Genomic DNA, 523386 nt, shown 5'->3' on the forward strand with positions numbered 1-523386 from the left:
TTTCGACGCAAATTCGGCGCAAAACTAACGCCATATTTATACTTTGGCGTTAGACGCGTCTAGCACCAAAGTATGAGGAATGAGCGTCATTTTTTTGCGTGAATGCCTTCCTTGCGTTAATGAGATGCAAGGTAGGCGTTCCCGTCTAGAAAATTGACTGCGAAGCAAATGCGTAGTATTTATACTCCCGGGCAAAAATCACGCCCGGGAGTGGGCGGGGCAAAAAACCCCGCATTTGCGCCTCTTTTTAACGCCTGGGTCAGGGCAGGCGTTAAGGGACCTGTGGGCTCAAAATGAGCCCACAGCTGCCCTCCCATGCCCCCAGGGACCCCCCCTGCCACCCTTGCCCACCCCAGGAGGACACCCAAGGATGGAGGGACCCATCCCAGGGACATTCAGGTAAGTTCAGGTAGGTATATATATTTTTTTTAATAATTTTTTTTGGCATAGGGGGGCCTGATTTGTGCCCCCCTACATGCCACAATGCCCAATGACCATGCCCAGGGGACAGAAGTCCCCTGGGCATGGCCATTGGGCAAGGGGGCATGACTCCTGTCTTTACTAAGACAGGAGTCATGTTAATGGGGGATGGGCGTCGTAAAAAAATGGCGCAAATCAGGTTAAGTCGATTTTTTGACTCAACCTGACTTGCCCCATTTTAAGACGCCCATACGCCATTTTCCCCAACGCCGGCGCTGCCTGGTGTACGTGGTTTTTTTCCACGCACACCAAGCAGCGCCGGTCGGCTAACGCCGGCTAACGTCATTCTATAAATACGGCGCCCCTTCAGAATGGCGTTAGCCGGCGCTAATTTTTTTGACGCAAAACTGCGTTGGCGCAGTTTTGCGTCAAAAAGTATAAATATGGGCCTAAATACACCAAAAAGCAGTTAATAATTTTTGCAAAGGGGTATTCAAATCACTTTAATGTAACTCAGATTAAAAACTGCTGTGGCTCAGATTACGTGGAAATCTACAGAGATTCCATCTTTCATGTAATGGCTTGTAGTGTGGAACAAAATAAAGAGGTAGCATAAACATCTTCATCATGATCATTTTTTTCTATGCAAGAATAAGAAAAAGCCAGTTCTTGTTTACCTTCATTAAACTGTGGCTGTAATTAGGCTACATATCTTGCCCTTCATCCAGGTTGCTGGCAGCAAGCATTGCGACTGATTCTGCAGGAGTTATGCTGCTGGAGGCCTCAGAAGCGTAACACTGACGGACATAGTGCAGGGTGCAGCAGCTGTAGGCAGTGAGTAGCACTTGCGGCTCTGCAGGGGCAATGGCTGGGAATCCATGGCGCTTGCTCTGGTGAGAGGCTAACTTCCTCTGCTCGTACCCACAGGTGGGGAATTAATCACTTGGATTCTGATCCTAAGTCAGGGCTTGACATGCGCAGGTTACCATGGCGTCCTCTCCTCTCAGCAGAACCAGGCAGCGTTCCTTGTTCTTCACCGTGGCCACCTCTGGCATATGGGTCACTGACCTTATTCCAGACACGGGCTACAGCCCAGTCAGCATTGCAATTATTTCCTCATCATGGCAGCCCTCTCTAGCTCACAAGGTCGCCATCTTCTCTCCGCACATGGGCTAAGACCCGATTGGCACAGTAGTCGTGCAGTGTTCATGATGGGCCCCCATCTGGCACACGGTCTCTACTTCACTCCATACATGACTACAGATTGATTAGCACAAAAGTTATGCAGTCTTCATGGCCCAGGGCCACCAACTTTACTCTCTGCACATGGGCAACAGCATGATTGGTGAAACCATGACTTACTTCACAGAGGCCCCCTCTGGCATACAAGGTCTCCCACTTGATTCTGCACATAGGCAATGACCCAATTCTTGCAGCAGTCATATCCTCAAACCTCACTGGGATTCCCCACTGGACCTCGCTATGGAGGAATGCGACTCAAATTGTGTCATTCGTCTGTACACCCGGGGGTGGAGGCAGCCACTACACTGAGATTTTAGAGCCAGAACTGCTACACCGGGGCTCCCACTGTGCTCCAGCAGCCTCTGCAGCATGAGAGGCATACACTGGTGAGTGAGCAAGTTTGCTCTGCTTGTTCCTGCCTGCCACTTGCCCTCTGCTCTGCCTTCCCCCTAACAGAGGAAAGTGGCACATGAAGGGGGATTGTGCTGGTGCCATTGTTGGTGCCAGCGCATGCTTGTGCTCTTCTACTCACTTCTCCATCCTGGCAGCCCCAGCAAGCAGCAGTCAGCAGCCGTACCACAGTCACCCGTAATACACCACATGGGTCAACATTGGATAGCATTTGCCTAACAGTATAACAAGGCCTTAGAGCCGCGACCTTCAGTCAGCAAGCGCAGCAGGTGTCCAGCAGGTGCAGCCTGTGCTTTACTGACACCAGGTCGGCATGCCACACACATTCAAGTGGAACTTACCATGCCCTGCTGCTGGGCAATTTTAGCAGACGTGGTGGTGCAGTAAAGGACAAAGCACGCAGCCAACAGATTAGATGTGGCCTAAGACCTAAGGCCCCCAGTGTGCCTGAAATCCCTGTTGTAGTTTAACAGTCAGGAGTGACGGAGGTGCAGCTAAGCCATCCAGTACAAAATAAAAACAAAAAACAATAGATCCCGGTCTTAGACTCTGATTAAGGCTTCCAATTGCATTCTCTTGCCCATCAACGTCAAGGGAGGAGAGGTGGCGCAGACAAACAATTTGACTAAACTCTCCAACAGAGGTGCAAACAAGCAGACAAGCAACTGGATTAAGCTCTCCAGCAACGGCTCAAGTTTCCAAATGCTTGCTCATGCCCCTCCTTAGTACAGTAGACATAATTAGGAGGAGGTGTGTGGTGGCTACCTAAGGTACTTTCACCTTATACCAGGTCCAAGTATCCCTTATTACTATAGTGTAGGCAGTGTTTAGCTGCCAGGGTCTCCAGCCATAGCTGTGGATGAGTAGCCAAGGCTTATCTAGGCGGCATGCAAAGCTCATGCAATACCATTGTAGTCACACAGCACTTACACAGTTGAGAGAAAACACTCAGGCCCTCATTTTAACAGTGGCAGTAAAAAACGCGTACCACCACGGCAACGGCTGCCAAAACACCGTCGCTGTGGCTACCAGCCGACCGCCATATCATGACCGTAGCCGGAATTCTGGCAGACGGATGGCGGAATTCCAGCGACGGCCATGGCGGTAAGGTGGCGCTGCTGCCAACAGCAGCGCCACGCCAGTAGACCACCGCAGACCGTATCATAACCCATGATATGGCCTGGAGGTGTTCTGCTGGTGGACGCTGCTGCTGGCAGCAGCGCCCAGTCTCGTCTCCTGCCAGAGGACCCCCTGAAATCAGGTAAGTTGGTGCTCCGACAGGGGAGGGGGGGTGTGGTGGTGTGTGTGTGTGGGTGCATGTGTGTATGTTTGTGTGTCCGTGAATGTGGATGTGTATTGCGTGTGGTATGTGTGTGCATGTGTACATGTGAGTGTGTGTGTATGTTGTGTTGTGTGAATGCTTGTATGAATTTAAGTGTGTGTGGATGTGTGTGTAAATGGATGTATGCATGTGTGGGTGAATGTGGGTATGAGTGTGTGTATGCGTGTGTATGATGGTGCATGCAAGTGCTTGTATGTCAGGGGGTTGGGAGGGGGAGGACTCTGGGAGGTGGGAGGGGGGCGGGGAAGAAACCTATCAATGACAGGGAAGGGATTCCCTGTCACTGATAGTGCCTACCGCCATGGTTTTCGTGGAGGTACGGAAGCTACGAAACCATGGAGGTAGGCGGGGTCATAATCCTGCGGGTGAGACAGTGATGGCCGCCTGGCTGGAGACTGTAGTCGCCAGCTCAGTGGCTGTTACCGCCCTGGCGGACGGAGTGGTACATTGGCGGTTTGGCTTGAGCCACACCGCCAATGTCATATTTTGGGGAAAGGTGCCGCTAGCCTGTTGGCAGTACTTTTCTCCCAAATACCGCCGTCTGCCAGGTTCATAATGAGGGCCTCAGTGTTACAAAAATAAAGGTACATTATTATGGTAACACAACACCAAAAATACTATAGAGGCAATACTCCCTTAGGAGGCAAGTAATACACAATGTATGTATACACTAGCAATCAGAGATAGGCATAAGAAACAGTGAGAAAACAGTGTACAGTATCATAAAGAATAATGACCCTAGCCGAAGCCCAAACCAAATCAAATGTGAATGCAGGATCCCCCACCTAGGTAAGTGGATAGTGTAGAGAGGGGCTGGGGCAACCAGAATACCACAAAGGTAAGTACCTTCAATACCCCCCAGCGACCAGGAAAGAAGGAGTAAGTCACTGGATTTTCCCCAAAACCACTCAAAGAATAAAAGAGAAATGCAAAATCCAGAGAAGACTGCAAGAAACCAGCAGTGAATTCCGGAAAAGGAACATCTGTGGAGAGAGGGGACCAAGTCCAGAAGACACAGCAGAGTCCATTGGGGGCAGGAGCCCCTACCCACCACGCTGAGGATACAGATGGTCGACAGTGAAGACAGGATGGTCAGGACTACAGCCCTGGAGTTGGAGTCAAGTTCCTGAGGGATGCAGGTGATGTCCCACACCGGATGGAAGATTGCAGTCGGGTTTGCGTGTCCGGATTCCTCCAACAAGCTTTGGTAAAGGCGATACTCACGGTTGCAGGAAAGTAGAGCTGCTGGGGAACAGCAAGGTCCAAGAGGGGGGGTCACAGGAGGCCCTCAGCAATGTAGAGAGCCCACAGAAGTACAGGCAGCACCCAAGGGAGTCCCACAGGACGAGTACACAGAAGATGCATGAAGGCCCACGCAGCACTGCAGAAGAGAGCTCCCATGCTGCAGGAGAGGCACACAGCGGGCTGTGCGTCGCAGGAAGGAGTGCTGAGGGCCGGAGTTGCTTGTAGCTCAGAGTTTCCTGGGAGATGCCACCAAGCCTTGGCAGCTGCAAGAGACACAGTGCAAGGAGTACTATCCTGCGTGGGAAAGCAAAGGTTTACCTCCACCCAAGTTGGACAGCTGGTAGAGCAGACCAAGGGGACCACTCCAGACCACCACCTGTGATGCAGGATCCACGCAGCTGAGCAGGAGAGGGCAACCATGCAGGCGGTTGTTGTTGCAGTTGGTGTCTGTAGATGCAGGGGAGTGACTCCTTCACCCCAAAGGAGATTCCTTCTGACATCACATGACTTACCACCCGGATGCGCCCAGAGTTCCCTGTCAACCTTGGATTCAAGATGGCAGAACCCAGGGATCCTCTGGAGGAGCTCTGAGCACCATCCCTAGGGTGGTGGACAGGGGAGTGGTCAGTGTCCAGTTTCGCGCAAGGGCAGGGACTGGGGGGGGTCCCTGAACCGATGTAGACTGGCTTATGCACATAGGCACCAAATGTGACCTTCAAAGCATGCTAGTGGCTTGGGGAGGCTACCCCTCCCAAGTCTGTAACACCTATTTCCAAAGGGAGAGGGTGTAATACCCATCTCCCAAAGGAAATCCTTTCTTCTGCCTTCTTGGGCTCGAGGTTTCTCAAGCAGCAGAAGGGCAGAAACCTATCTGAGGGGTGGCAGCAGCTTGAGCTGCCAGGGAAAACCTAGAAGGCTGGCAGGATAGCAGGAGCAATGCTGGGTGTCCTCTAGGGAGTCTCCAGAGTACATGGAATCATACAATCAATACTTGAGAAAGTATTGGGGTATGATTCCAACATGTTTGATACCAAAAGTGTCCAGGTTCGAAGTTACCATTATGTAGCTGGACATAGGTAGTGACCTATGCATGCATGCTGCAGCCCATAGGGATCCCCTGGTACCCCAATGCCCTGGGTACCATTTACTAGGGACTTACATAGGGGCACCAGAGTGCCAAATGTGGGATGAAAAAGGTTCCAGCAACCAAGTTTTAAAGGAGAGAGCATAATCACTGGGGTCTTAGCAGGATCCCAGTAAATACAGTCAAACACATTGACAAACAGGCAAAAAGTGAGGGTAACCATGCTAGAAAGAGGCTACTTTCCTACATGGCAGCGCAGACAATTAACTGGGCCAACCACACAGAATTGAACAGGACTGTACAGAAGGGCAACCTAGCAGAATGATGCCAAAACTGAAATGCCCCACGCTTAGAAACGGGCTGAGGGATAGCTCGACACTGCAACCCACTCATGGGGAGGGGGCACACTCTCCTCTCACCCTGGATGCTTTTGAGGCAACTGACCAGAAGGAGATGTGGCTTCTCACCGCCTTAGTAGTCTCCCCTTCCAAAAACAAGTCAATTAGTCAGTTCCTTTGAAAAACCAAGGAATTGGTTACAGAGTGTGTGCAAGAAGGACCTCATGCAGTGGGTGGCTCAGAAACACGACCAAGATGTCTGGTCAGTAGCTCTCCCAAAGATACACAGCTCTCTGCACCCAACGGTGAAATCACAGGGGAACTTAGAGCACAAAGATCCTTCTCCTGCCCTAGCCCATCAGAAAGCGATTATTTAACTGAGCTAACCAGAGAGCCAACAATACAATTGTGCACGACAACTCCTGTTCCTACTAACAGTGACCACAGCACTTCTACTGATAAAACTAGCATGCACCCTATTCCATCCTCTGCCATCGCTCCCTTATTGTGGCCCAAACCAAGCACTAATGTGATGACTATCACTGCCCAAGTCATTTGAGAAGTGGAGTGGTCCCCAAATTAGGGGTGTAGGAAACTGGCACTTGTTGCAGTTAGCCCCCCCACACACACACACCTTTTGCCTGATATTGATGATGACTTGACTGAGAGTGTGTTGGGATCCGGCTAACCAGGCCCCAGCACCAGTGTTCTTTCCCTAAAAATGTACCATTGTTTACATGATTGACACACCTCTGCTACACACATAAGTCCCTTGTAAAAGGTACCAGTGGTACCAAGGGCCCTGTGACCAGGGAAGGTCCCTAAGGGCTGCAGCATGTGTTGTGCCACCCTAAGGGACCCCTCACCTAACACATGCACACTGCCATTGCAGATTGTGTGTGTTGGTGGGGAGAAAAAAGCTAAGTCAACATGGCATCCCCCTCAGGATGCCATGCACACAAAACACTGCCTGTGGGATAGGTAAGTCACCTCTCTAGCAGTCCTTAAAGCCCTAAGGCAGGGTGCACTATGCCACAGGTGAGGGCATAGCTGCATGAGCAATATGCCCCTACAGTGTCTAAGTCCATTCTTAGACATTGTAAGTACAGTGTGGCCATAATAAGTATATGGTCTGGGAGTTTGTCAAAACGAACTCCACAGTTCCATAATGGCTACACTGAACACCGGGAAGTTTGGTATCAAACTTCTCAGAATAATGAACCCACACTGATGCCAGTGCTGGATTTATTTAAAAATGCACACAGAGGACATCTTAAAGATGCCCCAGTATTTTACCCAATTCTTCAGTGCAGGACTGACTGGTCTCTGCCAGCCTGCCACTAAGAGACGAGTTTCCGACCCCTTGGGGTGAGAGCCTTTGTGCTCTCTGGGGCCAGAAACAAAGCCTGCACAGGGTGGAGGTGCTTCACACCTTCCCCTGAAGGAACTGTAACACCTAGCAGTGAGCCTCAAACGCTTAGGCTTCGTGTTACAATGCTCCAGGGCACTCCAGCTAGTGGAGATGCCCACCCCCCGGACACAGGCCCCACTTTTGGCGGTAAGTCCAGTGAGATAATGAGAAAAACAAGGAGGAGTCACCCCCTCAGCCAGGTCCACCCCTAAGGTGACCAGAGCTGAAGTGACCCCCTACTTGGAAAATCCTCCATCTTGTTTTGGAGGATTTAGCCCAATAGGAATAGGGATGTGCCCCCCTCCCCAAAGGGAGGAGGCACAAGGAGGGTGTAACCACCCTCATGGACAGTAGCCATTGGCTACTACCCTCCAGACCTAACACACCCCTAAATTTAGTATTTAGGGGCGACCCTGAACCCAGGAAATCAGATTCCTAACCTCACAAGAAGGAGAAGGAGTGCTTAGCGGAAACCCCAGCGGAGAAGGAAAGGAGACAACAACTGACTTGGCCCCAGCACTACCGGCCTGTCTCCTGAGCTCCTGATTCAAAGAACCTGCAGAAGAAAAGCGACACGTCCTGCAGGTTCAGCTACCTCTGAAAAACCTCCAGAGGACTGCCTGCATCCCAGAGGATCAAGAACTCCCGTGGAGAGTGGCCCTGTCCAAAGAAGAAAAGAAGAAGAAACCTCTTCTGAAGGACTCCCTCTTCACTCCAGAAGTGTGAGTCCTCGCCACTCTGCACCCGACTCTTCTGGCCCGTGTCCAAAGAAACCAACGATCCAAAGAGGACCCCCAGGCGACTCCAACGATGTGTCCACCCTAGGCTGACCTCTCTGCACCCCCACAACGACGCCTGCAGAGAGAATCCCGAGGAGCCCCCTGACCTTGACTGCCCAGAACAAACAAACCCGATGCCCGGAAGAAGCACTGCACCTGCAGCCCGCAGCCTCCAGGCCCGTGAAGAACCAACCACCGGTGCAGCAGTAATGAGCAGGCGGTCCTCACCCTTGCCCCACTGTGCCCTGCCTGCAGCGTCTGAGTGACCACCCTGGGTCCCTTCATTGATTTCAATACAAAACCTGACACCTACTTTGCACACTGCACCCAGCTGCCCCTGTGCCGCTGAGGGTGTATTTTGTGTGCCTGTTTGGGACCCCCCAGTGCTCTACAAAATCCCCCTGGTCTGCTCCCCGAGGACGCAGGTACTTATCTGCTAGCAGACTGGAACTGGAGCACCCCTAGTCTCCATAGGCGCCTAGGTTATTTGGGCCCCTCTTTGACCTCTGCACCTGACCGGCCCTGTGTTGCTGGTGCTGGGTGTTTGGGGTTGACTTGAACCCCCAACGGTGGGCTGCTTATGCCCCAGAGACTGAACTTGGAAGTGCTTTACTTACCTGCTAAACTAACTTGTACTTACCTCCCCCAGGAACTGTTGAATTTTGCACTGTGTCCACTTTAAAAAAAGCCTATTGCCATTTTATGCCAAACTGTGTACATTACTGTTTTCATTCAAAGTTCTATATTTATCTATGCCAAGTACCTTACAATTTATGTACTTACTTGATATCTGAATCTTGTAGTTCTAAAATAAATTAAGAAAATAATATTTTTCTATTTAAAAACCTACTGGCCTGGAGTTAAGTCTTTCAGTGTGTTTTCTCATTTATTGCCTGTGGGTATACAGCAAATGCTTAACACTACCCTCTGATAAGCCTAACTGCTTGATCACACTACCACAAATAGAGCATTAGTATTATCTATTACTGCCACTATCAACCTCTAAGGGGAACCCTTGGACTCTGTGCACACTATCTCTCACTTTGAGATAGTATATACAGAGCCAACTTCCTACAGGGCTGCTCTGTGGCAACAGGTGATGGTGCCTCCTGGTCCGCCTCTGCTGGCAGTGATAGCTGCACTGCCTCAGCTGGTGGTGAAGGCTGCTCTGTGGCAACAGGTGATGGTGCCTCCTGGCCTGCCTCTTCTGGTGGTGAGGGCTCAGTAACCACAGGTGGTGGCGGTAGTGGTGGTGGTTTCACCCTCCCAGCCTCTGATGGAGTTGAGGGCTTCATTCCCTCCATGGCAGGAGGTGTGGGCACCTTCCCCTTCCTGGCTGTTTGTGTTGTGGGCTCCTTCTAATTCCTGGCTGTTTGTGTTGTGGGCTCCTTCCCCTTACTGGCTGTAGGTGTTGTGGGCTCCTTCCCATTCCTGGCTGCTAGTGTTGTGGGCTCCTTCCCCTTCCTGGCTGTAGGTGTTGTGGGCTCCTTCCCCTTCCTGGCTGTTTGTGTTGTGGGCTCCTTCCCCTTCCTGGCTGTAGGGGTTGTGGGCTCCTTCCCCTTCCTGGCTGTTTGTATTGTGGGCTCCTTCCCCTTCCTGGTTGTAGGTGTTGTGGGCTCCTTCCACTTTTTGGCTGTTGGAGTGGAATCCCTCACAGTCCTGCCTCCACGACTAGGAGGTGCCTCCACTGACCCCGTGGACTGTTTGGCTGAAGTGCTGGGCTGGCTGGTTGGCACCCTGGTTTTATGGGCAGGACGGGGTGGAGGGGGAGGGAAGAGATCAAGTTGTGCACGGAAAAGCTTCTTGGGGACGGTAGGGCGGTAGGAGGGATGGGAGCGGAGGTTGAGGGAGTGGTTGTTGGAGGTGTACGTCTGCTGGACTTGGGTGCAGGTGCATGGGTAGTGTGCGTGTGTGAGGTGGATGGCTGTTGGGTGTCTGAGTGCTTGCGTTTGTCTCCTTTAGGAAGAGGGGGACAGACCCAGTGGGAGAGGACACAGGGAACAAGTGGATGGATGCTGTGGAGGTGTCTGTTAGTGAGGTGTGTGTGCTGCTTGGTGTGGTGATGCTGGTGGTGGATATTAAGGCAGTGCATGCAGGTGTGAGTGTGGACGTAACTAGGAGGGAGGTGGAGGAGGTGGAGGAAGGGGAGACAGTGGAGATAGTGGATGTGGTTGTGTCTGCAACTGTCTGATGTTTGTGTGAATTCTTGTGGGATAAAGTGTGGTGCTTTTGTCTGCCTGTGCCACTCTTGGGTGTTGTCTTGTGTGCATGCTCGTCAGTATGTGTCCCTGGGATGGGTTGGGGTTGAGGAGAATGGGACTAGGAAATGGTAGTTGGAGGGGGGATGGTAGATACAGGGACAATGGCTGCCAACAGGGAAGAGACCAGGACCTGTTGGGCCGCCAATCCACCGTGAATGCCCTCCAGGACTGCATTGCTGCATCTGGCATGCCAGCCCCTGGATGGCATTCACAATGGTCGATTGCCCTACAAAGGTGGATCTCAGGAGGTCAATAGTCTTCTCATACAGGGCAACAGGGCTCACTGGGCCAGGGCCTGAGGTGCCTGGGGCAAAGTAGATGCCCACCGTCCTGGGTGAGCAGGCACGGGCAACTCGCTGAGGGGCTACTGGGAAGGCGGTGCTGGTACGGGGGCGGCGGCTGTACCTGCAGCTGGGGTGGTCACAGAGGTGTCCGCCACCACCAGGGAGCTCCCATCGGAGTAGGTATCTGAGTCTGTGTTGCTTCCTCCTGTCTCTGCTGTGGTGCTCCCCTCGCCCTCCGTTCCACTGGTTCCCTTGGCGTCAGTGGTCTCTGCCTCCTGGGTCTTGTGGGATGCAGCTCCCTCTGTCACTGGTGCCCCAGCTCCTCTGCCAGATGATGCTAATGCACACATGGACAGGATGACAAAACAAGAAAGGGGGAGAGACAAAGGATACAATGACTGCACCAACACCACTATTGGCATGCATATCACCGTCACACATAGGAAACAGCTTAAGCACTATGCATTGCACTACCAGTGATATGGGTAGTTACAAAGGCAAGATGAGGACCACACACTGCGAACTGCAGCACTCCTGGGACCCACGATGCCCTGGCTGAAATGGACTGCTAACAAGCTAGGTTACCTGTATTTGCCATACAACCATTACCCTTCAGTTGACCCACGCTGCAATGTCTGGCCCGGCCTTAAGGGCACCCACTAACACACATCCACCACCCAGATACCACCCCACCAGCCAAAATATGTAATGATACCCACTGTACTCACCCCCTTGTGGCTGCTGTGATTGCCTCAAGCGCTCATCCAGCTCAGGGTAGGCCACCGCCAATATGCGGACCATCAGGGGGGTCAGTGTCCGACGGGCTGAAGCGCTTTGATTACTGTGCCAAGGGCGTTTTCCTCATGTGGACTGAAGCGCTTTAATTGTTGTGCAAGGGCGATTTACTCATGTGAACTGAAGCGCTTTGATTGCCGTGCCAAGGGCGCTTTACTCATGTGGACTGAAGCGCTTTAATTGTTGTGCCAAGAGCACTTTACTCATGTGGACTGAAGCGCTTTAATTGTTGTGCCAAGGGCGCTATACTCATGTGGACTGAAGCAATTTAATTGTTGTGCCAAGGGCACTTTACTCATGTGGACTGAAGCGCTTTAATTGTTGTGCCAAGGCCGCTTTCCTCATCCGGACTGAAGCGCTTTAATTACCGTGCCAAGGCCGCTTTCCTCATGCGGACTGAAGCGTTTTAATTACCGTGCCAAGGCCCCTTTCCTCATGCGGACTGGAGCACTTTAATTACCGTGCCAAGGCCGCTTTCCTCATGCGGACTGAAGCGCTTTAATTACCGTGCCAAGGCCGCTTTCCTCATGCGGACTGAAGCGCTTTAATTACCGTGCCAAAGCCGCTTACTCTGAAAATTGAAAACGCTTTGCTCGTTGTGCTAAGGGGTGCTTTAGCTTTTGGAAATACAACTCTCTTCAAGTTTTGGCTCATCTAGACCTTACCGCTACGAGTACGACCTACACGTATCTGAAATCACCATGGAAACAACGGTACTTCGATTTGCCGTCCATCTGCCATGCAGGAACCCCCATGAGGTCTGACTGCATCGAAGTCTTCAAAATAGTGAGCAACGTACTTGGGTGTGGCTGGGCTTTATAGGCCTGCCACACCCTAAGATGGCTGCTGCCTCTAAAAACATGGGAATTGTAGTCCCTTCATGGAATAGCACCGATAAGTGCATCTTGTCCACCAAAGTCCTGGACCTGCAGCTCTATGAGCTTTGCCACAGGACAGACGACGCTGATGGCCACCTTTGGAACAAGAGGGGATGGCAAGTGGTGCGCATAAAGCGATGCAGAGTCGCACAGCGGAGTTTCGGGCAGGACCTGGACCGCGCATGGCCTTATTCCTGACAGATGGCATGTAGGTATGGGGGGTGATAGGTAGTAAATGTTGACTTGCCAGCCTCCTGTCCTCTGGCTACTCCAGCAAGCCCATCATGATGCAGTAATGCCATTACTTGCTCCTCCCATGCTGTGAGCTGTGGGGGAGGTGGTAGGGCTGCACCGCCAGTCCTCTGTATGGCGAGCTGGTGCCTTGCTGCTATGGAATGTACCTTCCCCCGTAGTTTGTTCCACCTCTTCCTGATGTCGTCCCTTGTTCTTGGTTGCTGTCCCACGGCGTTCACCCTGTCCACGAACCTCTTCCATAGCTCCATCTACCGGGCAATGGAAATCTGCTGTACCTGTGCTCTAAACAGCTGTGGCTCTACCCTGACAATTCCCTCCACCATGACCCTTAACTCCTCCTCAGTGAAACGGGGGTGCCTTTGTGGAGCTGTGGGTGTTGTATGTTGTGTGTTGGTGAGAGTGTGTTGAGTAATGTGGTGGGATGTGTGATGTGGGGTGTGTGAGGGATGTATTAGTGTAAGTGGTGTGTGTGTGTAGTCTCTGTGATGTCGATGGCTAACTCTTGCAGTCTTTTGGTGTTGGCAAAGGGTTGTGGGTAATGTGGGTGTGTGTTTTATAGTGGTGTGGGTGTGTGGGTGTGGTATGTGTATGAATGTCAGGTGTGTGTTTTTAGTATTGGCCAATGTAGTGTTGTTTTGTTTGTGGGTGCCCATTCTGAGCGTGGCGGTATGTACCGCCAATGGTTTAGCACCATTGAATGTCCTCTGTGGTGATTCATGTGTCATAATGTGGTGGGCATTGTTTTGTTGGCGTAACGGTATGGGTGTTGGTACCAACACTTTACCACTGATCTTTGGGCTGGCAGATTTGTGTGTGTGGCAGTATTCTGTCGGATTGCTGTGTGTGTCATAATATGGACAACGGATATCCACCACCGCATCGGTATGTTGGCGGCCGTCAGCGTGGCAGTATTCAGCATTAACCGCCAATGTCATAATGAGGGCCTATATCTTACTTTGATATAGTATATACAGAGCCAGCTTCCTACAAGGGGTGTTCGCCATCCGAAACACAGCACACACATCGAACCAACAGCTATTCACCCAATTCAAAAAGCTTTTTTAACCAACCCAAGAAGGGCTCACTTCACTGACAAGGAATTAGGGATTCTGACGGAACAATTCCTTAACAATATAGAAGCACAGATTGACAAAACATTCAGCCAAACCCCGTCAGTGGGGAAGGAAGCTGCAGAAAAAGGAGCTATCCAGCAACCAGGAGGTCGTCTACATCTGACTCACAAGAGCTGCAGCAATTTGAGCCTCGCAGGACACTATTGCAAGGGATCTCCTTTGGTAGTCAAACAAAATGGAGCTACAACTGGACCTCATACAGTGACTGTCCACCCACTTCGTTGAACTTGGATCTAAGGTAAACCTTTTTGAGGTCCATTTAAAACCAACTGAGAAGGCCAAATAGTGCCCATGTTCCCCAATCACTGAGAAAATAAGCTACTTACCAGAGATGCTGGACGCTTTAGTTGGCGCAGCCAAGGCATCTACAAAGAGATCTGAGCCTCGGAGAGTGACAGCATACTCTCTCCCTCCCTTGTGGCCCACAGCACGATCACCACAGGTACATTTTAGTTAGGAGACAGCCTCCCCTCTCCCTCTCTTGAGGCTCACAGTCCAATCATACAAAGTACAGATAACTCATCAGGCACGCCGCCCCAAGCAACCTGTGCTAGGCAACCACAGCCCCATGCAATACAGGGTGACTGAAGACCACCAACCAAAACACTGAGAGAAAGGAAAGGGGCACCGTGGGGAGAATGCCACATTCACCCTCTAAAGAATCATCAGAAAAAGATGGAGCAAAGGCGGAACCTGGCAACATTCCAACCAAGGCTTCTTAAGTATCAATAACTGGCCTATTCAAAAGGGCAAAAATGAGTATAAAAAAGGAATCCAAGAAGCAGCTACTCTTAAGAAGAACTGTAATAAAGCATAAAGTTTCTAAATATCCAGAAGAGCAGGTGGGCGTAAATCCAATCAAGCTATTTCTAATGTCCCTGTCTCTACTGATGCTAAAAAGTCAGTCCCAAGACCTCAACGCTTTATCATCTTAAGCTTCCTTGATGGGGATAGCAGTTGGTCAAGAGGCTGGTTAAGCCCCCTTACCTGCTACAGTTATCAGGGAAGTAACAACCACAGTGAGGCCCTGTGGACCTCAGAGGGTACTTCTGGACCAAGGGACACAATCTGACTGGAAGTGAAGCTAGTTGACTGCCAGTCGAAATCAGCAACAGCCCCTCCAAATGGCAGGTGCACAACTGTGAATTCAAGTCAATGCAGCACGAGAGCTGTACAGTCTATTGAGACTCTCGGGCGCAGCTTGACACCAGCTGTAGGGAGGTGCGTAGTGGACCTACAACCTGGCCAGAGCACAGTGGCTATACTCGGTCTGCTGAACCAACATACGTTGGGCCACTCAGCAGAGATTCCCTCCCCCGCAGCTGATGCCCCTGCAGACTCCCAGGCAATCACAAAGCAAAGTAGATTGTCATGTCCTTCCCAAACTATTCTTCATCCCTCAATACTCCCCAAAAGGCTCAATGGATACCATAAATAGAGGGTGTTAGACCTGTCAGGTCTTGGCGTGGTTTCCCTGTATTTTTTGCTTCTGACCTCCTGTTTTTGACCCTGTGCTGAAATTGGTTTTTGCTGGTTATAAGACTCTGGGAACTTTACCAATGCTGACCAGTACTAAAGTGTGAGTGCTCTCTGTTCAAATTGGATTGCAGATTGGTTTCTCCATGATTGGAATATTTGGTTAACTTGTACTTCCTTAGTAAAGTGCACTAGTACTAGTGGGCCTGCAGCACTGAATGTGTGTACCCACATAAGTAGTACTGTAAACATGTGTCAGACGTGCCATTGCAGTGTCTGTGTGTGCAGTTTGTGAACTGCCGCTTTGAACTGGCAAGTGTACCTACTTGCCAGGGCCAGCCCTTCGCTTTTCCTACATTTAATTCACCCCTAAGGTAGGCCCGAGGTAGCCTCATGAGCAGGGTGCAGTGTATTTAAAAGGTAGGAAATGTACTGGTGTGCTGTACATGTCCTGATAGTAAAAATGTGCTAAATGTGTTAGTCACTATTTCAAGGCCTATCTCTCCCATAGGATAACCTGGGGATTGCCTTAAAATAGCTTAAAGATTTCATCTACCAGTGCCTGGGCTCAGAGTCCTGCCTTGTCAAGTGGTGCCAATCCAGTTCCTGGGCTCTTGGAAGTGGATGCTGGTAAACTGTGGGAAAAAATGCACACACCGCTGTGTGCAAGCTATACGAATCGACACACCAGCTATCCCACAGCTGAAAATTTGGTGCAGCCCCTGCCTCGCGGCTGGAGAATCAACACAACGCCTGTTCTCAATGCAGACTCTTCGCACAGCACATCAGATGTTTCCATCCACAGGTTCTTGGCGTCAAATCTTCAATATCGTAGCAAGGACCTGAGGCTGCGTGGCCAGAAATTGACGCATCACCTACCGTTCGGGGAAAGAATCGATTCATGGGCTCACTTGACAGTAAGGAATCGATGCATCGCTTGCTTTTCAGACACATCACCTGTCCTGCAGCTTTATTTTTGACGCACACCAGGTACTTTGTGCTGAAACAACGCATCTGGTGATTTCTATAGCATAAGATTCTTAACTTTAACAATTGATATCTCTTTTGTGTATATTGGAATTTTGTCGTTTTTGGTATTGTTTGATTAAATAAATATTGGCTATTTTTCTAACATGGTGTGGAGTCCTTTTGAGGGTTTTTACACTGTTACTGTGTGTATTTGTACAAATACTTTACACATTGCCTCTGAGATAAGCCTGGCTGCTTGTGCCAAGCTACCAAGGGGGTGAACAGGGGTTATCTTACGTGTGTGACTCTATTACCCTGACTAGAGTGAGGGTCCCTTCTTGGACAGGGTGTAAACTGACTGCCAAATAGAGACCCAATTTTAACTGAGGGGACCTACTGCAGCTTTTCAGTCATGTCCCAGCACTAAGACACACAACCTAAGAGGATATGAACTGGGTAAGATTTGAGCCGCCTGTCAGATGCAGTATGGGCAGAAGGAACGGCTTTTATGGAATGATGCATTGACCTTCATATACCTTCGCCAGTAAAATATCCACATGTCCTTTTAACCACCATCCTCAGGGAAACCCCTAAAAGTGTGTTAAAGGGAACAAATAGGGGCAATCGAGGCTGGACTTCGAATCCAGTGGGTTTACAGGTGTTAACTATTGTTTGCACGCGAGAAATACTTTTCACAAATAAGTTTTCCTGGCATGGTAGGGGCAGGTATTCGGGAGGGAGGATAGGGGATTGGTTGGGGATTTCGAATTTGATTTTCTTGTGTGTTTATCCTTTTCTAAAAGATGTCAAAATGCTTCGGCAATTCCCAGCCAGAGGCCGGTCAGTAAGGATGTTAATAAGAGTTGCATGAACATTGCTGACTCCATGATGTATATGTGCGCAGTAAACATTAATAAACAGATTTTTTTTTTAAACCATTGTTTGCACACACAATCAGAGAAGGGTGCATTCCGACATGCAAGAAGTTACCCACATCAAGTGTGGGGGATTCGGTGCCTAACACCCTCGACGGACCTTTTAGACACAATGTAACTCTCTTCTTCCACGAAACCTGGTAGCTTGCACCCTCGGTGTTTCCAGGTTTCTACGAGATTTTTACACCAGCAACACATACAAGCATTTTCAGTCATCCGTCAGGGGGCTTGTCAACTTTTATCAAGCACTCGACTAATTTAAAGGCCTTCTAAATTTCTATTGACAGTAGTATGGCCTAAGCCGTTTCTATTAGAGTTCTAAAACATAATCGAAAAAATATGAATCTGATACTGCTGAACTGCCACATAAACACTGTAAAAAAAAACAAAAAAAAACAAAGTTGGCTATGATCCAGGGCCTGTAGGACAGACTACAATAATTAATTCTTGATCACCCTCTCTATGAAATCATATTGCTGAGTAATTTTAACATCAGCGTCCTAGGTGGAACACTCTGCAGGAAAGAGGGTGGCAAATCACCCAGGACTACTTGACATCTTACGGACTGCTATCCTCACAATGGGAGACGCTGCTAAAAGAGAAGGATTGTTTATTCTACCCCACCATCATAGGAGACTCAGCAATCAACTGTGTTTCTTACAGAGCGCCTGGCCAGGTGGCTGGTGCACTTTGAAATTGCAGAGCGGCCTGAAAGGGATCACAACCATTTAAAATGCATTGGAGATCTTCATGTACAACCCCTTGTGAAGAGCACACCAGTAGGTACCTCAACTGGCGGAGAGTTTAGTTTATTAGTTTTATATAGTGCATGGCTAACAGAAGGCCACCCAGAGCTAAGGCAGACACTGTAGACTGCCGGATACACCTAAACTACATCCTAAACAGACAGGTTTTCAAGGTTTTAGGGAAGGACAGTTCCTGGTCAAGTTGATGAAGCTCCACTGGTAGAGAATTCCAAAGTTTAGCGGCCCTGTAGGTCATACTTCGTCCAGAAACTACACTTAGTCACAAGAATAAAATGGAGACCATAGTGCTCAGCACGTGTAGCAACTTGTCTAAAAAAAACGAGGCCCTGTAATAAATTTGAGGCTGCAGGTCTCGATCCTCAAGCGGTGAGAGATCGTCAAGGGCCTCATATCCCTCCTAAAAGGAGCTGCTTCCCGGCCTTACTCCATTAACCTGGGGAAGTCAGAAGGCCAACACCACAATATGATACAATCATCATTAGAGCAAAAAGGGCCCATGGCAGGGCACAGCAAGCTCACAAACAAAAACCTACAACCAACACTACGGCTGAGAACAAACATAAAAGACAAATTCTCAAGAAAATAACCTGGGAACACAATGTGTCAAGGGATCAAAGAGAATGGGAAATCCTATTGCTATTGCTGAAAGATCCTAGCCTTGTGAGCTTCTGGGAGCATGTGAGTAAATTAAAGAGCTTCAATGAGTCAAGTGAAAATGGGGTCCCAGATGCTAACTGAGTCAGCTATGATACAAATCTATATACCTGTCAGTGTAATAAGATGACAGCCAATCTTACCCCCCGCCCACCTAACCCCACTGAAGTGCTTATTGGGGAAGTAGCAGGATGGACAAAGAACCAATCAACCTCTGGGCTTGAGCTGCCACTGTACACCTAGATCAAGATAATATGTTTGAAAAAAATTCTAAGCACCTAAGGATGGATGGGACTCCTGACCCTAACGGGCTGCCAGCGTCCCTATTTATATGGCCCCACAGCAGATTGTCAAGGGTGCTGACCCCGCTTTATAATACTGCATTTCAAATGGCGAGGGTGCCGAATCTGTGGAGAGGCTCAATCCTCTGCCAAATACACAAAAATGTAATAGCCCTCTTAGGTGTAGAGGCCAAAATGTATGGTTGCATCTTGCTGGAACAATTGGAAGCATAGGGGTCACGAGCAACAGATCCTTCTGTTCTTCCAATCCGGATTTAGACCCAGGGCATCCACAGTAGACAACATCTTAGCACTATAATTTTTGAGACACCAAGCTGTCAAACACAGTTGCCTCCCGATATTCTGTTGCTTTGTAGACTATAGTGCTGCATACAACAGGGTTGACAGAGCAGTCCTATGGAGGAGCTGAACACATGGGGTATAGCCGCAAAGGTCCCAAGTGCTGTAATCTCACGACTCAGAAACAAGGGTCCAAGTGACAATAAGCCCTTTCTCAACCACCCAGAGAATTAAAATGAATAGAGGATTAAAGCAGGAGTGTGCCTTGGCCCCCTTTCTGTTCAACCTTTATACAGCAGACTCAGGGAAAAGTCTAGAGACCAGAGGTTTGGCCCCACCGAAGAGAGGTTCCACCAAGCTTCAAATAATTCAATATGCTGACAATATAGTGACTGTGGGCCATACAAGAGTCGGCTTACAGCGGGCACTCAACGCTCTGAATGCATTCAACATTCCTAACAAGCTCTAAGTGAACCAAGAAAAAAGAAAAGTCCTTATATTCAGACTCCCAAACAAATAAGGCATTGAAGACATTCGAGATGGAGGACCCTACACCACTTGGAAAAAAACAATTATTAGACAACTAAAAGTAATTTTGAGAGCTCAAGACCTATTGACCCTTAATAACTCTTCAGTAGCACAGGCCTTAAACGCCTCATACCTGGTTGGAACTCCACAGCCATGCTTACTGGAAGCCATAAAGGCAGAAACCCGCTGGAAGATCTGCAACATGCAACTCCTAGCTTTGCCAGTGAAAGATTTTGACCATTCTTGGGCTACCAACGGAAACAAGAGTTTTAAGGCTTGGCTCTTTTCAAAACGAATCTTGTTTGCACCTCTTTTGTTGCCACCCCACCTTAGAACACCAGAGAAGACAATAAATGAACCCGGTAGCCTTGGCCCTGGGGTTGAGGTCATGCCTGGAAGCTTTCAAACTTTGCTTTTCACACTGTGCTGCATGGACTCTGGCAAGACGTACAAAATTGGTCCACTTACTCAGCAGCTGCTCTCTTCGACCACAGTGACACATAGTATGGAGAATCACCATGGCATATATCAGATAGTAAGGTAGTTTATCATCTGAGAAGTAACGGGTCACTCGGAATACACTAATCGTCCACACAATTTTCTTTTGTTATAACTAATTTTATTAGGGTTTTTCATCAAATGAGCAGAAACTTGCATGTACATTTAGCACTCCCCATTTCCAGCTCCTCTCACAGTCGCAGAGCTGGTCCCCCCTTCCCACCTCCATACTGCACATTGAACAAGATTGTCCCACCCTCCCCCTGGTCTCCTTCCACATCTAAAGTGTTGACCCCGAACAATTCCACCAGATTTTTTATGTTTACAGGGACAACCTCTGGTCTCGTAGACCAATTTCTTCTGTAGTTTGCACCGGTCCACTCCACAGCACCATTGCACAAGAGTGGGAGGACCAGCTGCCCCCCACTGGGCCGCAATATCCCTCTTGGCCACCAAAAGTGCTGTTTCTAAACATGATCTGTCTGCTCTCGTTCCTCCGATCCCTTCCATCACTCCTAGCAGGATCACAGCAGGGGAACCTCCCACCTTAGCACCCCCATCAGCTCGGCCACCACCATCAACCAGTAATTTTGAATTGGACCGAATTCCCGTACCATGTGATAGAAATCCGCTGGGCCATCGTGGCATCGGGGACAGTCAAGGGTTGTGTGGAGACCTGCACAATAGTCACGCTGGGGAGAGGTATTCGGTATGAAGGTAGTAGAGTAGATTAGTTTTAGGAGCGAGGAAGTAGTAGCCAATCTAGGGTCCATCAAGGCTTCACACCAGTCCTCCTCTACAAGCGGTCCCACCCATTCCTCCCACCGGGATCTAAGGGTCCATGAGGTCTCCCGGGGTGTTTATTATGAGTGTATGGTTGTGAGAAGCTGGCCTGGTTTGTAGTGGGTACCAGAGGTACTTACACCTTATACCAGGTCCAGTGATCCACCTTAGTGAAATATAGGTAGTGTGTAGCAGCTTAGGCTGTCTAGAGGTAGCTGTAACCGAGTCGCCAAGGCTGAACTAGGAGACATGCAAAGCTCTTGCAATACCACTATAGTCACACAGTACTTATACACAATAAAAGACAATACACAGTGTTACCAAAAATAAAGGTACTTTATTGTAGTGACACAAGGCCACAAAATATCTTGGAGGCAATATTCCTTCTGGAGGTAAGTATTATACAGAATATATTCACTAGTAACCAAAATCAGGTAAGTACACAGTCAGAAAATTGTGCAAACAGTGAAAAACACAATAGATTGCAATGGGCCTAGGGTCAACACAAACCATATACTAAAATAGTGGCATGTGAATGTCAGTTTCCCCCCTAGGCAAGTGTAGTGTGTAGAGGGGTGCTTGGAGTGTAAGAAAACACCAAAGGTAAGTAACGTACCCAGGAAAACAGGAGTAAAGTACAGCAAGTTTCCTCAGAACACACTAGGACTCGTGGTGAAGAATTATGCAAAAAACAAGCAAGACTGCAAGAACCCAACAATGGATTCCTGGACCTGAAGATCCGTGGCGAGAGAAGACCAAGTCCAGAAGTAGATGAAGAGTCCAGGAAGAACAGGAGCCCCTGCCATCCTGGATGAAGGTGCAAAAGTGGATTCTCCAGTTATAAGAAAAGTACAGAAATGCACCAAAGAAGACCGCTGCAGGTTGCTGCTTGGTGCAAGAGATGTCCCACGTCGTGTCGTTGGATGCAGGCTGTTTCCGTTGCTGGATTCCGCCAACAAGCCTTGGTTCATGCAAGGGCACATTTAGCATCTAAGAGGTGCTGCCCGGGCCCAGGAGGGAGCTGGGAGTCTCGACTTGAAATGAGGAGACAGAGGGGGCTCTCGGCGTTTCAGAGAGCCCTCAGGGGAGACCAGGCTGTACCCACAGGAGCCCCAGGAGATGGTGACAAAGGAGTTGCAAACTGTGGTCATTGCAGCACTACACAAAGGGATCCCACGCCACTGGAAAACAACTCAGGGAACTGAGCGTCACAGGATAGAGTGCTGGTGACCTGAGCTACGCTGTGCACAAAGAACTTTTGGAAGAAGTGCACAGAAGCCCAAGGAGCTGCAAAAGATGTGGTGCACAGGGGTACTGCCTGGCATGGGGAGGCAAGCTCTTACCTCCACCAAATTTGGACAGCTGGACCTTTGGTCAGGATCACTTCGGTCCACCACCTGTGTTCCAGGGATCACGCTCACCAACAGGAGAGGAGTCCCAGAGTACTAGTTGTCATTGCAGAGAGGTGCCTGCTGAAGCAGGGAAGTGATTCCGTCACTCCACCGGAGAGTCCTTCGGTCCCTCTAGTGCAGAATGAAGACAGGCAGTCCTCAGATTGTGCACAACCTGGAAACTGTTGCAGTTGCTGGCTGGAGCTGAATTTGCAGGGTCACAGTAGCCTTTCTGGATACTTTGTTGCAGCTGCAGCGGTTCCTGGAGCAGTCTGCGGTTGATCCAACGATTAGAAGCTGAAGCAGAGGAGTCCTGGTGGAGTCTTGCAAACCGAATCTGAGGAAACATCTAGAGGAGAGACCCTAAATAGCCCTGAGAGGGGATTGGCTACCTACCCAGGTGTGCATCTATTAGGAGGGGTCTCTAACGTCATCTACTGGCACTGTGCACTCAGATTCTCCCAGAGGGTCCCCACACTTTGGAATCCAAGATGGCTAACTCCAGGGACAGTCTGGAGGAGCTGTGGGCACCATCCCTGGGGTGGTGATGGACAGGGGAGTGGTCACTCCCCTTTCCTTTGTCCAGTTTCATGCCAGAGCTGGGACTGGGGGTCCCTGAACTGGTGTAGATTGGATTATGCAAGAAGGGCTCCGTTTGTGCCCTTTAAAGCATTTCTAGAGGCTCTGGGAGGATAACCCTCCCATGCCTGTAACACCTATTTCCAATGGGAGAGGGTGTAACACCCCTCTCCTAAAGGAAATGTATTTTTCCGCCTTCCTGGGATTGAGCTGCTCAATCCCTAGGAGGGCAGAAACCTGTCAGTGAGGTGGCAGCAGCTGGGGCTGCAGTGGAAACCTCAGAGAGCTGGTTTGGCAGTACTGGGGGCCTATGGTGAAGCCCCCAGGGTGCATGGAATTGCCCCCAATACCAGATTTGGAGTGGGGGTTCAATTTCACAATTTTAGACACCTCAGAAGGCCATATTCGGAGTAACCAGTGTGAAGCTACATATATTTAATGACATATATGTAGTGCATGCTTGTAATGGTGTCCCCGCACTCATGAAGTCCGGGAAACTGGTCCTAGACAATGTGGGGGCACCTTTGCTAGTGCAAGGGTGCCATCACACAGAAACTTTGCAGCTAGCCTTCAGTAACTGAAGGTTAGATATATAGGTGACGTATAAGTTACCAGGTGCAGTGAAAAATGGCTGTGAAATAGAATGTGTGCGTGCACTATTTCACTCAGGCTGCAGTGGCAGTCCTGAAGGAGTGTCTGTATGAGCTCCTTATGGGTGGCAAAAGAAATGCTGCAGCCCATAAGGATCTCTTGGAACCATATACTAAGGACTTATAAGGGGGGGTCCAGTGTGGCAATCTGGATTGGAATATGGAGTCACTAGACTATAGTCACAAATTTGGAAAACAGAGTGAGCATAAGCACTGGAGTTCTGGGTAGCCATAGTTAAGAATACTGACAACACAGTAAAACACATTGACATATAGGCCACAAACTATGAGCACTGGGGTCCTGACTAGCAGGATCCCAGTAAGACAGTAAAAACACACCGACAAGCACTGACAAACAGGTAAAAAATAGGAGTAACCATGCTAGAAGAAAGCCACCTTCCTACAATGGTATATTTGGGATATTTTCCCTTGCCCATGGAGCCCATAAGAAGTTCAGCTTTGAGGGAGGTATCTGGGTGTAGAGGGCGTGACGTAATTGCAGATACTTATAGAACTGTGTATTTGTGAGTGCAAATTCAAGCTTCATTTCCTGGAATGATTTCATTTTTGTACCTGATCAGACATCCCCTACTTGCGTCAGGCCAATTTTGTCCCACTGCACAAAGCCTTGCAGCTGCGCCGTATCACGGAGCGACGTGCCGTGCCAGAGAGGTGTTTATTCTGTAAATTTGTTCAGCCATTGGATGTGGTGCAGAGCTATTCTCCATGCCCGTAGTAGTAGTTTGGTGACTAGAGCAATCCTCTGGGGATCAGGGCACCATAAAGCATGGGTAGAAGTCAAGGAAAGCTCATTACGGACAGTTCTAAGTCACATCCACCGTTGAACCAATCATTAACTACCAGGAGGTGGAATGCCAAGTAGTACAGGTATAGGTTTGCCATGCCCAACCCCACTTCATATGTTGTGCGTTAACACCAGCCAGGAGCGCATTCCCTTGCAAAAGGAGGTCACAAGTCTATCCAGCAAGCAAAACCATTTCTGTGGAATGTCAATTGAAGTATTTTGAAAAACATAAAGGAATCTCTGTAGCACCATCATTTTAAATAGTGCCACTTGGCCCATGACAATTAGCGGCAGTGGCTGCCATTTGACAAGGTCTAATTTGGTTTTCCTAAATACAGGCTCCAGGTTAAGAGTCCATGTGAGTTCTGGAAGTATGGACACCCCATCCCCAAATATTTCACGCTCAGGCGCCGGATAGGGATGTCGGTTTGCCAGGCAAAGCAATCCCGGGAGAGGTCCAGGGGCACCAGTTCTGATTTATAAGGATTCAGCTTAAGTCCCGAAGCTGCTCCGAGGCATTGGAGAAGGTGCCGGCAACGAGGTCTGGAAAGGGCAAGGTTAGCGAAGTACAAAAGGACATTGGTGGTCATTACAACCCTGGCGGACGGTGTTAAAGTGGCGGTAAGACCGCCAACAGGCCGGCGGTAAAAAAATTGAAATTATGACCGTGGCGGAAACCGCCAACAAAGACAGCCACTTTAACACTCCGACCGCCATGGCGGTACAAACAAACAGCGCGGCGGTCACCGCCAACAGACAGGCGGAAGACAATGTACCGCCCACAGTATCACAACCTACCAATCCGCCACCTTTTCCGGGGCGGATTCACCGTGGATAAAAACACGGCGGAAACAGCCATTTCAAAGGGAAAACGCTCACCTCTACACACTCCACGAGGAAGGAGGGCACCATGGAGCCGGAACTCCATATTCTGCCAGTGCTAGTCTTCCTGCTCCTCAACAAGGATCATCAACGCCGGCGGCGAAGACCACGGTGAGTACTGCACCTACGACATGGGGGGGGAGGCAAAAACAGAGGGACACACACAACCAACATCCCAATCCCCACCCCGACCCTCACCCACTACAACACACACACCAATGCATATCTACACATTACAGTAACACCCCCCAACTCCCCCGGAAGAATGCAAAGACAAAAGGAAATGAGTGGAACCATTGTAATATCTCAAAATACAGTAAGCAAATATATACATATATATATATATATATATACACAATAAACAAAATATACACCACGATTAGTAGTGCAGGTATTGCACCATTCGTAGTCCGTGGACCACTGGGCCCAAAATGCATAGGCGAGGCCCACACAAGATACCCGATCCAAACGGAGAGAACACTGCAGGGGCATCAGATCGAAATACAACAGGCATCTCAGGGGGAAGGGAAGGGAGGGCACCTCAGCCGGATGAGTGCACCACGCCAGATCCACAAGGGGGCTCCATGCCCATAGATGTATCCTGGGGAGTGCAAAGCCACAGTCTCTCAAGTCTCATAAGTGGGTGGGTTGCCTACTGCCATATCCTGGGGAGTGCAAAGCCACAGTCTCTCAAGTCTCACAAGTGGGTGGGTTGCCCACTGCTATATCCTGGGGAGTGCAAAGCCACAGTCTCTCAAGTCTCTACAGTGGGTGGGTTGCCCACTGTGCAATCCTGGGGAGTGCAAAGCCACAGTCTCTCAAGTCTCTACAGTGGGTGGTTTGCCCACTGTTCAATCCTGGGGAGTGCAAAGCCACAGTCTCTCAAGTCTCTACAGTGGGTGGGTTGCCCACTGTTCAATCCTGGGGAGTGCAAAGCCACAGTCTCTCAAGTCTATACAGTGGGCGGTTTGCCCACTGTAACATCCTGGGGAGTGCAAAGCCACAGTCTCTCAAGTGGAGGCTGTTCTCCACTGGTTCTGGAGGGGGACTGGTGCCCAGAGTGCTTCATCCTGCCAAGGACAGACGGAGTGGATGCTGTTCTCCACTGGTTCTGGAGGGGGACTGGTGCCCAGAGTGCTTCATCCTGCCAAGGACAGACGGAGTGGATGCTGTTCTCCACTGGTTCTGGAGGGGGACTGGTGCCCAGAGTTCAGCACACACCCCATGACGGTCTCAGTTGCGTCACTGCCCCTGCCGCTAATGGGCTAGCGGTGCTTTCCATGGCGGTCTTTGCCCTGTTCAGCGGTCCTTGGCCTGTTCAGCGGTGCTTGAGTTGCCAGTGTCAGACCTGTTCAGCGGTGCTTTCCATGGCAGTCTTTGCCGTGTTCAGCGGTCCTTGGCCTGTTCAGCGGTGCTTGAGCGGTCCTTGGCCTGTTCAGCGGTGCTTGATTTGCCAGTGTCAGACCTGTTCAGCGGTGCTTTCCATGGCGGTCTTTGCCCTGTTCAGCGGTCCTTGGCCTGTTCAGCGGTGCTTGAGTTGCCAGTGTCAGACCTGTTCAGCAGTGCTTTCCATGGCGGTCTTTGCCCTGTTCAGCAGTCCTTGCCAAAGCGGTCCTTCATTGCCCAGCAGGGCTGTGGCTGGCGGTCCATAATGGGTCAGCTGGGCTGTGTCTTGCGGGGCCCTCCTGACCAGCTGGGCTGTGGCTGGCGGTGGCCTCCTGGGCAGTGACTCTGGCGGTGGCCTCCTGGGCAGTGACTCTGGCGGTGGCCTCCTGGCCAGTGACGATGGGGCTGGCGGTGGCCTCCAGGGCATTGACTCTGGCGGTGGTCTCCTGGGCAGTGACTCTGGCGGTGGCCTCTTGGCCAGTGACTCTGGGGATGGCGGTAGCCTCCTGGGCAGTGACGATGGGACTGGCGGTGGCCTCCTGGGCAGAGACGATGGGGCTGGCGGTGGCCTCCTGGCCAGTGACGACGGGGCTGGCGGTGGCCTCCTGGCCAGTGACGATGGGGCTGGCGCTGGCCTCCTGGGCAGCAGGGATGATGGCGGTCTTCTTCGCCGTGCTGCTCCTCCCAGACTTTGGAGATTTCTTCTGCCCCTTCCCCACCTTGGCAGGAGTCAACACTCCCCCCGGGACCCCTGTGAGCGGCTTTGCTGGCTGGAGTCTTCCCCCTCTCCCGCCGGGCACTGTCCAACTTCTGGTGCTTCACAGGGGGGTGGACTGGGTGTGCTGTGGCTCCGTGCCACACTGGCTGGCCTGGTGGCCGGTGCACTCCACATACCTGTAACAACAGGCACCACAGGTCCCAGAGATTTTTTGGCTGAGGTGCTAGTACGGGACCTATGAGTTGGACGGGGGGCTGCGGGGAAATAGGTTAAGGGTGGACAGGAAAAGTTTTTGGGAGACACTGGGACGGGTAGCTGGAGGGGGTTTGGGAGTGGAGGAAGAGGTGGTGGTTGTAGGAGGTGTAACCTTTGTGGATTTGGGTGCAGGGGCATGGGCTGGAGGCTGTCATGAGGTGGATGGCTGTTGGGTGGGTGTGTGCCTGCGTTTGTGTATCTTCGGAGGGGGCGTCACAGACACACTGGGAGAGGACACAGGGGACGTGGAAATGGTAGTGGGGGTGGTGACCGCACATGAGCGGGGTGTGGTGGTGGGTGTGCTGGTGTGGGACGTAGTGGCTGTAGTGGTAGTGCATGCAGGTGTGAGTGTAGACGAGACTGGGAGGGAGGAGGGAGACGAGGAGGAGGGGGACACAGTGGAGGCAGTGGATGTTGGTGTGTCTGTATGTGTGTGATGCTTGCGTGAGTGCCTGTGGGATGTGTGGTGCTTATGTTTGCCTAAGCTTCCCTTGTGTAGTGAGGTGTGTGCAGGCTGGTCTGATGGTGTGCTTGGGATACGCTGGGGTACAGGGGATTGGGTCTGGGTGGAGGAAGTTGGAGGGGGGAGGCTAGACACAGGGACAATGGCTGCCATCAGTGCTGAGGCCAGAGTTTGCAGGCAGGGTTCGATGAAGGGCAGCCTGACCAGAATGAATGCCCTCCAGGAATGCATTTGTGTGTTGCAACTCCCTTTCTACACCCTGGATGGCATTCAAAATGGTAGACTGCCCAACATTGAGGGACCTGAGGAGGTCAATGGCCTCCTCACTGAGGGCAGCAGAGGTGACGGGGCAGGGGCTGAGGTGCCTGGGGCGAAGGTGATGCCCACCCTCCTGGGTGAGCGGGCACGGGGCGAAGGCTGAGGGGCTGCTGGGAGGGTGGTGCTGATAGGGGGAGTGGCGGCTGTACCTGTAGAAGTGGGGGGCACAGATGTTGCCGCCACCACAAGGGAGCTCCCATCGGAGGACGAGTCCGTGTCGCTGGTTGCAGATCCTGTGACCACCGTGGTGCTCCCCTCACCCTCCGTCCCACTGATGCATTCTGAGTCCGTGGTGTGGCCCTCCATGGCCATATGGGATGCAGCTCCCTCGTGCTCCGGTGCCACTGTAGCTCCGCCTGATGATGCTAATGCACACAAGAACAGGGAGACCACAAAAAGGGGGGGACGACGACAAAAGAAAGACAGGTTGAGTGCATGGCTTACCGCTACTGTTGGCGGACAATACAGACACAGCAGCCCCCTGCACTACATCGCGCTGTTGGGCTCTACAGATGCAATTCCTGGGAAATGGCCTACATGGCTATGCCCGACATCTGCACACATAGATGACACAGGGGCATGAATACCTGTACTTGGCACTCTACAGAGGTGGGGTGCCACATGGCCTGCATTACGGAGGGGCCTAGCCTACGGAACTCGCCCTGGCCTAGGGAAACCCACAGCCCTCCTCCCCCACCCAGACACCTTCACTGCGCGCAAGGTCCTCTGAATGATAGTGTACTCACCCCCTTGTGTCTGCTGTGATGCCCTCAAGCGCCCATCCAACTCAGGGTAGGCCACCGCCAGGATCCGGAACATCAGGGGGGTCATGGTTCGACGGGCACCCCTCCCACGTTGGGAGGACATCCCCAGCTGAGCCTCTGCCGTCTTCTTGCTCCAGCGGTGAAAGTCCTCCTATCTTTTCCGGCAGTGGGTGCTCCGTCTGTGGTGGACCCCCAGGGTCCGGACGTCCTTGGCGATGGCACGCCAAATATCCTTCTTCTGGTGGGCGCTGACCTACATGACATGTACAGGGGAAGAAGAGAAGTCATTACCAACTGCACTGTCAAAGTGAGTGGCCCACATCCCTACCCTTGCCATGTGGCACAAGCATTCACAGTCCTTCATGCATGCAGAACTGTGCCCCCTTCCTTCTTACAACCAGCCCTCTCCACACAGGCATAGCCCATACAACATGCTCCCTGTGTACTTACCTGTTGGTCTGGAGGACCGTAGAGTAGCGTGTACTGGGGGAGGACCCAGTTGACGAGCTTCTCCAACTCCTCTGCAGTGAAGGCAGGGGCCCTTTCCCCAGACGCACGAGCCATCGTCTCTTCCAGACCGAGGTCACAGCAGCATTTGCACTGTAGGTCCTCTCCTGTTGAAGATCAGGTATTGAGTGATTCAACAGATAGAAAATGGCGGTCACGTCCGCAGCGGTGACGTCCGCAGTGGTGCGTACCATCACCGCCGGCGTACATCGTCATTGGCTCCTGGGACCCATAGGGTCCAATGTTAACCAATGCAGCATTGCGCCGCGGTCTTTGACCGCCTACCGCAACGGTGTACAATGCCAGCGCAGTTACCTCACATCCTATTGTCCCAGTTTAGAGGTCAGGCAGCCACCTTTTCAGGGGCCCACATGGCCTAATTACCAACTGCGTCACACATACCTAGGCCTTGTCTCACAACACAAATACAGGCCACATTTTGTGTATGAATGGTGTTCTGTGTAGACTGTGGGTACATACCTCTGAGTTGTTTGACTCTGTGGTCGCTGTTGTCCTTCATAGGCACCGTCCGCTGGGACATGTGAGGAGATGGCGGAATCCTCCGGTGTACCGACCGCTGGTGGACCTGTCGACAATGGAGGAAAGAAGTTTGATCATCACCTACAGGTTTGACCGTGCCACAATCCAGGAACTGTGTACCCAGTTGGAGCCTGACCTGATGTCAGCAATCCGCCATCCCACAGGAATCCCCCCTCAAGTGCAGGTGCTATCAGTGCTTCATTTCCTGGCAAGTGGGTCATTTCAAACAACAGTGGCCATGGCATCAGGGATGTCCCAGCCTATGTTTTCCAACGTGTTGTCCAGAGTGTTGTCTGCCCTTCTGAAACACATGCGGAGCTATATCGTTTTCCCTCAGGTGGAGGACTTGCCTACAGTGAAATGTGACTTCTATGCCCTTGGACATATCCCCAACATCATAGGTGCCATTGATGGGACCCATGTAGCTCTGGTCCCCCCCCACAGGAGTGAACAGGTGTACAGGAACCGGAAGAGTTATGATTCGATGAATGTGCCAGGCTCCCCGTCTAACTGGAAAGGAGGCCGATATGATGCCATTGACCTACACTCTCGCTGTGGGACGTGAGTAGGGGGCCTGAACTAGTCTACAGGATTGGGGGCTCAACCCAACATTGACCAATACTGCCCTCAGGTAACCCCAGTCCACTGTATCAAACACTTTGGTGGGAGGAGGCGTCTGTGGCAAAGAGCCACATGAAGGTGTCTAAGACAGTAGCTCATGCTCCGCCCTGGCATGAAACAGCTCTTGTCTGCTTTATGCCAGGGCGGGATGACACGTCTCAACCTGGAGGCCAGTATGGTGGCGAATATCTTAACTTCACAATTGATGAGAAAGATGAGCCGGTAGGTTGCACACAACTCAGCAGGGGGCTGGGTCTTCGGGATTACCACGATTCTTGCGGCATCCAGTTTGGGCAGGAAAGCGCCGGTGCGGTCTACTTCCTGGTACAAAGCTAGTAATTTAGGGACTAAAATGTCACAGAACGTAGTATAATATTCCTTAGGGAAGCCATCTGGCCTGGGAGTTTTCACAGAATCCATCGCTGCTACGGCCGCAGTGATTTCGTTATCTATAAGGGGCTCATCCAGCAACTGGGTCTCCGAACTGAAGATGCGGGGAAGGGACAACTCCCAAGAAACTGCTCTGAATATTCTGCATCATGTGGGGTCGGAACCGTATAGAGTGTACAGTAGTATTGTGCAAATGCTTGTGCTATTTCAGTGGATGTGTGCACACTGTTGCCCGTGTCATCTATGATTTTGGGTATGATCCTGGACGACTGTTGTTGGGTAACCAGACAATGTAAGAGTTTACTATTTTTGTTGCCTCAGCCATATATATTTGCCTGCGTGGCTCTCCATATGTGTTTGGCTGCCTCGATAGAGAGTCGGCGTATCTAGTCTCTTATTAGGGCCAATGTCTGCTCTGAGTGTCTCCCCACATCACTTGCCATATTAACCTCCATCTGTAGGGCCTGGTCTTCTAAATTGGTAATCTGAGATAGGTGGGCGCGTTCCCGCATTCTTAGATAACCTTTGGCAAAGCCCCTCAGTGTCGCCGTGCCGGCAGCCTAAAGGATGCTGGCATCAGAGACTGAGCCCTAATTATCTTTGAAGTAGTTTTAAATCTCCTTTTCTAGGGCTTGAATATATGTTTTATCCTGTAGATACCAGGCATTAAGACGCCACATTGGACTAATACCTTCCCTGGGAAGCAGGATCGGTGCATGGCCTGAATGCCTCTTGGTAAGATTTGGATGTGGTTTATGCAGCGGCAGTCCTGTGCCGGCATAAAAATCATGTCTATGTGTGAGTGAGTATGGTGGTCTGCTGACATGTGAGTGTACTGGCGCCTTCCAAAGTGCCATGTCCACCACGCATCACTGAAGCCCAAGGAGGTGATCCAGTCTGACAAGTGGCGAGCATTTGTGCGTCGGGACGCAACGGGTGGGCCTGAGGTGTTCAGCTCAGGGTCTAAAACAGTATTAAAGTCACCCCCGATCAGTGTCTGACCAGGTGGGAGGTCAAGTAAATGAAAGGCCAAGTCTCGAAGAAAAGCGTGAAGTGCCACAGACGGGGCATATATACTTGTCAAATTAATAACGCAGCTCTCATGTGTACGTATCAGAGTTAAAAAGCAGCCTTGCGGATCCCCTACTGTTTGGGAGACCACCAGGGAAGGATCTGTGGAGCACTATAACTACCCCTCTAGAGCCCCTAGTGTGTCCAGCGTGAAACACCCAATCAAATCCTCTACGGGCCAAGAAGAGACATCTATTGCCCAGAAGATGCGTCTCCTGTAGCAACAGTACATTTGGGGAGTGACGGTGTACAAAACTAAAAACTCCTGCTCTTTTTTTTCTATCTAGCAGGCCATTAACATTCCATGATAGGACGTGCAAGTGTGTCATATTCCGGTTTGTAATAAGTGGTCACCAAATGCGGGAATAGGTTCCCACCGCGCGTCCCCCAGCATGGGATGTCTATACCTGAGCTGACAGAGGTCATGCAGAGTGCCTTCCTCTGCCAGATTGAGGAGTCAAACCAGTTTATCGAGGTGGGTCTCTTACAGCTTCCAGTGTCATGCATGGTGGAATGATTCAACTTTACAAACAGTCAAACAGTACTGAATCCCTTCCCCCCAACTCCCAACCCTCCCCATACTTCCCCCCCAGAAGCATCTGTCGCCCCCCCAACGGTTAGGAACATTACAGGGCTTCATAATAACCAGTGAACAAAGGGGAACGGTATTCCAAATGGGATCCCAGAAAGAAAGAAAGAAAGAAAAGGAGCGTGATGGTGGACCCCTCCTTCTTGAGGCTCAGTGTAAGCCATTAAATACTACCATTTGTCTTTGTTATGTACGTAGTGTCAGTGCCATGGTTATGATCAAGGGTTGCGTTCGGGTCGGAACACCACCAAGCTGCATGGCTGGTCAGAGTCAGGCCCATCAGGGCGTGAGGCCCAAGAGCCCCCCGGATCATCGGTGGCCAGTGTGTTTACAGCAGCTATTCCTTCTGTCTTGTGTGTTTCAGATGACTATAGATGGGCCTGCTGTGCCCGGGGGACCCGGAGCAGGAGTCCGGGGCCGGCACCCGGCGCCACCTCCCCAAGCGGGTCCTACGACACAATGTCTTTGATCTTCCTCCCATTCCCGCCTGGTCAAGTCGAAATGATTGTCGAACGCAGTCCTCTAGGGGTGCCGATGGGGCCACTCCTCTGTGAGCCATTGCCATGCCATTTCTGCTGTATCAAAGAAATACGTTTTGTTCTCATGGATTACAAGTAATTTAGCTGGAAAAAGAAGGCGATATTGGAGCCCCATGGGCCTCCGTTTCTGCTTGACTTCAGTATATGAGCGTCTCTGTTGCTGGACCTCCCTTGTGTAGTCTGGAAAGACAAGGACCTTGGCGTTCCCACAGAGCAGGTCCGGGCCCGTGCGGATCTCTCAAAGAATCGCATCTGTCACGAAGGTTCAGGATTTGTGCTATAAGTGGCCTAGGTGGGGCTCCCAGGGGAGATCTCATCGCCAGCGCTCGATGTGCGCGTTCAATCGCAAACCAGGGCGAGAGGACGTCCGCGGGCATCCATTTTCTGATCCACGCCTTGAGAAAGTCAGCTACTGGTCGGGTCTCCCCTGCTTCTGGCACTCCTACAACCTGTAAGTTATTGTGCCGAGACGTGTCCTCACCTGCTGCATATGGACACCGAGGGCCACACCCCGCCCCGCACTGTGATCACTCCAAGAGAGGCATTCATTGTGGAAGCGCGGAGAGGGTATATTCTACCAGGTGCCCACAGTGGCAGGTGTCACTACCTCTTCTCTCAACCCCATATCAGTGGGGTCAATCAGACGCAGGCCGGATCTTTGCTCCCCTGGCTGATGATAGAGCATCAACAGCCAGGGGGGAACAGGTGGGCCCATGCCACCGCAGGCCTAAAGCACGCCGCCGCCCCCTCTGGGCTCGCCAGGTCTCCCCTCTCCAAATGGGCCAGTCTTCAGTCTCTGGGGCAGTTTCATGGAGGGAAGTCGGTGCCGGGTGCCGGGCGCCAGGACCTGAGGGGGTGGGGGGATTTCTAGGCCATCATCCCAGGCTGACACCGGGGGACCAGGTAGTCGGCTCTTCCCTATCTGCCTGGGCAGTACACGAATCCTCCTGCCGAGCAGGCGCACCCAGACCCCAACAGCCCCATCCGGGCCCCCAGCCAGCCACCGCCATCTCCGATCTCCTTACTGCTCCTTCGTTTTCTTCCCAATCAGGGTCCCAGGTAGGACGCGACTTCTCCCAGGTCAGTCCAGGTGTAGGAAAGTACCCTCTTTCTTAGCATAGTTACCCCCATTTTTCTCCATGTTGTCAGTGTGTTTGACTGTGTTCACTGGGATCCTGCTAACCAGGATCCCAGTGATTATGCTCTCTCCCTTCTGTTTTCAACCCACATTGGGCATACTGGAACCCTCATGTAATTCCTAAATATATGGTACACAGGTACCCAGGTTATTGGGGTAACGGGGGATCCCTATGGGCTGCACCATGTATTATGCCACCCATAGGGAGCCCATGCAAAGTGGTCTGCACGCTTGCCATTGCAGCCTGCGTGAAAGGGCGCATCATCCCTTTCACAACCAGGTCACTGCACCAGGTCACTAAGTCACCCCTATGGCAGGCCCTCCTAGCCCAGAGGGCAGGGGGCAAGTACCTGTGTGTGAGGGCAATCCTGCACTAGCAGAGGTGCCCCCACGAACTCCAGCTCCATTTTCCTGGCCTTTGTGAGCGAGGTGACACCATTTTATGCGTGCACTGGACATAGGTCACTACCTATGTCCAGCTACATAATAGTAACTCCAAACCTAGGCATGTTAGGTATCAAACATGTCGAAATCATGCACCGATACTGTTGACAGTATTGGAAGTATGATTCCATGCACTCTGGGGGCTCCTTAGAGGACCCCCAGCATTGCTACCACCAGTCTTCCAGGCTTTTACGGGTAGCCCAAGCTGCTGCCACCCCTCAGACAGGATTCTGCCCACCTGCTCATTGAACAGCTCAAGCCCAGGAAGGCAGAACAAAGTATTTCCTTTGGGAGAGGGGGGTAACACCCTCTCCCTTTGGGAATACGGGTGACTGGCTTGGGAGGGGTAGCCTCTCCAAGCCATTGGTTTTCTTTGAAGGGCACATTTGGTGCCTTCCATGCATAAACCAGTCCACACCAGTTCAGTTCAGGGACCCCCAAGTCCCTGCTCTGGTGCAAAACTGGACAACAGAAAGGGGAGTGACCACTCCCCTGTCCATCACCACCACAGGGGTGTTGCTCAGAGCTCCTCCAGAGCGTCCCTGGGTTCTGCCATCTTGATTCCAAGGTTGGCAGGGAACTCTGGGAGAACCTGAGTGGCATCTCCTCCAAGAGATCTTCTGGCTACATGCAGCTCCAGCCCCCAGCACTCCTTCCTGCAAATCCCAGCCTCCTGCGGCATGAGATCCTCTTTTATAGTGCTTCTGGGCTGCAGTGATGTCCTGTTCTTCTTCACCGTTGACCAACTCCTGCAAGTACAGCTGGGAGGGTAGTAGCTCCTACTCCTCCTGGATTCCACTGTAACATTTGGACTTTGTTCCCTCTCTCCACAGGTCTTCTCCCCTACGAATCCAACACTGGTTTCTTGCAGGCTTGTCTGGGTGCCTTCTTTTCTTCCTTTCCTTCCTTTTGGGTGGTTTGGGGAAAATCCAATGATTTACTCCTGCTTTCCTGGTCGCTGGGGGGTGTTATGGTATTTACATCTGTGGTTTTCTGGTAACCCCATCTCCCCACTACACATCCCACTTACCTGAGTGGGAGTCCTACATTCGTATTCCATTTTTTTAGTACGTGGTTTGGTCTCCCCCTAGGGTCACAATTGTTTATATACATTGGCACTGTTTTCTATGCTTTTCTATTACTAATTCTGACTACTAGTGTATATAATTAGTGTATTACTTACCTCCTAATGTAGAATTGCCTCTTTAGTAATTTTTGGTATCATGTCACTAAAGTAAAGTACCATTATTTTTGTAACACTGTGAGGTTTCTTTCATGTGTATAAGTGCTGTGTGACTACAGTGGTATTGCATGAGCTTTGCATGTTTCCTAGATAAGCCTTGGCTGCTCATCCACAGCTACTTTGAGAGAGCCTGACTGCTAGACACTGCCTACACTACACTAATAGGGGATACCTGGACCTCGTATAAGGTGTAAGTACCATAGGTACCCACCACACACCAGGACAGCTTCCTACAGCGGGCTTTCCTCGAGATCCTTGGCCTCCCCAGGGCCCAATGGGGCAGCCCACGGCCCCGCCACCAGCCCCCGGCTCCAAATCAGGCCACCTTCAATTTCTATCTGCTCCTCTGCCGCATTGGCGGCGTCTGTCTCCACTCCTCTCTGGAGGCCCGCAGGGGCCAACCTCTGGCCAGTCACCCCCGGGGTGTCAGGGACCCGTGACAGCCAATTCAAGGGGCCTGACTCCCCGTTGACCCACGATGCCTCGCTGAGCCTCCTCCATCGGCCAGGGCCGCCATTTTGCAGTCTTGTATGGACCCTGCGATTCCACCTCTGCTATGGCCCCTCACCACCGGTAACGGGGACCTCCGCACAGTAGCTGTTTCAGGGGGGTCCCCACTCATGCTTGACGGTAGGGGGGTTCTTTGGCGTTCATTTACGATGACTGACGGAGGAGTCCAGGAGCACTCTTAGAGTGCAACCTCCATCTATGTCCTTGGCTCCGCCAACCCCTTCCACACAATCTTATAAGTGCTTTGCTCAAATTTTTTGTTTTTAATACTGACCTAAAGACTCATTTGCCCGGCAAGTCATCAAGACCTCCTTGTAAAATATATCCTGTAATGTATTGATTGATTGCTGACAAACTTTCTTATTTGTACATGGTCTTACACAGAAGTTTATCAAATAACTGTGTTTCTATTGCTGATTTTCTTCATTGCAATGCCTTTAATGAACTAAACAATAACGTTTACAACAACAACCTCACTCCCTTTAAGCACTCTCCTCTTCTTCACAAGGCGCACTGGTCTTGACAAGCAGACAGGCACTTGTCCTCCAGGCTTCAGGGGAGGTGATCTTGAATTACCCTGGGTGGTGTACCCTCACCCAGCTGGGAGACTGGCAAAACTTTGCCCTCAGGCCTGGTCTCATGCACAAGTGCAGAGAGTCTCCTCCTTGATATACAGCCCAACTGGCTGGTTGAAAGTTGACAATTTCAGGGGCCTTGAGCTCCCATTCTTACAGCCCTTTTCCAGGCACCAAATATGATTTAGGGCCTGAGTCTGAAGTTTGTGTTGGGATTCTGCTTCCTTTTTGAAGTGTCCACTCTTCTGTTCCCTTCCTCCAGAAAATAGAGGGCCACAGCTAGAGCGACTACAAATCAGATAGCCCCACAGCACAGGCCACAGGAGTGACTAGAGTGTCACACTTGGATATCCGCCTCAGTAATATTTGCATTGAAAGGTTACCCCAGAGACCCAGCACTGTTCTTTATGACAGTCTTATCAACCCCATCCTCTTCCTGAAATGTGCCCAGTTCCTTTCCATGACCTCTCCTTAAATCAAAGCACCATTTGAAGTGGCCTAAAGAGCCTCACTTTCCTTCCTCCAGTGTGTGTCTCACCCAGCTCTCAGGAATGCAGCAATCCTCAAATCTTTTCTTGGGTGAGTCCTCTTCCTCATCCTGTTTATTCAGGTGGCCCTTAGTCTCACAAAAAGGTGCCCAGAGTTGTCCATGTATTGAACCATGCACAGGCACACATAATACACACTTGCGACTACACATGCACTGCTCAGCTGTACGTAATAACTTGATGTAGGCCAAGGGTTAGTTAAGCACACAGCAGTGGAAATTCATATGAATGGGCCTGTAGACCTCACTTCAGTTTCAGAAGTAAAAAGACCTGTTCTCTCCTATTGAGCATTACATGGTGTATTGACACCACTGCGCTGGTGCTGCTTAACTCCTGGTGAAAGCAGTAGCCTTTCACCACTATGAGGGTAGCTCTTTGAGCGCCACTCACGGTCCAGCAAGACTGCAGTCTGAGACTGGCCTATGTCATGGCACCCACGCATGATCTGTGTTATACCATGATAACAAAAATCAGCTCTATGAATCCAGGCATCATAGAAGCTGGGACAGTTAGGGTAGGGTGGCACATCTGTCACCCTATGAGTGACTTTTCCATCCCAGCAATATGGTACATTATTTCCTTATTAGAGGTGACTAGAGACTTCACAACTACGCTGTACTAAGGAATTTGGAGCCTAGCTTTTATAATTGGACTTGAGGATTAGATAAAGTTTACATATTTCATCACGACAGTGGGTGAAGCTAGATTTTGTTGAGCCAAAATAAAAGGGTAGCTCAATTGCTGGTTTCTTGGGTGGATTAAGTGTGCAATCCCAACCTATTACAAGGATGTGACTAACCACTCAACCCACCCAAGGCCTTGTCACCCCTGACGTGCACTCTAGGCAATACGTGGTGTTCTCCCTCTATCTGTCCATGTAGGCTACTCTGGAAATGCTCAGCTATCCAGAATATTGATCTCGCACTTTTCAGCAATGGCAGAATTTTTTTTAAATAGCTAACTCTCCAGAGCCCCTCTTCCCATTTTGCACATCTTTCTCTCTTACCCTTAAAATGAAAATGTTCCTACTGCATATGAAAGTTTAAAACACTTCATCTCAGTTTACGTGTAGGGATTTTAATTTATTTCTTTTTTTGTAACATGCTAAATTGTTAGCATCTGATACTTCCGATTATAACAGAAAACGTAGAAATGTGCATGGAAGTTCTACATGTCTGATAAGTGTCAGTCTACTAAGCAATGGCTTGATGTTAAAACCACGCATCCTGTTTTTATGGTTACCCATAGATGATTGTGAACATCGTTTTTATTGTATGACTGCTATTCACAGAAGGAGAATGGGTCCTGCCTAGGTAGTACTGCAGCAATAATAACTCCTAACTCTTTTGTCTCCTGCCAGAAGGAAGTTCACAACATTTCTCATCGGAAAAAGTGCCTGATTTATAGTACCTGTTTGATGGCAACTATGGACTATGACAGCTGTACTTTTTTGATAAAGGGCAACAAATAGCATTCCTAGAAACTCTACTAACCCTTTCGCTGCCAGGCCTTTTCCACCTCCTGCGCTGAGCCTTTTTGGGCTATATGGGGTAGTTTGCGCCTAGGCCCTCATAACTTTTTGTCTACATAAGCTATCCACGCCAAATCTGCGTCCTTTTTTCCCATCATCCTAGGGATTCTAAAGATACCCAGAGTGTGTGGGTACCCCTGGAGGAGACCAAGAAATTAGCCCAAATACTACTAAAATTTGGATTTTTTGGGAAAAACAGGAAAAAAGTGCTGCAGAAGAAAGCATGATTTTTTTCCTGGAAAATGGCATCAACAAAGGGTTTGCAGTGCAAAAATCACCATCTTCCCAGCATTCAGGAACAGGCAGACTTGAATCAGAAAACCACATTTTTCAACACGATTTTGGCATTTTACTGGGACATACCCCATTTTTACTATTTTTGTGCTTTCAGCCTCCTTTCAGTTAGTGACAGAAATGGGTGTGAAACCAATGGTGGATCCCAGACAGCTGAACATTTCTGAAAAGTAGATACAATTCTGAATTCAGAAAGGGCCATTTGTGTAGATCTTTCAAGGTTTTCCTACAAAAAATAACATTGAAAATGAAAAAATATTGAAATTGAGTAAAACAACCATCAGTTTCTGTCCACTCTTTCTTCTTTAACTTTTTCCAGCTCTGGCAGATTTTTTAATGCAATATATCGTTATGTCTGCTGGACTCTTCTGGTTGTGGGGATATATAGGACTTGTAGGTTCATCAAGAACCCAAGGTACCCAGAGCCAATAAATGAGCTGCACCTTGCAATGGGTTTTCATTGTATACCGGGTGTACACCAATTCATTTGGTAAAATATAAAGAGTGAAAAAAGTTATCAAGGAAACCTTTGTATTTTCCAAATGGGCAGAAGATAATGTGTTGAGAAGCAGTGGTTACTTGCACATCTCTGAATTCAGGGGTCCCCATGCTAGCATGTGAATTACAGGACATTTCTCAAATAGACTTCTTTCTTACACACTGTCTTACTTTTGGAAGGAGAAAATGTAGAGAAAGACAATTGGCAATAACACGTGTTCTTCTATTCTGTGATCCCCATGTCTCCCGATAAAAATTATACCTCACTTGTATGGATAGGCCTAGTACTCGTAACAGGAAATGCCCTAAAACACAACGTTGACACATCACATTTTCCCAGAGGAAAAGGACATGTTTTTTGCAAAGTGCCTAGCTGTGGATTTGGGACTCTAACTCAGCCGGCACCTAGGGAAACCTAGCAAACCTATACATTTTTCAAAAACTAGACCTAGGGGAATCCAGAATGGGCTGACTTGTGGAGCTCTCACTAGGGGCCAGATGTACGAAGCATTTTTCAAGTCGCAAATGGCGAATCGGCCCGATTGCGACTTGAAAAATGCTATTTGGTATGTACAAAGCCCAAACTGTGATTAGGTAACTTGTTACGGAATCGCAGTTTGGGTTTTGAGATTCGGTATTAGGAAGGGGCATGACAAAGGCGTCCCTTCCTAATACCAAATCAAGATGGTATGTATGATTGTTTTGTGACCGCGAATGCGGTCGCAAAACAATTGCAGTTAGCACCAGTTTCAAACTGGTGCTAACCCATTCGCAAACGGGAAGGGGTCCACATGGGACCCCTTCCCTTTTGTGAATGGTAGCGAAAATATTTTTTCAGAGCAGGCAGTGGTCACACGCCCACTGGCTGCTCTGAAAAAATGAAAAGAATACTTTTCAATTTTGATTTTGAAATGCATCTCGTTTTCCTTTAAGGAAAACGGGCTGCACTTAAGAAAAAAAATTATTTATTTAAAAGCAGTCACAGACATGGTGGTCTGCTGTCTCCAGCAGGCTATAATCCCTGTGAGAGCGGCCATTCCCAATGGGGTTGCAAATTGCGACCTACCCCATGAATATTTATGAGGTAGGTCATTTGCGACCCCATTGGGAATCGCAAACAGTGTCATTGACACTGTTGTACATCAGGTTTTGCGAGTTGCAAAACCTGATTTTTGTACATGTGGCCCTAGGTTCTGTTACCCAGAATCCTTTGCAAACCATCAAAATTTGGCCCCCAAAAAAACACTTTTTCCTCACATTTCAGTGATGGAAAGTTCTGTAATCTGAGGGGATCCACAAACTTCCTTCTACCCAGCGTTCCCTCAAGTCTCCCGATAAAAATGGTACTTTACTTGTGTGGGTAGGCCTAGTGCCCGCGCCAGGGAAGGGTCCAAAACACAACACGGACACAACAAAATTATATGTTACAAAACTACCTGTTTTTGCAGGGGGAGCAGGCGTTTTGGTCCCGGGTGCGGCAGTCATCAAGGGAAACCTACCAAACCCAGACATTTCTTAAAACTAGGCACCCGGTGGAGTCCAGGGAGGTGTGGCTTGCGTGGACCCCCCAACATTTTCTTACTCAGAATCCCCTGATTAAATTAAACCTCAAATTTAGCTTTAAAAAAATCAAATGTCCCCCACATTTATGTGTGGGAACTTTGCACCGCACACATTTCCTACCACTCAATGCTCCCCTCCATTAAAAAAAATAAAAAAATATAGGCTGATGTCATTATATTGGGGGGGGTGGCAGCGAAAGCGTTTCCTCTGTCATCCCTGACCTCCATGGGCAGGTGCCCGGACGTAATGGTTACGTCTGTTGCACAGCGTGACGTAACCATTAGGTTAAGGATTGAAACTCAGTTGTGGTTGGGTTTTTAAATTTGTTAGCTAGAGTTTTAATACAACTCATGGAAAGGCATTTGTTTCCACAGACAGCTGCATGGATAAAGCTGTGGTGCCTCCGGAAGTTCTAAGAGAGTGCTGCCCATTCTCCCTAAGCTGAGAACAGCCTGAACCACTACTGTCGCTTTGCTAGTCTGCTGTGTTGCTCAACTTATCTGTGTGGAAGGCCAGAACAAAGCTAAGATGTGCAGAGCCCCAAATATAGTGCCTAGAAGCCCTATTTGTACTTCATCAGAAACTAGAGGGTGGTTGCAACAGGATCCACCATCTGCAAGTGAGCCAAGAGACATCTCTGCTTACAGAACACCATCATTACTGCCGCACCTATCATTGTTTTTCTTCCTTTGACCATGCACATCTCGGAGAGCAGTCCAAAAAATGGTAAAGATGGTTCCTAACTTACTGGAGAGCTCCATTAAAGCACTGGAATAGACCTAATATGTGACCTTCATATCAGCTGTCACCAAGAGCCAGAAACCCCCTTTTTGTGAGAAATAGGGTTTCTATTTGGCAGAGGTATGCACCCTGTCCACGTAGGGTCCACAATCCTAGTCAGTTACACTCCCTAAATTGACCTGTGCTCGCCCTCTGGTAGCTTGGTACAGAGTAGTCGGGGTTAACTTGAGGCAATATGTAAAGAATTTGTGAAACACTTTAAATACAGTAACTCAATAAAAAACACCACAGAAACACTCCACACAGGTTTAGAAAAAGAGAGAATATTTATCTGAGTAAAGCAAGACCAAAATGACAAAAATCCAATCCGTAGAAGTAGACATATGAATTTAAAAAAATTAAGGGGGTCATTACAACATTGGCGGTAAAAGCCGCTTACCGCCGTGCAGAAGACCACCAACACACCGCTGCGGCCGCGGACTTCCGCCACAGCTATTATGACACACATCTCGGAATCCGCCAAAATTCAGACACCCACACAACTCCGCCACACCAAAGGTCAGTGATAAACTGGCGAAAACAAAACCTCCACCGTCACGCCAACAGAAACACGCCCATGCAATTACGACCCACGAATCCACGTGGCGGTATTCCATTGGCGGTACACACTGTTGCACTCAAAATACACACACATCTCCAAAACACCGCCACATTGGACAATTCGAAATACACACACCTGATACGCATACAAACTCCAGTCCCACACACCCAATTCAATATAAAACACACACCCACATCACCCACAAACCCCTACGACCGATTAATCTGAAAGAAGGCCAGAGAGAGACAACAGCAATAGACAACCCCACCACACAGAGGCACACAACACCATCACCCATACAACATCCACGCTCAAAACACCCCACACCACCACACATCACCACACTCATCAACACATACACCACCCCACACATCACCTACACCACCCCATGTCACGCCAAAGACACCCCAGGTTTTCCGAGGAGGAGCTCAGGGTTATGGTGGAGGAAATCCTACGGGTAGAGCCACAGCTATTTGGAGCACAGGTGCAGCACACCTCCATAGCCAGGAAGATGGAGCTATGGCGAAGAATCGTCGACAGGGTCAACGCTGTGGGACAGCATCCAAGAAATCGGGAGGACATCCAGAAGAGGTGGAACGACCTACGGGGGAAGGTGAGTTCCGTGATATCCAGGCACAACATCGCGATTCAGCGGACTGGCGGCGGACCCCCACCCCCTCCCCCACAACTAACAACATGGGAGGAGCAGGTCTTGACCATCATGCATCCTGAGGGCCTCGGGGGAGTCGGTGGAGGAATGGACACTGGTAAGTCAAATCTTAACTATCATATCCCCCACCCTACCTGCATGCTATCACACACCCCCACCCTCACCCCCTCCCCTATCACGCCAAATCCTCACTAATGTACTCATAACACAAACCACACATCCCAACACCAAGCCCTGCATGCAACACCAAAGCATGGTCACCCCTCACTAAAGCATGCCCAGAAGCACAAACCCTTAACACCCCCCCAACCATCATCACACAAGCCTTCACACTGGAATGCTAGCACTGGGGTACACGCTCACCCACCCATTGCACACCATGACACACACACATGCAATAATCATGCTTTTATACCCCTGCAGGACCACTACCCAATGTCACCAGACAGGAGGATCCACACATCTCTACCCCACCCACAGAAGAGGCCCACAGTGATGACAGCAGCTCTGGCGAACTGGATCCAGATGACCAGTCCGGACCATTGTGGGCCTCGGGACAGTCGGTTCCCCTTGCACAGGCACAGCCCAACACTGACCTTCCACCCTCTGGTAACACCAGCACAGCACCCACCTAGCGGGCCCATACCTGCGTACCCAGGACACGTCAATCAGCGGTGTGTCCACCACTACAGGGAACCCAGGATAACCCACCACCCCAACAACAACAGGGACCTGGGGGCAGTGGGCACACAGTCCAGTGGACGGAGGCACAGAAACACAGGGGAACTGGGAGGGCTGCTGAGCGACAGGGGGTGGACAGGCCAAGGGAACCCACTCTCCATGAGGCCCTCTCCTCCATCATGGGAGCATACCACCACTCCCAGGAGACGATGGTGACGGTCCTGGCCAAGTTTCAGGAGACACAGCGCCTGCAGGACGAACAGTATTTGGGGTTCAGGGAGGAGCTTAGAACCATCAGCTCCGCCCTGGGCACCATCGTAGGGGTGCTGAAGGACATACAAAACACCATGAGGGACACCGTGGCACTCCAAGAGGCCCCTGACACTAGCATGGACGATGAACTGCCCACCACCTCCGCCGGCGCTAGTGGACAGGACGCCCCGCCACAGGACCACCACACCAGCACCCCACCCCCTGCAGACGCAGAAACACCCCGCAAGCGGTCCCTGAGATCCAGGAACAGGACAGAGCAAGATGGCAAGACCCCGCCAGGAAATGAGACCACCCTGATTGTCCTCCCACTGTCCCACTTTGTTACCCTGTCCAGATTGGAACTGCCCCAGCTCCACTTCCTATGCCCATATGGGCAATGCACCTGTGTGACTAATAGACTGGACTCTGCCATGGACATTCCTCCACCATCACCCATCACCATTTTACCACCCCCTCCAATAATTAGCACTTCAATAAACACCCTTGAACCACAAAACAATCTGGAGTCAGTCTGTGATTTTGAAAATGTGTGTTAACTATGACAATGGCAAAATCTGTTCTAAAATGTAATGTCAACATACCTATGTCACACATCACAAGTCCATGAAGGATGCAAGCAGATGACACACATTGGTAACCACACCTGTGAAACCGTAATTGAAATGTACAACTCAGTTACCATATACTGCTACTAATTGACAGACAGGATAGAGGTAGAAGTGTGAAAGTGAATGTGATAGTAAAAAAAAAAATTCTCACCTGTGTGTCACTGGAAATATTGCTGTATGACTGACTCCCTGTTGTCTATGTCTTCTTCCTCAGCTTCATCCTCATCACTGTCCACAGGCTCCACAGGCTCCACAGCTGCCACAACACTGTCATCTGGACCATCCTCCTGCAGAAAAGGCACCTGGCGTCGCAAAGCAAGATTGTGAAGCATGGAGCAGGCGATGATGATCTGGCACACCTTCCTTGGTGAGTAGAATAGGGAACCACCTGTCATATGGAGGCACCTGAACCTGGCCTTCAGGAGGCCGAAGGTGCGTTCGATCACCCTCCTGGTCCGCCCATGGGCCTCATTGTAGCGTTCCTCTGCCCTGGTCCTGGGATTCCTCACTGGGGTCAATAGCCAGGACAGGTTGGGGTAACCAGAGTCCCCTAATAGCCACACACGGTGCCTCTGGAGTTGACCCATCGCATACGGGATGCTGCTATTCCGCAGGATGTAGGCGTCATGCACTGAGCCAGGGAACATAGCATTCACCTGGGAGATGTACTGGTCTGCCAAACATACCATCTGTACATTCATGGAATGATAACTCTTCCGGTTCCTGTACACCTGTTCACTCCTGCGTGGGGGGACCAGATCTACATGGGTGCCATCAATAGCACCTATGATGTTGGGGATATGTCCCAGGGCATAGATGTCACCCTTCACTGTAGCCAAATCCTCCACCTGAGGGAAAACGATGTAGCTCCTTATGTGTTTCAGCAGGGCAGACAACACTCTGGACAGCACGTTGGAAAACATAGGCTGGGACATCCCTGATGCCATGGCCACTATTGTTTGAAATGATCCACTTGCAAGGAAATGGAGCACTGATAGCACCTGCACGTCAGGGGGTATTCCTGTGGGATGGCGGATTGGTGAGATCAGGTCTGGCTCCAACTGGGTACACAGTTCATGGATTGTGGCACGGTCAAACCTGTAGGTGATGATCAAATGTCGCTCCTCCATTGTTAACAGGTCCACCAGCGGTTGGTACACCGGAGGATTCTGCCATCTCCTCAAAAGTCCCAGCTGACGGTGCCTAAGAAGGACAACAGCGACCATAGAGTCAACAAAATCCCAGGTCTGTACCCACAGCTACACAGAACACGACACCAAATACATACACAGAACACGACACCAAATACAAAACTCATCATGTATATGTACATGTTGAGTGTAGGCCTAGGTATGTGTGACGCAGTAGTAAATGAAGCCATGTGGGCCCCTGAAATGGCGGCTGCCTGACCTCTAAAGTGGGACAATGGGGTGTGAGGTATCTACGCTGGTGTTGTACACCGTTGCGGTAGGCGGTCATAGACCGCGGCGCAATGCTGCATTGGTTAACATTGGACCCTATGGGTCCCAGGAGCCAATGAGGAAGTGCGCCGGCGGTGATGATACGCACCGCTGCGGACGTGACCGTCATTTTCTATCTGTTGAATCACTTGATACCTGATCTTCAACAGGAGAGGACCTATACTGCAAGTGCTGCTGTGACCTCGGTCTGGAAGAGACAATGGCTGCTGCGTCTGGGGAAAGGGCCCCTGCCTTCACTGCTCAGGAGTTGGAGAAGCTAGTCGACGGGGTCCTCCCCCAGTACACGCTACTCTACGGTCCTCCAGACCAACAGGTAAGTACACAGGGAGCACGTTGTATGGGCTATGCTGGGTGGAGAGGGCTGGATGTCAGTAGCAAGGGGGCAGAGTTAAGCGACCATGAAGGACTGTGAATGCATGTGCCACATGGCAAGGGTAGGGATGGGGGCCACTCACTTCGACGGTGCAGTTGGTAATGACTTCTCTTCTTCCCCTGTACATGTCATGTAGGTCAGCGCCCACCAGAAGAAGGACATTTGGCATGCCATCGCCAAGGACGTCCGGAACCTGGGTGTCCACCAGAGACGGGGCACCCACTGCCGTAAAAGATGGGAGGACATTTGCCGCTGGAGCAAGAAGATGGCGGAGGCTCAGCTGGGGATGGCCTCCCAACGTGGGAGGGGTGCCCGTCGCACCATGACCCCCCTGATGTACCGGATCCTGGCGGTGGCCTACCCTGAGTTGGATGGGCGCTTGAGGGCATCCCAAGCAGACACAAGGGGGTGAGTACAACATCATTCTGCTGACTTTGTGCACAGTGGAGGGGTCTGGGTGAGGGTGAGGGAGGAGGCCTGTGGGTTCCCCTAGGCCAGGGCGAGTTAGGTAGGCTAGGCCCCTCCGTAATGCATGCCATGGGGCACTCCACCCCAAGTACAGGTATACATGCCTCTGTGTCATCTATGTGTGCAGATGTCCACCATAGCCATGTAGGCCAGATCCCAGGAATTGCATCTGTAGAGGCCAAGAGCACGGCGTAGTGCAGGGGGCTGCTGCGTCTGTATTGTCCGCCAACGGTAGCGGTAAGCCATGCACTCAACCTGTCTTTCTTCTGTCACCCCCCCCCCCTTTTTGTGCTCTCCCTGTTCTTTTGTGCATCAGCATCATCAGGCGGAGGTACAGTGGCACCGGAGCACGAGGGAGCTGCATCCCACATGGACATGGAGGGCCACACCACAGACTCTGAATACACCAGTGGGACGGAGGGCGAGGGGAGCTTCACGTCAGTCACCGGATCACCAAACAGCGACACGGACTCGTCCGCCGATGGGAGCTCCCTTGTGGTGGTGGCACCATCTGTGCCCCCCACTTCTACAGGTACAGCCACCACTCCCCTACCAGCACCGCCCTCCCAGCAGCCCCTCAGCCTTCGCTCCGTGCCCGCTCACCCAGGAGGGTGGGCATCACCTTCGCCCCAGGCACCTCAGGCCCTGCCCCAGTCACCCCTGCTGCCCTCAGTGAGGAGGCCATTGACCTCCTCAGGTCACTCACTGTTGGGCAGTCTACCATTGTGAATGCCATCCAGGGTGTAGAAATGGAGTTGCAACACGGTAATGCATTCCTGGAGGGCATTCATTCTGGTCAGGCTGCCCTTCATCAAACCCTGCAATCTCTGGCCTCAGCACTGATGGCAGCCATTGTCCCTGTGTCTAGCCTCCCCCCTCCAACTTCCTCCACCCAGACCCAATCTCCTGTACCCCAGCCTATCCCAAGCACACCATCAGACAAGCATGCACACACCCCAACACACAAAAGTAGCTCAGGCAAACATAAGCACCACACATCCCACAGGCACTCACGCAAGCATCACCCACATACAGACACAGCAACATCCACTGCCTCCACTGTGTCCCCCTCCTCGTCATCTCCTTCCTCCCTCCCAGTGTCATCTACACTCTCACCTGCATGCACTACATCTACAGACACTAGGACTCGCACCAGAACACCCAGCACCACACCCCGCTCACCTGCACTCACCACCCCCACTACCATTTACACGTCCCCTGTGTCCACTCCCAGTGTGTCTGTGACGCCCCCTCCCAAAGTACACAAACGCGGGCACCCACACACCCAACATCCATCCACCTCACGACAGCCTCCAGTACCTGCACCTGCACCCAAATCACCTTAAGTGACACCTCCTACAACCACCTCCTCTTCCTCCACTCCCAGACCCCCTCCACCTACCCATCCCAGTGTTCATCATAAACTCTTCCTCAGCGACGTTGAGCTCTTTCCCACCACCCCCATCCCTCGAATTCATAGGTCCCGTAGTAGCACCTCAGCCAAAAAAAGTCTGGTACCAGTGGTGCGTGTTAAAGGTGTGTGGAGTGCACTGGCCACCAGGGCAGCCAGTGTGACACGGAGCCAAAGCACTGCCAGTCCACCCCCTGTAAAGCACCTTAAGTTGGAAAGTGGCCGACGGGAGAGGGTGAAGACTCCTGGTGGAAAAACAGCTCACAAGGGTCCCGGGGGAGTGCTGAGTCTGCTGTGACTCCTCCCAAGGTGTTGAAGGGGCAGAAGAAGTCTCCAAAGTCTGGGAAGAGCAGCACGGCGGAGAAGGCCGCCATCCTCCCCGCTGGCCGGGACACCACCGCCAGCAGTATCGTCACAGGTCCGGAGACCACCGCCGGAGTCAGTGCCCTGGAGGGCACCAGTATCGTCACAGGTCAGGAGACCACCGCTGGAGTCAGTGCCCTGGAGGGCACCAGTATCATCACAGGTCAGGAAACCACCGCCGGAGTCAGTGCCCTGGAGGGCACCAGTATCGTCACAGGTCAGTAGACCACCGCCAGCGTCAGTGACCTGGAGGGCCCCGGCAGCCACAGCCCCGCTGGGCACCGACGGACCGTAATGCCACACACCGCTGCACAGGTCAGAGACAGCAAAGGCAAGCACCGCTGAACAGGGCAAAGACCGCCATGGCAAAGCAACGCTGAACAGGCCAAAGACCGACATGGTGAAGACTGCTGAACAGGGCAAAGCACCGCCAAATCAAGCATTGTTAGCCCATGTGCAGCTGGGACAGTGACGGAACAGGGACCGTCATGGGGAGCGTGATGCACTCCGGGCACCAGTCCCCCTCCAGAACCAGTGGAGGCCTGCATCCACTCTGTCTGTCCTTCACAGGATGAAGCACTCTGGGCACCAGTCCCCCTCCAGAACCAGTGGAGACTGTTATCCACTTGAGAGACTGTGGCTTTGCACTCCCCAGGATGGTACAGTGGGCAACCCACCCACTGTAGAGACTTGAGAGACTGTGGCTTTGCACTCCCCAGGATGGTACAGTGGGCAACCCACCCACTGTAGAGACTTGAGAGACTGTGGCTTTGCACTCCCTAGGATACATCAATGGGCATGGAGCCCCGTCGTGGATCTGGCGTGGTGCTGTAATCCGGCTGAGGTGCCCCCCTTCCCTTCCCCCTGAGGTGCCTGTTGTATTTCTATCTGATGCCCCTGCAGTGTTCTCTCCGTTTGTGGACAGGTATCTAGTGTGGGACTCGCCCATGCATTTTGGGCCCCGTGGTCCACGGACATTGAAATGTGCATACCTGCACTACTAATCGTGATGTATATATTTGGAAAGTGTATATCTATCTGTATATAGTAGGTTACTGTATTTTGATACATTACAATGTTTGAACTGATTTCGTTTTGTCTTTGCATTCTTCCGGGGGGGTTGGGGGTTGTTACTGTGCTGTTTAGAACTGCATTGGTGTGTGTGTCGTAGTGTGCGAGGGTCAGTTTGGGGGTGGGGTTGTTGCATGTGTGTCCCCCTGACTTTTGCCTCCCCCCTCCCCTATGTCGTAGGTGCAGTACTCACCGTTGTCTTCGGCGTCTACGTTGCTGGTGATCGTAGATGAGCAGGAAGACAAGCGCAGGGAGTATTTGTAGTTCGGGCACCATGGTAGCCTCCTTCCTCGTGGAGTGTGTTCAGGTGAGCGTTTTCCCATTGCAAAAGCTGTTTCCGCCGTGATTTTATCCACGGTGAGTCCGCCCCGGAAAAGGTGGCGGATTGGCGGGTTGTGATACTGTGGGCGGTACTTTGTCTTCTGTCTGTCTGTTGGCGGTGACCGCCGCGCTGCTTGTCTGTACCGCTGTGGCGGTCGGAGTGTTAAAGTGGCTGTCTATGTTGGCGGTTTCCGCCACGGTCATAATTCCCTTTTTTTGTCTGCCTGCCTGTTTGCGGTATTACCGCAGCTTTAACACCGTCCGCCAGGGTTGTAATGACCACCTAAATTTGAAATAGTGCTTGGAAGTCACTAGCAGTCAAAAAGTTACATGAGGTTGCAAGGGACCGATGCAAATCTTTTTTTTTTTTTTTTTAATTGTTTATTAAAGAATATAGGGTGGTACAGAGTATATAGAAATATATCTTCAGAGCATTTCTTTACAACAGATAATTTCACAGTAGATATATAGACATATGCAATCTAACAAGTATTGTGAATAATAGGTTGAAGGGTTATGGGTAAATAATTAGGGGAGGGATTGAAAGAGAGAATAGAGAACGAAGAAAAAGGTTGGTCATGGGGAGGGAGGGGAAAAGGGAGATCATATGAACTAAAAGGGGGAAAGGGAGGTTGGGAGAGATAAATAAATGGAGGGGAGGGAAGCCTTGGAGACAGAATGTCAAGGCTGATGAGTGAGTAGTCCGAATATTCCCTGTCTGATGTGGGTTGTCATGTAGGATTAAATAGTATGGTATATGTGCCTAAATGGTTATGATATGAGGTAGAGGTTCCAGTGCTTGGGGAAGGATAGCGCCAGGAAAGGAGCGATCAGGGGATATCCGTGGAAATATATAGGTTAGAATGTTGTTGTTTTTTTGGGGGGCGGATCCATCTTATGTTGTATTAGATGGTCAGACACTGATCGGGTAGGAAGAGAAGGAGGAATATATGTTTAATCGGCCCAGGGTCTAGGACATTTACCCGGGCGGATGGCCTAGGGGGTGAGGGAAAAAGGAAAGAAAGAAGGGGCGGGGGAGATAAAAGGGGGGAGGAGGGGATGGGGGGAGGGTTCTGAGGTGACGACTGCCGTCCGCCAACCGTCCACCAGCTGCCTCATGAAGGGAAGGAAGGGTCTCCAAACTTCAGTGAATAGCGCCGCTTGATCCTGCAAGTTGTAAATTACTCGCTCGTGGGTGGCAGTTTGAAACATGGCTGTCATCCATTCTGTTGGTGTGGGAGCAATACTGGACCTCCAGTGTTGGAGCATGCAGATTTTGGCTGTGGCGATTGCCATAAGGAGTAACCGTTTATGGGCTCGTGATAGGGATGGGTACGGACGCATATCGTGTAAAAGAATGAGTGATGGCGGGGTCGGGTTTGGTATCTGTATAGAGTCTATCAGAGTGTGGCGCACGGCTTCCCATAAGGGTAGTATCGTCGGGCAATGACATAGGATGTGGAGTAAGTCACAATGGGGGTCTGCACATCACCAGCATTTCGCATTTGGCAGCAATCCTGCCCTAAAAAGTTTTATGGGGGTCCAATACCGTCTTGGAGGACTTTAAATAGACAAAATTTCAGGCGGGCTTCGCGGACTCCCCTGTCAAGGGCTTCTATTATGTCCGACCATTCTTCTTCAGTATAGGTGATCTCAAGTCGGTCCTGCCATTTTATGCGCAGTCGTACGAGAAGAGGCTGTGGGTAAAGATGGTTTGTCAGCTCTGCGTATAGACCAGCCATAACGCCTCTGTGTCGGCCCCACTTCTGGAGATAAGTGACAATGGGTGAGGCTTTGAGCGTCTACGGGGGGGTTTCTAGGGCTCTGCGCATGCAATGCTTAAGCTGCATGTATCGCCACTCTTGGTTATTGTGGATGCCGAGCTCTTCCTGAAAGGAGGCGAGCGAAGGCTCGGAAGCTATCACCTTCTATGATTTGAGATATGTTGTGGATACCAGTGTCATTCCATTGGGGCCATCTGAGGAGTTTTCCTCCTATTTTTATACTTTTATTCCCTGCTATAGGGGCCTGAGCGTGCAAGAAAGGGTGTGTGCCAAGTAAGCGGTGGGCTCTGCGCCAGGCTGTGTTTGTGGCCATAAGGATGGGGGTTAGGCAAGTGGGGGTGATCAGTGTATATCCCTCCTATCTCCGTATGCTGACCTCTTGGGAGTTTCTCCGTGGTTACCCATTGCGGGGGTCCGGGGTATCTGGGAGTGTGTACGCTAGTTGTGATAATTGTAAGGCTAATGAATATTGTTCTACTGAGGGTAGGCCTAAGCCTCCATAGGGTCGTCGTGCCAATATTGTTGCAGGTTTCAGCCTCGGGCGTATGGCGCCCCAGACAAAGGTCCTTATTGATGCGTCGATCATGCAGAGCGAGGAGAGAGGTATCGGTAGAGGGAGCATGCTTAGTATGTATGTGTAGCGCAGGAGGGTGACCATCCTAACCGCCTGCGTCCTGCCCCACGTGGATAGGCCCAGTAGTGACTACTTGGCGAAGTCCTGTTTCATTCGGGATATAAGAGGGTCGAGGATGTCCCTGACCATGTGCTACAGGCCTGGATTGATAAACGTTCCTAAATATTTAAGGCAAGTCGGGGTCCATTTAAATGGGAGGCCATGGATTACAGCTCTCGTCATTACACGGGATAGTGGTAGCGCTTCGCTATTATCCCAGTTTACCCAATATCCGGAAAAGGGTGCGAAACCCTCTATGATATATAGTAGTGATGGCAGGGAGCTTTCGAGGTCAGACAAGGTTAATAGGATGTCATCTGCGTAGAGATAGATTTTGGATGAGCCCCCTGTTAAAGGGATACCTTTTATCTGTTGGGAGTTCCATATAGTAGCTGCCAGAGGTTCCATTGCCAGCAGAAATAGGAGCGGTGACAGGGGGCAACCCTGGCGGGTGCCTCTTCCAATGGGGAATGGGTCTGATAGAAAGCCTCCGCAATTAACTTGTGCCGTGGGATGGTCATACAGAAATCGGACTTTGGAAATGAATTGTTCTCCGCGGCCGAAGTGCTTCATGGTAGTAAACAGATAGGCCCATTCGATACGGTCAAATGCTTTCTCCGCATCTAGAGATAGAGCTAGGGCTTCCTCTGGTAGTTGTAGTGATTCCAGTAAGGTATGACAGAGGGTACGCATATGATTTCTGGAGGTGCAACCCGGTACGAACCCCACCTGGGTATTATGAATCAAGGACGGTATCACTTTACGTAGACTTGCTGCTAAGACGCTGGCTAGGAGTTTAACATCTCCGTTCAGGAGGCAGATGGGACGATAACTGCCACAGAATAGGGGGTCCCTCCCTGGCTTAGGTAGAACGACAATCGTGGCCCTGTTGGACAGAGCACCCAAGGAGCCTTCCTGGCATGCTTCCGTAAGTGCCTCGTGCACTGCAGTGATTGCCTTTTCCCCAGCCCATCTATAAAATTCCACTGGGAATCCATCCTCTCCCAGAGATTTATGATAGGGGAGGTTTGCGATAACTTGCGTTATACCTTCCCTGCTTATATCACCTTCTAGGAGAGCTAGGCCTGCCTCCGACAGACAAGGTAGGTTGGCCGCGTTAAGGAATGCCTCCGCCTGTACATGGTCGGTCGCTATTTCAGGGGTATAGAGATGTCGGTAATACTTGGCAAATTCGTTCACAATTTCTTGCAGGCGGGTCAATACCGCTCCTGAGGAGGACGTTATGGCTGGGATAGCAGAGGTAGCCTCTCTCTGTCGGAGCTGTGCTGCTAGGAGGCGTCCTGCTTTCTTGCCTTGTTCATAGTGGCGTCTGCATAATCTTTGCAATGCGTATTCCACCTGTGACGTATAGAGTTCATTATGTGCCATTCAGGCCTGTTCGAGGGAGCGGCGCAGCATGGGGGACGGCTGGGCAGTGTATTGTTTAGTGAGATTCTGGATTGTGGTTTCTAAGGTGCTTTGGCAGGCTACTCTGTCTCTGTTGGCTAATGCTGCATCACGCATCATGTTCCCTCTCAGAGTCGCCTTTGCCACTGCCCATAGAACCCTTTTAGAAGTCACAGTACCCATATTTTCGGCCATATATGTGGATATATGGGCCTCACGTTGCTCCTTCCTTTGAGGGGAGCGGTATCTATGTATAGCGAAGCACCATGGTTTTCGAATGGGGGAGGTTAAACCTACTTGGATCAGGAGTAGGATCGGGGAATGGTCTGAGAGTCCGCTATCTAGGATACTGGTGTCTAGAATTTGGGGGAATTATAGTGTGTGATACAAATAAATAATCCAGGCGTAATTGGGTACCATGGACAGATGATAGAAAAGTATATTCCTTATCTTTTGGGTGTGTTATTCTCCAGCAGTCAACTAAGCCTGCATCCGTGGTTAGGTCCGTCAGTAGTGCCCTGTCATGATTATTGCCTGCATCAATGGGGCCTGTCTTGTCCAGTATGGCATCTCAGACGAGGTTCCAGTCTCCCCCGATTATGTAACGAGTAGTTCCGATTTCAGTCAGGAGACTATTTAGTTGTAGGAAGAAGGGACGCTTTGTGCCAGTTGGTGCGTAAACGGAGCCCACGCATAGAAAGGTGTTTCCTAGTTTTAATTTAGCAAATATATATCTTCCCTCCGTATCGTTCCATGTTTTAATGATTGTAATCGGGAGGGACTTGCGCGTTAGTATCGGTACTCCGCATTTGCGAGGCGTGCCATTCCCGGTCTCCTGGTCTGTTGGGCAGCAGCTAAAGGCAACCTTTCCTACCCAGTCCCGTTTAAGTTTACTTGATTCCAGGTTATCGAGGTGTGTTTCTTGAATCAGGGCAATGTCCGCTCTTTTAGATTGAAGATAGGACAGTATCTTTTTCCGTTTAATATAGCTCGTCATGCCGTGTGCATTACAGGAGAGGATTCGTAGTGGATGTGTCATGGGGGGCGTTCCCTGACATTCTAGGCAGTAGAGTAGGGTCTTGACGGTTCCGAGGACGGTGATAATGGAGGGAGGGGCTACTTCAGCTGTTGGAGTGGGGGTTATGCTTGTTATAGTGTAATGGCTTGGAGAAGGGAGGGGCAGCTGGTGGGGACCAGGTGTTCTCTCTAGAAAAGGAGGGGGGGTGGGGGCAGGAAAGAGTAGGGGAGAAAAGGAAGAGAGGGAGGTAAGAAAAAAGAAGAAAAGGAGATAGAGATAGAGATGGGGGGCCGAGAGGTAATGCAGAGGAGAAAAGAAGGGGTATTAAGGTCGATATGTGGAATAAAGTAAAATAAAATAATAAAAGAAGATGCTGAGAGGGTAAGTAGAAGGGGGAGGGATGGGGAGGCTAGGGGTCCAGCCCCTGAGGATAGATCTGTAAACGGCAGGTCCGATTCCTCTCGGAACTCCCGTGCCGTCGGGGTGATCTCTGCCGGGGAGGCGAGGGGGAGCAGAAGGCAGCCGATGTTGATTTATGACAAGAAATTGCGCGGGTCCCGGGGGGGGAGAGGGTCACGAGTGCGTTGTAAAGGGAGAAACTTGAGGGGGGGTAGTGACCTTGATAATGATGATGACGATGGTCAAGGTTTATCATCCTGGATGAGGATGGGATTGGATGGGAGAGGTGGTTACATTTGGACAGTGGGGAGGGACTTGGTCCACAAAGTATTGTTGACTTACTCGAGGGGTAGCGTTGAGTTAGTATGACGGTGATAGGGGGGGGAGGTTTGTGGTTGTGTATGGGAAAGGGTCTACCCGGCAACGAATAGTAACAAGTGTGATGTCTTGCGCGACTCATGTGTTTACAGTTTTGGGATAAAGGGCAGCCGCCATAAATGGGTAGTGCTGTTGTGTAGAATCCTACGTTGTAGGGGTGATTTGGTAGGGAAGGGGAGGGAAGGGGTTAATGCAAGCAGTGGAGGGTATATTATGGGAGTGGAGGGGGAGAGTGGGGGAGATGGGAGGAGGGAGGTGTGGTTGGGGAGGGGGGGACATGGGGCAATGTAGTACTGGTTTGGGCGAAGGTTGGGAGAGGTACAGGCATAGAACATCTTGAATACTTCTATACACCCATAGTGTCACTTTATCACATAACACAACATTACTGTAACCTGTTAATTCTGATAACATAATATATCATAATTCCTTGTCATACTTTCATATTATCATCTGTTAAACTGTGTGTCAGAAGGCTTATCGTAGAGTAAATAATGATAACTGACGAATCCTGGTCTATGCGTAGGCGGTGTATGTTTCTTACTTCGCTGTATATACCTTGCATCGTATTATTACATGATAATACTATAAAGTAGAGTACATTCAGGTGTTGCCAGTTTGTTAGCTAAACATGTGATACAGTTGTGGTCGGACAGAGCCCTGTCCTGTGTGGGGGTTGCAGATGTCGGCAGTAACTAGTCTGATACAAGTACGTGTGCTCAGTATGGGCTATAAATAATTCATGTTATAATACCGCGGTTTGCAGCATTGCATTATAGAGGGCACACATATGCATTAGGTTTTGTGTCGCAGAGTACAGTTTAGTTTAATTTACTTTGATTTTGGCCCCTGGGTGAGTGATGGGGGTTAACTAGTTCTGGTGTAGGTGTTAACCACATGGATTACGTGTTAGGTCAGGTTTAGCTTGTGTTGTATTGTTTGCTGCTGCAGGGTATTCTGTAGTGCAGTGAGGGCATGTCAGTTTGTTTAATAGGTGTTTGGTAACGCCATTATAAAGCTAGGCCTTGACTCTTATGTAGCCTGTAGGAGTCGGTGAGGTCTAGTCCGGGCGCTAATATGTGTACCCTATCTTATACTAGAAACAATTTACATTATATTGTCACATTATAAGGCCTTATATTGCTTTGTGGAGAACCTGGGTATATTACCCACCTATTATTAACAATGACAACAATGACTATTAACAGCTATGAAAAAGACACAGATATAAGATCCGAATATGTACTCATCCGTCCATGGGGTTGTCGGCGGGTGCGTTTCAGTGTTCTTGCAATTGTCTCCCATATGCACTGTATTGAGTCGCCATCTCAGGGGGATACATTCGCTGGTTTTAAAGGGCAGCGGGATTTGTCTCTTTCCGATAGCTGAGTGTGGACTGCCACGGCTTGTAAGACCTGGCCCCTGTCATTGTGTGATCTAGCTAGTCTCTCCATGTCCCTGCCCCTTTGACAGGTGTCAGCGTCATATAGGGTCGTACTTGCTTTCTCCATTCCTGGGGGGGGAGGTTCATCCCCTGAGGTATCTTGCGGGCGCCTTGTGCTGGTGGAATCCATAGGCTGATGTTGGAAAGAGTCAAGAAAAACTCTCAATTCTTCGGGGTTGTAAAAATCGTTGGATACTCCGTTTTTGGTGACCCACATTCTTGCGGGGTCAAAAAGGCCATATTTCATCTCCAGTTGGCGAAGCCGGGGTCTTAGGGCTAGAAAGGCCTTTCTACGTTCATTAGTCTCTTTGGAATAGTCAGCAGTTATTCGGATGTCATGCTTTTCTATCCGTAAAGGTCCGTGGCTACGCGCCTCTTGGAGTATTTGACCGGTTTGATTATGGCATAGTAGGCATGCGATAATTGGTCGAGGCCTTGAGGATTTGTCGTAGCGTTTCGGGCCTCCTCTGTGTACCCGTTGGAATTCCAACGGCGGATCGAAATCCAGTGAGGTCAGTATAGGAAGGGAAGAGCCCAGGAAGGCCTGTATATCTGTGCCTTCTTCGTTTTACGGAATCCCAAGTAAGCGGATGTTATCTCTTTGGCTTCTGTCCTCCATATCCGTTAGTTTACTCCTGAGGTAGAGGAGATCTTGGTCTCTGGCCTGGGACGCGGCTGCCTGCGTTTCCAGTGATCCCATGCGTTGTTCCAGTCCTGTCACCCTGGATTGGAAGCCTGCAATGTCTGATCGCATGGATTTGGTCTCCAGCGTTAGTGAGGTTATAGCGGCGTCCATTCCCTCTATTCAGCGGCTGACAACGGTGATCTCCTGTAATATCCGTTCCATGGTTGTGGATCGTTCCTTGTCAGACATCGTGATGGGCTCGGTTGGGGGTGGTGATGTGTGAGGGCCTGTCGTTATAGGAGTTGGGCGTTTATGGTGGAGCGCTTCCGAGAATAGTAGTTGCCGCACTGGTTTTCCTAGCGGCTTTATTGCTCGGTTAGCTACCTTGCATCGCCTTAATGGTCTGCAGGGACTACCCAGTTGGAACCCAGGCCTTCCTCGGGGTCCGATGGGGGTAAAGGTTTCCGAGTCAGCCGGTTCCTGTTTCTGGTCCGTCCCCTTTTTTGTTATCTGTTTTCTGTCTGTTTGCTTTTCTCCTCTTTCGTTTTTCCCCCTTTATTTGTACCGACCCAGTGGCTGCTGCGAGGTGTGGCAATCTACCGTTGTCATCAGGCAGGGAGGGAAGTTATAACGATGAAGGCACCGGAGTGGTGGAACAGGTGTGGGGCCTGTTGTAGTCCAGAGTATTTATGAAGCTGTGTCCACTATTTGCCGTCGTTGGAAGAAGTCAATGTGGGGCACTCCTCAATTAAGGTGAGTTGCGGGGGTATTGAGGGAGGGGGTAGGCAAGTCCTTCTTCATGTCTTTTTGCCAGCAGTCCATCGTGGCTGACGGCATGTAATCCTGGACACCCCTCCTGTAGTCGCTAGTGTCCCACTGGTACCTGTGGACTACGGCGGGGGCGTTAGTCCCTGCTCCTGTGCCTGGGCATCCTGGGAGGAAGGGAGGGGGTATATGGTAGTGAAGCCTGCCTCGTTGTTCTTGCTTGAATCTTCTTCCCCTCAATTGGTTTCCTTTTTTGTTTTGTTTGTGTCTTTTCTTCTCTTTTTCCCTTTATTATTGGTCTGTGTTATCGTTATTTATTTGTTATTTCTCTTCGTATTTCCACTTTTCTTTTTTCTGTTTTTTTGACCTCTCCCCTTCCTCGTCTCCGTCCCACTTGTCCTGTGTAGAGAGGGATGCAGGGTGTCTGCCTGTCTCCGGATGCTGGCTGCTTACTATTCCTCCCTCATTTCGCTTTCTTTCTCCTGTCCTTCTTTCCCTCCATTCCTTTCCGTTCTCCCCCCTCCTGTTTCTCCTCCTGTTCTTTGTCTTTGTTTTTTATTTTTTACAAAGGGAGGAGGGGGGGAGAAACGCAATGGCCCAGTGGAGGGGTGCTGGCAGGGTGGCACAGCGTCTCCCGCTAGCGCTGGGGAGCAGGGAGCCGTACCTATGAGGCCAGTTGTTTTTACGTCGGTGAGGTCGCTCAGCCTCGGGTTCCGAGGGCACGGCTCCGCCCCTCCAGCAGGGCCTCTATCCCCGACGCGTGTCGTAGGTCCCCCGGCGCTCCAGTGGGTCCCCCCGCCGGGGACCGGGAATCCAGAGTATCGGAAGGGTCTCCGAGGCTCTCCACATCAATCCTCGCCGCCGCTGGCGAGCTGGCCGCGGCGTCGGAACAACACGACTCCGCCCCCCCCGGGCAGGCCTCTTCCACCGAGGCGAGCCGTGGGTCCACAGGCTTGCGACGGAGGACACTCCTAGCTCGAATCAGGAGCACGGCAGCGGCAGAAGGGGTTGGCTCCAGGTGGTATGGTCGTTCTGGCGGTCTCCGCGCCTCCGTTGCCTCCCCCGGATCGCCGCGGCCCGGAGCTCACTGTTTAGGCGGCCATCTTTCTTCGTGGCCCGGACCGGTGCAAATCTAAAGTTCAGGCCTACAGCGATGGACGGTAGGCTGGCTACAGAACCCATGCAGGGACCACTGAGAAAGTACCTTGTATAGAGCAAAGCACTGACGCCATGTGCACGATGTGTCAGTATTTTCAACGCAGTCAGATCACTGTGTCATCATTGCGCTCCGTAGCGATGGATGCAATGTGCCGGATTTTTCTAAGCACTGTAGGTGATGTCGGTTTTTGCAGAAATCAGTTGCAGAACCCACTTCTGAGGACCAGGACTAGAGGGGGCACCTCAGGTAAGGGAAGGACTCAAAGATGGCAGAGTCCAGGAGCACCTGGAGAGTTGCAAGCAGTCTTTGATGTCCCTGAGACTGCAGAACCGGGGGCAAGCCGCAAAACCATAGGAGATACTCTGGTTCAGCAAGATAGGTCCAGTCCTCCTCAGCAGAGTAGAAATCAGGAGACAGCAGTGCAGCTCAGTAGTGCAGAGAAGCAGTTCCTTGGAACAATCTAGCAGAGAGGTGATCCTTAAAGCACAGCAGTCAACTCCAGCAGAGTTCTTCCCAAATCTAGCAGTAATCTGGTTTGAGGAGGGGGGTCAGAGACCCAGTACCTATATCCCAAAATGCCTTTTAATGTGAGGAATAACTTCAAAATACCTCCTTGCAGTGCACAGGTCCCCTTTTTATCCCACCTCTGGCTCCAGACTATCAGTAATGGGTAATCAACCCTTTGTGTGGAGACGGACACTTCCCTATTGAAGTGTAAGTGTAAGGTCCCCTCCACCCTGCAAGCCCAGGAAGACCCATCAATATGCATATGAATGGAGATGCAGTTGAATTTCCTGTGTTGTGGGTGTCTGGAGGGAATGCGCAAATACAGCTGTCACTCAGTCCAAACCAGACGTATATTGGAGACAGGCTGTCAGGCACATAGAGCACTGAGAGCAGAGAAATGTTCGCTTTCTAAAAGTGGCATTCCTAAAATAGTAATAATAAATCCGACTGTAACCAGTAAAGAGGATTTATCTTTACCATTCCAATGATGTGAAACATGATGTAACTACTCATTTGTGATCAGGAGTTACAGCGTAAATGTATATTAAGGAATTCCCAGTGCTGCCCTATGAGAGAAGTAGGCCCCACAGTAATGAAGAACGACTTTGGGAGTTTTTCATTGCCTTAACATTTAAAACTTAAACGTACATGGTCTGCCTTCTAATTGCAAAGCACCCTGCCCTATGGGCTACCTAGGTCCTTCCTTAGGGGTCACTTATATGTAACAAAAAGGGAGTTTACAGCTTGGCAAGAGGTTTTAAATGCCATGACAAAGTGGTAGTGAAACAGCACACACAGGCTTTGCAGTGGCAATCCTGAGAACATGTTTACAGGGCTACTTAAATGGGTGGCACAATCAATGTGACAGGCCCACTACTACCCTCTAATTTACAGGACCTGGGTATATGGTATACCACATTACAAGGGACTTACAAATACACTACATATTCCAATTGTGGATTCTCCAATGGTATTATGTTTAGGACAGAAGCACATGCACTTTTAGCAATGGTCAGCAGTGGAAAAGTACTCAGACTTCTAAGGCAAACAAAAAATACAGCAAAAAACAGATGTTTAAAGGCAAAAAGTCTGGGTTAAGACCACCCTAAGGATGCCAGGTCTAACACATGTCCCCACAGCTTAAAGTGGGGAAACCTACCCAACCTTATGGGAGTTCTCGTACCTAGGGCGGAAAAACCTAGATAGACCATCAGCTTTGGCGTGGTATACCCCAGGTCTATGTTACACCCTGAAGTCCATACCCTATATGGAAACTGACCACCTCAGCAGTTTTGGATTTTCACCTCTCATTTGAATGAGCCTCCTGAGGGGCCTGGTTAGTCTGAATCAAGAAGTGAGTGCCAAGCAGGTATGGCCTCAACTTCTTGGCCCAAACCACAACAAAGGCTTCTCTTTCCATAGCACTCCACCTCTGTTCCTGGGGAAGCAACCTCCTAGAGATGAAGGCTACAGGCTGGTCCAAGCTTTTTTCATTGAGCTGTGATCAAACTGTCCCCTCCAAGCCAAGTTGTGAGGCATCTTTTTTAATTATAAACTCCTTGGAGCAGTCATGGGCATTGTGCACAGGGGCTGTGCACATGGCTTGCTTCAGGGAGTCAAAAGCTATTTGGCATGCCTCTGTCCAAATCACATTTCTTGGTTGCTTCTTCAAAGTTGACTCTGTCAACGGGGCAACAACGGTGCCATATCCCTTGACAAACCTCCTGTAATACCAATTGAGGCCCAAGAAGTGTCTGGCCTCATTCTGGGTTTTGCCCCCCACCCAGGCCTTGATAGTACCTGTCTTGGGCTAGAGGGGTCTGCACTTTACCCCTGCCCACAAGGTGTCTCAAGTACACCACAGTCCCCTACCCTGTCTAAGACTTACTGGCCTTGATTGTTAGGCCTGCCAGTTGCAGTGCCTGAAGCACTTCCTGGGGTGAAGGAGATATGCATATTCTCATTCATAACAGTATAACTCATCAATAGACTCTTAAATAAAGGCGTCTCTGTGATATCAGATTGAGACCCCTTTTGTGAAAATGAGGGCGAAGCCCCTTCTTTGAATCATGGAACAAGAACAAACTACAACCTCTGAACCAAGAGATGGCAAGAGCTTTGGACTTTGGTCATACTCTGAATATCAATCCTGTAACAACTATGCATTCATAACATAAACGTTTGATCTCAGCCTAGAAATTCTCAAAGACTTAAATTAAATATGTATCTTACATATCATGCTTTCCAAAAAACAAAGAAAACTATAATTTGTTTATCTCCGAAATACTTTCACATTTATCTATCTATCTAGGCCTGAAAGTTTTACTCATTGAACTTGAAACGCTTTGTGCGTTGGGCAGAAGCGCCTTGTTTTGTTGTTCATGAAGCGCTTTTATTATTATACATGAAGCGTTTTGTTCATTATTCCAGAAAGCGCTTTTACTTGTCTTGTCTGAAGCATTACGTTCATTATGCCAAAGGCGTTTTACTTATGTGGACCGAAGCGCTTTGATTGCCGTGCCAAGGGCGCTTTACTCATGTGGACTGAAGCGCTTTGATTGCCATGCCAAGGGTGCTTTACGCATGTGGACTGAAACGCTTTGATTGCCGTGCCAAGGGCGCTTTACATGTGTGGCCTGAAACGCTTTGCTCGTTGTGCTAAGGGGCGCTTTACTCCTGTGCTCCAAAACGCTTTGATCATTGCGCAGAGGCCGCTTTACCTTTAAAACTGAAAACGCTTTGCTCGTTGTGCTAAAGGGCGCTTTACCTTTGGAAGTAACAATTCCCTTCAAGATTGGGCACATCAAGACCTTAGCGCTACAAGTACGACCTACTCGTATCTGAATTCACCATGGAAGCAAGGATACTCCTATTTGCTGTCAATCTGCCATGCAGGAAATCTGCTCTTCTTCAGAGGAACCCCCACAAGGTCTGACTGCATCGAAGTCTTCAAAATAGTGAGCAATGTGCTTGGGTGTGGCTGGGCTTTATAGGCCTGCCACACCCCAAGATGGCCGCTGCCTCTAAAAACCTGGGAATTGTAGTCCCTTAATAGAATAACACTGATAAGTGCATCTTGTCCACCAATGTCCTGACCCTGCAGCTACATGAGCTTTACCACAGGGCAGACGACGCTGGTGACCACTTTTACAACAGGAGGGGATGACAAGTGGTGAACATGAAGCACCGCAAATACGCGCAGCAGCGTTTCGGGCAGGACCTGGACCGCGCACAGCCTTATTCCTGACAGTTTGAGACCAAAGGGCATTAGACGAAACTGGTAATGGGCATCTGGAGTGGAGAAGAATGACCTCACTTTGGCACTGTCTGTTAGGGCTAAACTGCCAGCACCCTGATGTGAGATCAAAGGTACTTAAGGACTGGGCATCTACTAACTGGTCTGTCAGCTCATCAGACTGGGGATGGGATGAGCATCTTGGTCACAGAATTTACCCATCTGTAATCCATACAGAACCTCAGTTCAGGTGTGATGCCCAGTGGGACAGCTTTGAGTAACAGTCCCACAGGCCTGGATCAGAGGCTACTGGAGGATTCTATCAATCCCCCAATCCTAGCATTTTAGAGATGTCTTTCTAAATGTTGGCCCTAGGCAGTCTTTGAGTGTTTCTAATTGGCGGTACACAGATTTGCACCCTGCACCGATGTGTGGCATGTTTAAGACTTGGAAATATTTGGTGGCTGTAATGAGAAAGGTGGCAGCCTTTGAAGGACTACTTGATTTCTTGCTTTTGGAACAACCTTTGGATTGTAGTCATAGAATACATGACTGGCAAGGTCAGATTGGAATGAAAAGTTGGCCCGGGCACCCACAAAAATATGGCCCACATTTGCTGATCGCAACCATTCAGGAATCATTGTGTGGTTAGCATTAGGAGCTTATTTTATGGAGAAATTTCACGTTTCCAAAGTTTCAAAGGCCAGTAACACAATCAGTGTCTTGAAACACCATTATTCCATTACGGATCACCCTCCTGTCTTTTGACACCTTCAGGTCATTAAAGCTCTCAACACTGGATCCCTGAACATGTTCCTCTCTTTTAGATTTCCAAGACCTTGCTCACCATCAGATCTCTTGATTCCTCCTGTCAGGACCTAAAACTCCTGGTCATCCTTAGGGATTCTCGGTCACTGCTAAAGAACATGGCCCCAGAGGTTCACACTCATCCTCAAGTCTTCTGCCGACCTCAAGGACCCATGGGTTCTACGTATCCTAAGGCCCAGAGGTTCCTACTCCCTATCAGTTGGTGGATACTGCCCAGATCTCTGAGGCTCCAGCTCGCTATCAGGTTCCTTTGGATTCTTCTGATCACCTGATTTCCTTGGGAGGACTGGATCAGAAGAACCAGGTTCTTCAGTCATACAATGCGAGTCTTAAAAATTGCACTTGGTACAAGCAACCATTTACCCACTGGATCCAGATGGCAAAATACAATGCAAATATTGTTTATCATGGGACAACCACAGGACGTGTCATGTTTTTCCTTGACTTTCAGTTGCCTGTCATTGAAAGTCTTACTCTTACAGAAGTAGCAGCCTCCACTTCATATGTTCTGGAGGACATAGCAAGGCTGAAAACAACACTTTTCTGACTTCATACCCGAAACACCTAAAAAGGCTCAACCATTTTGTCATTCTAAAGTCTGCTCCAAGCATGGAAAAAGGCTAGAGAGTCTTGTTTACTGTCCCCAGTGCCCATTTCAGCCAGACCTGTATTTTCCTGCTTACCTTATGTTGTATCATACAAAAGTGAAGTACTTTGAAATTGACTGATGTGGAGCTTCCATTAGCTAAATCTTTCAATGGCTGTGTATGGATAACTACCTTCCATTGGCCACTACTTCACCAGGCAAGCAGCCACAGCATTTTAGTTCCACTACTTGAGGAAATCATGGACTTATTTATGGCCTGCTTGACAGCTGTATCTGCCATCAGAACATCGTAGGCTGTGCTGTTTGCTGATTGAGAAGTGCATTATAGTGCCCACACTGCACATAATGGTGGAAGGGACATATGTCATGTTGTCACGGAGTACCCTGTGTGGCAAAACTTTAAAGACTTGACTAGATTTTTAACTGCTTTTTAGGGAACACATGTATAGTAAACAAGGACAAACCTGATTGAGCACAAGAACCAAACTAGGCGTAATAAGTCAAACAAATGTCATGTGGGACTTATTCTCCAACATTTCTACTCGCTTTGAAAATTTGCAAACTGAATTAGTAACTTGTATCTTAACCAATGTTTTTGCAAAAGGGATACAGGACATTATCTTGCATGGTGATGGTTTCACATATTTAGTATAAGCTGTGAACATAAAAATCATGCAAGATATTGGCCCTCATTACAACCCTGGCAGTTGGTGATAAAGCGGCGGTAATACCTCCAACTGGCCGGCGGTAAAAAAAATGGAATTATGACCATGGCAGAAACTGCTCAGACAGACAGCCACTTTAACACACCGACCGCCACGGCGGTATCAAGAAGCCTCACGGCGGTAACCGCCAACAGCCAGGCGGAGGACAATGTACTGCCCACTGTATTACAACAGGCCTATCCGCCACCTTTTCAGGGGCGGTACCAACTACATCAAAAGCACGGCGGAACCAGAACACAGAAGTCAAAGGACTCACCTCTGGAGACTCAGGGAACAACCACAACACCATGGAGCCGGAGTTGCACATATTTCCAATGCTCGTCTACTTTTTCCTGCATTATGAGGAGCAATGCTGGCAAAGACAACCACGGTGAGTACTGCCACCTAGCACACAAGGGAGGGGGGAGGAAAAAGAGAGTGACACACACACACACAACACCCCCACCCCCAACATCATACACACAACCAGATGCACAAATATTACATATCCGCCCGTACCCCTCAGGAATAATACAAGGACAAAATGATTGGAGGAAAGTGAGTGTAATACGATATAATAACATGAATAAGTGCATCAAAATACAAACGTATATACATATCTACAAATGGAGGGACACTGCCCAGTCCTCAATGTCCGTGGGCCACAGGGCCACATCACATAGGCCAAGGCCCCATCTCACTCCTGCTACAACATGGAGAGAACACTGCAGGGGCATCAGGTCGAAAATACACAGGCACCTCAGGGGGAGGGAGAATGGGGGGGCACCTCAGCCGGAAGATGGTACAACGCCACTGGTCCTGGATGGGGCTACATGCCCACTGCTTGGTCCTGAGGAGTGCAAGGCCACAGTCTCTCAAGTGGGTGGTTTGCCCACTGCTTGGTCCTGGAGAGTTCAAGTGGTGGTTTGCCCACTGCTTGGACCTGGGGAGTGCAAGGCCACAGTCTCTCTAGTGGATGGCTTCTCCACTGGTTCTGGAGGGGGCATTGTGCCCTGTGTGCTTCATCCTGGGAAGGATGGGGTGAGTGGATGGCTTCTTCCACTGGTTCTGGAGGGGGCTGCTCAGTGTTGGGAGTGGCGGTGCTGGCAGTGGTGGGGAGAGGCTCCAGCACTTCTCTTGCAGCCTCGAACGGCTGCCCACTGGGGCTGCTGCTGCTGGCAGTGGTGCTGGTGGCGTTGCTGGTAGTGGTGGGGCGAGGCTCCAGCCCTTCCCCTGCAACCTCGGATGGTTTCCCACTGGCGCTGCTGCTGCTGGCAGTGGTGCTGGTGGCAGTGCTGGCAGTGGTGGGGGGAGGCTCCAGCCCTTCCCCTTCAGCCTCGGATGGCTGAACCACCATGGTTGTTGGAGGGGCTCCGAATGAGTCCCAGCACCAGGCCTCCTGTCCTTCCTGCCTGCTGGTGCAGGCCCCTTGCCCCTCCTGTCAGCAGCCAGGGATTTCCCCTTGCCCTTCCCTCCTGCAGCTGGTGGGGCCTCCTTGCCCTTCCTAGACGCTACTGTGGCCGTGGACTGGGTGGCTGAGGTGCTCGCCTGGGTTCTGACCACCCTGGCCCGACGTGAAGGACGGGGGGGTAGTGGTAGGGAAGAGGTCAATGGTGGAGACGAAAAGCTTCTTAGGGACATTGGGGCAGGAAGAGGGTGAAGATTTGGGAGTGGAGGAAGAGGAAGTGGTTGCGGGAGGTGTCTGTCTGCTGTGTTTGGATGCAGGTGCATGGGCTGGATGCTGTTGTGAGGTGGATGGCTGTTGGGTGTCTGAGTGCTTGCTTTTATGTACTTTGGGAGGACAGACACAGTGGGAGAGGACACAGGGGACATGTGCATGGATGTGGGGATGGTGACTGCCAGTGAGGTGCGTGTAGTGATAGGCGTGATGGCGGTAGTGGATGAGGATGTAGTGCATGCAGGTGTGAGTGTAGACGCTACTGAGAGGGAGGTGGATGACAAGAGGAGGGGGACACAATGGAGGCAGTGGATGTTGGTATGTCTGCATCTGGATGGTGTTTGTGTGAGTGCCTGTGGGATGATGTGTGGTGCTTGTGTTTGCCTGTGCCACTCTTGTGTGTTGTCCTGGGTGCATGCTGGTCTGCCTGTGTGCTTGGGATAGGTTGGGGTTGAGGGGAATGGGATTGGGCAGAGGAAGTTGGAGGGGGGAGGCTAGAAACAGGGACAATGGCTGCCATCAGGGTGGAGTCAGAGCCTGGATTAATCTCTGTTGGTCCGCCATGCCAGAGTGAATGCCCTCCAGGATGCATTTGTTTGTTGGAAATGGACTGAAAGCGCCTGGATGGCATTCACAATGGCTGACTGCTCAACAGAGATGAATCGCAGGAGGTCAATAGCCTCCTTACTCAGGGCAGCAGGGCTAACTGGGGCTGGGCCTGAGGTGCCTGGGGCGAAGGAGATGCCCACCCTCCTGGTTGAGCAGGCACGGGAAACACTCTGAGGGGCTGCTGGGAGGGCAGTTCTGGTATGTTCTGGTATGAGGAGTGGCAGCTGTACCTGTAGTTGGGGTGGGCACAGAGGTGTCTGCCACCACCAGGTAGCTTCCATCGGAGGAGGCATCACTGTCACAACTGTCCCCTCCAGTCTCCGTCGTGGTGCTCCACCCGCCCTCCGTCCCACTGGTGCCCTCACTGTCGGTGGATTCGGCCTCCTGGGCCCTGTGGGATGCAGCTCTCCCCTTCGCCGGTGCCTCTGCTCCTCCGCCAGCTGATGCTAATGCACATAAGAACAGTGTGACAAAACAAAAAGGAGGGGAAAGACAAAGGATACCCTTGGTCAATGGCGGCAACAACACCACCGTTGGCGTACACGACACACACACACAGGGAACAGCCCTACGCAATAGGCAATGCACTAACAGTCACAATGGTAGTCACCACCCCATGGACAGGGATCCCTAACGCCAATTGCAGCATACCTGAGACCCACAGACACCTGCCCAGTAGTGGACGCCTACTAGCTTGGTTGGAGGAGGTGTACATCAGACCCTGCCCGACATGGGCCCTACCCTGCAATGTCTGGCCTGGCCTAGGGGCACCCACAGGCCCACATCCCCCACCCAGATGCCACCCCACCACGCGCAAGTATTATATTGGGGCACTGTACTCACCCCCTTGTAGCTGCTGTGATGCCCCCAAGCGCCCATCTAGCTCCGGATAGGCCACCACCAGTATGCGGGCCATCAGGGGGGGGTCAGGGTTCGACCGGCACCCCTTCCTCGTTGGGAGGCCATCCCCAGCTGGGCCTCCGCCGTCTTCCGTGCCCAGCGTCTCAGGTCCTCCCACCATTTGCGACAGTGGGTGCTCCGCCTGCCGTAGACCTCGAGGGTCTGCACGTCCTTGGCGATGACACACCATATACCCTTTTTTTGATGGGCGCTGACCTGCAGAGAAATACACATAGGAAAAGGAATCAGTCAGACCGTCCTGCCTGTTACACTCATGGCCCACCATAGTCCTCACATGCCCTTACCCACAGACGTTGCCCACCATACATGCAGCATAAGACCCTCACACACAGCACTCCATGCATTCATGCCCCATGCATCGTGCTCATCGTGTACTCACCTGTTGGTCTGGAGGCCCATACAGCATTTACTACCTGGGTAGAACCCCATCCACCAGTCTCTCCAACTCCGCAGCGGTGAAGGCAGGGGTCCTTTCCCCAGTGACACGAGCCATGGTCGGTTCCAGACACAGGTCACAGCAGCACTTGCAGTGTAGGTCCTCTCCTGTTGAAGGTCAGGTAGCAAGTGAGTGAACAGATAGAAAATGGCAGTCACATCTGCGGTGGTGCGTACCATCACCGCCGGCGTACATCACCATTGGCCACTGTAACCCTTAGGGCCCAATGGTATTCAATGAGGAGTTGCACAGCGGTTCTCGACCGCTTCCTGCAATGGCACACAACGTCAGCGGAATTACCTCGTTTTCACATGTCCCTCCATACAGGACAGGCGGATGCCATTTCAGAGGGGGCAGGCCATGGCACCTAACTGCGTCACAGTACACATAGGCACCATTTGGGCCTATCCAACAATATACTGTTACAGTCACAACATGCAATGCAGTGTAGTGTTTGGAAATATGGAATACTGACCAGCTGATGACCGTTTGCCCCCTAGATTGCAACCGCTGCGGATGAATAGGTGATGGAGGCATCCCCTGTGTACAGGCCCCTGGTGGCCTTGGCAACAATGGAGGACAGGCACATTATCCTCACCGATAGACTGGACAGGGCCACAATCACAGAGCTGTTTGCCCAATTGGAGCCTGACCTGATATCAGCTATCCGTCACCGCACCCGACATCCCCCCTCTTGTGCAAGTGCTATCAGTGCTCCATTTCCTGGCAACTGGCTCCTTCCAAGTGACAGTGGGCTTGGCAGCAGGAATGTCTCAGCCAATGTTCTCAATAGTCCTGACCAGAGTGTTGTCTGGCCTGATTAAACACATGCGCAGCTACATTGTATTCCCCCAGGTGGAGGATTTGGCCACAGTGAAAGCTGACTTCTATGCAATGGGACATATCCCCAACATATCTGGGGCAACAGATGGTACACATATAGCATTTGTGTCCCCCACCCCCGGAGAAATGAACAGGTGTTCAGAAATCGAAAGAGCTTTCACTTTATGAATGTGCAGATAGTGTGCCTGGCGGACCAGTACATCTCCCATGTCGATGCAAAGAATCCTGGGTCTGTGCATGATGCCTTTATCCTGAGGAATAGCACCATCCCCTATGTGATGGCTCAACTCCAGAGGCACTGGGTGTGGCTAATAGGTAAGCCCTGGTTCCCACCGCCTAGGTGTTGGTGTATGGTGTGGGCCCTAAGGGTTAGTGTGTGTCTAACAGTTGTCCCTCGATATTTGCAGGTGACTCTGGTTACCCCAACCTCTCATGGCTACTGACCCCTGTGAGGAATCCCAGAACAAGGGCAGAGGAACGTTACAACGAGGCACATGGGCGAACAAGAAGAATAATTGAAACGACATTCGGCCTCCTGAAGGCCGGGTTTCGTTGCCTCCATCTAACAGGTGGATCCCTGTACTACTCACCCAGGAAGGTGTGCCAGATCATCGTGGTATGCTGCATGTTGCACAACCTTGCCTTATGCTGCCAGGTGCCTTTTCTGCAGGAGGAGGAGGCTGGAGATGGGCGTGTGGCAGCAGTGGACCCTGTGGACAGTGAAGATGAGGAAGCAGAGGATGAGGATGAGGACAACACTTCCAATGATACACAGGCAAGACTCTGTAATTTCACTTTACATTGACAGTTTTGTGTTTGACATTGTCACTGGCAGGCTAATTTTCCCACTTCTATGGCCACTTACTGTACCCTTTGGCATCTCTATTTCAGATATTTGTGCCCCACAATCGCTCCTGGTGTGTTGGCTGCAGCCAACTACAGGTCATTCCTATGTATACATAGGGGCAGCAATCTTTAAGAAATATGTTTGATGATAAACTGCGAGTTTCACCGACCTCATTGTTAGTAAGCAAGAGGAAACAGGTGTGCAACACAGGGTGCCTTTGAAATGATTCCCAATTAAATGGTGTGTAAGAACTATAAATACCAACATGCTGTGCGAACCATGTGATGGTTGAAACCACTTTGAAGAAGACGGAAGTCGAAACGCGTCAGTGGGACCTGATCTTGCCTCTTTCATGAACAGAATTAAAGTTTCAGTGGTTTCAGTTTCTGGGAGTGCAGTGTTTTGCTTTTTTCTGACATATTAGAGCTTGGTCCTTTGCCCTCACGCAGCACCTGATGTGGCCCTAAATTTGGGGCCCGGAGACTGTTATGGAACATTGTTTTTCTACATGCAGAGGCGCAGCGGCATACATAATAATGAAAAAGTCCACTGGGAATTCCGAGACTGATATTGTTTAACGAACTTGACGTCTATTTTACGTTGTAGAACAAGTATATAAGGCCGATTATTTAATTGGAGGCAGTATGCTTTAAACAACGCAGTTATTTTTACAGTGTGAAGATACATAAACAACTTTGTACGATCGCATTTCAAAAGAGAATTGGTGTTGCACAAGTCTTTTAAAGCTGAAATTGTATCTGGAGGCGGACATTTGAAAACAGACACGTTGATGAACAGTGAAACTCACCTTGTTTATGGGGTAGATGAGCGGCATCTAAGTATCTAAGTATAACGGCAATTTAAACTGCGATGTTCTAGACTGAGTTATTTGACGATCTTTCACCAGGATAAATGTTTCAAAGAACTTAGTGGTTTTTTTCCACGTTGCAGGAGTTGCAAGGAGAGCCTAATTTTTGATCTGGAGGCAGTTATCTTTATTCCATATCTCCAACGTGAAGGCACCATAATACTTGATGTATGTTAATTACTGAATGATCGCATTTTAGAAAATGAGTGATGAAAGCCGTATTTATATCTGAAGGCAGCAATCTTTAAAAAACATGTTTGATGATAAACTGAGAGTTTCACCACCCTCATTGTTAGTAAGCAAAAGGAAACAGGTGTGCAACACAGGGTGCCTTTGAAATGATTCCCAATTAAATGGTGTGTAAGAACTATAAATAACAACATTCTGTGCGAACCATGTGATGGTTGAAACCACTTTGAAGAAGACGGAAGTCGAAACGCGTCAGTGGGACCTGATTTTTCCTCTTTCATGAACAGAATTAAAGTTTCAATGGTTTCAGTTTCCGTGAGTGCAGCGTTTTCCTTTTTTCTGACATATTAGTGCTTAGTCCTTTGCCCTCACGCAGCACCGGCAGTTAGGCACACCGCTGCTTAGGACTGTCTGTTTGGATTATGTATACATTACTGTACAGTTGTATTGCAGTGTTTAAAGCATGTTCAGTCATTTGACAGACTCCATACTTGTATTTATTCAAATGGTGTTTATTTAAGTGCTAATAAGTAGAGGGGGGTGCAATGGGCTGGGGTGATGGTGGAGGAATGTCCAGAATAGAGTCCAGTCTATTTGTATCCCAGGTGCTTTTTTCCAAGGGGGTATAGGAAGTGAAGCAATGGCAGTTCAAGGTGGACAGGGTGACAGAGTGGGTCACAAGGGTGACAATCAGGAGAGTCTTATTTCCTGGTGGGGGTCTTGGCAATAGTCTCTGGCTACTGCCTGGATCGCAGGTGGGGTGCTGGTGGCCTGCTGTTCCTATGGCGGGGCCTCCTGTCCACTAGCGGCAGCGGAGGTGGAAGGCTGTTCATCGTTTTGGCTAGTGTCGGGGGCCCGGTGGTGTGCCACTGCCTCCCTCATGGTGTTGGCCATGTCTGCCAGCACCCCTGCAATGGTGACCAGGGTGGTGTTGATGTCCTTCAAGTCCTCCCTGATCCCCAGGTACTGTCCCTCCTGTAGCCGCTGGGTCTCCTGCAACTTGTCCAGTATCTGGCCCATCGTCTCCTGGGAATGGTGGTATGCTCCCAGGATGTTGGTGAATGCCTCCTGGAGAGTCGGTTCCCTGGGCCTGTCCTCCCCCTTGTGCACAGCAGTCCTCCCAGCTTTCCCGTTGTCCTGTGCCTCTGTCCCCTGAACCCTGTGCCCACTGCCACTGACCCCAGGTCCCTGATCGTCCTTTGTTTGTGGGGTGGCCTGGGGTCCCTGTAGCGGTGGACACACTGCTGATTGACGTGTCCTGGGGACAGAGGTATTGGCTCGCTGGGTGGGTACTGTGTTGGTGTTAACTGATGGGGGAGGCTCTGTGTTGGTATGGGACTGTGCCTGGGTTACCAACTGTCCGGAGATCCCTGATGGGCCAGGATGGTCATCCAGATCCAGGCGTCCAGAGCTGCTGTCATCACTGTGCGCCTCTTCTGGGGGGGGGGGGACTGGATGTTGCTGGCACTCCTCTCCGGTGACGTTGGGTGGGGGACTTGTGGGGATGTAAATGCAGTGTTATTGTTTCAGTGTGTGTCATCTTGTGCATGGGTGTGTTGCCTTCTATGGTTGTTATTGCCCTGTCAGCTTTGCCTTGTGTGCGTAGTTATTTTGTGGGATAGGTGATTCTCTCTAGGGTGCATGATTTAGTGATTGGTGTCCATGCAGGTCTGTGATGGGGGTCCGTGCATTGGTGTTACATGCAGGGCTTGGTATTGGAAGGGGTGGGTTGTGATGGTAGGGTGTGTGTGAGGTGGTGGAGTGATGGGAGTGAGGGTAAGGGTAGGGGTTTGTGATGGCACGCAGGTAGGGGGGGAGTTAGTAATAGAGATGTTAGAGATATGACTTACCAGAGTCCAGTCCTCCTCCTACTCCTGCCAGGCCCTCAGGATGCATGATTGCCAAGACTTGCTCCTCCCATGTTGTTAGTTGTGGGGGAGGAGGTGGGGGTCCACCGCCAGTCTTCTGTATAGCTATTTGGTGTCTTGCTGCTGTGGAACACACCTTCCCCGTAGGTCATTCCACCTCTTCCTGATGTCATTCCTTGTTCTGGGTCCCACGGCATTGACCCTGTCCACGATTCTCCACCATAGCTCCATCTTCCTTGCAATGGATGTCTGCTGCACCTGTGATCTGAATAGCTGTGGCTCTACCCGGATGATTTCCTCCACCATGACGCTTAGCTCCTCCTCTGAGAACCTGAGGTGTTGTTGTGGTGCCATAGGTGTAGTGTGCGTGGTGTGGGTGAGGGTGTGTGGGGTGATGTATTGGGGTGTGTGATGTAAGGTGCATGTATGGTGTATAGGTGATGGTGGTGTGTGTTTGTGGTCTTGTCTGTGGTCTTGCTATCTCCCTTGTGCCAATTGTTTTTAGTCGTAAAGGGTTGTGGGTAATGTGGGTGTGTGTTTTATAGTGGTGTGGGTGTGGTTTGTGTATGGGTGTCAGGCGTGTGTTATTCAAATTGTCCAATGTAGTGTTGTTTTGTATGTGTGTGTATTTTGAGCGCAGCGGTATGTAGCGCCAATGGTTTACCGCCATTGAATGTCCGCTGCAGTCATTCGTGGGTCATAATGCTGTGGGCGTAGTTCTGTTGCCGTTACGGTGTGGCTTTTGCTACCGCCAGTTTATCACTGACCTTTGGGCTGGCGGACTTGTGTGTGTGGCTGTATAGTGACGGATTGCTATGTGTGGGTCATAATATGGGTGGCGGTAAACCGCTGCGGCGGCGGTATGTTGGCGGCAGTCAGCATGGCGGTAAGCGGTACTTACCGCCAATGTCATAATGAGGGCCATTGTGTCCTCTGCCCTTTTTCAATAACATGGTTAGTAATTGAGTTTTCACAGTTTCAAATCAGAAGTAGAAGTATTGGTGTCAGGGAGATGATTTGAAGCATGAACGCTTTAAGGACAGTCGGGCTAAGCCCAAGTTCTTGGGCCTTTCTGTGGCCTCAAGTCACTCTCAATCCACCTGACGTGGCTACAGAAGGGGGTTCCAGCTGTGCAAATTCCCTCCTAGCCACTGCGCCGTGCCTCCCAGCCTCTCTGGCTCAGGGCGCGTTACCAAGAGACCTTGTAGTTCTGGCTGCCAGCAGTCTGTTCTGTGTGCCACCCCCCTGACAGTTGCAGCCTCTAGATCCTTCTAATCTGCCCTCTTAACACCATGGGTATCCAGTTGGTGGTGGGCTCTCTGAATGCCAGGGCAGAGTAACTCAGCAGTCAATGCATACAGGATTGTGAATGTCCTCTCCACCTACAGAGGGGTGCAAGGTCTTTTTCGACAGTAGGGAGAGCCTTGATTGGCCTTCGCCGAGCATGCACAATGTCAGCAGTTTTGCACTCTGGAGTTTGCAAAGCGGCTGTGGCTTAGAGATACTTGTCTTCTCAAGTGGAGCACAGGCCTCCTGTATGCCTTTCCACCCATACCAATCCTGACCAGAGTTCTCAAGAATGACTGGGCCTGAGTCATCATTGTGGCTCCAGGCTGGGCACGGAGAGACTGGTATACTGAGCTACCAAGCATGGCCATCAGACCTCTGATCAAGCTGCCGATTTGGAAGGATCTTCTGTTGCCACAGCCAGTTTCTGCCTCCTTGCACGGAGATTGAGGATGACAGTTGACCAATTTCGACCTTCCTCCCGAAGTCTGCAACGTCATCTTGGGAGCCAGGCGTCCCTCCACCAAGACAGCATAAGCCCGCTATTGTACAAAATTGGTGGCATGGTGTGTAGAAAAATACATTGATGCTCTCTGTGCCCCCCCTTTCTCAAGTCCTCCTCTTCATTCTCTCCCTTGGCCAGCAGGGATCTGCTCTGGGCACTCTTAAAGTCTATCTTTCAGCTCTTTCTGCCACATCCCTTTTCAAGTCCCTTATTGTAAATATGTTTCTAAAAGGTCGTATCAATCTTTTTCCTCCTTCCCAATTCATTATGCCTCAGTGGGACCTTAATCTGGTCTTATTATTCATAATGTGTGCTCCATTCCAGCCTTTCCACAATTGTCCCTTCAGGCTCCCTACAATTAAAACATCTTTTCTTGGGCGATTCCATTTCCCCGAAGAGTGAGTGAGCTGCAGGTCCTGTCATCTAAGCCGCCTTACCTCTTGATCTATCCTTACAAAGTGGTGCTTCGCACAAGAGCCTCCTTTCTCCCGAAACTGGTCACTCTTTTTCACGTAGGCCAATCCATCACACTGTTTACTTTTTACTCTCCTCCACATCTCTCTGAAGAAGAGGAGTGGCTCCATCGTCTGGATCCAAAAATAGCGTTTTGTTCTACCTTGACCGCACACTAGAGTTCCTTGTGGACGACCAACTGTTTGTGGGGTTTGTTGGTGCGAAGAAATGAGGAGCGGTGCAAAAGCGGACCATTTGTAGATGTGTCATGCTGTGTGTTAAGATCTTAAATGCATTGCCCAAAAAGCAACACCTTAAAGCAGGCCTCCAGATATCTACTCGCCCACTCGCGATGGCAAGTGAGAGTTCATCAGGACCAGATATTTTTGGAGCCTACTCACCTGTTCTGGCAAGCAATAAAGATGCCTTTAAATCTTGTTTTTATCTTGTCACATTTGCTCTGCATTCAGAGACCGAGGTCAAAAGTCAGTTTTTCTTGAAACATTTACTTTTCTTTCTCTCACATTGAAGTTAGAGGATTTTTTTAATGTGAACTGTGTGAACATTGTGCTGTGCAATGCGTGTGAAATGAAAGTCTGTAAGTTGTCAGGCTTTTTTTGTAACACAGCATTGAAATAACTAATAAGTGAACCTTACACAGATTTCAAAATATATTTCAGTCTTTATGAAGGATGAAAACAAATCCAAACACTTCGCTTGGTGTTGTGCACATGTTAAATATTGTTTGGAAAATATTTTTGCTGAAACCAAATTTTTGCAAAATTGTTATGCGCTATAAGGTTTTATCAGTAAAACTGCATGTTAGTGGGAAAGTTTGTAGCCATTGTAATGGAAAATGTGCTGTCTGTAAATAACAGTGCATAACCATATCCCGTTTTAGTAAGATATTTATTAAAAGGGAGATTATAATCATGAATTAACAATTATTTCCGCCCCCACCCTGATGTCAATGATGTTAGTGAACTAAGAGGCAAGTCAGGGGTCATGTGTAGCTTAAAGTGGGCTAGATGTTTAATATGCATGGAGCAAGCGTTTAGCCTATTAAATCAAAAATGTTTTTGTAACAGCAGAAATGCAGAACATGCATATTTGAAGGTGTTTGAATATCTGATAATGAAGAAAATGGCAGCTCCATAAAATATTTGTCTAGGATAACACAACTTAACACCAGTGTGAGGGTCAAGTATATTACAGTTACGTCACGTAGATTATTTAGTTTACTAGACCTGTAGGTCTGGTACCATTTTAATGATTTGTTTAGGCCTGTGAAGGTTTACGAGCTCATTCCAACAGATCTAAAGCTGCAACCCATGCATTAGCATGCAGAGTTCTGATACTAGATCTCTGCGAGGCAAAAGCATGGGTTTCTCTACAAAGCTTTACCAAACACTAGTGCCTGGTAGGCCAGGTCTGTAAGGATGAGAATTTTGCACCTTTGGTCCTTCAGGACTTCCTCCTTTGAAATTAGCCTGCAGACAAGCCACTGGGGATGGTATTACTTGGGTATCGATTCCAATGTTAGGAATCTCCGGATAGCATGAGCTTCATCTCCGGTCCTGACAGAGAATATAACATTTCATAGCGTTAGTAACAGAAAGTTTCATTTAAGGACATGAAGGCAAGGATTATCAATACCAGCAGCAAGAAGCTTCTGCCCTCAAGGTGACAAAGGTGATGGAGGATACAATTGTGACTTTCCTATGGTATAAGTTTGCCATTATCAGACGTTTGAAGACTGTATTCGAGATATAAGATGACATTGCAATATCATTTATTTGCTTGCCCTCCACTTGAAAGTCATATTGGTTCTGGATGGAAGAGTTACGAGGTGTATTTTCTCTTCTAGGGAATGACTGTTCCAAACAGGAATGAACATGAAGGAACTGACAGTTTTGATCACACGAAGAAAGAGGAGGCGTAAACAAGGACAATGGACTATGTAATGAAATCCAAGTTTGATTTGTTATGTGGAATACCCCTTCCCTATGTTTTCTGGGAAAGGAAGTTTTTTCTGATTGTTAAGGCTGCTGATTAATAAAGTGGACAAAGGAAATGCATTATCCACACCTCAGGTCCTGACATCGATTCATATTTATTAATTTCAATAAGTATCAAAAGTAAATGTGCTTAGCTAATGTGTCCCTCATTAGTGCTAACCTATTTTAAGTAATTTTTAGAGAAGGCTAACTACCCAACTGCAGCTTCAATACATTTTTTAAACCAATTTGTATTGCATTTTTAATATCACAGTCTTGAATACGTCACATCTATGCAAGTTTCATTATCATTAGTAGAATCAGTAATCCTGCTGCATAGTCATTAATAACATAGTAACACATCAGTATCGGCAGGAGTCCTTGGTTCAGTCCTTACAAACAGGCACAAACAGCAGCATTGGAAAAACAAGTCATGTGGTGGTGTTAACTCACATTATGCTATTACCTGAAGGGCTATATAATCTTCCCATCTCAGGCAATTACTGCAAAGATTTAGAATCAACAGTGACATCCATAGAGCTTTAATGGCCACAAGGAAGCTACATGGGGACATTAGAGGGTATAATAGAAGGGTGTCGTCACTCACCCACACACAGGTTGGAAAGTGTTATGATGGAGGAGTAGGGAATGGGGACAAAAAGGGACTAAGAGGGGTGGATGGGTGGGGGTGGGGCGGCAGTGTCCCCATCAGGGTTGGTATTAGTGTTGGGCTCCCAACTCTTGTTTGTATGTGTGCAAGTCAAGTAATAGTGCTTAGCATTCCACAGCTCTGCGGTATTTGCGCACTTCTCATTTTTCTTCCCTCCTGAGCGCCACTGCCTCTGCCTGTCCCCACTTCCCCACTGTTGCCGCACACCAGTGGGTTATATCTGGCAATACCTAGGCTTTACAATGCATAGCAATTAGTCTGCGCACTATCAGTATGCTTGGTTTATGAATCAGTTAGCAGCTTTATCTGTTTTTGAGCACTTGAACAATCCCAACAGTGCAACTTCCATTGTGAACACATCCATACAACCAGTCACCTCTCTCAGCAAGTTGGACACTGCCGGCCAGAAAGTTACAGCCTCTGAGCAGCTCCAGAACCTGTGCATCATGTCAGCACCTGCATGTTGGTCTGAGAGGGTGCTGATAAGGTGGCCATGGAGCCAAAGATAGCAGACATGGAGTACCTTAGCTCCAGGCTCTGAATGCTGCAATCAACATTAATCCTGCCATAATCAGGTGCCCAGGAGGCTCCCTCACCTATTTCCCCGACACAGCAGAAAATATAGGAGCTGCGGGGCCAAGGAGGCAACCCACCCGCCGACTGATTGAGACTACCCAGCCTACAATAACAACCTGAGCTGGCCTACCACACGTCCCCTTTTCGCACCTATCTACCGAGAGGGGGGGCCTCATTGCAATGATCCACAGAGAGTGGTCAGCCAACTGGGCTGACTACTGTGCTGTACTGATCTGGAAAGCAGAGGTGAGAGATTCTGGTGCTATTGCGGTATGTCCGAAGACGGCCTCACCCTTGTAGGCTATTTTCCCTCTCAGCACCCGACCCCAGTGCAGGGGTCACACAGCTCGACAGGCCCCGTTGGGGGCAGAAGACATCATGAATTGGCAGAAGGACCCAGGCCAGCCCCAGACTGAGAGGTAAGGAGCCCCAGCGCTTCGGTGCAACCCTGAAGTGCAGGCTGCTGGGGACTTAGGGAGGCCTGGGACATGATTAAGTACCCAGATGGTGGACCTGCCCTGGAGTTTTAACTGGTGAGCGGAAATAGTGGCACAGAACTATTGACAGTGGGGTGGAGGGCAGACCTTGAGGTACCCCACCACCACCACTGCGGAGCAACTCCAGAGGGCACCAGCACTGGGGGAGCCATCATGGGGGGGGTACTGCCTGCTCTTCAGAATCACCCTTATTAATGATTTAGCTGTGGGCCCGGATGGCCCTGCTTGGTGACATTGTGTACTTAGAGGTGGTGAGTCAGGAGTCATCCAAGCTGCCCATTGTATAGACAAACTCATCTCACGGCCCCCCTGCTCCTCACAGCCCCCCAAAGGCAGCGTTAAGGAGAGGGCTGGGGCAGAGGGGTGCATAGGAATTAGAATCATCCAGCGCACAGCAGCACAACACCTTCCCTTTGGTCCTAGACAGACTGCCGGGACCTGCCTCAAGGGCAATCAACTTCGGTCCATACTCACCCCAGGGGGTCTTCTCCCCCCCCCCAACCAGGCAGCCTGGAGCTAACGGCAGGGACTAAGACAGTGCTGCATCAGGTTGTCGACTGGGCAGACCCAACCCTGTGTACCATACATGCCCAGCACCGCTTGGGTATGGGGAGTGGTGGGGGGGGAAGAGCCCTGGCTACAAAGCTCACAACTGACACTTCCATATGCTTACCCCATGGACGATGGCTGAAGTCATCCCACATACACTGACCCAGCAACCTATTGGCTGGGCTGATTGGGAACACACCATGGGTAGACATAAATCAACAAAACCGTACCCACATCCACCCTCTCCCACACTCCTTCATGGGGAGGAGCCTGGACACGAGGCAAAGACCTCCAGGTTTTAACAGGACTAGGTGAAAAACTGGGCACCATCCTACTCACAAGTAAATCCATTTGCTCAACAGTAGAAGTGCACCTAGATGAGATACGTATGGAATTTTGTCTCCTTCACAAGGACCTGCGAAAACTGGCTTCCCAGATCACAGACAGAGAACTTCATATCTCAGAGATGGCACCACAGCTAAAGGCCCAAAAACAGACCACCCAAGACCTTCTGGACAAAGTGCAGTGGTTAGTTAGTTGCCAGGCTGAAGAGAAGTAAAGACAAGCCAGTGGAACTCCTGGCCAGGTTGTGACCCTGCCATTGGCAGACTACCTGTAAAATCCAAAGTCCCCCAGGTCTGGGCTACATCCATGCCTTTTTTCAACCATGTAGACAGCTTCTTAACTAATCTGCTCCACACTATCAACAAGGGCTTCCTGAGGTGCCATACCGCAGAATCTCTCAGATCGCCAGCCTAACAGTCTGGCCTTCATGAATCTGTAATAGACTGGAACTCCACCATCACCCCTATTTCTGGATGGGCGTCTCCAGCAAACTTTTGGGCATGAGGCCTCTGATTTCAGGCTCCAGTTGTTGTTACATAATTGTTAATCATTTTGTTGGATATTTTATTTTTCAGGTTGACACCTCCTACACCACCTGCAATCTGGAAAACCCTGGGGGCTTTTACCCAGCCTGCCTTTACCCCATCCCACCATTTGACCTTCTCACATCCCAATGGCCATGCACAATATGGTTCCTGACGCTTAATGGAAGGAGTAGTAATTCAGCCAGCTGTAGGTACACCACCAGCAGCTACCTTGGGCATCACAATGCACATTTGCACTTCTTTCATGAGACCCACCTCACTGAAAGGGAGCTCCAGCGCATCCAATGCCGCTGGAGAGGCAGAGTGATCAGCACCTTCTATTCTGCCTGTGCAAGGGGGCCCTGATCTGGCTCCACCTGGGCACACCATTTGAGCAGCACACCACTGCCTTCGTTCAAGAAGGCAGGTATGTGTTCGCTGAGGGCTCCTAGGCTGCATTTACACACCCTACACAGAACAAGTATCATTCTGGGCTGCCGTTTCCGAGGTACTGGCACAGTGGGTGGGCATCCCATGGATACTAGGAGGTGATTACAACAATGACATAGACGTCTCACTTGATTGATCTCACCCTCCCCTTTTGACTGCCCCAATCCGCTAGCTCTCCCAGTTATTCTCAAATTGAGCCAACCGGTGGGTATTACACGATGCATGGAGGGCCCATAATCCATAACTCTGCCTTTTCTCATATTACTTTGTATCCCCATGACCTATATGTCTGGCTCGACTACTTGCTATGCTCACCAGACTTGCTCCACTGAGTCAACACCAGCGGTTATCTAGGTAGGGTCCTCTCAGACCGCATCACACATTTCCTTGACATAACCTGCAGAGAACCTCGTTCTCCGGTCTCCCTTTAGAGGTTTCCCAAGGAGGTCCTAGACGACAGGCTTTCTATGACTCCTATCTCACTCACATTACCAGATACTTTGAGGAAAATCCCTAGACAGCCATGACTAGTTGGATAGAGTGGGATACTTTTAAAGTAGTAACCAGGGGACAGTGTCTTTAAAACATTACCGGATTGCAATGTGCACTATTGGAGGCTCTCAGAGAAGCCAACATAGAGTTAACTGAGCTAGACAACAGACCCCCTCATGGTGAAATGGCCCGAGATGCCCTGCTGGCTGCGAAAAAGCACTAGGATAATCTATTGGAGCACCTCCGCTACTATAACTTTAGGGAATACTCAGCTCAAATCCACTCATTAGGGGACAAACCTGGCTGACTGCTTGTGTGTCTGACCCGACAAGCGTTGAAGCTCCTAGAATAACAGAAATCCCCCTGCCTACAGGCCAGATACTATGGGGCATATTTAAGTGCCCCTAATGCCAAGGAGCATCACTTTTCATGACGCTCCTGTGGTGCTAAACGCTGTGCTGTATTTACAAGTTGGCATTAAGCCACTTTTTGTCATTACTGATTGTTTATGTGCAGGAAGGGACACCTTCCCGCACATAAACATTCAAATCCCTCAATGCAGACATCCTTGCACGATGGTGCAAGGATGCCTACGTTGGTGCTAGGCAGCTTAATTTTCATCCAGAGCAGGGGTAAACGCAGGGGTGCATCGTAGTCTAATAAATACAAACAAACACAAATACGGCGCATCCCTTTGTTTCTAAGGTGACGCAGTGCGGTGCTGACAACTTTGGCACAGCACCGTGCTGTGCCACTTTTGAGTAAATCTGGCCCTCCGTTCGCAATCCGCCATCCTTCAGTATGTATTGCTCTGACCTATACTGCCAACTGCCAACCCCTATAATATCCGTCACCTATTCTATGTAATGAATCAGGCTTCCCTACTATATCCTCGGTTGGCCTGCCTGATACTCTATGTTGATTCCCTCTCCTGGGAGTACATGTTCACCCTATGATCCATCAGGCTAGGTCCACACCACCTAGCCTACAAGAAACTACTATACATAAACTCCTCTCCAGGGTCCAAGAGGCTCCTGAGGCGGTGTGCCATTGGCTCCATGGTCATGGGGCCAATGGCACACCGCCTCAGGAGGAAAAGCCTCACTTGGGGGATACAGCAGCATGGAGACACGCATGCAGCGTCCCTTTATGCAGATTATGTTCTACTTTACATCCGAGACATGCAAATCAACAGCGCCTGTTTGACAGCTGCATTTCAGGACTTCAAAGTGACAACCGGGCTCCAAGTTAAATTGGGAAAATTAAATACTTTCCTGTTCCGAGGTGAAACCCCACCACCATTGGCCCTACACCCTTAGTTTGGCAGGCCATAGTCCCCTGTTGGCACTCGCAGGAAGACTAATTTGAGGGCAATCTAAAATGGGTCTATTGCACCCTGCGCTCCCAGGTACACCTCTGGCAGCACCCCCTATATCCCCCACTGGGAGGATCGCATTGTTGAAGATCATAACCCTCCTCCAGTTGCTATATTATTTTGTCAACATACCAGTCTTCCCTCCATGCCTCTTCTTCCGCGATCTAGATCACTTGATGGGGGATGTACACTGGAATGATGGAAGACGATGGGTTGTGCTTCAAAAACTACAGTTGACAGTGGTTCAGGGAGGTTTGGGGAGGCCCCTTCTTTCGAATCTTATTGCCTAGTGGCCCAGCTCAAGTGGGTGGATCGCTGGCTGGCGGGCAAAAACACTTTTGAAACTGCCACTGATGATGGCCCGCTCCCCACACATATAATGCGACAACTCTTCAATCCCACTATTAAACTACATTGCACATGGTCCCTACCTGGATCGTTGGCACAGAAACATCTAACCACAATCTTTTGCCTAACAAACAAGACTACTCCCAACGCCCCTAACATCCCAATAAAGGACCTCCCCAGCACACAGGACTCGTTCACAACAGACCAGCTACCAGAGTGGCAGGCACACTGGTTTGACACTGTGGGAGACCTCTTCCGGGATGGCAAGCTTTTGACATTTGGCCAGCTTGACCAGGACTATGCCATCCCCCCAGGCCAATTCCTCACATTGAGATGCCTACTGGCCTCGATGCACTACCTATGGAGAATCCTTACAGAAGAACCGGCTAGACATGAAGTCGTACATATATTAAATTTTATGGGACACGGGCAACATCTTATCACTTGGTTTTATAAAGCCGTCAGAACACACGTCGACCCACCCCTGTCACAACTTAGGAAGTGTTGTGAGGAAAATCATGGGAGGCCTTTTCATGATTCCGAATGGGCTAGAGCCCTGGAATCCCCTAAGACGGTAACCCATAAAGCATGCTTTCAGAAAATCCAATACATACTTCTACATAGGGCCTACCTCACACCTGCCCACCTTGACAGAATATTCACAATGGTATACCTCACCTGCCTGAGATGCTTTGACACAGTGGCAGACCTTCAACACATGCTCTGGTCCTGCTCCACATTGTCACTTTTTTGTGATAAGCTGCATACTACTTTGGCCACAGTCACAGAACTTACCAAACTGAAAACATGGGAAGCCACAGAACTAGGGCTATTCCCTTGATGGAAGGAACATAAAGTACGAGCCTTATTAGCTAATCTGGCTCTTCCATTGGCCAAATACCTACTTTGCATTGGAAGGCCCCGCACTCCCATTGCAGGCCCAATGGCAATTGGCAGTGTCCTGCTAGAGGGAGGCAGAGAGCTCCGCACTGCACTTGGAGGAGACCCACCGTATCCAAGGGTGCCCCATCGCAGTGGCATGGGATGGGATGTTACTACAATATAAGGCCCTTACAGCAGGTAATTCCCCTCAAGGAACCCCTAACCCACTAAACCACAGCATTACCCAACGACTCGAAGTGGAGCCTTCCCCATGCAAACAGGAGGCTGCACCCCAGGACGATGAATGTGTCACAGTTTCATCACTGCTTACCCACACAACACCTCTCAAATCCCCAATCATACAAAAACTTCTCTTGCGATGCCCCTATGTAAGTGTCTGCATCACAAAGGAGAGACCCCACCTTTCTCCTCGTTTCCCCCTCATCCGCTCCTGCTAAAGCAACCCCGATGTCACTCATATGTTTGTGTTGACTGTCACCAGGTGCCTCATAAAATTAAGAGGCCCGAAGGCCAACCGACAAAGGCTACAGTTTCTCTTTCTGCACCCAATTGCAGAGTTCAACTCTTTTCTCTTTTCCAAATAGTTCTTTAAGTTTATTTCCCAATGCAGCTCTTTTTACATTCGAAAATCAGAACTTGGAGTGCTCCCCAGTTCCTTGAATAAAAGCCTTCCACCATAGTTTGCCGCTCTCAAAGTCCATATCACACCAGGCAATTTCCACAACCCCAACCAGACAGCACTCACTTAATCCCCCACCCGCAGTACTGCAACACTCAAGTGACGTTCCCATCCTCACGAGGTTACAAGGTACCTATGTAACTGGTAGGTATTTATTGCATGATGTAATGTGCTGCCTATTTTCCTTTTCTGCTGTATAAACTGTGTCATTTGTTGTTTGTACCTTCACTGGCATAAATCACAAAACCCAATAAAAATTGTCTTAAAAAAAAAAAAGACAGGGTGCTCATCTGGCTCAGTGCCTGCGATGCCCCAGAGTCTTTCCAGGTCGCCCCGCAAGCACCTACATGACAAGAAATGACCTGCTGGAAGCCCATGTTCCTTCTATAAGCAATTATAAGGTAAGAGTGTTCCTTCCTGATACAAAGCGACTAGTGTACTTATGCCTGCCTCTACCCAGGACCCCATGCCCACACCACATAACATTTTGCTGATTGAGGTTATATAGCTCAGATGTATCTCAAGAGATGAATCTGCAGCATGAATTGCAAGCTGTGATTAAAACACTCAGGTGATCAGCAATAATCCATTAACATTGTATGAAAGCCTCGCCTGGGGGAGGAAGGTCTGCTGGACCACACACTGTGCTTGGGCTGCTGTGGGAAATTCAAGTTCTTCTGTGTGATTCTCTGCCAGCCAGCGTGCCGGCCACTGCACCTGTGCCGCCAACTAATAATGTTCAAAATTGGGAACCCCACTCCTCCTTTGTCTATGGGCAACTGTAATTTACGGAGTGCATTGTGGCATCTCCCCTTGTTCCAAATGAAACTCCTTATAGCAGAGTGTAGTGTATGGGATGTGGATCTGGGGACACAGACCAGGAGGTTATGAAAAAAGTAAAGTAGCAGAGGGAGCATTACTATCTCAGATAGGAACACTCTACCTTGCACTGTAAGTGGCAAAGTGCTCCAAAAAGCCATGTGTGGACGCATGGTTGCTATGGCTCTCGTAACGTTGCCATCTATTAGATCCTTTGTCTCGTGATAGATGTTTATGCCAAGGTATCGAAACATGCGGGGCTCCTAACGCAAAGGATTGGAATCCACAAGGAAATGGTGATGGGGACAATCCAGGTGCAGTGGAAACATGCATGATTTGTCCCAGTTCACCCCCAGGCCAGAAGCAATACGAAACTCCTGGAGCATGTCTTGGATATCCGCTATACCCTCCTGTATGTCTCGAATGTAGAATAATATGTTGTCTGCATATAACAAGACTACATGGGTCTCTCCAGACAATGGGATACCCCAGGAATGCCCCTTCTGTCGAAGCCTCTGGGCTAAGGGCTCTATTGTGAGGACAAGGAGCAGTGGGGACAGCTGACAGCCTTGCCACATTCCTGTGCTCATGTAGTGGGGGAGATACGCTGGGTAATTATCACCCGCACTGTGCATTCAATGTATAGGAGTCAAATTAACACATTTAGCCACCCCTTCATGACAAAAGCAGTCAGGTTCCAAAACAGACAACCTCAATCTACAGGATCAAAAGCTTTGTCCAAGTCCAGTACCAAGCATGAGGCAAATGGCCGCTGGACCAGAGAAAGCTTCATTACCCTGTGCATGTGGTTTATATTTAAAGTGGCGGTGGACCTTTCTGTGTGCACCAGATGTCACATGTGTTCGTACAGCCTGCCCGCTATAACCTTGCTCAGGATGTTATAATCAGACCCCAAAATAGATAGCGTGCATTAAGAGGGAAGCTCCATGGGGTCTTTCACAGGCATGGAAAAAGATACTAATAAAGATTTGCAGTGGGTTAGCGGAAGTCAACCCTCCATTTGGACCTCTTGTTAAAGTTTGAGGAGTTTTGGGTCTAAAAGGTGTTCGTAGGCTTTGTATAATTCGTTTGGAAATCGCTCCATTCCCCGTGTTTTATGAGTTTCTGCCTATCTCCTGTGATAACATGGGTGCATTTAGGTCTTTGCTGTCTAGTGTAATAAGGACTACTAAGTTCACAGAGGCAAGAAAGTGACATATGGCAACCTGCCGGTCCATAATGAAGAGTCATATAGGGTTTGATAATGCATAGTAAATGCTTTGTGAATCTGCGTGATTTGTAATGACTACTGGGAAACCCTGATCATTGTGATCCGTGTGGGCAGGTTTGTGCTGCGCAGGAGCCAAGCCAATTAACACCTGCATATATCTTTGCTTGGCACGCACAGAAGTCGAGGTGCTGTAGTTGCTTACTCATTTGAGCATGTCTATCCAGTGCCTCCATCAGTGCACCCACCATTGTACAGTCAGCTTGGGCCGCAGCTTCCAGTGCACCTAGGAGTGTCTAAAGGGAGGCCACGTCCCTGTGTAGGTCAGCCCTCACCCCTACAACCGTACGGATGCAGTGACATCTGAGGACAACTCTCATCGCTTCCCAGTCAATTAACTTGGACATAGACGTTTCCCAGTTGTCATATAGGCTATGGGAGAGTGTCTCATCTGTTGTGTCATGGAATATCTGATCTTCTAGCTTTGTGGGCTGTATCTGCCAAGTGGGAACCTGTGGCCATGTCATGCCCCACTCAAATGGTACCTGCAGGGAATTATGGTTGGAAAAGGTCTTCCCCCAGATATTCTGCCCTTGATGCCAACAGCCGGGTCACAGAGTATCCAACCTAATTGGATATGCAAATCATGAGGGGGAGAATAATAGGAAAAGTCCATAGAGTGTAAGTGCAGCAATCTCCATCAGTCCAAAAAGGTCCAGTGTTGAAGCCACTGAAAAAAGTGTGTTGCAACAGCCACCACCGGGGAGTGTGGGAGTGGCAGGTGTGATTGATCAAGTTGTGGGTCAACTAAACAGTTAAAAGTTAATGATCCAGGGGACGTGGGCACATTTAGTGAGCACTGAGGACATAAGTGAGAAGTAGGCCTGCTTTGCTGAATTGGGGACATAAATGCTTCCTGACAAGACAGCCCTGCCATCTAATTGCCCCTGAATCAGCGTGGGACCGCACTTCAGGTCAATTTTGTTTCCTGTGAGCCTAAAGGGAACCTCTGGCCTAACCCAGATTAAGGCTCCGCAAGCAAAGTCAGAGTATGTGGTACAAAAACATTGCCCTCTCCAGCATTTTTGGAACCGGGCATCCTCCACTCCCATGATATGAGCCTTTTGTTGAAGCGCAGTGTGGGCACCCCTTCACCTACGATACAGATGAACCGCAGATCTCTTCCGCGTGGAGCCCATACAATGGACATTCCACCTGATTATGCTAAGCTTAGACATGTCAGTATCCTAATTAGGGGGTGGGCCCTCTAGCAAATCATAAGCTACATCATCACAGTTATACACCTGAATATGAATGTTGCACTTCCTAAAAAAGAATTCATTAATACACCACATTACTCTACAAACTCTAAAACAGAATCCCCAACTCCCCACCCAGGATAACATTATGATCGCCCAAAAAGTTAAAAAAAAGGCCCATGGATGAAAAGCTCCTGCATGTGTACCAGCATGCATCATGTCTGCCCGTGAACTAGACGAGGGAGGGTAGCCAGCCTGTCTCCAGTTTTCACAGTGTGTAAGCAGTGTGCAGCTCTACTCACTCTGGGTCAGTTGGGAGGACCTGTTACTACATTATGATGCATATAGATCTCAAAGCGGTATTACTTCTGACCTCTGCCTGAGGTTCTTGTTGTCATATAAGCTCATCCAGCGTTTGTGGTTTCACCTACTGCAGAGTTGCAGAGACCATGCTTTGACATCAAATATGTCATCGTCTGAATAGTAAGCAGGGGATGAATGCTGGTCTACCCACAATGTAACCTCCATTGTCCGAGCCTGAGCCTGTTTCTCCTTTGCCTGTTCTGGGGTGGATGGCCCTTGGATTCCAGCACCACCATTTTTGCATGCCTTGTGCTTCTGACGATGTGATGTTTGTGGCTCATGTTGTTGGCTTGGAAGTGAAGGGGAGGCAGACGTCTCATACTGAAGTTGCTCAACCCAGTCCCAGGCATCCATTGGTAAAGAAGTAACTTTTATTTACAACCATGACCTTCAGTTTAACTGGAAAAAGGGAATTTTGGAGGCCATACTGCCTCAATTTGCACTTCTCCCCCCCCCAAAAAAAAGGAAGCCCTGTGGCGCTGCACAGACATAGTATAATCTGGAAAGATGAATACTCTGGCACATTCATAATGGAGTGGCTTGGCTGTTCTAGCTGCCTATAATAGGGCTTCATTATCTCTGGAGTTCAATATGCGGGCCACTACAAGTCGAGAAGGAGCCCTCAACTGCGGCACACATGGTGGGTACGCTATATGAGAAAGTGTGCGGATAGTTGTCCCGGTGCTACCTCTCTCAACAGCCAGGCCTCAAAGCATCCGCTACCTCCGGGCCCTCTGGGAAGTCTACTATGTGGAGATTATTTGCATGTGAGCAGCCCTTTCAATCTTCTGCCCAGGCTTCAGGTTTGCAGACCTTATTGGTAGGAGAGTGAACTTGTCCTTCCAGGTCATGTACAGTCAGACAGATCTCTGTGATCTCCATGTTCACTGTGAGTGATGCAATCCTTTATCCCACTGGTCATCATGGAGCAGTCTCAGTTCAATTGCAACTGCGTCAACCTCAGCGTTCAGATTCTGTCTGGTATCTGTATTGGCCATACGCACCTTGTCCAATTTGATCTATGTGCGTGTTGCTAATGATGTTATATCCACTGGGATGTCCGATTATGAGTGGACCATAGTATTGTCACTCTGCTGCCTCAGATGTCGAGAGCCAGCACCGCCTTTGTGACCCATTATTTTATTGTGCTTGCAGTGCTGCGGGCTCCCACACACAGACCCTTCTGTCCCAGAAAGAGCTACGATGTCAATAAAGCATTGTGCCAAACCCACTTGGCCTCCAAATCTCCTACAGTTTAATCAGTGGGGTGGTGCAACACGTCCTGCATAGGAGTGAGGCCTTGAATATGGTGTAGATCTCCTACAGGGGCAGGCCACATAACCAGCATATTGACCCTAGCCCCGAGCCTGTGCACACCACTCGACCTGCAGTAATCTGCCAGCCCCTGCTGCAATCTCCACCCAGTAATTTTTATTGTAAGACCTGACTCACCTCATGTAGCAGGGGGGCACAAGCAGTCCCAGTGCTGCACTGGCAAATACTCAAGGGTGGTCACTATAGGCCTGGGGGATAAAATATGTGCAAGCCCCCACCCCCTCTCAGCCTGCACTCCTTAATGAAGCCCACAGTGGGGCTGATGGTTGAAGTTCAGGCCCACGGGGTCGCCAACTGGCATCAAGCCGAGTCTGTTCACTGATGTGTGGTGCAGCCTCATATACTATGGCAGTGTTAAGTGAGGTGCTAAGTAAGGTTGCCTATGCCCCGGACTCCCCTGTTATCAGGCCTCCCTGGGGCGAAGAGTAATGAGGTGGCGGGGGGCACAAGAGGGAAACGGTATGCTCGGTCAGTTAGCGTGACATCAGCACACCCTGATCCCCATACGTTCCAGTTCCGGCTTGGGAGTCAACAGTATTCCACAGCAGATGTGGCAAGAATCCCTGACTTTTAGTCTGCACTACCAGCAGAAGGAAGATATGGATAGGTATATGGTGGAGAGGTAATCCAGTGTATAATACCTTTGAAACATGATCTTATAAGCCATTTCCCTGTGGGATAACCTTTCTTAAGTTTTAGGTGTGTAGCACCAAAGGGGTGCCCATTGCTTAGACGAAATGCCCTCTGTAGTATTCTGTCGGAACTGATATGAGTGGGTTTGAGGGGGTGCGGAGTTTTGAATGGTCTGGTATGCATTGGTAATTGGTCCCTTAGACCCGTCATATGCGCTCACCAGTTTTTCAAAGGGAGTATAGGATCTGGTAGCCCCAGAATAATTAGAGGGCTGCAACGCCCAATGACGCAGCTGACAGAAAGGTAGCCTTGTCTTTTCAGGCAGATGATAATCAGCCTTACACTGTTCAAAGTATTTAATGGAGGCTCCAAATGAGAGGTCTCTTAATTTCCAACAGTCCTCAGCCTCCAAGTTAGGAAATGATTGAGGCAGTAGCGCAAGAGTGAAATGAGGGTTGTGTGTGATTGGAGAGTTGGAGGAGGGGAAGGTCGTAAGCCCTCTCCTGATTGCCAATCTGTCTCATATGTCAAGACCGTCCTAATGGGGGTAGCCATATAAATGCTGCACAATCAAACATGCTTGGGTGGCCAGGCTAAAACCCAGAGGGGCCAGCCGGCCACTGACAGATCCATGCAGAACCAGTGTTTCTGACTCTAGCGGACCACACACTCAGACATAAGTGGGTGGCCCAATACAGCACGAGGATATTAGGGAAGGCTGGTCCACCATTTTCTCTAGGCCACATCAGTAAAAACGTAGAGATCCTTGGCTGCTTCAGATTCTTGATAAAGGAGGGAAGGTCCAGCTGTAAGCAAGTGATATCATCTTGTGGGATGGGAGTAGAAAGGAACTGGAAAAGGTACAGAGCCCCTGGGCAAGCATTATTTTTTATGGCATTGATGCGATCCAGCCAAAAAACAATGGCCCTCATTTCAACTTTGGTGGGTGGCAAGTGCCGCCCTCCAAGTTGAAACCGCTGCGTGCCCGCCAATGCGCCCGCACTACCGCGGTGTCTATTTGGAAAAACCCGCTGGGCTGGCGGGCGGAAACCTGGTTTCCGCCCGTCGGCCCAGCAGGGATCTCAGTTGCAACACGGGAGCCGGCGGTGTGCTGCGGTGCGACGGGTGCAGTTGCACCCGTCACGCTTTTCACTGTCTGCTATGCAGACAGTCAAAAGCTCCATGGGGCCGTGGCAGGGGGCCCCCTCGACTCCCCTTTCTGCCAGCTGGCGGGAGGGGGACTCGTAATCCCCTGGGCAGCGCTGCAAGCAGCGCTGCCCTGGAGGATTAAATCCACCGGGACCAATGTGGTGGGAAACCTTCCGCCGCAGTCGTAATGCCCGAGTTTGTACCACCAGCCTGTTGGCGGTACAAACTCCAAAACAGATGCCCTGGCGGTCTTTAACCGCCAAGGTTGTAATGAGGGCCATTGTGGTGTTTCCATCATCTGAGATTTGCTAAGATGGACCTTCGTAGTTGTGGCCAATTAGTCTGCATCCAAGATAGCAGTGTGTGAGTTAAGTTGAGGCCCCAATATCTAGTTGTGTTTAGGGCCCATTGGATTGGCGTTAGGGCTTGCAGAGCAGTGAGGTCCTGCTTGGATATAGTTAAATTGAGCAGTATTCAATGTAGGTGCCTGCGCATGGATGCACCCCCATCTCCCTCATTTGTCCTCATAATTTACTGATGGGTTAGCCACTATTTCCACCATGCCCCTAGTTGAGTGAAACATGTCCAGTGCAGGGTTTCTTGGCAACATAAAAAACTCCAGTTTTCTGCACACAGGATTCATTTTTCCCTCTGATCAGGATACCGCCTGCAACAGATTAGTAGCCCAATAATAAAAACAATTTTCAGGAGACGCAGGCCTTCTGTCTCTGTGTGAGCCTACAGTTTAGTCCTCCGGGTCCTAGGCTTAGTCGACCCCAATACGAATTGTTTAATCATTCTTTCAACACCTATCATTGAAGATTTGGAAATTGCAAGAAGGAGCATACCAAGGACATAATTAAATATTGACGAAATGGTAATTTTAATAATCTTTCCATGCCCCGTTCTTTTTGGTGGGTGGGAGGGGGAGGGGAATCTTGATTTGTCTTTGCCATGTTCTAGTTATAGGGCATCAATAACTCTGCCTAGACATTTGCTGTCAGAGCGTCTATGTAATGTTAGGTGATAGGACTCTTCAGTATTGCAGATTTAGAACTCCATAGGGCTCACAGAATAAGGCTCTGTAATGTACACTGGCAGTCAGACTCCCCAAAGAGACCAAAATAGCCATCTGACACAACATCATGTTGAAAATATTTTATAGATTGGCAAAAATAAATTACGGCATGTTAATGTAGGATGGACATACTATGTATATCTCTACGGACTTCCAAATCTGCTACCTTCGACTGTAATCTGGCAATCTCTGTACCCCAATCAGGAGGTTGACCATAGATGTGATATTTTCCATGTATCCTTTTATTAGGGTAACCTACATGTTGAGGAAAAAAAATTAATTATAATCTCAAGGATTTAATATTGGGTGCCATGTCTAGCATAGTAGTATGAAATGTTGAGATCTTCCTATTTATGGAAGTAACTTCCTTAAGAATTATGGCAAGTGTCTCTGTTTCTGCCCCTGAAGACTGTGGACCACCTTCAGCCATCTTAACCACACCTGTAGTGACGTATGTTAGCCTACAGAAACCTCAGATCTGAAATATAATTTGCTCCACAACAAGTTTAACACAGATTTAACTCAGCACCACACTTCAAACTTCAAAAAGAGCAGGAAATAAAATGTAAAATGATATGGAGTCAACAAATGTTCACCAATAAATTAAGATTAACCCAGAGTCTCAGCATAAATTGCTATGAATACGGTTGACTATCATATTGGGGGATTACCCACAGTCCAACCACCATGAGCGGTGCAAGGGTTTTGGGGGGGGTTAAATACGTGTGACACTCAAAGATGTATTAAAAAAAAGAAAATATGTTTGGGGAAAGCCCACCTCGAACCACACTTTAAACCCCTTGAACTCTAATGGTCTTTCTCACCCACCCGCGGGAAAGATTGGAAGATCTGCTCTGATTATACCTCAAGGGAAAAGAAAGCCTACTGGATGCCAAGGGTGTTGCAAAACAAGCATTAGCAAAATCCATAGAGCTCACATATGTAAACTATATTGGCTTAGAAGGAGTGGAGTGGCATTGTGTTGCATGGCACTGAGTGGAGTGTAGAAGAGTTAAATCGTGTTAAGTGGAGTTATGTTTTGTTGCATGAAGTAGAGTGGCACTGAGTGAAGCGGAGTGCCTTTGTATGGGGTGGAGTGTCATTTTGTGACATGGGGTGTAGTGTATTGGCATTTAGTGGATTTGCATGGTCTGAAGTAGCATTGTGCAACATGGAAAGAGTGGTATTCTGTTGATTGGAGTAGTATGGTATATTGTGGGATGGAGTGGCACTGTGTGGGAGTGGCACTGTGCGGCTTGGAGTGTATTGGAGTGGCATTAAGTGGTGTGGAGTTGCATTTAGAGGAGTGGAGTACAGTGGCATTGTGTAGAGCAGGGGTCTTTAAACTGGGGGGGTGGCTTCTCCTGGGGGCCTCAAATGATCCCTGGAGGTGGGGGGGGGCAGGCTCTGGCCAAGAGAAGCATTATACTGATAACAGGGCTGTGTCTTAAGCTGACAAAAATGAGCAGCAATAAACCGGTCTCCAATGGGCCATCACTAACATGTTTTGTGATTTATATCCAAGCTTGGCAGTGTGTGTCAAATGGGAAGGGACTACAAATACTCTTCAAAAACCCGGCCCCACCCCCACCCCCACTTTTAACAATCACATTGTGGATACCTTTATACATTAGTAAGTCCTGCCTGACCAGAATAGTATGGTTAGCATCATGTATTTGATTGCATTTTCTCAAACAGTAACAGACTGTATCTGCAATGTTTAAAAAAGTCGAGACATATTTAAACATTGCCAATGTAATAGAATGATTGTGTAAAATTTGGAGGGGGCACAGTGTGTGGGGGGAGGTCTGGCATTAAAAAGTTAGAAGATCAATGGTGTAGAGTGTAGTGGCTTTGTGTTGGTAGAGTGGAGTTGGTATTGTGTGGGTTGGTATGGAGAGGGGTGGAATTGTGTGGATAAGGTGGCATTGTGTGGCTTGGAGTGTAGTGGCGTGGAGTGGAGTCATATTATGTGGTGTGAGCTTTGGAGTAGTGTGGAACTGAGTATAGTGAAGTGGCACTTGGTGCCTTGCAGTTGCATTTAGTGTAGTGTAGCCATACTGGAACATGCAGATATACATAAGGATGGAATTAAGAGAAAATCTGGAATAACAATATTCCAGCAATAGACATAGAGGAGTACACCTTGTAAGAAAGAGGACTACACATTGGAATTTGAATAGGATGCTATTACGTCTATGCAATATCAGGAGAAGAACAAAAAACTGCAAACTAAAAGGTGAAGAGTGCGAAAGAAACACACAGACCCACCAGCCAAGACATAACCGACAACAAGCGTCAAGTGACAATGCCAAGGGGCCAAGCTGAGCAATGAAAAGAGAAACTACTGCCACAAAACTGTGCTAGGAGACAGTGGGGAAGAGAAAGGGCCCTGCTAAATAACAAATAACAAGACGTCAATTTGACCAAGGTCACGCAACCAAGGACAAAAAGAGGCCTCCCTCCCTGTGTGAAGACTTTTACATAAATGAAAAGCCAGAAACAGAGGCAGGCTTGGCTAATACTGAAACTCCAACAGGGTAACTGCAAGAAATACATCCCTGAAAGGGTGAGCTACACAATAATGAAATATACTGTAATGCAGTGGGAATGAACTGTCATACAGCAGGAGCATTGATAGTTACAGACAACAGCTCAGCTATATGAGTAACGATAGATGCAAGTGAAACAGCTCCCAGCCATTGCAGGTCTCAAAGGAGTAAATATCTGTTTACTGTGGTAGATAGGAGTGAGGTAGATTATGATAGATTGTAGTAGAGTGGACTGAGGTAGACTGGAATGTGGTAAATTGGGGAAGAGTGGAGTGGGGAATATTACAGTGGGTAGATTGTAAAAGAGTGGGCTACATAGGAGTACAGTGGAGTGGGGTATACTGGCGTAGATTGAAGTGGAGTAGTTTGAAGTAGGTTAGATTAGAGTGGAATAGTGTAGGTTGGAGTGGAGGAGAGTGGGGTACAGTGGAGTGGAGTAGATTGAAGTGAAGTAGATTGTAGTGTAGTATACTGTACTAGACCGGAGAGCCGTAGATTGGGGTGGAGTGGGTTAGATTGCAGTGGAGTGTGATAGATTTTAGTAGGATTGGTGGGGTAGATTGGGGTTGAATGCAGTGTGGTAAAGGGGATTAGAGTGGAGACGGCTAAATTGGTGTGGAGTACAGTGGGGTGGATTGGACTGGAGTAGAGTGGGGGCAGATTAACATGGAGTGGGGTTCACTGGAGTAGAGTAGATTGGGTGAATTACAGTATGGTAGATTGAAATGGAAGGATGGAGTGGAGTCGAACAGATTGTAGTGAAGGGGAGTGGGGTAGATTGGGTTGGGTTGAATTGGAGTGGAGTGGAGTAGGATAGAATGGAGTGGGGTAGAATGGAGTGGAGGGGCTTGGAGTGAAGCAGTGTGTAGTGGAGTGGCGACCCATGTCATAGAAAGTCTTACAGTGGAGTGTCTTGGAGTGGAGTAGCATGGCATAAAGCGAGGATGGCATAGAGTGGAAGGGCATAGAGTGCAGCAGAGTGTTGCAGAGTGAAGTGATGTAGAGTGTTCTGGGGAGAAGTAGTGTAAAGTGGGGTGGTGTAGTGTTGCCCTACGTGGGAAGCTTATGCCCAGATGTTTGCCCCTGTGGTCAATGTGCCACTGAATTCAAGCTACCCGGGCCAATGAGTGGTGATACCCTGATACAGTCCCAGAATGCTTGTTTAAGGTCCAAGGAGGACCTGGCCTGGCAGTTCGGGATGGATTTTTCCCTGAGGAGCAGGGTCAAGACTGCTTTGCATATGGCAGGTTATAAACGGGGGTGACATGGTGGCATGGTTGGCAAAAACATTTATTGGGATGCTGTCCCAGAGATTTCCAGTGGCTCAGATTAATTCAAGCATTCCATCCATCACCTTGTTGTTTTTGCGTCCGGTCCATCAGCAAGAGATGGATACGCTAAAAAACCCAAAAGTTCAACTATATCAATTGCAGAGGCAGCAAATGCGCTGTCGGCAGGGGAGACCTGCAAGTGGGGAGGGGGTGGCCCCTAAGACATCATATGCAAGTACACTCCTAAATCCATCCATTCCTTTGAGCCCCTGTGGCATTCAACATCCCAGAGTGCCAATAAAAACATAATAAAAGAAGAGAGAACATGGTATGTAGACCCCAACCCACTAGCCTTGGTCCAGGGGACCCCTCTGGGACCCCATGAGGGCTGAAAGGTATATGTATGATATATGATAATTATTATATATCTGATTATATATATTATATAACATTTATATATAGTACGTTTTTATCATTATATATTATTATTCTAACTGACAAACAGAAAAGTTATTGTGAACAATATAAATAATACTTTACACCCAGGGATTCGTGAAAATTGAGTTAAAAGGAAAGCTTAATTGAATATTTCCATGTGCGATACTACAATATTACAGTATATACAATGTATACAAATCCATTTAAACATATTGCTTGAAACAGTATTGCTGTACCTCTCCACACATTGCATAGCATAGCATTCGGGGTAGCACCGACAGACGTATGAGCGCAACCATATGGGCAGCACCGGAATTTCTGATCTCACCTCTGACGTAGGGTAGGCTCAGACAGAGCAGCCTCAGGTGCAGAGCAGGCTGGGAGCCGGTGCCTGCCTACAGGACGGAAGAGAAGAGCGGTGCGGCGAGAAGCTGCGCGGAGGCAAGTTTATTTTATTTATTTGTTTTTTAATTAAAATGTCTTTATCTCCCTCCCTGCCCCTTGTAACCCCGGCGAGCCGCTGCTGGGCATGTGTCTGTAGCCAAACGTATGGGTTTGTCTTATTTTTTTGTTTTTAGAGTTCCGAAGGATTAAACATTGTGGAAAGTCAAGTTTCTGGCTTTATTTACCGCTGCACGATAGCATCACCCTCGCTGTTCATCAAGTCCCGCCGTTTATTTTATGTCCTTGTTAACTCTCTCGTCTGCAGGGTAAGTGAGCTTGAATATTAGAGAGAAAATAAAATGTGATTGGACCCTACCCAGAATGATTATAGTATGTTCCAAGTTCAACACAAGAACAGCGTGGGAAATTTTGTCTTTCGATTTACTTGCGATATATTCAGTACAGAGTTCAGCGTAAACGAAGCATGGACAGACTGGGAAGTCGTCCAGTGTGAACGCCTTAAAAAAGCACAATGCAGCAAGCAGTCCGAATCATGGATCTCAGTTATGGTGGGGCAGTAGGTAAGGTCTATAATGTCTTTAGTACGTAAAAATGTGTGGTGTGACTTCCCATATCCCAAGTATTTTGTTAAATTGCCCCCCCCCCCCCCCCCAGGTAAAAATGCGTGATGTTACCATGGCCTGGTCACAATTGCGTTCAGGGCAGTAGGGCCTAATTGCACTTGTGACCTTATAGCCATTGAAAGAGCCTGTGACATTTCAGTGGGTGCCACTAGAGCTGTTGGCATCATAATGGGTGTCAGTAGAGATTGTGATATCACAGTGATTGTCAGTGGAGCTTTGACATAGGAGAGCCTGTGACGACATAACTGCTATGAGTAGAACTTGTGATGTCATAATGGTCATCAGCAATGCTGGTGATGTAATGTATGACCAGGGAGTCAATTAATTAATTATGGTTGCCAGCAATGCTTGTGATACCATAATGGCTATTAGCAGAGCTTGTCACATCATAAGTTTTGTCATGAAAACTTGTGACCAGCACAACAGGTAAGTGGAGGCAGGGGCGTAGGAGAAAATACATTTCTTGGGGGGGGGGGGGGGGGGTGAGGGGACAGGGACAGCATTGGGGACTTTCTAATTTATCCTATACAAATTGCCTGTTTGCGAACTGCAGGCTTCAATAAATGTACACAATCCTATAGTTTGGTCGTGAAATAGGGAGAAAGGAAGGCATTTTGTCACATTTTGAAAATATGTTTATATTGTTAATTACTTTCACAAAGTATTTAGACCAAATATGAAAAAAACATGTTGATTAACCTTGCATCTTCATGCACCCATCAAATACAAATAGGAGGGAGAAAAGGAAGAACATACCCTTTGTGCCCCACACTGATCATGCCCCTCGCCTCATGCAAATTGAAACCACACTGGAGATATCAAAAGCGATCAGGTACAATAATTGTAAACTGTGCTCTGAAACCATAATTCTAATAACACTTCTACTCATCTGTGCGATTAAGCAGCACTGCTCCACATCTGTCAAAACTGGGAGCATTTACACTGTAGAAGCTCCTGGTGTTACAGGCTATTTAATGGATAGGATTCTGTGATCCCTGTACAAACGGCAGTCAGTAATTTCTAGATAATCGTCTACTTCTGATGCATCAGGTCACCGATTATAAATAAAAGATGTCAGAACTCAACTTTTATAAGGTTATTACAGTCGAGTTCTGACTCGCAATCCCTTCTGCCAAAGCCAGCAGCCAAGGTGAAAGGCAGGTCAGGTCACGGAGCATAATTAAAGCAGCTGTTTAAAGCAACAAATCCTTTTCTTCTTTCTGCTCAATTTTAATAGCTTATAGTGACAGAAGCTATACACTAAGGCAGTGGTTCCCAATCATTTGACTCCTGAGGACCCCCATTGAATCACTGCTGTAAGCCGGGGAGCTCCACGCAATTTGTACGATTCAAATTTCTAACAGTAAAACAGTAATTCACAAAAAATACACAAACAAGTCAACACCAAACAAATACTCGAATTACTAAAGATATAATTATTTTATATTGAAAAAATAAGAAACAATCAAAAAATGTAAATGGGAAGGTTGGCGCTGCATCTCAGGCGACTAATTTTTCAATGTTTGGTCTTATTTAGAAAAGCTGAATCCTCAGGTCAGATTCTACATTTCCCAAGTGGTTTCTGTTTTTATTTTTAGGTACATAAGATATAAGAAGGCTTTTTCACATAAATATGTGGTGTGGAAAGGAAGAAAAACCATAAGGGCCTCTCATCTCTCCAAAGCCTTTCTGTCACATGCAATTCATTTGTTTTATAGCAACTCTCATAACAGTGTAGGGTGTCAGAGCACTTTACAGTGGACTACAAGGTGTAGGATTAACATGTCATCCGCACTGGCAGGCATTTTCTAATAGTGCCTGGTCTGTAGAAGCACAAACTCACGATTCAGAACATCACACAGTAGTTAGCATTGACTTTAATAATAAGAAATATTTCTACACAAGTAAACCTTTTTTTAGCAGTATAAGGAAAATGAAAGACTGGGGAAAAAACTGAACTTTCTAATTTGTGCCTTGCAGTCTTTTGACAGAAGTTCATAGCTCACTGTGCTAGATTACAATTGTAACTTATGAACTGCACTGTAACAAAAGAGTCTCTGTGACAGAAGTAGTAAGCCACTGTGCTATGCACATAAAATACTTTCCTTTGCATGATACACTACCTTAGATGAGTCAAAACTGCCACTAGATAAAACTCCAATATCTCTAGCAGTAAATTAATCCAAGTATCAGGTACTGTAGACAGTTATCTTGTTGCTTTTTTTTTTACCAAAAGCTGCTGGATCTACAAGGAACCTTGCAGTGCTTTTAAAACTGCTGCCCAAAGGAAGTAATAAATATAAAAATACACATGATTCTAGAGGCCCCAGCTGGAGAAGTGCCTTCCTGCTGGCCCAGGCCTGTGAATCCCCTGGGAATGTGTCACAGACCCCTGGGGGGCCTCAGACCACAGGTTGGTAACCGCTGCACTAAGGTTTTAAGTGGTTTGTGGGAAAGTTGATGGTGTTCCTATGTATAATATGGGCTGTTGTACCCCCTGGTATAGATGATAAGGGTACCGCAAGTCACCTCGAAGCTCCATACTTTATAAACAAGCATTGGCAAAGCCAATAAGTCTCACCTATGCAGAGCTATTGGCTTTGCCAATGGGTGTTAGCCATGTTGTAAACTAGCATGGCTATAAGTTAAGGACGTAAAGGAGAATGATGTGTCATAGAGTGCTGTCGATTGGTGTGGCATAGAGTGTCGACGAGTGAGTAAAGTGTCATAGAGTGGATTAGTGTCATAGAGTGGAGTACAGTGTCATAGAATGGAGAGGCATAAAGAAGAGTGGAGTGGCATAGAGTGGAGTAAAGTAATGTGTAGGGGTGTAGAGAGTTGAATAGGGAGTCATTGAACATCGTACATTGGCATATAGTGGAGTGGCGTGGAGTGTCGTAGAGTGGAGTAGAGTATCATAGATTGATGTGGCTTAGAATGTCGTGGAGTGGCATAGAGTGGAGTAGTGTGTCATAAAATGGAATGGAGTAAAGTGGCATGGAGTGGCATAGAGTCAGTTGTGTAGAGAGTTACAGAGTTGAGTAAAGTGTCGTAGAGAGGCACAGAGTGGAGTAGATTTTAATGGAGTACATTGGTGTTTAGTAAAGTGGTGTAGAGTGCATTGGTTTAGATTAGTGTACACTACTCTAAACCAATGCACTCTAGTGGTGAAGAGTAGAGGGGCGCAGAGTGGAGTGGTACAGCATAGATTGCAGGGCGCAGGGTACAGTGGTGCAGAGAGCTGTGTTGGAGGGTGATGTGGTGCATGGTAGAGCGGAGTGGTGCAAGATAGAGTGGCCTAGAGTGCAGTGATGCAGAGTAGAGTGGCATAGAGTGCATTGGTGCAGAATGCAGTAGAGTGGCACAGAGTTGAGCGTTGGTGAGTAGAGTGCAGTGGTGCAGAGTAGAGTGGCGCGGAGTTCAGAGGCAAAGTGTGCAGTGTTGCAGAGTAGAGTGTCATAAAGGACAGTGGTGTAGAGTAGAGTGGCATAGAGTGCACTGGCCTAGAGTGCAGTGGCATAGAGTGGTGTAGAGTACAGAGTAGAAAAGAGTGGCGTAATGTGCAGTGTTGCAGAGCAGAGGGCCGTAGAGTGCAGTGGTTTAGAGTGATGTAGAGAACAGTGGTGTAGAGTGCAGTGGTGCAGAGTAGAATAGAGTGGCATACAGTGCAGAGGTGTAGATTTGAGTGCTTCAGTAAAGTACAATGGTATATACTATAGTGGTGCAGAGTACAGTGGAGTATCCTAGACTGGAGTGAGGTAGAGTGCATTGGCATAGCGTAGAGAGGTACAGAGTAAAGTAGAGAGGTTCAGGATGGGGTGGTACAGGATAGATTCCAGTGGCATGGAATGGTGCAGAGTAGAGTGGAGACGAGTGACAAAAAGTGGAGTATGCATAGTGTTGTAGCACACTGCCATTACAGGCAACACATCTTGAATTGAAATGACCATTACATTTGCGCAGACATACAGTTTTACTAATAAAAATATACAGCACATAGATGTTAATGTGTGGAAAGGTCATTACCAAGTGTAGTGATCTGTTTTGATCGTCTTAAAATATTTGTTTCCCCCCACACTTGTATTCTTAAGTACCTGCACATTTCATTCACAGACATTCAAAGTTTATTGTGTGGTGGAAAAAAATTGCATCATAAAGCCTTCTTTCACCACACCCCTGGTAGCCAAGCATGATTGTCATATAAGTCCTCTCACTTTGAAGCCAGAGAAAGAAAGATAAACACCAAGCTCCACAGGAAGATAGAGCCTGTCATTTGACCTTGGACTTTGAATGCACAGCAAGTGAAACAAGATAAGTACAAGATTTAAAGGCCTGTTTACACAAATCGAACACTGGTGGAGGTATAGAGTAAACAAGGGATGCTGTATGGGGGGTGGCAGACTCAAGCTGAACAGTCTAATACAAATACAGCTAACAAGTATAAACCATGCAAATGTGAGTTACAAACCATAAAGCCAAACGTTAGCAATGGGTGGAATACATTCCAAGGGAAGCTTTCCAAATGTCCCCTAAATGTTTTTCGCAAACCAGATAGGCTTCGACCTAATGAACTCAGCTTCCAGCCTTGTTCCACTATATGTTTATGGAACTCCGCTGTGACTTGCAACATCCTTATACTGTATGGCAGGGGGTACTTTATCCCTTATAAAATGGGTACAAGCAAACATTTTCCCAGGGGCTACAAAGTTTGGTTTGTGATGTGACCAAGGGGCGCATTGATGCTAGCAGAGTGCCAGGGAGAGTTCGGGAGAGTGCTGGAGGGGGGAAACATCCTGAACAACTAGGTCTAAATCACTACTTGCCTGAACCACTACTGCTAAACAACTAAAACGTCTCTACAACTAAGTACTGAACAACTACTGTCTAAACAACAATTTTGCCTGAATAACAATTGCCTGAACAACTAATTTTAAGGTAAGTTTTTCTTTTTGTTTTTTATGGTTTATTGGTTGTTTAGAATATATATATTAGTTGTTCAGGCAATTGTTATTCAGGCACAATTGTTGTTTAAGACAGTACTTGTTCAGTACTTAGTTGTAGAGACTTTTTAGTTGTTTAGCAGTAGTGGTTTAGGGTATAGTTGTTTAGGACCTAGTTGTTCTGTCACATATTCGCTGGAGGGTGGTGGGGGAGTGACAGTATGGTGGGGGTGAGGAAAGCGAAGCATATACATCTAGTGGATGAATTGCACATTTTGAAACCAGAAAACCTGGGATTAATCCTGGCTTTAGCACTATACCAAATTGTGTGATTCTAGGCAATTGTTCTATTTTCCTTTCCCTCCTTTTTCTTCATTATTGTATGTAATAGAACCTTAGAATACATGACTTCGGGATTTGCACTGTACAAAACCTTTTGCTGTGTTTCCTTTAATAAACCATATTGTTGTTCATTTATAAAAGGAACCCAGGCCACCCAAAGAGTGCACATAACAACGGACTTGCCTCTTAGTTCAGTATGGGCATGTTTTTCAGGATGAGGGGCGGGAGAATCAATATTTCTGAATTTATGTTTGAAAACTATCACTTAAAAAGAAAATACTTCACAATGCACAGATATAACCTGGTGTACTAAGATGAAACATCTGTACATGTTAATGGAACTCACTTTTTTATTTTTTTATTTTTTGAGGAGACCTTATCATATTTTTACACTTTAGCTGCAATATGTCTTTAAAAATAAAGCTGTTCCCAAAGTTAAAGGTGCATGACAACCTAGTTACTTCCTTTATTTACCTTCAATTAACATTTAAATGAAGGTGTTCCTGTTTATTTTACATCCTTTTGATCATAGTGCAGGGTTGACTAAACATCAGCCCAGTGCTGCTTTTGACCAGGGAGCCGCACGTAAAGGTCAGGAGGGCCACACATAAAATAAGTGCTACCACTGCTCAGAGATCTGACAGACTAGAATACAATATGCCATCTAAACACTGTGGCAGTCAAACTGTATCTTGCTATTTAGTGTCTTTTACACACTCTCTTATGGGCATGGGCTGCACTCACTGTATTTTCCTGTAACGTTATGAAATGTGTGCAAATTTATGCAAATGCATTGATACAAACACTGTATTGCTGATGTCGTAGTTGGCTATCAGCAGAGCCACTGAAATTATGCGATTGTGTGCAGCAGTGTTTATCGCATAATTATGGATTTGCCGCATTTGCCACAAAATCCATCATCTGCTGCATAATCTGCAGAGTTAAACAAAAAAATTCTAGCTCAAAATCTAAAATTACTAAAAGCGCAGCAACACATGTTGGTGCACTGTGGAAGGCCCCTTTGCAAAAGTTGACTGCTAACCTTTCTTTAGCTTTTTGCTATATTTAGGTGTTAAACTGATACTTTTGAGGTGCAACCTAAGCCCAGAGAGTATTAACAAGTCTAAAAATGACAGAATAATGAAATACTATCACAAAATGTGTTACAGTATGCAGCATAATTTGCCTCTTCTTGCTGCATAACGTAGTCAAACCTGCCACCTAATTTGACCCTCTCCTGTCGCATAATTCTAGTGGCCCTGATTATCACAAATGTGTCCTCATGTAACTGTCATTCTTTATTTGCCATTTTTTTCCTGTCTCTACTCATAAAAAAGAAAATTAATAAAAACATTATAATACAAGTAAAATGAGAATGTTAAAAACAGAAAAGATAATATACTTCAAAATACTTCAGTATTTAACAAAAACAACAACATAACTAATAACGCTAGGAAAAGCTGCCCAGAATAAAACATGGCTTCTCTATTAGCCACGCTTTAATCCAACTAATCATTACTAAGATAAAAAACATTTTGTGTATATGTTAGAAAGAGATACCCTTCTAGTAGCCGAATTGTATTGTGTGAAAACGTAAAATCTTGCCTTCCGTTTCACCAAATGGTGTGATCCTAGGCAACTACAAAACTCAGGGCACAAGTCCTAAAAAAAAGAAGTGGGGGACTATCCAAGTTAGGCAGTATGCAAGTGACATCACAGCACATGATTGCATAGCGCGTGACATTGCACTTAGCATCACAACCCGTCACCTCACTGGAAATGGCATCAGATCTGACAGCTCAGACATATGTTTAGCAAGTCTATCGTGCACACCTTACTATATTTAACAAACTAAGTTTTGCTTTAGGGTTGTGCCAAAAAAGTTACATAACCCTGACACAAAATATGGGCCTCAATTTATGAATTTATTTTTAGAGGCTCTGCCACAAAGAAATTGGCATAAAAGAGAAATGTGGCAGTAAATCAGTTCTGCTTAATTGGTTGCAAAATCTGCATTTTAAAATATCTTGTGGGGTTTAAGGCACCTGCTGAAGAGATCTTTGTGTGCCTAGTATATCTCAGGGAATAATAATAATATTTATGTATGATGTAAAGCGCTTAGACACGCTACATTGGGATGAGTAGCGCTATAAAAGAAATAAAGAAAAATAGTGGTATTTAAATTATTTGTGTAAACTCTGGGGCAGACCAACACATACATATCTCTTATATGCAGGGATTGAACAAAGTGAAAACAATGTCTCTCTTAGGTACCTGTGAAGTAATAGCAAGCTGTGTGCCATTTTCTCCCTCTACAGCAGCTAGGTGTGAGGCTCCAGACTGCTTCCAGCTACAATAAACAAACAAAAGGAGGCCTGATGGCCCCTTAATTCAGCCTTTGTCCTGGGCCAGCAGGAATTTAGAATCGGAAAGCCCTCTCCCATGCTGCCCAAAACCAGTGTTGCCAGATTTGGCTATTTCCCGCACAAATGGGTGACTTCTTTCCCATTTGTGCGAGAAAAACTCAATTGGCAGGTACCTTTTTTTGGGCTCATAAAAGCATGTTGTGCGCATTTTTTTAACCTGGGATGGCGCGTCACTGCTGCCACAACTCGTCACTCACAGCCAGTGTAAGTTCATGAATCATGACCATGATTCATGAACTTGTACTGACTGAGTGACGACGAGTTGCTCAGAGTCGGCTTAGTGCGCCTGCGTGCAGCGCGCTGAGCCGGCCAGGCTGTGATGCCTGCGCCGCCCGGCCCCTGCTGAATGAGTCAATGAATGGTGGGGTCACGCCACGTGACATCACTCTCACGACATGGAGGTGCCAGTGTGACCGACACCGTCACGTCATAAGAAGGATAGCCACACGTTTAACCCTTCCCCATTGCATGCAGCATCACTATTACCACACTTTTTTTAATGCACTTTGAGCTGTGTGCTTAACTGATTTTTTTATTTATTTCACTCCAGTTGCAGGCAGTGCAGGCACAAATGTGGTCTCATTGGCTGAGCTAAGCGAAATGAGGGTACCTGGTCAGTGCTCTGCCTCACTGCATGGTTCTGTTCGTGATCTTAGTGCCTAAATTATTTACATCACTTTTTGTCATGGTCTGCTTAGCGTAGCCATTGCTTGCATTTGACACAAAACACTATTTTGCCAATAATTTAAGTTTAAGTTCACAGAGTTTGGATCACTGTATTCAGTCCTCTGGTAGGAATTTGCAGAAGGGTGTCTGACTATCGCCTCACACAAACAGCCTTTTTCACCTAACACAAACAGCCTTTTTCAACTCACGCAAAGATGCATTTTTCTTCAGGGCCCTGTTGACCTCCAAAGTCCAGGGTAGAGGTAGACCGCTCATACAAGTGTAGAGGTAGTGCCTGAGTACGTCTGAAGGAGGCAGTAAATGAGTGAAATGCTGGTCTGCTGCCCATTTAATTTAATGAAAAGTCCAGAAAGTAGAACAGTAGTAGAACAGACTACAGATACACACTGGGAATGCTAGATGGCCACTTGCATTTCACCTTTATCTACAGTGTGCATCTGAAAGGTAGTGAAAAGAACACAGGCTGTGCTTTGAATCCATTTGGTGGGGCTACTGATTATCATAGGATAATGATGGCGCTTATGTAGAAAATGTTATCTTTGCATGTTGGAGCTTGCATTATATTGGGATTAACAGGACTTGAACTGTAAGATGCAAAGGGAAAACAGGATTGGGTCTGCTTTCCACAATCTTGAGTTTGGTATGAAAAGTTGAGTAAGTATGAGGGGTATTCCATTGAGATGTATTCATTTTTGCTGTTATCAGTGAGTTGTTCTTGCTTTATTATAAAACCAGTTTGAAAGCTAGAGCATACCTTTGAATACGAGGGAGTAGCCATTCTTTGGCTCCTTCTCCATTTCAAAACATGACAAATCCAAAGAGTCAATTGTCTGCCCTGAAACAAATCACTTGCCCAGCGCAGAGTCAACACCACTTTGTATCTCCATTAAATTCACTGGTGTTGTACCCCAAAATAAGTACATTACATCCTCAGACACTTAAAGTAGAGGTATGCTACAATAACCATTAGCAATTCTAGATAGTATTTTGTTATTGCTTTGTACATGATTATCAGTGAACTAGGGACAATTATTGCAATTTCTTTTGCAGTTTCAGGTTGTTCCCTGGGCTCTCATCTTGACATAGTTCATCATTGATCAGCTCCCAGCTAACCTCCCAGTTCAGTTGTTGCACCATGGGCAAGTGGGCACAATATAAAAAAAATATACAGAAAAGAGTAGGAGTTGGTTCCTGAATTAAAAAGATGAATTGCCCCTGTTAAATTGGATAATTCCAAAGTGGCCTCCAAGTACTGCCATATAGACCTGCATGCCCATTATAATGACTTGAAGCAACACGCAGAAACCACAAAACACCGCTCCAACTGTAATTCAGCAAGTGCTTCTATGGCATCCTTTGTACAACCCATTCCTTCAATATCCAATGACCAGAAAATAAGAGAAATTAGATTTGTCATACAAACTGATTGTTGCACATCCATAAATAATGTAGATGGATATGGTGACATTTTGAAGGATGAATTCCCAGCCTTCCGAATGCACCGTACCAAGTGTACAGCTCTAACTAATTCTGTGTTGGGCCCATACTTCAAAGACGAAATGCTGAAAGGTATCAGAACATCACCTTACGCCTCATTAAGTGATGAACCAACAGACATTGAAGTAAAAAAACTGCTTTGCATTTGTGTGAAGTATTTCAGCAAAAAGCATAAAACAATTGTAAGCACCTTCCTTGGAATGCTTGAATTAGATCAGGAATCTGCTGAAGATATAGCAAATGCAGTCCTAAGCTTGCTTGAAAGTTGTAACCTTGAGACTGAAAATTTAATAGGCATAGGCGCAGATGGAGCAACTGTCAAGTGCGGAAAGCATCACTCCGCATTCACCTTGTTGCGAGATAAGCAATGTTCCTTGCAACTCGTGCGCTGCATTTGTAACTCCCTGGACATCACTGCAAAGGAAGCAATAGGGAGCAAAGCAAAACGTGCGAAACATGGAGGCTAGTGATGACATATTGTGTAGAGCGTTTGTTAGAACAATATGATGCCTTAAGCTTACACTTTAGCACAGCATCCTATGTAGAACACTGCCATGCAGCAAAAATGCTCCAAGAAATGTATCACAATGAGACCAACCTACTTTACCTTACTTTCTTAAAGCCTGTTCTTTAAGACATAAAGGTTGTTAACAAAATCTTTCAGCTAGAATCTGGAGATGCACTCCACATCTTTTGCGACCTATATACTCTGTACATGTCCACACTATAAAGGATACTAAAACCAAGTGTTTTCACCAGTAATCATCAAGAACAGTTGCAGAGCCTAGATTTACAAAGTTCTGCCATTTATCTTTCTTAAGAAGATGTGAATCTTAGACCTGCTTTCCGTAAGAAGCTGAATGAAATTAAACTCACTTTCGTTTCAAAGGATGGCATTTTGAGAAGATGCCTGGAGATCTTGAAAGTATTGGCATGTGAATATTAATTTCACCTTCCAGAGTCACTAAGCATGCTTAAAAAGTTAGAACTTTTGAGTCTCCCAAAAGTGCCTGCAGATTGCAAACCTCCTGTAACTGACTTGCCACATACATTTTTCACTTACCCATTGGAAGTACTGGAGTCACAGTGGAGAATTATATCATCATGTTAATTTCCTGAGACCTCTAACATGGAATCCTTCTGGATGGAAGTGTATAACTACAATGATGCTGCTGGTAACCATTGCTTTCACAAGCTTGCAATGGGTGCTATAAAAATGTTGACACTCCCAATATCCAATGCTCATGTTGAAAGGGTATTTTCCCAAATGATGCTGCTGAAAAATGATAGACGAAATAGAATGGGCCTTAATCTACTATCAAATATTCTCCACATAAAGTTTGGACTGAAACACATTGGAATTGAGACCTATTCATTTGTGACTCCCCCCGCAATTGCTTGCACAATTTAACAGCAGTATGTATTATTTAAAGTTGCAAAATTCAGCAATCTCCCAAGGAATGCATGCGGCTCGGCCCTGCCCTTGCCACTGTTGGCTGCAGAAGAAGCCATGCCTGGCAGCCCTCTAGTGACAGGACCAGAGGAACACTTTCCCAGACATGCCCTTGCCACAGTCAGCTGCAGATGGAGCCATGTCTGCCAGCCCTCTAGTGACAGGACCAGAGGAACACTTTACCAGACTTACCAGACTTGCCCTCGCCACTGTCAGCTGCAGAAGAAGCCATGGCTGCCAGCCCTCTAGTGATAGGACCAGAAGAGCACTTTCTCATACCTGCTCTTGCCACTGTCAATCCCAGAGCACTGCATGTCAAACCTGCAGGTGGGGCCAAGCCCAGAAGAGCACCATACTCCACTTTCTCCTACTTTAAGCTATGGACATTGAAGTAAAGAACTTACTCAAAACTTGTAGCCGTAAGATTGGAAATTGAATAGGCATAGATGGGGCAAGCGTCATTTGTGGAAAGCATCACTCAGTATTCACATAGTTGAAAGATAAACAACCTTCCTTGCAACTTGTGTGCTGCATTTACCAGTTCTTTAAACTCATTGCTAAGAAAGCAATAAGGAGCATTCCAAGTAATATAGAATTGATGATCAGAGAAACTTACAACTGGTTTTCCCACTCACCAAAATGCCAGGCCGATTACAGGGATTTGTATCTCACATTGGATTAAGGCCGGTCCCTGAAATTAATTTCATCTTGCGAAATGCAGGACTAGTGATGGCAGATTGTGTAGAGCATTTAATAGAACAATGATGCCTTCAAATTACACTTTAACACAATATCCTATGCAAAAAAGATGGTCCAGAAATGTGTCATGATGTCTTAAAGTTACACTTTTGTATGGTGTCCTATGTGTAGCACTGGTATGTATCAAGAATGCGTAACTAAATTTATTATGAGCGGCCAAACCTATTATTCCTTACTTCGATGAAGACAGTGCCATTGCCATGTATTAGCTCTAGGACTACCACAGTTATGCCAGTAAGAGATGTAGAGATTGACACCACTATTTTGAAGAAAGGCTGCAACAGGATTTGGGAACATCTGGATATCTCTTTATTGATTGGTGGCTCAGTGAAAGCGGAGGGGGGTAGAAACCCCATGCGCATGTGCCTAAAGTACTATAGTCAAAACCATCACACAGTTGCAAGCGGCTACCTTAGATTTATAGGATTAAAGCCGGCCCGTACAGAGAATGTAGCAAATCTGGTACTTAACATTCTTGCATCCCTTGACTGACGCCAAGAGACCTTCGCACTTTTCTGTTACCAGCTTTGTCTACATAAAAGTACATCTCTTAATATGGATTTTGGACTTGCTTCCTGTCTAAAGGTGAAAGGGAATGACTATTCGCATTGACCGTTTTACAGCCACATTGCCTTGCCGCCTTTGTGATTGAGATTTACAATTGCCAAACACGCCAGTCTGTCAAATAGCTAAAAATGTAAAAACCTTTAAAGACCATAATGGAAAAGAGATATGGATTACACCAATAATTACCTGCAATAGTCAATATGTTGTATATTTGATTGAATGTAAATGTGGCTTATGGTACATAGGCAGTACCATCTGTCCACTCAAGAAAAGAATACTAGAACATGTAAGAGCTATACAACATAGACACCTGAATTATGCAGTTACTAAACACCTGGCAACGGAACATACTAATGATTGGAAAAGTATTAGGTTTTTTGGTCTGGCGCTAATGAAACAAGATGAACAAGGTGGAGAGACAGGACTCTGAAACTAAGATAATTGGAGAGTAAATACATTATCCATTCACGGTCTAAGACACCGGGGGGATGGAATGTTGACGAAGAGCTTTTTGTTCATTTAATTGATTCACAGTGCAAAAAAGTTTGAATTTGATATCATTTTGGATGAGCCACTAACCTTCATCACAATGATTTATAAGAAAGATATGATAATAAGTGTAAGAGAACATGTAAAATGGAGAAGAGAAATAGATGTATATTCATAACATTACATTAAATGAATTGAATACATTGGTTAAGAATGATATGAATTAGGATCATCAGGATTACATCTCGAAAGAATACTATTAATAAGTGTATAGTACTAAACCTCTAAATTATAGAAAATATTCACTTTTATTCATTTGCTAATTTCATATGAAAATATATAGCAAAGTTGTCCAGCATGAAGTTTGTATCAGTTGAAAATTATATTTTTATTTCATCTAATTTAATGAATTTATAATGAGCAGAGAATGATATATATGTTATTTGATTTTGTCATGGTAATTCAGTTTGGAATATAAGCCTTAGCACTATGATTTATCATTCATATTTATGTATACATCCTTAGCACATAAGTCTGTTTTAGCATTAGTTCAAAACTACGTTATCCAGAATGTCTCATTATTGGCTTCCTGGATTAATCGTATAAATGCAAAAAGAGTGAAGGGACTCACTACTGTGAACAAGACTCTAGACTAGTTGAAACGCGTTGGTGGCTGTGCAACTTAAATAAAAGACAAATAAGAGGATTTTGTGGAGTGATGTATATCTTCAAGATACATAGATGTGGAGTTTGGAATAGTAAATTTGAACTTCCCTGTATGCACTTACCTTTCAATGTTTTGTCTCTGGATATTCTGTTGTTGATATTCTTGAATGTTGATATTCTTCATGTCGATATTCAGTAGTACGATCCTAAGTGGAGATGTGACTCTTGTTGTAAGGCTTTCGGGCTGCTTCTGCAGGAACATTAATTAGTTGAATAGTTCTTGAGGCCCTTCTGCCATCCTCAGTGCTGTTTCAGTTTCCATATGTCTGACATTTCCATACTTCCGGTGTGCTTATGTGTGACATTTTAATGCATTGTGTGTCACTCTGAGTGGAATACTATTGCCACAGATGCTACATTTATACGTGGATTTATATAGCATAAACTAATTACAAAGCGACAACATGCTACAATGCTATGACAATATATTGAGATTAATTTAGCTATTCCTCCCTTTTTAGGTCTGGCCTTGAGACCGCTTTAATTGTTTAGTCATATTTATTGTTTTTCCAAAACAATCACTCATGATATACATACATTGTGTGGGTTTTTTGTCATTACGTTTCATCCATTGGTTTGTTTCATTGTCATTCACATTTTCCCTCCACCCGTTGCATCACATTGCCAGGGCAATATGTCAGTCCCCCATACCCATTGGCTTCCTTCACTTTGAGTGACTATATAAAGTCTGTGCATATTGTTCACATCCACCTATAATATCTCATTTTGTTTTCACTGACACAGCTAGTTCAAAGTGTGCTTTTTTATTTAATTTATATTTTTATATGGTAAATACTGGCTATATTTTGACTGCACATTGGATGCCTCAGATGGTGATTTATTCTTGTCTCCTTCACTAATTATAATATTAATAATAATAATAATAAAATTCATCGTTCAAGTAGATGTCTTTTTGTTTAAAAACATTATATTTTAGAATGGCTACATCAATTAATGTATTTTAAATATAATATAATTATTTAAGTTTAAGTGGTGGTGTGTTTTCTTTTTTTGTTCTCCTTTATTTTTGTGTGTATGCTTGCAATAAAAAAATTAACCATCGTACCAGCTTGCCGAGGCCATACTTTTTGGTTTTGCCAGTGCTTGTTTATGTGTTGCAATGGTATGGGAAGGCTACAGTTTTCAAATGAGTTAATGTTACTGGGAAATAACCTTTTTTACTCTTGGGCACTCCTATCACAAATCATTGTTTTGAGCTTTACAAGCCCAATTGTTTGAATTGACCTAAACCAAGAATTCCTCTCCAAGTCTAGTTTGACTTGGTAATTGAAAGTGCGGGACCATATGGAAACAAGGCAGTGAGATGGGACATCTGGTAATCACAACAGAAGGCCTTGTATTAACTACAAACCTTCTGAAGTACCTGTGCTAGGATACAAAACGTCTTCTAGAAGAAGAAGTGGTCATGGCCAAGGCAAGGTGTAAAAGCCAACTATGGTCATGATGAGAACGATTACTCAAAGTTTAATGTGGGACCAGCCAGGCACATGCTTTACAGACCATGCACACCCAGTACCGCCACGTGTGGTATCAAGTAGCCACTGAATTCCCATAATGCACTCCTCACCACCCATGCATTCACTGTGCTGGTGCTAGGAACTCCTACTGTGTGAAGTACATGTGCTCCAAGATTACTTGGCCTCCTAAGTATTAGAAGTCTTGAGTGAGGTGTGAATGGGTGGCCGCTGAGCTACCACGTTTGGGCACAAAATGAAGGGGAAATATTAATTAAAGAACAGGAGCTGGCCTAGAGAGGCTTCATCCAGTTCTAAATCCATGCCAGTGGTTATCGATGGTGGGCACCAGAACTCTTTTGTCATCATCAAACAGACTCAGAGCAAGAGAGTGAACAAGAGTGAATGGAGAAAGAGAGAGGAGGATAGCAAAGGAACTCTCTGACAAAAGGAGTAAGCTGGGATGACAAAGAACTTGCAAAAGAGGCTGAGAGTGTAAGGTGGTGGAAGAAAGAGACATGAGGTAGAATCTAGACTGGACAGGACTTGGTGTTCAATAATTCTTGCTTTCTGCAGCCCAGCCTTTGGGCTTCTAAGAAAAACCTTGGGCCCCTGCTGTTATGTTTTATTAATTAGCTGCAGTGCCATCATTTGTGGCAACCCTCTTTTATGGAGGGAATCCTGATCAGGATTCCATCAATTATCTCCTACAACATGGAGACTGGAGATGCCAATGTCATGGCCGTGTCTTATTTGAGTGTGACAGCACACTGTGTGGATGGTTGTCCTGGGTAACCTCAGATATTTGATCTGAGATTAAGAACTTCTCACATACTGTGTTTTATGTATGTGACAGACTTGCACATCGATATATTGCCATAAATTAGCACACATCGCAGAATGGATAATCACAGTTTACCTATAAAAGCACTGCATCTCTTCATTATCAAATAAGAGCTCTGCATCACTGCACATTTTCAGATACTTTAAATATTCTACCAGTGTGCCTTTTTGAATGGTAAATGCACAATGCCTGTTTGTGTACTGCTAGGGTGTCATAGCACACCACATCACTCATGGCGATGCCTTAACCTGGTAGTACAATGTAGCCTGTTGGTGTTCCTCGAGAGTAATATCACTTTGACTCATAAAGGAGTAACAGTGCAAATTGTCACAGTGCTTTTTCAGAGCAGAACAGCACATTTCTGTGGTACATTATTGGAGGGCAACTGTACACTGTAAACAAAATTATGTATTTCAGAGACACTCGTCTGACCAATTGAAAATCTTAAAACCCCAGAAGTAAGTAGGAGGCTGCAGTGACCAAAAATAGACAAGCAACTTCAGACCTGAACCATAGAGCTAACCTACTGCGATCGTCTTTCCTCCACCGCCTGAAGCCCACTCGACCAACCTCCTCTTATTTTGCAGGTGTGTCCCACATTTGGGTGGTCCGTCCCACCGACTGCACTCAGTTGATGTGGGACATTAATCGTCCCATCCCTATTTTTACTGCACACAGCTAGCTGTCTGATTGGAAACACAAAAGGCCTGACACGATGTCCACTTCACACTGCTTCAGCCATCTATGAGCTGTGAAAGAGGTGACTGTTTGTGGCTAGAAGGGGGAAGCAGAACAGGAGGGGTCCTTCACAGTGCAGCTGTAGGGAATGGTCACCATTAGAGGTATGTGAACCCTTACAGATAAACATTCCTGAATGTGTGAATAAAAACAATGTTGTGGAGCCTTTACTGGGAATATTCCATGAGCATGCCTTTCTTCCTTTAATCCTCCTTCAAGGAATGCACATATTGTCAAGTCAAGTGACAGAGGCACAGGAAGAGTAGTATTTGCTCCAGATCATACAATTTGGTAAAGTTGGAGACCTGAAATAGTAGTGCAGTGCTAGTTGTTCCAATGGCCATTACTGTATCATCTTCTTACATTTTTAGTGAACAGACCACGAGAATGGGCACCGCCTTCCCACCTTTCCCCAAGATAATTTTCAATCCAGATTTTTTTTGTTATTTTTTTCACAAACTTACTAAGAGGCAAATTGATTGTAAATATACTAAATGCTTTCAATCTTGGACAAAAAATGGTGAAGGAGCAGTACGTATGGGTGAACCTTTTGTATCAGAGGCTGACGGTGAGTTTGGCTGAACGGCACAATATCAGAGGAATTTGAGCTGGGATGTCCTCTCTCCCCACTTTTTTTTGCAGTGGCAATAGAACCACTGGTGAACTGGGTTTGGTAGGACGCACTGCTGCAGGGCTTCCACTGGGATGGAAACTGGGAGGATGTGGTCTCCCTGTACACAATTGACATCCTGCTATATCTTGCGGACTGGGACCAATCCCGGCCAAGAACCCTGGAGATCTAGCTGACCTTCAGTCTCTTCACTGGCATAACAATAACATCTGTCTTGATGGATACTGCAGGACGGATGGCCCTTCTCACAGGTGTGGTCTGACATTGAGTTTACCCTTCTGGGAATATTTAGGAAGTCATTGTGGGACCCCTAAAATGGGTTTTCTGGAACAGGATCAAGTTTGGTGAATGTTGTGGTAAATACTGCAATTCTGCCTCTCCCTACAGATTATTCCCAATCCCATTCATATTCCATGAGATACTTTTAAGGGAGCTGTCCCTTCCTATTGGCTGTTTACCCATCTATACCAATGTTGGTAAGTGTTCTGAGTTTTTGTCAGAGTCACCAGATCCTCGGGGTCTGCGCATGTTCCCAACATGTCCACCACAAGACAGCTCCAATACTCTGATTAGAATGTCACAGAGTCTAAGAGAGTCCAAGTGGGGAAAGGGGGATTAGGTAGGGAACAGCTGGGAAGGAGACCTGTAGGAAGTAAAAGGTTAAACAACACAACATCAGAATAAAATCACATTGACTGTCACTAGAATATGATTCTTAGTATTGTCTTACTGTTACCATGGATACTCTAAGGAGTGAATTTAACTAGGCCTCAAGAACTCTGGATACCTGGAATAAAATCAAGTATGATTAATGCAATGTTTCATAAAAGCTTTTCATAACATGTCACGTAATGTCTAGAAATACAAGAACCTTCTAGAATATAGCTTCAGAACAAACACTGCCTTTTGTTTTAACATGAGGATTAAAGGCTGTCTGAAAACCACCTCTGGAAAACAATTGGAATTATGCTAGGAACTTAATATGCACAGGAACACCTCCTTTAGGACTTGTCATCTCCACAAAAGAAATGTGTGCACATTAAATAACATTACACTTCCGAGTTTTTTTTTGTATGGCCATGAAATGATTGCACACACTGGGGGTCATTTTGGCTAAAATGACGGAAGCACCGCCAACAGGCTGGCGGTGCTTCCAGGCAGATTACGACCGCGGCAGAAGCGCCGCGGTCGCACGCCGGGGCCGGCGGTATTCTGCCACTTTTGCCCCGGCGGTGATAATCCGCCAGGGGATTATGAGTCCCCGACCGCCAGCCTTTTTCTGGCGGTTTGCACCACCAGGAAAAGGCTGGCGGAACGGGGAGTTGTGGGGCCCCTGGGGGCTCCTGCACTGCCCATGCCACTGGCATGGGCAGTGCAGGGGCCCCCTGACAGGGCCCCATGCAGCTTTTCACTGTCTGCTATGCAGACAGTGAAAAGCGTGACGGGTGCAACTGCACCCGTCGCACGGCCGCAACACCGCCGGCTCCATTTGAAGCCGGCTCCTATGTTGCGGCCGTGATCCCCGCCGGCCCAGCGGGGATCTCCAAATGGCCGTGGCGGGGCGTGGCTGCATTGGCGGCCGCACGGCAGTCAGATCTTGGCGGCCGGCTGATGCCGCCCGCCAAGGTCGTAATGACCCCCACTGTTTCCGATCTGGGAATCAAGTTGCACATGAGGGAAATGAATCGTGTACTCTGCCGATTCCAAACGAATATGTAAATGTCTTGAAATGATCGTGCAAGCCTTTGCCGATCTGAACACCAAGTTTGTCATGCAAGAAATGAATCGCGGACACAGCCGATTCTAACCAGAGATGTAAATGCCATGAAATGATTGTGCAAGCCTTTGCCGATCTGAACATCAAGGTTGTCATGCAAGAAATGAATCGCGCACACAGCCGATTCTAACCAGAATATTTAAATGCCATGAAATGATCGCGCAAGCCTTTGTCGATCCGAACACCAAGGTTGTCATGCAAGAAATTAATTGCGCGCTCAGCCGATTCTAACAAAATATGCAAATGCCATGAAATGATCGCACAAACCTTTGCCGATCCGTACACCAGGTTTGTCATGCAAGAAATGAATCGTGCGCTCAGCCGATTCTAACAAAATATGCAAATGCCATGAAACGACCGCGCAAACCTTTGCCGATCCGTACACCAGGTTTGTCATGCAAGAAATGAATCGTGCGCTCAGCCGATTCTGACAAAATATGCAAATGCCATGAAACAATCGCGCAAACCTTTGCCGATCCGTACACCAGGTTTGTCACGCAAGAAATTAATTGTGCGCTCAGCCGATTCTAACAAAATATGCAAATGCCATGAAACGATCGTGCAAACCTTTGCCGATCCGAACACCAAGATTAACATCAAAGCAATGCTTTGCGTACTCTGAAAGTTTTCGAGAATAGGCCCAAAGGTTCAAGAGTCTTTTTAGAGTGTGGTCGGGGGCCCGGCCCGACCACCGTCTTACCACCCTGCTCTAGGATCACCAAGATAATGCCGTGCAGGCCTGGAACTTCAAAGTAGGCCTCCGGAACAGGAGCTCAGGAAATTGCTGCTGCTCTGCACCGGGACCTCTGAATAGTGAGCACGTGGAGCTGGGCTGGCTTCCTTATATAGAGTCTGGCCCAGCCCACAAACCACACCCAGTCATGCTGCAGGGAAAGCTTCTAGAAGGGCTTAGAAAGGGACCACACCCTAACACATTCAGTAAGCCTGCAGCAATACATTGCAAATGAACAGTTATTGCAAACATCATTAATAGTGTTTTTCAAGGTTAAAGTCTGCAGAGCAAAAGGTTAACATACTGCATATAACTTCAATGCATGAATTATGCTCTTGCATGAAGGCTAGGTTTTTGCATTTTCGTCGCCCGTAGAGCGCGCACTGTCCTGATATTGACAGTTTTACCATCATTATGGAGCCAATACTTTGGCTTTAATCTAGGTTTTGCCACCACAGCTCCCTTCAACTGTTCAGCCACCTAACATCTCTGCCACCTCATGCTGGGAGTATGTAACAACCTGCCTCCAATGCTCGAGGTGCCTGTTGCCCACCCACTGTGTGTATTGCTTACCATTGTGTCCAACACGCAGAAAAGGGGTCCAGCATTGGCGACACAGCTGGTTGAGACTCCACATGGAGCACAGTAAACCCAGTCAAACACCACCCTCTAATCCCCAGGCCCAACTGAAGCCCATCCAGCATACCCCCTCAGCGGGCATGTCAGACGTCCTCATCCATTGTCATGGGAGTAACCCTCAGGAAGTCCGGGTCCTCAATGTCTTCACTTGAACTAGTTGACCCTTCCTTCGGCTTTCCGAATCTCTGTCCAGGATTTCCCACTGGTTCACAGAGGGCTGCAGGAGGCTCTGATGTAGTTATTCAACCCCTTATCTCCCTCTTGGCCTTGGTGGGGGTTGCACTAGATCTCCGGCATGGGCATTGTCATGATCGCTGAGTTTGCCATTCAGAGGAGTTCTCTCCATCCCAATCTTGGCTTCCCCAGCCAATCGCACACCTTCGCCTCAGTGAAGAAGTGAACTGCATTGCCCACGGTAACTCAAGGCAGACTCTGAATACTAGGGTATATTTGAGGTTGAGGTGGTGCAAATGTTTCCTGACCACCAAGAACATCTCACAATGGCACTGGACCAACATATTATAGTCTGGGCTCCTCTTGAACTGCCAGGGCCTCTCTCTGGGAGGCTAGCAATTGTAATATACTGTCCCATGTCCTAAAATTGAGCAGTCTGGCCACTATTGGTCTGGATGACGCTCCAGTCACCAGGGCAAACTCAGGGCCCTGCGCGCCCTTTCCACTGGGGACAGTCACCCTTACACCCTACACCTCCAAGGATGACCGTTGCTGCACAAAAAATTCTGTCAAGGGTCCCTCTGCCCTATTCAGCACTCTCACTAAGCATATCTTGTTTCAGCAGGAGTGCTCCTCGGCATTCTCCAGTCTGACTGATAAAACGTCTACATCCCTTTGCAGCCTATTCAACCTGTCCTTGTCATTTGCCAAAACAGGTTTAAGTTGGGCCGTAGTCAACTCAGTGTCCGGAACCCTATTTGACAGTTTGCAAAAGTTCACTCTTAGGAGGCCCACATTGATTACCACAGCCTCTGTCTTTTGCTCAAATAAGTCTGTGGACTCGCGGATGGCTGCCAGGATCATAGCCGTGTTGGTCTCTAAGTCCACCTCAGTCCCCATCCGAGCCCGGTCCTCAGCGACAGCATCTCAACTGACAGGCAATGGACCTCCGTGTTTATAAGGGAGCACTGTGAGGGCCAGCAGGTACAGGCCTTTATTTGTCAGTGGGGCCATCATCAGTGCTCTACTAACGCAGCACCCGGGAGTCACTCTTGTAGGGTTCTTGTAGTGATGAATAATCTCCAAGTAAGGCACATACAGAAGAACTTGAGTTGAAGTATCACAGCCTTTATTAGATGCGTAGTAATCAGAAGAAACTTCACCCACACCTGCACAAAGCTCTCTCCGCTACAACTTTCTGATCAGAACACAGGAACATTCCAGATCACACCAAAGGGAGCATGTGCAGGAGGGGAAAACAGAGCATACCATTCAAATCCAAAATTACAACAATAATGTAGCAATAAATAAATGATACAGAAAAATAGAAAAATAAATGTAAATACTGGATATAGATACTGCACTATCTTCCCACTCAAACAACAACAAAATAAAAAACAAATGAGAAACAAAATAAAGTTTACATAAGTTTGACAATTCTATGAATTTTCCAAATACAGCAATCATCAACCTTAATGGCCTCCTAGAACACCTTAATGATTTTGAAAACTTTACTTTAGTGTGATTGACCACTGCCAGCTTTCCCCGGCAATTTAATCTTGACAGCATCACCCACACTCACATGTATTTCTTTTACAGACTTTCGAACATCATATGCGTGCTTTCTCTTTCTTTGAAGATTCAGTTCCTTTTCTAGAGCAATTTCTTTCTGTTTCTCGTAATCCAACTGCTCCTTAGCATATCCTTTTACCCATGGAGGATTAATTTTGGTATGAGGAACTTGTTTTCTGAACATACCAAAAGGAGATTGACTGGTGCTTGAATGAGGACTAAATCTATAATCTTCAACTTTAGATTTAATCATACTCTCCCAATCCTCTCCCATCTGTTTCGCTAATTGGATAGTTTATTTTAAAGTTCTGTTAAAGCGTTCTATCATACCATTGGTTTCGGGATGGTACAATGCACATTTTTTATGAACTATGCCTCTAGACATAACAAAATCACACATCAATCTTGACGTTAATTGAAACTCCATTATCTGTCAAAATATACCTCAGATTTCCGTCTCTCCCAAACACATCTGACAGAAATTTCACAACAGTCATAGATGTAATTTTGGGAGTAATCAAAATCTCAGCCCAATGTGACAACACATCCATTACAAATTTGGAAAGAGCCCCACAACTTATAGGACCCATGATGTTGATAGAGACTTCTTCCCACACCTCCTTAGGAATCTCCTTCAACACCATAGGTTGTGTCCTGACTTATCGGCCAGTTTACACTCTACACAGTCTTGGACTTTTCTCTCTAAGGCCAAATCCATACCTGGCTACCAATATTCACTTCTCATTCTTTCTTTTATTTTACAAATCCCATGATGACCAGAATGTGAAAGATCAATAAGACGTTCACATAAACTAGAAGGGGGTATCAACCTGCAACCTCTTAACACTAATCCATTCTGTACGGAAAGTTCATGCCAAACCTTCCTAAACTGCAAATTAACCTTCTCAACATTCATCAAAAACATACCTGAACTCAGCAAGTCTTTGATCTTCTGTAATTCATCATCATTGCTTAACTCCTGTAACCACTCCTTTTCGTAGATACAGCCATCAGTTATACCACAAACCTTAACATCGTCATCAACCCACCAAGAAGCTTCAACATCACTTCCATCAAAACCTTTTGTCTTCATTCTGGATAGACAATCAGCAGCTCTGTTCTCACAACCAGGCACATACTTAACAATAAAATGAAAGTCTTGAAGACCTACAATCCATTTACAGATACAAGAAGAAATATTGTCTAACCCCTTCTTCTCAAAAACTTCTCGTAAAGGTTTATGATTGGTTTGCACTTCAAAGCATGTTCCCCAAAGGAACTGCTTAAACTTTCTCAATTGTGGAATACTTATATTCTGCTCCACACAGGCTACGTGAAGCAAATGCAAGCTTGCTTCAAATCTTCAAATTCCTTTTGACATTCAGCAAACCAAACAAAATCAGTCCCTTTTCTGAGCACATTCCTAATGGAGCAAGATCTCTTAGCAAAATTAGGTGCAAATCTAGCATAGAATTCAGCCAATCCCCAAAACACTTGAACCTCATCCTTTTTATCAGGAGCAGACAAATTCACTATAGATTCCACTAAATCATCTTTAGGTTTAACGCCATCACCAGATATGATGTGACCCAAATACGTAATTTCTGACCTGAAAAACTTGCACTTAACACCTTTCAATGTGATGCCCTTTGACTGAAGTATCCACAGAAGTTTCCTGTCTCGTTCCTTGTGTTGTTCAAGAGTATCTGTGTAAATAAGATCATCATCATGGAAAAACTTAACACTTTCAATGTCACCCAGAATATCATTCATAAGTCTTTGAACAAATGCCAAAGGGAACAAAGGCCAAAGGGCATCCTATTGAATTTGTAAACACCAAACGATGTAATGAAAGAACTCAGCAGTTTAGACTTCTCACATAATTGCACTTGATGGTAAGCGGAGCTTAAATCCAAAGTGGTAAAGTACTTAGCATTGCCCGAGGAACTAACCATCTCAGTTATATTCAGTAAAGGAAATCTATCTTCAATTACTTCCTTGTTGTGATTTCGTAAGTTGACACACAACCTGATGTCCCCTGATCCCTTTGTAGCAACAACAATGGGGGCAATCTATTGAGCAGCTTCCACTTTTTCAATTATGCATTGCAATAGCAACTTCTGAAGTTCTGCTTTCACTTTGTCCTGTAAACTGAAAGGAATGTTTCTAACTTTACAAGCTATAGGTAACGCGTTTTCGTTCAATACAATGCGATGTTTATAACCTTTAATACAGCCTACTTTGTTGTTGAAGACATCTGGAAACTCATACAATTAATTCCTCACCTAAATTAAAACATTTCTGTGCCTGAACCTGTGGCACAGAATTGTGATTCAAAATAATTCCCAACAATTTTTGATGTGGCCAGCTTAATATAGTATCACCCACCACAGCAACATACACCTTACCATCTATTCTGTTCCCCCTAAATACAATAGTCGCATCAAAGTATTAATAGGTTTTCCACCAAATACTGGATATAGATACTACAGTTCTCCTCTATAAGTCAGGCAGGGGAAGAAACTACCACTTCCCTCTCCTCTGGCCACCCGATGTTCCCAGTCCCCAGTAGGGTGCATGCCAATGTCTCTGGAGACACCCCTGAGGGGTGGGGGGGCCCAGTCCTCGGCCCTCCCCTAAGGCCAATCCCCAGTCGCCCTGACTCCAGGGGCGTTTTCTTCGGTATAGACCTTGCCTCACTCTAGCAGCACCACTAAAATATGCCCTCTTCCTGTGCCCTCTTCTGGTTGGACTTTGGCCGTAGGGGCCTTCCCTGTCTTATCTCAGTTCCTCTCAGTGTCCCAGGGGCTGCAGGGGGAGCTGTATCCATCGTCCTCCAGCGCTCCCGACAGCCAAAGAGCCAAGCTGGTATCATCCCACACCCTGCCAGGTTCTGGGGAAGGAGGTTGAAGGTTTGCTGGGCTTGAGGCGAAGCACGAACTGAGGCGTTCTCCTGTGGTCCTCTGTGGATGGTTGCGGCCTGCCACGAGGCCTCCGCCTGCTTCCCTATGTCTCCAGGCGACCTGCGGTCGACTGCGGTGGGCCACCGACATTGCGGGACTGCCAGTGAGTGGCTGGACAAGTCGGAGTGGAGGTGACCACTCTGCCTGGAAAAGCTGAGCGAGTGCGCTGGTCGGGTGCCCTGGGGAACTGTGCACCCAGGCCCAGAACGTGGAGATCCTGCAGGATAACGCGTGTCTTCGCACGTGCTGCGCAACGGCCTGAGTGTGCCCTCCTGCAGTGACTGGCGGTGGCCTGCTGTGGTGGGACGGCCGGAAGAGGGCCCGGCACGGCCATAACTCAACTGCAATGGGCCCGGCTGGGGCCAAGAGGGGAGCCTGCTGCCTGTTGGAAAACCTGCGGCGGACACTGAACGGGAGACGGGGAGCCTGCCCATGGCCTAGACCAGTGCAGAAAACAGGCCAGGCAGGGCCCGCCCCCGCCACCCTCGAGACAGCAGAGTTGGGGGCACTGCTGAGGCTGATGGAAGGAGGCGATTTCAGCTGGCCTGGGAGGGCCCTCCTGCATGGAGACTAATGGATAGCAGTGGTGAGTGGACCTGCGGTGGAACCTACCGGCAAAGCTCCATGACAGCAGTGGCACACCACGTAACCAAAGATTGGATACTTACAGTCATAGAGAGTGGGAACTGAAGTGGAGTGGAAGTGCCTTGTTCCACATAAAACTGTGAGGGGTGTACATCTGGACCGTGGTGAGGGCTACCGACCTAACAGCGCCTAGTCATAGTCGTGATGGGGCGCAACAAGAATAAGCCTCCTAATGTTGGGGAATGTGCGCAAATGCGCTGCCCACTCTCTGAAGACTCGATTGCTTCCACACCCTCTGACTTTATTCCCCCATGAGTGCAGAGCCCTCGGGGAACAAGCTAGATCTTATTTTGCAAGAAATACAGGGCTCCAGAGCAATTATGGAACAGAAACTGGGCGCTATAACTACGGACCTCAATCTGCTGAAAGATGACCAGCATAAATAGGCGGATAGAGTCAAATCGACAGAGCAAACACTGGCCACCTTACTACCGATGCACACGGAACATGACACACTGTTGATATAAATGCACAAGCAAGTGGAACAGCTCCAGGATCGTGCTGAGGATGCTGAAGGAAGGTGCGCAGAAATAACATCCGCATAGTGGGTCTTCCGGAGGGCACCGAGGGAAACCGACCCACACAGTTCATTGAGACATGGCTACAGAGATGTCTGTGGCGCCGGAGGGACTGTCTGCCCTCTTCACTGTGAAGCGGGCGCATCGTGTGCCTATCAGAAGACCTACCCTGGGGCCCCACCGCTGCCTATAGTGGCAAAAATACTGAACTACAGAGCTAGGGACACGCTACTCCGAGCGGCACAAGCACCAATTGCTGTGGCTGGCTCTAGAGTGTCTCTTTATCCGCATTACACGCGGTTGGTGCAGCGCCCCCGGGCCTCCTTTCAGGAAGTACAAAGACATCTCAGAACACACAGCCTTGTATATGCATTAATCTTCTCGGCAAAGTTGAAAGTAATACATGACCAACGTTCCCAACAGGCGCTAGAGAATGGCTAGACCTGAACTTCCAGAGCACTCGAAGCAAACGACAACAAGAGTTTGGATCCCAGCTATGGAACCTTCGGGCACGGTGTGTTTGCCGCAGACAAGATGCCACAAACAATAGCAGAGGAGGGCCGTCCCCGCGACAGGCTCCGGAAAGTCAAATGGAGGCCATCCACCTCGCTACTACGCTGCGGGACCACGGTCGTCGCTTCAGTACGGAGTCATCCGTGGCTGGGGACTCAGACACAGAGGGCAGTGTAGCATTATTCCCCACTATAATGCCACAAACCCCTAATCAACACTGAATGACCAAGGGTTTCACTCAGTGTTTCTCGTCCCCGTCTTTGGGATCCTGCGAATGTTGCTGGGGGGGACCTTTGTCTCGCACTGTCCATTTGTCTGTTACCCTGACTCCTGTATATAGATGCTGTAGTTAGCTACAATTCGTACACATAACACTTAACCAGCTACATGTGACACTCTTTTTAGCTAGAAGCCGGGACTTAATATGTGAGTTCTTTATTATACATGTGACCTGGGTCCAGACATATACATATTGTTCTGAGTGGCTGGACTATTGGCATCTTGGAGCATGGCCCTAAGTACCCCACTAGCGTAAGCCAGACAATTTCTGTGTTGTTGTGGTCTGGTTGTACTTGTTGTACTGGTTGAGCACCTTTTTGCATGCTGGATCACAAATTTGGTAGGGGTGTTATTTGTGTTAGCGGCCTGGGCTCATATTTCATGGGTGTTGGGAGGGGACTCAAATACAGTACTAGATGTTCTCCTTGACCCCTCACAACCACCCATCCTGAGCGCAGCACCGATTTGCCAGGCTAGGGCATTGGGACAATGTGTTGAAGGCTGGGACCTGGTGGATGTATGGAGGAGCCACAATGGAGAAGCGTGGGAATGCTCCTTTTACTCCTACCCTCATATGCTCCATTCCAGGTTAGACCGCTTCTTGTGCACTTCCAGTCTGCAGTCACACATGAGGCATGCTACATATCTGGGTAAGACGCTCTCTGAACACAACCCGCTAGAGATCCAGCTGGCCTGGGGACGGGTGCCCACCCCGATACCAACATGGAGGCTACAGCCCATGCATTTAGAGGACACAGCTTGTAGAGATAGCCTAGCTAAGACTATCGACACATCCTTTTTAGAAAACACGGGCACTACCTCTTCCCCATTGATCGAATGGGAGGCCTTCAAAGTAGCCATAATGGGATCCCTCATTCCCATGCAGGTGGCAGCACGGGCTGAAATTCTACATGGCCTCAACTGTAGAGGAAAAATTGGGCGCTCTGGAACGAGAGGCAGCCCTAGATTACACTAAGACAGAGCAATTACAAACAGTGCGGATCCGTCATGTACAGCTTCTGGAGCGTTTGTGAGTTGTGGATAACAGAGCTTACACCCAAAAGGCACATGCAGAGACAGATAAACCCGGTGCACTTCTTGCTAAACTAATCAGACCACACCAATCTCCCACGCCGATCCTAATGATACAATCGCCACATATGGGAATAGTAAATACTCCACCTGACATTAATGAAGCCTTTCGGCAATATTAAACCCATCTATAAGATGCGCCCCCACCAGTAGATGACCACAGCACACACAAATGTTTGCACCAATATCCACTACTGCAGGTGACAGCATTAGAGAGAGAAGAACTGCAAGCTTCACTCGCGATCACTGAGATTTGCAAGGCATTGAAGGAGATGGCTCATAATAAGATGCCCAGATCCGAAGGATTACCGGTGGAATTCTATACCACATACTCTAATCACCTCCTCCCTCAGCTAGAGAAGTTATATAATGGGTCTCTTGAGGAGGGCATGCTCTCAGCAACAACTTGTGAAGCTGTGGTGACCTCCCTTCTTAAATCAGATTGAACCCCTACACGAATGTCATCATATATGCCCTTGTCTATTTTAAATACCGAATATAAACTCCTTAGTAAAGTATTAGCGTGCAGATTGCTCCCACTTCGTCCGCGTTTACTACATACGGACCAGTGTGAATTTGTGCCTCACCGTGGCACATCGATGAATATCTGTCTATTTCAATTGATGGATGAGACAAAACATGAGTACTCCTTAGTAAACTCCTTAGTAAAGTATTAGCGCGCAGATTGCTCCCACTTCGTCCGCGTTTACTACATACGGACCAGTGTGGATTTGTGCCTCGCCGTGGCACATCGATGAATATCTGTCTATTTCAATTGATGGATGAGACAACACATGAGTATCACAATAACGGCTGTATCTCCTTAGATATGCGGCAAGCATCCGACACACTCAGCATGCCGGCTGTATCTCCTTAGATATGCGGCAAGCATCCGACACACTCAGCTGGAAATATATGCTGGCCTATCTGGAAGCCTATGGCATACCCCCAGCTTTTATACAGTGAGTGAAGCTCCCATCCACAGCACTGACTGCCAGGGCCAAGAGGGGAGCGCACATATCCACCTCTTACCCCGTATGTCGTGGAAATAGGCAAGGCTGTCCTCTGTCCCCTCTTTTGTTTGTCTTGGGATTGGAACCACTGGCACAACACCTTCGCCATAATGCAACTAATTGGGGCATTGTGCTTCAACCCACTATCTGCGCTTGCTCCTTGTATGCAGATGATATGAAAGTATATTATAGGGATTTGCGGCATGACACGGAGAGAGCAGTGCAGATTTTTTCTAGATTTGCACTCCTATCAGGGTTTCCGATCAACCCCGATAAATCCTATGCATACTCCTTCTGGGGCACCTGTTCAGAACTTTCGGTCCAATTTGGACCCATGACCATTGCTTTGGCACCAGTATCCTTCCGCTATCTTGTTATCCGCGTATACCGGGACCAGCTAGATCTGCTAGAAGGGAATTTAAGCTGGACAATAGCTTCGCTCTGGACCCAAGCTGATTTTTTGATCACTCTACTGCTTTTGGTAGCAGAGAGGGTGTCACTGGCGAAAATGGTGATGTTGCCCCGTGTTTTATACCATTTTGTTAACTTACTGATCATGGTTCTACCTGGCATATTTCGAATGTTGAACTCCTTACCGATTGATCTAAGTTGGGGGAAGGGTCGTTGTTGCGTCAGCCTGACGAAACTGCAGCTGCCGCTGGCAGTGGGAGGATTGGGAGCCCCTGACTTTAAGGCCTATTGTATAGCAGGCCATAATCTGGAAGAGATAAATTGTGCTGAAACATTATGGGCGATGGGCTTCATTCATTGTTTGATATGTTGTGGGTCTCCAAAATTACCCCCTGGGCTCTTTACAGTTGCGAACAGCGGTAATTTACTGGAAGCTAGCTACACGATACACAGCCTCTGCAACCCCCTATGCACTCAACGTACCACTAGGCGGGCTCCCTATCCCCTCAGGGACGATTACAGCAGCAATACTTAGAACAAGGGAACAACAGGGACCGTGGACTCTAGGGGACCTATTCGAGGATAGCATATTAATGCCGCACTTGAACTTTGCCCAAGTACATGGGTTGCCTGAAACCCTTTTTCTAACACGTGCTCAAATACTGGCCTATGTATGCACACACTGGGCAACATAAGGCACTGAATCAGACATGCATGAAGCCCTACAGGCACTGCACACAATGGGGCACGACAGACATCTGATTAGATGACTATACCGAGGGCTCCGAGTACATCTTCACACGTCCTTAGATACGCTGAGAACGAAATGGGCAACTGATAGTGGTAGAGATATTACCAATAGGGAGTGGACTTTCACATTACAACATGCTAAAAAGGTATCCCGCAATACTAGATTTAAACTGATACAATATTACCTTTTACATCGGCATACCTCACTCCACATAGACTAAATAGGATGTTTCCCTCTGTAACAGCGCAGTGTCCTCGGTGTCATGCCAGTGATGCCAACCTTCTCCATATGCTGTGGACCAGCCCGTCCCTTTCACAGAATTGGGCTACCATTAGAGCCGCTTTGATGGAGACTACGGAGGTGACAGTAGCACTGGCGCCTGCTTATTGCCTCCTGGGGTTGCACCCTGGCCCACAAGGTTCTAGGGTAACAACACGCTTTATGGACCTAGCTCTGCTCTTGGCAAAGCGGCAACTGATGACACTGGAAGTCCCCCCAGGCCCCAACTATTCAGTTGTGGAGGAGGAAGTACTACGCTGGGGACAGGCTGAAGGTGCAGCTATTAGACGAGAGGTATATAGAAGGCTGAGAAAGAAACACATATCTCTGGAATGGGACACCTTAGTGGAAGCGTTCAGGGCTCAGAATGAATCGCAAGACTAGCTGCACTGGGGTGAGCGGAGTTACTCAGAGTTGCTGCGTGAAGAGAGGGAGTAGAAACCTGAGGCCTACATGCATTATACACCATGGGGTTCTTGATTAGTCGCACCCAGGATGCCTCACGAAGCTGGGTGTTGTCATACTATAGACTATTAATGGTGATCCTCCCTTCCGGTAGGAACAACCGGGAGATCAATGTCACTAACACTATGGATGGCTTATCTTTATGACGGAAGCAAGATGGGGGGAGGGACGAAGGAAGGGAGTTTTGATGTTCATTGTTAAGATGAAAGGATAAACTTATATGCAGTCATACCTGCAGGCCTAGAAGTAGACCACTTACCTACATTCATACCAGATGTGTAAAGATATTAATCCTACACTTTGTCTGTTGTATCAAGTTAAAGCAGAAAACCAATAAAAAAAAATATATTTTTTTTTTGTAAGTGTGACAAGAATGTTTGTGCATATGTGTTGTGTGGCAATTTGTTGAGGTGGTGATGTTGGTTTGTTTTTGTGCTGCAAAGCAGCAATATAATGTTGGGTTTTACCGTGGTTGTTGTGTTGCATTCAAACTTTGATTGTTTGGATGTCTGTGCCTGTTATGTTTTAATTGTATTGTTATGTTACTTTGTTATGTTGTGTTGTTTGTTTTAGTTATGCCAACAAGTACTGCTATATTTCCAGCCAAATGCATTGCTTGCCTATAAAGTTCCTGTGGTATGCAAACATTTACCACTGTTGAAAGTTGTAAGATAGTGCTGCTCCAGCTCTTCAACTATTTAAGACACTAGTCTGCCCAAAACTGTAGCAGGGATCTTTTTTAAATTATCCCTTGCTCACTTTATAGGATACGACCGTAAGTTGAAAGTTGCTGATGTGAAGAAGTGTCTTGCTTTAAATTATTTAAAGATATGCTTTCTGTTGAGATGTATAGTATAACTTCACACCTGAGCGCTGACATAAACATCACAATTACACCTGAATAAACCAGCTACGAAGTCCAGAACCAAAGGCAGAAGGCAACATATTACAATCAAGCAATCATGTACATTTAGAAAAAACAAAAATGGTCCATTAGGTGTGCATTCCTGATTTATTTTACAGGTCACCGTTACTTGTGTGAAGTTAAGGTGATTTTGGGGATTGTGATATATATTCTGTGGGTTTGTGGGCACCGATATCTTCTTCAGAGCAGTGCATGCTCTTTATGCCACCTAAAATGTGCATAAGGCTGCTTGTCCTTTCACATAGTGACAAATACATGCTCATCCATCCTTGGCTTATGTGCAAAGGATACAATGAGTGGTGGGTTGTGCTGTTGTTCAGGGATAACTGTCAGCTTACTTCATGACATGAGGTTTATGCATATGGCCAGTCACACATTTTGAGCCTGGAGCACTATTCATGTTGGGGCTCGAAGACTCACATTTATAAATGGGGTCTTTAGTTGGCAGAGGTATTCACCTTTGACCAAATAGGGACCACAATCCTAGTCAGGGTAAGTCGCACACAATTCATATTATCCTGTGCCCACCCTCTGGTAGCTTGGCACTGAGCAGTCAGGCTTAACTTAGAAGGCAATGTGTAAAGTATTTGTGCAATAAATCATACAGTTACACAGTGAGAACACCACAAAAATACACCACACATGTTTAGAAAAATATATGATATTTATCTGGTTAAATTAAGGTCAAAACGATAAAGATTCAATAAGCACAAGTTGGATATCACTTTTGCAAGATTTAAAAGAGCCTTAAATCTTAGAAATCAACAGTTGTCTCTTGTTTGCACATAGTACCTGGTTTGCGTAAAAAATAACACGCACAGAGACCGCAGAGGTTGAGGAGATGTGTAGAAAAATAGGGTGTGCGTCAGAATTTCCAGTGTGGCACAGACGATGCGTTGTTTCTTTCCACGCTGCAAGGGGCTTTAGGTTGATTTCTGGCGCCGTCTTGATTCCTCACTGGGATGCGGGGATCTTTTGGACACCAAGGGACGATGCGTGGAAATCCTGGGCATGCGGGACAAAGTCACGTGCATTGCGTCGATGCCTCAAATTTTCTGTCACACAGGAGGCACTGCGTCGATTCTTCTTCACTCGGGAAGTCGGGCTGCGTTGTTCCGGTTTGGCTGTGCGTCGATTTTCGGCGCACAAGGAGTTCCTTGAAGAGACAAAGTCTTTTTGGCCCTGAGACTTCAGTAAACAGGAGGCAAGATCAATCCAAGCCCTTGGAGAGCACCTCTCAGCAAAGTCAGAGGGCAGCAGGACAACAGCAGGGCAGCAATTCTTCTCAGCAAAGCAGTCCAGATGAGTCCTTTGGGCAGCCAGGCAGTTCCCCTTGACGGGTTCCAGGTTCATATCCAGAAGTGTCTGAGTTGGTGGGTCATAGATCCAGTTTATATACCCAAACATGCCTTTGAAGTAGGGGAGACTTCAAAGAGTGGTTTTGAATGCACATGGTCCCCTTTCAGTACAGCTCTGTCTGCCAGAGCCCCAGTAGGGGGTTTGGAAGTCCATTGTTTGACGGCAGGCCACTAGCCTTTGAAATGTAAGTGTCAGGCCTTCCACCCTCCCAGCCCAGGAAGACCCATTCAGTATGCAGATGAGTGCAGGTGTGACTGAGTAACCTGTGTTTGTGGTTGTCTGGGTGAAATGCACAAGGGAGCTGTCAACCAACCCAGCCCAGACATGGATTGGAGACAGGCGGAAAGGCACAGATGGATTTTAAATGCAGAGAAATGCTCACTTTCTAAAAGAGGCATTTCTTAAATAGTAATATAAAATCCAACCTCCCCAATCATTAGGATTTTCTGTTACCATTCTGGCCATACTAATTATGACCTGGTTACCACTTTCTGATCAGAATCTACCACTCAAACCGTATATGAGGGTATCCCTAATGCTTTCCTATGAAAGGAGCAGGCCTCACAGTAATGGAAAACGAATTTAGGAGTTTTCCACTACCATGACAGAGAAAACACACATGTACCTGTCCTGCCTTTTACTTACATAGCACCCTGCCCTATGGATACCTGGAGCCTACGTTAGGGGTGACTTATAAATAGAAAAAGGGGAGTTTACGTCTTGGCAAGTACTTTTAAATGTCAAGTCGAAGTGGCAGTGAAACTGCACACAGAGACTTTGCAATGGCGGGCGTGACACATGGTTAGGGTGCTACTTATGTGGGTGGCACAACCAGTGCTGCAGGCCCACTAGTAACATTCAGTTTACAGGCCCTGGGCACATGTAGTGCACTTTACTAGGGACTTACAAGTAAATCAAATATGCCAATTGGGAATGAACCAATGTTACCATGTTTAATATAGAGAGCATATGCTATTTAGTACTGGTTAGCAGTTGCAAAGTGCACAGTGTCCTAACACCAGCAAAAACAGTGTCAGAAAAGTGGAGGGAGGCAGGCAAAAAGTTGGGGGATGACCACCCTAAGGCTGTCAGGTCTAACACATCCGAAGTTAAAAATCACAGCATACTTGGAATTGTTGGTTGAAACAATAGTACTTAAGCAGTGTCAAAACATGAGGCAAGTGAGGCTATTTAGAGAGAAACAATGAGGCAGAGGTTATGTAAATCAATCATGAGAAAGGAAGTGTGACAGAGAACATACTGACATGTGAGGCACTGTGCTGTCACAGCATTTGAAGGGTATATGTGATTCTTTGCTGTTCATCATTTCTGCGAGTAGACTTACACCTAAGTGTAGCCTTACACGTCTCCACTCCTAAAGTCAGGGTAGAGCCTCATACAACAAGACTTTTCTGTGACTTTTCAGAGGTGCAAACTGGGCTTGTGATGGACAGTGGCAGAGGTATCAGGTTGTGTTATATTTTCCCTACTTATTCAACACCCATGATTGTAATGCCACTACGTTTGATGAGTTTGATAACAGTAGTGAAACCAGTGCTGTGGTTTAGCTGGGGCCCCACAAGTACATTTTATCTCAGGCCCACAATGGCTTCTGACTCAAGTGGCCTGGAATTAGGTTTGGTTTCTGTTTGTGGTATGCTGTCCATGCTACCTCCAAGGCCACGTACAGTGAGGGCTGTGCTAGATGCACTAAAGGCCAAGCCACGAGTAGCTGGTGAGACTCCTGGCAAACTCCAGATAACGACCACGTAGATGCCATTTTGGAACTATTTTTGCACCAAAACAGGGAGTTAAGCTGCGCTAATAGTGTTCCCCGGGACAGCAGTGCCTTTTTTCTCATCACTGGATGCCTGGCAAAGGGCCTTCACAATAATACCCAGGAGAATGAAGATCTTTGCAGCACATACCACGTATCGTGTGCAAGTAAATACACTCTTTTTTTCAACGTTGACCCCCTTCATCTGCCAAACACATGAAGCATGCTTTATAAACTTCCAGCGTCTACAGAATGTGTGTTATTCAGGATCTGCTAGCAGGGGAGTTGTCTTAGCTGCCAAGATGAATTCCTAGACATTCAAAGAAATCTCCCATGTGTTCTATCTTAACAACAGCTGAGAAAGTAAATTTAGACAAACTGGCATGGCTTCAGAGCAGACCATTGCTTCATGTAGCTTGTGACCCAGCCAGTGCATTCCAAGTGTCCTCTCTAGGATTAACGTTGCCTGCCAACAAACCCAGCTGCTTGTACATCTTACTCTGGTGTTTCATCCTTCCCCAAAGCGCACAACGTGGCCAAGTAAAGTTGCTCAATGCTACAGAATTGTTGATTGTTTTGATGTATTAGTCTAGGAGCTAAATAGTTGATATTAAGCCATTGGCTGCCCTATTGACGTCCTTATGCTCCATAAAAGGTTTACCAAGTACAGCCTTATGAAATGTATCTACAGGGGAAGGGCAGAAGGCTTAAATGTCTGGGGAAGCGCCCTGGCCATGTTTGCATTAGGGCCGCTCAACCATTTGGGACAAATCTGGCACAGAAAAATACATTCTCCCTGGCAGCCAAGAGGGTAAACTTTTAGGAAACGTGTTTTAATGAGTATTATGTAGTTCTCCATGGATCTTTCTCTCGGGGACTTTTGTGCTTGGAAATATCTGCTCCTCTTCCTCAATTTATTAAAAATGGGAGTTCTTCATTCTATATTCAGCAGCAGCATACACGCATTATGACACAGTTTTCTAGCCCTCCAAGACACTACTCTATGTTGGGTATTATGTCCAGAGTTTGGATTAAATAGTAATAAATAACAGCAGTTCATCATTTATAAGCCTGTGCACAATTGAATTTACACAGACATAATTTCTCATAATTTGAGGTATTTTGTGTTACAGTTGTTATACAACATGCCTGAGATTATCAATTAGGCCAAGCTGCATAATTCCGCTCAAAATCCACTGGAGGAATGCAAATGAACCGCACGTGAACAGCTGTCCTTTGCAGCATGCAAAGTACTGCAAATTGTCAAAGCTGGCATTTTACATAAAGATACTTAATTTCATATAATTGTTTGGGCATTTTGCAGACTTTTTTCAGTGAAAATTATAAAAATAAATTCTCCCATGTTTATAGTTGGAGAAACAAAATATTTGAAAGTAAAAGTTTGAAACCAGAACCCCAGGAAGTCTGAAAAAGGTTTGTTAGTTTTAACAGATGTGTGAATAGAGTTAATATTAAGCATTGATGATGCGGGTAAGGGCGAAGGCAAGGGTAATGGTATCACTATTGTTTAAGGACACAGGGCCTTATTTAGAGTTTGGTAGACAGGCTACTCCGTCAAAATATGGAGGATATTGAGTCCCCTGTATTACAAGTACCATAGGCCATAATGCATTTGTACTATGGCGGACAGGACATCCGCCAAGTTTATGACTAAGCATCCCATTGTGAAAACTCTAAACAATCCCCACAGTTGTGGTACATATTAGATCTAGGGTTAGGACCATATATTGTGCGATGGGTATGGTAAGAGGATGAGATCAGTTTAAAGTTATAGTTAGCTGTAAATGATGGGGTTATATTTCGGTTTAGCGAACCTCAAAGTCTGGGCAGTACCTTTAAAAAATAATTTATTACAGAAATAGAAAAAGCACTGAACTTTCAAATGAAACAGTTGGTTTTACTCAGTTTAAATTAGCAACTTTAAGTCTAGATTCCTTACCTATAGTACTTATATAGCAGTGACCCAGCTACAAGGAAAATTAGCACTAAACACCAGGGGTACTGAATGGAGAATAATCAAGAGCTTTGAGAGATCGGGCTCAGTGGAAAACAGGATGAGATGTAGGTATACTGGGATCTCATCAGTAGGTGCCAAATGACCAGGCAGCTTAATCAGGAATGCTTTGGTGGTTGATGAGATGGGATATCAGTTCCCAAGAGAATAAGGGGAGCGAGGGGTCTCGCAAATATGAATCCAATTGAGATCAAGGTCTTCTGTGTAAATCTGGGGGTAAAAGGCCTTTCATTTTTATCTTCTCTTGCCTTTTGAATCTTAAATGAAGAAAAAGCAATATTTGAAGACTTCCAAAGCAGAGAGGGAGAGAGAATGTGTGTGTTTTTGTCTGTTTATGTAAGAATTCCATGTAAAATCCGACACCACACCATACCTGACTGAAAGCATCTGTACCTAACTATTGTCCAGTAAATACATTTATTAGGAGGGTGTAACACCCCTCAGCCCCGAATCTACGCCCCTGACTCTCGGTTGTTGAGCCTGGGTTATATACTAATCTTCCTCTGAAGGAGTGTCTACACTAATTTGTATTACTTGGTTGAGCAGGCTTTTCTGGAAGAAGTACTTTACATAGATTAAAGTGTGCACCAGTGACAGTGAACAAACCTCCTAAGGTGGAGTAAAGACATAAGACCAGGAGCTGTGACTAATAGGCACAGCACATTACAGTACATCTAAACCACACTGTCCAATTCTTAGAAGTTTCTTCCAGGGACCAAAATATGACCCTTGGATTGGTCACCCTTGTTGTTTCAAATGCTGTGGATGTTCATTCGCCATGACAAGTTGTTGTTTTGAGACATAATGTGAGCATTTTTTTTGCGGCTTTATATAGCACAAACTTGACCTGAAGGTATTGGAGCGCCTTACATGAGCACCAGTTACGTTACACAAGGACACATTTATTTTTTGGTAGGTGAAGGGAGATTAAGTGATTTGCCCAAAATCACAGGATGATGAGTCGAGACTCAAACCTGGTTCCCCACCTGGTTGTTTCTTGAACAGCATGAAGGAGGGATGTCCGGCCCACTTCATGTTCAGCTCTTCAGGGCAGCAGGGTAAGCAGACTGAAAGATCTAAGGGCCATATTTACGAAGGCCCCAGCACCACATTAGCGTTTTTTTTTTTATACTAATGTGTTAGGGTGGCAAAAGCGCTGCACCTTATTTACAAAGTGGGGCAATGCATGGATTGCCCCACTTTGTAAACCCTTGCTCCACATTATGCCTGCACCAGCCATAATGTATGCAAGGGGCGCGTCCAGCGTTAGGAGGCCCAGAAAAATGGCACAGTGGAATGTGTGACATTCCACTGTGCAATTTATAGCGTCATTTTTAACGCCTGCCTAAGGCAAGTATTAAAATGAGGCTCCCATTGTTTTCATTGGGACTCCTTTTACTTTGCAGGATTAGCGCCAACATTTTTGGTGCTAATCCTGCACAGCGCCAACCTAGCATCAAAATTTCTGACGCTAGTTCCCTAACATGCTCTGTGGTGTGCTGTATCTAAAATACGGTGCACACATGGTGGCGTTAGGTGCCAGTAAGGGGGGGGGGGGCACAGAAAAAGTGGTGCATCAGCTCTGATGTGCCACATTTTCATAAATATGCCCCTAAATTTGAAGAGGCAGAGGGTTGTTTGATGATGCCCTAATGGTGTTTGGGACAGAGAACAGGGGTGGATGGAATACATGTGCCAAGATTGTATCAGACAGAAGACTCACAGTCCTAGTGACATTTTGTTAAATTACACACCAAAAACTGTTAAAGGGGATTAACATATAAAGGTTCTACATGGACATGTGCTCTGTGGAAGTAGGTCTATGAGAGTCGCGAACTGTTGCAGGAAATCGCTAGCGTGTGGAGAGAGTTGTGTGCTAGGATATTGTTGACAAAAATATCATCTGGCATACACATCACATCCTAAATATTGTTTACCACAATATCGCACTGGGTGTAGAATTTTGAAAATAATATTAAGAACACAATATTTCTGTGCTTTATAATGAGTTAATATTATATATTCTGAGACCATATTTCGTGGAGGAGAGGAGTTAATCTGTGCTTAATATGTATCGATGTTTGTCGGGGCTTGGCATCCTGCCTTACTCTTAAAACACCGTCGCGTAATCATCAGAGTCCAACACAGGACAGAGCTGTGTGTGTTTTTTTGAAGCAGAGTCCGATTGTGGGTCGTTTTAACTACTTAATATTGAAAAACATGATATAACGAGCACGTAGTAAAGGCTGGCATTCGGTGGCAGGGGCAGGAGCTGTAGACCGAGCCAGCCGCAGTGGGCTCCTTTTAATTAACCTGCGTCGCTGGGAAGGGTTTATATTCTTTCTGACAACTAATAGCTTGCTAATTATATTTTTTTGTTTGCACAATTCGAGCAGCAGGTATTTTGTTAAGTATGTGTTTAATGCAGATGAGTTACAAATATTTGCCGTAGTAACGCCAATAAACTAGAAACAAACAAGCATTGCAAAATTGCTCGAAAAAAAGGAAACGTAATGATGATGTATGAAAAACGTAAAAATCTAGAATTTTTATGTCTTATTTTCAAGGTTAGAGTTGCAGTGTAAAATGTGAGAAACGTGGGAAGTTGGAACAATGTGCCTTTGGCACATGTTGGGGAAACATTTGCCAGGAGGTAAGATAAGAAGCAGACTTGGACAATGGGTGATGTGAAAGGAGCTAGGGTACGGTGTGGCAGTTGTGGCAGGAACAAGGAAAGGGGTGCGTGGGATAGTGTGGCGTTGCAACTGGAAATCGATAATACTGTTGCTGAACTGCACTAAACTAGTTGTGGGGAGGACAGAGGGAAACTGGGGGAGATTGTGGTGCCTCACACAGTAGGCTTAGCAGCAAGGAGGTGGATGCTAAGTGGGACCTGGGGTGATTAGGGAGGGTTACCCGTTCTGTTTCGATTAAATCAGTTCCGGTTATTTACTTTTGGTTTCATTGCACTTCGAGAGACAATATCACATATCTTCTTTAAGAATAACAAATTAATGTAATCAGCATAAACCCTCCTAGACGGCCTAAATGGATTAAAAACAAGATGGTGGGCTGTGGAAGCCACATCTAAGATCTTGGGCCTGATGCTCATCCGATTTGCGAATTAGCTGATGGCCGCAGAACCATTTGAAACTATGCAAAGTGAATTTGCACCTAGAAGTTTCCAGAAATGCGTAATTACATTATAAATCACAATGAAGTCATTGAAAACATTTTCAATTTGCAAGGGCCAGCAACGGGTCATTCTTCCCCCTTAGCACTTGTACTGGAATGAATAAACGCTTGTAACTGCTTTTGGGACAGCGTGCGAAGACCTGCCTAACTACTTGCAAAGCGTAAGCTGGCTGTCCTTATGGAGCAGACAGGGGTCCAAGAGACCTCTGCATGTACTCTACTATTGACAGTTCATAAAGTGCCACTGTTTGAGTCATTGTGATCCCGGTTCCTTCCTGGATGTGAATATTGAAATAAATGTCTACTGCTCCACGGAGGACTTATTTCCAGGATTTGCGGCTGTTAGAAATGGGGTCTGTAGTTGCCAGTCAGTTAATACCCTGTCCAAGTAGGGACCCTCACTCTCGTCAGGGTAAGGGAGTCACAGTCCTAAGATAAACACTGCTCAACCGCTTGGTAGCTTGGCACAAGCAGTAAGGCTTATTTCAGAGGCAATATGTTAAGTATTTGTACCCACACACAGTAACACAGTGAAAACACACAGAAGTGCTCCACACCAGTTTATAAAAATAGCCAATATTTAGTAAAACAAGACCATAACAGCAAAAACCCAACATAAACAAGCAATGATATGAATTTTAAAATATTAAATCCCAATAAAAGCACTAAGAAACACAATAGTTCCAACTGGTGGTATCATGGCATCGTGACGGAGTCGTTCCCAACAGTCCAACGCCACTCGCGAGGGAGTGCGGCACAGGTGGACGAGTCACACGGACCTCCGGTACAGTGCCTTAGAAAAGGGGAAGAGTCAAGACGTGGCACGGAGTTGGGGAGGTGAGGCGTCGCTGGAGCCGGAGCGGCGTCGGTTCCGTACTGCTACACAGGAGGTGAGGTGTCGGTTCCTTACTGCTATGCAGGGGAGGTCAGGCATCGGTTCCTTAAGGAGGCAGGATTGGCAGCGAGGAACCAGTTCTTTATGATCCAGCGGGGTCAATGAGTACAGCGAGTCAAGACATAGTGAGGCGACTATGCAGTGTCACTCCGACCACGGGCCCACAGGCACCGCGGTGAAGTCAGGTGTCACGGACATCTGTGAAATGGCACTGGGACTCGCCATGTTGCGGGACTTCAGAGGTGCTGCAACGGCATCGGGCCTGCATTGTTGGTCACCGTCGTCGCTCTTCAGCAGGGACCACTGCTTCAGGTGCAGACAACAGAGCGGAGTCAGGCAGCAGTGCCTGTTCTGGAGTCATCCGGAGCCAGTGTGCCTGGTTCTTGTTTTTTGCCAGACTTCACTGCCAAGGGTCCAGGAACTGGAGTGGACACCTCTTGGCAGGTGTGGGTCCTCAGCAAGAGAACCCAGGGGCTGGCAGGTGAAGTATTTGATGTCCATGAGACTTCTTAACAGGAGGCAATACTTAGCCAAGCCCTTGGAGAAACTTCACAAGCAGGATACACATCAACGTCCAGTCTTTGTCCTCTCCAAAGCAGAAGCAGCACCTGCAGACCAACCCAGCAAGACACATACAGCAAAGGGGCAGTACTCCTGGAGCTCTTCTCCCTGTCAGAGTCTCCTCTTGATCCAGAAGTGTTCTAAAGGTATGAGGTTTTGGGTCCAATACTTATACTATTTTCTGCATTTGAAATAAGCAACTTAAAAAAAATCTTTAAGGGTGCACAAGACCTTGCTTTTCCTACCCTGGTCCCAGGCGCATTCTAGGGGGTTGGAGGCTGTATTGTGTAATGACAGGCACAGCCCTATTCAGGTGTAAGTGTCTGCTCCTCCCACCACTCTAGCCCAGGAAGACCCATCAGGATATGGAGGGCACACCTCAGCTCCATTTGTATGACTGTCTAGAGTGAATTTACAACCAGTCCAACTGTCATCCTGACCCAGATGTGTACTCCATAGCCAGGCAGAGGCACAAAATGGTTCAGCAAGAAAATGCCCACTTTCTAAAAGTGCCATTTTCAAACACACAAGCTGAAAACCACCTTCATTAAAAGATGTATGTTTGAATTATGAGTTGAGGGACCCCAAACACCATACCTCTATCTGCTCCCAATGAGAAATTACACTTAAGAGATATGTCAAGGCAATCCCCATGGTGACCTATGGGAGAGATAGGTCTTGCAACAGTGAAAAACGAATCTCAAGGTATTTCACTATTAGGACATGTAACACATACTAGGACAGGTCCTACCTTTCAAATACACTGCACCACGCCCGCAGGTCTACCTTGGTCCTACCTTAGGGGTGCCTTACCTTTACTAAAAGAGAAGGTTTGGGCCTGGCAAGTGTGTGCACTTGCCAAGTCGACATGTCAGATTAATACTGCCCACACAGACACTGCAATGGCAGGTCTGAGATATGTTTACAGGGATACTCATGTGGGATGCTAAAATATGGCCATATTATTTTGGATGACACCTTGAACCATTATGTTCAAGATTGTCTCATAAAGTTTTTAATCTTACCAACAAACACCCGTCATTAAAATATTGAATTAAACAGGTGATTTGTGAGGTAATTTTAGCATTTATTCCCCTTCAACTGGATCCACGTTTTATCCAGAAAGATAAAATTTCAGCACTCTCTCAGAGTTCTTTTAACAAGGAGGTTGAGTCCGCCCAGGTGGTATCATCTTACCTTTGCATTTTGCATTCAATCAGAGATCATAGGTAGTATCATTATGTAAAACTTTGCAAATGTGCGTACCATTCTCAGAAGTGCAAGCGGAACTCGCAGCATTTCTCAGGGGGCTCACCTTAATAATAAAGGCCTTGCATTAATGAACAATAAATATAAGTTTGAACAGCATGAACATATGGATTCAAATCTTAATCTTACCTGCTGTCAATGCTCTTTCATAAAAATCATAAATCCGTAATGTGGTACTCTGAATTGGATGCACGAAAACAGATTGTTCTTGACCCCAAACAAAGTGCCTTGAGTGTCAATCTTCCCTCAATGGGATTGTGGAAAATGGTGAATCTCAAAGCATCTAGTGTCAGTAACATTAGTCAAAATCTAATAGCACTTATATGCAATTCCACAGTGTATCTGAAGAGTCTCCCAAGAGACTGTTTTCAGAAACTACTTCTAAATGGAGAGTGAATGGTGAAAATTGGAATGGTTATACATATGAGATGAGTTGGGGCTTGTTTCCAATGTATATTCAGGCCAACAATATGGAATGTAGTACATTTTGACAAAAAATAACATTTTAAAATTGGCTTCAGGATCAGTTCTACAGAGGATACACGCTCTGACAAAAATGTATGAGGCTCGGGCATGTCAGTAGCACCTCCTCATTTTGAGACCCATAACATGTGCTTTAGTGTATACTCAGTGGAGTAACAAAGGCAAGCCCGTACAATGTGAGGGGGCTTGGGAGGAGACTCAGCACAGCACCTGGCCTGAGTGAGTCCGGAGGGGGGGCTCCCTCCATGTTCTTTGCAGTGGGGCCTCCTCCAGTTTTGTTATACCATTGTGTATTCTATTAGCTTGCAGGGAAATGCTGGAATGTGTCAAGATAGTCATAGAAAGGAAGAGACAGAGAAAATTTGTAAAAGAAGGAGTGTACACACAAACAACATGCTGTACAGCTGCAAACATGTTGAGAGATCAGTTTATCAAAAGTGATTATGGTAATATGGCTCCTGTTTAAAGAAAGCATGTCTGCCATCAAAATCTAGCCACAACTAGTGTATTAAAATCTTGCCTGCCAGTGTCCAGTACAAAACACTTCTAAAGAATATGAAACAACCCTGAATACAATGTCATTATACAACTTTGACTTTAGTAAAAGGGTACCCCAGAACCATAAAGGTTGCCCAGATTTCCAAAGTGCTACAAAACCTTACACACTGTGGTAGGTGATGCAGAATGCACAAACTATTAACATAAAGCCTTGGCACAAAGCTGGTGGAGCTATGTCTTTAGTGCAGAACTTCCTCATTTTATCTCTCCTACAGCATTATAGATCTGTTTCATTTGTATCAGAAGGAGGAGTGCATGCTAAAATGATTTAACAAAAGTCTCACACAGGATATATATGAGATGTCATGAAGGCAGTGTTGAAGACATCAGTGAATACTGCAGAGATTTGAACTAAAAGCATCAGAGGTAGACTCTCAGTTAAGGACATTGTGCTCTAAATAAGGCTCTATGAGTTCATATACTTCGATATAATTTACTGCAATTACTTTATCACTGTAATGAAGAGTAGAGCGGCCTGGCCCACAGGGAACGAAGAAGAAAACTTCAACCAGTTGGGTGATTTCAGCTCCAGAGTTTTAGAGCGTTTCATAATAAATATTAGCTGTACAGTTTCTAAATAAAACGTGCCATAGTTTCCAAATGTGATAGCGCTCGACTTACCAACTTCCAGAAGATAAACGTTTAGGTTTGCCCTGTGTGAGATTCAGACTCTTGATGTGCACATCGCAGCAGACTCAAGGTGCTGAGAAATACTTACTTCCAATTCCTTGGAATATTAAGTGTGAGAGGAACTCTTCTTTCCATTCCAACAAGTAACTGATCAAGTCTTCGTTTTGTATGATGTAGTTTCCAAAGGTGGTCATGGTGTATGCCACATTAACAGATACAGCCAAAAGAAGGTAGGGACCCTTAACATAGGAGGAGAACTTTGCAATAAACAGTGACAGGTACCTCTAAAATAAAGTCTAAACCAACAAGCATTTGCAATGCAACGGGTCCCGCATTATGTATTTAGCTTTGTAAACTCCTAACTGGACTTTTCTTGTCACATTAAATGGAAAAAAAACTGAGCATGATCGCGCTGTGTAAAACACAGTGAGATCGCGCTGCGAAATAAAGAGAAAAAGTAGTCCAGCAACCACACGGAACACATGGAGCCTCATATGTTTCCAGTAGTTTACCGGTGCTCTCAAGGAGGTCTAAACACCGGAAAAGGCATGACGTATGCATGCCTTTCACAAATGAAAACAAGTGGATTTTAAAAGGCAAGCCCACGAACCAATGAAAGCGACCGACGGAACATGGGTGTGGTTAAAATCCCCCTAAAGAGCGATTAGAAGAGGGACGGAGCGCTTTGCGCTCTTCCCCAAACAGGACATTTCTACAACAGAAAAAGGTAGGAGGGAAATACTAAATCAGACTGAAGACATGTGAACTCCTAAAAATAAATGAAAGACACGAGGCTCTAATACCAAGGCACCTGAGAATCCATATACCTAAAAGAGGCAGAAGCCAAGTTAGGAGGAACTCTAGCCAAGAGGTCAGTACTTTTAAGAATTACCACCTCCCTGTGACGTAGCTGAGTCACTGGGTTAATAGTATCTACGCAGTGTCAAATCATCAGAAAGCCAGTAAGTTGATTTAGCACTCTTATGACCTTTGAACTGGCTGCTAATTTTCAGTTGTACTGTACCGTCAGCATGTTCTGTGGACAGCATAGGCCACTAATTATAGATCTGTTTACAAATCTGGTGGAGTAGAAGTCAAAAAGACTTAGGGCCACATGTAGGTAGGTTCAGATTTGCGACCTGCAAATTACAAGTCAGATTGCGAGTTGCAAATCCGAATGTAGGATGGTGTCCCTGACACCATCTGCGATTTGCAAGGGTGTTGCTAATGCCCACCTCATGAATAATCATGAGGCGGGTCGCAATTTGCGACCCCTTTGCGAATGGCGGCCCTCACAGGGATGGTGGCCTGCTGCGGACAGCAGACCACCATGTCTGTGACTGCTTTTCAATAAAGCAGTTATTTTTTTTGTAATGCAGCCCTTTTTCCTTAAAGGTAAACGAGATGCATTACAAAAACAAAAAATGAAACGTTTTCCTGCCTGCTCTGAAATAATGTTTACAGTGACATTCACAACGGGGAAGGGGTCCCATGGGAACCCCTTCCCTTTTGCGAATGTGTTAGCACCCATTTGAAATGGGTGTAAACTGCGATTGGTTTGCGACCGTGTTCGTGGTCACAAAACAATCCTACATTGCACTGCGAGTCGCAATTGGGAAGGGAACACCCCTTCCTAATTGCGAGTCGCAAACCAGTTTTGTGATTCGGTAACCAGGTTACCGAATCGCAAAACTGGGTTTGTGCATCGCGATGTGCTTTTTGCATGTCGCAAACAGCTAAATTTGCTGTTTGCGACGTGCAAAAATCTACCTACATGTGGCCCATAGGGCCTTATATATATTTTGACGGACGGGTACCCTGTCATTATTATGATGGATGTCCCGTCCACTGTATTACAAGTGTATTCAGTCTGGTGTATTACAATTGACATAGTCATACAGTACTTGCACTTGTAATACGACAGACAGGATATCATCACATTTTGACTAAGGATCCCGTCCTGCAAACTCTAATTATGGCACGTAATGTGGTATTTCTCAATGGTGAAAACTATTTTCCCAGCAGATGAAAAAAAAATACACATTTGCACAGAGTAACTGTAAAGAAATGGCTCCCTGTTGCAGTTACCCCCCACTTTTTGCCTGATACTGATGCTGACTTGACTGAGAAGTGTGCTGGGACCCTGCTAACCAGGCCCCAGCACCAGTGTTCTTTCACCTAAAATGTACTTTTGATTCCACAATTGGCACACCCTGGCATCCAGGTAAGTCCCTTGTAACTGGTACCCCTGGTACCAAGGGCCCTGATGCCAGGGAAGGTCTCTAAGGGCTGCAGCATATCTTATGCCACCCTGGGGACCCCTCACTCAGCACAGACACACTGCTTGCCAGCTTGTGTGTGCTGATGAGAACAAAACGAGTACGTCGACATGGCACTCCCCTCAGGGTGCCATGCCAACCTCACACCGCCTATGCAGTATAGATAAGTCACCCCTCTAGTAGGCCTTACAGCCCTAAGGCAGGGTGCACTATACCATAGGTGAGGGCACCAGTGCATGAGCACTATGCCCCTACAGTGTCTAAGCAAAACCTTAGACATTGTAAGTGCAGGGTAGCCATAAGAGTATATGGTCTGGGAGTCTGTCAAAAACGAACTCCACAGCTCCATAATGGCTACACTGAATACTGGGAAGTTTGGTATCAAACTTCTCAGAATAATAAACCCACACTGATGCCAGTGTTGGATTTATTAAAAAATGCACACAGAGGGCATCTTAGAGATACCCCCTGTATTTTACCCAATTGTTCAGTGCAGGACTGACTGGTCTGTGCCAGCCTGCAGCTGAGAGACGAGTGTCTGACCTCATGCAGTGAGAGCCTTTGTGCTCTCTGAGGACAGAAACAAAACCTGCTCTGGGTGGAGGTGCTTCACACCTCCCCCCTGCAGGAACTGTAACACCTAGCAGTGAGCTTCAAAGGCTCAAGCTTCGTGTTACAATGCCCCAGGGCACTCCAGCTAGTGGAGATGCCCGCCCCCTGGACACAGCCCCCACTTTTGGCGGCAAGTCCAGGAGAAATAATGAGAATAACAAGGAGGAGTCACTGGCCAGTCAGGACAGCCCCTAAGGTGTCCTGAGCTGAGGTGACTCTGACTTTTAGAAATCCTCCATCTTGTAGAAGGAGGATACCCCCAATAGGGATAGGAATGTGACCCCCTCCCCTTGGGAGGAGGCACAAAGAGGGTGTACCCACCCTCAGGGCTAGTAGCCATTGGCTACTAACCTCCCAGACCTAAACACGCCCTTAAATTTAGTATTTAAGGGCTTCCCTGAACCTAAGAATTTAGATTCCTGAAACTACAAGAAGAAGAGGACTGCTGAGCTGAAAAACCCCTGCAGAGGAAGAACAGAAGACACCAACTGCTTTGGCCCCAGTTCTACCGGCCTGTCTCCTGCCTTCCAAAGAAACCTGCTCCAGCGACGCTTTCCAAAGGACCAGCGACCTCTGAATCCTCAGAGGACTGCCCTGCTTCAAGAAAGACAAGAAACTCCTGAGGACAGCGGCCCTGCTCCAAAAAGACTGCAACTTTGTTACAGAGGAGCAGATTTAAAGACCCACTGCAATCCCCGCAAGAAGCGTGAGACTTGCAACACTGCACCCGGCGACCCCGACTCGACTGGTGGAGAACCAACACCTCAGGGAGGACCCTCCGGCGACTCCGAGACCGTGAGTAACCAAAGTTGTCCCCCCTGAGCCCCCACAGCGACGCCTGCAGAGGGAATCCCGAGGCTCCCCCTGACCGCGACTGCCTGAACCTAAAGTCCCGACGGCTGGAAAAGACCCTGCACCCGCAGCCCCCAGCACCTGAAGGAACAGAACTTCTGTGCAGGAGTGACCCCCAGGAGGCCCTCTCCCTTGCCCAGGTGGTGGCTACCCCGAGGAGCCCCCCCCTTGCCTGCCTGCACCGCTGAAGAGACCCCTTGGTCTTCCTTTGAAACCTACAGAGAACCCGACGCTTGTTTACACACTGCACCCGGCCGCCCCCGCGCTGCTGAGGGTGTACTTTTTGTGCTGACTTGTGTCCCCCCCGGTGCCCTACAAAACCCCCCTGGTCTGCCCTCCGAAGACGCGGGTACTTACCTGCTGGCAGACCGGAACCGGGGCACCCCCTTCTCTCCATTGAAGCCTATGTGTTTTGGGCACCTCTTTGACCTCTGCACCTGACCGGCCCTGAGCTGCTGGTGTGGTAACTTTGGGGTTGCTCTGAACCCCCAACGGTGGGCTACCTTGGACCCAAACCTGAGACTTGTAAGTGATTTACTTACCTGCTAAAACTAACAATAACTTACCTCCCCCAGGAACTGTGAAAATTGCACTGTGTCCACTTTTAAAACAGCTATTTGTGTTTTATGTGAAAAGTATATATGCTACTGTAATTATTCAAAGTTCCTAAAGTACTTACCTGCAATACCTTTCAAATGAGATATTACATGTAGAATTTGAACCTGTGGTTCTTAAAATAAACTAAGAAAAGATATTTTTCTATAACAAAACCTATTGGCTGGATTTGTCTCCGAGTGTGTGTTCCTCATTTATTGCCTGTGTGTATGTACAACAAATGCTTAACACTACTCCTTTGATAAGCCTACTGCTCGACCACACTACCACAAAATAGAGCATTAGTATTATCTCTTTTTGCCACTATCTTACCTCTAAGGGGAACCCTTGGACTCTGTGCATGCTATTCCTTTCTTTGAAATAGCACATACAGAGCCAACTTCCTACAGTAACCTACTACACCTGTGCAAAGTTCTCCTTTGCAGAGAACTCCTAACAGCGGCAATAGGAGCCCAGTGCAAAAGTCACTTAACTTTCCCTGGAGCATATCTGAAAATATCTGTCTGTCGCAGCTTTCCACAAAAGCTACTGGGAATGTACAATTCAATTCATAAAGTTTATTCAGCAAAAGAGTAGTCATAAAAGGTACATAAATGATAAAAACATGGATAGAAAATAGCACAAGACAAATAAATACATTGGCAAAGCAACATCAGAATCGGCGCAGTGCAACTAAATCTCTGCTGGTTTTGGCAGGGAATATTTGTGAAATTAGGACAAATATTCTGAGGCAGCGATCTCTGCCTGAACTTTGCCCACTTTTTTGTGAACAGGTCAAAAAATAATAGAAGAGAAAGGAAATGCCTGGACAAGATGAACTACTTGTGCCTGACAATGAGCAAATTGGCCCACTGGCACTGCCCATCCCCGTTTCTGTTAAGTGACTCCTGTGCTTCAGGTACAGGCCACTTTACCGAGATGATACTGCTCTGTTGATTCTGATGATGTTTATTATTTGTGATGCACCCAGAAGCACGTGTTTGCTAGGCATAGTCCGTTTTTAAATAATCTGTATGTGACTGAGCATGGCACTTTAAAATCATATTTCTGCCACTTGTTCTAAAAGGAGCAGTGAGAATTATGTATATGTGCCACAATTTATGATGTTCACTCTAGATTTTACTTTGATTAGGAAGTACTACTGAGGTGGTTTTACTGTGATGTAGAGATATAGATCAATTGTACTAACAACGTAGATGCATATTTAGATCCATATTAAAAAAAAATTGTGCTGCATTTGCGTCATTTTTTTTCGCAAACCTGGCGCAAACTTACAAAATACAATTGAATTTTCTACGTTTGCACCGCTTTTGCATAGAAAAATGACGCAAATGCGGTGTAAGAAAGTATAAACATGGGCCTTATTTTTTATGCTGAGTTAAAGTAGTAGGCCACTTAAACATATAACATCACAACTCTCTAATTTGCACTGCAGGGAGACAGGAAGCCAAGGAAGTTCTTCTACAATCTCGGCACAAAAAGAAAGTAAGAGGAGAAAAAACACCTACCACACATCTTCCACTCATAAAGTCAAACACACAAAAGGTATTGTGTGCTGCAAAGGTTGGAGAGAGTTCCTCCGCCCTACCGGGAGCATTCCGGAGCATGGATGGAAAAGCCCCACCCACATTATTGTGGCATGCATCATCGTAGGCATTTCTTTCCCATCTTGACTGGATAGTACTACCAAGATGGTCTCAATCTCTTAGGAGATGGAGATCATAAGAAAATGTTTCCTGGATAAAAGTGATATCCAGATAGAACACTACCTTGGTGTTATACCCAAATATATGTATGTATTATTGAGAACACGAGGTAGGGTTAAAATGATAGGAATGGGTGAAGTGTGTTTGAAGTTCTTCTACTATGCCAGGTTGCATTAGAGCTAAATTACCTCAATCAAGCCATCCACTGCCTATGTCAACAAACAACACTCACTGATTCTGATGCACTTTTTTCGTGCTCTTACTTCACCCTTGGAATAGCTACAATCAAGAAGCAAGGCAGAGCCTCAATTAGCTGGTAGTGTGTGGCAGACGAGTCAGGCCATAGAGGTCTGTGTACTTAGTTGGACCTGAGGGTGCTACAGCTGCACAGTCAGTGCCTGGATGAGATGAGACTGCACACCAAGCCCAGGAAGCTCGACATGACTCATCTTATCACATACCCTGCCCCTCTTGCTGGCACCATACTCTGCCAATGCCAGAGGAAAGAAGGACATAAGCCCAGGCATGTCCCCTGACCTGCCACAGCACACCCACAACTAATTCATCACTGACCTTAATTACATACTGCAGCAGCCATAAACAGGCACAAACATGGACAACTTGCATAGCTGGCAAGTGCTTGGTTTGCTTATGAGTCACATTTTCATGTTCTCAATGTGCTGATGCATCAGATTTGAATGCGTTATGAGTGAGACTGCAAGTAACATCAGTAGAAAAAAGTAGTTACGTTCATGTGATAATATATTTCAGAGATGACATCTACGTGTAGTGGTTTTGAAACAGTCTTAAAACATCTACGATGGTCCTTATGTTTTCTTTCCAACGTCAGCATAGCTCCCACATTTCCCAGTTTCATACTTGAGTAGCTGACACACTCCACTTTTTTTTACATTATGGGGATTGTAGTGCTGCTGATCCCATTATGAAATCAAAACTGCAAGTCCCATAGTCTAAATAAATTGGAATTAATGAGATACTCACAAATGGAACTGAAAACCTTAAGTAAGGAAGCTTCTTCCCTTTTTTAACATGATAATTGTAGAGAAATTAAACTTGCGAGAGAGAGCGAGGTGTCTCCAACCATCAACAGTTCTCAGAGAAGTTCAGAGTCAGGCGCACGCATGCTTAACTCACCCTGCCAAGAGACACTATTCATTTTCAGGCTTCAATTGCATCTCGTCACATATTGTAATTGTAATTACATTTATAAAGCACTTACTAGGTCTGACAAGGCATTGAAGCACTTTACCCTGAACAGCACACTGCTCCAGAACCCATGGTTGGTGGTTAGTCCATTGTTATTGGTTAATGTTGGTTATTGGGATTAGACTTGTGGTTCAAGCAAACCATCCTGTGTATTCACTTCTGTTTCTTTGTGGTAGATTAAAGTAATAGAAGTTAGGTGTGATCATTAGGGGGAAAAGAGGGATATGTGAGGTTTTATGTGGAGTGGAGTTATATATGAACTAGAGGACATTATGTAGTGTTAGGTTGCAGTGGTATCACTTCCCCAAAGGTAGAGGTTGTGATCTTTAAAATGAGTGCAGGCAATATGCAGGAATACATACATAGACATTAAGGCTTACATGCATGTGACTTAGAGAGAAGAGGCGTGCAGAGGATGGAAACAAAAGAGAGAGCCCTTGGAAAGGGAAAAGGAGAGCTGACAAGTGGCAAGTAAAGAACAGCTTTTCATGCCAGATTTTGGGAATATAGAGGGCATTTCTTTTTAGATAGCATGCAATTTAAGGCTGCAGGATGATAAAAGTAAACCACATTATTTGCATGTTAATATAATGCTATAGTAGGCACGTCTGGGAGAATCAGGCAAACTGTCCACTGCTAGTCTACCACTAGACCGCCAACTCAGTGAGGACAGATGATCATCTTAGTGGTTGGAAGCGTAAAGTAATGGCTGAATGCAAAGTTTGGCTCACGTTATATTATAGGGTACTGTGAGATCCATTTAGGATGCCTCTGGTTTGATATGGCACAATATGGATGGATGATCTCACTCTTAAATGTTTTCACAAGGAGACAAGATAGATGCTACCTCTCCCACTAAAACAATTGAACATGGTGAGCAAAGACATAAGCCTTTAAACCAAGCTTAACTTTAAACCAAAGTTAACTGTAGGTCACAGTCAAAGCACAGCAGTCCAATAGTCTTAGAGATTTTCAGTGACCACCCCCGAGTTCCTAGGCACAAGGAAAAGCTCTTTATTTTATAGTGATGTGGCCAGTGGTGTAACAAAGGCCCCAGCAGCTGAGCTCCTCGGGTCTCCTTCAGCACAGTGCCCTGACCTGAGAGCTCTTGCATGAGTTCAGAGGGGGGCCCCTTCATGTACTTGGCAGGGGCCCCCCTCAAGTTTCATTACACCACTGGATGTAGCCCACATGTGGCGCTGTGGCTGATACGTACCACCACTGATGGACACTGACCCTGGAGAGGAGAGTCTCCCCGTAAGGTTCCATTGATGTAAAGGACCCTAGGGATGAAGGCCCCACTCAAGTAGCATACCATCAACAATCAGCCATATCTAGGCCACAGTACTGGAAACATTGCTGTAAAACATCTGATGCTTCTGATCGCTTGAGTGAGGTAGATATTGATGTTTATAAATTCGGAACTCATTCAGCCAGAGGAACAATGTCTTCCAAGACATCCTCACTGGTGTCCAGATTCAAGATATTATGTTGGCCGCAGATTGTGCTGCAGAATCAACCTTTAAGATCTTTTATCATAAACCTATTTTAGATATTGTGTCAGTATTGGTTGATCAGCTTTAAACAAGCACCCAGATCCTGACATAGAATTTAAAAAATGTCAATTCTATTAAGGACGGGGAGGCGAGGATTATCCCAAGTTTAGTTTAGACCTTTGATTCTTTTGTTAAAGATTGTAATAAGAATGTTGTTATTCTCATATGTTTGTGTCTGATTTATCCACCCTGTAGTAAGTTATTGGATTTGTTGATAATACTTGTGCATCGAGGTTGACGTTTCACCCTTAAATTAACTGTTACATCCTCGGCAGCACCCGGCACATTGGGGGAGTGCTAGTGCTCCCCTGTGGGCCTCCAACTCTCCTTCCCTGGGCAGGGAAGGAAGGGGAATCGCTTCCCCTTCCACCCCCGCATCCCCGGTGAAGTCTGATTATGTCAGCACGCGATCACGCACTGACCTCATCAGAGGTCCTCCCCATCAATTGCATTTCTCTTTCGATCGGGGGGTGGGGGCAGGCAGAGAGGCATCAAAGGAAAGGAAAGGCCTTTCCTTTCTTTTGATGTTCCTGCAGCCTGATCATGAAGCAATTGGGCTGCAGAAATGTCCACTAGACACCTGGTATTTTGTGTTTGTTTGTTTATGTTTGTTTATGTATAAAGAGAGTGGACCCTATGGCAAGGACCTCTCCCTAAGGGGGGCATTTTTTATTAAGCCTTTTCTGCCCCCCCACCCCTGGGGCATATCGGCCTATTTCAATTAGGCCTATCTGCCCCCAGGGGGGCAGAACCCTCTAGACACCAGGGATATTTTAGTTTTTTCGTTTTTTACATGTGGGGCAAAGGTCGCTCCCCAGAGGATAAAGGCTTTAGGCCATTTCTGCCCCTCCTGGGGGTAGATCGGCCTATTTTTCTTAGACCAATCTGCCCCCAAGGGGGACAGAAACCACTAGACACCAGTTATTTCTTTTACATCAGTTTCACACAAGGGGAGCGACCCCTTAGGCAAGGGTCGATCCCCTGGGGGGACAAATTAATTTTAGGCCAATCGGCCTATTTTAACTAGACTGATCTGCCCCCAAGGGTGGTAGAAACCATTAGGCACCAGGGATTTTTTTTTTATTTTTTTTTAGAGATGGGGAGCGACCCCTTAAGCAAGGGTCACTCTCCTGGGTGGCAATTTTATTTTAGGCCATTTCTGCCCACCTTGCTGCCAGATTGGGGGCAGAAACCATTAGACACCAGGGATATTTTTTTGCACCAATTTCACTAAGGGGAACGACCCCTTGAGGGCAGATACAGCCCATTTTAATTAGGTCGATCTGCCCCCGGGGGCAGAAACCACTATGCACCAGGGATTTTTATTTTTTTATTTTTTACAGATGGGGAGCAACACCTTAGGCAAGAGTCGCTCCCCTTGGGTGCCAATTTATTTTAGGCCATTTCTGCCCCCCTTGGGGCCGATCAGCGTATTTCTATTAGGCCGATCTGACCCTAGGGGGCAGAAACCACTTAGGCACTAGGGATTGGTGTGTGTGAGTGTGTTTTGTTTGGGGGACAGCCTGTTGGGCAAGGGTCACTCCCTTTGGGGGCACATTACTGTTGGCCATTTCTGCCAGATCGCCCTATTTTTGTAAGGCCCATCTGCCCCCAGGGGGACAGAAAGCCCAGCAGAGACCAGGGAAGATTTTTTTTTTTTTTTTTAAAAGAGGGTGGGGGCATGGCCATACCCCCACCCCAAATAAATGGGGACAAAGTTGTTCTTCCCGCCGGTGGGCAGATGGGGCAATTACCCCGGATCCACTCCCTTGGGGGCAGAAAGCCTACTAGATGCCAGGTAATTAAAAAAAAAAAGTAGTGGGCTGGTGGCTGCCAACCAGTATGGGCATGGTTACTGGTTATGCTCCCACCCCAACTGAAGGGGGTAACAGTTCTTCAGCTTTCCCCCAGCACACTAAAGGATCGTATCCCAATGGCAAGCAAGTGGAGATTTGATTAATTTGGGTTTTGGATTTACGTTTGGGCCATGAGAACTTGGCTAATTCTCAAAATCGACCTATACGCATCTGAAAACTAAACATTTGGGTGAGTCCAGGGTGGTGTGCTTCACATGCACCCCGCACCATTTTCTTACCCACAATGCTCTGCAAAGTTCCAACTTTGCTTGAAATCACACATTTTCCCCACATTTTTGTGATGGAACCATCCGGAATCTGCAGGAATCCTCAAAATTCGTACCACCCAGCATTGTCGCATCTATATCAATAAAAATTCTGCCCCACTTGTCAGCCTAGAAATGTTTTTTTCAAACTGCCCTTTCGGACCCGCTTTGGTTCCCCCTCAGTTTCGACATGTTTTTGGCTCTTCCCTGTCACAGGCACTTGGCCCACCTACACAAGTGAGGTATCATTTTTATTGGGAGACTGAGAAGAATGTTGGGTGGTAGGAAATGTGTGCAAGTGCGGTGAGCCCACACAGAAATGTGGGAAAAATGTGATTATTTTTTTTAGATTAATGTGAAGTTTGCTGAGGATTCTAGGTAAGAACACACTGGGGGATCTACGCAAGTCACACCTCCCTGAACTCCCTCGGGTGTCTAGTGTTTCCCTAGATGGCTGCTGAGTCCAGGATCAAAAACGCAGGTGCCTACGCAAAAACAGGTAGTTTTATGTTTGATCATTTGGATGTGTCCATGTAGTGTTTTGGGGCATTTCCTGTCGCGGGCACTAGGCCTACCCACACAAGTGAGGTACCATTTTTATCTGGAGACCTGGTGAATGTTGGGTGGAAGGAAGTTAGTGGCTCCCCTGTGGGAAAAAAGTGTTTTTTTGTTAAATTGTGAGGTTTGCAAAGGATTCTGGGTAACAGAATCCTGGTGGTGAGAGAGCCACACAAGTCACCCCATCCTGGATTTCCCTAGGTGTCTAGTTTTCAAAAATGCACAGGTTTGGCAGGATTCTCTAGGTGCCAGCTGAGCTAATGGCCAAAATTCACAGCTATTCACCTTCCAAAAAAACACGTCAGATTTCAATGTAAAAATGTGATGTGTCCATGTTGCGTTTCCTGTATTGGGCATTAGGCCTACCCACACAAGTGAGGTACCATTTTTATTGAGAGACTTAGGAAAACACAGAATAGAAGCACAAGTGTTATTGCCCCTTGTCTTTCTCTATATTTTTTCCTTCCAAATGTAAGACAGTGTGTAAAAAAGACGTCTATTTGAGAAATGCCCTGTAATTCACATGCTAGTATGGGCACCCCCGAATTCAGACATGTGCAAATAACCACTGCTTTACAACATCTTAACTTGTGCCCATTTTGGAAATGTAAAGGTTTCCTTGATACCTATTTTTCACTCTTTATATTTCAGCAAATGAATTGCTGTATACCTGGTATACAATGAAAATCTATTGCAAGGTGCAGCTCATTTATTGGCTCCTGGTCCCTAGGGCTCTTGATGAACCTACAAGCCCTATATATCCCCGTAACTAGAAGAGTCCAGCAGACGAAATGGTATATTGCTTTCCAAAATCTGCCATAGCTGGAAAAAGTTATAGAAGAAGACGTGGACAGAAATGGCTCTTTTTTCACCTCAATTTCATTTTTAAAATTTTTATCTGTTACTTTCTGTTGTTACACCTCCTTGAACTCCTTCGGGTGTCTAGTTTTTAGAACTGTCTGGCTTTGCTAGGTTTCCCTAGATGGCTGCTGAGCTCAGGACCAAAAACGCAAGTGCTCTCCCACGCAAAAACAGGTAGTTTTGTATTTGATCATTTTGATCTGTCCACGTAGTGTTTTGGGGCATTTCCTGTTGCGGGCACTAGGCCTACCCACAAAAGTGAGGTACCATTTTTATTTGGGGACCTGAAGGATCTACACACATGACCCATTGCTGAATTCAGAATTTTATCTACTTTTCAGAAATGTTTGGCTGTCCGGGATCCAGCATTGGTTTCACTCCGATTTCTGGCACTAACTGGAAGGAGGCTAAAAGCACAAAAAATAGTAAAAATGGGGTATGTCCCAGTAAAATGCCAAAATTATGTTGAAAAAGGCGGTTTTCTGATCCAAGTCTGCCTGTTCCTAACAGCTGGGAAGATGGTGATTGTAGCCAGCTAACCCTTTGTTGATGCCATTTTCAGAGAAAAAAACACATGCTTTCTTCTGCAGCACTTTTTTCAGTTGTTTGCAAAAAAACAAAACTTTAGCTGTATTTTGGCTAATTTCTTGGTCTCCCCCAGGGAAACCAACAAACTGGGTACCTCTAGAATCCCTACGATGTTGGAAAAAAAGGATGCAAATTTGGCATGGGTAGCTTATGTGGGCAAAAAGTTATGAGGGCCTAAGCGCGAACTGCCCCAAATAGCCCAAAAAAGGCATGGCTCCTGAGGGGAAAAAGGCCTGGCAGCAAAGGGGTTAAAAGCAAGCGAGCTATTAAACCTGGCACAAGCAGTTGTGGCTGCCATGTTGAAATGTTCTTTCGTTCCGAGATACAGATATAAAGCAATAAGGTTTTCTTAACATGACTTTGTCTTCCGCTATAACTGTGAAGTCCAAAATCTGAACATCAACTGGCGTTTAGCATAGGCCAGTCTTGTACTCCCTGGTATGGCTTTCTCTTCAGTATACATCTATGCTGTATTTATCCTTGTCCTTTCCCACTGCTCTGGTGCCCTTTTGCCAAACAAGTGCCAACGCAAGCACCCTTGTACCATAGTGCAAGGGTGCCTGCGTTGCATGAAGGACTGTTTATGTGCAGGAAGGGACACCTTCTTGTACAAAAACTATCCTGATAGGCCTTTTCCTTATTGTATGTGTGCTGCAAAATACAGCACATGTAGAAAGAGGAAAAAACAGGAAGAAATAAACCTATTTCTCCTCGATATGCTTCTCCTGTGGAGGTGTATCTTTTTGGCGCATTCCCAGGTTAACAAGTTCTTGAAAATCTGGGAATTAATCAAAATGCATGGCTGCTGCTTGGATTTGCGTTCAAGAGAGCTAATAATGTAAGGAATTGTGTTGTTAGGTCCACCTTACCCACCCAGGAGCACCCTACTATCATACACAGTGAAAACTCCCCTTATTACGCGGCCACTAGAAGTTGGCAATGCAAACACGTAACCTATTGTATAGAAGCTAAACATTGTGAATACGTAAATCAGAATCTTGAGCTTAAGGAGTTGGCAAACTGCGACAGTACACGTGCGATTTATGTTATACTATGTCCAAGCAACTTGTTATATGTGGGCCAAACAAGGCAAAAAGTGAAAGCAAGGATTCCTCATCACTGCAGCAGGAGTCAAGATGCTGAGCCATACACCTGCAGACATGAAGTGGCAAGTGTTGGAGAAAGTGACGCAGAACTCTAAAGGGGGAACTATTAAGGATATATTTATTTACAAGAGTGTAAATGGATCCATTTGTTGGACTAAGTGATGAATGGACTCAATGAATAAGAGGAAGTGGGCAGGCAGTTAGCCCGCTTGACTAGTGAATTAATAATTGCCAAATGTACAACCACATGCCTATGTTATTTGCCTTTCAAATAGGTAATGGTTATACTCATGTTTTCTATATTTACAAATACTTTGACCTCTCATATTTTCTGTTATTTTTTAGCATTATACCCTTTCATCTATTTACATAATGTTTTTGGATTTTATAGCCCTCAGCAATTCGAGGCTGCTTTCATGATGGTGCCGGTCTCATGGGCAGCATGCACGCTACACATGCCTTATACCTGCTTATTTAAAGAGCTCAGACTCTTGCGCGCTGTGTGCAGCTGAGTGTGGCATAGAATAAAGCGACCTCTGTGTAAGGTCGCTACATCTCTTCTGCCGGTAACATAGTAGCCCACTATATGGTATTTAGCTGTTTGAGATTATTCTTCACCTTCTTGTGAGTTTTATATATATATATATATATATATATATATATATATATATGTATATTTTTATTGGGGCTATTTGGACCCAGACATTTTTCAAGAGTATATTTGTGCAAGTACACAGCCATGCCTGGCACAACTTACTTTCGAATATTGAATCAGCCCTTACAATGGGTTTTCAATTAAAAAAACATTATGTATTATATGATTAACCAACTAATTGAAATTTCCGAGGAGGAGTATAATAAACATCGTAAAGAAGTCGACAACTTAACCCAGCGTATCGAAGAAGCCAATTGGGGAGAAATCACCACCAAAAATTATGCTATTCTTAACAGTGTTATAGACAGATATGAGGAAGATATAATACAGAGAAAGAATCGAAAATTCAGAAGAGATCTATTTGATTACCAACATGGGAGAGTATATACTTTCAGTAGGAAATATGATAATATTAAGGATTCAAACCTTTCTTTAGACACACCAACCAATCATGACACTCCCCCCTCATCTGAGGTCGAATCAGTAGACGACTCTACAGCTTGTACTCTAACTAGACCACAAGTCAATTTTTTAGAAGAGGCAAGACGCCATCGACTGGGAACTCTAAAAGACACAAGAGTCAAACCACAAGATATCATTCCAGTTACTCCAAATACCTCAGGCATACAAACCAGAGCTCGGAGCAAAACGGTCCAACCCTAAACTCAGAAAACCTAATTGTAAATCTCTCTAACCACGAATTATCCCCCACAGATCAATCAATCCTTAATCGGGGTCTGTCCTTTTGCCCTACTAATACCTGGGATATCACTCAAACCAAAATTGACCTCTTCAAATTCATTCGTCACTTGAAACTTAAGTCCTTCTTTGCCTCTACACCCACACCCCTTACCCCATCTTTTTCTACTTGTTACACACAGGATATTACGATTCAAGATCTATCTGACATTTCCGTTTTATGTAACCTCTCTAACACCACTGAACCAGATATCACTCTACACTCTATGGCTGAAGAACTTAACCTTCAGACTAACCAATACTTTTCTTCTGATCTCCGCCCTCATTCTACATTTACCCCCACGCTTCCAGCGGGCAACTCCATTGATCTGTTTTCCACAGCGGTTCTCCATGATCTTGATCATGAATATAAACGATATTGTGACCAACGTAGATACTTACCTACTAACATTCACGGTGGCCATATTGAGGCGATAAAACAGCTGAGGTCTAATTACAACATTACCATTAAGGAAGCTGATAAAGGAGGCAATATTGTTGTCCTCAACACGGATGACTATCTCACCGAAGCCTATCGCCAGCTTCAAGACAAGACATGCTACAGGAAACTCTCACATAACCCGACAGCTGAAATACAAAAGAAACTGTCTGAAAGATTGGAATACTGGCACTCCTGCCACACTCTCTCCAGCTCCGAAAAGACTGCCCTTTTTCTCCAACATCCTACTATCCCGACCCTGTACCTTTTACCCAAAATCCATAAAGCAGGTCATCCTCCAAAGGGCAGACCTATTATTTCTGGAGTTAATTCCATATGTTCCAAATTGGGATCCCTTATTGATCAAGAGCTCCAACCTTTCATGACAAACCTGTCATCATATGTGAGAGATACCAAAGATATCTTACAAAAACTACAAGATATTGAGTGGCAATCTGATTTCTTCCTTGAAACGATTGATGTAGTCAGTCTTTATACTTCCATCAAACACACTGATGGATTAACAGCAGTGAGCAAATGTCTGTCTACTAGATCAGTTCAATATTTGACACGAAATGCTATGATCCTGGACTTTCTCAAATTCAGTTTGCAAAATAACTACTTTCTCTTTGACAGCAACTTTTATCTACAGCTGCAAGGAACTGCGATGGGAGCAAAATTTGCTCCATCCTATGCTTGCATCCTGATGGGAGCTGTTGAAAACCATTGGCTCTGGTCAGACCGTTCCGACCAATTTATCAAAAACATCATCTTTTGGGGACGGTATATTGACGATATCTTGCTTATCTGGCAAGGCTCAGAGGCTCACCTTCACAAATTTATTCAGTCATTAACACCTAACCCTTGGGAGATTGAAGTAACTTACCAAATTTCTAATTCCTCCATTGAATATCTAGATCTTTTGATTTATGTTGAGGATAACAAACTCCTGACAAAGTTCTTTCGCAAAATGACATCTGCCAATTCGATTCTCCATGCCACCAGTTGTCACTCGGCTAGTACCATTCGGAATATACCCAAAGGAGAATTCCAACGTGCTAGACTCAATTGCTCTAATATAAATGACTATGATAGAACGTCTTCTGAAATGACTACGAGATTATTTTCCAGGGGGTATAATCAGGCCTCTCTCAACACTACCAGAAATGAAGTGAGAAGTATGGATCGAAATTCTCTGCTGAATAAACCTAAACAAATCAACAAGAACACGACCATTCGCTTCATCACGGCCTTTCACAATGGGCACAAGTATATTCGTAAATCACTCAAAAAATGTTGGTTTTTACTGGTGAATAACTCTTCGATTAACCAACATATTACTAGCTACCCACAAATAGGATTTAGGAGGGCACCTAACTTACGTAATAAACTGTGTCCTTCATTCTTTCAACGCAAGTCTCCCACTACTTTCCTACCATCTAAACCTGAAGGCTTCTACACTTGCAGCAAATGTTCTATAGGCAAATTAGGCCTGTCCAAATCTACAGCAGTAAGCATTAACAACTGCACATATCGGATCACCGACTTTATAAACTGTTCTAGTACTTCTGTTATCTATGCCATTTGGTGTCCCTGCAACTTGACTTATATTGGCAGTACGATCCGGCCTTTAAAAATTCAAATACAGGAACACTTTCGGAATATACAAAAGTCTGATACTCAAGCACCCATGGTGGAACATTTTATTAAGTATCACCAATACCAACGTACCTTTACTTTTTGTGGTTTAAGACGTATCACACCCTCCCCTAGAGGAGGCAACACACCATTGCGACTACGCCAGGAAGAGAGCCGTTTAATAATAAAATATGATACTGTAAACAATGGGCTCAACAAAGACCATGAATGGCATTTTTGGCTAATGTAAAAAACCTGTAACCTAATGTCTTTTTCCACTTTTTTCCTCTCTTTTTCCTTTTAGCTTTCTTTTCTTTCTTTCTTTCTATCTTTTTTCTCTCTTTTTTCCCTTTTTCTCTCTTTCTCTCTTTTTCTCTTTTTTTCTCTCTCTTTCTTCTTTAGTCAAAACCTTTGCCTTTTTTCGCCTTTCTTTTCTCTTTTTCTTTCTCTTTCTCTACCCTCCATTATTTGCTTTCATATTGCCCTTCAGGTTTCATTACAAATATACTTCGTGACCACAATTTAACTCTAACTAGAGTTCGCCTGGAGAAAATGCAATCGGCTGATTTATTACTTCTATTTTCCTTTTGTTAGGCAATTATACAGTCTTTCTTTTTGTACTAGACTATTGGAAGAAACACCTATATAGTATAAATAGATTCTATCGTATCAGCACTCATGTATTTATTTGACTCTTCAGGACAACTATTTGTGTACATTCTTTAACAAAATGGCGCTACTTAGCGCGTTACGGGAGAGTCCTTTCTCCCTTTTGATTATATTCATTTCGACACGGGTTATTTAAACGCGACTTTAGACGCGGACGCGTCCGTCCCGTTTCCCGTGTTCTTTCTTTGTTTCTGGCCGTATTTGCACGGCACTTTGATTCCGCAGCGCTTGAGGTAAGGGAAAAGACTATTAATGTTCTTAAAGCGAACGTTCGGCTCTCTGAATGCCGTAACTTCGTTTTCTATGAAGATGGACTTAAGTTCTACACACTGTGCCCGCCATATAGCCGTAGTTAAACTACGTTTTCTATACAATGTGATTGTGCTCTGAAACTAACGAATCTATTGATCGATACTAGCCGCCTTGTTCCATTGTTTTTTGTCCAGTACGTCATATTCAATATATTACCATGTAGCATTTTTCCCTTTCTTTTTCTTTTTTTCTTTCTGATTTAAGTTTCCCAGTCGTTTTCCTATCTTGAACACTGCAATGTAATTTCTGAATTTTAAGCCATATGATGGTTCCTGTTCACATTCTCAAGTATAAGTACTACTCTCAAAAAATGTTAAATGTTGTAATGTATTTTTTAAATCTGGTCTTTCAGCTGCTTGACTTATTACAAGATATTCTCTTATATATTTACTGTTAAACCCTGAATGTTTTAACTGATAGACTATTGTTATCTTACAGAAAAGGATTATTACAATTTGTTACTAATACATGTCTGCCTCATTTCGCGAGGTATGTTTGTCAGTACCTTAGCATTTCCACCCTTCAGTCTCGAGCACTAGCTAACCTAGGTGGTACTTTAGCCTTATCTGACACTTGGGATTTTGGAATTAATTGCGGATTATTATTTTTTCTACAATCTCACCATTTCTCTTATCATTACTTTATCTTGGATAATACTACAGGTTGTTTCTCTTTTTTCTTGGTCTTTCAAATACGTCGGGGTCTGACTGTAGTCACTAATTGCACTTACGCGTCAACGTTTCTTCCTTCTATCTAGCATTGGGCTCCAATTATCTCAAATCCTGACTTACCACACTCCCTTCGATCCTTGCATGGGATTCCCCTTTTCGTTCACTTTCTTGATGGTGCCTCTCAATGACATTTCATCTACTCACATGAATATTTCTGAATTGCAATTTGTTATCTCTTTCTATTTTCAGCCTTGAGAAAGCCCCGGTCTATATATAGCCAGAGGGGGCGAAACACGTGTTGGCTGATCCTCTATTCATCCTATGTTTATCATATTTGGATTTTGGACTTTGTTCTCTGTCCTACTAACCAGTGACTGACTGTGAAACTGGGACTTTAATGTTTGCACAACAATAAAATCAAGAACTCTCTGAGTGGGACTTCACCTCTTTTTGTTTACAGCCCGCTTGACTAGTGAATTAATAATTGCCAAATGTACAACCACATGCCTATGTTATTTGCCTTTCAAATAGGTAATGGCTATACTCATGTTTTCTATGTTTACAAATACTTTGACCTCTCATATTTTTTGTTATTTTTTAGCATTATACCCTTTCATCTATTTACATAATGTTTTTGGATTTTATAGCCCTCAGCAATTCGAGGCTGCTTTCATGATGGTGCCGGTCTCATGGGCAGCATGCACGCTACACATGCCTTATACCTGCTTATTTAAAGAGCTCAGACTCTTGCGCGCTGTGTGCAGCTGAGTGTGGCGTAGAATAAAGCGACCTCTGTGTAAGGTCGCTACATCTCTTCTGCCGGTAACATAGTAGCCCACTATATGGTATTTAGCTGTTTGAGATTATTCTTCACCTTCTTGTGAGTTTTATATATATATATATATATATATATATATATATATATATATATGTGTATATTTTTATTGGGGCTATTGGGACCCAGACATTTTTCAAGAGTATATTTGTGCAAGTACACAGCCATGCCTGGCACAACTTACTTTCGAATATTGAATCAGCCCTTACAATGGGTTTTCAATTAAAAAAACATTATGTATTATGACGTGACAACATTCTTTTCATGTATAGATCATTACGGGAGCTTTGGGGCCCGAACGTTTCATTAGACCTGTGGTGAGTATACGATTAATCATGCATAAGACCACTGACTTTAGGTACCTGATGAACTAGTTCCCTGACAGATTTACTTTGTTTTTACAGAGGTGCTTAATTACAATTTTAGTGTGATGTAAACAAGTGGCATTATTTCCAATAACTAGAAATGACACCTTTATTTCCTAGGTTTTAGCATTTTTCCTAGCTGACATTCATTGACGTGCTGTCTAAGCAGTCTATCCGAGAGGGTGCATCTCTTCCTTCTGTCCTGACGAAGACCCCTTGCACAAATCATTCTACAGTCAAAATGTTGACGCCTTGTACATATATGTGCTTGGACTGTATTATACAGGCTGGCTTGTCGTGAATGGACAAATATATGCCGACGATGGCCCTCTGAAAGCTTTTTGAATATGCAGCCAGGCATTCATTTGGATATCTTTTGAGTTCGTTCACCTTCACTACAGTCACTGCTACTGAGCACCCTCGGTGCTTCACCCTTTTATATGGAACACCAGTTTATATATATGTCAATTATAGATATTATTCAACGAAATCTCCTTAAAAAATAATGAGAGGTTTGTGTGTTTTCTAAGTGATTTATTACTGCAGGAGGACACAGTGACGGACTCCGTTAAACCATTAACAGTTACCCTGAGCACGGGTATCTGGGGGCTTTGGATGACCCAGCCGTGAACGCAGAAAGTCTCCTTTCCTGTGCGCCACGCTTGTCCCTGCGCGGGTGTAGTCACCTGCTTTTCCTAGTAAACGATAGATAAAGAGACAGGACTTTATATATCATGAGTGACAGTTCCCACAGCCAGTGTGTGTTGTTTCCGAATGATAACACCAGGAAGCAGTGCCTAGAGGGGGCCGACCCACTGCTTCTCTGTGTTTCTATTGTGGGATGATGACATTAGCTATGGAACATAGCTAAAGCTGTCTGCCACCAGACCTAATGTGTTTTTTTTCCTCCTGCACTGGATATTTCACTATGGCACAATGCACCAGACACTCTTTTCCATCTGTTGTGCATCCAGTGCTTCTACACGACACACAAACTTCTCATCAACACCTGGATGCGTTCACTGCTGAAGAGGGATAGTGCTTCTGCACATGAAAGGTATTGAATCAATAATTATTGCATGAGCTCTTTCAGAAAAGCCTCTAAAATAGTAAAATCGTGCCATTAAGTTGGATGCACCTTTCCTAAACGGAGCAGTGAGGTTCCACACCGAGCCTTACTCTAAACTTCTCGGTATGTTCTTCGTGTCCTGTGGGAAACTCTAAATCCACCAAAAGCCTTACGCATGTCCGCCCCACCTCTTGCGCAATCTGACCCCAGAAGCTTGCCAGTAAAATTCTGTGGCGTGTTGTTTCTTGAAGACACGCAGAGGAACGGGGGCGAGGACGCACACTCCCAAACATCTGGAAGCAGCAGCCCCTTGGAGGCGGAGAAAGGAAGAAAGAACTGGACCAGAACACATCAGCTTGGCTCTGTCCCAGCAGCCATCTGCGCCGATGGATGTGGCAGCCGTCCTGAAAGGAGATGGTTAGCATCTGATCCCTTCACGTTGATCGCACCATTCACTGGTCTCCTTTAACTCCCAGAGCCCCGTCGGCGAAGTGTCCACTGCTACATCCATCGAGGAACATACTACGCCTAGGCAGGAGCACCTCTGCCACCAGAAGACCAGCTTCTGTAGGAGAAGCCGTAGGTAAGGGAACCTTCACTTGGGACTCGCGGGTTTCTCTATACAAGGACTTAGCTTTGTTGCTTCACTCCTGGCATCAGGATACCCTGGGTACTCTTTCTACAGACTCTTGCAGTCTGGCACTTTAGTCTTGTTTGTTCAGTGTTAAGTGACCACCAACTACATCTCCCAGAATGCATTAGTTTGTTAAACTAAAGGCTAGAACTAGACAGATGGTGATCCCCAGTAGCACTGAGTCATGTTGTAACCCGAAGCATGGGCTAAAACGACCTATTGTACATAATTCATATATTTGTTTTACATTTCAGCACAATTTGAGTAATTTGTCCGTGGAGAAATGGGGCAATCACAATTATAAGAAGTATAGAACCAGGACCCATTGCAATACTCCGATTTGTGAGAATCAGGACAGTGATCCATGTTTTGGCATGAATGGAATGTAAGTCAGCCGTTCCCTAATGATCAAATAGCCGCAAGTCATGTGTGACACCACTTGGCGGCCATGTCTTTCAAGATGATGATGTCGAAGGCTATCAAAGTAGCGTCCAGGGTTTCTGAAAGAGTGGAGAACAGCTATAAACTTACTCCATGCCAAGAGTAAGAGTCCTGAGTTTTTCTACAGCATCACTAAAAACGTTGGCACCTGCAGGTTTATAATTCTAATGGGAAAGTTACTACATATGCAAGCAGGCTTGCTGCTGACTGAATGTCCCCATCCTTTCACCAGCCGCTTGCCAACTAAGGGTATGGTTACCAGACAACCAAATGCCACCGGGTTTCAGTTCTCCCTCCCTGACCTTGTATTGTCTTTTATAAAACATAATTTTCAATGTTGTTAGTTTATTTGGTTTGGTTGAGTTGAAGTGGCCGATGACCCGGACTCACAAAATGCACTGATGAGTTACATGAAACAGGACTGGAAACTTAGCGAAGCACTAACAGAGTTATCTGTTAGCCCTGTGTGTGGGACACTTTTTTTTTTTTTTTAAAGAGGTCACATCGACTGGTTTTCTTAATGATCATTTCCGCTGCTGAAAGGATTATCGAATGGCATCATCTGACAAAAATATTGTGTCCCAAATATTGTATACAAAAATATCATACAATAGAAGTTAATGATAGGTAATCTACACCCAATGTGAGAATGGTTTTGCAAATAATATTTAGGCCAAGATATGTATGTCAAAAGATATTTTTGTTATGGATGCAACCTAAGGGATCTCTTTTAAAAGAGGCAGTAGCTCCCCGTTGTAACTTAGGAGATCCAAAAAGTTGTCATCACCACCTTTTGATTGTGCATTTGCTCCCATGTTCTGTCAAAATGGGTGCAGTATAAACCATGCTAAATAATGCATAATAATGTCATTGACGTCCATTCACCAAAATATGATGGGTAGTCGAAGGGACATCACACGCGTTGAAATCACAGTGTTGGCCTCTTGTCCAACCCCAATCCACTCAACAGCCTCCCATTTGCTATTGATGGCAAGTGGATGGGCAGAAACTTCAAACAATGGTGAGTAAACAAGACTCCTAGAGCCCTGATTACCTTTTTGTTCCAGCCACTGCCATCATGATCTTCCATACCAGGAGTGGCAAAGGCATGGTCAGTATTACCAAAGAGTGTGCCAGGAGCAACAGTTGCTACTCCTTAGTACCCTAATTGGCACCTATAGAAAATATCTGAGAGTGTTCATGTTACCTAATATACTCATTTTGGAAACAGATAGAAAAACTGTGATTGTGCTAAAGAAACTGAGCAGTGTGAATTACGCGCGACTGTAATAGCTGTCAACTACCCGCATTCCAAGAAGGTCGCATGCAGTCAGATGACTTTTTAGCCTGACATTTGTACTTTTGTGTTTCCCATTAATAGCACTTTACAAATAGCATGATCCTTAATATTCTAGAATCCAGAATGCAATTGGATAAAAAAACAGAGGGGCTGAGATGACCCTTCTAGCATCAGGCAAATTGGATCGTTGCGGGGAATTGACCCAAACCATTATGCAGAAATGTTTTTGGGTGAAATACAGAAGATTTCTAAAATCTCCACAAGCCTCATAAGCTATTTCTATGTGTGCCCAGAACCGTGAAATTTAGGAGTTCTGACGAATTTTGTCTTAGACAGCACTGGATGAATTTGCCACACATGGTGTGTAAGGATGGAGTTATGGACATGAATGAATGCATCACTAAGTGATTACCACTGGAAAATAAAGGACATTTTCATATTTTATATTCATAAAAAAAGCTTGAAGAAAAATCATATTGGTATGGAGTGGGCAAATGTTGACCACGAAGAACAAGTGCCAAAAGGCCCTTTCAGTGTAGTGGCAAAGAAAGGTGACACAAACCCAGATGTGGACAGCGCTTTATGGAACAATGAACACGTTCGAGTTGTGTTGAAATAACCCTCCTAAGCACACAAGCAGTGGGTAATGCGTTGAGAAACAAATATTATGAAAGAATCATAAAAAGGAGTGCCAGGCACAAGATTCGCTCACAAAGATACACATGCCTTGGTGCCATGTGGTGTCATTTGCGGAAATTTGCTAAGCAAACAATTATATTTATTCGATGCATATTTACATTTTTATGTATGAATGCAGGGATTATGACAAAGACAGACTTTATTGGAGGAAAGCACCAAGCTTAAAAAACAGATGTGGTGTTATGGCCACAGCTGCCGATTTTGGAATAAAGAAACCGGGAGTGAGTCTTGGCTCCGGCTCAACATCTTGTGATTCTGGGCAAATCACTTAATCTCCCCTCGCCCCCCCAAAAATGAATGTGTCCTTGTATAGTGTAATTGATGCTCCTGTGAAGCGCTCCAATACATTTGGATCGAGTTCGCGCTATTTAAAACTGCAACAAAAAAAAACTCACCAGTAATCTTAGATCAAAGGTGTCACTTTACAAATTAGAAATGGTCAAAACAATGTTCTTTTACAAGGAAACCTATTCCAGTACTTACTCCCCAGATCTCTGTGCCCCAGTTTAGCCAGCTTGTATTTCATGGCACCCATGGGTCCCAAGGGGCTCAGTGTCTTATAGGTCCCAGTATAATAAGGAAGTGCCACCCGGGCTGCAGTTTGAATTATAACAAACAACAATATTCAGGCTTCAGTGGCCTCCTCAGGCCTTTCTGGCCCGAGTACCACTGCACCTGCTGCACCAATGGAAGTTACACCATGTTGGTGAGGTGAGCAGTGGCGTAAGGCGAAATGGTGCCCCCCACAGAATCTGGCGAGGGGCCCTTAAGTCTCCCATATCTCACAGATATTCATTGACCTTAGGCAGAATGGGGCCCTTTGAAGTGTTGGGGCCTGCCCTGAAGCCTCCCCCACTCCGCGCCACAGGGAATGTGGGGCCAGTGTTACGACCCTGGAGGTGAGACCCACAGGAAAAAGAACATGCAGTGCACGCTGCATGCATGGTCCCTTCCTTTGTTACATGCTCTGCTTCATGCTGTTAGCGCTTAAGTTAGTGTCAGAGCCCCTTGTTTAGTTGCAGTGTATCACTATCTCAGTCACATAGACCCCAATTTTGTTGGTTGCAGATCTTGCCTACCATATGTGCACCTAAGACACGTTTCCTCACAAGAATTCGGCTCCAGACATTTTAAACACTTTAAACACCCAAAAGCAAATCAATACAAGCACTGTCCTAAATAAGATCTTCTGGAAACCAGTTTAGCAAGGAGAAACCTTACACGTTTGTACTTTGCAAAGTTCCCTCACTTCTACTGTTGCAAAGTTTCACTTTTCCATTCTTGTTGGACCTGGCTTTTTGACAGGGACATCCCCAAACTTTTTGCCTCCTTCCTCCTATTTTTTCTGACCTGTTGTTGTTGGCTTTTGACCTCTGAGCACGTTACCACTGCTAACCAGTGCTAAAGTGCATATGCTCTCTGTGTAAATTGTACTATTGATTGGTTTATCCATGATTGACTATTTAATTTACCTGTAAGTCCCTATTAGAGTGCCCTACATGTGCCTAGGGCATGTAGATTAAATGCTACTAGTGGGCCTGCAGCACTGGTTGTGCCACCCACCTCAGTAGCCCCTTAACCTTGTCTCAGGCCTGCCATTGCAAGGCCTGTGTGTGCAGTTTCACTGCCACTTCGACTTGGCATTTAAAAGTACTTGCCAAGCCTAGAACTCCCCTTTTTCTACATATAAGTCATCCCTAATGTGTGCCCTAGGTATCCCCTAGAGCAGGGTGCTGTGTAGGTAAAAGGCAGGACATGTACCTGTGTAGTTATGTGTCCTGGTAGTGTAAAACTCCTAAATTCGTTTTTACACTACTGTGAGGCCTGCTCCCTTCATAGGCTAACATTGGGGCTGCCCTCATACACTGTTGAAGCGGCAGCTGCTGATCTGAAAGGAGCAGGAAGGTCATATTTAGTATGGCCAGAATGGTAATACAAAATCCTGCTGACTGATGAAGTCGGATTTAATATTACTATTCTAGAAATGCCACTTTTAGAAAGTGAGCATTTCTTTGCACTAAAATCTTGTTGTGCCCTTCAATCCACGTCTGGCTAGGTTTAGTTGACAGCTCCTTGTGCATTCACTCAGACACACCCCAAACACAGGGTACTCAGCCTCACTTGCATACATCTGCATTTTGAATGGGTCTTCCTGGGCTGGGAGAGTGGAGGGCCTGCCCTCACACAAAGGACTGCCACACCCCCTACTGGGACTCTGGCAGACAGGATTGAGCTGAAAGGGAACCGGGTGCATTTCTTAGAGACTCTTTGAAGTCACCCCCACTTCAAAGGCACAACTTAGTATAAAACAGGGCCTCTGCCCTACCTCATCAGACACTTGCTGGAGAAGAAACCTGAACCAGAAACTACATCCTGCCAAGAAGAACTGCCTGGCTGCTCAAAGGACTCACCTGTCTGCTTTCTCCAAAGGACTGCTGTCTTGCTGTTGCCCTGCTGCCTTGCTGAACTCTTGTCTGGCTGTGAAAGTGCTCTCCAAGGGCTTGGATAGAGCTTGCCTCCTGTTCCTTGAAGTCTCAGGACCAAAAAGACTTCTGCCTTTCACGTGGACGCTCCGTGCGCCGAAAATTTCGACGCACAGCTTGTTTCGCGGCGAGAAAAACGCCGCACACCGACGCTGATCAACGCGACGCCCTCGGGACGATCGAGACTTCGACGCACAACCTCGCAAGGACAAAGCCGCCCGACTTCCAAGGAGAAATCGACGCGACGCCTACCGTGAGTGCGAAACTTTGACGCACGGCCTCGCAAGGACAACGCCGCCCGACTTCCAAGGAGAAATCGACGCGACGCCTGCCGTGAGACCAAAATTTCGACGCACGGCCTCGCAAGGAAAACGACGCCCGACTTCCAAGGAGAAATCGACGCGACGCCTACCGTGAGATCGAAACTTCGACGCGCAGCCCCGCAGAACGACGCGCAGCCGGAAAATAAGCAGGAGAATCCACGCACAGACCCGGGACATCTGGTAATCCCCGCGATCCACAAAAAGAGACTGTCTGCGCGCCGGAAAACGACGCCCGACTTCCCCGCGTGGAAAAGAACGACGCAAGTCTGTGTGTGCTGAGCGGAAAACGACGCACACACCCCTTTTTCCACGCATCTCTTCTCCTGTGGCCCTCTGAGGAGATTTCCCACCAGAAACCAGGTACTCTGTGCTTGAAAGACACTTTATTGCTTTTTAAAGACTTAAAGACTCTTAATATCACTTTTCAGTGATATCTTTACAAATTCGTATTGCAACTTTGATCGTTTTGACCTACAATTATCCAGATAAATATTCTATATTTTTCTAAACACTGTGTGGTGTATTTTTGTGGTGTTATACTATGGTGTTGTATGATTTATTGCACACATGCTTTACACATTGCCTTCTAAGTTAAGCCTGACTGCTCGTGCCAAGCTACCGGAGGGTGAGCACAGGCTGATTTTGGATTGTGTGTGACTTACCCTGACTAGAGTGAGGGTTCTTGCTTGGACAGAGGGCAACCTAACTGCCAACCAAAAACCCCATTTCTAACATTGGTGATCAGCGGTGAGGATAGGACTTGTGTTTGTGCAGTGACATACAGTAGCTAAGTATTTCACTACCTACCCACAGTTGAAGGTCAACTTGATTTTTGATCTCTTTTTTGACTTTTGGTCTCTGATGTCCTCCTGGATATACTATTGATATTTTGGACTTTGGATTTTGGTTTTTGCTGGTAAGATCCTATCAGAATGGGATCGCTTACCTACTTATTCTTTTTGCCTACTGACCACCTCACTAAGGCTGACCTAAGGAAGCTTTGCAGAGAATGTGGCCTTCCTGTAGCAAAGAGATCTACTAAAGCAGAGATGCTACGTGCCTACATAGTCTGGGAGGAAGACAGATGGGCAGAGAGAGAGGCAGCAAGAAACCAAATGACTAAGTACCCCTCAGAGGAGGAGGAGGACGACTCAGATGAGGAAAGAGACCCAGTGAAAAAAGAATGGCTCATGGCTCAAGCACGGTGGATGGAAGAGCTAGATGAGTTTATTGAAAGGGCTGAGGCAGCAAGTCTCTTAGCCCTGGAAGAAGAAAAGATTGCAGCTCAAGAGCTGAGCTGTAAAGAGCTGAAACTGGAGGCCGGAAGGGCTGAGTCCAGTTCAGATGGTGGCAGCAAAAATCTTGCATCTAGTACTGCTGAAGAAGGGCACAAGCCCAGAGATGTGGTACCCAACTTGAAGAAGAGAGTTGACACACCCCAGGCGGTTCAAGGGTATGAGGTAGTTCCCGTTATGCACAGGGTCCCTGAGAAAGATTGGGGAACTGGCACAGGGAGTCATATTCCTACTGGGGGGAGGGACACTTTACTGACTCTAGCAGAGAGTGACAGAGAAAAGGGTTCCCCCCTGGTGGACGTCCTGGATATAGAGTGTAGAGACATCCCAGAAGAGTTTGGGTTGAGTGTCAGGGACAAACAGATACTGTCTCACCAGTCTCAGGAGGGTGAAGTAGAGTGCTTTTCCAAGGTTGAGTTACTAGGTGGTTGGGTGAAGGGTACTGTGGTTAATACATGTGAAGGGCAGAGTGATGTAATTGCTGGAGAGCATATGTCTGGTCCTTATTTTCCAGAGCTACGCCAACACCAGGTGGAGTGTGAGTTCTCTGACCCCAGGGAACTTACAGTGGAGGCAGACTTTTGGGTGAGTACCAGAGAGTCTGAAGAGGCATTTGGGGGTGCTCCTGAAGGGAGTGGTCTATGTGGTTCCCGACCAAGTGAGGTGGGAAAGGATTGTAGTGTCCCAGGTAGGTCTCAGAGCCTAACCTGTACCGTAGGGCCACCTTTTGAGGGAAGCCCCGCAGTGGCAGAAGAACTTGGGGGGGATGACTGTAGACAGCATCCCAACAGTTCTGGTGTCTGGCAGTACCACTCCTAGTGAGGGGGTGCAGAAGTCCAGACATAGGGTTGAGAGGGGGTGGCAGACCCCAGTGGAGGATCTTGAAAGTCAGGGGTCAGCTCTGAGAGCAGAGCCCCCCAGGAATGACCCAGGTGAGACCGTTTCTGGTTTGGGGGAAACCCAGACTCTGCCGGATGGGCAGAGGTCGGGAGGCCTGCGCCAACCAGACTCTTGTGTGGCCCTTGGGGACGGCGTGTCCCTTGTGGGGGGTGAGAGTGCCCCCCAGGAAGTCCTGGCATGCCAGGCAAGGATTCAACCTCAGGGTGGTGACTCTGGGTTGGATAACCGGGTTCAGAGGTTAAACTTTGACCTGGTGGGGGGTAGATGTGCCCCCCAGAAAGTCCTGGAATGCCAGGCAATGGCTCAACCTCAGGGTGGTGACTCTGGGTTGGCTTACCAGGTGAAGAGGTCAAACTCTGACCTGGTGGGGGGTAGGTGTGCCCCCCAGAAAGTCCTGGCGTGCCAGGCAGTTGTCCAACCTCAGGGTGTCGACTCTGGGTTGGATGGCCAGGTTCAGAGGTTAAACTCTGACCTGGTGGGAGGTAGGTGTGCCTCCCAGAAAGTCCTGGGGTGCCAGGCAATTGCCCAACCTCAGGGTGGTGACTCTGGGTTGGCTAACCCGGTTCAGAGGTTAAACTCTGACCTGGTGGGAGGTAGGTGTGCCTCCCTGAAAGTCCTGGCCTGCCAGGCAATGGTTCAACCTCAGGGTGGTGACTCTGGGTTGGATATCCAGGTTCAGAGGTTAACCTCTGACCTGGTGGGGGGTAGGTGTGCCCCCCAGAAAGTCCTGGCGTGCCAGGCAATTGTTCAACCTCAGAGTGCTGACTCTGGGTTGGATACCCCGGTTCAGAGGTTAAACTCTGACCTGGTGGGAGGCAGGTGTGCCTCCCAAGAAGCCCTGCTGTGCCAGGCAATTGTCCAACCTCAGGGTGTTGACTCTGGGTTGGATGACCAGGTTCAGAGGTTAAACTCTGACCTGGTGGGGGGTAGGTGTGCCCCCCAGAAAGTCCTGGCGTGCCAGGCAATTGCCCAACCTCAGGGTGGTGACCCTGGGTTGGGGAACCAGGCTCAGAGGTTAAACTCTGACCTGGTGGGAGGTAGGTGTGCCTCCCAGAAAGTCCTGGTGCGCCAGGCAATTGTTCAACTTCAGGGTGGTAACTCTGAGTTGAATGGCCCAGTTCAGAGGTTAAACTCTGACCTGGTGGAGGGTCAGTGTGCCCTCCAGAAAGGCCTGGCGTGCCAGGCAATTGTTCAACCTCAGAGTGCTGACTCTGGGTTGGATACCCAGGTTCAGAGGTTAAACTCTGACCTGGTGGGAGGCAGGTGTGCCTCCCAAGAAGCCCTGCTGTGCCAGGCAATTGTCCAACCTCAGGGTGTTGACTCTGGGTTGGATGACCAGGTTCAGAGGTTAAACTCTGACCTGGTGGGGGGTAGGTGTGCCCCCCAGAAAGTCCTGGCGTGCCAGGCAATTGCCCAACCTCAGGGTGGTGACCCTGGGTTGGGGAACCAGGCTCAGAGGTTAAACTCTGACCTGGTGGGAGGTAGGTGTGCCTCCCAGAAAGTCCTGGTGCGCCAGGCAATTGTTCAACTTCAGGGTGGTGACTCTGAGTTGAATGGTCAGGTGCAGAGGTTAAACTCTGACCTGGTGGAGGGTCAGTGTGCCCTCCAGGAAGTCCTGGCGTGCCAGGCAATTGTTCAACTTCAGGGTGGTGACTCTGAGTTGAATGGGCAGGTGCAGAGGTTAAACTCTGACCTGGTGGGGGGTAGGTGTGCCTCCCAGGAAGTCCTGGTTTGCCAGGCGGTGATCCAGTCTGAGGGTACAGACCCTGGGCTGGAAGGCCAGGTTCAGGGTGTCCCCCCGGACCTGGAGGGAGGGGCTACTGATAACAGTGCCCCTACCATGTTGTCTTCTGAGGAGGCCACTCCTAGTTGGAGGGTGCTGGACCCCAGAAGGGAGGGCAGGGGGAGGGAAGCCTCACCCCGGGCCCTAGTCCAACCTGAAGGTACAGACCCCAGGTTGGAGGGCCAGTGGCAGGTTAACAGCCCTGCACTGGTGGAGGAATGGTACAGGGCGACTTCTGTAAGCCCCCTGGCCATGTTGGACTCTGGGGGTACCGCTCCAGGAGGGAGGGTACAAAGCCCCAGAGGGGAGGACCAGGTTCAGGCTGTCATCCCTGACCTGGTGGAAGGGAGAGTGGTTAAAGGGTGCCCAGCACCTGGGGCTACCGCCCCCCACTCTCCACAGCCACAGTGGTTGGAGAGCTTTGAGAGGCCTGGGGCCTGGCTCTCATCCCTGGCAGCTGTCAGTAATCACTGTGGCTTGCTGTCCGGGTGGACAGAGTTATCCCTGGGGAGGGGACAAGTGTCCCACCCCGGGGATAGAATGGGCAACACCACTGTGTTGGTCCTGGTGGTACTATCCTGCTCCTGGGATACATCTGTGAGCAATGTAAGGTTAGGTGCTGCACAGATGGGATCCGCAGGAAAGGAGAAAGGTTCCCCATGGATGGGCTTAGTGGGCCCTGAGAGTATGGACAGAGGGATCCAATTGGAGTCAGGAAGGCGAAGAACTGGAGCATGCCCCTGCTGTTGTGGGCCTGGGTCCTTGTTCTGTCGCCTCAAACAGGGAAGTACATCAGGATAGTGATTGTTCTCCCCTGGCTTTAGGCTGGTGGGGGGTCATGTTGGACCTGGCTTTTTGACAGGGACATCCCCAAACTTTTTGCCTCCTTCCTCCTATTTTTTCTGACCTGTTGTTGTTGGCTTTTGACCTCTGAGCACGTTACCACTGCTAACCAGTGCTAAAGTGCATATGCTCTCTGTGTAAATTGTACTATTGATTGGTTTATCCATGATTGACTATTTAATTTACCTGTAAGTCCCTATTAGAGTGCACTACATGTGCCTAGGGCATGTAGATTAAATGCTACTAGTGGGCCTGCAGCACTGGTTGTGCCACCCACCTCAGTAGCCCCTTAACCTTGTCTCAGGCCTGCCATTGCAAGGCCTGTGTGTGCAGTTTCACTGCCACTTCGACTTGGCATTTAAAAGTACTTGCCAAGCCTAGAACTCCCCTTTTTCTACATATAAGTCATCCCTAATGTGTGCCCTAGGTATCCCCTAGAGCAGGGTGCTGTGTAGGTAAAAGGCAGGACATGTACCTGTGTAGTTATGTGTCCTGGTAGTGTAAAACTCCTAAATTCGTTTTTACACTACTGTGAGGCCTGCTCCCTTCATAGGCTAACATTGGGGCTGCCCTCATACACTGTTGAAGCGGCAGCTGCTGATCTGAAAGGAGCAGGAAGGTCATATTTAGTATGGCCAGAATGGTAATACAAAATCCTGCTGACTGATGAAGTCGGATTTAATATTACTATTCTAGAAATGCCACTTTTAGAAAGTGAGCATTTCTTTGCACTAAAATCTTGTTGTGCCCTTCAATCCACGTCTGGCTAGGTTTAGTTGACAGCTCCTTGTGCATTCACTCAGACACACCCCAAACACAGGGTACTCAGCCTCACTTGCATACATCTGCATTTTGAATGGGTCTTCCTGGGCTGGGAGAGTGGAGGGCCTGCCCTCACACAAAGGACTGCCACACCCCCTACTGGGACTCTGGCAGACAGGATTGAGCTGAAAGGGAACCGGGTGCATTTCTTAGAGACTCTTTGAAGTCACCCCCACTTCAAAGGCACAACTTAGTATAAAACAGGGCCTCTGCCCTACCTCATCAGACACTTGCTGGAGAAGAAACCTGAACCAGAAACTACATCCTGCCAAGAAGAACTGCCTGGCTGCTCAAAGGACTCACCTGTCTGCTTTCTCCAAAGGACTGCTGTCTTGCTGTTGCCCTGCTGCCTTGCTGAACTCTTGTCTGGCTGTGAAAGTGCTCTCCAAGGGCTTGGATAGAGCTTGCCTCCTGTTCCTTGAAGTCTCAGGACCAAAAAGACTTCTGCCTTTCACGTGGACGCTCCGTGCGCCGAAAATTTCGACGCACAGCTTGTTTCGCGGCGAGAAAAACGCCGCACACCGACGCTGATCAACGCGACGCCCTCGGGACGATCGAGACTTCGACGCACAACCTCGCAAGGACAAAGCCGCCCGACTTCCAAGGAGAAATCGACGCGACGCCTACCGTGAGTGCGAAACTTTGACGCACGGCCTCGCAAGGACAACGCCGCCCGACTTCCAAGGAGAAATCGACGCGACGCCTGCCGTGAGACCAAAATTTCGACGCACGGCCTCGCAAGGAAAACGACGCCCGACTTCCAAGGAGAAATCGACGCGACGCCTACCGTGAGATCGAAACTTCGACGCGCAGCCCCGCAGAACGACGCGCAGCCGGAAAATAAGCAGGAGAATCCACGCACAGACCCGGGACATCTGGTAATCCCCGCGATCCACAAAAAGAGACTGTCTGCGCGCCGGAAAACGACGCCCGACTTCCCCGCGTGGAAAAGAACGACGCAAGTCTGTGTGTGCTGAGCGGAAAACGACGCACACACCCCTTTTTCCACGCATCTCTTCTCCTGTGGCCCTCTGAGGAGATTTCCCACCAGAAACCAGGTACTCTGTGCTTGAAAGACACTTTATTGCTTTTTAAAGACTTAAAGACTCTTAATATCACTTTTCAGTGATATCTTTACAAATTCGTATTGCAACTTTGATCGTTTTGACCTACAATTATCCAGATAAATATTCTATATTTTTCTAAACACTGTGTGGTGTATTTTTGTGGTGTTATACTATGGTGTTGTATGATTTATTGCACACATGCTTTACACATTGCCTTCTAAGTTAAGCCTGACTGCTCGTGCCAAGCTACCGGAGGGTGAGCACAGGCTGATTTTGGATTGTGTGTGACTTACCCTGACTAGAGTGAGGGTTCTTGCTTGGACAGAGGGCAACCTAACTGCCAACCAAAAACCCCATTTCTAACAATTCTCATTCCCCGCAGCCTGTTGTCCTGCCCAACATGGATGGGACATTGGACTACAGTGAAAAGTGTTATCTTGCTGTCACTCTGGGCTGCCGTAGCCATGAGTGCCACTGCGGAAACACACTAGCCATCACTTGGCAGCCGCAGCCTCTCCTTTCCCTGCTGCCAGAAGTCCTATCCTTCTGAGGGGTATAAATGTGGTTCAATTACACATGTTATTTGGAACAATAAACCCATACCCACACATTTATTAATACAGCACAGAGGTCGTATTCCATGTATTTCTACAATACAGTGCAACTGACTTAAGAAAACAATGTTAAATGCAGTAGCGGCTGCTGCCAGGAAGAAGTCGGGGGTCAGGGGCCAGTGGGGGGCCAGGGGGCGCAATAATAAAAAAAAATACCTGCCGCCTCGGTGTTCCGCTGCCTCGGCTCTTCTTGTCTTCTTCCTCCCCTACCCACCCAATCCCGACACTTCACTCATGTTGTTACCAAGCATGAGAGTAGTGCAGGGATTGGCCTGAGAAGGCTGAAATGCTGCTGAGGGAGGGAGTGAAAGACTGAGCTTGGTTTCCACCCAGTTGTGCAACACAGCTGCCTGGAGAGCTCTAAGTCGGCATGTCAGTTTGTCCGGTCTCAGACGGCCGGCTAAGCTGACATGTGCACTTAGAAGTGCACAAACCACTCCTCCTCCCCCTGCTGACACAGAGGATGCTGGTCCCACCCCGCCCTAAGTGGAAAAGTAAAGTGATAATAAAATACTTTACTTTATTTTTTTGCTTTCAGCAGCAGGACGATGCTCCTCCGCCATAGCTGAGGGGCTGCCCCTAGCTAAAAGTCTCAAATGTTCCATTGTAGAATCACATTTTAACAAATCAAAAGGGGCCTTCCCGCAGGGAATTAGGACTGGGAATATACTTATCTGCATGGATTTAACCTCTTGTGCTCTGGTTATGATTAAATACTGTTTTTTGTAACCACTGCATATGAAATCAGAGCATGATATACACTATACATGAAGATCCACTGAGTGTTATTTGCTTTCACTGTTATACAGAGATGGGGCGTGTCACGACCTCCTGAGGCTTCACGGCTCTTGAGTCATGGCCCTGTCCCTCATTCAACAATGGTAATAAATAACATATTGTACTCTACACATCTTCATTTATTCCGAGTGCATGTGTAACTCTCTCGTCCCAGCAACCTCTTTCATAACTCCTCTTAATACAGAGTGCCATAAAATGTTTTAGTTTGGGCAGTTAGAGTACCACTGCTGCGGTTGGCGGTGCTCTAGAATCCATTGTGCATTGTATGGCTAGGGAGCCATCCTTGTACTCGGTTTTGTGTCCGCTGTAAGCTCTGTGCTAGATAGCGCTTGCATAGTGACACTGAGCATCCAATCAAGTCTTGTTTCGTGCATGCTTCTATAAAGGTGATTAAGCAGCACCTTTGTTTCACGTTCACCCCAATGTGCAGAAAGCGTCAGGTTTCGCGTCCATTGCTGATAGTTATGCTTGTGGTCTCTTGTTGCAGATGAGATCTAGTGATTAGGAACATTGTATGTGTTACATTTTGGGAACTTGACGGGGGTCCCTCCATTCAGATTTTGGTTTGCTTCTCTCAAAAGACCTAAATATTTTTAAAATGTACTGATTTACCCTTTGTGGGTCGTGTTTCTTGTGTCATCTGTCACATCTCTGGATCAGACTGATAGATCTGCAGGTTACTTCAAATGTACCAATCACTTATTCTCAATAAGGCAGTGTATCGATCCTAATAAGTCTTTGACATGTTATTGGGTTCTATTTGTTATATTCATCTGTAGATTCTCCGAATAACATTTCTCATGTAAGGGCCTCGGGCTACATTTTATTTTAGGGGACAGTATATTTAATGACTTTTATGACGGTTATGTTGCCTTTGTTGTGTAAGGAGCTCTGTAGTTTTTACATATAACGAGTTAAACCTTTGGCAGTGGACCAAACCTTGTGTCCCCGTTTTAACTGTAGACAACAGGAGTTCCAAGTCTTGGGTCATGGAGGGTGGTTCTACGCCAGGTTGTAATGATACTAACATTGGATACATTTACATAGAAGGAAACTAAGTAGGAAACATTTGCATAGCCAGTGGTTATCCTGAAAATCTGATCTGGTATGACTGTCTCTCGTGGACCATCACTGGACACAAAAGTTCTGTCTGACATAGATACAGTGCTCTACAAATCGTTTACGAAAACTCCGTCCCATTGGGTGTAGATTTTCTATTATGAACTCCGACAGGGCAATTTGTTTGGTAAACCATATTTAGGATTTAATATTTGTCAAAATGTATTCTGACAATAGTCTGGTACCATACCCTAAAAAAGGAGACTACATACCCACAAGCTGCCTCTGCCTTAATGGCTCAATATCATAGATACTTATGCTAGGCAGCGATTGTAGTAGAAGACGGGCACATGCCATTCCTTTAGAAACAAACTATGCTGTTAGAGGAACGTGGTTATGGTTTTTGATAACTGTGTTTGTTACACAAATTAAAAAAAGCTAAACATCACTTCATGACTCCAGGTCCTTTCTCCGCCTAACCCTAATGCCTGAATTCAAGCAGGGCCTTGTTCCGCCTTGCTTATTTCAAACAGTAGACTTAGAACTGTGGAACAAAACCATTGAAATGCTTCAAAAGTTCAAATTAGCCATTTTAGCTAATCATGGGTGATTAGGTCGAACAGTGCATACGTTTTAGTATTTTGTAGATCTACTTTGGCAGCCAGGTCCACATGGCACTAGAATCCCCATGGTTAAAAATAGTACTGGATATAAATGTTTTTATTGGAATTTGTTCAAGGAATTCATCTTGACACTTCTCTTTAAAATCAGGATATTTCCATGAGTTACTAATCCTCAGTGGATTATGTGCTATGTGCAATTCTTCAGGAACCATTAATTTATTGATTCATGCAAAGTCAACAAACACGAAAAACGAATACAAACAAATGTTAAATAGATCATTGAAATATACATATTCATTTGTATCAACTATTCTGCTCATTAGAACGCCCAAGTCCTCTCTCAATAGTCCACAGGAAATGTCATCTCTCCTTTCCATAAGCCAATAAGCACAGAAATGGAACTGAAGACTATGTAAATGCTGTAATAGTTTCCTGCGTGCCCCAGTGCCATATAAAGGATTTTTGGGGACGCGAGTAAGACATAGTTTGTGTTTGAAACCGGATAATATTGAACAACATATTTGACTATCAGAAACGGAAGCACACAAAAGCAGCCAAAAACTCTTATTGGCTGGCACTCCCAAGCAGTGCCATACCAAAGCTTGAACAATATTTGCCAAAGCAATTGCTTTTTTCTTGCCATAATTCTTGTATGTCGTATTCAGTGTTTGTCCCATCAAGGAACGAAACTCTGGAACAGTCTGCCTATTAATATTCGAGCAAGCTCTCAGGAAATTACATTCCAAAAAACCCTGAAAACATGGTTATTCAGAGCCTGAACTTAAGTGGTGTTGTGTGTTTCTGCAATTTTGCCTGCAATATAAGCGCTACGAGGCCTTTGGGCAGTTTAAGCGCTATACAAGCAATCCTAACATAACATAACATAACATAGTCGGCTTGATGCTCCCTTTTCAGGAAAGACACAGTATGGCTTTGAGGATCTTCAGTCCACTAGTGCATAATATTGAAATAAGCCATGGACATGTAGTGCTTGAGTTTGTAGATTTAATAAAGAAATAATTCTAATCACAATTAAATCTCCCTTCACAGCTCTGAGACTTTTCATTGTTCCATTGGGTGAAACCTGATAATTGAAAGACAGGCTAGATGAGGAGAACAGTAAGGTAGGGGGCGAGAGGAGTGAAAGGCTGGCAGATGTAGTGTATGGAGAAAAGAAGTCAATTAGAGACATACGTACAAAGAGTTGACGATGAGAGGCGAGGTTGATATAATGGTAGAGGAAGACAAAGGATGAGTCAGACTGAACTTTCGAGTAGAGAGAAAGGTAGAGACATAGAGGGGAGGTACAGAGGCCTAAAAAAGAGGTAAATAGAGAGGTGAGATGGAGAGGGAGATGTCCAACAGAGAAGGAGCTAAGAGTTCTAGAAAGAGGGGGGAGAAAGAAATAATGACGTGGGACTGGTGAGGAGGCGGGACAGAGCTAGAAAGAGAGAGAGTAGGTGGAAAGGTGAGATAGCAAATGAATGGTTAGGTAAATGTGATTAAGTATTCAGAGAGAAAGGGGTGGAGTAGAGAGATGAGTTAGTGAAAGTTATGAGCTAATTAGAAACGGTATTCAACTCGGATTATTCTAGAGAAATAAAGAAGTACACACGGACACCTGAAGGAGAAGGGCAGACCTCAATGCTTCTCCTTGCACAACATTTTAATTTGACGTATTTACTAGTATTTATAAAAAAAAAAAAAACGTATTTTATTATAACACATGGACAGAGGGTACATGATACTATTAGCATGCTAAGTGTCATTTAGAAAGCATCAATTTGTTACATTATGCAGATATAATCACCAGCGTTCTTTTGGCTGAGGTCGATACAGGCCAAGTTTAATCGAGCATAGTCATTAAACAACCGTGGCAACGAATGTAGTAGTTACAGAATAGTTACGTCCATAAACATGTAATACACCCGCTGCCCCCACGTGGTTGGGTCGGACACTTCCGGTGATTAAGTGCGCGCATATGACAGTTAATGAAGGAGACAGAAGTCGTCCACAATGGCAAAATCGATAGATTATATGGCAGTGGCTACCTATGCCATCCAATTTGTGAGCGGGAATAACTAAGTAATATAAGAAACATCTGAATTCTGTTTCTGTATTTCGGCTGAGTGGTATTGAGGAATCAATGGGATATCCCAGCAAGAAGTTCCATTCCTTGTCCTGAAAGACCCTGTTTAGATCCATCCCCCATTTAGTTTTCAAAACTGTAAGTGGAAATTGCAGGTGTGACCATAACCCCTTGCAAAGCCATTTGAACGTATTTACTGGTATATGGCTGAAATATAACATCTGAGGATGTGGAATTCAGGGAAGTCATAAACACAGACTCTACACTTGACATATGAGTCTCCCTGCATCACACATGACACAACACACCAATATTCATTGGCATTCCAACACAACGCAACACGTACATGCTGCAAACACACATACTTGTACATCCATGACACAACATACACCCACCAGAGACACTGCATCCACATACCACACAACCAACACAATTACACACTCATGTATACAGACACACTCGTACAACATCACAACTACGCACACATCCTCACTACATCTCCTACCCCCTCACCCAGCCAATTGCATGGCGCACACACATACATGCACTGACTCACACGCACAACTTGGTGCACAACATGACAAGTACAGGTCCCCTTGCAGTGTGCACACATTGACACAGTTGACAACTGTGACTGTATCGTCATTGTGGTGCCAGCATTAATTTGGCAATGAATAATGACAGCTGTGTATGTGTGCGATAAGTGTTGTGTACCTGTGTGTCCCCAACCATGTCTGACCCACTTGTGTCCCCAACAAATGCATGTGACAGTCATTTATACAAATTACTGTGATATGTACCTGTCTGCAGTGGTCCTGTGCTCATGTGTGGTGACCCCCCCAACGTACAGAGCCAATGCATATTCCCTACCTTTTGTGTCCAGTGGTGGGGGGGTCGTGTTTTCTCTGGGTTCCCACAGCAGCAGAGACGGAGGGTTGTGTTCAGTAGCGTCCATCCGGAAACAGAAGTTCAAAAGGGAGAAAAGGAGAGCTTTCACCCCTTCCCCTGCCAATCCAGAAGTGGAGATGAGACCGCCCCTTTTTGCTTGGCGATAAGGTACATCCAAATCTGCACGGCAGGAAGTGTGGCTTGAGTTAGCCACCAGCCACCCTTTCCTATGGGACTGTGGCGGTGGATAGGAATTCATGGCAGAGTCAGCGGGCGCAGACAGTCTAAAGTCAGTGGGACTGCCAATATCTAAATTGGGTGGGCATGCCCCCAAGGCAGCGGGTGGGTTTTCCGTCGGAAAACCAACAGGAGGACCATTACCTCCAAGATCTAAATCAGTCCCTTTATTTTATAAAATAGCCAATATTTTTTAGGACTTTCAAACCAGAGAGAGGGAGAGAGTGTGTGTGCGTTTTTGTCTGTGTGTGTGTAAAAAAATCCTGGTGAAATGCGACAGACATTTCACCATACCCAACTGAAAGCACCTTACCAAACAATGTATCAGCAAATACACATATTAGGGTATGTGTAACCCCCAACACCCCATCAAAAGCTACAACCCTGGCCGTAGTACCCAAATGTAATAACACTGCATCATGAGATGATGATCCAGAGACAATGAAGTGTCCTCATGGGAAGTGCTTATTTTATTAAAAACAATGAGCTCCAGTGCCCGAAGCTATGCGTAGACACCCAAGGCCAGCGCCATTACATGTCACCATGCCAAATACCAAGACAGCATATTTTGGAATCTACTTTATGCCTCTTTAATTTCTTTCATACACTCCCTTCCCCTTTATCTCACTCCTGCAGGTTCCTGTTTTCTTCCTTTGTGGCAGGGTTCCCATCTTTATATTTCTCATTCTTTCCCCTTTGTTTGTTCTGCCCTTTCGTGAAATATACAACGAGGAAAAATAGGTGCCGGTCCCCAAATAAGAATGCTGGTGGACCCACTGACAATCACTGGCTCAAATTAGGCACTGCCTATGGGTTTCTGCATTCTGAAGTAAGGCTACAAAGCTTGGTGCTTGCTGTTCCATGAGGTGGCTGAAATGGAAACTGGTGAAGTTGGTTGTCATGAGCATCAGTGCCATCAGCCAGAGCTGAAGTTGACACAGTGGGACATGGAAGGGGGCATGTCTCTTCTACAGCCTTGCATCAGACTACATGTGCCCAACCTCCCTGCACACATCTCCTCCATGGAGTCCAGTGGGTGCCAGGGGCCGCTAGGTCCATTACGACCCATTACTGCTGGATTCAGACCTGTCCATCACCCTTCCTCCTTGCAGCAGCTGATGCCACACTTATACCTACCACTCTACAGCATGCATGATGGTAGGATCACTGGTGGCAGCAGTGTTCCGTTTCTGTGCTCCCAATGTGTAGCAGTATGTGAGAGAGGTGATGGCCAGACCACAGGCCCAGGTACGTGCCATCTGATTGGCAATCTGTACCCCCTGTGCTCTAACAACCCACCCCAAGTTATGTTGCAAAATCTAGCTTAATAAGTGTCTGCTACAGTAAATGTTGTGAGTGCAAGGAGAGGGATGTCGGTATGAGTGTAGGTGAGAAATGTGCCGGATGTAGGGTGAGTGGAATGTATTTTAAGTGTAGGGTGAGTGGAGTAATCACCCTCGAACATACTTAAGTACTCTCTCCACCATGGTCCTAAACTACCTTTGTTATGTGACCTCACTATCTAATATCGATACTTTAACTGTGTATGACCTTTGACTAACTAACTGCTGTAATTGCCTCATCTGGTAACTCCTGCCCGTATCTACCGATGTAAACTCCCCAGTTTAATTACTGTAACTGGATTGCGCTGTATCCCACATATCCTGCTACTATTGTAAAGCGACTTAATGCCTTTTTGCCAAGTTCGCACTGTATAACATTGCAAAAATGAAGTAAAGAGTGTCTGTATGAGCACAAGATGAACAGTGTGAGTGCAGTGTGAACACTGAGCCTTAGTGCAGTGTGGGCGGTGTGTATAGTGAGTGCCACATGAGGGGAGTGTCTTTATGAGTGCCTGGTGAGAGAAGTGTCTCTGTGGCTGCAGGGTGAGCAGTGGGCCTGTGTGAGTGCATGATGAACTTTGTGCCTCTGTGAGTGCAGGGCCACTAGTGAGCGTGTAAGAACACAGGTTGAACAATGTGCCTGAGTGCAAAGAGAGCATTGTGTATTGTGAGTGCAGGGTGTACAGTATGACTGTGTGAGTGCAGGGTGTTCAGTGTACCTGTGTGAGTAGAGTTTAAGCTGTATGCCTGTGTGAGTGTAGGGTGAGTAATGTGCATGAGTGTAGAGTGAGTACTGTGTATTGTGAGTGCAGTTTGAAGGGAGTATATGTATAAGTGCAGGGTGAGAGGTATGAATAAAAAAAATGAAGGGTGAGTAGTGTGCCTGTGTGCAGGATGAACAGTGTGAGTAGTGTGCATGTGTGAGTGCAGTCATAGCGGTGGGTCTCTGAGTGTAAGGTAAGGGCTGTACCCAGGCAAGTGTAGAGGGACCTGTATACCTCTGTGTTGCAGAGTGGGGAGTGCGCTTTGGTGAGTGACTGTGAAGTAGTATGTCTGTGTGAGTCTTTGGGGAGGGTGTTCCTGTGTGCAGGGACATGTCTCAGTCCTTATTGTTAGGGGGTGTGAGTTTCAGATTTCCCAGTAAGTAATATATGTACCCAACTAAATAATCCTTACCAGATTTTGCCGCTCATCAAGGCAAATAAGCATACAACCTTCATGTGACTTCACAATACCTTGGATTTGAAAGTGTATTTGACTTATTCAAGTTATGTAAGATTAATGTGCTCTGTATGAGTGCTAGGAGTGGCTGTCTGCATTTTATTACACTAATAACTTTTTATGTTTCATAATAAAAAACTGACTTGACACTTACAAATGTTTATTACTCAACTAAGCTTTAGAATGGCAAAAATAAGTCTATGCCTCACAGGCTACACGCAGAAGTTTGCAGCAGGTGCACAACTCATTGGGCTATTTTATCAGGAATGTATCTGGTGTGAAGTAGGTTGTTCAAGGATCTCTGCAACAAAAGCACTAACCTACTCAGATATTTTACATAGTGTACAAACCTTCGCAGAAGGCATATTAAACCTTTAAGCGAGTGGTTCTTAACCTGTGTCTGTGGACACCATAGGGACCCGCAAGGCCTACTCATGGTGTCCGTGATTGTGTTACGAAATAAAACACTAATAAAATGAATACATTAAAGTTAACTAAGTATGTAAGAATAAAGAAGCAAAACTGAAAATGTGAAAATCCTTTCAATATTTGATTGTGAATTAATCAAAATATTTCAAGATGTGAGCATTTGTTTGGTGTGTTCCTATTTTGTATAATAATTTGAAGTTCATATCATAGAAATTGCTTAGGCTAGGGGTCCACAGCATCCAATAATGACTCAGTGGGGGGTGTCTGGACTCCAGTAGTGATTCAGTTGGGGTCAGCAGAAGTCAAAAGCTTAAGAATTACTGCTTTAAACTATTTATGATTGATGAAGCCTGTGAACGGATTTGAAACCACATCCCTCCAGCAATTGCATTAACCACCTGTGTTATCCTACTAGTGTTGAACCCTTAAACATGACGAATTCACAGGTGTGTTAAATCTCTGAGCTATCTTGAAATGCATAAATTTTGACCACATGTTGAAGCTAGTGAGATTGTCATTTAATCACCAGAAACAAAAAAATACAAACAGAAAGTGTACTGATCTATTCATTGAAACCACAGTACCTAAAATATGCCTAGCCTTGGAAAATGGGGGGAATACTAGGGCCCTGCAAATGCAGGAGTTCACAGCAGGATCTTCCTGATTGACTACTTAGGGCACAGGGCAAGAACATCCGGACTAAAGCAATGAGGTTGATATGGCTGTAGTCTGGAGTATCAAGCAGGGGCTATCATGATACCTTAATATTGTATAAAAAATATTAAGGGCCAAATCGAAGTGCAATTAGGAACATATGGATTTACTAGTCATAACTCCACATTTGTGTACCTTGACAATATATATAGCAGCACTGTTGTAAGAAAATTGGGTTAATAGGGTACTGGTTAAGGAGAGGTGGAATCCTGCTCAAGCAGGAATCACAATCCTTGTCAGGGTGATGTCACAAGCAAACCTCAACTTAGCCTGTGCTCAACCCTGTGGTAGCTTGACAAAGAGCAGTCACGCATTAACCCAGTGACAGTTTGTCAAGTATTTTGTGCAACATTTCAAACTGTAATAACATAAAAATACCACACAAAAAGGATCCCACACCAAATTAGAAACAGAAAACAAATTCTAATAAATAAAACAAGACCAGAATGACAAAAATCTAATCAGTAGAAACGGAGATAGGCAATTTTAGAGATGTAAGTGAAATTAGTGCCAAAAAGAACATAGCGGCAAATGTAGTTATCTGGTCCCACCTGACCAGGACAAAGTCATAAGTTCAGACTGACCTCGATGGAGAGCCAGCTACATTGACCCATGCCTGCTGAACAAGAGCACGTTAGACCCTAGTTGTGGAGCTTTGCAGGTCCCGCGGTGAGGATGTGTTGCGCAGCCGACGCAATGTGAGGTCTGGGTCGGAGATGTGTTGCACAGCCTTGATTCCGGGGTGCGGCAAGGCTCTAATGGGAGGGCCTGCATCGATGAGGTGAGCTTGCCATGTGAAGTTCTGCGTTGAGGGTGCGTTGCACACCATCTGGTTCTAAAGAGGCGGAGGGTCTTGTGATGTCCTGCATCGTCATCAAGGGTGCCATCAATGATGGGCTTGAGATGGGAGGGCCTGCATTGGGGATGAGTCATTTGGTTCCAATGAAGCTGCAGGCTCGATGCGAAGTCCTTGCACTGGAAGAATCCTAGCGGCAGAGGCAATGCATTGGTCCTGCTCAGGGTTGCGCCTCACAGCCAAGGAGATGTGTCCGTTCTGCTGGATCCACTGATAGTTTGCCAAAGCACCTTCAGACCCATTTCTAAGGGTGCAGTACTGGGATGGCACCACATGGCAGGTTCGAACTCACACCTGCAGAGTCCAGGTGCTGGCTACAAGAGACTAGCCCTTGGAGTCGTTCTGGTGGCTCTGGGTACAGGTTGCAGGTCCAGTAGTTCTCACCCAGGCAAGAGGGCACCTGGTCAGCACAGCATATTGGCAGTTCTTCAGGTCAGCAGTCTAGAAGAGTAGCAGTCATTTCAGCAAAACAACAGTCCTCCATCCTGGCAGAAGTTTACACAGGTCCAGAAAGGTACTGTAGAGTTGGAGTCTGAAGTCCAATTTTTAAACCTGGTGCCTTCTTTGAAGTGGCAGAAACTTAAGAGGAGTCCCTTTGGACTGCTTCCGTTTCCTGCTTCCCCTGCCCTGCCTCCCGACGAACTACAGGGGGTATGCAATCATTTATGTGAAGGCAAGACATAACCTATTCAGGAGTACGGAAGGCTGTGCCTAATTTCACCCTACCGTGCTTCCAGAAATGGACAATCCAGGCACAACTGTGTTCCTAATGTGTATGGTTGTTTACAAGACCAACAAAGGCCAACTACACCCAGTCATTTGACCCAAAGACTGTCTGCAAGCACTAAATGGCTAGGGCAGGAAAATGCTAGCTTTCTAAAAGTGGCATTTTCAATATTTTAATTGAAAACCCGACTTCACCATAAAAGAGGAATTGTCATTATAATTCCAAACATAGCAAACATGAACTGTGTTCCTGTTCCGAATTGGAAGTTACAACTTATTAAATGGAATAAGGTAACATCAGTGTTATTCTATGGGAGAAGCAGGCCTTGCAGTGGTAAAAAACAAATTTATGAGGACATATAAAACTTAAAATTACATGTCATATCTCATAAACACATTGCACCCTGGTCTGTGGGCCATTTAGTGCCTGCCCCAAAGGCGACTCACATGTACTAAAAAGGCAGGTTTGAGCCTGGAAAAAGGTTTATTTTGCCAGGTCAAAATGTCAGTTTAAAACTGCACACACAGGCTAAAATGGCAAGCCTGACACAGGTTTGCAAGACTACGTAAGTGGGTAGCACAACAAGTGCTACAAACCTACCAGCAGCCTGTAATTTTCAGGCCCTGGGTACATGTAGTATCACTTTACTAGAGTCTTATAAGTAAATTAAATATGCCATTTGGGGAGAAGCCAGTGTTACCATGTTTTAAGGAGTGAGCACATGCACCTTAGCACTAGTTAGCAAAGTCCTAAGGCAAGACGTTTGGGGAGAAGATCAACCTAAAGCACAGGTCTAACAACTGTCAACATTTTTGTCTAAATATTTAGGCTATGATATTTAAACTTATCAATATTCCCTACTTGATATTTAGGACCCACACCACTGATACTGTAGGGGCCTGATATAGAACCAATCAAATAAAGTGATACACTGAAAATACAATATAGGGAGAGAATGGAAGAGCCTAACAGACATCACCTTTTGAGACCATTCTGCAATATTGATCCCCCAAAACTTTGTATATAACTGATCATGCTCTGATAACACTACCATAGGATAGCAGGATCAAAAAGCAGACGTTTTGAGACATTGATTGGGTATTGGATATGTGAAGTTCACAAGTCTAATTAGCTAATGTGTAAAAAGGAATTGAAATGAAGCATCAGTGCTTTGAAGGAGGATTGGGAAGTTTGACTGAATTCTCATATAATATGGTTTCAAAGCAGTGTGCCCCTGTTTTAATTTATTTAAATAAAATTCCTGAAATAAACATAACTTCTTAGATTTCATTTCAACAAGAAAATGCCATGATTTGTGAATTCCAGACTTTTAAGATTTGTACAATATCGTCTGGTACATTGTGAGGTCATGAGCAAGGGAGTAGCCAGATAAATAAATTACCTCCCACTTTGAACTACATAGCTGCTGATGAGTGAGTAGCAAACCATGTGGTCCTGACACTATTAGGAAGTGCCACAGGAATTGTTCCCCAAGGGAAAGTTTCCTTCTTTCCTTCTTCCTTTCATGCTTTCCACTTTTCTTTTCATCTTTCCACTTTTCTTTCATTCCTTACAACCTTCTTTGTCTCTAGCTTTCTTTTTTCCTTCCATCTTTCTCTCCTTATTTAGATTCTTCTTTTTTCCGTTTTGTGCTCTTACTCCTTTTGCCTGTTATTTACCTTTTCTTCAAGATTTTCAATAATTCTCTTTCTCTCTGTAAACATGTTTGGTTCTATTGCAATTCCTTGGACCCCACCACATAACAGTATCAGTGTATCTTCTTTCTTATGATGCGATTTATTAGCTTCTGTCTTGTGACCCGGAAACCACTGTACAATGTAAAGAAAAGCCATAAAAACAATTTTATTTGTTCAGTCACGCCCAAGCTGGTGTAGAAGTGTGTTTTACTACGCCCTTGGCCAAGGGAACATGAGATGAAGACTGGAATCAGCTTTATTACTTCCTGGTTCTTGTGTATACCATTACTTGAGTTCCCATTTGTCACATACAGATGGAATGCTCAGTGTGATAATCAAGTCACAATATTTTATAAGCTTGAAAGAACAGTGGACAACAGGGCGGTTGGGTTAATGGCAGTCATTATTGAAGATGTGGTGCAGCCACTCTTAATGAGGGTTGTTATTTTGTGTTTAAGCAGAGTAACAGAAGACTGAGTATGGGCCAAGTACAGATGTTATGCCTTTATTTCCGTCTCTCATGGCAAAAACACCACAAGGTTTCATGTGGGCCTTATGCTAGACACATATAGGGGCATATCTATGACCGGAGTAGCGCCATAACTGCATAACGCATCATGGTGCATGTGTGGCGCAAGCCTCTAAGTCATTTTTTTAAGCCAAGCAAAACTACTTTGCATGGCTTTGAATGGCTTCAAAAATATGGTGTAAGGCAACACAGCGCAAATAGCTGCATTGTCTTATTCTGTCACAGGGAGGGTTTCATGAGCTTTGTGTGGGTGTTCCCAGCAACTCCCTTGGTTTTTGACGCATTCCCAGATTTACCAACCCTGGTAAACCTGGGGATGTGTCAAATTTCTACACCTCCTCAGGTGGGGCATAATGAGGAGAAATACCTTTATTTCTTCTTGTTCTTTACTTTTTCTATGTGTGTCTATGTTGCAATTCTTCCAATTCAGTTCCAAATGCTAAATTACCATTTTTCAAGAAAGTACTTGTTAAGTGGTTCCCAGTCTTCCAAGCCTACATTGATTGTTCTAAATATTTCTTCCTAATATTTGTGGATTAGGACAACAAGTCTTGATTAGCATAAACTACTTCACATTATCATGGAAAGCTGAAAAATATACCATCAAAACTGTGTGCAAGAACCAGCCTCCGAAATTAAAATTAATATCACAGTTTAGTCGCAGTACTTATGGTGTAATAATGAATGTGGTGACAAACGGAAAATCATTACTAAATATTTTAATTTTGTGATCACCTGTGAAAGGGAACCAATATATAATAAAATTGACATTCACAAACAGGAATCCTTTAAAAAAATCTATGGGCTGTGTCCCACATAACTATTATTTTATATCAGACCTGCAGGGCTTGCACAGGTTACAAATCCAAAAGCACTGAGGCCCATATTTATACTTTTTTTGCGCCGCTTTTGCGTCAAAAAATGACGCAAATGTGGCGCAAAAAAAGTATAAATATGGTCCTGAATCTGAAAATCAACTACAACACGAACAAGCACTGGCAAAGCATTAGGTCAGACAGTGGCGACCAGCCTTTTGACTTTTCGCTTTGTCAATGCTTTTTTTATTTCGTCATGATTTTTGCAAAATGCTGTTGTTTGGCATCCTGCCAGGCCCTAATCTATCTAAAAAACATTTGCAAAAATCCAAAATATTTTTTGGGTTACAAAGAGGACATATTACCACAGTAGTACCTGGCACTTCAGGGAACTATGTGAGTGGAAGTGCTCCTTGTGAAAGGACGAATACCGTCACACACGGTGAATTAAGCTAGTGGCCGAAGTGAGCTAAACCATTGCCCTATGCTGTATGCTTTAGGAGACAGACGACACCTGTGAATGAGACAGTCAGTGACCAATGGCTGAAGAGGGGTAGTTGAAAGCCTCTGTAAGTGCGTACATTATTCATATAATGTTGTTAAAATCAAAAGGCTTGGCTAACACCAGACCAGATACATAATTGTGGAGTAAGTTGCCTGGTTTGAACTTTTCGCTGACGAAATAAACAATGAACTAATTAACATAATGACAAATTAAACCGAGTGTGTGGTTTATAGACTGTTATAATTAAACTTAAGTGCGCACCATAAACACATTTTTGCATTAAACACAGGTCTAGTTTCCATTTTAAAAGTGATTTCTGTTGCGGTGTTTTTTCCATCGTTCCTGTCTTCCGTTAGGGTGTAATTTATTTTATTTAACCCTTTGGGGGCATACAAGGGTAGTCATCGTTCCTCTCATTTAATGTCTACTATTGCAAATGTGTTGTTTGACATGGACTGAAAGTTTCCTTGTTTGTAATTCAGCAGACAGGACCATGGCAAAGACCGTTGCAGTTATTGGAGCTGGGGTCAGTGGACTCGCATCTTTAAAGTGTTGCTTGGATGAGGGGCTGGAGGCCACCTGCTTTGAGAGAGGAGACGATATTGGAGGACTCTGGAAATTCATGGTAAGTGGAGAGCGTCAGGTTCGTATTTTGTTGCCGTAGCACTAGTGCCAGAACCAGGAAGCTGGCTCCCTGTGGTACGGCATTTATCAGGTGCGATAAATTGCACCCATTCTGAGTTTTTGTAAAATAAGCAGAAACATCTTCATGTCACAGTAACTACTGTGCACTTTTCCCCTTTTAAATTCCAGCATGTTTGACCTGCCAAAATTTACCAAAGGGTGAGCCCTCAATCGCACCTGGTAATTACCTGGTACAGTAAATTCAACTCAAAATTCTAACCCACTCATAATCAGGACCTGTGTGTGAAGATCCCACCTCTTATTGGATGACTGATTTGTGCTGTGTACAGGTCACAGTTTTATGTCACTATCAGGAGGCTGAGAGATACTTGGGGAGAGTTCTTGAGTGTCCGATTTGGTGGCAGTGTTGCACATTGCTTTGAAAAAGGTGGAAAAATATTTAGCACTCACTTTCAACTCAAGGATGGATTGATGAACTGCCATGTAGCCACTATGCATTATACACATGTGGTTGGCTGGGGTGATAAATGGATGTGCTGCATCTGCGGCTGGTGAGAAAATACACCAGCACACCCAGGTGTGTTTTCATCAGAGGCACCACCTGAGAGGGGTATAGGGGAATCCTGGGATACAAGAAAGATAGACATTTTGGGCTTTGTTGCGACCTTGACAGAAGGGTGTCTTCCATCACAAATGTGACGGATATCCCGTCTGCCGTATTATGATTTCCTTAGAATATAATAGGATCATAATATGGCAGACAGGATATCCGTCACCTTTGTGATGGAGGAAACCCCTATGTCTAGGTAAAAGGCCCTTTGTCTATTGTGGACCTCCCACTGATCCATCACTGCTTTAATGGATTGTGGTTGTCTCGAACAGGGGTGGCACAACAATGCAACAGATGCCAACAGATGGAAGACCTGTGAGAGCTACCACGTGGGGCTAGCAACCTTGTGGGTGACTAGGGGCATCTTGGAATTTTCTTTCCTTTGTCTAAGATTGGTGCCTCCTCGATCAGAAGAAAGCAACAGGACAAACTAGGTATTCAACCCCAAGTCAAAGAGCATTTGCAACTGTCGCATGTGTCTTGTGTCACTTTTTTACCTGACTATGCAGATTGAGAATAATGCCCTTCATTGTGGAACTCGTTCCCCATTGGAGTGACTGGGTTTAACAAAGGTTGGCCAGTAGGAGAAATGTCATTTTAGTTCAATGATTGTGTGCCATGGAAGAGAACATAATCCAGTCAGTGCCCAACCCAATTACTAAGAGATAAACGTCTTATGCAACTTTAAATGATCACCTACTCTAATCCAGTAGCTATCCAAGTGAAAGGCAGTTTGTGGGTGGATTCAACTGGAGCGAAGAAACATGAAAGTCAAAGGCAAGGCAATGTGCACACCTGCCAAAAACAACACAACAACAAATACTGGCGATCCACGGGCGCGCTCCGGGTGCCGGACCTCCGATCCTGCACAAAGCGCCATAAACGGGCGCAGGATCAGTGGCCGGGCTGGCAGATGCAGAAAGGCCGTATCTACCTAGCTGCAGCGTTAAGCCCCTAAAAAGAAGGTGATCCTACCAGGAGGAAAACAAAGAAACAACCGGAAATGGGCAAATCAAGAAGGAAAGACGGCACTGTGGAGGAGAGCAACCCCCACAAAGAAGGAAGAATCGAGGAACCTGACAAAGAGACCACCCTGGACACACTGCTGCAGGCAATCCAGGCATCCAGAGAGGCACTGGAGCTAAAAATAGATTCACTATCGGTGGACTTGACACTGCTCAGGGATGACCATAGACGACTCACGGACAGGGTAGTTGCCAACGAAAAAACGCTAGATCACCTCACCCCTGAAAGTACGAAGATCTCTAAAACGGTAACTGAATTGGCAGCACGGATCAAAATGCTCGAAACACGTGCAGAAGACTCCGAAAACAGAGCACGGAGGAGTAACCTTCTCCTGGTAGGCATACCAGAGAAGACTGAACTCGAAGCCCCAGACATGGAAACCTACCTGGAACGATGGATACGCTCAGAAATAGCTCCGGAGGGCTTATTACAGTACTTTGCAATAGAAAGAGCCTGCCGTGTGCCGGCCAGACCTCCTCCGGGAGCCAACCCGCACCCGATCATAGCAAAACTACTACACTTTAAGGACGGAGATTTTATACTAGCCCAAGCAAGGAAAAAAGGGGAGATCGGGATAGGGGATCGGAGGGTCATGATCTTCCCGGACTTCACCAGAGATACTCAAAAGCAAACAGCCACCTTCACAGAGATCAAAAGGCGACTCAGAACAAGATCAATACGCTACGCTATGCTGTTCATGGGCAAACTAAAAATTATCACCAACAATGACACCCTGTTCTTTACCTCTCGGCAGCAGGCACAGGAATGGCTAGACACCCTGGGGACATCTGGGCAGGGCAACAGGGGACGGTCCGCACACCCCCTAAAAGAAACTCGCCACAAGAAAGAGAGACCTCTTCTGGGCTCTGCCCTACCGCGCGATCAAGCGCTACAAGAAAGAGAAGACGCAGTGAGAACTGCGGCGGCCCTGAGTAGAGAAGGTTCTATGCTTACGCGCTCACCCGACCCTCAATCAGACCGAGAGTCGATATCAGACAATGTCTCCCATTCATCACTAGAAGCAGCAGAAAACGTACCGCAAGTCACCCCAGGAACATCCGACGAGATCATCTGAAAAGAAGAGGATGCTATCACAGATCCCCCGAAATTCACCCAAGGGGAAAACTCATCGGACAAAGCAGTCCAAGAAACATCACCGTACCAGGGGACTTTGCAATGAGATTATGGGGAGCTATCACACAAGGAACATTATTACACAGGCGACCCGACCCTGCAGGCGGCCTCCATCTTGAACAGCAAGTATTTGTGGGGTCTGGGGTCTGGGGTACAATCAAATAATTCAAAACGCATGGGGGCCAGGGATCAGTTATCCGATCCTAGCCGCGCTCCTCACATATTATATATAATGTTTCTCAAGTTTAGGGAAGTTTGGACGGGGATAGTTGGGAATCCGGTCCTGGGGAGAGGAAAGTTAGACATAATAAGAAATGTTTGGTTAATAGTTAATTTAATAAAAGTAGCTGACCCTGCTCCGGTCTGCGCCATCCAATTCCTAACCCCCTTGCTGTCACACCCCCCACAATGGTTACTAGGTAAGATCTGTAACCCCCATACCACTTATATCCACACTTCATGGACAGATAGTCAAACTACAAGTTCCTCACGTGGAACGTTAGAGGACTGAACAGCATACAGAAGCGATACAAGGTTTACAGTCAACTTAAGAGGCGGGGCATACACATAGCCATACTACAGGAAACACACCTCATTGATAAGGAGGTCTCCGTGCTAACGAAACGATGGAGAGGACAAGTATATGCAACTGAGTACGCAGCCTATGCAAGGGGGGTACTTCAATGGATACGCCCTGGTGTCCCATTTCAGAAAGTGAACACAGTCATTGACAAAGAGGGACGCTATATGCTAGTGGCTGGACGCTTGGGAGGAAGAGATATCACAATAGGGGGCATATATGCGCCCAACCACGACCAAATCACATTCCTAAATAAACTCTCGAACAGGTGGGGATCACAGCTAACTCAGGCCATAATTATAGGAGGAGACTTCAACTGTATTGTAAACACTGAGATGGATAGGTCACACCTGCCACTATCTCACTCTCCTGTACTTAAGACGGCCAATGGCTTTGCGAGATGGCAGAGGGATTGGGGCCTATTAGACTCCTGGAGACACCTGCACCCCCTAGAAAGGGACTATTCCTTTTACTCACATTTGCATGACCTACATGTCCCGTTGGATACCTTCTTGGCATCCCCTGAGGTGAACAGCACAACACAGGCGGCAGAATATTTGTGCCGTACCATCTCTGACCACAACCCATTATTACTCACTCTAGATTGGAGGCTCAGGGCCGACACATTAGAACACAATGTCTTCTGCCAAAACATAAGGGACGCAATAAAAGAGTATTTCGAACACAACCAAGATACTGCATCTACCCGAGCCCAAGAATGGGAAGCATTCAAAGTGACCCTAAGGGGTCTCTGCATGACTGGGGTAATAGGGGTCATGAAATTACCGGAGGGAGAGATTGACAAGAACAAACTAGAATTGAGAACCTTAGAGCAAAATAGACCTGACAATCCAGAACTTGCCCCGAGTATTTCTGAGATTAAGAATAGGATAGCTTTAGCTATGGAACAACTTAGAGGCTTTGACTACAGGAAATATACCTCTAGACCACACGCACAAGGTGACAAAGCGGGGGCTCTATTAACTTGGCTAGCGGCCCCACCATGGCAACACTCACTGATAACGGAGTTAGTGAACCAGACGGGCACTAGATATTTTGGCCAAGGAGAGATCAACACATGTTTCACAGAATACTACTCAAACCTGTACGCCCCCCCAAGAACCCCTTTAAGACCTTAACAATTGCACGACCTTACACACATCCAGCTCCCCACACTAAGCAGAGAGGACCAGCTAATGCTGGGGGAGCTGGTATCACCTCGGAAAATAAGGGTGAGGGTGGAGGCAATGGCAAGAGGGAAGGTACCCGGGGCAGACGGACTCCCGGCGGAATTTTACAAAGTATATGCTGATCTTCTAGCACCCAAACTGAGCGTCCTCTACGAGGAAGCGCTTGAAACCGGGGTTTTGCCCCGTCCACAAACTAAGCCTTCGTTGTCCCCCTGCCCAAACCAGGGCGCCCACTTACAGACGCTCGCTCATACCATTCACAATCTATGCTCAACATTGACTCCAAAATCTTGAGCAGCGCCCTGGCCGCTAGGCTGCTGCCCCATAAGGAACACCTGATACACAATGATCAAACAGGCTTTATACCAAACCGTAATACAGCCACAAATATCAGGAGACTCATTAACATAATACACTCCAAATCCCCCACCATTAACACAGCAGCAGTCCTAGTGGTAGATATCGAAAAGGCATTTGACAGCCTTAGATGGGACTACTTAGAAGTAATGATGAAGAAGATGGGACTCGGACAGGGATTTATTAAATGGGTGAAACTATTATGTTCAACCCCCACAGCACGTGTCCGTACGGGCAAAATAATATCCCAGGCATACAGGATAGGAAGAGGTACAAGACAAAGCTGCTCGCTGTCGCCCCTACTCTTTGCTATTGCGATGGAGCCACTCGCACACATGGCTAGATCAGGAACATATTATGAGGGACTTGTGATAGGCAAACAGACACACGAGATAGCGATCTATGCAGACGACATGCTGATATTTCTTGGCGATTCCAACACCGATCTACAGGGAGCAATTACACTACTGGAGCTTTCCGGCAATATTTCGGGTCTCTGTATTAATTGGCAGAAATCCCTCCTATGTCCACTACAACAGGGAATACCCCAGATGACCAACGGACGGGGGCTAAACTGGTCCCAAACCACGTTTCGGTACCTAGGCGTCCATATATACCATTACATGGGAGACCTATTAGAAGGAAATGTTAACAGAGCGATCCGGAAGCTGAAAACGGACGTTCAATTCTGTAAAACACTACCCTTGTCGGTGACAGGCAGAGTAGCCCTGGTGAAAATGGTGACCCTACCAAGACTATTATACAGCTTTTCCACGCTACCTATAATAATCCCTCGATCAATCTTTAAAGAGATTGACGCAATTATTACTAACGTCATATGGGGAGCGAGTCGCCACAGACTAGCCCTACACAAACTCCAATGGCCGACGATAGAAGGGGGTTTGGCAGCCCCAGACATAGAACTGTACTACCTGGCGGGGCAACTTCAGTGGTTAGCTAGGATGTGGCACTCCATTTTTTCCATAGAGGCAGACACGTGTTCCAGAGAGCCCCTGGCCACAGGTATTATGGGAATACTCCTAACACCAAGAAGGGGGGCGTAGGACAGAACCCCTAGAACTACAAGTATGGAGCCATTGCTGGAATCGAAGCTTACAGCGCACGCAAACTACACACCCATACTCTCCAAATCTACCCCTAGCCAGTCTAACTACACTACCAGGGGGGAGCAACATCGTGAGAATCACAAAACTTGAGAGAGTGGGCATTAGTACTGTGGGTGACCTCTTTAGGGATGGAGAACTGTTAACATATGAAGACCTGATGACCCCACACGGAATCCCTGCCGGAATGTTCCTCACTCACAGAGCAATCATAACCCTAATACAAAAACATTGGAGGCAAGGGCCTAGAGAACCCACCACACATGCCAGATGTCACAGCATATGCACAATAGGTGGGGACAAGAAAGTGGTATCAACGCTTTATAAATCACTACAAAAGGACACATTACATTCCCTGGTTAGGTTAAAGACCCAATGGCAGGAGGACATCCAGGAAGACATAGACGACATGCTATGGGGAAAAATCGTAACACATACATATAGAGTCTCCCGAAATGCCCGACTCAAACTGATCAATCTATACATACTCCACAGAGCATATCTAAGCCCCGCAAGGATAGCCTCTATCTACCCCGGTGCAAACAGTCTCTGTCCCCGTTGCGCAGCACCAGAAGCTGGCCTATTCCACATGCTATGGACTTGCAGCACAGTGAAACACTATTGGGAGGAAATATTGAATACCCTCATAACATTATCAAACAGAAGACTCCCGCCTACTCCAACAGCAATAATACTAGGGGGTTTCTCTAGACCACATAAGAAAAAAACAGTGAACAAGTTCATAGATCTAGCGCTGATACTGGCCAAACGAGAGATTACAATGCACTGGAAAGACCCTAAGGGCCCACAGATTCTAAGATGGAAAGAGGCAATGATTAAAGGGGCTGGAGCTGAAGGAGAGACATTGCACCAGGAAGTGGCAAGAGGGGACGGGAAACCCAGAGGGTGCTCAGGGATGGGATGATTTGCTCGATCGCCTGAAAAACCCACGTGACGATACTGAGGACAGAAGTTCATCATCGGGCACAGACTCTGTGGAAGACTAAACACAGAAACGCAAACACACACTGATCACACCAACCTAACCAAGCTGGAAATAAGGGGGGAAGCGACCAAGGGGTTGCGTAACAACATCAAGGAAAAGGCATTGCAGGGGGAAAAACTAATTAACAAGACTGGAGCGGGGACAAAGGGAAGTTCAGGGGAGGGGGGAAAATCGGGACAAGTTGTAAACGTTTCTTCTGCTTGCAAGAAAACCAATAAAAAAATAAAATAAATACTGGCTATTTCTGTGGGTCTGAATTGTGACTGAAAGTGCCTCTTCAGTCACTGATGAGTTTAGGCACTCCGTAAGTCATCACGTGTGCACTCTGTCTATCGTTCTTGTGCTCATACATCCATTCATCCACCCACTTACTTATTCTCGCATATAACCATTTACCCATCTGCAATAAAACAGAGACTAGCTCCCACATGCATATGGAAGATAAATCAAAAGAATAACTGTAGAAAAGGCAAAACATGCACCCCCCCTTTTGAACTGGGCAGACATATGTTTTCAATACAAAAATAAAATTAAACATAGTAGTGGGTGGCTATCTTTCAGTGGTGTTGTACATAGTGCATCACTTTTTTTTAGAGTTCCAATGTAACTGACACATTGAGAAGCATCATACTGGCCATCTTGTAGTGATAAAAACAATGATACACTATACTATTCAAAGGTAGCCACTTAGTAAGCATCTCACTGGACAACTATGGTTGAATGCTAATGTGGATAGTGCAGCCTTGTTGTACAAAACCAAGGTGGCCAACATAACTATTCTACACATGGTGGCCATCTTAGAATGGTAAACATTGATATACCATAGACAGTACCATTGCAAGATGGCTGCTCAGTTTAGAAGGAGTGACCAGACAGGATCCAGCACACTGTACATTAAATGAAAGCCAAGCAAGCTGCCTAGTAGGTCTGTCTGTGCAGCTATAGCAAGCTCACAAACAGGAGAATGAAAGAATTGAACGGTGACCTGAACGGAGAATTGAACGCAAGAGTAGCAGACAAACAGACTGGCCACCAGCCCCGAAAATTGAGCATCCTCATTTATAGGCAGATGTACATGTGATCAGGCCAAAGGTTGTTACTCACAGGGCAGTGGAACCAGTGGGAGAAACAGGCTAACTGATTGCCACATGAAGTATGCTGTCCTGTGCAGAAGCAGAATGAGAATGACACTTGAACAGGCCGAACAGCACTGGCCTAAAGACCTTCTTTGTACGTATATGGAGTGTTTTTTAGTTTTTGTTTTTAGAGGATTGCCGGAACCTACCTCACCTAAGAAGGTCTATCAAGGATTATCACAGTCCTAACCTTCCAATTAACTAGTCACGCCTATTGCCTTCATTATTGGCTTGCCACAATAACAAATGAAGGCCTTCTGTAGTGCACATAATATGGCAACCATCCAGAGCAGTTATAAAACTACAAATAAATACAAAATTACAGTTGGCAAAACAATAGACATATCCTTGTGAAAAATGTCTAAGAGATTATTACAATGCGGATCTTTAAATCCCAGTGTTTGTCAGAGTTGAAACAACACCAAAACCCTTGCCTACTAAGGTAATCTGTTAGATTCCATGTGACACAATATCTGTTTTACAGCTTTTAACACAGTGTAATGTTAACCTTTCATGATAAACATATCAGACCTATGGAACCAGACATACATTTTCCCAAAACACCAATTCGGCTTACAGCTTTTATCATTTGCTTGTCACCATCACCAACTCGATGCTAATTAATTCTGCCTAAGCTTTTCCAAAAGGAAACCCTCAGGGATAGGTTTGTCAGAGAGGTGAACAAAAAAGTAAAACCAAAACCCTGTCCTACTACAGTGATCTTCGAGATTCCATGCAATGCAATACCTTTCTATAGGCTTTAACACAGTGTAATAACAAGCTCCTCCTCAAATACTATTGACTACAACATACTATTTTCTCTTTAAATAGGTCATGCCTATTATGATTGTTGTACCATTTTGACAATAAGATTAGACCAAAGGCATCTGACACAATGCTTTTTTAATGAACCAATGAAAGCTACAATCTTTATCCCTGCTTGTCTCCATTAACAACTCATGCCAACTGCATTGTGCATAAACGTTTCCACAAGGCAACTAAATTAAAAATATGTACACAATTACATTCGCCAAAACAATATAAAAATCTTCCTAAAACAGCATAACAAGAACTTTCAAAGTGCAGTCTGTTCCATCCCTAGTGTTTGTCATGGGGTAAGCACACCAAAAACTGTACCTACTATGGTAATCTGTGAGAGTTCCTGTAATAAATTACCTGCCTACAAGCTTTAACACAGTGTAATGAGACTCCATCATTAAACACCTATTATCTTCTGCATATGCTTTTCACAATAAATAAGTCAGGACTTTCTAGTAATTTTCGATAATAAAAGGTAAGGCCTATAATAATGAAAGCAGCTAGTCCCCAAAAACTAACTAACTCAGTCTTGCTCTACTGAGCTTAAGCTTTCCTCAAAAGGCAAAAAGTGCAACACAGGCATTCTTTTTCAGCTGTCGCACAGATCTTCTGTCCATTCTGTATTCAAGGAAATCAGTACTCTGGGGAATCAACATTTGGGCACATAAAGCTCTTGTCTCATTAGTCCTAAGGTTGCAAATATGTTCAGTAGTACATTTGACAAAACAATGTACACCCTTCCTAAAATGACATATTAAGTATTCTCAAAAGTATAATTATACCCCTACAGATTGTCACAGTGGGTAATCAACACCAAAACTGTTGCCTACTACAGTAGCATGTGAGATTCCCTGTAACAAACTACCTGCCTGCAAGGTTTGACGTGGTTCAGGGCCAATCCACTCCTAAATGATACTTGGATTTTACACATGCTTTTCAAAATAAATAAGTGAGACCTACTGCCTTTGTCAGATCATTTCATAATAAACAGATTAGGCCTATAGACTCGATCAATGGCTTGTCACTATAGCCATCTTATTCCTCCTCTGCTGAGCATAAGCTTTCACACAAGGCAAAAAACTGCTATACGAGAACTCTTTTACATCTGAAGGACGCAACTTCTTTCCAATCAAACAAAATCTGCCATCTTTGCAACAAACATTTGGATGGAGCACAGTCCCTCTTTCTGTTGTATTCTTGAATAATCTGTTTTCTGTTTCATAAATAAGGCTCCCAGACTTAAAAACTAGAATAAAACAAATCTCCTGCTTCACTAGGGAAAGAATCAGACTTAATGCCTCTAGGCAGAAAATGATCCACTGAAGGAACTCTTGGTTTATCTTATACAGGGTGGCTAACATCCCCTTGCACTGTTCACAAGTACCACTGTCTTGCCATTCATCGACTCTAACTAGAGTGCAAGGGCACCACCTTTTTTACATGCATCTTGTATGAGTGACCATTCAACACACTGGCAACACTCTTCTGAAAGCACTAGGATACCTACCTTGGTGATATGTACGCTCTGCAAATATACATAGCATAACACTCTGAGGTTCCAACCACCTCTTTCTGTGGAGGGTAATTTAGTGTTACCTACTTTTTGAAAGAGACCCATTCAAATGTTTAATATTCTGATGGTGCCTATGTTTATAAAAAACATATATAACACAATTTATTGTTTCTTGGTAATTTAGGTTAGCATCAGTTGCATTTTTGCCCGCAGTCGCCTATCTGAGGGATACCACAACAATTCTGTTACAAGTGCTCTGACATCTATTGTGAGATGTCATATGTGTTTGTGATTTGAGGTATGTCCAAGAAAATGGCGGGAAAGAATGGAAGGTGCCCGACAAACGTTATTGTTCCACCTGCCATCTTACAAAAGTGGATTCCCTTAAATGGCATATAAATCAACAACTAATCAGCAACTAAATAACCATTCCTTTTACCATGAAGTTCTACAAAAAGGAAGGAAAGGGAATGACTGAAAGAGATGTTTTGTATTGTAGTGTTCGCGTGTCCGACCTTAATAAGTAAACTTACAAGGGAGCGCAAATAGGTTGATGAGCCTTTTGACTCGCAATTAAGATGTTCCCACCATATCTCCAGTACATGCAAATCAATAATCAATAACCAATCAATAACACTAATAGTCAATAATATTAGTAATCAATTGGAGTCAGTAATTGTCACACCCCATGACTTTTCAGTCATGAATAACCACACTTTTTAGTAAACGTTTGAATATTTATTTCCCTATGTTACAATGCTGATATCACGTATGATAATCTCAATATCAAATGATAACATACAAAACATCATTTGTCCAAAGCAATAAAAGAAACACAATCTAAAACAAAACTTGAGCTACTTCACATTCTAAAGTTACGGTGCAATAGTAATAACAAGAACAATTTCTCAAACAATATACATACATTTAGATTCAGCAAAGAAAAACATTGGCTGTTTCTCCCTATAGCAAATTCTCATTAGTGAGAATCCTTATCTAACATCAGATTAGCATTGGCATGTTGGACTTCACGCAAAACAATTTAGTCAACACAAATGTGGAAAACATTTAACCATGGCTCTATCAAAATAGTACAGTTGGTACCTAGAAAGAAAAAGAAACATGCATTTCAAATCACATTAGTAAAAGTGAATCGACAAGCTAAGTGCATTACCTACGAGTGTGCTGCATGTTGTTTTTCTGTTTGTTTCAAGCTAAGATAGTCTTCGTCATCAGGACATCAGTTCAGTAGGCAAGGCATCAGGATTCAGCATCAAAGGGTAGAAAACGCAAAGTCTTTAAGCATTAAAGTTATGCACATCTCTTGTCAAGACGCTCAAGAAAGTAATGGCCTTTCAGCAAGAAAAAAAATGGGCAAATGCCCATCAGTGCAGTCCGGCTAAGTTAGATTTCCTAAAACTGCTTCCCAAGTCCCTATTGGTCAAGGGATCACATGTCCCTATTGGTCAAGGGATCACATGTTCACACTTTGTCCAATAAAACTAAAACATCAAATCTATAATTTCTACTAGAACACGGTTCACATGTCGCTGATTGGCTTCTCATGTAATGTCCTCATCATCCTGCTCATCAGGTAACTATATTGTTGCAGCTTATGCTCCAGTCAGTGTCTCTATTGTTCTTCTCCTGAGAAAGTCAGTCTTACACACATTACACTTAGAATTATACAATTAGCAAGAACAGCATCCTCTAGCAAGTGGTTCTCATGAGAAAAACTTTTAGCTACTAGCACATTTAGTCAGCACAGCGGAAAATCACAATTTAATTCTCTAAGCAGACATTTTATTAATCGGTTTAGAAATACAGCTTGACATTAGGCCACGCAACTAGGTCAAGACCTCCGCTAAGTTAAGGCCTACAATTAATAAACTAATACATAATGCATAACCCTTAATATGATGTAATACTACATAAATCAAACACAAGCTCCATATTTCATATTAATAAGCCATTAATAGGTATACGTCGTGAACATTGTCGACCACTCACGTGGACACATTTTCAAATGTGCGTATTATTTTTCTCTAGGTTAATACATTGTCTATGCAAATCCATTACTCAGAATTCATTAATACTTACTAATAATTTTATTAAAACACCTGCTCTATCAGTAGCATATTTGCCAAAATTGTCTGGCAAAAGGAGATAAGATTTTTCAGGGTGCTAATTAGCATACCAATGCTAATGCAGGAAATTATGTCAAAAGACTACCTAAAGAAGAGTAAATTACTGAGGGCCTGATTTAGATCTTGGTGGAGGGGAATGCTCCGTCACAAACATGACGGGTATCCCATCTGCCATATTATGATCCCATTATATCCTATGGAGATCGTAATACAGCGTATGGGATATCTGTCACGTTTGTGAAAGAGTATTCCATCCGCTGAGATCTAAATCAGGCCCTACGTGCCAGATGTATATACAGACTGGTCGCATAAATTGGTTGCAAATTCCACACGGGCTTTTTGCGACCTGCCGTTACATTTGCAATGCCTCCTGTTTACTAATAAGCCATGTCACAAAATACCAAGTAACAGGAGGTTGCATAATGGCCTGTGTAATGAATATTAATTTATCATATCAATTTCTAAATCGCATTAACCTTGGAGTATAACGGCCCAGTGCAAAAAGTGTGGCGGCGCAGTGCAGAATTGGTGAAACTAAGGTGCTATACAATTATTAAAATGACATGAAACAAAAAGTAATAAGAAGAATCGGGAAATATAATACTCTTTCAACAACTGAAAAATATTTCTAAGTATATATAATGGATATTCAAATGCATAATGCAGTTCATATCAAGGTAGTAAATGGAAGTTTCAGCCTCTGCCATTTAATTGACCGGGCTGTCATCAGGACAAATTGTCAAACGACACTTAGGGGAAAGCAACCTAAGAAATTCTGCTAAAGCCCACGATAGTCTATATGGAGAATAACACATCTCAGCGAGAGGCACCAATGAAATCTGAACAGTGTAAGAAAGCGAAATTTGCCGATATGAAAAAACGGACGAAATAGGAAAGATAGTTTAGATTAGCCAAAAAAGCTCCCAGAACATCATGTGTTTCTTACTCCAACACAAGGTCAATGAAGGACCTACTTCAGTGCCTAGGAGACACAGGACGAAATGTACCCCAAACATGGTGAGCAAGTATTTTGGCACATCGTACCCAAAGCCAAAGTAAGGGAACAACTGCCCAGTGGCAGTATAGCCAGCCAAGAGGACCGCTATTCAAAGGAATGTCAACACGGTTGTTTCAAACAGGAGTGGAAAACCTCGTCCACACACCAACATGGACCAAGTCATTTGGTTCATGTAGATGTGTGGGCTAGTTTTTCTGCTCCCAAACTCGGATTGCATCACAGAGTATGCAGCCCCTTCCAATGCAGCCTCTCTGCCTCTACCTCCTGTTTGGGTTACCTTTCCTTTCTTCCCCTTCAGTCCCTCTAGCGAACTAGTTGATTGATGTCTTGCAATTACCCTGGTTCTTAGGGTTATTGGGTTGACCCTGTAGATTACTACTCACTGACTTGGGCACCATGTTGGAAGATCTAACCCTTTGGACTGCAAGGGCGCATTTTGTGCTAAGAAACTAGCACTAAGTGATGCAAATCGGGGAAAAATCCTCCCCTGAGTGCACCTTTAGTGAGCACGAAGACCTGCTCACACTCGCTACTCATGATCTGTTGCATTTAGTGCTTTTTTTCTTAGAGCCAAATGCATCCTTGCGTCCGTTTTAAACGCAAGGGGGCATTTTGCCCTAAGAATCTAGCGCTAAATGATGGGGGTCAATTGGGGGAAAATCCTACCCTGAAAGCACATTTAATGAGCATGAGCAGCTGCTCACGCACGCTACTCATATTCTATTGCATTTAGCGCTATTACTTAGCACAAAATACATCCTCATGTCAATTTTGGACACAATGGGGCATTTTTACACTACAAAATGTGATACGTGCATAAATGCTCTACTTGCGTAATTTCACATAATCTTGCCAAAATTCTGGGGTAGTTTTGCATGATTATGCCCCACTCCTAATTATTTATACTACCATTCCCCCCAAGATTTGTACAATTATTGTTTCCCTGGATTATTTTTGTGGTGAAAAGGCTTGCAAAATATAACGCTGCCACCATTTTTTTAAGTAGCAAGGGGAAACCCCATTGTGGATAAAATGGTAAAGAAGTCTCTCTTAATTATGCAACTGTCTTTGGTATGAGTTTCGGGGTAGTCTCTGTTTCTCCATTATTTAGGGATAGAGAGACAAGAAGTGGTGGAACATTTTCTCCAGCAGAGTCAAGAGAAGGGAAGAGTGTTATGTAACTTTGAGATCTGCCTAAAACAGTTGGACATTTATTTTCTGCCAAAGAAAAGCACCATTTTGGAAAATACCATTTTGAGACACGAATACAAAGAGAGAGTGAGACTGTAGAGCAATATGTACCTCCCTTGTCTTTCTACATTCCAACATCGATTACAATAAGTGAGGAATTCTGGATGAAGGAGAAGCCTCCGTTAAGTGAGGTTCTCATAACGACAAAGGGGATTGAGCACATGATTGAGTGGGTTGATATGTTAAAGAAAGAGAATGGAGAGAAGGTGCAGTAAACACTTGTGGAAAAGAAAGGGGAGACTTTGACAGGTAGTGACCACAGGTTTCAAGGAAAGCGTTAATGTTGCGGGATGTCAGGGCACATTGCTGCAAATAAAGAGTGTCCAACATTGAAATCAACTTGTAATATGTGAGAAAGAAAAGGCCTTTAAAAAATATGCTGCAGGAGTGGTGTCTTCGTGAGGAACACAAGAGGTATGAGGAAGATATGTGATAGTGTGATTTTGCATTCTAGATAGAAAGGTGAGATTAGTCCAGTGAACGAAGTGTGGATGGAAAGGAAGAACTTAGGGCTTATATATGATTTAACAATTATATTAGCAGAACTGTTCATGAGATTCCTCGAAGGAAAAGATACACTAAGGAAGATGGTTATTGGGGACAACCAATAAAGAAAAGTGTTTTTCAGGGCAGTGATTCAGTACAAGGGAAAGTTAATTGAAGGAAATGTATACATATCTGTTAAGGGAGATAACATTTTGAGTTTGCCAGCGTTTGCGTCTTGGGTTTGTCCGGAATTAAGGGTCTATTCAGAGCCCAGTGTGGAACAACATGTATAAATGAGGCAAGTTACGAGTGCTGGTGAGTTTGAAAAAGCATTTTCAGAGATGTTCAAATTTGAGTTAGGTTGCTTAAAATGTGTGCATAGAATGTGCATAGCATCAGACTGAAAAGAAAAGCCCTACCTAAGGTGGCATAGGTAATGAAACTTCTATTGAGCATGTACGAATCAATCAAGAGAAATGGGGGAAACTGTATTTCGAACCCTTAGAGGTGATTGAATGGCTAGCTTAAGCACTGGTGCTAAGTAAGGCTATTGGGGACATAAGGTCATGTGTAAATTTGAGGGCATTAAATAAGTCCGTTGAGGTGAATATGTACCCCTTTCAAATATATTGGAAATTATGGTTACTGTGGCAGGAACACGTATTTTCACAACTCTATATTTGTCATCAGCGTACCATCAGTTCTGATTGCATGAAGATTCACAAGAGTTAATGCCTTTCATTACTACCATGGAGTGTTTAAGTTTAAAACAATACCATCTTGTTAGACCTGAAAGCCTTAGGGTAGTCACCCCTAACTTTTTGCCTGCCTCCCTCCACTTTTTGGACACTGTTTTTGCTGGTTTATAGATTCTGCGCACTTTACCCCTGCTAACCAGGGCTAAAGTGCATATGCTCTCTCCCCTAAAACATGGTAACCTGGAATCATACCTGATTGGACTATTTAATTTACTTATAAGTCCCTGATAATGTGCACTACCTGTGCCTAGGGCCTGTAGATTAAATGCTACTAGTGGACCTGCAGCACTGGTTGTGCCACCCACTTAAGTAGCTACCTTAACCTTGTCTCAGGCTTGCCATTGCAAGGCCTGTGTGTGCAGTTTCACTGCCACTTCGACTTGGCATTTAAAAGTACTTGCCAAACCAAGAACTCCCCTTTTTCTACATATAAGTCACCTCTAATGTGTGCCCTAGGTAACCCCTAGAGCAGGGTGCTGTGTAGGTAAAAGGCAGGACATGTGCCTGTGTAGTTATATGTCCTGGTAGTGTAAAACTCATAAATTCGTTTTTACACTGCTATGAGGCCTGCTCCCTTCATAGGCTAACATTGGGGCTGCCCTCATACACTGTTGAAGTGGCAGCTGCTGATCTGAAAGGAGCAGGAAGGTCATATTTAGTATGGCCAGAATGGTAATACAAAGTCCTACTGACTGGTGAAGTCGGATTTAATATTACTATTCTAGAAATGGCACTTTTAGAAAGTGAGCATTTCTTTGCCCTTAAATCCTTCTGTGCCTTACAATCCACGTCTGGCTGGGCTTGGTTGACAGCTCCTTGTGCATTCACTCAGACACACCCCAAACACAGGGTACTCAGCCTCACTTGCATACATCTGCATTTTGAATGGGTCTTCCTGGGCTGGGAGGGTGGAGGGCCTGCTCTCACACAAAGGACTGCCACAACCCCTACTGGGACCCTGGCAGACAGGATTGAACTGAAGGGGACCTGGTGCACTTCTTAGCCACTCTTTGAAGTCTCCCCCACTTCAAAGGCACATTTGGGTATAAAACAGGGCCTCTGCCCTACCTCATCAGACACTTGCTGGAGAAGGAACCTGAACCAGAAACTACATCCTGCCAAGAAGGACTGCCTGGCTGCTCAAAGGACTCACCTGTCTGCTTTCTACAAAGGACTGCTGCCTTGCTGTTGCCCTGCTGCCTTGCTGAACTCTTGTCTGGCTGTGAAAAGTGCTCTCCAAGGGCTTGGATAGAACTTGCCTCCTGTTCCCTGAAGTCTCAGGACCAAAAAGACTTCTCTCTTTTATTTGGAGGCTCCGTGCGCTGAAAATTTCAACGCGCAGCTGGTTCAGCGGCGAGAAAAACGCCGCACACCGACGCTGATCGACGCAACGCTCTTGGGACGCTCGAAAATCCGACGCACGGCCTCGCAAGGACAACGCCGCCCGACCTCGAGAGGAGAAATCGACGCGACGCCTGCCGTGAGATCGTAATTTCAACGCGCAGCCCCGCAGATCGACGCGCAGCCGGAGAACAAGCAGGACAATCCACGCACAGACCCGGGACATCTGGTAATCCCCGCGATCCACAGAAAGAGGCTGTCCGAGCGCCGGAAAACGACGCCGACTTCCCCGTGGAAAATAACGACGCAAGTCCGTGTGTGCTGGGGAGAAATCGACGCACACACCCTTTTTCCAAGCACCTCTTCTCTGGTGGCCCTCTGAGGAGATTTTTCCACTCCCAACCAGGTACTTGTGCTTAAAAGAGACTTTGTTTATATTCTAAAGACTTAAGACACTTTATATCACTGTCCTGTGATATTTCTACAATTTTCCATTGCAACTTTATTCTTTTTGACCTACAAGTATCCTGATAAATATTATATATTTTTCTAAACACTGTGTGGTGTATTTTTGTGGTGCTATATGGTGGTATTGTATGATTTATTGCACAAATACTTTACACATTGCCTTCTAAGTTAAGCCTGACTGCTCGTGCCAAGCTACCAGAGGGTGGGCACAGGATAATCTTGGATTGTGTGTGACTTACCCTGACTAGAGTGAGGGCTTTTGCTTGGACAGGGGGTAACCTGACTGCCAACCAAAAACCCCATTTCTAACACATCTGAATTAGTGTTTGCAGTTTCTATCTTTCACAGAGTGATATCCGCCATGTTAAAAGGACATGCAGGGAATTTTGTACCATCAGGATGACGTTCTGATATTTGGTAACAAACATGAGGAGCATGATAGATGAGTGCGGGAGGTGTTGAGGAAGATCAGAGACTTCAGCCTAACAGTGAGGGCGAATGAATGTTAGTTCTGTTGTGAGGAAATCAGCTACTTGCAGCACTTGATCTCAACTAGTGCTCTTGAGCCGAAGATGGAGTTGGTGGAGATAACTGTGAAGGTTTGCCCAACCTAACTGCAAATATGAGATACATCCTTTGTTGGAAATGGTTGAATTCTATAGTACATTTATTACAAATCAGGCAGAGAAGACATAATTTAGGAAGATTATGTGAGAGCAATGTAGAGTTTGATTAGTGCAAAATATGTGAGGAAGAATTTAATTCTATAATGATCTGACAGAGCCTTGAAGTTTGCAGGCATTTGAACCTGGGAGAGATATTATTGTGGTAACCGATGCAGGCTTCAAAGGACTGAGATCTGTTCTGTCTTACTGAAAAAGATGAATTGACTATGGCCCATATTTATACTTTTTTAGCGCCGCATTTGCGCCGCTTTTTGACGCAAAAGTGGCGCTAAAAAAGTATAAATATGGGCCTATGGCTTTTGGATATAGGTATTTGTGTGGGTCAGAGCTCAGTTATTCAGTTAAGGAGAAAGAGGCTCTGGTGCTTCATTAGGTGGTGAACAAGTCTTTATGGGGCATCAATGTTTTAATTAGGATGAACCACCTACAACTTTTTTTAAAAAGGGATTGGAGACAGTCTCTGACACCATTTGTAGGTGGGTGATATCTCTTTGGAGCATTTTTGTTTGTGGAATACATTAAAGGGGCTAGAAATGTTGCAGTGGATTGTCTCTCTAGACTGGTAGGCCTAGAGGAGGTCAAAGAGTCATGTGTAGCAGGTATATTAAAGGAGGAGTGTGCATCACTATTGAAGGAGTTGTGCCATTGAAAGGATGGGTAGAGGAACTAAGAAAAAGACAAGGTTTTAGTAGAAGTCATAAGTTTAATGACTGTTGGAACAAGGCTAATTCTACATGAGTCGGTAAAAGAGAGGCTTGATTTGTTTGTAACCTGGGAATGATTGCCAGGTGGAAAGAGCGATTAGATGAGGTGCAGAGCAAGTGTAGAGCTCATGAATAGTGATAAGGTCTTAGTCTCAGTAAATTGTAGACAGTTTTTAATGGATTGCAGGAAGAGTTTCCATTAGACCTTGTTTGTTCATTCATAGGTGAGGTTAATACTCCTTACTTGTTAGTGTAGACTTGTTCTCACCTGGGCCAGAGATGGAATGTGTCCCTGACATAAGCACCGGAAGTATTGTAAAGTTTTTGGAGGAAATATTCACAAGGGAGGGTTTCATGTCTGTCATGCTAACCGATAATGCAGTTTGCTACAACAAAGATTTTCTAAGAAAGAATTGCATTAAGTTAAGCATTTCAAGTTTGCCTTGTACCAGCCTGAGTGCAATATATTGATGATCGCTTTAACTAGCTGTTGAAAGAAGGATATACGGCTTGTGAGATTGAAAAGAGCGTTTTTAGCAGCATTTCAGTTGTCCCCACACTAGGTCACTCACAAGTTCCCTTTCAATCTCTTCAGGGAATGAAAGCCAGGTTCAAGTCTAGTACCTGGCTGGGCAAAGTGACAAAAACGTTGAATACATGTGTTCGATGGCATGTGTAGCTGCAGATACACATGCTGTGCACTGTTCCTGCCATCTAGTGTTGGGCTCGGAGTGTTACAGGTTGTTTTTCTTCAAAGAAGTCTTTTCAAGTCACGGGACCGAGTGACTCATCCCTTTCGGCTCCATTGCGCATGGGCTCTGGGTGACTGGAGAAAGAAAGAGCTGGCTTTATAACAGAAAAGGAAAGACATTTATGATTGATGCCCACAACAGGACTAAAAAGATGTCTGTGGTGGCGGGTCACTTGACAAAGATTAGCGCATCCACAGGTAATCCTGACTGGTCAAAGTTCACAAACCTATGTAAGTGATCAAGCTCTTCTGTAATGCAGTGGAGACAAGATGGTTGGATCTAGAGTATGGGATGTGCAACACTGTGAAAGGTTGTCGAATGAAGGATGGACAAAATGTCAGGACTGCACCAATTTCAGTTTAAAGAGAGAATGCATGTACATTTATTTTGCTTAGCAGAGGTAAAGTGCACAGAATTTGAAATCTGTAAATAATAGGCTCCAGCAAAATTCGAAAAATCCGCGGTGACCTTGCAGAAACGCTGATTTCCTTCTAGTTGCCATAGTTTAGTGTCACAAACCTTCAAACATCCATGACTTGGAAACCATAAGTCACAGTATTTGCAAAAACAATTGTGCAGCAGCACTTAAACTGTTCATCCTTGTCCTCTTATATATCTAGCGTGTGCCTCAAGTTAGGCTGGGTAGGAGATGATTCTTTACTATTGATTTCTTGCTTGGCCTCATGGTACTTCTACTTTTACAGTTTTTTTCTCAATAGTTTTCTTATAGGGAAGCCTGGACATGTTTTGATTTTCAATGTTTTTGATTGTATGAGCTTTTAGTTGGGCTGAATGAGCAGGCACTACACTGCGAGAAATTCTCGCTGACTTCAGACTCAACTCCACAGCTTTCAGTCAAGTCCCAGCAGCTCAGGCAACTAGAGGCAACTCGGTATACGGAGTGTACTATACATGAGTGAGTGTCACGTGTTGCATGAAAAAGCTACAGGAGCACAATATCTGGAAAAGTAATATACTGATAGGGAATGCAAAATTTAAAATGTTATGCAAACAAGGACTGCCTCGCTGCCATGAATGACCCCAAGGAAAAGCTTTACAGTTGCTCTACGCATTCTGTAGAGAGGCCAAATATTAGAGGAGCATGTTGCCTGTACACCCTCATGAGTCACCAATAGGGACTGTGCGAAACTTTCACTGCCTTAATCCGCAACTCCGCACCTCTCAATCGTGCTCCATGCGCACTCACTTACATGGCAGAGGCGACTTTTTATGCACTTGACCGGAATTACATATTGTATGGAAATGTACTACAAAGAAACAACTTCTGGCATAAGCTTATATTCATATGAATAGTACATGAAATAAACACAAAATGTAAAGTGGCGGCATTGCTCGCATGCACTGCCTGGGTTTCGTCTGTTCTGAGTCCTAAATGCTGGCTGACAGTCTCACCTGCCTTCGGCGCACTGGTCTGGCTGCTGCTGTGACTGCTGACCTGGAGGTCTGAGCAGAGCACCAAGCACCTCGATCTTGCCGGACCTCAAGGCACTACAAGTATTTGACCGAGCACCAACTTGATCTGAAGTGCTGCTGCTCAAAGAGCCGACTGTCTTCAGAGACACACTGTGTTAAAACATCAGAAAATATACATTGTTAAAAGACGGGCCCAGAGCAGTTTTCCATGGCAACCACAGTCCCCTTTCTGTGTCTTGGGCCCTGCCTAAAGATCAATCAGTTCAACACTGGCTGTACATAAGCCACAACTGAGATCAAAGCACCACAAGCGACGCTGTAGAGGAGCTAAGTATGCGTTACTGCATCTGAGTGCGGTGATGTGGGAGCACCCAGTGGCATGCGTCAAATTAACCTCTGATACGTGGCCCTTGGCAGAACTGGCACTGATGGTGCCCTGTGGGTGCAGCCCATCAGAGGATCACTGTGCTCTGCAAGGGTGAAATCCAAAACAGTGTTGAGCGCCTACAGTGTTGAGGCTCAAAGTCGGGCCAGTCAGAAAAAGGGGGAGGATGGCACACTGAAAGGACTATAGTCAAATATACACATAACTTTTTGACTGGCTTTTGCTTCCAGGTCTTAAAATATGTCTGCCACTTAGCTGCTACTTGAGGAGCCTCGGCCGTCTGAGCAGACTAGCAGCAAGCACATGGGGCCATTTCACATTTCAGAAAGTCTCATTATCGCACAGGGCAGGGTTCAGAGTCTGATGACCAAGAGAAGATGAGCCCCAGATCACTGACTGGTACCTGGTTGGCATTTGTAAGGAAGGTCTAAGGCACTCTCCTGATTTGGCAATGAGAACCTTGTCAATCCAGGGGAAGCCACATGAGGATCCAAGGCAACACCTTGGATCAACCTGATTTAGCGTCACATTCTGCAGCCCGGTGCTATTTTACACACTATGCAAGTTCAGCATCTGCTGCTTGTGCAACACAGTCATCCCTGGGCTGGATGGAAACGTTGCTTACATACTTCAAATGTAAGAGTATGGAGAACATCTGCATCCCCACAAACATGAAATATATGATGAAACCTAAAGGTTCTGCTGTCTGTATAGATCAAGGGACCTCCAACCGTTTGTGACGAATGAGCAATATTTGTGTGCCAGTCCATATGATGAGCAACATCTAAATCACACCTTAACATATCTGTATTGATAGGCTATGTAAGGATTGAAACATGAAGGAGCAGAACAACAAATACATTACGCATTACACATAAGTAACGCACCTGCATTTGAACCAATCAACAGTATTTGGGGGATGTTTATTGGCATATTGTGAATTTAAAGTATAGCATTATCCAGTGATAGTGACCAAAATGAGACTAAATACAAAGACTGGTTTACCAGAGACATGGGTTCTTCTCAAGTAATATTTGAAAGATGACAAATTCTGAATTTCAAACATTGTGCCAGGAAAAGTGGATGATACTGGAACGATTGAAAGAATACTCTGCAAGGTTGCTGTCTGCTCTCCCATGCAGATTTTTAAGGCTATATCTGGGGGTTTAACCTAATCTCTCAGTAGAGAGAGGTACACAGGGAGACCCCAAGTACTATAATATAAAAGAGCACATGTGCCAGAGTTCTGTTTAGCAGCCCTCCGCCCACAGCAAAAGTCAGAATTCCAGGGGTGCAAAATGAAAAAACTAAACCGGGCAAACAATCTCCCCAACATCTTAGTTAACAGTTTCCACAATGCCGCAAGTACCACACCTTGTAGTTTCCATAATTCTCCAGCTAGCAAGCTTCATCAATTTTGACAAGTCCTAACTAGCACATTTCGCTATTCCCTAAACAATGCCAGCTATCACTTTGCATTTTTACATAATTCTTCTTTAGACTAATGTTCACATTGCCACCATCGCATGCATACTTTGATAGTTCCATAATGTCCACTCACAGTTTTCATACGTTTGTAATTTTCTATGATGCCCCAGCTAGCCCACCTGGTGGTTTTTCATATTCCTGCAGTTTACACACTTCAAAATTCCAAATGCTCTTTTTAGCACAGCAATTCTTGCTTGGCTTTGGCTGGTTCGCCAGTGGCTCAATGGGTAAGGTAGTTTTACTGGGATCAGACTTCCTGTGGTGTTTATCCGTCTCTGCTTCCCACTGTCAGATCTGCTCACAAAGGAAAATACATTAGCACTGGCAAGCCAGAGGGATCGTGGCAGGACCAGTGCTAACAGCTGTAAGGCAGAGACATTCTGTCTTTGTCTCATCCTCTCCCAAGATGCTCTGCACATCAGCAACCACCTAATGGATCCTTCACTTAACTCCTGGGTGGAATTCAGCTTACAGCTTATTAACCTCTTCATCTTATTCAAAATATAAAAATGTTTGCTCAGTGTAGTATTGACACAATTCCTAGTTGTAAGGATCACTCTCAAAGCACCACTTTAGGGTAGGGTGCTATGAGCAACATGTTGCCCATGAGCCACACATTGGGGACCACTGTCTAACATAGCCCTAACAGGTTGTCCTCTTCAGTAGATTGAGCTATGATCTCAAGTCAAACGTTGTAAGAAAATGTCTTATGCAAGCTCTTGAGTTGAAATGTAACCCCGTTATGAACATCAATAAATGCATTGTAAAAGGCTTGGTTTGGATGCATGCAAGTACACACTCAGGATTGAATCTTTAAACCATACATAGTCCGGGGAAGCAGCAGAATCCCTTAATTGAGGTCCTTATAGATCAATATAAAGCCTTCTTAGAGTATATAGATGTTACATTTTAAGGCCATGACTGACGATGGTTCTCGACAGGGAAACGGGGATTGAAATGAGTGTGATCAGGGTAGAGCCCTCCCTGTGAGGTGCTGCGGGTCACACCTGGTCAAACCGAAGAAGCATCCAGAGGCCTCACATTACATGTTTGCCCCAGGCCACATGCTAACTTCCGAATTGCCAAAGTTCTAGAGGAGAAGGGTGAAAAGCTTTTTAGTATTAATATTGTGAACGGGGTAAGTATGATAGTCACAGCCTTATGACTGAAATGATTTGTAATCTGAGTTAACATCTTAATAAAGTCGTCGTTATGCAAAGATCATTGATTTCGGCATGGTAGAGACTTCAAGAATTATGAGATGGGGAAAGATGATTTGCCTGTAGTTGCAGCGATGATTGCAAATGTACATTGCTACATTGTTCAACACTTTCTGTTTCGGTTGCAATGTCTAATTCAGGAACATGTAGAAGACGGGCGAGCTAGCATCTACAAGTCTGTGGTCACCAACACCTCCAAGGAGATGAGCTGCTTCAGCGATTTTCCTATGCCTGAACGCTTCCCCAACTTCCTGCCTAATTACAAACTGATGGATTACTTCCAGATGTATGCAAAGCATTTCGACCTTCTCAAACGCATCCAGTTCAAGGTGAGGACAGAGAGAATGCTTCCTGGGGCAACTGAGACTTTAGTTTGATTCTCACCACGATGAATAGTTTTCTTTTCTAATATTTAAAAGGAAAATTCTGCCATATTTATTTGATCAGTTCATGAGTTAAAGGCTCCTTGGTTAACATATTCATGCAATCCAATTTCATTGATATCCAACATATGTGCAGCATTGAAACCATTTTCTTCCAAAGAAGTGTTTGCAGTGATTGGCTCAACCATTGCTTTAAGCAAATTAAACATATTTTTCACTACCTACTTTGAAACTTGTATTCTATCATCAGACTATTTTCCACTTTACCATAGCTGAATTGTTGACACAAATTAAAAGTGATTGGTGGAAATACTTGGGGAAATATTTTAAATCCCTGGGAATTATTCCATTCAATTGTGTTTTCAAACCATCTTTATTGAGTTTTCTGATTTCTTGTGACAAAACAACATTACAGGAACATATTTTGCTTTCATCGATACATGCAGATGTACAACCAGTAGTTGCCATTCAGGTATGGCATTGTTACATATGCAACATACGACAAGAACAAAAAACAAAAGAAGAGAATAAAAAGGAAATAATAGTGAACTTGGTCTTATGCAATGGGCACAGTAAAGGCTGGCTTTAGGGCGGTGTGACCTGTGCAGCTGCACCTGGTGCTGGCTCAGAGGGTGCTGTGTTTAGAAATATCTTATTGCTTTAAAAGCACCCACTGCAGAGTTCCTTGTATGCCGGACAGTTTTCAGGCAACAATAAAAATGTCAGGATAACTCTGCTGATTAATGTTTCTGCTACAGAGAGATGAGCTTTGTGTAGGCAGTTCTGACTCATCATGAAGTAGCCCAAAGGGTTAATATGCCTGCTTCAAAGAACCTGTACCATGCAAATTGCAGAAGTGAATTTTAAGTGGCTAGTTCAGTGGGTTGCTTTGTTTGTCACAGAATCCTTTAGAGGGTCGAGCCTACGAGTGCGTGTGCTAGTGCATGCGTCTCGCTTGCAAGACTCAGTAGTGTTCAATTAAGGGCTTGGAGCGCTCCTGTCTCTCACCATTTGTTGGTTTGCATGCCACTCTTCCCAACAGCCTCGTAATTTATCAAGGCACGCCTGCTTAATTTCCGTTCCTCTGTGAGGAGCAGGGATCTAGCACTGATTAATTCAACTTAATTAGTGCCCGTCCCCTGCTCCCAACGTGATCAAGGTACTATTTTGGTATTTTTGTCTTCCAGTGCTCTGCAAAGAGAAGGCTTGTGACTGGCAAAAACGTGCCCAGGAGGACAGACATCATTGCAAAGTTTTATTTTTTAAAGCTAGATTCCTTATATTTTGCAAAGTTACCTTCCACTCTTGTTTTCTTTTGTTTTTGCACAAAGCAATCTACCCCACTCCAATCTAAACAATCTGCCCCACTCAAATCCAAAACAATATGCCCCATTCCAGTCCAAAACATTATGCCTTTGTTAGAGCTGGCATCCTTGGTGTTCTGTCCCCTGGCTTTTTTTTTGCCTCTGCTTCCCCTGTTATGACTGTGTGCTGGACTCTGTTCTTGCTGGTTTTGGTACTCTGGGCACTTTACCACTGCTGACCAGTGCTAAAGTGCAAGTGCTCCTGTGTAAAATGTATGTGTAATTGGCATTTCCATGATTGGCATATTTGATTTACTGGTAAGTAAAGTGCAGTAGAGGTGCCCTGGGTCTGTAAATCAAATGCTACTAGTGGGCCTGCAGCACCGGTCGTGCCACCACAATAGTAACCCTGTAAACATGTCTCAGATCTGCCACTGCAGTGTCTGTGTGTGCAGATTTAAACTGCCAAATCAACTTGGCAAGTTTACCGAATTGCCAGGCCTAAACCTTCCCTTTTCAGAATTGTAAGACACCCCTAAGCTAGGCCCTAGGTAGCCCCATGGGAAGGGTGCATTGTATGTTAAAGGTGGGACATGTACTGATGTGTTTTACATGTCCTAACAGTGAAATACTGCTAAATTCAGTTTTCATTGTTGCACGGCCTATCTCTCTCCTAGGTTAACATGGGGGCTGCCTTTAAATATCCTTAAAGTGCAGTTTCCCTTTGAGAGCAGATAGAAATAACGAGTTTGGGGTCTTTGAACTCACCATTTAAAAGTACATCTGTTTGTGAAGTTGGTTTTTAGATTGTTAGTTTGAAAATGCCACTTTTAGACAGTAGGCATTTTCTTGCTTAAACCATTTTGTGACTGCCTGTTTGTGGATTCCCTGTCTGGGTCAGACTGACAGTTTGGTTGTTGTGAATTCCCTCGAGACAGTGACAAAAATGGAGCTGGGATGTAGCTTGCATATTATGATGAGCCATCTGAGCTTGAGTGGAGGGAGGAGTGGTCACTTATACCTGAATGGGCTGTGGCTGCCCTCACACAATGCAGTCTGCAACCCCCTGGTGTGTGTCAGGGGCCTGGCCTGGGCAAGACAGGGTCTTGTGAACAACAGAGACTCTCCTTTGAAGTTTGCCTACTTCAAAGGCAGAAAGGGGTATAAGTAGTGGACCCAAGACCCCAGACTTTAGATCACTTCTGGAACCAAGAGGAACCTCTGCTAAGGAGAAGAGCTGCAGAGCTGAGGAGAAGTGCTGCCCCTGCCTATGACTGTGCTTTGTTGGGCTATCTTGTAGTTGTTGCTTCTGCCCAGGAAGGGAGGACAAAGACTGGACTTTGTTGTGCATACCTGCTTGAAGAAGAATCTCCAAGGGCTTGAACTGAGCTTGCCTCCTGTTTTGAAGTCTCACGGCCATCAAAGACTTCCTCTGCCAGCACCTGGACTCTCTGCCAAGACTCCTGCCCTTCCAAGTGATGCCCTATCCAGTCCCTGGGCCCTTGAAAGGTAAAGTTGGCAGAACAAGAGCTGAAATACATGCACAGAACTCTGTGCAGGGAAATTTTCAACACACCATCTGCAACGCAGCTGATAAACAATGCGCCACCCGCCTTGCAGCAAGAATCAATGGTCCACCTGCATCGTGGCTAGGACATAGATGCATTGCGGCTGGAGAAACAACGCAACACCCGCTTGTGATTGCTGATACAATGCAAACCCCACGAAGCGCAGTTTTTTAACACCATGCGACTGGATCTCTCACGCATCGTCCCTGGACGTCTAAGTCATAGTGAACCAGTGCGGATCCGAGGTGCCCTGTCCGGATATTAACACATTGCTCTCTTGCGAGGGAGAAAAATGACACATCGCCTACCCGACCGGAGAAGAAACGATGCACGGCCTCACTTGCGAGTAATGAATCGATGCATTGCTGACTTTTCTGACGCACGCTTACCCGTGCTGCTTTATTTTTGACACAAACCAGGTACTTTGTGTAAAATCAATGTTTTCATTGTTTTCTATGGAGTAAGACTCATTCTTTTGAAAATTCATAACTTGACTTGTCGATGTTGGATTTTTGTCATTTTGGTCTTGTTTGATTGAGATAAATATTACCTATTTTTCTAAACTGGTGTGGTGTCCATAGTGTTTTCACTGTATTACTGTGTGTATTGGTATAAATAGTTTACACATTGCTTCTGCGATAAGCCTGACTACTTGTGCCAAGCTACTAAGGGGGTAAGCAGGGGTTAAGTAGCCCAAAGGGTTAATATGCCTGCTGCAAAGAACGTGTACCATGCAGATGGCAGAAGTAAATTTTAAGTGGCTAGTTCAGTGGGTTGCTGCATTTGTCACAGAGATCCTTTTTATGGTCGAGCCTACTTGTTGGTTTGCGTGCCACTTTTCCTAACAGCCTCGTAATTCATCAAGGCATGCCTGGCATCATTTCATTCCCTCTGTGACGAGCAGGGATCTAGCACTGATTAGTTCAACTTAATTAGTGCCTGTCCGGTGCTCCCCACAAGATCAAGGTACTATTTTGTTATTTTTATCTTCTAGTGGCCTGCAAAAAGAAGGCTTGTGACTGGCAAAAACGTGCCCAGCAGGACAAACATCATTTGTTAGTTGTATTTTTTAAAGCTAGCTTTCTTATATTTTGCCAAGTCATCTTCTGTCACTTTCCACTCATGTTTTCTTTTGTTTTTGCTCATGGACAGTGGGATGACAATTAACTTGTTTGAAATATTGCAAAGCAACAATGTTTCTTTATTATGTGTAATCTCCGAAATGATGCTTTAACACAATCATGCAATAAGCCCAAGCCACCGCAATCAAATCCACCCTGCCCCAATCCAGTCCAGTCTAACCCACTCCACCTCATCAATCCTCTCAACCCACCACAATCTATTCTGCCCCACTCCAATTCACCCCCTCAAATCAAAAACAGTCTGCACCACTCCAAAGCAATCTACCCCACTCCATTCTGAACAATCTGCCCCACTCCAATCTGCCCCAGTCCATTCTGCCCCACTCCAATCCAAAACAATATGCCCCATTCCAGTTCAAAACAGTATGCCACACTCTAGTCTGCCCCAATCTAAAACAGTCTGTACCCCTGCCATCTGCTGCACTCCACTCCAAAATAATCTGCCCCACGTTAATCCAAAACAATCTGCCCCACTCCAGTCCGCCCAACTTCAGTCTGCTCCCCTTCGATAAAAAAAACAATCTATCCCACTCGAATATGCCCCACTCCAATCAACACAATATGCCCTACTCCAATGCGCCAGACTCCAGTCTGCCCTACTCCAATCCAAAGCAGTCCGCCCAAGTCCAATCCAAAACAATATGCCACACTCCAATCCAAAACAATCTGTCCCACTTCAATCCAAAATAATCTGCCCCACTCGAGTCTACCCAGTCCAAAAATCTGCCCCACTCCAATCCAAAACAATCTATCCCACTCTAATACGCCCCTTCCAATCCAAAACAATCTGCCCCACTGCAATGTGCCACACTCCCTTCTGCCTCACTCTAATCCAAAACAATCTGCCACACTCCTGTCTAAAACAATCTGCCCAACTCCAGTCTGCCCCAATCCAAAACAGTCTGCCCCACTGCAATCTGCTGCACTCAAATCCAAAACAATCTGCTTCACTCCAATCTGCCGCACTCCAATCTAATACAATATGTCCCACCCCAATCCAGTCTACCTCACACCAATCCAATCCATCTCACTCCATCCCAATTCCCCCTACTCCAATCCACACCACTCCCATCCAATCAACCCCACACCAACCCGATCCACCACACTCCAATCCACCCTAATACAATATCCCCCACTCCGATCCAAAACAATCCGTCCCTTTCCAATCCGGACCACTCCAATCTGCCCCATTCCAACCCAGAACAATCTGCCAGACTCCAATCTGCCCCACTCCAATCCAAAACAATCTACCCCCAATCCAATCTGCCCCACTCCAATCCAAAATAATCTGCCCCACTTCAATCCACAACAACCTACCCCACATTAATCCCTTTCAACCTGTCCCACTCCAGTCTGCCCCACTCTAATCTGTCCCACTTTAATCCAAACAACCTGGCCCACTCCAACCTGCCCCATTTCAACCTGCCACACTACAACTCCAAACAACCCACTCTAATCCAAAACAATCTGCCCTACTCAAATCCAACTCACCTCACTTCACCCCAATCCAACACACTCCATTCCAATTCACCCCACTCCAATCCACCTCACTACTACCAAGTCCACCCCACACCAATCCAGTCCAACTCACACCAATCCAATCCACCCCAATCCAGCCAAATCCAATCTACCCCACTCCAATCCAATACATCTCACCCCAGTCCAGCCAACCCTACTCTAGTACATTTCACCCCATTGCTATCCAATGCACCCTACCAATTCAGTCCATCCCAGCCCACTCCAACCCAACCCAGCCCACACCACTCCAATCATCCCACTCCACTCCAATCATCCCACCCCACTCAAATTCAAACCACCCCACTCCAGTTCAATCCACCCCACTCCAGTTCAATCCACCCCAATCTAATCAAGTCCACTGCTACCCAATCCACCTCACTCAATACAGTCCACCCCACTCCAATACAGTCCACCCTACTCAGTCCAATCTAGTTCACCTTAATCCACCCTACTCCTGTTGAATCCACTCCACTCCAAACCACCTTGATCTTCCCCACGTCAATCCAGTACACCACTTTCCAATCTATTGCACCCACTCTACTCCAATCCACCCCACTCTAGTCCAATCCACCCCACTGTAGTCCAATCCACCCCAACCCAACCCAATCCACACCAATCTAGTCCACCCAACCCTATCCAGTCTTCCCCAGTCCAACCCACTACATTCAGTCCAATCCAACCATCACACTCTAATCCACCCCACTCAGTCCAGTCTACCTCACTCCAGCCTACCCCACTCCATGCCTATCCAGTCTACCTCACCTCAAGGCAGTCAACCCCAATCCAATCCAGTCCACCCCACCCCAATCCAATCCACCGCCTTCTGTCCACCCCAATTCACCCCACTCCAATCCACCTCACTCTACCACAATTCAGCACACCCCATCCCAGTACAGTCAACCATACTCCTCCATCCATCCCACCCTACTCCAATTCACCCCACTCCAACACAATCCACTCCAGTCCACCCCAGCTCAATCCAATCCAACCCACCCTATTCCAGTTCAGTCCACCCCACTCCAATCCAATCCATCCACCCCACCACACTCCAATCCACCCCACCTACAGGCAAAACAACATACTCCAATCCACTCCAATCCACCACAATCCAATCCAACACATCCCACCATAATCCAATCTACCCCACCCCAATCTAATCCACACCACTCTGATCCACTCAAATCCCATCCACCTCACCCCATTTCTATCCACCCCAATCCAGTCCACCCCACTCAAGCCATCCCAATCCAATCCATCCCAGTCTACTCCAAACCAATCCACCCCACTACCTAAATCCACTCTAACCCACTCCACCCTACTCCATCCCACTCCACTCTACAACACTCTTTGCCACTGAATCCTCCTTCCCTCTACACATTTCTTTGACACTCTAATCGTCCTTTTTCACTCTACAACTTTCAGACAAATTCACTCTCCGACACTCTACTCCCCTACTCCACTCTGTCACTTCATGCCACTAACCAATAGCCATGCTGAACAGGAGCCACAATGGTGACAACATGGCAAAACAAAGCCAATAGGTCTTGTATAGGCGAGACCTTTTTGGCATTGCTGACGCTTGTTTTACTTGCAGTTCATAAGTTACAATCCTTATAAATGACAGTGACCTATGATCCGTCATCAAAGAACTGCATGCAAACTGCATGGTATAGGTTAGAGCAATATTTTTTTTCCCAGTCTTTCATTAATCCAAGTTTGCTAAAAAGAGTTTGTTTGGACAGAAATGCTGTATAAGTTAAGTCAACCTCAACTATTGTGGTACGTTTTAAATCCAGAGTTTCTGCCTCTCCAGGCCAAACACTCTTCAAATACACTTTCCACCAGTAGGGATGACGTGATTTTTTTCACCTCGTAATCTGGATTATGTTATGTGACATTTCCTAAAAAATGATTTACACACTTGTGTAATTAGTTGTGTGTGTATATTTGTGTCTCATGTAAAGTGCTTTAACACCCTACACTGGTATGAGTGTTGCTATAAAACAAATGAAGTGCATGTGAGAGAGAGGTTATGGAGAGATGAAGGGCACTGGTGGCTGGTGATAGGAAGGAAATCTGTGATTGTCGCGCCAGGCTCCACCAGTGCTAATCCGGTCCTGGGCATAATAAATATAATATGGTATTGTTTGCTGGTGGTGAATTGGGACATGGGGCGGCTGACCCTTGACCTTCATGCAGACATAGAGGGACCTGGCAAATGCAATATGACTTGTTTTTTGTAGGGTATGTAGGGACAGTGCAATGAAGCCTATGCATAAGGCTATGGAGGTCTGGAGGCTTTATGTGTTTTGCTTTGGAATGTGAGCAGTAGGTCATCTCAGATGGCTGTTGTGGGTCGCTTTCGTATGCCCTGCATTTTCTTCCAGAACAAGGATGTGGATTCCACCACATCTCCTTGGACCACAGTGTTCTGCCACTGTGAAAGTCCTGGCAGTGATGGAGCTTGCCATTTCATAATGATTGTATGTCTGGCTAATAATAAGGCCAGATCAGTGAAATGACTGACTCCTCCCACTGCCCTCTGGTGTTTGTAAAGGCCTAGTATGTAGCTGTCAATGCGTTTTAGGTCTGTTGGTGGCATGCATCAACATCAGGTCTCATTATAGTCTCTGAAAACCAGGATGGGATCAACCATATTCCAGGTAGCACTTTGGATAGTTTCCTCCTTGGGTCTTAGAATAAAAATACCTTGGAACACCTAGTTATCCCTTCATTAGTGGCGTTCCTGGTATGATTAAAAGCAATACTACAAGAGAGATTTGAAGGGTGTTGGAGACCCTACATGAAGTCAATATGTTTCAGCCCTAAAATGTTTGGCCCGTGGGGTCCTGGGCTTTCATCAGGACTAAATCAGTATAAAGCCCCGGAAATGTTTCATAAAAATTTGACAGAATGCCTAACCAGAATTAGTTAGGGGAGCAAAATCAACACATGTAAAGATATAACATATAACAGACAAAAGGCAAAATTGCCCTTTCTCCAACAACATACTGGTCTTGGATCCCTGAACTGTAGGGATAGATTTGCTACATAGGAGGGGTGGGGGACATGCCCCTGTAGTCACACATTTTTCAAGTGTGTCTTGTCTCCTGTCCTACATAGCTATGCCCAATCTCCTCAGCTGTCCAGAGGGCCCAGGCGGGCACTCGGTGAGAGCGTTCAAGAGTAAAATGAGAGGAAAGTTCCATGGGTGCAATATTGGTAGAGTCAAGTTTTGAAGAATGTGGTGAGATCTGCACCCTCTGCACCCTATTGAAAGCCAAAGATGTGTATGTAGTTATGCCAGGATCCATTCTCCATTCTGTCTTCGAGGAGGCAAGCTTTGTTGGTGAGTTCCACAAAAAGCTCATTGAGGTTCTTAGTCTGGGGCTGGTGGTCATGTATGGCCATTTCAGCATGCTTGACTCTATCTACGAGTTTGCATTGATCTTCACATAAAAGACCCAGTTTGAAAGCCACTACAGCCCCCTCAAGATCCAGTCTGGTCTCAGCAATGGCACTGAGAATCTTGTATCACTTCATTGCCATGGGCTCCATGCAGGTTGCGGTGTGGTAGGTGCCATATGGTCACAGGATACCTCTTCTGCACTAGTAAGTGGCTTGGTCAGGGTTGACATTGAAGGGGGTGCCTTTCTGGCACTGTGTCACATTCTGCAGTGTGTCTATGTTCAAGTAGGAGGCTGGTGGTACAGCTCCAGGGAGGTTCTACTGTGTGCTCTGAGACCCAGCATTCCCCATACTCAAATCATGTGACCAGTGAAAGTCAGCGAGTCACGAGCAGAATTACAGCCTGTTGGGATCTTAAGTGTTGTATAGTATCCAACATTCACAAGCCTTGAGCGACTAGTGGAAAAAGAGTACAGGATCAAGGGAGCTGAGTCCCCGTATTCGTAGTAGAGGGAGGATGCAATTGCTGTTCAATGGACACAACTTTTAGAAGGCACTGTCTTGTCTGCTCATGCACGTGATGGTTTCCAAATCAGTTTAGCCTGTAGCCCATGTTATGCACTGTGTCCCCTCTATGAAACATGCCGCATCTTCAGACCACAGTTACTCCCCAGGTCTCCCATCCCTGCGGCTGCCTCATTGTGAGGGCAGGAGAAGGAGTGGTCCTGCTGTGTCTGTGCAAGGAGGCCCCTTCTTCAGGCCTCGCTATCAGCGCCACAGTGGTTGCAGTTGTGCCTTCCTATCAGGGGCACGTCATTCTGGCCTTGCGGGGCTCAGCTATATTGCATATGCCGTCTAGGCCACCAGTATGCCTTTATTCCCCCACCCCGTTCAGGGTAACAGTCCTACCATCTAATAGCATGGTTTGAGAGGGGTTGAGAGAAAAAGTCAATTGCTCTAGGTCTGTCTCCGGTTGTACAGAGGATCCACAGGCCCTGCAGTCACAGCCACGTTCACTTCAGGTCGGGACAGCCGGTCTCATGTTGTGTTGGTGCCCACCAGGCATATTGAATAGGTCTCCTGTGGCTTCCCCTGCCCATTACTGCTGGCCAAGAGTGCCCTGCATTCCTTGATGGCTTGGAAACGCTCAGTGCAGCCCGGTTTGTGACCGATTAAGGGCCCTGCCCTGGAAAGATGTTATGCAGAGGAGAGAGATGATGGAGACATAAAGGGCAAATGAAAGCAATAGTTTTGCATATAAAAGAGTTACTTTAGAAAACTGGTACGGTGTGTTTGTTAAGAGTGGGAACAACAATGACTGTATTGAACGACTATCGTGGTACCAGTTGTCAATTTTAATGTATAGGAAATTGTATTGCAATAATAGAATGCTGAAATAATTGTTTCTTATTTTTTAATGATTTGGATTTGGTGTGCTTTCTCAAAGACCGTTGTTTGCAGTGTGAGAAAACGTGCAGATTTCGCCACCACAGGCCAATGGGACATTGTCACAGAGAAGGATGGGAAGCAAGAGACAACAGTATTTGATGCTGTCATGGTTTGCATTGGGCATCATGTTGAGCCATATCTGCCTTTGGACTCCTTTCCTGGTAGGTGATATCTGGTCTTACTCTATGTGGGATGTGTCTAGTGCAAATATCGTATGGCTGATGGGGGGTTGAGGAGTGGTGGATGCGTAGTGGCAAAGATAGGCTAGTGATGGATCAATGTCAAATCTACCTTTGGAATCTGTAATCAGTGGGTAAAAGAAGTATTGGGATATTTTTGAGGTCCTTTAGTTTTGTTTCTGTAGATAATAAATATTATGACTCTATAAGGTTTAGACCAGGATAGTGTAATGGTCATTTTACAACGTAATATAAAGGATCTTCAGTTTTATAGGGATGGCAACAACAAATAAATTAGTGCTAATGTCCAGTGCAAAAGACTTTGACAACATTGGTATACACCACTTGCACTGTACATTTTTATGTTATAGATAAGATAATTTCTATTCTGAATACAGTGTATTGAATACCAATAAACCAACCTTTCCATTTCATTGCTTTTGTTAATGATGCATATATCCTTGGCCTTTGTTGTACGATCTTAGCCATACAAAAATTTAATATTCAATTTTTAAGATATAGCCATTCCTCTGCAACTTTTTCACTTACACCATTGATTTTGCACCCGTTTAACCCACAGGTATAGAAAAGTTCAAAGGTCAGTATTTTCACAGCAGAGAGTACAAGTTTCCTGATGGATTCAAGGGGAAGCGCGTGGTAATTGTTGGAATGGGGAATTCAGGGGCAGATCTTGCTGTGGAGTTAAGTCACACAGCGGACAAGGTAAGTTATTGTCCTTATATCTACTGCAACACTATAACTGATTTTCCAAACTTCGCTGATGGATATTTGTTTGCATCAGATGCGGTCTCTATTAACTTAACAAGAACCTGATTTAGAGTTCTGCAGACCCGTTACTCTGCCACAAACTTAACTGACATCCTGTAAACTGTATTCCAAGTGCCATTGGATGTAATTCAAGGACGGGATATCTGTCACGTTAGTGAGTAAGACATCCTCCAAACTCTAAATCTGGCCCCAAGTTTCCAGATCAAACATTTGATCTTTTTTGAAGTATTCAGCTCTTTTACGCACTCTGCAGCATGTTCAGTGCAACCACAGAAAATGTCATCATGTTTCATGACAGCTATACATTCTCAGGAAAATAAGTCACAAGCAGTGAAATCATATGATCGGTAAAATGATTAAAAAGCCCAAAATAAATTATACCACACCTCAATAAAACAGATGCATGAATCCTTATTCTCTGAAGTGAATGCATGCTTTTTGCCCCGGCACTGCATGTGTAAATGAGCCGCCACAATCACACATTGTTGTCACCGCATAGCTAAATGGCTAATCTTCTGCATGTGATATATAGGTGTGCATATAGCTCACTTAATAATTATTGGGGAGAAACATCCTCCTTGAGGTATACATTTATAATCCCAATGAATATTTTGTTTTTATATACAGATGATTTGCTTTCATATGTCAGATAACCTGGAGTAGATATCTAGCCCTGAGTGAGTGAAATTCAGCTCTCAGACACTTTGGGCCTCATTATGAATCTGGCAATCTTCAGACCAACTAAGGACCCCAGGGAACTGAAAGGGAAGAAAAATAGCAAAGAAGAGGAAAGCTTAGCTAGGAAGTGAACTAAACATCAATTGGAGCAGCCTTGAAGCTAAATTAATCATTGGCAGACAGCTTATCTACTGACCTGATAATTTAAATATATCTTCTGCTCAAGTCAACCAGAAGGAAACACCTAACCAAGCATTGAGCATCTCTAAATTGGTTAGCAGTCTAGTCTTAGTTCCCAAGCCCCACTGCCCGGTTTTCCAGATTTTTCAATGTTTTCCTTTACAAAACATCTGTGTAAATGTGCATGAGTAGGTAAGGAGAGTGTATAAACTCTGCTCCCTGTGCTGTGATGCAGTTTTGTTCTCTGGACCCTGGTGGTACAGGCCCCCTCACACAACTCCACTTGGTAGAAATTCTTGGCTTGTCGGGATACTGAACATGGGAAGCTTGGACTAATTGGGTGGCCTGAACAAAAGAAGCAGATTGTTTGATATAAATCCCTACTTCAAATCAAATACTGTACATGCCCAAGATAGATTCTAGAGTCATGGTTAGCTTCAGCCTTACATTGTTGAGAGCCATCAAACAAAGACAATGGTGGAGGATTTGTCTGTATCGACAAAGTGGGCTTTGCATGTGAGACCTCTACCAGCGGGTGGATTCTCCAATTATCAGGTAACTGTCACCAAACTGTTGCAGCCCCTACTAATCCTACTATCTGCAATACAACCACAAACTTAGGAGTACACTTAAAATGAGACCTAGGTATGGAAAAATGACATGTGGAGAGCCATAAAGGTGTAAAAACTAAATAAGGGGAGGCTCGGCTCAATAGATCAGACAGTTCTGAACCCAAGAAGTGTGGTTGTGTCTTTCCCTCAGCATCGACGTTCTTAGAAACATAAACAGGCAGGGGTTGAAGTCTTCTTTTCTTAGTAAATACCACCTAGGCAACTTCTCTCAATTTTTCAGTTATCTTAATTACTTTATTAAGAATGTTTTTGCCTAAAGTTGGCAATTGTAAGCCTAAGTTTGATTTGGTTATCATGCTGTGAATTAACTATGGATGTATGCATATTAAAATTGTATTTCGAAATTGAAGTCACTCTGCAAATGATTTGCTAACTGAATATTTATTAAAGTGGGAAACATTTTCAAACAGGATAAATAAACTTTGTGAAGAAGTATATCTCTCCCACTGTTTTTGTATTTTGACGCTTTTGGCCCTGATGAAGCAATAGCAGTAGTCGTGAAACACGTTGGCCTATCTCAAAGTGATATGAACGTTAACTTGCAGCACATACATTCTCAAGATAATTGAGAAATTGAGAGAAGTCTCCTGACTGGTATTTACCAAGAAAAAAAGACTCCAAATAATTATAAGACATCCAATTCAAGCTTTAGACCTCAAACCCTGTCTGTTTAAGTTGAGAGACGCACCTTATCACAAGTTTATAAAGGGGTGTTGTCTGATGATGTGAATTAATCGATCCTTCATAATTAGCCTTGGCCTTTGTTAAATGTTGAGACGCCGAGCATTTTTAGAGTCCTGATATGATGTAATGGTTGGGAGAATAAAGTACATCAGAGGGGCTTACCAGGATAGAATCCAAAGATGCAGCAGAATTTAGACGTACTCATAGAACTACATAGAGAATTGTTGCAAGCAAATCTTTCTTGTGGGGGGAATTTGCACTATTGTATAGGTAATTCCTGAGGAAGCATCTAAGGTTTTCTTTTATAGTCTGATTTAACCTATGAGTGTGCCTGTCTGTCTGTGGATGATAGCTGGTAGACTTGTAGTGTATGGCACCAACTTGTTAAATCAATACCTTCCAAAATTTCCCCTTGAACTGTGATCCTTGACCTTTCTTTGTCCAGGATATTCAACAACTGCAAAGTTTTGACAGTAACTTAAGACATGTTCATGAAGGGATTCTCCTAGTACATGGAAGACCTGCTCATGAAATAATGTTTCTTTCTTTCTTCTGTTTGTTGGTTCTTCTTGTATTGATGGTTGAAACAATTGACCCTTTGTAGACCTTGTTGTCCTTTGTGTAGGCCTGAATGATTAAAGAATCAAGCACCACATCTACTTCCTCCATATTTCTTTCACTCTCTCCGTGTCAATTGCTGGATCTGTAGTAAAGCTGATACTCAAAGCAGAAAAAAATAATGACCAGCAAGCATGCAACACATTTCTTTGTGGCTAGATATAACAATTATTTTATGATCTGTGCAAATAGGTATCTTATAAGTGGCTCCCTCCAGGTAATGACTCCAGTATACAGAGGTAATGACTCTGGTATAAAGTCATTTTTGACTGGAGGTTCACGGTCATATATGAACGCACATTTTTGGCTTTGGTATAAATCAGTCCCGTAGCCAGAAGTTTATTTTTAGGGGAGCAACGCCCTCAGCCATGAACAAATTATAAAGCTGTGCTCAATAGGTGCATTCTTTCCCAAATACTTGTTACTGGTTGTACTACTAAATAAACACCTCCAGAATATCGAGGACAGAGTATTGAAGGGTAGGTACATATAGCGAAGTAGAGATTTACTATTCTTAACTCCACATCTACATACCTGAAAGATATATATATATATATATATATATATGGTTTAGGTGCACGTAAGTGGCATAAAGAATACAAAAAGAAAAACTATGCTTACTTACTTGTCGATATTTTCCTTTCGATATTCTGTCACTGATATTCTGGTTGTGATATTCAGGGCGCACACAGTGTGACTCTATGTGAAGGAATATGTGGATTTTATGAGGTACATATTAAAGCACACTCAATCAGCTTTTCACAATCTAACATTTAAATCCCATCTAATTGATAGAATTTAAGTAGAAGGATGTAGAGTAGGCTGAGTGGCAGTTTTTCTAAACTGCTTAAGCTTTGTGTAATGCAAATCTTATCAAGTTATTTAAAAAAACACTCAATTTTTTTGCTGGAAGATGTCTTACCTGGGACATTCTGCATCAGGACATCATCACACCAGGAAGGCCCGAAAGGATAGACTTCACACTAAGAAAAAATAGGAAACTTAATTTTCTTCATAAAGTGTGGAGTTTATTAACTCTGATCAACTTTGTAAGTGAAGTTTTAAATTAACTTGCCACTAATTTAAACTAACTTTACAGAGCGCTTGGAATGTGTCCATCAAGAACATATTGGGAAATTAGTAGCGAACAGTGCGTTTTCCACTTTTTAGGGATGCAACAATGGTGAAAACTAAAGATGTCATTTTACAGGGGCAGTTGGAAAGGTCCCACATTTAATTTCACTGTAAGGTTGTGACAAAGGATGGATAGTTCAATTATATGTCATCAAAGCATCCATAAAAACTGCATGGACCTTGAAGCAGTCTCTTACATTGGCATATACCCTTCATAGTTACTGGCAGATTGTGAGAAAGGTGTTGTACAAAAGAAGACCTTTGTTAGACATCTACCAGCAAGAAAGCTAAGCATGGTAAAGTATAGGGGATTGTGTAGGAAAGTCCTTTTTTTTTGCCTGATCACCCCCACTCTTTCTGGATAGGTACTGGTGGTTACTGACTCTTGGCTGTGCCCTGGGTACTGCTTACCAGTCCCAGGGCCAGTGCTCTGTGTAACATGGATATGCAAATTAGGCTAATTATAATTGGCTAAGTTAACCTACCTATAAGTCCCTAGTATATGGTAGGGCATGTAGGTTTAGGGACCACAGCATAGGTGGTGCACACCTAGGTGCATTGCTGAGGTGCCCAGTGTCATTTTGAAAGCAAGCCTGCCTTGCTGGCTGCTTTTAAATTAAAGTTATATGCAAATTCGACTTTGGAATTAAAGGTACTTCCAAAGTCTTAAACTACCTTATTTTTACATATAAGTCACCCCTAAGGTGTGCCCTATGTGCCCCTAGGGCTGGGTGCCATGTAACTATAAGCAGGGACTTTATAAAAATAGATTTATAAGCCCTGGTGAGGTAAAAACAGACAAATTCGTTTTTCCCTCATTGAAGTAAATGGCCTTCATAGGCTAGAATGAGCAGACTTTATTTTAAATTTTAAAGTCTCCTTAAATGTTACATACCAAGACTTTGGTATCAAATTGATTGTTATAATAAATCCCACAACTTCCAGTTGTTGGATTTAATATAACCAGTTCAGGTAAAAAGTTTTAGACTTTACCTAAAAAGTTGCCAATTTCAGCTCTGCATTGTTTTTGCTGCTGTGCTCTGATTGGCCAGCCTGCAGCAGCTTCTGCCAGGCTACTTTAATGAGGTGTGAAGTGGCCTGGCTTCACACAAAGGAATGTGCTTGGGGGAGAGAATCTCCCCTCAGCAGATGGTGAGGGCTGCCAAACTGGTCTTCAAAGGCAGAGAAGGACATCTGGAGCACCCAGCAACACCCCCACATCCTGCAACCCCAGACAGCTAGGTGCCCCCTTGATTAGATTAGGAGAGGGCAGGAGAGGGGTGTGTTTATGATTTTTAGCCACACCAGTGGGTGGGCTCAGCCAGATCTCTCCTCCAAAAATCAGATTCATCCATTTTGGATTTTTGGAGACTGTTGCCTTCTGGGATGGATTTTTGCCACACTTCCCAGGAAGTGGTCATCACAGGGGGACGACCCTGTCCCTGATTGGAGAACCAGGGCCCCCCTGCTTTTCACCCAGGAGCAAGGATAAAACTGGCAGACCTGCACCCACGCCTCAGATCCCCACCAAATTTCAAGAAGAAGGAACTACAAGGAGAAGAAGGACTGCCCTGCTGGACCCCTGGCCTGCACCTGGAACCTGCACTCAGAAAGACTGCACCAGCTGCACACTTGGGCTTCACCACAAGAAGGACTTTGCCTGGCCTCCACTGGTTCAAGGAGGGACTCCCTGTTTGCTACAGGTGAAAAATTGCTATCCAGAGTCCCCTGCACCAACTCCTGAAAAAGTGACCAGCTGACCACTGTCCAGTGGCCAAAAAGGAGTTTGCGCCAGGTGCATTCTGGGAGTTGAAGTCCGCACTTCCCAAGGACCATCACAGAACTTCTGGACCCTTGGGGTGAGCTGTGGACCCCAAAAGAACCTTAAAAGAACATCTGGGTGAAGCCCCAGAAGTTTGGAAAAGATTGGAGAATTTTTGAAAAAAAGCTCCATAAAGTGACCGACCCGACGCGGAAATTCTAGCCGGCTTGCCTCAACCGCGACCCGGCCTGACTTCGTGGTTCGTCCCGGTAAAGAAAAACATCCAAAAAAGAGACTAAGTCCGAACGTAAAAAGTTGACCGGGACCTTCCAGCCATCGTATCCGAGAAGGGCTCCACGGACGTCGGATCAAGATCCAGGTTTACCCCGGTCTAAGGATTTTCATCTCGAAAAAACGACTAAGTCCGAAGGTAAAAATCACCACCGAGGAAACCGACTTCGCGTATCCGGACAAGGGCTCCAGGAGGTCGGATCCAACTGGCAGGTTCGTCCCGGGGAAGAAAAACATCAAAAAAGAGACTAAGTCAGAAGGTAACTTTTTAACCGAGGCCTCCCGCGACTTGTAGCCGAGCAGGGCTCCATCGCGGTCGGCCTGAAAGTTTGACTTTGCCCCGGTCCTGGTGCAACCAGATGACCCGATTGGCGCTTTTTGTTTCTAAGCGCTAGAAAATAATAATACTTTAAAAATTCATATCTCCGGTTCCCCTGAATCGATTTTAATCGTTTTTGTGTCATTTTAAAGATAAAAATATAAGCTATTTTTATAAATTGGTTTTGGATTTTTAAACTGTTTCCTGTGTTTTATTTAATTACTGTTTTGTGATATTTGAATGCTTTACACTTTGTCTCCTAAGTTAAGCCTTGACGCTCGATGCCAAGCTACCAAGGGTAGAGCTGGGATTAATTTACTGAGACCTAACTGTACTTAAGTGGAGGTTTGTGGCTTGTTGCTAGGTGTAGGTACCTACCTGCCCTACCAATAACCCATTTTCCAACATAATTGGAAGCAGCGACGGGATCCTGTACTTGTGTTCAATATCACGTTACAGTTTTAGATAAAACAAATTAAAAATCCTTTAAATTGTCCTAGTGCAAAAATTGTTTTTAATTTTTAATTTTTTTTTATTTTTTATTAATTTGGATTAATTTCAATTATTGAATTTTTGTAATTTTTCTAAATTCTTGTTACCAATTTTTGCAAAAAGTTTTTGTTGACACAAAACTAGGGAACCATGGAGCTTGATCTGGCTAGCCTACCCACACTGACAGTAGTCCAGCTTAGGGGGTTGTGTATTGAGAGAGGGTTGCCTGCAACCACTGATCTCAGGAAGCAAATCCTGATTAAATCCCTGACAGCATGGGCTGAGGCCCAAGAGGTAGAGACAGAGGAAGCTCCAGAGGAGGAAGAAAAAGGGGAAGATGCTAACTCTAACCACTCAGGGGAGGGAAGGCATCCGAGCCTAAGTGAGGAAGAGGAAGAACGGTCCTCAGTGGATACAGTCACTAGGGGCAGACCCAAAGCTAGTGGTAGGAAGGGGGTCCTTTCAGGAGGAGAGAACCCATCCATCAGAGAAAGAGAGCTGGAAGCCCAGCTAGCCTACATAGCTTTGGAAGCAGATAAGCTTGCCCTAGAAAAGAAAAAGTGGGCAAGCAAAGAAAAAAAAGATGGAGGCAGCGAGAAAGAAACTGAGGTGTCCCTGGGTGGGGGTTTTGCCCCCAGATTACCCAAAGGGGTGGTTCCTGCCTATGTAGAGGGGGATGACATAGATAAGTGGCTGGGGGCCTTTGAGAGGGCCCTCCAGATGAGGAAAGTCAAGCCTCAGTACTGGGGTTCACTCCTTTGGGAGTTAGTTCCCAACTCTGGGAGGGATAGGCTCCTAACCATGAGTGGGGAGGATGCAGACTCCTACCCCAGTATGAAGAGTTGCTTGACTAAAAAGTTTGGTCTAACCCCAGAGCAGTATAGGCTTAAGTTTAGGGACACCCAAAAGACAAGCACCCAGTCCTGGGTGGACTTTGTGGACATTTCAGTAAAAGCACTGGAGGGCTGGATACAGGGCAACAGGGTAAGTACCTTTGAGGGGCTGTACAATTTGATTATGAGGGAACACCTTCTAACTAATTGTGTCCAAGAGAGGCTCCGCCAGTATCTAGTAGACTCTAGGTTGACCAACCCCAGAGAGCTGGGGGAGGCAGCAGATGACTGGTTAAGAACTAGGGTTAACCAGAAACCCCCAGGGGGTGATCAGAAAAAGGGAGGACATGGTTCTTCTCAGGGGAAGAACCAGGGGAAAGATGACAAAAAACCCAAAGAGTCCTCACAAGAGTCCCCAAAAACTTCTCAGGGAGGGGGAGCCCCGAGCCAATTCACTTTTAAAGGGAAAGGGTATCAGGGAAAGAATTATGATCCTGCTAAAGCAGGAAAGTTTCAGGAGCTTGCTAAGGCCGGCAAGTGTTTTGACTGTCATCAGCCAGGACATAAAAGAGGAGATGCTATCTGCACCAAGAAGCCCCCCACTGGTGGGCAATCCCAGGGGATTGCTAGTGTAGGGTTGGGGGTGGAAGTTGGCCCAGGGGTGGAATCAGGGTACACTGAGGTCACCTTAGTATCCGTGGGTGGGGTGGACATTGCAACTATGGCCACCTTACCTCCCATCATGGAGAGGTATAGGCAGAGACCTAAAGTCAATGGGACTGAAGTGGAAGCTCTGAGAGATACAGGAGCCAGTGTGACAATGGTCGCAGAAAAGCTGGTTTCTCCAGAGCAGGTCTTACCTGATGTCTTCCACCAGGTGACTTATGCAGATACCAGAACCAAACTCCATCCCATGGCTATGGTGAGTCTGGAATGGGGAGGTGTGACTGGCCCTAAAAAAGTAGCTGTAGCTCCTGCCCTCCCAGTAGAGTGTCTACTGGGGAATGATCTTGAAGCATCTGAGTGGTCAGAAGTGGAAAGAAGGGTCCATGCACAGATGCTGGACCTCCCTGAATGGGTGTGTGCTGTTACCAGGTCACAGGCGGCACAACAGGGGAATGCTGGACACTTGGACCCTGGAACAATGGGCCAAGCCTCCAAGAAAAAGAGAAAAGGCACTGGGTCTGGCTTGCCAGCCCCAACAAGTACAGAGGGTCAGGAAGAATCCAACCCTGAGGGGGAGGATCTGAACTCTGAGGGAGGGACACCTTCCCTGCAAACTCTGCCTGACTTGGCAGAACTGCAAGGGGCAGGTGGGCCCACCAGAGAAGATTTGTGCCAGGGACAAAGAGAGTGTCCCACTCTTGAGGGCCTGAGGCAGACTGCTGCCAGGCAAGAACAAGTGGATACCAGTGGTACCCACAAGGTTTACTGGGAGGATGGAGTTCTCTACACTGAGGCAAGGGCCCTTAAAGAAGGGGCTACTAGGAGAGTAGTGGTCCCCCAAAAGTATAGAGAATTCCTCCTTACCTTAAGCCATGATATCCCCTTAGCTGGTCATTTGGGACAGACCAAGACCTGGAGCAGGCTGGTCAACCATTTTTATTGGCCCGAAATGTCAGAAAAAGTCAGGGAGTTTTGCAGCTCCTGTGTCACCTGTCAAGCCAGTGGCAAGACAGGGGGCAAGCCAAAGGCTCCCTTGATTCCACTGCCAGTGGTTGGGACTCCCTTTGAGAGGGTGGGGATTGACATTGTTGGTCCCCTAGACCCACCAACTGCTTCAGGTAACAGGTACATTGTGGTGGTAGTGGACCATGCCACCAGGTACCCTGTGGCAATACCCCTCCGGACAGTCACTGCTCCCACAGTGGCTAGGGCCCTACTTGGTGTGTTCACCAGAGTGGGATTCCCAAAGGAGGTGGTCTCAGATAGGGGCACAAACTTTATGTCAGCCTATCTGAAAGCCATGTGGGAGGAGTGTGGTGTTACTTATAAGTTCAGCACACCCTACCATCCACAGACCAATGGTCTGGTGGAAAGATTCAATAAGACCCTGAAGGGCATGATCATGGGTTTGTCTGACAAACTCAGGAGGAGATGGGATGTCCTCCTCCCATGCCTGCTGTTTGCCTACAGGGAGGTGCCACAGAAGGGGGTTGGATTCAGCCCCTTTGAGTTACTGTTTGGGCACCCTGTAAGAGGCCCATTGTGCTTGGTGAGAGAGTCTTGGGAAAAGCCTCTCAAGGAATCCAAGGAGAATGTGCTGGATTATGTACTAGGCCTGCGGTCTCGCATGACTGAGTATATGAAGAAGGCAAGCAGAAACCTGGAGGCCAGTCAGGAGCTCATGAAGCTCTGGCATGATCAAAAGGCTACTATGCCTGAGTATCACCCAGGACAGCTGGTGTGGGTTTTGGAGCCCATGGCTCCTAGGGCACTACAGGCCAAATGGACTGGGCCCTACCCAATCCTAGAGAAAAAAGGTGAGGTCACCTACTTGGTGGACCTTGGCACCCCCAGGAATCCTCACAGGATCCTACATGTAAACAGGATGAAACCCCACCAGGACAGGGCAGACATGACCATGCTGATGGTCACTGATGAAGGGAAGGAGGAGGAGGGTGAACCTCTGCCAGACCTCCTGTCCTCAAAAGCAAAAGATGGGTCAGTGGAGGGAGTGGTACTCTCTCCCAAATTGACAGATCAGCAACAACAAGACTGTAAGCAAGTCTTGGGACAGTTTGCTAGTCTGTTCTCCCTGACCCCTGGACTCACCAATTGGTGTGTCCATGATGTTGACACTGGTGACAGCTTGCCTGTCAAGAACAAGCTGTACAGGCTGTCTGACCAGGTCAAGGCCAACATCAAAGCTGAAGTGGCTAAGATGTTGGACCTGAAGGTAATTGAGCCCTCTGATAGTCCTTGGTCCAGTCCAGTGGTACTGGTGCCCAAAGCTAATCCCCAAGGTGGGAAGAAAGAATTAAGATTCTGTGTGGACTACAGAGGTCTAAATGCAGTCACTAGGACTGATGCTCACCCCATACCTAGAGCTGATGAGCTCATTGACAGGTTGGGGGCTGCCAAATTCCTGAGCACATTTGATCTGACCTCAGGATATTGGCAGATTGCCTTAAGTCCAAGAGCTAAGGAGAGGTCAGCATTTTCCACACCAGAGGGCCACTTTCAGTTCAAGGTGATGCCCTTCGGATTGAAAAATGCTCCTGCCACCTTCCAACGGTTGGTGTATAGAGTCCTATCTGGGTTGGAATCTTTTAGTGCAGCTTATCTGGATGATATAGCTGTATTTAGTTCCACCTGGAGGGACCACCTGGTCCACCTGAAGGAAGTGCTTCAGGCCCTGCTTCAAGCAGGCCTGACTATCAAGGCAAGCAAGTGCCAGATAGGGCAAAGTTCTGTTGTGTACCTGGGCCACCTTGTTGGTGGAGGCCATGTACAACCTCTCCAGCCCAAGATCCAGACTATCCTGGATTGGGAGGCTCCAAAAACCCAGACTCAGGTCAGGGCCTTTCTTGGCCTGACTGGGTATTACAGGAGGTTTGTTCAAAATTTTGGGACCATAGTGGCCCCTCTAACTGAGCTTACCTCCAAGAAACAGCCCAAGAAGGTCATTTGGACCCCAGAGTGTCAGAAAGCTTTTGACACCCTAAAACAGGCTATGTGTTCAGCACCAGTGTTACTGGCCCCTGACTATAGCAAGGAGTTTGTAGTGCAAACAGATGCTTCAGAGGAAGGGATTGGGGCAGTGTTAGCACAAGTTAATGAAGAGGGCCATGATCACCCAGTTGCCTTCATCAGCAGGCGACTACTCCCCAGAGAGAAAAAATAGAGTGCCATTGAGAGGGAGGCCTTTGCTGTGGTTTGGTCCCTGAAGAAGTTGAGGCCTTACTTGTTTGGCACTCACTTCCGTGTACAAACTGACCACAGACCTCTCAGATGGTTGATGCAGATGAGGGGGGAGAACCCAAAACTGTTAAGGTGGTCCATTTCCCTACAGGGGATGGACTTCACAGTGGAGCACAGACCTGGGACTGCTCATGCCAATGCAGATGGCCTTTCCAGGTTTTTCCACTTAGCTGATGAGGACTACCAGGGTGTAGGTTAGTACCCATCACCTTTCATCTGGGGGGGGGCAGTGTAGGAAAGTCCTTTTTTTTTGCCTGATCACCCCCACTCTTTCTGGATAGGTACTGGTGGTTACTGACTCTTGGCTGTGCCCTGGGTACTGCTTACCAGTCCCAGGGCCAGTGCTCTGTGTAAAATGGATATGCAAATTAGGCTAATTATAATTGGCTAAGTTAACCTACCTATAAGTCCCTAGTATATGGTAGGGCATGTAGGTTTAGGGACCACAGCATAGGTGGTGCACACCTAGGTGCATTGCTGAGGTGCCCAGTGTCATTTTGAAAGCAAGCCTGCCTTGCTGGCTGCTTTTAAATTAAAGTTATATGCAAATTCGACTTTGGAATTAAAGGTACTTCCAAAGTCTTAAACTACCTTATTTTTACATATAAGTCACCCCCAAGGTGTGCCCTATGTGCCCCTAGGGCTGGGTGCCATGTAACTATAAGCAGGGACTTTATAAAAATAGATTTATAAGCCCTGGTGAGGTAAAAACAGCCAAATTCGTTTTTCCCTCATTGAAGTAAATGGCCTTCATAGGCTAGAATGGGCAGACTTTATTCTAAATTTTAAAGTCTCCTTAAATGTTACATACCAAGACTTTGGTATCAAATTGATTGTTATAATAAATCCCACAACTTCCAGTTGTTGGATTTAATATAACCAGTTCAGGTAAAAAGTTTTAGACTTTACCTAAAAAGTTGCCAATTTCAGCTCTGCATTGTTTTTGCTGCTGTGCTCTGATTGGCCAGCCTGCAGCAGCTTCTGCCAGGCTACTTTAATGAGGTGTGAAGTGGCCTGGCTTCACACAAAGGAATGTGCTTGGGGGAGAGAATCTCCCCTCAGCAGATGGTGAGGCAGGAAGGGGGAGGGCTGCCAAACTGGTCTTCAAAGGCAGAGAAGGACATCTGGAGCACCCAGCAACACCCCCACATCCTGCAACCCCAGACAGCTAGGTGCCCCCTTGATTAGATTAGGAGAGGGCAGGAGAGGGGTGTGTTTATGATTTTTAGCCACACCAGTGGGTGGGCTCAGCCAGATCTCTCCTCCAAAAATCAGATTCATCCATTTTGGATTTTTGGAGACTGTTGCCTTCTGGGATGGATTTTTGCCACACTTCCCAGGAAGTGGTCATCACTGGGGGACGACCCTGTCCCTGATTGGAGAACCAGGGCCCCCCTGCTTTTCACCCAGGAGCAAGGATAAAACTGGCAGACCTGCACCCACGCCTCAGATACCCACCAAATTTCAAGAAGAAGGAACTACAAGGAGAAGAAGGACTGCCCTGCTGGACCCCTGGCCTGCACCTGGAACCTGCACTCAGAAAGACTGCACCAGCTGCACACTTGGGCTTCACCACAAGAAGGACTTTGCCTGGCTTCCACTGGTTCAAGGAGGGACTCCCTGCTTGCTACAGGTGAAAAATTGCTATCCAGAGTCCCCTGCACCAACTCCTGAAAAAGTGACCAGCTGACCACTGTCCAGTGGCCAAAAAGGAGTTTGCGCCAGGTGCATTCTGGGAGTTGAAGTCCGCACTTCCCAAGGACCATCACAGAACTTCTGGACCCTTGGGGTGAGCTGTGGACCCCATAAGAACCTTAAAAGAACATCTGGGTGAAGCCCCAGAAGTTTGGAAAAGATTGGAGAATTTTTGAAAAAAAGCTCCATAAAGTGACCAACCCGACGCGGAAATTCTAGCCGGCTTGCCTCAACCGCGACCCGGCCTGACTTCGTGGTTCGTCCCGGTAAAGAAAAACATCCAAAAAAGAGACTAAGTCCGTACGTAAAAAGTTGACCGGGACCTTCCAGCCATCGTATCCGAGAAGGGCTCCACGGACGTCGGATCAAGATCCAGGTTTACCCCGGTCGAAGGATTTTCATCTCGAAAAAACGACTAAGTCCGAAGGTAAAAATCACCACCGAGGAAACCGACTTCGCGTATCCGGACAAGGGCTCCAGGAGGTCGGATCCAACTGGCAGGTTCGTCCCGGGGAAGAAAAACATCAAAAAAGAGACTAAGTCAGAAGGTAACTTTTTAACCGAGGCCTCCCGCGACTTGTAGCCGAGCAGGGCTCCATCGCGGTCGGCCTGAAAGTTTGACTTTGCCCCGGTCCTGGTGCAACCAGATGACCCGATTGGCGCTTTTTGTTTCTAAGCGCTAGAAAATAATAATACTTTAAAAATTCATATCTCCGGTTCCCCTGAACCGATTTTAATCGTTTTTGTGTCATTTTAAAGATAAAAATATAAGCTATTTTTATAAATTGGTTTTGGATTTTTAAACAGTTTCCTGTGTTTTATTTAATTACTGTTTTGTGATATTTGAATGCTTTACACTTTGTCTCCTAAGTTAAGCCTTGACGCTCGATGCCAAGCTACCAAGGGTAGAGCTGGGATTAATTTACTGAGACCTAACTGTACTTAAGTGGAGGTTTGTGGCTTGTTGCTAGGTGTAGGTACCTACCTGCCCTACCAATAACCCATTTTCCAACAGATTGTGTGAGCTTATGATGGGTCCACTTGAGGCCTATGGCCTGGCTGAGGTCATGGCAACAACACTGCCTCTAATGCTCTCAGTGGTGGTTTCACAGCTTGCATCTAGGATCCTGCTCTGTAATAATTTCTCTCTTTGATGGTGCTTGCGTGGTACCCCCCATTTGGATGCTAGAGTACTCCACTTCCAGAATTATGGGCATTCTCTGCTCTCACATGCAGTAAACTCCTCGAATAGGACCCTTGAAGTGGCACCCAATATGCGACTAGCACTGCCTGGACTATGATGCACTTTTTTCAGTGATGAATGTAGAAAGCATGGAAGCCTGTTCTCTTGTGTTACTACAGGTGCAGCCAAAAGTGAAGCTTCATTTTATGAAACAGTTAAACCAAATCACCTCCTTAACAGAACTTTAACTTCTAAGCAAGTAGGTTGCACTTTCCAGCAACTATACCAGCGATGGTAGGCACGGCTGATAGGCGTTGAAAGAGAAGGTGCCAGCACTTCTCACAAAGAGCATATAGTAAAACATACCAAGAGTGTGCCACTGTTAGGCACTTTGAAAAAAAGCAATGCGGATCAATTAATAACGGTTAGACCATGTTAGACGTTCAAATACCACTATGCAAGATGATTTGTGAATTTTACACAAATATCCCGTTCAGAAAATAAAGTGCAAAATAGTGTTTTGAAATCACATTCAGCCAGGTGTATGTGCCAAAACATGATGAGCTATAAATTCCTCTTAAAATCATCAGTCACCATTTGTCTACATGTACCTAGCTATCAAAATCATCAGTCACCATTTGTCTACATGTACCTAGCTATCATTTTGCTCTTTAGGGCTCTGTCTTGCTTTCTCTATTCACTCCCAATTAATCTCCCAATCTCTGCCACCTCTGCCTCTCTTAACCTTTTCCCCGCTATCTTTTTCTGTTTGCTGCTGCTTCTCTCTTCCCATTCCTGTCTCTCCTGCATTCTGTTGCTTTTTCTATTCTCTTTTCTTTCTCTTAATTATATCTCCTGTTCTAAAACTTCTCCTCTCTCTCTTCTCTTCTATCTTTTTTGTACTTCTCAATATTTTTATTCTCTCTCTAGCCCTCTTCTCCATAGAGCATGGCTGTGCATGGCTATTAGCAGCACCTGCCACCTTTCTTTGACCACTGTGCTTTTTGCTGTTCCCTAGTCCAAAAAGCCTACCATCCTCTGGGCCTCCTGAAACTGGAGAAGTCCTCTATGATCATGGAACAAAGAAGTTAATGCAATCTGCCCTTCATATCCCCACAAGTTGTCGTCAATTCCTATTGGACAGAACATCTGGGTGCATGAATTTGTTGGGTTTTAACTGCTGTAGGGCAGACGACCTGGTGACATCACCACACTACTTTTACAGAGTGGTGGACTTCAATGGGTCATCCACACTACTGGAAAAGAAAATGTTTCTGGTAAAAACACCACAAATGTTTTTTTTTTCCCAAAATCAAAGTTGTCACGAGAGGGAAATGCATCCCATGACTCCCATGTTTGACTTTTGTTTCGCTGGATTGTGTAGCTTACTGTGTGTATTGACGTCACACAGCAAAATGAAAGTGAAAGCAGATTGCGCTAATGGAATCTGTGGGGATCCACAAGTGTCCAACCACCCAGCGTTCCTACATTTCTCACGATAACAGTAAAATCCCACTTGTGTGCCTGAGGCTCCCTAAAGCCCCTAAGACACAAGAAAAGATCAAGGTTTGGCCTTGCAAATTGACCAGTTCTGGTAATGTGGGTAACTGTGATACTTAGGCCAGGACTTGGTCGGCACCCAGATAAACCTTCCAGACCCAAACATGTTTGAAAACAAGGTACCTAGAGAAATCTGGGTTGGTGTAGTGTGTATGGATTCCAATACCTTTTCTTACCCAGAATGGGCTAGAAAATTCCACACTGTGGCTTAATCACAGATTTTCCTCATATTTCGGTGAAGGGAAATTCTGGAATCTGTGAGGATTTATAAGATTCCTGCCACCCAGCCTTCCCCCACTTTTCCCATTAAAAACACTTCCCGAAATGTTCACCAAATAATTTGCATTTAGTACATTAATTACATGGGACATCATAAGAGCAACTTATCTGCTATGATCATAAATTAGATAAATGTAAAGCAAAATTTCATAGGTGTCAATGAAGTTCAAAAAGCAGATTCATACCACACAGATCTTAAATTATATTATACAAAAATCCGAAAATGTTAGTCAGTGTTCTGCAGCGATGTCTAAAGAGGTCAAGTATAATAGAAATACTTTCAGGCTCAATGCTCTGATTATGATTTCCACAATATTTGATTGAAGGAGAGGGTACTCAGTGCATTGACTGCGGCAGTGTTATCTAGATATTAAACCATTTTTAAAAGATAGTCTCTTATAGCAGCCTTTTGTGACATGACAGGCTACATTGGGGCATTTTAGATTCACACTACTGCTAGTTTGGGTATTTGCCCCCCTCTGCAGCAGGCACACAAATCTAACAAACTATGTGGCTCCTACAAACAAAAAACAATCTGTAGAGCAGATACCTAATCTCACCAGGTTATATTTCAGAACAGGCCAATGTAGGCTGGAACAATGTCAATCAAATATAAGTTGTAACTGATGATAACTTTGCTCCAGCACAATAGGCTAATCAAAGCACCATTCCATAGTGGAATCTGGAGCTTCCTGATTGGACACTGCTTCTGAATGACTGGTAGGTTGGGTTTCCTGACAGCTCCTCACATGAAATACTGTAGTGTCCGACAGTGGTCCATCATATCCTCTCTACTAAGCATCATCAACCTAACCTCTTTAGGCCTAAGATGGCCGGCCAAACTGACATGCACTCTTAAGTGCACTCCACTCCACTCTTCCTTCCCCCTCACATTGCCCAGCCCTGCCCCTCCCTGCGTACACTGGTTCAGCCAGCATCTAAAAAATAAAACAATAATTAAATACCATTTTATTTTTCAGCTGCTGGCTCTGGTACAGTGGTAATGTACGTCAGGGTGTTTCCAGTCTCACTCCACCCTCCAAGTATTTCAGGCTTCTCCCAGCTGTTGCTTTCTCTGTATCAAAATTAACTTCTCCTTTTTGGTATTCTTGGGCCAGAATGCATCTGAGGTCTTGGAATTCACAGAATCAAAGATTATAGTCATTGTTATCTCTGTGTGGAAATGGGCTAAACTTGGTACAGAGAAGAAATAGAATCTGAACTCATCGTAGGTCTGTCGTCTCTGAAAAATGGCTTCATTTCACTAATTCTTGGGGCATTGATGGACAGTTTGGCCTGCTGAATGCTGTCTTTCTTATTCCTCGGTAGTAAGGGGTCCTCTTACTTCCCCATCAATATAGGTTCATCTTCACACCATGGGGTATCTCTGTGGATGTGAGATGCCATGGTCTATGAAAATGACCCTGTCTTTAGGAGTGTCCTACTAATGATAGGGTATCCTTTAAATCCTTTCGCGGTCCCTCATATAAGGCTGTCATGCGCCATCATTATTGGCCCACACAACTTCTTTTATTAGCTGCTGGAAGTGACTGATTTGCAAAATAACCGCCTTAAAGAAAGAAGCCCTTTATGTGCTGCCTGCTGTGTTCACTTTTTTCCCCAATAATTGGGGTGGGTGTGGCATAAGAGAGCCTTTCATTAGGTGAGACAACACAAAGTGACTTTGAGTGTATCTTGGGAAAGCTGTAGGACCCTTGAAAGAGAGTCAAATGCCAATGAGCATGAAAGGGTTGAAACATTAATAGATCACCTGTGAGAGAGGCATGGGTGCACGTGGGCAGGTTTCTGATTGAGCACAACCACCTATAGAAGTTCCACTGTTGGATATAAAGTTCAGGTTGTGAATTGATTCAGGCATATGAGTAAATGTGCCCTTTCCTATCTTGCCAATTGAATGTCATCTTATATTTTTGCAGTAGTTTGGCAATAGGTTACAAAAGATGCTTGGCAGGTTCCATGGGTAATATTTTGGGCCTGGCAAACTGTCAAGCTGGGCTGAAGGATATGGCTCCTATAGGAGTCCCAGTCATCCCAACTACTCCCCAAAAAGATGTTATTCTAGGAAAAAGACTCAACTGGAATGTGAGAGGAAAAAAGGGGAATGGAAGGATAAACCAAAGCCAGCATGGTCAGTTTGCGGGTCTTTATTTATGTGGCCCTCATGGTCTTTGTTAATGCAGTAAGAGAAAAATAGCACAAGTGTAAGTATTTTCACATTTACATCATAAGGGAAACTGGTTTCTGAACTTACTAAGCTTCAGGGTGATGAGGCAATGATAAGCGTGAACGGACAGGAATGTGCTGTATTGAACATCATATGGCACATTCCTGGGTTTCCTTGCAATGGCGCACTTTTGGCTACCTAGCGCCAACACAGGTTCCCTAGCATCATGGTGCAAGAGTGCCTGCATTGCAAGCAGGATTGTTTTTGTGCAGGAAGGGACAGAATTCAGCACACATAGAAAGAGGAAAAACAAGAAGAAATAAATATATTTCTCCCTGTTACGTCTCCCCTGGGAGGTGTAGCATTATGATGCATTCCCAGAACAACCACTTATGGTAAATCTGGGATTGTGCCAAAATAATGGTGAATCTGGGATTGTGCAAAAATACTTGGGTGGATGTGTGAAAACACCCATGCTCCACCCATGTTGCACCTCCTTGCCACAGAATAGCGCAAGGCAGCAATTTGCGCTGCCTGTGTTACTCCAGAACTATGAAGCCATGCAATATGGACTTAGTGGCTTGGTAAATCTAACTTAGGTTTTGGTTCCATGGTGCAAGGTTGACCCTAAACCCTTAACAAATCTTGCTCTTAGTGTCTCTAGACTAGACGAAGGTCCAGCTTATCTTCCCAACCTCCTCCGCCGTGTCTTGAAGAGTTTTCTATTCTTTCCTTTGCCGAACTTGCTTGTGTTTGTGAGTGGGTAGGAGATTGAGATAAAGTCTGCTTCCTATTGAGTCATGCATATTTGTTCTGTGACTCCTGACATCCAGAAAGAAGTACCGTGTGGCAGGACTAGTTGCCTTATTCCTCCCTTGACTTTTGTGATCTTTTTGGTAGTCTAATATTGCTCTTATGTTGACTGGGAGTGCAAGAATAGTAAAAGGTCATGTATTGACTGTCTTTGACTGGATAAAAGGATGTCTCAGTCCTATACCATTGGCAGTCTAGATATGGCACTCTTCCCCCATTACATCTTGAATTAATTGCGAACACTGTGAAGTAGTCGCTGAATCAGTGTAGTGTAGCACAATAAGGCCCAGATTTATGCTAGCTTTGCGCTGAATTAACGTAATTTTTTTTACACTTATTCAGCGCAAACCTAACTCCATATTTATACTTTGACGCTAGACCAGTCTAGCGCCAATGTTATGGAGTTAAAGTCATTTTTAGCTAGCGGGAAACTACCTTGCGTCAATGAGATGCAAGGTAGGCGTTCACAGGCAAAAAATGACTCTAAGGCCCAGGCGCCTTATTTATCCTCCCGTGCAAAAATGGTGCATGGGAAGGAGGTGGGTCTAAATAATGGTGCTAAGCTTGCTTAGCGCCATTATTTAATGCCTGGGTCAGGGCAGACGTTAGGGGACCTGTGGGCCCATTTCCATAGTGGAACACTATGGAATAAGTCCACAAGTGACCTCTCCAGTCCCCAGGGATACCCACACCCACACAAGAGGGACAGCGGAGGATGGGGAACACCCAACCAAAATAAGTATAGGTAAGTAGAGGTAAGAATTTTGCATTATTTTTTAAAAGTAATTGGGGGCCCTGAAATGCGCCCCCACATGGCACTGGGTGCAATGGCCATGGCCAGGAGACCCTTGTCCCCTGTGATGGCCATTGGAGTGGTGGGCATGACTCCTGTCTTTTACAAGACAGGAGTCGTGGTATGGTACGTTTTGCGTCACCAAATGACGCTGGGCTGGTTAGAGTCATCATATTTGACTCTAACCAGCCGAACACATTTTTTTGGTGCAAAACCCCCTTCTCCCATAACGCCACCCCACCCCACCCGGCTAACATAACTTTCATTGATGTTAGCCCACCCTTTGCGCCGGATTGCGCCATTCCATAAATAAGACGTCGGCCGGCGTCTTGGAATGGTGCAAGCCAGCGGGAAACTTTTTCAGGCACATTAGCGCAGTTTTGCGTGAAAAAGTATAAATATGGGCCTAAGTATGATCCAAATTACATGATGACTATGGTACAAAAACAAATTATTAGAAATAGTCCCTTATGGGCAATATGACTGAATGTTATTTCAGGGATACTCCTACTAAATATGCTATAGGCCATAAATGACTGATAAACTATTATACCTCAATGAAAGTAATGCCAAAGTTTCACCACATTAGCAACTGGCATACAAACATTTAGCACACCATAGAAAAGTATTGAATTGAACACATGCACTTTGTAAAACATTATGATAATAAAATCTTAACAATGGGCTAGTTACATATGAATCATATCTAGATGTTAAAAAATCAATAAAGGCCAAGCTTAGTAAGCTTAAAGAGATGAAAACAATCAGCATTACTTTCTCCATTCTTACCTCCTTTGCTCTTAGTTCATGACACGACAAATTATCTTAACTACTATTGCAGACATTTATAGTGTTTAATAATGTTAAACATAACACCAATGAGAGAGCTAATCAGCTTCACTTTGCCAAAGCTTGTGGTCTGTTGGGGTATGTTGGTATTAGGTAACAGTAAAGAGCGTGAAGCAAAGGGGGCTGATGGTGAAATAGATGCAGACGAAGCTATTTGGTTGGAAAGAGAAAAACACTGAGCCGCAAAGGTGTTTTTTACAGGGGCAGAGGGAAAAAGAGAGAGAAATAAAGATACCAGTGGGAAGCGACAGAGGATAACTGGGTAGGTGGGGAGTGAAAGATGGGAGGGAGCAAAAGAGAAAATGCAGTATGGTAGACAGCTGAGACAGCATGATTGAGAGAGAAAAAGACAAAAAGAGAAAGTGAAAGAGAGACAAAGAGCTATGAGGGGGAGCTTGAGAATTGGTGACCATGGTATTCACTTCCATCAGTGCTGAATCCCAAATATCCCTGAAAAAAGCACAAGAACAAATGTCAGCAGTAGAAAGGCACACTCGTCCAATCCCAAATAAGGTGAAACTTAAATGCTTCAGGGCACAAAACAAGAACAAGGAGGAAAGAAATCAAAGCTGGAGCAAAGAACTGAAATAAACAACAAAGTCATCCATTCATGACGAAAGGGTGACCTAGAAGCCCACTTGAAACATATTATAAAGTATTGGTTTACAATGCGGTCTTCAAGCGGTCTGTAGCAAGACTACAAAAAAGAGATTGGTGGAATGCTTGAATTATAGTCAGGCCCTGGAAACTACTAGGCACATTCCAGCCCATTATATTTTGCCCACTGTGTCACTTCATACAGGAACTAAACATATGCAACTCAGACTTTGTGTTGGTCCAATATGATCAGTTCACTGAGGAGGCTCAAAAGGGCTGCAGCTAGCCTGACATTCCTTCTTTTGCTTTCTAGAGGATATAGTGCCTGCCCGTTTGGGCTGTATATTTCCTACTGAAGTAGAACTACATCTGTACTGCATCTGACTGGTCTCTATAGTACATTGAATGGGGAAAATACAATGGTCTAGAATGTCAAGCATTCCAACTATAATCTTATTTGTTTTTTTTGTTTGTTTAAATATAATTGTAACTGTTGCATATAGCACATTCTGCTTATGAGACAAGGATTGCACATCAGTGTCGCCAGTTGTGATCTACCACTGCAGGCTATGATTTTCCCAACCTGGATTGAAACAGTGGGTTATTTAACAATTGACGGAAATTATATGCATCTTGTTGGCTCCGGCATCAAATTAGGCAAACCGTGTGAGAAAAACATGGATCTTTCCCCAAGCGAATTTCTTCAAATAGGATATAGTAAACGCTGGTAGCTTAGTGACATTTTCAGTGTGCTGTTGTGAGGAAGAGGGTTCTGGTCCACTTCACTCGTCTAGATTGTTTTGATTTTGGACTACCCAATTTTTAGATCTCTGCTGTAGCCTTTGCTGACCGTGTTACTCACTGTAAGCTCTGCAACAATGGATTTGAGTTCTAACCATCTGTGCCCACCTTTTACAATAAGGTCCCCTGCTATACAGCGAGTCTAAGAGGATTTGTGCTGGTTACACGAGAAGGTGCATGCACATGCATTTACACCCACAAGCAAGCTGAGTGGAATGCTGTCTAACTCAGATCAGTATCCGCAGACATGTAAGCAACACAAAAGGATGATGGACTGAGTGTTGAAACTTTTCAAACACTCACCCCCAGTCACATACCTGAATTTAATCCATCGTTCTTCTGCTCACCATGTCACCCAGTTTGGACCCAGTCATATGTAAATGAGTTTGACCCTGTCACCCATGGGAACAGTCCAGCCCGAACTGCCAGGCCAGGTCCTTCCTGGACCAGAAACAAGCATCCTAGGATCAGTTTCAGGGTATCACCCTTCATCAACCAGGCTAGCTTGAATCCAGTAGCACAGTGAGCAAGGGAGCCACATCTGGGCATACCCTTCCCACTTAGGGCAACTTAAGCAACACAAAAGGATGATGGACGGAGTGTTGAAACTTTTCACCCCCAGTCACAGATCTGAGTTGAATCCATCATTCTTTTGCTCACCATGCCACCCCAGTTTGGACCTAGCCATATGCAAATCAGTCTTGACCCTCTTCCCCATGGGAACAGTCCAGCCTGTCATAGGTGGGACTTTAACAAATTGTTTATTGCCTGTGAAGGCCTTATAATTGAAAAGGCCATTTAAAATGCCCATTTCCTTTTGAATATAGTGTGAGTCTATAGTGCTTTGCTGTGAGCATGTAGAGCTCTACTGTATTCACACTGGAGGTGAAAACTCCAACCGATATCAACCTTGCATTGACTCAATCTAGAGAAAAGATGAATGTCTCTATAAGTTTTAAATGGGCCAGAGTGCAAATATAATGTTGATTGTATCATATTTCACTCATTCATGTTCTTTGTGTATTGCAGTATTGTCTTGAGTCAGACCCTTATGAGATTCAGGCTTTGAATTAACTGGTGGGCAAAGTTGTACGGCTTGGGAAGTGCAGGTGGGGCTGTAACCTGCCTTTGTGGCAAAGGGGTGGCAAGGAAGGAAAACCCTCAAGCAAAAGAGATTACCATGATCCCTGACAGAAGCACAGATCTTAGGGTATGGGCAGCCCCCACCTGCTGGAAGGAGGCAGCTGGGTGCCGGAGCTGCAAAGAACTCTTAAGAAAAGGCTGAGGAGATAAAAAAAAAGCAGGAAGGCAGACCCTGAGCCCTCACTCTCCGGAGGAATAAGATTTTGAAAACAAGTTACAGGAAGACCTAAAAACTTTAGAGATCAGAACAATTAGAACTCTACTGGTGGAGCAGAACGCCAAAGAAGGCCATCTGTAGGCCCCACCCACCTGGGTCTGAGGTACTGTATAATTTTACTGCTCATTTGCGGCATATACAGGTGCTGCTTGGCTGGAAAAAGGGGCACAATTTACTCCTAAGGGGAGGTCCAACGATCCAGAGAGAAAGTAAGGGAAAGAGCACGCATAGCATCTCCAGCTTCCCTTGTCATCTACTTCTGGAGAGATCTAGTTCCCTAGGGGAAACCATCTTGGAAGCGGAGGCTCACACTCTAGAACTCTTTCAACTCTACCGGAGGTATCGCTGGGGTATCACCTCTCCCTAATAAATAGGGTTGCCGAGGGATGCCAGAGCCCCCGGAAGCATGCCTGGGTGCATCACCCACTCTATGTGCTCGTGCCAGGGGAAGCAGGCAGCGCACAACAAACCAGTACTCGTCCGCACTGACCCTGGTTGGAGAAAGAGGAAAGTGGTCTCCTGCACCAGCGCACAAGAGCCATGCCAGGCAGGCAGGTAGCCGGCCAAGACAATGAGGTCTGTGGAGTTCGCATGCATCCCCCATGGCAGGTGCTCCGCTTAGGGCCAGGACACCCTGTAAAAATAAAAACTCAGGCCAGTGACCGCTTTAATATTGGTTAGAGAAGAGGAAAGAACAAGAACATATGGAAAGTACAAAACAAACCTGCCTACAATGGTAGGTTTGGGAGGTTACCTAAGCTGTGGAACCTTTCTTTTGTGTGCAGATTGTGAGGCCCTTTTGAGCGTGTCACCATAGGCTTTTCCATCTGCCATTCCTGCATACATTTGTTAGTTTGTGCATAGTATTTAGTAGTGGGTAATAAAGCACATTTCCTTTTTTATATGAAACATCACTGACTGTATAGCAAGTTATGAAATGTTATTTGTCCCCTTACAGCTACAGTGGAGATAGCACTGGCTGTTCACAAGAATACCATCTCAAATATCTGAATCCAGAAGCCAAACAATTTCCTGTTGCATAGTTTTTCGTATAGTGATCTTTGCCGAAGGGCACTTGAACCACACCTGTGCATACGGGTATACATGGCCACTATGAATGAGCTTATGTATTTGCAAAATAGTTTTGCCGGGTTTCTTTAAAAGGACAATAACAGCGGCGGTACAGATTTCCTTTTCATCTTCAGGCCTCCCACATCAGCACATGCGTTCTGCAAGGCTCAGAGGCAAACATGTACCAAAATAGGTTATAAAATTGGTCCGCGCGGTACTTACAAAGCATTGCATGCTGATGATGTCATTGGCAGCGTAAATGCTAAGCATGATGTCATTGTTTGAAGGCCTGCGGTGTCTTGCATGACATTTGTACTCCATGGACACCCTCCTGTACAGATTTCTAGGCACTGACAACCATCCATGGACAAACAGTGTATGAAGTGTCATTTCTGCAAAATGGCACCTATAATGCATTGGGAAATCATAGATTTATTTTGCTCATTGTTTGCACTAGCTTTCATTGGGCAGTAGGATTTCACACAAAGCCAGGGTGCACTATGTTCGTCGATCTGGCTTTGCATGCATTCCTAAGGATGTTTACGCTGATCCCACCCAGTTATGTTCCCTTTGCATACATTAACAGTGTGTTTGCAAGAAGAGACCCAAAGCCATTTCGCACAAGATTGTGTTGCGTGAGTAAAAGAATAGTAATTACAGTAGGAGTTCATTATGAGGGCCCCAGAGTTAGGTGTGTTAAATCCACCCCTACAAACTTAATCATGCCATGGCTATAAGTAACACAGGGGGTGGGCGAGTTAATGCATAATTACTGGTTGAACTGTGTGGTTCAATTGAGAGGTTCCATTTCACTTGTTGAAACTGTTTTCGTATGTAAGACGCTCTTTCACCATAAAATGTGTAGTAAAATCACAAATAAATAAATAAATACATGAAGACTTACTGGGGAATCAATAATTACACATCCTATTGCCCCAGTAATCCCTAATTTATTTATTATTATATTTTAGGAGCAATAAATGCCAGGGGATAAGATTCTATTGGCCAGATACACGAAGCATTGTACCGGTCGCAAAAGGCTCATCGCTTTTTGCCATGTTCACAAGGCAAATTGAGACTCAAAAACTTGTTACCGATTCACATTTTGATTTTGTGATTCAGTATTAGGAAGGGGTGTGTTTAGGGCAACCTTTCCTAATACCAAATAGCACTGGTATATATGATTTTTTTGTGACAGGACTGCAGTCACAAAATATTAATAGAGGTGGTAACACATCCGCAAATAGGAAGGGGTCCCCAAGGGACCACTTCACCTTTGTGAGTGTGGGTGAAAAAATCTTTTGAGAACTTTTCATTTTAGTTTTTGCAATGTACCCAGTTTTCATTTAAGGAAAATGGACTGCATTACAAAAAAATGCTTTATTTAAAAAGCAATCCGAGACATGGTGGTCTGCTGACCCCATCAGGCCACCATTCCTGTTTTTGTGGCCATTTCCAATGTGTCTCAAATTGCGACCTACCCCATGAATATAAATGAGGCAGGAATGAGGCAGCTCCCTTGCAACCCATTTGGGAATCGCAAACAGTATATAGGCCTCTGTAGTGCATTGCAGTTTGAAATTTCCTAATAGGGAATCACAAAAAATGTTACGATTAGAAAATCACAAACTACGTTTTTCATACATCTGGCCCTAGGTGATGTATACCTTTTTAACAGCCAATATTGAGGGCTAGATTTATCAACAGTGCAGTGCAAAGTTACCAAAACTGATGCACATCTGTACAAAGCATTGATTTGGTAATTACTTTCCTGTGTGAACCTGTTTCTTTTTTAGCCTTCACAATTTTTCTTTGATGCAAATCATTTTGGAATCACTCGCATTTGTGTTTTTTTAAATCCTAAATTTTCACTTTGACATCTTTGACATTTTGATTGAATGTCATTGTGGTTTTAGATTTTCCATGCCTTTGCCTAAGTAAATTGCGTTCTTTTAAATTTTACTTTTTGACAGATTTTCCATGCCCATTACCTGAATGTTATTTATAAAAACTCTATATGCATTTCTGCCCAAGTTGTTCTTCATTTTTGGGTACCATGTAACTGTGATTTTCAAACTCTAAAACTGTTAGCCCCTAACTTGAGATACCTCATCTCACTAACAATGGGGTTCAAAAATAGAATGTTGCATAAATCTTAATTGCAAGGTAACTAAAAGATCCCAAGTCAATGGGGGGATAATTTCTACAGACCAGGGATCGTCCAATTACAAACCATTGTACTGTTGTTCTTTACTTTGATTGGTTCAGTTGTTCAACATGCTTAAAGATACAGTGCAAGGATTTTTGATGCAATAGATGGCGTGGCATTTTGCTGCTTCTTCTTGCTGGTAGTTGAGGGACATTGTGAGGTAACAGAGGCAATTTGATTTGTTCTAGAATCTGCCCGGAATGATTATAGGCTCCAGAATGTAGTGATTTGTTAAATCAAAAACTACGAGTGGTAACACAGTATTCCAAGGTTACACAATCACTCTATCTATGTGCTAGAAAAGGCTGTCATGATGGCATGAATGCATCATCTGTTCTTTCCTATGTTGTGGCATCTATTTTTCTGTTTTAGATGACTTCTAGGAGGAATTATGTTATGGCTGGAAGATAGGTCAACTCTTTAAACTAGCCTTGAATGGTTGTCCATTTCTATAGGTTTTCTTGAGCACCAGGAGGGGCTCCTGGGTAATGAGCCGGGTGTACGACAGGGGCTATCCATGGGACATGGTGTTCAATACCCGCTTCAAGAATTGGTTTCGGAATTCCCTGCCCACTAGCATCGCCATCTGGATGACGAACCGGAAGATGAACTCCTGGTTTGACCATGCCAACTACGGCCTGCACCCCGAGGACAGGTATGTTCAGTGGAGGAGTCTGAGATGCACATCAACCCCAGACATTTGTTTCTAATGTTCTCTGTATGTTCATACTCTGCTTTTCTTAAAACCAATTACTATAGTAAACTCTCCTCTCTTTTAAGGTAGCTTTTCACTAGATGAAAACTAGAGTGGGCTTGAGCAAGAACAAACCTGAAATGTAACCACCAACAGCCTTTGATGGTTTGCAAAGAGCATGACCTATGTCTCTCATAAACCCCTAATGTACGATCACTTCTACAAAGTCTGTCAGGGAAGGTTCTGTGTGATAACATAGCGTGCAAAAAACTGTGAGGCCAAATCATAAAGGCAGTTATGAGTATGTGAAGTAGTATGGTACATTCACACATCAATGCCTTTATGAATCATATTCGACATGTCCAGCTCCCTAGTAGCAAAAATGCAGAGAGGCGAATATCCTTTCTATTTGGACTAACTGCACATGCATATTCCCTTTGTGTGCATTTTTTCCCCATTTTAAATGTTTTATGGTCAATTCACACAGGCATCACAAGATGCATTTCGCCCCCCCTTTTTCTTACAAGTTTACATGATTTTTATTCTGGTTTCTGTTACACCCTTTGTGTGAATATTTGGCAGTGGCATGGGATCGATGAATAGGAGTGAAGGTATGCTACTTAGGAATATGAGGTAGCATAAACATATGACAACTTAAAAACTGCATATCTTGTGTTGTGTTGGCAATTATGTAGCACCTCATTCATATTTGAAGCCAGAAACCAAAAAGAAGTGACACTGGTGAACAATCCAAGATCAAAACAAATATTTAAAAATCACGTTTAAACATCCTGTTTATCAGGAACAAGTGGTGAATGCAAAAGCAAACAGAATTCTTCACATCCTTTATACTCCTTAAGAAATACTCACAAGATAATTGATTGTTCAGGGCGACACACTAAGGATTCGCCCTGACCATTTAGACTGCACCATGAATGATCTGAGGATTCTTAGTGATCCAGACCTGCCACCTGGACTGCTCCACATAACCAAAACAAGGAAACTCTGTCCTTTTTCTGTTATTAGGCCCCACCACTATATGGTGACCCAAGGCTCTTGCCTTCCCTCGCTTTAGAGAACCCCAACCCTTTGACTCCACCAACAGTGGAGTCATTTTTTGTTTAAATGTGTGTGTAAGCGGGAGGAAACACTAGAAGAGCACTCTCAGATAAGAAATCCTACTGTGTAAAGACTGGTTGAGGCACAAAAAATAGATATTAGGATTTCAGGTACAGAACATGCAGGCCTCGCCAATAAAGTCCCCTGAAGGCTTTTTTAGGTTTCACCTGCAAGGCGCTTGCGCTGTACTTGCAAAGTCATATGTTACTAAAAATAAAATCTTTAAAGGGACTAAGAATCCGCCCCTACTTTGCGCTTTACTTACCTGAACTTCCCGTTTGTTCTTTCGAACATCGCTCTGTCTCTTGATTTTACTTGCTTTTTATTGACTTGCAGGTCACTTCTTGCTCTACTGCTCTTCTGTTCTGCTTCCTGTTCTGCTTTTGCCATTGCATGGAGTGCGTCTAAAGTACACCTTCTGGTTTTTGGTGATTGGTTACTTGTTAGTGTTTATAGGCAAAAAGATAAACTGAACACAAGTCAATTCACGTTGAAATGTGTGTAAACATGTCGGCCATCTTGCAATGGAGTATAGAGTGCAGATGCAAAGTAAGCAGCAAGTAGGCTCATTCTGTTGTGTTTTTCATTACTTAGGCCCTCATTCCAACCCTGGTGGTCATAGACCGCCAGGGTGGCGAATGACGGAAGCACCGCCAACAGGCTGGCGGTGCTTCGATCGTCATTCTGACCGCGGCGGTACAGCCGCGGTCGCCCAGCCGGGTCCGGTGGTTTCCCGCCGGATTAACCCCGGCTGGGAGAATCCTCCATGGCGGCGCTGCAAGCAGCGCCGCCATGGGGATTCTGACCCCCTTCCCGCCAGCCTGTTTCTGGCGGTTTTCACCAGCTTCACAGGGCCCCATGAAGCTTTTCACTGTCTGCTTAGCAGACAGTGAAAAGCGCGACGGGTGCAACTGCCACCCGCCGGGGTCAGAATGACCCCCTTAATCCCTTTGCAGCCAAGGACGTAATGGTTACGTCCTTGGTTGCGTCTCTGAGGTGCCAAGGACGTAACCATTACGTCCTTGGACCGGCTCATGGGGGTAGCAGTAGCGCTCCTCCCATGAGCCTCACCTTCACACCCACAGGGCAGGGATGGAAGGGGAATCACTTGCCTTTAAACCTCCCCCCCACCACCACCCCCTGTGGCGATTGCGCGCTGACCTCATCAGAGGCAGCCCCCAGCATCCTGCACAGATCGAAGAGAAATGCTTTAGCATTTCTCCTCCAATCACGTAGAGGGTGTGAGAGAGGCATCAAAGGAAAGGAAAAGCCTATCCTTTCCTTTGATGGCTCTCTCAGCGATGCGATCAGGCAGCAGAAATGCCTACTAGACACCAGGGAGTTTGTATTTTTGGTATTTCTGAATAAGGGGAGCAGCTTCTTGGGCAAGGACTGCTCCCCAGGGGCGCAAATTTTTTAGGCCATTTCTGCCCCCCTTGGGACCGATCGGCCTATTATAATTAGGCCGGTCAAACCGCTAGACACCAGGGATTATTTATTAATTTATTTTTGTTTTATTTATTTAGATGTGACAAGGGTTGCTTCCCTGGGGGCAAAATTACTTTAGGCCACTCTGCCCCTTTGAGGGCAGATCAGCCTATTTTTATTATGCCAATCTGCCCCAAGGGGAGCAGAAACCACTAGACTCAAGGGATTTTTTTAATAGGTCAGTTTCACAGGAAGAGGAGCGACTCCTTAGGCAAGGGTCACTCCCCTAGGCACCTAGACACCAGGGATTGGTGTGTGTGTGTTGTTTGTTGGGGCAGCCCCTTGGGCAAGGGTCGCTCCCCATGAGGGCACATTACTGTTGCCCATATCTGCCCCCTTGGGAGCTGATTGGCCTATTTTTGGAAGGCCTATCTGCCCCCAAGGGGGGCAGAAAGCCCACCAAAGACCAGGGAAGATTTTGTTTTTTTTAAAAGAGGGTGGGGGTATGGCCATACCCCCCCCAAATAAATGGGGCCAAAGCTATTCTGACCACCACTGGGCAGATGGGGCAATTACTCCCGCTCCACCCCTGGGGGGTGGTTGAAAGCCTACTAGATGCCACAGAATAAATAAAAAAAATAGTGGGGTGGTGGCTACCAACCAGTATGGGCATGGTTATACCCCCACCCAACCGAAGGGGTGACAGTCATTCAGCTTTCCCCTGCACACTAAAACATCTTATCCCACGGCAAGCAAGAGGACATTTGATTATTTTGGGTTTTGGTTTTACATTTGGGCCAAGAGAGCTTGTCTTACTCTCAAAACCGTCTCACGTGGAGTAGTGAGGGGTGCCCTTTTTGGACTTTGGGACGCTGTCATGTAGAAACATCCACAAGATCTAGACACATCTGAAAACTAAACATCTGGGTGAGTCCAAGGTTGTGTGCTTCACATGCGCACCATTTTCTTACCCACAATGCCCTGCAAACCTCCAACTTTGCTGGAAATCACACATTTTCCCCACTTTTTTGTGATGGAACCTTCCGGAATCTGCAGGAATCCACAAAATTCCTACCACCCAGCATTGTCGCATCTATACCGATACAAATTCTGCCCCAATTGTCAGCCTAAAAATGTTTTTTTTCCAAACTGGACCTGCTTTGGTTCCCATCAATTTTGACATGTTTCTGGTTCTTCCCTATCACAGGCACTTGGCCCACCTACACAAGTGAGGTATCATTTTTACCAGGAGACTGAGGGGAACGTTGGGTGGTCCCACACAGAAATGTGGGAAAATGTGATTTTTTAGCTAACTTTGAGGTTTGCTGAGGATTCGGGGTAAGAAAACACTGGGGATCCACGCAAGTCACACCTCCCTGGACTACCTCGGGTGTCTAGTTTTCAGGAATGAGAGGGTTTGGTCGGTATCCCTATATGGCTGCTGAGCCCAGGACTAAAAACACAGGTGCCCCCCGCAAAAACAGGTAGTTTTGTATTTCATAATTTTGATGTGTCCACATAGTGTTTTGGGGCATTTCCCAATGTTTGATAGGTTTTCCTAGGTGCCGGCTGAGCTAGAAACCAAAATCCACAGCTAGGTACTTTGCAAAAAACAGCTCTGTTTTCTTTGGGAAAATGTGATGTGTCCACGTTGTGTTTTCGGGCATTTCCTGAAGCGGGACTAGGTCTCCCCACACAAGTGAGGCACCATTTTTATCTTGAGACTTGAGGGAACGCTGGGTGGAAGGAAATTTGTGGCTCCGCACAGATTCCAGAACTTTCAGTCACCGAAATGTGAGGGAAAAGTGGTTTTTTTTGTGCCAAATTTTGAGGTTTGCAAAGGATTCTGGTTAACAGAACCTGGTGTGAGCCCCACAAGTCATCCCATCTTGGATTCCCCTAGGTGTCTAGGTTAAAAAAATGCACAGGTTTGGTAGGTTCTCCTAGGTGCCGGCTTAGCTGGAGGCCAAATCCACAGCTGGGCACTTTGCAAAAAACAAGTCTGTTTTCTTTGGTAAAATGTGATGTGCCCACGTTGTGTTTTGAGGCATTTCCTTTCACGGGCACTAGGCCTACCCACACAAGTGAGTTACCATTCTTATCTGGGGCATTGGGGAAATTCTGGGTGGAAGGAAATTTGTGGCTCCTCTCAGAATCCAGAACTTTCAGTCACCGAAATGTGAGGAAAAAGTGTTTTTTTGTTTTGCCAAATTTGGAGGTTTGCAAAGGATTCTGGGTAACAGAACCTGGTGAGAGTCTTACAAGTAACCCCATCTTGGATTCCCCTAGGTGTCTAGTTTTCAAACATGCACAGGTTTGGTAGGTTTCCTTAGGTGCCGGCTGAACTAGAGGCCAAAATCCACAGCTAGGCACTTTGCAAAAAACAGCTTTGTTTTCTTTGGGAAAATGTGATGTGTCCACGTTGTGTTTTGGAGCATGTCCTGTTGCGGGCACTAGGCCTACCCACACAAGTGAGGTACCATTTTTATGGGGAGACTTGGGGGAACGCTTAGTGGAAGGAAATGTGTGGCTCCTCTTAGTTTCCAGAACATTCTGTCACCGAAATGCGAGGAAGAGTGTTTTTTGGGCCAAATTTTGAGGTTTACAAAGGGTTCTGGGTAACAGGTGAAGTCACCCCATCCTGGATTCCCCTAGGTATCTCGTTTTAAAAATGCACAGCTTTGGTAGGTTTCCCTAGGTGCCGGCTGAGCTAGAGGCCAAAATCCACAGCTAGGCACTTTGCAAAAAACACATCAGATTTCAATGTAAAAATGTGATGTGTCCATGTTGCGTTTCCCGTCGCAGGCACTAGACCTGGGGGAACACAGAATAGAAAAACAAGTGTTATTGCCGCTTGTTTTTCTCTACATTTTTTCCTTCCAAATGTAAGACAGTGTGTAAAAAAGACATCTATTTGAGAAATGCACTGTAATTCACATGCTAATATGGGGACCCCGAAATTCAGAGATGTGCAAATAACCATTGCTTCTCAACACCTAATCCTGTGCCTATTTTGGAAATACAAAGGTTTCCTTGATATCTATTTTTCACTCTTTATATTTCAGCAAATTAATTGCTGTATACCCGATATACAATGAAAACCCATTTCAAGTTGCAGCTCATTTATTGGTTCTGGGTACCTAGGGTTGTTGATGAACCTACAAGCCCTATATATTCCCGCAATCAGAAGAGTCCAGCAGAAGTAATGGTATATTGCTTTAAAAAATCTGACATCGCAGAAAAAAGTTACAGAGTAAAACTGTTTTTTCACCTCAATTTCAATTTATTTTTATTTCTGCTGTTATTTTCTGTAGGAAAACCTTGTAGGATCTACACAATTGACCCCCTGCCGAGCTTAGGATTTTGTCTACTTTTCAGAAATGTTTAGCTTTCCGGGATCCAGCACTGGTTTCACACCCACTCTGTCACTAACTGGAAGGAGGCTAAATGCACAAAATATAGTAAAAATGGGGTATGTTCCAGTAAAATGACAAATTTGTGTTGAAAAATGTGTTTATCTGATTCAAGTCTCCCTGTTCCTGAAAGCTGGGAAGATGTTGATCTTAGCACCGCAAACATTAGCATTTGTTGATGCCATTTTTCAGGGGAAAAAACACAAGCCTTCTTCTGCAGTCCTTTTTCCCATTTTTTGTTTTTTAAACACATTTTTGCTGTATTTTGGCTAATTTCTTGGTCTCCTCCATGGGAACCCACAAATTCTGGGTTCCAAAAAAGGACACAAATTTGTCAGGGGTAGCTTATGTGGACAAAAAGTAATGAGGGCCTAAGTGCGAACTGCCCCAAATAGCTAAAAAAAAGGCCTTGCACCTGAGAGGGAAAAGACCTGGCAGTTAAGGGGATAATAATTACATTTGTGATGAGTTACAGTTGTAAATATTAAAATTATTTGTGAGTTTGTTTCTTAAGTTAACAGTCTGGGCCTCATTACGAGACCTGGCGGAGGGGATTACTCGTCCCAAACGTGCCGGATATCCCGCCCACCGTATTACAAATTCCATTGTATCCTATGGAACTTGTAAAACAGTGGATGGGATATCCGTCACTTTTGGGACAGAGTAATCTCCTCCGCCAAGGTCATAATCAGGCCCTCACTCATTTTTATAGAAAAGTAATTTGTATAATTGGGCAACGTTTTATTTCGAATTGTTATTCTCTCAGAGACTTATTAACAAGCAGTCACAAGTGCAGTTATCTTGCAGGCACTAGGGCCATGATTTGAATGGGGCAGCAGGTGCATTGGCACCTGGGCCAAAAGTTGTCAGAACTCCTCTAAACATCAGATATTGCTATACTTTACTACTAAACAGGCAGTCAGAATTGCAGTTATCTTGCAGGCATTAGGGTCATGATCTGAATGGTTTAGCAGCTGCAATGGCACTGGGTCCACAGGGAGTCAGAACCCCTCTAAACACAGAGTATTGCTGTATTTTACAACTAAACCAGCAGTCACAAGTACAGTTACCTTGCAGGCAATAGAGTCATGATTTGAATGGTGCAGCACGTGCCATGGCACTTGGGCCAAAAATTGTCAAAACTCCTCTAAACACCAAATATTGCAATATTTTACTACTTAACAGGCAGCTACAAGTGCAGTTATCTTGCAGGCACTAGGGCCATGTTTTGAATGATGCAGCAGGTGCAGTGGCATCAGAGCCATAAGGTGTCAGAACTCCTCTAATCACAGATTGCCAAATTTTACTACTAAATAGGCAGTTTCAAGTCCAGTTATCTTGGAGACAACAATAGAGTCATGATTTGAATGGTGCAGCAGGTGCAGTGCCACAGTGCCAAAAACCTCTAGGAACCGCACTAAACACAAATTATTACTAAACTTTACTTCTAAACAGGCAGCCACAAGTGCAGTTATCCTGCAGGCGTTAAGGTCATGATTTGAATGGTGCAGCAGGTGCAGTGGTACCAGGGCCAAAAGTTGTCATAGCTCCTCTAAACACCAAAAACTTCTATATTTTACAACTAAACAGGCACTCACAAATGCAGTTACCTTGCAGTTAAAAAGGGCATGATTTGAATAGTGCAGCAGGTGCAGTGGCACTTTACTAACTACACATTACTACATTACTATACCCTAATACACTGCTATATTAAATAAGGTACAAATTACAAGTTTGGAACCCGGGGATATTAATTCAACATACATCACAGCATAAACAACTATTAACGGTTTATCTAAATTAAAACAAAGTTTAATAATTATAATCCAGTTAATATGATAGAATGCACAAGAAAAAACAAAGGCGAAACCTGTTGGCGTTGCCAGTGCTTTTTTCTGTTTGGAAACATAATTGTAGTCTGGTGATTTAAAATGTAATACCCCATTGTGTGTCTTGTGTAATTCCAAGTTTGGTGGAAGCACTGGCCCAGATTTAAGAGGGCCTAGTGCCTCCTTGCGCCACATTATCTTCATCTTTTCCTGCTAATGTGGCCCAACGTGGCCAAAATTGCTGCTCCAGATTTACAAAGTGGCACAATGCATTCATTGTGCCACTTTGTGACCCTTTGCACCACATTATGCCAGCGTCAGGCTTAATATATGCAAGGGGGTCATACCCCCATTAGAGGGGGCCGAAAAAATGGTGCACAGAAATCTAAAAGATTTCTTTGTGCCTTTTTTTGTGCCATTTTTAATGCCTGCCCAAAGCAGACGTTGAAAGGGGGCACACAATAATTTATAATGGGCCCCTAAGTACTGTTCAGGGTTTCCACCAAACATTTGGTGCTCACCCTTAACAGTACATCAATAGCATCAAAAAGTTTTATGCTATTGCCCCCTACCCTGCGCCATGGTGCGCCGTATTTTAAATACGGCACACACATGGTGGCGGCAGGAGCGCTTAGGGGCACAAAACAAGTGGCGCTGCACTGGGTGCAGTGCCACTTTTAAATCTGCCGCATTGTTTCTGGCCGAAGAGGGAATTGAGGAGGTCATATCCCCCACACCATTAGGGCACTCAATCAATTGAAATGGTGGTAACATTACTAGGTGCAAGTGGGCCAAAAAGGGAATTGCATCAGGAAGTTATCCTGCTTAGGACTGCCATACGAGGGACCATGGTTGTGGGTGGAGAAATAGGAAAGTATTCCTGACACAGAAGGTGAAAATTCCTTGCACATCAGGGCAGGGATTTTCCGATTGCTGAGCAGTCTGTAACAAGACCAGGTCCTGCTTTGCATTCAAAAGTGCATATATCTCACTAGCTGATGCACTTTCAGTGATGAGATTTACATCAGCCAAGTGTAGATTTCGAAATATCTCAGCGGTCGCCAACCAGGTGGTTGGAGATTTGGGTATCCTCCAAGCAGTAGGGCTTAAGTGCTGCCCTTCAGGCTCTAACTGAGCCTATGAGCGTGGTATGTATGGTGTCTATTGCAAGGTCATAGTGCATGCAGCACAAAATGGCGATTCCCTTCAGCTGCACCTCAGATCCTGTCACTGTTGTTGGTGCTCTCAACAACACTTCTTCATGATCCTGCGGACATACCACTCTCTTTGTATGGCTCGTGTGTATCCAGATTGGAAGTCCTGCACACTTCACAGCTGTCATAGTTGTCAGGACCACCTGATATGGACCTCTCCAGCGTGGCACTAAGCACGTCTTATGAACATGTTTTCAGACAACGACCCAGTCTCCGGCTCTCAGATTGTGCCCAGGATCATGGATGGGTGGCAGGGTGGTCGCCTGCACCTGCTGAGAGAAAGAGCGAACCACATCAGCCAGACCCTTGCAGTAGTCCAACACCATATAATCTGTTATATTTACAAGTGCATTGGCTGGAACTGCTGGTAATCTCATTGCTCTTCCCATGAGGATCTCATGGGGTGACAGCCCTGTCTTCCTGTCAGGCGTAGTCCTCATCGACATCAACACCAAAGGCAATGCACTTGGCCATTTCAGATTCCTAGCTGCACGCATCTTAGCAATTCTTGATTTCAAGGTACCATTCATCTGTTCCACTAGTCCTGATGCTTCAGGGCGATAGCTACAATGCAACTTTTGCTCGATGTTTAGTGCTACACATAAGAGTTTAATCACCTCGTTGTTGAAGTTAGTTCCCCTATCTGATTCTAAAGAGATCGGAAACCCGAAATATGGTATCAACTCCCTGAGCAACAGCTTTGCTACTGTGAGACTGTAATTCCTTCTTGTAGGGTATGCTTCAATCCAATGACTAAAAACGCACACAATCACCAACACGTTCTTCAAACCTCCACATGCAGGCATCTCAATGAAATCCAATTGCATTCTGATGAATGCACCTCCTGCTCTTCCAATATGGCTCAAATTTACCACTGTTCCTTTTCTCACATTTAGCTACTGACAAATTATACAGCGATGACATACTGCCTCTGCTGCCTGCCTAAACATGGGATTGAACCAATCAATCTTGAACAACCGAACCATGGCATCCCTCCCAATGTGTCTGACCATGATAATAATGGACCATTTGCGACAACAAACTTTTGGGCAGGACCATCAGACCCTCTTCTGAAACCCAAATCTCATCAGGACATTTTACACATTTTAATTTGGACCAGAGTCGTTTCTCTTCCTTATCAAAATTACTTTGCAATGTTTTCAATTCTTCCAAAGTATCGATCACTTTCAATGTAAAACTTGTACATGTTTTATCTTCTTCTGACATCAATTCCCACTTGTCTTTAAACGATATACAGTTCAATGCGCAAAACCTTGCGACTTGATCCGCATATCCATTTCCCTGTGAGATGTAGTCCTGTATCTTCTGATGTGCACTGCATTTTACCACGGCAATTTCTTCAGGCAACTGTAATGCATACAGCAATTCTTTTATTCTGTCGCCATTTCTTACTGGTGAACCAGTAGAGGTCAGGGAACTTCTTTGTGCCCACAGCTGACCAAAATCATGAACAATTCCAAATCCATATTGGCTGTCAATATAGATTGTGACTCTCAGTCTTGCAGACACATGGCATGCTCTAGTAAGAGCTACCAATTCTGCTACTTGTGCAGAATATACACCCCAAAACCAAGAAGCTTCTAATGTGCTTCTAATATCCTGCTCTCAATGTCCTGTTACCATCTCGTGGGACATGAGCCATATACAAAGACAGTTTGGTCATTTTCTTCCAATCGTGTATCTCTGATGTCTGGCCTTGGTTTTGTACACAGTTCAGTTACCTCAAGACAATCATGCTCAATAACTTCCTCCTTTTCAATTTCAACAGTATCACTTGGAAGTAATGTTGCCAGGTTCAGCACTGCACATCTTTTCAATGTTACATTTGGAGCACGTAGAATACTCGTCTCATACCGTGTCAGTCTGGCACCAGTCAAATGCTGTGTTTTCGTTAGTGTCAGTAAAATCTCAACAGAGTGAGGAACCATTACCGTCAGAGGGTATCCTATCACTACTCCCTCACATTGAGAAAGGCTCTGACCAACTTGTTCAACAGCACACAAACAACCTGGTAAGGCTGCTGCAACTGGGTCCAAGGTAGGTGAAAAATAAGCTACTGGGTGATAAGCACCTCCATGGGCCTGTGTCATGACAGACAAAGAACAAGCATCACGCTCATGACAAAACAATGTGAATGGCTTTGTGTAATCAGACATTCCCAGCTCTGCACAAACTCTCTCTCAACTCAGTAAATGCTTTCATCTGATCTTCATCTAGGGTTATGGGATCTGTAATCTCCTTATGTGTCAGCTGCTGCAATGGTTTGGCAATCTCAGTAAAATTTGGAATCCACTGACGACAATAGCCTATCATTCCCAGAAACATTCTGACATCTCTCTGTGAAGTCGGTGGATTTCTCTGCAATATCATTGTAATCCTCTCTCTGGAAATTCTCCTTGACCCTTTCTCAATTTGGTGTCCCTGGTATTTTACTGATTTCTGACAGTACTGCAATTTGAAAGGTGACACTTTATGTCCAAATTTTCCCAAATGATTCAATAGGGCAATCGAGTCGTACTTACAGTCGTCCCTTGTTTTGGAAGTGGTCAGCAAATCATCAATGTAATGCACTAGAGTCGATTGATACGGTAGTTCCAACATCTCCAAATTATTTTTCAAAATCTGATTGAACAGAGACAGTGACTCCGTATACCCTTGTGGAAGCCTGCTCTAGCTGTAGACCCTGTCTAGGAATTTGAAACTAAAAAGAAACTGACTATCCTCATGAAGAGGCACAAAAAAGAAAGCTTGTGACAAATCAACCACTGTGAACCACTCTGCGTCGCATGGAATCTTAAACAATATTACTGCTGGGTTCGGTACTACAGGACAACACTTCACCACCATGTCATTGACTTTTCGAAGTCTTGCACAAAGCGCACTTTCCCACATGACTTTTTTAAGCCCATTATCAGTGAATTACATGGACTGCTCAACACTTCTTTCAAAACCCCTTGTTTCAGAAAATCTCCAATTATCTGCACCACTTTCATCAGAACATCTTGTGCCATGTTATATTGTGGAAGCTGCGGAAACACTACATTAGGTTTCAACGTCATCTTAATCGGTTCCACTCCCTTGATCAATCCCACTTCTTTACCTGTCAGATCCCACACATTTTCCTGTACTGTTCCCTGCAAGTCTGCATGCAATTCTTTCACAGTAAACATCGGGAAAAACTCAATCAACGGGTACTCTTCATTAATGCCTTCATTCTCAGTTTCAGGAGTTTGTTCTTCCCCATCATCACTATTTGTCTGAACCGCTATTCCAGCAGTTGAACAATTAATCGAACATCTGGTTTTACACAATAAGTCCCTTCCCAGTAGGGATACTGGACTCGAGTCACAAACTACAAACTTATGTAGTCCGTGGAAGTTGCCAATCTGGACCTACACTGGATCTGTGATCAGTTTTATCAACTGTCTGTTTGCTACTCCCACAACCTGAACTGTTCTGCCTGAAAGAGGTAAGTTTAGAACTTCTGCACTTCTCACTGTAGAGCGTGTAGCTCCTGTGTCCCCTAGGAATGAAACCCTGTGACCCATCACCTTTCCTTTCATAAAAGGTCCTCGTTGATCTACTTCTAATGAAGCTGCAAGTATACATGGCTCTTCATCCGAACTAATACTCAGCCAATCATCGTTTATTTCATTCTCACTATGTAATGGGAATTAGTGGACTGTATCACTACTTCTGTCTTGCCTCTGTCCTGTGACCTGCTGAGTAAGCATCATCTGTTGCTGTTCCATCGGGGCTTGAGGTATCTGCGTTTGCTCTCTAGGTACCATAGGAACCTGCTGCTGCATTGGTTGCAGCTGTGTTACTTGTGCACGCGGCGTTTCACCTGCTGCATGGGTTGAAAATTCTGCACTTGATTCTGAAGATTCAGATTAAGTCCTCTCATTCTAGGGATTTTCACAGTTTGAAATGTATTGACATCACCACTTTGCTGAACAACACCATCCTGCACCATCGACGGACACTCCCGCTTCCAGTGTCCCACGTTGATACAGTAAAAAAAATGTCATCCCTTGCACATCATTTTAAACCACTAATGTATTCAAATCCGGTCCATGATTCATGTTGATCCCACGACCTCTGCCTCTCACCTGGGGTTGGAACATAACAATTCCCTGTTGCTGCAGTATCTGTTGCACTAAAGCTCCCTGCACTCCATTTTGAGCTGCCTTAATCTGCATCACCATGGCTTTCTCCTTCAACTTTTTCTGCTTCAACTCAATCTCATCACTACAGTATTTTGCATACTGCAATACCTCATCAATTGGTTTCGCTTGCCAGCAAATCAAATGACTCTTAATCATCTGACCTATTTCAGGTCTCAATCCTTCCACAAACCTGAACATAAAGTGCAACATGTCCTTCAACTCAATTGCTTCCTTACCACTGTACTCCTTGAACGCTTTCAGTAATCTCTCATAGTAGGTATGTATCTACTCCTTTACTTCCTGCACTGTCCTGTCAATTCTCTGCAAATCAATATTTTTAGGTGAAATTCTCATCTTTAGGAACTCAATCACCTTATAATAAGGCTTCATTCAGGTGATGGTGCACCTGTGACTCTATCTCTTTCCAGTCCACTCATTGGCCGATCCACTGCTCTCTTGCACTCAACCACAAGTCAGCTGAAACCACTATCTCCAATAAAGTACTCAAGTCTTCCCACAGACACTTAGAAAGTTTTACAAATCTATCTGTCTGCTGGTACCACTCAACCGGTATCTCTCTTAGTTTTGGAAAATAATTTGTGAATGACAAAATATCACTCCTGTGCCAAGGGACATGAACTAATTTCCCTCCTGGAATTTCCCTCTTTGGCAAGAGTTTTACTGGATCCTTTTCTTTCTAAACGCTTTCAGACCCTTCCTGTGAATCTCCTGTGTTTCCGTTTATCCTTCTTCTTTGCCCATCTACCTTCCCACTTCTCTAATGCTCCCCAAATCTGAGCACTCTGTAATAACTCTCTGAGATGCGCTTTCATCCCTGGTGATCTCATGTGTTCAAAATCTTTGCCTCAAAATCTAACCTGTAACTCCTTTTCCATTGCTTTGTTTTGTTTTCTCAATTTTTATGTCATGTTTATCTGCCAGGTCTGCTCATTTCTGATGTATTTTGCTAACTTCTTTCGTAATTCTCAGACACAAGTATCTCAGCTCTTCTTCAGTATAGGATTCTAACCTATTCACTCCCATCGATCCCTCAACTAGTTCCGTTATCTCTATAGCCAGTCTAGCACGATTAATCTGCTCTTCACCCTTGGATGTATTTCGGGGAGTGTTCAGAATATCCAATCACTCATTCAGTTGCTGTGCTGTCAATCCCTGTAACAAGATGTTACTTGCACTTGGCATTGGCACCTGTTGTACCACTGCACCTGGAGTTTGCGGTGTCAAAAGCTTCAAGCTCTGACTTACACTCGGGCCATTTACCGCATCTGGAAGCGCAACAAGTGGACTAAGGTCCCTTAACAGTCTAGATCCATCATAGGTCTAACCCATAGATGAAAGCACCTGCACATGCTCTCTCACCCCCTCTTGACAAGACTTTGTGACATTTCACCTGGTTCTTCTGCAATCGGCTTCTTTTGCGCAAATAATGGTACCTCTAGACCAACAGTAATTGGCAAGAATATTGCATCTGGTGCCGCTCTGACACCTGCATTTTGTGTTAGGGCTACTCCCATACTCTGATTCATCACTGGTGTCACATCTGACTGTGTCCCTATCATTTGTGTGAACTTCGGCAAACCCTGTGGCTGTGCCTGAGGCAACAACATTGGAGTCGGCTCAGTCTGAACTAGCATTGGCCTTGGAACCACTTGTTCCACAGGAACCACTAAGTTTGAAGTTGTCTCAAGAATTGGTACTCCTGGATACATTCTCTGTATTGGAGGTGGGTGCATCTGCGCTTGGACCACCAAAGTAGTCACTGCATTAGGAGTACTCTGCACTACCCTGTGTTGCTTCACTCTTCAGAATAACAGAACTATGCACTTCAGGATAGTTTAGGGCACAATGTGAAACAATCACTCTCAAACACCTTAGTAAGTAGAATAATCAAGTTTATTTATGGGGTAAGTTCTCACATAGCAAAACTGACCACACTAATATATCATGAAAAATAACATGAGAATAACTGTAAGAATAACTGTAAGAATATAAACACGCTGTGATATCATGAAAAATAACACGAAAATAACTGCAAGAATAAGTGCATATAACACACGCACACACAATATGCTTCAATACTTTTATAAATTGAAAGGCTTCACCGAAAAGAGATTCTGCATCCCTCCGCCGCACACAAAGCCAGGGAACCCAAATCGACTGGCACAGGGAGTCTCCTTCGGGACAATCAGTCCTCCTGGCGTTGCGTCCAACCCAGAAGAGAGTTCCTAAACCAGTCCATCCAGGCTCCTGACCTTTATAGTAGTTACTAACGTCCAGGAGTCTTTTCTAGAAAAAGACCCCCTCCTTTACAAATTGTGCAATCGGCGGTACCTTGTTCACCCTTCGAGACGTCTCCTCGGAACGGGCCAGGTTCCCAGAAGAGGGCTCCAAGGTGAAGCTTGCATTCCTCCTTGAGTACAGGTGCATCCCCCTGTTGTCCTAACTGATAGCTTGTGGAATGTAAATAGCGCCCTTCGTATCAGGGAGATGGAGCGAAGTTGAGCAGAAAAACACCCCACCCTGCAGCTTGCCGAAGCTTGTGGAAAAACACAGAACAGTGCTTTATGCACAGAACCAGACTCGACAAAATGGAGTTGTGAACCAATGTAAAATGGAAGCAAAGGCCAATGGTCCATAGTACATTTCATTGTTCTTACCCTGCACCACTGTTCACCTTGCACGTAGTGCACTTGCACGTAGTGCATGTAGCAATACATTCCACCATTGGACCATTTGGCCATCTTACAACTAAGTATATCCTATAAGCTGAAATGGCAATGCTCTTGGGCGACACTGAGATAGAAGATTAGGCACACACTGAATACAACAACATAACGAAATTAAAATAACTATTTTGATAATGATTACACTAAGGATATAACGCAGTTGGCCTAAATTAGGCAGCCATCCAAAAACCCAGTCCCACCACCCCTTGTCAACATACTGCTGCACCCCCTTTACTAACTTATGCAGGGCATCTATGTGGGAGTTGATTGATATGGAGTGGTCGGATAAATTAAAACAACACAACCCTTCAAAATCGCTGCAGCCATGGTTGTGTTTAAGCAGTAAATAATCAATAGCTGCGCGATTCTGCAAAGCAGCTTTTCTAGTTCCCTGTACATCTAGTAACAGCTCAGCTAAAGCAGCTGATGTATAATTAATATTCTTAACTACTAAACATGCAAGTTTATTAATAACTCTGGTATTATACGCTGCGAGCCCTGACACCCCTACGATAGAACCAGCTAAACTGACATATTCCGTTTTGGAAAGCAATGACATTTCAGAATCACAGTCTGTAGGCAATTGAATAGTGTCTCTGGTATAGAGGGGGTGTAGAGCAGTATCCATAGGAAACATGAGAAAGCCTAAGGGTGTCCCGGCACAAGGCCTTCCAGTTAGATTGGCTGGGATATAGGTAAAAGAGATGTTACCACATGAAAAGAGCCAACCTTTAGGCAACTTAACGTTTTGAATGTGGCTGGCAGCAGGCACCACATTCTGGCAGCACATTGAATTATTTACATTCAAACAGGTCAGGTCATTTCGTGAGTGGCACAATGTCCGTTGTGCAGCAGTTAAGTTTTTGTCTCTCTTCTCCAGTTTAAGCTGAGCACATTTACCTATTTTTATAGGATCACAGGTCAATGAATAGCACACATCTCCATTTGAGATGTTAAACGTGAGTATGGATGTCATGTTCCTCCACAACCGCCTGCCCACCTCCGGTCAATGACGGCAGTACTCATAGAGTGACAGATGGGTGCGAACGTCACTCACATCCACCATTCCATCTTGGTTTGTATCGTTAAAGATGTGCAATAATATAGCAGCAGGAGTGGGCACCGCCACTAGACACGTGGTAATCAGATCTTGAACGCTTCGCATGTTACTCATACAGAAGTGAGATACATTCAGCACTTCCTGCGCCAGATGAATCCAAACATTGTTCGGTTGATGTAACAGCGTCAGCATCTGTGGCTGACGATTGAATCTTTGGGCTATGAGCCCCTCCCGCTCCCCGGTGGAGCCTCCCGAAATGGCTCCATACACCACACTCATCACACAGGCACCCCACAGGATGATCTGAAAAGAACAAAAGACAAAACATGTATTATCATTCTCGCAAATAGCGTTTGTCAGCGGGAACATGTTCCCATTTGTCTTGACCAGCAGCATAACTACAGGACATTGTCTGGTCCAATGGCAATGACATCAGCGGGTTGAGGAGGGTTATTTGGGGATTCAATCCACACTTTGGCCCCTGGGTTCTTGTCAGTAGATCCAAACCCTCCTTTGCCTCTTACAGTGAGAAGGGCTGGGGGCACTCCCCTTCTTGACAACACCTCCATAAACCGGCATGATGACAATTTGGGCAACGCGATCACCGGGTTGCACCACTAGGTCTGTGTCACCACTGTTCAATAGAATCACTTTCAATTCGCCCTGGTAGTCTGCATCTATCACGCCTCCTAAACTTTGGATGCCTCTCGAGGGGCGATAAGACCATAATGCTCAGGGGGAATCTGAATTCCAACCCCTGTTTCAATCAGAGTGATGTCTCTAGGCTTCAATCGATGCATGTGTAAAGCATACAGGTCAAGTCCTGCAGATTCTGGTGTAGCTCGATATGGGGCCAAAGCTCATGGAGCTATTTCCCAATACACTATGGTATTGCTTGCTGTAAATGGATTAATCTGTAAAGCAGGTGTGAGCATTCTCATGAGAGGTGTCTCGGCATTCGTAAGGGGTCGGTTGTTCAGAATTTGCAAAGCATCGTACAAATTATCCCTCCATCCCTTCAGTGTCCCATCAGACAGTTTGCGTAACTGTTCTTTCAACAACTCATTCATTCTCTCAATCAGTCCCGCTGCTTGTGGGTAGTAAGGTATGTGAAAAATCCACTCAATGTTGTGTTGTACACAATAGTCCTGCACTAGTCTGCCCTTGAAGTGGCTGGCGTTATCACTTTGAATTTGGAGCGGCACTTTATAATACAGAATCAATAGATCTAATGTTTTCTGGGTGCTCTGCTGAGTTGCGCGCTTGCAGGGAAAGGCTATGAGATAACCAGAGTAAGTATCCACCACTGTGCAGGCATACTGACACCCTCTGCTCACTGGCATTGGTCCAATGTAATCAATCTGCCATATCTGTCCTGGCAATTTACCTCTGCCTAACTGGCCTCTCACCACTTGTGGGACCGGTCTGTGCTGTGTATGCTGACAAATGGGACATTCAATGATTGCTGTTTTAATTAAATCTAGGGGAAGATGCATCCCTCTAATCTCTGCCCACCTGTGAGTAGCTTTTTCTTCAAGATGTCCACATTTCTGGTGTGCCCATTTAGCCATTCCCACCAAATCAGAATTCTGCACCTCCACTTCAGCCTCTTGAATCTTGGCTCGATCGTCTGCAAGACAATTGAACCATCGGTCTAATAAATCAGTTGGACAGTGAGCGTCCACATGATAGACTGTCACAATGCTTTGAGGTAACATTTCCTAGATCTCCTGCCATAACTCCTTCCCCCATACCTCTTTGTTATGGATTTTGTACTGATGTGCATGCCACGTGGGAAGCCAAGTAGCTAACCTATTGGCGGTAGACCAGGAATCTGGATAAATGTGACATTTTCCGGGTAGCTCTTGTTTCAAAGCTTGATACACAGCTTAAAGCTCTGCAAACTGGCTACTTCTTCCCTGTCCTGTAGTTGTTAAAAGCTTTTTTGTAACAGGATTATAGGACACTGGTTTCCAGTGCCTTTTCGCTCCAACATATTTTGCTGAGCCATCTGTGAACCACACATGTTTTTTATCATCTGCAGACAAGTCTGCGAACGGCTGGCCCCACCCTACTGGAGATTCACACACCAGAGGTACATCGTGCAATATTTCTGAGTTCTCCACGGGAGCCTGCGCTACCTGCGCATGCAAAACGGCAGTTCCTTTTGGACCCGCTCGTGCCCTGTCCTGGACATACCATTTCCATTTTATAATGCTGGCTTCCTGTGCATGCACGATTCTGTGAGTTTTAGGAGAACTCATCACCCACTGCCTGATGGGGTTTCAGGTCTTAAAATCACATTATGTCCCAGTGTAATTTGCTGGGTATCAACCAGAGCCCAATAGCAAGCCAGCAGCTGCTTCTCAAAGGGAGTGTACCGCTCTGCTGCCTCGGGTAACTTCTTTGTCCAAAATACCAGGGGCACCCTCTTTCTTCCTTGTTTTTGCCATAAACTCCAATTAGCATGCTGCCCCTGGACTGTCACATTCAGCTCAATGTCTCCCTCCCGAATCGGCCACAAATCCAAAGCATGCTGAATGGCATCTTTCGCCAATTCAAACGCACGCTGCTCCCGCTCTCCCCATTCAAACGCTTGCTTCTTTCGTTTAACTTTGTACAATGGGGCCAAAATCTGAGACAAATGGGGTATATGCTGTCTCCAGTACCCGAATAGTCCAATAAAACTCTGGGCTTCCTTCCGATTTCGCGGCACTGCAAATTCTTTAATCTTTTGTTTCACTTTTGGCAACACTTCTCTGTGTCCCTGATTCCACTGAATGCCCAAAAATTACACGCTCTGAGACGGTCCCTGCACTTTCTCGGGGTTAATCTCCCACCCTTTATTCTACAAATGTTCCACCACCCTGTCTAGCCGAATCTGCACCTGTTCTTGTGTCTCTCCCTGCATCATCACGTCACTCTATGTAGTGGGAAATTTGCACTCCGGGAACCACTGGTACTTCATCCAAATGCTCTGCCACCAGCCGGTGACAGATAGTGGGGCTATGTAAATACCCCATGGGCAATCTACAGAAGGTGTACTGGTGCCCCGCCCACTGGAATGCCAGCTGGGGCTGGCTCTCAGTGGCTATTGGTATCGTGAAGAACGCATTGGCAATGTCAATTGTGGCATACCAAGCCCCACTGTGTTTCTGTATGTTTTCAATCAAGGTAATGGTGTCTGGGGCCGCCGCAGTCAGAGAAGGGGTATACTTATTCAACTGGCGATAATCATTACAAATCCTCCAACTGTTATCACTTTTGCGAACAGGCCAGAGGGCATTATTCCACGCAGTGGTGATGGGAATTATTACTCCGGCCTCCAGTAAGTCATGTATAGTTTGGCTAATCTCTTCATGTCCTCCCGGTATTCTGTACTGTTTCATTTGAATCACCTTAGTGGCTTGGGGAAGTGTTACTGGAGGAATCTTCAACAGCCCCACCCTCGTGGCGGCTATTGATATAAATCTTTTGGAACCAAATTGATAACATCCATCTTCCAAATGTAGGGTCATCCCTTTCAAAATGTCAATCCCAATAATTTACTCGGAAATGGGCACAATCAAGACAGTGTATTCCCTCTTTGGGAGTGCCCCTATTTTCATGGGAACCACTATCTGCACTGCTGGGGTTTCTTTTCTGCCCAATCCCGTAATGGTGAAGTACTGTCCCTTGAATTTTCTTGGGTTTCCATGAATGAAAGCGGCCTCCGCTCTGGTGTCAACAAGGGCTCTAACTTTCTGAACATTTCCACGTTTCCAAAAAATTTCTACTTTAACATGTGGTCTGTTATCTTTGCAGGCCCATCCCGGCACCGGAGTTTGACCTATTTCCTAGTCTATTTTCACTCTGCGCACATCGGAATCTGCCCAAGTCAGATCTGGATACAGTCTGCGGTAATTCTCAGGAAACTCCTCCTCCTTATCTCTGCTTCGCAATCTCTGTGAGCTTACCAGCTCTCTCTCCCACTCTCTGCCTCGAGTTCTCTCGGGACCTGTCTGTTCCCGGTCTCTCTCTCTGCTCCGGGTTCCCTCCGAGCCTCGGTGCTCTTGCTTCCAATCTCCATCATCTGGGGATCTCTCTCTACTGCGGGCTCTCTCCCTCTCTCTCCCTTTTCATCCTTGCGCTCCTCCCATCCTACCTTTCTCTGGTTCACCAGTTTGTTATCTTTCTTGTTCCCTTTCCTGCTCCCCTCCTTCTTATCTAAACCGCGTTTGCGGTACATCTCCCACATGTCCTTGGTAGTTATCCCATCAATGTCATCCCTGGCCACCCCATCCTTCAGCAAGGCCAGAAACATGTCCCGCCTTGACACCCTGTTGCTATCAGTACGACTCTCAGACCGTGAATTCCTCTCTGGCTTAGTCCACACCCCTAAATAACTTAACTCACGCACCGCTTCTACCGCCTGAGACAGTGGGTTACCAGTCTGATTAATTAACAAAGTCATGATGACATGCTTGTATGCAGGAGGAGCGGACCTAATCAGCCAGTTTCGCACAGACACATTTAAAATTCCATTCATCAAATTATGAGCATTACCCAGAAAGATAGCTGTTTTCATCCCTTCCTCTTTCAATCTCTGTACTGCATCTCTCAAAGTATACCAAGGTTTACCATTAGACGGCCAGTCTGACTCTGTCGGATACTTCTGAGCACACCCTTGCGCTGCTAACTCCAACAGATTAGTCATGGGACCATTCCCTGGATAAGTTCTAAACTCATTTTGGACAACTGGGTCCGTACTTAAGATACAAAGCCTCGGGGCGTCGCCGTGATCTAATTGGACCCCCTGACCCCCCATATCATGCACTCGCAGCAATGTTTGCCCAGACCTCTGTTGAAATCTGTCTATCACATCACTTAGTTCTTGCTGTGTGTAATACTCCAGAGCATCCAGCATCACCCCTCCAGGGTTAGCTGGACTATGCTGTAACTTTCGCCGATATATTGGCTGCGCACGGACAACATTCCTGCGCTCTGTCTTTTCCTGACTAACATCTTGACAGTTATCACTCCCGGACTCATCTGAAAAATCAGACGTATCCCAGATGTTTCCATCCCAAAATTCAGGGTCAAAGGCTAATCCTGCCTGAGAGATAGCTAAATGTACCTTCTTTTTATTAACTTTCCCTCTTCGTTTTTCTGTGTTAATATTGAGCGACGCTAGCTGCCGTCCTCTCTGCAACCAGCTGGTACATTTCAAGCTTATCACTTAACAATTTATTTTGACAAGCTAACATGGGAGAGGAATTCCGGGCTTCTACTAACTCCTTCTCCAGCTGCTCGTGGTCTTTCTGTAACTGTAAACATTTTTCATGCAACTTTCTGTACGCATAGAGCAAGATCCAGCCTAGCCTCCCTAACGTACAAATCTCTTTTCCCTTGTCAATTGACACTTTTTGTAAACATGTAAAAACATCTTCAGGTTCTGCATTTAACATACACGCATTCCAATTTTCACACAAACCAGCACAACGTGACCATTCTTGAGCTAAAAGTTTATACGGGGCAGTTTCCCACCCCGGTATTTCTATGTCCGTATTTGATACATGAGAACTTGCTTTTGAACTCGCTTTGATCTTATTAAACATTTTATTTTTTTCGAATCCTGCTGACTATGCCAAATTGTGTTGCTTCACTCTTCAGAATAACAGAACTATGCACTTAGATAGTTTAGGGCACAATGTGAAACAATCACTCTCAAACACCTTAGTAAGTAGAATAATCAAGTTTATTTATGGGGCAAGTTCTCATATAGCAAAACTGACCACACTAATATATCATGAAAAATAACATGAGAATAACTGTAAGAATATAAACACTCTGTGATATCATGAAAAATAACACGAAAATAACTGCAAGAATAAGTGCATATAACACACGCACACACAATATGCTTCAATGCTTATAAATTGAAAGGCTTCACCGAAAAGAGATTCTGCATCCCTCTGCCGCACACAAAGCCGGGGAACCCAAATCGACTGGCACAGTAGTCTCCTTCGGGACAATCAGTCCTCCTGGTGTTGCGTCCAACCCAGAAGAGAGTTCCTAAACCAGTCCATCCAGGCTCCTGACCTTTATAGTATTTACTAACGCCCAGGAGTCTTTTCTAGAAAAAGACCCCCTCCTTTACAAATTGTGCAATCGGCAGTACCTTGTTCACCCTTCGAGACGTCTCCTCAGAACGGGCCAGGTTCCCAGAAGAGGGCTCCAAGGTGAAGCTTGCATTCCTCCTTGAGTACAGGCGCATCCCACTGTTGTCCTAACTGATAGCTCGTGGAATGTAAATGGCGCCCTTCGTATCAGGCAGATGGAGCGAAGTTGAGCAGGAAAACACCCCACCCTGCAGCTTGCCGAAGCTTGTGGAAAAACACAGAACAGTGCTTTACGCACAGAACCAGACTCGACAAAATGGAGTTGTGAACCAATGTAAAATGGAAGCAAAGGCCAATGGTCCATAGTATATTTCATTGCTCTTACCCTGCACCACTGTTCACCTTGCACGTAGTGCACTTGCATGTAGTGCATGTAGCAATACATACCACTGTACCTGTCCATTATCTATCTGTACTGGTCCCACTGTCCCCGACACTTGAGCTGGGGCAGTTGCAGTAGCACTAGTATTTGGGCCCCCTTCATGTATCGCATATGGTGGTGGTCTGTCGCTCAACACCTGAGTAATAAGATCCTCAACACCTGAATCTTCTTCTTCTCTATAAGTCTTTTTCTTCTTCTTACCCCCTGATGAACTCTTATCACTCTTGCTAGTATCCTCTTTCTCTTCTGACTCATCTTCTTCTGATATAGCAGGAAACAAATTAACACCCTGCAATGTCGCCATTCTCCACTTCTTCTCTTCCCAATCCCATCTTGCCTCTGCTAAAGACTTCTCTACCTTCCTTATTCTCATCTGGAATTTAATCTCTTGCTGCTGTCTTGCTATGAGCTCCCAAACCGCTAATGCCTCAAACTGTGCTGGTCTCGGAAGTGGCTTCGTCTCATATAATGTCATTCCCAACTGATCCAAAATTCTCAAATTAAAAGTTCCATGCTCTGGAAACGCTAAAGCTCCTTGTTTCTCTGTCAATTTGCACCACTGCTTTAACCAAAGATATGGCACGACACCTCGCTCCTCCATCACAATAAATGGCGGACAATTTTCCGGTTGGGTAGGCTCCCCCACTGTTGCCTTAATGTAAGAATCACCCTTCATGGCACTCCTGAACGCTTTGAAAAACTTCATCTTCTCTGTTGTATTTATTTTGATTCAATAAGGAAATTACTTTTACTTCCAAGATTCCCTTCACCATCTTTCTCAACTAATTGTCTCTTACGGACGGCTGCCAATCCGCTTGCGACTCTTCTTACTAACCAACCTATCCCAGCGCGGCTCACTCTGATGTCACATTCACACACTACGGCTGACAAAGTCTTGCGGCTTGTCCTCCTGATCCCCAATTCACACAAAACTAATGCAAAATTATTGCAAACACTAACCAAAAACAAACCTGCTGGTGTACTACAGGAAGGTACACAATCGCTTCAGAGACCTTACTTATTTGCACTGATGGCCCTTTCGCTCATGCAGCTATTCCTCTTTCTCAGTTTCCCACATTCGCAAGCAAAATTCGACCCACAGATTTTACTCAAAACTGATCAATGGGTCTGTCCTGGTGCACATAGGATTCGCCAAATCGCAGTCGAAAATTTCCCTTACTCATGTAACTCACACACCGACTTGTTGACCACGCCAGATCAACCTACTAAACCAGACACATTACAACATATAGCCAAGTGTCTCCCACACTTGTCAATATACTCTGGAGTCTTAGACCACGCATGGTCCGTACATCACCAACAACCAAGTGGACAATTTTTTAGCACAATGCACCACACACATATGAAGTCCGACGACTCCCCTATTCTCATACTGCTGAGTACGGACACTCCTACTAAATCTCAACTGGAGTACGCAAACTCCCTACTTCCCTCACATACATCACAATTCACCTGCGATCTGCATAAGCCTTTGCAAGTGCAACCTATCAATTCCTCACTATCATAAATATGCCGAGGACATACCCAACTCTACTAGCGGGATCCAGGATCTGGGAAAGTCATTTCTAGGCTTAAGGGGACATCATCTTTGCTACAATTGCCATTTCAGAAAAACAAAATTCAAACCTCATAAAATAAACAACTAACCCTGATTTAAACTACCACCATAACCATCGGCCACCATATAACTAGTTCTCCAAGGAAACTAACCATCAAGCTGCTCCAAAAACTGCTAGCGTGCCTGGTCCCTTAGTAAGTAAACGTACAAGGGGACGCGTATAGGCCGATGAACCTTTTTGATCGCATGGATTATCCTTGCCATGTAGTGACCAATGTTATCAATATTCAATATAACCGATCAGTAACCACTAAGAGAATCATTAATCATTAGACAATTATGTCAACATTTCATGAATAACCACAACTCAATATACGTTTTATCAATTTTTATTTCCCTATTATTTACAATTCTAATGCATAAGGTTAGCTCAAACTTTATTCAATCAGCCCAAAATGTAGTTCATTAGTGACCACCAATAACATAATCTAATCAGAATTTGAGAAAACATATGCTCTAGTGCTTTAGCATAAAACAACAAAGATGAATATAGCGACATTAATAGCAGAGTTCAGCAATTAGTTCGTCAATCATTTGTTGCATGTCAACGTCACCCAAAGAACCCTACCTAACCTAGAAAGAAAAGGTACAAAAGTTAATCAGTCACATTGTCATAGCTACCTATCCACGTAATGGATCAGCAACAAAGTCAGTCCTCGTCTTCAGGTCATCAGTCGATCAGCAATACATCAGGCTCTCAAGAGCATGAGCCATTGACAGAATCTCAAATCGTGACTTCTGACATCATCAGTTCACCCCTCACATCTCCAGTTTTAGCCCTCTGTCATGACTTTTTATTAGAGTTTCCCAGTCCATACCCCTAATTCCTAATTGAAAATCAGTCAATCACCAGTTATTACCCTAACCAATAATGTTTTTTTTACAAATCTATAAGTTCTAAGATTACGCAGTTCTCAGTTCGTTGATTGGTTCACTGTACGATGTCCTCATCATCCGGCTCATCAGGTATCGAAAATGTTGTATCTTCTTCTCCAGTCAGTGTCTCTATTGTTCGAGTCCTAGGAAAGTACACTTTGTCTGCTTTACACCAGGGTTGATACAATTTTGATTACTTCATCTCCTGTCCATCAGTACATTGCAGACAATTCTAGCTAAGCAGATTTTATTAACACAAGTGGTCAGGGTCAGTTCAACACATTTGCTTCTCTACAGTACATGGTTATCTGCTGCTGCATAAGGCCCGGCAAAACTAGGCCACAACTTCGGCTAAGTTAGCTCTACAATATAATGCAACACATAGGTTATACATCTTAATATGACATATTACTACATTTTTATTACACATTTTCAATATTTCATGCATTTTTTAATCATTTTAGTACAAGTTCGTATAAGTTGGCTATCACTCTTCGTGGGTACATTTTCAAACATGCACATTAATTTTTCTACATTTAATTTTTCTATCTTTTTCTTGTTAATCAGAACGCATAAACATGTATTAATAATTTCTAATTTACATGTCTGCTTCAACAAAATGCATATGTCACATGCATGAGGGAGCAGTGTCCAGATGTCCAAGATGCTAACAGACCTATGCTGGCTTATATCAAATGGTCTGGGTATGCCAGGGCTAAACCAAACGTGGAAGATGGTGGCAAACACAGTTATCTGAACTGGTGGGTCGGACTACGCCCAGCACTATGGAACTGTGTCTGCAGAGACTAAAAGGAGAAAATAACTGTGTAGATTCATAGATATAGCCCTCCTATTGTTTAAGAGGTGCATTACAATGGAATGGAAAGCCAGCACTACACTGAAAATAGCTAGGTGGCTAAGAGATCTGTACAAATGGGCCGGAACGAAAGCAGATGTTATGACACTAAATAGACAAAGGAGTGGGCGAGGTGCAGATGGCTCAATCTGAGACGAGTACATTACTAAGTTAAAAGCAAAAAATGACACAAGACCACACTAGTCACACCTAACAGACCTCCTAAACATCTTGGAAGCAGGATACAACAAATAATCAGTTCCTCTGAAGGCTATTGGTACGTGCACGCAACTCCACATAAGTGAAGATTTAACAGATCCCTCTTTGTCTGGGGCCCAAGACTGTTTTTTAGTTGTTTGCTCCCACTGTCCACTAGAATAACATACCACCCCTAGATACTTACCGTGGGTTTGTCTCCATAACAACTGCACTGTATTTGCAATTTGGCATTTGAAAATAAGTATTGTTATAGAATAATTAAATTGTTGTTACCATGTACACCTTAAATGTGTTGCTCTAGACTGGGCATTAACCCGTATAGTTGCTCTTTTATTGCTCGTTAATAAAGAAATTTAGGAAAAAAACTCATCCTGCCCCAGTGTTGAGCGTTCTTTGAGGTGTAATATTTTAGGGGTACAGGACACCCACACAACTCAGGAAGCAAGACTGAATGATTGCTTACTAACAGTGAAACTTTATTTTCCCTATGTAGCTCTCAGTGGAAAGAGCCACTGTTCAATGACGAGCTTCCCAGCCGGATCACCTGTGGCTACGTGGTGACGAAACCCAACGTGGTGCAGTTTACGGAAACATCTGCTCGATTCGATGATGGGACAGTGGAGGAGGACATTGATGTTGTTATTTTTGCCACCGGATACACTTACTCTTGCCCTCTCCTCGAAGACTGCGGCATCAGCAATCTGGACGTAAATTCCCTGTACCGGAAAACCTTTCTTCCCAACCTGGAGAAGACAACCCTGGCTGTGATTGGCCTTATCCAACCTCTTGGTGCCATTATGCCTACCACAGAGATGCAGGCTCGCTGGGTCACGCGTGTTTTAAAGGGTGAGTGGAACGTAATGAGTTTTTTTTCAACATCAATGTGGTGATTTAAGGGTGAGATGTACAAAGCATTTCTATGGTCATGCTACTACACCAATTCTTTTTACTAGTCGGAAAACATTTACTGATTCCTAAAATGGAATTAAAAACCCATACTGATTTGATAGTTGGACAGGATGTGCCGTGGGCGTCCCTTCTAAATACCAAATCTGTATCATATGTATCAGTGTTCTGCAACTGTTATCTGACTGCAAAACATTGAAAAGACACTGACCCCGAGCTGGGGTGGTAACCCATTCTTAAAAGGTAAAGGCTGCCCTCAGAATCCCTTACCCTTTGTGAATGAAAATAGAAATGTTGGAAAGTATGCTGTTGTCCAGGAGACTATTGCCAAATCACAAACTATAAAAAAGTTAACTTTTTTTTAATACACCACCCTTTCCTTTAAAAAAAAATACGGGCAGAATCTTTAAAAAAAGGTTAACTTTATTTAAAGGTTTACTATGTTTAGCAGGCCTGTGATGGCGACCAATCAGACTGAGTCTCAGTTTGTGACCTACCTAATTATTATTCATGAGGTTGGTCAAATTATGATACACCTCAAATTGGAATTTTACAAACCGAACTTTTAGTACATATGCAGCCTCATAAAATTCTATACTAGTTGCAAAAAAATGGCCACTAATTTTATCCGTTTTTTTCAACCAGTATTTAGTACATATGGCCCTAAGTTCTTTGGTTAGCCTTTTTTCCTCTGAGATCCAGGAGTGAATACCTCTGTTGTACATTGGCTCGGAGTGCAACAAAGCTCAGTCTGTGTAAACTGGTTTTAGATTGGTCTTTATTCTGCAGATTCCAGAGAATAAAAATGTTGACTCATACACTCCAGAATGTGTATTCTTCCCCTGACTGACATCTGAAATCAGTGACTAGTTCATAGATTTCAATCTGGCACCAAACAATTGTAAATGTGATAATTAAATTGCAGGCTAAATTGGTAGCCTTGAGGCAATAAGTGGCTTTAATCTGCTACTCACCAGGCCATTCTCCTCTGTTACAGTTAGCATATGTTCTACGCTTGCTAGGTTCAGCAGAAAAGTAATTGATTACATTTTCTTTTAGAGTTTGCTACTTAGAAAACATCTAGTTAGAATGGAGGTGTACGTGCAAGGGGTGCTTTTGTTGGTTTTTTCCTTTGTGTTAATATTAGAATATTTGTTCCCAACGGTTGTGTATCAGAATATTAATAACAAAATAATGTCTCACAAACATATTGTGGCCTAAATATTGTTTACAAAACTATAGCTTTATTGAGTGTAGATTTTCTTTTGTTAACTCCAATGGGATGATATTTTTGTAAATGATATTTAGGACAAATATTTTTGCAGACAATTTGTAGGCCATAATATTTTGGCAGCATACTTTTCATGAGCACTGAATATTCCAGAAAAAAACTCATAAAAGAAGGTTTGATACAGGTGACTTCTAATTCTCTGTGTTGGTGTGGAACCTAATGAGATTTCGTAAAATTCATTCTGCATACTTTTCAAACCCTCGGTTTCGCTCCGTGGTTTCTTAATTCTGCACAAGAATATGAATGTTTCTATTGGTTGAGTGATGACAACCCTTTGTGTTCTAGGCTTATGCAAGCTTCCTCCGCTGGAGAAAATAATGGAGGACATTGCCAAGAAGAAAAAAACGTTGGTGGAAAGGTGAGAATGTATATGGTGGAAGTCGACGTCTTCATGTCAGGGAGCTCACTAAGAATTACTAGGTGTGTTGCCCAGTAGAAGTTCCGCTTTAGGGACATCTGACCTAGACTGTTAACAGTCAGTCACAATTCTGAGATTGGGGTCTTCACTCTCAGATGGAGTAATATTTTTTATTTCTGTAGCAGTTCATAGTGTAATTTTATTGTCAACAAGTGTTAAAATTACCGATTATATCACCCAGTTTACTGATCACCGAAGGTTGTAAGGCAAAGTAGATTTTTCTGAGATTCCATCTGGAGACATGAAGATTGCAGAAGCTGTCAGCAGCAAGAGTTTAACTCACTGGCCATCTTGTCGGCCTATAACTGGCATTACAAGCTGGACACCTCTTTGTGTAAAGGTGTGTTGAGATGCCTGGAAGCAATAGGAAGTGTTTTTGTCTCAGTGTGATCTACCTTTGTCAAAAAAGATATGTCTAACTGTGCTTAACATATCTCTCCCATTTGCCTTCTGTCTCTTTTCGTCTTTTTTCTCATTCTCGTTTTAGATATCTTTCATGCCTCTCCCCCCATTGCTAAGATTGCAAAAAGAGTAATGGACGTATCACTTACCAGTATAATTTGGGTAGGGGTCCTTTGCAGGAGGTGAAAATCTTCAGCAGCTGGTCTGACAGAGATCTAATATCAGACCTTTAGGTGGGATCACTAACGAATGAAGAATTCTCAAACACATGAGGGTGCAGATATTCTCTCCAAACTGCACTGAAGTAATTCCAAAGAAAAAAGGCCAGCTTAAACCCCAAGTGTCTCCCACTAATGACGGTGTATGCCCATATGTTTAAGTTATTCAAACTTGTACATACGATTCGTCAATGCACAGGCTTTACTGCTAGTCTGAGCACTCAAAGGAATTGCAGTGAGCCGTGAACTGAATTTACACTACGGATGGTAGTTCCGTTATAAAAACGGGTATACGTGTTTGCAAAATGTAACAATTTGAATCTATTTATGATGCTCTCAGAATGGTCCCCAATTATGTGCAAATGTATGCACAAGCAAGACTGGCGATTCTTTTTAAACAAAGGAATCTTTTGCTTAACTGTGTGCAACGTTAAATACGAGTTCTCTGAGGCATCATTTAGTAAAACGTGTTTGACGCATGTCGGGGTTTAAAAGAGATCAGCGTAAAACCATTGCGGAACATTATCGCAACGTGAAAATAAAATAGAGGCCCGATTCATAAAGTTACTAGCATGAACCAGCAGGTATGTCATTTTATTGGCCTAAATTTACCACTTTCAAGAATTCACAGTAATTTGCCAAAGTAAGCCTAGAAACCATGTTCCTATCAAACGTTTGTGACGCACAGAAATCTGCTGAGCTATTGCAAAGTCATTTTCCATAAATCCAGTTGTCAGTGCTACATTTGAAACCTTTTGGAGAGTTTGGAGAAGAGCTGTGGGAAAACTCTTAATCCTGCTGTGTTGTGGCAATGCACAGACTCAAAAGGCATTCCAACCCTTGAATTGCACCCCCCACCCACATTCTATGTACATATGCTGAAAAGAGGCAAAATCGGAGCCTTGCAGAATTCAAACCGGAGATAATGAAAGCTCTAACATTATCAGAGAAGATATTAGGGGAACTCTGATATAACAAGAATTCTGCCATAATTTCTCCAAAAGTGGCAAGTGGACTTTTTTTTACTGGACAAGTAGATTTCTAAAGCATCCTGCCCCTTGGTAGTTATACCGTTCCACAACTCTGGGTCTACTGAGACATCCTGACACCCGCAATTGTATTTGGTATTTTTTTACACAAGTATTTTGCATAAAGTGGAATAAATCTATGTAATTTCCTTCACAGTTTACCAAAGAAGTAATCTAATAGGCTACAAGTTTCAGAGACAGGTTATAAAGTACTCTAGAATCTCATCTGATCAGGTGTGTCGCTGTACTTTTTCCTCTGCAGCACTCCTTGTCTCCCTAGAGTGCAGGTTCGGAGTGGAAACCAGAGGGAAATGATGGTCAGCTTGACCACTGCTGACAGGACCCCTGAATAGCTCTCAGGTAAAGAGCCTCCAGTGCCCCTGCCCTGGGGTTCCTGGAATATGGCCCAGAATATGGATCTGCTATTCCACCTCTTCCCACAGCATATCAGCCTAGAGGGCCGGGGACTCCTACAAGCAATAACTGCATAAGAGCGAAGGGGATAAAGGACATGGTTACCCTCTGCAACCAGAGCCTTCTTTCTGCTGCAGCTTGACTGAAAGGCTGCACCTATAATGGGGTTTCAAGTCGTTGCCACTGTTGAACAGGACTGACCTCCTGAGGCACAACAGTGTATCTGGCTGCTTGGCCTGGACCAAAGCACTTAGTAATATGTATGGGACTTCAAAGGGCATCATTGACCTCAACAAACTACTCTACCTTTCTATTTGTACAGTCTTGCACTGCCAATTCGACCTGGAAGTGTACCCACTTGCCAGGCCCAAACCTTCCCTTTTTATACATGTAAGGTAAGCCCTAAAGTAGCCCCATGGGCAGGGTTTAGTGTATGTTAAATGTGGGAAATGCATTAATATGTTTTTCAAGTCCAAACAGTGAAATACTGCCAAATTTGTTTTTCACTGTTTTCGTTTTTCCCTGTTGCAAGGCCTATCTCTCTCATAGGTTAACATGGGGGTGCCTTAAATAACTTTTAAGTGCAGTTTCTCTTTGGGAGCAGATAGAGATTTGGAATTTGGGGTCTCTGAACTCATAATTTAAAAATACAGCTTTTTTTTTATTTTTTTTAAGTTGCCATTTGAAAATACCACTTTTAGAAAGTGGGCATTTTCTTGCTTAAACCATTCTGTGCCTCTGCCTGCTTGTGTATTCTCTGTCTGGGTCAGACTGACAGTTGGGCTGTTTGTAAATCCCCTCCAGACAGTGACACAAAGGGAGCTGGGGTGCAGCCTGTGTATCCTGATGGCCATCTGGGCTAGAGTGGAGGGAGGAGTGGTCACTTACACCTGAATGGGCTATGCCTGCCATCGCACAATGCAGTCTCCAACCGCCTAGTGTGAGTCTGGAGCCAGGCCTGGGAAACGCAGGGTCTTGTGAAGTTTTCCTAAGAGGTATAAGTAGTGGACCCCAAACCCCAGATTTTCAGATTACTTCTGAAATCGAGAGGAACCTCTTCCAAGGAGAAGAGCTGAGGAGCTGGAGGAGGAGTACTGCTCCTTTGCCTATGACTGTACTTTGCTGCGTTGGCCTGTAGTTGCTGCTTCTGCCTGAAAAAGGGCAAAGACTGGACTTTGTGGTATATTCCTGCTTGTGAAGAATCTCCCAGGGCTTGGATTAAGCTTGCCTACTGTTTTGAAGTCTCAGGGACAGCAAAGGCTTCGCCAACCAGTCTCTGAGTCAGCACCTGGACTCTCTTCTGAGACTCCTGCCCAGCCAAATGGTGCCCTGTCCAGTCCCTCTGCCCTTGACAGGTGAAGTTGACAGAACAAGGGACGGAAATCCACGCACAGAACACTGCGCGGGGACAGTTTTGACACACCACCTGAAATGCAACTGAAAAACGACGTGCCACCCGCGGCTAAAATTGACGTTTCTTGGCAGGAGAAACGGCATAACAACTGCTTGCGGCTGCTGATAATGACGCAAACCCCATGCAGCGTGGCTTTCCAACACCGTGTGGCCGGATGTCTCACACATCATCGCTACGCATCAAACATCAATGCAAGCCTGCGTGGATCCAAGGTGCCCGCCCGGAAATCAATGCATCGCTTACTTGCGGGAGAGAAAAATGACGCATCCCCTACCTGACTAAAGGAGAAACAATCACAGCCACACTTGCGAGTAAGGTATCAAAGCATTGCTGACTTTTTCGACGCACGCTCACCCGTGCGTCTTTATTGTTGACGAAACCCAGGTACTTTGTGTAACAATAACGTTTCCATTGTTTCTTTGGAGTAAGACTCTTATTCTTTTGAAAATTCATATCTTGACTTGTGTATGTTGGATTTTTGCTGTTCTGGTCTTGTTTGATTTAGATAAATATTACCTATATTTCTAAACTGGTGTGGTGTCCATTTTGTAGTGTTTTCACTGTATTTCTGTGTGTGTTGTTACAAATACTTTACACATTGCCTTTGAGATAAGCCTGACTGCTTGTGCCAAACTACCAAGGGGGTGTGCAGGGGTTATATCCTACATGTAAAGCCACTAGCCCACATCTCCCTTGCCTTGAGGGCCCTACCTTGGTTACCACTTGCAAGAAGATCTACCTTGAAGCTGCTCTGTATAATCCCACAAAGCAATACATGGAACAGGACCGCTTTTAATCAGGAAGAAAATCCCCAAAAATATTCAACAAAGAAACATCCGCTCAAGATTGGCACCCCACCTTAAAACACCATCATACAAGAAAAAGATAATAGCTGGTACATATTTTTCTGTTCAAGCGGCCAAACTATGGAATTCATTACCCCCAAACATAAGATCCACGGATAACTAACTTATCTCCAGAAGACTGCTCAAGAGTTGGCCCTTTCTTATAACCACCATACTCAAAGAGCAATGGACTGTATATCCCCGTTGTTCGTAAACATATTATAATTTGGTTATATTTATATATCTAGATATGTGTATTTACTTGTGCAAATGCATATAAATATTTTATCTTAAAATATATACACACTCTTGTTTAACAAATGTATGTTTCACTTCAATTAAATGTATAAATGTATGTATTATGGATATGTGTATGTTTCTATGTATATATAAGTGTATATTATTGTACACTTGACGTGTTCATAGGTTATTGCATAGTTTCTATATAAGTTAGATTAGATGCTTATGAGTCTCTGTTTTCATTTTATGTAACACAGTAAGTAAATATTACTTTAACTATCTGATAGAAACTTCTAGTTGCAGATTCCTTCGTACCTTAGAATTTTCCCCCAGGCGTCAGACTGGATCCAGAGATTTTTTGTTCGAGCAATACCCTTGCGCGTTGCTAGGTGGTGTCGGTCGACTCCGCAGGCGTCGTAGGCGTCGTGGTCGACGTGATGACGTCGGGAGTAGTACATAGACACCGCCCTCGCACAGTGACGTCAGTTCTTTTCTTTCCGCGTCACGCGCTGATCCGAGAGAGAGCTACCCTCTGCTTTTTTGGCCAAATTCGACCGTTCTGTCGACTTTTTTGGTGCGAACTTGGTGCGTCGAGATGTCCCCGGAAACCGGGTTCAAGCCCTGCGAGGACTGTCACCACATGATGTCGGTGACGGACCCTCATCGTGTCTGTCTGTGGTTTCTCAAGTGCGACCACGACCCGAAGTTGTGCTTTGAGTGCCGGGCGATGCATCCGAAGGCTTTGAGGGAGCGGTCCCTAAAGCTGATGGCGGCCCGGCACTCGACTCCGCGTATGTCCCGATCTCGCTCTAGAGGAAGGTCTCGAGATCGGTCGTGGAGCCACCACCACTCGTCGTCATCGAAATCGTCGGGTCACGGTAAGAAAAAGAAGAAGTCGAAGAAGTCCCATCACTCTCCGACTTCACCCCGTCGCTCGGCCGATGCGACGCAGGACGAGCGTCAACAAAGTAGGCCTCTGTCCTCGGAGCCTATGCCTGGGTCGGCTCCGCACTTCCCCGAGTATCCCGGAGCGACCCCCACCCAACTCAAAGAGTTTTACGAGGCCATGCACCTCATCTTTGGGCGTGCCGACCCCGATACGGCGCCTTCGAGCCCAAGGGACTTGGCCGAGGGGCCTTTGGGTTCCACGCCAGCAGCTTCGGCCACGGCCACTGAGGTCACCTCCGATCCGTGCGTGGATCCGCCCCGACGCCGGTCGCACAGTCGAGACCTGCGCCGGGTCGTTTAGCGACGCTCTCGTCATCGGTAGTGCCCACTATCAACGTCGACCCCATTCTCATCCCTGACGACTCAGAGCGGCGTCAGCCGACGCCGCCATCGGCGGTCCCTATTCTCCCAAGGTCGGATTCTGACCCATTTTCCTATGGGTACAAATATGTGGAGGAATTTGAGGGGTCCCTGGACCCTTATGAATACCAGGAAGACCCTACTATGGACTGGGCACAGGACTTGGGCAAAGCCAGTGGTCTTGATACTTCTCCTGACTCTGGCATGCTGTCTCCTCCTACCTTGGCTATGGCGGAGGGAGCTACCTATGGTATGGTAGTTAGTAGGGCGGCTGAGGTCCTTGGCCTTGAGCTATCTACTGTTGAAGTCAGGTCTAACCTCCTGACGGAGGTGCTTCAGCCTGGGGCTTCTACTTCTGAACCCCTTCTTCCATTCAATGAAGCTCTCACTGACTTTCTTTTGGGTACATGGTCCAAACCCAACACAGGGGCTCCTGTGAACAGGACGAACGCTTGCCGCCGTCGGCCTGGGCCGAACGACCTGAAGTTCCTGTCCCAACACCCTACGCCTGAGAGTCTTGTTATCCAGGCGTCCTCTTCTTCTAGCGCGTTCCCTTCCGCACCCCCGGATAGGGAATCCAAAAGGCTGGAGCAGTTTGGTAAGAAGGTGTTTTCTTCCTCCAGCCTTGCGTTGCGGTCCGTGAACACTGCATGCCTTTTGGGCTGTTATTCCCACTCCCTGTGGGATACAGTTGCGCAAGTCCTGCCACAGATACCGGAGGAGGCCCGTGCTATTGTCTCCCAAGCAGTCAAAGACGGTAGAGACGCGGCAAAGTTCACCATATGTTGTGGGCCGGATACGAACGACTCTCTGGGCAGATCGGTTGCTACGACAGTGGCCTTGAGGCGCCATGCCTGGTTACGTACTTCTGGTTTTTCGGGGGATGTTCAACAGTCACTCATGGACATGCCCTTTGATGGCACCCGTCTCTTCGGAGACAAAGCGGACTCGGCTTGCGCCCCATCCTCGATCTTCGGGACCTGAACTACTTCCTCAAGAAGGAGAAGTTCAAAATGCTCGCCCTGGCTCAGGTTCTGTCTGCCTTAGACCCAGAAGACTGGATGGTAGCGTTGGACTTGCAGGACGCTTATTTCCACATCCCCACCCTGCCTGCCCACAGACGTTACCTACGATTCGTGGTAGGTCACAAGCACTTTCAGTTTACCGTGCTCCCTTTCGGTCTTACCAGTGCCCCTCGGGTGTTCCCCAAAGTGATGGCGGTGGTTGCAGCTCATCTGCACCGGTTAAGGGTCTCAGTCTTCCCCTACCTGGACGACTGGCTGTTGAAGGTGCCTTCATCCCAGACAGTGGTCTCACACCTCCAGACTAAGGCGAACCTCCTGCACCAGCTGGGGTTCACTATCAACTTGCCGAAGTCACACCTGACTCCCTCTCAGATGCTCCCTTTCATCTGGGCAGTTCTGGACACAGTGCGGTTTCGGGCTTATCCTCCCCAAAAGCGAGTCCAAGACATTCAGGCTATGATTCCGATCTTTCAGCCTTGGTCTTGGGTTTCGGTGAGACAGACTCTGAGGCTGCTGGGCCTCTTGGCCTCCTGCATCCTGCTAGTAGCACATGCCAGGTTGCATATGCGGGCTCTGCAGTGGGACTTGAAGTTCCAGTGGGCGCAGGATCAGGGGAATCTCGCCGACATGCTCCTGATCTCGGAGGGGACTGCAAAAGACCTGCAGTGGTGGCTTTCGAATCCCAATTGGGTCAATGGCAGATCCCTCTCCCTTCCCCAACCAGATCTCTCAATAGTGACAGATGTGTCGCTTCTGGGTTGGGGCGGCCACATGGGAGACGCGGAGATCAGAGGACTCTGGTCTCCGGCAGAGTCGGGACTCCACATCAACATGCTGGAGCTCCGAGCGATCAGCTTTGCGTTGAAAGCATTCCTTCCCTCTCTCAAAGGGAAAGTGGTGCAGGTGTTCGCGGACAACACTACCGCCATGTGGTACTCCAACAAACAAGGCGGGGTAGGGTCCTGGACCCTCTGGCAGGAGGCACTACGCCTCTGGACATGGCTGGAACATCAGGTCATTACCCTGATGGTTCAACATCTGGCGGGCTCTCTCAACGCCAGAGCAGACGAACTCAGCCGCCGACACACTGTTGATCACGAATGGCATCTCCATCTGGAGGTGGCGCAAGGTCTCTTCCTCAAGTGGGGAGAGCCTTGGTTAGATCTGTCTGCCTCCGCAGAGAACGCACAATGTCAGCTATTTTGCGCGTTGGAGTTTCCAAGGCGGCACTCGCTCGGAGGCGCTTTTCGTCTCGAGTGGAACTCTGCCCTCCTGTACGCCTTCCCACCTATCCCTCTTCTACCCAGAGTTCTCTAGAAGATGAAGAGCGACCGGGCCCAAGTTACCTTGGTGGCTCCAGACTGGGCTCGAAGAGTGTGGTATCCTGAGCTACTGAGCATGTCCATCGATCCTCCACTCAGACAGCCTCTTCGGGCGGATCTTCTGTCGCAGCAGCAGGGGGCGGTCCTCCACCCGAACCTGTCCAACCTCCACCTTCATGTGTGGAGATTGAGCGGAAACAGTTGACAGCATTTGCCCTTCCACCCGAAGTCTGCAATGTTATCTTGGCAGCCAGGCATCCCTCGACTAAAACTGTATACGCCTGTCATTGGAATAAATTTGTGGCATGGTGCACTAACAAATCTGTTGACCCCCTATTTGCCCCTCTTTCAGAGGTTCTTCTATTCATTCTTTCCTTAGCCCGGCAGGGCTCTGCATTGGACACCCTTAAGGGGCATCTGTCTGCCATTTCTGCCTTTCTTAGGCTTCCCGATCGGCCCTCACTCTTTAGATCTCCTCTTGTGAGTAGATTCTTGAAGGGGCTCACCCAACTTATTTCCTCCCACTCCCTTTATCATGCTTCAGTGGGATCTTAATCTTGTACTTACTTTCTTGATGTGTACTCCTTTTGATCCTATGCATAATTGTCCCTTACGGCTCCTCACATTCAAAACTGTCTTTCTTATCGCCATCACCTCTGCTTGCAGGGTGAGTGAGCTTCAGGCCCTATCTTCAAAACCTCCATACTTGTCCGTACACCCCGACAAAGTGGTGCTACGCACTAGAGCTTCCTTTCTTCCTAAGGTGGTTACACTGTTCCATGTCGGACAGTCCATCACTTTGCCTACCTTCTACGCACCCCCACATCCTTCCCATGAGGAGGCGAGACTCCACCGTCTGGACCCAAAAAGAGCGTTGGCGTTCTATCTCAATTGTACTAAAGACTTCCGGGTGGACGATCAACTCTTTGTTGGCTATGTGGGTGCGAAGAAAGGGAAGGCGGTGCAGAAACGTACCATCTATCGATGGGTGCTTCTTTGCATCAAAATGTGCTACGCTTTGATGAAAAAGCAACCTCCTGAAGGCTTGCGGATTCATTCTACCAGGGCCACTGCTGCATCCACTGCGTTAGCACGCAAAGTTCCTGTCCTGGATATCTGTCAGGCAGCTACGTGGGCAACCCTGCACACGTTTGATAAACATTACTGCCTGGACAGTCAGGTCTGTCGGGACGGCTACTTTGGTCGTTCGGTCCTGCAGGACTTTCTAGTATGATCTTAGTTCGCAGCTCACCACCAAGGATGGCATTGCTTGGGTATCTATTCTAAGGTAAGGATTCTGTAACTAGAAGTCTCTATCAGATGTACAAGTTACTTACCTTCGGTAACGAAATATCTGGTAGAGACATTTTCTAGTTGCAGATTCCTTACCGCCCACCCATCCTCCCCGCTTGCGAACTGATTTCTAGGGACAGGGATTCCCCCTTTCAGGTCCTTAGCTCTGGCACACCAATATCAGTGTTCTTAGCGGCTCTGCGCTGTGGCGTGGAAAGTCGTTAAAAAAAACTGACGTCACTGCGCGAGGGCGGCGTCTATGTACTACTCCCGACGTTATCACGACGACCACACCACCTACCGACACGCAAGAGTATTGCTCGAAGAAAAAATCTCCGGATCCAGTCTGACGCCTGGGGGAAAATTCTAAGGTAAGGAATCTGCAACTAGAAGTCTAAGGTAAGGAATCTGCAACTAGAATATGTCTCTACCAGATATTTTGTTACTGAAGGTAAGTAACTTGTACATTTATCTACAAGCATTCCACTATTGAAATATTGAGGAAAGATAAAATACTGTCATAAAAGTGCACAAATAAATTAACTTCAAATACTGTAACTCTTGAAAACCTGTGTTTATACAATACAACTTTAAATCTCAATATATTATATTCCTTACACATTTTCCCCTTGATTATGTAATCATTTATCTATATATTTACTACTCTAATCCTACTGTACAAGAAAAAAAAAAAATGTTTTACTCTTTCAAACGCTTTACTATCCTCTATTTCCACTCTGACTAATCCCAAACCCTTTCTACTAATATGATCTCCAAAGTAACCCTTCTCAGACTCTTCCCTCCTCTACCCCGCCTGCCTCACCCCAAACCTCAGTTTATGACTATGAACTCCTAAACAACACTACTAAATTCTCCTTCATTTATCTCTCCTTTTACTCATCCCAAACCCCATTTAACCACTGTGATCTCCCTATTACCTTTCTACAGACTCTTACATCCTCCACCCCTCCTTTTCTCATTCCAAACCTCATGTTACTACTATGATCTGCCAATTAACATTTCTTGTGTTAATTGGCAGATTCTTGTTCCCTTGATCCCTCAATTATTCTATTCAAATCAAATAACAGACTAACGTTTCCTCTGCTCAACTTAACTCGTACCTCCCTATACTAATGCCATACTCATATTTCCCAGTACTAATCCACCACTAATTATTTTGGGTTCTGGAGTATCGTGCTACTCATCGAAAAGTGATTCAATGCCTTGTCCGGGGTAGTAAGAGCTATATAAATACAATTACAATTACAACTGTGTGGTACTGGAAGATATGGTGAATGACATTGTGGATTTTGTTATGAGTGAAATTGAGAAAGGGTTATTGTTAGTAATCACTGGGGGAAAAATGCCACAGATTACATTTTGTGGGAATTGTTTTTGAGGGTATGAGGTACTTGGGGGTGTTTTGGGAAAAGGTCCAGGGAAAAAGCAAATTTTAGGACCTCAGGGAGTCAGCCACAATTGACTTCTATAGGAAAGTTCCCCTTTGTGTAAGGTCACACCCCACTTTTGCCCCAATGCTGATGTATATGACTCTGTTACTGCACTGGAATCCTGCAAACCAGGCCCCAGTGCTTGTGCTCTCTCCCTAAATCGATTTGTCGACTCGGTAATTCCCTGATTGGCAAAGACTTTAGTCCCTTAGAAGCCCCTAGTAAAGGGTATCCTGGGCGTAGGTGGTAAAGGGGTCCTAAGGGCTGCAGCACATGTTTGCATCACCATAAGCAACCCAAGGAAATTGCTGATGGCAGGCCTGCCATTGCAGACTGCCAGAGGGGTGCAAACCGCTCGAGTTTGACTATGCCCTCAACATGAGTGGCACAGTCCCATGCACTGCCCTACTTATATGTCAGGCACACCTAAGGAAGGGCTCTGCAGTCCAGGAGGCTGGCTGCATTATATTTAAGGTGCAGGCAAGTAAGCATGAGCTTACAAGTCTCTACAGTGTCCTTTCTATTAAAGTCCACTATAAGTGCAGGCCGGTTCGTAGGATAACATGGAACTTAAGCCTGGGCAGACCCAGGCTGGTAGCTCCATTATGGTACTGTCTAGATATGTTGAGTTTGGTGTCAAACAACTTGCTTTCTTTCTCCCAGTACAAATCTGGTGTCAAGGGATGGCAACCATGAACCTAGGTGGCTCAGTAGGGGTTTCCCACCCTTCTTTGTGATCTGGTTGGTCAGCCCAAACTTCTTTCTGCGCTTGCTGTGGCCAAGACAGGTTTCTGACCTTCTGCCAGGTAGCATATGTACTGTCCGACAGTGGAGGAAACAACCCTCAGGCACGTTTACTCTTGTTCAGGAGGGAAATTAGGTATGCAGGACAGTCACAGAATAGAGTAGCTAAAGGTGACCTCTTCCACCGGATGTGGTAATCTCAGGGATGGATTAGCTGTAGGAGCAAGCTGCATTTTGGCAACTGACCTCCACACCCCTAACTAACCTAAATCCATGAACGGCCCTCGTCCTTGGCAGAAACTCATCACTCCTGACCAGAGGGACCCATGTGGAAGCCAAAAGCACCTCAGTCTCCCTTGGACTAGTGGCACTAGTCCCCTGCAAATTACAGGTAAAAACACGCTCCAGCACCTGCTTCCTAGCCAACCCGAAACGTACCCACGGACCCTTTGCATGCCACACCTGCAAACTCACCTTCCACCGCGAAACTACCCCGCCCGCCAGCCCACGCGACAACAACCACCTCAAATGCATCCTGACAACGCACGCTCCGTCCACAAGCACGCCATTGAACTATGGGACCTCCTGGACTCCACCGCACCGGATGTCGCCTTCATCACTGAGACCTGGATGAACGCCTCTTCGGCCCCCGACATCGCCATAGCCATCCCCGACGGTTACAAGATCTCCAGGAGAGACCGTACCAACCAAGTCGGTGGAGGAATCGCCATCGTCTTCAAGGACTCCATCAACATCACCACCTCCACAGAAGACACCCCCCTCGCTGCCGAACACCTACACTTCCAGATCCACACAGACCCCAGGACCACCCTCAGAGGAACTCTCATCTACAGACCCCCTGGTCCTCGCGCCCTCTTCAGCGACTCTATCACTGACTTCATCTCTCCGCAAGCCACTGCCTCGCCGGACTACATCCTCCTCGGTGACCTCAACTTCCACCTGGAACAGAACAACGACCCCAACACCACCGCCCTGCTCGACAACCTTGCCAACCTCGGTCTCAAGCAACTGGTGAACACCCCCACTCACATCGCCGGACACACGCTTGACCCCATCTTCTCCGCCAGCAACCACGTATCCTTCAGCCACTCTTCCGTTATACACTGGACCGATCACAGATGTGTCCACTTCACCTTCCGACGCGAGACTCGCCACCTCCGCACACAATCCATCCCGCGCCGACATTGGAACAAAATCCCCGCGGAACAGCTTCTCTCCACTCTCAGCGACAACCAACCCACCTTCTCCACCAACCCCAACGACGCAGCCCTCAGCCTCACGCACTGGATCACCAACTGCGCAGACAACCTTGCTCCCCTCAGACGCCTCCCAAGACAGACCAACACCAAGAAACCTCTCTGGTTCACAGACACCCTCAAGGAATCTAAAAAAAAACTGCCGCACCCTCGAGAAAGCCTGGCGCAAGGACCACACCGCAGATAGCATGTCTGCTCTCAAGAACGCCACCCGCGAACACCACCAACTGATCCGCGCCACCAAAAGAAATTCCTTCACAGACAGACTGGACAAGAACACTCACAACAGCAAAGAACTCTTCAACATTGTCAAAGAGCTCTCCAACCCTAACGCCAACGCCATCACGCCCTCACAAGACCTCTGCAACTCCCTCGCCACCTTCTTCCATCGTAAGATCACCGACCTACACGACAGCTTCAGACACCAGACCCAGCCAACCACCAGAGAACCTACAACCCCAACCATCACCCTCAACGCCTGGACTCACATCAACACGGAAGAGACCAAAGCCACCATGAACTCCATCCACTCCGGTGCCCCCTCGGACCCCTGCCCACACTTCATCTTCAACAAAGCCGACGACATCATCGCCCCGCATCTCCAGACCATCATCAACAGCTCGTTTGCTTCTGCCACCTTCCCCGAGAGCTGGAAACACGCAGAAGTCAACACCCTACTGAAGAAACCTACGGCGGACCCCAGCGACCTGAAGAACTTCCGCCCCATCTCGCTCCTCCCCTTCCCCGCCAAAGTCATAGAGAAGACCGTCAACAAGCAACTTACCAACTTCCTGGAAGACAACAACCTATTCGACCCCTCTCAGTCCGGATTCCGAGCCAATCACAGCACAAAAACCGCCCTCATCTCAGTCACAGACGACATCAGAACTCTGATGGACAACGGAGAAACAGTCGCCCTCATCCTCCTCGACCTCTCGGCTGCCTTCGACACCGTCTGCCACCGAACCCTAATATCCCACCTCCGCTCCACTGGGATCCAAGGACAGGGCCTGGACTGGATCACCTCCTTCCTCTCCAACCGCTCCCAAAGAGTCTACCTCCCACCTTTTCGCTCAGACCCCACCGAGATCATTTGCGGCGTCCCACATGGCTCCTCGCTCAGCCCGACTCTCTTCAATGTCTACATGAGCCCCCTCACCGACATCGTACGCAAACACAACATCATCACCTCCTACGCCGATGACACTCAGCTGATACTTTCCCTCACCAAGGACCCCACCAGCGCCAAGACCAACCTGCAAGATGGAATGAGAGACGTCGCAGAATGGATGAAACTCAGCCGTCTGAAACTGAACTCAGACAAAACGGAAGTCCTCATCCTCGGAAACACCCCGTCCGCCTGGGACGACTCCTGGTGGCCCACGGCCCTTGGCACCGCACCAACCCCCTCAGACCACGCACGCAACCTCAGATTCATCCTGGACCCTCTTCTCACCATGACCAAACAAGTCAACGCCGTATCATCCTCCTGCTTCCTCACCCTCCGCATGCTCCAAAAGATCTTCCGTTGGATCCCCGCCGACACCAGAAAGACCGTGACCCATGCCCTCGTCACGAGCCGCCTGGACTACGGCAACACCCTATACGCAGGAACCACGGCTAAACTCCAGAAACGCCTGCAGCAAATTCAAAACGCCTCCGCCCGCCTCGTCCTCGACATACCCCGCAACAGCCACATCTCCGCCCACCTGATACACCTGCACTGGCTTCCCGTCAACAAAAGGATCACCTTCCGGCTCCTCACCCACGCACACAAAGCCCTCCACAACAAGGGACCCGAATAACTCAACCGCCGCCTCAGTTTCTACACGCCCACCCGTCAGCTTCGCTCCGCCAACCTCGCACTCACCGCCGTCCCTCACATCCGCCGCACCACGGCAGGTGGGAAATCCTTCTCCTACCTGGCGGCCAAGACATGGAATTCCCTCCCCACCAACCTCAGGACCACCCAGGATCACCTCGCATTCCGGAGGCAACTCAAGACCTGGCTCTTCGAGCAGCAGTAACCCCTTCCCCCTAGCGCCTTGAGACCCTCACGGGTGAGTAGCGCGCTTTATAAATGTTTTTTGATTTGATTGATTTAATGCAAAGTTTCACTGGCATCGGGCCTGCCATCGGATCGACAAAAGCCAGGTGGTCCAGTATCTTCTAGGAGTTGTAGTCTTGCCTGTCCTCAGGTTTCAGGCCGCTACGTCACTCCCCTGGACCCTGTGAGGTTCCTAAAGGGTTTCTGCACCTTTACTACTGCCAAGGCCTGTTGGTTGCCAGCCAGGTAACTAACCCCTACACTCGACACTGCAAGGGCAAGGCACATTGTGCTGCCTGCACCCGACATCTGCATCCCAGCCCAGCTGAGATTTTGCATCCCTTTCTGCACCCAAGACAGCCAGGACAACTCTGCCCCCGGACCTCATTTATCAGGGAGAAGTCAACACCCTGTCGAGGTCTGGTCTCAGGACCTGCACAACCTTACTAGAGAGCAGAAGTAGTAGAGAGCAGAGAAAAGTAATCTGGGGTTGCTGGTATGCTGCCTAAGTCTTCAGAGGTCACAGTGCCACTCCACAGGCACACAGGTGCATCCCAGGTGAGCTTAATTAAAAGCACCCATAAGGCTAGAATGTTTTAATGATTTTACTACATTAATTGTATGCTTAGAATATTTTATTTTGCTTATCTACAAAGTTTGCATGAATAAATTCCAGGTGAAACATTGTTTTGAGTATTTACTAATTTTCTGAATGTTGTATGGGGCATTTTAGGTATCTGAAGTATTTGGGCTAAAGTGATAAAAGAGACAGAGCAGGGATGAAATACATTGAATGGTGATAGTTACTCAAGTGAACACTGATGAAAAGGGGAAGGGAAAAGTGGTATAGATAAGATCATTAGAAAAAAAGATATATGCTCGGGAGAATGATAAACAGGTGTTTGAGGTTGAGAGGTATGGTGAGAGGACCATTTTTCCTGCACAAAGATAACTCAAATGTGACGGACAGGCAAGTGAGTTATGAAAAAAGCCTTATGAAGGGTGGCTGTAAGGAGGGAGCGGTCACAGCACTTTAGAATAGGGGCATCTACGGAAGGTTTCCAACTGAGTTTAAGTGCAGCTAGACTGAAGGACTTAGCAGGAGATAGAGAAATGATTTAAAGTGAATACGGAAAGGATTCAAAAATCATGTTTTTGCCCCGCAGATGCTAAGGAGAGCAAGGGACAGAAGAAAGCTATCTGGATATGTTGGCATTCCGTTGTGAGGTGGGCTGGAAATGACGCAAGGAAACAGTTTGATGTTTCGTAACTACCAGTTGGTGGTCCGATGGTATGGTTTAGGGGACATAGTATGAGGACAGTAGATGCCCACTCTGTAGAAACTGACAGCTAAATGGTCACCTCCACGTCCAGTATCATTATGTCTTTGGTAGACCTGATGCATTCAACAGGATTATAATTTAATACAACTGATGAAGATGGATTTAAGTACGTTAAAGGAAAGATGTGAGGGGAAGACTTTTTATTGGACCCAACTGTAAACCAGAAAAGTGTGTCTAGATGCCATGAAGCTGTCAGTGATAAACCTCACATGAAAATAGATAAACAGAGACATTTTGGGATTTTGTAAGTCAAAAGTATGTATTGTCTTCAAACCTTTTGACAAAACGGTACTGGAAAAAAGGTTGTGCTTGGGAAAGGTAAATGAACTGATGCAAGGACTCAAACAAGGATTGTGGGTAGGCAGGGGTGACAGAAAGAACACCCCAGGAAAGGTTTTTTTCTGGTGCTGGAGTGCGAGCTAAAAAAATTGGAGAGCTGTAGAAGCACTATAAGGATGATCAGAGGATGTAGTGGTAAAGGGAGTAATTATGGAAAACCAAGACGTAGGCCTGGTTCTGAGGAGGGCAGTTTAGACAAGCAAAGTGAAGTAGTGGGGTACAGAAATGAGTGCAGATGAGGAATGTTTGACTTAAGGTTGCAAATACATTTATTGATGAAAAGAAAGTGAGGAGGTGAGGGAGATGTAGAGGTCTGAAGTTGTTTTGAGGTTGGAGGAAGGGTTAATGCTAATTGTTAGTGCGTTGTTTAGGGCATGATAGAATGTGCGGCTCAGCCAAGGGACATAACAAATAGTAGCCCAGCTTGTCCCAGTTAAAGTGTTCTTTTTTCACAGCAGAATTGCAGTGGAGCGAGTGATTCCCCTCCCAAAAAACTATGGGTGTGAATCCTGATTCAGTGAAGTCTTCTCATTGCACGTGAATCGGAATTTGCTGAACACTCAAAATAAGGCCCTTTCACATTAATGTCTCCTTGTTTGTCCTCTTTGAATACCTCTAGAAATGGCTACAGATGCCCCAGCTAGAACATCAACATGAACTGCTGGCTGCTGTTGTCAAATAAACACATCCACAGACTGTTTACAACCATTAATTTTCTTCCTTTCTTTTGGAGAATGTTTTAACTGAGTGTTTAAAAACACAGTATTGGCAAGTCAGACCATGATCATTTACTAACTTATTTCGTACTACTTAAATGTTGCTGTGTGCTAATGAGCTTAAACTGCATAGCTCAGATTAATTTATGCATGCTGCTGTTTTCTTAAGAAAGAAAATCTGTCTTTTGAAGTCTGGCTACTGACAACTTAAGTTGTCTGCCAGATCACTTCATCAAAACCAAGACAGACACGGAAGGGAGCTTTGATCTTTTTCAGCTATTTGTTAGTATGCTTGCAGAAAGTAATATTCACTTTTTGGATCAGGCCTAATGAGTATTTTGATATTGGCTATTAAGTGTTTTAGTCCGAGTATGTAAACAATACTTTCCTATGCAGTTCATGGTTCAGGAAGCTTCTTTCCACTGCAACGGAGTCACATTTGTGCCCTAAAAGTGTTTCTGCACACATATTGATGGTTCTTAATTGACTGACAAATGTGTGTGTGTGTGTGTGTGTGTGTATATGTGCAGTTGTGTAAATCAGTGAATGGGTGAATGCGAGAATGAGTCAAAGAGTTGATGAATGAAAGTGTTAGTGCGTGGATTAATAGATGCATGACTAACTAACTGCAGGGATAGCTGTGTAAGAGAGTGGATGCATGCACCGATGAGAAAGTCCAAGGGTGAATAGGTGAGTGAATACATAGACAGATGGCTGTATGGATAGGTGAGTGGATGGATGAATACGTGCATAAATGGATGAGTAAGATAAACAATTGCACAGAGTGCAATGGTAGTGTGTGGTTAGCAGCCCCAGTACAGTTGGTGGCAGGATGCAGCTTTCCACTACTGCAACAGGTGCTCAATCAGTCATGGATCTATCTCTCCATGTATTAGTCACTCAGCCATTCATCCGTTCATCTATTTGGTCACTCATCCATTTCCTCACTCATGCACTCACTCATCCAACCGTCTATTTATCTGAGTATAACTGACCATTTGGACATGGCATGCAAGAACACTAATGATTTTCCCGTTTTTATCTATGCTCTATGCACAGACATGGCAGATAAACAGGAGAGGAGCTCTCACCTTCCTTCCTAGGTGGTCACCAGTGATGTGAATCTATAACCAGCCGATCGGCTCTGCTTTTGGCCTGATTCCTTGATGTAGGCAAATTTAAGCGCCAGGAGTGCTGACTAACGGTACTTAACTCTGCAACAGTCCATTGGACTGAACATAGGACTATCTTGGTTACACTGTATCTAACTTACATTTTAGGAACAGGAGAAGCTATTCCTCATGGTAAACATATTCCTATATATCTGATGGCATCCACCTCTCTGTAGCAAATTATGATTTTCAAAGCTTAAAGTGAAAAGAAAATGGAAGTGTTATAAAAGGCACAGAAGCTAACATATTATGTACGTGTCTTCTTCAGTGGTCTTCCAACAAGTCGCCAAGGTTACTAATAGAGCTGAATTAGCATTTCAATTACATTCCAATCCTCCTGGAACATCCAAAGAGATAAGTCACCCTTCTTGATCTCTCCGTTTTATTGGGTGTACATAGGGCAGCCTTTAGCATGTGTGAGCTGGGCCCACCCACAGGGATCTGACCTCCAGTGGGACACTAGGGCCCAGATTTAAGAAGCTCTAGTGCCACATTAGCGTCATTTTCTTAGCCCAATGTGGCGTTAGGATTCAAAAATTGCCTGGCCATATTTACAAAGTGGCACAATGCATGTATTGCGCCACTTTGTAACCCCTTGCGCCACATTCTGGCTGGCTGTGCCAGACATAATGTATGCAAGGGGGGCGTTCCCCGTTAGGGGGGGATGACAAAATGGTACAACGAAATCTAAAATATTTCTTTACGCCATTTTTAGCAGCATTTACGTTAAAAGGAGGAACACCATTTATTAAAATGTGCCTCTATGTACTTTGCAGGACTAGTGGCAACATTTTTGGCACTAGTCCTGCAAAGTACATCAATGACGTAAAAAATGTAGACGCTATTGCCCCTACCCTGCACTAAGGTGCGCTGTATATAAAATACGGCGCACACATGGTGGAAGTAGGGGGGGCGCTAAGGGGTGCTGGAAAAGTGACGCTGCATTGGATGTAGCACCTCTTTTCTTAAATCTGCCCCTAGATCTTCCTGCAGCAGTGTCCCACTGACTTAGGTCCAAAGAAAAGAGGGCTTAAACATCTTTTCTGGTGCCCGTGTGTGCCATTTGTTTGTTTTTCTTACCCCCTCAACTCCCTCGTACTCCACACCTTTAGCATAGCCACAGGTTCAAAAACTTGTCAGGAATAACTCAGCTTTTATACTGTTGGAGCTGGAAAAACAGAGGGGCATATTTACAAGAAACTGGTGCACCAGTTTTCTTGCTTCGCCCCTGCCCCACCTAGCGACACCATGGCGGTCGTTGGTCCATAGATTTGACACTATTGTGGTGCTTTGCTGCACTAGCGTTAAACACTTTGACCCTAGTGCAGCAGAGTGCAAGGAGGCTCATAGGTTTCTATGGGTTCATCATTTTATGCAAATGATGCCAAAATGACACAGTGAAATCTTGCAGATTTTACTGCGCTATTTTTGCGGGCTTCCTAACACCGGAACACCCCCCTTGCATACATTATGCCTGGCGCTGGCAAAATGTGGGGCAAGGGGATGCAAAGTAGTGCAATGTGAGCATGGCCCCACATGGCAAAAAGCCTTTCCAACGCCACGTTAAAAAAAAAATAATGCTAATGTGACGCCGGAAGGCGCTAGTGGCTTGTAAATATGCCCCACAGAACTAGTGAGTCTCTTTATAAGAAGGTGAATATCACAAATACCAATTCCAAAATGTTGTGTAACCTAAATATCAGACTGCCTGAGGTAACAATATTGTTTTAGTGCATATAATATCGTTTTAAAAAATATTTTTAGAGTTTAATTTAATATAGTTGTAGTAATGACCTTTTTTTGGTTAATTTCATGTATAAATATAAGAGCACTAACACTTTGTAATTAAGACTAAAGTGTTGCACAGCTGATCATCTTTTTGATGGAATAGGGGCTGTTGAGTATAATGACTTTCCTGAAGAGTGGGTGAAATAAACGAGCATTGACGCATTATTTGAAAAACTTTTATTTTATACAAAATGGCAAAGAAGAGCCAAAGAAGCAAACATTACAAAGATAAGCAGTACACTCCAACTGCGGGATAGAGGAGAAAGCCAATGGCATCACTTGTATGTATACGTGGGGACAATATACAGATGTGTCAAAGGCATAACATAGCATAACAAGTGCTTACACACTACCTCCTATGAAGGAACAAACAGGGCTGTAGTTATGTCGACTGACAGGCCTATCTAATGCTGACTAAGCTTGTCTGCCCACAGTGTACAGCAGCAGAGAGGAGGAGAAAGGTGAAGAGAGAGAAGGCAAAAAGGTAGGGGGGAGAGGCGAGGAGTAGACATAACACCTAACAAGAGGGTCAGGCAGGAGTATGCTATAGGATAAATTCCGGGCATTAACCCAGGCTAGAAAGTGATCTAAGAGGGGAGTTAATGGAGGTTTGTTCTCCTGAAGGTATTTATTGAAGGTATCCCAAAGGCGACTGGGGCCAGAAGTGTCATGAAGCAGATTGTGCAGTGTTGTCAGCATCTCTGACAAAGCGTAATAAATTCCACCATTTGCCAAAGGTGCTTGGGGATTTGGGCTTCCAATCGGAGAGAACTGTTTTGATGCCCAAGGAGAGGACAAGGTCCACTAATAAGGAATTGTGTGGATTGAGTTCCAAAGAGCGGGGTTGAAATGTAGGCCCATGATAGTGGTTAGGACATCAATATTTATTGTAACCCCTGTGACTGTGGGGCTCAGTAAGTTTTTGTGAGTTGACCAGGATCTAGATTGTGCTAGGACAGGGGTGGTTTTAGCATCGAAGGGCGATTTCCAGATCTTTTTCCATATCGTTTAATTTAAGTTTGAGGCACTTGCTAATCATGTATGAGGTTCCCATTTCCAGTTAATAAATCTCAGTAATAATCCAATCTCCATTAGGTGCATCGAATAATTTGTGCAGATGTGAAGCAGTATGACCTCTCCTTTTAAGGGTGCCTAACAGTCCGGGGAGATCAGTTAATTGGAGGTCTCAGTTTACTCAGTACACTTTTGAGTCTTAGAAATTTGTAGAAGTCAACATTGGGTAGATCAAATTTCATTTGCAAGATGGAGAACGGGATAGGGTTGGTACCCGATCCCAGATTATTTATTGCGTTTATACCTTGGTGAGCCCATGCATCCCAGTGAAGCATCTTCCCCTCAAGTTTAATTGTGCAGTTGATCCATAGGGAGGCTTGTTATGAGCCATGTAATTGATGTTATAGGCTCTTATTGAGGATTAGCAGTTATGCAACCGTGTCCATTAATTGCCTGCAGTGATCCAGATGGAGATTTGAGCTATTGTGTAGTGTGAGGGTGGGATTAAGGGGTAAGAATGTGGGTTAGGTTGGATTCAGTGATGAGCCACGGCAGTGGGTGGGGAGGGATTGGATTTCTGTGATCTCAGACACCATGCACACTAGAATATCAGGAATGCTCTTTAATAGCAGGGATAGTCTGGAATCTTTATTCCCTTTGAGGATTTGCACCTCTTCAAGATTTTCATAGAAATTCTTAGTTTTTACCCTTTCATATAAATTCAGAGATGGTGTTATCCACAGACTTAAAGAAGGGGAGAGGACTACTGGAAATGCTAGATGTGAAGTTAATTGGGGGGCTATCATCATCTTCACCATTTCTGCTCTCCCCCACCAAGTGATAATTTTCAAGGACCAGGTGTTGAGAAGTTCTTTTATTTTGGTAAATGATTTTTGTTCATGGAGTGCAACAGAGTGTTTAAGATCAGAGGTAAACCATATGCCCAAACATTTGATGGCTGTCAATTGCCACTTTAGACCAAGGTCACCGATTATAGCAGATGCACAGTGTACATTTAGGGGGAATCCCTCAGTTGTATCTTTATTTAGAGAATAGCCAGCTACTCATGAATATTTTTCTATTACTTTCATGATAATTTGTATGGTTTGTGGGACATCATCGGTGAATAACAATACGTCGTCTACATATGCAGCTACTACTTGTGTGCCTGAGGAGAAGTTAATACATGTAATCCCAGGGTTTTTCAGAAAGGTGGAAATTAATCGTTAAATGATGAGTAGGAAGAGAAGGTGGGGGAGCGGGCCCCGTTGACATGTACCTTGAGAGAGAGTAAAGGGTTGGGATAGGTGGCTGTTGACTCTAATCCTTGCCATGGGGCCCGAGTAAAGGGCCATAATCATGCAGATAAATTCATCCTCCAGGTGGTATCTGTGTAATGTGGCATGTAAAAAAACCTAGGAAACCTTGTCAAGGGACTTTTCTGCATCTAGTGCTAGGGCAGCTGTTGATAAATGGGTTAATTTGGCTCTTTTTACAGCATGGCAGAATGTCCTGATGTTGTCTGCCGTGAGTATGCTTTTAAGGGAACCCTTTTTTGAGTTTGATATCAAGTTTTGGATGACCAGCTGCAGTTTGCTGGTATCAATCTATGCGTAGACTTGCACATAAAGGAGATTAGTCTGCACTTTTTGACATTTAAGTGATATTTCACTTCCTTTTGTATCACTAGGATACTGGCTTCAATGGCTGAGCTGGTAATGTGGCCCAATGAGACATTCTGTTGGAAAACTGCATGAAGGTGTTGTAGGACTCTCACCATGGAGGTCAGACTGCTGGTTTCGGGCTGCAGCACACCATATGCAGTGTATTGAATCAAACTCACACCATTTGGCAGCTGTCGACCTAACCCTTTCAGCCAGCTAGCACCATGTCACCCAAACCTAAAAAGTAAAAGTGATTTGTGGCAGCCTAACGCATGACACTCTGACTCCTCAGGGAAGTCGCGGTAAAACAGATCTTATCTCTTTCTCTCATATGCACATTGCCTCATACATGTAAGACAGACAGAGAGATGCACAACAGGTTTCATTATATTCTATTAAAGAAATTGCAATCTATTTAAAAAGGCATGAACTGAGATTATTAGTGTTAGACTTTTCATCCTTGGCGTGGTCTCCCTTAACTTTTTGCCTCTGTTCCCCAGGTTGTTGATGTGTGCTGGACTCTGATTTTGCTGTTTTTGTTACTCTGGGCACTTTACCGCTGCTAACCAGTGCTAAAGTGCAAGTGCTCTTTTACAAAATGTGTATGTAATTGGCTTATTCATGATTGGCATATTTGGTTTACTAGTAAGTCCCTAGTAAAGTGCACTAGAGGTGCCAGGGCCTATCAATCAAATGCTACTAGTGGGCCTGCAGCACTGATTGTGCCACCCACATGAGTAGCTCTGTAATCATGTCTCAGACCTGCCACTGCAGTGTCTGTGTGTGCAGTTTTAACTTCGACTTGGCAAGTGTACCCACTTGCCAGGCCCAAACCTTCCCTTTTCTTACATGTAAGGCACCACTAAGGTAGGCCCTAGGTTGCCCCAAGGGCAGGGTGCAGTGAATGGTTAAGGTAGGACATATAGTAATGTGTTTTTATATGTCCTGACAGTGAAATATTGCTAAATTCGTTTTTCACTGTTGCAAGGCCTGTCCCTCTCTTAGGTTAACATGGGGGCTACCTTTAAATCTGATTAAAATGTAGATTCCCTTTGGGAGCAGATGGACATGTGGAGTTTGGGGTCTCCGAGCTCACAATTTAAAAATACATCTTTTAGTAAAGTTGATTTTAAGATTGTGTGTTTGAAAATGCCACTTTTAGCTTATACCATTTCTGTGACTCTGCCTGTTTGTGGATTCCATGTCTGGGTCAGTTGGACAGTTAGGCTGGTTGCACCTCACACTAGACAGTGACACAAAAGGAGCTGGGGTGTAGTCTGCATTTACTGATGAGCCATCTGTGCTAGGAGGGAGGGGAGGAGTGGTCTCACCTGAAAGGGCTGTGCCTCTCCTCACACAGTGCAGCCTCCGACACCCTAGTGAGTGTCTGGGGCCTGGCCTGGGCAAGGCAGGATTTCACATTCAAAAGAGACTTTACTTTGAAATAGGCCTACTTCAAAGGAGAAATTGTGTATAAGAAGGGCACCCAAAACCACAGACTTTAGATCACTTCTGGACATCAAGAGGAACGTCTGCCTGGAGAAGAGCTGAAGAACTGAGGAAGAAGTGCTGCCCTGCCTGTGACTGTGCTTTTTGGAGCTATCCTGCAGTTGCTGTTTCTGGCAGAGCAAGAGTTCAAAGACTGGACTTTGTGTGCCTTCCATCTCCAAGAAATCTCCAAGGGCTTGATTTAGAGCTTGCCTCCTGTTTGAAGTCTCAGGGACAGCAAAGACTTCTCTCTGCCAGCACCTGGAGTCTCTGGAGAGACCACTGTTCACACAAGTGGTGCCCTATCCAGTCACTGGGCCCTTGAAAGGAAAGCTGGTGGAAATTCAAGGAAATCGACTTCAGACCGACGCCGCTGCTGAATCCGGTGACACCGCCTGCACCCGACTCCGTGATCTTTGCTGGAACGCGACGACCTTCACAGGCCTGACATCGCTGCAGCCACACCGAAGTCCGCAACTCTGTGGAAGTCGCCGCACTACGTCGTGACCGACGCCGCTCGAAGTGGGCAGATTTAACGTTTTGCACAGACACCGCGATCCCCGACTTCACGCATCGGCTTGTTTTCACTCGTCACCAAAGGTACTGTACTTGGGGGTCTACGCGACTTTGTGTCCGGCGCCACTGGTGTCGGATTTCTGGGAACGACCCTGTCACGACGCTGTGTTAACACCTCATCGAAGCATTTTGTGTTTCTAAGCGCTATTTTTGAGTTTAATCTTTAAAAATTCATAACTTGACTTTGTATGTCGGATTTTTGTCGTTTTGGTCTTGTTTTGTTTAGATAAATATTTCCTATTATTCCAAACTGGTTTTGTGATATTTTGTAGTGTTTTCATTAAGTTACTGTGTGTGTTGGTACAAATACTTTACACCTAGCACTCTGAAGTTAAGCCTACTGCTCTGCCAAGATTCCAAGGGGGTAAGCAGGGTTTAGCTTAGGGTGATTCTCTTTTACCCTGACTAGAGTGAGGGTCGTTGCTTGAACATGGGGTAACCTGACAGTCAACCAGAGACCCCATTTCTAACAATTAGGAAGATGAAACACAACACAATTATCATTGTGACCAGGAACATGAAACAAATAAAAAGTCCCAACATCCTGTCACACTACTGAATCTAAAATTTTAACCCATACTTCTAGCTTCTTCAGGAGCATAGCAGTGTTAGCCCTTGTCTGCCCATACTAGTCTCTGAAAGGAAATCCCGGCCCCATACCTGAAAAATCATCATGGATCGTTTGCTTGTGGTCTGCTAGCAGTCCTCCCAAGTAGCTGGAGCAAAGAGGTCAAGATCACCAGAGCTGCTATGACATGGTACAGCATAAGATGGCTGGCTGGCTGGAATGTCCCCTCTAACCTTATTTTTACCATAATAAAACATGTTGTTTTCTAAGAACTGGCCTGATGTGATAATGTGTCTTTTCTGTATGAGGTGCACTATGTTCTCTTGGACAGGCAATACTTGGTACATTATCATATAGCACAAGATGAGAATGTTGTGCAATAGTAACTAATAACAATCCGTGCGTGGAAAAGCAGCTGATAAAAATAATAAAACATCACTGCTAAAATGAAGCCATGTTAAAATAATAACAAGTATTTGCAATGCAATGGGTCTTGCATTTTCTCAAGTTAGAGCTATTACCATTGTAAACGCATAACAAGATTTTTCTTGCCACCTAAATTGAAAATTAAAAGTAAAACAGTTTCACATAAAAGCGGGCTATCCAAAATAAACATTTGTATTTACATTTGCTGTGGGGTGGTTGGGAGAATAACGCACTATTGTACCGATATTTGCAAGTTTCTAGAACAGTAAACATCGAAGAAACAGAAGTTCACTCGGGTCAAACGTACCGACAAAAGTGCAGTTATCCATGTAACAGGGGCAATGTCATGCAAAGCATTCAACTACTGCTCCTTAGAAAATACAAAGAAAAAGTAGTCCAGAAACCATAAGAAAAACATGGAGCCTCGTATGTTTTCAGTACTTTACCAGTGCGCTCAAGGAGGGCTAAGCACCGGAAAAGGCATGACGTATGCATGCCTTTCACTAATAAAATCAAGCAAATTTTAAAAAGCAAGCCCACGAACCAACGAAAGTGATGGGCATGACATGGGGTGGCTACACAGAGACACCATCAAAGTCACCACCAGCTCCCAAGACACTATTGGCAACACTGAACACATGCACTTCCTCATCCACATCAACAACAACTCCACCCTCAGAGGTACACTAATCTACAGATCACCCGGACCACGCCCCGCCTTCTGCGACACCATCTCCGACAGCATCAGCCCGTACGCCCTCCCCTCCACAGACTACATCATCCTCAGTGATTTCAACTTTCACTTAGAAAACCCACAAGACCACAACACTACCTCCCTCATAGACAACCTCAACAACCTCGGACTCAAACAACTGGTCACCGCACACACCCACTCAGCAGGACACACGCTGGACGCAATCTTCACCTCAAGCCAACACATAGCCTACACCCACACCACCGAACTCCTCTGGACAGACCACCGCTGCATCTACTTCTCCTTCACCAAACCCCCCACACACTACCATCAACACACCACACCCTACCGCATGTGGGACAAGATCCCCACAGAACGACTAAACTCCCAACTGGCCCATAACCCCCCCCACACCAATGACCCCAACGCAGGAGCACACAACCTCTCCAAATGGATCACTACCTGCGCAGACACACTAGCACCCCCCTGAAAACACATCACCACCCGCAACATCAAGAACGCCCCATGGTTCACCCCTGAACTCCAAGACTCCAAGCGCAAATGCCGCCAAGCTGAGAAAATATGGAGACTAGAACCCTCCTCAACAACTTCTCCACCCTCAAAACCAACATTCGCACCCATCACCAACTCATACGCACCGCCAAAAGAGATCACTACAAGACAAGCCTTGACAACACCTCCCAAAACAGCAAAGAACTCTTCACCATCATCAACAAACTTGCCAAACCCAAAGCCAGCAACATAGACCCCCCCCACACACACAGCCCCTATGTGACGCCCTTTCCAACCACTTCCTCCACAAAATCCTGGACATCCACAACAGCTTCATATCACACACACCCACCACACATACCCCTCTCTCACCCAACTCAACCCCCACTCAAGACCCCCCCACCACACTATCTACATGGACCCCTACCACACACGAAGAAACCGAAAAAACCATGAACTCCATCCACTCCGGTTCTCCCTCCGACCCCTGTCCACACCGCATCTACAACAAAGCTAGCCCTACCATCGCCCCCATACTCTGCAACATAATCAACTCCTCTTTTGACTCCGCCACCTACCCAGACCCCTGGAAGCACGCAGAAATTACCGCTCTCCTAAAAAAAAAAAAAAAGCCGACCCGGAGATCCTCTCCAACTCCCGCCCCTCTCCCTCCTCCCGTTCCCCGCCAAGGTTGCAGAGAAATTAGTCAACACTCACCTATCCCACTTCCTCGAAGCAACCAACACCCTTGACCCCTCACAATATGGGTTCCGCAAGAACCACAGCACAGAAACCGCCCTCATCGCATGCACTGACGACATCAGGACCAAAGTCGACAAAGGTGAGACCGTCGCACTCATCCTCCTAGACCTCTCCGCAGCTTTTGACACTGTCTGCCACCACACACTCCGCACACGCCTCCACAACATAGGAATCCGCCACAAAGCCTTAGACTGCCAATCCTCCTTCCTCACCGACCGAACCCAGAGAGTCCGCCTCCCACCCTTCCACTCCAACACTACCCACTACCCTCCCCTCACCCGCAACCCCACCACCGCCAAAACCAACCTACACGCCGCTCTCCTAGACACCGCCAACTGGATGACCACTAACCATCTCAAGCTCAACTCAAACAAGACCGAAGTCATCATCTTCGGCCCCAACAAAACCACATGGGACGACTCCTGGTGGCCCACCGCCCTAGACCCCGCACCCACCCCCGCAACCCCTGCAGGCAACCTCGGCATCATCCTCGACCCCTCCCTCTCCATGACACAGCAAATCAATGCTTTAACCTCCTCCTGCTTCCACACACTCCGCATCCTAAAAAAATCCTTCAAATGGATCCCCCCCAGAAACCAGAAAGTCAGTCACCCACGCACTCATCAGCAGCAGACTGCACTACGGCAACGCCCTCTACGCCGGCACCACACTCAAACTCAAAAGAATCCAGAACACAGCCGCGCGCCTCATCCTTGGCCTCCCCCGACACGAACGAATCTCACCACACCTCAAATCCCCAACACTGGCTCCCCATAGACAAGAGAATCACATTCAAGATCCTCATCCACGCACACAGATCCCTCCACAACACCGGCCCAACCTACCTCAATGAAAGAGTAAACTTCCACACTCCCACACGCAACCTCCGATCAGCCAACCTCGCCCTAGCCACAGTCCCCTGCATCCAGCACACCACCACAGGAGGCAGGTCGTTCTCCTACCTCACCCCCAAAACCTGGAACTCTCTCCCCACCGACCTTCGCAAAACCAGCTGCGGCTGTTCGACCAGTGACCCTCCCTGCCCCTCCTCCCCCCAGTTTCCACCCCCCCAGCACCTTGAGACCATCACGGGTGAGTAGCGCGCTCTACAAATTTCTTTGATTGATTGACAAGCCCACAGAGATATTACAACAGGGTAGAGCGCATGCGCGCGCTCAACCCTAAAAAGAATAAATGAAAATGAACTAGGTAAAAAGACACAGGCTGCAGACCCTTAGTTAAAATAAGTGTATCCAAGCATCGCACTAAAAGTGGCCCATGACACCCTCCCCATTGTTGGTACAAGAGTGCGGGGACCATCCTAAAAACCTACAATAAAATCACTACTCCTAAACTACCATTTAAAGGAGGCTAAAATGTGCATAAAAAGAGATAAAATGTCCATGTTGATAAGCAGGACAAGCTGTAAGACAGGCCAAATTAAAAACCGTCAATTTAGAAGTTAAAGAAAAAGTACTCAAATTAAGGCTGAATGTTAAAGTCAATAATAACCCAGATGAAAATCACCAGTATCCTGAATAGTGATGGAATTCAGGAAAGATCCCGCTCCAGCAGGCAATAAGTTCACCAGCTTGTCAATAAGAATTGAAAGGGAGCACACATGTTCCAGCGCCTCAGCCATAGGTCAGGCCAAGTGGGCAGCAGTCTGTGCAGTGGCAGGTGTTAAAGTACATGGAGGCAGTAGGTCCACGAAGGGCAGCTCATAGGAAGCATCCTGTTAGAAATGGGGTCTGTGGTTTACAGTCATGTTACCCCCTGTTCAAGCAAGGACCCTCACTCTAGTCAGGGTAAAAGAGAGTCACCCTCAGCTAACCCTTGCTTACCCCCTTGGTAGCTTGGCAGAGCAGTAGGCTTAACTTCAGAGTGCTAGGTGTAAAGAATTTGTACCAACACACAAAGTAACTTAATGAAAACACTACAAAAATGACACAACACAGGTTTAGAACAATAGAGAATATTTATATAAACAAAACAAGACCAAAAAGACAAAAATCAACAATACACAAGTCAAGTTATCAATTAAAAATCAAAAAGAGTCTTTAAGTAGTTTTAAACACACACTAACACTGTTAACGTGAAAATGTACCTTGGGTGCGTCAAAAATAACCCCGCACGGGCGAATGTGCGTCAGAAAGGGCTTGCGATGCATCGATTTCACTCACGAGCGAGACCTTGCGTCATTTCTCCTTTCGTTGGGTCGGGGCGCGCCTTTTCTTCTCTCCACAGGAGATCGATGCGTCGATCCAGTCAGCACTCTCGGGTCCGGGCAGGCCTTGCATTGTTTTTACATTCCCAACAGTACTTGCGTCGGAAATCCAGTCGCACGATGATCCGAAAACTACGCAGCGCGGGTTACGATCTCACCAGTCTCTGTCAGCGATGCTGTGCGTCGGTTCTCCAGCTCCGTGCATCGATTCTTCAGTCGCGTTACAGGTGAGCTGCGATTTTCAACCGCGGAGCCGGCGGTGCGTTGTTTCTTCAGACGCAGATCACAGTCTCGTCGATCTTTTCCCTGCATGGCGCCCTGTACGTGGATTTCTTCCTCTTATGCTAACAGCTTCTCCTTTCAGGGTCTCAGGAACTGGATGGGCACCACAGGGCAGAGTAGGAGTCTCTCCAGAGACTCCAGGTGCTGGCAGAGAGAAGTCTTTGCTGTCCTGAGACTTCGAACAACAGGAGGCAAGCTCTAAATCAAGCCCTTGGAGTGTTCTTCTCAAGATGGAAGGCACACAAAGTCCAGTCTTTACCCTCTTACTCTGGCAGAGGCAGCAACTGCAGGATAGCTCCGCAAAGCACAGTCACAGGCAGGGCAGCTCTTCTCCAGGTAGAGGTTCCTCTTGGTTTCCAGAAGTGTTCCAAAGTCTGAGGTTTTGGGTGCACTTTTTATACCCAATTTCTCCTTTGAAGTAGCCCTACTTCAAAGTAAAGTCTCTTTTGAATGTGATATCCTGCCTTGCCCAGGCCAGGCCCCATACACTCACCAGGGGGTTGGAGACTGAATTGTGTGAGGACAGGCACAGCCCTTTCAGGTGTGAGTGACCACTCCTCTCCTCCCTACTAGCACAGATGGCTCATCAGGAAATGCAGACTACACCCCAGCTCCCTGTGTGTCACTGTCTAGTGTGAGGTGCAACCAGCCCAACTGTCAAACTGACCCAGGCAGAGTCACAGAAATGGTATAAGCAAGAAAATGCTCACTTTCTAAAAGTGGCATTTTCAAACACACAATCTTAAAATCAACTTTACTAAAGGATGTATTTTTGAATTGTGAGCTCAGAGACCCCAAACCCCACATATCTATCCGCTCCCAAAGGGAATCTACACTTTAATTTGATTTAAAGGTAGGTCCCATGTGAACCTATGAGAGGGACAGGCCTTGCAACAGAGAAAAACAAATTTAGCAATATTTCATTGTCAGGACATATACAACACATTACTATGGCCCTGATTACAACTTTGGTGGGCTGCAACTGCCGCCCGCCAAGTTGTGACCGCTGCGCGGCCGCCAATGCAGCCGAATTCCCGCGGTGGCCATTTCGACATCCCCGCTGGGCCAGCGGGGATGACGGCCGCAACATAGGAGCCGGCTCCAAATGGAGCCGGCGGTGTTGCGGCAGTGCGACAGGTGCATTTGTACCCGTCTTGCTTTTCACTGTCTGCTATGCAGACAGTGAAAAGCTTCATGGGGCTGTGCCAGGGGGCCCCGCGACTCCCCTTTCCTCCAGCCTTTTCATGGCGGTTCCTAGTGCCATGAAAAGGCTGGCGGGAGGGGGACTTGTAATCCCCTCGGCAGCGCTGCAAGAAGCGCTGCCCTGGAGGATTGCTTCCGCTGCGGTCGTAATGTGCGGGTTTGCACCGCCAGCGTGTTGGCGGTGCAACCTCCAGAACAGCCCTGGCGGTCTTTGACCTCCAGGGTTGTAATGAAGCCCTATATGTCCTACCTTAACCATACACTGCACCCTGCCCTTGGGGCTACCTAGGGTCTACCTTAGGAGTGTCTTACATGTAAGAAAAGGGAAGGTTTAGGCCTGGCAAGTGGATACACTTGCCAAGTGGAATTTACAGTTAAAACTGCACACACAGACACTGCATGGCAGGTCTGAGACATGATTACAGAGCTACTTATGTGGGTGGCACAACCAGTGCTGCAGGCCCACTAGTAGCATTCTATTTACAGGCCCTGGCACCTCTAGTGCACTTTACAAAGGACTTACTAGTAAGTCAAATATGCCAATCATGGATAAGCCAATTACATATATATTTTGTAAAGGAGCACTTGCACTTTAGCACTGGTTAGCACTGGTAAAGTGCCCAGAGTAACAAAAACAGTATAATCAGAGTCCAGCACACATCAACAACCTAGGAAACAGAGGCAAAATGTTAAGGGAAGCCACGCCAAAGATGAAAAGTCCAACTCATCCCACATCTCAATTGGTACGTCTGGCAATGAACCCTCATTGGGAACAGAATCAGACTTGCATCCGAAGAAGGTATGTACTGCAGAGCAAGGCGCATGTTCCAATTAGCACCACAAGCATCGATAGACGGGCTGCACACAATTGAGGTCTGGCCTTAAAGACAGTGACCAGTTCAACTCCAGTTCTTACAGAAGTGGTGCTCCAAAGTACTGCATCATGCTTTCACGACACAGTTGGGCTGGTGAAAGCTCCATCATTCCTCTTTGTTATGATGGGCCAGCCATTGCGCATGAAAAACAGCAATAGCAGAATAACGCCAATTAATGCCAAGGTTGTTGGGAAATCCCCCCAGAACACTCGAAAATAGTGAGTGGATGGCTGAAGATATAACTCCAAACACAGTTTGAAAGGTGCTAACAAAACTGGAGCCAACCGCCTTAAAAGAGTGCACAATCCCACTGGTGTGGGACACATTAAATATGCAGCAATTCAGTTCACCGAAATGTTTTGGAAAGTTAGTATTTAATACGGACTGCATCTCTGCGGTTGACTCTGCTACTTGAAGATTCTATGTCTCACGAGCAGATGTAAGCGCCACATGTTTTTGAAACAATAGAACCTTCAGTCTGCTCAGTTTGTCAAAATTTATATTAGAAGTAGCAATATGTGGTCATATGTCTGCTACTTATATCTCTCACGTAGGGGGAAAAAAATCACATTTCCGCAACAAGTCACATTCTGAGAGACCAAAACCACGTAGGCGAAGCTGGCCTTCATACCATAGCAGCCTTCATCACTCAACATCACATAATTCCCATTCAAAAGCACCTGGAATACTGAGCGAATCTAAGGGACAGGAATTCCCTGCAAATAACGAGCTAAGATCACTACTGAAGCATTAGAAGCTCAATGCAAGGACAGCTGTTTACAAATCTTCAAATGGCTCACAGAAGTCTTACATTCACTGCTGCTAAGCAAGACCGTCCTTGCAACATTGAAACATTTGGATGAAAAGGGGAACTCCCACGCCTTGTGAATGTAACTGTCTCCCAACCACTCAAATTTGCCTATTGGATGGTGCTTCAAACACAAAGTAAATGGAATGTTGAAATGGGCAGATTCATTACTCCATGTATTACCCACACTGCTGATGGAATTTCTGCCACAGTAAAATGCAACTTTTCTAACTTCTCGATGTTAAGCATGACATAAGTTGCTTCTTTATTAGCCATAATTTGTTGTGTCCATTGTTGTTTAGTAAGTAAATGTGGTTGACCAGTGTGTTGATACCATTATGAACAATGGCTAGAGGTTTCCGTACGTTTTCCTGATCTATTTGGCTTATCCGGGCAGCAGCCTCCTTTAGGGAAAGCTTCAAAATGTCATTGTTTATTACATACAAGAAATGTTTTGCGCATGGTTTCCTAGGACCTAACAGGAAATCCTGTAAGTCTACATTGTCTGACAGGAGTCTAAAGTGTTCTTTAACGGCTGTTAAAATGGAAGATTGTAAACATTGATGACATAGTTTACCCACGCTATATGTAATGACAATACCAGAGTGTTGTGTGGTGATGTAACGAGGGTCAGGTCTGCTCGCTCTAAAACCCCATATGAAGTTAACAAATCATGTATGGCAACCATTTGTGTCCACTGGCCACAATAACCACCCGTTGGGACTTGAAAGTGTTGAATTAAAGGTGCTGTTCTCAACCCATCCATTGAGCTGATCTTCAGTGACATTTAAACTCTTTTGCCATTTGTCAAATGTAGCCTGTGAGGGAATACTAGTTGCACTCAACTCTTTAATTTTCAGTAAGCCTGAGTAACTTGTTTGTTGTACAGTTTAATTAAGAAATATAATTTATAATGGAATAAGGCATGCTCTAAATAAAGTTTCCCTACCCTGTACTTGCCAATCTCTTGTTCCCCACACATGTTTTAAGTCAATGGACTTCATCCAACATTCATAGCCTTCTATAGCCAACTGGGAAACAAAGGAATCAGAATAATCAATGGTGTGTCAGTTAACAACTTTGTCCATTATTTTGAAGGTGTCAATTTAAAATAATACAACTCAGCATTTTTAACATCATGCCCAGAGAAATATGAAATATTTTCTACATATGTTTTTGAACTTCACACTGGTGGGGTCAGGCAGTGTTCCCATTGTGTGTAATTATAAACTGTTCTCGGGATACTGGCTCTATGCAAAAAAAAGTCTATAATGGCAATAGCAAAACATTTCCCCATAATTTGCAATTGTCATATAAACATCTTCACTTTCAAATCCAGTATAATATTCAAACTCAGAAAGCATAGAATTAACAGTTTTTACATCCCAGTAATCAGACACAGCTCCTTGTGGTATAATATAATTCATAGATACTTTAAATACATATTACATTTTAATCATTTATGAAGGGCCAAGGATATCGAATCATACTTTATCCCAAACAATCCCATCAGGTATTGGAACAGCTGAAATGTTCACAAAGTACATGTCTCTTCAGATCTTATGTGAGAATAGGTAAGATTTCAAAACCTCATCCACCAGTTCAACAGCAGATAGTTCAGGAAGATAATGGCCAAAGCTAAAACAGGTGCTCTATACGATGGGCCAAATTCCTTCTTTACATCAATTTTTTCACATACTAGATCCCCAACTTTAGAAATCTAGCCGGTGGATGTTGTTGGCAAAATCCTTCCTACTCAAGGTAGTGGCAAGTGCAGATGAGTTTTCATCACAGAACTGTTGTAATTCCTGCAAGACAGTGACATGTTAATTTTTGTCAAAAAGTGTTTCTTCCACCACCGCACCAGAGCCATCAAGATCTGGGACATACATAGGTATCCCAAACAGGACTTCATATGGGTTACGTCCTCCCAAAGACATTATGGGCAGATTTTTTAGTGCTCTCTGGACTGGACTCCATACAGGTGGTGTAGCCAACTACGATCTGTACCTAATACTCTTTCTGTTAAGGATTGCTAAATTTTCTGCCCCACAATGCCATTTCCGTTGGGATGATATGGAGACGAGAAATGCAGTTGAACACCCATTGTTGCCATGGTGTCTCTGAATGCCCTGGAGGCAAAAGAAGGGCCCCAGTCTGAGTGGAATGCTGCAACAGCATACAGTATATCCTAGTGAAGACTTGCATATCTTTAATAACAGTTTGAGCGTCAGACGATCATTGTGGCCATAGCCATAGGAATCTGGAACATGAGTCAACAGTGACTAAGATGCATGCATCATCAGATTGTAGGGGACCACAATGGTCCAGGTACACACATTGAATTATACAGGTAGGAACCTTTCAAATGTTAACCCTTATCTTAATGTGGTGTATACCTGTATGGCTTCTCTGACTGCTCACGTTTGTAGTTCCATACTGTTTGCTTATGGTTTTCTTTGTGCTTTATGTTTGTAACAGTTTACAGACTTATCACGGTTTGTTAATTGAAACGTTGCATTCTGTTAGGAACACTTACTGCTCAGACTTACTTTGGGGTAGGTTTACGTGTAGCGCTTGTGTCTCACCATTCTGTTAATCTGTGCAATTTTTTTGTTTTAGATGATGGGTCGTTTTACAGCTGTGATCGGCGGTTTGCCTTTCCCTCCTACTGCATACCATTCTGTTACATCTACGATTTGCAAGTTTTCTCTCATCTCACCATATTTTGTTACATGTGGTTGTCGTCTACATACCTTTTATTGACTTTGGGGTTAGCTGTCCCATTTCCTTCCATCACAATTTTGTGGATTCTTTACTTTGTTGATACTAATGGTCACTTTGTTATCTAGCTTGTTCGGGGAATGTTCCACAGTATTTATCGACTTCTTTGTTTAACTAGGTGAATATGAAATCACCCCATGATCCCTTTTTGATACATTCACTGGTTTTCATTGAATATGTTTGTGGACCCTTGACACAATCAAGACAAGACGATCTGGCTACTCATTGCTCATTAGTGGGTTTCATTACTTTTTTCGCCTATGGAGTATCCGGGTGTATTTTACTACTCTGCCCATGCTTGACATTTTCCTTACCTCTTTTTCTCCAGACTCTTAGGACTGCGTTTTTAGGTGTGATATCCATAGATTTTTGCTAGATGACCTGTTTCATTCAAGCCTTTATTGCTGCTTCCAGAATACAACTATTAGGTTGGATTCGCTTTAAAACTGTTCTGTGGTAATCACAATCACGGATGGGTCTTTCACTATTCATTTCTTTATCATCTTCTCACCGTTGGTGGTATCACTTTGATGTTTACAAGGGTTGCTAATGTGCCAAAATGTACACTGCGTCCTTATACACTGTCTTGCACAATTTCTTTTGGATCTACATGGAGCTTGGTGCTAGGTTTTCTGTCTGTGCATGTGATTTTGGACTTTCGTCACATTGGCACTATCACCAGCCTTTGGCACATGTACAGGAGCTGTTGTTTCTAGATACCCTTTTGTTTTTTGTACATATCCCGGTCATCGTGGAAACATTACAATTTGATATTCTTATGTACTTCTTGTAGCCTTGAAAAAGTCACATCGGTGACGAAATATCCTCCCGGTTGAGGATTAATACAGAATGCCAATAAAAGAATTTTGGTTTTACCTACTCTTCTAAGCATCCATACTGTAAAGGGAGTTGAAATACAAGTGTGCGCTGGGTATTTTGTGTTTAATTATCTGTATTGGTTCCTATGGGATCAACAATGTATTAGCTGTGGGTAGTTGGGCTTTCTTACCTGACCAGCACCATAAAAACTGTTTGCCTTGGTGTTGACATTTCCCACTACACTACTAGAATTCCTTGTACCTGGAGGTGCAAGGAATATTCCTCTACTACCCATTTTTTTTTCACAAACATTGAAGTGGTTTGTTGTAAACCAAGAGAGGTGTCTGTTGTGGGAGTTTGATGGTTTGAGGGTACACCCTTTAATTTGCTGACAGATGTCACAGCAAAGGACATACTGTTTGGTCTGTTTGTATAGACCTGGCCACCAATAGCCTTTTTGCAATAATGAGATAGTAGCAGCCAGACTGGCATGGGCAGACGCAGCCCCCTCATGCTCTGGTCCTGGTTGGGGATCACACGATCACCACCCCTGGTATTTTTGAGAATGCAATGTTTTGGGCACTTAAGTGGTAGGAATATTTTGTAGGATATACTTTTGGTAAGGGTTTGCCATCAGTCAAAGCCCTCACAGCAGCCTTGCCATATACCTCCACAAACGAGATCTCCGACGAAGACGACAACGGTAAGTACTGCAATCTACTAAACAAGGGAAGAAAGGGCACAGTTACATACCCACCCACTCCACAATGCACCCACAACCCCTCACCACAGCATAAGCCATACACACCTGAACAAGAGGTACTTACCCGACACAAGGCCAAGACAACCTGCCCAGAGTACACACATGTGCACAACACCCCCACAAAGAAACGATGAACCACAGTTCCAGAGTGTGCCAAAACCAACACTGGCCACACAAACTTTTATTAAGCTCCAGGAGCAACAGAAGGCCAATGGCTAGTCCATAGTCCAAAGTCCGATGGGCCCAAACGGCCCCAACTTGACTCCCACAAGTGCAAATGGTACTCCACCATAAAGGGGCATCAATGGGGCATCCAGGTACCTCAGGGGCAGGTGGTGGCGGGTTGGGGACTTACGTCTGGGAGGGGGGGCGGGCTTACGTTTGGGAGGTGGAGGGGGCTTGGGTCTGGCCTTTGAAGGTGGTGGAGCAGCCTTGGACTGGGGTGCAGCAGATGTACCTGGGCCAGCATGGGGTCTCTTGCTCACAGGGGCGGTAGCCTGGAATGGGAAGGGTGAACAGGGGTGGGATGTGACATGGGAGGAGTGGACAAGCCAATGAGGTGGGCACGTTTAGGGATGAGACGGGGTGGGCCAGTGGGTTCAAATAGGTCAACATGGGATAGGAAACGTTTTTTAGGGGCAACCAGGGTGGACCTGGAGGAAGGTGTGGGAGTGGAGGTAGAGGGAGTGGTCTTGTCAGGTGTAGGTGTGCATGACGTGGATGCAGGTGACTGTACAGTATGCTGAGGTGTGGTGGATGTGTGTTGGGTGGGTGTCTGGAAACGTTTGAGTGTCTTGGGAGGAGGTGGGGTGGACACAGTGGGACAAGACAGGCTGCCAGTGTAAATGGATGTTGTCTGTGTGTCTGCAAGTTTGGTGAGTGTGCTGCATGTGTTACTCAAAGTCGTTGTCGTGAGTGCAGGTGTGGTGTTTGGGGTGCATGACTGGATGTCTGATGTTGTGGTGACTGCCAAAATGGGGTCAGCAACAGTGAATGAGGGTGCAGTGCTTGTGAGTGTGCATGTAGAGGTGACAGACAGGGAGGCAGAAGAGGTGGACCCACTGGGGGAAGTGGATGTTGGTATGTGTGCATTTGTATGTTGGCTGTGTGTATGCCTGTGGTGGGAAGTGTGGTGCTTGTGTTTTTCAGTGTTCTTCTTGTGTGCTGAGGTGTGTGCATGGCTGTCAGAATGTGTGCTTGGGACGGGTGAAGGGAGTGGGGTGCTGGAAGGGGTAGAGGTGGTTGGAGGGGGGACGGATAGACCAGGGACACTGGCTGCGGTCAAAGAGGAGGCCAGAGCCTGAAAAGATCTCTGTAGTCCAGACACGGCACCGTGAATGCCATTCCAGTACGCATTGGTCTGCTGCACCTGGTCTGTTAGCCCCTGGATGGCATTGACGATGGTTGTCTGCCCTACATTGATGGTCCTCAGGAGGTCAATAGCCTCCTCCGTGAGGGCAGCAGGGCTGACTGGGGCAGGGGATGAGGTGCCTGGTGCGAAGGAGACGCCCACACTTCTGGGTGAGTGGGCACGAGCAACTGGGTGGGGAGCAACTGGGAGGGCGGAGATGGTATCAGGGTGTCAGAAGATGACACAGAATGGGCGGGCCCACTAGGGTCTGCCACCACCAGGGAGCTTCCATCAGAGGAGGTATCAGAGTCACTACCTCCAGTGGTAGTTGCCTCCCCCGTGGTACTCCCCTCGCCCGCCAATCCACTGGTCCCTTTGCCTTCGGTCGACTCTGCCTCTGTGGAACCGTGGGCCGCCGCATCCCCACTCGCCGGTGCCATTCCTCCCTCGCCAGATAATGCTGATGTATGCAGACAACACAAGAGAACAGGGATGTGGAGACAAAACAGGAGAGACACTTGTAAATAGCTGAATGGAGGTACATAACTGCTTCACACATTCTCCCACCCTGCAAATATACCACCATGCAGCACCTACCACTGTACACATGGCTATGCCCCTGACTAGTGGCCACAACTCTGCTCTACAGCCATTTCCAACATCACAGAAGGATCTGAAGTACTGCAGACCTGTCCCTTACAATCTAACTTCCCATGGGGGCCAATATGTAAAATGACAACAGTCAGAGTCCCTGCCACTAGACAGCATACATACTACAGCACCCTCACACATCCATCAAGGTGGCATACAATGGTTTCTGTACTCACCCCCTTGTGTCTGCTGTGCAGCCTTCAAGCGCCCATCCAAGTCCAGATACGCCACTGCCAGAATGCGGCGCATTAGGGAGGTCAGTGCCCTATGGGCCCCCTTTCCTCGTTAGGAGGACTTCCCCAGCAGGGCCTCACAGGTCTTCCTCACCCAGCGCTGCAGGTCCTCCCACCGCTTCCTGCAGTGGGTGCTCCACCGGTTGTAGACCCCTAGGGTCTGCACCTCCCTGGCGATGGCCTGCTAGAGTCCCCTCTTCTGATGGGCGCTGACCTATATGGGACACAGAAAAGGTAACACAGAGGTCAGACAATGCCCATTAGATACAGCTGGCTATACGTCCCCTATGGGACAGACACTTACAACAGCATAACAGGACCAAACACAAGTAGCATGTCATTAATTCTACGATTGTACAGTGTCAAACCGTGCACACATTTACAGCCATCTACCACAATTAAACACATCCATGCCCCCCAAACTGCCTACTCACCTGTACCTCTGGACGACCATAGAGCTTGGCGTACAGGAGTAGGACCCCGTCCACCAGTTTGTCCAGTTCCTCCATGGTGAAGGCCGGGGCCCTTTCCCCTGCCACTCGTGCCATATACCAGGACCTGAGTCAGGACACAGCAGCACACTCAGTGAAGTACCTGCATGTACGTAATCCAGGAGTCAGGTGAAGTTGGGGTGACCAGATGGTATACGCTCTGCGGCAGTGTGCACCGTCACCGCCGGCGACGATCATGGTAGGCTCATATTCCCCATTGACAACCATGTTAACAATTGAATAGTTGCACGGTGGTGAACACCGCCTTACGCCATTACGACAACCACTAGCGGTATGATGTCACTTCCACTAGAACATATCTTGTTTACTGGGGGGCAGACATTTTGTACATTACTACGCAGTTATTCAATTCTCATTGGCCCCATGCAGGCCCTATTGTCCCCAGCCCCCAAACACATGAACACATATACATTTACTCACCACAACAGTGCAGATGTATCATTGAGGACATGTCACTCCAGTTTAACATCCTACAATGCATTTGTGCCATCGACTTGTATGCCAGCAGTGTTGAATATTCAACATGTTGAGCAGATGAAGGTGTGTTCCTCACATGTGATCTCCACTCCTTCTAAGTACAGACCCATGTGGCGAGGGAGGGCCCCATTGGTGTACAGAACACATGTTGATTTGGGGACCATGGTGGAGCGTCACATCATTATCAATTACAGACTCACTCGTGCTGCTATTCATGAACTTTGTGCATTACTGGATCCAGCACTGAGACCGGCTAATCGGAATCAGCATGCCATCCCCACTGAAGGGCAAGTGCTCTCCACACTCCATTTCCTGGCCACGGGCTCATTTCAGGTGACTGTGGGCATGGGTGCAGGTTTTTCACAGCCAGTGTTTAGCCTCATACTATCCAGATTCCTGAATGCATTTGTACAACACCTGCAGTCCTATGTGAGGATTCCCCAAAGTGCTGAACTCCCTGCCATCAAGTCAGACTTTTATGCGTTTGCCAACATTCCCCATGTGATAGGTGCAATCAATGGCACCCACATAGCTCTCATCCCCCCAAGAGTAAGGGAACAGGTGTATGGAAACAGGAAGAACGTTCACTCCATGAACATTCAATTGGTGTGTACTGCAGACCAGTACATCTCACATGTGAATGCCATGTTCCCTGGATCAGTCCATGATTCCTTTGTGCTGAGGAACAGCAGTGTGCCACACATGATGGAACAACTACAAGGGGACAGAGGATGGATCATAGGTAAGTGTGTCTGACACTTTTTGGCACATAGCTGACAGCCAGGCTGTCGCAAACTGAGGGTTGTCAGTGACAGTCCTGTTTTGCCCACTTCTGCAGGTGATTCTGGCTACCCCGACATGCAATGGCTCCTGACACCAGTGAGGAATCCTAAAACAGATGCTGAGAGGAACTACAATGAGGCCCATGGACATACTAGGAGGGTGATAGAGGGTGATAGAGCTATAGGTCTCCTGAAGGCGAGATTCCATTGCCTACATATTTCTGGGGATCCCTGGCCTATGACCCTGAGAAGGTGTGTAGAATAGTGGTGGTCTGCTGCATGCTACACAACGTGGCTGCGAGGAAATCTATTCCCCTCTTGGAGGAAGAGGGTGCTGGATATCCAGACCTGCTTCCTCTGAGAGGGGATGATAGTGATGGTGATGATGAGGAGGGGGAAGATGTACACTCCAGGAACAAACTGATCCAACTGTACTTAGTGACTAAGAGGTACTATTTGATGCTGTTGTTGTCTGTACTGCATACTGTCAGTATGCCTTATCCTGCATGGGGGTGTTGGGTCTATAGACATTTTCACTGTGACCAGGTTTGCATGTGACATGTGACATGATGGATAACTTGTTAGACATTTCTGTTGACACCACCCCATGTTATGCGTGGGGGGCCACTCATGCAATGAAGGTATGAATAAATGATTTAAATGACAATTGCATGCACACTTCGATTTGATTCAACAAAGTGACAGGGGACATTAACATTGGTGAACGTGTTTTATTTGGTGTCAGGGATGCCATGGTGCTCCTTACAGTGATGGGAGTGGGCTACTGGTGGATGTCCATATTGGCTCCATGGTCTCAGCAATTGTTGGCAGTGGTAATATGTCCATATGTTATTTACAAGTTTTTGGGTTGCCATTGCACGGTGGGGATGGTGGTTCAGTGGCACACTTGGGGGACAGTTCTTGTCAGAGTCACTTCTTAGAGGGGGCCTTGGTCTTGGCAGGTTTTCCAGTGCCATATCTGGGCCTGAGGGACCGTTTGGGTGCCTGGTGTTGGCCTGTACGGGTTGAGGTGCTGGTCTCCTGTGTGTCCTCAGATGGTGGCACCAGTCCAGTTGCTGTTGCTGTCTGGTCTATATCTTTATCTGTGGTAGGGGCTTCCTGGTCTGTGGGGGTCTCAGGCTGGGTAGAGACACAGTGCAGCAGCGCACCTGCTATGGTGGCCATGGTGGTACTGAGCAGTTTCCACTGCTCCATGGTCTCTTGATGTTGGGCTATCTGCAGCCTTTGACTCTGCTCCAAGGTGGCCACAATCTGGCCCATCCTGTCCTGGGTATGGTGGTATGCTCCCAGGACCTCAGAGATCATGTCCTGGCCTGCAGCATCCATCCTGTGGCTTCCCCCCCGGGCCAGTGATGCCCTCCACTAGGCCTATCCCCCTGTGCCTGTGTCCCCTGCACAGGTCTGGTGGTACCATTGTCTTCCTGCCTGTTGGTATGTGGTGACTGTGGCCTCTATCCTTGTGTTCCATCTGTGGCCTGAATACACAGCTGTGGGGCCGGTTGCCCTGGCCTGATGTTGGTGGCTGGGTTTTAGGGTTGTCAGTGGTGTCCTGGATGGGGCTGCTGGATGGTGACAGTCCAAGACTGTGTGAGGGGCCAGGGTATTCCTCACTGTCCTGAGTTCCCTCTCCAGTGTCCTGAGTGGTGCCTCTGTCTCCATGTGGGGCACTGCCACTCCTTGTCCTGTCTGTCAGGGTGGAATGGGTGGTGGTGCCTGTTGGGGGGAATGGACATGTCTGTTACAATTGCTAATTCGGATGGGGTGCATAGGGCTGGGCTATTTTGTGCAGGTTTTCCACTGTTGGGCCATGCAGGGTGCCTTTGTGAGGTTGCCATTGCATTTTGCTTGGGATGTGGAGGTGCATTGTGGGTGGTGTAGTGCCATTGTGATTCCTTGCAGGGGGTAGGTGGCTGTGCACAGGAGGAGGGAAGTGGGCCTGTTGGTGGAGTTGTGGCCATGCAGGGTGACTGGATGTTGTAATTATGGCCTTGGTGTAGTAGTGGTCCTGGTGGCTGTTGGAGCGGTGGGGTGGAGCATGCATTACAGGTGTGGTGGATATGGGGTAATTGTAGATGACTTACCCAAGCCCATTCCTCCAGTGAGGCCCTCAGGGTGCAGGATGGCCAGTACCTTTTCCTCCCAGTCAGGGTAGTCGGGTGGTGTTGGTGGAGGTCCTCCCCCAGTCTTCTGGACCGCAATGTTGTGTCGGGATGCCATGGACATCACCTTCCCGCGCAGGTCGTTCCATCTCTTGCGGATATCATCCCTCATGCGTGGATGGTTTCCCACTGCTTTGACCTTGTTGACAGTGGTCTGCCATAACTCCATCTTCCTGGCGATGGGTGTGTGCTGGACCTGTGCCCCGAATAATTGTGGCTCGACCTCCAGTATCTTGTCCACCATGGTCCTTAGCTCCCTTTCTGTGAAGCATGGGTGCTTGGGGGGTGCCATGGTGTGTGTTGTAGGTGGTGTGTTGTGTGGATCTAGGTGAAGGTGCTGTTGTGTGGTGTGATTTGTGTGTTGTGGCGTTCAGTGTGTGCTTGTGGAGTTCTCAGTCTCAGTTGTCCTATTGGCGATGCAAAGGATTGTGGGGAGTGCCTGTGAGTGTTTTATAGTGTTGTGGATGTGTGTCAGGTGTGTGGGTTTCTAACTTGCCAATGTGTGCTTTTTTTTACTGTTGGGTCACATTGCTGGCCGTGGCGGTCTGTACCGCCAATGGTCGTTCGACTTCCACTGACCGCTGCAGTGATTTGTGCTTCATTATTTGGAGGGTGGGAAATTTGTGTGCTCAGCAGTGGCGGGGTGGGATGTCCAGCATTTTCGCCAACAAGGCCCTGGCGGTGACTGGTGGCAGGAAAATGTTTGGAGGATTCTTATTTTTGCATCTCTATATGGCGGGTTTCCGTTCACCGTTGCAACGGCGGGAAACGGTGTTTATCGCCATGTTCATAATGACCCCCTAAATTTGTAGCCCATGTTGGCAAATCTCATAACAATGCGATCCACACTTACTAGGTGTGTTCTGAGGTCCTCATCTGTGAGGTAGATGCCATCTACATAGGACAGGGCCTTGGGATCAGTATCATGTAATATTGATGTTACACGGGCTGAGAACAGTCCTGGACTGTTCTTATACCCTTGAGGGAGGCAGCAAAATAGCCAAGCACACTGAAGGCACTCAAATCCCTACTTTCACATGTTAGATTTTGATAGAAAAACTATGGAAATATCAAAGGTTGTTTTATATTTATTGCGCACTAGGGGGCATATTTATACTTAGTTTGCACTGGATTTGCATCATTTGTTTTTTACGCAAATCCGGCGCAAACATAACTCCATATTTATACTTTGGCGCTATACTCGTCTAGCACCAAAGTTATGAAGTTGGCGTAATTTTTTTACCGTGAAAACCTACCTTGCGTCAATGAGATGCAAGGTAGGCGTTCCTGGGCAAAAAATTACTCTAAGGCCCTAGCGCCTGATTTATCCTCCTGTGCAAAAATGGTGCACAGGAGGTAGGCAGGCCTAAATAATGGCGCTAAGTCTGCTTAGCGCCATTATTTAACACCTGGGTCAGGGCAGGAGTTACGGGACCTGTGGGCTCATTTCCATGGTGGGACTCTATGGAATGAGTCCACAGGTGCCCTCCCCATGCCCCAGGGACACCCCCACCCACACCAGAGGGACAGTGGAGGATGAGGGACCCCATCTTGGATAAGTAAAGGTAAGTACAGGTAAGTATATATATATTTTTTTGAAGTGCCATAGGGGGCCTAACTTGGGCCCCCCTACCTGGCACTGTGCCCAATGGCCATGCCCATGGCACATAAGTCCCCTGGGCATGGCCATGGGGCTGGGGGACATGACTCCTGTCTTTACTAAGACAGGAGTCATGTCCATGGGGGTTGTGTGTCAAAAAAATGACGCTGGTCAGTTAGATACATTTTTTGACTCTAACTTGACTAGCGCCATTCTTTGACGCACAACCTCCTGTTTCCCCGACGCCTCCCCCACCTGGTTAACGTAATTTATTTTGACGCTAATCGGGCATTACCGCCGGCTAACGTCATTCCTTAAATATGATGCCCGGCTGGCGTCCAGGAATGGTGCTAGCGGGCGGTATACTTTTTGACGCAAACCTACGCTATCGTAGGTTTGCGTCAAAAAGTATAAATCAGGGCCTAAGTTGCTAATAAGTGCTGTGCCATGTGCATTTTATATTGCATATGTGCATGTATGACTGTTAAGATGTCTGTAATCTAAGACTATTCTATAGGAATGGTCCGGCTTAGCTACTTGAAACAAGGGTTATTCATTGATGATACACGGGGTTCAGTTACTCCCTTGTACTCGATTTTTTAGAGTATTTCTCTCACTGGAGCTTTAGCCTTATTTTTAAATGGGTTTTGCTGGTGGAACTGTGGAGTTGCTCTAATTGGTGTAACGTGGTAGGGGGAATGTCTACCCCCCCCTATATGGTTGTGGTACAGCACTGGATCCTGCACCAATGTCCAATCTATGGCATAAGCTTCTTTTAGCACACCTGGAACAAGGACTGAGAAAGAAGGCAACATTACATCTTCTCCTTGTGGGAGATTACGGACAAATTCAGGTGGCCAATCCTTTCCTGCCAGAGGGATGTCATAACTAAGCATTAATCTTCCTCAAAATATACCTTTAATAGTGCGCTCTATTATGTCTCCCTCAATTTGATTTTTTACTTTATAAACCCTCTCGGGTGGGGAGACACGCCTGTCCGCAGTTTCAACTTCAAGAAAGTCATTAGTTGCTGTCACATCCAGAAGCTCTTTTTTTTAAACAGAAGTTTATTGCATTTTTTGCATCAATATTTACATGCAGTACATTATTAAAACAACAGTTTGTCGTCAGGAGTATTTTCGAGAGGGTCTATAGTGCCTCCTATCAAATCCAGATAGCTCCTATAAGTAATCTACAATATAGTGCAACCGCCCTCTCCTGATTTCCTCTTCTAGTGTTATCAAGTAGTCAGTGTCTTATTTCTCAAACTTCATAATGGTTAAACTCTGTACTTCCCCCACCCGTTCTTTGGGAATTCCCTAGTCACTACACCAGGCATGCGTCTTGTTCCACTTGATTCTTGGTGTTAAGGCACAGGGATTTCTGCAATCTGTGGTAGTTGCAGGTGGTGTGTGGTCCTGGCAGTTCTTCGGCTTTCTTTTACGGGATGTTCCCCACCCTCGAAGATGAGCCCCACCATTCTTTCTGTTGTGGTCCATCTCCCACTCCACCCAAATGAGGTTTCTGCTCCTCAGATTTGCTAATCTTTGAGGGCATCTGTTAAGGCCTCTCATGCCCGTACTCCCTCGAGTGAAGTACGTCCCCTCTTGGCCTCTCTGAGTCATCTTATTAGTATCCCGCCCATTCGGTGAATTATGTCTTCCAAATGGCTATGCGAGGACCCCCTCTGCCCTTCCAGTTTCTGGTTATTTCCCTTTTTCTGAGCACATAGGCTAAGTCTTGGAATCGGCTAGTGGTCTTATTTTTAGATGTGTGTGAGAACCAGCTCAGCAAGCATCGGTCCGTCGAACATGGGACCTCTTTTTCTATAACAGTAAAGACTGTTTATGTGATTCCCTTCTAAATCCCCCCCAGCGCAGGGCACCCCCAGAGCATATGAAAAAATGTGGCGCTTACTTCCTTACAATAAGCGCATTTAGCTGTGTTTATGTGATACATATTATTAATTTTCTCTGGTGTAAGGTATGCTCTATAAAATATATATAGAAATTAATTAGCTTAAACCGGACATTGTGGCCTTCACTGTATTATAGTGGATGTTTTCACAGTCCTTGTCCCCAGTCGTCTTACCAAGGTCTGTTTCCCACTTATTTTTCAGGCCATCCAGTGGCTTCATTGCTTCCCTTCTTAGTCTCCCAAATATTCAGGTTACGGCTTTGATCGTCTCTGATGTCATCACTAGATATTGACAACTAATTGATTGGTGTGGTTCCTCTATCCTAGCTTTCCAGTGTCATTTAATATCTTCCGTAACTGCCGTATGTAAAAGAAAGTGACTTCTTGGCAATTCATGCTGGGCCATAATTTCCTCGAACGCAAGGAGCGCTCTGTTATCATAGAGTGCTCTCATCTCAGTCGCTCCTGCTTCCTTCCATGACCTCAACTTTCTCCAAGATCCTCCATGTAGAAGTTCCTCCAAAAACCTATCGGGATGTTTGGAGAGTATGGGATCTTTATAGGTATTTTTCAGAGGTGTCTTTCCTAGCAATGTTGTGTAACCTGGAATTCAGGTTTGTTTCTTCTATCAGTGCCTGGGAGCCGTAGAATCACTCTACACAAAGCTGCTGGGTCAGGGACCAATATGGGGAGTGATCCTCCCGGTGTTCTTCTACCTGCTACCCATTGTGTAAACCATTGCAGCTGGTCTGCCAGATAGTATGCCTCAAACTCTGGGACTGTCATACCTCCCTCCGTTGTCGGTCTCTGCAGTGTGGTCAGAGCTACTTGGCGGCGCCAGAACCCCATATGAATCCCATTATTATCTTATCAATTTCTCTGAAGTATGCCCTAGGAACCCATAGGGGCAATGTTGTAAAAGAGTATAGCAACATAGGAAGTGCCACCATTTTTAGAAGAGCCACTCTCCCTGCTACAGAAATCAGTAGTGTGGACCAGAACAAGATACTTGTCTTCAGGCCTCTCATGGCCCTACCCAGATTACCATCTAGCAGATCATCTGTGCGGTGGTATATGTGGACCCCTAGATAAGTAAGGGAACGAGATTGCCAGGGCAAGGGTCCTAGCTCATCCAGGAGTATGCCATCTGCCTGTACTGGGAACAGACTGGATTTGTTCCAGTTTACCTGAAGTCCTGACAAGAAGCCATATTGCTTAAACATATTTTGCGCTCCTGGGAGATCTCTCTGGGCATTCCGAAGGAAAAGGAGCATATCATCTGCATATAATGCAATATAGTGCTCTTTGTTATCCACCTCCAATCATCAGTACATCGTCCCTCCTCTGGCCCAGCATGCCAAGGGTGCTAGGGCTAATGCAAATTGTCTAATGCCCTTCTCCACCCTGTAATCCCAAGATATTTTGTCATCCTGTTCGGACTCTAGCTGTCAGGTCCATATAAAGTAAACGGGTCCAGGAAATGAATGCCTCCCCTAGCCCCACATTTTCCATCACTTCATATAAAAAGGGCCATTCCAGGCTGTCAAAGGCCTTTTCTGTGTCTACTGTTAGGACTGCTGCTGTCTGCCTACCGGATGTAGTGGCCCTCAGAACTGCACAGAGGCGCCATATGTTATGTGCTGTCCTTCTCCCTGGGATAAATCCTGATTGATCTGCGTGGATCCGTAGAGTCATATGAGGCAGCAGGCCCGTCACCAAGATCCTGCCTAAGATCTTATAATCCGTATTTAACATTGAGAGTGGCGTATCAGCGTGTTTATCATGGGGCTCTTTGCCTGGTTTTAACAAGGGAACAATTAGGGCATCTCTGGTAGATTGTAGTAGTATACAAATTGTCTTGGCCATGTTAAGCATATTGGTCAGTCTAGGAACTAGTGTTTCTCTATAGGTGTCATAAAACTCAATAGGGATTCCATCAGTCTTATTTTGGGCCATGCTTTTAATTGCTGCCCGAACTTCCTGGATTGAGATTTCAACTCCTAATGCCTCTATATGCTCTGGGGGCAATCGTAGTAATTGTAGGGTGTCCAATAACTCCCTTAGTTCCGTCATTGGGAGTCCTGCACGTGCTATATAGAGCTGTGCATAGTACTCTCGGAATATTGTATTAATCTCTTTTTGTCTGTATTGTCTCGAGCCATCTTCTGCTTCAGGTTCTACAATAACTGATCCTCGCTTGGTGGGATTCACCCACCAAGCTAATAGCATGCCCGTACTGTCTCTTTCAGCGTGGGCCCGCATCATATAGTTTCGGTAGTCAAAACAATGTAATTTTCCAACCTTAACTGCTACGCTTTCCTTTACAGTGAGGAGCTCCTGGAGTAGCTCCGGATGGTCGGGGAGTTTTTTTTCACTCTCCAGGAGCAAAGTCTCTGCTGTTAAGACCGCTTGGAGTAAAGTTCTCCTGACCCCTCCCACTTCTGACATGCATCTTCCTCTGATTACTGTTTTAAATGCATCCCATCCTGCTGGGGAAGTCGGCTGTTCCTGTGTTTTCTTCAAAATATTGAGTAATAGCCATGCCTATCGCAGTTCGGAATACTGGATCCTCCAGGGTTTCTGGGCACATTTGCCACGTCGGAATGCTTGGGCGTTCTTCTCCCCATCTAAGACAGAGTAAGAGTGGGTTGTAATCTGATAGGGTATGAGTCAGAAATTCAGTTTTATGTACCTGAGTATGTATTTCCAGGGAGCATAGAATAGCATCTAATCGGACGTGCAAATCCTATATGATGGAATGGCAAGAATAATCCCTATCCGTGGGATGTTGCCTTCTCCAAGAGTCTATCACCCCCCATTCCAGTTGCCACTTTGAAAAGGCTCAGGCTACACTCTCCGTCTGCGTGCTTGGAAGGGGTGGGTGCGATCTATCCAGGATAGGATCCGCTATACAATTGTAATCCCCTCCCAGTGTTACCGGGCATATTAGAAAAGGGGCCAAGACTCTGGATACGCCAGCAGAGAACTGGAACCCCTCCTCCCCCTCCATATCCAGATCAGTGCCCCAGGACCCAGATCAGCGCACATATGCATAGCTGTAGCGCTGAGCCTTCCTTGGCTGTTAGGTGTGTTTCCTGTAGGAGGGCAATTTGCACCCCTCTACGCTGCAGATAGGAGTAGACTTTATATAGCTTAGCCATGGTATGCATCCCTTTAATATTTAAAGTGATTATCTTATATGTTGTGGTGTCTGCCATGTGTAATCTTAACTCTTCTTATCGCAGCCCTGCTATCCTGTGCCCAGCGCCCTTCTGGGAGCTCTCGGCCCTCCATTAGTATAATTAGTGTGGTGACGTGACTCCGGACTCCCCATTCCCCAAATCAGGCTAACTGTGAACAATCCCCAAAACTCCCTGTCCCCAGGACAAATGGGTCGCCCCTCCTCATCCAGACTATTACACTTAATTTAATATTGGCGAAGATGTCCACCAATCAAGGTCAAGCGGTGGTTGCAATCAACAGTCAACATCCCACCGACTTCCCCCTACCTGCCATCATTGTCATCTTATATCTGCTCCTCAGCTCTGTCCTATAGTTTCCGACCAGGTTAGTGTAAGTATCCATCACCAATATCTCATCGGTCGGTCCCCTCAAGATCAGGTTCTCCATGTTCAACAGCTGTGCAATTAGTTCCCTCGTACCAGTGCCCTACTTGGGTAGATAGTGAGTAAGAATGCCCCCAACCACCGCCAGGTGCTAGATCATACTTAGTGCTTGTCAGTTAGTCTCAAAAGCATTTATCTGCCGTTTTGGGGGTGATTTTGGGCATCTCATCTTCCGAATGGTCCGAAGAACCCTCTAAGCTAGGTATGGAGGCCTCGCTATTTGTTTCCGTTGCCATCGGCTGGTGCCTTCTCGTCTCTTCCTGCTCATCTCAGCCATTATTGCTATTGCCCTTTGCTGATCTTTTCATGCATTTGTTTTAGTTGGTGTGCCGCGTTGGGTTCCGCACTCTCTTTTTAACTTTCTTCTTCCGTGCGATGTTGTCTGCCAGAGGTGTACGACTAGGTCCAGGTTGCTCTTGGAGGTCCAGCCTGTCCCATACTTCCTTGGGTGAGTGAAAGAAATGTGTCCCCTCAGCCGTGGAGAATCTAAGATGGGCAGGAAACATCATGGCATACTTCACATTTAGGCCCACGTTTATATTCTTTTTTAGCGCCTCATTTGCATAATTTTTTGACGCAAAAGAGGCGCAAACTTACAAAATACAATTGTATTCTATAAGTTTGCGCCACTTTTGCGTCAAAAAGGGGTGCAAATGCGGTGCTAAAAAAGTATAAATATTGGCCTTAGATGTCTTAGTCTCGACTTTGTTTCAGTGAACGTTGCTCTTTGTTTCTGTATGGCCTTAGTAAAGTCTGGGAAGATCATAATTTTATGATTGTTCACCATTATCTCACATTTCGCTTGCGCCCTTGCCAGGATGTGGTTGCGATCTCGGTAATGTGAGAGACGAGCTACAATAGGCCTTGGGGGCATTCCAGGATGTGGCGGCTTAGCTGGGACCCTATGGGCCCTCTCCTGCGCGTAATAGGCAGAAAGTCCCTCAGGTGCTATCTCTTCTTGCAGACATCTCTCCCTGTAAGAAAATGCATTTCTCCCCTCCACTCTTTTGGGAATACCTACGATGCAGATATTACACTGTCCTCTGCTCAGAGTTCTAGGGTGCGCACCTTCGTCTCCATTGTAGTTAGCCAGGTCTGCAAGGAAACTACCTTGGGGTTAAGCTCCGTCAGTGTTTTCTCAGTCGTGGTTACTCTTTTGGCCAATCTCGGATGGTCATCCTTGAGAATGCCAATGTATACTCCCAGTGCATCTAATGTGGTTTCGAATGATTCTCTTGCGGTTGTGATGGCTTGCAAGATGTCCATCAGCGTGGGGTCTCGCTGGGGTTCTTCTGTTGTGGTATTCAGTCTCGTTGAGAGCGTCCCATTACCCTCTGCTCCTCCCCCTGCTCCATCCTTTTGTTTATTCATCTTTCCAATGGTGGCAATTAGGGGCAGGTGGCCTCTCAGGCACTACTCCAGTCAGATGGAGGGCTTCTAGTCTATGTGTGCTCCGAGTCCCTCCATCCAAGGCCCCAAGGGACGCTACTTCGGCAGAATTGAGCGCCCTTCCCCTTCTTTGTTCTTTTTAGAGCATCTTGGCACTCTGGGCACTAGCCCACAATGTTGCGCTAGGCTGGTTGCTCCTCTCAATGAGGGGTTCTTGTACAGGGTACATGCGATTTGTCTGTGGCCACCTCTGGTCTCCTGGGCCCCGGTCCACAGGCCCCTCGATGTTTTAGGGCCGGGGATATGCAGAGCCAGCCTCCCCCGGCATTCAAAGGCACTCTATTGTTCTTATCACATTTCCGTACTGTTTGCCTTCAGGGCGCCCTCTTAGATTTGCCTCCTCACCTCTGTCCATTGCCTCCGTTGCTGCTCTGCGGAAGCTCTGTCCATCGTGTGGCCTCCGCAATTGTCTTGGTACTCCTCCGTCTCCCCTTCCACCGGACAGGTTAGTCGGCAGCCTGCAAGGGTCACCAGACTCTTTCAGGTTCCCTCATCCGGTCTGCGGGTCCTCCGCTCTTCTGCAGGCGCCTTCCTTTCCTCACGCACTCATCACTGCCATTTCATCTGGGCCCCACACAGTTGCTCAGGGCCCTTAGGTACAGGGAACCAGTCGGTGACCCTTGTGCATTCATGCTGCCCTCAGGGCCTGCAGCAGGGTCCCGGGGAGATCACAGGGGGAGCACCGGAGGGAGGAATCTCATGGGGGCCTCCTCACCTCTGTCCCTCGTCTCTGCTGCCGCTCAGCGGGAGTGCTGCCCGTTTCACAGCTCCTGCAATCACCTCGGTCCTCTTCCGACTCCTCGCCCACTGGATAGTCCGGTCGGCAGTTAGGCATGGTCGCTAGGTTCGCACAGGTTCTTCTTTCTGACCTGCAGGTTTTCTGTTGTTCTGTAGGCGTCCCCTTTTCTCCGTGCACTGGGCGCTACCATTTTGCTTCGACCCCTCGCCGTTACTCGAGGCCTTTAGGAACAGGGAGTCGAACAGCGTCCTTTGTGAACTCACATTATTTTCGGGGCCTGTAGCTGGGGCCTGGGTTGATTATAGGAGGGTTACTGGAAAGCCCAATCTCATTGGGGCCTGAGTTTGTTCAGGATTGCTAGGGATGTGGGGTCGCCGGGCAGGAGCTTGGCGATTTGCGTCTTGCTGCATCTGCCGCTGGCCCCACCCTCTCACATCCAGAAGCTCTCGAAGATTCTGGCGTACTATTGTGACCTCTGCTGTGCTGTCTAGCAGAGTCACTGCCCATTTCCTGTTCTTCAGCAAAGTTCTCATTATGTGTGCCATTTTTTGCAGCAACCCTTTTCTTTATGAATTTAGTTTTTTTGCTGTGAAAGTTTCTCTTCCTGTTTAATTGAAAATTTGGATGAGTGTTGTGAATCTTTTTTTGTTTTCACTTACTTGTTGTGGTGTTCTGACTGCCTTTCTCTCTCACTGTGTTTGTCGGGTGAGTCCTGAAAGGAATGAGATTGGTGATTATCAGTATATTGATATCTTTTGGGAGATTTTAAAGCTACCCAATTTTTAAAATTATAGTATTTCTTAGAGGTCTCCGAACTCAGAAATTCTCCTCTTTCTTTTTTATTATCTTTGCTATATTTTTGTTTATCCCAGCATTTTTTTTAGACCCCTCTTCTGCTTGTTTGGTAGAATACTTATTGGATTTACCTTGTAATGGTGGTTTACCTGGTCTAGCTCCCAGACTATCCCTACCTATACTATTATAGGTTTTGATGATAATCTTAGATAGGTCGCATTCTTGTTCCAGCTGAGGAATGTCTTGGAGCCGCTGGGGAACTGCCAATGCTACTGCTTCCCCTTTTAAGTTACTTAATATAATGTAGGACACTGTGGCAAAAATTTCCATTAATTGCATCCCCAAGTACAGGCCTGGGGCTGCCGCGTAATCATCTTGAATGTGTTTTAACAGTTCCAGAAGATTCGCAAGTGTTAGTGTACCGTGTGCGGTAGTATAGAGTGTAGCAAAAACTGCACCACAAGTAGCACAGTTGTCCACTGAGGGAACCATCCCAAAGGGCAAGCACATTGTGAGAATTCTATGTTTGTCTTGAGGTCCCATATGGGAAACACTACTTCCTGTGCACTTATTTTCTGTGCTAGCCAAAACAGAATGTATTCATGTCTGGTGGGTACTTTATCCATTGTTGAATGCACACTGGGGCAGTGTTAAAGGTCAGAATTACGAATTATATTGAGCATCTATATATATTTCTAGGAAATGATTTTATAAGTGGCATACGTCCGCTACTTGTAAGTTTCCTACATTAGTGTGTGGTATATATGTGGCCATTTTTGGCCATGTAGGACTTTCATTACTTAAAGGAACCAATCTCAAATTTTGTGGAACATGTGGTAGGGTGCCATCAAGCCAATTTTGGCGTTCTTGAAAATATAGTGGTATGTCTATGCATATGGTCTGTATTGTGCCGGTGTATTTGCAATTGTGTAATTCTGAAATGTATGTGAGTTGTCATCTACTGCTGGAAAGATGATCCAGGAATTGAAAATTTCAGTTCTGTATGCGTTGTGTGCCTCAACCATGAATGTAACTTCCCCACCCTCATCAGCGAGCCCATGATTTAATAAATGTTGTATGAGAGGTTGTCTCATGTTTGCTGCAATTGCTACCCATTGAGGGTCTTCTATATTTGAAAATGGTCAGTTCAGAGATATAAACACCTATCTGGGGAGATACAAGCTTGAGCAACCCACAGTCTAAATTAGGTACTATCTATTTAGCTGAGGAGGATATTGCCCTAATACCATGGATGTCTCCATGTAAGGTGATTAGGGTGGCTGTAGCATTTAAAGAGACAGAGATACTCAAGAGATCTGTAAAGCTAGTGCCTAACCAACGTTGGTGACGCCATCTCGTAGGACTCTCACCATAAAGATGAGACTGCTGAATTTGGGTGGTGGCACCACTGCATGTGGGGGTCTAGCCAAACCTACACCTTTTGGCAGCTGCCTGCCTAACCCTTTCAGTTAGCTAGCTGCACCTCACCCACCCTAAAAAGTAAAGGTGATTTGTAGCAGCCTTAATGCATGACACTCTGACTCCTCTGGAAGTCATGATAGAACAGATCTTACACCTTTCCCTCATTTGAACATGGCCTCATGTAAGACAGACAGAAAAATGCAGGACAAGTTTAATATATTTTATTGAAGCAATTGCATTCTATGTAAAAAGGCATGAGCTGTGATTATTAGGAAGATCAAACACACCATAATTTTCATTGTGACCATGAACGTGAAACAAATAAAAAGTCCCACCATCTTGTCACCATAGTGAATCTAAAATCCCTACACATACTTCTAGCTTCTATAGGAGAGTGTAGTAGTGTTAGCTCTTGTCTGCCCGTACTAGTCTCTAAAAGGAAGTCCCAACACCCTACCTGAATAATCAGCAGGGTTTGTTTTCCTGTGGTCTGCTGGCAGTCCTCCCAAGTAGCTGGATCGATGAGGCCAAGTTCAGCAGATCTGCAACAACATGGTATAGTATAAGATGGCTGGCTGCAATGTTCCCTCTAACCTTATTTTGACAGTGTGGTGTTTTTATAATAAAAACTTGTTGTTTTCTAGGAATTGGCCTGATGTTATAATGCGTCTTTTCTGTATAGGCAATACTTGGTAGATTATTATATACAGCCGTGAGCAGAGTACAAGATGAGAATGTCGTGCAGAAGAAACTAATAACAAGCCCTGCTTGGAAAGGCAGCTGATAAAAATAACAAAACATCACAACTAAAATGAAGCCATGCTAAAATAATAAAAGCAATAAATGAAAATGAACTAGGGAAGAGGGCACCAGCCACAGGCCCGAAGCTAAAATAAGTGTGCCATAGCATTGCGCTAAAATGGACCCACGACAAAGGGGACCTCTCATTTTGTTGCCAAATCCTTTATAAAATTTTCTGAATAGCCATCTGTGGGCTGGGGCCTTTTCCAGTTTTAATGGAAAGTATTGCTGGGATGATTTTGTTCTCTGTGATGGGTTAATTGGTGGCGAGGGAGTCCTGTTGTGATATTTTGGGGAGAATGCAGGAGTCAAGGTATTTGATAATCTTAGTTATAGAGGTGGGAGTGTTGGAATTGTAGAGGTTGCATAAAATGATTTAAAGGGGTCGAGTGTACCTTTTGTTGATGTGGTGACCACCCCTTCTGGGCTCCTTATGGCCGATATAAGGGATTTGGTTTTTGTGTATTTTAAGTATTTTGCTAGTGATTTCCCAGTTTTGTTGCTATTGCACCGCCTGCCCGCATTGACCATGTCAATCCATTTCTGGGCCTTTTGGCTAAGGATATGTGTTAGAATTGGGGTCTTTGGTTGGCAGTCAGGTTACCCCGTGTCCAAGCAAGGATCCTCACTCTAGTCAGGGTAAAGGACAATCACACTCAGTTAACCCCTGCTCACCCCCTTGGTAGCTTGGCACGAGCAGGCAGGCTCAATTTCAAAAGCAATGTATAAAGTATTTGTACCAACACACACAGTAATACAGTGAAAACACTACAAAATGGACACCACACCAGTTTAGAAAAATTGGTAATATTTATCTAAATCAAACGAGACCAAAGCGACAAAAATCCAACATACACAAGTCAAGATATGTGTCTGAATCCTTAGAAAACAGTGAGAATGCTGTTGTTCCACAAAATACCTGGTTAACATCAAAGATAAAGCAGCACAGGCGAGTGTGCTTCAGAAAAGTCAGAGATGCGTCGATTCCTTACTGGCAAGTGAGGCTGTGTGTCGTTTCCTTCTACGGTCGGCAATGCATCTTTTTTCTCCATTGCAAGAGAGCGATGTTTCGATTTCAAGATGGGGCACCTCGACTTCACGCAGAGTTGGGCTGACTTAGACGCCCAGGGCCAAAGCATGAAAACTCTGGTTGCACAGTATAAGAAAACAGTGCTGCGTGGGGTTTGAGTTATCATCAGCCTCCATAAGTGGGTGTTGCGTGTCGTTTCTCCAGCCACGAAGTGTCGATCTCCCAGCCGCGATGCAGGTGGAGCGTCGATTCCAGCTACGAAGCCGACGGCGTGTCATTTATCAGCCGTGTTGTGGAAGGTGTGTCGATGATTTCCCCGCACAGCATTCTGTGAATGGATTTTCAGTTCTTGTCTGCCAACTTCATCTTTTAAGGGCCCAAGGACTGGATAGGGTACCACTTGGCAGGGCAGGAGACTCAGCAGAGAGTCTAGGTGCTGGCAGGGGAAGTCTTTGATGGTCCTGAGACTTCAGCAACAGGAGGCAAGCTCAGTTCAAGCCCTTGGAGATTCTTCTCATGCAGGAATGCACAACAAAGCCCAGTCTTTGTCCTCTTTCACAGGCAGAAACAGCAACTGCAGGATATCCCAACAAAGCACAGTCGCAGGCAGCACTTATCCTCAGCTCTTCTCCTTGGCAGAGGTTCCTCTTGATTCCAGAAGTGATCTAATTTTCAGGGGTTTTGGGTCCACTACTTATAACCCTTTCTGCCTTTGAAGTAGGCAAACCTCAAAGGAAAGTCTCTCTTGTTTGTAAGATCCTGCCTTGCCCAGGCCAGGCCCCAGACACACAGGGGGTTGGAGACTGCATTGTTTGAGGGCAGGCGCAGCCCTTTCAGGAGTGAGTGACCACTCTTCCCCTCCCTCACAGCAAAGATGGCTCATCAGGATATGCAGGCTACACCCCAGTTACCCTTGTGTCACTGTCTAGATGAGAGGTGCAAACAGCCCAACTGTTAAAATGACCCAGACAGGAAATCCACAAACAGACAGAGTCACAGAATGTTTTAAGCAAGAAAAGGCCTAATGTCTAAAAGTAGCATGTTCAAACACACAGTGTAAAAACAACCTTTACCAAAAGATGTATTTTTAAATAGTGATTTCAGAGACCCTAAACTCCATATTTCAAAGGGAATCTACACTTTAATAATATTTAAAGGCAGCCCCCATGTTAACCTATGAGAGAAATAGGCCTCGCACAGTGAAAACTAAATTTGGCAATATTTCACTGTTAGGAAATAGAAAATACATTAGTATACGTCCTACATTAAACATACACTACACCCTGCCTATATCTTAGGGGTGCCTTATATGTATGAAAAGGGAAGGATTAGGCCTGGCAAGTGGGTACACTTGCCAAGTCAAATTGGCAGTTTAAAACTGCACACACAGACACTGCAGTGGCAGGTCTGAGCCATGTTTACAGGGCTACTCATGTGGGTGGCACAACCAATGCTGCAGGCCCAGTAGTAGCATTTGATTTACAGGCCCTGGGCACCTCTAGTGCACTGTACTAGGGACATACTAGTAAATCAAGTATGCCAATCATGGAAAGCCAATTACACATACATTTTACATAGGAGCATTTGCACTTTAGCACTGGATAGCAGTGGTAAAGTGCCCAGAACAGCAAAAACAGAGTCCAGCACACATCGACAACCTGGGGAAGAGAGGCAAAACGTTAAGGGAGACCATGCCAAGGATGCCAAGTCTAACAATATGGCTATATTTGTATTGTGCTGCGCGCAATTTAGGTAGGAGAGATGAACCTTTAAAATTTCTAAGTTGGATATTTAGTCTTTGGATAATCTAATCTAGTTCCTTGAGATGGTTGGATATAACCTTGTTTTTTAGCGATGAGATGTGGATCAATGTCCCTCTTAATGTGGCTTTGAAGGCATTCCATCAGGTTGTAGGGGATGTGTAATTCGGGAGATTTTCTTTGAGGAAGTTTTCAATGGCCATCTTGATCTCTGTCCTATTTTTGGGGCCATCTAGATCTTTATTCAAGCTGCACTGTCAAAGTGGTGGGGTAGGACCATTGAGTGTTAATTGGATTGACACACACATGTGATCACAGATAACTATTGGTTCCATTTTCAGGGATTAAGAAAGGTGGAGTAGGGAGTTGCTCACCATAATATAGTCTGTTCATGAAAATGAATGATGGGGCGAGGAGTAGAAGGTGTAGTTGCTCCCAGTAGGGTTATGGAGATGCCAGACGTCTACGAGGCTATCATTATTACAGCAGATTTCCATTTGCTTGCATGCTTTATTGCATATAAATTTGTAAATTGATATTCTGTCTAGGTTACCGTTCATAGGCAAATTAAAGTCTCCACCTAAGATAAAGTTTGTCTGGAAGGTCTGAGAGCTGTTTGTCTAAATCCTTCCAATTATCAGTAGCTTTGTCATTCAGAGTGTAGAAATTCAGATCTCTTTATTTATCTTGGAGATGAGCCATCTGCCCGATTGGGCGTGAGTGTGTGATATGACTGAGATAACAGATTTTTTAAATATTAGTGTTCCCACCCCGTTCTTTTTGTGTAGGGTCGGGGTAAGGCCAAAGTCTGCAATCAATGACCTGTAGAATTTAATGTCATGAATAGATTTCAGGTGGGTCTCTTGTAAGAGGATGAAATCCCCCTTTAGTTTGTTACAGTAATCTCCCACTACTCTATGTTTCAATGGTTGGTTAAGCCCTTTGTGTTTAAAGAGAGTATGTTTAGGGGAAGAGCCATGGTGAGAGAGTGTGGTCTCTTCGGTCAGTAGGTGGATGTTTTGGGGGGGGAGAAACCTGCAGATGATAGTAAAGATGATGCTTGAGCTCGATTGGGTTGTTCAGTAGGCAGCAGCAAGTCTTGACCATAAGTGTGTTTGGTCTTCTGGGGTAGAGCATTGTGTATAGGTCGAAGTATGGCCTAGGTAACCGAGGGGGAGAGTGGAGGGGCCAGGCAGAGTTAAAAGCTAGAGTAGAGGAACCAGTTTATCAAATCATACAAGTAAAGCTAAAACAAAATCAACAAACCCAACCTTTACCCATCCTTCGCCCAACCCTATGTATAAGATGCATTCTCCCACCCTTATTCTACATGGGAGACATTGAGCGATGAGCTGGCCTGTCCCAAACTGGCTGGGTAGCTACCCAGCCCTACAGAATAGCTGGTTGGTAGCAATCGGAGACAGAGGGTCATGCTGTAAGGGAAAAAGGGAGTATTAATGTGTACTGGTTGTATGAGAAATGGGTCATAGCGAAAGTCCGTTGGGACGCCAAGAATATAGGCTAATTCGGTGTCTGAACTCTATCGCTAAAAGGAGCCTAAGTTATACTGAGATAAAACATAAATGATGTGCCTAAAGATTGCAGGCTAGAATGAGTATGGTTGGTGGTGGGATGCAAGATGAAGTTAGTCAGCGCTGGCGACTGAAGAAGCATTGCAGAGCTTTGTGATATGCTGAGGGTATTGTTCAGTGTAAGAAAGTGGTGAGGATTCACTCACTGAATTGGGCAGGGCATCTTGAGTTATCCATTGTAGTGCCGAAAGGGCAAGATAAGCGGTAAAGACCAGTGTAGGTAGCACAGGTAGTGGGGACTCCATGGTCAAACGCCATCCCTGACATCAAACATTTCCCCTCTAAAGAAATATAGCATTCATGCTATGAGACATTCATGCAAATCCTATGTATCTGGTGTGGTGTAACAAGGTACGGGTGCATTACGGAAATTCCAACAGGGTCAATCAGGGTTGGCCCTCAAGTATCAAACAAGGAATTTGTGCTCGATAACGTAAAATTAGAGCAAGATAGCTCCAGCAGTGGGGCTAGGTGCTACCCTGTGGGGTGGCACAGCGTAGTTTGGCATTAGCCCACCAGACTAGGAAGTCAATTTGATGGTCCAGGAAGTGTTCATGAGGAACTGTGACCTCTACCAATGGGATCTTGGCAGCTAAACATGAGGAGAGTCAGAAGATGTAAGCAAACCATGTGGACATTAGGGGGGTCATTACAACCTCGGCTGTCTTTTAAAAAGACCGCCGAGGCTGCGGGAGACAGAATACCGCCATTGGCGGCGGTATTCCTGGCTCCCTATTATGACTTTTCCGCTGGCCCAGCGGAAAAGTCACATCAACATTGCTGCCTGCTCGTAATAGAGAGGGGAGGGGCCGGCGGTATGGCCATGGCTATTGCGCCACGGTCATAATAGCTGGCGGAACACCGCCAGCCTGTTGGTGGTGTTACCGCCAACTTGCCGCCAGGGTCGTAATGACCCCCTAGATGTTTATCGCAGCCCAAACAGAAGAGTCCACAAACGTTTGTAGTTCTACTGGATCTGTGAAAAACAGGGTATTACCATGGACGACGATCCAGAATTTCGAACAGCCTGCAAATCCGTACGGAATGTTGGCATCTTTGAGAGACTGGCGGAAGGCCAAGAAGCTTTCTCTGATGGTCACTGTGTCCTTTGAGTAGTCCTACGCAATATTGGTTTTGGCTCCAGTGCAAGTATGGCTTCTGCATTGCAGTATCGTAGCGGTCTAAATATCATGGCTCTAGGTTGTGAGTTAGGAGGGCTAGAGCGTGACTTGCCCATCTGGACTCTATGAGCCCATTCTGTGTCAAAGATCTATCAAATTTGATACCCAGAGTGTGGGGTAACCAGGTTTCCAAAAATTCAACTCAAGAGTTTGCATCATCTTCCACCATTTCTGGTAGCCTGAATATGTACTGATTACCTCTGCAGTTCTGATCCTCCAACTCAGAGATGTCTTTCAACAGTGCTTTGATCTTCTTGGTGGCTGCATCCACTCTTGTCTTCTTGGAAGATGCAGAGTCCTCCAGTGTGTCAATTCATGTCTCTGCTTCTGTAGCTCTGCCTGCCATATTTTGAAAATCGTTCCTTAGGGCTTGAAGGTTTTGATGCATGGCATCTGTGTTTGCTTTTGTTTCCTGGGCCAGGTTATGTAAGGCACTGAGTCGCTGTAGAATCATATCGAGGCTGGCCCCGGAGTCTGTTTTAGGTTTAATGGAGGAGTCTGGCAGTAGAGGCTCCTCCTTGCCGAGCTTTGATGTTGATTTGTTGCACTATTGTGGAGATAGGAGTTGTAGGCCGTAGATAACGGCCTTGGATGAGAGCGATCATGTAGCCATGGCTCGAGCAGCGCCTCCGGACCACAGGCACAAGTATTTCTCTGTGCAGCTATACAGGCTGGTAAGTGTTCTCCAAGAGAGTCCTCTGTTGGGGTCAGCGTATTGTGCCTCCTAACTCACAGTCGCTTATGTGTTTGGCTGCTGTGCGATCTGCAAGGCACGGAGTTGCTGGGAGCTGCCAAGTTGCTTTCCTTGCACAGAAGCAGTGAGGAGACCAGTCCGGTCTGATGGCCGGTCTATGCCTCGATCTCCACATCTCAACCCTTTGTGATTAGTTTGCCTCCTTGGATTTGCCTCGGGTGTCTGGTGATCAGATTGTGCTTCGAAACTGCAGGGCCAGGCACAGAGCAGTTGGGTTAAGCCTCCATCTTGCTCGAGCCCAGGCCACCCCTCCCCAGCATTGAGGCATTAATGCAGGCAAACAAACAGATGGTTAAACCATCGATGGGAGGTTGGGTCATTTGAAGCATAATGTATTTTTTAATAAATGGGCTAAAAATAGATAAAGAGAAAGATGTCTGCAAAATTACATAACCTCTTTTCCCCCTCAGTTTACTCAGCCTACCCAACTTCTCTATCGCTAAATAATAATATTTTGGTAGACATATATACATATATATATATATATATATATATATATATATATATATATATATATATATATTCACTCAAAAACAAACGTTGAAGTGATGTTCTGCTTAGGTTTGGAAAGAGAGGTGAGCTAAACTAAAAAAAATAAAACAAAACTGTAGTATGGCAGTTATAATTTGGTGAACTGACTATAACTTGTGCCCCAGCATGAACTGCGTATGGGGTCACATATTAAATCACCCATGAAATGCTAAATGACAATATTGATGGCATCACATATTATATTTAAATAACAACCATATTGAAATTATTAACGAGATCAACCAATATTCTGGCAGTGAACTATGTGCTTTATGTATAAGGAGTAGTACAACAACACACACCAGTGCTTGGAATCTTACAAGCGTTCCTGTAAGCTTTTGAAAGATGCAATAGAGATTGGATATTTCAGAAGTCAAGAAACTTTGAAGGATGCAATTCTGTTCTTACTTGTATCCACCTAAGGTAAATGCTGAAAGTTATATGGTGCACCAATTACAAATCACTAAAGTTCGAGTAACATGCAGTGCTCCATATTAAACAAGCTAAAGGCTGAGCACATCTGATGTGGGTTGCAGAGGTTTTTCCTAGCTAGGTCGTGGCATAAAGCTTTACCCTTTTGGAACAAATCTGTGCGAGAAGGCAAAGCTTCTGTTGAAAATAGATGATCTACTATTCAATATTTGGACACATGCTCAAGTTAAATAGTTGTAATACTGTGTGCTATGGATACATTCTATGTAGAAAATACATTTTTAAGGTGTGGATGTATATTTCCATAACTCAGCTGAAGAGTTTGAGATACTGCAGATTGTTCAATCATGTAGAATGTAGGTGGGTCCCACTTAGAGGTTTTTTATCTGACACTGGGATTGTAAGCATGGCTCTTTCAATGTATGCCGTTGTGCTCTTTTCAGGAATGTGTGTAGTTTATTTTACTAAACTACAGAGGGCTATCTGTAGGGCCTGGCAGAAGTTGTGTTTTCAATGGCAAACACATACCTGTCAACCTCTTTACTTAAAATTGAGGGCCAGGTGAAGTCTTTAAATGGATGATCCCATTAAGGTGAATTGAAATTTGGCCACAGGTGTGGCGTATTGAATTACTTTAAGTCCACAGACTCTATAGGACTCTGTCGCAAAGATTGAATCATGTCATCAGAGATGTCATCATTGATGTCATTTGAGATGGCATCAGTGATGTCACCAGTGATGTACTTTAACATGTCATTAGTGGTGTAATATGTTTGGTCATAAGCTGTGTATGGTAAGGCTGCATGTTATAGTTACTTCAGTAAGCTATAACGGGTACATTTTAGGTTTTTTGTTTTTTAAACATTAGTCTTTATCTCTCGAAAATAACAAAACTGATGTGTACTGTTGTACTTTTCATCCTTGGCGTGATCTCCCTTAACCTTTTGCCTCTGTTTCCCATGTTGTTGATGTGTGCTGGACTCTGTTGTTGCTGTGTTTGTTACTCTGGGCACTTTACCACTGCTAACCAGTGCTAAAGTGCAAGTGCTGCTATACAAAATGTGTATGTAATTGGTTTATCCATGATTGGCATATTTGATTTACTAGTAAGTCCCTAGTAAAGTGCACTGGAGGTGCCCAGTGCCTGTAAATCAAATGCTATTAGTGAGCCTGCAGCACTGGTTGTGCCAACCGCATAAGTAGCTCTCTAATCGTGTCTCAGACCTGCCACTGCAGTATCTGTGTGTGCAGTTTTAACTGTAAATTCGACTTGGCAAGTGTACCCGCTTTCCAGGCCTAAACCTTCCCTTTTCTTACATGTAAGACACCCCTAAGGCAGGCCCTAGGTAGCCCCAAGGGCAGGGTGCAGTGTATGGTTAAGGTAGGACATATAGTAATGTGTTTTATATGTCCTGACAGTGAAATACTACTAAATTATTTTTTCACTGTTGCAAGGCCTGTCCCTCTCATAGGTTAATATGGGGGCTACCTTTAAATCTGATTAAAGTGTAGATTCCCTTTGGGAGAGGATAGACATGTGGAGTTTGGGGTCTCTGAGCTCAGAATTAAAAAATAAATCTTTTAGTAAAGTTGATTTTAAGATTGTGTGTTTGGAAATGCCACTTGAAAGTGAACATTTTCTTGCTTAAACCATTTTTGTGAGTCTGCCTGTTTATGGATTCCCTATCTGGGTCAGTTTGACAGTTGGGCTGGTGGCACCTCTCACTAGACAGTGACACAAAAGGGAGCTGGGCTGTAGTCTGCATTTCCTGATGAGCCATCTGTGTTAGGAGGGAGGGGATGAGTGGTCACTCATACCTGAAAGGGCTGTGCCTGCCCTTACACAATGCAGTCTCCAACCCACTGGTGTGTGTCTGGGGCCTGGCCTGGGCAAGGCAGGATTTCAAAATCAAGAGAGACTTTGCTTTGAAGTAAGCCTACTTCAAAGGGCAAAATGGGTATAAGAAGGGCACCCAAAACCACAGACTTTAGAACTCTTCTGGAAAACAAGAGGAACCTCTGCCTGGAGAAGAGCAATATAGCTGAGGAAGAAGAGCTGCCCTGCCTGTGACTGTGCTTTGTGGAGCCCTCCTGCAGTTGCTGCTTCTGCCTGTGCTAGAGGACAAAGACTGGACTTTGTGTTGCCTTCCTTCTTGTGAAGATCTCTCCAAGGGCTTGATTTAGAACTTGCCTCCTGTTGTTTGAAGTCTTAGGGACAGCAAAGACTTCTCTCTGCCAGCACCTGGAGTCTCTGGAGAGACTCCTACTCTGCCAAGTGGTGCCCATCCAGTTCCTGGGACTATGAAAGGAGAAGCTGGCAGGCCAAGAGTGAGAAATCCATGCACCGACCGTCGTGCTGGGAAAAGATCGACGCAACTCCATTCTGCAGCTAAAAAATCGACACGCCGCCGGCTTTGCGGCTGAAAATCGATGCTCGTCTGCAATGCGACCAGAGGATCGATGCCCGCGGCTGGAGAAACGACACGCAGCATTGCTGACGAAGACCGGTGAGATCGCAACCCACGCTGCGTAGTTTTCAGATCATCACGCAGAAGGATTTCTGACGCAAACATCGCTGGGGGTGCAAAAACGACGCAAGGCCTGCCCTGACCCGAGAGTGCGGTTTGAATCGGCGTATCGATATCCTGTGGAGACCTCCTGGACTCCACAGCACCGGACGTCTCCTTCATCACAGAGACCTGGATGAACGCCTCCTCTGCTCCAGACATCGCCACCGCCATCCCCGAAGGCTACAAGATCTCCAGAAAAGACCGCACCAACCAGGTAGGAGGAGGTATCGCCATCGTCTTCAAAGACTCCATCAGCGTCACCACCTCCACCGAAGACACCCCTCTCGCCGCTGAACACCTGCATTTTCAGATTCGCACCGATCCGAGGACCACCCTCAGAGGATCCCTCGTCTACCGTCCTCCCGGGCCACGCGCCCCTTTCAGCGACGCCATCGCCGACTTCATCTCCCTGCACGCCCTCGTCTCGCCGGACTACATCCTCCTAGGTGACCTCAACTTCCATCTGGAACCAAACAACGACCCCAACACCACCACCCTGCTCGACAACCTCGCCAACCTCGGCCTCAAACAACTGGTGAACACCGCCACCCACATCGCCGGACACACGCTTGACCCCATCTTCTCCGCCATCTTCTTCAGCCACGCCTCCGCCCTACACTGGACCGACCACAGCTGCGTCCACTTCACATTCCGACGCGAGACCCGCCACCTCCGCACCCAACCCATCCCTCGTCGACAGTGGAACAAGATCCCCGAAGAGCAACTCTTCTCCGCACTCGCCGCCAACCAACCCACCCTCACCACCGACCCCAACGACGCAGCCCTCAACCTCACAAACTGGATCTCCAACTGCGCAGACATCCTTGCTCCCCTCAAACGCACGCATCGACAGACCAACACCAAAAAACCTCTCTGGTTCTCTGACACCCTCAAAGAATCAAAGAAAACTTGTCGCGCCCTTGAGAAAGCCTGGCGCAAGGACCGCACCGCTGACAACATGACCGCCCTCAAGAACGCTACCCGCGAACACCACCACCTAATCCGCGCTGCCAAAAGGAACTTTTTCACCGACAGACTGGCCAAAAACAGACACAACAGCAGAGAACTCTTCAGCATCGTCAAGGAGTTCTCCAACCCCAGCGCCAACGCCGTCACGCCCTCACAGGATCTGTGCGAATCCCTCGCCACTTTCTTCCATCGCAAGATTAGCGACCTCCACGACAGCTTCGGACACCAGACCCAACCATACACCACCGAACCAGCATCCATGGCCATCACCCTCAACAACTGGTCCCACATCAACACGGAAGAAACCAAATCCATCATGAACTCTATCCACTCCGGCGCCCCTTCGGACCCCTGCCCACACTTCATCTTTAACAAAGCCGACAACATCATCGCCCCGCACCTCCAGACCGTCATCAACTCTTCTTTTTCTTCTGCTACCTTCCCCGAATGCTGGAAACACGCAGAAGTCAACGCCCTACTAAAGAAACCTACGGCTGACCCGAGCGACCTGAAAAACTTCCGCCCCATCTCTCTTCTGCCTTTCCCAGCCAAAGTAATAGAGAAGACCGTCAACAAACAGCTGACCACCTTCCTGGAAGACAACAACCTGCTCGACCCCTCACAAACCGGATTCCGAACCAACCACAGCACTGAAACCGCCCTCATCTCAGTCACTGACGACATCAGAACCCTGATGGACAACGGTGAAACAGTCGCCCTCATTCTGCTCGACCTCTCGGCTGCCTTTGACACCGTCTGTCACTGCACCCTAATCACCCGCCTCCGCTCCACCAGAATCCAAGGCCAGGCCCTGGACTGGATCGCCTCCTTCCTCTCAAACCGTTCCCAAAGAGTTTACCTCCCTCCGTTTCGCTCAGAACCCACGAGATCATCTGCGGCGTACCCCAAGGCTCATCACTCAGCCCGACACTCTTCAATGTCTACATGAGCCCCCTCGCCAACATCGTACGCAAGCACGACATCATCATCACCTCCTACGCCGACGACACCCAACTTATACTCTCCCTCACCAAGGACCCCGCCAGCGCCAAGACTAACCTACAAGAGGGTATGAAGGACGTCGCAGATTGGATGAGGCTCAGCCGCCTAAAGCTGAACTCTGAAAAAACGGAAGTCCTCATCCTCGGCAACACCCCGTCCGCCTGGGACGACTCCTGGTGGCCCACGGCCCTCGGCACCGCACCGACCCCCACAGACCACGCCTGCAACCTCGGCTTCATCTTGGACCCTCTTCTCACCATGACCAAGCAAGTCAACGCCGTGTCCTCCGCCTGCTTCCTCACCCTCCGCATGCTCCGCAAGATCTTCCGCTGGATCCCCGCCGACACCAGAAAAACCGTGACCCACGCCCTCGTCACGAGCCGCCTGGACTACGGCAACACCCTCTACGCCGGGACCACAGCCAAACTCCAAAATCGCCTGCAACGCATTCAAAACGCCTCGGCCCGCCTCATCCTCGACATACCCCGCAGCAGCCACATCTCCGCACACCTGAGACACCTGCATTGGCTCCCAGTCAGCAAAAGGATCACCTTCCGACTTCTCACCCACGCACACAAAGCCCTCCACGACAAGGGACCGGAATACCTCAACAGACTCCTCAGCTTCTACGTCCCCACCCGCCTCCTCCGCTCCTCTGGCCTCGCACTCGCTGCTGTCCCTCGCATCCGCCGCTCCACGGCGGGTGGGAGATCTTTCTCCTTCCTGGCGGCCAAGACCTGGAACTCCCTCCCCACCAGCCTCAGGACCACCCAGGACCACTCCGCTTTCCGGAGACTCCTAAAGGCCTGGCTGTTCGAGCAGCGATAACCCCCCCCCCCCTTTTTCCCCTAGCGCCTTGAAAACCGCACGGGTGAGTAGCGCGCTTTATAAATGTTAATGATTTGATTTGTGGAGATAAGAAACTACGCACGCCGACTCGACTGAAGGAGAAACGACGCAAGGTCTCGCTCGTCAGTGATAATGACGCATCGCAAGCCCCCTAATAGGGCCCCACAAAGATTTTCACTGTCTGCTTAGCAGACAGTGAAAATCGCAACGGGTGCCACTGCACCCGTCGCACCCCTGCAACTCCGCCGGCTCCATTTGGTGGCGGCTTCCTCGTTGCAGGGGCTTTCCCGCTGGGGCGGCCTTTTGGCGGTCGCCCGCCGGCCCAGCGGGAAAGTTGGAATGGCCGCCGCGGTCAGAATGACCGCCTAAGTGTACACTACTGTTTTGAGTGCAGACCACTACGTGACCACATACTACTAGTCTTCTGATTTTGGCATTTTCCCTTTCGCTTGGATTTTTCCCTACATCCACTTTTGTGATAATCTTTGATTGACTTCTGAACTTCATTGGGAACTTGTTTTCTGACTTTTGGAACTTTAAACTTTTATTGACTTTTCATCATCTCCCAATCTGGAGATGCATCAGTTGGAGCTGCTTTTGACCTAGAGAAATCCGAGAGCTATACAAAGGCTCAGTTGAAGCAGTTATGTAAATGTTTTGACTGTCCCATTAAAAGCTCATCGAAGAAGGAGGAGCTGCAAAAGGTGCTTAGGGCCTGGGTGACAGCCAAGTGCACTGAAGGGCACACAGAGGATGAGGAGGAGGAAGAGCATTCCATACACAGTGGTTTTGTCGGTGGGCCTCTTATGTCCAAGGAGAGGGTCTCCAGGGCAGGTAGCAGTGTCTCATCTAAGGGTCTGACCCCTGAAGAATTGCAGGACAGACAGGCAGAGAGGGAGCACCAGAGGGAGCTGGAGAAAATGAGGATGGCCATGGAGGAGAAAACGTTGTTGTTAGCTCATGAGCTCAACTTGAGGGAGCTGGATTAGAGGAGCCAGTCTAGTAGGGATGGTGGCAGCCACATCATAGTGCAGCCTAAGAGGAGAGTGCACATTCCTAAAGATCTTGTGAAGGATTACAAAAGGGAGGCTGACATATACTAGTGGTTTAAGGGGTATGAGTCTGCTCTCCACATGAATCTGGTCCCTGAAGCTCATTGGGGGGCGGGTCTGTGGAAGCACTTTGAGGTAGAGAGGAGGGACACACTGACAGCCTTAGAGGATGCTCAGAATCTCACCTACACTATCATGAAGGATGCTCTACTCACAAGGTATGGTCTGACCCCTGAGCAGTACAAGGATAAGTTTGGGTCCTATAAGAAGGAATCCCAAACATAGATGGAATGTGTTGATTCCTTTTGCAGGTCACTGGATGGTTGGGTGAAGGGGAGCAAGGATACTACGTATGAGGGGCTTTACAACCTGATTGCTTGGAAGAAGGTGGAACACAGGTCTCACTTGGAGATGTTGGCTCTGCCTGGGTGGGTGTGCGTATCCACCCGGTCAATGGCAGCCCATCAGGGTGGTCAAGAGCCCCTGGAGACTGAAACAGTGGTCCAGGGGACCGCCAAGAAGAGGAAGGGCAGGAGACGTGGGAAACGGGCCCCAGAAGTTTCCACGGTCTGGGAGAAGGCAGAGCCTTAGGGTGACGCCCCAGAGCCTACAGGGGAACAATTGGCTGAACTGGGTGAAGTCCCTGAGCTGTCGCAGTGGCAGCAGGAAGGGTGGGCCCACCAGGGAGGCATTATGTGCAGCACAGAGGACATGTCCTACTCTGGAGGGTTTGCGGCAGCAGGCTGCAGACCTGGCGGCTGCCAAGGAGCCAGGATCGTACCTGATCTATTGGGAGGATGACCTCCTGTATAGTGAGCCTAAGGTTCCTGAGCCTGGGTTAGCCCGTGTGCTGGTGGTACTCCAGTGCTTCAGGGCCTTCCTACTGGGGTTGGCTCATGATGTGCCTTTAGCTGGACACTTGGGGGCAGGACAAGACCTTTGAGAGGCTTGTCACCCACTTTTACTGGCCCCTAATGCGCAGGCACTCGGATGCACACTGCAGGTCTTGCCAGACTTGTCAGTCAAGTGGCAAGAGTGGGTGGAAATGTAAGGCTCCCCTCCAACCTTTACCTGTTGTCAGTATTCCTTTTGAAGGGTAGGTATTGACATTGTGGGGCCTCTGGATCCCAAGACAACCATGGGCAATAGGTTTATCCTGGTCTTGGTGGACCATGCCACCCGGTACCCAGAAGCCATTCCTTTGAGATCAATCACTTCCTCTGTGGTGGGTCATGCTTTGATGGGGGTTTTTACCCACATGGGGTTCCCCAAGGAAGTGGTATCTGACAGGGTTCCCAACTTCATATCCACATATATGAAGTCTCTGTGGAAGGAGTGTGAGGTAACCTACAAGTTGACCACCCCATCCCACCCCAAAGTAATCGTTTGCACCTTGAAAGGCATGATGATGGGCCTGTCAGAGCCCTTGAGGTGGAAGTGGGACGTCCTCTTGCCATGCCTTCTGTTCGCCTACAGGGAGTTCCTCAAAAGGGACTTGGGTTTAGTCCATTTGAGCTCATCTATGGCCACCCTGTGAGGGGACCCTTAAGTCTGGTCAAGGAGGCTTTAGAAAAAGCTCCTAGTAAACCCCGCCAGGATGTATTCAGCTGCATGCTGGCTCCGAGAAACCAGACTGCCCTCTTCAGGAGTCTCGCACAGGAGAACCTGGAAGCCAGCCAGGAGGACATGAAACGCTGGTATGACCAGAATGCCACTCTGGTTGAGTTTCATCCTGGACAAAAAGTGTGGCTGATAGCACCAGAGGAGCATAGGGCGCTCCAGGACAAGTGGACTGGGCCATTTGAGGTGGTGGAACGCAAGAGTGAAGACCACCTCAAACTTGCAGTCCCCAAGGAACCCTTTAAGGGTCCTGCATGTCAACCTCCTCAAGCCGCACTCTGAGCGGACCGAACTGTCCATGCTCCTTGTGACAGATGATGGGGTGGAGGAGAAAAGTGAACCTCTTCCTGACCTCCTGTCTGCAGGAGAGAAAGATGGGTCTGTGGAGGGAGTGATCCTCTCCCCCTCCCTGACTGAACAGCGGCAGGGTGACTGTTGACACGTGTTGGGACAGTTCGCCTCACTGTTTTCCCTGATCCCAGGGGTCACACACTTGTGCACACATGATGTGGACATTGGGGATAGTCCACCCATTAAACAAAAGGTTTACAGGGTGACTGACAGGGCCAGGGCTTGCATTAAGGATGAAGTATCCAAAATGTTAACCCTAGGGGGGTATTGAGCACTCCAGCAGTCCTTGGGCAAGCCCAGTGGTATTGGTCCCAAAGGCTGCTGCACCTGGTGCCACTCCAGAACTCAGGTTCTGTGTGGATTACCGGGGACTGAATGCGGTCAGCAAGACTGACGCACATCCCACCCCCCGAGTTGATGAGCTCATTGAACGGTTGGGAGCTGCCAAGTACCTCAGTACGTTTGACTTAACATCTGGGTACTGGCAGATTGCCTTAACTGAGGGGGCCAAGGAGAGGTCAGCATTTTTTACCTTAGATGGACACTTTAAATTTAAAGTGATGCCATTTGGAATTAAGAATGCCCCTGCCACCTTTCAGAGGTTGGTCAACCAGGTGTTGTCTGGGCTGGATGAGTTCAGTGCTGCCTACCTGAATGACATTGCTGTATTTAGTTCCACATAGGAGGAACTCCTGCAACACCTCTGGAGAGTGTTAGAGGCCCTGCAAAAGGCAGGCCTCACTATTAAGGCGACCAAGTGCCAAATAGGGCAGGGTTCAGTGGTGTACTTCGGACACCAGGTAGGAACTGGCCAGGTGCCACCTCTACAGCCAAAGATTGATACTATTCCGACTTTGGAGCCTCCCAAGACCCAGACTGAAGTGAGAGCCTTCTTAATGTCTCACAGGATACTACAGGAGGTTTGTCAATGGATATGGTACCATTGTTATCCCCTTGACTGAGTTGACTTCTAAGAAGCAACCCAGGAAGGTGATCTGGACAGAGGCTTGCCAGACCCCTTTTGATGCCCTGAAGGCTGCCATGTGCACAGCACCTGTGCTGAAGGCACCTGACTACTCCAAGGAGTTTGTTGTGCAAACAGATGCATCAGAGCATGGTATTGGAGCAGTACTCTCACAGCTTAATGAAGAGGGCCTAGATCAACCCGTAGCCTTCATTAGCAGGAGGTTACTTCCCAGGGAACGTAGGTGGAGTGCCATAGGACGTGAATCGTTTGCTGTGGTCTGGACGCTGAAGAAGCTAAGGCCAAGACCCTACTTGTTTGAGACTCAATTCCGGGTTCAGACTGACCACAGGCCCCTCAGATGGTTAATGCAGATGAGGGGTGAGAATCCAAAACTGTTGAGGTCGTCCACTTCCCTACAGGGGATGGACATTACGGTGAAACACTGCCCTGGTACAGAACACGCCAACGCTGATGGTCTGTCCAGATTCTTCTGCCTTAGTGATGAGAACTCCCATGAGGTTGGGTAGTTGCGCCCCACTTTCAGCTTGGGGGACACCTGTTAGACTTTTCATCCTTGGCGTGGTCTCCCTTAACTTTTTGCCTCTGTTTCCTAGGTTGTTGCTGTGTTTGTTACTCTGGACACTTTACCACTGCTAACCAGTGCTGAAGTTCAAGTCCTCCTATACAAAATGTGTATGTAATTGGTTTATCCATGATTGGCATATTTGATTTACTAGTAAGTCCTTAGTAAAGAGCACTAGAGGTGCCCAGGGCCTGTAAATCAAATGCTACTAGCGAGCCTGCAGCACTGGTTGTGCCACCCACATAAGTAGCTCTGTAATCATGTCTCAGACCTGCCACTGCAGTGTCTGTGTGTCAAGTTTTTAACTGTAAATTCAACATGGCAAGTGTGCCCACTTGCCAGGCTTAAACCTTCCTTTTTCCTGACAGTGAAATACTACTACATTTGTTTTTTACTGTTGCAAGGCCTGCCCCTCTCATAGGTTAATATGGGGGCAACCTGTAGATTCCCCTTTGGGAGCGGATGGACATGTGGAGTTTGGGGTCGCTGAGCTCAAAATTTAAAAATACATCTTTTAGTGAAGTTGATTTTAAGAGTGTGTGTTTGAAAATGCCACTTTTAGAAAGTGAGCATTTTCTTGCTTAAACCATTTCTGTGACTCTGCCTGTTTGTGGATTCCCTGTCTGGGTCAGTTTGACAGTTGGGCTGGTTGCACCTCTCACTAGATAGTGCCACAAAAGGGGGCTGGGGTGTAGTCTGCATTTCCTAATGAGCCATCTGTGCTAGGAGGGAGGGGAGGAGTGGTCACTCGCACCTGAAAGGGCTGTGCCTGCCCTCACACAATGCGGTCTCCAACCCCCTGGTGTGTGTTTGGGGCCTGGCCTGGGCAAGGCAGAATTTCACAAAAAAGAGAGACTTTGCTTTGAAGTAAGCCTACTTCAAAGGGCAAAATGGGTATAAGAGGGGCACCCAAAACCACAGACTTTAGAACACTTCTGGAAACCAAGAGGAACCTCTGCCTGGAGAAGAGCTGAAGAGCTGAGGAAGAAGAGATGCCCTGCCTGTGCTTTGTGGAGCCCTCCTGCAATTGCTGCTTCTGCCTGTGCTAGAGGACAAAGACTGGACTTTGTGCTGCCTTCCTTCTTGTGAAGAACTCTCCAAGGGCTTGATTTAGAGCATGCCTCATGTTGTTTGAAGTTTCAGGGACAGCAAAGACTTCTCTCTGCCAGCACCTGGAGTCTCTGGAGAGACACCTACTCTGCCAAGTGGTGCCCATCCAGTTCCTGGGACCCTGAAAGGGGTGAGTAATCCACACACCAACCGCCGTGTGGGGAAAAGATCGACACAACTCTCATCTGCAGCTGAAAAATCGACGCGCTGCTGGCTTCGAGGCTGAAAATCGCCGCTCGCCTGCAACCCAACCGGAAGATCGACACCCACGGCTGGAGAAACTACGCGCAGCATTGCTGACGGAGACCGGTGAGATCACAACCGGCACTGCGTGGTTTTCAGATCATTGTGCAGCAGGATTTCTGATGCAAACATCGCTGGGCGTGCAAGAACGACACAAGGCCTGGCCGGACCCGAGAGTGTGGTTTGAATCGACGCATCGCTGTCCTGCGGAGAGAGGAAACGACGCACGCCGACTCGACTGAAGGAAAAACAACACTAGATCTCACTCGTGAGTGATATCGATGCATCGCAAGCCCTTTTTGATGCACACTCACCTGTGCGGGGTTATGTTTGATGCACCCAGGTACATTTTCACGCGAACAGCGTTAGCGTTGTGTTTAAAACTACATGAAGACTCTTTTTGCTTTTTAATTGATAACTTGACTTGTGTATTGTGGATTTTTGTCGTTTTGGTCTTGTTTTGTGTAGATAAATATTTTCTATTTTTCTAAACCTGTGTTATGTCATTTTGTAGTGTTTTCATTAAGTTACTGTGTGTGTTGGTACAAATACTTTACACCTAGCACTCTGAAGTTAAGCCGACTGCTGGTGCCAAGCTACCAAGAGGGTGAGCGGTGGTTACCTCAGGGTGATTCTCTTTTACCCTGACTAGAATGAGGGTCCTTGCTTGGACAGGGGGTAACCTGACTGCCAACCAAAGACTCCATTTCTAACATGTACCAAATCTCACAAAGCATACTTTCCGAGTGAAGTGCTAACTTTCTGCCAAATTGAGTGTAATTCTGCTAAGCTGTTTTTTTCTGCATCGAAGAACAAAGTTTCTTTTAGAAATGAACACAAGAAATCTATATTTTGCCCCCCCCCCACTTTTTTATTGCCAGCTGCTTGACGGAATGTCCTCATTCTTTAGGAAGTCTGTAAAGCACAAACCTCATTCTCTAGGAGTTCCTCTTAGCTCGCAAAGGGTTAAATGCCACAGGAGCTAAATCAGTTCACCAATGATGAAACAACGCTTTGAACTTTTTTGAACTTCAAGATTTTTTCTGCTTTATCTGGTGTATTTCAAATCATGGTACAGGCATGGGTAAATAACATGTTAAATATTTTGCATTTTAGTAGGAGCTTCCCAATGCATGAATACAATTTTAACCAAAAGTCTATTTCTACTATATGCTTGCAGCGTACTTGCAAGGAACGTACTGAAGACATATCAGTCTCTTTCCCAGATCCCTGATTAAATTGACACTTAGGCCCTCATTGTGAGTGGACCAGATAATTCCAATATGGGTGGTACCTACTGTACTGCACAGAGCGGAATTAGGAGTTTGGCAGCTAACATTGCACTTCCGCAGTTATCTTCAAATACATTTTGGCAAGTCAAACCTGCTGGAACTCCTCACTGGGAAAATGCACGTTAATTAGCAGGACATGCAGATTTTGGTGTGGTAAGCATCGGAGTCTTCATGTCATTTCCCATGATTGGGCACAAGCTCGTAATTGGGTGCTATGTATTTCGTTGGATGAATTCTGAGCCGCCAATATCAAATTGCGTCAAATAAAATAGAGATCTGCCCGAACACTGAGTTATTTGAGGGCCATTGAAATGTCCGCTTCTGCACACATTCATAGGTATAAGTGTGCAGGAATATTTTCTGTGTTAAACCCGCTCATAAACAGACTTAAAGTAAAGTCCCAGAGTGAGGTACCTAACATTCTATCTGTCAGCTCATGTTGCAGTCCGAAAGCAGTTGTTGCAAATAAATGGAATGCTTTGGGTTTAGTTGAATCATTACCCAGGCGGTAGGAGGGGTGTTCATGGGCAAAAGGGGCGTTGCCCTGCCACCCTTCAGGGAGAAGCAAAAACAGGGAAACAAACGCAGAGCAACTGAAAAGAAATCACTGCTCTGAGACAGTGTGCTGACTCTCCTGGGTGAACTCTAGTGAGCTTTTCAGATGTCCTGCTGCGCAAGTGTCAACCCAGTGATGATTTCTTCAATCTGCAAGCACAAGCTACAGCAGTGACATCATCCGAGAGGGAGTGCTGAATTATAATGCAATGGATCCAGTTACTTTTGGGGCGCATAAACAGTGCCCTGAAAAGAGTTACAAAGCTCCATTCACTTCAATGGCTGGGGTGGGACAGGTCGATGAGGACAAGAAGCTAGTGGGTGGTAACATTTGTTGGTCATCACAGAGGGGCATGCTTTAGGAGGGGTGTAAGGGCTGCTCTCCTGACAGTAACACTTGTTTAGTACTGTATTTGGTTTCACTTTGGAAAAACATGTTATGGAGATGACCATGACAGAGTGCGCCTTATCTCGACTCTGTAGAGGCCTAAGAAAGGGAAGGAACAAGCTGCAGACAACATGCACAATTGGACTAATAGGTAAGTGTGCGGTTAAGCTTCTCGTTAAGGAGCATTGTCAATCCCCCCCTTTAGCAGCAACGGTGGGAAGTGGTGCTTGATGGGCCTCTTCTTTTGTCTGCAGCTCTGCAGACAAATGCTCATAACTAACTTGGGAGGGTGAGTGAGTAAAAGGAAGGATGAAATGGTGGATGAATAGTTGCATGGATGAATGAATGAAAGGATGGACAAAAGAATGGAAGAGTGAAAGGCAGGGAGGGTGTATGAGTGAAAGGGAGGGTGGGTGGATGGATGGGTGGAGTGAAAGGGTGGGTTGATGGATGATGAGAGAAAAAATTGATGTATGGTAGAATGAGTGAAAGGGTGGATGGATGAGTGTAAGGGTAAATGGATGAATGAGTGGATGGATGGATAGAGTGAAAGTATGTATGGATGAGCAAAAGGATGGATGAGTGTATGGATGTATGTAAAGATGGATGAGTAAAACAATGGATAGATGAGTCAAAGGCAGGATAGATGGGTATCTGGATGGATGGATAAATGAAAGGCAGGGTAGGTGGGTGTCTGGATGAAAGGATGATGGATGAGTGAAAGGGTGAATTGATGGATGGATGAATAGATGTATAGATGGATGGATGAGTGAGTGGAAGGATGGATGGCTGAGTGAAAGGGTAAATAGAGGGGTGTATGGATGGATGAATGGACGGGATGAAGGGTGAATGGGTGGGTGTAAGGATGGATGGCTGAGTGAAAAGGTGGATAGATGGATGAGCCAAAGGCAGGATGATGGATGGATGGATGAAGGGAAAGGATGGATAGATGGAGGGAAAGGATGGATGGATGAGCGAAAGGATGGCTGATTGAATAGATGGATGAAAGGGGGATGGATAAGTGAAAAGATGGATGATTGAGTGGATATATTGGTTTGATGGGTAGGTGTCCCTGGTCCAGTAGTGGCTCTCCTTTGTGAACTCCACAGCTACACTACACCCTCCTTGTTTAGTGGTCCATTTTTACTGTATCAGGAGTTAATAATTGTTCACTCTTGGTACAATAAAAATAAAATGCAGACCCGCTTTGGGTCAAGCAAAAAACTGAGACAGCTAGTGACATTGATTGCTGACACAGGTGCGTGAAGGTGCCTGCACCAGCAATCAAAGAGATGGTTCAAAACTGGTGAAATCCCAGCACTGTGAGCATGTTTGTGTGACTGTGTGTGAATTGAAGTAAGAGAGAGTCAGTGAAGGAATGAGTCAGAGTGAGTGAGAATGAGTGACCTAAGGACGAGTATGTGCTAGAATGAATGCGAACGAGTGAGGGAGAATGACAGTAAGTGTAACTGAGAGTTACCGTGTGTGAGACTGAGTCACAGTAGGACTGAGTAATACAGAATGAGTGGGACCGAGTGAGGGAAAGTGGGCCAGAGTAGAATGAGTGGGACTGTGTCAATTAATGAGACCAAGTGAGACTTAGTAAGTCAGAGTGCGACCGTAAACTTAGTACAAGAAAGTGGTAGAGAACCCTTCAAGAAAAAGCTCTTTCGAATTCGAGCCAAGGATTACGCCCACCACTTATAAAGGTCACCAGCCACCACTGGTGGGTACTGCATTGCCATCTTTTCACATCATCGGACCAGTTCTTGGGCTGTGTTCAATTGATATATCTGGCACAGTTCAAAGGATTCTGATTCTAAGGATTCACACACATCCTGCATTCCCAATATTCATAAGACAGTATTTCTTCGATATTCATAAGACAGTATTTCTTCTACAAATCCTTGAATGCAACTACAAACTAATCAGTGGAGACCTGCAAGGGACAGTAGAGCCCACGTCTATTTATTTGTTAATTGTCAACGGCAAATCCATTTCTTCAGATACACGCATTTCAATGCCAAAAAGTGGCACATTGCAAAGAGGACTTCCGGGGTCCTGGAACTGCCATGTGCTCCACCCTATAGCCACAACTGTGCAAATGATTTCGTCTTAACAAGTGCAGTTGGTCATCTTCAATGCTTTGCAACAATCAGGGCCATTGCAAACCATGAAATCATTTCTTTGGAAACTGCATGGTAGAGGGAACACCCATTTACTGTACCTTTGTCCTAGTGATTTGTAAGGAATCTCAGTGCTGGCATTTTGATTTTCAAAGACTTTTATCTATAATAACTGCTTCCCGGTTGTGTGAAGAGAGTGTACCCTTATTTTGCTGTGAATGATATCTAAATAGAATCAATATTAACTCAGTTTATCCAGTTTTTAAAGATGTTTCTGGGTGCTCCTTCCCATATCCCATTCCAGCACACCAGTCACCTTAATTTATGCTAAAAAAAATCTTTTATGTGAACCCACAAACCCATCTCCAGTCCCACACTTAAACATGTGTTTAAAGCAAAGTGGTGCTGTCTGAGGCTTAGATATATTATCACCAAGGAATCCAGGTTAAAAGTGGGAAAGCATGAGGAAATGTTATATGAGAAGCTTGCAGTGAAAAATGTTAAGCGAAAAAACATATATTTTAAATTAAATGGGAAATGCAAAAAGTAGTTTTTTTGTGTAAATTGTCTTTATTGAAGGTTTACAGGGTACAAGATATATAGGCATATAGCCATTGTAGCGATGTTTCTCCAGAATGCCATGTCAAACCAGGCAATCATTAACAGCCCCACAACAGCCTCCCTCCCTCCCTCCACTGCTCCTGCTGGTGTTGCACCCGAACTGCCCTGTTCCCATGCCGTCACATTCCCAAACGCCTTCGTGGCATCCCATGTGTGTACTAGTTCCCCTCAGCAAGTGCCTAGTATGCATGCTCAGCCTAGGATAGTGTCAGACAATAGCCAAGCCTCAAATCGCATGTGGGAATCTCTCCCATTCTGATTTCCTGAACGCACTGATATCTTACCAGGTCTCTCTATGTGCGCCTTACTCTGCCTGTATTGAGGTCTAGGAACATCTGCTCCTTGTGAGCAATTCTGATCTCCAAGTATCTCACACTGTCTGATGTCCAACATCTGGGAGCATTTCAGTCAGACTTCCTACTAGCCTCCCCAGTAGGAACAAGGTAGATTTATCCCAGTTGACAAGTAGTCCTGACGGCTCCCCAAACCTATGCATTTAGGAGTATGGGTACCAAATACTCAGTTGCCTCAAGTAGACCAGGGCATCATCAGCTTAGAAGGTCATGTGTGGAATCCCCGACCTCAATCCCCTAGGGGCATACCACACAGCCTTTCTGGCACCGGTTCCACCACCAGAGCAAACAGTGCCCCTATGTAAACAAAATCTATCTGTAAAGTAATTTAACCCATTGCATAAACCCGGGACCCAGCTCCACTTTCTCAAACACTTGCCATAGGTAGTCCCAATCCACTAAGTCGAATGTTTGCTTGATGTCAAGAAATGTCAGGGCATACACCATGTCCTGCAGTCTTGACACATATTATATGAGTGATAGTCACTGCAAATTGTGGAGTGTGTTCCTCCTGGGGAAAAATCCACTCTGATCTCCATGTACCAAGGTTGGGAGGTGGGGCAGCAATTGCGCTTTTAATGTGCCACTGAGGATTTAAACATCTACATTTAACAGGGAGAGGGGTCTATAGCAGGAAGCCACTGTGGAATCATTGCCTGGCTTCTACACCATCACAATCATCTCTTCACACGTGGTGTCTGGAAGCCTTCCTCTTTGGAAGGCTCATGGAAGATCTCCAGGAGCTTGTCTTGCACTGTATCCACATACCGGTGATAAAACTCTACAGTGAGGTAGTCGCTCCCCAAGTAAGAAATAATTTGGGCCTCATTCAGTGTTTGGCTAGTGGCCCTTTAAGCAGAGGAGGCTCTACTTTCTGCACCCCTGATAGAGAACCGCCCATTCTATATAGAGATCCTCATCTGCTTGTTAAGTATCTGAGTGCCTTCAGTCGACTCACCCATGCCAGAGACACACTGATGGTACAAGTGAACAGCTGTAGGAAGTTGGCTCTGTATATACTATCTCAAAGTAAGAGATAGTGTGCACAGAGTCCAAGGGTTACCCTTAGAGGTAAGATAGTGGCGAAATTAGATAATTCTAATGCTCTATTTTGTGGTAGTGTGGTCGAGCAGTAGGCTTATCAGAGGGTAGTGTTAAGCATTTGTTGTACACACACAGGCAATAAATGAGGAACACACACTCCAGGCCAATAGTTTTTGTATAGAAAAATATATTTTCTTAATTTATTTTAAGAACCACAAGTTCTAGATTTGAAGTAAATACATAAAATGCAAGATACTCCACACAGGTAAGTTGGGAACTTTGAATTAGAGCAATAATATATACAGTTTTTGTTAAAATGGCAATAAGCTATTTTAAAAGTAGACAGTGCAAAAATCAACAGTTCCTGGGGGAGGTAAGTAATGGTTAGATTGGGAGGTAAGTAAGACACTTACAAGTCTCAGTTCCTGGGCATAGGCAGCCCACCATTGGGGGTTCAGGGCAACCCCAAAGTTACCACACCAGCAGCTCAGGGGCGGTCAGGTGCAGAGGTCAAAGAGGTGCCCACAACACATAGGCGCCTAAGGAGAACAGGGGTGCTCTGGTTCCAGTCTGCCAGCAGGTAAGTACCCGCGTCCTCGGGGGGGCAGACCAGTGGGGTTTTGTAGAGCGCTGGGGGGACACAAGTAGGCACACAAAACAAACCCTCAGCGGCACAGGGGCGGCTGGGTACAGTGTGCAAAGCAGGCGTCGGGTTTTGAATAGGTTTCAATGGAAGACCCAGGGGTCCCTCTAGCGGTGCAGGCAGGCACAGTGGGGGCTTCTCGGGCCAGCCACCACCTGGGCTAGGCAGAGGGTCGCCTGGGGGTCACTCCTGCACTGAGGATCAGTTCCTTCTGGTCCTGGGGGATGCGGGTGCAGTGCTTGGTCCAGGCATCGGGTCCCTTGTTACAGGCAGTCGCGGTCAGGGGGAGCCTCTGGATTCTCTCTGCAGGCGTTGCTGTGGGTGTGCAGGGGGGTCATCTCGGGCTACTCACGGGGTCGCTGTCGCTGGGGAGTCCTCCCTGTGGTGTTTGTTCTCTGGATCTCGAGACGGGGCGTCGGGTGCAGAGTGTGAAGTCTCACGCTTCCGGCGGGAAAAGTGAGGTCTTTGAAGATTGTAGAAAAGTTGCAAGTTTGTTGCAGGTTGTTGACCAGAGCAGCTGCTCACGGGAGTTTCTTGGTCCTGGGGGTCAGGGCAGTCCTCTGAGGCTTCAGAGGTCGCTGGTCCCTGTTGGATTCGTCGCTGGTTGCAGGTTTTAGACTCAGGAGACAGGCCGGTAGGGCTGGGGCCAACGCAGTTGTCGTCATCCGTCGTCTCTGCAGGCTTGTAGGTCAGTAGTCCTTCTTTGTAGTTCAGGTTGCAGGATTCTGATTTCCTGGGTTCTGGGGCACCCCCTAATACTAAATTTAGCAGTGTGTTTAGGTCTGGGGGCAGTAGCCAATGGCTACTGTCCTGAGGCTGGCTACACCCTTGTTGTGCCTCCTCCCTGAGGGGAGGGGGGCACATCCCTATTCCTATTGGGGGAATCCTCAATCAAGATGGAGGACTTCTAAAGGCAGGGGTCACCTTATCTCAGGACACCTTAGGGGCTGTCCTGACTGGTGGGTGACTCCTCCTTTTTTCTCTCATTATCTCCCCTGGACTTGCTGGGAAAAGTGGGGGCTGTGTCCAGGGGGCGGGCACCTCCACTAGCTGGAGTGCCCTGGGGCATTGTAACACAAAGCCTGAGCCTTTAAGGCTCACTGCTAGGTGTTACAGTTCCTGCAGGGGGGAGGTGTGAAGCACCTCTACCCAGAGCAGGCTTGGTTTCTGGCCTCAGAGGGCACAAAGACCCTCACCCCATGGGGTCAGAAACTTGTCTCTCAGCAGCAGGCTGGCCCAGACCAGTCAGTCCTGCAATGAAGGATTGGATAAAATACAAGGGGCATCTCTAAGATGCCCTCTGTGTGCATTTTTTAATAAATCCAACACTGGCATCAGTGTGGGTTTATTATTCTGAGAAGTTTGATATCAAACTTCCCAGCATTCAGTGTAGCCATTATGGAACTGTGGAGTTCGTTTTTGTCAAACTCCCAGACCATATACTTAATATGGCCACATGGTACTTACAATGTCTAAGAATAGACTTAGACACTGTAGGGGCATAGTGCTCATGCAGCCATGCTCTCACCTGTGGTATAGTGCACCCTGCCTTAGGGCTGTAAGGCCTGCTAGAGGGGTGACTTACCTATGCCACAGGCAGTATTTTGTATGCATTGCACCTTGAGGGGGATGCCATGTCGACTTTGCCTTTTTCTCCCCACCAACACACACATTCTGCAATGGCAGTGTGCATGTGTTGGCAGTGTGCATGTGTTAGGTGAGGGGTCCCTAAGGGTGGCACAACACATGCTGCAGCCTTTGGAGACCTTCCCTGGTTAGAGGGCCCTTGGTACCACTGGTACCTTTTACAAGGGACCTATCTGTGTGCCAGGGGTGCGCTAATTGTGGAAACAATGGTACATTTTAAGCGAAAGAACACTGGTGCTGGGGCCTGGTTAGCAGGGTCCCAGTGCACTTCTCAGTCAAGTCCGCATCAATATCAGGCAAAAAGTGGGGGGTGGGGTGGTAACTGCAACAGGGAGCCATTTTCCTACACAAGCTCCCCCCCCAGCCCACAGGCAGGAGACTCAGCCAAAGCTGGGAGAGTCTTCCTAGTCTGTCAGGCGAGGAAGAGTAGGGAAAATAGGCTGGCTTGTTGCAGGGCCTACTCTGCCTTACATCCTCCTGTTCAGGCCATTCCCTATGGGGCACTGACCTACTTCCACAGTGATAGGACCTAGTCTGAATTGTCTCTTGTCTGTGTCTTTAATGTCTTCACCCATTCTCTCTTTTTTGGGGTTAGAGGTATCCACCTCTGCTAATCTTATTTTAGCCAGGATCAAGTCTAGTTTACCCAAAGAGGTTACCCAGAGCTGGAGTAACCCCACCATGACCAACAAGGTCAGGAGGCCTAACTTGCTATTTGTCATGGGGTCAGACCACCATGTCAAGGATAGTGCAGCCATAAAGACTAACACCCGGCAGAGGCCACTGACAGCTGTCAGTGTCCAGAACCACACATTTAGCTCTTCACCTACAAGGGAAGGGACTAAGTTACAGGCTTCTTTGGGTTCAGGGTGCCTGTCTGCTATGTTAGAGTGGGGGGTTACTACATCTTGTAGTAAACACCCTTCTTCCACTCTTTCTTCTGTTAAATGAGGAGCCACGCACTCAGGTTTAACAGTTGCCTGACTAGCCAGGACTTCTTTTGGGTCAGGTTGGACTTTACCAGTGCCACTTTTGGAATTCTCCCCTACTGGAGCAGAATCTCCTTGGCTTGCTGGAACCTTGGCTACAGGTTGTCCACCTTTCGTACACTGTTTTCTTTTCTTTTTCTTCTGAGGCCTACTTGCAGTAACTGCAGGGCAGCACCTCCAGAATCCTTGGGAGAGGACTGGCACTGGACCAGTTCCTCCCTTGGGCTCTGACTAACCTCTGGGTAGTCACTTCCAAGGAGACAATCAAGGGGGAGGTTTGTACTGACTACCACCCTTCTCCAGCTAAAAGTCCCACCCATTTCTATGGCCACAAAAGCCACAGGCCTATCAGTGACCCTGTCTGGGCTAACTCTTACTCTGGCAGTCTCACCTGGGATGTACTGGTTTGAGAACATCAGCCTGTCATGCACAATATTGTGACTGGCACCAGTGTCTCTCAGGGGAGTGGCTGGGATTCCATTCTCCAGCAGGTGGTGGAAGTGTCTACTTCCCTCTGGAATCTCCAACTCACCTGTTGGGCCCTTTTTCCAGTTGAAGGCTATGAAGACCTCCTCATCTGAGGAGTCATCCCCAATGGCTACCCTGGTCACCCCTGGGATTTTGCTAGGGGGTTTGTTTTTGAGACAAGAAATGTCCTTGGTGTGGTGCCCTGTCTGTCTACAGGTTTGGCACCGTGCCTTAGTGGCATCCCAGTTCTTACCCTGGTACCCACCTTTGTTTTGGGTTGTGTCTTGGGGCCCACCCACCTGGTCCGGTTTTTGGGGGGCTACAGAGGACTCGTTTTCTTTATTTCTAGTGTCACCCACTTTCTCCTGGGGAGGTTTTGTAACCCCTTTCTTTTGGTCACCCTGAGTGGACGTTTTGGTTACCCTAGTCTTGACCCAGTGGTCTGCCTTCTTTCCCAATTCTTGGGGAGAAATTGGACCCAGGTCTACCAGATACTGATGCAACTTTTGATGGAAGCAGTTAATTAAAATGTGTTCTTTTATAAACAAATTATAAAGCCCAACGTAGTCATGCACTTCATTTTCAGTTACACAACCATCCAGTGTTTTCACTGAGTAGTCTACAAAATCAACCCAGGTCTGGCTTAAGGTTTTCTGAGCCCCCCCGTGAACCTAATCCTGTACTCCTCAGGTGAGAATCCAAAGCCCTCAATCAGGGTAGCCTTCATTAGGTCATAGGATCCTGCATCTTTACCAGAGAGTGTGAGGAGTCTATCCCTACACTTTCCAGTGAACATTTCCTAAAGGAGAGCTCCCCAGTGAGATCTGTTTACTTTTCTGGCTGCACAAGCCCTCTCAAAAGCTGTTAACCACTTGGTGATATCATCACCATCTTCATATTTTGTTACAATCCCTTTGGGGATTCCTAGCATGTCAGTGTTCTCTCTGACCCTATTTATGTTGCTGCCACCACTGATGGGAGCTAAACCTATCTCTTGTCTTTCCCCTCTCTATGGCTAGGAGCTGTCTCTCCAAAGCCAGTCTTTTGGCCATCCTGGCTAACAGCAGGTCATCTTCATTGAGGCTGCCCTCAATGCTTCAAGAGTTACTGGTCTCCCCTGTGGAAGAACCAGTATCTCTGACTAACACTTGTGGAGTCAGTGTTTGAGGGACCCTGGTCTCCCTAATTAGGACAAGAGGGAGGGAATCATCATCCTGTTCACTAATTTCTACCTCTGTAGGGTTATGCTCAGAGGGGTGGTCCTTTGCAAACTCTGCCAAAAGCTCCTGGAGCTTAACTTTGGTAGGGTTGGACCCAGTTTTTATATGTTTTAGCTTACAGAGAGTCCTTAGCTCTGACATCCCTAGATGCAGGTAAGGGGTGAGGTTGAGTTCCACCACCATCTCATCTGTGCTACACATTATATCTCTAAAAGTTGGGATAACTTTTTAAGAATCTAAAAACTGCTTCTAGAACATAAATCCAAGCTTTTACAAACTTTTTAAACTCTAAAAGAAATGCTAACAGGGACTTACACAAGGCCGTAGCAGGACTTTTACAAATTTAGAAAATTAGCTCAAATTTCCAAAATCAGTTTCTAATGACATTTTTGGAATTTAGTTGTGTGATCAGGTATTGGCTGAGTAGTCCAGCAAATGCAAAGTCTTAGACCCCACCGCTGATCCACCAATGTAGGAAGTTGGCTCTGTATGTACTATTTCAAAGTAAGAGATAGTGTGCACAGAGTCCAAGGGTTCCCCTTAGAGGTAAGATAGTGGCAAAATTAGATAATTCTAATGCTCTATTTTGTGGTAGTGTGGTCGAGGAGCAGGCTTATCGGAGGATAGTGTTAAGCGTTTGTTGTACACACACAGGCAAGAAATGAGGAACACACACCCAAAGACTTAACTCCAGGACAATAGTTTTTATATAGAAAAATATATTTTCTTAATTTATTTTAAGAACCACAAGTTCTAGATCTGAAGTAAATACATAAAATGCAAGGTACTCCACACAGGTAAGTTAGGAACTTTGAATTAGAACAATAATATATACAGTTTTTGTTAAAATGGCAATAAGCTATTTTAAAATTAGACCGTGCAAAAATCAACAGTTCCTGGGGGAGGTAAGTAATGGTTAGATTGGGAGGTAAGTAAGACACTTACAAGTCTCAGTTCCTGGGCATAGGCAGCCCACCGTTGGGGGTTCAGGGCAACCCCAAAGTTACCGCTCCAGCAGCTCAGGGCCGGTCAGGTGCAGAGGTCAAAGAGGTGCCCAAAACACATAGGCGCCTATGGAGAACAGGGGTGCTCCGGTTCCAGTCTGCCAGCAGGTAAGTACCTGCGTCCTCGGGGGGCAGACCAGTGGGTTATGTAGAGCACTGGGGGGGACACAAGTAGGCCCACACAACACACCCTCAGCAGCACAGAGGCAGCCGGGTGCAGTGTGCAAATTAGGCGTCGGGTTTTGAATAGGTTTCAATGGAGGGACCCGGGTTCACTCTAGCGGTGCAGGCAGGCACAGAGGGGGCTTCTCGGGCCAGCCACCACCTGGGCTAGGCAGAGGGTCGCCTGGGGGTCACTCCTGCACTGAGGATCGGTTCCTTCTGGTCCTGGGGGCTGCGGGTGCAGTGCTACGTCCAGGTGTGGGGTCCCTTGTTACAGGCAGTCGAGGTCAGGGGGAGCCTCTGGATTCTCTCTGCAGGTGTCGCTGTGGGGCTCCAGGGGGGTCGTCTCGGGCTACTCACGGGGTCGCAGTTGCCGGGTAGTCCTCCCTGTGGTGTTTGTTCTCTTGATCTCGAGCCGGGGGCGTCGGGTGCAGAGTGTGAAGTCTCACGCTTCCGGCGGGAAGAGTGAGGTCTTTGAAGATTGTAGAAAAGTTGCAAGTTTGTTGCAGGTTGTTGAGCAGAGCCGCTACTCACAGGAGTTTCTTGGTCCTGGGGGTCAGGGCAGTCCTCTGAGGCTTCAGAGGTCGCTGGTCCCTGTTGGATGCGTTGCTGGTTGCAGGTTTTCGACTCAGGAGACAGGCTGGTAGGGCTGGGGCCAAAGCAGTTGTTGTCGTCCGTCATCTCTGCAGGCTTGTAGGTCAGCAGTCCTTCTTTGTAGTTCAGGTTACAGGTATCTAATTTCCTGGGTTCTGGGGCACCCCTAAATACTAAATTTAGTGGTGTGTTTAGGTCTAGGGGGCAGTAGCCAATCACTACTCTCCTGGAGGCTGGCTACACCCTTGTTGTGCCTCCTCCCTGAGGGGAGCGGGGCACATCCCTATTCCTGTTGGGGGAATCCTCAATCAAGATGGAGGATTTTTAAAGGCAGGGGTCACCTCAGCTCAGGACACCTTAGGGGCTGTCCTGACTGGTGGGTGACTCCTCCTTGTTTTTCTCATTATCTCCCCTGGACTTGCCGCCAAAAGAGGGGGCTGTGCCCAGGGGGCGGGCATCTCCACTAGCTGGAGTGTCCTAGGGCATTGCAACACGAAGCCGGAGCCTTTGAGGCTCACTGCTAGGTGTTACAGTTCCTGCAGGGGGGAGGTGTGAAGCACCTCCAGCCAGAGCAGGCTTTGTTTCTGGCCTCAGAGGGCTCTCACCCCATGGGGTCAGAAATTCATCTACCAGCAGCAAGCAGGCTGGTCCAGACCAGTCAGTCCTGCACTGAAGGATTGGATACAATACAGGGCACATCTCTAAGATGCCCTCTGTGTGCATTTTTTAATAAATCCAACACTGGCATCAGTGTGGGTTTATTATTCTGAGAAGTTTGATATAAAACTTCCCAGTATTCAGTGTAGCCATTATGGAACTGTTGAGTTCGTTTTTGACAAACTCCCAGACCATATACTTAATATGGCCACACTGTACTTACAATGCCTAAGAATAGACTTAGACACTGTAGGGGAATATTGCTCATGCAGCTATGCCCTCACCTGTTGGATAGTGCACCCTGCCTTAGGGCTGTAAGGCCTGCTAGAGGGGTGACCTACCTATGCCACAGGCAGTATTTTGTATGCATGGCACCCTGAGGTGGATGTCATGTCAACTTTGCCTTTTTCTCCCCACCAACACACACAATCTGCAATGGCAGTGTGCATGTGTTAGGAGAGGGGTCCCTATGGTTGGCACAACACATGCTGCAGCCCTTAGAGACCTTCTCTGGTCACAGGGCCCTTGGTACCACTGGTGTGCCAATTGTGGAAACAATGGTACATTTTAAGTGAAAGAACACTGGTGCTGGGGCCTGTTTAGCAGGGTCCCACCACACTTCTCAGTCAAGTCAGCATCAATATCAGGCAGAATGTGGGGGATAACTGCAACAGGGAGCCATTTTCCTACAACAGCCCAGTACCATGTCTGTTTGGATTGAAGGCAGGAGTATGCTTTTGAAGTATAGGTTGGGCAGCAATATGTGTATGTTCGAAGTAGGAGGTAAGGCTTGGAGGCAGGCAGTATGGCTTTGTGGTTTTGGTTTGGCAGGAGAATGCAGAGTTTTGAGGCAGAGTGAAGGTGTGTAGCTGTAGATGTGGTTTGAAGACAAGAAGTGTAGTTTGAAATCATACACATACAGTGTTTTACATGTCAGTATTGCAAAGTCTGTATTAAAAATGTATATACTTTGTTAATTAATCTAAGTACTTATTTTTTTCATTTCAAATGGTTTTCATGGTTTAGTTTAGCTGTATATTATAAGTCCATAAAAGCATTTAAAATGAAAAAAATAAGTACTTAAATTAATTAACAATATATATATATCATAATAATATACAGCTAAACTAAACCATGAAAACCTTTTGACTGTGGCACAAACTCTTCATAATCGGCCAAAATGGCTCTTTTGTAGTCTTTCACTTCTTCCTGGCACCATAAATTTGCTTCTTGGAGATAATTCCGGAGGAGCAGTAATTCAGAGTAGCATATACCGTGGCTTGGAGCACAAGCTTGTATCCGAAGCCATGCAATGCATGCATCCTTTAGCCACAATCATAGATAAATTAAGTAGTTCCATTGTACTTTTCAGCTGTCAAACACCTAAGTTGTCTGGGATTTGGTTTTCTGACCTGGGTTTTCTGGTATTGTGATCTCACAGCTTGAACATATACAGTTTGTCAGAGTGTAATAGAATCTGAATATGATTGGTAATGTTGTTTGGACAGTATAACTGTTTCAAGATTTACTGAGCAGTTCTTAAAATCATTCATTGAGAATGGTTGGGTAATTATGAGGCCTAACATATTAGCAGTGTTTAACAACTCATACACCAATTCAAGTTGTAGTTTTTGCGGTCACGCTCAGTGGCGGTTGGTGGCAAATTACATTGGAGAAGCATAAAACACATAAACAAAAAACTACATATAACATACACAATAACATAAACACTAGTATAACTATATAAAATAAAATCACTTACCTCATTCGAAGTGCTGCAATATGTCCCTGTTGTTCTGCAGCACATTCTCTGAGCGCAAAGCCCACAGCCAACTCCCTCATCCAATCAAGACGCTGTTTACATGCTGTTAAACACAATGAGTAAAACATCTTGATAGGCTGGAGCAGGCCGGCTCCATGCGCCAAAAGGCACTGTAGGTCTGTGTCTGCTCTCTAACCCAGCTGTCCCAAGACAGCCGTGTTGCAGGGGTTTGAATTGTGCATGTCGGTTTGGCTGTAGCAAGGTAGCCAGCCAGAACAATATGCGCACTTCAAACATAAGTGGCCACTTCTCACTGCTGCCAATAATTTGCAGCAGTGACATATTGGCCCCACCTTGCCCTCTCAGCTCCATTTGCTGGCAGAAAGCATCAAAATGAAAAATAATTTTATTACCATTTTATTTTTTACGCTTTCTGCACAGCAGTGTGGAGGGAGGCGACACTCATCTACAGACAGCTCCAGCTGTCAGACAGCACTGTAGACAATACTTCGGAAAGCCACTCTTTTCTCAAGATTGCTTGAATTTTGTGTCAGTCTTAGATACCTTGCTTTTATTTGTTGTGTTTCTCCCTTTCTGTGTTTGACCTAAACATTGGAGCTTTTTGGTTTCGTTGTCAGTATATTTGTCATTCGTTTGAAAGAAACATAGTCACGTTCAAACAATAATAGTTTGTTGCATTTTAGTGGTCATTAGAAAAACTGCACTAGAAATGTGGAAGATACAACATCAACCTTCACAAATATTGTAGGCTACTTTAAGCAAGCATTGTAAATGCCAGTTGGTCTCACTTGCATATAAAGGCAAGCAAGACCGGTTAACTTTGCCAGTATTTGACTTGTACATGCTTCTGGTTTGTATTGAAGAGTAATTACCTAGGAATCCCAGTAAATAACATTCTTCACTCATTTTATCTGAGGAATCTAAACAACATCTTTGGGCTCCCTAGTCTATGATATACATCCTGTCCTCCACCATTCAACTTTTGCCTTCATACCACTCCTCAAGCCACCCCGACCATAACCTTTTTCTTTTAAACTTAAACTCCTGCATTAAAAACGCATTGTAAAAATCCAACCTAGTCTCCGAAAACGACCCGCTCCTGTCAAACCACACTTCTCTTGTGCAGGGCACGCCTCATTCTTTCAAACTCAATTATCTTGCTCTCTTAATTGATCCAATACCTCAAACAATCAACCAACCATCAAACATCAGTTTCTGACTCTAAGGCTGATGAATCCGATGAGGGCTGGCATTTTGTCCATTACCCCAGCGTGGGGTATTTATTGGATGTACTAAGGCCCATATTTATACTTTTTGACGCAAAACTGCGCTAACGCAGTTTTGCGCCAAAAAAATTAGCGCCGGCTAACGCCATTCTGAAGCGCCATGCGGGCGCCGTATTTATTGAATGGCGTTAGCCGGCGTTACCCGACCGGTGCTGCCTGGTGTGCGTGAAAAAAAACCACGTACACCAGGCAGCGCCGGCGTAGGGAAAAATGGCGTTTGGGCATCCACAAATGGGGCAAGTCAGGCTGAGGCAAAAAAATCGTCTTAACCCGATTTGCGCCATTTTTTTACGACGCCCATCCCCCATTGAAATGACTCCTGTCTTAGCAAAGACAGGAGTCATGCCCCCTTGCCCAATGGCCATGCCCAGGGGACTTCTGTCCCCTGGGCATGGTCATTGGGCATAGTGGCATGTAGGGGGGCACCAATCAGGCCCCCCTATGCCACAAAAAAAATAAAAAAAAAAACTTACCTGAACTTACCTTAATGTCCCTGGGGTGGGTCCCTCCAGCCTTGGGTGTCCTCCTGGGGTGGGCAAGGGTGGCAGGGGGTGTCCCTGGGGGCAGGGGAGGGCACCTCTGGGCTCATTCTGAGCCCACAGGTCCCTTAACGCCTGCCCTGACCCAGGCGCTAAAATCCGGCGCAAATGCGGGTTTTTTAGACCCGCCCACTCCCGGGCGTCATTTTTGCCCGGGAATATAAATACGACGCAATAGCATCGCAGTCATTTTTTAAGACGGGAACGCCTACCTTGCATATCATTAACGCAAGGAAGGTGTTCACGCAAAAAAATGACTCTAATTCCATGGACTTTGGCGCTAGACGCGGCTAATGGCAAAGTATAAATATGGAGTTAGTTTTGCGTCGAATTTGCGTTGAAAAAAACGACGCAAATTCGGAGCAAACGGAGTATAAATATGCCCCTAAATACCTTCTATTCCAAGTTGTTCACTTGAAATGAAGGCCTTACAGTTTGAATTTGTATATAATGTACTGAATTCTTTGTTACATTCTTCCAGAGCAGCATTTCAGGTGAAAACAGCAGGGTCCAATAAGTTTAGCATAACTCAGAAATCTAACCCCTGTGCAAACCTCTGTGTGTGCAGGGATCAAAATGTAACTGCCAGTTTGTAATCAGTGTCTAAATCATGGTTTCGTCTGAGTCTATGGACACCAACTATGGACAGGCAAGGGTAGCTGCAGCTACCCGTGCTTGTTGTTCAGTATCCCTAAAGTAAAGTATAGAAACTACTTTAGGCCATCACAACCCTGAGGTATATGGAGGATGAAAAACACCAAAAAGAGAATGTCTTCAGAAGATTTAGAAAAATAATTGTTTTTAGCCCTCCTTCAAAACTGGTTTCCTCATATTTACGATTTTCTAACTAGGATATTGTAGTACCAAATATTGTTTTTGTGTGTATTTGCTTTTATTAATTCCATTACCTGTGAAAGATCTTTACAGATGACATTTGTCTACAATTTGTCTTTATGTTCTAATGTCATTTGTATTTATCTTTGTATTTACTGTGGTACATCACACACACGTACTGACTACTGTTGTTTATTTCTTTTTGTGCTCCGTTGTGTTCACAGCATGCTATGTTGTTTTAATGACTTTTCCTGCATGAACACTTACCCTACAGTTGTTAAGCGCTCTGTCACCCCTAATGGTCTAGGAGCCCAGTATAAATGGCCTTGGCCGCCATTGAGTAAATAATGTCACGTCTGTTACTGTTGGTTGAATCGTGGTCCATGAAATCACATTTAAAGCCTCCAAATTACATGTATTTATGCAAATTCACTAAATCACTTTAATGATTTAAGTTCCTGAGTGGGAACAGTAGTTGTGTGCTACATGTTGACAGAGCATCCTTTGGCAGTCAAGCAAATCAGTGCAGTGGAGTTGGTTAAGAGTAGCATCTGTTTTCATAGCCATATAAAAGACAACTCAATGATGGCATATAACATGATGTTTTATTCCTGAGTGGCCTTCTCAAATTTTCAAGTCCTCTTTTCTCTATGCCCAACAACCCTCCCATTTACCAGCAGTTTCATTTAATCATAACATTGTTTTTTGTCTCCAAGGTTTGGCACAAGACGGCAGAACAGTCTTCAGCTGGATCAGATTGAATATTTCGACGAGCTTGCCACAGAGATTGGTGCCAAGCCCAACATCCCATTTCTCTTCTTGACTGACCCACTATTAGCTCTGGAGCTCTTCTTTGGCTCCTGTACACCATTCCAGTATCGTTTGGTGGGACCAGGGAAGTGGCCTGGAGCTCGACACGCCATTCTAACCCAGTGGGACAGGATTGTGTTAGCCACGAGAAACCGGGATGCAAAGATCCAACAAGATCATTCTCCAATGCTTGTGGTGCTGTTCCTTCTTGGTCTCTTTGCCACATTGATTATGTTTGTCTTTTTTTAAACAGATTATGCCTCTTAGTTTAAAGACACTTACACCATGTCTTTGTGCTTTGGCCTATCTGTTTAACACCCTGATATGTGGTGGCACTTGCCTCCAGCTCTGTTTAGCTCTTGTTGAAGAAAAGCCCATATGACTCGCACTGTCCATAGTACCTGCAGAAGGGTCTGCCATTTTGTTTTCAGGTAACCTTATAACATTTCTTGTAACAGTCCTCCTTTACAGCAATTCATCATTTGCTGGAGGTTCTCAGATGGCAATCCTCTCCCTTCTAAACTTGGTAGACTTATCCATCCTTACTACATTTACGGTTGAAGAGCAATTATTTGAATTTTAAACTTGTCTTTTTCAGGCTGAAAAGCACCCTATTTGCTGTTGCACAGTGCATTCATGGCTGCATCTCTTCCAGTTCACACTTAAATCCTCAGGTTAATACCTTTGGACATGAAAAAAACAATGAAAGCTCCTGTAAGTTTACAGTGTGTTTTTGGGAACATAGCTACTTCAATAGCAAAAAAGTAATTCAGAAGGGACTTCTCAGTAAAGCAAATAGAACTGAGTGAAGACAAAAAAGGGAGAGTGAGCACAATATTTAATTAAAAAACAGAAAACAATGGGCAGATGGAAAACAGAAAAGAGGAAAAGGGGACAGGAAGGGGGAAACAAGCACTCACACTTTAATGGAATAAAAACACACTAGGGATGTTTAAGTTCTGATCACAAATCCAAAGAGTCATTAATTCGGGAAAACAATTTGTTTTCTTTCATTATTTTTTCTTCTTAGTTGACGTGGAAAAATCATTTTGCCTTGTTGCCTCTCCAATAAATATAATTCCATGCTAGTTTTTTTTAATGTATTTATTTTATTGCATTTATCAACAAACACAACTAAACAGAGTATAGCTCTGCACATCATAAACAATGCAGTAAACATAGTCAATTTGTAAGCCTAGTAGTAATAACAGACAGGCAATCGAGCTAGAAAACAAGCAATAGAAAAAGTTGCTTAATCCATTAAGTATCGTCCATACAGAGCACAATTGGACATTAGGGACAGGGGAGGGGAAGGGGGGAAGAGAGGGGTAGGGGGAAAAAAAGAGGCGGAGAGGTCAGAGTAGCAATCATGTTACTTACTGATGGGGTGCAATGTCGCTCCCCCCCCAAAGGGGGGGCGACCACAGCTCCACAATCCAGCAATCCAGGGGATGCAAAAATCAGCTGCTTGCCGCCTTATATTCGGGTCTCGAGAAAGGATCTCAGGGGGTCCCAAATATCTCGCGGGTGGGAGCCCTCAGGCATCAGCTTCCAGTAGGTCATTAGTTGTTCTTGGCAATACGCTACATCCTTCAGCCATTCATTACACCGGGGAGTTTGTTTCCTCCCCCAGCACAGCGTGATCCTACGCTTAGCCAGCAGCAGCAGCAGACCCACTAGCTTCCTACATATAGAGGCAGTCTCCTCGACATATCCCAAGAGGGAGACTCTGGGACTGCGCGGCAGCACAAGCTCAGTCATCTCCTCGAGCACCTTAAGCACCTCTGTCCAGTAGTTCTGCAGCGCCCCGCAACTCCACACCAGATGCAGGAAGTCCGTCTCAGGGGCGGAACACCGCAGGCACCTAGCATCTGCCGTGAGGCCCATTCTCTTTAGTCTGCTTGGCGTTTAGTACAAGTGGTGTAAGAAGTTGAAATGGATGAGGCGCAATCTATAATTGGGGGAGAGGTCCCGCATCTGCGCACAGCAGTATCGCCACACCTCATCCGGGATGTCCTCACCCAAATCCGCCTCCCAGTGAGTCTTAGCTTTAGACTCCACAGGAGTCTCTTTAGTTTGCATACAAACATATAGTTTCATGATGAGTCTGCATGGGGACGGTGCTGGATATACTATTTCTAACGCTCGACACACCAGGGGCATCGCTGGACGGCGGGGGTATCATGCTTGTAGCATGACCCTGACTCTGGAAAAAAAATAATCGGTACATCGCAGTGTCATGTAAGGCACCAAGTGCGGCCTCCAAGGAGATGAACGTCCCCTCCGGAAAGCAAGACCCTGGTGAATCCATATTTGACTCGCAGAGGAACTCATGTAGCTGGCCGTCCCCCGATGAAGAAAGACCCACAGCATCTCTCACCGGCATCGAAGGCGTGAATGGGTCGCGCACTCCTGTGCGTTTCAATAGCATCGACCAGGCCTGCTCCGAGCAAGACACAGTATCCACTTCACGCCGCCGAGGCCTGTGCATTCCGCCAATCACCCCAGATAGCTGATCGGGCCGCACCAAGTCACGCTCAGGCGCCAGGTGTGGCAAATATCATATGGGGTGCAGCCAGAAGTGCGCAAAATGAGCCTGTGCGCAGTTGTAATAAAGTTCAAGATCCGTGGCCGCCAGGCCACCTTGTTCGAACGGAAGAGTCAGTGTTTCCCATGAAATTCTAGGTTGGTCGCCCACCCATGCAAGAGTCACCAGTGAGGATTTGAGTCTTTTCAGAAAGCTAGTGGTAAGGACAAGAGGTAGATTTACAAAGAGATACAAGAACTTGGGTAGAATCACCATCTTTGCTATCGCAATGCGGCTAGTCAGCGAGAGAAGCAGTGAGCGCCAAGCCACCATCTTATCTTTCAGCCACGAAATGGCCGTGCCGTAATTGGCCGACCATAACTCTTCCGCCTTTCGGCTCAACCAGATACCTAAATACCGCACCGGCCTGTCCACCCAGCTAAGGGTGTATCTGGAGCTGCACTGCGTCGTAACACCAGACAAAGGCAACACCACTGATTTTGACCAATTAATGGTGATCCCAGAGAGCCGGCCGAATCGGACTATTTCATCCATCAGTAAATCGAGGTGTAGCTGCAGTTCGCAGACATAAAGTGCAACATCGTCCGCATACATAGAAACCAGTATTGGACACTGTCTGAAGGTCAGTCCCCTATGATTATGATGTTGTCGCAAGGGGCGCCGCAAGTGGTTCCATCGCCACCGAGAGTGGGCACCCCTGGTGAGTGCCCCCGGCAATCGGGAAGGGATCCAACATTATCCCATTTATTCGCAGTCTAGCGGTTGGTTTCGAGTACAGCAGGCAGATCAATTGGATGAACTTAGGGCTCTGCCCCACTCTAGCTAGCAGGTCAAACATATATAGCCACGAAAGTGAATCAAATGCCTTACTGGCATCTAGAAAGATCGCCGCTGCGCGATCATCGGGGCCAATCATACGGGATATCGTGAAGAATGTGCAGAGCTTGTATAGTGTTGAACGTCCCGGCACAAAGCCAGACTGGTCCGGCAGCACCAAAGGGGGAAGCAGGGGCTGCAATTGGGCAACGATGAGCTTTGCCAGAATCTTATTGTGGTCAATTTGAATTGCAGCTACTCGGGTCCTTGACGGGCTTCAAAAGTGTCATGATGAGAGCCTCCCACAGCGAGGCCGGCAGGGACCCGTTCTCAAGTACCTCAGCATACATCTCAGGAGGTGCGGTGCCAGAATATCTGCATATTCCTTATAAAAGATCGTTGTCAGACTGTCCAGTCCCGGGGCTTTGTCTCCCAGTAAACTGCGTATGGCCTGTATCACATCATCTACTGAGAAGTGGGCATCTAGGTTTTGTCTGTGTGAGTCCTCAAGCCAGAGCAGGCTAATATCTTTAAAGTAGTCGGTAGTTGCTTCTGAGTTCGGTCCTGCCTGCTCAGCATACAGGTCCGAGTACAAGTCAGTCAAGACACGCTTGACCTCCTCTGTACCGGTGGGGAGCACTCCCGCCGAGTCAGTCAGTTCCACATTGTAGTTCCCAGCCCACAGCTTGCAGGGCATAGCAGCCAGCTTTCTACCAGCCCTCTCGCCTTCACCATATATCCTCGCCTGAGCTTCTTTGCCCAGAAAGCAGACTTCGCGATGTGCAGCCTCCTCATATAGAGTCAGCTTTTCCCTGAGTTCAGCCAGGAGGCCACCAGACCAGCCAGAGGCCAACCTTTTCTCCAGGTCAGCTAGCTGTGCCTCTAGGTTCGTCAGCTCCCTCCTTATCGCCTTTAGCACACCATGCTGTTTGGTGAGGCAAGACCTCCTAATTATGACCTTGAAAGCCTCCCATAAGGTGCCCGCTGAGGATAACGATCTCTGGTTAACAGCAAAATAGTCCATTATAGTGGCACGTATCTCTTCCCTGAGGGCCTGATCTCTCAATGCTCCACAGGGCAACCTCCACGAGAATTTGCAGCTGGAGCCCCCAGGTATGAGCAATTCCAGCATGACCGGCGAGTGATCCGATAGGGTACGGGGCTTATATTCAATTGATTTTGTCCAGAGCTCCACATCCCTAAGATCCGAGCCACCTGTCTATTCTGGACCAGCTACCATGCACATAGTAGACACATGTGCCTTCCCTTTCCGTATCATGTTTAGTCCTCCACAGGTCTACCAAGGCACCCTCAGCCATGATTTGAGACAAGGTTCTCGCAGCCGCCGCATGTTGTGGCCTAGCCCGGCTCTCGCGGTCTGCCTCAGGGTCCAGCACATTGAAATCGCCGCACCACAGCACAGACCCAGACCCCAAAGATCTAATTATTCGCCATATTGCCCCAAAGAATTTGGGGTCGTCATCACTGGGGCCATAGCCTGATACCAGACGGAACAGCCTGTCGTGTAATGTTCCCTGTATCATGACATAACAACCGTGTAGGTCTGCAAGTACTTTTTCTGTGTGCCACTGCAGTCCCTTTCTAATCAATATTGCCACTCCACGGGCATAACTCGAGTACACTGCTACATGACTCTCACCAATCCAGCCAGCCCTCACCCTAGATATCGTGGCCTCGACCAAGTGTGTCTCCTGCAGCATACAGATGTCAATCGCATGACGCTGCATATAAGCCAACACCATTCTCATCTTGCGTCCATCATTCAGCCTCCTGACATTCCAAGTGAGGCACCGGACATGAGACACACTGTTACGCGCCATCCCAATAGTGTACTGTATCTCATAACGCCCGCATCCACAACACTTACAATATCAGTAGCTAAACGCCCCCAGCCCTCACACATGTACCATCACCTGCGAGAAGAAGGGGAAGAAAGGGGGGGGGGACAAAACCAACAATTCCAATAACAAACATTACAGGTCCCCACCCACGCTGGCCCCCCAATTGGGCCAGTCCAGCAAACCCACTTGTGCCCAAACTCATAACCCACAGCATAACAACAAACAACTTGGTTGGACTCATCCAGCGGGACGTCGGCGAGGCCATCCGTTAACCAGCCCAGGTGGGGTGAGTGGGTAGGAGCATCAGAATTCCATTCGTACTACAAGACTGACCGCACCAAAGTGGGCCCGAGTCAAAATTCGACCGGTTCCAGGCCACAATATAGGTTCTCCTGCGGCATCCAACAGCGGAGCGAGCTTAGTCATTGCCACTGTCCACAGGGGCGCACTGCCACTCACCCCGCCCACCTGCGCACAAGTCGGAGGTGCCCTTTTGGGAATAGTCTTAGCGTATTTGGTTGCCAGTTTCGGGTCTGTAAAAAAGTGTAACTTGCGCTTATGTAATACACGCAGTTTAGCAGGGTAAATGAGAGAGTACTTGGCATCCGTCTGGCTCAAAGTGCGCTTGACCGGGAGAAATGCCGTGCGGGCCGTCTGCACTCCAGGGGTGTAGTCTGGGAAGATACTGAACTCGTTGCTATTGTATATCACTGGACGACGCTCCCTGGCCAGCCGAAGTATTGTGTCTCTGTCCTGATAGTTCAATAAGCGCACGATGATTGGATGCGCCGGCGTCCCCAGGGGCGGTCTCGGGCCAAGCGACCTGTGAGCCCGCTCCACTACCAGTATCTGAGAAAGCTCACCAGAGAAGAGCGTAGTTAACATAGTCTCCACGTAGTCTTCCATAGGCCCCATGGCCGTCGTCTCCGGAAGACCCAGAATACGGATATTGTTACGGCAGGAGCAGGCCTCGAGATCCTCGTTCTTATTGCGGATTAGTTCAAGCATGCGTTCCATCTGCAATAACTTCTCCCCATTGCCTCGGCGGCTGTCCTCCAGATCCAAGGTACGAGATTCCACATGTTCGAGACGGGTGTCATGACTGTCCACTCTCTCCTTCAGGCGATCCATTTATTCGGTCAAATGGTCTAACTTGCCATTTATACTAGCCAGGCTGTGCTTGAGGTCTAGAAACATAGCCTTCATGAAGGGTGATTGCGCTTCCTCCTCCTGGGGTAAGTCCTCCAATGACCTGCCCGCCTGGCTGCATTTCTTTTTGCCCTCAAACTTAAGTTTGGGCTGCTTCTGGTCCGCCTTTTCCATCGCAATTAGGGTCACTCCACAGCTCTCAAAGGATCGTCGAACAATCTTCCAACCTGGCCAGCCTCCCGGGCAAAGGGGAGAAGAGGAGGGTTCACCAGATCCCCGACACACCCACAGTTCAGTATTCGGCGCGCACCGCCGCCAACCTGAGCCAGAAAGCACCTCCAGTCAAAAATGGGCCTTGGCCAGCAGTCTCCGTCTACACCAGCGTCGTCTGTACCCTCCAACTGCAGCCTCCTCTGCCAGGCCTGCCAATCCGCGGGGTTCGTGGCTCGATCAGCGCTGCCGGTGGGGCCCCGGTGGGGGACTGACACCAGAAGCGCCAGTGGCATCCCAAGGCACCAATCATCCAGCCAGCAATCCTCCTCTCTGGGATGGGGGGTTCTCCCCCTAGCACCCTCTCTGTCCCCGGGGTGCCATGTCATCCTCCCGCGACGGCCAACGATCCGCAGCGTGGCCAGGCCACACGGCAGAGCCACCATCCGGCCCCAACCTCCTGCCCAGGCTGGCAACCTGCCAGCACAGGCGCTCGCGGGGCCTGCGGTCTGATCTGTACTGCCGATCTGGCCCCACCAGACTTCACCGCCCAAGGCTTGCGCCGCGAAGAACAAGAGCCGCCAAGCCACTGATTGTCAGGGGGGGCAGGGGACACCACCCAGCAGCATCATCCACAGGAGCCCTGAATTAGGGCCCGGTCCCGCGCGACCGGGCCACAGGCCAGGCACCGGGCGCTAAGCAGCCCCCAACCCTCGTTGGCAAGACAGCGCCTCTGTCGACTTCCACCGCACTCGGCTATTCCCCAGGTTAGGAGATCCTCGTCAAGCCACTCTAGCAGCCGATCTGCAAGGAGAAAGGTCAGATTTAGGCTCCCACCCGGCAGAGCCTCACTAAGTGACGGCCATGTTGCAGGCCGGCCAAGCCACGCCCCCAATTCCATGCTAGTTGAATAATGTCTTGCCCACATATGCCTAAGCATGGCATCCCTTAATTTGTTTTGGAAGCTGTCACTGTATTGGAGAATGCCACAGATCTAGACTGTCAGTAGTTAAACCCCAGTACAAAAACCTATAGTATTGTTGCTCCTTCAAGCAGCAGTATTTTTTAAGGCTCTTGTTTATCCTGGTCTGTGCCTCTGTTTTCTGTGTTCTCGCAAAATTCTAGTCATATCCAAACTATTCTTTTGCTATTTGTCAAAGGTATTGCAAGCCCTTGTTTGGAACACAACATTTTCAAACGATAAAGTGCAGCCAGTTAAGGCCTATCTTTTGAAAAAATGCGCCCAGTCTCTCCTTCTGATAGGGCAACATCTTTATTCATCAGTCCGGGTGAAGACCCATCAACAGCAAATGATGTTCTCCACCATGTTAATCAAGCAGCTCCCCAAGAACTCTATGAAAAGCTTAGAAATTCCTAACCAGCCAGCATAAAACACATCTTGTCCATACAACATAAGCGTATTATTTGGTACTAAAGCCCTGAGTGTGGCCCAAAGAATAAAATTGGATATCCCAAATCACTCTCCGTTCACTGCAGATGTTGACCAGTGTTTGTGCCAGTAGTAAGTCAGCCATGCAGTTGTGAACTTGACCCTCCCTATCTGGGTTACCTGATGGCAGAAGGCCTCCCTACATTTTCAGTGGTCAATACAAACTGCCCTTTAAAAATCTGGAGATGGACATTTAGCTAGAGCCCAGAAGTAGCTTAAAAACATATAGAGCAGTCTGAAAACTCGTCACGTCCTGCTCAATACAACCATTCACCAAATTGCTCCCTACCTCCACAGCTTCTGCCTATAAGATGGAAACTTTGTGCCCATACTCCTCTGCTTGCATGAATTAGTTCTACTCTGCTGGTAAAGTTCCCACCTTCCTATGATGAGCCGTGGCCAACTTTATGTATTCCATGTTTATCCTCGTCTTGTTCCTATTCATCATCATTGCAAAGCACTGGTCATATGTGAGATGTTGTAGCACCCTCATTACAAGACGTAGCATGATCTCCTAATGTTTCTAGGGTAACATCCTAATACTATCATGATGTCCAAATACACCTCTTAACCATATAACGCCATATTGGAAAGGTCACATCTTACTTCTTTTCTCTCCCTTAAGTGGCATCATAATGCAACTGTGACATCATGCTACTGATTCTTATCTGTTGATATTAAAATACACCCTTGCTAACTATACCACCATCATTATTTTGTTACCTCAGTTGTCTAATTCTCCACAAAACCGAATCTGTTTCCTCACGATGAGGCATCATGCAATAACTTTAACATCATGATTTCCTGCCTTTTACAGTGCCATCGTAATTCACATTTCAGTGTATTGAAGTAAAATACATTTGTGACTTTCTTGATCCTTCACTCTGCATTATTCTCTTTAATTTCTGACTGAAACACTGTGAATGACATCTCTTTGTAAGGCAGGGACACATACAACGGGGTGTATTACATAGGGGGAACTGTGATGGCCAATGGGTAGATCGCAAATGTCAAAATGTCACATCATAATAAATTCCGTAATTCATACAAGGTTCTAGTGTATCGGGCATTATAATAAACTACATCTTTAATATTACAGGGACCATGGATTAGTCTGTTTATTCTGTGGATTTCTGAATGATTGTCAGACCTAATGAAAAAGGCAGGGATTATGAGGACACAGAAGCTGCCATGTTACATCCCAACGCATCCCAGTAAACCTAATGCTTACGCTTGAAACTTGGTGCCCATTATATTGCCCACCCTCCAGTGCAGGTTGGGATGAACCTTTCCACACGTGCAGAGTGTATTCCCTTATACACAATGTAAGAACAAATCCATTGAGTAAATCCTGTGTTATGCACCACGTCAGGGATGCCATTTTGTGCCTTTGGGTTGCGATCCCTGCCATTGAGCTAAGTTTGAAGTGATAACGCGTCCCTTTATAATAATTTATTACACATCATGACTCGTTTTAGGCCAATGAATCTTTTGACCCAGTTGAGAGACACCTTAGGACGAGATAGCTAATCAATATGTCAATCAATACATCAATAATGTCATCAATATTTATTATAACAATACATTTCACTTTAGTTAAAGTCATCAATTAATTTCAAGACACTACCATAACCTTGCAGTCATGAATAACCACACCAGTTTAGTAGAATTTATGAAGTTTTATTCCATGTTGATTACAATTCTAAAAGCAGATGCGTTAATCTCAAAACCAAGAACCATAATAGCATAGTCACGATATGGCAACTTTGATAAGATTTCATTAAGGCGAGAATCACAAACATTAAAACATAACACGGCGTAAACGTAGATCAATTTATCAGAGTGTCAATAACGCGTCCTTTCAACAAAGCATAGTTTCAGTCGTTTGTCTATTTGCGTCAGTTTTAGTGAACACCTGTCCTAACCACTGATTAGCATTAGCATGTTGGGCTTCATGCAAAACGATTTTAGAACACCAATTTGGAAAACATCTAACTATAGTCTCTGTCAAAATAAGCAGTTTGTACCTAGAAAGGAAAAGCAAACAGACAAATCACAAATGCATTGTCATAATTACCCTCCAAGGTTTAGGTCAGCGCACAGGTTCAGTCTTCATCTTCAGGACATTAGTCAAATCGCCATCAGTCAGAACTCAGCTCCGGGGTAAAATGGGCACTTCCCTCATAAGGAGGTAAAGTGTAAAATGGGCAAATCTAAGGACGAGGATGGTTTTAAGCAAACCAAAAAGTCACCAAACAGAGTGACAAAGTTTCTGGATAAAATCAATAGCATTCCCTAACCCACCTAAATGGCTCCCCGTGTCATGGTTTTTTTTATCCCTTTTCCGTTGTACATTCCCCTAAAATGTCATTGGTCGTTAGTTATACCCCACTATCTTTAACCTATTAGAAAACACATTATGGTGGTCATTACAACCCTGGCGGACGGTGTTAAAGCGGCGGTAAAACCGCCAACAGGCCGGCGGTAAAAATTTTGGAATTACGACTGTGGCGGAAACCGCCAACAAAGACAGCGACTTTAACACTCCGACCGCCATGGCGGTACAAACAAACAGCGCGGCGGTCACCGCCAACAGACAGGCGGAGGACAATGTACCGCCCACACTATTATGACAGGCCAATCCGCCACCTTTTCCAGGGCGGATTCACTGCGGATAAAAACACTGCGGAAACAGGAATTTCGAAGGGAAAACGCTCACCTCATCACACTCCACGAGGAAGGAGGACACCATGGACCCGGAACTCCAAATCCTCCCTGCGATAGTCTTCTTGCTCCTGTACCAGGAGCACCAACGCCGGCGGCGAAGACCACGGTGAGTACTGCACCTACGACACAGGGGAGGGGGAGGGAAAAAACAGGGACACACACACGCAACACCAACCCCACCCACTACAACACACACACTAATACATAACTATGCATTATAGTTACACCCCACCAACCCCCCCCGGAAGAATGCAAAGACAAAAGGAAATGAGTGGAACCATTGTAATATATCAAAATTCAGTAAGCAAAAATATACATATATACACTATTAACAAAATATACACCAAGATTAGTAGTCCAGGTATTGCACCATTCATAGTCCATGGACCACTGGGCCCAAAATGCATGGGCGAGGCCCACACAAGATGCCAGATCAAAACATAGAGAACACTGCAGGGGCATCAGATAGAAATACAACAGGCACCTCAGGGGGAAGGGAAGAGGGGGCACCTCAGCCGGATGAGTGCACAACGCCAGATCCACGAGGGGGCTCCATGCCCATTGATGTATCCTGGGGAGTGCAAAGCCACAGTCTCTCAAGTCTATACAGTGGGTGGGTTGCCCACTGCTTTATCCTGGGGAGTGCAAAGCCACAGTCTCTCAAGTTGATAACAGTCTCCACTGGTTCTGGAGGGGGACTGGTGCCCAGAGTGCTTCATCCTGCCAAGGACTGAGGTAGTGGATGTGATAATCCACTGGTTCTGGAGGGGGACTGGTGCCCACAGTGCTTCATCCTGCCAAGGACTGAGGTAGTGAATGTGCTAATCCACTGGTTCTGGAGGGGGACTGGTGCCCAGAGTGCTTCATCCTGCCAAGGACTGAGGTAGTGGATGTGATAATCCACTGGTTCTGGAGGGGGACTGGTGCCCAGAGTGCTTCATCCTGCCAAGGACTGAGGTAGTGGATGTGATAGTCCACTGTTTCTGGAGGGGGACTGGTGCCCAGAGTGCTTCATCCTGCCAAGGACTGAGGTAGTGGATGTGATAATCCACTGGTTCTGGAGAGGGACTGGTGCCCAGAGTGCTTCATCCTGCCAAGGACAGAGGTAGTGGATGCATGTCTCCACTGGTTCTGGAGGGGGACTGGTGCCCAGGCTGCATCACTCACCCCGTGACGGTCTCAGTTGCGTCAGTGCCCCTGCCGCTCATGGGCTAGCGGTGCTTGAGTTCACGGTCCTGGCCCTGTTCAGCGGTGCTTACCCTGTTCAGCAGTGCTTGAGTTGGTGGTCCTTGCCCTGTTCAGCGGTGCTTGCCCTGTGCAGCGGTGGGTCTTTTCAGACAACTGTAGCCATGGCATCAGGGATGTCCCAGCCTATGTTTTCCAACGTATTGTCCAGAGTGTTGTCTGCCCTGCTGAAACACATGCGGAGCTACATCGTTTTCCCTCAGGTGGAGGATTTGCCTACAGTGAAAGGTGACTTCTATGCCCTTGGACATATCCCCAACATCATAGGTGCCATTGATGGGACCCATGTGGCTTTGGTCCCCCCCACAGGAGTGAACAGCTGTACAGGAACCGGAAGAGTTATCATTCCATGAATGTACAGATGGTATGTTTGGCCGACCAGTACATCTCCCATGTGAATGCCATGTTCCCTGGCTCAGTGCATGACACCTACATCCTGCGGAATAGCAGCATCCCTTATGTGATGGGTCAACTCCAGAGGCACCGTGTGTGGCTATTAGGTGACTTTGGTTACCCCAACCTGTCATGGCTACTGACCCCAGTGAAGAATCCCAGGACAAGGGCTGAGGAACGCTACAATGAGGCCCATGGTCGAACTAGGAGGGTGATCAAGCGGACCTTCGGGCTCCTGAAGGCCAGGTTCAGGTGTCTGCATATGACAGGTGGATCCCTATTCTACTCACCAAAGAAGGTGTGCCAGATCATCGTGGCCTGCTGTATGCTTCACAACTTGGCTTTGCGACGCCAGGTGCCTTTTCTGCAGGAGGATGGTCCAGATGTCGGTGTTGTGGCAGCTGTGGAGCCTGTGGACAGTGATGAGGAGGAAGCAGAGGAAGAAGACATGCAGAACAGGAACTCAGTCATCCAGCAATATTTCCAGTGAAACACAGGTGAGAATACATTCCTGCCTACTACATGTACTTTAACACTTCTACCTCTATCCTGTCTGTCGATTTCACCCAGTGTATGGTCACTGAGTTGTCACTTTCCCTTACGGTTTCACAGGTGTGGGTCCCAACGTGTGTCATCTGCTTAGATTCCTCATGGACTAGAGCTGTGTGACATAGGTAGGTTGACATTGCTATTTCATGAACATTTTGTCACTGTAATTGCAAATACACTATTTCGAAATCACAGACAGACTCCAGATCTTTTGGTGCTTTAGGTGTGTTTATTTCAATACAAAATATTGGAGGGGGAAGTTAAATGGTGAGGGGTGATGGCGGAGGAGTGTCCATGGCAGAGTCCAGTCTATTAGTCTCACAGGTGCATTGCCCATATGGGCATAGGAAGTGGAGCTGGGGCAGTTTCAATATGGACAGGGTGACAAAGTGGGACAGTGGGATGACAATCAGGGTGGTCTCATTTCTTGGCGGGGGTCTTGGCATCGTGCTCTGTCTTGTTCCTGGATCTCAGGGACCGTTTGCGGGGTGGTTCTCCCTCTGCAGGGGGTGGGGTGCTGGTGTGATGGTCCTGTGGCGGTGCCTCCTGTCCACTAGCGCCGGCGGAGGTGGTGGGCAGTTCATCGTCCATGCTAGTGTCAGGGGCCCCTTGTAGTGCCACAGTGTCCCTCCTGGTGTTGAGTAGTTCCTTCAGCACCCCTACGATGGTGCCCAGGGCGGAGCTGATGGTTCTGAGTTCCTCCCTGAACTCCAAATACTGTTCCTCCTGCATGCGCTGGGTTTCCTGAAACTTGGCCAGTACTGTTGCCATCGTCTCCTGGGAGTGGTGGTAGGCTCCCATGATGGAGGAGAGGGCCTTGTGGAGAGTGGGTTCCCTTGGCCTGTCCGCCCCCTGTTGCATAGCAGCCCTCCCAGTTTCCCTGTGTTCCTGGGCCTCCGTCCCCTGGACCGTGTGCCCAATGCCACTGCCCCCAGGTCCCTGTTGTTGTTGGGGTGTTGGGTTATCCTGGGTTCCCTGTAGTGGTGGACACACAGCTGATTCACGTGTCCTGGGGACGGAGGTATGGGCCCGCTGGGTGGGTGCTGTGCTGGTGTTTCCAGAGGGGGGAAGGTCTGTGGTGGCCTGTGCCTGTGTGAGAGGAACCGACTGTCCCAAGGCCCACGATGGTCCAGGCTGGTCATCTAGATCCAGGTGGACAGAGCTGCTGTCATCACTGTGGGCCTCTTCTGTGGGTGGAGTGGACATGTCTGGACCCTCCTGTCTGGTGACGTTGGGTAGTGGTCCTGCAGGGGTGGAAAGGCATGATTATTGCATCTGTGTGTGTCATGGTGTGCAATGGGTGGGTGACCATGTACCCCAGTGCGGGCATTCCTGTGTGTGAGCTTGTGTGATGATGGTTTAGGGGGTTGTATGGGTATGTGCAGTGGGCATGCTTTAGTGATGGGTGTCCATGCGTTGTTGTTGCATGCAGGGCTTGGTATTGGGATGTGTGGTTTGTGATAGCGGTACATTTGTGAGGAGTTGGAGTGATAGGGGTGGGGGCGAGGGTGGGGGTATGTGATAGCATGCAGGTAGGGTGGGGGATGTAATAGTTAAGATTTGTCTTACCAGAGTCCATTCCTCCACCGACTCCTGCGAGGCCCTCAGGATGCAGAATCGCCAAGACCTGCTCCTCCCATGTTGTTAGTTGTGGGGGAGGAGGTGGGGGTCTGCCGCCAGTCCAATGAACCGCCTGGTGGTGTCTTGAGACCACGGAACGCACCTTCCCCCGTAGGTCGTTCCACCTCTTCCTGATGTCCTCCCGATTTCTTGGGTGTTGTCCCACTGCGTTGACCCTGTCGACTATTCTTCGCCATAGCTCCATCTTCCTTGCAATTGAGGTGTGCTGCACCTGTGATCCAAACAGCTGTGGCTCTACCCGGACGATTTCCTCCACCATGACCCTGAGCTCCTCCTCCAAGAACCTGGGGTGTCTTTGCCGTGCCAGGGGGTGGTGTGGGTGATGTGTGGGGTGGTGTGTGTGGTGATAGGTGTGGTGATATGTAGTGGTGTGTTGTGTGAGGTGCGTGGAAGTTGTTTGGGTGATGGTGTTGTGTGCCTGTGGATGCTAGTTTGTTGATGGTGGTGTCTCTCTCTGGCCTTCTCTCTGTAATTGTGGTCGTAGGGGTTTGTGGGTGATGTGGGTGTGTGTTTTATATTGAATTGGGAGTGTGGGAGTGGTGTGTGTATGTGTATCAGGTGTGTGTATTTCGAATTGTCCAATGTAGTTGTGTTTTGTAAGAGTGTGTGTATTTTGAGCGCGGCGGTGTGTACCGCCAATGGAATACCGTGGTTGAAAGACCGCTGCGTGGATTCGTGTGTCGTGATAGTGTGGGCGTATTTCTGTTGGCGTGACGGTGGAGGATTTGTTTTCGCCAGTTTATCACTGACCTTTGGTGTGGCGGACTTGTGTGGGTGTCTGAATTTTGGCGGATTCCGAGATGTGGGTCATAATAGCTGTGGCGGAATTCCACGGCAGCGGCGGTGTGTTGGCGGTCTTCTGCACGGCGGTAAGCGGCTTTTACCGCCAATGTTGTAATGACCGCCTAAGTCATTAATCTTTCACCCCATAATATTTTACAGACACTTCATTGGTCCACATGATTTACGTCTTCAACGGTGGCACGTCCGGTATGATTTCATCCTTCTGTAATTCTTTGCACATCTTTTGTTCAGTAGCTCCATTGTCTTCGCCGGTTTGAATGACCTTGTATGTTACATTAATCTACACTGTAGCATTTTGTTTAACATTTTCTACAAGCAATGGGAATTTCATGGGAACGGATCTACTATGGTTACATTCAGCTTCTAGTTTGAAGAAAACAAGAGGTCATGTCCTTTTGCGAGTCAGCACACTGCAAGATAGGAAAAATACATTTAATATGAGAGCCAAGCAGCTAAACTTCGGCTCATGTTAATTTAAGGCCTACAAGGATTTCAGCATAGATTCAATAACACAATGATTAATGGTTAGTATAGAACTTTTTCAATATAACAATTCATAAACATTTTAGTCATCATTATTAGTCTACGTATACATTGGTGGCCACTCCCTGTGGTCACATTTCAAGTGCACGTTTAAGCAAAATTTTACTATTACAGTTTCTATGCGGCATTATCACACATTAATTTATAAATATTTCATGTTAATATAGATTATAGAAGCTACGCTCTCTCAGAAGCATGTAACAAGATGTCATGGATACTTCGGCGAGTGGGAACATGATTAACATCAACACCTGGAGCTGATCCATAAATTAATTGTCATTGTAACCACCAGTCAAAACTTGATGCAGAGGCCAGGCTTTGGCTTATGTCAGATGCTAAAATTTTATAACAGATGCAAGGGCTGCAGAGAGATGCCAAGTGGAATCTAGAGCGAAAAACAGTAGGGAAGAATGACAGTGACAATAAAATCCTTTTCTGGGGGTTGTTCCTTTCAGCTGGCTCTGGTATTTCGAAACTATTTTGTTTTCCATACTGCTATAATTAGGAGACTCGGCTAGAGGTTTCCAGCTTGGAATTTTTGGGAATGGAGTAGCTGAGCCGTCCACCACAGAAATGGCTTGGGAAGACTCTAAACCAGTTGTCTTTAAACTTTTTAATGATCCTTTTTGTAAAAATAAAAAAAAATAAAAAAAATCATCTGCCCCCCACCCCACAAAACGACAAAAATATTCCCTTAAAATTTGAAAGTATCCACGGTGTGAGGAACTTTGAGGGTTATGTGGTTTCCCACCCTCTTCCAAAGTGACACAGGTGACAAAAACACCTTGACACTTTGTTTACTTTCACTAAACCACAGCACTTTTTCAGAATGGTGCCAGTGAATACTACTCTTGTTTGAAGCGTGGTGGCCCCATGAGATGAATTCACCCCCCCCCCTCTGTGGGATCTGCCTCACAGTTTGAAGCTCTTTGCTCCAGTGGGTCGTAGGATTACAGGGCTGTGGAAGGAGAAAGCATACTTCAAGAGCAAAGAGCCCATTTGGGTCACAGAAGCAAACCAGAGAAGTCACATCTCAGTGAGACACCAACTCCCTGACCGAGTTACATAGTTCACCAGCAGAAACACCCGACAGAAAGAAGTGACCTGAATTGATAATACGTCTAGTTATTAGGGACTTCCCTGGATACAATTGCATCAAAGTGTTGTGTTAGAAGGGTGAAACCAACAAAGGTCTGTATTACCAAGAAGGACTCTCCAGTATGGATTTTCATTTTGTGGGGGATTCTGTAATGCCTTGCTGTCCTTACGGGCATAAGGACCCATGCCAGTAAGAAGGTAAACAGGGTCCCTACTGCAGTCATATTCTTAGGGCTCCCTGGGACATTAGAAAACATGTTCTGAAGAAGGTTTCTCCATTAACCTGTTTTCTCCAATTCTTTTAAACTGATAGCATTCCCAAGAGGATGAACCCAACCTACTGAATGTGATTTGTGTTGACCGAGTTCCCAGTAGTCCTTTTTTCCAGGATAGTATAGATCCCTTGTTTCACTTTGTGAGGGAGGTGCAGGGGGAATCCCATGTATCTGCCTTTCATCTCCACTCTGTCTACTCACTCTTTGAATCTTTGTCCAAATCCTACAGCAAACATAACTAACTTAGCGGGCCAATACAATAAAGTCTTAGTTGATAACCACGCCCCAGTGAGACCAGCCAAGACAATTACTAACAAGAAAAAGAATGGTTTTCAGTTTACCTAAAAGCATTAAAAGCATAGCGAAGAAATGTGCAATGCAAATGGCAAAAAGATGCTGGAGATGCACATATAATATTCCAGAATGAAATAAAAAACAGTTTAAAAGACCAATGTGATAAGTAAAGTTGTTTTTCAAAGACAAAATCAATAATGCAGGTTAAGAACTATTAAGGTTATAAAAATACCAAGCTGATCTGTTTATTTTTAGCAGAAAGAAAAGTAGGCAAATGCTATGGAACTGTATAGTTGACACGATTCTACCCGTTGCATTGTAGAAGGTAACCTACTACAGGGATCTAATGAGAGTGAATTTTCTGGAGTAATCACAACAGATGAAATTGTGAAAAATATGACAATTATGATTCACTAACTGCTTAGGGGACCCACGCCCTTCACGTGTAAGACCTGCAATTTATTACTTGCTCCAGTAATTAAACACATTATAGATTAATCCTTTCTTTCAAGAAAGATTCCCAGGGAACCGAAGAAGGATATTCCCATTAATGAAAAAGCAACCCCTGGATCAGGCAATAATAAAAAACTGTGCCAAATTTACCCCTTCTACTTCAAATAATTGAAAAGTGTACAATTGCAGGCACACCCGGAAGAGTGACTAAATAGGCGATTGGCAATCCGGCTTCTAACCAAACCAAGGAACAGAGTCAGCACTGTCTGCTAAAGGGATCACTTTCACAACATCATGGTTAAAAATAATGTTGACAAAAATATTCTGTTAAAAATATTGTTTACCACAATATTATACTCCTATATTTATATTTGTAAGTACCAAAATATAGAAAAAGGATATTATTGTCACTAATAACAGCCAAAAATATACAGAAACATAACGTTTTAAATATAAATAGAGTTTAAAGTAGTAGATGGTAAATATTTCAATATATAAATGTAATAATATAATGTTATTTTAATACATTCCACTAATATTTAATACTATACATAAAAATATATACTCATATAAACATACAAACACACATATATGCTTGTGCGTATTTAAATATGTATAAATACATATAGTGTAACATAATTAATAAAGATAGTTATTTTACATTATATTAATGTCTTAATATTTAAAATGCATTGTTATCAATATGCAATGTGAAATTAATATTATATATATATATATATATATATATATATATATATATATATATATAACCTAGTGGCGGTCACCACTAGGCAGTAATAATTAGGACTATGTTTCCATACAAATATCGTTTTTTTACTTGCCTATATCTATGGCACCGTTTGATGAATCTTCACAAAATTTTCCCAAACTTTTTTTTGTTGTGCATGGAAAGTTTCGGGGTGATCCATCAAGCGAGGGCTGAGAAAAAGGGAGGTCAAAAAATGTGCCTTCCCTATGGTAATTCCCTTAGGAGCTTTTAACACGATTACAGCCTGAACTACTGGACAGAATTACACCAAATTTGGTAGCAAGGTAGCTTTCGGTATGCAGATTCTGCTTTTTGTTATTTGGTGTAAATCAGTTCAGACGTTGTTGAGAAATTAAAGGAAATCCAAATTTGTATATCTGAGGTTGCAACGTCTTTGCGAAAAATGATGAGCTCGTGCAGAGCTCTGACTGGCTGCCAACACTTCAACCAGAAAGTGTTGGCAGTCATCTTGGGATTTGGCTTCAGCTGAGTCCTACAAAAAAAGTAAAAAGATAAGACAAGGGGCCACCGTAGCATCACCCTGACCCCTTAGCTCTGGTGCTGGGGCCCCAGAGGGACCGTACCAGGGATAAAAAACACTTCGCAAATTTGCAGGAATTTTTTTTAAAAAAACAAGCGTGGGCTTCTGCGTTTGGTTTTTAAGAATCCCACGGGTGGGCCAGGTCCCAGGGGCATTGACATTTTGAATGCAGGGGAACTGTCCGCCCCCCCACCGCAACTTTAGTGCCAGACCCGGGGACTGCCACCTCCCTGGAGCACAGTTTTTAAACAAATGTGAGGGGCCACCGGCCCCTGCTGCAGCCCTGGGACCTCCACCTCCCCAGGTCACAAACTGTCAACAAATGGGGGAGGGGGCACCCAACCCCCCTGCAGCCCCTTGGACAGCCACCTCTCCGGGGCACAAATTGTCGATAAATGCAGGTGGCCGCACACCCCCATACTCCCCCCCTGAGCCCCAGGGACTGCCACCTCCCAGGAGGACAATTTTTAAACAAATGCAGGGGCCATCTGCCCCCCGGTCACAGCTTAGGGACCACTACCTCCCTGGGGCACAAATTGGCAACAAAGGCTGGGGGCCACCCGGTCCCACTGCAGCCCCTGGGACCACCACCTCCCGGGGCACAATTTAAATAATGAAGGGTGTCCGTTAGGGACCCTCGGCCCTGGGGACCACCACCTCCCCGGGGCTGTTTAAGTTGGAGGGGGGGCCCCACCTCCAGGCCTAGTGGGTTACAGTATTCCTACCCTGCACCGTTTAAATCTTTTCCCTTTCTTTTTAGGGCGCGTCTGAGTCAGAGTCCCACAATGGCTGCCAACACGTCCTGGTTGACGTTTGGCAGCCATTCAGATCTCAGGATGAGATATGTTAGATCCATGGAGGGTCCACTTCCCTAGATATACATTTTAGGACCTGATTTAAGAGGCCCTAGCACCACCCTTGCACCGCCATAGCGTAATTGTTTTTACGCTAAGGAAGCTCTAAAGTGTTTTTTTACACACTCCATATTGACAAAGTGGTGCAATGCATGCATTGGGCCACTTTGGTAACCCTTACACCACATTATGCCTGCACCAGGCATAATGCATGCAAGGGGGGTGTTCCCTGTTAAGGGGGGGCGAAGAAATGGTGCAAGCAAATCTAAGAGATTTCCTTGCACAATTTCTTTCAGCCCTTTTAACGCCTCCTCATAGCAGGCGTTAAAAGAGGGCATGGCAATTAATATAATCGGCCCCTATGTACTCTGCAGGAGTAGTGCCAAACTTTTAATGCCACTCCTGTAGAATACATCAATAGCATCAGAAATACTGTTTTCTGTTTTAAATACGGTGCACATATGGTGGTGGTAGGGGGGTCACTAAGGTGTGCAAGGAAAGTGGCGCTGCACTGGTTGCAGTGCCACTTTTCTTAAACCAGGCCCTTCGTTTTTTCTGTAATTACTCGAAAACTACTGAACAGACTTACACCAAATTACAAAAAGGTCTGTTTCTGGACCAAGAGTTAGCTTCAGCCAAATGCGGTGTAATTCCATCCAGCAGGGGAAATTGCATGTTGAAAATGCATTTTGGGACCCTCTGTTTTTCTCAGACTCTTCTTGACGAATCATCCTGAAGCTTTCAAGGTGGCAGCTGAACTCAGGTACAAACTAGTTTTGAAAAATTAATGGAGGTTCATCAAACAGTGCCAAAGTTATTGTAAAACAAAAAACTCCTTTCCTATGGAACCTAGATCCTATCTCTAACTACCTACTGGTGACTGCTATATATATATATATATTGATAAGAATATGTATCAATAACAATATAAATAATCCAATAAAAATTATGTATCAATTAATGTAGATAATAAGTTAAATATTAAAAATCTAAAAACACATTCACTAAGAAATACCCGAAAGATTAAAATACATTAAGAAATTTGAATAAATGATATAAAATATAAAAAACAAACAATTAATGCTATAAAATGTATTTTAACAATATTATGAAAACTATTGGAGCCTAAGAATATTAAATATACTATTCTCACTCTAGTTTATGCAAGAGTAGGGAAAGTGTTGGACTTTGAAGGGGTTAAAGTGACTATTGCATGCATTGTGCCACTTTGTTAACCCTTACACCACATTATGCCTGCGCCAGGCATAATGCATGCAAGGGGGGCGTTCCTATGTTAAGGGGGGCCGAAAAAATGGAGCAAGCAAATCTAAGAGATTTCCTTGCACCATTTCTTCCGGCCCTTTTAATGCCTACTCATAGCAGGCGTTAAAAGATGGCATGGCAATGAATATAATGGGCCCCTATGTACTCTGCAGGAGTAGTGCCAAACTTTTAATGCCACTCCTGTAGAATACATCAATAGCATCAGGAATTCTATTTTCTGTTTTAAATACGGTGTACACATGGTGGTGGTAGGGGGGGCACTAAGGTGTGCAAGGAAATTGGTGCAGCACTGGTTGCAGTGCCACTTTCCTTAAACAAGGCCCTTTGTTTTTTCTGTAATTACTTGAAAACTACTGCACAGACTTACACCAAATTACAAAAAGGTCTGTTTCTGGACCAAGAGTTAGCTTCAGCCAAATGCAGTGTAATTCCATCCAGCAGTTTGGCTGTAGTCATGTCTAAAATCCCTAGGGGAAATTGCATGGGGAAAATGCATTTTGGGACCCTCTGTTTTTCTCAGCCTCTTCTTGACGAATCATCCTGAAGCTTTCGAGATGGCAGCTGAACTCAGGTACAAACTAGTTTTGAAAATTTCATGGAGGTTCATCAAACAGTGACAAAGTTATTACAAAACAAAAAACTCCTTTCCTATGGAACCTAGATCCTATCTCTAACTACCTACTGGTGACTGCTATATATATATATATATATATATATATATATATATATATGTTCGGTGGCATGTGTAGCTGCAGATACACATGCTGTGCATTATCCTGCCATCTAGTGTTGGGCTCGGAGTGTTACAAGTTGTTTTTCTTCGAAGAAGTCTTTTCGAGTCACGAGACCGAGGGACTCCTCCCTTTCGGCTCCATTGCGCATGGGCGTCGACTCCATCTTAGATTGTTTTCTTTCCGCCATCGGGTTCGGACGTGTTCCTCTTCGCTCCGTATTTCGAATCGGGAAAGTTAGCTAAATATCGAAAATTTGACGGTATTGTTCTCGTTCAGTACCGGGTAAGTGTTATTGTATCGGCACCGACAGCAGGAGCGCTCCGGCGGCCCTTCGGGGCGTCCATTCTTCAGCGGGGCCTAGTCGGCCCGACCACATCCATGGTCGAAGACTAATGGACGGACCCCCTTCCGCTTCTGTCCGAAGTGCCATTCGAAGTATCCCTATACAGACCAGTACCTGGTCTGTAATCTGTGTTTATCAGCAGAACACAGGGAGGATACTTGCGATGCTTGTTGAGCGTTTCGATCTAAAAAGACCATACGTGATCGACGTGCGAGAAGACTGCAAATGGCGTCGACACCGAGAGAGCAACTCGACGTCGGAGAGGAGGAAAGAATTTCCATCCAGGGATCAGACTCGGACGAATCCAAAAGTGACCGAACCTCGACGGTGCAGCGAACAGTGAGTAAACCTGCCCCGTCCAAAACTCACACAAAGATTTTTAAGGCCAAGGGGACGCCACCGCCAGCAGGCCATGGCTTAACCCATCGAAAAGAAGGTGACCAAACATCGGCACCGAAAAAGGCCAGAGATTTGCCGAAGACTTCCGACTCCGGTCGAGATTCCGGCACCGAACGATCTCGACACTGAGAGTTCGACTCACCCAAAGTGAGAAAAATATAATTGGAACCGAAAAATACATTTTCTGAAACTTCGGTACTGAAAAAAAGCGGCTTCGGAGCCGAAAAGAAGCTCTTACATAGAAGAGCAAGGACTTTCCAGCCAAATGAAGGAAATACATAGGTTTGAGCAGGAAATAAGTATGGACGAACCGGACCATACACAAAGGAGGTTGCATATCCAGAAAGAGACTGGAAAAATACAAACTCTCTGTAAGGAAATGCCTCCTTGGCATGGTTGCCCCCTGACTTTTTGCCTTTGCTGATGCTATGTTTACAATTGAAAGTGTGCTGAGGCCTGCTAACCAGGCCCCAGCACCAGTGTTCTTTCCCTAACCTGTACTTTTGTATCCACAATTGGCAGACCCTGGCATCCAGATAAGTCCCTTGTAACTGGTACTTCTAGTACCAAGGGCCCTGATGCCAAGGAAGGTCTCTAAGGGCTGCAGCATGTCTTATGCCACCCTGGAGACCTCTCACTCAGCACAGACACACTGCTTGCCAGCTTGTGTGTGCTAGTGAGGACAAAACGAGTAAGTCGACATGGCACTCCCCTCAGGGTGCCATGCCAGCCTCTCACTGCCTATGCAGTATAGGTAAGACACCCCTCTAGCAGGCCTTACAGCCCTAAGGCAGGGTGCACTATACCATAGGTGAGGGTACCAGTGCATGAGCATGGTACCCCTACAGTGTCTAAACAAAACCTTAGACATTGTAAGTGCAGGGTAGCCATAAGAGTATATGGTCTGGGAGTCTGTCAAACACGAACTCCACAGCACCATAATGGCTACACTGAAAACTGGGAAGTTTGGTATCAAACTTCTCAGCACAATAAATGCACACTGATGCCAGTGTACATTTTATTGTCAAATACACCACAGAGGGCACCTTAGAGGTGCCCCCTGAAACTTAACCGACTATCTGTGTAGGCTGACTAGTTTTAGCAGCCTGCCACAAACCGAGACATGTTGCTGGCCCCATGGGGAGAGTGCCTTTGTCACTCTGAGGCCAGTAACAAAGCCTGCACTGGGTGGAGATGCTAACACCTCCCCCAGGCAGGAATTGTCACACCTGGCGGTGAGCCTCAAAGGCTCACCTCCTTTGTGCCAACCCAGCAGGACACTCCAGCTAGTGGAGTTGCCCGCCCCCTCCGGCCAGGCCCCACTTTTGGCGGCAAGGCCGGAGAAAATAATGAGAAAAACAAGGAGGAGTCACTGGCCAGTCAGGACAGCCCCTAAGGTGTCCTGAGCTGAAGTGACTCTAACTTTTAGGAATCCTCCATCTTGCAGATGGAGGATTCCCCCAATAGGGTTAGGATTGTGACCCCCTCCCCTTGGGAGGAGGCACAAAGAGGGTGTACCCACCCTCAGGGCTAGTAGCCATTGGCTACTAACCCCCCAGACCTAAACACGCCCTTAAATTTAGTATTTAAGGGCTACCCTGAACCCTAGAAAATTAGATTCCTGCAACTACAAGAAGAAGGACTGCCTAGCTGAAAACCCCTGCAGCGGAAGACCAGAAGACGACAACTGCCTTGGCTCCAGAAACTCACCGGCCTGTCTCCTGCCTTCCAAAGATCCTGCTCCAGCGACGCCTTCCAAAGGGACCAGCGACCTCGACATCCTCTGAGGACTGCCCCTGCTTCGAAAAGACAAGAAACTCCCGAGGACAGCGGACCTGCTCCAAGAAAAGCTGCAACTTTGTTTCCAGCAGCTTTAAAGAACCCTGCAAGCTCCCCGCAAGAAGCGTGAGACTTGCAACACTGCACCCGGCGACCCCGACTCGGCTGGTGGCGATCCAACACCTCAGGAGGGACCCGAGGACTACTCTAAGACTGTGAGTACAAAAACCTGTCCCCCCTGAGCCCCCACAGCGCCGCCTGCAGAGGGAATCCCGGGGCTTCCCCTGACCGCAACTCTTTGAATCCTAAGTCCCGACACCTGGGAGAGACCCTGCACCCGCAGCCCCCAGGACCTGAAGGACCGGACTTTCACTGGAGGAGTGACCCCCAGGAGTCCCTCTCCCGTGACCAAGTGGAGGTTTCCCCGAGGAACCCCCCCCTTGCCTGCCTGCAGCGCTGAAGAGATCCCTAGATCTCCCATTGACTTCCATTACAAACCCGACGCTTGTTTCTACACTGCACCCGGCCGCCCCCGCGCTGCTGAGGGTGAAATTTCTGTGTGGGCTTGTGTCCCCCCCGGTGCCCTACAAAACCCCCCTGGTCTGCCCTCCGAAGACGCGGGTACCTACCTGCAAGCAGACCGGAACCGGGGCACCCCCTTCTCTCCATTCTAGCCTATGTGTTTTGGGCACCACTTTGAACTCTGCACCTGACCGGCCCTGAGCTGCTGGTGTGGTGACTTTGGGGTTGCTCTGAACCCCCAACGGTGGGCTACCTTGGACCAAGAACTAAGCCCTGTAAGTGTCTTACTTACCTGGTTAACCTAACAAATACTTACCTCCCCTAGGAACTGTGAAAATTGCACTGTGTCCACTTTTAAAACAGCTATTTGTGAATAACTTGAAAAGTATACATGCAATTTTGATGATTTGAAGTTCCTAAAGTACCTACCTGCAATACCTTTCGAATGAGATATTACATGTAGAATTTGAACCTGTGGTTCTTAAAATAAACTAAGAAAAGATATTTTTCTATATAAAAACCTATTGGCTGGATTTGTCTCTGAGTGTGTGTACCTCATTTATTGTCTATGTGTATGTACAACAAATGCTTAACACTACTCCTTGGATAAGCCTACTGCTCGACCACACTACCACAAAATAAGAGCATTAGTATTATCTATTTTTACCACTATTTTACCTCTAAGGGGAACCCTTGGACTCTGTGCATGCTATTCCTTACTTTGAAATAGCACATACAGAGCCAACTTCCTACATTGGTGGATCAGCGGTGGGGTACAAGACTTTGCATTTGCTGGACTACTCAGCCAATACCTGATCACACGACAAATTCCAAAATTGTCATTAGAAATTGATTTTTGCAATTTGAAAAGTTTTCTAAATTCTTAAAAGACCTGCTAGGGCCTTGTGTTAGATCCTGTTTAGCATTTCTTTTAGAGTTTAAAAGTTTGTAAAAGTTTGAATTAGATTCTAGAACCAGTTGTAGATTCTTAAAAAGTATTCCAACTTTTAGAAGCAAAATGTCTAGCACAGATGTGACTGTGGTGGAACTCGACACCACACCTTACCTCCATCTTAAGATGAGGGAGCTAAGGTCACTCTGTAAAATAAAGAAAATAACAATGGGCCCCAAACCTACCAAAATACAGCTCCAGGAGCTTTTGGCAGAGTTTGAAAAGGCCAACCCCTCTGAGGGTGGCAACTCAGAGGAAGAGGATAGTGACTTGGAGGAAAATTCCCCCCTACCAGTCCTATCTAGGGAGGACAGGGTCCCTCAAACCCTGACTCCTAAAATAATAGTCAGAGATGCTGGTTCCCTCACAGGAGAGACCAACACCTCTGAAATCACTGAGGATAGCCCCAGTGAAGAGGACATCCAGTTAGCCAGGATGGCCAAAAGATTGGCTTTGGAAAGACAGATCCTAGCCATAGAGAGGGAAAGACAAGAGATGGGCCTAGGACCCATCAATGGTGGCAGCAACATAAATAGGGTCAGAGATTCTCCTGACATGTTGAAAATCCCTAAAGGGATTGTAACAAAATTTGAAGATGGTGATGACATCACCAAGTGGTTCACAGCTTTTGAGAGGGCTTGTGTAACCAGAAAAGTGAACAGATCTCACTGGGGTGCTCTCCTTTGGGAAATGTTCACAGGAAAGTGTAGGGATAGACTCCTCACACTCTCTGGACAAGATGCAGAATCTTATGACCTCATGAAGGGTACCCTGATTGAGGGCTTTGGATTCTCCACTGAGGAGTATAGGATTTGATTCAGGGGGGCTCAAAAATCCTCGAGCCAGACCTGGGTTGACTTTGTAGACTACTCAGTGAAAACACTAGATGGTTGGATTCAAGGCAGTGGTGTAAGTAATTATGATGGGCTGTACAATTTATTTGTGAAAGAACACCTGTTAAGTAATTGTTTCAATGATAAACTGCATCAGCATCTGGTAGACCTAGGACCAATTTCTCCCCAAGAATTGGGAAAGAAGGCGGACCATTGGGTCAAGACAAGGGTGTCCAAGACTTCAACAGGGGGTGACCAAAAGAAAGGGGTCACAAAGACTCCCCAGGGGAAGGGTGATGAGACAACCAAAACTAAAAATAGTAAAGAGTCTTCTACAGGCCCCCAAAAACCTGCACAAGAGGGTGGGCCCAGAGCCTCTTCACAAAACAATGGGTACAAGGGTAAAAACTTTGATCCCAAAAAGGCCTGGTGTCATAGCTGTAAACAGCATGGACACCAAACTGGAGACAAGGCCTGTCCCAAGAAAGGTTCCACTCCAAACTCCCATCCAGGTAACACTGGTATGGCTAGTCTCCAAGTGGGATCAACAGTGTGCCCAGAGCAAATCAGGGTCCACACTGAAGCTACTCTAGTTTCTGAGGGTGGGGTGGATTTAGCCACACTAGCTGTCTGGCCGCCTAACATGCAAAAATACAGACAGCAACTCTTAATTAATGGGACTAGAATAGAGGGCCTGAGGGATACAGGTGCCAGTGTCACCATGGTGACAGAGAAACTGGTTTCCCCTGGCCAATACCTGACTGGAAAAACTTACACAGTCACCAACGCTGACAATCAGAGAAAAGTACATCCCATGGCAATGGTTACTTTAGAATGGGGAGGGGTCAATGGCCTGAAACAGGTGGTGGTCTCCTCAAATATCCCAGTGGACTGTCTGCTTGGAAATGACCTGGAGTCCTCAGCATGGGCTGAGGTAGAGCTAAAAACCCATGCAGCAATGCTGGGTATCCCTGAACTGGTGTGTGTGAAAACAAGAGCACAGTGCAAGGCACAGGGTGAACAAGTAGAGCTGGAGTCTGGAAGAATGGCCCAGCCTACCAAGAGAACAGGAAAGTCAGTTGGGAAACCAACTGCAACACAGCAAAAGACAGGGAACCTCTCTTCTCAGGAAGAAGTTCTGCCCTCTGAGGGAACTGAGCCTTTGGAGCTTGAACCTTATCAGGTTGAGCTCTTAGGCCCAGGGGGACCCTCAAGGGAGGAGCTGTGTAAGGGACAAGAAACCTGTCCCTCTCTTGAAGGCCTTAGGCAGCAAGCTGCTGAAGAGTCCAAAGGCAAGAAAAATGGAACGCATAGGGTCTATTGGGAAGATGGACTCCTGTACACTGAGGCCAGGGACCCCAAACCTGGTGCCACTAGGAGAGTGGTAGTGCCTCAGCTGTTCAGGAAGTTCATCCTAACATTGGCCCATGACATTCCCCTTGCTGGACATTTGGGACAAACCAAGACGTGGGAGAGGTTAGTCAACCACTTCTACTGGCCCAATATGTCCAACATGGTTAAGGAGTTTTGCCTCTCCTGCCCCACCTGTCAAGCCAGTGGTAAGACTGGTGGGCATCCAAAGGCCCCCCTCATTCCACTTCCAGTGGTGGGGGTTCCCTTTGAAAGAGTGGGTGTGGACATAGTTGGTCCACTAGAACCTCCCACAGCCTCAGGAAATATGTATATCCTGGTAGTAGTGGATCATGCTACCAGGTATCCTGAAGCTATTCCCCTTAGGTCGACTACTGCCCCTGCAGTAGCCAAGGCCCTCATTGGTATCTTTACCAGAGTGGGTTTCCCTAAGGAGGTGGTGTCTGACAGAGGTACCAACTTCATGTCAGCATACCTAAAGCACATGTGGAATGAGTGTGGAGTGACTTATAAATTCACTACACCATACCATCCACAAACTAATGGCTTGGTTGAGAGATTCAACAAGACATTAAAAGGCATGATCATGGGGCTCCCAGAAAAACTCAAAAGGAGATGGGATGTCCTCTTGCCATGTCTGCTTTTCGCTTACAGAGAGGTGCCACAGAAGGGAGTAGGATTCTCACCCTTTGAACTTCTGTTTGGTCATCCTGTAAGGGGACCACTTGCCCTTGTTAAAAAAGGCTGGGAGAGACCTCTCCATGAGCCTAAACAGGACATAGTGGACTATGTACTTGGCCTTCGCTCTAGAATGGCAGAGTACATGGAAAAGGCAACCAAAAACCTTGAGGCCAGCCAACAGCTCCAGAAGTTTTGGTATGACCAAAAGGCTGCACTGGTTGAGTTCCAACCAGGGCAGAAAGTCTGGGTTCTGGAGCCTGTGGCTCCCAGGGCACTCCAGGACAAATGGAGTGGCCCTTACCCAGTACTAGAAAGGAAGAGTCAGGTCACCTACCTGGTGGACCTGGGCACAAGCAGGAGCCCCAAGAGGGTGATCCATGTGAACCGCCTTAAGCTCTTCCATGACAGGGCTGATGTGAATCTGTTGATGGTAACAGATGAGGATCAGGAGGCAGAGAGTGAACCTCTCCCTGATCTTCTGTCATCAGACCCAAAAGATGGCACAGTAGATGGAGTGATCTACTCAGACACCCTCTCTGGCCAACAGCAAGCTGATTGTAGGAGAGTCCTACAACAGTTTCCTGAACTCTTCTCCTTAACCCCTGGTCAGACACACCTGTGTACCCATGATGTGGACACAGGAGACAGCATGCCTGTCAAGAACAAAATCTTTAGACAGTCTGACCATGTTAAGGAAAGCATCAAGGTGGAAGTCCACAAGATGCTGGAATTGGGAGTGATTGAGCGCTCTGACAGCCACTGGGCTAGCCCAGTGGTCTTAGTCCCCAAACCTCACATCAAAGATGGAAAGAAAGAGATGAGGTTTTGTGTGGACTACAGAGGGCTCAATTCTGTCACCAAGACAGATGCTCATCCAATTCCAAGAGCTGATGAGCTCATAGACAAATTAGGTGCTGCCAAATTCCTAAGTACCTTTGACTTGACAGCAGGGTACTGGCAAATAAAAATGGCACCTGGAGCAAAAGAGAAAACAGCATTCTCCACACCTGATGGGCATTATCAGTTTACTGTTATGCCCTTTGGTTTAAAGAATGCCCCTGCCACCTTCCAAAGGTTGGTGAATCAAGTCCTTGCTGGCTTGGAGTCCTTTAGCACAGCTTATCTTGATGATATTGCTGTCTTTAGCTCCACCTGGCAGGATCACCTGGTCCACCTGAGGAAGGTTTTGAAGAATCTGCAATCTGCAGGCCTCTCTATCAAGGCATCCAAATGCCAGATAGGGCAGGGAACTGTGGTTTACTTGGGCCACCTTGTAGGTGGAGGCCAAGTTCAGCCACTCCAACCCAAGATCCAGACTATTCTGGACTGGGTAGCTCCAAAAACCCAGACTCAAGTCAGGGCATTCCTTGGCTTGACTGGGTATTACAGGAGGTTTGTGAAGGGATATGGATCCATTGTGACAGCCCTCACTGAACTCACCTCCAAGAAAATGCCCAAGAAAGTGAACTGGACTGTGGAATGCCAACAGGCCTTTGACACCCTGAAACAAGCAATGTGCTCAGCACCAGTTCTAAAAGCTCCAGATTATTCTAAGCAGTTCATTGTGCAGACTGATGCCTCTGAACATGGGATAGGGGCAGTTTTGTCCCAAACAAATGATGATGGCCTTGACCAGCCTGTTGCTTTCATTAGCAGGAGGTTACTCCCCAGGGAGCAGCGTTGGAGTGCCATTGAGAGGGAGGCCTTTGCTGTGGTTTGGTCCCTGAAGAAGCTGAGACCATACCTCTTTGGGACTCACTTCCTAGTTCAAACTGACCACAGACCTCTCAAATGGCTGATGCAAATGAAAGGTGAAAATCCTAAACTGTTGAGGTGGTCCATCTCCCTACAGGGAATGGACTTTATAGTGGAACACAGACCTGGGACTGCCCATGCCAATGCAGATGGCCTTTCCAGGTTCTTCCACTTAGAAAATGAAGACTCTCTTGGGAAAGGTTAGTCTCATCCTCTTTCGTTTGGGGGGGGGTTGTGTAAGGAAATGCCTCCTTGGCATGGTTGCCCCCTGACTTTTTGCCTTTGCTGATGCTATGTTTACAATTGAAAGTGTGCTGAGGCCTGCTAACCAGGCCCCAGCACCAGTGTTCTTTCCCTAACCTGTACTTTTGTATCCACAATTGGCAGACCCTGGCATCCAGATAAGTCCCTTGTAACTGGTACTTCTAGTACCAAGGGCCCTGATGCCAAGGAAGGTCTCTAAGGGCTGCAGCATGTCTTATGCCACCCTGGAGACCTCTCACTCAGCACAGACACACTGCTTGCCAGCTTGTGTGTGCTAGTGAGGACAAAACGAGTAAGTCGACATGGCACTCCCCTCAGGGTGCCATGCCAGCCTCTCACTGCCTATGCAGTATAGGTAAGACACCCCTCTAGCAGGCCTTACAGCCCTAAGGCAGGGTGCACTATACCATAGGTGAGGGTACCAGTGCATGAGCATGGTACCCCTACAGTGTCTAAACAAAACCTTAGACATTGTAAGTGCAGGGTAGCCATAAGAGTATATGGTCTGGGAGTCTGTCAAACACGAACTCCACAGCACCATAATGGCTACACTGAAAACTGGGAAGTTTGGTATCAAACTTCTCAGCACAATAAATGCACACTGATGCCAGTGTACATTTTATTGTCAAATACACCACAGAGGGCACCTTAGAGGTGCCCCCTGAAACTTAACCGACTATCTGTGTAGGCTGACTAGTTTTAGCAGCCTGCCACAAACCGAGACATGTTGCTGGCCCCATGGGGAGAGTGCCTTTGTCACTCTGAGGCCAGTAACAAAGCCTGCACTGGGTGGAGATGCTAACACCTCCCCCAGGCAGGAATTGTCACACCTGGCGGTGAGCCTCAAAGGCTCACCTCCTTTGTGCCAACCCAGCAGGACACTCCAGCTAGTGGAGTTGCCCGCCCCCTCCGGCCAGGCCCCACTTTTGGCGGCAAGGCCGGAGAAAATAATGAGAAAAACAAGGAGGAGTCACTGGCCAGTCAGGACAGCCCCTAAGGTGTCCTGAGCTGAAGTGACTCTAACTTTTAGAAATCCTCCATCTTGCAGATGGAGGATTCCCCCAATAGGGTTAGGATTGTGACCCCCTCCCCTTGGGAGGAGGCACAAAGAGGGTGTACCCACCCTCAGGGCTAGTAGCCATTGGCTACTAACCCCCCAGACCTAAACACGCCCTTAAATTTAGTATTTAAGGGCTACCCTGAACCCTAGAAAATTAGATTCCTGCAACTACAAGAAGAAGGACTGCCTAGCTGAAAACCCCTGCAGCGGAAGACCAGAAGACGACAACTGCCTTGGCTCCAGAAACTCACCGGCCTGTCTCCTGCCTTCCAAAGATCCTGCTCCAGCGACGCCTTCCAAAGGGACCAGCGACCTCGACATCCTCTGAGGACTGCCCCTGCTTCGAAAAGACAAGAAACTCCCGAGGACAGCGGACCTGCTCCAAGAAAAGCTGCAACTTTGTTTCCAGCAGCTTTAAAGAACCCTGCAAGCTCCCCGCAAGAAGCGTGAGACTTGCAACACTGCACCCGGCGACCCCGACTCGGCTGGTGGCGATCCAACACCTCAGGAGGGACCCGAGGACTACTCTAAGACTGTGAGTACAAAAACCTGTCCCCCCTGAGCCCCCACAGCGCCGCCTGCAGAGGGAATCCCGAGGCTTCCCCTGACCGCGACTCTTTGAATCCTAAGTCCCGACACCTGGGAGAGACCCTGCACCCGCAGCCCCCAGGACCTGAAGGACCGGACTTTCACTGGAGGAGTGACCCCCAGGAGTCCCTCTCCCGTGACCAAGTGGAGGTTTCCCCGAGGAACCCCCCCCTTGCCTGCCTGCAGCGCTGAAGAGATCCCTAGATCTCCCATTGACTTCCATTACAAACCCGACGCTTGTTTCTACACTGCACCCGGCCGCCCCCGCGCTGCTGAGGGTGAAATTTCTGTGTGGGCTTGTGTCCCCCCCGGTGCCCTACAAAACCCCCCTGGTCTGCCCTCCGAAGACGCGGGTACCTACCTGCAAGCAGACCGGAACCGGGGCACCCCCTTCTCTCCATTCTAGCCTATGTGTTTTGGGCACCACTTTGAACTCTGCACCTGACCGGCCCTGAGCTGCTGGTGTGGTGACTTTGGGGTTGCTCTGAACCCCCAACGGTGGGCTACCTTGGACCAAGAACTAAGCCCTGTAAGTGTCTTACTTACCTGGTTAACCTAACAAATACTTACCTCCCCTAGGAACTGTGAAAATTGCACTGTGTCCACTTTTAAAACAGCTATTTGTGAATAACTTGAAAAGTATACATGCAATTTTGATGATTTGAAGTTCCTAAAGTACTTACCTGCAATACCTTTCGAATGAGATATTACATGTAGAATTTGAACCTGTGGTTCTTAAAATAAACTAAGAAAAGATATTTTTCTATATAAAAACCTATTGGCTGGATTTGTCTCTGAGTGTGTGTACCTCATTTATTGTCTATGTGTATGTACAACAAATGCTTAACACTACTCCTTGGATAAGCCTACTGCTCGACCACACTACCACAAAATAAGAGCATTAGTATTATCTATTTTTACCACTATTTTACCTCTAAGGGGAACCCTTGGACTCTGTGCATGCTATTCCTTACTTTGAAATAGCACATACAGAGCCAACTTCCTACACTCTCCCTCCAATTAAGACCAAAAGAAAACTAGCATTTCAGGAGACAGAAATGCAGCCGAAGAAAATCCTCACCACCAAGGTTTTCACCACAACCTTCCCCACCACACTCACCACAACTGTCTCCAGTGGGAACACCTCCAATGCAGTCACCCACACATACAGGGTTGATGATCCTGATGCATGGGACTTATATGATGCACCAGTATCGGATAACAGTCCGGATTGTTACCCAACAAAGCCGTCACCTCCAGACGACAGTACTGCATATACGCAGGTACTATCCAGGGTAGCTACGTTCCACAACGTAGCAATGCAATCTCAGCTTATAGAGGATGATTTCCTGTTCAACGCCTTGGCATCCACCCACGCGTCCTACCAGAGTCTGCCAATGCTCCCGGGTATGCAAAACAAGTATTCCAGGAGCCAGTTAAAGGAAGGGCTATCACGCCTAGGGTGGAGAAGAAGTACAAGCCTCCCCCAACGGATCCTGTGTTCATAACACAACAACTTACACCGGACTCGGTGGTTGTAGGAGCAGCAAGAAAGAGAGCAAACTCTCAATCGTCAGGAGACGCTCCACTGCCTGACAAAGACAGTAGAATAATTTGCAAGCCTTACTTGCTCGCTACGACAGGGCACACTGGGACGAGATGCAACACATTATACAACACTTGCCCAAAGAACACCAGAAACGTGCCCAGCAGGTTGTGGAAGAAGGACAGGCAATATCCAACAACCAAATAAGGTCCGCACTAGACTCGGCAGACCCGGCAGCACGAACGGTCAACACTGCGGTAACCATTCGCAGGCATGCATGGTTAAGAAGCTCTGGATTCAAGCCAGAAATCCAACAAGCGGTGTTGAACATGCCATTTAACCAAGAACAATTGTTTGGGCCGGAAGTGGACACAGCAATTGAAAAGTTAAAAAAAGACACGGACATGGCCAAAGCCATGGGTGCGCTCTACTCCCCACAAGTCAGAGGCACATTTAGAAAGCCACAATTCAGAGGAGGTTTTCGAATGCAAACACCAGAGCCTTCCACCTCTCAAACCAGACCCACCTATCAGGCACAATACCAAAGGGGAGGGTTTTGTGGCTCCTATAGAGGAGGACAATTCCCAAGAGGAAGGGGAAAGTTCCAGACACCCAAAACAAGCCAGACCAAGCAGTGACTTCAATGTCACAAAACCCCAACACTTATCACCAGTGGGGGGAGACTGACCGCATACTATCAAAACTGGACACACATTACCACAGACGCATGGGTCCTAGCCATTATCCAACATGGTTATTGCATAGAATTCACAAATTTCCCACCAGATGTGCCACCAAGAGCACACAATCTGTTCAAACAACACTTAGACCTATTACAAATAGAAGTACAAGCACTATTACAAAAACAAGCACTAGAGCTAGTACCCAACCATCAGAAAGGAACAGGCGTCTACTCACTATATTTCCTAATTCCAAAAAAGGACAAAACGTTAAGACCTTTCTTAGATCTCAGAACACTGAATCTCTTCATCAAATCAGACCACTTCCACATGGTAACACTTCAAGACGTGGTTCCCTTACTAAAAAAGGAGGACTACATGTCAACATTAGATCTCAAAGATGCATACTTTCACATACCCATCCATCCTTCTCACAGAAAATACTTAAGGTTTGTAATACACGGCGTGCACTATCAATTCAAAGTGTTACCGTTCGGGATAACAACGGCCCCAAGGGTATTCACAAAATGCCTAGCAGTAGTAGCCGCTCACATAAGGAGACAGCACATGCACGTATTCCCATATTTAGACGACTGGCTAATAAAAACCAACACTCAACAACAGTGTCTTCTTCACACGCAATACGTCATAGAAACTCTACACAAACTAGGGTTCTCTATAAATTACCAGAAATCACACCTGCAACCATCCCAAATACAACAATACTTGGGAGCAACACTCAACACACAAAACGCAATTGCCACTCCAAGCCCACAAAGGGTCCAAGCGTTCCAAAATATAACATCAAGCATACAGTCAAACCAACACTACCCAGTAAGGTTTGTAATGAAACTTCTAGGCATGATGTCTTCATGCATAGCCATTGCCCCAAATGCAAGATTACACATGCAGCCCTTACAACAGTGCCTAGCAAAACAATGGATACAAGCACAGGGTCAACTTCAAGATCTAGTGTTGATAGACCGCCAAACACACTTCTCGCTTCAATGGTGGAACCCTATAAATTTAAACAAAGGGCGGCCATTCCAAGACCCAGTGCCTCAAGCTGTTATCACAACAGATGCTTCCATGATAGGGTGGGGAGCACACCTCAACAAGCACAGCATACAGGGTCAATGGGACAATCAACTAAAACAACTTCACATAAATCATTTGGAACTGCTAGCAGTGTTTCTAGCATTGAAAGCATTTCAACCACTGGTAGCCCGCAAACACATTCTTGTCAAAACAGACAACATGACAACAATGTATTATCTCAACAAACAAGGGGGGACACACTCGTCACAACTGTGGGGGTCATTCTGACCCTGGCGGTAGACTACCGCCATGCCAACGACCGCGGATGCACCGCCAACAGGCTGACGGTGCATCCCGCTGCCCTGGGGAATCCTCCATGGCAGCGCTGCAGGCAGCGCCGCCATGGGGATTCCGACCCCCGTACCGCCAGCCTGGCTCTGGCGGTTCTGACCGCCAGAACCTGGATGGCGGTAACGGGTGTCGCGGAGCCCACTGGCATGGGCTCTGCAGGGGCCCCCTAACAGGGACCCACCAAGATTTTCAGTGTCTGCCAAGCAGACACTGAAAATCGCGACGGGTGCAACTGCACCCGTCGCACCCCTTCCACTCCGCCGGCTCCATTCGGAGCCGGCATCCTCATGGAATGGGGTTTCCCGCTGGGCTGGCGGGCGGCCTTCTGGCGGTCGCCCGCCAGCCCAGCGGGAAAATCAGAATTACCGCGGCGGTCTTTTGACCGCGCAGCGGTATTCTGACGGCGGTACTTTGTCGGGCGGCGGAGTCAGAATGACCCCCTGTGTCTCTTAGCACAAAAGATTTGGCATTGGGCAATTCACAATCACATTCGCCTGATAGCACAATACATACCAGGCATTCAGAACCAGTTAGCCGACAATCTCAGTCGATGTTACCAGCAAACTCACGAATACAGGATCACTTCCTCCGCTTGGGAACACCAAACATAGACCTATTTGCAACAAAAGAAAACGCAAAATGCCAAAACTTCGTGTCCAGGTACCCACACCCTGAATCCAAGGGCAATGCGCTATGGATTAGTTGGTCAGGGATATTTGCTTACGCTTTTCCCCCTCTCCCACTCATTCCTTATCTGGTCAACAAACTAAGTCAAAACAAACTCAAACTAATACTCATAGCACCAACCTGGTCTCGCCAACCGTGGTACACAACACTGTTGGACCTATCAGTAGTACCTCACATCAAATTACCAAACATACCAGATCTGTTAACACAACACAAACAACAGATCAGACACCCCAATCCAGCATCGCTCAATCTATCACTCTGGTTCCTGAAGTCTTAGAATTCAGACATTTAAACCTTACACAAGAATGTATGGAGGTTATTAAACAAGCTAGAAAACCTACAACAAGACATTGTTACGCAAACAAATGGAAAAGATTTGTTTGCTACTGCCACACTAATCACATTCAACCACTACATGACTCCACAAAGGACATTGCAAGCTACTTATTACACTTACAAAATTCTAATCTAGCATTCTCTTCCATCAAAATACATCTCACTGCAATATCTGCCTATCTGCAGATTACACATACAACATCGCTTTTTAGAATCCCAGTCATTAAAGCATTTATGGAGGGACTAAAAAGATTCATACCCCCAAGGACACCACCAGTACCTTCGTGGAACCTTAATATTGTATTAACACGACTCATGGGACCACCATTCGAACCCATGCACTCTTTTGAAATGCAATACTTGACTTGGAAAGTAGCCTTTCTAATAGCTATCACATCACTTAGAAGAGTAAGTGAGATACAAGCATTTACTATTCAAGAACCCTTTATACAAATACATAAACATAAAGTGGTTCTCCGTACAAATCCCAAATTCTTACCAAAGGTCATAACACCATTCCACCTAAACCAAACTGTGGAACTCCGAGTCTTCTTTCCGCAACCAGACTCAGTAGCCGAAAGAGCCTTACATACATTAGACATAAAAAGAGCACTAATGTATTACATTGACAGAACAAAACAATTTCGTAAAACAAAACAATTGTTTGTAGCCTTCCAAAAACCTCATGCAGGTAATCCTATATCCAAACAAGGCATTGCCAGATGGATAGTTAAATGTATTCAAACTTGCTATATTAAAGCAAAAAGAGATTTACCTATTACACCAAGAGCACATTCCACTAGGAAGAAAGGCGCCACAATGGCTCTTCTAGGGAATATACCTATGACATAAATTTGTAAGGCAGCCACCTGGTCTACGCCTCATACATTCACTAAGCATTACTGTGTAGATGTGTTAGCAACACAACAAGCCACAGTAGGACAGGCTGTATTAAGAACATTATTTCAGACAACTTCAACTCCTACAGGCTAAACCACCGCTTTTTGGGGAGATTACTGCTTGTTAGTCTATGCACAGCATGTGTATCTGCAGCTACACATGCCACCGAAAGGAAAATTTAACTTTCCCATTGTACATCTGTTCGTGGCATGAGACGCTGCAGATTCACATGCGCCCTCCCACCTCCCGGGAGCCTGTAGCTGTTATTAGTTGAATTAAAATTGTAAATGTTAAATATTCTTTTGATACACATTATGTACATGCATACATACTCCATTGCATGGGCACATCTAGTATACTCACAACTCCTATCTCACCCTTTGCGGGAAGAAAACAATCTAAGATAGAGTCGATGCCCATGGGCAATGGAGCCGAAAGGGAGGAGTCCCTTGGTCTTGTGACTCGAAAAGACTTCTTTGAAGAAAAACAACTTGTAACACTCCGAGCCCAATACTAGATGGCAGGATAATGCACAGCATGTGAATCTGCAGCGTCTCATGCCACGAACAGATGTACACTGGGTAAGTGACATTTTCCATATATATATATATATATATATAATAATATGTATCAAAAACAATAACAGTATAAATAATCCAATAAGAATAATATATTAATTAATGTAGACGATAAGTTAAATATTAAAAATCTAAGAACACATTCACTAAAAAATACCCAAAAGATTAAAATACATTAAGAAATTGGAATAAATGATATAAAATATTTTTTTTAAAAACAATTAATGCTATAAAATGTATTTTAACAATATTATGAAAACTATTGGAGCCTAAGAATATTAAATATACTATTCTCACTCTAGTTTATGCAAGAGTAGGGAAAGTGTTGGACTTTGAAGGGGTTAAAGTTACTATTCCTATTCCTACTCCAAACAACACAACAGTAGGGAAGTGTTGGATTTCTAAGGGCTAAAATGTACTATTTCCTCTCCAAACATTAGGGAGAGTGTTTGTCTTTGAATCGGTAAAAGTTAGTATTCCCACTCCAATCTGTGAAACAGAAAGAAAGAGTTGGATTTCAGAGGGGTGAAATTGACCATTCCCACTCCAGACAGCGCAACAGTTGGGAAAGTGTTGAACAGCAAAGAGATTAATTTTACTATTCCTACTGCAGTTCAAACAAGAGTAAGGAAAGTACTTCACTTGAAACACAATACATATATAAGTTACCCATGAACATTGAAAAAGTGTTAAACTCTTAATATAGAAATTATTAATTAATGAAAAAAGAATACAAATGTATTTAAAAAAACTAAAAACAGTTAATCAATTTACACAATTACTATTCAATAGTTATCAATCAATGATTAATTGTTATTTAGTTAATAATTAATTACCTTCCTACACTATTCTCCTACAAACATAGCAGCCTGCAATCTAAAATATAACTAAAAAATAAATTATTCCATAATTTATATATTTAAAATAAATTAAATAATTATCAATTAATAATTAATTGTTAATTATTACCCAATACCTTACCAGCCTAGACCCCTACCAACCTAGAAGCCCACCTCTAAAATATAATTAAAATAAAAAATATTCCACAATTTACATATTTAAAATTGAATTAAATAATTGAATTACAAATATTAATTAATGGTTAATTAATAATTATTCATTAACTTCTCACCCTATTCCCCTACAAACCTATCATCCTGCGACTAAAGTAAATATGTATTCCATTATTTACACATTTAAAATTCAATTAAGTAATTGGTTTACAAATAATAATTTTTACTTAATTAAAAATTACTCAATTAATTTCCACCCATACCCCTACAAACCTAGCATCCCACAAATAAAATAGAAATCAAATAAATCAGTTTTCCATATTTTCTTTTATTACAAATCCCTTAAAATAATGAACTAATAATAAATTGTTAAATCATTATTACTCAATTAACTTCCCACCCTAGATCTCTACAAACCGAGCTGCCCGCAACTATATATAGGTCAAATAAATAAGTATTCCATAAATTACATATTTAGAAATCAATTAAATAATTACTTGACAATTAATTTTTAACTAATTATTGCTTAATGGACGTCCCATCCCACACCCCTACAAAACCAACAGCCCACAAACAAAAAAAGCAAAAATAAATCAGTATGACATAATTTACATAAATATCAATCATATAATTAAAGTTTGCTTAATAATTCATAATTAATTATTACCTAACTAACTTGCCAACCTATCCCCACAAATGTAACAACCTGCTGCAGCATTATAAATTACTATTAAGCATTAAATAAAAAAATCGAAATCACTTAAAATTACAAGCTATAGTTTAAAAAATACTATTAACATTTATATAGACATATAGTTGATAATAAGACAAAATTATTATATAAAAATAAACACATTCAAATAATTAAAAACAATATTTTTAACCACATCATTAAAAACAAAATTAAAAGCATTAAAATTATTTCGAACAATATTACTTACCTAAAAATACTGTATTCTTGTCGACGATATTTATGTGCCCCGATATTTCATTTCTGATATTTCTGTCTCCCATATATTTTTAATTGGATATTTCATCCAAACAATCTACTGAAGATCACATTGTGTGTGTGTGTGTGTGTGTGTGTGTGTGTGTGTGTGTGTATATATATATATATATATATATATATATATATATATATACACACACACCATATATTACCTAGTTGCAGACGCCTCTAGGTAGTTATAGTTAGGACCTAGTTTCCTTAGGAAGAAAGATTTTTGTTTTGCCTATAACCCTCTCGCTGCTTGACGAATCTTCACAAAATTTTCAAAACGTATACTTTGTTAAGTTCAGCTTCTTTCGTGAACGTTTCAGGGTGATCCATCAAGTGGGGGCTAAAAAAAATGGGGGACCCCAAAACTTGTTTTCCCCATTCATTTTTTCATTGGACTTTAAGACACGCCTGCAGCCCGAACCACTGAACGGAATTATACCAAATTTGGCATGAAGTTAGATTCTGTTCCACAGATCACGCTTTTTGTGGTGGTTTGGTGCAAATCCATTCAGTAGTTTTGTAGTAATTTGAGGATAAAAAATATAGATATATAAGGAAGCGGATATTCCGCGGATCCAACTGTCCCTGGCTGATATCTGATTGGCTGCCAGCACTTCAACAACGAAGTGTTGGCAGCCGTCGTGGGACTTGGCATCAGCCGAGTCCCAGACAAAAAAGACAAAAAAAAGGAAAGGGGTCAGGGTAGAGCCACTCTGACCCCTTAGCCCTGGTGCTGTATCCCTGAGGTACCCCGTCAGGACTAACTAAAAAGCCTTAAAAAAAAAAATCAGGAAAATCCACAGATAGATCCAAAGATTTTTCTGAGATCTAAAAAAAAAAGTGTTCTCTTGCGCTTTTTTTTATTTGCCCCTGGGTGGGCCAGGTCCTGGGTGCATTAGGGGTAAATACGGGGGGGCACACAGGGCCCCCCTCCTTGGACTATAATAAGCCCCGGGGACTACCACCCCCTGGGGCATAATGCTTTTACAGTGGGAGAGGCCCTACAAGCCTCACCCACAGCCCCGAGGACTACCAGCTCCCCGGGTCTAATATACAAATGTGAGCGGGACGCAAGTTATCGTTACTATAGGGCACAAATTGGCGTTAGTTTAGATAATTCTAACTATAATTCGCTCATTTCTAAGGTTTTGACCGTTTAAAATGTGAGCCTAACTATAACATCCCTGTAATCTTTGTTTTTTTCAGTGGATATATATATATATATATATATATATGTATATACACCCACATATCTTTATATATATAACTATATATAAACATATATTCACTTAAAAAAGCAAAGGTTAAAGGGACGTTATATTAGGCTCACATTTTAAATGTACCAAACTATAACTCACGCTACCATGCAAAGTTTTCTGCTAAATTATTTTACTGCAAATGTTACATTGATGTTATCAAAGATGTCAAGAGTGGTGTATTATGTGGGGTAATTAGCAGTGCATGGTGAGGGCGCGAGTTATAGTTATCTTAGGGCATGAGTTATAGTAACTTGAGATAACTCTAATAACTATAACTGATGAATTTCAATGGTCTGTAACGTCCCTGTACCCTTTGTTTTTTTTAAGTGAATTTCTATTATTTTCATTGTATTTACTACATATAACTTTCCTGTAGCCTTTGGTTCTTTCAGTGAGATAGATATATATATATATATATATATATATATATATATATATATGTATATATATATATATATATATATATATATATATATATATATACTTATATCTTTGGCACTGTTTGACGAATCTTCACAATATTTTCCAAAAGAAGTGGCCTAGTGATTCTTGTTGCGCACAGGAAGTTTCCAGGTGATCCGTCAGGAGGGGGCCAAGAAACAGGGGCTCAAAAAATGTTGCTTTCCCCATGTTAATTCCCGTAGGACCTGTCAACTGGTCTAGAGCCACAGGACAGTATTACACCAAATTTGGCAGAAAGCTAGCTGCTGGTACGCAGATTGTGCTTTTTGTTATTTGGTGTAAATCCGGTCAGTAGTTTAGGAGATATTTAAGGGCAAATAAATTTGTATATTTCTGGCTGCAATTAGTCACAAAATTCATGAATTTTCACAAATAACCATGCGAAAAGAAGCATTGCAATTGGCTAATTTCAACTTGAGTAGAAAGTTGAGCCCGCCATTTAATTTCACTGGATATGGTCCCCAGAGGTGAAAATTGAAAGTGGCATAAGGGGTCAGGGTGAAGGTGCCCTGACCCCAGGGGTGTGACATAGGTGTGTTTTAGGGGTAATGTATACATTAAATATAATCTTTTTTGCGGTGCACAATATTCATGAAAATTCGCAAATTTTCTCGTATTTCCAGAATTTATTTGCAAAATAATGGTGATTATGGAAAAATTTGAGAGAACAACTACAGACCCATTCCAACACTAATTAATTCACTCATACAAGCACTCAGAGGCTCATGTGCCCTCTTACACACCCACTCAAACTCATGCACCCACTCAGGCCCACTCATAGACTCGCCCACCCACTTTCAGACCCGCTCAGACACACACCCACTCACACATCCACTGAGAGAGTCATGCCCTGTAGCCGTGCCTGGCGTGGGGTTGGGTGGTTTTAAGGGCTTGGCTGCAAGGCCAGGCCTTGTGACCACACGAAGGGAGAATGATGAACCTTGAAGAACACAACAATCGTTTCGGATAGGCTCAGATAGAAATGTAGGAAGCACCAAGTATTGGGTTATATCTGTTAAAGAGGTAAACCATTTCCCAGCAGTTTCCCCACATGCTCGCCTCCCTTTTATGTTTGATCAAGAGGAAATGATCTGCTCTGTCAAATTCAGTAGACAGGCGGAGCGCAATGAAGCAGGTAGGTAGGCCAGCATGTAGGCCCAGTCTCGGGTCATTCAGCACCGCCAGTAAGGCCCTCTCAGTCTCTAGACCAGGTCTAATGCAGCCCAGTGAAGTGCCATGCATCACGGGTTAGCCTGACACATTTGAAGGCATGTCCCCGTATCACCGCATCAAAAAGGCTTATCACGCATATTAAGTGCCTCTCCATTTGTCAAGGCAGTTTATGGTCAATGCAGCAAGTGCTCAGCCATGCTCGTCTTTTCACGCATTTTATTGTTCCCCAGGCAATATGAGCAGGACCCAGAGGTGACTACGGTTGTCATGGAAATAGTCTCTGGGCCTGGCTTGCTACAATTTAGTTCTGCTACATCTTGTCCGGACCCCCTGTGCTGCTTTGATCGAATCAGGCTCTCTTTACAGGATGTCATAGGTGGTGCCTTGGGAGCCCAGAAACATAACTGCAGGGTAATTTGCACACCAGGGCACCGGGTGTAGAGGATGCATCGTGCAATTAAGAGAGACCGCATTGAAGCGATGAGAAGTAAGCTCTGCACCTGAGACCATTGCAGAGAGCTCTGCTCTACCCTTTCTGTAGGGTCGGATGAACTCTTAGAGCAGTGCGCACAGCGGCAGCCTGGCCTGCAAGCCAAGGCTCCAGCAGGAAGTTGCCTGCTCAGCCCCCGGAGCCCCCAGATCAATTACACATCTACCAAACATTGGCGGCAATACAGACACTGTAAAATTTCAAGTAGGCTAATGGCTGAAACTTAATTGGCCTGTATGCACTACCACATCAGAGCAGGGATAGTGCATTTATTTTATTACATGAACGAAATATAGCATAGATGCGGATTTTTGGATACCAGCCCTTCTAGAAGGTACTTGTCTTCATGTTTAGTGGTGTTTTACCCACAAGGTGGAAACATTGCTTTGGAAGTGGTAATTGAAACTGAAAATCTAGATGCTTTACATGTGGATGAAATCTGTGGATCTAATTTTCCGTTAATCTACTTAATTGGTGCACAACATGTGATTTGTTTAAATAACATGGGCTTAAAACCAACTGGGAGTGGGGCTGAATTCTTTGTGTATCCAGGAGTGTTCATGCAGCAATACAAATGTCAAGATATCTCTGGTGAATAAAGGAGTGATGTAGTAAGATCAGTGTTTTGTCTAGTGACAGTTTTCACAAAAAAACATGAACCACACATATTCGCAAAACTGTATTTTATGAGGATTAGCTGTGAGTTACTACATTTTACTAGGTTAGTCTCCTTCCACTTCTAGTGCTTTGCATCCGTTTTAAGATCTTCTTAGTGTTTCTCTTTGCTTAAATGGGTGTAATGTCTGATAACTATATGTTTCCCTCATCTTCATTGGTTGGTTTTGCTTGCAAGAAAGTGTCTCTCACAGTCGCTGAATGTCACTCGTAAATACAGTGAAATTATGGAAATGTCAAACATAAGCAATCTGGAACTTTGGCAGCTATGCTACAGTCCATCTGGCCCAGGTTTTGCAAACAGTGGTCTTCCAAGTATTCCAACTATCTGCCAACCAAAATGTCAGGGATTCTTGTAGCAGATGGGGAAGTGAGAAAAATAATGTATAATTAAACTTGACTAAGGGGTCAAGATTGGGCATTTTGAGCAGGGGCTTGACAATAGGGTCATTGGGTACTGAGCCGTTAGCTAAAGAATTGAGAATAGACAGGGGTGGAGAGGAGGATGGGCCCGCAGAACTGCAACATCCTGACTGGACATACATTACATCTGGTTAGGGCGGAAGAGTTTGATAATCTTCCCGAACAGCTCTTGAAACTGGAATCTCTTTTATCAGAAACTTAATTCTTGTTTCTTGGGCCCATCTTTTTCTTGTCCTGTGAGCAGTAAGACAGCAGCCCCAACCCACCTGGCTTTTGTAGGTGAGCTAACTTTAGAGGCTGCCATTGAAGCATGTAGCTTCTCGGTCTGTGTGGCCCAGTTACCACTTTTTTTGAAGGTTGTGATAGAGCGGTCCGTAGTATTAATTTTACCTGTGTTCGGACGCTCTTTAGGCCGATGAATCTTTTGACTAAGTGGGAACTCTCTGTACTCTTAATCGATCAATTTCATCAAAATCAATAATCAATAACGAACATAAGCAATACCCTGATCAACATAACACTTGACAATTAGTCCAGAATACATTTCGGCGAACCCTGACCTTTCAGTCAGGAATAACCACACCAGTTTATTGCAAAGTTAGTGAATTTTATTTCCCTATATTAACAAAGCTAGCACAATATAGATGTGTCTCAACACCAAATGATAAACGTAAATGAACATTAATAGCTGTCCATAACGGCGAAACAAGTGTAATCTATGTAGCATTTGAATCACAAGGCATTCGATAATAGCAATGCAAATCACTAATACGATAATCTGTAATGAACTAATGGCATACATTTAGTCAGCATAACAAGATCTCAAATTGCATCGTGCGACATATGGAATCCTCATCTAACCTCAAATTAGCATCAGCATGTGGGACTTCATGCAAAAACAATTTAGCAACATTGATTTAGAAAAACTCCTAACTAGGGACCTTATCAAAATCAGCAGTTGGTTACCAAAAAGAAACACAATGCAATTTTACAATTTCCTTTCATATTTACCAATTACGATCAGCATACAAGGAAGTCTTCGTCTCACAGGTACCGTTCTTCGGTCATCAGGGGTACCATTTCCTGCTCAGCATGAGACGGGGCAAAGGGGCAGGGGTGGACGGGGCAATTGCCTCACGGCGGCAAGGTAAAGCTACTACTTCATGCAAAGGGCATTTCAAAGTTAAAGTCTCTAGGGCAAGAATCATTTAAAGTCTTTTTCTCTCGATTAGAGAAAGAAATCAAAGTCTCTTTCAAAATGGCATCGCAGCAAAGTGGGCCATAATAGCTACGAAGTCAAAATGGCGGGTATCGAGCTGGTAATGGCTGCAATGATCTAATTTCTTCTCGTGCACCTGGTTTTTATAGACAACAGTTCGAATCCAGTAGGGTCTCCATTGGAGGGTTCATAGGTTAGCTTCAAATTGACCAATCAAAAACGACAGTTCTCAAGCTTTTACTTAAGCATACATTATCCTTGGAGATGGGTACGCAAATCGCAACATTGTCTCCCAATTAGCTCACTTTCAGAGCCTCCATTGTCCGCACCTGCAAGTCGACATTGAATTAAAGAGAAAATATGCCAGGCTGGCACTAACTTTAAGATAAGCATGTGAACAGTTTCTGTGGAAAAGTACAGCTTCAAGCAAAAATACACGTTTATTAGCACAGTGGAAAAATACGAGCATCTAAACCGTGAGACCAGGCAACTAGGCCAAAGCCTCCGCTAAAGTAATGCTAAGCTAAAGCATTTCAAATAAGCAAATCATAGCACACGTTTACGATTATGTCGGATTAGTGCAATTCTAATACACCACGTTATATAAAGTTCGCGTATAAATGATGGCAAACTACTCTGAGGGCACATTTTGTCCCCGTACAATCTTTATTAGTTCGGTTAAAGTCACACATGATTATTTCACACTACATTTAAGCGTTAATAAATCAAAACCTTCATTTTCTGCTTCATCAATCCCTCCTCTGATGACTACTTGTCATCACACAAATTTAGCCCACAAATTTTATTCCATTAAAATTCTGTCAGTTCCCTTTTCCTTTTAGTTCCCCTAGTTTGCGCTTTGTATTCTTCTGCCATTCTTTTCATAATTTTCTCTTCTTTTCTTCTTTTAATTCTTTCCATAATCATTATTATTCCCCTTTTTATTCCCCAAATTCCAAACACACAAATTATTACTATTAATATTCCTTCTATTATTTTCAATAGTATTCCATTCCAAATTCCCCCAATCCAATGTCCCACTGAAGCAAGTCCCTTTCCAACCTTTTCCCACACTCCTGGTTCTTTCAATTCCTTCAAATCTGCACTTTCTTTTGTTAGATTAGCAAGCATAGTTTTAATTTTCACACTATTATCGGGTATATAGGTACAACAGTGTTGTGCACCAATCATTTTGCAAAAGCCTCCATCCTTTGCTAAAAGAATGTCTAAAGCAAGCCTATTTTGAAGAGTCATAGCTCTTTCCGCTGCAAGTTCAGCATCTATCAGTATTATAGCACCTGAAAACTTTGTCAACATGTTATCCACTATAGTAGACAACTTTCGTATCTTGATGGAATTCAGCACAACTCCCAATGAAGGAATCATGGCTCCAAATATATCACCTACCACAGCAGCTGCGGTCTCTCTTTTCTGGATACGATGGGATCCAGATGTCTTTTGAATCATCGATACGTCATCCAGTTGATAAACCTTTGGGAACACTATACCCAAATAACATCTCCCCCACCATCCCTTTGGAAGACGATAATAGGCATTATGCCCACAAATGTAATATACACCTGGAATGACAGGGTCAAGTCCGTTCATCATGAATGTCCATTTGGCCTTAAAAATAAACGTATGTTTACACTCACTCGCTCCTACAAAAATATTGTCGTAATAAGATTCACCTCTATATATACAAAATTTCCCTACATGCCAAGCATCTAAAGCTATTTTCCCTTGTGTCTTTATAGCAGCAAAATCATAATTATCTACTGAAGTCCTCTTATGTAGCTCTTTTTCTAATTTCGCCTTCATTTGTGCCCTTCTATCATCTGTGCGATCTAAAAAGCTTATTTCTACAGCAGAGACTGAGCAAGTAAGGTTCTCCCTATGAGCATGAGCCGTTTCAAAAGGTTGCATTGGCTCGAAAAATTCCCTCATTATTTTAGCATCCCAATCTTTAGCAATCTGGCTTAGCTGTGCTATTATAGGAACATAAGCAAAGGTAACATCATAGTTTGAGTAAAAATACTGTATGTTAGTTTGACCATAAAACCTAGACATTACTATACTACATGTAATCCCATATGTAAGAGGCATGTGGTGATAAGTTACCCCTTCCTTTACTGATGTCGGTATCTGTGTACACACATAACAATCTTTCGCATCCATTGTCTCAACATATTCTGTTAGCAAGCGATAGAAAACGTTATACGAAAGCTCTTTCTTATCGTGCAAGAGCCTCTCATCCAATGCTAGTCTTTTCAATGGTGTTAGTTCAGTGACAGTAACAGGAGCAAAAGTAGAAGCCTCAATATTCTCACTCTCACCCTTTCCATGCATTCCAAGCACAATTGCCATTATTATTATTACACATGTAATTACCAAGCCTATACACACATATTTACAATATTTCTTTCTATTATTTTGCGTCATGATCTATATAGAATCAGAGAGCTGGAAGCACCTGTAAAAGAAACTATTTAGCAATTTAGTTACAAAGCTGAGCGAGCACAATGTTCACACCGTCTTCTTCAAAAGGCCAGTCACTTATCGGTTAGCAGCATTTGTCTCATCTTCGGCAATAACTCATTCTTTTCTGCAATAACTCAAAATATATATATATTTTTTTCACAGTTCAATACTCAGTCTTTATCAGTTCAGCAAGTCTCATCCGGTTTAACAATGTCTCAGCTGGTTGTTTCTTTCACGTTAGATTGTAGCAAGCAATATCATTTACTACTCTTTCAATCGACAGAGTCTATGAAACTTTTCTTTTCTATTGGTATCTCTTCTTCTTCTTCGTTCTCGATGCTTAGAGATACAAACTCGTCAGTCCAATCGTCATTGACTGCATATGCCCATTCAGGACCGGAATATCTCCTGTTTGGTATCCTTTTCCTTTTCAATTTTGCTTCTCTTTTCGACTCTGCCTCGCTGGCACTTTCCTCTTTTGTCAAGTCTTTTTCCTCACTTGACGATTGTTCCACAACAGTCACTTCCTTTCTTTTCTCTTTCACTTTCGGCCTTCCTCCTTCGTTCAAACTTTCTTTACCCCTTTCTTTTATTGGTGAGATACTTAGTCTTCTCTTTGCACCATGTCCATTTGATGGACCTGCAGTCTTTTCTGTGGAAGCTTTAACCTTTTCGTTCCGTTCTGCCTCGTTCCCTCCTTCTGGGGAATCAATCACGTTCTCTTTTTCTTTTTCTGTATCGTCCGCTTCTGGGAAAGCCCTCCTCTGATCAGGCTCTCCTGCTTTCTCACCTTTTTCGAGCCCTTCGTCACCGTTATTTTCTTCAGGCTCTTTATCACTTTCAGCTGCTTCAGGCTCCTTGTCACCTTCAGCTGCTTCAGGCTTTTTGCTACCCTCAGCTGCTTCAGGTTCTTTGTCACCTTCAGCTTCTGCGTCGCTGTCTGAACTTTCTCCTTGGTCTTCCCCAAGCGAGTTAGTCTCTTCGTCGTCAGAGAATATCTCCTTTTCTCCAATTTCTGCCTGTTCGCTTTCAGTTCGGTTCTGTTCTGTCTCAGCACTCAGCACTGCTTTATCAGGCACTGGTACTTTCAGCGCTTCAACTTCCTCATCTGTGGGACACAACACCTTCTTTGTGTGACTGGCGTGAATCCAGTTGGGAACCCCCGCACACTTCACAGCGGTAGTTGTCGTCAGGATCACTTGAAAAGGGCCTTTCCAACGGGGTTCCAGACACGACTTTCTCACGTGCTTCTTTACCACGACCCAGTCACCTGCTTTCAGTGCGTGTCCTGGACCTTGTATCGGTGGCAAGGTGGTCGCTTCCACCTGGTGAGAGAAAGAGCGAACCACGTCAGCCAGTCCTTTGCAGTAGTCTAACACCATATCATCTGTAATATTCAAAAGCATGTTTGCGGGAACGGCAGGAAGTCTCATAGCTCTGCCCATGAGAATTTCATGCGGAGACAATCCAGTCTTTCTATCAGGAGTGTTTCTCATTGACATTAGCACTAAGGGCAATGCGTCAGGCCATTTCAAATTTGTCGATGCACATATTTTCGCCATTCTTGATTTCAGTGTACCATTCATCTGCTCCACCAGTCCTGAGGCTTCAGGGCGATAGCTACAGTGCAGCTTTTGCTCAATGTTCAGCGCTTCGCAAAGTAACTTTATCACCTCGTTATTGAAGTGACTTCCCCTATCTGATTCTAAAGAGATCGGGAATCCGAAACGTGGTATCAACTCCCTCAACAATAGCTTCGCAACTGTAAGGCTGTCATTTCTACGTGTGGGGTATGCCTCAATCCAGTGACTAAAAATACACACAATCACCAACACATATTTCAGACCCCCATGCACAGGCATCTCAATGAAGTCCATCTGCATTCGACTAAAAGGCCCGCTTGCCCTACCAATGTGACTCGCGTTCACAACTGTTCCCTTTCCTGGGTTCATCTGCTGGCAAGTGACACATCGATGGCAAACTGCTTCTGCAGCTTGATGAAATCTGGGGTTAAACCAATCAGTTTTAAACAATCTTATCATGGCATCTCTCCCTAGGTGAGCTTGCCCATGATAGAACCGCGCAAGCTGTGATAAGAGACTATTTGGCAAAACAAATTTTCCCTCATAACTCGTCTTGTCTCTTTATACATTGTGATTTAATCCAGGAATCTCTTTCATCCTCCCTGACATTGTTCTGCAGTGCTTTTAGTTCATCTATTGTATCTACGACCTTCAAGGCAAATGCTTCAGCTGGTTCGAGTTCTGGCTCATTTATCGTATTCCAATCATCCCTGAGTAATATACAGTTCAAGGCACAAAATCTTGCGACTTGATCCGCATATGCATTTCCCAGAGACACATAGGGCCTGATTACAACTTTGGAGGACGGTGTTAAACCGTCCCAAAAGTGGCGGATATACCACCTACCGTATTACGAGTCCATTATATCCTATGGAACTCGTAATACGGTAGGTGGTATATCCGTCACTTTTGGGACGGTTTAACACCGTCCTCCAAAGTTGTAATCAGGCCCATAGTCCTGTCCTTTCGTGTGGGCACTACACTTTACCACTGCAACTTCGGCTGGCACTTGAATGGCGTGTAACAATTCCCTTATCCTCTCCCCGTTCTTCACTGGGGATCCTGAAGAAGTCAGGAAACCTCTCTGTGACCATAGTTGTCCAAAGTCATGCACAATCCCAAACCCGTATTGACTATCAGTGTAAATGGTGACTTTCATCAATGCAGACAGTTGACATGCTCTTGTAAGGGCTACAAGTTCTGCTACTTGTGCAGAATAGACTCCTTGAAGCCATCCCGCTTCCAAGACACCTGTTACAGTACATACAGCGTATCCTGCTTTCAAAATCCCCATCCCATCTCTTAGACATGAACCATCAACAAAAAGAATTTGGTCATTTTCATCAAGTTTAGTATCCTTGATGTCCGGTCGAGGTTTTGTGCAAAATTCAGTCACCTGAAGGCAGTCATGCTCGACGTCTTCAGCGTTCTCAATTTCGGCATTTTCTCCAGGAAGCAAGGTTGCTGGATTCAACGTAGTGCACCTTTTCAGCTGCACATTCGGTGAGCCCAGAATAATCGTTTCATACCTTGTGAGTCTTGCTCCAGTCATGTGTTGCGTTCGGGAGCGGGTCAAAAGTATCTCAACTGAGTGAGGGACCATGACTGTTACTGGGTGTCCCATCACTATTCCTTCACTCTGAGTGAGGCTGATACCAACTGCTGCTACGGCGCGCAAACACCCTGGGAGTGCTGCTGCGACCGGATCCAAAGTAGCTGAAAAATACGCTACTGGTCTGTTTACGCCACCATGGGCTTGGGTCAAGACAGACAAAGAACATGCATCACGTTCATGACAAAACAATGTGAAAGGCTTTGTGTAATCAGGCATACCTAAAGCTGGAGCCCTGCACATGCATTCCTTCAGTTCAACAAAAGCATCCATCTCATCTCCTTTCAGCTCAATTTCATCCAAAGCATCCTTCTGGGTCAGTTTCAGTAGAGGCTTTGCTAGAGTCGAGAAGTTGGGAATCCACTGGCGACAATAACCCACCATTCCCAAAAACTTCCTCACCTCCTTCCTTGTCTTTGGTGGACTCATTTGGATTACGCTTGTAATTCTTTCTTTCATTATTCTCCGTGACCCTTTCTCTATTTGGTGACCCAAGTATTTCACTTTCTTCTGACAGAACTGTAATTTGGAAGGAGACACCTTATGTCCATTCCTTCCCAAATGGTTCAACAGAGCAATGGTATCGGCTGTGCAGCCACTTTCTGTCTTTGATGCAACCAGTAAGTCATCAATGTACTGTACTAGAGTTGACTCGAATGGCAATTCTAACTCTTCCAAATCTTTCTTTAGAATCTGATTGAATATTGACGGTGACTCAGAAAACCCTTGGGGAATTCAACACCAACTGTACACTCTGTCTAGGAATTTGAAACAAAAGAGGAATTGGCTGTCCTCATGAAGAGGCACAGAAAAGAATGCTTGTGACAAATCGATGACTGAGAACCATTCGGCATCGCAAGGAATTTGAAACATTATTACAGCTGGATTCGGTACGACAGGGCAGCACTTGACTATGATGTCATTTATTTTCCTCAAATCCTGCACGAGTCAGACCTTTCCACTCGGCTTTATTAGTCCCATTATTGGTGAATTACATGGACTGCTTAACACTTCTTTCAGTACCCCCTGCTTTACAAATTCGTCAATGAGTTGAGCAACTTTCATGAGGGTATCTTGTGGCATGTGGTATTGTGGGGTCTGGGGAAAGATTGCATTGGGCTTTACAGTCACTTTTACTGGTTCCACTCCTTTCATCAATCCCACCTCTTTCCCTGTCATATCCCACACTTCCCTTCCGACTGTTTCCCGTAATTCAGCTGGGATGTCCTCTTCAGTTATCATCGGGAAAAGACAAATCAGAGGATACTCTTCATCTACCGTTTCCATTTCATCCCCCTCTACACTGTCCTCTTCTTCCCCATCACTGCTCGTCTGGATTGTTATTCCTTCGTTCGAACACATGATCGAACAACCCAATTTGCACAATAGGTCTCTCCCTAACAGTGCTATCGGGCTTGAGTCACATACCACAAACTGATGCACCCCTTGATAGTTACCGATGCTGACTGGTACCGGATCTGTTATTGGGTTCGTCAGGTGTCTGTTTGCTACTCCCACCACTTGAACTGTTCTCCCTGAGAGTGGCAAATTTGGTACTTCACTGCTCTTAACTGTTGAACGCGTGGCTCCCGTGTCAACCAAGAACGAGACACGATGACCCATTACTCTTCCTTCTACGTACGGACCCCTTTGATCAACTTCCAAGGATGCCGCAAGCACACAATCTCCTTCTTCTCCTGAACTTTCACTCTCCCATACGTTGTTTATTCCACTCTCACTGTGTAATGGGAACTGTAGTACGGTGCCATTTGTGCTCATTACCTGACCCGAGACCTGTGGAGGAACCATCACTTGCTGCTGACTCATTGGTGCCAAGGGTATTTGCATTTGCTGATTAGGTACCATAGGTAACTGCTGTTGCATTGGCTGCATTTGCGTCATCTGCATACGGGGCATCTGCATCTGCTGCGGCTGCATAGGTTGTAATCCCTGCAATTGATTTATGGTCTGAAAATTTGGGCTTGGACCTCTCAGTTTCGGTCCCCTCATTGTCTGAAATGCATTGACATCATTGTTTTGCTGACCAACACCTACACCTGCACCTGCACCTGCACCTTCCTGCACCACCATCGGGCACTCGCGTTTCCAATGACCGACAATTCCGCACACGTGACACGGCATCACCTTTTTCATTGCCTGCACACCCGTCACAACAGTGTTCAAATCCGGACCATTATTCACAAAACCTCCTCTGCCTCTGCCTCTGGCTGAAACGCCATGCTTCCCTGCAACTGCGGCTGCGGTTGCGGTACCTGCTGTTGGAACCCTTGCATCCCTTGCAAACCCTGCAAACCTTGCAAACCTGTTTGAGCGGCCTTAAGCTGCATCATCATCACCTTCTCTTTCAACCTTTTCTGTTTCACTTCGATTTCGTCGCTACAGTATTTCGCATAATTCAACACCTCATCAATCGGTTTCGATTGCCAACAAATCAAATGTGACTTTATCATCTGATTTATCTCTGGCCTCAGCCCTTCCACAAATCTGAACACAAAATGGAGCATGTCCTTCGCCTCTATTGTTTCCGTGCCACTGTAGTTCTTAAACGCCTTCAACAACCTCTCATAATAACTATGAATCGACTCCTTAGCCTCTTGGGCAGTTCGATCAATCTTCTGCCAATCCACATTCTTCGCGGGTACCTTCGTTTTCAAATGCTCAATCACCTTATAGTACAAGCTCATCACCATAGGTGATGGTGCACCCGTCTCCCTGTCTCTCTCTGGTTCACTTGTCGGCCAACCTACAGCTCTTTTGCAATCCTCCCACAAATCTGCCGGAACCACAATCTCAAGCAGAGTGTTCAGGTCTTCCCAGAGACACTTTGCAAGCTTCACAAACCTGTCAGTCTGTTGATACCATTCAATCGGCTTCTCTCTTAGTTTGGGAAAATCGTCCGTAAAAGACTGAATGTCGCTTCTGTGCCATGGTACATGTACCAATTTTCCCCCTGCTGTCTCCCTCATTGGTAACATAGTTACTGTATCACTACTCTGCGGTCTTTTCTCATTTTGCTCTGTAGCACTGTCCCTCCTCTTTTCCTTCCTCTTTACCCACCTGCTTTCCCATTTGTCTAAGCACCTCCACACTTGTGCACTCTGCAATAATTCTCTAAGGTGTGTCTTCATGCCTGCTGACCTCATGTGTTCAAAATCTGTGGTCCCAAAATCTAACCTGTAGCTCCTGCTTAAGTGTTTCATCTTGTCTATGTCAACCCCGTTTCTGTCAGCTGCTTCCTGCAAGCTCTTATGTACCTTGTTCACTTCCTTCGTAATCCTGGGACATAGATACCTCAGCTCTTCTTCCGTGTAGGACTCTAACCTGTTCACACCCATGGTCCCTTCCACCAATTCTTGTGCTTCCATGTTCAACCTGACCCTATTCATATAGTCTTCTCCTTTCCCACTGGCTGAATTTTGTGTGGAGTTTAGACTGTTGAACCACTGTGTCAGCTGTTGCGCATTCACCCCCATCAGGGTAGCGTTCACATCGACTGCCATCGATGGTTGAGGCAACTTTTCAGTATTCGATGTTAAAGGTATTATCAGTGGGGGGCTCGACCTCACCAGTGTTGACTGAGCACATATAGGACTAAACTCCATCAAGGATCCAGACCCAGTTGGCTGAGTCGCTACCGGAGTTATCCCTGGAGTGTTTTCTATGCACCTCCTCTCTGTCCCATTCTGCAGCATCGATCCCTGACTGCTCATACCTAAGTTAGGCTGACTATACAAAGGTACCGGTGGACCTACAGTAATAGGTAGTGATTTCGCGTCTGGATTCTGTCCATTTCCCATGTTCTGTGGCATGTTCATGCCCACACCATGGGTCATCATTGCCGGCATGCCCATCTGGCTCCCCGTCATCTGAACATGTGCGTTTCCTCCCTGCATCTGCTTTTGAGGCATCAAAAACTGAGTTGATTCAGCTTGTGCCATTGTTGGGTTCTAACCATTCTGTACGCCCCTTACGGTTGGATCTAGAATCATTCCTGCACTGTTATCACTGTTGTAATACCCTGGCATCTGCGGCTGATAATTTTCTGCTGGTTTCAACACGGGCACATCTGGATATATTCTCCTAACCTGCGGTATCTGCGGGGTGAACAGCAGACTCGGGTCCTTTGGTCCCGATGATGCTCCTGAACTCTGGGTTTCACTGTTCTGTACCGATGCCGGAGGGGCAGAACTGGTACTTGGACCTTGTCCATTCTCTGCATAAGGCGGTGGACGGTCGTTCAGCAATTGCATTATTAACTCCTCATCCTCTAACTCCTCTTCTCTTCTCAACTTTTCCTCGTCCTCTCTATCCTTGGAACACTTCCTGTCTGTCTTACAGGTGGCTTTCTTACCTGTCTCCTCTCCTTCCTTAGTAATTGCGGGGAACAATTTTATCCCCTGCAATACATCTGACCTCCACACCTTCTGTGCATTATCCCACCTAGCATCCGCTAGTGTCTTTTCTACCTTTCTCATCCTGGTCTCAAACTTCTTCTGCTGTTGCTGTCTGGCCATTAGTTCCCAAATTGCTAGAGCCTCAAACTGTGCTGGCCTTGGAGACACCTTCATGTCGTACATCGTGAATCTCAAATTCTCTAGGATCTTTATATTGAATGTCCCATGTATCGGGAACGCTACGCTCCCATGTTTCTCTGTCAACTTGTGCCATTGCTTTAGCCATAGGCACGGAGCTACCCCCTTCTCTTCCATTACAATGTAAGCTGGTGTACCCTCGGGCGGCGTCTCTTCTCCTACGCTCGCTTTAATGTAAGACTCCCCCTTCATCGCACTCCTAAATGCTTTAAAGAATTTCATTTTCCCCGTCTTTTATTTAACCAAGTTTATAATCAATAGGTGACTTTAATTCCCGGAATACTCTTCACCTGCCTTTCCTCTTCCAATCGAGTCCCACGGACTGCGTCCAATCCGTGCGCGACCCTTCTCTGCAACCAACCTATCCCAGCGCGGCTCTTAGTGACGTCACACTCACACACTGCGGCTGACAAAGCCTCGCGGCTAGTCTTCCTTCACTCACCTCCTCTCGTAACAACTTTTGCATATATTGCGAGCTATCAAAATAAAACAGATCTGTCGATTTACTATAGGAAGGGTAACACAATCGCTTCAGGACCTTAGGGACCTTTCACTAGCCTCGGGACATTTCACTAGCCTCCGGCCGCTATTCCGTCTTTCTCAGTCCCCACATTCGCAAGCAAATCTGACCCGCAGACCTACTCTCAACTTGTCAATGATCTGTTCTAGTGCACTTAGAACCTTGTCAAAGCCCGAAGTCGAAGTTTCTTTCGCTCCCTAACACACGTACCGACTCGTTGACCACGCCCGATCAACCTACTAAACCGCCCAGACCACAACATGGATCAACATACTCCGGAGTCTCTTGACCTCGCAGGGCCCGTCTCAACAACAACAACCACGTGGACCTTTTTATGCACAAAGCGCCACACGCACATGAAGTTCGACGACTTCCCTACTCTCACACTCGGAGCCGCACCTCTGCTATTTCTATGAAGTTCGACGACTTCACTACCTCTACACTCGGAGTCGCACCTCCGCTATCCTCTAAAAAGAAAAAAATCCTCGCAACCTTTTCACACACCCTGCGGCAATAAGCTGTGCAAGCGCAAAACCCTAACTTCACTCATACCATCACTAGTACTGCCAACGCTGATCCCACACCTCCGTTCTCTCCATTCGCAAGCTCAGAGATCCCGGGAAAGTCGCGGTGGACCTAGCCCATCATCATTCTGTCAATCGATTTATCCAAGAAAAATCTAATTCAACTTCTCGAGTGGAGTCTCAAAATGCGTAACCGTTAATTCAACACCATGTACTTTAAGAGCACAGGGTCCCAAAAGACGAAACCGCCCTCTGCTACCATCTACTGATAGAGCGGTCCGTAGTAATAATTTTACCTGTGTTCGGACGCTCTTTAGGCCGATGAATCTTTTGACTAAGTGGGAACTCTCTGTACTCTTAATCGATCAATTTCATCAAAATCAATAATCAATAACGAACATAAGCAATACCCTGATCAACATAACACTTGACAATTAGTCCAGAATACATTTCGGCGAACCCTGACCTTTCAGTCAGGAATAACCACACCAGTTTATTGCAAAGTTAGTGAATTTTATTTCCCTATATTAACAAAGCTAGCACAATATAGATGTGTCTCAACACCAAATGATAAACGTAAATGAACATTAATAGCTGTCCATAACGGCGAAACAAGTGTAATCTATGTAGCATTTGAATCACAAGGCATTCGATAATAGCAATGCAAATCACTAATACGATAATCTGTAATGAACTAATGGCATACATTTAGTCAGCATAACAAGATCTCAAATTGCATCGTGCGACATATGGAATCCTCATCTAACCTCAAATTAGCATCAGCATGTGGGACTTCATGCAAAAACAATTTAGCAACATTGATTTAGAAAAACTCCTAACTAGGGACCTTATCAAAATCAGCAGTTGGTTACCTAAAAGAAACACAATGCAATTTTACAATTTCCTTTCATATTTACCAATTACGATCAGCATACAAGGAAGTCTTCGTCTCACAGGTACCGTTCTTCGGTCATCAGGGGTACCATTTCCTGCTCAGCATGAGACGGGGCAAAGGGGCAGGGGTGGACGGGGCAATTGCCTCACGGCGGCAAGGTAAAGCTACTACTTCATGCAAAGGGCATTTCAAAGTTAAAGTCTCTAGGGCAAGAATCATTTAAAGTCTTTTTCTCTCGATTAGAGAAAGAAATCAAAGTCTCTTTCAAAATGGCATCGCAGCAAAGTGGGCCATAATAGCTACGAAGTCAAAATGGCGGGTATCGAGCTGGTAATGGCTGCAATGATCTAATTTCTTCTCGTGCACCTGGTTTTTATAGACAACAGTTCGAATCCAGTAGGGTCTCCATTGGAGGGTTCATAGGTTAGCTTCAAATTGACCAATCAAAAACGACAGTTCTCAAGCTTTTACTTAAGCATCCATTATCCTTGGAGATGGGTACGCAAATCGCAACATTGTCTCCCAATTAGCTCACTTTCAGAGCCTCCATTGTCCGCACCTGCAAGTCGACCTTGAATTAAAGAGAAAATATGCCAGGCTGGCACTAACTTTAAGATAAGCATGTGAACAGTTTCTGTGGAAAAGTACAGCTTCAAGCAAAAATACACGTTTATTAGCACAGTGGAAAAATACGAGCATCTAAACCGTGAGACCAGGCAACTAGGCCAAAGCCTCCGCTAAAGTAATGCTAAGCTAAAGCATTTCAAATAAGCAAATCATAGCACACGTTTACGATTATGTCGGATTAGTGCAATTCTAATACACCACGTTATATAAAGTTCGCGTATAAATGATGGCAAACTACTCTGAGGGCAAATTTTGTCCCCGTACAATCTTTATTAGTTCGGTTAAAGTCACACATGATTATTTCACACTACATTTAAGCGTTAATAAATCAAAACCTTCATTTTCTGCTTCATCAGTTGTAAGCAGCCTGGGACTGACTGCTGATCAAAGGCTTGTAGGGTAAAGTGGGGTGTCACTCCTTTCAAGATGAGCACAATCCTTTCACCAATCCTCATTCCCTCCGCCTCCTCCCGCCGAACCCACTTATACGAAGTGTAAGATGTAGCGTCATGGTCAGAGCAGCTTTGAAACTGGGTAACGAGGTTCCAGTCTGGGCAATGGCTCAATATCTTGTAATTGTGGGCAAATCACGTAATCTCTCTGTGCTTACAAAAATACATTTTTCTCTGAGTGTAATGTAACTCATGCTTGTGTAAAGCGCTCCAATACCTTCCTGCTGAGTTTGCGCTATATAAAACTGCAAAACTTGCAATGCAATTGGTCTCACATTTGCTTGAGTTAGAGCTATTGCATTGTAAATTCCTAACTGGACTTTTCTTGCCACATAAATTGGTCAACCCTGCCTCATAATTTTGACTTTTCCTGCCATATAAACCCAGTGGCCCTGCATATAACTAAAGCACTTCCATTTACCTTCCTTCTCTAACTGCATAAAAAAATGAAAATGTTGCCATTTAGCATCCTAATTTAAAACGTCCTTGCTAATTTCAATAGAATACCACTTTCACCACCCCACCATCAAATTTTCTGTCTGGCTAACACAATTCCCAAAAGAAAAGACACAACCAGAGAGGAGAAAGAAATAAACTAGAACAGTCACCCAAACATAGCAGGAGTGTTCAAACAGTCATAGTGTAATAAGGATGTTAAGTTGGCCTGAATTGTGGCCATAACAGTAATAGGAAGAGATTATTAAAACATAAACAATTATCATTTAAACCTTTATCAGAAAGAAACGTTTGGCATCAGACTGTAATGCTCAAAACAGCCCCCAGAGAGCACCATAAAAAAATTATCATGTGTATTAAACAGGTTCATGCAACCATATTGTTAAACCCTGAAGGGCACAACCCATTAAAAAAACAGGAGAAAATAATGCAGTCTAACCATATACTTAGCCCCTAGAAAATGTTTTTAGAGCTAGCAGGCCTACTGCAATAATATTACACACAAAGGCCCTCATTCTGACCTTGGCGGGCGGCGGAGGCCGCCCGCCAAAGTCCCGCCGTCAGGTTACCGTTCCGCGGTCGAAAGACCGCGGCGGTAATTCTGACTTTCCCGCTGGGCTGGCGGGCGGTCGCCTTCAGGCCGCCCGCCAGCCCAGCGGGAAAGAGGCTTCCACGATGAAGCCGGCTCGGAATCGAGCCGGCGGAGTGGAAGCTGTGCGACGGGTGCAGTTGCACCCGTCGCGTATTTCACTGTCTGCGCAGCAGACAGTGAAATACATTTAGGGGCCCTCTTACGGGGGCCCCTGCAATGCCCATGCCAGTAGCATGGGCACTGCAGGGGCCCCCAGGGGCCCCGCGACCCCCCCTACCGCCATCCGGATCCCGGCGGTCGGACCGCCGGGATCTGGATGGCGGTAGGGGGGGTCGGAATCCCCTCGGCGGCGCAGCAAGCTGCGCCGCCTTGGAGGATTCAATGGGGCGGCGGTACACTGGCGGGAGCCCGCCAGTGTTGCCGGTCCGACCGCGGCTTTACCGCCGCGGTCGGAATCCCCATTGGAGCACCGCCGGCCTGTTGGCGGTGCTCCCGCGGTCCTCTGCCCTGGCTGTCTTTGACCGCCAGGGTCAGAATGACCGCCAAAGTCTTCTCCCAGCTCTAAAACAAAAGTTCTAGCCATGAGAAAGCTAAATAAAAATTATATGGTGGGAGAGGTTATTATTTTGAAGTCCCCACTAATATGGTGTGAGGACCCAGAGATGACGTAGACGTAGACAGAAAGAGCATATTGTATTCATGTTTTGAAGATGGTCCCATTGTTCAAAGACCTCCACAGGCTGAGTTATGAGCAAAAATGTTTAGTAAAAGTAATGCCTTGCAAAGCATTATGGGGCAACGGATATTTTAATATGTGGATATGACTGTAAGCTTAGAACAGCCCCTATAGAACACCACAATGAAAATAGCTTTTGTAAGAAACATGGTCATGTAACTATGTAGTTAGCCCCTAGAGGACATAACCTCACAAAAATAAAATGGTAATAAATAATACAAAAAGAAATGGCGATAAATAATGCAGAATAACCATATATGAAGTCCCTAGAGAGCATAGTGCTTTTTGTATTTTCAGAGGTAACAGGTCCATAGCAATGATATTACAAACAAGACCCTTAAAACACAAGCTATTCTCAGCTGTAAAACAAAAGTCCCACAAATGAGAATGCTTAAATAGAGACTACATGGTGGGAGGGGTATTACTTAAACAGAAATAGCGTGTGATACGTTTTGGTGGTGGTCCCATTGTCCTAGAACCACCATATGCTGGGCAAAAATATTGTGAAAAAAAATGCTTGTAAAGCATTATGGGTCAGTTTTCCCGAGAGCAGTAAATATTGTAGTATCGGCTCTCCCACTAGGAGAGACGTTTTTGCTTTGAGGATTTCTGTTTGACCATAAAGCGTTTACCAATTTCAAGTGTTTTAAGACAAGAAATGACTCTTATTAGGTAACTGTGAACAATATGGCCAGCGCTTCAATACCGCTGATCGAGTTCACGCAGTTGTTGCTGTTCACGCTGTGGGCGCCATGGCCACCATGCAGCACAAAGGGGAGAGACAAAAAAAATAGTTTGTCCACGCTGAGGTATATCGGCAATCATGCAATTATCCATGTACCAGGGGCAGTCTGCAAAGCATGACAAAAACAGCCTCAAGGTGGGACAATTGTAAAGCATTTACCAATGACATAACAGAATTTTTGAAAGGCAAGCCAAGGAATGAGTGAAAGTGATTGGTGTGGTTAAAAAGTGACAACACTTACAACAGGCCAAAGCATTTGTGCTTAACCTAAAAAAGTTATGCAAAAGAAGCAGGGAGAACACGCATATCACAGTGGCAGATACATTTGGCCAAACCAAATGTAGCTGTGGCACAGCTTCCAGTACTGTCCTCAAGATGGTGCTGTTGCCACATGTCTTTTACTTAAAGAATAGGACTAAGAAAGTGCTGTGTATGCCAACTTCGAATTTACTGTTGATAAAAATATATTTGGATGAAGTATCCTAATTACATTCTTTTATTCATTGTATTGATCATTGTTTTATTTTCAGTTAAGCTCAAAGCCTTGCACAGCTGTGGACTGTGATACCATTGTGATGATGGATAATTTGAAGAATAATTTCAGACCAAACGTTTGCACCCTGCCCCTTTCTTTAACTTATTTATGTATTTATTTATTTATGTGTTTATTTTATTATTTATGTGATGTTATATTGAGCAAACCTTACCCACGGTTGTCAGAGCACTTTACTATAGAACAGAGAACGTTGCAAGAGAAATTGAGAGTAACACAGTAGAATGAAACAAAATTTATAGCTACTGTGGCTACTCATAACAAGTTACTTATTTACACCTATTCATTACATAAAATATATGAAGTTACAAAAGAGATACAAGGTTATACAGAAGAATATTATGTTTACAGAATTAAATCCAGGATAACTTAAAATAGGAGTTATAGCTCTCGAGATAGTTAAATAGCAGTTAGGGGGTGAAGGGCTATTATGGTTCTTAATGAGTGGTGTTATTGTGAAAAATAACTTTGGAAGGGAAAGTTTTTGAGGTCCGTTTTGAAGGTTCTGACGGAGGTGGTGGTCCGAAGGTTTATAAGCAGTGAGTTCCAGATTCTAGTAGCACTGTCTGAGAATGACTGCACCATGAGTCAATCCCTTTTGAAAGTAGGAGGGAGGTTCAAGCAGCAGACTTTCAGCATTTCGTGAGGGTCTAGAGCCACCAGATAACTTGAGTTTGTTTGCTAGGTAACAAGGGGTGGGAGTGTGAATGGTTTATGTGTGATGCAAGCAGTCTTATATATGGCCCTGGATTCAATAGGAGTTATCAACATAAGTATGATATGGTCATTTCTTTTGGACCCAAAGACGAAACGCACAGCTGAGTGGATGATGGACTTTCGAGGAAATAGGTGAGTCTTGGTGGGGGGGAGGCCAGCAAGAAGAGAGTTACGGTACTCAAGTCTGGAGAGTACCAGGGATTGGACAAGAGTTTTTAGGTCTTGTCAAGAATGATACGTCGGATCCCTCCGAGAAGTCACAGTTGAAATTGTGCATTTTTGGTTATGGTGTTGATTTGAGATTAGAAGTTGATCCTTTTGTCCAGGTTGATACCAAGGGATGTGGCACTGTCAACAATGGTGGGTTTGCTGTTGAGGATGTTTAAATTACCCATCCATGTTTAAATAGGAGGTGGGAGGTTTGAGGTAGAGATGAGAAGGATTTCAGTTTTAGAGGGATTCAGCTTAAGGTGGTGAGACGTCATCCATACTTGGATGGAGTTAAGGGTGGTGACGAGAAGAGAGGAGGATAACTTGAAGTAAATTTGGGTGTCGTCAGCGTAGACGTGATAGAAAATCCCAGCTTCTTTTAAAAAGACTCCTAGCTGTTTAATGTTATGATTAAAAAGGGCCAGAGCTCAGATAGAGCCCTGAGAGAAACCTTGGTCAACAGATCTTGTGGTTGAGCGACTGTTTTCAATTCTAATCATCTCAGATCTCCCCGTGACGTAAGATTCAAACCATTTAAGTACTAAGCCTTCAATACAGATTCTTTGTTTTAGTGTGTTGATAAGTATGTGATGGTTGACAGTATCAAAGGCTGAAGAGAGGTCTATAACTCGAAGGGCAGCGCCGATAATCTGTAACAGCGCTGTTCCAGTGCTGCAGCCTTGACTGAAGCCAGATTGAAATTCGCCAAGAAGATTATTGTCATTGTTATGCTAAGTGGGTTGTTCTGCTACACATCTCTCAGTGATTTTGGTGAGAAAAGAAGGTTGCTGATAGGTCGGAAATTGTTAAGGTCATCCATATCAGTGGAAGGTGTCTTAAGTAGTGGGGTCACCTGACCAGATTTAAGGGCATGGGGAAAGGATCCTTGGCTGAGAAAGAGGTTAATCAGCTCTGTCCAGTTGGGAAGCGTGAGGGTATAGACGTCTACTGCAGTGCCGCTTGGGATAGGGTCTAGAGGGTGGTTAAAGGTTTGGTGTTCAGGATGTGTTTAAGGAGGAAGTCTTCAGTGATGGCATCAAAACAGAACCAGGAGCCTTTGGATTTGCATACCTCATATGGGGTAGTATGTAAGTCATGGTCAATGAGCTATTTAACCTTTGCATTAAAAAACAGTACAAAATCTTCAGATTTCTTCATATAATTTGATGGTCGAAGATACCTGCGGGTTATTGGTGGATTTGATTATGTCAAAGAGCTTTTTTGGTCTGTTCTTGGTGGAATCGAGCAGAGATCTAAACTAGTTACATTTTTTGCTATAGATATGTTTGTGGTAACGAGATCTTGCATAACGAAGGTGTGAGAGGTTGATGACAGAGGTTGACTATCTCCATTTCTTTTCCAGTATTCTAAGATCTTTTCTTTCAGTGTAGAGGAACTTATTGAACCAAGGGACAGAGAGTGTAAGCCTTTTCTTTTTGCTTTGCATTTGAGCTAGATTGTCAATCAAGATAGATAGGTTAGAGTAGAAGTGAATGCTCAGATTGTTGACGAAGGAATTGTGGTTGATGTCTGGTAGTGCCTTCTTAGTACTGCTTCAGAGAGTGATGATGTCAATGTTCTTTGTGTTGTGAAACCAGGTAGTTGTCCTTTTTGGTTGGTCCAGGGTTATAGCATGCAATAGGTGAAGGTATGAGGAAGTGGTCGGACCTGTTGACAGGTATAGGAACATCTGTTGTAATCCAGTCAGCTTTGGACATAATAAGGTCAAGCGTAGAGCCCCTGGAGAATGTAGGTTTAGCCTTGTGTTGAAACAGATAATTTCCTTAGAGAAATATTGCAAGCTGGTTAGCAGCCAAGTCTTCCTGGGTGCCCCAATGAAGATTAAAGTCTCCTAGAAAAATCTGATTATCACTTTGTGAAGACTGATCACTAATAACGTCAGTGAATTCCACGATGAAGGAGGAGTAGTCACCTAGTGGGTGGTAAATGGAGTTAATCTTAAAAGGGGAGATGTGCTTCATCTTCAGTTCCAGAGTAAGGCTTTCAAATGTAGAGAAAGAACTGCTAGGCAGCTCCTTGCATTGAAGGGAGTGTCTAAAGCTAACAGCAACGTCTCCCCTGACTCTGTCTAGTCTGTCATTCCTAATAATAGATTAAATATGGGGAGAAGAAGATCAAGGAAAGTGTGGCATGTGTCATTGAACCAGGTCTCAATAAGGATTAGTAGGTCGAGGTTATAGTAAGTGATAGTGTCAGAGATTTCCAGTTTGTGTTTAACTGTATATCTGCAGTTGTGGAGCATACAACGCAGCTCTGAGGTGACAGTTTTGATGTAGGGGGTGTCAGTGTATTTGGCGGTGATGGGAATGCTGTTCTTGTAGGGCGAGTATGGGTTGTGGGTAGCTGGTGTTTGGTTCCGACCAGAGAGATGGTGGGTATAATGAGTTGTTTAGTGCTGTCAGGAGAGGAGATAGTGGAAAGCATAGGGGTATTATAACTAGCAAGTAGATTATTCATAACATTTCAGGAGAGATTGTGACCAGCTCTTTGGGGGCGTGGGAGAAGAGTACTCCTCAGGATGGAGTGATTGGGGTATTGTAATCTAGCTGAGAGGAGTAGGGAGTGAGGTGCAGTGGAAATGTTGGGATTTAAGGGGGAAATTGAGGCTTCAAGCTGGGAGATTAAAGAGATGAGGAGGCCAAGTTTGTCATCAAGGGTGTTAAGAGCAATATGAGGAATGTAATGGTGTCCGGGAAGGGCAGCGGGTTCAGAGGAGAGAACTTCTTCGGCAATAGGGTGTGGGAGGGAGCGAGGAGGGTGATGAGAGGGGGTGTTAGATTGTTGAGTGAAGTGTGTAGGGTCGAGTGGTGTTGGTTGGAGATGTGTGTGGGAGTTGTTGAGGTGTATGTGAGAAACTCGGGGCACTCATTGGGAGAAGCAAACTAATTATGAAGTGGTTGGGGTGATGAAGGGTGTAAGCAGTAATTGGATGGAGGCATGTAGGCTGGAGCGGTGAGATGACAGGATAGAGGGGCAGGATGGCCACCTTCAGCCACCTTCCCAGAAAGATGGAAGCACGCAGAAATCAACACCCTGCTAAAGAAACCAAAGGCAGACCCAGACGACCCCAAGAACTACCGGCTGATCTCCCAGCTCCCCTTCCCAGCCAAGGTCATCGAAAAAATTGTAAACAGCCAACTATCCTGGTTCCTGAAAGACAGCAAGGTACTCAACACCTCCCAATCCGGATTCCGTAGAAACCACAGCACTGAGACTGCACTCATTGCTGCCACAGATGACATTAGGACCATGCTCGATGAAGGAGAAACAGCAGCACTCATCCTCCTGGACCTCTCCGCAGCTTTCGACACGGTATGTCATCACACTCTCCGCACACGCCTCCACAACGCTGGAATCCGCGACAAGGCACTCATCTGGATCTCGTCATTTCTCTCAGGCAGAACCCAGAGGGTTCACCTCCCACTGTTCCTGTCAGAAGCCTCCAGAATCATCTGTGGCGTTCCCCAACGATCTTCGCTCAGCCCCACGCTCTTCAACGTTTACATGGCCCCCCTCGCCAACATTGCACGAACCCACCACATCAACATAGTTTCCTACGCAGACGACACTCAGCTCATCCTCTCCCTCACGAAAGACCTTACAACTGCAAAGAACAACCTCCACAACGGACTTCATGCCATCGCCAGCTGGATGGAATCAAGCCACCTCAAGTTTCCAATCCTAACGCCAACTCCAACTCCATCACGCCCTCGCAAGAACTCTGCAACTCCCTCGCTACCTTCTTCCATCGAAAGATTCTCCGACCTACACGACAGCTTTGCTCCTCAGACCCAGCCTACCACCTCAGAGCCCACAGCCCCAGCCATCACCCTCAACGCCTGGACACACATCCACTCCGGTTCCCCCTCGGGCCCCTACCCCCACTTCATCTTCAACAAAGCCGACGACATCATCGCCCCCCATCTCCAGACCATCATCAACAGCTCGTTTGCATCTGCCACCTTCCCCGAGAGCTGGAAACACGCGGAAGTCAACGCTCTCCTGAAGAAACCTACGGCGGACCCCAGCGACCTGAAGAACTTCTGCCCCATCTCGCTCCTCCCCTTCCCTGCCAAAGTCATCGAAAAGACCGTCAACAAGCAACTGACCATATTCTTTGAAGACAACAACCTACTCGACCCCTCCCAGTCCGGATTCCGAGCCAACCACAGCACGGAAACCGCCCTCATCGCAGTCACCGATGACATCAGACCTCTGCTGGACAACGGAGAAACAGCCGCCCTCGACACTGTCTGCCACCGCACCCTAACATCCCACCTCCGCTCCACCGGTATCCAAGGACAGGCCCTGAACTGGATCACCTCTTTCCTCTCTAACCGCTCCCAAAGAGTCTACCTCCCACCGTTCCGCTCGCACCCCACCGAGATCATCTGCGGCGTCCCACAGGGCTCCTCGCTCAGCCCGACTCTCTTCAATGTCTACATGAGCCCCCTCGCCAACATCGCATGCAAACACAACATCAACATCATCTCCTACGCCGACGACACCCAGCTGATACTTTCCCTCACCAAGGACCCTACCATCGCCAAGACCAACCTTCAGGATGGAATGAAAGACGTCGCAGAATGGATGAAACTCAGCCGCCTGAAGCTGAACTCAAACAAAAGGGAAGTCCTCATCCTCGGAAACTCCCCGTCCGCCTGGGACAATTCTTGGTGGCCCTCGGCCCTGGGCACCGCACCAACCCCCTCAGACCACGCACGCAACCTCGGATACATCCTGGACCCGCTTCTCACCATGACAAAACAAGTCAACGCCGTCTCGTCTTCCTGCTTCCTCACTCTCCGCATGCTCCAAAAGATCTTCCACTGGATCCCCGCCGGAACGAGAAAAACTGTGACCCACGCCCTCGTCATAAGCCGCTCGGAAACACCCTATATGCAGGAACCACCGAAAAACTCCAGAAACGTCTTTAGCGAATACAAAACGCCTCCGCACGCCTCATCCTCGACATAGCACGCCACAGCCACCTCTCTACCCACCTGAGACACCTGCACTGGCTTCCCGTCAACAAAAGGATCATCTTCAGGCTCCTCACCCACGCGCACAAAGCCCTCCACAACAAGGGACCCGAATACCTCAACCGTCGCCTCAGTTTCTACACGCCCACCTGTCAACTTCGCTCCGCCAGTCTCGCCCTCGCCTCCATCCCCTGCATCCGCCACACCACTGCCGGAGGAGATCCTTCTCTCACCTAGCTGCCAAAACCTGGAACTCCCCACCGCTCCACCTTCGCCAGACCCAAGACCTCTTGACATTCAGGAAAAGCCTCAAGACATGGCTCTACGACCAGTAGCTCCCCCCCCTCCCCCAGCGCCTTGAGACCCTAACGGGTGATTAGTGCGCTCTATAAATCCTTGATTGATTGATTGATGGCTGAGTAGTTAAAGGTAAAGAGAGGGGAGTGGGATGATGGAATTTGAGCTTGGTTATAAGGTTGTGGGCATTTGTTGGGAGAACAAAAGATATTATGAAGTGGTTGGGGTGATAAAGGGTGGAAGCAGTTGTGGGCCAGAGGCATGCAGGCTGGAGCAGTCAGATGGGAAGAAAAGGGGGTGAGAGTGATGAGTAGGTTGTGGGCATTTGTTGGGAGAACAAAAGATATTATGAAGGGGTTGGGGTGAGAAAGGGTGGAAGCAGTTGTGGGCCAGAGGCATGTAGGCTGGAGCAGTCAGATGGGAAGAAAAGGGGGTGAGAGTGATGAGTAGTTAGAAGTGAAGAGAGGGAAGTGGGAAGACGGAACTTGAGCTTACTTGTAGAGTTGTAGGGGGCCATGAGAAGTGGACGAAGCGTGAATCTGACCAGAGGGATAGATGGGGAATGTGGAAATATATTCTAGATTTAAAAGAATGGGTGAAAAGAGCTTGGCTTGAGGGAGGATAGGTTTGAGTCGGTGAGCAGGAGTGGAAAAGTGTGGGAGTGGTGTGTGGGGAATGGATAGATTCAGGGTAAGAAAAGGAGCAGTGGAAGGTGGCTGAACAGATGAGAATGAGGGTGGGAGAAGAGTGGGGTGGATGGAAAGATTGAGTGAAAGAGGAGAAGGAGCAGTGGAAGACAGGAAGAGTGGGTCAGGGTAAAGAATCAATGGAGGAGAGGGTAAAACATGAGCTGGATAGTGAGGTTGTAGGTGATAAGGACTCGGTAAGGGGGTATTTAACCCATTTAGGGGGCAAGTTTCTTTAAGGTCCACATGGGGAGAGGTGGGAATACTGGTCAATGGTAGGGATAGCGTGTTGAATGTCGAGTCCTTGCAGGAGATATTGAGAGGAAAGGGTGCAAGGGGGGAGCTATTGGGTAATACAGCATATCTTGGGGGGATGGTCATCCAGCACCCAGTAGGATTGGGAAAGGGAAGTGTGAAGTGAAGGAGGAGTCAGCTGGTGAGACGGAGGGTTGGAAGTGTCAGAGAGTGTGAGCAGGGATGGAAATAGTAGTTAAAAATGAGAGAGATAGGTACCTTTAGCTTGTATCATGACCTCCCATTGTTATACAAGGAGATAGTGAAAGATCCATCGAAGCAGGTGGCGTGGAAGACTTAGTTGGAAACCGTGTGGGTTTGTGATAGAGGGTGAAATGTCTAGTGAGTTGTGGAAGATGGAGAGCCAGGATGAGAAGTCATGAGTGAAGAAAATTAGATCTGACTTAAGCCTTCCGTAACAGCTGCTGTTGTACTACTCAACGAACAGGGTGTGGGGAAAATGTTCAAGGGTGAGATTTTAGAGTTTTTTACAAAGGCTTTGGAAAGGTTTGTGGGTAATTTATCTTTTAACAGTTGGCTTCAACATTAATCTGCTTGGTGGACATTGTTATATGTTAGTGGAGATGTGGAAAGGGAGGGGGTGAAGGAGTGGAGAGGATGACGTAAGACATGGTAGTGTGGAGAAGTAACAGGAAGCAAAGACACATAACTCAGATACAAGACAGGCAGAAATAGAGGAAAGAACGAGAAAAATTCTCAGTCTGAGGATTGCACTCCAGACCACTTTGAAGAAGGTGATATGGGATAGAATCCAGAAGAACGCAGTGACTAGGTCTAGTTCTGAGGTAGGAACTCTTTCTGATGGAACAATCACACATTTTCACTGGCTAAGAGTAGGGCTCTGAACCACTTTGAGGACAGATGGAATTCAGGCCCAAACACAAATGAGAAATGGCAAGACCATGAAATGTAATAAGAAAGGCTAATAGTTAGGGTGTGTAGAAGGTGCACAAATGAAAGTGGGGATTAGACATGTATCATTCCAAGATGATTCCTTAGAGGCCCTGGGATCTAAGCTATTTAATGGTTGGGTGAGAAGTCCTTCTTTATTTCCTGGAAATCACATGTCAGCAGTCCTATTTCATTTTCTCTTACTTAAGTACAGGACCACCATTTTGGGAGTAGGACATTCAAGTAAGAATGATAGTGAATTCAGGGTCCTTCAATATGGAAGACTGCTCAATTTCAACAGATCTGAAAAGTACAGAGTGGAAACAGCACGCTAGGCCATGTGCGTGCATTAAGAAGAGTATAGGCAGAGTTTTCACAGGCTGGCACAGTAGACTCTCTTAGCATGAGAGACCTGCACCACGATCTGGATACAGCAGGGACAGTTGGAAAGACACTCATGTGTACAGCAGCAGTAGGAGCCGATGGTCTCAGCGTGGGATTCAGGGAGGTGGGGCACGTTGGGGCCAGTGGCAAAAAATGGGTTCATTGGGGATCAGCAAATGAGGCGGCAACAGCCCAGGGCTTAAGGGAAGCGGGCTTGCCTTATGGAGGGCTGTTGTCACCTGCGGTAGTCTCCAAGACGCAGGCTCTGATCACTGGAGACAAGTACAGTGGGCTGGCCGAGCTGTGCCGCGCTACCAAAGGTGGGGGGAGGGAGCTGGCCCTCTGTAGGGTGTGCTGCAGAGAGCAAGGAGTAGCAGGACACCAAAAGCATGTAAAGGATAGGCGTAAGGGATCATCCCTTTTATCCCTCTCCTCGCCATTGTTCCTCTCCTGCTGCACTGGGCTCGGCCTTGACACTCTCCTAGGTCTCCTGCTGGTGGCTCTGATGGAGTTCATTTACCGGGCTGGCAAGACGGACGCAGGTGTGGGGAGAAAGAGCTGCGGGGACTGTGCATGGGTTTGAGGGCATACACTCCAAAAGGACGGGTGTCGGAAATGTCTGCTCACCTTGAGACGATGGGCCCTAGCTGCCTCGAACCTAGGAGCAGCTCACTTCAAACTCCAATCTCAGCCCCCATAGCCTTGCTAGAATCGCATGGCGGCCATTCAGTCTGGTCAGAATAATAATCCCAGAGCAGAGATGTTTAACCTGCTGCCGGGTGCTAATGCAGTCTCTAGAAGGGAAAACTGACCTTATCTTGGTTAGTGCTGTGATGAGAGCTGGGCAGGCTCCTCAGCCACTCTTCATAATGAGTGTTGTAGTTCTCAGAAGATGGCGCCGCCTGTAGCAGGAGGGGGCTTGGTATTCTTGTCGGCCCCAGCTGATGCTGGCGGTGGAAACATGTCCCCCTATTGTACCAAGACGTGCGTCATATTCTTGGAGCTTCAATTGATGATGATGAGTAGCTACAGACTTCCTCCTACCGCCATAATACATACTTATAGTGCTGAGGCTACTATCCTGAGGAATACTGGATTTTGGATTGTGGAGGTAACGATCCAACATTTGCCATCTTCCTCCACCATGTCACAGCAGACCCTGGGTTCCGAGCACTGTCCACTAGAGACCAGTGCACTGGGGGCCAGCTGAGCAAGGCCGACGTGGGTCAGGGGGCAGCAGGCTCATCGCTCACTTGGTTAGGGTCGAGCGGTACGCCAATCAGGTCACAGCAGTATCGAGTCCCTTGCGCCACTCCCATGTGCAGGATCATTGGACCTCAACAGCAGTGGCCACGAAGGAGGGTACCCACATCTAATGTGAGGTCGCACGGCTTCCTCAGGTACTCTGAGACAAGGGATGAAGCTGTGCAGAAGATCCAAGCCTGCATGTGAGTGTCACAAGTGAAATCCCTCTCGATGGTCTCCCACATTCCTCACTTTCAAATAAAATCACGCAGTTCGCAGAGTATCCCAGTTCTTCCCTCTATTCTGTAGTACAGGGGGCTTGATGGTGATGAAGCGGAAAAAGAAAGACTAACAAACATTTATATATCATGCAACAAAACCGTATATGCAATGTGTTTTAGCAAAGAAAAATAAAATGTGTAGAAAAATGTGCCCACAAAGTAGGTCACCATTAGTTTAAACAAGCTTAATTAATCATGAAAACCGACAAAAGTATTAATATGTCATATTTGAAGTTATACTTTATGATTTTCTCATTGAAACGGGTACATGCTTCGCTTAAATTTAGCAGAGGCTTTGGCCTAGTTGCCTGGTCTCAAGTTTAACTGCGTAGTTTTCACTTGTATTAACAAAGACGTGTTTGAATCTTTAAAAGCTGTATTTTTCCAGTAGAATGACTAATACACTTATCTCAAAGTTGCGTGCTAGGCAACGTTCATCCCCTTTGAAGCTCAAGGTCAGTTTCTGCAGGTGCAGACAACGAAGACACTGATGCAGAATTAATTGGCAACATTGTTGCTAGTTATGTTCCAAAACTCCAAGGACACCTTACACGTAGATGAGTATTAAGAGACAAGACACTATTCACTGGTCAAAGAGAAATCACCCCATGGACCCTCCAATGGAAGAACCTGAAGAATTTGGAACTTTTCTTACTTAATCCCACCGGACGAAAAGAAGACAGCCATAATTTGAGTCGCCATTTTGAGGCCATATTTTGAGAAGCCATTTTGATGCCATTTTATGCCATTGCCACTTTTACTTTGATGACACTTTGATGCTTTTTCTCTATCCCAGAGAGAGAGACTCTAAAGAATTCTCACCCTAGAGACTTTAACTTTACCCAGTCTTGCCCATACGATAACTTTTGCCCCCCCTTTTCCTTGCTGCTGCAAGGAAAACTTGACTTTAACTTTGCCCCCTTTGGAGAAGCCCCATGCTGATCGAACTGGTACCTGAAGGACGAAGACTTATCTTGAATGCTGATTGTATTTGGTAATTATGAAAGGATAAATGTATTATTCATTGTATTTTCCTTCTTAGGTACCAACTGCTTATTTTGACAGAGCCCAAGCTAGACGTTTTCTAAATTTATGTTGACTAAATTCATTTTGCATGAAGCCCCACATGCCAATGTTAATCAGAGGTTAGTTGAGGTATTCATTTAATCACCGTACTGAATTGAAATCTTGTTATGCTGATCAACATATGCCATTAGTCAATCTCAGTTGCTTTTATTAGTGATTTGCACTGCTATATCTGAGTGCATTGTAATCCAAGTTTTGCATAGATTGCGTTTCTTCCGCCGTTATGGACAGCCAGTAATGTTCGTATATATGTATCATTTGATTTTGAGACTTACTTACATCGTATTAGCTTTGTTAATATAGGGAAATAAACTAATTAACTTTTAATAAACAGGTGTGGTTATTCATGACTGAAAGGTCATGGTGTGTCAAGTTACTGTTTTCTATTGACCTAATTTGTTGTTTGATTACTAATTGAGTATTGGTTATTGGTTATAAATGGTTATTGATTACTGATTTGAGGGATCTGACGATTTCTTCGGATGAGGAGAACTCAACCCGGTCAAAAGGTTCACCGACCTCCGGCGTGTCCAAGTATAAGTAATCTACAAGGACTGGACGCGCTATCAGTAGATGGTAGCAGAGGATGGTTTGGCCCTTTGGGACCACATCCGAAATATAGGCGAATCCAAGTTAGAATTTTTTTAATAAAACAAGTTGGAGAAATGATGATGCCCTAAATCCCCAATGACTTTCCTGGAATCTTGGAGCTTGCGAATGGAGGAAATGGAGGTGTGGGGATGTTTTCGGCTTTTCTAGTGACAGTATGAATGAGGTTAGGGTTTTGCGCTTGCAAAGCTTATGCGCAGACAAATGTGAAGTTTGTGAGGATTTTTAGGGGGTTACGAACTCCAATTAAAATTTTAGAGGAGTGGTACTCCAAAGTGTGAAAGTAGGGAAGTCGTCGAACTTCATATGTGTGTAGCGCTTTGTGCAGAAAAATTGTCCACGTGGTTGTTGATGTTGAAACGGGCCCTGCGAGGTCAAGAGACTCCGGAGTATGTTGAAAAGTGTATGAGACACTTGATTGATGTTGTAATTTGTTTGGTTTAATAGGTTGATCGGGCGTGGTCAGCGAGTCAATACGAATATTGAGGAACAAAAGAAAAAAATTTACTTTGAGATTTGACGAATTCTAAGGTGCACTAGAATAGTTCATTGATCAGTTGAGAGTAAAGTTTGCAGGTCAAATTTTGCTTGCGAAAGTGGGAAACCGAGAAAGATGGAATAACTGCAGAGGATAGTGAAAAATCCCTAAGGTTTCTGAAGCGATTGTATTACCTTTTTCCTGTAGTAAACCGACAGATTTGTTTTCTTCTTTTTAATTAGTGCTCGCAATATATTGCAGAAAATAGTTTTGAGTAAAGCTGAATGAAGGAGGACATGCCGCAAGACTTTGTCAGCCGCAGTGTGTGAGTGTGACGTCACTGGAGCCGCGCTGAGATAGGTTGGTTGGTGAGAAGGGTCGCGCACGGATTGGACGCAGTCTGTGAAGCGCTATTGGTGGGGAAAGGCAAGCGAAGAGTATTCTGGGAATTAAAGTCACTTATTGATTACATTTTTGAGAAAATAAAAGACGGAAAGATGGAATTTTTCAAAGCATATGAGGGGAGATGTATATATTAAAGCAAATGTAGGAGAAGAAACACCGCCTGAGGGTACACCAGCTTACATCGTAATTGAAGAAAAAGGTGTTGCACCATGTCTTTGGTTAAAACAATGGTGTAAATTAACAGAAAAGCATAGAAGTGTAGCATTTCCTATCCATGGGACTTTTAATTTGAGAGTTTTGGAGAATTTAAGATTTGCGCTATATGACATGAAAATACCTCCAAGACCAGCACAATTTGAAGCATTAGCAATTTGGGAACAAATAGCTAGAAAGCAACTACAAAAGAAATTTGAGACAAGAGTGAGAAGAGTAGAAAAGACACTAGCGGATGCTAGATGGGATAGTGCTCAAAAGGTTTGGAGATCAGATATATTGCAGGGAATTAAATTGTTTCCAGCAATTACTGAAGAAGTAGAGACGGAAGGAAAGAAAGCTACCCATAAAACAAACAGGGGTCAGTTCAAAGATAGAGAAGACAAGAGAACCTCGAAAAGGTCAGACGAATCATATGATGAGGAATTCATTCTGCAATTGCTAAATGACCGTCCACCACCATATGTGGAAAACGAAAATGGCCCAAGCACTAGTACTGCCCCTCCAGAACCAATACAGGGTATTGTAACACCGAATTTGAGAAAAATACAGGTGCAGAGTAGTCCTAATATGCCTTTTACACAGGAAATACCACAAGTTCAGAGAATATATCCTGACGTAACTAAACTGGAACCTGTTAATAATTATCAGCCACAGGTCCAAAGACGCTATTATGATGAGCATCAATTGGAAATAAATTCTAATTTAGTGATGCCTCAAAGGCAGACACAAGAAATGCCAAGGTACATTCAAACATCAGAAACACAATTAGACATGTCAGCAATGATGAACCATAATATGGGAATTAACATGCCACAGAATTTGGGTAACAGACAGAATCCGGATGCAATATCTTTGCCTATCACTGTAGGTCCGCCAGTACCATTATATATACAAGCAAAGCCAAGTGTATGCGATCAAGGTGTAATGACACAGAATGAGACAGGAAGAGGATATGTAGAAAATACCCAAGAAATGACTCTTGTGGGAACACTCTCAAACAGATCTGGGTCTTTGTTGGAATTTAGTCCGATTCCAATTTGTGTTCCGGCAACTGTGGTAAGATCAAATCCACCACGGATAATACCGCAAATTTCAAAAACAGAAACATTACAGAAACCATCAGTAGCAGTGGATGTAGATGCTACATTAATGGGACTAAATGCACAACAGTTAACACAATGGTTGAACAGTCTGAATACCCCACAGAGTACACCCAAGGGAAAAGGAGAAGAATATTTGAATCAAATAAGATTGGGCATGGAAGCAGGTGAACTCGTAGATGGAACGATGGGTCTGAACAGGTTAGAATCATACACAGAAGAAGAGCTGAGATACATTTGCCCTAGGATTACAAGAGAAGTAAGCAGCGTACATAAGAGGTTACAAGAAATTGCAGACAAATATAAAATAGACATAAATAAAACCAAGCACTTGAGCAGACGTTACAGGCTAGACTTTGAGACAAAAGATTTGGAACACATGAGATCTGCAGGAATGAAAACGCACCTTAAAGAAATATTGCAAAGCGCGCAGGTTTGGAGATGCTTAGACAAGTGGGAAAGCAGGTGGGTTAAAAAGGATAAAAAGAAAGAAAGTACCCTAGATCCAAATGTTAAAACACAACAGAATGATGACCTTATAACCATGTTACCAATGAGAGAAACAACAGGAGGAAAATGTATTCACGTACCATGGCACAGGTGTGATATTCAATCTTTTACGGATGATTACCCCAGGTTAAGAGAGAAACCGATTGAATGGTATCAACAGATAGATTTGTGAAACTCGCAAAGTGTCTTTGGGAAGACTTGAATACTTTATTTGACATTGTAGTTCCAGCAGATTTGTGGGAAGAATGTAAAAGAGCTATAGATTGGCCGACAAAAGAACCGGAAAGAGATAAGGACACAGGTGCACCATCGCCTGAGGTAATGAAAATATACCATAAGGTGATTGACTATTTGAAATCAAAAGTTGCGTTGAAAAATGTAGATTGGCAGAAAATTGACAGAACAGCACAGGAAGTTAAAGAGTCGATACATGCATACTATGAGAGATGGTTGAAAGCATTCAAAAACTATAGTGGCACGGAAACGATTGAGGCGAAAGACATGCTCCATTTTGTATTTAGATTTGTAGAAGGATTGAGACCCGAAATTAGCCAGATGATTAAAATGCATTTGATTTGTTGGCAGTCAAAATCGAATGATAAAGTGTTGAACTATGCAAAATATTGCAGTGATGAGATTGAAACAAAGCAGAAAAAGTTGAAGGAAAAAGTGATGGTGATGCAGATTAGAGCAGCTCAGACAGGTTCGCAAGGTTTTCAACAACAATTGCCGCACCAGCAACAGCAGGGAAATGTTATGTTTCAGCCACAGATGAGAGGCAGAGGCCGAGAAGGTTTTGTGAATAATGGTCCTGATTTAAATTCTGTCGTGATTCCAAATGGCAATGAAAAAAGTGATGCCATGTCATACGTGCGGAAAAGTCGGACATTGGAAACGAGAGTACCCAATGTTGGTGCAGGACGGCGTAGGTCAGCAAAACAATGATGTCAATACATTTCAGAATGTGAGAGGACCAAAATTGAGAGGTCCAAACCCAAATTTCCAAAATAATATAAATCAGATGCAGTGTCTACAACCCATGCAACAACAGCAGGTGCAAATGCCCTGTGTACAAATGGTTCAATCACAGCTGATGCACCACCAGTTTCCTATGGTACCTAATCAGCAAATGCAAGTACCCAAGTAATGCTTCCTCAACAGGTCACAGGTCAAGGAATGAATCAAAGTAACACAGTACACCAATTCCCGTTACACAGTGAGAATGGAATAAACAATGAATGGGAGAGTGAAAGTTCAGATGAGGAGGGAAATTGTATGCTTGCAGCATCTTTGGAAGTTGATCAAAAGGAACCCTATGTGGAAGGAAGAGTTATGGGTCACAGAGTTTCATTTTTGGTTGACACAGGAGCTACACGCTCTGCAGTTAGAAGTATCGAAGTACCAATTTTGCCACTTTCAGGGAGAACAGTTCAAGTAGTGGGAGTAGCAAATCAGTATCTGACAAACCCAATTACAGATCCAGTACAAGTCGAAATTTGTAACTTTCAAGGGTTACATAAATTTCTGGTATGGGACTCAAGTCCAATATCCTTATTAGGAAGAGATCTATTATGCAAACTAGGATGCTCGATTATGTGCTCACATAATGGAATTAACATTCAGACAAACAGTGATGAGGAAGAAGAGGACAGTACAGAAGAAGAAGAAATGGAAACTGTTGATGAAGAGTATCCCCTGATTACTCTTTATCCTATGCTCACTGAAGCAGATATTCCAGCTGATTTACAAGAAACTGTTTGAAAAGAAGTGTGGGATATGACAGGGAAAGAAGTAGGATTGATAAAAGGAGCAGAAGCAGTGAAAGTGACTGTAAAATCCAATGTAAACTTTCCTCAGACTCCACAATACCATATGCCACAAGATACCCTTATGAAAGTCGCCCAACTCATTGACGAATTTGTGAAACAGGGAGTACTGAAAGAAGTACTGAGTAGTCCATGTAATTCACCAATCATGGGACTGATAAAGCCAAGTGGAAAGGTCCGAATTGTTCAAGATTTGAGAAAAATAAATGACATAATAGTCAAATGTTGTCCCGTAGTACCAAATCCAGCTGTAATAATGTTTCAAATCCCATGTGATGCAGAGTGGTTCACAGTCATTGATTTGTCACAAGCATTCTTTTCTGTGCCTCTTCATGAGGACAGCCAAATTCTCTTTTGTTTCAAATATTTAGACAGAGTCTACTGTTGGTGTCGAATTCCTCAAGGGGTTTTGGAGTCACCATCTATTTTCAATCAGCTTCTGGAGAAAAATTTGGAATCATTGGAATTAAATTTTGAATCAACCTTAGTACAGTATATTGACGATTTACTGATTGCATCCAAAACAGAAAATGACTGTACAGTTGACACTATTGCCCTACTGAATCATTTGGGAAGGAATGGACACAAAGGGGGTCATTACGACCTTGGCGGGCGGCTACCGCCGGCCCCCATTATGACATTCCCGCTGGGCCGGCCGGCGCAAATTAAGTTTGCGCCGGCCAGCCCAGCGGGGATGAGGCCGCAACATAGGAGCCGGCTCCTAAAGGTGTTGCGTAATAAGGGCCTCCGTACCGCCAGCCTGTTGGTGGTACGGACGCCACATTACGATGACCACCAAAGTGTCTCCTTCGAAATTGCAGTACTGCCAAAAGAAAGTGAAATATTTGGGTCACCAAATAGAAAAAGGATCGAAAAGAATAATGAAAGAAAGAATAACGACTGTAGTTCAAATGAGTCCACCCAAAACAAGAAAAGAGGTGAGAAAGTTTTTGGGAATGGTGAGCTACTGTCGCCAATGGATTCCCAATTTCTCAACTCTAGCCAAACCTTTACTGAAACTGACTCAGAAAGATGTGCAAGATGAAATAATGTTGAAGAGAGATGAAATGGATGCCTTTATTGAACTAAAGGAATGCATGTGCAGAGCTCCAGCTTTAGGTATGCCTGATTACACAAAGCCTTTTACATTGTTTTGTCCTGAACCTGATGCATGTTCCTTGTCTGTCTTGACTCAAGCCCATGGTGGCGTAAACAGACCAGTAGCATATTTTCCAGCTACTTTGGATCCAGTCGCAGCAGCCTTACCAGGATGCTTGCGGGCTGTAGCAGCAGTTGGTATAAACCTTAATCAAAGGGAAGGAATAGTGATGGGACATCCTGTAACAGAAGGATTTCAACTTAGTGAGAGACCATGACTGACACGTTCCAGAACACAGCACATGACTGGTGCTAGGCTTACGAGATATGAGACTGTAATTTTGGGATCACCTAACGTGCAATTAAAAAGATGCACTACATTAAATCCGGCAACTTTGTTTCCAAGTGAAAATGTTGAAATTGAAAATGCAGAAGACATCGAGCACGACTGTCTTCAGGTGACTGAATTTTGTACTAAACCAAGACCTGATATCAAAGATACTCGATTGGAAGAAAATGATCAGATTATCTTTGTTGATGGTTCATGTTTAAGAGATGCAGCAGGAATATTGAAAGCAGGATATGCTGTATGTACAATAACTGGTATTCTAGAAGCATCTTGGCTTCAAGGAATTTATTCTGCACAGGTAGCGGAACTAGTAGCCCTTACTAGAGCTTGCCAACTTTCCGCATTAATGAAAGTCACCATTTACACTGACAGTCAGTACGGATTCGGAATAGTGCATGACTTTGGACAATTGTGGTCACAGAGAGGCTTTATGACCTCTTCTGGGTCACCAGTGAAAAATGGTGAAAGAATCAAAGATTTGTTAGTTGTTATCCTGTTACCAGGAGAAGTAGCAGTGGTAAAATGCAGTGCACATTTGAAATCACAAGACTTTGTTTCTTTGGGAAATGGATATGCAGATCAAGTCGCAAGGATTTGCGCATTGAACTGTATATTACTCAGAGACGAATGGAATTTGATAAATGAGCCAGAACTTGACCCAAATGAAGCCTTTGCTCTAAAAGTTGTAGACACACTAGAAGAATTGAAATTTCTACAAAATAATGTTAGTAGAGACGAAAAACTCTCATGGAATAAATTATAATGCGTAAAAAAATCAGATGATTTGTGGGTTTCAAATGAAGGGAGATTAGTTTTGCCAGACAGTCTTTTGATGCAAATAGCTAGGCTATATCAAGGACAAGCACACATTGGAAGAGATGCCATGATTAGATTATTCAAAATTGACTGGTTTAATCCTAAATTTTGCCAAGTTGCTGAAGCAGTTTGCCATCGTTGCGTCATTTGCCAACAGATGAATGCAGGGAAGGGAACCGTGGTAAATTTGAGCCACATTGGAAGAGCAGGTGGTCCGTTCAGCAGAATGCAACTGGATTTCATTGAGATGCCTATGCATGCAGGCTTGAAATATGTGTTGGTGATTGTGTGTATCTTTAGCCACTGGATTGAAGCTTACCCTACACGTAGAAATGACAGTCTCACAGTTGCAAAACTATTGTTGAGAGAACTAATTCCACGTTTCGGATTCCCGATCTCTTTAGAATCAGATTGGGGAAGTCACTTTGATAACGAAGTAATCAAATTACTATGTGCAGCATTGAACATTGAACAGAAATTTCATTGTAGCTACCGCCCTGAAGCATCAGGACTAGTGGAGCAAATAAATGGCACACTGAAATCAAGAATGGTGAAAATATGCGCATCCACAAACTTGAAATGGCCTGACGCGTTGCCTTTGGTGTTAATGTCAATGAGAAACACACCTGATAGAATAACAGGACTATCACCGCATGAAATTCTCATGGGCAGAGCCATGAGATTTCCAGCAGTTACTGTTAATGCCCTTGTAAATATTACAGATGATATGGTATTGGACTACTGCAAAGGTCTGGCTGATGCAGTCCGTTCTTTTTCTCACCAGGTGGAGGCAACCACCTTGCCACAGATCCAAGGTCCATGACACGCCCTGAAAGCAGGTGACTGGGTTGTGGTAAAGAAGTACGTGAGGAGGTCGTGCTTGGAACCCCGTTGGAAAGGACCTTTTCAAGTGATTCTGACGACTACCACTGCTGTGAAGTGTGCGGGAGTTCCCAACTGGATTCACGCCAGTCACACGAAAAAGGTGACGTGTCCCACAGAAGAGGAAATTGAAGCACTGAAATTACCGACAACTAACAGGAAAGTACCAGGCACTGAGACAGAACGAAAAGAGCCTGAAAGCGAACAAGGAGAAACTGAAGCAGAAGAAATATTCACTGAGGAAGACATAGTCACTCCTTTCGAGGACAACAGAGAAGAAGCTCCAAGAGGTGACGAAGATCCTATCTCAGGTGAAGAAGCAGGAGAGCCTAGTCAGAGGAGGGCTTTCCCAGAAACAGACGATACAGGAGAACAAGGAGAAAAATTGACCGATCTCCCAGGTGTAGGAGACGAGACGGAGCAAAGTCAAATTGTTCCAACTCTTCCGGAACCGGTTGCAGGTCCGTCAAGTGAGAACAACGTGAAACTAAGACAAAGCATATCACCAGTGAAATCAAAGACTAAAGAAACATTAAATAAAGACAAAAGACCAGACTCGAAAGAGAAAAGAAAAGAAGTATCTATCATAACCACATTGAATGAAGAAAAAGACACAGCCAAAGAACAAGACATAAGCGAAGGAGAATCAAAAGGAGATGCAAAATTGAAAAGAAAAAGAGTAGCAAACAGAAGATATTCCGGTCCAGAATGGGCATACACAGCCACTAATGATTGGTCAGATGAATTTCTATCTCTTAGTCTTGAGAATGAAGAAGCAGAACAACACTTTGGCACTTGAAAATTGAATTTCATGAACATTACCGGATAAGACATTGATAACCTGATTGACTTTGAAACCGATATTGAGATAAAGCTGCTAAACCAATAAGAGACTAAGCTGCTAAAGAAAACCGTGTGCACTTTGACCTCGTTGATCCTTTATATATATATATCTACAAATTTGATTTGATAAACTATCTTCAACTTTCTGATTCTCTATAGATCATGACTGACAATACTGCACAAGGACGTAGGATGAAATGTTGTAAATACATGTGTATAGGTTTGATAATTGCATGTGTACTAATAATTATGGCAATAATTCTTGGAATGCATGGAGGGAATGAAAGAGACGCGAATGATGCTTCTACTTTTAAAACTACTACTGAATTAACTCCTTTAAAGAGACTCGAACAAGATGAAAAATATTTACATGACGATACTAACACGAAGAAAGAACTCTCATCTAATGTTTTCTATCGCTTGCTGAATGAGTATGTTGAGACAATGGACACGAAGGATTGTTAAGTATGTACACAAATCCCTACATCAGTATTAGAAGGAGTTACATATCATAGCATGCCCCTTACGTATGGAATAACATGTAGTTTGTTACCAACCAGATTTTATAACCAGGAGTATATTCAATACTTCTATTCCAATCAGGACGTCGTATTTTCCTTTGTCCCCATAATTGAGTATATGAGTAAAATAGCAAGAGACTATTATATAACATTAGTTAGAGGTTTCTTTGAGCCAATTTTGCCTTTTGCTACAGTTTACGCTCATAGAGACAACCTTACACGCTTACTTTCACCCGTAGAGAAAAACTTTTTAGATCACACTGAGGATAGAAGAAAACAGCTGAAAGAAAAATTAGAAAAAGAATTGCAGAAAAGGACATCTGTAGATAAATATGCTTTTGCTGCAATAAAAACACAAGGGAAATTAGCTTTAGATGCATTACATATAGGAAAACTTTGTATATATAGACCTAAATCATATTATGACAAAATCTTTGTGGGAACGAGTGAATGTAAACACATGTTTTTATTCCAGAGTAAATGGACGTTCATGTTGAATGGACAAGACCCAGCTATTCCAGGGGTCTATTATATTTGTGGACTTAACGTCTATTATCATCTTCCTAAAGGATGGTATAGGATATGTGTAGGAAGTTGGCTCTGTATGCACTATTTCAAAGTAAGGAATAGTATGCACAGAGTCCAAGGGTTCCCCTTAGAGGTAAGATAGTGGCAAAAAGAGATAATACTAATGCTCTATTTTGTGGTAGTGTGGTCGAGCAGTAGGCTTATCCAAGGAGTAGTGTTAAGCATTTGTTGTACATACACATAGACAATAAATGAGGTACACACACTCAGAGACAAATCCAGCCAATAGGTTTTTATATAGAAAAATATCTTTTCTTAGTTTATTTTAAGAACCACAGGTTCAAATTCTACATGTAATATCTCATTCGAAAGGTATTGCAGGTAAGTACTTTAGGAACTTCGAATCATCAAAATTGCATGTATACTTTTCAAGTTATTCACAAATAGCTGTTTTAAAAGTGGACACAGTGCAATTTTCACAGTTCCTAGGGGAGGTAAGTATTTGTTAGGTTAACCAGGTAAGTAAGACACTTACAGGGCTTAGTTCTTGGTCCAAGGTAGCCCACCATTGGGGGTTCAGAGCAACCCCAAAGTCACCACACCAGCAGCTCAGGGCCGGTCAGGTGCAGAGTTCAAAGTGGTGCCCAAAACGCATAGGCTAGAATGGAGAGAAGGGGGTGCCCCGGTTCCGGTCTGCTTGCAGGTAAGTACCCGCGTCTTCGGAGGGCAGACCAGGGGGGTTTTGTAGGGCACCGGGGGGGACACAAGTCCACACAGAAATTTCACCCTCAGCGGCGCGGGGGCGGCCGGGTGCAGTGTAGAAACAAGCGTCGGGTTCGCAATGTTAGTCTATGAGAGATCTCGGGATCTCTTCAGCGCTGCAGGCAGGCAAGGGGGGGGTTCCTCGGGGAAACCTCCACTTGGGCAAGGGAGAGGGACTCCTGGGGGTCACTTCTCCAGTGAAAGTCCGGTCCTTCAGGTCCTGGGGGCTGCGGGTGCAGGGTCTCTCCCAGGAGTCGGGACTTTAGGTTCAAAGAGTCGCGGTCAGGGGAAGCCTCGGGATTCCCTCTGCAGGCGGCGCTGTGGGGGCTCAGGGGGGACAGGTTTTGGTACTCACAGTATCAGAGTAGTCCTGGGGTCCCTCCTGAGGTGTTGGATCGCCACCAGCCGAGTCGGGGTCGCCGGGTGCAGTGTTGCAAGTCTCACGCTTCTTGCGGGGAGCTTGCAGGGTTCTTTAAAGCTGCTGGAAACAAAGTTGCAGCTTTTCTTGGAGCAGGTCCGCTGTCCTCGGGAGTTTCTTGTCTTTTCGAAGCAGGGGCAGTCCTCAGAGGATGTCGAGGTCGCTGGTCCCTTTGGAAGGCGTCGCTGGAGCAGGATCTTTGGAAGGCAGGAGACAGGCCGGTGAGTTTCTGGAGCCAAGGCAGTTGTCGTCTTCTGGTCTTCCGCTGCAGGGGTTTTCAGCTGGGCAGTCCTTCTTCTTGTAGTTGCAGGAATCTAATTTTCTAGGGTTCAGGGTAGCCCTTAAATACTAAATTTAAGGGCGTGTTTAGGTCTGGGGGGTTAGTAGCCAATGGCTACTAGCCCTGAGGGTGGGTACACCCTCTTTGTGCCTCCTCCCAAGGGGAGGGGGGTCACAATCCTAACCCTATTGGGGGAATCCTCCATCTGCAAGATGGAGGATTTCTAAAAGTCAGAGTCACCTCAGCTCAGGACACCTTAGGGGCTGTCCTGACTGGCCAGTGACTCCTCCTTGTTTTTCTCATTATTTTCTCCGGCCTTGCCGCCAAAAGTGGGGCCTGGCCGGAGGGGGCGGGCAACTCCACTAGCTGGAGTGTCCTGCTGGGTTGGCACAAAGGAGGTGAGCCTTTGAGGCTCACCGCCAGGTGTGACAATTTCTGCCTGGGGGAGGTGTTAGCATCTCCACCCAGTGCAGGCTTTGTTACTGGCCTCAGAGTGACAAAGGCACTCTCCCCATGGGGCCAGCAACATGTCTCGGTTTGTGGCAGGCTGCTAAAACTAGTCAGCCTACACAGATAGTCGGTTAAGTTTCAGGGGGCACCTCTAAGGTGCCCTCTGGGGTGTATTTTACAATAAAATGTACACTGGCATCAGTGTGCATTTATTGTGCTGAGAAGTTTGATACCAAACTTCCCAGTTTTCAGTGTAGCCATTATGGTGCTGTGGAGTTCGTGTTTGACAAACTCCCAGACCATATACTCTTATGGCTACCCTGCACTTACAATGTCTAAGGTTTTGTTTAGACACTGTAGGGGTACCATGCTCATGCACTGGTACCCTCACCTATGGTATAGTGCACCCTGCCTTAGGGCTGTAAGGCCTGCTAGAGGGGTGTCTTACCTATACTGCATAGGCAGTGAGAGGCTGGCATGGCACCCTGAGGGGAGTGCCATGTCGACTTACTCGTTTTGTCCTCACTAGCACACACAAGCTGGCAAGCAGGGTGTCTGTGCTGAGTGAGAGGTCTCCAGGGTGGCATAAGACATGCTGCAGCCCTTAGAGACCTTCCTTGGCATCAGGGCCCTTGGTACTAGAAGTACCAGTTACAAGGGACTTATCTGGATGCCAGGGTCTGCCAATTGTGGATACAAAAGTACAGGTTAGGGAAAGAACACTGGTGCTGGGGCCTGGTTAGCAGGCCTCAGCACACTTTCAATTGTAAACATAGCATCAGCAAAGGCAAAAAGTCAGGGGGCAACCATGCCAAGGAGGCATTTCCTTACTCAACCCCCCCCCCAAACGAAAGAGGATGAGACTAACCTTTCCCAAGAGAGTCTTCATTTTCTAAGTGGAAGAACCTGCAAAGGCCATCTGCATTGGCATGGGCAGTCCCAGGTCTGTGTTCCACTATAAAGTCCATTCCCTGTAGGGAGATGGACCACCTCAACAGTTTAGGATTTTCACCTTTCATTTGCATCAGCCATTTGAGAGGTCTGTGGTCAGTTTGAACTAGGAAGTGAGTCCCAAAGAGGTATGGTCTCAGCTTCTTCAGGGACCAAACCACAGCAAAGGCCTCCCTCTCAATGGCACTCCAACGCTGCTCCCTGGGGAGTAACCTCCTGCTAATGAAAGCAACAGGCTGGTCAAGGCCATCATCATTTGTTTGGGACAAAACTGCCCCTATCCCATGTTCAGAGGCATCAGTCTGCACAATGAACTGCTTAGAATAATCTGGAGCTTTGAGAACTGGTGCTGAGCACATTGCTTGTTTCAGGGTGTCAAAGGCCTGTTGGCATTCCACAGTCCAGTTCACTTTCTTGGGCATTTTCTTGGAGGTGAGTTCAGTGAGGGCTGTCACAATGGATCCATATCCCTTCACAAACCTCCTGTAATACCCAGTCAAGCCAAGGAATGCCCTGACTTGAGTCTGGGTTTTTGGAGCTACCCAGTCCAGAATAGTCTGGATCTTGGGTTGGAGTGGCTGAACTTGGCCTCCACCTACAAGGTGTCCCAAGTAAACCACAGTTCCCTGCCCTATCTGGCATTTGGATGCCTTGATAGAGAGGCCTGCAGATTGCAGAGCCTTCAAAACCTTCTTCAGGTGGACCAGGTGATCCTGCCAGGTGGAGCTAAAGACAGCAATATCATCAAGATAAGCTGTGCTAAAGGACTCCAAGCCAGCAAGGACTTGATTCACCAACCTTTGGAAGGTGGCAGGGGCATTCTTTAAACCAAAGGGCATAACAGTAAACTGATAATGCCCATCAGGTGTGGAGAATGCTGTCTTTTCTTTTGCTCCAGGTGCCATTTTTATTTGCCAGTACCCTGCTGTCAAGTCAAAGGTACTTAGAAATTTGGCAGCACCTAATTTATCAATGAGCTCATCAGCTCTTGGAATTGGATGGGCATCTGTCTTGGTGACAGAATTGAGCCCTCTGTAGTCCACACAAAACCTCATCTCTTTCTTTCCATCTTTGGTGTGAGGTTTGGGGACTAAGACCACTGGGCTAGCCCAGGGGCTGTCAGAGCGCTCAATTACTCCCAATTCCAGCATCTTGTGGACTTCCACCTTGATGCTTTCTTTAACATGGTCAGATTGTCTAAAGATTTTGTTCTTGACAGGCATGCTGTCTCCTGTGTCCACATCATGGGTACACAGGTGTGTCTGACCAGGGGTTAAGGAGAAGAGTTCAGGAAACTGTTGTAGGACTCTCCTACAATCAGCTTGCTGTTGGCCAGAGAGGGTGTCTGAGTAGATCACTCCATCTACTGTGCCATCTTTTGGGTCTGATGACAGAAGATCAGGGAGAGGTTCACTCTCTGCCTCCTGATCCTCATCTGTTACCATCAACAGATTCACATCAGCCCTGTCATGGAAGAGCTTAAGGCGGTTCACATGGATCACCCTCTTGGGGCTCCTGCTTGTGCCCAGGTCCACCAGGTAGGTGACCTGACTCTTCCTTTCTAGTACTGGGTAAGGGCCACTCCATTTGTCCTGGAGTGCCCTGGGAGCCACAGGCTCCAGAACCCAGACTTTCTGCCCTGGTTGGAACTCAACCAGTGCAGCCTTTTGGTCATACCAAAACTTCTGGAGCTGTTGGCTGGCCTCAAGGTTTTTGGTTGCCTTTTCCATGTACTCTGCCATTCTAGAGCGAAGGCCAAGTACATAGTCCACTATGTCCTGTTTAGGCTCATGGAGAGGTCTCTCCCAGCCTTCTTTAACAAGGGCAAGTGGTCCCCTTACAGGATGACCAAACAGAAGTTCAAAGGGTGAGAATCCTACTCCCTTCTGTGGCACCTCTCTGTAAGCGAAAAGCAGACATGGCAAGAGGACATCCCATCTCCTTTTGAGTTTTTCTGGGAGCCCCATGATCATGCCTTTTAATGTCTTGTTGAATCTCTCAACCAAGCCATTAGTTTGTGGATGGTATGGTGTAGTGAATTTATAAGTCACTCCACACTCATTCCACATGTGCTTTAGGTATGCTGACATGAAGTTGGTACCTCTGTCAGACACCACCTCCTTAGGGAAACCCACTCTGGTAAAGATACCAATGAGGGCCTTGGCTACTGCAGGGGCAGTAGTCGACCTAAGGGGAATAGCTTCAGGATACCTGGTAGCATGATCCACTACTACCAGGATATACATATTTCCTGAGGCTGTGGGAGGTTCTAGTGGACCAACTATGTCCACACCCACTCTTTCAAAGGGAACCCCCACCACTGGAAGTGGAATGAGGGGGGCCTTTGGATGCCCACCCGTCTTACCACTGGCTTGACAGGTGGGGCAGGAGAGGCAAAACTCCTTAACCATGTTGGACATATTGGGCCAGTAGAAGTGGTTGACTAACCTCTCCCACGTCTTGGTTTGTCCCAAATGTCCAGCAAGGGGAATGTCATGGGCCAATGTTAGGATGAACTCTCTGAACAGCTGAGGCACTACCACTCTCCTAGTGGCACCAGGTTTGGGGTCTCTGGCCTCAGTATACAGGAGTCCATCTTCCCAATAGACCCTATGGGTTCCAGTTTTCTTGCCTTTGGACTCTTCAGCAGCTTGCTGCCTAAGGCCTTCAAGAGAGGGACAGGTTTCTTGTCCCTTACACAGCTCCTCCCTGGAGGGTCCCCCTGGGCCTAAGAGCTCAACCTGATAAGGTTCAAGCTCCAAAGGCTCAGTTCCCTCAGAGGGCAGAACTTCTTCCTGAGAAGAGAGGTTCCCTTTCTTTTGCTGTGTTGCAGTCGGTTTCCCAACTGACTTTCCTGTTCTCTTGGTAGGCTGGGCCATTTTTCCAGACTCCAGCTCTACTTTTTCACCCTGTGCCTTGCACTGTGCTCTTGTTTTCACACACACCAGTTCAGGGATACCCAGCATTGCTGCATGGGTTTTTAGTTCTACCTCAGCCCATGCTGAGGACTCCAGGTCATTTCCAAGCAGACAGTCCACTGGGATATTTGAGGAGACCACCACCTGTTTCAGGCCATTGACCCCTCCCCATTCTAAAGTAACCATTGCCATGGGATGTACTTTTTTCTGATTGTCAGCGTTGGTGACTGTGTAAGTTTTTCCAGTCAGGTATTGGCCAGGGGAAACCAGTTTCTCTGTCACCATGGTGACACTGGCACCTGTATCCCTCAGGCCCTCTATTCTAGTCCCATTAATTAAGAGTTGCTGTCTGTATTTTTGCATGTTAGGCGGCCAGACAGCTAGTGTGGCTAAATCCACCCCACCCTCAGAAACTAGAGTAGCTTCAGTGTGGACCCTGATTTGCTCTGGGCACACTGTTGATCCCACTTGGAGACTAGCCATACCAGTGTTACCTGGATGGGAGTTTGGAGTGGAACCTTTCTTGGGACAGGCCTTGTCTCCAGTTTGGTGTCCATGCTGTTTACAGCTATGACACCAGGCCTTTTTGGGATCAAAGTTTTTACCCTTGTACCCATTGTTTTGTGAAGAGGTTCTGGGCCCACCCTCCTGTGCAGGTTTTTGGGGGCCTGTAGAAGACTCTTTACTATTTTTAGTTTTGGTGGTCTCATCACCCTTCCCCTGGGGAGTCTTTGTGACCCCTTTCTTTTGGTCACCCCCTGTTGAAGTCTTGGACACCCTTGTCTTGACCCAATGGTCCGCCTTCTTTCCCAATTCTTGGGGAGAAATTGGTCCTAGGTCTACCAGATGCTGATGCAGTTTATCATTGAAACAATTACTTAACAGGTGTTCTTTCACAAATAAATTGTACAGCCCATCATAATTACTTACACCACTGCCTTGAATCCAACCATCTAGTGTTTTCACTGAGTAGTCAACAAAGTCAACCCAGGTCTGGCTCGAGGATTTTTGAGCCCCCCTGAATCTAATCCTGTACTCCTCAGTGGAGAATCCAAAGCCCTCAATCAGGGTACCCTTCATGAGGTCATAAGATTCTGCATCTTTTCCAGAGAGTGTGAGGAGTCTATCCCTACACTTTCCAGTGAACATTTCCCAAAGGAGAGCACCCCAGTGAGATCTGTTCACTTTTCTGGTTACACAAGCCCTCTCAAAAGCTGTGAACCACTTGGTGATGTCATCACCATCTTCAAATTTTGTCACAATCCCTTTGGGGATTTTTAACATGTCAGGAGAATCTCTGACCCTATTTATATTGCTGCCACCATTGATGGGTCCTAGGCCCATCTCTTGTCTTTCCCTTTCTATGGCTAGGAGCTGTCTCTCTAAAGCCAATCTTTTGGCCATCCTGGCTAACAGGAGGTCATCTTCACTGAGAGCATCCTCAGTGATTTCAGAAATGTGGGACCCTCCTGTGAGGGACTCACTATTTCTGACTAACACAGTTGGAGACAGGACTTGAGGGGTCCTGTTCTCCCTATTTAGGACTGGAGGAGGGACATTGGCCTCCAAGTCACTAATTTCTTCCTCTGTGATGTCATCATCAGAGGGGTTGGCTTTTTCAAACTCTGCCAACAGCTCCTGGAGCTGAATTTTGGTAGGTCTGGAGCCAATGGTTATTTTTTTGATATTACAGAGAGACCTTAGCTCCCTCATCTTAAGATGGAGATAAGGTGTGGTGTCGAGTTCCACCACCTGCATCTCTGTATCAGACATTATTCTGCTAAGAGTTGGAATACTTTTTTAAGAATCTAAAACTGTTTCTAGAATCTAATTCAAACTTTTAACAAACTTTTAAACTCTAAAAAGACAATGCTAAACAGGGACTTAACACACAAGGCCCTAGCAGGACTTTTAAGAATTTAGAAAAATTTCAAATTGCAAAAATGAATTTCTAATGACAATTTTGGAATTTGTCGTATGATCAGGTATTGGCTGAGTAGTCCAGCAAATGCAAAGTCTTGTACCCCACCGCTGATCCACCAATGTAGGAAGTTGGCTCTGTATGCACTATTTCAAAGTAAGGAATAGTATGCACAGAGTCCAAGGGTTCCCCTTAGAGGTAAGATAGTGGCAAAAAGAGATAATACTAATGCTCTATTTTGTGGTAGTGTGGTCGAGCAGTAGGCTTATCCAAGGAGTAGTGTTAAGCATTTGTTGTACATACACATAGACAATAAATGAGGTACACACACTCAGAGACAAATCCAGCCAATAGGTTTTTATATAGAAAAATATCTTTTCTTAGTTTATTTTAAGAACCACAGGTTCAAATTCTACATGTAATATCTCATTCGAAAGGTATTGCAGGTAAGTACTTTAGGAACTTCAAATCATCAAAATTGCATGTATACTTTTCAAGTTATTCACAAATAGCTGTTTTAAAAGTGGACACAGTGCAATTTTGACAGTTCATAGGGGAGGTAAGTATTTGTTAGGTTAACCAGGTAAGTAAGACACTTACAGGGCTTAGTTCTTGGTCCAAGGTAGCCCACCGTTGGGGGTTCAGAGCAACCCCAAAGTCACCACACCAGCAGCTCAGGGCCGGTCAGGTGCAGAGTTCAAAGTGGTGCCCAAAACGCATAGGCTAGAATGGAGAGAAGGGGGTGCCCCGGTTCCGGTCTGCTTGCAGGTAAGTACCTGCGTCTTCGGAGGGCAGACCAGGGGGGTTTTGTAGGGCACCGGGGGGGACACAAGTCCACACAGAAATTTCACCCTCAGCGGCGCGGGGGCGGCCGGGTGCAGTGTAGAAACAAGCGTCGGGTTCGCAATGTTAGTCTATGAGAGATCTCGGGATCACTTCAGCGCTGCAGGCAGGCAAGGGGGGGGGTTCCTCGGGGAAACCTCCACTTGGGCAAGGGAGAGGGACTCCTGGGGGTCACTTCTCCAGTGAAAGTCCGGTCCTTCAGGTCCTGGGGGCTGCGGGTGCAGGGTCTCTCCCAGGAGTCGGGACTTTAGGTTCAAAGAGTCGCGGTCAGGGGAAGCCTCGGGATTCCCTCTGCAGGCGGCGCTGTGGGGGCTCAGGGGGGACAGGTTTTGGTACTCACAGTATCAGAGTAGTCCTGGAGTCCCTCCTGAGGTGTTGGATCGCCACCAGCCGAGTCGGGGTCGCCGGGTGCAGTGTTGCAAGTCTCACGCTTCTTGCGGGGAGCTTGCAGGGTTCTTTAAAGCTGCTGGAAACAAAGTTGCAGCTTTTCTTGGAGCAGGTCCGCTGTCCTCGGGAGTTTCTTGTCTTTTCGAAGCAGGGGCAGTCCTCAGAGGATGTCGAGGTCGCTGGTCCCTTTGGAAGGCGTCGCTGGAGCAGGATCTTTGGAAGGCAGGAGACAGGCCGGTGAGTTTCTGGAGCCAAGGCAGTTGTCGTCTTCTGGTCTTCCGCTGCAGGGGTTTTCAGCTGGGCAGTCCTTCTTCTTGTAGTTGCAGGAATCTAATTTTCTAGGGTTCAGGGTAGCCCTTAAATACTAAATTTAAGGGCGTGTTTAGGTCTGGGGGGTTAGTAGCCAATGGCTACTAGCCCTGAGGGTGGGTACACCCTCTTTGTGCCTCCTCCCAAGGGGAGGGGGTCACAATCCTAACCCTATTGGGGGAATCCTCCATCTGCAAGATGGAGGATTTCTAAAAGTCAGAGTCACCTCAGCTCAGGACACCTTAGGGGCTGTCCTGACTGGCCAGTGACTCCTCCTTGTTTTTCTCATTATTTTCTCCGGCCTTGCCGCCAAAAGTGGGGCCTGGCCGGAGGGGGCGGGCAACTCCACTAGCTGGAGTGTCCTGCTGGGTTGGCACAAAGGAGGTGAGCCTTTGAGGCTCACCGCCAGGTGTGACAATTTCTGCCTGGGGGAGGTGTTAGCATCTCCACCCAGTGCAGGCTTTGTTACTGGCCTCAGAGTGACAAAGGCACTCTCCCCATGGGGCCAGCAACATGTCTCGGTTTGTGGCAGGCTGCTAAAACTAGTCAGCCTACACAGATAGTCGGTTAAGTTTCAGGGGGCACCTCTAAGGTGCCCTCTGGGGTGTATTTTACAATAAAATGTACACTGGCATCAGTGTGCATTTATTGTGCTGAGAAGTTTGATACCAAACTTCCCAGTTTTCAGTGTAGCCATTATGGTGCTGTGGAGTTCGTGTTTGACAAACTCCCAGACCATATACTCTTATGGCTACCCTGCACTTACAATGTCTAAGGTTTTGTTTAGACACTGTAGGGGTACCATGCTCATGCACTGGTACCCTCACCTATGGTATAGTGCACCCTGCCTTAGGGCTGTAAGGCCTGCTAGAGGGGTGTCTTACCTATACTGCATAGGCAGTGAGAGGCTGGCATGGCACCCTGAGGGGAGTGCCATGTCGACTTACTCGTTTTGTCCTCACTAGCACACACAAGCTGGCAAGCAGGGTGTCTGTGCTGAGTGAGAGGTCTCCAGGGTGGCATAAGACATGCTGCAGCCCTTAGAGACCTTCCTTGGCATCAGGGCCCTTGGTACTAGAAGTACCAGTTACAAGGGACTTATCTGGATGCCAGGGTCTGCCAATTGTGGATACAAAAGTACAGGTTAGGGAAAGAACACTGGTGCTGGGGCCTGGTTAGCAGGCCTCAGCACACTTTCAATTGTAAACATAGCATCAGCAAAGGCAAAAAGTCAGGGGGCAACCATGCCAAGGAGGCATTTCCTTACAATATGTTATTTGGGAATTGTATTTCCAAAGATTTATCAACTAGATGATTTAAAGAAATTTCCGAAGCTGTCTGCATTACATCGTATTCAGAAAAGGGAGACAGCTTCTGGTGTGGTAGGAGACATATTTGGAGCAATAATTCCTTCAGTAGGAGATATTCTAAATTCAATTAAAATACGAAAGTTGTCTACTATTGTGGATAACATTCTGACAAATTTCTCAGGAGCAATGATCCTGATGGATACTGAACTTGCTGCAGAAAGAGCTATGACTCTTCAAAATCGGCTTGCTTTAGACATTCTTTTAGCAAAAAATGGCGGTGTTTGCAAAATGCTTAGTGCACATCACTGTTGCTCATATATACCTGACAACAGTAAACAAATTAGAAATATGCTTACAAATTTAACTAACGATAGTACAGATCTGAAAGAATTGAAAGAACCAGGAGTATGGGAAAAAGTTGGAAAAGGTTTTGCTTCCGTGGGAAATTGGCTCAGCAACATTTGGAACGGAATATTAATGAAAATAGTAAAAGGAATATTAATAATATTAATTTGTTTAATAGGTATTTAGGGAATATGGAAAATTATTAAAATATTGAGATTAAGAAACAAGAGAAGAACTGAAAAGAAAGAACAAAAAGAAATGGTAAAACTATACAGAGAAAATTCAAAGGGAGAAAAAAGAGAAAGAGAATTGATTGAAATGAAAGAATATTGAAACTGAATTTTGAATAAAATAAAATTTGTGAAGGAAGATTTAGTATGATGACATGATTAGTCATCAGAGGAGGGATTGATGAAGCGGAAAAAGAAAGACTAACAAACATTTATATATCATGCAACAAAACCGTATACGCAATGTGTTTTAGCAAAGAAAAATAAAATGTGCCCACGAAGTAGGTCAGCATTAGTTTAAACAAGCTTAATTAATCATGAAAAGTGACAAAAGTATTAATATGTCATATTTGAGGTTATACTTTATGATTTTCTCATTGAAACTGTTACATGCTTCGCTTACATTTAGCAGATGCTTTGGCCTAGTTGCCTGGTCTCAATTTTAACTGCGTAGTTTTCACTTGTATTAACAAAGACGTGTTTGAATCTTTAAAAGCTGTATTTTTCCAGTAGAATGACTAATACATACACTTATCTCAAAGTTGCGTGCTAGGCAACTTTCATTCCCTTTGAAGCTCAAGGTCAGTTTCTGCAGGTGCAGACAATGAAGACACTGATGCAGAATTAATTGGCAACATTGTTGCTAGCTATGTTCCAAAACTCCAAGGACACCTTACACGTAGATGAGTATTAAGAGAAAAGACACTATTCATTGGTCAAAGAGAAATCACCCCATGGACCCTCCAATGGAAGAACCTGAAGAATTTGGAAATGTTCTTACTTAATCCCACCTGACAAAGAGAAGACCTGGCAGGGATCTCCCAATGGTGAATTATAATGAGACGTTTAAACAATTGTTAAACTTAAAAATAAATAAATAAAAATATTTGAATGTTAAATGTTAATGTAAATTAATTCAAAATACTTATTTTTAATGTACAACAAAAAAGCTACTGCATTCCTTTAGTTACGCTGTTGTAAGAAATACTTAAAGTTATGAATGGTTACACCTTTTTAAGACATACTTACAGTTATGCATGGAATAGTTGTAAATTAATTTAAGTATTATGTAAAAAACTAGAGATATATTTAAATTAACTTAAATGTTTTCAATAAATTAGAATTGAATGTATTTTTAAATGTAAAAAGGTTTTCAAACACTTAATAACAGTGGAGAGGAGAAGGAGGAGGTCGTTGAGGCCGTGGAGGCCACTGTCCTCCTATCCACCATTTACTCAATGTCTACATTCCCCCTTTAGAAGCCCAGAACAGGAAGAGTGTAGTATCTATTTTCGATGAAAGTGAAACTTTATTATGCTCAATTTCAAGCTCTAAAATTGTGCTGACCGGTGACTTAAATGACAACTTATTCTAGCAAGGGCACAAAGTGCCCCGTGGGGATTCCATGGACCAACAATTGTTAGTCCTGGCTCTGGTCTTCAAAGACAGCAAGTTGACCAGCTTGGGCAGCACAGTTAATTCCCCTCTCATGGACCTGGGGCTATGCCATCTAAATGGTAGACATCTGAATGATCAACCCACTATGTCAACCTTTAAAACAACACGCACAACATCCATCATCAACTTTATCTTCATACATGCTACAGACTTTGACAACGTGTAGGATTTCAAAATAATACCTAGGCCAGAGAGTGATCACAACCCACAGCATATCAGCCTAAGAGTTCATACAGTGGAACTGAGAACAGATAAACATCTAGGCAAGGATGCTCTCACTGCAAGGAGAGGGAAAAGAATAATCTGTAATCACAAATTCAGTCAATTAATATGTAAGATCTGAGTCCAGACATTTTTTGCCAGCTATTTGTCAGTTATAATTTGTCATTCAGAAGTACCAAGGCTTGGCACTGATATTGTTTACTGCTTTTCTTGGTAATTTATTTACTTTTTAGCTATAACCATCTCTACAAAACCTCACAAAGAAAAAAGCAAATCCTCAATGGAGCATAAAATAAAACTACAAATGACAATGTATAGAAAAAAGTTAAGGAGCTTTCTGAAGGTAGACAGGAGTAAGCACAACATACCGCTATAAAAAAATTGAAATCCAATTTAAGAAGGGAAATCTGAGTACTCAGGCTTTTGGTTCATTGTTGTCAAGAGTGTGAAAACCCATAAGGCTGGATATGATTATAACATGTTAAATGAACAAATGGAACATCACTTAAGGTCACTATATGAAGCTGTGGACATAAGCAGGACTTTCAAAATGTGCACAGAGGATAGGTCTCAACTTAGAATCAATAACGTAGATGTTAAGAAATGAATCAATACCTTTAACACCTCGCGTGCACCTGATGCTAATAGTTCCCCTGTTGCCCTAGTGAAATTCAACTCAGACAATTGGGGTCTCATCGTAACAACAATGTTTAATATGGTCATACAGTTGGGTCTGTTATTCCCTTTATAAACAAGGTCACTATTTATACGCGTGGCCCGAACGATTCCGCCAGTAGTTACAGCCTTATAGTCCTATGGGATAAAGATGTGAAACTGTTTGAAAAACATTTGTTATCACATCTTCATAGGTTAAAAAATCAAATAGATTAACTTTCCATCAGACCGCTTTTCTTCCAAAATGTAGAATGATGGACAACAATATGACCTTAACAATGCAGGGACAGAAAGACTGCACCCATAATAATAATATCTATGCTTGGTCCAGAGACATCTCAATAGCATTCAATAATGTGAATCAAACTCAGCTTTTGGGGAAGTTATGCGAGTGGGGTATCCCCCTGGCCTCTACCAGCTTATGATAGAACTGCATAGTAATACCTGGGTAAGAGTTATGTTTTCCGACCGCAGTGGCTTATCCACAAAATGTTTCACTCGTACTGGTTTGAAGCAAGGGTGTATCTTGGCCCTGCTTGTTTTCAGTCTATAAATATCAGACCTTGCTGACATATTAATTAATACACACATTAGATGCTGTCCCAAAGCTAGCAGGACCAGGTTTCCCTTACACCAATGATGTGGTCTTATTGGCAACCACTCAGATAGGCCTACTGGATATAATGTAGTCCTTTAATGTGGAAAACCACATTCACATTAATATTAAGAAAACTAAGGTAACGTCCTTTGGACAACGGAGCTCCAGTTTTATCTGGACAATAGGAATCACTAAGAAGAGGTCTAAGAATACACATATCTGAGAGTCACAAACCTTAATTGGAAAAGCCATTATGAGAAATTAAGCAGAATCTCCCGTGCAACTGGAGCAATAAAAATGTTTTCTGCAGTGAATGGAGGTGTGATGATTAGTTCTTCCTTAGATGTTTCAAAAGCTAAAAACATCCCCGCCCTCTTATATGCTTCTTTAGATTGGAGTTGTAAACTAATTCAAACTCTAGATGGAATATTTTTGAATTGCATCAGAAGACTCTTACATCTAAGGCAGTCAATCCATCTGATTACCATGGCTGATATTTACCAAATTAACTACTTTATAGACTTTAAACTGACAGAAGTCAACACCTTGAAAGTAATCATTAACAAAATCTTGGCCACTTCCGTGGGTGAGGTATTGCTGTCCACAAGTTCTACCACACTGTTAAAATATCTTCCTCCTCCAATGGTGATTCTAATAAACATTTCTAGATCTTCTCAAAAGTTAGTGGAAAAAAAACAGGAATCGAAGCAGCATGTTTGTCTATCGATACTGAGGCAAGGTACAAGTATAAGTACACCATTGAAACCTATACTTCCTCAGGAGACTCTTATCTAGATTTCAAAATGCTGCCTTGGGAGGAAAATAATTTCCTGTGTTTTAGACCTTGGTATCTCCCCTTTACGGACTTTGATTGCTTGAACTTATAGTATGTGCAGGATGTGTACATTAACCTATGAGTCCATCGAACATGTACTAAGCCTATGCCCATCGTTGCTACAGGCCTGAAAAAATACCTAAAATCAATTTTTAAGGCAGTTGGCATTAGAACAATTTTAGTTACTAGCTATTAGCCATTATTCTGTTTTAAAGAAAATACACCAAAATAATGTTGGGCATATGGTAAAATTCATAAGTCTGGCTATCAGACTTTGGACGAAAAGGTCACAGACTATTAACATTGTTCCTGATTGATGTACAAGTTTAAATATATTTGTATTTGACTTTTCTGTTTTAATGTAATGATAAAATATTTGTGTGATGATGTTTTGGGTATATTAACTTTGTGTGCTGTTTTATTGAAACAAATACTACATTTTAATCACTCATTTGAAGCAGAGAACAAATGAGATGTAAGATATTAATTTAGAAATATGTGGGGAAAAGAGTGTAAAAACTTAACGCACACTGCAGAGTAAAGTAGTGCGAAGAGAAGGATGGGGTGCCTGAGACAGTCTGAAGACTACTGCCCCTCTAACAGGCCTTAGAATGTTTAAATCACAGTCTCATATTTTCAGAATGGAAACATTTTCAATTCTAATTATTCACAACAAGATAATTGTTGCTATTTATTTATCTAATAGTGCTAACATGCATTGGCAAAGTGCATAGGTTTGTCTTGTTTTAGGCGCATATCCGTTAATGTGTGATATGCCAGGATACAAAACCAAAAAGCTCATATAGCATCACCAAAGTACTAGTTAAGAGATATGATATGGGAAGCACAGGAATGCTGGGGCTTATTAACAATGTTTTGGCGCAGGACAACGCAGCAAGTCACTTTCCTATGTTTCCCTGCGTCAAGAGAAGAGGGCAGGAGTGCGCTTTATTTATGAGATACGGTGCATTCCTGTTCTCTTCCACTGCTCTGGTGCACAATTGGCTGCCTTGCCCCAATGCAAGCACCCTTGCACCCTGGCTGAAGGGTGTCTGTGTTGCAGGAATGATTGTTTTTGTGCACGAAAGGACAGCTTCCTGCACAAAAACAATCAATGGAGGTGTTTTCCTCCTTCTATGTGTGCTGCAGAATCCTTGTAAATCTGGGACTGCATCAAAATCCATTAGTGTTGCTTGGGAACACCTGCCGCAATGCCCATGGAATGCCTTTTGGGTGCACAATAAGGCAACACAGTGACTTGCATTGCCTTGCCTTACGTCATATCTACAAGGCCTTGAAAAGCCATGCAAAGTGGCTCTTCAGTAAATACAGGTATGCAGACAGCACCACAGGAGCGTCCTAAAAAGTGACTCACTGGCAGGATAATCTGCTTGTAAATATGTCCCTTAGTTTACATATTTTGAGACACACCCTTGATTATATAAGCCACATAAATTGGAAAGGATTCCTAGTTGCTTCTTAAGCCACACTTCTTATAGAGACTCCCACATTCTTCATTCCACTTAAAGCTAAGTCTATAGATATACAACATGTTGCACCACGAGTGTGGGGGGCCCTCAAAAAGCATGTGGCCTGGTCTGTGCTGAAATGAGGGGGGATCCAGCCAGATCCGGCGGGTGTTATTGAGCCAGACTGAGGATCCATTTGGCCCCACTGAAATATGCAGAATTTGTGCCGGCATAATTGGCCAACACCTGTGTACTTTTCAGCAGTACCTACATGTTCCTCCATGAATCCCCTTATGGTGGATGGGCCCTTGGAAATATCAAGGGTGTTTTGCATCAAAGTGTGGATGGGAATTCAGACAGAAAACAGGAGCAAATCTTGCTTACCTACCCTAGGAAGTTTCGTCTTTAATAATGAGTGGTCCTTTACCCACACAGAGGACACAGGGGCTTTCTATTTAGCCTCCATTTTGTTATGTTTCCCTTATGTGTTTGTGATACTCTGTGAGAGCATGTCAGAACAGTCCTGGAGAGCTGGGAGTGCAGCTTCAGGAGGAAAGGGAAGGTACAGAGAGTGGCCCAGGTGGGTGACGGAAGGCAGTTTTTTTTAAATTTGGAACAGGAGGAAAGCCATGTTACATGTGACTTTCCCTTTACGCCTCTGCCCCTGGGTAGCAGTTGAAAGGAGTGGCAGGTGATTTGGGGTTGGGGGTGGGGTACACCTAATCAACATACAATTATAGAAGGGTAAAAAGGAAATGATGGGGATTTTTTCACCGCCAAATTCTCTTGTTGTCTATTTCATGTTATTCAGAACTCCTTGGTGAAAAACATTCCCATAAATCACTGTTACCAATTCCTACTTTCCTACGTTTATGTATGGCTCTCACTGAGAGCCATTAGCATGAATGTCACATTCTAAGGGCCGGATGTTCAAAGCCCTTTTGTATTCTTTAGGGTCCGAATTGGTATTTCAGGCCGTTAAGAAATGCAAAACAGCCTTTTGTTATGTACAAAGTCCATTAAGAATACCAAATTGTGATTTCTAATCTGTAGAAATCACAATTTGCGATTCCCAGAATAGGAAATCCCGAATAGGTAAAAAAAAAAGTATTTCCTAAATGCGACTTGGGCATTTAGGAGATGCAATTACCACCAACTTGAAGTTGGTGGTAACCAGGTGCACATTTAATTAAAAAAAAGAACCCCAAGGTGTTTTTTTTCAATAGCAATAGAGCACACACATGCCTCTTAGGCATATGTGTGATCTACAGGTGCACCCCTATTTTTGGGGTGCACCAATAGCAGCCTTTTGCCCTTTGCCATCCCTGGTTTTGTATTTCGTAAGTAGTGATTTCTTAACAAGAAATCGCTATTTAGGAAATGCAAAACTGGCCCTTTGACTAAAATGCAATGGGATTTCTTAATACCGATTTCCAGATAGCGATTCCTACTTTGTAGGAATCGCTATTAGGAAACAGTATCGCTGTACATAGCATTTTGCTTTGTTTAAATAGCAATTTCTATGAAGTCGCAATTTAAGAAATGCAAAATTGCAGTTTTGTACATCTGGCCCTAAATGTGATAATTCACTGCTGTGATGTAACAACAGTGAGTTACAAATCTTATAAGTCACTGTTGCCACATGATGAAGATATCCTGTCTGGTCTGGCTGGGCTCTCTGAGAGCCTATCAGGGCAGTGTTGGAATGCAGGGAAGCACTGGAGTGCAGGGAGAATAGCTTCTGGAGAAGAGGGAAGGGAAGGCACAGAGTTGATGCATGATTTTTAATTTGGGACAGGGATGAGAGGCTCCTTCATCAATCCTCTGCCTCTGTGTAGCAGTTTAAAACAGGGGTAGATTTAAGTGGCCATACCTAACATAAAATAATAGATGGGCTCTGAGTGACATAATAGACAACTCAAGCTTCACTCTTGTCTGTTTCATGTCACTCAGGAACCAGTGGTGAAAAACATCCCTGTAATGCACTGTTACCCATCTCTAATTCTATCTACTGAGCTAGGACATATATTTAGAGGAATTGTTAACTGATGGAAGGTATGTCACAATATTCGGTGACAAAATATTGAATGCTGAATATTAACTACAACAATATTGTGAAGGTAAGTGAACATAAGTAACTTACAAATACTATTCTTAAATCCACAGTGAGAATACTTACTTAAATATAGTAAGAATACTTACTTATATATTCACATTTAACATAATGCTGTAGTCGATAATATCTAGACAATATTTGACAGGGTGATATGCTAAATTCGATATTGTGGTAAAACACCAACTGGCTTCAGGAATTATCTTGGCCATTATGACATGCCATAGAATTTAAAACTGTTGTTTAGATCTCTTGGCTTTGGGTTTTCAATCAGTGTGTTTTGGGTGGGCATGCGTCCTGATTCGCAGTGCTTCTCCAAATGCACAAATAGTTGCCTCCTATTCATCCAATGTTTTCCTATTAGATACATGTTTTTTGTAGGAGAACTGTGGAATGTATTCCTTTCTATCCAACAGATGAAAACAGGTGCATATAGTTGAACATAGGCTTCACAGTATACACTTCGGCGACAGCCGGCTCTCAACCGTCACAACAGAACTTCACTGACCAGTGCAGCTCAACATAGAATTCCGAGGTCCCAACATCCTATTATTGTAGTATTTTCCTCAAGGGACAGTAGGAAGAGGAAAATACCATGGAAAGATGAGGGGGAGGGTGTACAGATTATGAAGGGGAAGACCACACATCTCCCCTCTTTATAAAACAATAAGTATCACTAAGAAAATGTCCAATATGTACATATATGAAGAACTAGAACAATGAAATAAGGTGCAGTAGATACAGTGTGAAACAAGGAGATATATACAACTGTTTAAAGCTAGTTGGATATTAGAGAGGACAATCCTTTTACAAACTGACTGGGTAAAAATGGTTCACTTTCACATACTCTACAATGGGAAAACAAAAGGAAATTCATACTCACAGTGTGTATAGTGCAGTATGCTCTGTGAACTATATAATCTTTCAAGAAACTTGGTGGGCATGTCATTCTTCCACTTGATCTGACACAAACAGTGGCATTCTCTCCTTTGTGCATCACTGAAACTCCCTTAGTTTGATAATTTCCAGCAATTATATGTTCATTGTTTTCTCTTCCTTCATGGTTTTGATTGGGCCAAGAATCACTACCCTACCCAGGATTCCTAAAAATATTGATTATTCTCAATGGTTCAGTGAATCTAGACTATCATGTTTCCAGTGGGAGCTTTAACTTTAACCCAGTTGCCTTCCTTGAGATTTATTATTTTGGCATCATGTAGCTTATCATACGTCTCCTTGCAAGTTCTCTGTAATTCTAGTTCCTTTCCCTCCATTGCTGATTTTCATCTACTTTTACCAACCCTTCATGCCACTTCATCCACCCAGGTACCAATTTGGAATTAGGCTTTCTTCCTTTTAATAGTTCAAATGGGATCTTATTTGTGGATTGATGAGGTGTTCAGCAATATGCTTTTAAAGATTTCAATATCTCCTCTTTCCTACACAAATCATTAGCCCTCACCTGCTGAATACCTCAAATGTAAATTCTTGTGAGTTAATCACCCATCTCATGTTCCTACTTTATACGGCATCCAAACATTTAAAAAAAAAAACTTTTTAAAGTAGTTTATGATTTGCCACCACCGTTTTCCTTCCCAGCATGAATGTCTTTAGATTAGGGACTGTGGATAAAGCAGGTTTTACACCATCAAACTCCACCTGACATTGTTTGTTCCACTTAAAATTCACTCTATTCTTTAGTAGAGACTGTATATGATATGTGCGGCTGGCAAAAGTACTGATAAATTTATAATAGAACTCTATCATTCCTAAGAATGACCTGAGTACATTTTTGCTTTTTGTGTTACCAATTCAACTCTGGTATTTACTAGTTCTGCTTTGGGTTAGATGCCTTGAGATGTGATCTTGATGTCCAGATAATTTATTTCTGTACATCTTAATTTACATTTTTCCTTTTTTGGTGAGTCCATGATCACTAAATTTCTGTAAAGCCAACCTAATTCTCTCATCATTTTGTTCTTGTGATTGTCCAAAGACCAGTACATCATCCTGGTAGCACATTACATCAGGGATTTCTGTGAGCAGATTTGACATGTCCCTTTGAAACACTTACGTGCATGCTGTTTGGCCTAGTGTCTGCAGTGTCAATTTATATGCACCAATTGGTGTGATAAAGGGTGTAAGTTCCTGGGATTCAGGGTGTAGCTGAGTCTAATTATAAGCAGATGTTAGGTATAGTGTTGAAAAACCTTTGACTCCTGCCTCAGTTGTCACCATTTCTGTGATATTTGGTAAAGGAATCTTATTCACAATAACCTCTTTGTTGGATCATACTACCTGTTGTCTTGGCAATCAGAATGGGCGCTAAACCTTCTGAGGCCTCAACTGGCTCAATTACTCCTAGACTGCATAATCTCTCTAATTCTTCTCTCATTGATCCATGCACACTAACTGTAGCAGATACAGGTAATGTTTTTTCTTTGAGTCTAATTCTGTGTTCATAGTGTTTAAGAGATCCCAATTTGCCTGTGAATACTTCTGGGTGTTCTTTTTCTAAGTCACCCATCTTTTCTTCCTTCTTTGAGACATTTTGTACTAGGATCTGTGAGTCTGTGTTGAAGTTAAGGCGAATCCCTAAATCTTTTTCGCTAGCCACCATAAAACGTTATCACCTTTATGGGAAACATATAGTTTACAGAAAGACTCTTTCATCTTTTGTAGGTTGACCACCATAACCTCCTGGACATATGTCCATTATTTGTAGCTTTTTTAAAGACATTTTCTGAGATAATGACCAGTCTTCATCAAGAATCAAATATGACCTCTACTTCCTGCTCTTTAATTTTTACCACATCTTTGTGGGCTATCACATACTCCATCAGTGATCTCTTCACACACTCCAGAAACACCACTCTTTAAAGGTTTTCTAGAGACATTTCCACTTCTACAGCAAATCATGAAATGCCCTTTTTTACTACACTTGTTACACATTGCCTTTAATGGGGGACAATCTTTTCTGTTTGCCATAGGGGTGATTTTGCCACATCTGTAACACTGACCCTTGAGTGTGCTAATGTTTTTTTCTTTTTTTAAGTACGGACGTTGTCCCCTTTATTGTATATCATTTTTCTCTCCCCCCACTACATATACTTTCTCTTTGTTATCTGTGTCTTGTTTGATCTTTTTTTACAAACTTCATCATGTGTTCCGCTTCTTTAGCAACAACTAAAACATCACCCAGAGGGGGATCAACTAGAGTTCCTCCCCTATTGTTTCAATTCCACAGTTAAACAGAAATTGATCTCTTATACGTTCATTATAAGTCATACCAAACTTACAAGTGGCAGGTAGTTTTCTCAACTCTGATGCAAACTCTTCAACAGTTCTTCCTCTTTTTGAGTACGCTTCCCAAAGTGATAACGTTGATTTATTGTACTGATCATAGGGAGGAAATGGTTATCTAACTTCTTCAAATAAATGTCATATTCATTTAATCTGCTGGATTCTTCAATACTAGGACCTAGAAGATGTCTTCAAATTTCTTGATTCTCTGCTCCTAGGCAATATTGAAGGAGTGCTACCTTTCTTTTAATACCCAAATTTGGTCCAAAAATGGCTGAGTAATTCTGAAATAGTTGTTTCCATTTGCCCCACTTTAATGGTTGCTTGCCAGGGGAAAACTAGATAAATGGTGCGGGTGTGACACTGCATTTTTTTTAAATGTGTGTGTTGTGACACTATACACAAACACTGTAAATACTTACATATGTTCACCCCCCCCCCTATTTCATCTGCTCAGTATTGTAGTAGAAAGCATATTTTATTAGTTAATGAAAACCATAAAAAAGGAATGCATCGAAACAATACATCAAATACATCCAAGGAATGACCTAAAACAATGTAAATAAAATATAGACAACATTAAAAAATAAATGATAAAACTGGAGTGAACCCCTCTTGGTAACCACAGGGGTGCCCAGGGGCAAGTAGGCCCTAAAAACCTATATTTTGTGGGCAGGTAGACAAAATGAGCTAAACTAACACTGGACAGGGCCGCCTAGTAACCAGAGGATGCATTCAGGGTGGGCCGAGCCCCTACATCACTGATAGCTGGTACCCACGGGGTGAGTTCTAGTATTATGTGACTGGACAATTGTATTTTACTAAACTGGATTTACTGGGACCGCCAGGGCTGTGAAGATTCTCAGAAACTGGATTAGTCTGGCATTGCTTGGGTCAAGGGCTGTTATAATGGCCGACCTGCATGACCGGACTCCTAAGATGTTGAATTCATTCCTCAACAGTTCCCTTCTCTGGCATCCCAAGGCTGGGCAGATGCACACCACATGGATTAGGGTCTCCCTGGTCTGATGACCTAGTCTGCACACCTGTGTTTGTCATCCTGCCTCCCTTTTCCATTTCGGGAGGAAGTCCAGAGTTGGTAGATCTCCCAGCCTCATCCGTAGGAGGGCCAGCCTGGCTTCCCATGCTAATGTGGTGGATAGGATACGGGGTTCCTTATCCCGCACATATGAATTAAGGACTAGCCATCCATGCGATCGATTTGATAATGCCTCCATATTTTAATGACGGCTTAAGATCTTAGCCGATTTGTTGGCTCTTTTTCTAAAGGCTCGTGCTGGTAATGTACTGTCCCACAAATCACCCAGTTTAAGCTGGGCTATGCTTTTTTCCCAGTGGACCTTAAAATTATTGTTACCCCTCCCAAGGGTGATTTAGTGCCATACCAGGTTTGCTAAAGTCCCCATGGGCGCGAAATAGAGTTCATAGCAGCCATTAGCAAAAGCTGCTAACCTTGACAATGATTGCTTTTTTAGGGAAAACTCCAGTCTGACATGGGGATGCCGATCTAGGTAGCTGGCAGACTTGATTATAGGATTTCACTAATAACTTGTCCAATATGATTACCTCCGCCCCCTCATTATTTCCGTCCCCTATGCAAGGGTTGGCAATATTTTTGCTTGCATGATCATGGTCATTGGTTTTAGGGGCCGCCTTGGAGTGGATTTTGCCAGGATACCAAAAGCCCGGTTCAGAGCTTGTGCCTTCTCTCTTATTGCTTCTTTGTGCGCTGAGAATGTGCCCCTGGAGTCAAACCTGACCCCTAAATATGTATATACCGCTACCTCCTGAATGTACTGCCCATTTAGCCGCCACTTACGGCGTGGGGTTGGTTTACGGTTATGGGGGATTATTTTAGACTTCCCATAGTTAATTAAGTCATTAGCTAGTGCATAACCTCCTACGCAGTTCAGGAATTTCTGTAAGCCTGCCCTGGTGTTGCTAAGCAACAGCAGGTCATCTGCGTGGAGTAGGTTAGACACTTGCCGACCCCCTAAGCTTGGTGGATGGGATGACTGCTCGTCCAATGCTGGGGATAAGTCTGATATATACAGATGAAAGAGAAGCGGTGCTAATACACAACCCTGTTTCAGACTAACAGTAGTTTTGATGGGCCTAGATAAAGACGAGCTGTCGCCCAGTTTGATTTTAACCCAAGTGTCAGAGTAGAGCATGATGATAGCATTTAATAAATTCTCCGGCAGCCCCCACTGCTAGTTTTAACCATCTAGGGACGCAATCAAATGCAGCCTTAAAATCCACGAAGCACATATAAAGGCGTGTCCCTGTGGCCCTTTCATTATTCATTACCAGGCTTAAAGCCATAAGGTTTGTCAGCGTACCCTGTTTTTTTGTGAAACCTGTTTGGTTAATCAGGAGCCTCCCCTTATCCGTGGCCCACCATTCAAAGTGCTGCAGGATGCCTATTGAGAAATACTTTGTGTTTGCGTCTAAAAGGGCAATTAAGCAGTAGTTGGAAGGTAGGGAGGCCTTCCCTCCCTTGTAAACGGGATGAATTATCAAGCCCTTCCATTTAGCTGGAGCAGAACCTGTTGTTAAAATATAATTGAACAGTATGGCGAAAAGGTCGCCCATTTTGCTGCCTGCGCTTTAAATAGGGCCTGAGGAAGGCCTTTGTGGCCAGGTGCACAGTCTCCACGTGATTTTTTTATTGTCTTGGCTATTTCCGAGGGGCTGAATGCCATGGGCTCCTCCTGCTCCCTGCTATCCTTGGTTACCTCCCATGGCGAAATGTTGGCATCTATCGCAGATTTTTCTTTAAAGTGGGTTCTCAAATAACCCACCCATGCCTCCTCTGTCACATTTGCATTCTTCGTAGCTCAGGGACCTTTCTCGATGTTATTGATCAGGCGCCAGTACCTGCTCGGGTTTGCCAGTTTTGATGCATAATGAAGTTTTGCCCATAATGTTTCCTGCTTTGTTTGTCTAAAAAGCCATATGGCCCTCTTTAGCAATTTCCTTTCTTGCCGTAGGGTTTCTAACTTTAGTTCACCGGTCGGATGTCTCTGTGACAGTCTCAAGAGCCTTCTTACTTCAGCTTTCCTCCTTTGTAATGGCTGTGGCATTAGTATGGTCTTTCTATGTCCCAGGGGAGCCCCCATTGCCCTCCCACTCACAGGGGATTGCTTTACAAGGCTTCCAGTAAATGACTCCCATATGGCAACTACTCTTAATGGGTCATTGGCCATCTTTTCCAATTTTTCCTACAGCATCCTTAGCTTGGGCTATGATCGTAGATGAACTCCATTTAAACTGTTTAAAATTTTCAGCGCAAATATTCCTGTTAAGGAGTTTTGCTTCTTCTTGATTGGGCACCTGGCTCCGAATCATGATTATTTTCAGATTGTGATCACTTTCTGTATGGGCTTGAATTCTGAAGCCTCTCACAAATCTGAATAGGGGGAGTTTACCAGGGTGTAGTCCAAATGTGAGACAGCCCTTTCTGCGGCTCTTGTCCAGGCCGGGGGTATATCCGACGGGAGCTGCCCATTTAGTGCAAAGAGGCCTACTAGCTCACAGCTCCTGATTAGTTTTAGGCCCACTTTATTCCGCTTTCTCCTAGGAGGTAATTTTTGAGTGGACAATGGAACCGCTAGTTGTACATTGTCCTCGCTTGGTTCATGAAATAGATTAAGATTAAAATCGCCTGACACTAGCCAATAGGCCGAATTTTATGTGTTTATTAAATGGAGCAGATGTTTTAGCAAGATATCAACTTCCACCTTTTTCTTTTTAGGGTTAATATACACATTGATCAGGATTAAGGTGTCCTGTATGTTTTTAGCCCAATTGTCCAATCGGACCCATAAAAAGGGCTGATCCCGTCTGCACTCCAGATAATTTTGCCTCTAGATTGGTGTTGATATAAATTGACAACCCTCCTTTTGCTCTTCCAAACGTGTTTTGTTTAACCGCCGGAATGTTGTACTTTGTAACTAATTAAAGGAAGGTTTGTAAGTGCCCATGTTTCCTGCAACATTATAATATCAAAGGTGCACAGGAATTTGGTGGTCTATGTATCTTCCAGTTTCGATTGTAGACCCCCTATATTCCATGAGCAGATACTTAAAGATCCTTGTGTCATGAATGTTTGATGGGTTGTCATTCAGGCTTTTTGTGGCAATCTGGGGGCTAGCACTGTTGGGAGCCAGGCCCAATTATCTTGTAGATGACTGTCTCTCAGGGGTTGGCCAACTGCTATCCTTCTCCAGTCCTCACCTTCCCTTATTTCGATCTGTAAATCTAGAGGCGATGCCATTCCTTGTCGTGCTGACTCCAGGCCGGATTCTCCAGTCTGTGAGTACCCAGATACTCCTCATAGGACGGGCCGAGTGCCTGCATTCCCCCTATCCGCATTAGTTCTTTGTGCTAGCAGCTGTGGATATCTTTCTCCCAAATAGTCTCATACCTCAATTCCCCAGGCTTTCAGGATGCTCACTACTGGATACTATTCAGAAAGACAAAGGGCCATATGTATGAAGCAACGCATAGGCCATTTGTGAATAGCGATTTTCTATTTTACTAAATCGCTATTTAGAAATTGCTAAATACGATGTAACATAGGATATACAAAATGTTTTGCAATTACCTAAAATTCGCAATCCCAGATCGGGATCACCAAATAGTGATTCAGTAGAATAGCAAATCACACTTGGCAGTTTTTGCATTCTGGAGCAGCTTGATGTCCCCACAACCAGGAAGTAGGTCAGTCCATACTGTTTCCAGAAGCCTGAGCCAGAGGAGGAGACAGACTCTGTGAGCTGAGCATTAGGGAGCCAGTTTGGAGTGTCACCCAGGACCAAAACACACCATGGTCACTGAGAGGAATGCAAAGGATGCTAGAGGCAGAAAGAGGAAACTGAAGTTCAGTGAGCAGGAACTGGGGGTGCTCACTGAAGAGGTGATAAAGGGCCATGACAAGCTCTTTGGGAAAACCCTACTCCATGTCCCAGAGAATGAGAAGTGAACATTATGGACTGACATCCAGGCAGAGATCAGCGTGATACATACATGTGCGAAGGAGAGGGTAGCAACCAGGTTTATGGAGGCAAGGCGCATGGGCGGAGGACCATCCACCCAGACACCATCCACCCCCTGGGAGGACATTGTGGAGGCAACTCTGCAGCATGAAGCCATCGTTGGGGTCATTGACATAGACACCTCAGCCACACCAGGCACCAACAATGGTGCGGACAACAATTATTTGAATTACCAAATGTGCAGGGAAAATTGTCCCCTAGAGGAAATCAATTGTAACACTCACTGATAAAAATAGTCCATGTCACATTCCATGGCACTCAAACATTGCAGCATGGTGCATCCCCACATAGATAGACAAGACAAATGACAAGCAGAAACACTATGTCAGGGAAACTGTTTACTTCAAAATGAAACTTTGAACTGAGACACACAAAAACAGTTTGTAAATGAAATACAGCTCATTGATGTTGGGGATGTCCCTGCACTACTTGCAGCAGAAACAGAAACTGAGGGGATTGAGGAAACGTGGTGTCCATACCACCTAGAACACTTGCACAACCCAGGCGTAGGGCAACAGTGGAACCACTCCCTGAGTTCAACCTGGAGTCCAATGACTTGAAAGAAGATGTGCATACACCACCTTCAATGAATAGATGCAACCACAGATGTCAGTCCCTTTTCTAGCGCCAATACACTCCCCTCAGGAGACGTAGAGCAGATGTCAAGCAGAGCTCAGAGGAAGGGGAGGGCCCATCTCTTTTTGGAGGTCTGGAGGCATCAATGTTGAAGGTGCAGCACCTACAATGTAAGCGCATGAAATCAATGCACAAGCAGTTTGTGTCTCTGAATCACAACATGTGCCATTTGAATGCAACAGTGATGGAAGGACTGAAAGCAACAGCAGACAATTTAAGGAAGATGACAAGGAACTCTGCACAGTAATGCAGTAGGACCATGTCACCCACTGTAGGCGCCATCACCAATTGATGGGTAGATTAGATGGGTTTAGCAGATTTCCCCATTGCCTCACAAATGCAACTGCTTTACTGTCACGACATTCCGTAGGCATGCAAGTGGAGATGGCACATTGCAGTAGAGACATTGCATGGGGATTGCTGCAGGTTACCAATGCATTGAAGAATATGCAAGCAGCTTGATTGCTGGGATCAGAAACCTAGGAAGTAGAGATAGTGAGGAGCTCTCTATCCTCAGTGTGACTGCCCCTATGATGGCGTAGAGGCATCATAGTTCCAGACACTGCTGTCTCAGAAGCGTCAACAAGAGATGCCGCTGAGCCCACTGACCGTTCCAGTGGAGTGTGTGGACGCAAAAAGTAATGGGGACATGTTCAGGGTCCTGTTGTTTAGTGACATTGCACTACTTATATCATGTTTATGGTAAAGCATTTGATTTAAGTACAGATAGCGCTTTTGAACTACCTATGTTGTATGCCCACATATTTGACCTGAAGTAAAGGCAGTAAGGCCCATATTTATACTTTTTTAGCGCCACATTTGCGCCGCTTTTTGATGCAAAAATGATGCAAACTTACAAAATACAATTGTATTTTGTAAGTTTGGGCCGCTTTTGCGTAAAACAATGACACAAATGCAGTGCTAAAAAGGTATAAATATGGGCCTAAATGTGATACCTGGAGCAAAAAGGAACAATACGTTGCCTCTTTATTACTTACATCAAAAGTAATTGTGCGTAATTTCTGCACATCTTTGTCTGCCTTCTACTGCTCTTGCTCCACCTGCTGGGTGATGGGGTGGCAATGGATCGTCATCCTCATCAGACTCCGTATCTGAGGGTTCCAGGGATATGCCTCTCAATGATGCAATCTTGTGCAACATAGCACATGTAGCCACAATCTTGCAGCAGGCCTTAGGAATGTATTGTAGTGCCCTGCCACTTTTGTGCAGGCATCATAAGCAACTCTTCAGCAGGCATAAGGTCCTCTCAATAACACTTCATGTCCTCCTATGTGCAGCGTTGTAACGCCGTTCACTTGATGGAGCTGGATTGAGGTATGGTGTAAGGGTGAAGGATCACACTGCATATGCACTGTCTCCTGTAATGACAGGAGTGAATATTGAGTCATGGTCATCTCTAAGCTCATCTGTACACGATGCTACATTGTTCTGTGTTTATTTATCAAGTAGGTATCCTTCCGTAAACTCTCCACGAAGTAGCCTATGCCTGAATATAAAGAAGTCATGTGTGATACCAGGGATTCGGGCCACTAAATATGTGATGATGTCCGAGGCATTGCAGATGACCTGTATGCTCATAGAATGGCTTTATTTCAGATTTCTGTATATATATTCATTAGCTCATAGTGGATAGATTGCGACATGTGTCCCATCAATGCAGCAAGTGATGTGTGGGAATTGGGCTATCTGACAGAACTGTACTTTTGTGAGCTACAAATCCTGTGGGGTGTTGGGGAAATTGATGTGCTCATTGATTTTGTTTAACATTGCTTTCAGGAATGCATGGAAGAAGCATGAGAGCACACTTTGCGACACACCTCCAGCTGCTGCTATTACCGCCTGATAGCTTCCTGAGGCTAAGAGGTGCAAGGAACATAAGACCTGCATATGAGTGGCTATTGCATCTGTGTGTGTGTTGCTGCAATTATGGTTTCAAATTTGCTTTTAGGTCTAATATCATGGCAGAATTCAACCAAACCTTCTCATAAATCTCCTTCTCTGTTTGGTCAAACAATGTTATGCGCTCTCTGAATATGCGCTCCTGTCTCCTCCTCTCTTTCCTCAAACCTGCCATGATCCTCATCCTCCTCGCCATGACGTGGAGTGTAGCCATTGTTGAAAAGGGCTAATGCACTCTAGGCCTCTTTATAGGTTGCACCTGATTACCACCTGATTTGAGTTGTTGGTAAATTACACATACAATTTGTGAATGGTTCATACATTTAATTTGCCTATTTGTGAATCGTAAAAAATCGAGAGGCAATTTTAGGGATTCTCTAATTTTGTGATTCTTTAAAAGTGGCCTGTGAATGCCTTTCATATATTGTGAAAGACGATTATGCATTCGCAAACGGCCTATTTTTGCAATTTGCACCATTTGGAAATGCAAAATCTTTTGATACATCTGGCCCTCTATCCTTTATGAACCTGCAAATGTAAACAATGCAGTTAGATATGCGAATCTTAGATATGCAAATACTGTGCTTAATTTATGACACTGGCTTTCTTCTGTGTTTTGCTCTGCTAAAATTCCTATCCAGTACACAATGAAAAGATCAAGTAATAGTTGTGATTTCCTCATATACTAAACTATTGAGAGTAATGTTACTGAGTATCCCCTAGGTGGTGCTGTGGGATTACCGACACTTTAAAGCCAAGGCAGATTTTTAGTAATCCACCTGCATTTCCTGTGAGAAGAAATCAGACTAAAGGCTATAGGCAAGGGCTCACACTTATACGCCTTTGATTAGTTGCTGATAAACTTTAGTCATTGGTTAATTACAATTGCTCCAAGACATTCTCAGGTAGTGAAAAAGCATATGCGCTCCTTTCGCTCTCTGGAAACGTCAAAAGACTTGCACAGTTTACGGACCGTTTCTCTTGATGTGCCAAATCCCTTTGGGCGAAACGGCGTACAAAAAAACAACTCTCCAAATTACAGGGGTAAAAGACTGCTATTATAGAACAGGTCTGGCAAAAACATTAACCTTGGCATTAAGCCTTACAAAACTAACCCAACTCACTAATGTAATGTAACTTCCTAAACCCCACCCCTGCCCTCAAATAAACTTACCCCTCATCAATGCCCCATTCACATCTCCACCTTGACCCGACCGTTCCGGTACCCATATTTCCTGCTGTCCACCCTATATAGTTACATTTGCCCTTCCCTCCCTTTTGGTCCTTCTCAAAAATCCCTGACCTCTCATATTTGTGCATCCGTACCCTTCCCCCCCCCCAATGAATGTCTCTTGAACCCGCCAACCAGGAAAACCCTCAGGTGTTTTTCTGCCCCACCCAAAACATCACTTCAATCAATGATCCCATAGACTTTCTTCTAAAAGCTCTGCAAAGTTCTAACAGGTAATGTTTGTTACCCATAATGGATAAATGAACCACTTCCTGCCTAAAAAACTCTAAATCCTTGTGAATAATCTCCTCATGCCTCATCACAGAAATCCCTTTAACCTGACAGAAACCCCACATCTCCCTATTGACCTTTTTACATTGCTTTTCAATCCCCATAAAAGCCCTCGCACCTCTCCAAACTTGTCTCAACACTTGCTTCGTCCATACAATATGTGTCCCTCCCCACCTCTCTTTTGTCCTCAATAAATCCAGCTTGGTGGCCTTCAAAAGACCAACACCCACCTTATAAAGCCACTAAATCATTCTCCCCCACATGCAATACCATCACATCCGGACAAAGCCCTTTCGCCAACCTTTTGGAAAGAACACTTAACAATTCACCCCATCTCATACCACTTTTACCCCCACTCCCTCCACATCTTTATTCCGGCCTCATCCAAGCACAATTGGTGACCAAAACGTCTTGATGCAGAATGCTTCTCAGCCCAATGAACGAAGGAATGCCCCATATCCACACCGAAGAATCTGATCTGTCTGGGCCAGCTACACAACCTAGAAAATCAAAATACACCATTAGCCCAGGACACAATATACCAACCTGCAACTTAACAAAGCTTATGAGGGCTTGACCTAACATAACGCTTAAAACAATGAGACCTCATGATCGCACTCAGATTTCCCCAATCTTTTAGCTTCCGTAGCAGCCCCAATCCAAAAAGAATGAGTTTCATGCAATCGAGGTGCCATCCCCAACTTACCAATTGCCTTTTTCAAAACCAAATTTAACTGTAAATACGTAAAGAATGAACCATCCTGATGAATATATACAAACTTGGAGCCATTCAACAGACTTCTCCTAAAAGAAACCCAACAATATACTGGACAAACTGGTGGATGAGATCCTTTCATAATGACTTCATGCCTCCTCCCCCACTGATCAGTTTTTGATGTTTCGATCCACAAACTAATAACCCCGATCTCGTACACACATTAGAAATGCACAGTGACATTAAATCCACCTCCCATGGTGAAAAGCACATTTCCTTTAAAAGCAAAATGATGTCTCTCAGCAACTGGACAGTTGCCGGGTGATGCTGATCAATCCTTGCTCCCCCTTCCCTAGCCCAGCCCACAATTCTCCTACAGACCTCACCTTCCATTGGATCACATCCCCAAAAATACTTACCGTAAAAAGAAATACCTGACATTTTGCCCAATATGGTTACTGCCGAAAGTCTTGCCTCAATCTGTTTCATAATGAAGCAAACAGCATCCTCCCTCCTTCTGCTCAAACCTATGGACCAACCACCCACCTAACTGCACCTGAGTGTATAAGTTCCGACCAGGCCTGATCATACCTTCTGAGAGTAGACAGATCTATGGACTGCTGAATCAACTCCAATATTCTCATACTCCTAGCTTCCAAGGGGCCTGTGGAATTGCTGTCTTCTGCACATCTGCTCCTGGTGCAAGCCCTCAGAATCTCTGCGACTGTGAACAAGATAGCGCATCAGAAATATCAGTATTCACACCCGGACATGTCTAGCTTTAAACAGTATGTTAAACTTCAAGCAGTTCAGAAGAAACACCTGCAACAACCTCAGCACCTTCTCATCCTTTGCCTTTTGACAATTCACCAAGTTAACTACTGTCTGATTATCCACATTAAATAGAACTTTCCTGTTAGCCAATGTCCTTCCCCATAGCAGCAAAGCCAGAACCAAAGGAAAGAATTCCAAAAAGGCAATGCTATGTCTGGCATCTTTCCAAGAGACTGGCCAGCTTTTGTCAGCCCAATGACCATCTCAAAATAGACCATAGCCATGTGCACCTAAAGCATCTAAAAAAAGGGAACCTGCCAAAACCACTCATCATCATCAGAAAACACAATCACCCCATTGAAATCTTGCAAAAAAGAAATCCACATTCTCTAATCTGCATTCACACTGGCACGAAGCCTCACATGATGGTGAGGTAACACTGCCCCACTGAGTGCAAAACCTAATTTTCTACAAAAAGCCCTACATACTCTCACCACCCTACAAGCAAAGTTCAAATGACTAAGCAGAACCTGCACCTGCCTCAATTCCATCTTGGGTTTCTTCACTGCCTCTTTCAACCATCCAATGAGCATCCACACTTTCTCCTTTGACAAACGCATCTCCATCTTATTAGAGTCCAACACAATGCCCAAAAAACTAATACAAGTCATAGGACCTTCTCTTTTCTCTGGCGCTAACGGAACTCCAAGACAATCCCTGGCATCTTGAAATACCTCCAAAGCTCTTTGGCATTCCCCCGAGCCAGCGGGACCAACCAAAAAGTCATCCAAATAATGGGTCACATACTTAAAACCACTCTGTGATTGATAAAACCATTGCAAAAAGGAGCTGAATCTTTCAAAAAAGTGAACGACACTGAACACTCCATAGGCAACATCCCATCAACATAAATGGCATTCTCAAACTGTAACCCCATTAGAGAAAAATAATCTTGGTGAACTGGAAGACGTCTAAAAACTGACTGGATATCAGACTTTGCCATTTCTGCACTACAACCACAAACTCTTACTAGTGCAATTGCCTTGTCAACTAACACATAATGAACTATTGAATCCTCCTGGGCAATGAAATCATTAATCAATGCCCCTAAAGGCCAATAAAGGTGATGTATAAGCCTAAACTCACCTTCTTGCATCTTGGGCACCACACCCAATGGTGAAATGGTGAAATAGTTAAGTTAAGTTTGGAATTGGGCAATAATCAAAAGGACCCACTACTCTCCCCAACTCCAGCTCTTTTTTAAGCTTAGCCCGAACCACATGTGTTTGCTCCGTCACAAACCTTAAATTCCTTGCCCAACTCCGAACACTAGGGTCCTGATAGCACACACGAAAACCTTCAGCAAAAAACGAAAAAACAACCGTTTTGCATCAATTTCCTGTGGATAAAATTGCAACCAGTAATTCAGAATCTCCACTTTATTATTAGTAGGGCCCTTTAACCACCACTTGGTGCATGTGGCCCCTGCCCCTATCCCCACTTCTGCTTGGGTTGCCCTACCAACCCCACTGCATCCCCCCAAAACACTGGAAAACTAGATCCCTCCCACCGCATTTTGAGCATTCATGCCTAAACTTGCATTGCTGCCTTGTACACGAGCCACTATTAAATGACCAACATGCTCTGTTCTGAGGCAATTGTCCACTTGGAACGTTCCCCACCCCATATTGGGTGTGGTGGCCCTGAAAGAGCTTGTATTGCAAAGGCAACCCATTAGCTGTACGTACAACTGTGGAATTCTTGGCTGTATGGAGCCATTGCATCCACAATTCATTGTCTATCTCACCCCACTCCTTTTCAGGAAAAATAGCTAAACCTAAACTCATTATTATACCTAATCCAACCAAATCTCCCATAATACACTTGTGCTCTACAAACAATTTCCATGTATTGAAACATCGCCACACACCTCTCTGGAAAACGTTCACAATAAATACTTGCATATATTAGAAAAGCTGAAATCCAATTTTCTATAGTGGTAGGAACTTTAGGCCTACTTGTTAACTCCACTCTTCTTCCGTTGATCCTTCCTTGGCCTGAACCTCCGACACTTCCATGTATGGTAATTTTGTGTCCTTGACACTTCCCCCAGCTACCTTGCTATCTGACTTACCTGCTTTAGCCTGAGTCTGACTACCTGGTTCAGAGACTGACTTAGCTGAACCTTTAGTCGTGTCTAGTACATCAGACTTCATAACATCACTCCCCACCTTTTCATCACTCTCAACTTCAGCCTGAATACCCATGTCCTTTCCCTGGGATCTCAGACCCAAATTTCTTTTCACAAACGGGCTATTGCCACCTGCAACAGAAACACACTGAGTAACCTCTCCACCCTCAACCAAATTGCCCCTCCTCTCACCTCTAGGTATGTGCGCCATAATCATTGTCCTCTCCTCTCGTCCACCTTTACCATCACGCTGACTGTCTTCTCCATCTTCTTCTGAAAATCACCTGAGAGAGCGTAGTTTAAATATTACATATTAGATGTGAAATGCTTATACCTAACAATGTTGCATACAAAAACGATCATAAAATATTATTTGCTTAAATGTATTCTTAACACAATTATAAGTGTGAAGCTACTATTGTGCACATAAACTAATGTCGACCGTGAGAAATAATTGCTTGCACCATGATTAATTGAATATATTAACGCTTACGAATATTGCATTTGTATTAAAACCCATAAGCCTTAAGTTAGCGTGAGCTGAAGTTTAGCTGTGTAGCTCTCATATTAAAGCATATTTTTCTGTTTTTCCAGTGTGCTGACTCGCAAAGGGCCATGACCCAACATTTGTTCTCTTCTTCGTTTTCTGTAACAATGCTGATTTTTCTCATCCGCATGCTAGCTGCTTTAGTATAAGTTTTATAAGTTTTGCAACAATATTAGAAACATTCAAGGACACTTTACCATGGAAAAAGGAACTTTTGACCTGAAGAACGTGCCAAAGAATGAAGTAACCCCCGGATGTGCCACCTACGAAGACGTCAATTATGAAGACCAATCAAAACGTTATAAATTATCGGGGGGTGACAATTTGGATTACCTAATGTATAATTTGATAGGCTAAAGATACTGGGGTATAGCGGTTATCCAATAGAATTTTGGAGGAATGTATTGTGAAAAAGGGATAAAAACCCATGACACAGAACAGTCGAGAGAATTAGGTAGGGAATGATATTGATTGCATCCAGAAACTCTGTCACTCTGTTTGGTGATTTGAGACTTAGACAAAACCATACTCATCCATAGACTGCCCTTTACACTTTTCCTCCTTATGAGGGAAGTGTCCCCTGTCCTTTAGATGAGATAAACTGTTGGCGATCTAACTGATGTCCTGAAGACGAAGACTGATCCTGTATGCTGACTTATTCCGAGGAGGGTAATTATGACAATACTAATGCAATTAGTCTGTTTGTTTTTCCTTTCTAGGTACCAACCGCTGTATTTTTGGATAGAGACCCTAGTCAGATGTTTTACAAATTTGTGTTCAAAATTGTTTTGCATGAAGCCCAACATGCTGATGCTAATTAGTGGTTAGGCTAGGTGATCATTTTGACTGACGCAAATAGACGTGACTGACATTGTGTTATTCTGAACTAAGACATATATGATATTCTATGCACTCTGATCTATGCATATCTTGATGGTGCTTTTATGTTCGTGATCTTTGCATTATTGAAGTCTTATCATAACCATTGTGTTGTGACTTTGCTCTTGTGCTTCTTGGTTTTGAGATTGACACTCTTATTATTAGATTGTAAACAATAGGGAATAAAAATTCACAAAACTCCAATAAAAGTGTGGTTATTTATGGCTGAAAGGTCATGGTTGCGCCGACAGATTAACAAATGTCTAAAGTAAAATATATTGTGGTGGTATATGTTGATAACGTCATTGATATACTGCTTGACATATTGATTAGTTATCTCGTTCTACGGTGTCTCACCACTGGGTCAAAAGATTCATCGGCCTAAAACGAGTCCTAATGTGTATAAACTTGACATAAAGGGACGCGTTAGCACGCCAACGCTCTTGCCACCATTAAACCCCATCATGTCCCCTACCTTCTCCTCCTTTCTGTCCCTCCCTTGCACAATCTCACCCTCTTCCACTTCATCCCCTTCATCATAATCCAAAACCTCCTCCTCTAGTCTATAAATATGCAAAAAACTATCTGCCCTCCGGCTGGTAGACAGCTCTTTATTGATAACCTTCTTCTGTAGCACATAAACTGCTGCTCCAATTGATGCCCTCGATGTTAAGTGAGTCGCTCTGGATCTCACCATCACTTCGGGCCGGTGTACTGAGGGTGCTCCAACACCCATCAGCGTTCTCTGCCTCTCTGCCCACTGCCTAAGCCGCAGCAACGAAGCCTGCTCTTCTGACACGCCCAGTGCAGGAAAACTGTCACACCCAGCCTGCAAACCAGCCGTCCCAGGCTGCCAAAAATCCAATCAAACCTGTGCCATACCTTCCGTGCTCCCTAAATCAGACCCCTACAGCATACCTCTAATGTCTATACCACCATTCTCGTTAATATTATAATGCTGCCCTGCTTGGAAAAGCATCTGATTATTAACATCCAATTTCTGCACTTTATGCAACATGGGACTCACCAACCTCGGGATAACCTGCAAACCTCTAACCTTCTGCACCTTAAAAGGAATTTCAAACATTGAAATGTCCACATCCTGCCTTGTCACGCTTGAATCTTGATCCCTTTCTTGATTCAACACCAAAACTATCTTGTCTTGATCAATGAACATGGGTGCCGCCATCTTGGACACCACTCCTGATGGCCATTCCTCTTTCGCGTCTCCTAAGCATTCCACGTTGGTTTCTAAAGGATGTTGGGCATGTTCTGCTCCTTCCCAAATGACGCGCTCTGCGCATGCACATCTAAAACTGTATCCCTTAAGTGGCAAACCTGAGCCACCAGACCCTTCTGCAGCACTCCGAGGCCTGACCATGCGCTGCCTTAGAGACGTGCCGGAACCAAGCGTCCACTTCGACCCACTGCTTTTCACCCGCGGCGCTACATCTGGTAAGTGTAAACTCACTTCACCAGATAAGTCGCCTCCATGCTCGGGCAACCCACACACCTTTCTACCGGCAGCGCTTTTTTTGCCTGAATTTATTGCCTTTCCCAACTGGTGATGAGGAGGCAATTACCGCTGCTGCCATGCCTTCCAAGGTCACCCTCCTCGGCCTTTTTAATCCCACCCAAGCTTTCTCTAATACCCCCTCCTGCAACAGATCCTCCCTTCCCTTATCCTGCAATATTTTAAGGGCTTGTACTACTCTGCTAGCTTTCTCCATATTTAAACAAATACCCACCACTACCTAAAAATGTACCAATAAGCTTTAATTAATTAATTCCACAACCCTTGGCATACCTCCTTAAAATCTCACCACGCCCTAGTACCTACTTGTGACAGCCGCTAAGGAGGCCACCCACGCCCTGCACCCTGCTTATATTATAAGCTTATAATTGTAAATGAGCAATATGTGTCCACCTGCATCACATGGTGCACAAAACACTACATCGACACAATAATCCTTTGCCATTCCACTGCAACACAACATTTACATGCAGAAAACACACAATACCATACATCCTAATCACAAAAGCTTTGTTGTGCCAGATATGTGCCCGGTAGATGCCTATTCATGAGGAGGACACCTCTGGACTATACACAAGAAACAAGTGAAGGACAACACAAGTGGGGGAATTGTATCTATCAAACAATTTTCAATATTACATATAAGCTACATTGCCAAAACAACATGATTTGGAATACATGTCTGTAGTCCCACATTGAATAATTCAGTACAAGGCATTGTGTCATTGGAATGGAATTGTTGTTCCAGTGATATTCATGTACTGACTCACATTCACAACTGGATACACAACATTTCACATACAGGTTTCATTGCAAAGTGCACACATTGACATAGTTTACAATTGTGATATTATTATTTTTTTGGTGCAAGCGTTCACTAGATAATGAATACTTACAGCAAAATTAAAATTGTGTATGTCATCAAATTATTTTATATACAGGTGTGTCTCCAATAATGTCTGACACAGATGTTAAGCAGACATACGTATGTCACAAGTTGGTTTAAAAAACATTGCTGTAACATGAATATTACTGCACTGGTTCCAAGCTGATGTTAAGTGCCCACACAATGATTACGAGTAATATGCAATGGGGCGGGCAGACAGCCAAGTAGGCAGGTGGGTTTTCCGTCGAAATTTTTTCGAGGGGATCATTACTCCCAAGATCTAAATCAGGCCCTACATGTCAATTATTTCCAGCCGGCTCTTAACAGCCACATTTCACAGACAAGTGCAGCTCAACATAGAACTCCGAGGTCCCTGCATTCTATGCTTCTAGTATTTTCCTAAAGGGACAAAAGGAGGAGGAATATACCATGGAATAATGAAGGGGAAGGGGGCTACAGATTATAACGGGAAATACCACAGGAACCTTTGGGATATGTGCGATATACATGTAAACAGTCTGCCATACCTAATTCCTGCAAATTAGAAAATTGCTCCTGGGATGTTTCATTAGTTTTTCTTCAGAATGGCTCGGACATATTGCCTTTTAGCAATGAAACTCAGAAGGTTCTACTTTAAAATGCACCATTTGGTCCCATGTTTTCCAATGATGATTAGGAGGACATGAATTCCCCCCAATTTCCCCTCTTTCAAGTCTCGCCGTGGATTTAGATTCTGGTTTTACAGTTTTTCTATGGCTTCTTGGGTTCTTAGTCCAGATATGGATGGAATTTTGATTTTCAGTACTTTGGGACACATAATTTAAAACAAATATAAAGCATGAAGCCATGAGGTGCTGCCTCTAAATTGACCTGGCGCTAGCAACCTTTTACCACATCCATTACCGATTAGCAGTCAAAAATGTCTACCATGTAGGCTGCGTCAGCAGACTCACAGCCTCCTCAGAACAAAAACCAAGCACAATGTACTTCACAGAGATTACCTACCAAACAAGGAAGTACCTAGGGCCTCCGAGCGGCCGCCCTGGAATGGATCCTTGGAATATGAAGTGACTGAATTGCTCTGCATCCTATGGACGCTAAGCCATCACACTGCACTTCTGGAGTATTGACTGACATACTCCACTATATCCTAGAACCAGTACCACTAAAATAGCACTCATGCAATGCACTCTAAAGAATCTAATTTGGGTAATTGCAAAGGATGCTAGGAACACTAACCAGCCACTCTGCATCACATTCAAAGGATACTCATACTCTACACTGCACAGAATAATTATTACAGGCTGATTTATAATCCGTAGTAGGTTTGTATTGCATAAATAAAAATGTTTACAATACGTGATGATCGTTTTCACCTTTGTAATATTTGTTTGTAGATTTATGTCAATTAAATATAATGTATTGAATTGAACTACAGCATTTTTCAAATGGTTCATAAATTCAATTCTTCACTCACTTTCTGCAAAAGTCAAACTAGTTTTCTTTGTCAATGTTTATTTAGCTTGTTGGGACCCTCAGTCTGTCCACTTCCCTTACTCCTATTTTTGTTTTTATTTAAGTGAAATGGAGCTTTGCTACTACGTTACCCTTCTTGTGCTTGATGAAATGACCCTTCCTAATCAAGGTTGTAAATAAAAAAAATAAAAAAACTCTAGTTACCATATGGTGCTGTAATTAGTAGATGCACAATTTGCATCCGATTGTGACTCCCCTTCCTGGACTAGGGAATCATGCAGGCATGGTTCATGTTTCACCTGGTCTAGGTACGTGCAAACATCTAAAATGTGCAGCATGTTTACCTGCCGTAAATTCAGGAGGCAAACACCTTTGCCAGGTACAATGTGCAACCTATTTATTATCCTGTTTTAGGAGCAAACATTTGTATTGCTTTTTGTACTTTTAACATGATTTTCTTTTTCGGAGTTAGAATAACAATCATTTCGTGTTTGGTTATTTAAAACCATTACAATCAATAAAAACATAAACAATTTTAAGATTCCAAGCTAAATGGCTCTCGGAGCTTTTACATTTATCAATCAATCCGTACAATCACTAATCATTAAAACAGTGTTAAAGTTCAAGTTGAATGGCTTTCAAGGCCTTATACTTTACTAAAGGCTACTGGAAAACAAGGTGCATGCAGGGTGCACTATATAACATTGCAGCAAAACAAGAGCTGAATTCGCACCCAACAAAATGAGTCAAAAAGTTTATGGACAAGCTCAGCTGTAACCAATAGTCAAACAACGGGACACTGCGCTGAAAGCGGACAGGGCGCTTAGTCGTTAACTTGAAATGGTTGACTAAAAGGAACTGCCTTGATAAGCTCTGAAACTGGAGGGCGGTCCTGTGGAGTGCGATAACTAATAACTGGACTCACTTTGCATGTTTTTACACCCGAGCTTCGCTTCTTGGCCGCCAGTTCCTCATTTTTAATCAACAGGAAGTTCAGAGTGCTATTGTCGGGGTTGAGGGCATTAATAATTGCCTGCCGGCACGTACGCATGCCAAATGTATTCCATTCTGGAGTACTTCTCACTCTCCTAGCAAGGCTGGACATCTTCAAACAATATGCTGATATGATTCATCATACATGCCACAACCACTGCACATTGTGGATTCCCAAGACCGGCACCACCTGGCTAGATGTTTCAAAAGCAGCCATTCCCCAAGCCTGAGGGCAATTAACTTGTTTTTTATATTTTGAGTATGTGCCGGCCCAATAGGGTTGGACATGCCTTAGGTGATAAAAGTTGATGACAGCCCAAGCTCACCTGCACTTCGCCAAGGTATGCATGTCAGCCTGACATGAGAGAATGTGCACTTGCTTTTTGATGCTTAGCTTGAAGACACTTTGACTCACTTGTGAAGTCCAAAGCTCACCGGCATTCAGGAGGCTGTAACAGTCCTCAGTTCAAGGTGCAAGGAGTACGGTTGTCTGGCACCACATGAGTAAATTTCCTCCCATAATAGTGCCTCCAGACTTCCTCTCCTAGCAAGCCTGAGTATGAGGCAGAAATTCAAAAAAGCACCTGCCCTTGTCAGACGTTGGTATAGAAATCTTGGTGACCAACTTGTTTAAGAGCTTACCATCCTTCTCCAGCACGGTTTCACTCCCATAGACCAGGAATGGAATGATTTCTTCCCACATTACCTTCATGATGGGTCAAGGCTCATCCCCCACAGCGAGCTTGACAGTTAAGAAAAGGATGACAGGAGGATCAGGGCCTTGGTTTCCACAGTAACGTGTAAGGGGCATTGATTATAACACCAAGGTATTTATATGTCTGCTCCATCGAGATCTTACTACCACTGAGGTGCTAGAAGCCCGCTTTGTTGATTTCCCTGCCCAACATTAAAATCTTATTTTTCTTTAAGTTAACTTCCAGGCAGTTAATATTGGCATAACAGGGCAATACGTTCAACAAGCGCTGCAGGCAAATATTCGTGTGACTAAGCAGAACTAGGTCATCTGCAGAGAGCAAGCTGCTAATGTGTTTGCCTCCAATCTTGGGGACATGGCTATTTGTATTATCAAGTGTGCTGGACAGATCAGATGTATAAAATAAAAAGCAATGGGACCAGCACAAACCTCTGCTTGACTGCCTGAGAGGTGCCAATTTTCCTGGATACCAAGTTCCTTTGCCCAGTCTGACATGGATCCATATGTTGGTATGTAGTTGTATATTTGCATCAAGGAGATTTGGTCGGACACTCCAGTTCAGTAACTCTATCCATTGGGCCCCCTTCGGGACATGATCATATGCTGCCCTGAAGTCCACAAAACAACACTGCATCAGGGTCCAAGTATGGATTTCCTTGCAGGGGCATCTTGTTTTCACTCCCCTCATTGCTGGCAACACCACCCTGGTGGGACTCGCGGTCCCAAGGTGCATCAGACCAATACACAGCCGCAGCTCAGTGGGAGGCACTGTCATCTTGCTTTAAAGCGCAGCGCCTGGGGCAAGGGCGGGCCTGCACGTGCCCAGAGGAGACTGGGCTGGGCTGGGCCCCTATTTCTTGGTTTTCTGTCTTTTTTCTCTGTTTTGTCATTTTGAGAGGTTTTCAGGGAAGACCTTCTTGACTATTGGACATCCAAGTCTCTGTAATTTGGTAGGTGGAGACGTATGACAATTCTCTGTAATAGTTACTTATGGCCATTGTTGTCGCGCCGCGCCACGCGGCGCAAGCCGAGCATTCGGCTCGCGCCGCACAGCGCGTTCTCAGGACGCGGCGCGCCCCGAGCCTTCTCTGCACAGCGCGAGGCCCCAGATTTTACTTGGGGCCTCGCTCTGCCTTTTGTTGCGTCCCCGTTTTTCCTTGACCTCTCCTTACCTGTTTCTTTTTCTTCTTCTTTTCTTCTTTCCTTCCTGAGGCATTTTCTGTCCTTTCTTTATGTCTTTTCCCCTTCCCATGTTACCTTTTTCTTCCCAGCATTCCTTGTTCCCTATTTTCTATCGTTCCTGTTCTATTCTATCCTATGTACTTTTTCCCTATCTAAGATGGTGTCTTTTTACTTCCTGTTGGTCACTTCCTGTTTCTTGGTATATAAGGGCTCTGTTTTCTCTCCTTCCTTGCGCTGCATCACTATCTGCTCTGATTGTGTCTTCGCTCCTGATTCTAGCCTTCGGTTCTGGATCTTGTCAATTTGTTTCTACCAGCATTTTTGTATCTTTTTGATTCCTGTTTTTGTTCTTGTTTCAGGAATCCACTGTTTGGAGGTTTTTTCCCCTTTTGGGGTTTTTTCCCTCTGGTACTATTTCTAAAGGGCACGGTCTGTTCTTGGCGGTTCCATTGCCGACAGCACCGTGGCTACTAGAAAGAGTCGCCCCTTTCTGGGCCAAAGCCGAACCTTCAAGACCCACGCCACTAGATCTGCGGTTTCCGGGCGCAAGCAACACGTAAGTCGTGACAGATTGCAGCGCCAAACCATTCCGACGTCCTCTGACACTATGGATGATACAGTGGCGGCGGCTGCAGATCCTGATCCATCTCTTTTGACTACTATTCAACAACAAGCTCAGGAATTGCAACAATTGCGCAACGAGAATGCGGTGTTGCGACAGGCTTTGGCCCTCCGCAGTGGCGATGTTCCGACTATCTCTGCCTCTACTCCTCGCTTCTCTGGTGAACCAACTAAATTGCGTGAATTCCTGGATGCACTAACGGTGTACTTCGCCTTCAGACCTACCCAATTCTCTCATGACAGAACAAAGGTGGGATATCTTATTAGTTCATTATCCGGTCCTGCCTTGGCCTGGGCAACCCCGATGGTGTCGTCCAACGATCCGGTATTGTCGGACTATTCTGCCTTCGTGACCCGCTTCAAACAAATGTTTAGTCGTCCAGGATTGGAAGCCTCGGCAGAGGAAGCCTTATGTGATATCCAGCAGGGTTCCCAAGATGTCCTTCAATATATCACACGTTTCCGTCAGTTAGCGGCAGAGACCACTTGGGTGGAGCGTACCCTGGTAACTTTGTTCCGCAGAGGGCTTAAGGAAGAAATAAAGGATGAATTAGTACATTCCACTAGAGTTGAAGATCTTCGTGGCTTGATGGATCAAGCACTTTCCATCGAGTATCGTCTTCAAGAACGACGAATGGAAAAGAGAAGGAGTAGAGGATCTTCTCAGCCAAACTCTTCACGGATGTATCTACCTCGTCCTGAGGAATCTCGTCCTCCTGTTAGAGACACAGAAGGGGAACCCATGCAAGTGGATACTACTCGAGGGCCGCTCTCCGCTAGTGAGAAGGAAGACAGACGGAAGAAAGGATTATGCCTATACTGTGGTTCTGCTGGTCACATGCTTCGTACCTGTCCTGTACGTCCATCTAGACCCTCGGGAAACGCCACTTCCCGTCCTCTGTAAGAAGGGAGGGGACGGGATCATCGGCTATACCTTCCATCAGTTCATTCAATGACAATACTACATACTTGTTCGTGTTATCTGTCATATTACAGCTACCTGATGGCCGTCAAGAAAGAACTCTGGCATTGTTGGATTGTGGCGCTAGTGGTATATACATGGATAAGACCTGGGCCACTAAGCAACAGATTCCCACACAACCCAAAGACATTCCTGAACAAGTGCACACCGTGGATGGATCCTTGATATCCTCAGGTCCAGTCGACACTACGACCTTGATGTTAAATTTACAGTTTGGTAATCATCAAGAACACCTCTCCTTTGATCTCATTTCGTCTCCCAACCATACCATTATTCACGGAATTCCGTGGTTTACAAGACATAATCCATATGTGAACTGGGTAACCCGGACAATATCCTTATCCTCACAGTTTTGTCTAGAAAACTGCTTTGCTTCCGATAAGTATTGGTCACCAAACAGACTAACACCTATTAAGAGTACTACGGAGTAGTCCATCAATACTATTCAAGGTGTTCCTGAACATTATTTAGAGTTCCAAGACGTGTTTTTAAAACCATCCAGACCTGTATTACCTCCACATCGAGAGTACGATTGTGCTATTCCTTTGGAACATGGAACAGTCGTCCCCTTTGGGAGGATGTATTCACTCACGGAACCTGAAAAGGAAGTTCTTAAGGAGTATCTGGAGGAAAATGTACAGAGTGGTCTCATTGTTCCATCGTCTTCTCCGGCAGGGGCTCCTCTCTTTTTTGTACCAAAGAAGACCAAAGATCTTCGCCCCTGCCTAGATTTTCGAGGCCTAAACAAAATAACTATCAAGGATCGTTATCCTTTGCCCCTCATCAAGGATATTCTAGAAGCGGTCAGAGGGGCTCAACGTTTTACCAAGTTGGATCTTCGGGGAGCTTACCACCTTTTACGTATAAGAGAAGGAGACGAATGGAAAACAGCATTCAGGACACCGTTTGGTCATTTTGAGTATAAAGTCATGCCCTTTGGTCTTACGAACGCCCCTGCAATATTTCAAAGATTTATGGACTCCATATTTTCCGATCTCTTGAACCAGACAGTCGTAATTTACTTAGACGACATCCTTATTTTCTCCAGACATCCCGCACTCCATTCTGCTCATGTGAAACAAGTCCTTCAAAGACTCCGAGCACATCAACTATCCTGTAAGCCCGAAAAATGTGAGTTCGATAAGACGGACGTCAAGTATCTGGGTTATCATTTAAGTCCCACCGGCATAGCTATGGACCAAGAAAAGGTACAAGCAATTCTCGATTGGCCTTCTCCTTCTTCTATTAAAGAAACACAATGTTTCCTAGGATTAGCAAATTTTTACCGGCAGTTCATTCAAGACTTTGCTAAACAGACCAGCCATATAACCCATACTTTAAAGAAGGAAAATCTTAAACAAGGGTTTGTCTGGACTAAGGCGGCTGAAACAGCTTTTCAAGATTTAAAAAAGGCATTCACTCAAGCTCCCATCTTAAGACACCCAGATACCAACAAACAGTTTATTGTAGTTACCGATGCCTCCGAAAGAGCTATTGGGGCTGTCTTACTCCAACTACAAGAGGATGATGGTCTTGAACATCCTGTTTTCTATTTGTCCCATATTCTCTCTTCAGCAGAACAACACTACTCAGTGCTAGAAAGAGAGTTGTTAGCCCTGAAGACAGCCTGCATCGAATGGAGACAGTTTCTGATGGGTTCCAAGGAGCCTTTCGAGGTGAGAACAGATCATCGTAATCTGCAATGTCTACGTAATTTTGTATGCCAAAATAGTCGCCAGGCCCGTTGGGCCTTTTTCTTCAGTCAGTATGACTTTTACATCACCTATATTCCTGGATCTCAAAACATTCTGGCTGATGCTCTGTCTCGCCGTTATCCAGATTGTACTCCTTCCCCGTCTCAGTTTCTACTGGAGCCTAGTAAGATCATTGGAGTTGCTCAATCTTTTCTGGAGGAGGTACAACTGGAGTACTCCAGCCTGTCTAATAGTGAAATAGAGAAATTAAGAACCTTTTTACGCAAGAAGGAAGGATACTATTATCATCAAAATCTGTTATTCCTCCCTACTAACAAAGTTCGAGACAAGGCATTACAGATGTGCCATGATTCACCGATTGCAGGTCATAGAGGTATCAAGGCCACACAAGAACTTCTTTCGCGATCTTTCTGGTGGCCTACCTGGAAATCAGATGTTGAAAGATACGTCCAGGCTTGTCCCATATGTGCGCAAGTCAAGATTCCCCGTAGTAGACCTGCAGGATTACTACAGCCTTTGCCAGTTCCACCAACTCCATGGCATACTATTTCCACTGACTTCATGTGTTCGCTTCCACCATCAGCTGGAAACCAGGTTATCATGGTCACTGTTGATTCTTTCACTAAAATGGCTCACTTCACTGCCCTAAAGAAGTTGCCTACATCCCAAGAATTGAGCCAGATATTTATCGACCATATTTTCCGTCTCCATGGACTTCCACATACCATTGTGTCTGACAGGGGGCCTCAGTATATTTCTCGGTTTTGGAGACATTTTTGCAAGACACTAAACATCAATATAGCACTATCATCCGGGTTCCATCCTCAGACCAATGGGCAAACCGAGCGTTTAAAACAAGGATTAGAACAATACCTTCGCTGCTTTTGTAATTCCACCCAAAGCAATTGGAACACTTATCTTTCTATTGCTGAATATTCCTACAACAATACTGTCCATAGTGCCTCTAAAGTCACTCCTTTTTTCTGTTCCCATGGCTATCATCCTACCTCTTTTCCTACTTCTCCTCAATCTACCTCTCCTCTGCCTGCGATTACTTCTTTTTCCAAACGTCTCCTGCAACTCCATAAACTCATTAGATCTAATTTATTGAACACCAAGAGATATATGAAGAAGATCGCTGACAAAAGACGTGGACCCACTCCAGATTATCACCCTCAAGATAAAGTCTGGCTTTCTTCCAAATTCTTGCCCTCTCGCCTTTCTCTGAATAAGTTCACGCCTCGCTATTATGGGCCTTTCCGTATTCTTCAGTTGATCAATCCTGTCACTGTTCGTCTTCGCTTGCCTCATACTTGGAAGATTCATCCGGTCTTTCATGTATCCCAACTCAAACCTTTTGTCCCTGATCCTTTCTCTCGTCAGTTTCCTTGTCCTCCTCCTGTGTTGGTGAATGATGCCCCTGAATATGAGGTTCAGGAGATTTGTGACTCTCGCCTTTTTCACCGACGTCTTCAGTATTTGATTCACTGGAAGGGTTATCCTCTTAGTGAATGCTCTTGGGAGGATGCATCTTCCGTTCACGCCCCTCTTCTGATTTCTCGTTTTCATCGTTTGTTTCCCTTCAAACCTGGACCTTCGGGGGGGAGGACCTACTGTCGCGCCGCGCCACGCGGCGCAAGCCGAGCATTCGGCTTGCGCCGCACAGCGCGTTCTCAGGACGCGGCGCGCCCCGAGCCTTCTCTGCACAGCGCGAGGCCCCAGATTTTACTTGGGGCCTCGCTCTGCCTTTTGTTGCGTCCCCGTTTTTCCTTGACCTCTCCTTACCTGTTTCTTTTTCTTCTTCTTTTCTTCTTTCCTTCCTGAGGCATTTTCTGTCCTTTCTTTATGTCTTTTCCCCTTCCCATGTTACCTTTTTCTTCCCAGCATTCCTTTCCTTGTTCCCTATTTTCTATGGTTCCTGTTCTATTCTATCCTATGTACTTTTTCCCTATCTAAGATGGTGTCTTTTTACTTCCTGTTGGTCACTTCCTGTTTCTTGGTATATAAGGGCTCTGTTTTCTCTCCTTCCTTGCGCTGCATCACTATCTGCTCTGATTGTGTCTTCGCTCCTGATTCTAGCCTTCGGTTCTGGATCTTGTCAATTTGTTTCTACCAGCATTTTTGTATCTTTTTGATTCCTGTTTTTGTTCTTGTTTCAGGAATCCACTGTTTGGAGGTTTTTTCCCCTTTTGGGGTTTTTTCCCTCTGGCACTATTTCTAAAGGGCACGGTCTGTTCTTGGCGGTTCCATTGCCAACAGCACCGTGGCTACTAGAAAGAGTCGCCCCTTTCTGGGCCAAAGCCGAACCTTCAAGACCCACGCCACTAGATCTGCGGTTTCCGGGCGCAAGCAACACGTAAGTCGTGACAGATTGCAGCGCCAAACCATTCCGACGTCCTCTGACACTATGGATGATACAGTGGCGGCGGCTGCAGATCCTGATCCATCTCTTTTGACTACTATTCAACAACAAGCTCAGGAATTGCAACAATTGCGCAACGAGAATGCGGTGTTGCGACAGGCTTTGGCCCTCCGCAGTGGCGATGTTCCGACTATCTCTGCCTCTACTCCTCGCTTCTCTGGTGAACCAACTAAATTGCGTGAATTCCTGGATGCACTAACGGTGTACTTCGCCTTCAGACCTACCCAATTCTCTCATGACAGAACAAAGGTGGGATATCTTATTAGCTCATTATCCGGTCCTGCCTTGGCCTGGGCAACCCCGATGGTGTCGTCCAACGATCCGGTATTGTCGGACTATTCTGCCTTCGTGACCCGCTTCAAACAAATGTTTAGTCGTCCAGGATTGGAAGCCTCGGCAGAGGAAGCCTTATGTGATATCCAGCAGGGTTCCCAAGATGTCCTTCAATATATCACACGTTTCCGTCAGTTAGCGGCAGAGACCACTTGGGTGGAGCGTACCCTGGTAACTTTGTTCCGCAGAAGGCTTAAGGAAGAAATAAAGGATGAATTAGTACATTCCACTAGAGTTGAAGATCTTCGTGGCTTGATGGATCAAGCACTTTCCATCGAGTATCGTCTTCAAGAACGACGAATGGAAAAGAGAAGGAGTAGAGGATCTTCTCAGCCAAACTCTTCACGGATGTATCTACCTCGTCCTGAGGAATCTCGTCCTCCTGTTAGAGACACAGAAGGGGAACCCATGCAAGTGGATACTACTCGAGGGCCGCTCTCCGCTAGTGAGAAGGAAGACAGACGGAAGAAAGGATTATGCCTATACTGTGGTTCTGCTGGTCACATGCTTCGTACCTGTCCTGTACGTCCATCTAGACCCTCGGGAAACGCCACTTCCCGTCCTCTGTAAGAAGGGAGGGGACGGGATCATCGGCTATACCTTCCATCAGTTCATTCAATGACAATACTACATACTTGTTCGTGTTATCTGTCATATTACAGCTACCTGATGGCCGTCAAGAAAGAACTCTGGCATTGTTGGATTGTGGCGCTAGTGGTATATACATGGATAAGACCTGGGCCACTAAGCAACAGATTCCCACACAACCCAAAGACATTCCTGAACAAGTGCACACCGTGGATGGATCCTTGATATCCTCAGGTCCAGTCGACACTACGACCTTGATGTTAAATTTACAGTTTGGTAATCATCAAGAACACCTCTCCTTTGATCTCATTTCGTCTCCCAACCATACCATTATTCACGGAATTCCGTGGTTTACAAGACATAATCCATATGTGAACTGGGTAACCCGGACAATATCCTTATCCTCACAGTTTTGTCTAGAAAACTGCTTTGCTTCCGATAAGTATTGGTCACCAAACAGACTAACACCTATTAAGAGTACTACGGAGTAGTCCATCAATACTATTCAAGGTGTTCCTGAACATTATTTAGAGTTCCAAGACGTGTTTTTAAAACCATCCAGACCTGTATTACCTCCACATCGAGAGTACGATTGTGCTATTCCTTTGGAACCTGGAACAGTCGTCCCCTTTGGGAGGATGTATTCACTCACGGAACCTGAAAAGGAAGTTCTTAAGGAGTATCTGGAGGAAAATGTACAGAGTGGTCTCATTGTTCCATCGTCTTCTCCGGCAGGGGCTCCTCTCTTTTTTGTACCAAAGAAGACCAAAGATCTTCGCCCCTGCCTAGATTTTCGAGGCCTAAACAAAATAACTATCAAGGATCGTTATCCTTTGCCCCTCATCAAGGATATTCTAGAAGCGGTCAGAGGGGCTCAACGTTTTACCAAGTTGGATCTTCGGGGAGCTTACCACCTTTTACGTATAAGAGAAGGAGACGAATGGAAAACAGCATTCAGGACACCGTTTGGTCATTTTGAGTATAAAGTCATGCCCTTTGGTCTTACGAACGCCCCTGCAATATTTCAAAGATTTATGGACTCCATATTTTCCGATCTCTTGAACCAGACAGTCGTAATTTACTTAGACGACATCCTTACTTTCTCCAGACATCCCGCACTCCATTCTGCTCATGTGAAACAAGTCCTTCAAAGACTCCGAGCACATCAACTATCCTGTAAGCCCGAAAAATGTGAGTTCGATAAGACGGACGTCAAGTATCTGGGTTATCATTTAAGTCCCACCGGCATAGCTATGGACCAAGAAAAGGTACAAGCAATTCTCGATTGGCCTTCTCCTTCTTCTATTAAAGAAACACAATGTTTCCTAGGATTAGCAAATTTTTACCGGCAGTTCATTCAAGACTTTGCTAAACAGACCAGCCATATAACCCATACTTTAAAGAAGGAAAATCTTAAACAAGGGTTTGTCTGGACTAAGGCGGCTGAAACAGCTTTTCAAGATTTAAAAAAGGCATTCACTCAAGCTCCCATCTTAAGACACCCAGATACCAACAAACAGTTTATTGTAGTTACCGATGCCTCCGAAAGAGCTATTGGGGCTGTCTTACTCCAACTACAAGAGGATGATGGTCTTGAACATCCTGTTTTCTATTTGTCCCATATTCTCTCTTCAGCAGAACAACACTACTCAGTGCTAGAAAGAGAGTTGTTAGCCCTGAAGACAGCCTGCATCGAATGGAGACAGTTCTGATGGGTTCCAAGGAGCCTTTCGAGGTGAGAACAGATCATCGTAATCTGCAATGTCTACGTAATTTTGTATGCCAAAATAGTCGCCAGGCCCGTTGGGCCTTTTTCTTCAGTCAGTATGACTTTTACATCACCTATATTCCTGGATCTCAAAACATTCTGGCTGATGCTCTGTCTCGCCGTTATCCAGATTGTACTCCTTCCCCGTCTCAGTTTCTACTGGAGCCTAGTAAGATCATTGGAGTTGCTCAATCTTTTCTGGAGGAGGTACAACTGGAGTACTCCAGCCTGTCTAATAGTGAAATAGAGAAATTAAGAACCTTTTTACGCAAGAAGGAAGGATACTATTATCATCAAAATCTGTTATTCCTCCCTACTAACAAAGTTCGAGACAAGGCATTACAGATGTGCCATGATTCACCGATTGCAGGTCATAGAGGTATCAAGGCCACACAAGAACTTCTTTCGCGATCTTTCTGGTGGCCTACCTGGAAATCAGATGTTGAAAGATACGTCCAGGCTTGTCCCATATGTGCGCAAGTCAAGATTCCCCGTAGTAGACCTGCAGGATTACTACAGCCTTTGCCAGTTCCACCAACTCCATGGCATACTATTTCCACTGACTTCATGTGTTCGCTTCCACCATCAGCTGGAAACCAGGTTATCATGGTCACTGTTGATTCTTTCACTAAAATGGCTCACTTCACTGCCCTAAAGAAGTTGCCTACATCCCAAGAATTGAGCCAGATATTTATCGACCATATTTTCCGTCTCCATGGACTTCCACATACCATTGTGTCTGACAGGGGGCCTCAGTATATTTCTCGGTTTTGGAGACATTTTTGCAAGACACTAAACATCAATATAGCACTATCATCCGGGTTCCATCCTCAGACCAATGGGCAAACCGAGCGTTTAAAACAAGGATTAGAACAATACCTTCGCTGCTTTTGTAATTCCACCCAAAGCAATTGGAACACTTATCTTTCTATTGCTGAATATTCCTACAACAATACTGTCCATAGTGCCTCTAAAGTCACTCCTTTTTTCTGTTCCCATGGCTATCCTCCTACCTCTTTTCCTACTTCTCCTCAATCTACCTCTCCTCTGCCTGCGATTACTTCTTTTTCCAAACGTCTCCTGCAACTCCATAAACTCATTAGATCTAATTTATTGAACACCAAGAGATATATGAAGAAGATCGCTGACAAAAGACGTGGACCCACTCCAGATTATCACCCTCAAGATAAAGTCTGGCTTTCTTCCAAATTCTTGCCCTCTCGCCTTTCTCTGAATAAGTTCACGCCTCGCTATTATGGGCCTTTCCGTATTCTTCAGTTGATCAATCCTGTCACTGTTCGTCTTCGCTTGCCTCATACTTGGAAGATTCATCCGGTCTTTCATGTATCCCAACTCAAACCTTTTGTCCCTGATCCTTTCTCTCGTCAGTTTCCTTGTCCTCCTCCTGTGTTGGTGAATGATGCCCCTGAATATGAGGTTCAGGAGATTTGTGACTCTCGCCTTTTTCACCGACGTCTTCAGTATTTGATTCACTGGAAGGGTTATCCTCTTAGTGAATGCTCTTGGGAGGATGCATCTTCCGTTCACGCCCCTCTTCTGATTTCTCGTTTTCATCGTTTGTTTCCCTTCAAACCTGGACCTTCGGGGGGGGGACCTACTGTCGCGCCGCGCCACGCGGCGCAAGCCGAGCATTCGGCTTGCGCAGCACAGCGCGTTCTCAGGACGCGGCGCGCCCCGAGCCTTCTCTGCACAGTGCGAGGCCCCAGATTTTACTTCGGGCCTCGCTCTGCCTTTTGTTGCGTCCCCGTTTTTCCTTGACCTCTCCTTACCTGTTTCTTTTTCTTCTTCTTTTCTTCTTTCCTTCCTGAGGCATTTTCTGTCCTTTCTTTATGTCTTTCCCCCTTCCCATGTTACCTTTTTCTTCCCAGCATTCCTTGTTCCCTATTTTCTATGGTTCCTGTTCTATTCTATCCTATGTACTTTTTCCCTATCTAAGATGGTGTCTTTTTACTTCCTGTTGGTCACTTCCTGTTTCTTGGTATATAAGGGCTCTGTTTTCTCTCCTTCCTTGCGCTGCATCACTATCTGCTCTGATTGTGTCTTCGCTCCTGATTCTAGCCTTCGGTTCTGGATCTTGTCAATTTGTTTCTACCAGCATTTTTGTATCCTTTTGATTCCTGTTTTTGTTCTTGTTTCAGGAATCCACTGTTTGGAGGTTTTTTCCCCTTTTGGGGTTTTTTCCCTCTGGCACTATTTCTAAAGGGCACGGTCTGTTCTTGGCGGTTCCATTGCCGACAGCACCGTGGCTACTAGAAAGAGTCGCCCCTTTCTGGGCCAAAGCCGAACCTTCAAGACCCACGCCACTAGATCTGCGGTTTCCTGGCGCAAGCAACACGTAAGTCGTGACAATTGTTTTTTTGTCCTCAGGCCAGGTGTGGCATTATAGCTGTAGTTATCTCCTTTCTGTTTTTTTTTATTTTATTTAAATTTGCCCTTGCAAGATGGGCAAACGGAAGATAGCTTCCTTGGATGTGGGCAGTTTAAATCACAGGGATACCATTAAGGTCTCTGCTGGTAGTAGTCTCTCCAGGGCATCTATCCTTTCCTGTTTAACCTCAGTGGCATGGGTGATTATTGAGAAAATTAATGCCTGTGAGGAGAAGTTGTGTATCCGTTCAGCTACTACTTCTCCCACTATGGTAATGGCTTCTACTCCAACTGTTTCAGATGATATTGCCCTGTCATGTTCTACTAGGCAGACATCTAAAGGGGGTGCAAGTTTAATGGATATAGCCACAACTATGACTATTGCTGCAGACATATACTAACCCCTAGTTAAGAAAAGGGACAGGAGCTCATCAACGGCCTGTGGCCCACCTGTGTACAAGCTCAAGAAGGGAAAGAAAGTGGGTGTGCTGCCAACTGTTCTGGAATCAAATCAAAGGATAATATAGCACCACAGTAGTCTGTGAAGTGTAATAGTCAGAAGTTGTCATTAGGTAATGCCTCCAATCTTAATTTTAGTGATCTTGCTCCCATTCTTCAGCCCGTGATTGAGGTGGTCTTGATAGCTGCATAGGAAAATGCATGGACAAGCTTTTATCTATCGAGAGGAGTCTTAATACCGTATTGCTCTTTTATAAAGCTAATTTTACTGAAGGGGGTCTTGTTGCTGATGTTGTTGGACCTGTCTCTGTTATCCATGGGAATGAGATCACAAGGGTTGACAGAAAGTTGGTAATGTCTACATTGGGAGATCAGCATGTAGTCGTTCCTTTATCTCCACTTACTTTAAATGGCCCTGGTGATACACAGGCTCATTCTAGGAATGAGACAACATGTTTGGGTTCTTCTGGATGCCACAAGAAACAGATATTTGAAGCTATAATATATACTGGAGAGGCAAAGGATGGGGCACCGGGAGGCTCCCCTCAGGACAGAGAGAGGTACATGGTGATCATAAAAGCTCTGGTACCATCCCAGGACCTGTTACTTTAAATATCCATCCTGCTGCTGCCCCCTATGTTGTAGTACTCACTGGAGTCCCCAAGCTGAAATCTGGTGCTAGGGAGCATTTCTCAGCACTAAAGAATAGGGTGACCCATGTTAGCGTGTCTGACCATATTTGGTTAATTTACATTAATTTATAAGGGGACGCATTTGTAGGTCGATGGACCTTTTGAGTGCGCTAGGAGTAGTTCCCACCATGAGACCCTGTGCCAATACAAGTCATTAGCAGTAACAATCAATAACATCAGTAATCAATAGGAGTCACTACTTTCCACACACCATGACCTCTCGGCCATGAATAACCACACCTTTGTGTAAAAGTTAGAATGTTTATTTCCCTATAATAACAATGCTAATATCACGTAACTTAGGTGGTCATTCCAACCTCAGCGGTCTTTTTGCAAGACCGCCGAGGGACCGCCGTGCTGAAGACCGCCAGTGCAGGCGGTTTTCCGCTCGGCGAATTATGACTGCTGGCAGCCCTCCGTCCTTTTCCGGATGAAGAGCCGCCAGCATCCATACTGGCGATCGGCAGGGAAGTGGAGGTTGCTCCACCTCCACCACCTCGTCAACAAAACACCGCCCACCGAATCATGTTCCGTGATTCAACGTGGCGGTATTCTGTTGATGGAGTGGTGGCAGCGGAGCAGCCCCCACCGATCCCGTCCCCTCCCGGAGGAATAACGGACCAGGTAAGTTGGTCATCCGTTAGGGGAGGTGGGTGGGAGGCTGTTGTGTGTTGTGTGCGTGCATGGAGGTGTGCGTGTGAGTATGTAGAGGGGGTGTGTGAGTGCATGTATGCATGTGGGGTGTGTTGTGTTTGGAAATGTGTGCGTGTCTGTTTGTATGTATGTCTGAATGGATGTGTGCATGTATGTCTGTGTGTGTGGCTGTTGGCATGTTTGTTGATATGTGTGCGGTTATGTGTGTTGGTGGTGTCTGCATGCGTGTACGGGTTGCGATGTTGGGGGTAGGGGTGGGGAGGGGGGTCCTGCCACCTTTGGGGGGTGGCAGGGGGGAGGGGGGTGTGGGAGACCCCTATCAGTGCCAGGGAAGGAATTCCCTGGCGCTGATAGTGCTTACCGCCATGGATTTCATGGCGGTTCCCAACCCCATGAAATCCATGGCGGTCAGTCGGGTCGTGATACTTCCGACGGTCTTGTGATGGCTGCCACGCTGGAGACCCAAGTATCCAGACCAGCGGTCGTCTCCGCCCTGGCGCTCGGAACGGAGAAGTGGCGGATGACCATGCCGGTAACCGGCATGGTCATAATTCAATTTTTTATACCGCCATCCTGTTGGCAGTAAGACCGCCACTTCTCTGCAAACTGCCAGGGTCGTAATGAGGGCCCTAGTCTTTAAATCAAATGGTAAGCATACAGAAACAATACTGGCTGACCAAATCTCCTAAAGAATCGGAACTTAATCAAATCTTGGACTACTACAAATCCTAAGGTTACACTACATATAAAAAGCAAGAATAAATGTGCAAAAGAAATTGCATACATTTAGATTCAGCAAAGAAAAGAAAAGACATCAACCAATATTATATGCAGCGAGCATCATCGGTGAGTACCCTAACTAACCTCAGATTAGGATAGCATGTTTGGACTTCATGCAAAAACAATTAATTCAACACAAATTTGGAAAAACATCTAGCTATGTCTCAATCAAAATTAGTGGTTGGTACCTAGGGACAAAAGCAAATAGACATAATACTCAGCAACATCGTCTTATAGCTTGCCTCAGTATGGTTCAGCAAGCAGTGACAATCTTCGTCAATTGGACAGCGGTTTGGTCAGCAAGGCATCGGAATTCAGCATTAAACTTCAGGAAAGAAATGTCTCAAGAACAGACATACAGAATGTCGCTTCTAGGCAACTAAGTTAAGGAAAAATAAGCATGTCCCCTCTCGGGACGGTCAAGAAAATAATGGCGCATCTCCTCTCGGTGCAGTTTGGCTAAGTTAGATTTCCTAAAACTACTTCCCACGTTGCTATTGGCCAAAGAATCGTACGTTTATGTTTAGTCCAATGAAAGTAGAACCCCAAATCTAAGTTTTTACTAGTACACAGTTCACATGTAGATGATTGGCTCTTCTTCT

The 523386-nt window shown here is 45.7% G+C and overlaps 1 protein-coding gene across 8 annotated transcripts; it reads left to right on the top strand.

Annotated features, from left to right (window-relative positions):
• Positions 1–98832: 98832 nt before the first annotated feature.
• Positions 98833–383318, top strand: LOC138293019 (dimethylaniline monooxygenase [N-oxide-forming] 2-like). Of its 8 annotated transcripts, none has more exons than XM_069231988.1 (9): positions 98833–98955; positions 194320–194455; positions 219249–219437; positions 229879–230041; positions 230640–230782; positions 258246–258445; positions 286111–286463; positions 288100–288172; positions 382137–383318. In XM_069231988.1, exons 2-9 carry the CDS (start codon positions 194324–194326, stop codon positions 382477–382479), a joined length of 1596 nt encoding a protein of 531 aa, XP_069088089.1. In that variant the 5' UTR covers positions 98833–98955; positions 194320–194323; the 3' UTR covers positions 382480–383318. The 8 variants fall into 8 exon arrangements, with proteins under 8 accessions (XP_069088089.1, XP_069088088.1, XP_069088091.1 ...); XM_069231987.1 differs by having other exon boundaries at positions 98833–98951; positions 194313–194455; XM_069231990.1 differs by lacking the exon at positions 98833–98955 and adding an exon at positions 99119–99220 and having other exon boundaries at positions 194316–194455.
• Positions 383319–523386: the final 140068 nt, after the last annotated feature.

The sequence above is a fragment of the Pleurodeles waltl genome, chromosome 4_2 (genome assembly GCF_031143425.1).
Source record: "Pleurodeles waltl isolate 20211129_DDA chromosome 4_2, aPleWal1.hap1.20221129, whole genome shotgun sequence".
Taxonomy (NCBI): Eukaryota; Metazoa; Chordata; class Amphibia; order Caudata; family Salamandridae; genus Pleurodeles; species Pleurodeles waltl.

Excerpts from the sequence above, each read along its gene's own strand:
- LOC138293019 (XM_069231988.1), top strand. The coding sequence starts at position 194,324 with ATGGCAAAGACCGTTGCAGTTATTGGAGCTGGGGTCAGTGGACTCGCA. Across the intron at positions 230,783-258,245 it reads TAAGTCACACAGCGGACAAG|GTTTTCTTGAGCACCAGGAG; the intron begins GTAAGTTATTGT and ends CCATTTCTATAG. Across the intron at positions 286,464-288,099 it reads GGTCACGCGTGTTTTAAAGG|GCTTATGCAAGCTTCCTCCG; the intron begins GTGAGTGGAACG and ends TTTGTGTTCTAG.